The 466,540-nt window shown below is 32.6% G+C and overlaps 6 protein-coding genes and 2 long non-coding RNA genes across 9 annotated transcripts; all 8 read right to left on the bottom strand.

Moving 5' to 3' along the window:
* Window positions 1-349: 349 nt before the first annotated feature.
* Window positions 350-353,526, bottom strand: LOC126748374 (neurotrimin-like). 2 transcript variants are annotated; one of them, XM_050457563.1, is made up of 10 exons: window positions 353,312-353,518; window positions 210,279-210,385; window positions 149,874-150,081; window positions 110,533-110,691; window positions 108,028-108,156; window positions 74,789-74,956; window positions 74,577-74,702; window positions 15,656-15,790; window positions 7,782-7,895; window positions 354-1,560 (listed from the first exon to the last, which is right to left on the bottom strand). In XM_050457563.1, the coding sequence occupies exons 1-10, from the start codon at window positions 353,403-353,405 to the stop codon at window positions 1,502-1,504; spliced, it is 1,299 nt and encodes a 432-aa protein (XP_050313520.1). In that variant the 5' UTR covers window positions 353,406-353,518; the 3' UTR covers window positions 354-1,501. The 2 variants fall into 2 exon arrangements, with proteins under 2 accessions (XP_050313521.1, XP_050313520.1); XM_050457564.1 differs by lacking the exon at window positions 15,656-15,790 and having other exon boundaries at window positions 350-1,560; window positions 353,312-353,526.
* Window positions 353,527-396,544: 43,018 nt separating this feature from the next.
* On the bottom strand, window positions 396,545-397,252 carry LOC126748927 (uncharacterized). The gene is made up of 2 exons (XM_050458470.1): window positions 397,063-397,252; window positions 396,545-397,006 (listed from the first exon to the last, which is right to left on the bottom strand). Exons 1-2 carry the CDS (start codon window positions 397,158-397,160, stop codon window positions 396,703-396,705), a joined length of 402 nt encoding a protein of 133 aa, XP_050314427.1. The 5' UTR covers window positions 397,161-397,252; the 3' UTR covers window positions 396,545-396,702.
* Window positions 397,253-401,503: 4,251 nt separating this feature from the next.
* Window positions 401,504-407,499, bottom strand: LOC126748878 (uncharacterized). Its single transcript, XR_007664828.1, has 3 exons — window positions 407,267-407,499; window positions 406,828-407,136; window positions 401,504-402,241 (listed from the first exon to the last, which is right to left on the bottom strand). It is a non-coding gene; the product is annotated as an uncharacterized LOC126748878 (long non-coding RNA).
* Window positions 407,500-413,902: 6,403 nt separating this feature from the next.
* Window positions 413,903-415,494, bottom strand: LOC126748912 (uncharacterized). Its single transcript, XM_050458453.1, has 2 exons — window positions 415,312-415,494; window positions 413,903-414,456 (listed from the first exon to the last, which is right to left on the bottom strand). The coding sequence occupies exons 1-2, from the start codon at window positions 415,401-415,403 to the stop codon at window positions 414,042-414,044; spliced, it is 507 nt and encodes a 168-aa protein (XP_050314410.1). The 5' UTR covers window positions 415,404-415,494; the 3' UTR covers window positions 413,903-414,041.
* A 1,409-nt stretch (window positions 415,495-416,903) lies between these two features.
* LOC126748714 (uncharacterized) lies at window positions 416,904-422,825 on the bottom strand. Its single transcript, XM_050458098.1, has 2 exons — window positions 422,622-422,825; window positions 416,904-417,605 (listed from the first exon to the last, which is right to left on the bottom strand). Exons 1-2 carry the CDS (start codon window positions 422,711-422,713, stop codon window positions 417,251-417,253), a joined length of 447 nt encoding a protein of 148 aa, XP_050314055.1. The 5' UTR covers window positions 422,714-422,825; the 3' UTR covers window positions 416,904-417,250.
* A 12,223-nt stretch (window positions 422,826-435,048) lies between these two features.
* Window positions 435,049-435,790, bottom strand: LOC126748619 (uncharacterized). Its single transcript, XM_050457973.1, has 2 exons — window positions 435,594-435,790; window positions 435,049-435,538 (listed from the first exon to the last, which is right to left on the bottom strand). The coding sequence occupies exons 1-2, from the start codon at window positions 435,683-435,685 to the stop codon at window positions 435,154-435,156; spliced, it is 477 nt and encodes a 158-aa protein (XP_050313930.1). The 5' UTR covers window positions 435,686-435,790; the 3' UTR covers window positions 435,049-435,153.
* Window positions 435,791-447,806: 12,016 nt separating this feature from the next.
* LOC126748620 (uncharacterized) lies at window positions 447,807-451,900 on the bottom strand. The gene is made up of 3 exons (XR_007664778.1): window positions 451,707-451,900; window positions 448,072-448,234; window positions 447,807-448,002 (listed from the first exon to the last, which is right to left on the bottom strand). It is a non-coding gene; the product is annotated as an uncharacterized LOC126748620 (long non-coding RNA).
* Window positions 451,901-458,065: 6,165 nt separating this feature from the next.
* On the bottom strand, window positions 458,066-462,600 carry LOC126748691 (uncharacterized). The gene is made up of 4 exons (XM_050458068.1): window positions 462,380-462,600; window positions 458,711-458,990; window positions 458,416-458,656; window positions 458,066-458,201 (listed from the first exon to the last, which is right to left on the bottom strand). Exons 1-3 carry the CDS (start codon window positions 462,478-462,480, stop codon window positions 458,468-458,470), a joined length of 570 nt encoding a protein of 189 aa, XP_050314025.1. The 5' UTR covers window positions 462,481-462,600; the 3' UTR covers window positions 458,066-458,201; window positions 458,416-458,467.
* Window positions 462,601-466,540: the final 3,940 nt, after the last annotated feature.

Raw genomic sequence — 466,540 nt, 5'->3', positions numbered from 1 at the left:
AACTTAAATACATAAAACAATAGCCGTTTAAAATAAAAATTACAATTTTTGAGGGATATGATGTAATAAAATAAATAATATCTGTATAAATACTTAAATAGTTTGATTTGAGTTAATAATTAAAAGAAGTTATGATAATTTCTTATAAGCAAATCTTAAATGATAACTTAATGGAGGGAAATATATAGGAATAGTGCCCAAATACATATATAATTTACTAAAATACATGTCTATATAGCATAGGTGCAACTTAAACTCTTGATTAATTGTCTACACTTAGGTTTAATTAACGTTTTAATAAGTATACATTTATGCAAGGACAAAATAAATTTACGGTTTACCTAAAAAATTATCTTTGTAGATCAAGCGCCATTAAAGCAAATGTTGTTTAAATTGACAGATGTGACATTTTGTAATATTTTTTGTTCTATAAGCTCTCGTTTGTGTTTATACATAATTTATTAATCACAGGTAAAAATTGCATTAAAATTTCAGTATTTAAGTTAAATTTTACTGAAACAATTCTATTTTAAACAATTTGCAAATTAAACCAGTAAATACGTCTATATACCGCGTCTTATATAATTTATTTACATACATTCTAACTGTAGGATGAAGATTGTACTTACATCGAGTTACCACTTTAATAAGAACCATAAAGCAAATATGTATTTATAATGAGCTATTAACTTATATAGGAACAACCCTTCCTATAAAGATCAATATATTCTAGTAGTGAAGGGGTGCTGTAATATATGAAGAATTTTACCCTGTAATTTTATTCTTACGACGAAAGCATTTTTATACGATATCTAATAACATTTACGACTTAACCATACCAAATTATAATTTATAAAAGCTACATTGGTAATGTAGTTATAATGTTCTTATGAAACTGCTACATTATTATATATTAAGCAAATATAGAGTGTTCAAGTAAGGGCAAGTAAATTTCGATTTTATATTTGGCACTGAATAAACATTTGGCACTAACGCGAAGCAACCATATTGTATATAAAAAAATAATGTTTTAAGAACACTGTATATTTAACATTTTAAAAGCTTTAATTAATGTGTTTAAGAGGCAGACTAATTAATTTACTAATCACCTAAATTTTGATTTGAAACGACAGTGAGCAAGTAATAAAATGTTTTATTATATGTAATTTGCAGCTCAAAATAATAAATTAAAAATAATCACTTATTTAAATACGACAATGCGACCGTGTATTATTATTTAACCCCAGTTTTTATTTAACCATATGCAAAACGTTTATGTTGTAAATATGTACTAAAACACACCATTATCTAAATTTTGAAATAGTCCTCGTGATTTTCAATATATAATCTTTGAATCTAGTCAATCTCAGTCTTTGTTATTTTTAATTAGATTATACATATAAACAATTTTACACTTAAGCAACCTCTTGGCTTACAGTTAACATTGTTTTTCTTATCTTAACACTAATTTTAAAATACCTGTATTACCTCATTAAGCTGTTCACCGCAGGAGCGTGAAGACTATCACTTGGATAACGAGTATACGCTGAATAGATCCATCTGGAACAAATTTTAAATATTGTCATTGGTTTCTATTTATTAGCAAGAAACTATTTATTTTATTATGTTAATTTACCATTAGGAATTCAGCATATCAAAAAAAAATCAACTTACATTTTATCAATATAGAGGATAATGGGCGTGGATGGATTAGAAAATGAAGGCTTCATTTCATATATAGTTCGAATCAAAGAAACTTCAAAGCACGTCACGTATGACGTAATTTAGTTACCAGCCGTATAAATTTTTAGTCGTGCTGTATATTTAATATAGATTTCAATTTTTCGCCTTTGATGTTGTTGGTTATGATATAATGTTCTGTGCTTACCAACTTCAATTCGTTAAGTGAATTGATACATATTTTTCACTTATAGATTATCTTATTCGATGCTTATTGGTGTGGGTGCAAGTTTATTGAGTATCTATTGAAACTGATTTTTTTTTCAACTAACATAATTTAAACCAAAATTTCCTTTTAAAACATTTGTGACCCGGCGCCCATGAAAAGGGATGTCAGTCCCTTAAATCGAACAAATATGAAAAATTCGAGTTGCTTACGATAAATCAGCCCTAAAGCAATAAATCAGCCCTAGGGGTGAGTAGATTATAGGTTTTAGGGAAACCTGTCGCGACGAGGTGTGAATATGCATAGTTTTGGTTGACATCAGTTTGTGAAAAGTATTTTTTACAAGCGCATGAAAGTCCTGTTATGTATATTAAAATACAAATTGTCGCCTGAAATGAGACATTTTATTTTGAATTTATGTATAGTGTAACAACTGAATTCTATTCTTTAGAATACCAAGCCTTTTAAACTTAAGTCGTTATAAAAATTAATTACCCATAATAAAAGAGTTTTAAGAAATACAATATTGAATTTGATTATAAATAAATATGATATATATTGAAATAAACTCTCTCAAGGAAAGCGAACTTCCATATATCCAAATCTTAGAATTTAGAATAGAATGATAATAGATGCCTGAAATAAAATTTCTATATTTATCTCATATTTTATTAGGCACTGAAACCCTTTCTCTAATTGAACTTATATTCTACTTTTATATTTTTTTCTTAACCCCACCATACTCGGTTATTCCATCTTCTTTCTAAATAAAAACATATAGCAAATACATCTTTACTTCTGTTTCTAATTAGCTTTAGGATATTATTTCTTTTTAACGAGCACCACAAAACAGAAGTTTCTATGTTAAAAATTATGTTTAAGAAAAGAGCATTAGTGGTTCGAAGAATAGTCAGTATTATCCACCCCGAAAATTCAGAAATGTATTTATAAAAAAACTCTTTGCAATTTAGAGCAGTATATCATAATCGTAGTAACAAATTATTTTATTGACCATATAAGGAAAAACAATAAAATCTTGACGTAAAAAAAACCAATCGAAATTGGCAAGTACATCATACCCATTTATGTTATGCACACTTTACACTATGTCGAGCAAGGACGTGGAAGGATAATTCCTAATATTTTTCTTTTTAGCTTTACCTCATTGCAAAACTACTGTAGGGAATAATTAAAAAGTTATTTTAAAAGATTGTGATAGAGCTTATATATTTTAATTATATTAATTTTTAAAATTTTTGTTCCTATAGTAATTAACACATTAACGCTTTAAAATGTACTAAACGTGCAACGTACCAAAAAAAAAAGAATACACCCAATCCGATAAAAGTTTCTTTATGTTTGGAAATATTTAACACTGTAATCCGCAACAGTAAATATACGTAAAGAGAAAAAACTCCTGAAACCTATACATACATAAAAGGGAATTCTCCGTAAAACCATACTAAGCTTTCCACACGGTATAAAACGTGTATTAACGTGTATAAAAAAATATGGATATGGAATTTCGCAAGAAATAATCAATAAGAAGTTTGTACTCGAACTAAAAATCGATCGATTAAGCCAAGTCTATTATGATATGCAAGTTATACTGTAGTTCATAATAGTTGAATTGTATACACATAAACAAGTTGTCTTTACCTCCATTAATGGTATTGTTTTTCTGTTATAGTTTTGGTGTTTATCCCGTATCTCAAAAAAAGGGTAATTGATATTATTGTTTTACGCTAGTTAAATGCACTAATGTTGAAACGTAACTTTTATTTTAAAATTGATTTTAGGTAATACTGGAATAAATTTTCACTTCATGTACGAATATATATAAAAAATTAAATACAAAAAACGAAAACTTTCATTTTATTATTAACGCCACCGAACGTAAGTTACTAGAATAACAAAAAGAAGTGATATAAAAAGCAAATCAATATTTCTTATCATTAATGCGTTTTATTCCAGGCCTTATTTAACCGTAGTTTATTTGGTCATTTTAGCAAATTGATATACGAGAGATGTAGTGGACAGTATTCCGGTGTGGCGCTAGACATTAAGAGCCGTCAAAGGACCACAGGCATGGGTCGCTGTGAACGGGGGAAATTGAGAAAATTCTATTTCCTTTGACCTTTTGACATGTTATAAACTGATGTACATGCCCCTATTATATACCTTCGAGTGCTTTGCGCACGTATTTCGACCGTAAATACTTCTGTTGACAACCTTATAAGCGATAAACTGACTTAAAAAGTTAAGGAAATATTTTCTTTACGGGTTTTCTTCACCGTCATTTTCTGCTTGATGGGGAAGTAAGTAGTGAAATAAGTGATCAGATTTCTTCTACTTTATTAAAATTAATATTCTTGAGTGACGTTATGCAATAAGCTACCCTAGCAAAATCACTGCTGACTTAGTCATGTGCTTTTATAAATTAAATTATGTAACAATAAGATATTATGTAAATAAATCGATATAAATGAAATTGTACAATTTTGAATAAATAGCAAAATTCAAATCAATATTCAAATTAAAAGCTTTGACACTGGAGACTGCACCGAATTGCAGCCATTGAACCATTTCTGACTCTTTCAATTCGACAATTGGCATGAAGATGTGCTTCATATAAATTGGAATTTTGGTAAATTTTTAACATAATGTAATGCTACATATTACATAATGTTCCTATTTTGAGATTAAAGTTTCGAGAATCATCTCTATACTCCAGGTCTAGATATAATCCATATGCAATGTTTTTGTTGTCAAATGCCTTGTCAATATGACAGGAATAGCATATGTTAAATGGAAATGAAAGTAATTGTGACAATCAGCTAAAAAGATTGCTTTGGAAGTATTTAGCATAACTTGTACATTGAATCGGAGAAGGTCGTTCAGGAGAGAAATTTATAATTTGTGATTTTGAGTTATTTCGAGATGTAATCAGTCGGATGAGTCGGGAGGAACACACCAAACTCCAGGTAAGTATTGTACAAGTGAAAATAATTTTAAAAAATCATATATTCTTGTCCGATTCTCATTTGTTTATAAATTATGGCGTAGTTAAGCCTTCGTCAGTGTTACGGGATGTACTCCTCATTACCTCTGGTTACACCTGTAAATTTAAAATTAGACGATTTAGATACATCTAGCGATCAGTTCCTTAAATTCACACTATAATTGCAAGAATACGCTTGCTCTAGCGTCTTACGCTTTTAGTTTGAAATCAGATTGGCAAAGGCGGTTAGCGTATGATATTCCCCCGGAACAATATTTACGTAGTTTTTTGTGTGTCGTTTTAACTGGTAAATATGAAAGTATTTATTTTATTTTTCAAAACTTATTTGTTACTGTGATACCTTTTAGCAATATGTCATACGAAGCAGAGAGTCTTTGTTGGACTTCAGAGGCTATTGGACGAGTTTGATAGGTTCCAGGAAGATGTTATAGGCAATGGGTCTGAAGGAGAACTAGAAGCGGAAATAAACTTAGAACACGGAGAAAAGGAAGTGCTTGAGGATAACACTCGACAAGGTTTAAAATAAGTAGAAAATATTCTGAATTTAGTAAAAGATGATGCAACGACCAGCCCAGGAAGAGTTGCTACTTAATTGGTCATTCCACAGAAAAGAGTAATTTAAGACCAAGAGGATTATGATAGCCCTAAAGATTATGTTAGGCGTATACAATTTTCTGGTTGGATCAATAATAATCGTCCCGTTGTATCTCGCATATTTTTTACCGATGAATTAACATTCGTCCATGATGGCATCAATAATACTCACAACTCTCAGTATGTTTAGATGAAAATCCACACACAACGTCATTTTCGGTAAACGTGTAATGTGGTATAGTCCATAGTTATTCAAATTGGCCCACTCATTTTAGAAAATCGTCTCACGGAAGAAAACTACTTATCTTTTTTACGAAATCAGTTAAAAGCATTATTAGAGGAAGCTCCTCTAAACACTAGAATGCAAATGTATTATCAGAACGATAGAGCTCCGCATATTTCGCTCATCAGGTTAAGCAATATTTGGATGAAGAGTTTCCAGGACTGTGGATTGATCGTGCTGGTCCTAATATTCGGCCTCCAAGATGTCCAGACCTTACACCACTGGACTTGTTTATGAGATCGGTTTAAAAATGAGGTATACAAATTAAAAGTCGACACTCGGAAAGCCCTTTATTCGACGCATTAGAAATTCGGCAGTGTTTTTGACAAAAAGATATGAATCACTTAGAAAACCAACAAGAGACTTTCGCAGACTAGTCAAATGTGGTTAGAGGCTAATGACAGTATTTCTAAAAATTTGTTAAAACAGCCCTATAATTGAAACCATGTAAATGTAGGAAATTTTGTGTGTTTGTAGTTACGCTAAATATTGAAATAAATAAGAATCGCTGCGCTATCGTTTTTACGTCTAGAATACTCCCCTGGAGTTTGGTGCGTTCCTTCCAACTCAATCTGTATGTATTTTAAACGTAGTCAAGATTATTAATTTTGCACTAGCGTCAGAAAATAAGTCAGTAAGCTCCCTGTCCTGTGAAAATCGCAGAGAGGTAATTTTCTACCGTGCTATGTCTCATATAATCAAATGCCCTTGTGAGGTGGAAAAAAGGAGCAATGCGTCAAGATATTTTTCAACCATTTTAAGTTGTTACTGGTAGATAATGAAGATTATGATGATGGTTCTATTTTTGCGGAATACATGGACCAGTTCGAGTTGATTCATTAATGTTGTTAAATTTAGCCTATTATATTTTTGATTATTTTCATGATTTGCGAATTAATTTAATCTATTACTCTTTTTTTTCTTTGATAATCCTTGATCTGAGTAACATTAATAAAGGATCACAATAATCCTCGAGATTATTTATTACATTTTTAGTAATTGGGGAAAAGTGATTATTAAAATTATTCGCATTTTGTTTTGAGCTAGAGGCATAAATTTAATTTTTTGTGTTGTTTTTGATTTATTTATGAATTCTTCATTTGCTTTAAGTTTCACAATCCTGTAATTTTTTTAAATTGCTTGTATAATACATTTACCATGGCAACGAGGTCTGTTTTGTTTAAAAATATTAGAAATGGAAGCCTACTACGCATTTATCTGAAGTCAGCATGTAACAAATTTAGTTTTTCGTAGGGATGTTAATCGGTCTATTAGTATTCATAATTTATTTTTATATTAATATATAAGCTGCCATCATTAACAAAATTGAAATAAAATTTAAGTTAATTATCATATGGAATAGATTTATCTACATATATATCTTCAGTACTTGGTCTCTAGCATATTTCAGTATATAGTAAAAGCATTGCTATTTGACTAATTGATTGATTTTGCACCATATGATTTTTTTCACAAATGTATTTATATTTTGTTCATTCTATAGCGTATTTCCTTAGAAATGAAAATAAGCATAAAGGAAAATAGGTTCTGACATTGTTCGAGATAATGCTTTGTGGTATAATGCGGGACTTCTTGAATTTTAAATGACGTATTTAGTGGCGTAGTCAGTAAAATGCAAAGTGGACCGGCAGAAGCAGCGCAACGGTATGCATGGCAAAAGTAAAGGGAATCCTATATGCGTTTGGGGAAAACACATCAAAGACAATATGTGTTGCTACGATTTTAAGAAGAACTCTTGGATTTTACTTTTAACGGCAGCCGTTGCGCTTTCCTTTTTCATACGGTATTTCTCGTTTTCAAGTTAATATTTTATTCTGGTCGTAGCGCGTTCACGTAACACAATTGCGGAATTTTTGTCTCTGCAGAGGCTTCGTTTGGGATTTTTTTTTAATAAAGAATAAAACATTATCGTGTTAAATTTTGTAACTGTTATTTATTTAATTTTTCTTACTCACCTATAAACGAAGCAGGGCTTTTTTCATCGAATATTCCTCCTTTACTTTCATTATCTACTCCAGACTTTTGTTCAGATCTATCAATTTCATTTAGGTTTGATTGGTACTTTGCACCTGAAAAAAAATAAATCAAAGCGTAAGTTTTTTTTTTAATTTCGAAAAAGCAATTTTGTCGTCGTTTATTATTAGTTTTTATGAACATAAGATGCCAGATATCACCAGTATATGTATAGATTTTTTGGTTTGGAGAGAAATTTTGCACATTTAAAGAGTCTAGTAACTATTACTATAACTACGGTCTTATTTATATAAAGAATTCATGCAAGGTTTTATAAGGATTAAAAAGGGCTTTATAGAGGATTTCATAAAAGTCGAATATCCATTAAAGTGTATTGCACTTAAAAGAAATAATTAAAAATATTCGACTTCTTACTGGATGTAGAATTTACATTGTGGTAGACTTAGACTTAATTGGGCAAATACTATACACCATGATAAAAATGTTTGAAATGCACCATAGAACCCTTATGGAACTAGACAGGTAATGAAAATCACTGCGATAAATAAGAATAAATGGAAAAATGGAAACTATTTAGGACATTTGACTTAGCTATTATTATCTATACCAGACCATCACTTGATGACATTTTTTTAACATAAATGCTTCTGTGATTATAGCAACTTATGGGCAATATATTTGCGATACACTGAGGTTTTGTAGTTAAATATAATTTCAACTTCAGCTAACTTATACAGGGTGGAGTATTAAAGATTTGAAATTTAAATCAGTTGTAGAAAAAAGAACTACTGAATATTTTTTCAAAAAGCCGGTTTTATTGGAAAAGATGGGAGTTTCTTAGTTTATGTGGCTGCCATGACTAGCCTTAAAATAGTTCATTCGATCAACCCAATTTTCCAGTACTTTTTCAATTGTTTCGGCTTGAATCAATGGCATTTCCGATTTCGCGATTAAGGTCTTCCAATTATTTTTGGATGGTCGACACAACATTTATCGTTAATGGCTCCCCAGAAAAAAAAGTCCAATAGGCTTAAATCCGGTAGTCGGTAAGACGGAAACTGCGGCTGATTATTCGATTTTCAAAGACGAAGCCCAAAAGTTAAACTGTTATTTAAGGTGTGTGGCAATCCTGTTGATACTAAATGTCTTTGGCATTACTTCTTGGCTATTTTCGAAGAAAAATGGGACCGATGATACCGCCAGTTATAAAGCCACACCAAACAGTCACTTGTTGTAAATCCATTGGAGTTTCAGTGGTCATATATAAACTTTCCCAGCCCCAAATCCGACAATTCTACTTGTTGACATAGCCTCCGAGATGAAAATAAGCCTAAAAAGATGATTTTTCGGTGAAAATAGTTCATTCGACAAACTGAGAACGTGCCGAACGGTCATGATGTTCAGTTCTTGCAACAATTGGATGTTCAAATCGTTCATACCAAGGTCTTTATGCAAAATTTGCTTCAGGGAAGCGCATGAAATATTCAAGTCCTGAGAATGATGATGAGTTGAGGATGATGAACTTTCACGCACGTTTTGAGCAACAGCAACAACGTTTTCGGCTGTACGCACCGGACGAGAAATCACGGGGAACGTATTGTTTTCTCCACTATTAAACCAGTTTCACGACCTCGTTTAATAAATTAATCAGCAAGATGATTTAAAAGCCAATCACTTCTGTCGATTTTTCTTTCAAATTTGTTACGCTTTAGGTTCAAAACTCTCCACTTTGGGACAAAGTTTTCAGTATTTCCTAATTTTGCTCTAAAAAATAACGTTCCATTTCGTAGCTATATAATCTTAGACTATATGTTTGACATAAGCATTCTGATATTTGAGTGACCTTAGTTGAAATAATAGCTGGTTCAAACTCCAAACGCTAGATGGCCCACCTGTTAGAAGCATTAATTTATGCCTAAAGACCAGAGAAGCTAGACTTTTAGATTTGGGAGAATGAATCTTGATAACTGAAATGTCGAGTAGCTCATTCAGATTTAACTTATATTATTTTACAGAATGATAAATTTATTTATTTATACTCTCTACTCTCTATTACCATGAAGCCGTTTGCTGTACTACCAGTATGTTTGAATGCCACAAGAATAGCGACTTTAAAATATTGGAAGACTTCAATTCTGGAGATTGGGCTGATAAAATCTCAACTCATTAGCATACACATCCAATATCAATAATATTTTTTCCTATCTGCTGGACCACAAAGTAGTTAAAGCTGTAGACTAGCTCTTGCTGAATAATTTTTATTACTTTGCTTATCTATGTTCTCTTTCAAACATTATTCTAACAGAATTTCAAGAATACAAATTTTACTGTCTATTAATGAATATTTGTCCCAGTTTAACTGGGATGGTATTATTGCTGGATAGTGTGTATTTTAAAAGTTTTACATTTCCAGAACGGTTCCCTAGTGTCTAGACATCTACGTTTTAAAAAGTGTTTTCTGTTAACTGACTATCAAGAATTTAGTGCTCTTAGAAAAAAGTCTTAATTATATCCAATCAATATTTTGGTACTTATTTAGATAAAGTTGATGATAGTAATTTCCGTCACTTTTTTTTCTGTAGATATGCGATACACTTAATATAAATGGGACATTATCCTGCTAATATGTTCTTCAATGACGAATGTAATAATATTTGCTCTGAGTCTGTTAACTTATTTGCAAACTTTTTTGGATCTATCGATTGATAAAGTAATCCATCTGTGCCGAAATATTACCATAACTCAATGATTTCATAGATACAAATAATATGTTTATATTTGTATCTATGAATTCATGGTGATATTAGAAACAGTAAATTAAATATTCTTCAGGACCTTATCAGAATCTGATCAGCACTTCTAAAAGCATATATACATTCGGATAGTAACCCTTGTGAGTTTGATTTTTAGTTGTGATTTTTAATTTATCATTAAGATTCAACAATTCTTGAAGGAATTCGTTTATTATTTTCATGCTTTTAATTACAGAAAGTATTCAATCAGATATACCTGAATTGCTCGATTATAACGCATGTATAACCAACCTATAGTTGATCAACAGCTTAGCTTTTAGATAAATAGTGATCAATCCATGTTAAGTGCATTTGGGAGCCGCAAGCAAGTCGATGCTGTTTATACCGACTTCTTGGAGGAATTTGATGGAGTTAATCATGAATTACTATTTGGAAAATGAGATTTTTTTGCTTTGGGCAATATACCTTTTCATTGGTTCTTCCTGGCAGGATGGCATCAGTGTGTACGAATTAAGAATTTTATGTCGAAAGAAATATCAGCTGACTCAGATGTGTCTTAGGATTTACGCTGAGGTCTACTATACATATTACTTTGAATCGGATGCTTTCATGTTTTGCTGACGACTTGAATGGTATCGTTTGGTAATTTTATTGAATAACTGCGATCTCTCTAAAATGATATTCGCAAACTCCAGCTCGCTCTGTCTCACTCACTATTTGCCTAACCACACTGCCCCAATATTAGAGAATGTAATGAAAATGTAATTGAATAAGTTTTGCCTATGCTAGGGATCTGATTCACTATATTTATGCCATAGACAGTACAAAATTGACAAAGAGTCCGTGAAATTAAAGCCTAATATCGTCAAATATGATCTTTCAAGTCAGAAGCAAATAAAAAAAACATGTCTCCAGTGTCCTCTGTTTTAAATTAAAGCAGTAACCCCATATAAGAAATATTATAACTTATCAACTATTATTTTTGTGTGGTGTTTTAGTGATTAAGTTGGATAAGGGGTCACTTAAAATCCAAGCTCTTTTTTCCTTTTATTGCCAACGTTTCGGCCTATATTAGGCCTTATTTTTTTATTGATTTAATAAATTTAATTTTTTATAAATACAATAATTAGTAATTCTTTAATGTGCTCAGAAGTTTATCAAGGTATCAAATTAGATTTATAAAAAAAGAAGTTTTAAATTTTTAAGATTTAAGGTTGCCTTAGAAATTCAAAAAACTTAAAAGTAACATTAAAGAAAGCAACAAATATAAAAAACCTTTTAAATAAAACGGTAATCTTAATAAGATCCAAAGAAAAAATCCTTTAGCTTTTTGACAGTTTTAAATTAGTAAAAAAGTACCTAGCAAAAAGTTTTACATTTCTAAAGCTGTGGGTCTATTATAAGCAATTTAAATTTGCGATGAGACGAAACGCTTCCCTTTAAATGGAAAATGCAATAAAAAAATTCTTGTAATTTTCTTTGAAGGTATCTTATGAAAGTTGAAATATAACTAATACTTAAAAACTAAGAACTGCAGTAAGAAATGGAGAAGTTGGTTAAGGAATGTTTTTAATATTTCAGCCGCAATAGCGGAATGTACATGGATATGAAAACAGCGAAAGAATCTCAAGTTAAAGGCATAAAATGAAAACAGTTTACTTATTGTTGGCAGCTTAAAGGAATAAGCTGAATGAGATTTTATTTCGGAAAAATATTGCTTTTATTATTTTAATAAGTTCTGAAAATCAGAAGCAGTGTTCTACAAAGAACGTCAATATTAAAACAAAAAATGCAAAAAGACTTTTTAAAACTTCCAAAGTTTTTAGCGCATTTATTAATGAACATTTCCCTTCAATGCCACTTAACATTTAATTGCACCCAGATACTGCTTTTGTAGTTGCTCTCGCAACCATTAAAAAATATAGGCACAAATTGTTTAATGAAAATATAATTAGGAAGTTTTTGAATTTTTATTGGACATTTTAACTATCAAAGAAACTTTAATATAAATATTTTGAAGTTTAATATAAATGATTTCATGTATTTATGGGACTCGCACCTAAATATTTAGTAGTATAAAAGTATAAATCAAGCGATCTTTCTGGATAACAGTAAATTTTTTTCTCTAACTAAAGGGTGTTTTAATAAGAGCACAAGATTTCAGTGTTCAGTAAAACATGGTTTTCTGTAGCAAAATATTGAAATATTTATTGGTTTAGAAAATATACACTTAGGAACTATGTATAAAACAAAATATCTTGTAAATGGCCTTGCTGGCATATGCAGGGTACGCATTTTTGACATGTGGTGGTATTTTATTAAAACAACGTCTAAATTAGACCAATTCTGAACACAACATCGGGAAATGACAGGACTAGAAGCAAACTCGTGCGTAAAGATCGTAAGAATTCTAGGAACGGTATGACATGTAGCATCGTTTGGCTGAAACAACATGCCATCAAGATCAATAGCTTCCAAATGAGATACAAGAAACTGTATTATCATAGGACGATAATGTTCGCGATTGACTGTTGCTGCATCACCTTCTGTATTTTCATAGAGAAACAATCCTATTAATCCTCCAGACCATAATGAGCTTAATAAAGTGACACGTTTACGAACGCATTGCTTTCTGATAATTGTTTTGTCTATTAACGAATCCATCGAGTTGGAAATGGGACTCATCATTGAAAATTATTTTGTTTGTAAAATCAGCTGGTCGCTTATGGATCCAATTGACAAATTGTCTTCGCTGTTCATGCTCTGCTGGCAGCAGTTGCTGAGTCAGTTGGATTTTGTAGAACTTTAGTGAGAATTTGCTGAAGAATGCATGAATGTCCTCTACGAGCTCGTAGCGTGTGTTTTACATCACTAACCAAACCAGTACTTTTTTGATGATTCTTTTCACAATAAATGAATTAAGAACATTATTTGGACCGAACATTGGACGCACTTTACAATTAATGGTAATTAAACTTTTACTATTTTGATAATAATTTTTGACAATTAGGACGCGTTGTTCTACGTGTTTACTAACTCCCATCAGTCAACATTCGATTTATCATATCATAGTCATGTGACATTATGACTATCAAACATGGCACGCAATTCAAATCTTGCATTCTAATTAAAACATCCTTTATTATCGTCATTTATTCTATATAGCAAATTTAAATAACTTTGCCTTATGAGCCTTTCAGAAAGAATAATGATTTCTTTTTATGCATATCGCACTCACCAATAATATTGGCCAATTGACGCATTTATATCTCGTAGCTTATATTCTAGAATTTGATTAAAGTAGATGTATAGTTGACAGGAGACTAGAAAATCTTAACATTAAAAATCATGTTGAATGAGTTAGATTTTTCAAGCCAAAGAAAAATAAAACAATAGCAACCATAGATACGCAAAATAGATCAAATATCGGTAAAGGTATGACAGCTGGAATACTTGGAAAAAACCAAAGGAATACATTTTCTACACTTTAGGAAGAAATCTTGTAGGGATATATCAAGTAGAAATCTTGGAATTCTGAAATGTTCGAAGGAAAAACCTATATCTTAAAAAACTTGAATGATGATGAATGAACAAATGATTTGAATTCCTTACATTGGATCCGAACTTATACTGTAGGTGCCAAATTAGAAAATTAAAAAGATTCAAATATTAAAAAATAATTATTTTTAATATTTGAATGTAAAATAATTCATTTAAGGCGGCCCAAAAGTATGTTCACACGTTTCTTTTCTATATTTATGAAAACATTTGATTAATTTCAAATTCTGGATAATTCATAACTAATTATCCTGAAAAACCATTTGTCAATCCTTTTTAACTTGAGAAGCGCTTGTTCAACGGTTTCAGAAAAAAGGTGAGCATTTTGGAAGGTCTGTTAGAGTTGGTAAATTGGTTGTTGGTAATATTTATTATCACTAGCTTTCGAAGTAATAGACAACAACTTCAGAAGCATCTTTCAATTAAAACACCGAATGCGAATCGTGGATTAGGTCTCGTCAAGTTTTTATGATCTTGGAGGTAATACTTCTTCGTTAACGTTGAGTATGTTCTTCTCAATGAAGGTTATTTAGTTGTTTTCTTTAGCCAATTTCAGATGTATCTTAAGAGCCTTACTCTCTTTTACTCCTCCAGAGGGTGCCCTCGAGAAATGTTAATATTAATTCCTATTAATAAGACGTTTTTAAGAATATCAATCAATCATGTAATATATACACATAGTATTTTATTTAGTACTTCCAGTCAAATTATAACAAATAAAATGTGAATAACTTATCCAATCCTTATTACAGATGTATACGCGGTGAAAAAAAATTCCTTGATAGGGATTAAACATTTGGGACAATGGAATATAATATCTTTCAAAATACATGATGGAATTGTTTTTATAAAAAAGTAAAATAATATTATACAGGCCTTTATAAAAAACAATGCATGAATGCATCTCTGCACCTAAAAGAGATTCTGAGAATTACTAAATTGCTAATAATTAGTTAACTAATTTACACAATTTTGGAACAAATCTTTAATTTATATATGACTTAAAATAAAAGTCAGGACTTTAAAGTTCTGAATAACTACTTTGTAAAACAGTTGATTAAATTATACAATAAAAAGGAATCCCGCAAGAAATAAATAAAACGAATGATCCAAGAGTTTGAAGGAGTTTCGAAGTTCGCAAATCTGTATGTTTCCTCGTTTCCCTTTTCTACGAGAAACAATAACCGAAAGAGGGCAAAAGTTTCAGGATAAACTCCCCCGAAACTCCTATATAACGTATCAATATGGGAAAGCCATAAACGGTCCTATAAACAAGAAAATTAAAAAGGTTTTTTCCCCTATGTGGCTAGATCCTTACGGAGATATTACGGATGATATATTTTTATCTTTCATCTATTAGTTTCCTTTTTCGATGTTATTCTTTATACCTGTCGTATTACAGAAAACAATCTAAATCAAACGTATCAGATAAATAATTTTTAAGTAAATAGGGATATTAATCTTTCTACTCCTATCATGCCCTTTACTAATGAAAAGATATAACCTGAAAATGCAAATAGTTAAAACTATTTAAAAAAAAGTACCTTTATCAAGATGTATAGTCAGAGAAGAAGGGTTGCCATAAATCGTGTTGTTAAGATCGCTGACTCCCCAATCTTTCACTCTACTAGGTGTTTCTGTGGTCGTGGGCTTTGGAGAGGTGGTAGGAGGTGAAGATACTGCGACAAAAACATGCTTCAGTCGTTCGCGACTGGATTTACTTAACAGATTTGAAACTATACATGATACCGAAGTACACAATTTAATCCTTACATGTATAGTTTCACATCTATTAGCTTTAATAACTCTATAAAATATAAAAAGTTAGTCAAATATTATTTCTCTAAATATAAGTTTGGTTTTTTGCATACTGCCAAACAGTCCTATCCAGAAAAAGATCTTACTGTAACCCGGAGCATTACTTCTCCATAATAATATCAGAGTTATCAAAGCTTATTATCTAAGTGCTCGTGGGTATATAAGCTAAGTGTTGCACAAAAAGAAGTGGCTGCTTTCACTCGAGTCCGGCGAAAAGCGTTACAAAACAAAACGTTTAAGTGGAAACATTTTTGGTGCAAAATCTGCTGGCAGTGTGCAAAAACTTAGAAAAAGAGCCTTCTACTTGGAGGTATAAATCCACCAAATATCGCTATAATGGTAGACTTCATGCTTTCACATGCTGATAGTTGTGTTTATACAGGGTATCCTTGTTAGAAGCCTTAATTGACATAGAAAAAGCGATAGTTACAAGGTTTTTGATCTTAAGAATAAATGTAAATTTGGTGGTTTCAAATGAAACAATTTTAATAATTGTTTGTTTTGAAAACCATATATTTTAAACTGTTTGAAAATGGATAAAAAATATTAGAGTCCGGATTTAGTGCTTATCGGTTTAGGATTTTTTACCGTTTTTATAGTAGTGCTTTTTTGCAAACATTTCTGATTTTTTTCATATGAGCCTTATCTATCTGAATATTATTTCAAAATTACTAACTCATGCATTATAAATATAATTAAATTTTGTTTTAAAAATTATATTTTTATTTTCATTTAGTCGCGTTAAATTCAATTATTTAATTTTAATTAATATAAAAAAAATTTTAAGGTCGTTTCAAGTTGTTTTAATTTAAATTCATGAAATATATATATTAGTATATAAATGTCGTTTTTATTAATGTTATTTTCTATACAGAATTTCTCGAAATTAGGTAGTAATATTTTACAAGGCGCATCTGCAGTTAAAAAGAAAATACTTTATATTATACAGTAACATAAAAAATTAACACCCTATCAAATTTATTGACAGGGTGTTTATAGGACATATATACAGAGGTTTTTTGTTGATATTTTCGAAACGCCTTGTTATAATTTTAAGCATATACTACTATTGTTATCAACTGACTTCATAAAATCCGTGGAGAGTAAAAATACTAGTGTTTGTGTTCAAAAAGAACCAACATTTTTACATAAAGAAAGATTGCCTTAGTAAGAGCTCCTGTTTACAAAATAAATACTTTATTTTTGGTGAAAAATTGTTTTTAAGTCGAAAACCTTAATTCATAATAATTTGGGCAAGTAAATAAAAATATATTTAATATATTAAGGTAATAAAAACAATAGAACACCAAACAAAAGAATACAGTTTGCAGCAAATTTTCAAAGTATTTTATATTTCGCTCATAATTGCCTGAGTAGCCCTTAGAACAAAAAATGTATTTACCCTTATTTAATTATCGACTTAAATAATTATGTACAATATTTTATTTTAATAGCTTATACTTTCTTTTAACCACCCCTTATAGTCTAATTTCAATATTTGTAATATGATCCCTCAAACTTAGTTCTAAAATCATTCGTTCGATGGCTTTCTGTACTGTTCTAAGTATATTTGCTGATTCATCAAATAGTAAAAGTAATTGATATCCTTTAATAAGCCACAATGAAAAGAATATACGTATTGAACACTTTTCTTTTAAGTTAATTTGGATATTTTATCATTTAATAAATGTAACGATCTATTTGTAGCGGCCTATATTCATTGGATTCGCTGGAGGTTTCATTTTCCTTACCCATTTTAATAATATGCATCTGCATATTATTAACATAATAATAATGCAATAATATCAACTGCACTCTTGTTTTACTTAGGTTCATATTTAGCCATAATTTTTCTAATTTTAAGCAACATTTTCATCAATTTTTAGCATTTCCTGTAATTCACCGAAATCCTAACTAATAAACATAACATCATCCGCAAAGCTAGAATGGTTTAGATATTTCCTGTCAATTCTTATGCCAATGTCTTGAGAATGTCTTCTAAGGCAAGAGTGAACAACTTTGGAGAGAAACTGTCACCCTGCCTAACATCCCTTTTTATTGGAATTCTATTAGTTTCTGTATCTTCTGCTATTTGTATTATTTACGTTGGGTTGTGATATACAGCGTGTAATTTTGAAAACTTTCAGTGCAAATAAAAAAGTTAGAAAAGCGTAAATTGGTACATATTTTATACAGGTACTACAACCACCATATTTTGGTCATAATGTGAGTTACCCCTTGGGCCCGCACCCTAACCCCAAAATTTTAAATGAATTTTTTTTTGTTACCTTAAAATAAAGGTCTTCTGAAGTAGTATTGTCCTTTACAAGAATTTTTCTTAAATTTTATACAGAGTGAAAGAAAGTTATAAACTAAAGTATAATCTATTTCTAAACTCATTTCTCACATTTTGAAACACCTCTTTCGGAATAGATGCACATTCTGTAATTCGTTGCTGAAAATCATCGAGTGAATCTGGTTGCGTTTTAAACACAACAGTTTTTAGTGACCCTAGAGAAAAAAGTCGAGGGGTGTTAGATCTGGTAATCTCGCCGGGCATTCCATTAGACCACTCCTTCCAATCCACTGATCTGGAAACGCATTATATAGACGCATAGTAGGATGGTGCTCCATAAGGTTTTCTCAGTTTAGGTTTCTACCCAAGTACTGAGTCGTGTGAATTGTCTTGAGAACTTTCATATTTTTATTATTTTTAATACCTTTTTTTTACTCGTTCTGTGTTGTAGTGCCTCACATCATCTCCGGTTTTCGTTTTAACAATTTTATTTAACTCTTTATGTTCGGGAGTGCATTAATTCATTTTTCTTTTTTTGTAAAGCATTTACTTAAATATACCTATAAATAGTAATCTGCCAAATTTAGATCAAGGAGATCCATTTATAAAACCACGTTGACCAACCCAATGTCCAGTAAAACGAACTTTGGCTAACAAAATTTTCAAATTATGCAAACCATACATGAAATGCATACTATTATTTCGGAATTTTATCTGTAATTTTTGAAAAAGAAATCGCACAAGGCTCAAATAAGCTTTACTAAGATAAAAACGTAAAAGAGTTAAGCTGGCAAGCAAAACTTATGCCTATTCATGACGTACATAAAATTTTAATAATTAAGTTTTTTTGAAAATGGGGGTTCCTATTGAAATAATACAAGAGCACTAGTATGTACTGATTTTAGCACAAATTGTAGTAAAACAAGTCGATAGTAATAATAGTATATGCCTTAAATGTCTAATAATTACGACCAGGCGTTACAAAAATATTTAAAAAAAATCGTCGAATTAATATCTTTCATAAAATATCCTATGAATTAAAAATGATGTACTTTTTGATATTATTTCTTTAATTTTTAGCTGCAAAGGAAGCTTGTATAATATTAGGATATAATTTTGGAATATCCTATATAATTCATAAATGCTGTAATTTTATTTTGGCATAAATCCAAACTTTGTCTGCTTGTTTTTATGCTTTGAAATCCGGACTCAACTAAGAATTCATTTTATATCAACCAATGACATAACTAACAAAATACCCTGTAGAGTAAAGATTAGAGAAGGTAGAGTTGCGACAGTAGAATAGTTTGTAACAAGTTATATCATCTGGCACTTCACCTTCTTATAAATTTTACCAATAGAACTTTATGATCAAAATGTTTTAGTAATTAAAAACAAAAGAATTTTTTATTATTTTTTTTATCCAAACTATCAGCTATTCAAAAAAATAGGTGTAATTAAATGCAATTAAACATAATATTTTTCTAGTTTAGAGGTATTAAATTAAACTATTTCTCATATTATTCTAAATTTTGGAACCTATTACGTATTTAGTGATTCCTGTAATATTGACCAAATCTGAATAAAACTTTTCTAATAAATTTATTAGCCAAAATATTCAATAAAAAGAAAACCAGAATTTTTTTATTAATTCTCGAGTAACTATAATAGCTAGTATAAAAGAAAACATTTTAAATTGACGTTATATTACCTTAACTCTAAATATCAAACTTTTTTTATACCATATTACTGTACTACTTTTATTTTAAATAAAAATGCAAACTTTCCATTAAAGTGTCACACGAAAGTGTCAAAAATTGAAAATGCTCTACTATATTTATTTATTAATTCGCAGCTGGGAATGTTGTTTAAATAAAATATACGTAGCAGCTTCATAGAATACTTTAACAATTTATTCCTGTTAATAATTTATATCTGGTAATCGAGCCAATATATTTTTATTCGAATAACCAAATATTTACATATACTTACAAGAAAATGTAAATGCAAGTTAATAATCGTCTTCTAGCTGTTGGCAAACAGATGTAATAACACAGTTGGTATTAAGCAATTAATTCCACACCATAGTTTGATTAAGTGTATCATGTAATTCGTAACTATCGGATATTCTATTATTATTTAACCTAAGTAACCCAATAGGATAGATTTTGTGGTAATATCTGTGGGAGTATACACAAGACTAGAAGCCTTAGTTTTGTTAGTAATAATAACTATAAGGTATTCGATATTATGTTAAGTAGTAAGTATAATTAGTTTTGTCAAGTATAATGAGGTAAGGAAAAAATATATTTTTTTTAATTCCAAATTTAGTTTAATAGTTAACTTAAAAATGCATAACTTAAGTGGCGAAGGCTCACTATTTCCTTAAAATTTCATTTAAAATAATTATAGGACTGGTAATCGAGGAATTAATTGTTAAGCTAAATTTATATACTATTTAAATATAGTAGGTATAAAAATACTAGATATATTTAGGAATATTATTATTTTTGATTGCTAAATCGATAATAAATTATATTATAAAAATAGAAATGTATTTATTTGTATTTACTTTAAATAACAGTAACCAATCGACAAACTTTTAATAATTTTATTTTCACTTCGTTCAAAAATAACCAAATTTACAAAAATGGATATATATACTTTATTAATGTTTGGCTTTGTAAGGTTTTTCATAATATTGTTATAATGTAATCTTGTTAAACTGCCTATAAATAAATATCAATTTTATGCGGATATTTTAATAAAGTATGATTCTGTTTTAGTGCGAAAAAACAACACCCCAGCGAGACTTTCAATCTGTTAAAAGAGCTATAATATATAAATAGAATAAGTAATATTAAGAGCACATTAGAAACACAAGTCACGCGTGCGGTATAAGAGGAAAGTTCTAAAAATGTAATTTACAAGATTCCGTGGGAACTGGAAAACTTTATATTGGTTTCACTTCTCACAGGATCTTGACATTAGCTTTGCGCCACAAGCATTATATTAAAAACACAGAATACATATATTTACTTTTGAAGAAGATGTGTATTTGTGAAAATAGGCTTAATTTTCCTTTTTGATTCAGTCGTGATTATTAAAGTGCTATTTAAGAAAAACTTAATTTTTTTCCAAAATTATGCTTTATTACTATATAAAACAAAGAATTCAAGAAGATATTTTAAAAATGTTAAAATTTTGATGGTCTTATTATACATCATTTTACTTTTATACAGTAACATTGATTAACATAGCATACAATATTAATTTCCATCTTAATATCGTTCTTCAATATAATATTATCAAGATGTCAGCATTACCTCGATGCTGCCAAAGGTGCTTAATTATTTATTAAATTCCGTCAATTTATCAGACATCTATAAGCTTCTAAATGTATATAGTATAAATGCAGGTATGCATTAGTAGATAGGAATTATCGCGACAAATTCAACGACGTTCGCGCCGAATCATTCGCTGAACGAAGTCATTCGCTCAACACAACATCTAATCGAGTTCTACCATTCAATCAGTGTCACTGTTCAAATCCAGCAATTCATCAACGATAAAATGAAAATGAATATGTCGACCTGCTGCTGCAAATTGTCACATCGCGGTCGATGCAAGCCGCCTGATTACTATACTTAAATAACGCAGGAGCGCACCGACCACGAAATTTCCGGCTAGGTGTGTTCAATTACTATTTTTAAACGTAACACGTTTCTTTTTTATTATTCTAACAGTTCAGTTATTAATATAACTAAATCTGATTAATACATGTATGATAAATTACTTAACGTTAATGCCATCATTTTAATAAAAAAAATACTGGATATTTTAAACAAAATGTATCAAGGCTACTAAAAATATTATGTAATTATTCATAAAAAAATGCATAACTTAAATGTATATTTTTAAAATCCCTTAAAAGTAAAATGCGAGTAAAAAATTTGCTATTTAACTAGTGTTAAGCTTCTGGATTATTATCTGCTGAGATATAGTACCCTTAATCAGATACTATTTAAATAGCAAATACATTTTATTTATTCACATTATATTTTTACCGGATTTTAAAAAGTGGTGTACAATAGACATTTAAGTTATGCATTTTTTAATAATTAGCACTTGCTAGTCTTTTAAATATTTTTTATATTATCATTCTTTTAGTAGCCCTGGTAAGCTTTCCTTAAAATATCCAGTCTGGATTTTACTGAAATGATGGCATTAACCCTTTGATATATTTTAAAAAACTCTAAGGGACTTATAATATTTATAGCGCAAAAACGATTATGGTTTTATTTAAAAATTTAAAATTATTTTATTCTATTCTTATAGGTATATTAACTTATAAATTTACTTCACTATCATAATTTACGATAATTCACTTTTAAAAAAAATGTAACATATGATGCTTTATACTTACATTTTAAATTTAAAATTATGCAGAATTTACAATATGTACATCAAGAGCTACAAGACAAAATTGTATTATAGATAATAATTCGAAATAGGAAAATTGTCATGCAGTACATTTTTTGTGTCCTATTCAATATAATTACAATTATATTAGATTTCTTTTTAGGTGCAATTATATATAAAATCGGTGCTGTGCTGTATATGAAGTAATATTTAAGTTCTTTTATCAAAACTTCTCTGACAAGACACTTTCAGGTAGAAAAAGGGTAAATAAAAATATGTCATTAGTAAATTCTAAAATAAAAATTAATTATATACCCTCACCTTATGCAAAAAGGGAACTGTCAACTTTTCTTTGAAAACTTAAGGTGAGTCTTCTTACCCCGTCAAGGCATTCTAATTTCCTGTTCAACATTATTTTGCTTTTGACTAAGCCGACTCAGAGTAATTTGCTTGAACAGTGGAATAAGAATTGCAACCTTTTGAATATTCAAGATGCTCAGTAAGTTCCAATTTCTCTTTAAAAATATTTTTTATAACAAATCGGTTATGGCACTGATAATTTTAACGGTTTTAACATCCATTTATTTACACAATGTAACAAATACATTCAAATAATTTTATATGGTAAATGCAAATGTCAACAAATAAAATCCAAATAAATTAACATTTATGTTATATTTAACTTGAAACAAATGCTTTTTGATAAATACCGTTATTTTATTTTAGAGAAACAATAGATTATTTTTATATTTATTAAAATTAAAATATTTTCGATTTCCATAATAAACCGGTAATTATTTGCTTTGCTTTAATAGTTTTCTTTCATGAAACATTATTTAAAATCAGATCATCATCCTCAGATAACTGAAATGTTTAATGATTTAATTCATAATATTAATATTGTTGTATAGCTTAATACACACTGGGTGTACTTAAGAGCATCACTCGCAAATTAGTTAGTACCTAGGTTAGAAAAACTCTTAACCAACCGGTTAAAAATAAGTGAAATTTTAAAAGGGACACCAATTCAAAGGTTAGCCTAAAAAATATACACTCACTGCCACAAAAAAATTTAGAACATAATATTTTATATATAATTTCTTTTTAATTTGTCTAATTACTTAAATACAAATAAAACAACATGTTTTCAGTAGCTTTTAACAACAACCAACCATTTATTTGAAAAAAAAACTCTTTTGATATAACACTACAAAAATGCATAAATTGAGAATTTGCTAAAGAGATTCTCTATCAAGATCTCAAGATCAATTATTAAAAACTGAAATGTATTGATAGCAAAAACTGCTAAGGCGCATTTTTAAGATCGAATATTGCCTGCATTTTTTTTGGCATCTTGTAATTCATCAAAGGTTAAAGGAGCAGTAACACAATTTTGTAGTCATTTGGGTTTGCATCTGAACTTCTGAAACGCTGGCCACTTAAAGACAGGACTACATCGCTAAATTCTTGTTGAGTAATTCTCGTGATGTGGCCTGCGATCTGGAGTTAAAATGAATCAGAATAAAATAATTTTACAATAAAATCAACATAAGGAACAACAATATTTTGCAGAAGGCCTTATGGAATGATATGCAACTCTGTCCGTGTCTCTAGAGAAATTCCAGCCCACACCTTAAGTAAACTTCCTTAGTATCCTAAAACTAAAGGTACCTTCTGCAAAACGTTTTTGTGGTCTTCACCATATTCTGTCACGACCATTTGGAATCCGTAGGCTAAATCTAGACTGGAGTGTTCATGATTCCTGGAAAACTGAAGTCGCAAAATATGATGACGCCTAAGGAGGTCTGAACCTGTCGCGATTCTTTACTAGCAAGATTCGCTTGACCAAGTCTTCGTCAAATGATTCCTTTGCTTACATTAGTACTCCGGACGTGATGAAATCGATTTCTGAATTCTACAGCTACAGCATGACGATCTCGGAGACTTTGTAAGATGATAAAGCGATCATCATGAATATTAGTCCTTCGTTGAGGGACTACCCTAACCTCCCATTTCCAAAACGTGTATAAATATGTTGCACAATGCTTTTGCAATTTGATACGGGATAATAATAAGTAACATAACTTTTAAATGACCTGCTGAACTCAAAAGCAAAATTATAACAAACATCTGTATAATTTATTAAAAACTATAAAAACCTACGGTCACCAATGCAGCTTACAACCAATGCAAGTGAACCTACGGTCACCAATGCAAGTGATAAAATATTTTTTTTATTAAGCCCAGGTTTATTTTGTTGAAATAAATGGAAGGTTATTATTACGGTTAATATTTCCATGAAAGAAATTTGCCAGTCGCGTATATACTTATTCCATTATATTCGAATTAATAAACTACGTCTCAGATTCTACAAGCAACATTAAGTTCTTATAATCATAGATTGTTTTTTTTTCTTAATATACGTTTCAACAAAACATGTTTTACCATTTGATAAAATATTATACTTACCCTTCAATTTAATCAAATTGGCAAATAAAGTATTTTGGTGCATTGGAGTAACTTGCTGCGTTTAGACTATACAGCAAAGGTTTAATTATGCGTTTAACTTATAGTACAAGTTAAACGCATGTTTTTCTGAAATACTGGATGTGCATGGGAAAAAATTTACAAATCTCTATGCTTATAAAAACTGATTATTGGTACTCAGAGAACATGTGACCTATTTTTGTAAGCTAATTAAAAAAAAATAGGTGTATAGTGTCTCCGATGCCGAAATACCTATGTAAAAGAAATAAGTAGTTAAAAAGAGATCGTCAATGCTTCAACGATTTCTTACTTGCACTTTTCGTTGCAAGGGAAATTTAATACGCCTTCACTCTTTAATCAGAGTCTTGAAAGCGATTGAAACAATACCGAAAAAGCTTTTATTTCTCGACAGATAGATGGCGGTAAGAAAGTGAAACTACTTCCTCGAAGCTGCAGGGACTGTCAAGCATCTAATATTTTATTTTTCTCACCTCTCTAGCTTCTACAATTCTGCAGATCCGTTTCTTCTGCCAATATACTAACCTTCATTAATCACATTTTGAAAAAAAAATCTTAACAAAATTAATTTGTTCTCATATTTTACTCAAAATTTTGCTCAAGGTGTTTAGTTTAATGCAGTGTACTGTGGTTTCCTTTTTTGTGTAGATATTTTCACAGGTAGGATAAAGCAAAAATTTTAAAAAATGCTGTGATATACAGGGTGATTTTCAACCTATGCGCATAAACTTGGGAAATGATAGCTAATAAGTAATAATGAAAAAAAAATGTAGTAAAATATTTTTAGTTTTGGTGATATCCATATTTTTTTAAATAAAAAAACGTGTATTTTTTAACGTGTTTAATTTAAACTAATTTAAAGCAACTGTTCGAAGTTGTTTCCACTATTTTCGATATAGACTTGAGCTCGTCGAATCCATGAAGACGTACCTACATGCACGGGCCAAACCAAGCTGTAGGCGAATTGCGTCACTGGCAGCGTTTATGCGATGTCGTAGCTCTTGCTCAGTATCAACTTCGTTTACATATACCATTGTTTTCATATGACCCCACAAATAAAAGTCTAATGAATTAAAGTCAGGCGAACGAGGGGGCCACCCAACTGGACCATCACGGCCTATCCATCGCCCGGGAAACACACGATCTAAATATTGTCGCACTGGTCGTGAAAAATGTGGTGGAGTACCATCATGAAGAAACCACATGTTCTGCCTAACGTTGAGATTCACATTTTCAAGGAGCACTGGTAAATTGTTGCGCAAAAATTCTAAACACCGAGCACCAGTCAAACGATTTTCCAGAATAAAAGGTCCGATGAACATCCCGTTCAGAATTACAGCCCATACATTTACAGAAAAACGTTGTTGAAAGTATGTTCTCCGTGTAATATCCGGATTTTCCAAAGCCCAGTAATGAGTGTTATGAAAGTTGAAAATTCCATTGCGCGTAAAATTTGCCTCATCCGTAACTAAAATGTTCATGGTAAAGTTTGGGCTTAACTGCTGGTGATGTAACAACCACTCACAAAACTGTACTCGAAGCGGCAAATCTCTTGGAAGTAGGGTTTGTACCCTCTGCACATGAAACGGGTACAGCAACTCGTGCCTTAAAATTTGCCAATTTGTAGATTGCGATATTCCAAATCGCCGTGCAATTGTCCTAGTGCTAATTCCAGGTTGTTCTTTGATAACTTCTGAAATATCCTCCTCCAGATTTAGAATGTGCCTAGGTCTAATAGCTCCTCCATCTTGTCCAGGCCGCGGCCGCAAATTGCCAGTTTCTCTACCCCGCTGAATAACACGTAAGAAAGCCCCACGTCTCAGGTGATATCTTCGGGGAAATCTTTGGGCATACAGATCAGCTGCTGCCACTGCATTCTGATGCGTTTCTCCGTAAACCAAAACCATGTCAACAAGTTCTTTGTTTGTAAAAATGCGCGCCATTACATTTGACGCTTTTATTTTGTTCGTGTGAAAATAACGATCGAAAATGATCACAGCCACCAACAAACTAAGTACTGCTAAAGATTCCAAACAACAAATTCCAAACATTATGACTTGTTTACTATCAGTTATTAATAAACAAAATAAGTTCGTCTGATACACGTTCTGTTGACATTTGTTTAACTTTATTTCGGAAACCAAAAATATTTTACTACATTTTTTTTCTGATTATGACTCATTATTGATCTTCATCTACCATTTCCCAAGTTTATGCGCATAGGTTGAAAATCACCCTGTATATTGTAATAATTGTATAAGAACTAAGAAAGAAATAGTAACAACTTCGAATCTATAATTTATAAAGTTTTTTATGAAAATGGCGAGGGCAGATGTAAACTACAAAAGTGAGAAATGAAGATAATGAGAAGAAGAAGCTACTGGGCTAAGTCTCTGGATAGATGATTAATACTTGTGTTCAGATTATTCTGTGCAGATTCTAGGCGAAGCCATGAAAACAGTAATAAATAATTCCATTTGAAATTCTATGTGTGTGAAAATGAACTTACTTACCTAATTCATTTATGTCTAATTCAAGGAGCCGTTTTAAATAAGATGATAAAACTTAAGTTAACCTCCCAGGCTTAATACAAGGTAAGTTAGAATGGTCTTTGTAACCAGAGGTGGTAAATTGGAACCTTAATTAATAATGATAAACTGCTTGGGTTAAACAAGGCTCATTAATTATTAATTACCCTTTATCATAGTAAAAAAATATTAAATTTATCTTAGTCATGTGTATATTTGAAATCAACAACAACAGAATGTGCACCAAGCTAACGGATTGTCACGTAATATTTTCTAAAATAAATAAAATGGTTAAAAACATCACACAGGTCTTTAGTAATACAGTAGGATTCTACATGGGTAATGTGGCCAAATGAGGTAGAAAAAAGATTTTCTTTTATTAATTGATTTTAAAAATGAATTGACCAGAATATGATTTCTATTTCTAGACATCAGAAACTAAAACAAATTACCCAGTGAAGCTCAATACACAGCAGAGCTCTTGTTTCTAGATAGACTTTTTGAGAGCCTTAATGTCAAATCACTATCAAAATAAATAGTCTAAATCTAACGCCAAACCTGAGAGAAGAGTAGTTTTAGTAGCTTTAATGCATGAGCAATTTTGTACAGATTGTATACAAATCTTGGAGTCTGTAAAAATTTCAAAGGCAAATGGACAAAATGGTGATACCTGTAAACTTTAATTTTCAACTCTTTTAACACCCTGTATAAATTCTATTTTAAAAACTTTGATCTTCATACACCAAAAGTCCTAATTAAATTGAATTTGGACGAAATTATAATACGCAAATAGAAAAAGTGATAAACAAAGCACTTTGTTTAATACGGAAACAGAAAGAGGTGTCAGTTTAATTCTTTTTTTAATCTGCCTACTGTAGTTTCTGAAAGAACCAGACATTTCCCATTAATCTTATGCGTACGATATAGTAGACCAAAATTCAAATTTGGCGCCATAATCAAATTTAAATTTCCCGCGATTATAACCTCACAAATTCATTTTAGCTTCCGATTAGTACAACTCCTTGACATCAAGAGGGCGCAACATTTAGTCGCCGGTTTAGCGTTCTAATGGCGCTTATGGAAGTTTCCTATCTAAGAAGTATTAATCTATGGTCTTCAACTCCTCAATCGAGAGATTTAGGAAAAACGCTATTATTTGATTTCTAACTTGTAACTTAGATTTCTTATCGAAAGTTAATATAATAGGTAGACGCAAGTGAGATCGCGATAAATATACATTATATACACACATGTAAAGACTTGGTCTGCAGTATTTTTATTAGTATATTTTTATTTATTAGTGTTTTAGAATTAGCTAAAATACTAGGTCGCACGACCAGATGTGATAAAATTCAAAAAAGATTTGTCTACTAACTCAATGTTCGTATCCCTGAAGAAATCAGAAAAATAAATTAAGGACTTCGTATATATTATGGGGATACAGTACCTTACTGATTTTGCTCATTTTAAACTATAAGAATTAATAGTTTTCAGATAAAAGAAAAAAAAACCCTTTTCGCAAAATGATCGAAGTTCAGCCGCCTCTGGATATCGGTGATAACTCACCTGAAATAATGGGCATTCGCTCGTATGATATACTCCCAGATAACATAAAAAGATGTGAATCACCAAACACTTTTAAAGCTTAAAAATATCTTGTGGATCGATTTCTTACAATTTATAAACCCGAAATTTACTCATGATTGATTTCTTTCAGATTTTAATTTAATTTTTATGATTTTTGAAGGGATGACTAAATAAACACTAAACGATTATCTAACAGCTTATTTTGTATAAAGATATAGTCAATGTCTTAAAATTTAAATAATGATATTTAATACATTCATATAATAATGATGTTGATAACAAATGGGATAAACAGAAGAGCTTTTCCTTCCAATGGCGATTAATTAGCATTGTCACCCCAGAAAAATTAAAGAGAAAAGTTTTCTACATTGTTATATTCTTCATGAAAAACTAGGACAAAAGCTAAAATCGTAATGTAATTGCTGCAAGACAGAAAAAGTCACAGAGCAAAGGATCTACTATTAAATAAAAGAGGAGGCGCAATCTGTCTAGGATTTATAGGATTAAACGGGGCTAATTTAGAGGATCCTCCATAACAAGAAAGGAACTATAGAAAAATAAGGAAGGTGATAATTAGATTTGCTCGAAGACCAACGAAGACCAGATGAGGCCAACTTTTAAACAGGGGATTAGTTCATTCAATATGTGACGGGGGAAATGAACTCGTCGGTACGCTGTATGAAGCGCCGAGATTGAAATTTGTTGTTTTTTTTCTTGGTCAAATTTATGACTGCAGGTATGAAATGTATCGATGTTTTGATTAAAATTGTATTTCTAGGCTTCCCTTTTCGCTTATTTTCACTATGACGCTTTGCTTCTTGAAAAATGATATTATTTACGTATATTTCATTAATTTCAGTAAAAGAAACTTATTTCGATCTTTATCAATTTTAATAATTTCCATGTTACAATCCGAGGTATAATGGAAATGATTTCCAAAAGGGAAACTTAAAACTGGGAGCATTTTGAAATGAAAAAGTTTTCAACAATTCAAATCAAGCGATTCGAATGTTTCTTGCAATTTCCTTTCGCTTTAACAAAGCCGCTTTGTTGGTATTTTTTTATGTATGAAAAATATCTGGTACTCTCTTGTAATTTTAGTGAAGTGAAATCAGCAGAGTAACTCGAAAATGTAAATTAATTTTTTTAATTAATTTTTTTTTGCTTGTAACATAAATAGATAGGAAAGTTGGAATTTTATTACTACGGTTAATACTGATTATATACCTCGTTTAATAAAAAATAGTGATACAAACATATTTTGGATATTTAAATTTCATATCGACTTAAGTTTTATTATCTAAGACGGTTAAAATATTTTTTTTCCTAACAGGGACGGATCCAGAGGAGGTGTACAAAACCTCCCGAAATATTGGCCTCAAAAAAAATTTTAAACGAGTCTTTCGAGTTGAAGCACACACTGTAAAATATAATTTGTTTATTAATGTCTATACTTTATTTATTTGTGTTGTTACACTCATATATCAATGTGAAAAGAGTATAAAAATAAATATATCAACAGGAAAAAATTCGAAACAGTGATATTCCTAAACACACCATAAATAAAATAATATCTTTGTTATAAAATTCTCAATCCTCGTAACTTGTCGACTTCTGAGGCTACATGTTACTATAGTTAACATGGTTTAGCAGTTGGAGCATGTCTATACGTAGAGTAATATTTCCTGATGAGAACAGCAAATACAGGTAAGTGTACTAAGTATACTTGCAACTGATCGTAATTACTCGATTGTACGTTGAAGTTTTATGAATATTTATTCGCGTGAAATATTGTGTCGATGTACCCACCCACTTACACTCAATGTAATTTGAAAATATCGAGTTTTAATTGATCCGAACAATTAGAGGTTGAGCCCAAGAAGAACTTGGGCTCAACCTCTAATTGTTCTGATCAATGGATTGCTTGGATGCTGGATTTGCTGGATTTCTTAAATTGATCTTGTAAACTAAAATCGTAATAGATGAAAAGTGTGCTATTTAGAATACGTTTTTTATTCCAACTTGTTAAACCAAACTGTAACAAAATACTCGAGGAATATGATATTATAATGGCATATATGTTGTCTTTTATAAAATGCAAATATAGCAAATATCTCAAGAATCTGTTTTGTACCTTTTCTGTCATATTACTATAGAATCTGCCCTAGACCCTCAAACAATTTATATTTAAGACCATTTTATTCTTCTCAGACCATAGAGCAACAGCATTTAAGTCTAACTGAAAAAGATGATAGTTTGATATCATCTGAGGAAATAAGACGTTTAAAATATTTAATGCAGCTAAGCAAATGATTTACAAAGATGGCAAACAACAGAGAACTCCAGATTACTATCCTTTGGAACACCAGATGTTGAGATATTTTTTTTAAATACTACTTCTGAACTAGACACACTGATTTCTAATAGTCGGATACAATTCCATAAACTTTTAGAGAAAGACCAAAGTCAATGTTCCACCATATGAAAAGCTTTCACATAGTCTATCATAATAACATGAAGCTACTGCTTATCTGTTTATCATCAATGGCATTGGTCGCCGCCTCTGTCAGAGTGCACACATTGGTGACTGTTGACAGATCAAAAGTAAAACTCCACATTTTTCTTTAGCAGAATTATTGTGAAAGCTATTACAGTATGTTTTCAAATATTTTAGCAAACTAAGTTGCGTATATTTATTGGTGTATAGTTTTCCAATGAGTTTTTATTACCTGATTTAAAGATGGAAGTAATAATTGGTTTTTTTCAATTGATCAGGAAATGTGTTTTTTTTATACAAAGATAATAAATTGTCACCAAGGGAATACAGAGATAATCAAAGCATGTAAAAGCTGCTCACTGGAAAACTATACACCGCATATTATACGCCACTTAGTTTTAACATTATTTTTTACGGTTTCATGATTTGATTCGCCAGCTATCTGCGATTTAATGAAAGTTCTCAAGTTTTAAAATTTTTCAATGGCTTCTACATCTGCATTACCTGAGCGGCTTAACGAAGATTGTCTTTAAGCTTGATATCCTTTTTATGTTTATTAAAGAAGAAAACTGAAAATTTAGGAGATTGATAAAAGCGACTATTGGTTTGTTTTATGTTTTGTGGTTTGATCAATGTAGCCAGAATTTATCATAAAATAAATTTATACATGTTTTAACATCATCGGCAAGTTCCACATCCGACCAGCATGCAGACCCTCCTGGAATCATAATATACATATGCAGGCCAGGACAAAAAATCACAACCTTTAGTATTTTGAACTGACAAGCTGAAACTAAGTTCAGAATGATAAACATCTTAATTTTGGACATCCGTTATTTCATAAAAATAGATTTCTTTGCATGAAAGTAGAGAGGCTTTGGCCTCAAACAATACTAAGTATTTAACGTGAAATCTCGAAATACGCAATAAACTTCAATACATTTTCTTTGGGTTACTATAGATTATGTGGACTGATCTTGCCTTTTTATTCCACTTTTGTAAAGGAATAAATTCGAAATTTTTGATATGGATCTCCCTCCCCCAAATATTTTCTAGATCCGCCCCTCCTATCTAATCTTCACAACAGTACAGTAACTTTTCAAATTGTTCTCGACTTTTTATTTGTTGGCTTTTAGTGATAATTTTTTTTTGTTGCTTCATGTGCCTTTTCTATTTTGGAACTTGGCAATCATCATTGCTATTTTAGAAGTGGCTGCCATGGAACCACTCTCTCCAGTTTCCGAAATATTCTTTTCTCTCCAATAAGCCGCGCTGGTCCTTTGATGATGTGGGCAAGAAATTACAGTTTACAAGTATAGGATCTCCACAACTCCCTTCATTCTGCCACGTACTTCTCTTTTAAGTATTTTCAATTCTTACGACTTGAAAATGCACGTTCTTTCTCCCACACGAATAACTTCTTCATCTGCAACTACAATTGACTATTTCTGTACAAATTTTGATGACGTTTTATGCACAGTACTCCCATCTGGTATTTCCGACCATGAAGCTATTCTTGCTAAAATGCCATATAATACTGTATTGTCTTCATCTCATTATATGGGAAGAATTTTCAGCAGGAGAAATTTCAATGCTTTTTCTGCTGCTACAGCTTCGGTAAATTGGAATGCACTTGAAACGGCTTCTGACCCACTTACTTTATTTTTTCAAGTTCTGTGTGATAAGATCAATCAGTGCTTTCCTAAAATGAGGCTTAAAACTAAGAAACGAAAACCATGGGCTACAAGAGGCCTTAGAATTTCAGCTAAAAACCTCAGTTTTTTGACTAAATTGTGCAAATATACCACAAATGAAAATATCCTTGTATATCATCAGAAATACCGTAGTCTATACAGAAAGACAATTAAAGCAGCAAAATCTAATTATTATGATTATTAATGATTTTAGACATTGCCATAGAAAAGTATCTGAACTGGAGTTAAGACCTGACATTTGAAACGACTATTTTTGTGACATACCTAATATCTTGCTCAAGGGCATTCGTAGTAACATTGATCCCTTACACTATCTTCAACAAGTGTCGGTTGAGCATTCATTTTTCTTTCATCCTATCGATCTTACCGAAGTAAAAATTGAAATCAAACGCCTAAAAAATCATACATCATCTGAATGGAGCTGATGGGATATCTTCGAGGTTGTTACTCTTTTTGCCTGATTCAGCCTTAAATGCTTTAGTTTCTGCCATAAACAATTCTTTACATATTGGCATTTTTCCTTCATGTTTAAAAGAGGCAGTGGTTATCCCTCTTCATAAGGGTGGAGATTTGGATCAGCCTTGTAATTTCCGTCCCATTTCTATTTTGTCTACCCTCTCTAAGATAGTTGAAAAACTTGCAAAAAGCAGAATTTTCTCCTTTTTACATCATAATGGCATTTTGTCTGCAAATCAGTTTGGATTTCAAGCCGGTAAAGGGACTCATGATGCTGTTTTTAGCTTTTTGGAGAGCGTCTATGTGCCCTTGAATTCTGGAGAGTCATCAGCGGCAATGTTTTGTGATCTATCCAAAGCATTTGACTGTGTGGATCATGGAATACTGTTATCTAAGCTCGATAAATATGGTTTTAGGGGCGTAGCGTTGCGATGGCTTAAGTCCTATCTATCAAATCGTATTCAGAAGGTTATCAGTGTCTGGGCGTTTGTCTGCTTCTAGATCCCTAAAATGCGGCGTTCCCCAGGGTTCAGTGTTGAAACGACTGTTATTTTTACTGTATGTGGATGACTTGAGTTCATTGAAACTGCAGGGCAAGGTGGTTCAGTTTGTTGATGATACCACCATACTATGGAGCCATACAAATTCTGATTATATTAAGACTTGTATTCTTGAAGACCTTCAGATTTTATCAGGGTGGTGTGCTTCCAACAGGCTCGTGTTTAATTTAAGACAGACGTCTATTATGGGGTTTAAGTGCGATGTTCAGGGTCTGATGTTTGACGAAAATTCCCTCTTGCAGAATAAAGAGTGCTGCAAGTTCCTAGAAATTACCATTGATGGTCGCCTTCGGTTTGAAGACCATATTTTACATTTAGCTGGGAAATTATCTTCTGGATGTTTTGCAGTAAGAATGGCAAAACAAGAGCTGGGAGGGGTGGTTGCACGTTCAGTGTACTTTTCATTTATTGAATCTCATATTCGGTATGGCTTGTTTTTTGGGGTTTAACCAATAAGGGGCTACTTAACATTGTCTTTGTTATTCAAAAAAAAGTTAGATAACTAAAGTTAGATACCTGTTTTCTGCTAAGTTAAGAGATTCTTGCAAACCACTCTTCATTTATGAAAAAATCCTAACTCTTTTTTCACTCTTTATCTTAGAAACAGCTGCTCTTATTCACAAAATTCCCAAACTACCCTCTGACACTGGCCATTTGATTCGTCGTGTAAATGATGTTCCCCTACCTATTCCTACGTCTTCCCTTACCAAAAACTCAATAATTTACATAAGTAAAAAAATTTACAATCAAGTTCCTCTATGTGTTAGACATATATCGGATGTTAAGAAATTTAAAAGAGAATTAAAGACGCTTTTATTGGCTAAGGCATATTATAACCTGGATGACTTTTTTAATGATAGGTTTTAACCTTGGACATGTTGGCAAATTTTTTTTTCCTTTTTTCTTCTCTAGTTTTGTCAACAAGTTTACCTTTATTTAGTAATTTATTGTTTTATTTAGTTATCTTTAATTCAAGTATGTTCAAAAAGTTTTGTCTTCTTGTGTTTAATTTTGTTCATTGTTTTGTCAATTTTTGAAATTGTATTTTTGTTTTGCTTTTTTTACCTTGTAGGATGCTTGTACACAAGATTATTCTTACGTAATATAGCACATTTTCTTTCTTTCTTTCATTCGTCTTAAAATTTATTCGTTAGATACATGTCCTGCTTACGAAATTCTTCATTAACATCTTATGGTCGTGCATATCACTAAGGATTCTTGTTTCCCCTTAAAATGTATGTTGCTGGTCAGTCTCTACACTATACAAAATAATTAAACATACTAAGATTTTAATATTCCTTGATATCTTAAGACCAAAGGGCCAATAAACTGCTTTACGTATTTTACGTATAGTGAATGTATAAAGATGCAGAAGTCAATGGCTTTAAATGTCACATAGCAAAAGTCGAGACTAAACATAATTTATTAATAAAACGTAAATCTGCTAAATTTTCAGAGTGAGTGGCATAAACTTTAAGATGTCATCACAAAAAATTAATTGGATCTCCTCAAAATGTATCTACTAGGAAACGGACAAAATATTTTAACGAGCTCCTGAGTTATGTCTACTTATACCTGTTACTAAATAAGAAACTTGATTTTGCAATAGCCTTATACGTTTAAATACTTAAATTTTGGTGACTGCTAGCCCTTAATTAATCCAACTTATTTGGAAAGTTTTTAAGGTACAAAAATTATTCTTATATGAAAATATTAGGAAAAAATTTTCTTTTTTCTTAATACCTTTAATTTTATAACTAAACACCATAAAAAAACTCCATTAAGCTTTAATATGAGACATTAATTAAGGTAAAAAGCATGTAACAATGACCAGAAAACAGAACAACAAAGACGTAAAGTATTATCTGAGGGCATTGTATTCAGGCTCAAAACCCTAACCAAAAGCCGAAACATATAAACCCATCTTAGTGCCTTCTTGTCTCGTTGTTCTTCTTCCCAAAGGTCCTTTTTCATCTCACGACGTGACAAGATTTACAAAATAACATCATGCTCAACACGTGTCGTTGCTATAGCAACAGCTTGACTCTGGACGAACGTCTGGATAGTTTGCTTGCTGACTTTTAGTCGTTACGGTGATCATTTTAGAATAATGCGCCATGTGTGCGGTTATTTTTCGATATATTTTCCAGCCCTTGCTGAACTCTTTAGGAGTTATTGTTCGTCCGTTATGCTATTACTGTACAACTTCCATTGTAGTGATATTTACGCGACATTTTTATTTTGCAACTATATAATTTACCGCAATAACGTATAATATACTTTATTTTACGAGTAATTGTTTATTTTAAGAAAAGTCACATATATATGGTTAGAAATGTATTATTGTTGAAATAATTATACGATAATAATATTAGGGTGTAAAAAATGTTTTTGAGCTTATAAGGTACTTGGTCACCCTATTACCTTAATTGATATATTATTTTATTTATTTCTTTGTGAATAATCTCCACATATTGCCGTTTTTCTCGATTGTGTTTACTGTTGAGAGGAAAAATGCAATACGCCGCACGTCTCGGTTATCTCGATATTTATTTTGGTTTAGATTGTAGTTAACAGAAGAGAAGTAGGAGAAACGCTGAAATGACTGATTTAATTACAATTAAATTGACTATAAGAACTAGTGTTATACAATTTTAAGGTTATATTTAGTTCTCGTGTTTTTCTGAATGTGTTTTTGCTCTCTTAAGAGAGAGGAACTTTTATTTAGAGGTAAAAACGTCTAATTTTAAGTTGAGGGATGACCATCTCCCAAAATTTTTGGAATTATACCAGAAGGAAGAGTGCACATGGAATAATTAAAGCGACAATGATAAAAATGATAATCGGCGTAAAAAGTAAAATTAAAAGTATCCGAATTACGTACAAAGTTGAACTGAATAAACTATTAAAAGCCAATAAAAGTGCAGATGCAGATGATTCGTTTAAACCTAAACTATTTTGGTTCGCTTAAGGTGATACATTTTTGATAAGTGTTTCTCTTCCTCGAGAAAGCTAATCAAACTTGGTAAGTAATAACTAACAATCCATTCTGCTATTTTAACTTTTACTGCAATTGGTTATTCGTATATTCGGAATCTTGCTACCATGATTCCAAAAACATTTTCTGAAATTCTACGGGCTCGAGAAAGCCTATAATTAAAAATATGTTGCTTCAAAGCGAGAGTGCTAAGCAGCAACTTCCTGCACAGCTTCTTGGATACGGTTTTAGAACATTTATCCGTAATGGGAAAGCATCATCACCTACGAGAACGCCGTTAGACGGAATCTTAAGTAAATTATGTTTCAAAGCTTCGGACAAAGATGAAAAATATAGGTAAAGTAATAAGTAGCATCTACTAATGCAAATAAACTGATGTTAAAAATTTGTTTATTGTCATAGTACACCGAACCTGTATGTGGTGGCTTGCGAAATACACACTCTTTCTCCTCCATTGCTCCTTAACAAGTGGGAAAACTCCCCAATTTTCCATTCAATAATCCCAAATATTAAAACGTAATTTTTTTAGACGGTTTTTTTTAGAATCAAATAAATATGCAAGACGAAGATCATTAAGAGATAAGAAGATAAAAGCTACTGTTTATTATTATCATTATTACATTATTTAGACAATACGAATTATTGTAATAATGTAATTTTAAGGTTTTTGTAAATACATGTTTGGTCCCATTCTCATGTATCCTAATTCGTTTTAACCTTTGTCGTTGTCTTCACTAGATCTGTAAGACCTATTGACGGAACCCCTTAATTTGTTATCCCTGATGATGGACATGTTATATGTCCGAAACACGTCGGATTAATATTTTTTAAAGAAATTTAGTGGAAGATGGCCGAAGTATCTTTAGATACTCATTTCTTATTACATTTTTAAAAAATCACACATATTACGTCGGCACGGACTTTTTTTTTGCGTTGGAGCTATTTTTAAACATTACTGCCACATTAAAGAGCGAATATTCAAGATTCATGAACCAGTGAGTTATGATGGCGAACCACGAAAAAGGCTTTTTAAAAAATTTTTATTTCGAACGTTACAGCGTGACTTATAAAGGAATATATTAGTAAGGGGTTTTATGGTCCATAACTCCTCCCTCCTAGGATACGAGCTTACGGGTGGAACAGGAGTAGCGAGGTCATATGACGATTTCTGAGCAAGACTTCGTCATAGCTTCTTCTTGATGTCTTCTCTGGTTCTGTAGCCAGGGTATGATTAGCTTCTGGATGATGGAGTAGCTGAATATAGCTACTAGGAGGACATACAGCACTACGGTCCAAATACTGGTTCTCTGGTAGTAAACGGGTTGGTTTATGGCACGGTCGAGTTTTTTATGTTGTATCTCGACAATTTTCTGCATCAGTTTAGCTTCATTTGGATCTAAAGAGCTTAGTTCTAAATGGTTGAAATGGATGGGTAAGGCTTCACTAGTAGACGGCGATAAGTTCAATTGCGGCAGTTTGATGTTTTTGTAGAGGGTTTCAGAATCCCTGTGATTTTTAATAGTTATGCTTCCAACATGAAGTTCACAATCAGGGCCACTTTCCAGAATGTAGGTGCCATTTAAGGTAATATTATCTTTATTTGTTGGTACCACAAATTTCGGTAGCTGCAATTGGTTGTGGTATAACTAACATGCATTTTTTTTTGTCTAGTTTTTCAGCTTTGTTGTAATCAATTTCGATTTGGGTTTGGTGGCATTGTGATGTGGTTGCGCTAAATTTTAACATCTGTACTTCGCAGGGTGAGTCTTTGTCTATTGGTAAAGGGCTGAGATTTTGGCAAATATATTCATTAGTAGTAATCTGCTGACATGGTTTTTTGGATTTTGCATACTTCAGCTCATTGAGGATTAGGAATTTGGATTGAGGAAATATTATCTTGTGAAAAGTTTGTCATGGAGTAGGTAAGGGGTACAGATGGTAAAGTAAGTAACTATCTTTCTCTACGATAGGCACTTCAATTATAAAAATAACCTTGTTTCGTTTTGCGTAACTTTTAATACATAAAACCCTTTCAAAAAGAAGTAAGGTTTCTAGATTTGAATCAAATGGGAGTCTGCCGGATGTTAGACCTCTGGTAATAATTTGAATTTCATTAAGTAAATCTTTTGGATTGAGAATCGATGTATGAAAGGTATTTAATTTTGAAAAGGTTATTGCTATTTGAAGATCCTCTAAAACATCATATATTTCTTGAAGAAATGTGGTTACATGAGCTAGCATTGCTTGTAGAAGAAAGAAGTGTTTATCTTCAGAATTCATTTGATCAAGTCTTTTGACTTCTTTTTGAATTTGAATAATTTGTGATTCTAGAATATTTTGATTACTAGATATATTTTTTGAAAGTTTTTGAAATAAACTATTAGAGCTTTCAATTATAGTCATTTGTTCTTGCATTAATGATTTTAAATTATTTTCGTTTTGTAGTATAGAAGTAATTGTCGTGTCATACCGTTGAGCATCTTCATTGTCTAGGTTACCGGTTATACTTTTTACTATGTTGCCTAAACCGTTTATTAGTCCCCTTTTTTCGCGTATTTTAAAAATAAGAGGATTTATCTGAAGTAATTGATTAATTATTTTCTTTTCTAGAGTTGTGGCTAAATTGTAAGAATTAAAGTATTCCTTTTTATATAGAGAGCAGTTTTCTATATTTTTTCCTAGGTAATGTATGGTTTCTTGTAAAATAAGGGATTGGTTTACTATGGGATTTATATCGTAAATTTGTATAAAGGTCCAATAATCGATAATATTTTGTGAGTTTCCTAATTTAAGCGGTAACAGTCCTGGATTCTTGTCACATCATGGAAGGTTACGTCGGCTCTTGTATATTGGAGGGACAGCAATAATCCAGCGATGAGGAGCTGCATACTCTTAGTCTAACGTATTGTATATTCCCTATAGAAGCCGATGTGTGTGCTTCCAAGCCGCTTAGTCTATGGTGGTCGAGGTTGGACCCTTGCTAAGCGTTCGATTCCCAATAGATTAGGTCGAAGTGTGACTGCCTCCTGGGGTGCCTTTCGTAGATTCGGTAGAGCAGACCGATTCCGCGATTTATGTCGGATATCGTTCAACAAAGTTCCGTACGACTGCGCCAGTTATGATAGCGAACCAAAAAGGCTTTTTAAAAATTTTTATTTCGAACGTTACAGCATGACTTATGACTAACTTATTTGATGTCTAAAATCTAACTGGTTATATTTTGTGTAACTGCTCCTATAAGTAAACTAATATTATTTGTGAAATAAGCAGATAATCATATTATGCAGAATAAAGGAATATATACATTATATATTATGGGGTATGTAATGTACTTACGTTATTGGGGTTTTGATTGGAATTAAACATATCAGCTACCATAGAACCCCAAGGGGTTCTATGGTTCATAACTAGTGTGATTAAATTTATCATTCAATTCTCTGTTCAATCGCATAGATTCCTTATTATTTATCAAAAATATATACAGTAGCTGATGTGTTTAATTCCAATCAAAACCCCAATAACGTAAGTACATTACATACCCCGACAAAAGATATTTTTTAATATATATCTAAAGTTAGCTGAATAATAAAAATACATTCATTACTTAAAAAAAAAGAATGATTTAAATGAAAATTGCAAAAAGTAATAAAAATATAATATCTTTAATTTATACATGGTGTTTATTTTAGTTTTCAAAGATGGTCCAAGATATTGAACGGATTTTGCTATATAATGGCAATATTATATTTTTAGAGGTCCATTTACTTTTCTAAACAACCATTGGCTTAACTAATTATTATTAAAATTTTACAAAAAAAAATATTTGCGAAATTGGCTTTGCTTGTAGCCAGCGTCTGTTGTTTTGGTTTTGTAAATATTATATTAGTTTATACAAAAAACTTATAATATTTTTTTTTAGTTCAAACTTCGTAAAATTCAAAAACAGTTGTATAAACTTCTCGACTAGTAAAATTAACTCGGTCCAGGATTATTCCCTTAGATTATAAAATATTCTTATACCTCTGTATTCTGCTAAATTTATTTTTCTATACAAATGTATATGAAATTTATTAAAATATTAAAAATAAATATAGTCTAAAATTACATATAGCCATAAAAGTCATGCTAAAAGTTAATAAGCATTGAAACGATAAAAATGGACTGAATTCAAAACCGAATTCTGGTTATATATTTGTTCAACGACCAAACATTATGTAAGTCAGAGGGGATTTCTCAGGCTTTGGGTAGGGTAAATACGTGCATTTGTGGATGCCCGAATCAAAATATTTTTCATATTCTTCCGGCTAGGATAGTTCTTTGATCTGCGCAATATAATGCCGCTTGCGGGACTGATCTGTTATTTGTTATTGGATATTTCGATATAATGCTCCAGTAGTTGAGATTTTAAATTCGGTTTTTAGACAAGCTCCTATCTCTATAGACAGATAATATGGTTCAGTAAACAATAAAAGCTTTTGATTATATTCCGCTTTGAATTTTAATTTCTATTAGTGACTTTTTACCTGTAAACGATTTCCTATTCACCTCTATAAGCAATAATGGGATTTTAATGGCCAAATTACGATTCGGGATTTGAAAAGTTGTTTGCGAAAATGTGTAAATTTGTTTTTTTTTTTCCAATCGATTCTTACATATTTATGTAAATAAATCATAATAAAAGTAATTTTCTTTTTGTTATTATTAGGTAAATAGTTTAAAAATTAATTTTTAGTTTTAATTTGAATTATTATCCGGTATTTGTTTTTCAATTTATAAGGACTATGAGAATATTATTATTGGTTCTCTTTTATTGACTTTGAACATAAAAAAATGTATTTATATAACACATGTTTAAACTAATACCTTTTTTATGAATCTATTTTTGAAATATACGACAGTTCGCATGAACTAAAATCATGGATTTTACTCGTCAGTAATATATAAAACCATTTTCTATAGACAAAATCATATTTAAAAAAGTAGAGAAAAACAGAAATAAGGTTGTATATATTAAGAAAGCGATCTTTAGAAAAATATAATTTTTTATATGCATTCGCGTATATATGAACTGAAAATTTTTAATAAACTTATATTATTATTTTTAAATAAATTAATTTAAATATTTTACTGTGAACAATATAAAATATTAATATTATACAAATAATTCCTTTCTGATATTACTATTTCTTTTTTTCAATTGTGCTTTTATTTGTAACGATTGAAGCACAATACATAAGAGTGTGATTTACTGATGTCAAATGTGGTATGTATTTTTATCATTCACTATGAAATTAACGTTCTTTTTGAATTATCTCGCTGATAATTATGACAAATTTAAGGTATAATAAATGTCAGATTTACTTTACACATAAAAAGGTAATAAAAATTTAAACTTTATGAACCCCAATAAAGTGAGTAGTTTACCCGCAATAATGCAAACATTATTTACATATATATAAGTGTGTAAATACAAACATTTAAATCATGTCCATTTAAGTTATGCCTATTTTTTATATTACGTGTATAGAATTTTGATAGTACATTCTTATATTTCAAACGAATTCATATTTACTTACCAATTTTTACGTCGAAAAAAGCAATTGAAGATAAAATAAGATAGACAAAAAAGCAATTCTCTAAAAGAATTTCAAAACAAATGTTATGAAGAACTTGAATATCCGCGAATACAATTAAATCAAGCACTGGTTACCGTAAATCCATTTATACCTGACTTTTCTGTAAAATGACAAAAATTGCTAAAAAATTGAATACAAGATTTATTACGTCCTTGTGGTTAATGTTGTAGGTTGAATCTGCAGACCACTACCAAAAAGTAAAATATGTAATTTTGTTTTACAGAAGTTAGGTTGTTTTAAAGAAATAGTTACATTTGTATGTAAGCATCCCAAAATTTTGTACTGCAAAGTGTCCTGAAAAATCCCAGCACATCGCTTTGGTAAATCGAAGCTAATGTGGAAGTAAAACTACTGCTCCACGAGTTCTTAAAAAGTTTAGTAAGTCAGGGACTTCGAGAAGGAGACTTGGACAGACAGTCAGTATTTTGCAACTGGTTCCTCAGAACAAGGCCAGGAGTTAGACATAATAATATTTATTGGGCCGATGAAAATCCATTTAGAAACCGCGAAGTTCACCATCCAACAAGATGGGGATTTATTGTTTGGATAGGTATTTTAAATGGACATGTTTTATTTAACATTTTTAATGACAACCGATAATAGGACGAAGATACTTAGAAATTCTTACGTAGTTCTCAGTTTAGAAGAGTTCATGGCAGCCAGCATGTGGTTTCGACAAGATGGCGCCCCTGCACTTATTTCATAATTACCTAAATGAACAATATGGAAATAATTGGAAAGGAAATCAAGGTCCTATTGCGTGGCCTGCCCACTCACCTGATTTCACGCCCCTTGATTTCTGTATATGGAATACCTAAGAGATAAAGTGTATTACACAAATCATGCTACAGTGAAAGAACTTAAACCAGCCGTTCGACCAGCAATTCAAAAAATGCCACCACAAATTGTCAAAAATGCTTGTTCGGCTATGATTGAGAGGTGTACATTGTGTAAACGAAGGTCTTTTTAAACAGTTTATTAACTAATTTTATTTTGGTTATTTGTTGATTGTTATTGGTTTAAGTTCATTTATCGTTGTAAGGTAGAAATAATTGGTGTTTCAGTTTTTTTGAATTTAATTTTCATATTAATGAAATGACTAGACTCAAACAAGAATTGAATTAAAAAAAAACATAATAATTGATTGGCAGCCTTTGTTTCCACAGCCAACTAAGTGAAAACAATTTTTTTTATTAAGTAAATTTAAGTTTTTCGCCATTTCAAGATAGGGTTGTTAAACATGGTTAAAAAGGTATTTTTACGTGCTATTTAATGACGTATAAATCCAATATGGCGTTCATGAGAAATAACACCAACAGTTGTCTATGGTTGCAAAAAATCTAAAATGCCTAAAAAAATATCGTTAACGTTAGTCGATTGGTCGTAGTAGATAAGCCAAGATTACCAAATTTTATTAAAAGTCGGAATCAAAATGGCAACGATATTGCAGGTTTTCTAAAAACCTAATTTTTTAATTTAGTCCGTTTATATTTTGAATATTTTGAAAACCCCTGCAGATATAGTGGATCTTAATATCGCATCTGATTGGGCTTGGAACAGCACAACTTTTTTTTTATTTAACAGAAACTATATCTTTCACCGTTTATGAAATCCCCATGTATATCATTTTATCTGGGACATATACTTTTATGGTTTTAGATATAAAAACTATTTGAAATAAAACAATTTTTAAGATAATGCGTTAATTTTTGAGCGCTCTAGAATTTTCTGAAGAATTAATTATTATACAGGGGTTAAAATAAGTTTTTTTAACAGGCCCCTATTGTTTATGTAATATATCCCATTTGTCTGATACACACTCTACATATATGAAAAAATAAATTACACATGTAAAAAATAACAATAAGCTAACGTTGTTTTAATATGAGATCGAAAACAATAGGATACATGGGAAATTTAAAGCAAAAACGAAAGGACCAAGTTGAAAATTAATTAATAACATTAAATATCACGTGAAGTAATTTTGTGATAAAAACCGCTAACGACAAAACGGAGGGGATGCGGGATCCCCAAAATCCAATTTTTTTGGTATGCACCGTAGCTACGCGATAAAAAACGAGGTAGAGTCAGATTTTTTACCCGGGCCGTAATACAAGTAATAGGAAGAGAATGATATGGCAGCTCTGGAAGCGAAGCGGCTTATGGCAAGGCCCGGCAACTTGACAAATGGAAGTCTCGTGTCGCTTCGAACGGATATTTAGTAGATAATTTGAATGATCCACTGGCCGACGTGATCTCTTGTCGAGATTGGGACAATAATCTGCCAAGCCGTTACGAGCTCGAATGGACACGACACCGCTGCTCAATTACTTGGTTTCGTCGGTTTCGTACTATACTCATTGTTCAATTATCGAGAACATGGGTTGTACGGATATCTCCTTACAAATTTCTCTGTTTACTTTTCAAACTTCCACAGCAAATTGCATCGTTTTATTCAGATCTATATGCAAACTTTCAAGAGTTTATTTAATTAATCTATGATTGAACTCTTCCTAATAATAATAATAATAATAATAATAATAAAGTCTTTTTATTTAAATAAAAAAAAAGTAATACATACATACATAAATAGTTAATCATACATAGAAAATAATGGCGAAGTCTAGCCCTAGGGCTACTCCAACTCAACCATTAAAAATAGAGAGCATAAAAGAATAAAGATTCAAAAGGGGTATATTACCGGAATTAAATGCTTAAGTTGCTTGCACAGGTAAGGGGAAGAAGGGCAACAAACTCAAAATATATAAATATACACAGAATAAGAATAAAAATACACAGATCATTGCTGCAATAAAACATGATTTTTCAACTTGAAGACTTTCATGAGATTTAACATATTTAGTTATATTTGCGCTTAAAACAGGAAAGAACGAAATTTAAATTTAAATTTAAAAATATTTAGAATTTTAAAGTGGTTAGGAATATGATTGTAGAATTTAATAGCACAATGACGTTTTAAATGGAGCAGTTTTAAATTTGGGCATAATAAGTGATTCCTTATTTCTTACATTTAAATGATGAACTTTGTTTCTTGGAATAAATCTACTCTTGAGTTTTTTTTATAGAAGAGGTCTTAGAAGGGTCGGTGATAATTTTATAAACAAAATTGGCAAGGTGCATCTGTTTGACATATTCAGCCAATTTGTTTCTGATATTTTATGCGATATGTGGTCTCTTTTTTAATGCCATAAATTAACCTACAACAAGTTTTGCATTTTCTGAATTCTTTGTTGTTTTAATAACCGCAAACATAAGCATAAGCATAATGACTAAGAACAAGAGACTCATAGAGTAGCTTTTCCAATTTAAAATTAAGTGAGTATCTATGAATAAAAATTAGTTTAAGCGCCAAAAAGGCTTTTTTGTTTAACTGTTTGACATGTTCGCTAAAACGATGATCTTCGTCCATATGTAAACCTAAATTTCTCGCGGAAGCTACAAAAGGAAGTATCACCCCTCCTAGGTTAATATTAACATTATTTTTGACAATCATTTTATTTTTTTTACTTGCAAAACATTGAAGCTTGGATTTATTGAAGTTAAGTTGAAGATTATGTTCATTAGACAGAGACCTAATGGTTTCTTGATTCTTGTTTCTTGAAGTCGTGATTTACACGATGAGTTGCATCAGCAATGTTGGTGGCATCAAAGTTATATACCAGTTGCGTATCGGCAGCAAAGGCGGTAGCTGTATAGAAATTAGTAGAACGAAGAATATCAGCGGTGTGTATTATAAAAAGCAAAGGAGATAAAATAAAGCCTTAGAGAACACCGGAATAAATACTTAGGGTTTAAGAAGAAGTTCCATTGTATGTTACTTTCTGAAATCTATTATTAAGAAAAGATGAGATAATATTTAAAGAACCATCTGAGCACCCATAATAATGCAGTTTGGAACACAAGAGTGCGTGGTCCAGGGTATCAAAAGCCTTAGAATATTCTAATAATATCAAGAGACTGGCCAGGCCTTTATCGTCAGACACAAGCGCTGTTGCTGTATTTGACCCTTTTAAAAAGCCACATTGGTTTTCAGGTATATTGTGACTCTCGATTACAAAACTATATAAGTGCTTGTATAAAATCTTTTTATAAATTTTAGATAGTACTGACAAGATGCTAATTATACGCAGATCGGTAAAAGAAGTTGGATTAGCAATTTTAGCTAGAGGTTTACCAATAGCGGTCTTCCAAGAAAGAGGAAAATATTGCCTTTCGATACAACAATTAATTATGTAATATATAAGTGTCGACTAAAGGGCTGCATAGTTTTAACATAGAACTAGAAATATCGTCGGTTCCTCGCGAATTGGTCTTTATTGCATAAATAGCAATATGAATTTCCTCAATAGTAGAAAGTGAAAAATTAAAAGAAAAATTTTCATTTAATTTATTACTGTTACAAAAGTCGATTCTTTCTTTTCCTTTAATAGAAATATTTTGTAAAAACGATCCAAAAAAGTTGTTAATGGAATCAGGGTTAGATAAATGTGCTGGTAAATTATAATTTTTGTTAGTCTTAGTATTCATATTAGAAAGAGTCCATATTTTGGCTGGATTGTTTTGCGAACATAGATATTCAATATACTATTTTTTTGATTCTCTGACGACCCTAACTAAGTAAGTGCGGCACTGTTTATATCATATACGATCATCGTTTGGGCGACTTTGTTTAAATTTGCGCAACGCTGCGTTGCATCGCTTTTGTGCTGTGACTACCTCATTATTCAGCCAGGGGAGGGGGCTGGTTTTTTTGAAACTCTTGAATATTTGTTAGTGGAGCATGAATATCAAAGATGTTTAAAAGAGTTTTATTAAATATTTCAATTTTTTTGTCAATATTATTAGTTTGAAGAATTTTAAGTAAGAAGGATTATTTAACTATGAAAGGCTCCCAACCCAACCCAACCCAATTAAGAACAAATAGATATAAAGCATAGTATCGCTGGAGAACAAGACGATATTAAATTTCTGTATACCGCTTCAGTATCATTAATATATTATAAAACTAGCAAAGACCCACAACAAATAGGCCGCGTTCTTTTATTTGTAAATATATATTATGTATATCGTAGAAGTGATATGTTAGTACAGAAAAAAGTTTGTGTCTATTATGTGTGATTTATGTTATGTTTGTTCAAAGTATAATCACATATGTGCCCATCTACATATATTGTTCTGTTGCCATTAGTATAAAGGGTGTTTCACAACTATGGGATCAAACTTCTAGGGGTTGTTCAGTGCAACAGTAGAATCCATTTGAGTATAGGAACTCATGACCGGAAATGTGTCACTACGCCACTACGGCCCTAAGACGCATTTAAATTTAGAAAAAATATTAATAACCTAAATAGGATCTGATGCATTTATTTTTACCTTTGGTATATGATACCATCACAACAATTGTTCAAAATGTCTTCCTCCAACCTCAATACACCGATTTAAACGCCGCACATGATTTCGGCGGACTACACTATAAATTTGATCCTCGTTTTGAATGATTTCAAATGCTGCTGTTATTCGTCCAACTAAGTCTAGCTCTGATTCTACTGGAGTTTCGTAGACTAAAGACTTGTAAAGTCGGGTGACCTAGGAGGCCAAGAAACTGCTGCACCTCTGGCAATCCAACGGTGCCCAAACCGCTGAGCCAAATACTCGCGTACTTGTACAGCAAAGTGAGCCGGCGCTCCATCATGCTGAAACCACATTTGCTGTCTAACGTTTAGTGAAGAACTTCCTCCAAGAAACGCAGATAAATAGGTCCTGTTAACCGTTCCGGTAGAAGGTATGGCCCAATTAAATAATCATCAACAATGCCTGCCTATACGTTGACAGACCAACGATTCTGATGTTTGTTTGAAAAAATTGCATAAGGATTTTCTTCGTCCAAACATGGTTATTCCTACTATTAAAAATACCGTCGCTTGTGAAAGAGGCTTCATCTGTCCACAAAACATATCGTAAAAAATTTGATTGTGCAATAATGTGATCCAGAAGTCATCGACAAAATTGAACTCTAGGATGATAATCAGCTGCAGTCATACCTTGAACTTTCTGGAAGTGGTAAGGATGGAGTTGTTGCTCATGTAGTACTCGCCAGACAGAAGCGTTACTCGTATTCATATTTTTAGCGACATTACGTGTGCTATTTGATGGTTCATCGGCAACTCGTTGAAGCACCTCTTCTTCAAATTCGACCGTTCTTACAGTTCGAGCAACACCAGTATCATGCATCTTGATCTTAAATATGCCTGTCTCAGCGAGCCGTTAGATGAACCGCAATAAACTTTTTGTATCCAGGATGCTGTCGTTCGGGATAACGTTCATGATACAACCGCGATGCTGCTCGTGCATTGCAGTTTGTTGCTCCGTATGCCAAATGCATATCCGCCAATTCTTGATTGGTAAAGTTTTCCATTAGCAATAAATGTTTAAAAATTGTAAGCTATAAAATTTTTAACCATGACATTGAGAATTGACATTGATAAGCGTTGATCTTAAACAATTGGTGTTATGGTATCATGTACAAAAGGTAAAAATAAATGCAGGAGATCCTATTTAGGTAATAAATGTTTTTTATAAATTTTAACGCGTCTTAGGGCCGTAGTGGCGTAGTGACGCATTTCCGGACATGGCTTCCTAAACTCAAATGGATTCTTCTGGACTCTATGGATTCTTAAGGAAACTACTTTTAGTCACTAATCATTATCGTAATTGTTCTCAAAATCGTCTCCCATGGGCTCCTAAGTTGGTGACATTTTATTTTTTCTAATGATCGAATAATTGATAAATAATCAACTTCGAACATTTCTTTTAGTTTGATCGGAAAGAAATTATAAAACTTTCAACATTCCTTTTTTTTTTTGAATTTTTTTTCTGCATTTCGCAACAACCATATAACCTAATTCTTAAACAGTGTTTATTTTAAGAGCAGCTGCTCACATTTCTATTTTACTTTACCACAATCGAATTTTTCCTTGTTTATTATAATTTATCTTTTACTGGCAAATTTTAATAATAATTAATAATTTGTTAATCAAAAACGTCTTGAAAATAGTATATTATATATGCATTTTAAGTCTGGAGTTTTAGATTTTTATATATATATATATCATTTTGGAGCAAAGGTTGACTAAAATTTTTACTCAATATTAACTTTTTATATTAACTGTAACGTATGATTTATGGACAGTGAATAAATGTGGGTGGATTGAAGCATTTAGCGTGGTTCTATATAAAGGCTTTAGTAAGTGTAATTCTCTATAACTATATAATATGATTTGCTAACCTGTTTGACCTAACTTGGAATTATTTGGACTAAGCTTTACAACTGGTAATACCGAAGAAGAAACTTTCGGCAAAGGGATTTAAATCTAACTTTCCAGTCTGAAAGTTTTGTCTAAACTAGGATAATTTTATTTAAAATATTGATTTTTGATATTATGCTGGTATAGTATTTGAAAAAAAAATCAATATGGATTATTTATTACATAAAATGAAATAAACTTTAAGGCATTAATTCTAGACAATATTGAAAATATATTCTATTTAGTTAAGTTTTCCAAATTGTTGTTTTATAAATTCCATTCCTTAAACTTTTAGATGCCGCCATTCCCCCTCACGTATACAAAATTTCCAATAATGGCTTTTAGAAGACTATTTTAAAAACCAATAATAATACAGAAACGTTTCCTGTAATTGTAAATTCCGACCCTGGCAAATACATATTTTTGATATCAGTCGGAAAAAGAAAAGCAATTCTCGAAGAAAAGTTGTACACAACAATAAGTTGAACAGATGTGGCACAGTATTTCATATCTTATGAATGTTAGTTGCTTTAAAAGTCGAAAGACTGCTGCTGTTGCAGTTTTGTGCCCATGGCTCTAGGTACTTTTTATCCACTTAAGGAAACTTTTGTTCTGTTAAGCGTCAGCAAATATTAGACGTTTGAGTTTTGGTTTTGATATTTTCATATAGAAATTTATTTAATACAGCTTCTATACCTAAAACATTTCTTAAATTTGATCGAGTTTTATTTTTCGAATTACCATTAAATAAAGTTTGAGTTAGATATAAGATATTAATATAAACGATCTGAGACAAGGTAGATTTTTAAAATGTAATAAAATATAGAGTTTTTCGATTACATTTACAAAGTTAAGATCTACTTCCGATATAACCGGAATCGCTGAAGCTACCAAATTACTTTAGCCTGATATACTCAATGACCTTGCTGTGTTGTCAAATTTCCAATAACACTTTCCCAAATACTACTGACATTTTAATGTTATGCAACCTGCCTCGAATCAAATCACTAAATTCAGCCAATCATCTAAAGTTAACAGCAACAAGGATACTAACATTGACATGATTAAGATGTTAACGTCAATGCCGTTTCCCACCTAATATCAAAGCGACAGGAGGCATAGTTCCCAAAATTAAAGACGCTTATTCACTGATGACGCATTTGTATTTGAGGATGATATTCTAGCCGTTAACAATTCCAGCGGCATCACCTTACCACAAATCATGTTACAACCAATCAATCACACGGGAACCCTAACTGTGATCTTTAAATGTACTTGTCAACAATACTCCACAAATAGAAGAGACACAGTAAAAAAAAAACAATAACAGACCCTATTTTGATACCTTCCCCACAAAACATTCAGTCAAGTGTCCAAAGTTAATACGACAGCAGCAACCTACAAGTTGCTTATCCTATCATCGACACAGGAGAAAAGCGATTAAGCTTGAACCGAAATACGTCACCGGAAAACATGGAATTACTAGAGCCTAGTTTCGAACATTAATAAGTGTGTATCAAGCTGTGGTCAAAATTTGATGAACATAGAAGTACTTCTTTCAAGTTAGGTGTTCCTAAGTCTTTAAAGGGTCAGTATCTAAACAAAGACGTCTGGCCTACTGGCTGCAATGTGGCCAATGAGTTTTACTCTAAAACTCATCCATCCATCTGCACTTCGAGAATTTTGGTGCGCCTACTTACAGAACAGTACTTAAATCCACATACCAAAGAAACATATAAATCAACCAATACTATCCCTTACTATATCAACCACTCACACAACCATGCAGTAGCGAAACATTCTCTACAACTTCTAGGAACATTTATTCTCAAAACAGATTTCTTTATACGTTTGCATTGTACATTCCTTTTCCAATTTCGGTATATGATTGCAATAACTTTTTTGTCGTGACAGGATTTTCCAAAGAATAAAGAAATACTGGTTCTTGGAGACTTTACGATTTCAGAGTGTGTAAATTATCTTGACAATTCTTTCCGTTTATTCGTTATCTTGTTTTATATATTGGTCTAAATTGTACTGTACGAGTACAAGTACCACATTATCCTTCAATTATGTTTCGCACCCCTGTTCTACAAAATAATTGATCACCAGGTAGTATTCCATTGAGCGTCCAGCGTGCCACACAATCAATTATTTCAATGATCAGTTATTTTGTAGAACAGGGATGCTCACATAATTTGGATCGAACTTCCTTAAGGTAAGTCGTTTGATCCATTAATTCTTATTAATATGTCTGTTAAAAACAAAGTGTCGTAGGAAAGAAAGTACCTCAGTCAAGAAAATCCCATTATGAAATTTTAAAAACGCAAACTTTAATGGATCAAAAGCAATTGCACCAGGATTGGTCATTTCTCTTTAATATATCTGACTTAAATAGTGCTTGCAATCTTTTCTATGAATCTTTTATGCGACTCTGGATAACTGAGTCTATTTGGTCTATCCGATGGTCTTATATTGTTGGTAAGTTCCTGGCTATCCAACCGATTAGATATTTTTATTGATGATGTGTGTGTTAACTTAACTTACAAGTACCCCAAAAAGATCTTGATACTCGAATTACCTGGTACAAAAATAAAATATTATCTTTGAATATTGACAAGTATCATGTTATATCATTCTCATTAAAAATAAATCCAATACTATAAAACTACTCTATAAATAATATAACATTATTTAGCCCAGACTCTTTTCGAGGTCTTGGAATTTTATTTGATAGTAAACGATCCTTCACCAAGTACTATAATAATAATAAACGGTTTCATATCAAAAGATTATAATACTACATTTCACCTTACTATCTACAATGAAATAAAAGACTACATCAGGCTGCTTCGGATGAAGCTGCAGCTAGATATTACAAAGTATGAGAAAAATTATTATGCCAACTACGAATATTACTATTTTAACAAAATCTTATAATAAAAGTAGAGTTTAACTAAAAAATGGATTTATATTATCATAACAGAACCCAAGTAACAATTTACAGTCACCTAAGGTGAGATTACTATTATTTTCACTAGTTGCAACGTTGTTTTCAGTGCAAAATTTAGTTGGTTTTGCAACGACGTTTATTTTTGACCAAACTTTGACGTACTGCACCTGTATCGTAACTGTTGTAAAACTCTGCTGTTTTTACAACGTATTTTTTTACTATAGATGGTAGCAGTAGTGATTTACACTTAAAACAACGACGTACAGATGTGTACAATTTTTTGAATCAAAAACCCAGTGAGAACAACGTTTCCTCATCGTTAGCAAATGTGTATTACATTTCCTGATCGATTCGCTGTAGAGGCAGCTTTTCGACATGTTTTGAAGAGTTTAAGAAAGAAGATGAAAAACAAAGGTAGAGAGAATAAGAGGAAGAAAAATTATTCAATTCAACATAACCTACTTAATCTATATTTTTATAATTCATTTTTTGCTTGGAATAATAGGGATTTATTATTTTCGTTTTGCTTTAAAAAATGAAGAGATATAAAGACTTTAAATATTCTGCAACTTACTACAGACGCAAAAAAAAAAGACTTGCAATGGATGCAAAAATGCCTACAACTAGCTGAAGTTGATATGGATTATGTAGAACAAATGGAAGTAGCGGAAGATAGCAGTGGAAAGGTTTGTATTAAATTTTACAAGTGGACTACTTTAAAATGCCCTTCCATTCTTTCGGAGTTTATATTTTTCGAAGAGCTTATGATTTTTTTTGTAGAAGTTAAAGTTTGTAAAATGTGCTGCATACGCGCAACAAACTGCAAACAATAATTGAAATATTAACATTTTAGGTTAGGTCCATCCGTTCTTCCTCTTGCTCGAGGCCAACCAAGGACAACGACAGCGGGTTTCTTATGTAATCAATAAAAAAAAATACTTTTTTTTTTTCGAAATCCGTTATAAATTCAGGGCGCGCGTGTTATTTAGGGCTAAAATAACATCTTTTCACAGTAAACTATGTTCCGTGTATAAATTAAGTGCTTCTATATCTTTCAAAACGGGTATTTTACCCGTATAATTCACTATATTAAACTGCATACAAAAGAAATATTAATAAGTTAATATTATAAATATTAATTAAACTTAAAAAGATGGATTAAAAAGGTTGTATTTTTGGAGTAGCTGCTTGATCTATTAGCTTATTGTTAAAAAAGTAATTAATTTTTCTGTCGTTATGGCGTCCATCCGTCCAAAAATCAGTAACTCTAAAAACGTTGCAAAAGCGTTTAGAAAGTTAACGGGTAGTCACTGCGTAACGTTGAGACAACCAAAAAAATCTCTTTCAAATTGGTGTAAAACGGGGTTGTCTCTACGGTTAAGACAGCGTAACAATGCAACGTTGTATTGCAATTTGCAACGTTGTCGCGTCGAAAAATTGCTAATTGGGAATGGTATAGTAACAATTATCGAACAAAGAGATGAACAGAAAGAGAAGAGAGAATTTAAAGTGTAAAAGAGACAGATAAAGGGAAAGAGAGAAAAGAAAACATAAAGAGTTTAGCGGTATATATTTCAAGCGTTTAGAAGCAAGTTTTTCTTCTTTTAAAGCTAGAAACTGATAAGAAGAAATCCAAAACTTTGTATTTATTAATATGACAGGCAATTTGATAGGCAAATGATTTTTTCAATGCTTCACAGTTCTCGGACATGATGATTCTATAATATCAAAGTCAAGCAAGAGTTTTAAATTTAACAATATGACTACTCTTAAATGTTTCTTTTTTCCTTTATTAGATTTAGGCTGGAGTATGCCTAGATAGTCTGAATATAATCAACACAGTGAATTACTGAAAAATCAATTTGACTTTCAGAAGGTATTATACAAAATTAAATTTCTAGTGCCTCGCCAATTGTCACGTCAAAATATATTACTATTTTTATGACTGATGTCTTGTTATATATTAATAAATATTGCTAGTTTTTATTTTAATAAATAAGTTAATTATTGTTAGTTGATTAATACTTACTATAATACTTAAGATTTCTTTCTGCGTTGTAATTGAGGTTTTCCTGTTAAGCAGTGTGCTAAATAAAAATTTTGCTATGTATGCTAAATAATTCATTGATGCAGTTCTCGGGGAACCAACTTATACTGCCAATTATTTTATAGATTTAATTTTAGCGTAAAGTTTTTTTTGCCATGGAAAGGTTTTTTATTGCAGGTGATTTTTTTAGACTGCTTATTTACTTAAAAACTCTATTTGTTTAATTAATTGACTAAATATGACAGTACATCAGTAATATTATTCGAACGAACTAAAATAATATCTACGCTCGTCTGTGTCAGGATATTCAAAAGATTAGACGCAATGGTAAACGCTCTTTAGCTTTAAGCTAATGTCTGGGACTTAGCTTGCCTCTGACGTCTACAACAACTTTCTAAGGCCCAATTCACACAGTTTTCGAGTGTTATGTAAAGTTTGATGTCACGTCTCGAATGCTTCTAGCTATATTTAGTACATTGGTGCATGCATTACGGGCGGAGGGTATCTGTTAAAATAATAAAGAAGATTACGGATTATCTTTAATAAAGAGCCTTTTTTTATTTGTTTATTCTTTTTTAAAATTTTAGTGCTATTCTTTATTATAATTATATTAGATTCTTAAACTATATGTAAGAAGTGTATAGATTTTTAAATATACATCTTTAAACATGGAGAAAAAAGTGCATAAATAAATGCAATAACATGATTTTTCTGTTTTAAGAAAAATCTATGAATTTTTTGTATATAGATTGTATTTACGTACGTATTTTTCAGTTTTGAACATAATAATAATAGTAGTAACATAATAATAATAGTAGTAATTAATCTCGTTATAAAATTACTTAGAAAGACTAATTCTAAAAGACGTCGAGATCTAGCACAGCTACTCCCTAACCGTCCAAGTAAAAAATATTTTTATAAAATAATATTTCTAGTTTAAAATAAACGATGAAAAACTAATACAGCAAAAAAAAGTATTACTAGGCGAAGATAAGAGTATTATGAAAATTAAAAGAAATAATAAGCTAATCTTGAATAGGATCATCAGAACGATAGCCGATATAGCGGCAACATTGACTGACTTTTATGAACGTTTTTGAAAGAATGGTCTCTTTTTAACGTAGTTTTCACATTTAAAGTTTATATTTTAATTTTAAAATATCTCTAAAACCGTTTAACTTACGTATAGCACATTATAAACAACCTGTACGTAGATTTTCACATAGACTTTAAAAATATCAAATTATATAGGCGAACCAAAGGAGGAGAAAGTATCCTTAAAGTCAAAGTCTCGCAAATCAAGCGTCTATTAAAAGGTTAATAACACTATACACTGACATTCAGTATTTTGTTTTTAGATGAGGAATATCTTTTCTGTTAATTAGCGTTTTGTTCTTTATTATTTAATTTTGATAATTTTATTTAGGTCTGATGATGCCCTAATGCGGCGAAATGCGTAACCTTTTAATAGACGCTTGATTTGTGAGTATACTTTCTCCTCCTTTGGTCATATATCTAAGTCTCTTTCAGAATAATGGATGATTATTTTGAATTTTATAGGCGAAGTTGACAGCTACTTCCGGCATAACCAGTAATACCAAAACTATCAAAATAATTTAGCTGTGTGTTTCCTAATTACCCTGCCATGTAGCCAAATGTTCAATATTGTTCTATTTATAGTTTTACCATAATCCATCGATGCAGTTCCCGGAGAACCACTCTGCATAATTAGTATTAAAAAATAAAAATGATAAAAGTGCTACAATTTCAAAAACCCTCGGCCATAATAAGGAAAACTTGATTAAATTAAGGAAAAGTTTAAGGTAGTTAGCAAAGTTATGTAGTTTTATTGTAGAGTATTGAAATTATCTAAAAAAATCCAAATTAATAAAATATAAAAAATTAATACATGTAATATTGCAGCTTTAGGTAATTCTTTCATTTGAAACAACTACTTCAAATACTTTCCAGATAATTTATATACTTATCTTTGTTTCTCTTATAGACTTTTTATGGGAGATATTTTAATATGTAACAAAAATGCAAGTAGCAATATAAAAGACTGAGAAAAAGGATTCCATCTGTACTTATTGCCTGTAGTACCTATTAGAAATAATCTGTCATCCTAAAATTTATTAAGCTATTTATCGTTTAGCACGATCATTAAATTTATATTTTTAGAGACTAGTCAATATACTTAAAATATTATTTACTTTTTTAATTATATATAATTTTAGTGTACATTTTTATTAAATATTGCAAGTATTTTCCGCATGAGCTCCATAAGATGATTAAAAATGATTTAGAAGGAATGTACCGGAAGCCATTTGAAATTCAAGGGACTACTTAAAACTCTAATAGTCCAATAACTGAAAAACAAATTGTTGAAGATTGCCTATACTAGTCGCGAAACCTCATATTGGAACGTACTGTTATGGAGTAGAGAAAACATAAAAATAAAATTTATTTGGACTCTATCTGAAACACGTCGAAAATTTTTATTTTTTTTACAATCATATGTAAAAAATAAAAAAAGCATGAACAATTATTTAAATGTCTAAAAAATTAGAACATAAAATCTGGTTGCTCATACCATTTCCTAATAATAAAAGAGTACTTAGAGTATTTATATAATTTTTAATAACATTTAAACAAATTTTACGTCTTTTATCCGAAATATGAAAAAAAAATTAATTATTATAAATTAGGTTAGAACTATTGGTTCGTCTGATTTCCTGTTTAAATAAGCTCTATTCTAAATAAATTAATGATTAAATGCGTAAGAATATAAAAATATTCTTTACATGTAGACCGTAAACAAAACGTCCCGACAGTAAAAATAATATTGTTGAAGTAATAAAATATTCCCCAAAATAAATATGATATGATCCTCAGGGGACATAAAATGTATTATAAGAAGATTTATTCTACAACACGTCGGAAGAAAGAACATGAAACCAGAAAAATGAAAATGTTAACGTAGTTCGCGGTGAACAAACCCCTGTAAATCATGATCTTTTTCTAGTGCAATTTATAAGACGACAGTAAAATATAAAATGTTTTTTTTTTTTTATGTGAAACTCGTCTAGTTTTATAGAACGCTATAGATATCTTTGGTCTTTTAATTCTTAAAGATTTTAATTTAGGTGAGTGCTTTATTCTTTTCTTAAAGGTACACTCTGATGGATTTTATAATATTTCGAAGGCAAAACAGTATTTTGGTCGACTTATATTTCCATTTTTGCAATCACTTGGTTTCTCATTTCAAATAATACTGACTGAGACTTTAAAAGGAAATTTCTCTACGAAATTTCCCTCTGCATTCTATCCGGAAAAATATCCCTTCAACCTTTCTATTTTAATATTTGCTTTCGATGTTGCAACGTGAGTTATTAAGTTTATTTCTAAATTGCGCATTACTGATATATCTTATAAAAATATTAAATTTATTGTAGACTTTTTAAGTAATAAGCAATTACTTTATACCAATTTTTATATTATGAACTACTAAAAGCAATGTTAATAGTTTTCGTGACCTTAGATTATAGAACGTTTTTAGACTTGCATATATTTATTTATATTTTACTGACATTTTGACCTTTATAAGCCAATAATAATGCAAATAATTAATGTAGCACGTAATTTGATCTAATGAAGAAAATTCTTTCTTCAAGTTCTGTCGTATATTTTCATATGATCTTTTAATATTATAAAATTATTTTTGTTCCTTTATTCTTTTAGCTATTTAATTAAAAAAAACTAGTTAGACATACGCTTATGCACAAATTTGCTATACCGAAGTCCTAATAAGTCATGGAAGAAGTACACGCTATTAAATTATCGTTAGTGGTGCGATCTTACGGCGTTGAAGTACAACACTTTCAGTCAGTTTTATTGTTAATCGTTCACACACATTTTACTGTTCTTTTTTTGAATAATTTGAAGCTTTAAAAAAACGTTTAATGAAAGCCAGATAGTGAAAAACCACTTCCAAGCCGTGAAACTCGATGCGTTTAGACAGAAATCTATTAAAAATATGCGTGAAGCTGGCATCTGATCGGTATTCATCAAGCAAAATTCAGAACGTAGCATGTGTGAATCTTTAAGTGATAGTGAGGTTATCATACAGTATCTAGCACATGTATGAAGCTTGTATGGTGAAAATCGGAATCGTCTGTCGGCCATCTTGCTTGGCAAAATTGACAGGGAGCTTACAGACAGTTGTTGACCTTGACTGATAGAACACCATTTGTCATTGTTAAACCATTTGAGTTTGTTTTTCATTACAATGAATGCAAGCGTGGGTTGAGTTTGCTATTTGTTTTATGTTATTTTAAATTCATGACTTTTTTTCTAAAAAGTTCTCTATCAATATTGGGAGTAATGTTTTAATTAATTTGCAGCAAGCAATTCCAGGTTTCTGGTAAGAAAATCTGATTTTATTTAATACTATTATGTTTTTGTATTTTCAATCTTTAGTCTTTAATAAAATCAAATTCAGTTAATTTCAATGAAGAAGTTTCACTTTTCAAGTATTTAATTTTTAACTTGATCATTATAAATATATATTACAAAATGTCTGGCCTCTCATATTCTATTCCACAATCAAAAATTGATTAAAATTTTCCTGAAAATTTCCTTGATGTAAGAGTATCTATATTTTTAATGGTTCTGACAAACATAGTAATAAAATATTTTTTTAAGTTCCTTCAGTTCCCATTACAAGAAAAACATGGAGAGCGATATGCAATGTAAATTTTATTAACACTTTGAGGTATGGAATTTCTTCTTGTTTGTTTTATTTTTGTTTGTCCAATTGGTGATATGTCGTACACTATTGTTAATTTATTGCAGTAAATTAACTCATTTAGATAAGTAAAATAAAGCTGAAAAGTTTTATTTTTATTCAGATCAATCTCGCTCTTTTCTCTATAAGTAACCTTTATGATTAGGCGTTTGCCTTAGATATTATGAATAAATGAAAAGATTGTCAGATTAAATGAAATTTGATTTCCCGCCTTAATTTGGCCACGCCTTTCTACCATTTTGATTGGTCCAATTAGGCACGTCAAACTGTCAAATTAGTTACAACAGTTTCCGTTGCAAGCGAGAGGACGCTAGCTGACTTGTCAGAAGAATTTCTTAGTTTGTATGCAACCACCACTTCTCTATATATGTGTTCTGTGGCGTCTAGCCTTAATGTCAGATTCGCATAGGCTAGTTGTGACAGCAATTGATATACTATATTGTCAGAATGAAGATGCTTTAACTTTAGACGTAAACTTGGAACTAAAAGTAGACGTAGGCGTAAACTTAAAAATACATAACTTTAGAGGCAAGAACAAACTACTTGCAGAAGGGACAGGAACTTAATAGCGAGAAAGCTAAGGAAGAGGAAAGCCAAGTCTTTTTTATGAAAAGTATTTTTTCAAGAAAAAGGATGCTATGTAAGTGGCAGTAGTCTTTTTGACTGCAAAGACATATAAAAGTTGCTAAAAAGGGCCAAATTTTAGCGGCTGATAATAAAAGTTAAAAAATGTATTTTTGTGTGATTATTTCTTTCACAATTTATTGTCCGTAAAGAGTTTGGAACAAAAAGGGTTTCTCGGTAATTGTTACAAAAGGTGAACTTTTTGGTGACTTATATATGTTAGGTATTACATCCCAGTTAGCTATTGACACTACAGTGAACAGATGCATTGATGCTGAAAATTAATAGAACTTTTGGCACCGGAGAATGGGTCTTAGTGCAAAGTATCCAAGCACTACTATGGGAAACTTGCTTGAAGGCCAAGCAAACTCGAGCACCGTATAAATTTTTGGATGAATCCAGGAAGGCGAAAAAGGTTTTAGATAGAAAAAGGTACGTACATTTGATAGAAAATAATTTTAAGTCTTGTATTGTAAAGCTAAGATGTGACAGTAAAGGCGAATACATTTCACATCAATATACAATAAGCTACACCTCATAGCAAAACGGCCTTGCTGAACGTCTCAACCATACTTTTATATGTAGTGGAGATGTTTAATCTTTTATGCCAATTTGTCAATGTTTGATGCTAAAAAGAATTTTTGGAGTTTTGCAGTAGCCGTGTCAGCTTGTTCGATGAACAGAACCGAAAGCAGTATCATATCTTCTGGAAAAACTTCTGCTGTTTTTGGATGTGTAGCATATATACCTCTATAACAAATCGCAAATATGAAATTAAATCCTAGGAGAAAGAAAATGCTATTTATTGGGTATACAAGAAATGGTCATCTTTTATGGGATTTGCGACACGAAAAAGTTGTGGCAGCCAGAAATGTATTCGACGAGCAGAAGAAGGTGTCTGTGCTAGCGAACTATTTTTCAAAGATAAAAGAAGCAGAGGAAAAGGCAGATATTGAAATAAAGGATCATGAAAGCGGCAAAAAAGAGAGTGACAGTGACTACGATATCCAAAATGAGACCGAAGACCGACTAATGAAGACAACATTGAGAGTCGGTAGCCAAGCTAGGAGTTCTATAAAAGTGATAATACCAAAGAAGTACGAAGACTATTACGTTGCCTTCGATTCTGAGTCCAGTCTAGTAGCAGCCTTATCAGCAGATAGTTTTGGAAACGACGACATTCCATATACTTATGAGGAAGGTAATTCAAGGGACAAAGGATGGCAGGATGCTATGAAGGATGACATATCATCTTTGGAAAAGAACAACGCTTGAAACGACTTGTGTCTTTTTTTGTGGAATTTCCAGAAAAAAAAAGATAAACGGGCAAAAGGTGAAGAAAGCTAGATTCGTAGCCAGAGATTTACAGCAGTCAGACATAAAAGAGGAGGTCTATGGGCCAGTTGCAAGAATAATTACTATTAGAATATTGGTGAGTTTAAGTGTTGGAAGGAACATCCATATACATCAGATTTATGTAAAATGCCCATTTTAAATGGTTTATTAAACCAACAAAGTATATTCAAAAGGGGTTTAGTTTATTAAGTATAAATGAAACTGTGTGTAAACTGTTTAGGTCTCTCAATGGATTAAGACAATCAGCAAAATGTGGGTATGATAGGCTGAATGATTATTTATGTGAGTTAGGCTTGGCATGTCAAAGGAAGATCAATATTTATATTTTAAAAACACTACATTTTCGTTTATCCTTGGCGATGATTTGGTACTGGTTTCTAACTCTTTATCAGATTTCAGTGATTTAAAATTAAGAATTAAATTTAAACTAACTGCTTTGACAAATAATTCTTATTCGAAATTGTTGGGTTTGAAACAGTAAGGGTGTCTTGATATTAAAATGTCCTTAAATGTAAAATGTCTCAATGTAAGGAAAGTGAAATACCAGTGCAACCAAAGTTAAATTTAGATTTAAATACAAGAAGTGATTATTTTACCAAACAGAGCAACAACATTGACTTCTCAAACACTCTATATAGACATTTAATCGGTAGTATAATGTACCTTATATTAGGTAGCCGTTGTGATATGTGATTACATATTTTAGTAAATTACAGAATTCCTATAATTCAAAATACTGGAAACAGTTAAAAAGGGTGCTAAGGTATCTGAAAAATTCTAAAATCTTGTTTTACTGTTTAGAATGAATGTAAACAGTTCTATAAGTAGTAATGACCTAGTTGCATTTGTAGATGCATATTTTATGAATGACACTTATGACCCTAGAAGTATTTCAGGATTTTTTGTACAGTTATGGCACAACGTATTATTTTGGAGAACTAAGAAACAAAATATATTCTCATTATCTAGTGCAGAGGTTGAGTAGCTAGCTCTATCAGTTTATCGGAGAACTTGAACTTGAGCAACATATATTAGAGTTATGTAGCACCAATTCAACTTCGCAACGTTGGGCTACTCCTTTGTAAGTGAAGAACGTGTTCTATAGACAAGGTTATAGTTCTTCCGGTTGTAGTTCGTAGATTTTAATAAACCTATCTTTTATTGATTAAATGAGTTGTTTCATTGCGTGGTAGTCTCCCACATTTTTTTAACTCTAGAACGGCCCTAGATAAATAAGTCAATCGATGCGTCCTTGATTTGATTGCTACATACAACCGATCTAACTTTACAGGCATTTTTTAATAGATTGCATCGATACTAACCGAGATTCACGGCTTGAAAATGGTTTTGATTATCACACACATCTTGCTCAAGACTTTCCAACACTCTTTTTCTTTTTTGAATTCTCTTGGTAACGAATACCCATTGCTGTGGGTTTGTCAAGTTTCAATTTTTTATTTGCGTTTTGCTAAAATATGTTGTCAATCTTGGTATCCTGCGTCGAAGTTTATTTGGTATGTTCAGCTTCTAAGTAACCATAACATAAGATAACTCAACCACAATTTAGCCACCATTAAATACCACAGAGTGAGAGAAGGAAAACTGAATACTGAAAGTCTATTTATAAGAATATATGGAGGAAAGGAAGGTAATAAAGAGTTGGTAGACAGTAAAAATTCTACTACAAAAATAAAATGTAAATAAACTCTCTCTAAAAATAATTTAAAAAGTCAACGCAGCTGTCACTTATTTTCATGTCAAAATTGATCATGAATGTTTAAAAGAGACGAGAATGAGATGTTTTGATGTTGAGACCTATTTTTCCCCTTCAAAATGAGCTCGATTTGAGGTCAAAGTGTTAAAAACTCTAGGAGCATGTCATCTGATATTTTGTATTGCAAGAAAAAGTTGACGATTTTTAATATTAAGGTAAAAACTATTTATGGTAATGGAATTTATGATAATTCGAGAATTTAAAAAAAAATTTGGATGGGAGCTTTTGTACCACCTCTCAACCGGCGCCTTTAAATGTCCATTTCTTCTTTTCTTTGAAAATGCACATAGATAGAAGTAGGTTTTTAATGAATGAAGAAGTCTTGATTCTTAAGGAAAAAGAACTTGACAAGTGAAAACATGCGAGTTCTTTTTTTCATATTTTTTTGATTTTACAAAAATCGAGTTCACTTACTTTTTGGATGTGCCTCGTATTTCCTGACCATTTATCTCGCACAATGTTTGAATTCTTTATGCTCTATTTTACAGAGTTTGTATAGAGGTTCCTATCTCATGTTACTACTTTCAATGGATTAATTATTTTATTAATTAACACATTTATACAATTTATATAATAATCTAAAATGATCAGAATTTACCTACAACGCGAAAAATAATAATAAAGAACCTCTGATCTGGATGTTTAAAAAATGTTTCTCAGAAGCTTTTCCTTACTAACTATTTAAGAAAATTTAAGCAGGGAAACCTTTGCAGATTTTGATCGGGATGATATTTTAAATAGATAATTAGTAAATCCGTGTTGGAGAAGTGCAATAATTTATATATTTTAATAATTTAAATTGCTTTAAAAAAATTGTCCAGTAACATTGTAAAGCGTAAAAGTGGTAGTAAAAGTGGATTTGTCGATAAAAAGCTCATAGGGTAAAAGGCCGGGAATAAAGCTTAATATGTTTAAACTCACTTAACAAAATGGAAAGTTCATGTCATTAAGTAAGCTGCCGATTAGGTAATACATCAAATTTGATACTTTTTACGCAGTTTTTTTTCAATTTTCACGTGCTATACTTAATGCCTCAGGTGTTATAATATGAATTGAATGAAACAAAAAAAATTTACATTCGATTTTCAAATTCAATATAAAATATATTATTTCCACAGAGATAGAATACATATGCATCAGAAATGTCACTAGTTAAACAGATAAAAAAATGATAAATAATTAAAACTAGCCTGCATAAATTTCGTCAAAGAGTTGAAATGATAGCCAGATATCATTGACTACAGAGCTTTCTTCAATGCTTTAGGACTTGAAATGCTCTATTTGCCTTTCTAGTATTATAATAATTTAGATTTCCAAATTTCTAATCAAAACTAAACTAACTACTAAAATTAAAATAAGGGTAAAACACCCAATCGTTGGCACTCAGTTAAAATGAAACTGACAATATTATCGTCAACTTATTAATTAAGGTAATTTTGGCAACATCGCCGAGACTAGTGAACCGCCAACGCATATTATTATTCCTTAAGTTTAAGTAAAATTGCGAATCGAAAGCAGGACTTAGGTGTAAAAATTGTACGAGTATATATCATGTAGAATGTTTGGAAAAGAAAGGTCTATATAAAAAAGAATTTCTTTGTGCCTCTTGTTTGTCTAAGTCTTAGGCTGCTTTTGTAAATATTTTTATAAGAAATTATATTATTAATCCTACTTTTAAGTTTAACTATTCGTTTTGCAAATCTTTGAATATTCGCTCGTTTTATTTATAAACAATATTATTTTGATATTACTTTTAGTGCTATTACATGTTATAATTAACTCACATCAATTGTTGTTTTTTTTAACAAACCGGTATTATATTAATAATATCATAAAATGTTTAGTCATTGATATTTGAGGTGCGTAGTGGATAATGTGCCAATAACTGGGTGGTTTACCCCACTAATTTTTAAAGCACATAAGCACGTTGGGATATTTTCCTTGCTAAAGGTTCGACGAAGCTCTAAATGGAAGCTTAAACTTGAAACGATTATTCTATTTTTGACTGACCAATAATCAATATTGCAAGAGCTGCCCCAAGCACAAAAACCATAGATGAATAACTCAATTAAAAATATCAAAGTTGCTAAGAGATACCTGTTACACACCGACTCAACCTGGTCATCCCAAGATAAGTAGCTATCAACAATAACTCCCAAAAATTTGCCTTGAGTTACGCTGAGTCATAGTATAAGAATTTTTCCGCAGGAGTATGTTTTTATCCAAGACCACTCCGTGAAATTTATCTTTAAATTGTTTAGATAGAGGCCTTTTGCTTGACACCAATAGGCGATGTGTATTGATGATACGGGTACTAGCCAATGAGTAGAAAGTCTCATAGTCTGGACCTGCTACGATGGCTGACATACCATCTTAAAATAGCAGTCTTCAATACCAAGAGTCGTCATTTATAAATAGCAGAAAGAGGAACTGCAGTCACATTATCTGCTTAACTAGGGGGTGTAGTTTAACTTTCATGTTTCAACTTAACTTCCTGGATACGATCAAACAAATATGTTCTGACCCAGTCCAATGTCAAATCCCCGACACCATAATAAGACACTAAAGTGTGATTTACGGTGTCGAAATACTTAGTGAAATCAAAAAAGGTGCCAACTGCCTCCAATTGCGATTCAAAGTTGTTTAAAATTGTGAATAGCAATATAGCGTCCGTTGTAGAAACAGCCGCTGTGAACTCATACTGGCAAGATAGAATATAAAATTTCAAATAATCTTGAAATCCCGAAGGCTTTTATAGCCACAATTATAACTTTTAGCTCTAATTACTTTAAGGAATTAGTAGATTGAGTTTGATAACGATGTATTGAAAGAGGTAAAAGATTATCAGCTAATACGTTCGCTATTCACGTATAAAAAAAGAGCCTAACTAACCATGATTGAGAAAGTCGAATAGCGAAATTATAAAATTTGTGGTCCCGGCACATATTTAGCCGATCTTGGGATTTTTCTCGGGCAAGCTCGAGCTGCTTCATCGTCATTTTGCTAACGCAATTTTCGCTGCCACTTTTAAACTGAAAACTTCGATACTTGACTTTAAATTTTTCCTTTTTACTTATGGAATATAAAATACGATCTATATTGGTCTAAGATGTATTTGCCTTTTTGAGTAAAAATTAAGAAATCCATGTCGATGAAAATATTTGATTTTCTTTCAAACTTTTATTTAATATTTAACATGAATTAAAAACTAGTTAACATAAACAGACTGTTTTCCAGTATGAATTAATATTATATTTAATAGTGGAATATCGGAAAGGGTGATGCTAATACAATTACATTAAATGCTTATAATAATTAAGTAGACACGTGTCTGTTAATTGTGAATTATTGGTATTGACTGGTTCCCTAATAACTACTGTTTTAGATGGTGCAATCTCAGCCAAATTGAGAAAATTACATTAATGAAGGACGATCGCTAGGAATGCCTACATATCGGCTTTTTAGAAGAATATCTGTATTTTCAAAAAAGGATGTTTATCTACCAGTCAGGAATAAAAAAAAACAAGGATTACAGTTATCGACATGTTTTTGGTTTTGGTTCTGGGCTTCTTCAGAACAAGAAAACCAAAGAATAAGAAGTTTATAATAAAAAAGTTTAAAAATTCGTAAAAGGTGGAATCTATTTTTTTTGCCATTTAACTCTTCGTAACTAACTTTTCTTTTAATAATATTGACTTGGATGAAGGTTCTATCATATAGCAGATAGCACATCCTGTATTTTTCCTTCAAAATGAAGGTACTAAAGCTGATTATACAAATTGGTAGTTCATTCCTGTCTGTGATTCCTTTATATTTAATTTTTGTTCTTATCTTATGGCTTTCTGGTCGCCTTGTCCTGAAGAAGCCCATAAGCGGAAACGCGTATCGCCAAGTATCATCTTTATTCTTTCTGCTTCATGGCTGATGAAATGTTTTGATAAACTTTTTATGTAATTTATATATTTTATTTAAACTACTAATTTCCCTGTTATAATCTTTTACAATACACTATTCAATTTTATTTTTCTTTCCTTAAGTCATCAATTTTAATCCAATTTAAAGTGAAACCTTCAACGAGTTCATTGCAAAACTAAATGTGACAAAGATAATTTAACTATTTGGTCGACCATATCTATTGTAAACATAATTTTGACGATATGCATTCTATAATTTTTAACTTGAAAAATAGGGTACTATATTATATAATACCGTTCCAAATTTTATATCACAATATGGTCGATGGTTCAAAAACGGTTTTTCTATTCTCATGGCATGCTGATGTAGTCTCCTCATATCGGAAATGGAAATTGCACAGTGATTTTAATTTTTTTTTGAGAAATGTCTTGGACAATCTTATTGCTATGAAACGCTTTTTGCAATATGTATTATACAGGTTGCGGCATAATTGTCTCCCTGTTTTTAAGGCTTAATAAAAGAAATGTTATTTGAAATACAAAGATTTTCTTTTTTTATTTTAAAAGTACAACTAAGACATTTTTGTCCTATGTGGTTTTGAAGAGAATACCTGGCAAGTGCCGTCCACCATTATCGAAGCACTGGTGCAAATGACTTCTGAAGTTTCGCATAACTCTTGCAAGCATTTCTTGGGGTATCCTGCGAATTTTCAGGCGGATTGCATCCTTTAGTTGTCTAATAGTCGTTGGACGATGTTTGAAGAATTCAGCTTTTAGTTAACCCCACAGAAAGAAGTCGCAGGGCGTTAGGTCGGGCGAGCGTGCAGGCCAAGAAATATCGCCTCTCAGGGAGAGCAAACGTCCGGGGAACATTTCTCTCAATACTTGCATTGAAGCTCGAGATGTGTGAGCTGTTGCCCCATTTTACTGAAACTAGGCATCTTGCACATTGAGTCCTGCAAAGGCTGGGGCGAAAAAATTGTGAATCATCGCTATATAGCGTTCCGAATTGACAGTAACAGCGTGATTTTCTTCTTCAAAGAAGTAAGGGCCGATTATACCCATTTCACGGCACACCAAACTGTCACTTTCTCACTATGTAGAGGCTTCTCGTGTATCTCTCTCTGATTATCAGCGGCCCAATACCGAAAGTTTTGCTTGTTTACCCAGCCAGACAAGTAAAAATGTGCCTCGTCACTAAAAAAAACTGCGCCCTGAGGTAAATTTTGAAGCATAATTTGACATGCAGCACGTCGATTGTTCCAATCACGTTCTGATAATTCCTGTGCCAGAACCATCTTGTATGGATGAAAACGAAGATCCTTGTGAAGAATTCTTGCGGTGCTTGCTTCACAGTGCGGTCAGATAAACGAAGGGTAGCTGCGTGTCTCCGTGCAGAACGTCTAGGAGACCGTAAAAATGAGCGTCTCACAGTCTCGATGTTTTCGGGTGTCCGTGGCCGTCCACCTCCTTTTTTCATAACAGATCCAGTTTCTCTAAAGTTCTTGACCCACAACACAATTGATTTTCGGTCCGGGACTCCTTCATTTCGCGGAATTTGGAACCTTATTCGGAACGCTCGTTGCGCAGCAATAACTGACCGATTTTCGCGGAGGTACACTTCCACGGCGAATGCGCGCTGTGCGTTGGTCCACATGATGCTTCAGACTAAAACATGTTTAAACAAAACTGTTTCCCATATGGCTCTTAGTGGCGGTACCCCCACTATTCTGCGACGCCGCACGGCATTACGGGTGGGAAGGTTAAAAATAGGGAGAGAGTTATGCCGCACCCTGTACTTAGGGCAATCAATTGCTTCAATGTTTTTTTTGAACAGACATATCAAAAAAAAGTAAAAGCTATTTATTAAATATCAACTTCATGCTTTCCCCAAAATTCTCATTGCTACAGTGTACAAGGTGTCCCATTTTGGGTACTTTTGCGGGATATCTCCATTATTTTTAGAGATAGAGAGTTGCGGTTTTCGCGACACTGTGCTACTTTTTCGTAAAACTAAAGATGCTGTTAACAAAGTTTTCATAGCCCTTTTATTTTTTAAGATACAGGGCATTTTTGAAATTTTTGCATTTTGGGACCCGCGTCGTATCTTTAAAGTTTTTGTAAAAGTAAAAATTCATTCTTATAGATTTTTTTCCGTGAGATCCAGTGATGTAGATATATTTTTGATCAATAGTTTCTGAGTTATAACCCAAACTTAAGGTTTTTTTTAATGGAATACCCTTTATATTTATAGTTCATAATATTTTTTATAAGGCCTTTTTTTACCTTTTTAAAAATATATGACAGTATGGACTTATTTTCAAAAATACGCAAAAAAATAACAATTTTCTAAATTTAAATGATCAAATTTATAATTTAATGGGAGGCCATGGCAATTTATAACAAAAAAATTACAAATAAATTGTTTTTTTATTAAATTAACATGTTTCTTTAAATTCATTGGTAACATTGATTTATGTCTTACTATTATCAAGCTTAAGTTAAAAAAATATTAGTATCTTTTGTATTATTTTATTTTTGTAAAATTGGTGAATACCGTTAATAAATAAATAAATAATTTCATGGGGGTATATACAAGATTAAGTGTATAAAAGACAATGCAATAATCTCATAGAACTTCAAGACGCAATTCATTTAGCATTTCAAAATCTGAGAAGGAGACAAATTATTATTTTGAATGCTATTCAAAGGGTTACAAAAATATGCCAATTTTGTATCAAAGAAGATGGTGGTAATTTTGAACATTTCTTGTTAAAATATTATTTTGTTACATTGTTGCTTTATTATATAGTTGTTGTCATATAGTGTTTATTCAATTTATATATTTGTTTTTTATGTTGCTTTATTATAAAAAAAAAAATATAAGAATGATGCAATTCCCCATTCGTCGTTATTAATTTGTAACTTTTTATTTGTGTATTTTTGAAAATAAGTTCATACTGTTATATATTTTTGTAAATGTAAAAAAAAGGCCAATTTTATGAACTATAAATATATAGTGTGTTCTATTTAAAAAAACATAAGTTTGGGTTATAACTCAAAAACTATTAATCAAAAAAATATATATCCATACCACTAGATTCTATAAAAAAAAATCTATAAGAATGAGTTTTTACTTTTACAAAAACTGTAAAAATAACGGAGATACGACGGGGGTCCCAAATGCAAAAATTTCAAAAATGCCCTGCATCTTAAAAAATGAAAATTTTGTTAACAGCATCTTAGTTTTACGAAAAAGTACCCAAAATGGGACACCCTGTTCACCAATAAAGAGAATTTGAAAGAGAAGCCAGATGCCGATGTTTTGTATATTCAGCAATATAACGCAAAGATGATGTTGATACAGGCTAATTCTAAATTCATCATGCGAGTATTTCGTAATAAAAAAATAACTTTCTTTACCTTTTGAAATGTATTTTGCAAGAGGAGATAATAAATATGATACTATAGATAATGCCTTAGAATCATGCCGTAAGAGATCGAAAAGTTACAATGGACTTTAACATAATAATTTATGACCCTGTCCAATCAATCTACATATTAGTCTAAGAAGACACATTGCTGAACTTATTGTAGAGGGTATTTTATAAAGATCCTTTTAAGGTATTAACATTTTAAGAAAAAAAAAATAATCAAAACTTTAATAACTTTCTAGACATCTTCATTAAAAATTAAAAACAGTGTCTCTACAGATAATTTATTCTAATAATAAAATAAGTACATTCCTATGGAGAAACCTGCAATATAAATAAATATAATAAATGTCCACTTTATGTAAATTGAAACTCCCGTAATATTAATCAACAGATTTGTCGATCTGCTTATACCTTGGCAATATAATTCATTACAGACATAACTCATCTAATACAATATCCATGTCTAAAGGAAATATCCGTACGACATTATTAGATGTTTGGGGCAGTAATAGATTTGCTCGGTTGTGTATAAAATAACTATGCAGGCAGGAGGATATGGCTTTGCAAGTTACTAGTATAAGCTTTGCCATTCCTTACACTATATAGTTCAATTTAAGAATATACGAGCCCGAATATCATTATTCAATCGAAAACGAGGTAGATAAAATTGCTATATTTCCAAGTAGAAAATTTGTTTTCTCTCAACATAGTATTTATGAAGTAAGATAACATACTAAAAAATATGTAAGATGCAAGACATCCTTATGGATTCTTGAGGCAATATAGTTGTAACATATCTTAATAATGTTACAAAAGAGTAATATCTTTAATGAGTATTTTTAGCTTAAAATGAGTCAAGCTTGTTTAAGTAATATGATACTAATTTTCTTATGTAAAATATCGCTTAGTAGTTTTAAAGCAAAATTTTGAATTTTATGGTATCAGCCATCCAAAAATAATTTTTAGTATGCCGACTAGGTGGATTCATTTGTGATTCATTCATTCATTGCTGCTCTAATTATAAATGATATTTCAATAAGAGAGGAAGATTTCAATGTTCAATAAAATATCGTTTTCTGGAGCAAAGTGTTGAAATATTTGTTAATTTAGAAAATATAGATTTGGGAATTATGTATGAAACAGAATATCTTGTAGATCACAGCACAGCTTTGCTGACATATGGGTATCCCTTTGGATACTCGGCAGTTTCAATAACGTTATTGTATACATGTGGCAATTGTATACATTTCATAGATACAGCGTTCAATTTCGACTTTTAATGCCTCGATGGTTTATTGGCATAAACCTGTGGCTTCAAATAACCTCACAACCAGAATTCCAAAGGCGCTTAATCACAAGAACGTGGAGACCAATTCTGGTGACCAAATCGGGAAATGACACGACCAGGGCAATATCGTCAATGTTTCACGAGAGGTATGACATGTGGCACGGTCCTGCAAAAACCACATGTCGTCAAGATGACTAGCTTCCAAATGATGTAAAAGAAACTGTATTTTCATATCACGATAACGTTTGCCATTAACCGTTACTGAATTACCTTCTTCGTTTTCGAACAAAAAAGGTTCAATTATTCACCCACACCATACACACGTTGTGGATGCATTACTTTTTCATGAATGATTCGTGGATTTTCCAAGCCCCAAATGCGACAGTTTTTCCTAGGCCATCAAGGTGAACATAGGCTTCATCACTGAAAATGATTCTGTTTGCAAAATTAGCAGGATGCTCAAGGATCCAATTAGTGAATTGTCTTCGCTATTCATGGTCTGTTGGTAGAAGTTGTTAAGTCAGTTGCATTTTGCAGGCGTGCAGCTGTAAATCTTTAGTCAGAATTTGCTGAAGAGTGCCCATTGAAATGTTCGATTCCTAATACCCGATGACGAACTGACGTCTCTGGTTTTTTTGTCACTGTTTTGTTGATGTTTTGTTCTGAACGGCCTCTATGAGCTCATATCGTGTGTTTTACATCACTTACTGAACCAGAACTTTCGAATTTTTTAAGTATTCTTTTCGCAGTAGATTAGAAACATTATTTCGACCTACTGTTAGATGCACTTTACGAATAGTGGTAATTAAATTTTCGCCATTTTGATAATCATTTTTTATAATCAGGACACGTTGTTCTATTGTGCAACTCTAGGTTTACTAACTCCCATCTGTCAACTTTCGATCTGTCACATCACAATAGTTTGACATTTTGACTGTCAAACATGTCAAACATTCAAATCTTGCGTTCCTATTAAAACATCCGTTCCAACCATTACTTTCTATCAAAGTTCTATGATTTTTGACAGAGTTAATGTTGTTAGATGAATTCTAATCCTACGCATAAATCTTTTTATAAAATAAATTCAAAATTTTTGAGAAATAATAAAGCGAATAAGGATTATATTTATTATGTAACTATCCTATAAAATATACTATAGAATACTGGTAAACTATTTTAAATAATGCTGTTTAATTACTGTTGTAGGTAAGTTGTGATATGTGATTTCTGAGTAGAACTAGGAAACATCCTTATTTGAAGATTAATAATAATAAAAAAAATCCAAAAAATCATTTTGCTCTACTTAACAAAAGTATATCCAATAAAAAGATACTATGTATCAAAATAAAGAGTCGAAATTAACCTAGTCGTATCGCTCTAATATCTTTTCAAATTGGTTTTGTCATGTCGCACTCTATATTTTTTAAAGAATACGTTGAAAATTTAATATTTGATACTCTAATGTTCTATTTTTATACTAGCATTTTATAAATTATATATAATCAAAGGATAGCATATACACGCCCGGCAAAGTTTTTTCTTGGGTGCGCGATTACCCATGCCTTAACGTGCAACAGAGGTTTATAAGTAAAGAGAATGACAATAACCGATTATTTATTTCGTCACGGCTATTTCCATGTTTAGGAAGAACTGTATCTAGTAAAGAAATACTATCATTCTCTTTTTAACTCGTAACTTGTTATTATTGCAAGTTAATACATTTCAGCACTCAAGACCTTCATTGGTCGGACGTGTATAGTATGTTTCTAAAATTATGTAAATCTCAGGGTAATGTCGGTAGTTTCAAATTTCTTTTCAGTAAAATTCCTAGAAATAACTCATTTGCCGCGTAACTCCCATAAATACTACCACTTTAATCTATGTTTTTTTTTAAGAAGAAAATATTATATATTCGTACTTACTGTAGAGTCGTATCGTTCCGTCAGTCTCACCCCTTGGATTTTTAGCAACACATTTATAGGTGCCATAGTCACTTTGTTGAATATTGTTTATGGTCAGCCGCATATGAGTCTTATAGGCTGGAAAACCTTGAACAAAAAATATTTATAAAAAAAACTTTGATTTAATTTATATTTACAAATCAATTTAATTAAGTACATTAAAAAAAACTTACCAACAATATTCTCAGAATGGTATTTACGTGATTCATGTATCATTTGGCCGTCTTCTCTTGTCCAGTAGTTCAATGAGCTTGGATGTGCTTCAGTAAAGCATTCCAATGTAACTGCGTAAGCTAAAGGTGCTCCGACCAATTGGTGTGGAATCCAAAGCATTGGTGGAACTAAAACAATAACAGAATCGTCTTTAAACAACTTTTTAACTGGGTTTAAAAAAATCCAAAATATTATAATTCTACAGTCGCCTTTGTGCGAAAAAGGAAATAATTATAGTTGGTTTAATAAGGGCTGGTCTCTGTTTGTTGTTTTAACTTAACAATATACCCAGACGGCCGCTGGCGTTATTTAGCATACGAAAGGACTTCCAGAATACTTAATTATTTGCATCGTTTACTTTATGGCCCAAACTAAACCGAAACTGAATCCTCTCTCGAATTATAACTGCGAATTAGCTAATTGTTTGCTCAATTTGCTCTTCGTGTATTCTGTGTCCGACCACTCTCTATCCTTGTCTTAGCACGAGATAGTGCTTTCATTCTTCAATTAGTGACAGGTTATGAAATAAGCGGGGAGATTGTACTTACTATAGGTTTGTTATTTTTGTGTTAACAAATATCTAAATTTTGCTTTTTTTATTAAGTTCTCTCTAAAATATATTTGTATAAATATCATTACTTCATAGAATATTTTCTATGTACAATTAAGTTTTGTTTGTTTGTTTGTCTTTTTGGTAGGCATGGATATGAGTATAACTTTAAAATTTATATTTAAAAACAAGTATAAGGCAAATCAGAGAGTTCTAAAGGCCTTGCGGACTTAAAAACCTGAATGCAAGTATATAGGCCTTAGGTATATCTTGCATTTTATGATTTAAATAATATTATACTTCATATTATATAGGTACTATATTTATGTTAGATTAACTGGAATAAAGTCTAAAAAAATGTTTTTTCTTAAATTTGAAATAGGCAATTTTATTATCGTTTAATAATATATTGAATACGTATTTTGTAAAAATTTAGAATAAATTACAAAATACGTAATTACAAAAAAAAATAATTTTGCGTTATTAGGGGTGTAAATATCATGCTTTTTTGTATAATATGAATAGGATTAAATTAACTTATATTTAGTCAGAAATAAACTTTCATCAAAGTACTCGTCTCCATTTACTACTTTAAACACACAGAAAAAGTTGTTCTCGATATTCTCTAAATGATGTTGAATGTGTACACAAGTACACAGTAATATAGCGAAAGCAAATGGCAAAGTCAACAATTAAAATGAACGCATTTACTATTAGTTTACTCCTGTGGAATTACCTAATATTGGTTTATTGTCCTGTATAATTGTAATAGATCCCGGACAGCTTATTATACATATACATATGTACATATGGCTGGATCTAGATATTTTTACTACTGTTTTGTGTTATTACTGATTGTTGATTAAGTAATTAAAATCACCATTCGTTATATCACAACTCTACCTTCTAGGCAACAAACCCAGACCCTGTGTCTTCGATAATATATCTGGGTCTCCCTCATTTAAATCAAAAGTCTATATAAATCTTAATAATTTTTCACTTTAAACATTTAAAGCATCTAAACAGATTTTTAAGGTACTTTAAAGATCAGGAGGATAACTCTTTATTCTCTTTCCGAACCAAAATTAATTTATTTCCAGTAATAGAAAGGGGGTGCATCGAAAATCAGCAAAGCTATTCCCAGTCATATAGGTGGTTTCAAGTAACTCACTATTAATGTAATCTAGTAATATTTAGGTCATTTGAATGGTTTCTTACAAAGCAGCTTCTGAACAATTTAGATTGAGGAAGAGAAAATCCACTTAATGGCTGAGGGAAAATCTGTGGATTCCGTATTCTGTGACCTCTCTATGACCTTTGGCAGCCAAAATGTTTTTTATTCCTAACAAGACTACAAGTTTGTATGTATAAAGGAACTCTAGCATTCTAGCAAATCTAGTTCAACCAAAGTTGCACCCAGCAATAAAATTAAAGATTTTTTGATTAAATTGCTGTAATTCCTACTTTATTTTAACTAGTAAGCATTTTAGTGTACTAAAATTTTAATTTTTTTTTCTATTGCAAAAACTATGTGTTCTACAGTACTATAATCACTTATTTATTCATACCACCGGATAAAATTTAACGTGTGTTCATTTAAATAACGTACCATGTTCGTTTAGTGTGGGATTGAAAATAAACAACTAACCGGCAGTATTACATTGACGATGTGAGTCAGTAATAAAAGTGGTTGCTGGGTTGTTTTTTATTTATAAATTTTTGTTAACAAAAAATCTTTACAGAAGCATAAAAACTTAGTTAACGAATAGTAAAACAAAAAAGTTTGGTAATAACAAACTAAATAATATTCTACATAGCAATTTTCATTTAATATTTTCTTTTATTTATTTTAAATAAGAATATGATATATATAGTATAAGAGCTTGTTCATGATACAAATTTAGATATATTTTATATTTTACGTGTTATAAAAGGCCTGTTTTTCGGATCTGGGGTATCCCGCTGAATTTTGTTTTTTGAATGTATTAAATTGCGAAAAACTATATAATTGTGTTTCTACGGGACCTGAGTGACAATTTTTTTTAATTTTTGATTTAGGTTTTCAATTTATTTTGAAATCAATTTCAAAATAGTTTTGCCATTTTATTATTTGTCATTACTGATCAAAACTAATTAATGTTAGAGAGGTTTTTCTTGAAATTTTAAAAATTTCTGAGGCTGCCAATAATTCACTTTTCTTCCACAAAATGATGGAAAAAAAATTTTTCGATGGTTTGGATCCGACTTATAATGAAGTAAATTTTCATGGAAACGTAGCATTTGTCTATCTGTGTAGATATGATGGTTGGAAAAACTGTCCTTCCGATAAGTGTAAATTATATACCAGATGGCCGAATTTAGTCGTTTTTATGACGTTCCTCAAAAAGTAAGGTAGGTATTAAAAGGCAAGTAAAAAACTGAGACATTACTTCTGAGCTCGATTTTAAAAACACTAGAATTGTATGATCAAAATTCTTTATTTGCTTAAGAAATACACGTGAAAATTGAAAAATTGTTAATTGGTGTTTTGTTGTTTGTTCTGTAATATGCAAAATTTCAAAGATGATTGCACAGTTTTTATTACTTGATCTATATTAGTATTTCTTGATTTATATTAGTATTCTTCATAGTCTAATATGCTATATCAGAATTTAAAAAAATGGACATAATAACTGCATACATCGAATGTGGGTGGCAAATAGCTAGAATAAGCGCTTAATTCGAACCTTATCGAGAAAAGTGACAACAGCATTGGGTCACTCTCTTCTGAGACCTATTTGAGGACTTAGATACAAATTTAGAAAAACTATTAAAACGCTAGCCCCATTAAGCTGTCCAGTGCATACTCCCACAGCAGAAAGAATATAAAAGAAGTGTCCGAATGGATACTAAAAACGAGCCATCTTATTCGTACGCAGCGATCTAATGTTAACCTAGACAATTAAAATCACGGTTTCTATTGATAGAATAGACACCGACATTATGATAAGCGTAAAGAAAGCGGCCTATTTAAATTTTTCGGTTATTTAAAATTATTTGCAGCTTATTTTTGTAGCGTTCATTCAGGGGTGAGTTAAAACACTTCTACACAAAAATAGCCAACTGATTTATTTAAAACTAAACATACTTATGACTATTAAAAATATTTATTAAAGACGGCCTCGCGCCCCGGTAGATTAAGTATATAAGCTTAATTCTTTCCCGAATAAAAAACTTTTTTCACTTCAGAAAATGATTTACATTGTATTTATTTACTACTATGCAGGCCGATTTAAAAGTCGCGCCAATATTCCGACTTAAACTGGCCCTCCAGCGGCGAGGGCCCTTATATTTAGACCATGGTGGACCACAGTTTCTACATGTCTCCAGAGATGTCGTGCGGGTTGCCGCTTACATCCCTGCTATGATGCCGGAATGACGAAAAACCGCTGATATTTTCGCGTTGTAGTTAATATCGTTGCAGTATTATTTTTTGTTCATAATTCTTCATATTCACATTTTTTTATTTAAATGAGACAGATGTTTTTTGCGAACAATATGGGTTGTACAATTTGTAATGCAAGAACCTGCTCACATTATTCTCCTCCATCAGGAACTGTCGGTCGGTTTTATAATTTTGTCTCGTCTTTTTTCACCGTATCTATAGCTCTATGCTTAAATTAAATGCGCATAAATATAAAAAGTGTGACAACTACTACATATGAATCGGATGCTCTTTCTTTTACTTTCTTTATTTTTCGTAGAGTTGAGGAATATCTTAGCAACCATTTTCCTCCTAATCGGTGGCCTCCCCGCTCGCCACATTGAGTCCTTTAGACTGTTTTTATGAGGAATCCTTAAGGAAACATTTATCTTCGTCAACATTAAAGAAGAAAAACTTCAGCAAGATGTTGTTTTTGCATTTATTGGTATAAGGCACGCACTAAAGCCTGTTCTCAAAGGCTGTAAAGTATGCTTGGAATAAAAGATAAGATTGATTTGATAATTTTAATTTATTTGTCTTTATTTATTTTGATAATTACGCATTTATTTTGTTTTAAACTTTTTTATGTTAAATATTGGGAAGCAGTCGCAATTAATAAAAAGGCCCGGAATGTGGGACCCTTTATTATATGGTCAAGCTTTCAAGCATCATTGCACTATTCATTGGGACTAATAAAGTGGGTTTACAAACTGAAACTAACATTAACTCTAACATGTCAATCCTCCTTGAACTAACACATTAAGACTGCGATTAACATTAAATTTTACCGAACAGTAACTAAATTAACTGCATAATTCTACAAGATACAGTCACAGTATATTCTTGAATAGTCGAGTGAGTTGAGATTGCCCTTGTTGTGGGTGTCTCAACTGACGAGGTTTCGACAAAATCTCGCTAAGTGTTCTTTAGGTAAATTCGAGTTGGAAATTTCCTAACAAGACAAGATTTTTTTTTAAATTAAAAGTATTATTGTACCGAAAACTATAGTGTTATAATAATAATTGTCTCTAGAATAACGTTCTATCAAAATCAAGTAGATCAATTGCTATGGATACTTTTTTTTTTGTTTCTTGTCACAAATACGTCTTTTATTTGTTATTCTGTTACAGTAATTGCGTTAGTTTGACATAAATTTTCACAAATCACGGATATTGTAACAAAAGTGGTAGAGCAGCAGTGGTTGAATACCGCCGCCAGTATCTAAATTGAAGAATATCTAATCGACGGGTATTTGGAAGAGCTTTTAATCAACTGAGCAAAAGGATCTGTTTTAAATACTTCTGTCATACATCGATCGGCAAGTTAAACAACCAAACCTGTAATACTAGATAGTGTGGATCAACTAGTGTTCGCAGAATATCATGTCGCACTGCTTTTAACCAAATGACTGTATGGAAGGCAATGCATATCTTTGGTTTGTACCCATTTTATCTGCAACCACTCCAAGCTCAGCAGCTCACTGATCTGGGACCTCGTATGCAGTTCTCCAATTAGCTTATTGCAAGTCGTAATTTGGTTAATAACATTTTGCTCATCGATGATGCTACATTCACCAGAGACGGTGACAATAATTTAAGAATTCTCATTCTTGGGAGCTTGAAGCTTCTCATGTAACAGTCGATCAAAATTTCCGTCATCGTATTTCGGTTAATGTTTGATGTGGTTGGTTAGAGGATTATTTAGTAAGCCCTTATGTGTTTGACGGCCATTTGACATCTGTAATTTACATTCAGTTCCTACGTGAACAACTTCCTGTGTTGTTAGAGAATATTCCGATTCAAAGAAGACAACAAATATAGTTACAGCATTACGGTGCTCCGCCTTAAAGCAGTCCAAATGTGACATCTAAACAACTCTCATCTCAATGAGAAGTCCAATTCATGAAAATCTCATCTAAAATGTGGTGGAGCGCCATCATGAAGGAACCACATATGCTGTCTCATATTTAGAGGGTCATATCTTCTAATAATTGTGGCATGCAGTGATTGTAATTGTTTCGAAAAAAGTCTTGAAAAATTGCATCGGTTAGTCGAAAAGGAAAAAAGTAGGATCATGACATTCAGAATGTCAGTCTATACATTTAATGAAAATCTTTATTGAAAATTACCTTTTTTTTACCATATGCGGATTTTCTACTACCCAAACACGATTGTTGTGGAAATTTTGCACTCCATCTCGTGTAAATGTGGCCTCGTCTCTACACAAAATTAATTTTGTAAAATCTTCATTTAATAAATGATAAGGATAATACTGTTCTTGTCGAAATGTCTTTCACACTTTACTATGAGAAACTTCAACTTGTGCTGCTATGGCTTTAGTACTTATTGATGGGTTGTATGTGGCATTTCTAAAATGTCTTCCTTGTTTGCATTATTTCAGGTGATCTACTTGTAGGTAGCCTCCTCGTTAGCTAAATTAAGTATAATAACTAAATTTACAACCATATACAACCAACCTACATTAACCAATCAACATACATTAAGAATATTAATAAAAGCCATTTCAAACATCTTTAAGATTGTGCATAGTTAAATCCGAAAATCATAAAAACCGAATCGGAAATTAGAAGAATTTTGATCACCATTGTTAGTGTTTTCAAAATCGATCTAGTAAATCGTAAATAACTCTTTTAGTATCTGCTTTATTTTTCAAGACCCTCGAGAAACGAATAAATTTCAGCATACTGTATACTATTTCAATATTAATAAATTGGTTAACAAAATTACGAAGAATTTAAAATTGTAAACATAATTAAAAAAGCTTATTTAGGTTTAACAATAAGAAGTTAACTTAAGGTAACTATACTTGACAGCATTTAACTTGTGAAAGGTCACAGACAATCTTAAGATGACCTAGCAACAACTCCTAAATTGGAATTGTATTGTGGCGGGGCGAGTATAATTTTCAAGCGGTCAGAACAGTGTCCATTGTAGCGATGACAGGAATTGCCGCGAGTTCCTATTATACAATGGATACTAATTTATATTGTTGACGGTACCAGGAGCTTGTAATATAAACAGAACTGTTCAGATATTGCCGCCCGCTTCACTGCTACTATTTTACCGGAATAATAAAAATCAGGAAAATCTAAATGTTTTATTTCCATCATGAATCATACCTCGAATATCTCTTTTCTGCCTGCGGCTCGCTTTTTAAAAGAAATTCCTGCTTGCTTTCTGACTTCTAGAGGCCCGATGTTTCTGATGGTTAAATATATTTTATGTTTACAACGGTTGTACATGATACTATTTTAAATTTTAATTGCTTTTTACTGCCGCAAAGAGAAACTACCATTGTTTCGGGGTAATTTTTTATTACTTTTCTTCATTAATTCTCAGCCTTTAGGGTTAGTGGATTTTAGTTAAAGAAATATCATCGAACTTTCGAATTCGTTTTAATTTAATTTTAGTTGTTATTTTTAATTGAAATTAGATCGAAAAATATAGATTTGTACATTTTTGAACGTATATTTTTTACGTTTAAAGTTGTTCAAGATAGAAACATTAGAAAAATACATTCAATTTAAATGATACTGCTCTGTAATCCAAAAGTCTTTTTAGAATCAAGAGGAAAAACTTATTCGCTTCCAATGTCCATGTCCCAAGTGCAATATTTATTTTTCTAACTAATTTCTCATGTCTTTCGGAGTTTTGGACTATTTTTAAAATTTTTTTCCAGGCGTTGGAACTAATTATTCATTTTATAGTTGTTAATTATTGTTTGAAAACTTAAAAATCACTTATTTTATATATTTGTTATTGCTTGTTTTTTAGGCCTTAGCATCATTTTTTATGTGTTCCAGTTTTCTTTTTGCAAAACATTTATATTTAGATAATATTAGTAATACACAAATTTTAAACAAAAACATCAGTAAAAATAACAAAACAGAAATAACCACAAGCTTAAGAAGTCTCTATATTATTTGTTTAATGTCTTCAATATTAGTATTTTCAAATAATTTTCCATGTTTTCCACTTTTTTGAACTCTATTTTTTATTTCTTCCAGAAATTGGGAATAATTTTTTAAATTCTTCAGGAATTTCATGTGGCTTCCTATTTTACTTACTACCCACTTAACGTGACCAAACAACATTTTAAGCGTTCTAGCCTCCTCGACCACCGCCCTCTCCATCTAGTCCTATATCTTCTTACTTCTTCCCAATTTCGTATTTCGGTCATATTGGCGTCACTCTCTACATTTTTTATCATCGTTGCTTAGACCGTCCTGCCGGCCTTCCAGCGTTTGGTCTTCCTCTATAAACGGTACCAATATCTCTATTCTCTGCTCCGACTACGTAAGCCTTCTGAATCTTATTGTTCTAGTCCTCAATGGCTGTTCAGTCATTTCCCTTACTTCACACGGGTACGGGTCAATATATTTTTCTTAGAACTTTATTCTCGAAGTAGAGTAGGTACTCTTTCTTGTTCTTTAATAGTAATGGCCACAGAGATCACATTGTAATCCCTGTATTGTATTGCATTATATTGTAAAGGGTGTTTCAATAAAAATGCAAGATTTAAATTGCGAGCCATGTTTTACAGTCATAATGTCACCTAATTATGACGTGACAAATCGAAAGTTGACAGATGAAGTTAGTAAGTATGGAGCATTATATGCGTTCTGATTGTCAACAATTATTATCACAATTATGAAAGTTCGTTCTAATATTCGGTCGAAATAATGTTCGTAATTCATCTATTGTGAAAAGAATAATCAAAAAATTTGAATGTATTGGTTCGGTTAGTGATAGCGAGAGTGTGACAGAAAGGCCAGAGACGTCAATTTGACATCGGGCACAAGAATTGGACACTTCAACAGGCACTCTTTAGCGAATTCTTTTTCAAGATTTCCGGCTGCATGCCTACAAAATTTAACTGACTTAATAATTACTTCTCCCAACAGAACATGAACAGCGAAGAGAATTTATCAATTCGATTCTTGACCAACCTGCTAATTTTGCAAATAAAATCATTTTCAGTGATGAAGCACATTTTTACCTTTACGACTTAACATTAATACGTAACATTAAAACATTAATACGTAAAACTGTCGCATTTTGGGCTTAGAAAATAAACGAGTTATTTATCAGAATGAAAAGCGTCCATAATATGTTACTGTATAGTGTGCATTATAGTCTGGAGGAATATTTGAATCGTTTTTCTTTGAAAACGAAGAAGGTAATGCAGTAAAGGAGAATGGCGAGTGACATTGTGCTATAATAACACAATTTCATTCGCTTTATTTGGAAGTTACTGATATTGCCGACAAGTGGCTTCAGCAGGACGGTGCCAATGGTATACGGCCCATAAAATATTGACGCTCTTGCATTAGTTTGCTCCTGGTCGTGTCATTTCCCAATTTGGTTACTAGAATTAGCTTCTACGCTCGTGCGATTTAACTCCTTCAGACTTCTGACTGTAGGGTTATCTGAAGTCACTTTAATTTTTTAATTTTTTCCAATAAGCTTGCAAACATCGAAACACTGAAAGCCGAAATTAGAAGCTGTATCAATAAAATACCCTCGTCATGTATACAATAACGTTGTTGAAAATTTCGTCATACGGATACGGATACGCCAGCAAAGCCGTGGCAACTATTTACAAGATATTTTGGTTCTTATGTATGTAATTCTCCAATGTATATTTTCTAAATCAATAAATATTTTTTTTACTTTGCTGCAAAAAAAGCTATGTTTTATTAAACACTGAAATCCTGCGCTCTTATTGAAACAACCTTTATATCTTTAGCTTCACTTTTCTTCTTACAACTCTGTTTCGGCTATGTCTTAGACACTATATTTTCTTTTTAACATAATTTGTTTCATGAATTAGCCCTTGTACTTGAAGTCTTTCACTTTCGAGAAATACTCATTATTTGTGGTGAGGTTTATTCTTATTACTCTCTCTTCTATTGGCGTATAGTCTTTCGTCCACGTATAATAACGCCTTGAATTTCTTGTCTATTTCTACAGCTTCCTCCTTACCATCAAGCCTTCTTATTCCACATTCTAGAGCTTCGTTAAAAAGTAATGGTGAAAGCATCATCCTCTCGTAGCCTATTTTGATTACAAGGATTCTAACGTTATTCCCTCAACTTTAACTGGGTCCTTGAATTTTTAAATAAACATTTTTGTCAGATTAATGAGGCATTTATTTGGGCGACCGAAGTTTTTCACGATGATTCATAGGCCTTTGCGGTGAATGCTGTCACGGTGAAGTCTGTTTATAGTCTAGAAATAAAGCAAAGGTAGCTTGGAATTGTTATCACTGCTCTGTTCATAGCTCTCACATGCTTCTGATCATAGTGTTGCGCTATATAATCAATTTTTTTCTTTCATGTATATTTCCTTTTTCAGGAGGACTAGCCAGATACTTTTCTTCATATTGCTTTTTAATTTTAATTTGTTGTTCGTAATCTTCGTCGTACCATATTTATTCCTTAGTCTAGGGTAGTGGTCCTAGGGTCTCCCTTCCACGTCTTTGAATAAAGTCTTTAATAGCTGTTCTGTGTGGGTTCACATTATAGGTATCGGCTTATTATCTATCTGACTGCTTAGAGCGTTAAATTTATTGATTATTTCTATCTAATAGGCCATTTTATCTTCAGAGTGTTGTAGTTTATTCACATAAACTCGCGCCCCGGGGAGCTGCTTTTCAAGCCTTCGTATTTTTTGCGTTATTTTTGCTGCAACTAGGAAATGGTCGCTATCACACTCTGTCCCTCTAAAGCATCGTTATATCACTTTTGTGACGTTTTTCTATCGGAATATGGTCAATTTGATTCTCAGTGTGTTGGTCAGGCGAGATACACTTGCACTTGTTAATGATTATTGGCGAAAAGAATGTGCTCCAAAATATCATGTTGCCTTTTTTGCCATTTCCTTCTTTGCCTATTTTTGCATTTACATCTCCTAGCACAATTTTCACATTGTATTCTACTGCTGGAATTTAAAATAAATATCCAGAGATTGTAAAAAAATCTCATTTTTCAGTTTGAAATTTTTGTTTAAAATTCATCGCCATTTTTTATATTAGAAATTTGGTACAAAATAATATGTACAACTACACAATATTTAAAATATACATGAACGTTTTATTAAAAAGTAGAGACTATATATGACGAACACTAATTTCTTTTTTGCAAATTCTTAATATGCTTAGTCAGCATTGATTAAAATATAGAGATTTAATTTATTAAATTAAGATATAAGGTTCTAAGGACATGAGTCTTTAAATTAATTTTTATTTCTTAAATTTCCTTTAGTTTTAAAGAATATGTATATACCGTATTATGAAATAAAATAAGATTGCCTCCAAAACTGTGACAAATATTTCTCAACATAGTTATTCCAACTAGAGAGAGTAAAACTTTGTTGGGTCAAATCCTTGTAAACTCTAAGTTCTCTTCAGCCCAAGGTTAGCTAAACAGGGTAATAACTTTCGTGAATTTAGTAGCCGGTTGTTTGTATCATTTTAACGCAAAAAGTTAATTACTACATGTAGCAAGATGTTACTTGTTATTGTTGGAAAACCGATAAGATATAAGAACAAAAAAACTAAACTTTTGTTTTTTTTGTTAAACACGAAATGGCCTGGTAGGATCTATAGTTTGAGTTCGTCCACTTTGCAGTCATAGTAAATTGATATTGTCATAAATTAAAATAAAACTATACATATGATTATAACTATAAGATGATTTCTGACTCGTTTGATATGCTAAGAGACATAATTAAAGTTACTGCATTTTCCTTCTCATCATATAATATTTTATTAGCTTTTAAAATATACATATGTATTAATAATTAATATCTGGGGAACATAAGTCATGGATATGGCTTAAATATAAACTTGACCAAAAGGAAAAGTAAAGGACTGAATCAACCTAGAAAATTGAGGGCTGTGTTCTGGTTTTGTGAGAACTACGAGTTAATTGTTATGTACCTAACTGAGTTCGCTTCTCTATACCTCACGTATAACTGTGAGCCAGAAATCTTGAATCAAAATATTAAAAATATATATAACTAATAGTTAGCTTTAAGATATAAGTTCGTAATATAGAAATATTATACAGAATATTCCATTCATTTCCTTTAAATCTTATTTTTGTGTCTAGGAGAAGGGCCATAAATTGTATAGCATATACACACAGAATACATTCGTGATAGTTTCCCTAATACACATAGATATCTCATCTATATTTTAAATAGAAAATACGCAAATTAATTATTTTCCGAGAGTATTTAACCGTACTTTCTATACAGAAAATTACGTCTGGTAGTAGTCCCTTTATACTTAAAATTTAACAATATTAATAAAAGCAAGAATTCAAAGATATATGATATAAAATATATTATGTAGTATACTGACTCAAGGTACATATTTTCTTTGAAGTCATTTTATTCAATAAACACCTGAGCCTATATCAGATTAAACCCATTTGAGATCTAAGAAAAAATCTATTCAAAGCTTCCATTTATTCGCATTTTATCTCGTAAGAAATCTGCCAGATTTAAAAGGCCGTACTCAGTAAATTAATATCTTTAATCAGGAATCGATACGATTTTCCTTTTAAATGGAAAAGCAATTCTATAAGGTAGTAAGCACCGGAGCCTGGAATGTTATGCATTTAAAGAGCTTTCAAACCTAAATGTTGTTGTAAAGGACTTTTGCTTGCCAGATCTCGACTACCAATCTTATTTTTAAAAACTTTGAATGCCAAAGGGCTTTTATTTATTTTTTAAATTTTAAATGGAAATAGGTATGCACACCTTTACTGAATTTCCCATATGTGGTGCTAAGTGATTTTTATATTTATTTTAAGCCAGTAATGGTCTGATAAATATACCGGATGACACAGAAAAAAGAGAACACTTAATAACTTTTCAAGATAAATAAATGAAATTTGGTATATCGATAAAATAGTTATAAGACCATCTTTTGACATACCGTAAAATGGGGAAACATTGGCCCATTTTTTTTTCTATTATTTGGCTTATAATAAAATACTTGTTAAACTCTATGGTATGTAATTTTTATTTATGCATCATAATGGATGTTCTCATAGATGTTTTTACTTCAGTCTACATGTATAATAAATTGTTTATCAAAAAAAAATTTTTTTCAAGTGGGCCAAAGTTAAGAAATAGGGAAACTTTGTCACGTGCATGTTAATTAGGTCTTGGGTTAATGCTACACTGCAACGTAGGGGGTTAAATTGATTTTAGGTAAATAAAAGCTTAAGAAAAAATACTAGCGGTTTTTCAAACAGATAATAAACAGAAAAAATGCAAAATTTATAACAAAAAAATTATTTTAATGAAATTTATTTCAAATAATCAACACATTTGTTATAATAAGGGACAAAATATCAAAAACACTTTATCCTAATGCTTTGCAAAAATATCCTACATCTATACTAAAAATTACACTTATTTGTCAACAAAATTGTCAATTTCTGAAACTTTGTACTGATTTCTCTTAGATACCATTTTTGGTTCCTTAATTTTCATAATGACGTCTTCCCAACTGTACAAAAATTCGTCCTGTTTTTCTGGCCATCTCCAAAATTTAATTCCTTTTTCCATACAATCTAATCTAGGTTCTTCTTCTAAAATCTTGATAATTTTTCCAGGATATTGTTTGACATTAAACGTTACCAACACAAAATCGCCTATGTTTAAATTAGCACAAATTGGTCTCTCAATATCAGGATTTTGAACAACCTCATTATTCTCATCTTCAATCAAATCAGAAAATGAATCGCTTAGATTATCAGATTCTAAATCATTTTCATTTAAAGAGCTCTGAGAAGAGCTTGAAGACAAATTTCGTCTTGGCTTAGTGGATTTTTGTTTTGAAGATTTAAGCTTGGTATCTGGGCTTATTAGGTCACTCGAACTTATGCTTTTCCCAGCAGGAACTTATTATTGTTTATAAAACTAAATTAAAGTTGAGCATGTTTTGGTATAGATTACAGATTTTATCTTCTGTTATTGATCCACAATAGACTCTGGTTTGAGAATTAAATAACTTTTGATCTGTGGTGTGAGTAAGATCAGCTGGCTTAGTGAATCCATCGGTATTAGTGAAGATATTTGAGGCACACCATAACTTGAACTCCTGCAATATGCACCGCTGTAAAGCAATTATATCTACATTGTGCTACAAAATAGTAATGTCATCAGCAAAATCTGTAAATTCTTCCTGAAAGTTCAACAAGGAAGTCAAATGGATACTCTTTAGACCTCCAATAAGGAACGATCCCCCCCAAAACTGTACATTTCCAACTTACTTATTCACACAATCAAAAGCCTTCGATAAGTTATAATTAACAATCACAGTTTGACCAGCATCAGATTGTTCAAAAACTCCTTCCAAGACTGCAAATTCTGTGTACTATCTGCAAGAATCCATATTGATTATGACGTTAACATTGATTTTGCTCCAGAAATAAAATCTTCTCTTTGATAAATCGTTTTGAAATTTTTAAACGAGTATAAAGTAAGAATATCGGATAGTAGTTGGAAAATTCATCAATAGAAAATAGAGAAGAATTACTGTGGTTATCTTTAAAGATGGAGGAAAAACATCTGTATCCCCTGACAAATTTATTACATGAACCAATACACTTACTAGGTAACTAAATTACGTCACGCATAACGTACAAGTTTAAATGGCATAACCTATCCATACCAAATTTCGTTTCTTTCACAGCAAACAAATGATAATGTTCACTTCATCCTAAACCACCTCCTATATTTTTTTCAATTTTAATAAAATAATAACATAGGCATTGTTTTATTTACATCGACTTAGTTCTTCGTAAATATTTAATAAAAATATTAAAAAAAATAATTAAAAAAAAATCCCATCAATACATAAACCAAAATTTAATTTAAGGTAAATAAAATTTAAAAAGTATATACAAAACGTGACAAAATCCGAAATGTATCGAAGCAGAACCAGCGGAGCAGTAAAACGGCGGCCCATAATCAGCGCCGTTTGCGTTGTATGACGGTCTGGCAAACCGGCTAAAATGTCTTTTCATTATAACATGCAAAACATCTGGCAGTTTGAGCGAACAGAAAGTGGTAAAAGTCGAAAACGATATTTCCAGCAAAAATGCACAACAATTCTGTAGCGTATGTCCTATAACTTCCAAAGTTGGCGCGTTTTAAAACTTTGATCCGACGAGATATTTTACCGAGGTACATCAGCGATGCTAACACTTCCACGCTACAAGTTCCACAGTATTTACAGTAATGATCTAATTATTTTACTTTATCATGTTATCACGTAATGCGTTAGCTTTCGCGCTCCGTTTTATAATTATTAATAATCTTCTTATGATAACATTTTAATGTACTGGTTAATAAGTTGATTTTGATATTATTCACTCTTCATTAAGAAAAAAACAGAGACGGTTGCTTAGAGCTAAAAAGAACTGCTGGACCTTTAAATACGGGAATTAGACAGAAGATATGAATTAACTACGGAAATTCTTTAGGGAAGTAAAGCGAGTAAGAAAAGGTGAAAGCGTTTGAGAAATAAAAGCCATGAGAAAAGAAACAGGCGAGCTAATAATAACGGACACGAAAATTGTCAGAAAATGGAACGAGCACTTTTTAAGCTTACTAAATATTGGTAGTCACTACCTTCTATTCAGCAGATGTAAAAATACTAACACCAATAGTTCAAGAAGTTATGAATGTGATCAGATCTCTCAAAGAACACAAAGCGTCAGGCAAAAATGGTGTACATGGAGAACTACTAAAAGAAGAAGTATTCTAGACCAAAAAATGTAGGAGATGATTCTAAAAATATAGAAACATCAGAAAACACTAAGTAGTGGAACGAAAGCGTCATTATACCTATGCATAAGAAAGAAAGCAAGGCACAATTTTGAAATTATCATCACATCGCTTATCAACACAGCATTCAAAGTACTAGCAACTATAATACTGAGGAGGCTGAGAAAAATATTATCCGCGACTATCAGTGGATTTCGTACTGGTAGGTCAACGATAGATTAAATATTTTCAATCAGATAAATATTAAAAAGGAATTGGGATTCAGTCAAGAAGACTTCTTACAGCGTTGTTACTTAATTTTACCTTACTAACGCAATTAGCAGCAAAGCGTCAGAGTTAACAAAAGATTTTGAGCATCGGGATTCAAAACTGCTATTGGCTTTTGCTGATGATATAGATACAGTGGCTCATTCCATACGAGACATGTGAGAGGCTTTTACACAGCTGAGGGAGAAGAAGCAGGTAACGTTTATCTACGAGCAAATGAAAAAAGCAAAATGTATGCTTACAAAGAATCCAAGGCCTCAAACCAGGCAGAATATAACCCTTAATTTAACTTCGAAATGGGTAAGGAATTTAAGTACCTTACCCTATCTAAGTGCTAAAGAGACAAATCCAAACTGACTTTGTAAGGGGCACTAATTCGCCCAATTATATGGTAGCAAAACCTAGGCCCCTGAATCAATTGAAAATAAATAAGCTTTTTGTGTTTGAAAGAAAAGTTCTGAAAATTATGTTTAAATCCAATAAAGATGAAATAATATGAGTAACGACTAGATGCCACAATGCTAAATTGGCAGCAATGTAGAGCAGTGAAAATATAGTCAGACACATATTTTGATTTGAATTGCACATTGAAAAAGATAAAAAATGCTGTCACGGTAGATTTGTCTAAGATGAGATCATTGAAGAGCAGTAGTGGATATGGCTTACACTCACGCAGAGTTGTTAAGCTAAGCAGGAACACTCTTATTAAAATTAACTCAAAATAAATTTATAAATGAATAAACTCGGCCAGTATATCCAGTAACCATAAACAAGTAATTACACTAAATGCCTCGTCTTAACTCCCATAGTTTTAGCAAGTTACTTTATAAGCAAAACAATTTAGAATTCTATATTATTCTAATGCCAAATGAATAAACAACATAAATAAGGCGAGCTTTTTACACTTTACAAAGAAAAACTACGATAAGTGTTAAATCCCCTCCGGTATAAATAAGGGCAAATAATTCGAGATTAAGGCTGATTTGTTTTGCACGTCGAAAGGCGCTGAATCAAAGGCATCGCTCTCTTGTTTCTTCTTGTCTTTAATTCTGACAAGACTAATGTTAGCCATATTTCTACCGGCGTCTTCTCTACATCACCCTCAATTCTCATTCTCGAATCACATGCCGTTCTGTTTTGCATTTAAATAATTTAAATAGGTATCAATTCTGCTTTTCCTTGCTGCCTTTGTTGTTCAAACTTTACTTAATCTATTTTAATGTCGGAAATCAGCTTAATCAAAACATACTTTTTGTTTTTAGGTTCATAAATTCGATCAAAGTTTTATAATTTGTTAAATAAAAACTCCTATAAGATGTGATGGCCTTCTTCTGGATAAAATCAAGCATGTCTGTGTTGAGACCTCCATATGTGAGAGCAATAATCAAGAGACGCTGCAATAGACTCCTTACACTTCGGAGCCGTGGGTATATAATTTTATAAATAAACAGTCATCAGTTCATGTAAAGTTTTATTAACGAAAACTAATTAAAGGTAATCCTTAAAACTATGAGCGTCTCAACTGTAATTCTACACTAACCTTACAGGTCCCAAGTCATTGTTTTATCTCACTCTCACTTTCCTCCAGGCTCCCAGGTTTAACTCCCAAAGAAATAGATGTGCTAAGCCAATAACGCCAATCTCGAACCAACGACGAGTTTATATTTTAATGACGGCGACGCCTTCTATATTTCCCAGAGTCTCAAACCAGTTCCCAAGCAGGTGAACAGCCCAAAAACAGTTGGGCCCCTCACGCGAAACCTCTCGCAGTCAACAGCTTTCTTCCTGTTCCCCTCCCAGCTCGTCGTCTCTCGATCGTATCTGGTTCTCCTTCCCCGAACACTCGCAACATACGGCGCAACCATGTTGCCGCTGTATCCGATAATTAGGGGACATATGTTACATAGCCCCCCTATTGAATTGCGATCTACCCTGAACCAATTCAATACCATCAATATGTCACCAAACTCTTACTCTTAAGTTAAAACTTTCTCTACCCGGGTTGTTTGTTACCTAGAGGACTACACGAGAGGACACTGCGATACGCGCACTACGACACATTTTACCTTTTCACTGCACTAATCTAACCTATTCCTTAATCTACTTTATACTAGTTTAACAAGTTAACTTAATATCTAAATTTCCTCAACAATATTGTGGAAGGGCCTTAAATTAAAAACATTTTGAACAGACTTGTCTCCGAATTCATTTTCGACCTCGTAGGAGTTCGGACCCCTGATTCTTATAACTGTATAGGGCCCTTCAAACAACAAGAACATTTTCTTGATAGTGCGATTTTCTGCTGAAGAAATTGGGTGAGTCCTAACCAAAACACGGTCACCCACCTTAAACGTTATTATATTTTTACCCCTCTCATGTCGAATCTTCCTTTTTTCTGCCTTTGTTTTTAGCCGGTTTAGAGCTAACTCTAACTTTTGTTCTCTGCTTTGGGTGATTCTGTCCGCTGGATAATCAAAAAGCTTTAAAAATAAATTTTCTTTTTCCCTTCCAAAATGCAAAACATTCGGACTGTACCCGGTACTACCATGAATCACATTATTAAGATATGACTCAATTTGATCTACTACACATGCCCATTTGGTGTGCCTATCATGGCACAACAATCTCAACAACCGACCGATCTCTCTATTTACCCTTTCCGTCTGGTTTCCTTGCGGATAATACACGGACGTATGAGAAACCTTAATATCTTTCTCCCTTAGCGCTTTTAACCAGGACTTGCTCGTAAACTGTGTTCCGTTATCCGATAATAAAACCTTAGGTTTACCTATAATTTCAATATAGTTGTTCAAACAACGTAAAATGGTAAACGTAGTTGCTCTTTTTAAAGACTTTAAATAGACATGTTTACTAAAAGCGTCTACAAACGCGAGTAAAAACACGGCCCCTCCTCTAGACACAGGCAGAGGTCCCATCAAATCGACACATACAACCTCATTTATACCTTCGGGCACCACACTATGCATTTCTCCCCTCAAATGTGAGAAAATTTTTGTCTTTTGACATTTCAAACATCCTACCAATATCTTTCTAATTGTAGCTCGCATTCTGGGAAAATAGCAATATTGACTTAAATCAAGGAAACACTTTTCCGCCCCAAAATGACCATTTTCATCATGATGCCATTTTACTAAATTAATAATGTTAGTTTTCGGTATATAGATTTTAAAACCCGGGTTTATTTCAGTACCTTTTCTAAATAGGAAGTTATTATGAACTACATACCACTCTCTATATCTTGGCAATGGATCAGTCTTTCCTAACTCAGAACAGATAAACCTACAGTACTCATCATTTCTTTGAGCATCCAACAGCTTTTTCATATCTACCTGTGCAGATTTTAGTAATTCACTCTTTAGCACCCTAGCCACTTCATACTCCTTAGATTCAAACACCGGATTTTCGCGTAAATCTTTTAGCTGTGCTCTATCTATCGGATTTCTTGACAACAAGTCGGCCAACCTATTTTCCGAGCCCTTACAATATTCAACCTGGATATCATACTCTTGGACATAGAGCATCCAGCGAGTTAAACGGGAATTTACGAGTTTACATGACCTTAAAAATGACAAGGCCTTATGATCACTGATTACGGTCAACGGCCGCCCGAGAACAAACACCCGCCATTTTTTTAGACAATATACTACACCCAACATTTCCTTTTCCGACACTGAATACCTAATCTCTGGACCTCTTAAACTTCTACTACTGAAAGCCACAATCCCCTTTTCGCCATCATCACATAGTTGAAACAGACATCCCCCAATCGCAAAATTCGAAGCGTCTGTTTGAATAAAGAACATCTTTGCCATATCTGGGTGTTTCAACATCACAACATCTAGAAATGCTCGCTTTACGTTTTCAAAAGCATCTTGGCACTTCAAACACCATTTCCACGAATATCCCTTTTTAAGAAGATTTAAAAGTGGTGTGCATAAATGTGCAAACTTATCGCAGAATCTCCTATCAAAATTTACAACCCCTAAAAAAGATTTTAGCTGCTTAACATTCACAGGTGTAGGAAACTCCTGAATTGCAGAAATTCTTTCCGGGTCCATTTCTACTCCCGAAGACGAAATAATATGTCCTAAAAATATTACCGATTTTCTAGCAAAACTACACTTTCGAAGCTTAACTGTAACCCCAGCGCTTTGAAACTTTTGAAAAATTATCTCTAAATGTTTTAAATGTTCAGCTGCATTCTGGGAATAAACTAACAAATCATCAACGTATGGAATAATAAAACCGTCAACCTCCGATGTTAAAACCTGCTTTAACGCCCTTATAAAACTTCCAACTGAGGTGGAAAAACCAAAAGGCAAAACCTTAAAAATATAGGTCTGACCCTCAAATGAAAATCCTGCATACTTTTGATGGTCCTTTCTTATGGGAACTTGCCAATAAGACGCAGTTAAATCAATGGTACTAAGACACTGGTTGGCTGGAAAATTATAAATTAACTCCGAAGGGTTAGGAGGCATGACATGATCCCTTGCCATCCTCCGATTTAAAAAAGTCGCATCTATGCATACCCTAATAGAATTATCTTTCTTTCTTACAACTGTTAAAGGGCTCACATATTCAGTACGCCTCTCTTCTATTACATCCCAATCCACCATTTCCTTTATTTGCCGTTTTACCTCTCCACGAAAGGCGTGGGGAATGGGGTATGGCTTTATATAAAAAGGTGAGTAGTCATTAAGAATAATTTCATGTTCATAAGTCGTCAACCTTCCTGGTTGATCAGAAAATATTTTTTTGTATTTTAAAAGCAATGAACATAATTCTTTTTTTTCCGGTTCGAGAAACACTTCTGACTTAAAGGCGGTACTATACATATCCTCTTCGGAATATTTGTTGCAATTCTTTAACTTGCTTAAACATACCTCTTCCGATATTTCGCTAACAGTTAAATCAAGACTCTGGCCCTGCTCTGAAAGAAATGGAATTTCGACGACATTCCCATTAAAAGATCCCTGTATCATAGATCCGCCAAAATCTATTTTAATTGCAAAATCTTGCATCCAATCCGACCCCAGTATTAATTTTCTAGTTAAATTTGGAATAACTAGACAAGCATACTCAAATTCTAATTCCCTTATTTTAAATTTAAGAAAAACTTGCTCCCTTACTTTTACATTTTTATTTCCCCAAGCGCCAACTAAAGTAGCGCAACGTGCAGGGATTTTTGGGAGAAGTGAGTTTTCTTGAAGTAAAACTTGTAACAAACTATCTGAAATTCCCGTGACCTGGGAACCCGAATCCACCAAACCAGTTACCACATGTCCCTCAACTTCCAGACCTACTGTGGGTGAAGTCACCATTTTCGGAGTATTGCTCTCTTCCTCACTCAACAAGTCTTCGGACATGTCCCTGTTAAAAATTGTATTTATTGTACCGGAATGTTCATTTCGATTTTCAGGGGGCCGATTGTCTGATCGATTATTCCTACGAGACTCGGTCCTATCCTGAAAATTATTCGATCGGTATGCTGAATTTCCCGAATTTCTATTAAACCCGACTCTTTCCCCTTGGGAAACCCCGTTATTGGGTTCGTAAGTAGAATCAACCCGCCTTAAATAAATCTCTACCTCATCTATCGTCTTTAAACCCGAATTTAAAATGCCACGCCTTATTTCAGGTGAAAAATGTCCCACAATCATATCAATAATTTCTGTCTCTGTAAAAGATTGGGTTAAATATCCCGCTTCTTTAATAATTTTTAAAAAATAATCTGCCTTCGAACCCTGTTCATAAGCACCGTATTTAATCCTGGCCAACGTTTCCCTCTCTTTTTCCAACCCCCAATAACGTTGTAAAAAGGCACTCTCAAATTCATTAAAATCATTAAACTTTTTTATTTCCACCCAATCCAAGGCAGAACCCCTCACCGCATTAACAGCAAACCACAACTTTTTTTCGTGAGGAACACCGGCTTCTTGAAACAATTATTTAATTTTTTTATAAAAACAACCGGGTGCAATGAACCACCTGGTGAAAAGAACAAATTTTGCCCCCCTAAATCTTTCCAAACCGAAATATACCCTCTGTTAAAGGAAGATTCCTGACATGTTGAGCCCTGAGAGACATTTAACTGATTCAACTCCTCTGTATTTTGCTTAGGTTCGCCCAAATCTGTTTTTAAACTTAGACTCATATTAGCAAAATTCTGATCCAAGTTTTTACAAATACTACTACTTAAATCTCGTTGAAAATCTTGGAAACAAGCCCTCAAAGCATCCGTAATACCCCTGCTTAAATTCTCTACAACATCAGACAATACTCTAGGGTTATTGCCCTCGGTATCGCCCTCATCCTCAGCTACCCCAGACAAATCTGAACGCGACATCTCTACAATACACTTTCCTATTCTAGGCATGCAAAATTAAACTATTTTTTTATAGGTATTACAGGTAGACACTTTTAGCAGCGAAAATAACTGTACATAAAATAAATTGTATGACAACAATAACCTCAAACTGTTTATTTTGGAAAAAACTGCCTCTAGTTGAGCGCCATATGCAATTGACTCCTTACACTTCGGAGCCGTGGGTATATAATTTTATAAATAAACAGTCATCAGTTCATGTAAAGTTTTATTAACGAAAACTAATTAAAGGTAATCCTTAAAACTATGAGCGTCTCAACTGTAATTCTACACTAACCTTACAGGTCCCAAGTCATTGTTTTATCTCACTCTCACTTTCCTCCAGGCTCCCAGGTTTAACTCCCAAAGAAATAGATGTGCTAAGCCAATAACGCCAATCTCGAACCAACGACGAGTTTATATTTTAATGACGGCGACGCCTTCTATATTTCCCAGAGTCTCAAACCAGTTCCCAAGCAGGTGAACAGCCCAAAAACAGTTGGGCCCCTCACGCGAAACCTCTCGCAGTCAACAGCTTTCTTCCTGTTCCCCTCCCAGCTCGTCGTCTCTCGATCGTATCTGGTTCTCCTTCCCCGAACACTCGCAACATACGGCGCAACCATGTTGCCGCTGTATCCGATAATTAGGGGACATATGTTACAACGCGCAAGTCAACAGTAAATTAATATTCACATATCTATTTTTTTCAGCGTCATAAAAGGTCACTGCAGATGGCGCAACAGGCATTTTGATAAATATTGCGCGCGAAGTCCTTAGGATCAGCTGATTCGTGGTGATTTGCGCATAGAGTGTCCACGTTTCTTGTCCCAAGACTCTAATAGGCTTTATAAAAACTGACTTTAAGACGAGAAGTTTATAGGAAGTTTAAATCATTTCTAGATACAAAAGTACTAAAGTATCAGAAAAAAAAGTTGTTTTTATAATAATAATACACACTTTTAAACCAAAATATATTTGACGTATTTAATCCGTGGCGTCCAAATATATAAAAATTAGCAAAAAAAAATGTATATTACTGCATTTTGTATATTACTGATTTTTTTAGTGAGCATTTAAACATATCTTTTCTGTTTAACTTTGTTTCAATATCTTGCAATATTATCAAGAAATAAAAATAAAATTATTCTGTATGATTCCTTAAAATAAAACATATTGTCATTTAAAAGTTGTACATATATGTTTATATGAACTTTTTGAATACTTGCAAACAAAATATTATAACGGTAAACTCTAAAAGCCCAGAAGAAAACACAGTACTACATAAACAACTCAATCCAAAATATACCTGCTCCTAATATTCGTATTTATGAATCACAAAACCGAAAGAAAAATTATTTTTCCGTATTTTATCGTTCATGGCGACAATGTGGTATTATAACAGATCGAAAACTGAAAACGGAAGTCATTTACTACCCTTCTTCATTAACTGGTATGAAAGAGAAAGAAAGAAAATACTAGTAACAATTTATTTATTTAAAAGTGTATATACTTTGGCAAAGTTCATTTAGTTACTGTGGCTCTATCTTTGTTTATCTTCTGTAATGCTAAAAAAGGGGGTCAGTATAGGAAAATGACTTGATATATAACAGGAAAGGAGAACAAGGTACATCCCTGAGGGACACCGGCAGTAATTTAAAACCTCTGCAAGGTGTGTCCATCAAGGTTATCCTTTAAGGATAACCTTGATTCTTGAGGAGGCTTTTACGCCAAGCCAAGAAATTTGGTGGCAAAACATAAGAATACATTTTGTTTAAAAGGTCTTCATGCCACACCCTATTAAATAATTTTGAAGTATCCAGAGCTATTGCACAGGATTCACCATATTTCTCGATAACCTCGGTCCAGACATGCGTGACATGAGCAAAAAGATCGCCAGTAGGCCTCTGTTTTGAAAACCATACTGACGGTCGCTAATGATTATGGTGGACTCCGGATATTTTAAAATTGTTGGTTGACAAGATTGTCTGTTACCTTGACGGTTGCCGAAACTAAAGTAATCGGAGGGTAATTAATAGTCATGATCTTTTTTCCTTTTTTAGGTATTGGTTGAATCCGCGTAAGTTTTCAGTCTCTGGGACAAAGACCTTTTCTGTATAAAAAAAAATAGTTTGCCAATGGTGGTATGAGCATGACCACACATTTTTTTAATACTACCTCTTGCATCAAAGACGTCTTTCTAGGTGCTAAGTCGGTGTTGCCTTGTGGGTCTTCGGTAGAGTTTGATGCAAACATCGGACCCAGCAAGTCTGCCTTTTCAATTGTAGTCATGGCAATCCAACCATCTTCCCTAATCAATGGTGGAATTTTTAACCTATAGAAGCCTTCTCAATTTTTTTTTGCTACAAACCAAAACAATTGAGGAGTATGTTCTTAACTCATTATATTTTTGGTCAAGTATCGATCATCTGCTTGCACGTATTTCTCAAAGCAACAAAATTGACAGGATTTTCAGGGCTCAATGGCACCAAGGCCTAGGTGCCTTTATCCAATCATTTAACCTGTCAGAAGATATTTCCAAGGTGTTCGTAATATAAGCCTCCATACCTACCAAACTCACTCCTGAAATTTCGCTCGCACATGCTGAAGAATCATTAGTTGTGAAACAGACACATTAATTTGTGATCTTATATGTTCCTAGTGATGCGCGTACAGTAACATTATATTAAGTCAGGATCCATCGCGGGAAATAGATCCAGGAGGCTAGCAAATTATTCCTGATAATAGGTGGTTTCCGGATAAGCTGCCTTAGTGGCTAAGTTCTTTACTTGGTGACCCTCATCATCAGTCCTATTAGAATACGCCAACAAGTTGTGATTGTGGACATTAAAGTCTCCTGCAAGAACATTTTCTGCACTTCGATAGTTTGCTTGCAGAGAAATAGCGACCGAAATTAATAAATTAAAATTAAGATTGCTCATTATGACGTTTTTTCATTTTTTTTTTCCTCTTTTATTGAAATTCATAATAAGACTCCCTCTAAATATAGCAGCCTTAAAGCTGAGTACTCCTCAAAGGCATAAAAAACGCAACTAAAAAAACTTAATTTGAAATATCCTCATTACCGCTGAAATTAATTCAGATTTTGTAAAAGAGAAAAAGTGAATATCCACTTACAGGCTATTACTATTCATTAGAACGAGCAACCTGAAAAGTCGGCCTTAATTATTACAGACAGTCGGTCGACAGTAAGGCAAATATTTCAGAAAAGTTCCGAACAAATGTTTTACAAAACTGTAGGAAACACCGGCTGAAATTTTTAACTTATTTGCTTAATATTTATGCCTTGGGTTGTTCGCAGAAGAAATATGTTCATTACGGTATGCAAAAGAAGCAACTGGAGGATAATGTTACGAATTATGTTAACTCTCATTTGAATATTTCATCAGAAGGTTGCAGCACAGCCTCAAGCTTAAACGCTAGAATTAAGATGAAATATAAATTTTTAACTCAACTTTCTTTTTTTTTAACTTCTTTGCTTTAAATTTGCTATTTTTGAACTGTTGGATTTTTACCTTTAGATGAAAAACGTATTTTACAACTAAAAAGTATTTGATTATAAAACTCTTCGGATACTATAAATAAATGTTTTAAGGCCTATTTATTATTGTATTTGAAAGAAAGAATATTGGATTTAAAATATTTTTTAAGGCTAAAATATTTTTTATATAGTACTTTTTCAATTTACACCCTGTAAAACGTCAGGTGGCTATGCTATGCCCATTGTTACAGTAACCCAACGTCAGTCTCGCAATTTTTACTGAGATGGAAAGCAATTTAAAAATAAATAAGTCTCATTCTCCAGTAAAATTACAGTTAAAAATCTATTAAAAAAGTTTTACAAATTAATAGAAATCCCTTGGATAATTTAAGAATTTATTTAGAAAAAAAAGTATTTAGAACATCTTAATAGAGTTTGTCATATGCTCCTTTATTTCTGTCTTGACTTTTAATAATTCTCATATATATTAAATATATATTACAAATATGAACTATATATAAGTCAATACCAAATATTAATTTCCAAATACAACACAACCACTTCTAGGGGCATTTTCTCTAAAACGAAGGATAAAACGCCTATTTTACAAAGGTCTAATCTGATTTATAACATTCCTTGTACAGGTTGTGAGGGTAGCTATATTGGACAAAGCACCCAAACACTGAAACAGAAAAAATAATAATTATACCTATTTTGTGTTGCATAGTATATATTATAACTAATCTGTTCCGTTGAATCTGCAAAAAAAAACCACCTTGTATGTATATAATATTGTTAGTTTCGTTTTATTTTATTATAATTGTAACCGTTAAAATGTAACGTTAACTTCCAATTTTTAAATTTTAATTTCCACATTGTAAGTATTTTATGACTTTTCGTTTTAATTGTGATGTTATTTTAAATTCTTGGACCATTTGAACATTTTAATAGTGTGTATTATTTTTCTTTTTATTTTAGTTTTCCTCCTGAAGAACCTATAAATTAGTAGCGAAATATAGAGGTTTTTTAATTAGAATAAAGGATTTATATTTTTAAATTTAAACAGACCGATTCCCAAAAATATCCAAACTACTTGTATATATATATATATATATGTATATACTGAATAATTTTAGAAAAAGGCATCTAAAAATAGATAATTAAAAAAAATTGTAGCGATATTCTTATTAAAAAGTGCACAGGTTCCTCGATAATACAGAAACTTTGGAAATAGGAGGTGCAAACGATGTCCTTAGGGATAAAACAAACGATATAGGTGTAAAACTTTTCGGTCCTTCGAATCTTTTCGGTTAGGAAAGTATCAGCTTGCTAAAAGAAAGTATTTCTTTTCTTTTAATTTTCCGAAAGTATGAGCCAATTACAACTTTTATGTGAAACTGGTTAGTAAGTCAATAAAAAGTCCTAAACGATCAAAAGCTTATTCATATTGACGTTTCCAACTCTTCCACTCAGGCTATCCAATAAATGTTTGAAACGAGAGTAAAACATCTTATTCGAATGAGAGTGTTTTTAGTCTGGCAATACACAATTAAGTTAATAACTTTCTCTCCTAAAACAGCGTTCTAATTAGCACCAAAACCGACCATCAAGCTCTTCCATAAACCATAATAGTGGTCAAGTAATCGATGTATCTCACCGCCATTACCTCGAGAACTATTAAATCAAAGTTTGAATTTATAAAATATTCAGTCAGTAGTGAGGTAAGCAGAAATGCGAAAGCGCATTTTCCTGTTCATGTAATTTAATCAATTTTGCACTTGGCTCACAGACAACTGGTTAGTTGGGCTAAAGTTGTGGAATAGAGTAAATGCGTCACATGGAACAGCTGATGGGGTATCCATAACATTGAAAGGACTGTAATAATATCGGAGGTTATATTAGTCTGCGGCGATCCCAAGTTTTGTTTTGGAAACCGAGCTTTTGCTCGCTCTAAGCCTGGACTGAAGCATCGTTTCTCTCTCGGCGTCTGCTACTATCTGCCTGACTTCGGCGCTCCGTCCCGGCATTCTGATTTCGGAAACTAATAAGGTTTACGGATTCTCTAAATTGGTAACGATAATTGATTTTGGTAACTCGTTACGGAATAATGTAGATTACCTTATAGCCAAATCCATTTTTATACTACCTTTTTTATTTAGTTAAAAATATGATGGTGGTTAAATATAATTAAGATTTTTACTAGAGGTATAATAAAAAGTAATAATGAATTAGTTACTTATAAAGTCTAATTTTATATTAAAAAATATCAACGATAGCGATATCAATATGCGTTACATGCATAAATTAATCTTTAAACTATTGTCTTTATATACTGCAAAATATTCTTAACTTTTCAGAACTTAAAGGTAAAAATCTAATAAGATCGTATAATCCCACACTGAGAGCACCTTATAACCTTTAAATGCTATTTTATGCTCTTAACATCGATTACAAGGAGAATAATAGTGAAAACGTCCCAGAAAGGCCTTTTTACCAACTGCATTTAACGAACAAAGCGAAAATTTCATCGCATCCTAGGAGATCGTGCAATTGCCCTTTTCCAAAAGATTTTCAGTATTTTTGGTTGTTTCTTGCGTGTTACTCTCTATGTTTAAAATTTTGAAGTTTTAATTGAAAGTATGCATAAGATAAAAGAAAAATGTGTATTGACTGATTCCGATTCTTGTTTATACTACGTCAAAGTACACATTATTAAAAAAGAATTGAATTCTGAAAATTACATATAAAAAACTACTGTTAAAACCTTTATAATAGATAGATAGAAGTTTTCTTCTGTAATATTTTCTTTTGTACGCTACTAGATCCTGTATACGTCATCCTATATGCATCATCTTTAAAATTAAATTCAACTGAACACACTTACCCAGTGACAACGTCCAGCTAAAGGCAAACAATTGAAATGTTTCATAAAATTATATATATTATAGTTAGTTTTTATACCAATATTAAAGTTTTAAGAGCTCTAAATTGCATCAGAAAAAATAGGACCAAAAATCATGACTGGGGTTGATATATAATATTGTACAGATATTTTGAAAAACTGAGATTACCAGTTGATTCTCCGTTAGTCCGGAATGACACAAGTGGCACAGCGCACGACGTCTCTGGAGATGCGAGGAAGATAATCGCATCTTCCGGAATCATGGTCAGCCGAGTATATAAGGAGCCACGTCGCCGGTGCGAGTCAGTTGATAGTTTAGTGCAGTGCAGTTAGAAAGGGGATATGGTAAAAATAAATATTTCCAATGATCGTATTTAGTAGTGTAAGGGTGTAAAAAAAATGAGTTGAGTATTTTTGTACAGTCAAGTATTTAATTCCCACCTTAACGAATGTTAAAAACATCGCATTGTTGTTAGGTGTGGGGTGTAAATTGGACGTCAGTTAACTAGGCATTGGTAAATAATAAATACCAGTCGACTGAAATAAATCAAACACATGGGTCAAATCCCAAACCAGGAAGCCTCTACTATCGCTGACGTCTCAATAAAAGAATGGATCTGTTGAATCCAACTTGTTCCAGAACATCTGTAAGATGCTTGAAATCAAGAATCAAGAAAACGAGAACTACTTTTGATGTTTGAATTTTGAAAGTAGTTTTGTCTCATAAATTATTATATTAAAGGTAACCAATTTTCTCATGTTATGTGATGGTTAAGTAGAATAATAACATTTGCTAGACTTTGCCATATTGATTTTTTTTAGTGTTACGTAATAAAGGCCAGATTTATTCAATTATTTTCTTTTTTAAGTACTGCATTACACTCGCAGTCAGATGACGTCGAACGAATGAATAGGACCATTAGCGGTATTTAGCCAAAGCGGTCTCTAGCCACCAAAGAAACTTGGAGAGATTTCTTTATTTCTTCTTGCTGGCTTACTGATCGGTCATCCATGAAAGCACAGGCGAGTCTACGGCTCGGATAGTAATGGGAAAAGAACTCGACAACTTCCCATGCGATCTGAAGTTTAGCCAAGAATTGTCGCCAAGAACCGATCTTACCGGGGAGAACTATGTTAGTGAGCTGCGTAGGAGAATGGATCTCATTCACGATCAAGTATGAATTTCGATTCAAGATGCCACCAATCGAATGAAGGGCGCATACGATGTCAGTGGCTTGGTTTGGCTTTATGACCTAAGAGGCGGAAGAGTCTGACACCAAAAATCCTGGGCTATACAAAATTCTGGAATCCAGATTACAAAATCTGCCAAGGGATAAAAATCGAGTCATTCACTTCTACCAACTGACTTCTTATCATGGAACCTACGAAGATGCTGAGCTGCGGCAAATCCAACCAGAGCTGGATTTGACATTCGATGAATTCATGATGCATCCTTCTAATTACCGTAAGAGTCGGTAAGGGTGACCTGTGAAGTGCAGCAAGCCCTGTTTACTGCTCCAGCAGTATGCTCTGTACAAAACTTAGCTAGAGTTTAACAAATATCTGAAGGAATAGCTAAGGTTTTCCATAGAAAGTTTGGAAGAATTTAAGAGCTGCGCGATTACAGGCGTGAAAGTTTTGGGGTGCTGTTATATTTATCAACATCGTTCTTTGGAAAAAACCGTTGATTGGTTCAGTTGCAAGAGGAGAACCTTCTGGTGATATCGATATCCACCATCTTTGGAATCATTTCAGGATGAAATTAGTTTAGAAAGGAGGCAGTGTAACGCTATTGGTAACGCCGAGAATACCAGCCGATTTTCCCTCATTCCGGAATAATATAAGTAAATAATGATGATATGATGAAATAATAATATAAGTAAATAATGATATATATACCGTATAAGATGAATAGCGTACGACGTCTCAGAAGACGCGTGGAAGATCAGCTAATCTTCCGGAATTATAGTCAGCCGAGTATATAAGAAGCCGCGCCGCCGTCAGTTGACAGTTCAGTGCAGTGAAATTAGGAATATTGCTACAAATTTCAATCGGACATAAATACGATGAAAATAATTATTTGTAGTAGTAACTGTGTAAATAAATCAGCTAAAATTTTTTGTATAATTTTTCATTTAATTCACACCTTAACCAACGGTTAAAACGCTACAATATTATTGTGCGTCTTGGCAATCAGGTCATAGAAAAAGTCGAATATTATGTCTACCTGGGACATATTACTAAATTGGCTAAGGAAAATCAAACCACCGAAATTCACAGATGACTCCGACAAATATGGGCAGCCACGGCCATGGTAGCCACACACAACTGTCACATACACTAAAGGATAAAAATTTCACAAGTAACTTGAAAAGAAACGTGTTCAATTCCTCTATACTCTCCATTATAACTTACGCAATGGAAACAACTACGCTTACTATCATATCAGCTTATACACTTAGAATAATGCAAAGGGCCATCAATGATGATCAACCGAATGATGTTAGGACTAAATCTGAGGGACCATATTACAAATACAGAAATTAAGTCGAGGATATCATAACACGTGTAGACTGCACAAAAGTGTGTGTTTATAGAAAGAGTATTTTTTAAATCCGATCTTGGACTCAAATTTACCATTTAAATAAATATGATTAAAGAGGATCTTTGATTTTATGGATAAATAGGTTTCACTTATACAATATCACGAAAGTTTTACAAGACTAGTGTGCGATTGAAATAATTTTTGCGAGGCACATATAACAGTCTAATCTTGTACAGATGAAAAATCATTATTTTTTCATTATAAGCATAAAAGCATCGATGTGACGTCGAGAAAAATGATCTTAGTTAAACAACATGGATGACTATATTTTGACCCTAGGAAAGCAATTGCAGATAGACTGCATGAATAAGACTTTCGTTTTTATCCACACTGAATAAGCATAACCTACATCAAAGTAATTTGTGTGACCTGTACAAAATTTTAATCAAAATAAACTAAGTAAGGAATATAATAGTAAAGAAGAGATCGCAACATAACTTCTCGGTCTATGGTATACTGATAAATATCATACAAAAAAAGAGATTACGTTCTAAAATATGGGATGCTCTGGTACCTAATAGTAATATGGACGGATTGGAGCTTTGACATTTGGGTTAGAGTATGTAAAGATATAAAACTATTTATTGACTCACAGTATTATTTAAAATTCGTAAAATTTACGATAAAGATTATGTCAAAATTTTAATATTACATGTTATTTTGTATCCATTTCTATCATATTTTTAGCTTCTCACGGTATACTCAGCTAAGTACATTGAAACGCGTTTTCGGTGTATTTCGCCTAGAATTTATATATGATGTTCATGAATGCATAAATCTAAAACATCCAAATGTTTCCTTAATAGAAACAAAGAACTACGATGGAAAAACAATTTGATTTGTAAATCCGAAGCACTCTGTGTAACAAACATAGACATGGCAAGCCGCAGCCGAAACCTCATATATAGAACCAGGTTCGGCGAAGGGCAGAATGTGGAGTCCTTTTGTTATATGCGGCCCCATCAATAATTAATTGAAATAGGAGACTGTAATGCGACGCGCCATTTTGCTACACACCACCATCATTTAACCGTGATTAATTGATTCCGGTTAATGGTCAAGTGGCTGCTGGCCTAACTCTAAAAACCCTCGTAATTCGAAAAATGTAGACACAATCATTTACACCAACAAAAATCATTAACTTTTTTACCTCGAGCACTTTTTATATGTGCTGTGCTCAATTAAAATGACGATCATTTGGTTTAATTGGTTTAAAATTTTAGATTTTTTTTTATTTATTTTTTTATAGTTGCATGATAATTTTTCAATATCAATACGTATATTGGAAAAATAAAACTTATATATTTTAAATATGTAAATTCTTAATATTACTAAAGAAACCAGGAAAGATTTCTGTTCGGAACACAAATGCCTACTGTACCTATGAAAGGGATTTGATTAGGTTTTTTATCAGTCGTTCCGATCCCCAATAAAGAAGTTACTTTACTTTCGAAGAAAACCGTTAAGTTTTAGGGAGCATTACTGGAAATTTATTCGAATTTAGATTGTAGCTTTGGGAATATGAAAAGCACATAAAGATATCGAACTAAGACAATACGTTTTCTAAATCTCAGTCATACGGGAAATCGAATATCCCGGGGATATAGTTCATTTTTAATTATAAAAACGATAAATGTTTATGACTCTTATCTTATCAAACACTGAATAGGATTTTATTAGTGATAAGTACTTACAATCTACACTAACTTTAATCCTCTTGCTTACTGTGGGAGGAACACCGTTTGAAGCAATACAAAGGTAAGCTCCCATCACGGACCTTGAGACTTTAGTAAGCTCTAGTTTTTCTCCTTCAAATGATTCAACTGTAAAAGAAAAAATCAAATTATTCAAAATGAATTTTTGTTAATGCATGCCTAATACAGGGTGTTAAGTGATACCATTATTGCTGTCTCGGAGACGGTAAGAGATACGATATCAATTAAGTTAGAAAAAAGTGGCATATTTCTTATTTTCTAAGAATGAAGTCTGGATATTTGAGTTTTACTTCTGCATAATGGTAGGCCAACTTAAATTTAAATCATTAAATTAAAATGCTTTAATTTAATAATTTTTAAGGTTTAATAATTCGAGGTTCCTTGTTTCAAAATTTAAACTGGTATCGATATGAAAACATAAAAAAAGGGTGACACTGAGTTTCAAGTAGATACTTTTCTAGTTATTAATAAAATAAATGTTGGGCATTTTTTACATTTTCCTTTATACAAACTGGACATACCACAAACCAAGATATGCGAATTGATCTAAACATACTTAAGTCCCAAAGTTGAGTTTGTGAGATACAGGGTGTCAAATTTACAATTTTATTTCCTATTTTTCCTTATTGATTCTTCTAGAGGGCGACACTTACGGCACTATCTCGGTAAATAACTTATTATGAAAAAAAATTTTATGCTACTCTGTATACAACATCATATTTCCAAACCAAAAAATCATATTTCCTCGTATTTCCGTAAATATTATGTGTACCATGATAATAAAACATTTTTACAACATAATAATCACATTGCTTTGGATAATATCTGAGTCGTTTTGCTATGGTTTCTAATGTTTTATGGTTTCTAATTTCTAATGTCATAATTTAGAATAATATTATCATAGGTATTAATATTACCATCATGGAGTATGCGTTTGTTGAATATTCTGATATGCATTTAATGGAGTGGCATGATGTAATGCTTTAAAAACGCTGACAGATTCTCTAATAGACACCTGCCTAATTCAATGAATTTTTAACGTATTTTTCAGCAATTACGAAAAAATGGAAAGATATGATTCTAGCCTAATTTTTTATCAAGTTTTGAGCATTAAAAACAATTTAGATTTTAGGTAGTTTTGTTCCAAATATGGGTTGACAAAATGGAGCCCCCAGGACTGAAGTTGAACAAAATGTTTTAAATGCTGTCAGTAAATACTATTTTTCATCTGCAAAAAGTACGTACATCGCTTAGACGCGAATAATTACCACGCGAGGATACAATTTTTTACATGGCTCTCTTAAGGAAGTTAAAGAACCACGACAATGGATTTACTTCATTAATATTATTTTCGGATGGAGCAGGATTTCGAAGGGATAGTCCACATAACTCGCATAACCTTCACATTTATGCAGACGAAAATTATCATGCAATAAGACCTTGTTTTATCTAATCTATCTATCTGTCTTGACCTAATCTTGGCCGGCTAGATCACCAGATTTAAATCCTATGGATTTTTCTTTAGTGGTGATTTAAAACGATGCGTTTACGACACGCCAGTGAAAACTGAAGGTGATTTTTGACAAAGACCTTTTCACCATATCTAGGAAAACAAACTTAACATCTAAATGCTTTGGAGAGTATTTTCTTTTATTAGTTTCCTTGATATCCTTATTTGTTACTGTTAGAAACGATAGCAACACTAGTCTGAAAAATACATCAATTTTCTACTCTACACTGTCTAACGAAAAGCCTTGATTTTGTCTGTTTGCCTTTAAGAAGGCCTAATATAGGCCGAACGTTGGGAATAAAGAAAAAAAGATTTAGACATTTAGGATTTTACTTGCTCGTTATATCTCTAGACTCTTGCTCGTCAACGGAATAAAACAAATTAATTTCTATATTTTCTCCTTTTTCTTGGCAACAACTTTTTTTTTAACTAACCGTAACATCGATTCACTTTTTTAACTACAGATTATATACTAAGCCATCCTGATGTCAATGTCGTTTGTTGAAGCTTTTGCTGCATACGGTGCTTTTTAAGACCGACATACATCTTTTTTATTTAAAAAGTAACCAATGATTAAACCAACTTATTACAGTGGTGACCTCGAGGATACTTCTAATCATTAACCAACATACCTTATTTCACCTATCTTAATAATGCACATTTATTCACAAAGATCAGGTTGATTTGCAGTCAAATTTGTGTTATGCGATTGGAATGTTATTTTGTTGAATTCTCCAGCCAAAGATTGCAATGTATAGTTCTAGAAATACTTAACCATTGCAGGATTACTCAGGATTTTCTGCTTAGTCTTATTCATATTTGGTGTAAAATGAGCTAAAGCACGTAAATAGGTTCTTGGTCGTTTTATTTCATTTGAACGTGATTTTTATTTGCATTTACTCAAATTAAATTATCCATTTGATGTGGATACAACAAAGTATGAAATAAATAGATTAAATGAAATGTTGTCTTACCTTGATATGTTTTGTTAATTTGGATATTTGTATTGTCATCTCTCTTCCATTTAATTTTAGGTTCTGGAGATCCAGTTGCTCTGCAGACAAGTGTCTCGTTTGCTCCCTCGCGAACTATGACGTCACTACTGCTAACAGAGTCGTCAATGTTTGGCGGGACTGAAACAAGTAAGTGATATTAAAAGAGGCACAAAAATAAAGTAAATGACTGCAGTTACAAATGCCGCTTTTTATTGTTATTTTAGGAACACTTGGATGCACAGATTAATTTACATATACTCTATATAAAACATATAAACTCGTACATTTACGACATAAATATAATTTTATCCTTAATACAATATCAACAAAACCGTATAAAAAAAATTAAAAAAATGTGCGGCTGTACATAACCAAAATGTAACGAGCCCATTGTGGTCATGCAAACAAACATTTAGATTAGCCCTTTATAAACTCTGAAATGAAGAACAACAACTGGAAAGGCCAAAAAGGTAAAATTTCCCTAAAATCAACTCTGGCTACATTATGGTTTTCGACCCCCTGTGTACGTGTTGTTTGTCTAGGTCGAGACGTTGTTTTACCGTAAAGAAAGGCAATGCTCAGTGTGTACTATCTTTGAATCAGGATTTTGCGCTTTCAACCTTGTGATTAATAATTCATACCCTATCTTAGTTAAGCCAACAAGTCCGCTGCATTTTCCTAATTATGTTCCTATTCTAGGAACAATGTTAAGCTAAAAGTTGGAAAAGCTTAAGAGTTAAGGGAACATTTTGTGAGTTCTGAGCAAGGACACTTTACCAAACAGTCTTTAATTTAATAAAAATTCTATTAGAAACCCTAAATGTCAGTTTTATGTGAAAAATCTAAAATTTCCTCTTAAACGTTAGATAGTTAAGTTAAATTTATTTTTAGGACGTGAAGCTGCCAAAAAACTTTAAAAGGAGAATAATCCAATAAAGAAAAAGTACGTGTATTATAGCCCCTTAAAACTTCGGAGCAACGACAAAACGACCAAAAATTTGCATTTACGAGGCGGACAAACACCAAACACAATCTCTTTAAATGGATGTTTATATTTTTTTCTCGTTTTTATCTGCATTAAAATAATATCGGGATATATGTAAAATATATTTTTAAAAATCGGTTGGAATTTATACAATATTAAAAAAAAGAAAAGGAAATATTAGCTTTTACACACAATCGATATAAAAATATATTAGTGCACCGTAACAGATCCGATTAAAAGATATTTGTGCAAAGTAAATAAAATTAATTTGTGCAAAGTAAACGCTGCGTTATATAACCGATTCTGCTACTGGCAAAAGCGGATAATTAGGTTTTATTTTATTTTTAAATATATGTTGGTTAGAGCAAATTCCCTTGCAAATATATTTTTACAATGTTATAACAATTTAATTTACCTGAATTTTCGTGTTTATGATGTATTTTAGTTTGATATAATTTATTGTGTTTTTATGCAATATGAATATTGTTAAATATTATTTAAAGGGCTATATTAATAACATTTTTATGACAAGCTCGTCTTTCTTTTTTATCTTAGTTGCTGACTGATTTAATAAATAAACATATTTATTTAAATAATAATAAATTAAAAACCATAAGCTGAGTCCAAAATTATATAAAAAGTCGATTCTCCAATTTACTTGAGAGCAATGAATCTCAAAGTTAGACAAACACAATAAGTTAAAAAAAGAAGGCCAGAGACAGGCGTTGCAGACTCACACACATGACTTTACATACATTAAAAATGCGGGACTGGTTTTGTAAAACGAAAGTTTATAAAACTTTTAACTTTATTATCAAACAGTGCCTCGCTTCGTTGAAATTTTGCTTCGCTCTAACTCTAAATTCGATCAAAGTAGGTTTTAGCGGGGATTTGAGGATTTAAACGTGCTAACGTCGTGTAAATTTATTAGCAACCATTGCTAATTTTCAACGTACATTTTAGGCTCAATAAACTTTGTATTATATTTTTATCGGCAATAGATTAATATTTTTAACATTAAAAAATGGAATAATTTATTAAGAAAAATATAATTTTAAAAAGGCATAACTTAAATGAATATGATGGTGCTCTCCCTTTTTATTACGATTTTAAAGTTCAAGATAGACCTTTCATTCAACATTATAGAATTACGAAGTACTATTAAAAACTAATATTTCTGATAAATAATATAAAATAATATAAGCGTTTAACTCATTAAAATAAGAGAAAATCTGTCTAAATTATTAAACGAAACAATTTTATAATATTATTGACAATAAAATAATACGTAAACTCTATCCCTATAAAATATTTTAAATCCATTGTAGTACCAGAATGATTAATCTTGATGATAAAACCAAACAGTTAAGGTTAATAATTTAATTAAAAATAAATAACCACATATAAATATAATTGTTTAACCAAATATACAAAACACTAGTATTGCTGTAACCAAATATAAAAACTAGAATTTTTAAAAAGTCATAAATGGATATGATCACAATATTTCTTTTTAATTAAGAAAATAGATATCTTAAAAGACGTAAAAGTGATTTGAATATATTCAGTAAGAAATTGTTTAGTAAAAAATATACACACACCGATTTTTTCATATATTAAATGTTTACTAACTAAAAAACAAGCTAAAAAATTTCCTAATGTAACTTTCTTCATCGTACAAACATAAAAAATAATTAAGTTATGTTAAGTGAAATGTAGGGTATAAATAGAAGCATCTATCTTAGTTTAGGAACCAATTTACTTTTAAAAGTGCCTAGCTATAAAATAGTCACATGCGATGAAGCTGAGCGCTATAACGGTAATATATGTGCATGATATTTGTTTGTTTCAACTGAATTTGGGTTTTTTGCACTAGCTCGCTGTTTTATTAGCTAGGAAATATTTATGTTTTTAGCTGGCTGTTGCTCTGTTAGGACACGTTGCTTTTTATCTCGGTACGTGCTGCAAGAAAAATTATTGCCGACATGATTGTTTTAACGTTTATTTTTTGCTGTTAATTTATTTTACATTATGCTAATTCGTTTTATCTAAATATGTGTTTGTTTTACCAATTAACTCCTTAGCAGCTTTTATAATGTTTTACAGAGTGTTTGGGAGATAGTATGCCACACTTATTATATTCTTTTAGACTTAAGAAAAGTCTAGAGCTTGCTGGGACCACCAACTTATATTAAGTTATTATATTTTGTTTGAGTATTAATGATAATCCTTAAAAGCCGATAAAAGGCTTATCATTCTGTTATTTTTTGATGATTTAAAAAAAAAATTAACTTTAAACTTTTAAGTCCAACAATGAAGTATTTTTTAAAATTTTAATTAGGGAATTATTTCCATTTATCTAGTATTAAATATTAAATATAATATAAAAAATCTGATGCAATAAATGAGTTTTATACTTTTTATTTAAACTGGCTTCAGCGTGCATCGGACATATAGATTAGTTTACTTTTATATCCCATAAAGGCTACGAGAACTTAAATTGGCTTAATAAAAACATATCTTCCCTCAAAGTGGCTAAAAGTAGACTCTAGAGAGGTAAATAAACGAAGACATATTGCAGTACAAACGATATTGGGATTTAAAATTTATTTTAAATATATTCAAGCCAAATAACAACTGTCATTGACAACAGAGGGAGAAACGATAGATTTATACTGGCACAAAGGTCTGACAATAACTAGGTTTAAGGGAATTTCAGCTATCCCACAGATTTCAATTATAATCCTAAACCTCAATTCCATCAAATGTAATTGACCAGGTAATAGGTTTACAGAAAGCTTCACCTTACAAGCGAAAACGACTGAAATTCCTATTTGTCTTCACCAGACAGTCTGAATCATTTTGTCCCTAATTATTTATTTGTTTTTGCTTCCTTTAATACAAGCCGATAAATCGATCTAATTCTATTAAAAGTAATGACATTTAAAACAAAAAGTAATATATCGTTGCAAGTTTTGGCTGTTGAGAAATACCCTTTTTTTTAATATACTGTACTAATAAAACAATCTAGTGTTTTAAGTTCGATCGTTGAGTGAAATTACATTAGAAAAAAAAGTGAAGTTAAATAAGGCAAGATGAACCCATGTTTTACAGCTGCCAACGTGTAAAACATTTTATATTTCCATTATATGTATTATAGTGTTTCATTTATTGACACGAATGCTCAATGGTTCAGTGCCATATGGCCGACGTAACATAGAGTTCACTAGAACCGTTCATCGTAATGATGGGAGGACAGTATGAAGCAACACCACAACTAGGACAGAGCGTGCTGAACCCCACGCCTAAAATTTGCAAATGTCGGCGGAGTCTACAGTGACCTGTTAGAACTCCAGTCAGGTCTACTATAATCTCTCTGTGCCGGGACAGCAGCCGATATCTTAGTTTTCTTTGGATTTAATAGCAGCTCTTTGTCCTGTCAGCAACCGCTGTTCCTTGTCCAATTTAAAGAAAATTGTCGTCTTTTCCTATGACCAGTTGTCCAAAATATGGAAAATGGTCTTTGCCTGCTTAACTTGTCCTCGATCGGGGTCGCTACGATACACTCCAGCCTCTGTGTGGGGTATCATATTTGCAAATCCTTTCGAGATCAAGCCTTTGTCTTTGGTCATTCTTGAGGTGATGAATATATATCCTGCTACCCCGGGTTGAATCCTCTTAATCCATAGTGGGAGTTTCAGCAATCTCAGAAGGATGTTCAGCCAGCACTTGGTATGATTCTTATCGCACCTATAATGCAGTTACCGGTTTTTAAGCATTTTATGCCTTTTTTGTTGCCGATCATCAAACCTTTGAGTCGTTAGATTACTCCAGGTCCAATCACAGCTGTGTATAGCCAGTGTAGGATGTTGGGCTTTATTCCTCACTTCTTACTACCTACCCTTTATATAAGTATTAATATACAGGGTGTTCATTTGAAAACTTCCCACCACGGATTTATCGAAAACCACTGTTTAAAAAAAATGCCGAAATACGCCACAAGGTTTGTCAAGGGGGACAACTTTATAACCTAAAATTACTCACCCCCTTTCACCCTCTGCCCCCCAGGGTCATCCCCTTAAAAATTTTATATGGCAAGCGGTATCGAGTAATAATCGGTATCTTGTTTAAAAGGTCTTTCGAAGTCTTTTATTTTGACGTTTGATTTTTTTAAATCGGTCGATTCGTTTTCGAGAAAATTATAAAAATCTTTGTTTATCTTAATTTGTTCAGATAGAAAACAAAAACATGAAAATACCAGTTTTTATTTCAACAAGTGTTCAAAATGTTGCCCGTTTTGCCAAATCTACAATTCGTTTATAATTTAAAACGGAAACTACCAACATAATCAGCAATTCCGAAAATTACACGTGGAAAAAACTAAATAACAACCTGAATTTTTTTCCGCATTCTTTTCATTAACACAGATATCCTGGGCGAACTGTATTTATTGTTATACCTGCTTAGTTATTTATAGTTGCTAAGGAAAATAAAGAATTTATTTTGCCGTCAGTTACATTTGTGACAGTCTTGGAATAGTGAAAATTTATTTGTTGAATTGAAGATTTTACCTCCAAAATGGTTTACACACCAGCCGAAAGAGTGGAAATTATTCTAATTTATGGTACCCAAAATCAATGTGCTCGGCAAACTGCCGTCACGTTTAACGCCAGACATCCGGAGAAGATAACTTCGCATACGTATGTTTTGGACCTTGTTAGTAAGTTTACTGAAACTGGATCTGTTGCGAATAAAAAACGAGATCATCGGCGAGTTTTGGATGAAGCCGCACAAGTTGAAGTTTTGGGTCATCCTAGAATAAATCCTAATACTTCATTACACAAAATTGTTGCTGCCACTGGTATTTCATTAGGCTCTGTTCACACAGTTACCAAACTTCATAAATTTGATCCATTCAAAATGAAAATGTTGCAAGAGTTAACCGAAGACAATTTCGATAGGCGAGTTGAGTTTTGTGAAAAAATGACTAAAGCTATTAATGATAATACTATTTATGTAAAGAATATCTGCTGCACCGATGAATGCACATTTTATCTAAATGGATTTGTTAATAAGAATAACTGTAGATATTGGAGCAATGAATCCTCATGCATTTGTAGAAGGGCATACCCAGTACCCTCAAAAGATTAATGTATGGGCAGGCATTTTAGGAAATAAAGTGATTGGGCCATTATTTATTAACGGAAATTTAAATGGAGACATTTATTTGGATATTTTGGAAAGTAATATATTTCCGGCAAGACGGCGCTCCTCGTCACTATGTTATTCCCGTTCGGCAATGGCTAGACGACGAGTTTCCAGGTAAATGGATAGGCCGAAGGGGGCCTATAGAATGGCCTGCTAGACCTCCTGATATAACGCCGTTAGACTTTTTCTATGGGGTCAACTGAAATCTATTGTGTTTACTCCCCAACCTGAAATTTTTGAATGAACTTTGTCAACGCATCATCGGCAGCTGCCATGATATCCCACAACATGTTTTTGAAAATGTCCGTCAGGAATTTGAACATCGCTTATATCATTGTTTGGCCAAAAACGTGCAACATTTTGAACACTTATTGAAATAAAAACTGATATTTTCATGTTTTTGTTTTCTATCTGAACAAATTAAGATAAACAAAGATTTTTATAATTTTCTCGAAAATGAATCGACCAATTTAAAAAAATCAATCATCAAAATAAAAGACTTCGAAAGACCTTTTAAACAAGCTATTACTCGATACCCCTTGCCATTTAAAATTTTTAAGGGGATGACCCTGGGGGCCAATGGGTGAAAGGGGCTGAAGTAATTTTAGGTTAGAAAGTTGTCCCCCTTGACAAACCTTTTGACGTATTTCGGCGTTTTTTTTTTTTTAAACAGTGGTTTTCGATAAATCCGTGGTGGGAAGTTTTCAAATGAACACCCTGTATAGTGGGATAGAGCAAAAAACGAAGACAAAAGTTCATTTGAGGACAAGTCAAAAATGTCTTGTCTATAAATTAAAAAAATTACAACATAGATATAAGCATCCTAGAAATACGTATTCAATCTCGAATAATATGTAGTATATTGTGCTGAAAAACTGGATGTCTTCATTGCAAGTTATAAACAATTAAATACGAAAAAAATAAGGTATTTCGTATTTCGCCAATATCTCATAAACTACCAATATTTAGGAAATTTCAAAAAGAGATATTTAAGAAGCAGGAAATTTTCAATGAAAATTTTATGACTGCCGAAGTTCTATCTTTATTTTTTATAATTTAAATGTAGCGCTGAAAATGTTACTAATATTTTTCAAAGGTATTACTAATTATTAATTTAAAAATTACGGTGTATTTAGCATTACATATTTTTTATAGTTTTTAATTAACGAAAATTTCTCGAATTTGAATTTTCATACAAAGTTTAAAAAAATACATAAATAACTAGCGGATAATTCTCTAAATTCATATAAATAAATAAAATAAATAATTCTTTGTATCTAGAATTTTTTCTTTATTATATTATAACTTTTAATATAGTTTTACGAACATATCCACTTTTCTGGCATAATGTGCTAGACATTATTACTTGAGCTATTGTACGTATTTTGGAACTTTTTTAACTTATTGGCTAGACCATAAACCTCGTAACTTTATTACTGTAGTAAAAGGTAAACTTTTCGATAAAATGCTTGTAAAGTGTTAAATCTGTAGGTTTGTATTGTAATGTTTTATTTGGTACATTTTTTTAAACTACATACTGTTTATTATCACAAAGTTCGAATTTGTTACTTAAAAAAGCGATCTAAGTTCATTAATTTTGAGAATTTGTATAAAGCTTATGGCTTGACTGAATTTTATTCATCAATCATCATCATTCATTTGCTTATAAACGAAAATGACAAAAAAAAAACATGAAATATTAAATATATAATTTTCATTTTAAATATTAAGCGCAGTTTTTTCATTTCATAAAGCTATCCGTCCTTTTAATAAAATTGCCTTAAAACTTTTAAAAGAAAGAAGGTTAAAGACTTAAAACATTAAGAGAATCTTGCCTCTACAGCGGGAGTAATCTATAACAGCAGAAAAAGAAAAAAATTAACGGTGCTCTTAAACTTATTTGTTTTTAAAGTAATTAAGGTTGAAATTAACTAAAGGGAATCCCAACTTTAAAGATACGAACTAATAGACTTCTCTTGAACTTTTTAGGTACATATATCTGTTGGACCGAACGACCCGTCGAAAATAGAAAAAAAACTTTTAGATGTTTCTTAAACCTTACATAAAACATGTAAAACTTAATAAATATTTTGTAATAATTCATAAAAAATACAGTTAACGGTTATTATAATAAATCTTCCAGAGATAATCTCTAAATCTATTATAAAAGCAATCCGTTAGAACAGCGATTTAACCGTGGTTCTATTTTTGTTTTAGCTGAACCAGAGGGCCACCACTCTCTAATTACGAAGTTTTTATTTTTACTCTTTGCTTTTCTAAATTTCAATTAGTTTAATCGGCTTCGATTTGAACAAGAGCATTTTATTTTTCTTAATAAGAAAAATTACAAACTAGGGCTAACGGAATATTTGCTTAATGAGTTTACTAAAAAGCATTAATATAATAAGCAATAGAGATAAAATATGGGAAAAATATTTTATAGAATTTCTTGTTTTGTTGCCCTAATTTTTATGTATTTGATAGATATTTATTTGTAATATTTTTAAATAAAATAAAATATACTAAATAGGTACTGTAACATTAATATAAGAAATTTTTTACACAAATAAAAAGCATTGTATTTAACCTAGTTTTAAGAGTAACATTACAAATATTACATTTTAAATTAGTCAAAGCGTAAAGCATTACAAACATTAGTACCTTTTGAATGTATGTTAAGTCTAGCAAATAAGTTAATTCGTTAAGACGGCCAAAGTCTGGTAGTAAGGTACTGTTACGCCTTGTAAAGTAGGTATGAAGTACTTTACGTGTTTGGCATAATTCTAGGGTTTGTTTATTATGCATCAAATACGGATACAATACATATGATACAAAGGTTGCTAGCCTAATAATCAGAGGACACTAATTTATTGTCCAGAATGCTTTCATTGTTTTTTGAAGTATTTTCCATTATGATCAATATACTATTGTCCGCGGCTTAACCAATTTTATTAAGATACTTACTGCAGAAAAATGGTTTTTCAATGCATCAATGGCTTTTTTCGATAAAAGCAAGGAGCACACAACTTGTTCTTAAACAAAGTTTTTGATATATTTATAACGTATTTACATTTTCATAATACTGCTCCTCTCTCAAGTTGGATCGGCTCAATCATCACCTCCAGGGTCAAAGATGAGGCATCACAGGGTGTAGGAATATTGTGGGGGCCTTATTAATTTACAGCACCTTACATACTTATTGAAATATTTGTGACTCAAAGTTTCTTGCTTGATCTGAATGGATCTCTCTGGGGACATCATATGGGCATATCCAGTTTTGGGAAAGAACTTCAGCTACTGTGGTTTCTTATTGGTTTGGAATAGGATAAACCTCTGGCTACTAAAGTAAGTAGCTAGTAGGGGAAGGTCTTTTTACGTCTATGGCAATTCGTTCAAAAGGTGCACCAACATCATTTTCCCTTTGGTCCAAGATCTTGGGCCCTTGCTTAATGAGGATTGCTTACACTGTTAGTATCAGCGTCTAGCATCTTCATGAATGTTCAGCCAGTAAATCCTTTCTCTTACTTTTGCCAAGGTCTTACTTACTCCAAAATATCCTCTGCCAATACAGCTTCGAGAACATGTTAAGGACTTCTGAGGACAGCTGTAAGAACTTCTGGAATCCGTTTTTGAGGAAGGATTGTCAGATATGTTTTTGTTTTTCTCTCTACGCTCTCCTTTTTTTTAACTATCCATCTTGAGTAACCAACGAATTCTAATGAGACCAGTAAGCTTTTATTCATTCTGTCTTTGAAGTTTTTTCAGACTTCAGTTCATAAATAAGGCCACATCCTGGATTATCACTCTTGGATCTTGGATTATCCTGGCTGCATCTTTCTCTTCAGGACTATTAAGTCTAATACGATGACAAGCAAATACGCACTCTTGTTTCAATTCCTTTTTAAGACAATGTTGACATGTTTCAATACAAGGTCATTTAATAAAGCATCGGCATTTTGGTGATGTTCGCCTTTTCTATGTTCTATTATAAAGTGATATTCTTGTAGTCGTTTAAGCTAGCTTGCTATTTGGTTCAGGGTTTTTAAATTAAAACAGCCATTTCAGACAAGTATGGTCAGTCCTAAGAATCAATCGTTGACTATAAAAATATATATGGAAATGAGAAATAGCCTTTACTGCTGCCAACAGCTCTCGCCCGATCACGCTATAATTTCTTTTTGGCTTTGATCGCGTTTTACTGAAAAAAGCTATCAGTTGCTGATCATAATCATTTTTTTGTGAAAGGACGGCTCTAATTCTAATATTGCTTGCATCTCTATCTAAAATAAACCTTTGTTCATGAATAGGATACGTTAAAATTAGAGATGTAACCTTTGAAACCCTTCTTCAATGTCGATTGTTGCAAGGTTGAGTTTTGCAAGGTTACCGAAATTTCTTACAAATCATACAAAACCTTTAATATGTATAACGGCCCAGAAAGCTGCCGAATTGGTATTTTTCAGGCCAAATATCGATTGGTTCTACTTTATCTGGATCAGTCTTGACACAATCTTGTCAATGTTAAATGTCATTTGGAAACTTCATTTACTTCGTACGAATGGTACGTCTTGCCGTTATAATATTTATTATTCGTTGGACGTTGGCAATTTGCATTTGAGGTTGTAAAAATTTTTTTTCTGGCTTTGTTTTACTAACTATTACTTTTGGACCTATTACTTATCTATAGACAACGTATATGTTGTTGCTAAGAATAAGTCCTAGAAGTGAAATGTACTGTGTTTAGTGATAAGCATGCTCAATAAAAACATTACCGAAAAGCTAAAGAAACTATTCAGTCAAAATGTCTTGAACATTCAGACATTGCAGTAGATAGTTTTGGCTATTTAGACAAGCCTTTTAGTAGTGGTAATAGTACTAATGTCTCAAATGAAATGTCACATACTCCCAATAGTAGCAGCATTAGTGGGTTTAATGAGGATGGTCTTGGGGATAATAGTGAAAAAACTGAAACTAGTGACACTCATAGTAAGTTAATAAGAATCTTAATTTGGCTTAGGTCTTGGGTACTTAACAGCAGGAGGCTAATTTGAGGACTCAACGTACAACCAAGCTCCAATAAAGCCTACATTATCCACATCTTTAGCGAACTGGGCTGTTGATAAAATTCCTCAGGTTGCATTAAATTATCTTAAAAAAATCTAAGACAAGAAAATAGCGAGTTAGTGTTAGTACTGTTTTATATTTCTAAAATTGTTTTTAGTGTTTATGGGGTGATAATAAAAAATAATTAATAGTCAAATGGGCAAATTTCTTATATTTAACAATCCTTATATCTTACCCAATATAGAGAAAGCTAACGGAGACAGCCATTAGAAAATATTTTCTACGCGCTAATGAAAGATACTATTCAAAAATGAAGAATAATAGAGAACAATTTTGTTTTGGATGTTTTTTAATACGAAAAACTCATTTAAGAAAATTGTCCCAGTTTTGGACCCATTAAAAAAATGTATCTAAAACTGGTTTAAATAAGCGTCCATTATAGCAGAAATAATGGATGTCCCTATGATAGGCAGTATATACAAAAGGGGCAGCTATTAAATATCTAATGGCTTAACGAATACTATCTGGGTAGTAACTAAGTCTTCTTCGCCTTTTTGCATTATAGAACCTCACAACATTGAAGACCTGCTCTTATCTGCCTCCCAGATGGGTCAGAAATAGTCAGTTTCTCTTAGAAGAAGAGGACATTCCGTTGCAGCCTTCGTCCAGATTTTAGCAGTCTCAATGACTCATAGTTCATCAAGGACATGTAGCCTATTAGAGAAAGACTCTCTTAAGGCTATTTGCATAGATCCTGTGATGCTCCTGAGATTGAAGTGCTGGAACTTCCTATTAAATACATACAGTTTCTAATGTTCACAAAAGCCAGTATAATTTCCTTGCGTTCCTGTTGTTAATCGACAACTGTTCATAGTTGCCCCAATAATTTTATTGGTTCGGTAAAATTTTAATTGATATACTAAATATCTTTTCATTTGCAGCCAATTAAAACCACTTTGGAAATTGATCAACAAACAATAATAACAAGGGGGCTTTCCTGGAAATTAAAATGAATTTTAGGCATAAAACGTATTGTCAATAGAATAAAGGCGTATTTTGTATAGGGAGACCTCATTCTGTACGGTTTGAGTAAAGCAAATTTGTCTTACTTTTGCTGTTCCGGCGTCGGTATTGTTACCACACCCGTTAGGTTTTTTGTTTAAAAGAAATATATCCGGCGCATTGTACCGTTGTGAAATTTAATCTTTTAACTCGCCGCACTTGCCCATTAAGAATTAAATTTTAATTTAGTTTTTTTTTGCACAATAAATTAAGGTATGAATATCTTTTCCTATACAGACAAGGGAACGTTCCACTCTTCTTTATGATTTATATAGAAATGAATTTATAAAGGTTCAGTAGGCAATAATTAAAAATATTGTTTTCTTTATAAGAAATAAACTTTTAAGTATGAATTTAGGATGATTTACACCCCTACTTAAAACCGAAATGCGGTGAAAAAAATGAAAATGGAAAATCGGAAATAAAATCATTTTAACATTTATATCAATTCATCAAACATTTTATATTTAATGAAACAATTTATACAGAAAAACATAATTTTAAGTAGAAGTGTAGTATATATAGAAAATTTTATATCTATTTTCAAATTTCAGTTATCAAAAAGTGGTATTAAGACAATGATAATTATCCAAATTACACCAAAAAATGTTTTTTGACTATATGGCTTTTTATTTAATCGTTAAATAAAAAGGTTATAAGTAAATGGATAATTAATCGCTCTTTACTAAAAGGTAACTGAGCGGTTTTTAATTGATTTTTTTGGTGTAAAATTTGCTGTTTATATAAGCCAATATTTTAGGCATTTTAGGAAAGACTCGCTGTTTAATATTCGACCTATTCCCTTTGAGCTTGACAAAAAAATATAAACCATATAGACATATATATATTGTATATACTAATGTATTTTTTTTCAAGGTAGCTTCTTTGGTATTTCTCTAAGTGGTTTTGATTTCCAAAAAATAATTGCAGTACATTTGAAAATATATAATTCAAAAGTTGTAAAGCTGTAGAGCTAAAACTTCTTCTCAGTATTAATAAAGGTTGATTTAATAAGATATGTCAGTGTGCAATAAAACATGATTTTCTGTAGCAAAGTATTGAAATATTTATTAATTTACAAAATATACATTTGAAAATTATGTATGAAACAAAATATCTTCTAATGGCTGCCGCGGCTTCGCTGGCACATGGGTACCCTTTATGAAATTTTAAATATGCACGTGGCACCGTTCTACAGAACCTATATGTCGCCAAGATCAATAGTTTCCAAATGAGATATAAGAAATGGTGTTATAATAGAACGATAACGTTTGCCATTCACCGTTACTGCATTACGTTCTTCGTTTTCGAAGAACAGCAGTCCAATTATTCCTCCGGATCATAATGCACACTATACAGTGATATGTTGTGGATGAATTCCTATTTAATAAGTTATTCCTTTTCTAAGCGCCAAATGCGACAGCTTTGTCTACTATCGAAGACATCGAGGTGAAAATGGGCCTCATCACTGAAATTTTTTTTGTTTGCAAATTCAGCAGGTTGCTCAAGGAACCAATTGGCGAATTCCCTTCGCTATTTATGGTCTGCTGGCAGAAGTGGTTGAATCAGTTGGATTTTGTAGGCATGCAGCTCTAAATCTTTAGTGACAATTTGCTAAAGAGTTCCTGTTGAAATGTCCAATTCTTATGCCCGATGACGAATTGACGTCTATCGCGAACTGCCGTGATGTTCTATTCTGAACAACGTCTAAAATCTACGAGCTCGTATCTTAAGTTTCATATTTCTAACCGAACCAGTTTACTGCCGATTTTTTTGATAATTTTTTTCACCATAGATGAATTAAAAATCCGATTTCGACTGAATATTGGACGCATTTTACGAATAGTCGCAATCAAACTTTCACCATTTTAATAATATTTTTTGACAATCAGGACGCGTTGTTCTACCGTGTCTAATGGTCCATGATTACTAACTTCCATGTGTCAACTTTCTATTTATTACATCATAATCATGTGACATTCTGAATATCAAACATTGCGCGGAATTCAAGTCTTGCGTTTTTATTAAAACACCCTTTATTACTACATCTATCTCCCTAATGTCACCATAAAGACTACCGAAACATTGTGGCGTTAACTTTACAGTGTTACTATTTTGCCAAGAGTTTGCAGACGGTAGCTCAGAATTATTGAAGGCTTGGGATTGTTCGAAGGTTCACTTATGACTGGCTATTAAAGAATATAAACTTGATTATAACTATTAAATAAGAAGGCGCCACTTTTTTTTTTTCACCAGTTTTTTTTTTAAATGAAAGAAAACTAAGAAAAAGATTTGGATATAGGTTTCAATTAATAATATGACCCTGGATAAAGTAGATTTAAAGAGGCAAAAAAAATATCTTAACAATACAACCAAATTATATTTACATCAAAGATATGTATACACCTCATGTTCTAATCTGTTAAATGTTAATAATTTATTATGAATTAAAATATGAATAATGTTGATATGATTAAAATAAGTTTGACAAAAGTGACATTTAAATTATGATTTCGCTGTTAGGTAGATTTCAGCACTTGAAAAATAAATTGCAATTATTAAAGTTTTTAGTATATATTAGTATTACGCAGGGGAAAGTTCCTGAACCTTTTTACCTAAGGCATATCAGCCTTAACCGAGTTATATCTACTTAACTACTAAAAAAGGTACTGAAAAATACTGAACATAAAATAACTAAAATTATAGATAAGAAATTGACAAATTAAATTATGATATTGATTAAATATTTGTAGCAATAAATTGAAATTAAATATATATTAATCAAAATTTAAATAAGTGAGACAAATCTATGGTTAGTAATAATTAAATAAATGGAACAAACTGGCCTGTATATTCCTCCAAGAAATTAACGGCTAGCCTTCAAAATCGAGGTTGTGAATGTATGCCATTTGTAGCTTAGCTATCCGGACTGGGAATCTCTAATACTAGCTCTAACTCTGGCTCCAGCTCCATAGCTTACAGCAATTTCTCGGGGAAATTAAAATCCTGCAGCCATCAACAATCAACATCAACAATTCACTGTCGATAAAAATATGAATGGCGTTAAAAATGTGACACACTCAACTTGCTAAGTTTCATTATCTATCCATTAAAATCTTGGGCATCCTGCATCAGAATTATGAATTAAACGATTCCCTACAGGAACAAGATTAAGGACTATAAATTACAAACCATATTGGCCACTTCCTGCTTCACAAACTTCGGAAATAAAAAACTGGCCTTTTACGTGTGCTTCTACCTGCGACACGGGAACAAGTCCTCGAAAAATGGATGCAGTACCGACTAAATAAGTAACGACCTCACCTCTCGCCTGAGCTGTCAATATCAGCCAATCAGAGAAAACATTAATTAAGACCAACCAGAAGAGTGACGGACCGTCAACAGAAAGCATGAATAATTAAACCAGGAGAGTGATGCGTTACAGTAGTAATGTGTCATTGACAGTGTGAATTTAAAGAAATATGAATAAAAGAAGTTGACTGAAATTATTAATATAATTATTGAAATATCAATGGAGCGTTAGTGAAAATAGGAGTAAAAAAATAAAACGCTACAACATTAGTATCACTGCTAGCATTGGGAAGCTGTTTATACGGAAGGTGAATCAAAAAACGACTTAATGGGTTAGAAATAGGTGAAGAGCAAAGCATATTTACGGCTGAACCATCATGTGTCGACAACATATTTACCATTAGCAGAGTATCGAAAATAAAAGGGTATGCAACAAAGAAACACATCTAATATATACTAACCTAAAAAAAGCATATGAGAGGGTTCCCTCCAAAAAACTTAACAACAGACACACATGGAAAAATGTGATATGTGATGAAAGTAAATGTTTGTAAGAAGCTATCCACAGTTTTAAGACCGACAAAAAATCTCAGGCAAGGTGGTTACTTATCGCCGAAGCGATACTTATAATATCTAATTCATAATCCGAAAAATATATCAAAATTCTCAAAATTAGGCATTTGTCAATTTATTTAGAGGGAAATGTGAGTCAATCTTCTCAAGACTACACCTATTTAGGAGTGAAAATCACAAGCCAAGGATCCAATGAAAAAGAAATAGCCCATTGTACCCATACATTGAAAAACCTACTAAATATTCAGAACTACTGATAATAGATCATATCACACATCACAATACTTCTGCATCTTCTGCTTGATAGAGTATAAAGGGAAAATATGAAACATTTTTAAGCAGAACTATCTCTGCCTGAAATGATGATCCAAGATCATCTTTGCAAAGCCAAAAATTTGCTTTAGAAGTAATAATTTCAAAATGGTGTGTAAAAATAAGCTTAGAAGCCAAATAGATCCCTAAATCTTCTACCAATCCAACCTGATTTAAGATGACATACTATAGAATGAATAAATGTCCCGATAATACTCAAGATATATTATAGACTCTCATTAATGATAATGTTATATGGGAGGTAACTGAATTGAGGGAAAATCTGCTGCAAAAAAAGATACTGCTTTATTGTAAAAAAACTACCAAATAAAATAAAAAAGATTTAAAAGAAATACATTGATAGTGACACTGATATTAATTCTGATACTAATGAGATTTATGGAAATTTACATACATGGAATTTTCCCAATGTGACCATTAAAAGTGATCTTGATATTAGATGAGTTATAATATAGATTCACCTAACTCTGACTAACATTTTATTAACGCTAATAAGATTAAAACAAATTCTGAATTGAGAAAACATCTGTTGGTTCATTCTTTAAATTATTATCATAAAGGTAAAGCTTGACTGTAAAAAAACAAATATAGATTCTTGAATGTAAACTGGATTTTAAGGCATATTTTCATTATGTATTTTCTTACTTCTAATAATATATTTTCCAATGTTAAATACCTGTATGTACAGTGGCAGGTGCTTCTTTAGTATCAAGGTTTAGAGTGAAAATTGCAATTTTTTTGTTTTTTAATGGTTTTTTTCACTTACTAAATAGATATGATGAGGTAAGTTCACAGCATTTTGCTGATTGATACCCATAATAGTTCGTGGCTAAAAAAATGTTTTTTTTTTGGCACTTGTGTGAATTTTTTGCTTGTACTCTAAAGAATAAACGATAATTTAGAAATAGGTTTTCATATTCCAGAATTATTTGTAAGCCTAAAATTCCTTTGCTATAATTCAAATTATTATTATTGAGAACTTCAAAAATTAAACCTTTCTACATTTTTAAATTTTATTTAAATATATGATATGCCATTCGATTTCCTGCAACTTTTAAAATTTCCATTTATCTACTATTTTGTTAATTAAAATATTTTGGCAATAAGTCTTTAATTATTTATACTCGGCAATATCAAATATCTGATGTTTAATTAGCACATTAAATATATGCGCATTTTCGTGTAATATATTACTAATTCCTGGAATCATATTATAAAAATTATAGAGCACATGTCGAATAAGAACATGAAAAAAACATGATTGTATGGTAAAAGATTGGGATTGTTATTATTTATTAGAAAAAAATTTAAAAAATATAAATATATTTATTACGTAAAAAAAATTAAATTAAATAAATGATTTCGCATAATAATTTGAGTGAGGTTAATCCCTCGATAAATTATAGCAGCTTCCCTAATTTTCCGCTTGTGAATATTTGAAACTAAAACATTAACTTAGTAACTCTTATATATGCTTTATGGATAATATCACCGTCATTTGTTAAAATAATTTGAAGATAAAATTCTTTATGTCAACTTTTCTTATATATAGATGTTTCGTAAAGCCACTGAACATATTGTAGCGTTTTAACTGTTAGTTAAGATGTAATTTAAAAAAATCTATGCATAAAAATAGTCCACTGATTCATTTTACACGTACACACTAAACACGATTACTTAAGACTACTAGAAATATTAATCTACATTCTACACCATATTTATATAGTACTATTATGTCGATTTAAAAATCGCGCCAATATTCCGACATAAACGAAGAACAGCTGATATCCGCGGGACGGCCAATGACGTTACAATATATAGTATTTGTTTAAATTAAAGTTTATGGTGTTGGGGTCGTTTGATACCTTAAATTCAAATCTAAGATATACGTATTTTTTCCTAATAAGTGTATATTATTAATAAACTTTTGAAAGTATAATTCAACTAAGATTTAATGTGAAAACCTGTATCCATGTAAATACCAATTTTGGCAAAAGACAAATTAATGTAATATTACTAAGGTTCAGCATGTTTTTCAGTAATTGCATATAATATAAATAATGTCAAATAGATTGCGATTATACTCTTAACATCTATAAAAGGAAAAAGGCTCTGATGCTAATTAATTTTATTTAACTGCGTTTACCATTGCCAGAAAAAGGAAAATAAAGAGGTTTTTGTTCTTGTGTGTTAATGCCCTATTTAGTATGTGTATATCGTACGAGCATCTAGTGAAATGAAATGCTGAAACATCTTACTTTTATCAGAAAAGAAATTCCTAATGAATTCTGGTAGTTAAAAAAGTTTGCAGCCAGCCGAACATTGAAAGTGCTGCAACGAATAATAATGCAAGACCCGTGGGCAAAAGGGGGCCGCAAAGTTCATCTTCTTGCCCCTCGTTTCCCGCTTTTCACGTGGCTTCGATAATGTTCAAATTTCGAACAGCACGGTGTGCCGACTTCTCTTTGTCCTCCTATTCCCGGATAGATATACTGTGGCTTAATTAGTTGTCTGGCAAACTACTTAAGTTTTACCTTCGAAACCTTTATGCAACCCGTTAAATATATCTTGTTAGTATCAGCGAATTTATTACAAGTAATGGTTTAAAAAAATTTACCTACATACAAGAAAAAAATAAAAATTCCTTAAAATTCCTTAAGATGTAATAGGTAGGCAAAAATATATCGACCGAAGAAATAGGCCAAATCGATTTGAAGGATTCATATACACCTTATTTCCAGAAAACACGGTTAAGTAGCTTTAAATTAGGTCTCCGTAATTTACTCTATGCAACTCAAGCAACGACGGAGAAACAAATGCAGTTAAACCTCAAGTGACAAACACTCATTCAACGAAGTTTCTGATTCTTTTAATGCATTTATAACCCATTTGTAGTAAGCTTATATGCGACATTGATTGTATCTCCTTCATTTCTAGTTAAAAAGTTACGGATCCAGAACTTTTGCCCATAGGTATGGCAATAAGCTATGTTTATCAATCTGCAATGCCGTGAGCCTCATATATCACAAGTAAACTAGGTGTTACAAACAGCATCAGGAAAATATAAAATAAGAAAATGTAGAAGCCGTATTAGATTCACATAATAGAAATGATGTTGTATGCTTTACAGCATCTTAATTCTGACAAGGTTTCAGCATTAAAAATAAAAAAGTATATCGTTTTATCCTTCTATGCAAGGGGCTTTAGAGAAGGAGGTTCCATAATTTGAAGTCAATCTTGCATTAATGTTATAAAATTTGATTGGTTATTGGTAGCAATTGAGATATTAGAGCAGAACTGTATAATAATCACAACATATAGAGCACAAGTGTTGATTTTGAGCTTCTTCTTAAGTGTTTGGCTTCTCTATTTAATTTGGTAGTAAAAGAAGTATTTTGTATGTAATTTTAAATGAAGATTTTAACATGTATACAGCTAACAACATAAAAACAACTTTACAGATTTTCTAAGACAAATGCAATAAAATAAATTTAATAAAATTTAATTTAATAAATAAAAAGACTTTTCTTCGTAAAATTTTATAGAAAATCAGAATACATAGCAAATATTCTTGACCCTTTCTTGTCTGTGCATTTTGTCATTTACATTTAGGTCTTGAAACCAAAAGTAGAGAGATTAATGAAATATCTTATGTGTATATCCAATTACACAAACTGGGATGACAAAGCTCTTTTAGGCCTTGGAAATTTGTGACTGTGAGGCATTATTTTGTTATGAAGGGAAGAGTGTGAAGGTAATATATATAATATTATAACATTCGGATTGTGTCAACTGGGTTAACAAACAAGAGCGCAACTGATGGTCTACTGACGGAATTGAAATAATTTGAAAAACAGTACAAATTACAACTACAAACTTCTAAATAAGAAGCCTTTACTAAATTTATTTTTAACTCAATTAACTTGATCCACTCATTCTGGAAGCTCATATATTCTTTTCGGAACTAAAATTCGAACTCGAGTAACGATGAAACTATTAATGCCAGTCAACTGAATACCTTGTTTACCCAGGTGTAACAAAATTTAAGTAATAAACTGAAGTACTAAAACAATATAAGTGTCTTTCATCTTGTTTAAAGGTTTCCAAAGTTTTTAAGAGGGGTTCAAGGTCTTAGCCGGGCAATTATACGCCCATCTCATTAATACCGACTCTAGAGGATATATTAGTACATATTGCAACATAGCTGTACAGGTGTTTTGAAAAAAGGTCTCATTGTCACTTGTCAATATGGCTTGCTATAAGATCAGCAACCTTCGTCTTGGTTATTATATTAGAGTACCTGGTTGGTGTCTTGGAGAAAAGCAATATACAATAAAGGTACTGATGGAGAAACGCGAATTCTCTGGTGTAAATGGAGTTAGCTTTATTCTGATGCAGAGCTACCTCAGAAGCCGCAGACGGCAGACAGTACACAACAATTAAACATCAAACATTGTTGGTGTGGATCATAAAGTTCCTCACGAGTTCGTACTGGTGCTTCTCTTGTTTTCGAGTTCCTTAATAACAGTAAATATGGTATTTGCATCTGACCTGTGGCCATTTGCTGAGGACACTACCCTGGTAAAACAGAGCCGCCACATAGGTTGTCCCTAAGCCAAAATAAAACATCCGTTTTATTAGGGACTAATTTCACAGGATAATCTGAACACCACAGTTTTTGCAGATGTGCCTGGATTCTGTGTTATGGTTAGATAAACATATTGACTACATGTCTGCCAGGGTCATACTACATATTTTCCTTTTACTCTTTCATGTAACCTGCTTGAGGTTCTTCCTTTTTCTGCTTTGCTACAGGGCTTTCATGCTATCAACCAGTCAGTTACTATGTATGGCATTCTTCCAAGTCAGCATTCCAGCCAGTCGGCTCGTGTTTTTGCTCTCCAGAGACGGGCTCTTTGGATTATTACAGGGTTGGGATACCGTGAGGATGCTTGGAGGAGTTTCGCTAAGCTTGGAGTGTTCACGATTCCGTCGAGGTATGTTTTTAGTCCCTTTGCTTTACCTATATGTTGCTCGGTATACTACAAACAATCATTACCATAACTACACATTAGGTCTTAATAGGAATTGAGTTCTTGAAATTGCAAAAGAGTCTGTGATTGTAAGCATTTTCAATACCGATTATTTCCTTTATTGAGATGGTTTTATAAATTTTGAAAACTGACTTTGTATTGTTTATCGAGTAAAGGAATTTGGATAATTTACGCTTGTAATAGGGTTGACATTTTTAACTTATTTTGATGTGTTGTTTTATTTCCAAAGAAACTATTACTCTTGCGGACAAGTTATTACGTAAATTAAAAATCAGTACTCTAATAATTAAGATCTATCGTATTATATTGGTCATCATAAAAATATCTAGGTTGATAATAAAATAAAACCTTTGGTTACAGGAAATAATCCATACTTTTTCCCTTCTGTTTCTTTGTCTAGTTTGTCTAATATACTTCTGATTTTTACCACTTAAATAAGTAAAGATTTATTTATTATTTCCAAAGTCAATGAAAATAGAATTGAAAGTAAGAGTAATGTAAAATAATGAGAATTAAAAAAATTATTAATCACCAAAAAAAAATTAACTTTTATTGACAGCATGAGTTACATTAAACTTGTTGAATTAAAATTGACCCTGAAAGAAACTAACTAAGTAAGACTATAAAACAAAAAAAACAATTTTAAAATATTCACATATATCTTATTTGTAATTTTTGCTTAAGAAAGTTTTGGCATTTTAAAATTTCATTCGTAAAACTCGCATAGTAAATTTAATCGAAGTTAAAAAAAAAAGCCGACTGATAGGAAAGCGCCGTACAGAATGAAATTAGCTCGTGATAGAGAAAGTTCCTTAATTGAAACAGATATTTTAACAAAAGCCCCTTTCGTGTAACAACAAACAATTGTAAGATTTTAGAAAATGGAGAGTCCGTGATTGAATTTTCTATTCGTCTGACTGTAAGTAGGATTTTCTCGCATTTAAAAATTTCTTGCTTTTCAAACTTTTTGTTTTCCGTTCGGGTGAACAGAATAGAGTGCGGCCGTTTGCATATTTTTAATCAAATTACTTTAAGATATGACTACATAGATAATCAAAGGAAATTGAAATTTGAATAAAACTTAAATAAAATATTATATTTTTAATAGGGACAATATTTCATTTTTCATCGTTCCTTTTCTCTATAGCTATTTAAATGCTTTTAAAGTTGTAATTTTCTCATAAAATTTGTCTCAATTTATACAAAAAGCTGCAATTTATTATGATTGTTGGATCTAAGATACAATTTTTCGTCTTTTCTGCAGTTCATTTCTTTATTACGACCTTACTGATCTCAAAATTATAATTTTATTACGTAATTTAGCGGAATTATTAAATGCAGCTATACAGACTGGGGAATCGATTATTACGCATAAACGAAGTCCTTAAAGACGAAATAAGGCAACGCGCACACATACGTTTCGTGCGCCCTGCTACTCCTCTGCTACGTCGTTCTTTTCCAGTACGATATTAGTAAGCGTCTGATTTAAATGAAGATGATTGTACTACTATACAATAAAATTTCGAAAAATATTACGCGAAAGTGTAGTCAGTTTAGAGAAATACAGTTTACATACATCAGTGTATAACGTCGTATTGGGTTTTCGATAGAAGGTTTTTGCACGAAGGTTGATGCTCTTAAGTATCACTTAAGAGCATCAACAAAAACTTAACTTATTTTGTTAACTATTTGGAGTATATTAAAAATTAATGCTATTATTTTTTATTTTTTATTTTTTAAAAAATGAAGTTTTACAACACAAAATAGTTGCCAAGTTAAGTTGCCAATGTAATTTTTTTCAGGCGAAACCCCCTTATTGTCATTTCATTCTTCCGACAAGTTAAACAAGAATAAATAGTAATGTACTCAATTATCTGGAAGAAATTTAGAAATAATTCAAAGTAATTCTTTAAAAATATATCGTAATTTAAAGATTAAGTTGATTTTATGAAAAAAAAATTTATGCTTATCCTCTTCTACCATCACGTCTCCTTCGTCATGTCTATTCTCTTTCCTTTTCTCTCACACTCTTTTTCACGATAATTCCAGATTTTAAATATATACGTTTCCACAACTCTGAAACCAGAATCTCTCGGAATGATATATAAAAAATTGTAAAAAATAATGCTTACACTGAATAGTTCTTGAATCTTAAGCTGAAAAAGATGAACGCCAAAACCCAAATAAATACATACTAATTCTGCAATAAGCCTTGTATTTAGATCAGCTTAAATTCTGATCTAAATATCATGGAAATTGCTGAGTTCAATATCATGCTATTAGACTTTATTTTAAATTTTCGAAATTATACGTGGCTGGCATAAAATGAATGCGGCCAAAAATAGGTTTTTAATTGACCTTTTAATTAGGCTTTTTAAACAGATAGGGGTAAACTGGCTAATAAGGTAATCATGTACACTTAAGTTCTTTTATAGCCGCATTTAGATAATAATAAACGTATATATTATTAATTTTTCTGAACAGTTAAAAACTTTTTTTTTAATCAGTAAATAATTTTTAAATATTAATACAACATAAATTAAAACTGTTTTTCAGATTTTTCACATAGAATTAAAACCTAGATGTAACACGAAAAGAGGAAAATTCGAGTTCAGGTGGACATATTGGTAAAAAGTGAACACGTGGACATTATTCAGGAGCGGCATCATGTTTAAATTTGCATCGATTAAAAAGTTAATTTCCTTGCAAGCGTTTTATTAAAGGACTAATAACGAGCCAACTTGTTTTAAAAACTTATTAAGTAATAAAATCTTACTTTATTCGAACTTTTATGTTTAAAGTGTATTCATATCTTTGTAAAATTGTAAGTTAGATGAGCTTTAAGAGTTATAAAGCCATTTGAATAATGTATAATTCCAGGTTTTATTAGTATGACGACTTTGATACTGACTTAATTTCAGACTGAGGTTTAATTAGATCTTAATGCTTAATTTTATTATTTAAACTTAGTGTTATTTAATCCTGCTTTTTTTTATATTTCCCTCTATTTGTTAGTATAAAATAACGAAATAGCAGGTAAATCATTTAGATTAACTACATTGAACTGGAATGGGTTTGCTTAAAACGTTTAGATCCTATTATTTTAACAGTTTTAGAGAGCAATATCTGACGTTTCCATAAGAAAGCAGGGGCCATTGAATGCTTTGTCAGTTTGAACCTTTGACAGTGACTCGAAAACTGTCTTCTTCAACATCACAGACAACACACTTTCACTTTTTCCATAAGTTTCATCTTTTGCCACTATAAGACGTTGGTATAATGATTTACATTTTGGTCGCCGTTTACTCAGCGACGAAAACTGAGAGCCTCATCTAAACTCAGTTGTTCCACTAAATATTGATGCTATTTAAGACCTAGGAAATAACGACTTATTTTAAAATTGAGGCATCCATCAATCAGACTTGTATAACGCATGAACATTTAGATTTGAAAGAAATTGGTTCGCGTTGGATCCCGCAGAATTTAATAAAAGCTTAAAAAGTTGCTCGTGTTAGTGCAGAAGAAATGCGTAAGAAACTCTAAGCAGGTGACGAATCTTGGATTATAGGAGTCTAAAATAAAACAGCAATTTTCTGTAAAGATTTTCCAAGATTAGCACAATCCGATAAATACTGGTTAGTGCACGCATCACATTGAATCAATGATTGCCCGATTAGTTATAGGAATGTAGAATACCTAATTCTGATTACACAAGTATGTACTTGCTTGCCAGAAGTGCTTGGTGAGATACGGAAAAGGATCTTTGATTCTCAAGACAGTACAAGTACTTACTTGACTGGACAATATCTGATTTACCTGAACTTAATTATTTTAGATAAATAAGTATTTGGCCTGCACTTTAGAAAGTACTAGAATCTATTCTGAATACTCAAATGCGAGATTATTTTAAAATTAATTCTTCTTGCTTTCAAAACCATCTGGTTTTAGCTCAAGCTTTGATTTGATACTCATTTACTATGGCTAAAGTAACTGCCAATATTAGTGCTAGCCATAATTGGATTAGGATTACTACCTTGGTGTTACCTAACTATAGTAAGGCATTTGACTGTGTTAATCATCTACTAAAATCAATTTTGTCCTCTAGATTTTATAGAGTGGAGATTGATGCTGGAATATCTGAAATACTTGAATTAAAATTTGGAGTACCACGACGTAGTGTTTTGGGCCCTCTTTTGTTCACATTATACATGTCATAGATTTATTTAAAATGAACCCATTTTTAGTACCACTCGTAAATGTTACACAAATATATGTTTTATTTTTACCTGATGACGTATATACTGCTTATGCTAAATTTAATGATTCGACTCATTCATTTTAGCATAAGCGGTGATGAATGTTAAATGATGAAAATTCGAATGCAGTTTTCTCTATTTTTTTGTCCTTCAAAACTTATTGGTATATCAAACATTATTTATTGGTGCTTATATTATACAAGTTTGGTAGTCAAATAACTAACATTAAAGTATTTCTACACATAAAAATTATTTTCGTCAATCTGTTTTAATATGAAATAAACTAAATATACTTAAAGATGAAAAAAAATAACATAGTCAATTAAGTTAAATAACGGTTTAAATAACAAAGGTCAAAATAATAGAGTAGACTAACACAAATAGGATTAAAGAAGATCAGACAAATCATGAGCATAAAATCCATAGAATAAAATGTTTAATAACTAATTAAGACTTCCTTAATTTTACCCACCAACAACTTAGGTGACAGCTGTCTCACACAATTAGGTAATGCATTAAATAACTTGGACGCATGATAATTTAGTGCATATCTTGCTCTGTTTACTCCTAGCCAATTCATTAGGAAACAAAGGGTCATTGTGTCTTGTAGGATATTGATGTACCTCAGAAAGGGGTGTGTACAGGTTTGAGTTAAATCTAGCAAATCTAAGACAATGATAGGATAAACCAGCAACCACTTTTAAGGCACTGTTTGCTCTTAATGCAGATTGCCTCATGCAAGAATATCGTAAGAGATGTGGCTCTATATTAGTAATCAATAAAACTGAGACATTTCTAGACAGATTGCGTTTGATGATATTTTTACTGAAATATAACCTACATGCAGATCACACCTCGTCAGCTTTTAAACAACGTATACCTCTAACCACTTTACCGAGGAAGGATCAGTTGCTGAGTTGAAATTAGTGCTTAAAGGAAATACTATTTCCTTAGTTTTAGATTTATCCAAACTAAGGCCATTGCAGCGAACCAATCAGAGGCCCTCGACCGCGTTTCACCAAAGGAATTAGTTAGGTTATGTAGATCTATACCAGTTCTTATGAATCTTATAATATGATAAATGTTAGTACAGATTCCTAAAGGATAGCAAATTCAATATTATGCAAGGATGATCTCATATAGTTTTACTTTACTAATTGCCTGCGGTTCATAAGATACGATGCTAGCAGACTCAAAGCTACTTTAGAGAAGGCATGAAATTTTCACTTAGCCATAAGTATTTCTGGGTCAATTTCTGAAGCCTCGTTTAGTGCAAGTATCTGGCAACCAATCTCAAAAGTAAATTATAATTGAACTTCTCTTTCTATTTTTTGATTAAGATCGCAATGATCAAGATTATTCTTTTACAATGAACAAAGCTTGCAATAAACGAGTAACGACTGAATAGAGTTTTATTGAACATGAGACATATTATTCATAACAGTTATAATAAAAATCATTAGTTCACTATAATTCATTAAACTTCATATAATTGATATTGATTGAATGCTATAATGATGATACATACCTTAAGTATGATATCATTCATGGTTATTATAATGCAAAAATGATAAAGTATTAGATAATTATGTTTGATAAACAACAATTGTTAGTAAAAAAGTTATTTGCTGTTTTGGCAAATCACGGATTCTTTTTGCATTTTTTGGTCGTACGCATATCTTATACTATTTGTATAATTTACACTTTTCAAGAAATTTATTTATAATTTAACATGTTAAAGTAATTTAAATAAGCAACAACTCTTGTACACACTATCGCAATTCAACATAATACGTCAGTTTTACAACTATGGGAATTAAATGCAATTATAAAATAAAGTAATTGTTGCTGATAACTTTTAATATTTTGCTTATTACATGTTAATTAAAAACCCCCTTAAATTTTTTTATTGTTTATTTGGTACAATGGAAATTTGATTCGTTGCGCTCTTAATGGAAAATTTGCAAAAATGTTGCCAAAAAAAAATACTGCATTTTAGCATAATGCTTGGAGAAATGTGTAAAAATTTGAGTCTAGTATTGGATTCATGCCTTCGTTTTGGTGATTATGTATCAACTATTTTTAAAAAGGCCTATAAAAATAAATAAATAAATAAGGCCTTTATTTAGACCACATAATGTTAAATTAAAAAGTATCAATTTGTTCTAAATATGCAGGCTTGCGAAGTCTAGCAAATGAATGCTATTCTAAAGGGTCTACCAATGGAAGTGATAGAAGTTTAGTGGGCCATGTACGCAAAATGGTATGTGTCAAAACGCGGATCAAGCGTCAGTTGTGTTAGGTATACTTTGACATTTCATCATGAATCGTTTAAGTCAAGAGCAACGTATAGCTATCGGGAAAAGGTATTACGAAAATGCGCAATCGGTTAGAGCTTGTTATCATGCTCTTAGAGAAAATTTTGGCCATCGTGGATGGACTTCTGAGCTTGCAATAAGGCGCACAATTAATAAGTTTGAACGGGAGTACACTTTTCTGGATAATAAGCCACCAGCGCGACAAAAAAGTGCAAGGACCGCTGAAAATATCGCCGCTGCAAGAGATAGAGAAGTGTTGACCCGAATAACAATGTGTCTGTTTTGCGCCGTTCTCAGCAATTAGGCATTTCACCAATGTCTCTGTGGCGCATTTTGAAGAAAGACTTAGGCCTACATCCATTTAAGATGGTTCTAACTCAAGAATTGAAGCCTGCTGACCATGGTTTGCGAAGAACGTTTACCGACTGGGCCCTGTCGCAGTTGGAACAAAATGCCGATTTTGGGAAACAAATCATCTTTTCAGATGAAGCCCATTTTTGTCTTAGTGGCGTTGTCAATACGCAAAATTGCCGCTTCTGGTGTTAGAACAATCCCCAGAAATTAGTATAGGTGCCATTACACCCGTTAAAAGTGACTGTGTGATGTGGTTTGCATATCGGTGGAATTATCGGTCCATACTTTTTTGAAGATGCAAGGGGGCGTACTATGACAGTCAACGGAGAGCTCTACCGCGACATGATAACAAACTTTAGTTGGCCTGCAATTGATGGTGGAGACTTTGAACAGAATTGGTTTCAACAGGACGGAGCAACATCACACACCGCCCGAGCCACAATTAATTTATTAAGAGAGCGTTTTGAAGATCGAATAATTTCGCGACATGGCAATATCAACTGGCCACCAAGGTCCTGTGATCTTACTCCCCTGGACGTTTTTCTTTGGGGATATGTGAAGTCGAAGGTGTATTCTCACAATCTTCAAACCATCAATGACTTGAAAGTTAACATAACTAGGGTTATTCGTGAAATTCAGCCCAACTTGTTAGAAAAAGTGATTGAGAATTGGGTTCATCGTATAAACGTCTGCCGCCGTAGCCGAGGTGGACATCTTAATCATATTTTGTTTAAAACATAATGTTACATAATAAACTACAACATGAAACATCAATCATAGAAATTAACCAATTCTTCCAAAAAATTTTTATTTTTTAGCAATTTAAACTTATATCATTCTTATTGGTAGACCCTATACTTATGGCTCTTAAATTAATATATATTCACAAACAACATATATAAATAAAACAAACATATATATTCATAAACAGTAGAGTGTTAACACTCTTCACACTCTACTGTTTGTGAATATAAAAAGACTTTGCGCCTCATTTGTTTTACCTTAGTGTAAATAATAAAATATTGTTTTATAGTTGGTGCTTGAACTATAGTACATAATAGTAAAACGTTACAGAAGCTTCAAAATGCATATACTCGTCTCGTAAGAATTAAGAATAAGAATTAAGCACAAACGTTCTCCAGTTGAATCAATCATAGACATCGACTCAATTTTTAAGCTATTTTTCTCTTACAATATTGCAAAATAAAAATAGATATAAAATTGATATACTTTGATTATAATAAGAAAAGAAGTTTTTGGTATTATTTATAAGCCAATGTCCAGCTTTAATATTTTAATAATTTTTGGTTTTTTATATTTAATAAGAATAATCAACCATTTTCTTAAATGAATTTTAAAATGGATGATTAAAATTTAATTATATATTTGCTTATATGACGGTGGATCAATATTAATGGCTACTATTTCAAATGTAATTAGATTTTCTCATTGAATGTATATTACTTAATACCATTTAAATAATATATATTATATGCCTTAAGATATGCTTAAGTTATGTTGCAGGCTGAAGTCTCGAAGACCAGAATATTTTTTTAAATTTAATTTTTTTTGTTCAAATAATATAATTTATTTGTACATCACATTAAGTAAATAAAAAAATTCCTTTTTAGGTCAGTTTCAATTTTATGAATATAACATTGAACCATTATAAAATAAAATAGATATCACCTGCAAAATGCAAATATTTCTGCAAATTCCTAGCAAAATTATTTATTTTACTATCTAGTAAAAACCACATATAAATTGTGGTTACATGAATAAAGTTCCCGTACCCAGACGTTCTAATTCTATATTCGCAACTGAATGAATTATGGAAGTAAATCCAGAGCGTAGAGTTTAATGACACCAAATTTAGGTGAGCTGCAGCCAAAAGTTAAGACGTTGGAGCAATTGTATAATCTGCGCCAAGGTGCATTGTCAAAAGTATCGCAATTAATTACTAAGAAACTGCGGCAACTTCTTTATCTTTTTGTTGGGGGTTTTGCGAGAACAGATGAGCAATAACTTATAAGGTCACAGTTGTTAATTAAGAAATTAATGTTTGCAACTTATAATTTAAGAGGATTGTTCCATTTAACAGCGGTTTTCCTCATCACTTTAATTATGGCCCTGCTATTTGCCAGCCATTTTTCATTTAGGAATTAAATGTTTTTTTAACTTTTTCTTTTATTTATAGCCGCGCCCAAAAACTTTTTACTTATTAAACTTTTATTCTTTACCCCGCTCGCGTATTTTTTAAGCCCGCAATCTTAAAGCGTTCGTCTTTCTGCTTATTTTGCCTAATAACAAATTGCACTTTTATTCTTTTCAGAACACTTAAGACCTGTTATGATAAAATTACAGGCTTTAACTTTAAAAGTAATTAATAAGGCAAATAATTAAGCAATAATTCATATTTTATGTATGAATTTTAATTAATTTTTCGTTTAACAATTTAAACAGATTTTTGCGGTTTGGAGCACCTAATTAACGTAAATTATGTTGAGAAGTGATTTTATTAGCCGACTAGTTTGTAATACAAATTAATTTGTCAAAACACCAGTGATAAGTAATAAAAGTAGAAAAAGTGGCCATATAACGGCAATCAATTACGGAAAAACGGACATCGTAAAATGGGTGTAAAAAAAGCTTAAAGGCGTGTCGGAGAGGATCTTTATTCCCATTGTATTTCGAACAATTGGCATCGAGGAAAAGTCCTAAATGTGCGGTGTAACACATTTGGAGATTTCTAGGGAATTTAGGATAAAGTTACGAGCTAAAATAGAGGTTTGATTCCTGGATTTCTTGGTAATTGTGCATTTTTTTCGGTAAACGAGTATAGTAGCGTTGATTTTATCTTACGTAAGCTTTTGTTATTAAATTATTAGACATTCATTTTCTTTAATAGTCTCCTCTCCATACCTGTATTTTAAATGAGTAAAAACAAAATTGAAAGTAAATTGATGCCTGACTAGACGTTTTATGTGAAGTGTATATTTTTATTAACTTTTACAATTATTTGCTTAATAATTTGTAATTATCGTTTAATCAAATTATTATTAAAAACTAATAGCTTCTTTTAATGGCATCGAAACGTAATAACACCAATGAAACATTTTTTTATAAAAATAATTTAAACTTTTTAAATATTATAATAAAATTTAAACACATACTGCCATTTTGAACTGCATGAAGATATGAATTTATACTTTCTATGGTTTTATTCATCACACACATATTAAAATATGTAAAATCTATATTATTATTAAGGAGAATTATTATTATTTTTTAAATTAATAATAAATTTAAAAAACCTTCCTCATATACCAAATTATTGCAACGAAGAAGAAGAAGAAGAAGAAGAAGAAAGTGTTCGGGTATGGATGGGTTATATCTATGACTCTTTTAATATGAGCTGGATATATTTACTACTTACTACAAATTATCCAAGACTTGCCAGTTATCAACAAGGCGCATTGCTCTCTATGCAATGGCGAAAGGTAAAATTTGTCTTTATTTCTCCAAATTTTACCTCTTTAAAACTAGAGGGTATCACAGGACATAATTATGTCCCACTATAGGATGATCCGATTCGAAATCGCTTCGGATAAGGAGGAAGCGCTCCTCAAGAGAAACCCAAAGCCACCGACTGGATTAAATTTAAAGACCCCATAGTTATTCTTGGTATAGCTACTGCCTCCAAAAAGAAACTAGATACAGAGGTAGTGAGATTAAACAGTATAATTATCAATTCTTACGAGGCACTAACAAGAGATTGCTCTAATTAAATGATACCCTGGATCTTCTTAAAAAAGCTGTAAGAATGTTGCAACGCCGAGGTCTCAAGGAGGGAACTCAAGAGAATCGGCATGTATACTTGACAACAAGAACGAAATTCAAAAAACGACGCTGTAAAAAAGGCTGCTGGTGCTAGTTCTGTAGGGAGATGGAATCTCTCTCAGATACTGAAGCTACTGGGCTTTGACAGAAAAACTGAGATAAGATGCTTAAAGAAAGGTGAACTATGGACCTCAAAGAAAAGAGAGACCATCGAGTTTCTACTTAAAACTCACTTTCCTGCAGAAGGAAATGTTACCCTTGTGGCGAGGATCCAGATTTGGAGCCAGACTAGAACCTTGTCAAAAAAATAGAGAGTGGTAGATGCGGTCTTTATTCCAAAACCTGACAAGATCGCCAGCCAAAGTTCTTTAGGACAATAATCCTGTATTCATTTCTAATGAAGTAGAACTGTAGAGTAGAAAAGATTCTAACAGAATCGCCACTACATAGAAATCAGCATGCCTATATGAAAGAAAAGTCTACGGAAACGGCACTCTGTAGTGAGCAAAGCTGAAAATATTATAGAGAACAATGATATGGCACTTGCTCTTTTCTTTGACGGATAATTTGATAAAACGAAAATAGATTCCATGCCACGCTTTTCTGACCAGGGGCACACCGGTCGTGAACGCATTCTGTAACCGCGTGCAAGCCGCGGGCAGGATGGTGGAGCAAAGGTATCAGAAGAGAGGACTATCGGTCAACCCAGAGAAAACTGAGCTCATTTTCTTTACTAAGAGGCAAAATTTGACAGGCTTCCAACCTCCCACTACGTATCAGACTCGCCCAACATTGGGGCAGCAGGCGAAATGTTTGAGAATTACTTTAGACAGCAAACTCATGCTTAAAACTTACGTAGAGCTCACTAATATGGCAATTACGATGAACAATAGGTACAAGATGTTCTCCAGTAAGGGTCTCATACGGATCCGTGGTATGGTGGCCAACGGCAATAAACGTCGCCAACTTTTAAAAACTGGCTAGATTGCAAACACTGGTCTGTTTGGGAGTTACTGGAGCTATAAGAACAACATCTAAGGCACCTCTAAACATTTTTCTTGGGCTACCGGAGCTCCCAGTCTGGATTAAAAAAGACGCGATGGCAGCGCATAAGAGGATGAAGGATACCGGAGAATGCCGTAATGTTCACTTAGGATAAGGTCATAGAACGATCGTTCTCAGGATGTGTAAGAATTAAGTAACAGCGAGTGGCAAAATAATGTTAAAGAAAGGCTTTCGGGTGGAAATCCCGACAAGAAAGGAATGGTCAATGAACTAAATCAATAACTTAATGGTTTCCAGGCCTGGTACACAGATGGGTCATCCATAGAAATCACCAAGTGAGCCAAAGACAGAGTGTATGGATGAAAACAAATAGAGGGGATTTTTTTTACACTGTTTTCTAATCCGAGGTGTTTGCCATACTTGAAGTAGCAAACAAACGGGAAGCATTGGAAGGTAACGAGAAGAATTCTATCTACTCTGATAGTCAAGCTACCCTCAAGGCAATTTAAATAGCAAGGGCCAGCTTAGCGCTAGTCGTCTAGGAGTACAGAGACGTATTGGAAAGGCTGGCAGTACACAAGGATGTGAAACTAGGAGTCCCAGGACATCATGGTGTCGAGGGCAATAAATGGGTTGACGAACTAGCAAGACAAGATTCCGTTAGCCTCGAGCCGTGTCTCCACCTCAGTGAAAAACAAATTTCCGAGGAAGTTAATAATTGGGACTGGGAAAAAACAAGGACGAATTGGAGAAGGACAAAAAGATGTAGAACAGGCCAACGGGATGATACCAGATCATGATGGTTCTAAAGTAAGGCGGCTGTTAACAAAGTTGTTAACAGCCGCAAGATGTGGCGACAGGTGGAAACAACGACTTGGTGGAAATCCTAACTGGGCATAACTGCCTAAACAAAAATCTATACCTTCTTGACATAAAAAAAATCCATGTTGTCTGAATTGCGGTACAAAGGAGAAAACTTTATATTAAATATTGAGAATTTACGATAAGTGGAGTCGCCTGAGAAGTAAAATTTTTGGAGCAACGAAACTTCAATCGAAAGATCTTAATGATCTGGACTGGGATAACGTGAAAGCTTTTATTAAAAAGACAACTCAGTGAAGACCGTGCATTGGGAGTGGAGGCGTAGGAGTTGGTGATTCTGGAGTTGGTCAAAAGACATTTTCAGGCTTACTTGCCGAGCTCTAGCTCCCACACCTTTACTTGTACTACTACTACTACTACCGACCAATCAGTTACCAACTAGTTTTCTGCGAAAGACTAGTAGATAGAAAGGCTGATTGATCAATATTTTAAAGAAAGCATCGTGATCAAAGGACCAGTTTATGTTCAACAATTCGCTTACCAGACTGGCAAATCCACGGATCTTGTCCTTCACCACCTTATGAAATACACATTGACTCTAAGTTTTGCGTCAGCCTAAATTTTCGGAATTTTTTTTTATCGGCAAAAATAAATTATAAACCTATTAATTTATTAGTTTTATTTACGAAAAAATAAAGATACTAAAAAACTTTTTAAAACCGTGTATTTCTACCTCTAGCGTTTATGCAAGCTTGGAGACGCCTGTCCATTCTATCTAGGAGATTGGAGATATGCTGGAATATTGTACCATTCTTCCTAAGCAGCATGAACAAGCTCTTTAATAGTCATAGGTGGGTTTCTGCATGCTAGCGTGCAACTAATTAACGACAGAACCATTATATTAACTAACACCATACTCTCGTGGCGCAAAATATCTATCGAGCTTCATAGTAAAGTTGTCAAAATGATGGCAGCTAAAGGCTGTCCACAAGGCGAAGTCTTATTCCTAACTCTGTGATGTCTAGTAGTCGACGGGATGTAACGGAGATAAAAGCAGAGCATAAGTACTCTGGTGACTAGGACAATTCTGTCCTAGGACAATTTTGTCCAGTGTGATTTATGTCTATAAATCACACTGGATTTCAAACTCTTCTGATACGATCATGCAGATCAGAATTAAGAAAACCACCTGCACGTTTTGGATTTGCACCCTGGTTTTTCTTAGCCTCTGGGATGCGAAGCTTAATATTGTTAACTAAATTGATTCATGTATAGTCCAACTTCTTCTACGTACCATTTACAGGAAAAAATTTTTAAGGATCGCATTCCTAAGGATGACGGGATCTATGCGAACGACCGAAACTAGAGCCCTTAAAACTCATTGATGAACCTTTGATGAGAACTGCGGACACGCTAGCCCTTGAAAAACTATGGGCTGGTGAAACTAGCGATGTTTCTCTTTTTATTCTCAGGGCGCAAGAATGTTATCTCCCATTGATAGATATGATGGAAATTATTGCACGTGCGATAGTAGATTATGAGAGTTTTGTACCTCATATTGCAGGCAGGTTGGAGTGGCATAACTCTAATATACTTGCATTAATAAGCTGGGGCAGTCCAGAATAAATAGTAGTGTTAGGGTGTATCTTATTTTAAGCTCTATAGTTGTTTCCAGTTTGTTCCTTCAAAACGTTAAAATACCTGTGACAATTTTTTGAATGATGGCAATATTCACAAAGAAGTTATCCCTGTTCAACTGTGAAATTTTTATTCAGTGAATTTGGGGTTGTCTAATATAATAAAAATAAATGATATTACTAGTTTATTTGGACATTGGTAAATAAAATAAGTAAAACGAAAACAATAATATACCAGTTGAAAAATAAAAACATATAAACGTTTTTATGCATCATGAAAACAAAAACATCACATCCAATTCCAAAGTGGATCCATTTCGGAAAAAAAGGGAATATAAAGTCCGATAAGAGACATAAAATACTTAAATTCTTAATAAAAGTGCCCCAAGAGAAAATCAAATTTCATTGGCAGTAAAGAGAAAAATAAAAAGTTCTAAAAATTTAAATATATAAGACGATTTTGATAGGACGAACGAGAACGTAATGCCAATGCTGAAGTGGAGTATATTATTGAGTTTAGAGGGAATCTATTGTCCAGATTGTGGTCTCTCTAAGATGCCCCTTGAAACAGCGGCGCAGGATTGAATATTTATAGGGAGAAATTTTATTTTATGTCGCGCATACTTTAGTTTTATGGTTTTTAAATAAATAAGCATAAAATCTCAAGTCAGTTTTTATCATAATTATGTTATGATTAACTTTATTTACTACATTATGTATTTTCTTTAATATCCAGCAAATATGCGTCGTAGTATTTCACCATTTAGATTTTCTCGATATAGTAATGCCTTTCTTTTGTGTGGATAGAGGATTTCTAACTGATAGCAGATTTTTTTGTAAGAATATTATAGAATTTTCTTAAAATTTATCTAATAGTGGCCTAGTTTAAAAATTAACTTTTCCAATAATAGGGTATCTAATCTTTGTCTTGAAAGGAATTTTCCTAACATTATTTCATTAACCAAATTTAAGATTATAAAGATCTAAACTTTCACCTAGAAAATCGCCCTATAAACTTTACTCTACAATTAACTATCACTTAATAATTTCTATTGCCTAATTTGTGTAATCGCAACTGCTGGCACAAATTTTGTTTAAACTCAAAAAATTACTATATCTTAACTTAAATTAGTAAATTTTGCCACTGTGAATAAACGTAATTTTTTTTAAATATATGTTTCTTCGCGGAAAACCTTACACGTAAAATAAATTTTAATCTGAATTTAAATTTCAATAAATTTTACATCAAAGAAACAGATTTTGCAGTTTATATTTATGAATGAGTGAAAACTCTAAAAAACAATCATTAATATTTAACTGAAAGAAAAATACTCTAGTATCTCCTAAATATAAAAAGCCTTTTTTTTGAAAATATAATAATAAGATTCCATGCAATCTCTGTAACATTTGCAAATATTTACTTTTATTTTTTGGCTCTTAGATATGTCGCAAACAATATTTTCTGAAAACCAGATTTGAGTTTTCCATCTCTGTGCTCTTTTATGTGAGAGGGGTCATCGCAGATTTGTTAGCCCTTTGGTCTATAAAAAAAGGGATGCATTCTGATATGATCTGCGGTTATGAACCATTATTATTATGATAGATTTTTACATAAAAATATTTTCTTTTTCCCTTTGGAGTTAATTGAAACAAGGTTAGTCTCTTACTAATTTTACCCTTTAAGATTTATGAATGATATTATTAAATTAAGTCGCCTATACAGGGTGTTTTAGAACTATGGAATCAAACTTCTGGGGGTTGTTCAGTGCAACAGAAGAATCCATTTGAGTATAGAAACCCATGTCCGGAAATGCGATGCTACGCCACTACGGCCCTAAGACGCGTTAAAATTTATAAAAAAACATTAATTACCTAAATAGGATCTGCTGCATTAATTTTTACCTTTTGTACATGATACCATAACAACAATTGTTTAAAATCAACGCTTATCAATGTCAATTCTCAATGTCATGTTTAAAAATTTTATAGGTTACAACATTTATTGCTAATGGAAAACTTTATCAATCAAGAATTGGCGGATATGCATTTGGCATACGGAGCAACAAACTGCAATGCACGAGCAGCATCGCGGTTGTATCATGAACGTTATCCCGAACGACAGCATCCTGGATACAAAAAGTTTATTGCGGTTCATCGGCGGCTCGCTGAGACAGGCATGTTTAAGACCAAGATGCATGATACTGGTGTTGCTCGAAACGTAAGAACGGTCGAATTTGAAGAAGAGGTGCTTCAGCGAGTTGCCAATAAACCATCAAATAAGACACGTGACGTCGCTAAGAATATGAATACGAGTAACGCTTCTGTCTGGCAGGTACTACACGAGCAACAACTCCATCCTTACCACTTCCAGAAAGTTCAAGGTATGACTGCAGCCGATTATCATCCTAGAGTTCAATTTTGTCGATAGCTTCTGGATCACATCCTTGCAGAACCAAATTTTTTACGATATGTTTTGTGGACCGTTGAAGCCTCTTTCACAAGAGACTGTATTTTTAATAGTAGGAATAGCCATGTTTGGGACGAAGAAAATCCTTATGCAATTTTTCCAAGAAAACCGGTAAAAAGTATGACCTAAAGGTATACCGGAACGGTTAACAGGACCTATTTATCTACGTTTCTTGGAGGAAGTTCTCCCAGAACTCCTTGAAAATGTTCCACTAAACGTTAGACAGCAAATGTGGTTTCAGCATGATGGAGCGCCGGCTCACTTTGCTGTACAAGTACGCGAGTATTTGGCTCAGCGGTTTGGGCACCATTGGATTGCCAGAGGTGGAGCAGTTTCTTGGCCTCCTAGGTCACCCGATTTAATGTCGCTCGATTTTTTCTTGTGGGACATGTAAAGTCTTTAGTCTACGAAACTCCAGTAGAATCAGAGCTAGACTTAATTGGACGATTAACAGCAGCATTTGAAATCATTCAAAACGAGGATCAAATTTTTAGTGTAGTCCGCCGAAATCATGTGCGACGTTTAAATCGGTGTATTGAGGTTGGAGGAAGACATTTTGAACAATTATTGTGATGGTATCATATACAAAAGGTAAAAATAAATGTATCAGATCTCATTTAGGTAATTAATATTTTTTCTAAATTTAAACGCGTCTTAGGGCCGTAGTGGCGTAGTGACACATTTCCGGACATGGGTTCCTATACTCAAATGGATTCTACTATTGCACTGAACAACCCCTAGAAGTTTGATCCCATAGTTCTGAACCACCCTGTAGAGTAATCTATAAGAAGTTTTATTTCAACTGAATGACCACTAAAAAAATCCAATTTTTATCTCCACCAGCTAAAAAAAAATTATATAAAAAAAGTGTTTCCATGTTTTAAAGTTGCAATTTAGGAGGAATTCTTTATGTAAACTACTGCATAACAACTATTAAATGATATTTTATTTTTATTTTGACATACATCTTAAAAACCTAATATTAGTCCACCTTAAGACAGTTTTAATTTGAAAACAACAGTATACTCACCAACAACATGGAGATATCCAAACTGTGTTTTGGCAGTAACAGTATTGATCTGACACATATATCTTCCTTTATCTTCTTCTTGAACATTGCTTATATGAAGAAACCAAGTACGATGTTTATCATGGGACACACTTATTCTAGGGTTTCGTGTAATAACGTGAGTGTGAACGGTGAGGATTGCTGACTGTTCGTAGTGCATCCAAGCAACCTGTAAAATAAAAATAAAATCTTAATTATATAGTTAGAGTTATTGCAACTAAAGTTTATAATTTAAAAGCAGATTTTTTTAATGTCACCAGTTATAAGAGAAACTTTTATATTTTCTAACCAAGGCTTGTCAGTATGGTGCACTTTTAACATAAAGTCTCAATATATTACCAGTTCCACGTAGTTTTGCCTGGAATCTTATCAATAAGTTACTTGTTTTGAAAGTTCCGGGATTGTAAGAAATAGAGAAAAATCGGAAAACACTTAACTTACCGCCGAAGTTTCGGAATTGAAAAAGATTCGAATTTTAATACTGTCCGTTTTGGTTTATATTTATCCCGAAAAGTTTCCCCAAGCCATACAGTGTTTAATTCAACTTTACTTAAATTACTTCTATACTTTTATTACCTTATTTTGTTCGTTTCGCTAAAGTTTTGGCAGACTTATATTTACACAATGGCCCATAATTAATAATTAGCTATTGGAAACTTAAATATAGGTATACCGGACGGCTATGAACATAAGAGATAGACAGGCCTTATTTTAATATTTATACACTTTACAGCCCTATTATAGCTATCTAACATCTCACCCGCTTGTCTTAAAGTATTACGTCATCTTTTCGTAAGAATTTTCTCATTGTGGTTTCTTAGTTTGTCAGTTGTGCCAGCTGAGTATTTTTGATATGTGTTTATTATTACTTTTTCTTACTAACGAGGTTATAGAAATTATAATGTAAATTTTTTCAGCTGTCCAGAAAAGCACCTGTTTTATCAGAATTTCAGGTCTAGCATTGCGATCCAGATATATCCAGGCAAGGTCCAGCTATAATAAAAGTTCGAAGTCGTTTTCTTCCGTTTCGAATTCAGAAAGAATCCTTTTATATACTATTAGAAATCATTATGTCCTATCTAACTCTATTACCAGTCTTTTAAAATTAACATTCTTTATCATTCTTCTTCTGTTTTCTTGTCATTAGCGCTATCTGTACTTTGTCGACCGTCTTTCTAAAGAGACTTCTCATAATCTCATTATATCGTTGTTGAAAATTCTTTAGCCGCGATATTCTTCGTCGCTCTTGTCTTCTGCCTTCGATTTTTACCTGCTATTATTAATTTGAGAAGTCCGTGCCTTTCGTTTCTGTGAATGTGTCCAAAGTCTTCCATCTATCGTTTTTTAAATTAAAGTAAGCATAATATGGAGATTTTTTGACATTCTGGCAAGTACATTCATACTTTGCGCTCTCCATTTAGGATATTTTTAATATCCACATTTCAAGAACATCTATTTTTCTTACACACGGCGTCTGTTAGAATCCTCACTACTGAAGCCGTAACAACATAGTACTTGAGTTCCAACAGAGAACGAAAAACACGGCAATACAACACGGACTTCTCTTTTACAAATGATGCTCTTGCCTGTTCAATTCAGTCACGGATCTCTTTCATATCATCCCAGTTTCCGTTGACCTGGCATCCAAGATATTTGTATGACTAAAAATTCTATTTTTTGTTTCTATACCTGTAGAGTATGTTTTCCAATCTGAATCTTACTTATGACCAACCAGTTTTTTTGATGTTTAAATTTAATCCAAATTCTACACTATTATTTGTCACATGGTCAAAGGTTGTTTACGTTCGCGCCAAATAATAATGGTGTAAAAATGCAACACTGTCAACAGCCTGACATTTGTTGATTTGCTCTAATTGGTTCAGTTGTTCCAGTAAGGATTTGGATTTATTTTGAGGCCTCTATTGTCTAGAATGATCACAAGCTTTTCACCCTATCGAAACACTTTTCGTAGCCTATGAAATAGGTATAAACATGAACAGAGACGTCCTTAGATCTTTGAACCAACACCTGGATACCAAACAGCGCTTTCCTCTTATCAAATCCGTTACGAAAACCGAAATTCGCCCTTGAAGGACTCGTATTTTGTATACATATATTCTCTTGATCAATCCACTTTGTAATATGTTTATTGCTAGAGACCACAGAATATAAAAAAGTTCAAGGTACCGCCAAAAAATCGAAATACAACAATAATATGTTAATTCATCCTTCCATTATATTTTATAATTTTGACACTTGTTTGCAGCCACCTTAAAGCATCCTAAAGCATGACGTTATAACTTGATCACCTCTATAATAAAAAAAGATCTGTCTACATAACTTAAATGGATACGATACCCACCTTACAAAAAACACTTTTGACCTATATTTTGGAAAAGGTAAAATGGATTTAACCCTGAAAATTGGTAACGTTAAACTTTACTAAATTTGTTACGATATTTTTTAAGTTTACAGAAGTTTTGGCATAAATGTATTTACAGACTAACAATTCGTTCGCAATTGAGCTTCTGTAAATTTCTATGCTTTCTGTATTAAAAAGTCACACATTAAGCAGTGTTAATTATTAACTCTGATTTAAATCTCAGTGAGTCCAAATTAAAATTTACTTGATCATACATAAAAATTTATATTATTTGCGTAATTTGGCATCATCACATTATACGTACAACTATAAAGCAACTTATTATAAAATTAAATTTAAAGTTAATTTTTTTTAAATATCTGTACCACCATAAAACGTGTGATAAAATAAATCTTATACCAATTACTAAAAACAATCATGTAATAATTAAACTTGATGTCAACAAGTAAGAAACCCAAAGTTTATGGATCTGTTTGTATGGAAGTAGCAATGCATATTTTATGTTCGGTTATGAAAAGGCAATAAAATTTTATGCAATAAAGTCCAAAGGGCGTTTTCGTAAAGAACTTCTCTATCAAATAGGCAATCAGCAACGAAGCGGGGATAAAATAAACTAGAAATTAGGAATGACATAGCAGCTATTTTACAGTATAGGAGTGAAGATGGTTGGAACTTAAAATTGCATATTTATGTTTAATCATGGGAATCCTGTATTTGATTTTCTCATTCTCATAAATTTTCTCATAAATTGTTCGATTTCATATGGGTTTTTACTTATTTAACATTATACTGGTAAAAAATATGTAGAGGGAATAGTTTTTTTCCCCAAGAAAATGGAAATTCTAATAATATATTTATTAAGTCTTTATTATATATATATATATTTTATAAATGGTTTTTTTCTTGTTAAATTACAACGCTCCAAAAATTAATTGAAAATGCGTGAACTGATTAAGTAAAATTAAAGCTTCAGGATCAGTTTTTATTAAAAAGCCAATTAAGTATTTTAATTAAACATCAAAAATAATATTTAACCGATGAAAACCTATTAAGTAAAAGAAAATGATTCGGATTTAAGCCGAAGAAAACTGTTGTTAAATATAAAAGAGTAATTACAGAAAATCATTAAAAAAAGGTTTTCAAGATGAGAGTAATATTAATATTAGTATAAAATATAGTAGTAATTTTATGGTTATATAGCTATGCAAAAAATAAATATAATGACTAGAAAAGAAAATATTAACATCGGGTAGAAAAAGATTATTCTCCTAAAAAACATTAGCGATTCATATTTACAAAAATTAGAGATCTAAGTTTAATATACAGGGTGTTTCAGAACTATGGGATCAAACTTCTAGGGGTTGTTCAGTAGAATCCATTTGAGTATAGGAAATGAATGAGAAAAAATATTAATTACCTAAATAGGATCTGATGCATTTATTTTTACCTTTTGTATATGATACCATCACAACTATTGTTCAAAATGTCTTCCTCCAACCTTAATACACCGATTTAAACGCCGCACATGATTTCGGCGGACTACACTAAAATTTTGATCCTCGTTTTGAATGATTTCAAATGCTGCTGTTATTCGTCCAATTAAGTCTAGCTCTGATTGTACTGGAGTTTCGTAGACTAAAGACTTTACATGTCCCCACAAGAAAAAATCGAACGACGTTAAATCGGGTGACCTAGGAGACCAAGAAACTACTCCACCTCTGGCAATCCAACGGTGCCCAAACCGCTGAGCCAAATACTCGCGTACTTGTACAGCAAAGTGAGCCGGCGCTCCATCATGCTGAAACCACATTTGCTGTCTAACGTTTAGTGGAACATTTTCAAGGAGTTCTGGGAGAACTTCCTCCAAGAAACGCAGATAAATAGGTCCTGTTAACCGTTCCGGTAGAAGGTATGGCTCAATTAAATAATCATCAACAATGCCTGCCCATACGTTGACAATTAATTGCATAAGGATTTTTTTCCAAACATGGCTATTCCTACTATTAAAAATACTGTCTCTTGTGAAAAAGGCTTCATCAGTCCACAAAACATATCGTAAAAAATTTGGTTGTGCAATGTGATCCAGAAGCTATTGACAAAATTGAACTCTAGGATGATAATCGGCTGCAGTCATACCTTGAACTTTCTGGAAGTGGTAAGGATGGAGTTGCTCGTGTAGTACCCGCCAGACAGAAGCGTTACTCGTATTCATATTCTTAGCGACGTCACGTGTGCTATTTGATGGTTTATCGGCAACTCGCTGAAGCACCTCTTCTTCGAATTCGACCGTTCTTACGGTTCGAGCAACACCAGTATCATGCATCTTGGTCTTAAATATGCCTGTCTCAGCGAGCCGCCGATAAACCACAATAAACTTTTTGTATCCAGGATGCTGTCGTTCGGGATAATGTTCATGATACAACCGCGATGCTGCTCGTGCATTGCAGCTTGTTGTTCCGTATGCCAAATGCATATCCGCCAATTCTTGATTGGTAAAGTTTTCCATTAGCAATAAATGTTTAAAAATTGTAAACTATAAAATTTTTAAACATGACATTGAGAATTGACATTGATAAGCGTTGATTTTAAACAATTGTTGTTATGGTATCATGTACAAAAGGTAAAAATAAATGCAGCAGATCCTATTTAGGTAGGTAAAGTTTTTATAAATTTTAACGCGTCTTAGGGCCGTACTGGCATAGTGACGCATTTCCGGACATGGGGTCCTATACTTAAATGGATTCTTCTGTTGCACTGAACAACCCCCAGAAGTTTGATCCCATAGTTCTGAAACACCCTGTATATACTAATTTTTAAAACGTTGCTTTTTCTTTCAAAAAAGGGCAGTATTGGAAACAAATGTTTAGTAAACAATCCCGAAGATAAAAAGTGATAAGCTTAGGCTATAGTAAAACCCCTTTGCAGAAACCATTTCAAATGCACCAAAGCATAAATATACCCAAAGAAGTGTAAACAATATTACCAAATAGTAGGTGCAAACAAAACATTTCTTATTTAACTTACGATTGGTTTGGATGTTTTTCTGTGCCAATAAATTGTTTTATTTGGCAATACTTCGCCTATTTGTCGGGTGGCTGAAAACTTATAAAAACGTTTAGTTAGCTAGGAATTCAATACTGAATTATTCTAATAAGAAAGTAATGAACTACGTATCTATTTTCAATGCATATTTAGTATTATCTAATAATAATTTCAATTAGTTGAAAAAAATCACTATAAAAATAAGTGGATATAAAACTTAAAAGTAATAACGAATTTAATCCAGGTATAGGTTTTATAGGCGAAATCCTCAATTTTTTCAATTTACTGGGAAACTTTGCGGTTTTCGTAAGAAAAGTTTTAGATCTGAAATCGATATAAGCACGACCCGCTTAAGAAATTCTGTCTATAAGTTACACTTTCATATAAAAACGTAGCAAGGTTTTACACAATGTCGGTATTCAGTAAAAAGCCAAGCGGAGAAAGACCGCTCTGACGCCATAAAAACGGTTCGAAAGTTTCCCATTTCAAACTTAAAACGTTCTTATTGTTGATGAGCGTTTATCTACTTTTCGTAAGAGAGAGAGGGGTTTCCGCCTCGTATTTTCTTGGAAATAGCATCATTCACCTTGATATAATCTCGAGAAGTCATCATAAAAGTGTTTAATTTATACTTTTTGATTTACGGAGACAAATTAAGGTGATATATTTTCAGATTTGCTTCAATTTTTTTTATTTGCTTTTGCTTAAATTTGTTTTTCTTTATGACAAATAAGGTTTGTTTTATTAAGGTTAGTTTTTATTATATTTTTTTTAATAAATTACTCGTGAAACTTATAAAAAAAATTTATTTGTTATAGTTATTTTAAAAACTTAAATTGAATATTAAGTGTTGAGTCACAATAAATTATTTCACAATATTGGCCGTACCTATTCAGGAATCATTATTCAGCTCGAATAATATAAAGCGATCTTAAGCATTAAATAGACTATATCGAAATATTATTGCCGATAACTGAATTAATTTTACCATAATGCTTTTCATCAGATAACCTAATACGATTTGCAATTTGCTGCATCACATTATCAAAATTAGTATTTACTGGATATACTAAAGACCCATTACGAATCCATTAGAGTTAGTTATTATTAGCAATAACTTTTTCATATTTTAAACTATTTAAATAGAATTTTTTTTCAAGGAAAGTGGTGTACTTAACTAAAGTGAAAATATACAATTACGTACCCATATCTAAACACGCATCCGCAGAAAAAAAACAAAAATTAAAAGAAAAAATACATTTTGCACAATACAATAACAAAAAAAAATCATGTTATTAATTCTATAATATACTTAATTTACGATATCTTTAATGATTTTCTGCATAAGTGTTTCTCGTTAATTCTCAAAGTAGCGCCAAAGCTTTAAAATTAATGACTGTGATAAACCAATTATCCTTCTAGTAGCAAAAACTAAACAGAACTGTCGGCAGCGAATATCCTGCCATCTTTGTATGCATATTTGAGGCGATGAATAAATGCAATTTATAGTAATTTGTTATTTAATGTATAATTAATGGATCACTTAGGTAGGAAAGTAGTAATAAGTATTCTGCTTAGTATTTACATTACAGTGAAAAGTATTATTTTTGCCAAATAAGTCTAAATGAAGAAAGATTTGTGATTTTATAAGTTATTTATAATATATTGGATTCTATTTTGTATTGTAATAGTTCCATACTTTCATCTTATTTCTATACTTTATTCCGTAGGGTATCTCTTCTAGCTTCTGTTTCGGAATGGGTATATGTGACGCCATCTAAGAATCATGCTACGATACGTGGAATGATTTAAGGTCAGCGTATCTAAAAAGGTCAACTATTTAAATAAATATTGCGTCTAGTTTAAAATTTTATGAGGTGGAGCCATTTGACAGTAATGTTTTAAAAACAAAATTAAATATTTAGTCGTACAAAAAGTTTACAGAAATTCAAAATCTTATTCTAAAGGCGCCTTCGTCCCCTAACATCTCGTACAAGAAGTTTGTTCGCACCATTCTCTCAAAGCCTTCCTTTTGTACCACCAAGTCGATTTTTTAATATTTTCGCACTTTTCTTTGACTTCAATTTGAAGTTCTACAGGATTTTTGTCCCTTTGAATATATCGGAGAGCTTTTTCTGAACAGCATCTAAGTCCACTATAATATGAATTAAGGACTCGTGTAGGTCATCTCTCTCTTTTTTAAGGGTATCTTTAGCATTACTGAGATTAGTCTAAACCTAGGCAAGGGACGCATCTGTGACCTTGGGTCAAAGTGGCATCCATCTGACGAACCTAGTTTGTCTCAGGAAAACAAACTAAACACTAGGACGCTACCTGTAAAACTGTTTAATGGAGGCTACAAATAACCTCCAGCTCGAAGTGCTGACAGAATCAGTTACAGTGGCTATCAAAGACGCATTTGAAAAATCATGTCCCCTAAGCAAACCATGTTAGGCAGAGAACACTGCCTGGTGGAACCAAGGTGAGCTTAGGTGGGCAATAAGAAAACTATTCAACGGAGCAAAAAGAACTGGGAAATGGAATCAAAATAGACAAAGCTTACTCAAATATAATGATGCCATAAAAAAAAAAGCTAAAAGGGAAGGGTCAAGGAAACTATGCAGATACCTAAAAAGGAGAGAGCAAAAAGGAAAAGCTTATAAAGGATAAGCTTTTTTTCCAGTTCCAAGTTAAGAACTGGAAAAAAAAAGCTTGTAACATATGAGAAAGTTAAATGGGCGATATACACCTTCAAACATAATTAATCCTTACATAATAGCTTACATAATTCATCCTAAACACAAAAAAAAGTTTATCGAAAGGTATATCAGGAACGTTGCACCACGGATAAGCCCTCTACATCCACACCAATATGCCGACCAAACAGGTAAATCTTGTAAATCAGCGATCCACGAGATAACCCAGAGAGTCGAGCAATCTGTAAACAATAAAGAAATTGCCCTACTAGCCTTCTTAGACATTGGGGGAGCATTTGAGAAAACGTTATGTGACAAACGTCTTAACTAATTATGCCTGAACGAGGTATACATCCCATGATGGCCAGCAACAGACTCATAGGCCCAGAACCAATATGCTGTGCCAGTTATAATAACTGGAAAAGGAATATCAGACACTAATTGGAACTTAAGCATATAAACTACTGGAAGCAACTGCCAAAGCTGGAACTGTAAAACTCATTTGAGCAGCCCACCCTTCAGAAAGAGTAAGAACATACTGGGCGAGTCCAGGCAATAACTGCAAAAGATAGCAGGGTTGCTCACAGGCCATGCACTCTGCAGGAAACATCTACACGGATTCGGGAAAGTAGATACACCACTATGTAGATGTTGTGAGGAAAAGGAAGAATCTACACTAACTATGCTTCAGGGAAGCATTCAACCAGACCAGTGCGAGGATCCTGGGAGGAACCAAACATTCAAGAAAGAGGATAAGAACTACACCACTGGGCAAAATACTGGTCTTCCTAGAAGCAATAAAACTAAACATTTGGGAGTAAATCTATGGGACACAATAGGACGACAACAGAGCAAACCGCAGTACAGGGAACTAACTGATACCATCCAATCGGGAAGTAGGTAACCGAGTACGGAGTACATAATCAGATTATACTGATATTATGTCGATTTCGTACCCAAGTCTAGTTTTGTAGTTTGCAACCCTGTTTGTAAGGTATGTATTTGATTTAAGGTAATTTTTTTTTAGGACATGCGTAAGTTATATCGCTTAACCTGACAGAATAATATTCAGTATTATTTGACATGTGAAGAACATTTTCTTTTCGAAAACACAGGTTTGTCACACATGTTTGAAACAAGGCTATAGAAAAGGCTATTTTATAGTTTTCCACCAACTCTCGTTGCTTGATTTGGAAGCTTCCTCGAGAACCGATCCATCCAAGTTGTCGTTGATGGACACACCTCGCCAAGGTTTCGAATTGACGCCAGTATTCCTCAGGGATGCATCTTTTTCCCTATCCTCTTCTTGTTATATATCAATGACTTAGTCGACAACACTTCTAATTTAATTTACAGCTTTGCTGATGAAAGCAGATTGGGTTTTGTTTGAAGTCGTCCAACCAAATGACTTCAGCCGAGACCCAGCGCCATAAGCATCACCAGGTAACAACTGTTAGTGCCGACCTATAAATCATTTTGGAGCGAGGTGAGTGCAACCTAATTAAGTTTAACACAGCTAAGACTAACGCTGTTGTATTTATGAAGAAGGCTCCCTCTGCTACCTTATTATGTCCAGGCTTACTTTGCCAGGGTCTTCATCAGTTCGTTTGTTAAGTGTAGAGGTTAAAAGTAATATGTCTTGGCAAGATAATATAGCGAAAACATTTAAAGCGGCTGAATACGCTGCAGCAGGTTTTAACGCTTTATAAGGCCCAAATTTATACATCTCTTCAGTATTACTCTTATATATGGAGCGTTGCACCCAAATACACTTCGAAGCTGCTTGACTCCATTCAGACTTATAAAAGATCTAGAGATAACTAAAACCTTCAATACTTTGATGCATAGAAGGAAGGTTGCGGATCCGACTTTGCTTTATCGACACTATCACGGTAAATACTCTTCCGAACTGGCCCATATCATTCCACCCAGAGCTATACACGCAAGATCTACTGGACAGGTAGATGGGAATTATGCATATTGAGTGCTTCTCGAGGCTAGCCCTTTTTATGGAAAAATGCAAGTCTGTAGAATCAACTCCCAAAGCACGTCTTTCCTATACATTACAACTTGCAGAAATTTAAGAATATCCACAGACACCTTCGTAGCACTGGCGCTATTCGTTATACTGGCGTACCACAGGATTCGTCCTTTTGAGTCAGTCTATTCCATGGAAAATGAATAACTTACGCCGGAGCATCGCTTACAAATTATTGAATTGTATTTTCAAAATCAGTGTTTAATGAAAAATATCTCCCCTTGTGGTGCAAGTGAGAGCTTGGATTAATGAAATTATAAAATACAGCTCGTCTAAGAGTTAAAGTCGCCAGATCATCGTTTGCGTTATGAATTCAAAATTGTCTATTCATTTTAAATATTCCAAAAAATTACTACTTAGTCTGGTTTACGAGCCAGCAATAACATTTTGTATTTCTTTAAAAATGCTGTCCGAGAGCAAGTAACCATGACATATAGAGCAACGATTACTAAATACATTGGTGCACATGATTTGTGGTTCCAACGTGATGGTGCCTGGCCACAGGACTTGCCACAGCTAGCGAAACTACTGAGTTATTGAAGGAATATTTTGATTATTATATTATCTCGCCACAATCAATAAAAATATAACGTCAATTGACCTCCAAGATCATGTAATTTCATGCCATTAGGCTGCTCTTTGAGGAGCTATGTGAAATCACAGGTCTATTTCGACCAACAAATAACGATTATGCTTTGAAAGCCAATATAACACACGTCATTAATGGTGTTTGAAAATTGGACTCAACGAATTACAGCCAGTTGCGGGCAACGTTTAAAAGAAATTATTCGCAAATACTAATTGTTATGAACCACTCAAATATGGACTTTGAATATTAAATCAGTTTTTATGCGTTTTTCTTTGCTTAAGACTGCCGGTATCCCAATTATTAACAGTTATTTAATAATTGCGACTTAGTTATTTAACGGTTAACTTGAGGTAGCGGTAAAAAATGAATAATTTACTTTTTTTCTAAAAAACTCCTTGATATATTGTACTTCCTCGTATATATAGCTGTACGTCACATAGAAAACACAAGTTAACAGCTATTAGCAATATATTTAAGGTATTATATTCTTTAAAGTTATAATTTCATTTAAAATTTTCAGTCTTACTAGTTTTAAATTCTTGGAGCTTAGCTCTTGGACTATTAAAACATAAATTCAAAAGGTACTATTAGATTTGTCTTGATTAAACAAATTTAATAAATTCCAGCAGGAGTTTGGTAACCACAGTTACAAAGTATGTATGTGTGTTCACCGCTTTAGGTGAAAATTATTTATCACCCTGGCGCGAAGAAGCGAATATATCACGTTGACACAAATTTTCATTTCCCTTTTTTCCGTTCGGAGTCGCAAAAAAAACCTTAAACTTATGTATGCAGCCTGTGATAAATGGCTTGTAGATGCTGTTGTTGTTTAACAATGTTTTTCTTATATTCAAATGATACGTAAATAAAACATTCTACACAGAATTTAAGCTTATAAATAATGCATAAATATGAACTCATTAGGCAGCCAAATAATACCTTAGATTAAAAAAAAACAATTTAGAAAAATTTGTTAAAAAAGAAATAAGATTCGAATAGTTTTAACGTATGACCAGTGAAACCTAGATTATTTCAATTTTGTCAATCAAAATTTTATGGTTACCTGTATCGAAGGCTTTGGCCATGTCCAGAAAAATGCAAATAATTGTTAATTTTTTTTAAGTCTGGTAAATATATCATGTTAAATTAAAGCCATTAACTCGAGTTATCTAGAAATGTTAACAGATGATTGGTGAATAATTTTTATTATTATCACACAGCCAATCATAGTCCATTGTGTTGATGGACTAAATATTTATGAGATTTTACATACTCGGATATGTTGTTACTTTGAATCAAGTTTGTAATTTGTTTTACTGTTATTTTTTATAATTACCGTGATACTTATTAAGTGTACGTTAAATAGCTATAACTTATAAACAAATTATTTTTTTTTATTTAAGACATTTTTTTAATTTAAATAAAAGAAAGTTTAAAATTTAATTTAATTTGGACTTGTTTAAAAGTGAAATGTAAGCACATGATTAAAAATTGTTACTTTTTAAAGGTATATTTATGATAGAAGATATGTATATAAATATATATTAATAATGTTTGCCTTATTTCCAAATATGTTAAATATTGACTATTACACGTTTGCTGTATTTTCTTACTATTAGCAAATTGTTAAATGGATTTTTGGTTTACCTTTTAATCCATAAAGTGCTTATTTTATAGTGAAAATCTTAAGCAGGGTCATATAGTGTATAAAATTTATAAAAACGAAAAAAAGGCTAAGACCAAAACTAACAACAAATGGAAAATAATACCTAATTTATAATATATTTCAAAGCGGGTTATTTTAAAACTTAAAGGGTTCAGAGACTGAAATCGGAAAACTGTTATATTTAGCGAGTAGCGGGTTCGAAAATTAGCCTGGCTTAGTCAACTCGGTTGAAAACTTTTAATCGCCTTAATGCCCTCGCAAATATTACAATTATTCAAAGTCACGTACGATATTCTTATCAAATCCATAACTTACAAAGCGGAGAGCTCCCCCTTAGGGCATTATTGTATCTTATAATTACATTTTGCGATCGGAAATCAAACATTCAAACAGATTAAAGCGTTTATTGGAATGGTTTAACTCTAAGACTGTAAATCTGGAAGGTAACCGTTTTTTATCTTTTATCTTCTTGACTTTTCTTTAATATATAAGTTATAATTTGTATAACGAACCAGAATTCATTTTAAAATTTAGTCATAGTATTAGGAGAGCTTTTTTTGTAGTTACTGATTTTGTAGGACTTGATTTTATCAACTAAATAAATACTACCACTACATTATTTTAAAAAACTGAGATAAACAAAAGAAATATGCATAATCTAAATGGATACAATTCTCCATTTAAAAATATTGGTGTTTAAAGCGTTGTAAGTAAAATAAAAATAATTATGTTAAAGAGTGTAAAATCTGTAGGTTTATTAAAAGCGTTTAACAATTAATTTTATGGATAAAAATAAGATAAACATGGTTTAGTTTATAGAAAATAGGGATGATAACGTCAAATCTAATCTTTTTAACGTTATTAACGATGAATGCTTTTCTTTTATGATGATACTGATGTGATGGGTTGATATCAGCTTCCTATCTGCCTAATTCAACTTTTTTATTTTATTTATACCTAGAACACATGATGAACACATGATACACCATTCATGATAATTTTTTTTTATATTTACATCAAAACTTTACTATCCAGCCTATAAAATTATTTAAAAAAGGTAGCCCTAATAACCTTAATAACTTTTGCCGTAACTCATTGCCAGTATCAATGTTTTCGTGTTTATTCATTTTTTACTCCAAGGATCAACTCTTTGTATTTTTTGAAACTAGTTCTGGAGTTGCTAATTAATAAACAGTTTCGTTATAGAAGAAATAAGTCGACTGAAAATGCTGTGTCTGACATAAGTATACATTTTTTGATCTTTCCACTATTTGTGTATCACAAGTATAGCTTTGGTGCAAAGTTATTTATCACGCAGAAAACAATTAAATGCGCTTTAAGGAATTTGCTGTGAGAATTACGAGACCTGGAATCCCCAGAGTTTTATCCTATGCGTAATCTTTAAATTATACTAACTTTCTCTCTTCAGCTTTCGCGTATGCGAAAAACTATTAAAGTTTGATTTAAAGGGTGAGTGGGTCTACAGGGATTGTGAATGACTGACTGTATGCTAAAATACTGAATTTGAATGAGTTTCTGGGATTTTTTAAAACAACGTGTCAACTCTATCTCTGAAAAATAACTGAAATATTTGATTTAAAAAACCTTTTCAAAATAATTGACAGGTAAGTTTGGGTAATGGCATATCTCTTCCTTATTTATTTAGCCAGTGTGCACGGCTCGTGTGGGGTGTTAAGGTTGCAGCGCAGAGCTGTTAGGCTTCTGGTTCTTAACCTGGACAGTAAGACATAATGACGTCCCAAACTAAGTTCCACTTCATGGTATCTAATTAAAATTTGAGTTTCTACATAATATATGTTTAAAAACGTAAAAATTCAATCAAGCTTTAATAAAAATCTAGAATTGCTTTTTTCTCATTGCAATCGATCTTATACAAATTTTTAACGAAATCCTGAACCTCTTCAATGCGGAAAACCCAGACTGAGTTTCCATAGGTTTGTCTAAAGCCGCTTCGATAGAGGCTCGCATGAGGGTAATTTTTTCCGACTATGGCCATTATCGTTTTTAGGAAGTTTTTCGTAAAAGACATTAATTTTGGCATATATGTAGTCTCTTTGAATAAATAAGCTTTAAATGCATTGTAAGGAATAAATGGCGCTGCTCCCTTTTGAGTTTTGGTTTGTACTGAGTTCACGCAATTTATGATAAAAAAAAAATAACTTGAAAAACTGGTATTTTTAGAAAGAGAAATGCAACGAGAATATGACGAACTAAACTCTTCTTAAAATAATTTGAAAATCCTTTTGAAAATGTTCATTTATATAGTTATTTAAATTCATATAATTCTATAGATAAAAGCGGTTCCCAGTGGAAAACTCCAAAACTCTTTAGAGCTATTCATTCTATTTATAACCTTTAAAGCTAATTTATTTCCATATCAACATTTAGCAAAAATACAAAATTCGTTATTGAGGTTTTTGCGAGTATTAATTTATTTTCCGCTTAGTCCAATATATAAAAAATAATCATATCTTGATTTTGTTGGTTGATGCAAAATTACTTTTCCTTTTAAAAGCAGCCTACCGGAAATTAAAAAAAAAAAGTATTATTTCTCTGCTTTATAAAATGCCCGATGTAAAAAATAAACAAACGCGTTCGATTTGGCGGCCCACTACAATCTGTAAAGACAGGCGACATTTGCTGGTTTTTAAGAGAAAAAATAATGTGATTAGTAATCTTGACAGTATATTCTTTTACTTCATTCTAACCCTCGGTAGCCCCCCGGCTTCTTTTATCTCTTGAAATAGAACTAATATGAACTGATAAAAACAAGGTAATCAAAATAATGCCGCTGGTTTCTATTCTTTTTTCTTATTGGTAATAAAACTTACTTAGTGTCAGTTCAATAAATAAAATTAAATATGGACATGATTGAACGAAAATGAGTTACCCTGAAAAAAGGTTCCAGATATTCAGAAAAATAACGTTTTTATTTAAAATTTATGGTAATTAATGGTAATATATTGTAGTCTTTTTACTGTTCGTTTTTGTGTGAATTAAAACACTCGATGCATCAAAATAGTTAACTAATTTATTACACATTCACACTAGTAGAAAAAGAACACTCGCAAAACATGTGTAATCTAAATAATAATTTAGTAACACATATATTATTCTTTCCGATGAAGCCATGTTCTGTTTGAATGGTTGGTAAACAGACAAAATTGTCGATATTTCGACATTGGGCAACAGAAAATCAGCAGGATGATGGAGGTGAACACCCAGTGCCCTTAAAAACTAAATGTGTGGTGTGGAATAGTGCGCTGAAAAGTAATAAGTCCATTTTTATTCGAACAGACTTTAACGGGATAAGTGTATTATTTCTCTAATTTGAATTAGTTCCAGCATTATTAGCTTTATTTCCAAATTCACTGAACCCAGACTATGCTGACTAAGAACTAATTTTTTAGCAAGATAGTCCACACTATGCTGTTATTGTGCGTACATTTTTGGATGAAACCTTTCCCAATCGGCGAATGTAAGGAGAGGACCTATGCAATGGCCTGCTAGGTCGCCTGACCTAACACTTGGACTTTTTTTATACCTTATAAGTCGAAGGCATTTATTAATAGGTCAAATAATCTATACGATTTAAAAAAAGAAAGGATTCGCAGAAAAGTGTGCGCCATAATTCGGGAATTGATTGAAAATTTACAACGAGAGTTTATTGATCGCATAGATATTGTCAAGTGAATAGCAACCATTTTGAACATTAATTAAATTTTTGTTACATGAATCGGGTTTTTTTCGACGATCTGTTAAATTTAGGTATAGAATATGATGCATAAAATATACGTAGAATTTCACGCGAAATCCAAATATTAAATAAAAAAAGGTGCTTTAGTTTTGAAAAATTATAATATTTTTGAGCAATCCTGTATGTACAAACTTCGTGTAAAAAAAAGCGCAATTTGAAATAAAAATCTCAATCATTTTTGCAAAAAACCCATCACTTAATTTTAAATGAATTTAGTCATAACTTCAGGACGCACAGCATAGTGGTGTTCCAAATAAAACTATCCACTACAAATAACTGCCCCCCTTCAAAAAAAAATGCTATGATACGTCGATTTTTGTTTTGAGTGAGGCACATTTTGCGAATATTTTCAGGTTCGCCACTTCACCCCCTCTTGGGATGAGATTCACCCCAAAATGTTAAATGGAAACGGGTGTCGACTGATATCCTAAGCTGCCAATTTTGAGATCTCTACTGTCATTTCTGTTGAAATTACAGCCTGTCAAACATATTAGCTATTTTTTTAAATTTAATTAACTAACCACAAAAATTAGCCGCTTTAGGCTTCGAAACTAATGGTGGATCGCAAAATAAATACTTATTAGATGGTATTATTTTAAAAACTTGTTTTAATTTGCTTTTTTAATGGAGTATTATTCAGGTTGAGATAAAAATAAGAAACTTTTTGTGTTTTTATATAAATACTAAATCTAATAATGTTTGTACAATTGATAATTTATTTTATAAATTGTTTGAAATGTACTTTCATGCATTGATACAATCGAGCTTCGAATCCTCTTGAACTTAAAATAGCAGGTGCTAGCTGACAGCATTCAACTTACGATTCGTTGTCTGAAATCCTTAAGTGATTCTGCGTCTTATCAACAACAGATTCTAAGTAACCCCAAAGAAAGAAGTCCAACAGTATTAAATCAGGTGATCGTCCGGTCAGTTTCCGACTATTATTCCGACTGTCCTTTCAATCCACCGACCAGGAAATGTAATATCTAGAAAATCTCTTACAATGCAAGCGTAGAGGTGTTCCTTCTTATTGAAACACTAGCTGGCCTTTAACTAAATCCGGGTCGTTTTCCATGTTTCTCTATGATGGAGATTGATGGCATTTTTAATTAAGTAAATTCAACTAAACTTCCCCATTTAAATTGGTGTGTATAAAAAAAGGTCAAAAAAACGTGGTTGCTTAGAATTCCCTTCCAGACATTTAGTTTTAAAGAACGCTGGGTATATATTACTCAGATTAAACGAGGGTTACTGTCTCTCCAGTATCTACAGTTGTGACGGTCTACTTCTCCATTTTAGCAAAATGAAACTTCGTCAGAAAAGCAAACATTGTACAATAAGGAGTTATGGTTGTTCAATTTTTCCAATATATTTTCAAAAAAGTCTACTCTGGGAGCAAAGTGTTCGTTCAATTTCAACTGATACTTAGAGGGTCGAAACTTATATGATGTTAAAATTCGGTCGACGTTGATTCAAAATACTTGTTTCTCTAAAGGAGTTAGTTGGAGCTATAGTAACATTGCAAAGGACTGCAACTTCAACGTTTTCATTTCGTACAGGTCTTACTCTATCACATTTTTTGTTGCCAACTGATCCGGTTTCTGTACATTTTCTCCACAATTCTAAAATCCTTTTATGGGTCAAAAAATGAATCTCATTGACACTTGCAACTTCTTTCTAATGTAAAAAATAATAATTTCAATTCTTTATTGTAATGTGAGTCATTTTGAAAATTGTTAAAAATGTTGTGATTAAGATTTCAATGTATAAAATAAAAAGTACCAAACGCAATGATTGATAGGTACTAACAAAACGGTATTTTGTTAACTTTTTGGCGATTATTCTGATTGTTTGTAAAGTAGTATACCTTAATAAATTTTACCTGAATAATAAATTCTATTTTCGCAAGGTTTTTAAAATTTTGTAAGATTAAATTAAAGTATTAGTTAGCAGTTGTTCCCCCTTTTATTTACAATTTTTTTTATTTGACAAGCTGTAATTTCAACAGGAAGGATAGTCGAAATCTCAAGCTCGGCAATTGTACTCAAAGTCAAAAGACCTTGAAATAAATATTTTGGCGGTAAATTTCACCTCGTAACGCCGTATTAAAAAACATAATTTTTTCTTCAATTTATTGAGACTAAACGTCAATTTAAGCAGTAAAAATAGAAAATTTATTCATGTATCATAAAACAGGGTTTCCAGGCATCGTGGGTACCCACCAAATTTCAACGAAATATCAAAAGCAATCTTAATAAGCTGGAGAAAAATTATTTTTGCTTTTAATTTTTTTACACGAGAATGTTGCGTCTTTCGAAAGGAGTTCTATGGAATAACTTTTGATTGAAAATAAATAACGGTTCAGCTTATTTAATTTGCCAAATTATAAGTCTGCAGTCTACAAACTGCAGACTGCAAAAATTATATAAAAACTCTCTGTGTTCTGATCTCCAGCTGTCATAGAAGAAGCAGATGATATACAGTCCAAAGCTTTTGATAAATCACAAAATGCAGAGGCTACGCTACTACCTGAATTTAGCGGCAGAAATAACTATTGAAGAAATCAGCTTTTAAATATAGACCGATTTTTACGAGACATAAAAAGAATAAGTCAGAAAAGAGTGATTGATCACATGACCCAATAAATCCAAGGCCTGAATTACTTTGAATGGTAGTTCTAATATCCATCCTAAAGGAATAAAAGATATAAAGATATTATAACTAAAATATATCTTATATCACAAATATATTTTTATTTGTATGAATATTATTAAAACTGTTTGAAATTCCCAGGAACATAGGAAATCTAATAAAAATTTTTCAGCTATATCAATGTCCGAGTAAAATAAAAGTAAAAAGCCAGTGATGTTGGGTGTCAGGCGAAATGAATAAAATGCCCAAGCGACTTTGAAGCGAAGATAGAGAACGACCGCAAAGGAAATAAAGAAATTTGAGACAAGAAATGTTGAAATTATTCAGAGGCTTTACTACACTGAAGGTGGAATTCGAAAGCATTATCAACCTTTTTTTATTTATTTTCACACAGATATCAGTTGTCAAAGGAGTTCTCTTTATGCTTTGTCCAAATAAATTGTAATGAACTTAAAAAAACTAAAGTAAATTTTTATTTATGATTTGTCAATGATACTTTTTTTCATATTAAGATATTAAATTTACTGAGCATATCTTAGAAACAGAGCTTCATTAACTTTGTGGCAACTAAGTATCATTCAAATCGTCTCCAACAAAGTAGAAAGTAACAATTAATGGCTTAATTTTAGTGGTTTAAACGATTGCATAAAGTTTAAACGACTCGGCGATAGTAAAAATCTCTAGACTATCTTAGGAACGAATATTTAGCATATTGATCGGTTCCTTATTTTGCATTTATATTATACCATCTAAAACTTGAAATAATTTTGAGTGAATAAAACTGATCAACCAAATTAAAAGCCTATAACTTGAAACAATCTAGTTTCTTATGTTTTATTCTTTAGAAAGAAAATAAATCTAAAGGCTTGTCTTTAAAGACCTCTGATATTTGTACATAAAACTTGATATGTTATTTTATTTTAACGTCACTAGTTAACTAGAAGATGACCTGTTCAAACTTTAAAAGTAGTATTAATAAAATTGAAAATCGTATTTATCCTACAATTTCATATTAAATACTGAACATGATCGTTTGAACCCAACTTTCTAAACTCTCTATTAGTATCTGTATATGAAAAATATATTGGAATTTGTATGATACTTTTTTATCTGCAGTATGTACTTGTTGGTTGTTAAATGTTGTAAGCTGCTTGTAGCTCTTTAGGCATAGAATGAAAAAGTAATTATAAAGCAAAAACTTATAAGTATGTTACAACAAATGAAATCGGTTAAAAAAATTACAAAAAGATTTAAAAAATAAGCGAGTAGTGACTGGAAACTAAGCGACTTCTAGCTTTCTCTATTACTCGGTCCAGAGCTCCTCAACCTCATTTTCTCGACCGTTGATTTCCTGTCTCGACCGTCTCACTGCCGGCCCTTCCGTCTTTGTTTTATCATTTTCAAATCTGAGCCAGTGCCTTTTCATATCATAATTTTTTCACAGTGATTAATGTTGATAATGTATGAATATCTTATTACTTTTTAAACGAAATGCGTAACCGTCATTTAATATTGGGATGTTAGCACTTTCTGGAGTTTGTCAAGATATAAGTTGTGATTTAAAAAAAAAATAAATGACAATAAAATGGTATTATTTATGATAATTTTATGAAATTATTAAAGTAGTAAAGAGATCATGCTAAGCTTAGAACACTGAAAGACTAGAATCAACAATTTTGTTTAAGTTCAACATGTGCTTAGGAACAAAGGGATGTTTCGTTTACAAAAATATTTACCGATGCGCTGTTGCCAAGCTTAGACACATTTTCAAAAAAGAAAATTTTCAGCTACATATATATTAACACATAAAATAATGTTAATTTAACTTAAATAATAATATCTTTAAACGAAAAAAAAATATGTTAAAATTTTTATTCCTAAAAAAATTGGAATGGCAACTTAGTTATGCGCCAAATGTCATCTTATCAGAAGGTTTTGTGTTTACACTGGCCATTTGTGTCCAAGATCTGTCTTTTTTCTTTCATTTTTGATCTCATTTGAGTGTCTTAACTGTTACGCTGGTAAAAAGTTATTCCGTTTGAATAACACATGAAAAACGGCGATTTAAGGCGATTTATTATAAAAATTAAATCTTTTTATAAATAAATACTGTTACTTTCATAACATTATATCAAGGTAGAACCGTCATCTTAAACGTAGAATATGAGATCATAGAATATATATATTCAATTCTTCGCTAAAAATCATTTTTTCAGCTTGTATTAGAGGGACCAAAAACGAGAAGTGGCAAAACTAACTGAGACCCTTATTTAGTGTTTTAAATAGGCAAGGTTCAATGCAAGAGAATAACCGTTTGAAAGATATTAATTAATCCTCGATATTTAAACCATTAAGGTTAACCTATTATTAACCTATTCTTTGATACTAATATAATTATTATGAATGTCTTATGTCAAGCATCTGATATGTTATATATAATGCGGTAATTTTCTATAGTTCTTTAGCTTGCAGAGCCTTTCCTTTTTACTTCTGCCAAGAAACTAAGTTTCATTAATCAAATTTTGAGAAACAGAAAAAACTTTGGATCGAATATAGAAATTAGAGACATTTTATTTACTTAACTAGTTATTGATAAATTTTCATTTGTGAAAATGGCAATTGCAAATGTAAACAATAAAACTGAGAAATCGATTCTGAGAACAAGAAGCTTTTGTTTTAAATCTATGTATAGCAAAAGATACAGATTTCCTGGTATTTTAATAGGCCCAATATCTTTAATACTTAGGTTCAGATTCTTAAGTCTTAAAACCACGAAAACCTTAGTAATATACAATTCTATTTGGAATTCTATGAAGAAAATTATTGTACTCCTCATTTATTTTTGCCGATTTCAAGAAGGGCCTTTAAACCAGATGCCATATCTTCGGTTAACATCCTAGACTTAACATAAATTATGTAAGAAGACCATTCTCTAACATTTCTATTTTCCATAACAAGTCACCCCACCAGAGGTGTAAGATTAAGTTTAATTACTTCATAAACTGCTAAAATAAAGTTAAACTAATTATTTCTTTGAGTCCACGATGTCCACGATATTATATTTACAAAGGTCTTTCTTTAGACCACGATGATAAAGAATTGACCACTTTTAATCACATAGAGCAGCAACCGACAACAGAATATGCTGATGGACTGAAAGTTAAAAACTACACCCAGGTCTTTTATAATACGATATGATAATAAAGACCTATTAGACGGACTATTAAAGTCCATTTACGGCAATACGGCAAAACGGGATACGATTTTATTTATTTGAATGAATTTAAAAACTAATATTTTAAAATATGCGTTCTATTTCAAGACATTGGAGTCCAATTTAAATTACCCAGTGAAACTACAAACCAAAATTCATCTTGTTTCAATGAGACTTTTAGACAGTCTCAATGTCAAAACTTACTGTAAATCCGATGCCAAACCTGAGAGAACGTCAATTTCAGCAGTTTCAATGCATGAGCAATTTTGCATTCTATACAAATCTTGGAGTCTGAAATTTTCAAAGGCAAATAAAAATATGGTAATTCTGGTAAACTTTACTTTCAAAATATTTCTTTATTGCCCTTTTCATTACTACTTTGTTAATAGTTGTTTAATGTATAATATTTACTAACGTACTAGTGAATTGAATAGGTTGTAGTGCCTTGATGGTTTTGTAAAAATTTTATTGCTTTTATACAACCATCATTCATTTAATCTTGTTGCTTACATTAAATTTCTCAGATATCGTCAAAAATTAAATAAATATAAGCTAAATGGAATCATCAAAATATATGCCAATGTTCGTCTCCTATACTGTCTATAGCTCTGATTAGTTTTTTCTATTGGCTCTGTAAAAGGCCTAATATAGGCCAAATATTTGAACGGCCTGGATTTTACTTGATCCTGAATTTGGAAGAATTTTTATATTTTATTTAATATCTTATCAAGCATGTATAACTGTTAATTTTTGAATATATTGTGATTTTTTTCTATAATCTCTTTATAATATATTATTATACATTTGTGAATATTTTATCTTTTGTTTCTGCCGCTATAATTTTTACTTGTTACTCTATTCTTACTAATTTGTTGATAGTTATTTAATTTATAATATTTACTAAGAAACCCTACTGAATTAAGTATGCAGTAATTTCATGGAGACCTTTTATATTTTTATTGACCTTTATTCATTTACTATTACTTCTTGCCACACTCTGAATAAATTCTACCTTGCAAAGTTTGATCTTCATATAACCTAATTCCTAATTAAAGTTTATTTATTATGAATAATTTGGAAAAACAGCTGTTCATTTTTATTGTATAGCTTGTGAATTGTTTGCTATAATCCCTTTTTCTAATATATAGGAATACATTTGGTGATTTTTTTTTTAATTTTTGAAACCCAAACCTATGTATCTAGTAGGAAATGTATGGTCTTTCAATAATTATAGTACGCAAATAGAATAATCGAGGGACAAAAATTCAATCTGCCTATTATGATTTTCGAAAGAACCATACATTTCCCACTATAATTTGAAGCGAAATTAAAATTTAGCTCCATAATCAAATTTTAAATAACCCCCGGGTATGAGGTCACAAGCCCGTTTTGACTTCGGGTTAGTATTACTCCTCGACATTCATAGGGCGCACCAATCAATTGACGTTCAGTAATCTATTGGCTCTTATGGGAGGTTTCTATGATTCAAATCGAACTCTTATTAATAGAGGAGGTAGTGGAAGGAACGCTGTAATTCTAAATATTTTTAATGTATGTATATATTTGTTATTGCGAGTTAATAGAGTGGTTTTTGTACTCAAGAACTGAATTGGCCAGGCCTGAACTTTTATTTCGTAACTTAACCAAAACAAGTATTATATTATTTAAACATGTATCACAAATCCCATTATCTTAAAACTCTTCTGATGAATCTAACAAAAAATAAACAAACTTGAAGCTAGTGCTCTTAACAGTGAAAACTGGGTCATGAAATAATACTACAGCTTACATTTGTTGTGAAATTGGTTTATTCTAATTGAATATCTGGCTTATGGATTAACTCTTAGTTAAATTCGGGATAAAGTCATCATATAACTAAAATATCTGTACCACTCACTTGCATCATTATATATAAATAGATATTTGTAAAATAACGCACGTGGAATAATTAATTAAAATTTTGAGTTAGCGAGACCAAGGAAATATGGTTAGACGGCTCATCCGCAATCGGGAAACCACATTACTAACACCCGGTGCTCTATTACAACGGTTGCTTCTTCTCCTCCAGTTTCCATTCTCTTGCTATAGTGTGAAACTGGCTTCTAAAGCAAATGTCTTGATTGCGTTTATATTAGCTTACGGTTTGTCGCTTATAAATTCTATTCATTTAATTACATTAATATCTAAATGGACAAACTAATTACGATAAGCTTTTTCTAAACCAGACTCGGGAAAAAACAAAATTGATGGGTACGTCTAGTCTCTCGATATTAACCTTTTATATTAAGAAACATAATATCGCTCCTATTTAATCAAATATAAAATAAGATGGTATATAAGCAACGTAATTTTATTCAAAGGCCCGACATTTTTTCTTGTCATTATGCATTAAATTATGTGCTTTAAAATGCATTTTCTGACTTGCAAAATGTTAATTTTGTCAGCAAACCAATGGAGAAATAAATGGCTCATTCAGAAAATAAAGGACTTAAAGCTGCAAAAGTTAAAAGGCCCTGGAGAGCCGATAAATTGTAAAAAGACGCAAGGTGTATTTTTAAGCCGTACTTTATTGTCTGTCTGTTCAGTGTAATGGAAAAAGTTCGTCAACTATGATTTAAACTTGCATGCATTATCAACAGTCGACGTGCTCTAAAACTCTTTTGAGGAAAACCAACGTGCTTTGCCCCTTGCCGGGTCTCCAATTATGGTTAGGAACTGTTTTTAAATTTTTCTTTTTCTGCCAAAATTTCTTTATTGATCAGAGCAATAGTTGCGATAATGGTTGTTCATAATTTAAGCCAGAAAAGGGTAATTGCGAGCTGTTTTACTAAATTATTATTACTTTTATGCTAATTAACTGGACTAATATTTAAAAAGAGAATATTAATATTTTAAAACATTTATAGCATAAAATAATAAATGGTCTATACTTTAAGTATACATTTTTTATGTGAATTTATGATGCAATATGACTTATTATAGCGAGATGCCATCAAATAAAATGATCAAAATGATCATTAATATTGCTAAAAAAAAATAATTATTCGCAATTTCAAAAATAAAATTTAAGGACCAAATTAAACCGGCGATAAAAAGGCCATTACTAAGAATTCTTCTTAGTATTTCCCACAAAACGCTTATTTTATATTCATAATACATCTTTTATGTATAGCGCGTATAGTTTTCAAAAAGTCATTCTTATGAAAAATATTAAAATCGGCGCGGTAGTAAAAGCGTTTAGGCGTTTAATTTTTATATGTTGTTCAGAATATGTCTGCCCTCATTTTTAACCCTCACTGCTTGGTTTGGAAATATACATATTCATGCCGCCATTCAACAAGTTTTCTCATTAATCCAAACTGCCTCGTAAAGAAGCGCTTTTGCTTTTATTCCAACACTGAGGTTTTTTTTTCGTTATTTTGGTCGGGCAATTATTTCTAAATTAATCTGAATATCTTTAGTTTATTTGGTATGCCCTTTAACCAGGAATTAAAAGAAAATTATTAATATTTCTACGGAGGTAAAGATAAAACACTATTCTCAAATAAAATTATGAAGACATTATTTATAATTAAATATAATTATCGTTCTCCTACATAGATTAATTTTTTTAATCTTTAAGGAAATTTGATATCGTGGATCCTTTAAAATCACTGATAATTTAAATTCCAGAGCAATTCTGGAGACCAGAACAGTTCTTCTTATCTTATTATTCTCAACCAAATCGGTGTTTACCACCATTTACAATCATTGTTAAGATATATATATTTTTATTTCCAAATTTTTATGACGGTTCTGGATCGTCAACACTCTGAATTCCTAAAATTAAATTTACCATCGAAAAGAAATTGAAGGTATAATACTAATTCTGGACTTACTTTAGACCCGTAATAAAGATTAAATCGAATTTTAGAGAGGTTATTTTAAAGAGTTAAATTCATTCAGCCATTAACAACGGTTTTGCTTAAGGCACTATAAACAAAATATAATATAAATTGTTAAATAAATATAAACTCTCCTACAATTTAATCCATGCACCTAAAACAATTAAAAACTTTAAAAGTCTCTTGTTTTTTTTGAGATATTCCACAAGAGCTGGTAATTGTGTAGTTGGTTTTATATGGATTTAAATGTTTCAATTGCTTTTAGAACGATATATACCCTATAAAGAGATATCGTCAAAATAAAGGGCAAAGATCATATCTTTTCGAACTCGATCGTCTATGTGTTGAATTGTAAGGAATGCTTAGGGATTTGCGTAGGCAAATCCGGAAGGAGGGGGTTCGATTAAGGTTTGTGAACATCTTACTCTAGAAGACAATAAAAATTCAGATATAGTTGAAAACATGTCAGCTTTCGCAAACCATTTAACTTCCAACCACTATTTTGTTTTACAACTATTATCTTTTTATATTGAACTTACTGCTCACCTAAATATTTGACTATAATAATAATAATAATAGTAACTTTTATTTGTATCAGTAAATATTCAGTACATAGATTTAGCGATTTAGAATTATAATTCAGAATACAGTCCTTATACAAAAAGGAACCGAAAAGCAATTTTAAAATTGTTCAGCACCCAACAGTACAAGGAACACAAGGAATACAAAATATACAATAAGCCTAACACCTATAGTATTAATGGTCACTATAAATTTTACAGCATCAGACTAAAATTTAACGAATATTTAAACATTTAAAATGTCCAAACTATTTATGATTTAAAGCTATAAAAGAATATTGATTATTATTTTAATGTTTTTTATAGTAGGCAAAGTAAATATTATTTGTAGTACCTAGTTAATTTTAAAATATTTTTTAAAAATAATTCATATGTATAACACAATTACAAAGAAAAAAAAATAAAGAAAACCGAAAAACACCAAGCAACGACTCTTAATTACTTTGATTGTTCTGTTCACAAATACACCACAATTAGCATTTAACCTCACTAACAAAATTTTATCGTACATTCATTATCAGAAGCTTTTCAATAGCAACAAAAAATGATAACTTTAACCCAAATTCAAAACAGTTTTAGTAACCACTTTTGTTCAATCGCTGAAAATGTGATAAATAAACATGAAAATTTTCAACAGACATTAACAAACTACCTAAACATACCATATCTATGTTGCCAATATTGTCAAAGTCTTATGAACGTATCTTAAAAATCAAATTAATAAACACTTTGAGTCCAAACAGTTCATTCTCTACAATTGTTAAAATTACGCCATTTATTTTTATGACTGGTATCTCTCTGGTATGTCCACTTCAAAAGATGCAATTTCAAAAAAGAGTCTATGAAGTTTGGGGTACCACGAGGATCGGTACTAGGCGCTGCATTGTTTCTTATTTTTATAAGTGTCTTAGCTTACTCTCAAGGTGAAGAAGTCGACACCATGTTATTTGCCGATGGTGAACTTTTTGTATGAGCTATTACCCCTCAAAAGTTGATAATCTTAATTACAAAACTGCAGAAGAAAATCTATTTTAACAGTTTTAACAGTCAGTAGCAAATTTCTTATCTTCAAATTATTCAAACAATTCAAAATTGCACCAATGAAATTCTATATGATTCTTTGCCATATATTTGGTCATCTGGTCATCGTATATCTGGTCATATATTTCGATGCTAGATTCGAAATTCTTTTATAAATTTTAACATTTTAACCTTAGTCTGTGTGTATATTATGCAGTGTTTCTTGCACATTAAACTAAATCTCAATCTATAAAATCTCATGAAGATTTTGACACCTACCCCACAAGAAACAATAATAATCTTAACTGACTTTAGCCTGGCTTTAGAAATAGCTTAAGATATTTAGCAATAAAATTTTTCAACTCCGCATCACCTAGAATTAAAGCTCTTGACTCTAATCAGGTCAAAATACAAATCAAGAAGTTCTTTGTGCATAATGCCTTCTTTTAATTCGAGGAGTACCTCGGATCCAGTGTTAAACTGTAATGCCGTTTAATATACTTAATTAGCTTTTATTGTGTTTGACTTGTGTACGTACTGAATTAATATACAGGTTGGCGAATATAAGACTACACATAGGCATTATAAATGGCAACACCACTTCTCGCTGACTTTCTGGTTGATAAATCTGATTGTCTGATTTGCTATTTTTGTCACGGCACAATCAGCAGACCGCATTTGGCTGTATGATACTGCACTGTTGAGTCTTAAAGCTCTATTTTAATTTTTTTAAATATTGATCATTATGGCTGGTTACACCTTTTCTAAAAAAGTTCAGTTAATTAAATGATTGTATGAAGGCAATTCGGCAGTACAATGCAGAAGTTTATTATCTTTGATTATCAGATATACCGGGTGACATAGGAAAAAGCGAACACTTAATAACTTTTTTATTTTTTACCATAAACAAATGAAATTTGATATATCGATAGAATAGTTATAAGAGCATCTTTTGACATCTTCTATGGTTTACCATCAATTCCGGTTTAACAGGAAGAGACACTAACTTTCTTATTTTAAATGGGAACCTTGGAATATTATTACGTATTTCGATGGAAAAAAATATTCTGAAAAGAATGATACTCTATTTGCTACTTTTTGTTTTATACTTATTATTAAAAATTATTAATATTTCAATAATTTTTAAAGCATGCACTATATTTTCTGTATTTCGATACCTAAATAAATGTTTTACTTTTTATATTTTGTCTTTTACTCACCCAATGCTACTTTATCAATTTTCGCACAATAAAAATGTTCAGAATATTTAGGGAAAAAATTTAATCTTTACGAAATAAAAGACAAAGCAATAAAAAGTTTAAAAGTCAAATTAAAACAAACGTTTTATATTTTCTAAAAGGTCACAGACAATAAAATAGAAAAAAAAACGAGTAATAAAATGATAATTTGTCCCCTAACCGCGCTCGAGCGTCTGCGGAAAGTCGCGATCCTCTGATAGCGAGACCAGATACGATCTTACCGCTATACATAACCGGACGCCTTACAGTCGTGTTTTCCGGATTTTCCCTGTTCCTCTTCGTGCTCTTTGCCATGCCATTATACTTATTGGTGGACCTCTTTAGCAATTATACTCTTATCCCTTTGAAACTAGCCTTAATTTTCAAGAGTCTTCTTATTAAACGTAAATACTTAAATTAAATAATTAAATATTTTACTAGAAACGACCACAGAAAATCTATGAATAGCAACAGATCAACAATTAAGACTTACTCTATTTTGAATGAGAACGTCTTAGTCGTTAATTAATTCCATTTTCGATAAAATTTGATAATAAAATAATTTTTCAATATTAAAATGAAATTGTTAATGCTATATTTAGCCATGGGCCTATTGTGTTATGCTTATAATAGTGCACATCAGATTAATAATTAGTGTTTCTCTCAAAATTTAATTATTACCAAAATACGTTATTTAAATAGTTAGAAGAGCTGCTGAAAATATTTATCTCATATATATAACAGAATTGAAAATATTAAAATGTATAATAAAATAAATTAATTTTTTGAGTGCAAAATGCATAGAAACAGTTCTATCGAAAACAGTCAGGCATGGTGTACTGCTTTAAGTTTAAAAATGCAAAAAAATCCTCGGGCCCGTATATTTTTGTTTTTAGGAGGAAATACTTTGACATAAGTTCCATCTTTATAACATCAACCATTCAATATTTTAATGGACTTTCCTGATAGAATGATTCGGAAAAGGGATGGTATCAAATAGCTCGCCAGATCACCTGATTTGTTTCCCGTAAGCTTTACCGCTCTATTGTCAATGAGTCACGCTATATTTGCATTCCGATATAGTTAATAAAAAGGAATAGTTTTTTTCCGTAATCAATACGAGAATATTTATTCGCGCCCTTGTTTCTGAATGACATGTTCTATGGTGCCATCTAAAACGCATGCTAGAAAACATAAATTTAGATCACTGGATCTGAAAAGGTAAATAAATCATTCAAACCAATATGAATTTAAACAAAGTTAAAACAAAACTAGTTAAAAGTTATACGAAAAGTATAGTCTATAATATGTATGAGTTACTTTTTTTATTGGGTATTACGTCACTTATAGCAACAATTAATTTAGAAATTACTATCTCACACGCTCAAAAAATTGAAAAGAAGAAGAAAATAGACTTATTCACGTAATTAAAAGAAATATGAACTTAAATCTGTAATGATACCGTTCGATATACTTAATTTAAGTTCAATAAGTTTTAAAAACAATAATTTACTTGAGGTATAATATTTTTTATATACCTAAGAGCTGAGGTTTGATCTATTAATCTCTGAGGTCGTTTCTTCTTTTCAATATCCTACCTAACTTTGTTATGAATATTAAAATTAAAAAACGATAAAAACAACAAGAAAACCTACTTTTTAAAAAATACCTAATTTGAACCAACGTTTCGGTAGTTATATCTAGTACCGTTATCAAGGTAATTAAATTAAAATTAAATTAAAGACATAGACAAAATATACTTCTCTTGCAAATCTTCAGCTATGTAATAACCTCAAAACTTCTTCCTAATTCGAAAATACTTTTTTAAATGATTTGACGGTTTATTAATAGTTTTACAAACAATTTTGAAAGATGAAAAAAAATTCAAAGATTACTTCTTTAAAATTAAAGAGGTGTGATCTTAATGTAAATTAATGATAGAGAATATATAAATATCAAATATTTTAAATCATTAATTAATTTTAAGAGTACCCCGATCGACCTCTCTTTTTAGCAAAGGAATCCATGTAATATTAAAATCAACCGAACAAGTAGCTAAGCATTTACATTCATTTAACATTATAAATGCACTTTCCTTTAGTTTACGTAATTTTGAAATTGGTTTCTTTGCTAAAATTGAGACAGCATTCCAGTTTATTCCATGGTTATTGTCGAATACATGTTGTGTAATTTTAGATTTTTAAAAGTCCAAAATAAAAAAAAATAAAATAAGTAATTCATTATGAATTCGTCACAACAATACAGATTTTACTTATAATGTATGTCATAATTGAAACTAAAATTGGGAAATTAGATTATTCGATACTTGTAATGTAATTGTAATATATTTTGTAGTATACCGTGTGTATCAGCCAAATGAAATAAATTCCATAATAAATAAATGTAGTATTTTTGAAAAAGCGCTTAAATACGTCGATAGGCATTTTTATTAACTTGCTGATTTTTATTCAAAAAAAGAACTATACAGCCAATATTAACTTTCTCATTTAAAACGCGACACACTATATATTATTCAATTTTTGGATTCTTCAAAATATTCTTGACATTTTTCTTTTCACCTACAATGTCCTATACCAGTTTTCAGCTGTTTGGGAGATATTAAGTGTTTTACAATTTAATGCAAATATTCCTTACAACTTACTCAATAATTATTGTCTGTCAGCAATAGTTGTTAGTGTGATAGTCGTTTGAATTTCGTTAACTGCTTATCAGAAGAACGGTTCATTTAAAAGAAACGCAAAAAATAATAATTCTACCAATGATTGGTTATGGGAATAACACAGGGGGACAAATGCAAGTTGTGATTCCATGATGAATTTTCCAATTTTCCCGCGCCAATGTTCGATGTTAGCCATTCATCGATACTCGAATATTAAAAGAAAATAAAGTGGATCCCTGTAAATTGATGCTAGGATCTCATGGAAGACGATTCTGATCGGAAAACGGCTTTTATGAACAAATTATGTCAAAGTTAAATAACTATGAGATCCAATCAGAGCATGTTTTGTTTTCTGCTGAGTGCACTTCCAATCCAGAAACAAGTCCTCAGTGAATAAGACAACAAAATCACAAGACCCTAAAAAGGCCAATTTTTGGGCAGGAATTGTTGAAGATCATATTATAGATCCCTTGTAGATCGATGGCAATCTAAATAGTCAATCTAAATAATTATTTAACACTGCTCCAAAATATTGTCGTGCCAACTTTGACAAACTTATATCCTGATCCAGCAATCCCACAACAGCTAATACCATATGGTTTCAGTGAGATGGAACACTGCCCCATTACGAAATCAATGTCGAGCAGTACCTCAATCGAATTCCAAATCTGTGGATAGGGAGATGAGGACCGATGGAATAGCCAGCATGATCCCCTTATTCTTATGAGGATACGCCAAAAGTAATATCTACAAAACTAAATCCCTCAACTTAGCTGACTTAAAATGACGAATAACGGTTGCGATTGGTTCGTTCAAGTCTGAGATGTTGAGTAACGTTAGAATAAATTTAAATTATTGAATATCTCCTACAGAGAGATCAACAGTTTTACTTCTTACTTTTCAAGTGTATTATAACGAATTTATATAATCAAATAATTGTATTTGTTTTTAGTGTTAATTTCTGCAATAAATCGGAGACCGATTATTATCTCCGAAGTAGTTGAAAATTGTTATAGAATATTGTACATGAAATATAACTAGAATATTCTGAAAAATCTAAAAATTGAATTGTGTCGTTATACAGAGTGTCGCATTTAAAATAACAAAGTTAATATTGACCACTGTTACATCACATACCCTGCATATTTTTTTTTATTCAAAAAAATAGGCAAAAGTAAACATAAAAATAAATAGGATCTTGTAAGTCATGATCAATCAATCAATTTTTCACTGTTTTCCAATTTCTTCAATTTTTTAGTTGTAACACGTTAAAAAAATACCATCTAAAGTCAGTATGCAGTTTAGTCCTCCTCAGGCTTCACCCAGTATGCTTCCTAATGGTCTCTCTCCTTACTCTTATGCTGCTTACTTTTACTACAAACTTTCATTCTACTATTGTTTTACCTACTCACTAATTTAGGGATTATTTCTTTTTTGGATTATACATATTTATTATTGTTCTCTTACTCAAATTATGCAAAGTTTTCCAACCAAAAATAAATAAAAACTTGCTATTATTTTTGATTTTACGATGCGGTTTTGCCCAATACCAAATGGGATAAAGAGGTTTTCCGGCTGCCAAGATCTAAGGCTAGAATTGAATGTCTCATGAAATATTGTGTGCTGTCCATTCTACAGTACGGTATGGAAGTCTAAGGGAAGTGCGTCGTTTGGCGGCAAAATGTCCCAAAATATCGAAATCGCGAAAATCCAGGCATTTTTAAAATATTTATTCTAATGCGGGTTTTACAGACATGACAATGTGTAAAACCCGCATAGAATTGTAATCTTAAATTGTTTAATATGCTGTGTTTTGCATAAAGAAAATTAAAGCGTTATTCTAATAAAAAATCAGAAATAAAACTCTAATATATAAACTGAACAACATATCATTTTTTTAATAAAAGGCTCAAATAAACCGCCTTCTTTCGCTAAACAAAAACATAACCTATCCTAAAAGCTATTTCGCACCTCCAAAAGAGTTTCAGGTAAAATGGAATTGGCACCTACGACAATTTTATTTCGCAACTCCTCTAAATTTGTTGGCCTACTAAATTCATGCTTGTAAATGGTCTGCTTAAGGTAACCATTTGGAGACAAATCTGGAGATCTAGGAGGCAATTTAATATCGCCAGTCCCATTAATAAGGCGGTTAGGAAAAGTATTTGTTAAAAATTCTTTTACCCTAGCCGCGTTATGAGCAGAACAGCCATCTTGCTAAAAATAAACCGATCCCACTACATCAGGTAGGATTTGAATGGCAGGAAGAACTTGGTTTTGCAGTAACTCAAGGTACTTTTGGGCGTTTAAAGTGCCATCAATAAAAAATGGCCGTATAACATTGTCGCCCAAAATACCTGCCCAAACATTCAATTTTTGAGGATACTGGGTACGAAACTGAAAACTTCTGTGCTCGTTTTCCTGAGACCAATAACGAACAATGGAAGAATTGTGTTTGCCATGTAATGGAAAAAAAGATTCTTCAGAAAACAAAATATTTTTTTTTAAATATTTGTTTTCATTTGCCTTTTCCATCATGGTTTCACAAAATTCCATTCTTCGCCACTGGTCTGGAAATATTTCTTGAGTTTTCGAATACTTGAAACATTTGTACCCATATTTTTCCAGATACGAGCAACAGTTTTATTGCTCATTCCTAGTTCCTCTCCAACACTTCTAGTGGACCGTGTCGAATCAAGTGTTAGGGTACTGCATACCATTTCTTCCCGCCGTTCTATATCCTGGACCACTTCAACGGATGGTTCTTGACGTTTTGTGTGGCATTTTTGACAATCTTGAAGACAAAAAGATGTTTCAAAATTTGTAACCACATTTAAAACCGTTTTTGCACAAGGAATCAGTCTATTCTCAAATGTCCCTGAAAACAAATCTCTACATTGTACTGCCGAATTGCCTCCATAAAACCATTTAATTAGTTGAACTCTTTCGGAAGAGGTATAAACAGCCATAGTGAAAAAAACACGAAAATAACGCTCAAAAATTATTAATGCAACGTGCAGTAAGACAGCAAAGTGAGGTCTGCTGACTCCCGGTTCAAAAAATTAAAACGAAAAATTCCACCGCCTGCAAGCCGCAACTGTATAAAGAAACTACTTATATTGCCAAAACTTTCTTTAAGAATTTGATAAGTATTAAAAAGGCTTAAAATTAAAGTAATATTAGATCATTTAGCTTAAATAAAGCTCTTTGTAATATTTTATAGAAAATGACAAGATTCTAATAATAGCTAATCGATTCTCTATTGGGACTATTAGATCGTTTATGGGCGATAAATATTTTGAATTTGTAGTTTGTCGAGACAACATGCGTGGCATGCCAAGTGCGGTCTTAAATAGCAAATAGCTTTCCGTAAACATACGTACTGAAACCGTTTTACACGGTTTAAGGGTTGTATCGCTGCATGTTTATAATAGGTGGTAGGTCTCTATGCACCGCTCTCGAAATTCAAAGCTGACAATTATTATTTACACATTTACCTGGTATCATGTTAGTAAATCAGTGCCTTGCTATTGGAGGCATGTAAATGTTTATAAAACGATGTCATAATATTTGTTTAAGTAGCTTGATTGCTATCAAGCTGCTTAAACAAAGACAAATAAAATAGTCTGGTATTGATTGATTGACGTATTATGTCATAAGATTATTAAAGTAATTGTGTATATAGCAATATAAACTACTAAATTAGTTCTCCTGTAAATCTTCCATTAAATCTCAAAAAGAACTCACTAAGCTAATACAAGTATTAAACCAAAAACAAGTCTTCTTGTAAGATATTTTAAATTCAAATCTTCTATTAATTTTTTATGTAAATCTTTTGCCTATGTAAGTATTAAAAATTCAACGAAAATGTATAACCGCCATCTGCATTTGCTTAATTTTCCCACGAAGGCTTACATCGCTTTACTTAAATTTTCCTGGCAAAAATTCACCTGTTTGAATTGTGAAATATAAAAGAAGAATTTTTAATTTTTTTTTCACTATTTGATTGTACGGGAAGTTCTACCCATGTTAATATTGGATTATCTTTTAGTGTATTAAAAAACATTCCTTGTTCTTTTGCAGATCATCCAATTAGGATTCTGTCACGTTTACAGATTTAAAGATATAGTTTACCTTGTAGACTTCTTCGAGGTGAGACCCAGCACTGAAACGTAAACTAATTAGCCAAAAATAATACTGGTTTCAGATAGTCCAGCGTTTGTGTGTTTAAACATAAAAACATGAAAGAAAAAATTATTTTAGTCTTATATGCTTATTGATTTTTGATAAGGCAAATCCCTATATGTCTTAAAATGAACAAGGTTCTCTATCACAATTAAGAAAAATAGAAGGATGGAAATTCCGACTTATATTTTATGTAAGGCAATCACAAAATCAAAAATCGACACACATTTTTTGTGCTTTCTTATTGTGAATACTTAATATTTTTTTCTCCAGGGCCTATATTCACTGTTCACAAACTAATCAATAATAAGATTTTCAACATTCCTTATTTTTCTGGTTTCCAAGATATAAAAAAAGAGGGAGGATTGCAACCTTTTACTATTACTTTTTAATATTTGCTGAAACAAAATATTCGATGGTGCCCTGAAAAACTGCCCTGACGATGCTGAAACCGAAACCCACATTGCGACACCGTCATAATTGCGATCTCACGGGAGCTCTTCAGGTGCACAATTTGGATTAATTTGAATATAAAAAAAATATTAGTAAGAATCAGGTTGGAGAAGGTATTCTAGAGGTACAAAAGCAATAACTCGAACACATTAAGTCATACAAATATCTTGGATGCCAGGTCAACGAAAATGGGGATGCTATGCAGGAGGTCCGTGAGTGAATTGACCAAGCCAGAGCATCATTTATAAAAATATAGTATGTAGTGTGTTGCTGGTGTCTATCACTCTCCGTTCGAACTCGAGTACTATGTTGTTACGGCTTCACTATTTTCTATGATGGAATTGAGACGCTGCTCGAATCAAAATCAAATTCAAAACTTTTATTATCCAAAAAAATAATAGACAAAAAGGGTATGGATTCGTCACAGTTTTACATGTTATAATTTTAGTCTAAAAAAAATATTACTAACTACCTAGATAACTACTACATCATAAAAACATGTATTGCCTAGGAATTCTTGCATATGAGTTAGTTACAATGAGGTGTGCTCACTGTAAGGACACTAGGCAGATAAACAAAAAAAATTGGCAAAAACTAATTTTTTATTGCTAGAGAAATACATTGATTATAAAAAATTTATTTGGTATGATATTGACGGAAACAGTTTTTCTTATCTGAAAGGCACAGGACAACATCACACCTAAAAAAACAACAATAATTAACTATGTTTATTTATTTATCAATGTAATATCAACAGCTACCTTGTACAATGCTATCTTGATTTGTGAGGTTTCGCCTTGGTACTACAAAAAGCACATCTTCCAGGCTTGCCATATAGAGGCATGTGGGAACAAGAGTCGTACCGAATTTCGTATGGTACAGTACGTTTGAAATGATTCACCGTTGCTGATGGCCGATCCCTTTTCGGTAAACCTTGTTCAGCTCCCACAAGTCCTAGGCCCACTGAAAGTCGAAAAAGTTTTAGCGAAAGTTGCGCATTGGAATCCGTTCTTTTTTGATACAATATGAATGCATTTACTAAGGATAAATCTATGAAATAGAAAAAAATTCTATGCCACCACTTTTTCGACTTTCGGTCAACCTCATAAAGAGTTTTTAGCATGTGCGTCTTATCCACGTATCCCATATGCGTATTATATTTCTTTACTAGTTCAGGACAAGTAACATCTTCGGCGGAACCATCTTTTTTTCGCGTGGAACCCATTGATTTTTGCATGGATTTAGATATATAGTTAAAAAATGGACTGGCCTATTATCCATCCATTTCAAAAATGTCAACCCATCAGTGCTAACTCTCCAATCGAATTCACCCTTGTTAACTGCTTGTCATCTAGTAGATCTGTTGGTAGATTCTTTCGATCTTTTCTGACGGCACCGAAAGCGTAAATAAACTCAGTTTGCAGTTGTTTTTGCAGCTCGACCGAATTAAAATAATTGTCAAAATATATTTCGTACCCTTGACTCATCAATAGCTTGATGATGACTTGGTTTCAAAGCATTTTTATATGTATCAGATAATACATCTAACAAAGGCCGTAATTTGTAAACCTTATCAAAGTTTTGGTGATCACGGCCAGGCTGTACAGAATTGTCGTTTAGGTGCAGGTTGGCTAACATCCATGAAAACCTGTCTCTTGACATTATTGAACTTATGAATGGATCTCTCATTTCCAATCGTCAGGACCAGTAATCCTTGTAGCTGGGTACCTTTTTTATGCCCATTATCAAGGTTATTGCAATAAAACCCTTTATTTCCTTTACACTAGTAGGCGTAAATGCATGACTATTACCTCCGTTTCTTTGCAAGACATATAAGTTAGTTTGAAAAGCTATGTGGTCTAACAGATGCTCAGGGAATATATGCAAAAACATGTCGGTAGGGGTTTCTATATCGGTGTAAAATTTCGAACACAGTGTGAGTTGGAGTTAGTCCATATAGTTTTTTTGCGAATTTCCTGGGCTCGTATTAGTGACAAAGGTAGCTCATCCTCACTGCTCCATTTGGCTAAGTACATCAGCGTCTTGGGACAAAGTATCATTCCCAAATATAATAGGAATATTTTCTATGTCAAACAAATCAATTGCTGGCGACGCCGCTGCCGTTGGGCCTACCATTTCTGCGTACCCTTCAATCTCATCTTCACTAACATCTCCTAATTCGCTAATGTTGTCACAAGGAATTTCTTCCAAATAATCATACAGGTCATTGGAGTTGAGATTTATAAGCTTGTTATAAAATTTATCTGTAAATAAAAATAAAATCCTATAAAAAAAACCGTTAAAAAAATACTCATGAAATTTTGAGAAAATTATTTGCCTAAGAGACTGGTGTCACCGCCCTGAACACACCATATATTTTCTATAAAACTAATACCTTTTTCTCAAAATTACATTCTAGCGATAACATAAACATCATCCTAGATATTTTATTTCTAATATAAAAGCAAATCTTACTACCCATGGTCCCAAAAACTGCTCTAACAACCAAAAAACAGGGAAACTTGTTACCACAACAATATCACGTGCGAACATTAATATGCAAACTGTCCAAATAATACTCGACTCTTATTGGCGCTTAAATTTAGAGGAGCGACACGCTTCCGCATACCTCATCAATGATATCTTCGCTGTAACCACACCAGGATCGTCAGTAAAAATTAATTTGTAAGTGTCCTCACCGCAGGCACACTAGCACACAAAGGGTTAAAAACATATAAGCAAAGTTCAAATATATACACACACGGGACCGTCAAAATTCTATATTCCTTAAAAAGAGGTCTACAGGAAGTCATCGGTGATACTCCGGCAATACACCTAGGGATATGTTTTTGGCTAATAAACACTGGACGTGCATGCGACGTACAGCCCCAGAGCTGAATACCGTACAAAATTCGTGAGTGTATAATAGCGTAGTATGGACAAATTAGTTGATAAATTTGCATTACCACCCTAAGGTTCCTAATGGCATAACATAAACTACCGAGCTTCATCGACAACTCAGCACAATGAGATTCCCAAGAAAGTGAATCATCCAATGTTAAGCCAAAAACAGATTTTTGGCGTTTCAAACAATTGTTATCGTTGGACTATGACATGCATGAAAAACCATGTAATTAGTCTTTTTATTGTTCAAATAAAGTTGATTTAAAATAAACCAATTGCTAAGTTCCTCTAAGGCTTTTCCAGAAGATACATCAATTGTTTCCATGTTCTGTCTTCGGACCAGCGCAGATGCATCATGGTGATGACACTATGTGTTATTGCCAGAGGCAAGAGATTAATAAATAAAAGAAACAACACTGGGCCCAATACGGGACCTTGTTTTGAATGGAATACTGAAGATATCCTAAATATACAAAGTACCAAATGTGAATTTTCTTACGAGACTTTCAAAAGATCTCGAAGTCATGCTCACACTTAAAGAACGAAAGTTGGTATCTCTTGGATACTTTCTTAGAAACGAAAAATACAGACTTCTCAAATTAATGATAAAAGCGAAGGCAGGAGAGAACCCAGACGTCGAAGAATATTGTTGCTAAAGAATTTGCGACAATACTATGACTGGAGACTACGACAAGTGCCTTTAGAAATCAATAAAATACAGATATCGCTAATGATTGCCAACATTCGTAGAGGATAAGACACTTGAAAAAGAACGTATATGGAATATCTTGACTAGCGTACTGTTTTATTATTATCATATTTTTTAGACATTCCATCAAGTAAAATGAAGGAATTATATAAAGTTGAAAACTCTCCCTCTTCATCGGCTTGTAAACTGTGAATATTGCCTCAAAGAGGAAAAAATAAAAGATCGATAGTAAGAAAAGAATGTATTAATGAATTTTTTGTTTTGTGACCTATCCATTTGATAATAAATGAATTTTTATATTTGTGAAGTTATTATCAGTAACCGTAAACTGCTTAAAATTGATTACCAATTATTTCTTCTTATTGTGCGGAATTATTTTTTAAATATCAACTGTATCCTTTTATTTGTAATATATAATTGATAAAGATGCTCCTCGTTAAATTATAATAAAATTAAAATTATGGTATTCTCACAATCTTTTTTAATAAAAACATGACTCAATAGAATAAAGTTTCAGTTTTATTAACCTTTCTTAAGGGTTTTGAGAACATCATTTATTCCTTCACAAAAAAATGATTTTCTAAATGATGCCTTAGCATTAAATCTGACATATTTACACAGACAATTTATTGTTTGTCTCGGATTTTTTACTCTTACGTTCTTGTTAAAGGCTTAACGTATTGCGTCAACCTTTTTATTATAAAGTGAGGACAGCAAAATAATTTAACAGTGAAAGTGGTTTGCGCAATTAATATTTTAATTTTTGATGTCCCAATATGGGTAAAAGCTGGTAAAGAACAACAAATTTTCGAAATATTACATATTTTCAAATCACTTAAATATGTGTCTTTAAAAACATAATTAATATTTTTTAATAACTTTCGAAGTACTTACCTATTAAAAGGAAATATTGACTAAGCTTCTTTAGAACATTACAACAAACTATGGAAGGTAATACGTGAAAATCGGTGGTGGAAATAGCTTATACAAAGCATTAAAAAGCCCCAGAAAAGTGTATAGGCGGGCGCAAAGCCAGGAAAAACAAAGCTTTTCCTCGTGGACCCCGACCGAGTGTGTAAACGTGGATAAGTGGTAAACAAGGTAGTAAATTTTTAGATGCTAGACGGGACACCCCTACGTTCCTACTGGACATTAGTCTGCCGTGAAAAATTCTATACATGTTAGCTAACTCAGAGATCCAAAAGAGACTTGAGAGAAAAGAGCGGATTTTCTTAGCAGGAAATTAAAGAAAAAAAGATATTATCTATAAATCAATAAAAAACTAAATTTAGACTTTTTAAAAAACTGTGCCTCAGAAAATAGCAAATATGTATTCTACCTTGCCGATTTTTATGTGGCTCACTAATAAATGGTTAATTAAATTATTTATATCTTGATACGCAGAAGCATGTTATTCCCATATAAATACTAGAACACAGCATTTATGCTGATGCACTGAAGCTAGAAAATCTCAGTGGCTTGATCGAATTGTGTCTTGGCCTACATACCGGCGTTTTTCCATTTCGGTTTTGTCCTGCTGGAAAAACAAAGGAATAAAGCTCTTCTGTCGACTACTATAAGAGTGGATGTTAGAGATGGTCCGTATATTTTCCTTTAAAATTTGAAACGTTTTATTATCAAAGTTGACTTAAACAAGCCTTTATTAGATAGTTAAAAAGAGACACATTTTTGCTAAAAACGGCTTAGGTCGATAAAAGAATAACGTGTAAAGAAACGAAAATTTCATATTGAGAAAATAAAACCTCTTTTCTAACTGCTCAAACTGTGAAAAGTACGTTTTAGATAAAAAAGGCCTTAGATAAAAGGAATAAAGTAACTTTTCTCAATCGTGGTAATCGCTACAAGTTGGAAAGGCAAACTTAATTGCGAAATTCTTACCCAATCGAATTGCTTAATTTAAGAAAACTTTACGATTACCCTGAGTGCGTGACTTTTTTTACCTGTATTAAATTATAACAGTTATTTGTTAATTTTATAAATTATTTCAATGAAAAAATAATTTATAAGTCGTGAAGTAAAAATGAAACACTGCTTATCTTCTTATAAAAGTGGCAACAGACTACTTAACCAAAACCTGTAAAAGCACAAAAGAACAATTTATTCTTAGAAAGAAAAGATGCCTTTTTTATTGCCAAAGCCGTCACAGAGTCAAAATTAAATGAAACATCTTTTATTCATAAAATACAAGAGGACATCCCCTAAAGTTATCTTTTGGATACGCGTCCTAGGATATTAGTAAAAAGTGTGTCCAATTTCTTTGGGTCTACTCGGTGACGTCTGATGTATTAAAAAACTAACCGTGAAGGGCCCAGTGTAGAAAAGAGAAAAAGAGAGATCGAGGGAAAACCACCAAGAAAGAAAATTGAACGGATGAAAAAGTTTCACAAGAAAGTTCACCGGCTCGCTCAACCGACTTTACTGCTATATAATATGGGATTTCTATGATTTAAATCTGCTGGATGTCCATCGACAAATCAATCATGTACCGTATTGTCGGCTTGGAATTTTCTTTATCCATCATTTCTCACACAACATTCTCGCATTTTTACAGTACTTCAAATCAAATTATAACTTGATTTGTAATGTGACTTTCACAATAGCAAAATATACGAGTAAATTTAGGAAAAATGTTTTATTTAAATTATATTTCCTATACAAATTATCTCTTAATTGATTAAAATAAAAACAATTTATTTAAAATTTTAATTATTTTTTACAAGCTTTAATCAAAAAAAAGTTTCTGTCAAAAAATTCCTAAAAAAAAAACATTTTTTTTTAATACAAACAAATGTAGTACATTTATCGAACATACTATGAACTTCCAGCATTAACGTAATAAAATTGTTTTGAGCTAAAGCAGTTCAATCAGAGCGGGTTTAATTAAATCTTTCGAGCATACTTTCGAAAGGCCAAATTAAATTGTGTTTCTCGCGTTAATAGTCTTCACTTAACATCGGAATGCGTCTGACTATGAGGTCTCGCAGGTTGCATATTTGTCTTCCGATGTTATTTTATTTCCTCTCAATTGTCGTTTCATTACTGAATGAATTTCTTCATTAGATTAAATTGCGGAAATTGCTTGGTGATTGTTCTATAAGGTGCTAATGGTTTGCTATGTAATATTATGGGAGTTTAAAAACGGGCTACGAAGTAACTTTTAAGAAAAAACAAGTATGAAAGTAAGATTGCCTTTTTCAAATTTGCTTTAACTTTATTTAAATCTTTTGATGTGTATTCAAAAATACAAAAGCTCTCATGAATAATGGTAATCAGCAGACTTTAATGTAAAACTAATCGAATTAAATTAATCTTAAGAAATTAAAACATCTTCAAATTAGAAACTACAGTATCGGACAAAAATAGAGCGACGATACAGTTTTTTTCTTTTATTAAAAAAGCAAAAACGCAAGAATAATTAAAACTCAATAAAAAAAATACACTCATTAATAAACATGTATTTATTACATAACATACCAAAATTCTTCCGTATAAACAAGATCATAAAAAGAAAAAGAAAAGTTAAATATTTCTATACGACAAAAATTAAGCGACGCTTACAATAAAATTAAAAGAAAATATTTTCAGATTGCGCCCTTAATATTTAGTCCACAAGCCTTTATTTGCGATTACCTGGCGGCACCTTTGAGGCATGGAAGAAATTAAATTATCAATTATATCTTGATCAATATTTTTCCATATATTTTTAATTTCTTCAAAAATGTACTCTTTGTTTTTATAGTTTTTACTAAGTTGCACATCCACAATTTGCCACAGGTTTTCGATCGGGTTAAGATCGGGCGATTGGGATGGCCATTTAAGAATGGCTATTTTAGTTTCATTAAACCATTCTTTTATACATTTTGCTCATTGTCGTGTTGGAAAACAAAACGTAGTGGCATATTCCATTCCGCATAAGGTAGCATGACATTTTCAAGGATATATTTATACTTAAACCTATCCATAATGCCCTCAATTTGGTAAATTGGTCCCATTTCATAGCCAGAGAAACAACCCCACCTTCAGCCAGAATTTGCTTTGCTGACAGAAAAGGATTTGCCCGAGAGATCCTTTTAATTTTTCTATCCAGTTTTTCTCGGTCTATCCGTCTGTTTTCGGTTAACTACTTTTCCTCTAATTCGATAGTTCTGAATGGTCCTCGACACAACAGATTTTGAAACCCTTAGTTCTTGTTTTATTACGTATTGTGGTGTTCCCATCTTATACGATGCAATAATTCTTTCTTTAAGATGAATAGAAAAACTTTTACCACGAGGCATTTTTAAACAAAATATAGATTGATACCAACCAAAACCGATGTTTATCTACTAATGGTATGAACAATATCGATCAAGTCGCTTTATTTTTGTCCATGAAAAAATGCATAAAAACATACAACAATTTACTAATCTCTTGCTATTCATCACAAGAGGCAAAGAATGTTTAAATACGATTAACAAAGGTACTGATACTACAAAATTGTTCCTAATTAGACGAGGTACAGTCACAAAGTTTTTTAGGAATATTATAGCGTCGCTTAATTTTTGTCCGATACTGTATATTTACCTTATATAGATGGATCAAGGAAGCTAATTTTTAACTTTATATAATTACCACTTACTAATATATAAAGTAATTTTTAGGGCTGAAGACTCTCCTTAATGGAAATATTTAATATGAAAAGCATTTCTGGGTAGGGCTTTGACGCACATATGTATGTTCATAACTCACAGGTAGTCTAGTATTCCCACTGGCGTTCAGGTCTCTAGGAATCCTTAGAAACTCCGTTATTCCTTACGCATAAGAATAGGATAAAAATTAAAATTAACTATTGCTATAGGATAGATACGTTTCTATCCAGGCTTTAAAATCAAAACCAGTTCTACTCGCCAGAATAATGATGTAATGATAAATAACTTTCGAAATCACGCAATTAAATGTGGCACTGGTCGATCTATAAAAAGGTATTAAACAAGAAAAATTCTTTTTACAGAAGTTAGCAAGTAGGGGCGTCAATAAAGTTGTAAAGTAGACCTCGGAGAGTTCTGTCGCTGGTGTAAATCCGCCTCGTAAAGTCTGGCTCATTCTCTCTCACTCCCTCTCACATTTATAACAAATATTAACAGCCCATACATTTTACGTCATTCGTTACAGATGCGAACGAACGCTGAGAATTGACTTGCGACTTCCCTCCTTCCGTATTTATGAATATGAAATTCGTACGTTTCTTGTATACAGGGTAATGCAATTATCGGAAATGAAATCCGTTCTAGGGATATTACTTAATCATATGAAATTGGCGCTGTCTTGTTCATTCTTCCCGCAAGATATGTAGTAATTTAATGATTTTAGATACTGTATCTACATATGCAGTGCATTCACGATGAAAGGAATAAATTCATTTGAAATTCAGGTTGTTTTTTCTCTTTTATTTTTCGGACACGTCGATTGGCATTGTCACACGCGTTTTTTGCAATAAATATTTTCTGAGTGGGGTTCCTCAAGTAGAAAGTATGGCGTCAAAATATTTTTTTTAGATGAAACACCCAGCATATCTTTTTACTATACTTTACCAAACTCTTACTTTTTGTATAGTATACCAGATGCTTAAAGTCAGCAGTTTGTCAAATTAAACGTAAGAGACTAATAAAACATGCGACATTAAAAAATAAAAACTTATACAATATTTATTGCAATTGATATTCAATTTGTTGCCCATTTACTTCAAAAAATTTTTGAAGTTGGTAAATAACTTCCAATTGCACATTTTCAATCACTTGCTGATTGATTAGTCTAATTTATTGTCGATTTTTTTGCTTTAAATCATCAACATTATTTGCTTTATTCATATAAACTTCAGATAGGCCCATAAAAAAATCTTATTAATAAATAAATAAAATTCATATTGGCGTCATAGTTTCTACTTAGGACACCAACATTTTTATTAGAAAGGATGCATTGAAAAATGACGTTAGTTCTAAATTAAGAGAAAAAGACATGAGAATCTTTTATCACATATATTAATATATATTTGTATATTTTCCGTTATGGGGGAAAGTACAATAATTGCTGCTATAGAAAACCTCACCGAAAATTATTATCAAAGAAGAAGCAAAATAAGAAGAATGTTGTTCAGTCAAGACTAACAACCTAACTCTACACAACCGTAATAAATTAGTTCCTATGCTCGGTTAAGAAAACAATTTATATGTCCTTAGTCTACATTTGATATAAAGTAGACTAAGAACATATAAATTTGACATATACATATTTATATTTATATGTTTTGCTGAAAATGTGTATGAAGGACATAAAAAAACCACAAATATATTATACTGGCACCAAAGGTAAACTAAAGCTAAAATGTTCATTTTTGGGAAATTCCTGGACATTTCCGAATGCCGCTAAATAATTGCAGGAGAAATTTAAAAGAGAATAGATAAGTAAGAGATAGACAAAATAATTAAATATATGTATAATAAATGCTTTATTCACACCACAAAGACCGATTAAAAAAACACATTTTTTATCAATACGGACTCGCCTTAATACAATAAATGATAAAGAGGCTACTATATTTTTCAAGTATTTCTTAAGCTACATGTTTCTCAACAAACTTACTTTTGTTTCTTTACTTAACAAACTTCTGAAGTAGAACCAAAATAACAAAAAATATAATAAACTAATTGTGCTAACAAAACTATGCTAAACAGTTCATTCAAAGTTAGTTTGAACATAAACTACGAAAATTTCATCAGTTCTCTCAGCACCAAAGGTTTTTTAGATTTTGCGCTAAACCTTATAAATTTTAATTTATTACCTTACATAAAAATTATTATTTAGATGCTTGATATTTTAATATACTATAAATAAAATTCAAGAAAAACAGCGTAGGATAAACAAGGGCGAAATCCTAAAAAAACCTAATTTTTTCCCTTTAAAACATAAACCCAGTAACTCTCGAATTCATTTACGTTGTTATTTATAAGGATGGGTCTTAATTTGGATCATCTTCATCTCGAAGTGGATTTCTCGTTTCAGAAATATAAGGGCCTTTAACGTTGCTTTCCTCCTCCTTTACATTTAACCCCGATTTCTGTAAAATATTACTGATAAGTGTAATATCTAAGCAACGTACCCCTTAAAGGTATTTTATGAAGATTAAGTAAATAACTGCTCCTTGTTGAAAGTAAAATACAGCTTTACCGATATGTTCATACTGATTTATTATTTATAGTTTTTCAGTATATCGAATTACAAAAAAAGCAAATCCAAAAAAAGAAATAGATTTAATCTAATCTATATAACAAATATGTTTTGTCAAATAACGGAACTATAGAGAGATATTGCACATTACCAGGTAAATATTTATTAGGGTATTATAACCAAATTCAATGCGACAAATTTAAACATTTTCCAGTTAAATATTGAAAACTAAATGGCGAATAAAAACCATGTAAATTTTTTATGAGCAGTTAACGGCAACATTAATTTAAAATTTTAATTTCCAATACATTCAAAAAACGTCACTTATTTTAATCTGAATATTTTTTTTTAAATAGCACTGCAGCTAAAGTTTCTTTTGAACTTTTAATTTTGAAAATAAGCTCTTTAGGATAATATATTAAAAAGATATTCAATGTAATATATGTTTTTTCTTTTTAAATAAATACTATTAATATTAGCAATCTACAGTAGTGACTGAAAAGGTTTACAGCTTTGAATGTAAAAATTTTAAAAAATACTCGAATCATCGCATTTAATATTTATTTTTCGTCTCTTAATTATGTTTTAAACCAATTTTTAGGGCAGTTAAATATACAACAAAAATATACATAATAACCAAAAATTTAATAAAAATTTTAAAGATGATATTTTAATAAAAATTCCCTTTTTCTCTTAGTGACTGCCTGCTCAAGCTGAGATGGAGATAAGAAATTTTTTTTTTCTACATTACTGTCTAAATGACTTAGAAATTGTATTTTTCTCACGTGGGTTACCTAATTACATAAAGAATCTACTATTTTATTAGTTACCTCTATAATACTTTAGACTGAGATAAAAATTTTCCGCTATACTTCTGCCTGGATGAATTGAAAATTATGTTTTCTTTTTTCGAACAGTTTACTCAAAAACATTCAATAAACTATTATCAGACATTTTTGTTCAGATCGATAATATTATTAATAATAATCACTATTAGCTTATAATATTGTAAGAAAATTCAGTAACACACTTTTATTGATAGCGTCAAGTTGGAGTTTTAACCTGACTCGCGTTGACTGCCGTTTAATTGTTTCCAAGGTTATTAACAAAACTTATTAAATTGATTAAAATGTCAAGAAACGCGGTCTCTTTTAAAGACCCATGGAACAATTTAGAATTCGCCTTTATGTCATAACGTAATTTCATTTTGTTACTTTCTAGATGAAGTTTATTTCTTACTTTTTCGTGGGTCATTTGAAAATAATCTTATAGATGGTCGACGTGCTTCTCAAGCCCTGTGAGATCTCCCGGTAATAATATCCAAAGTTAAAAGAACCCGAAGACAACTGTTGCGGGGATTTGTTTAGTATACTCGTGGATAGAAGAACGGTATGCTAATCGGTAGTAGTTGTATACAAATATTCTCGTTGGTTTGTTTACAGTTTATAAAACAACTCTCAAATAGGTTTTAAATGTGCCATTAAATCTTTCAACCATTCAATCAGACTGAGTGTGTAGGGGGGTTGTGCGAGTCTTATCAATTCCGAGCAACTGGCACAATTGTTGAAATATTCGTGACTTAAAGTTCCTTTATTTATCTGAATGTATTTCTCTAAGGACACCAAACCGACATGTCCAGCTCTGAAACAGCTACTGTGGTTGCTTCTTAGTTCTGAATGCGGTAAACCTTGGCCCACTTACTAAAGTAATCCACAGCAACAAGGGCACATCGAAAAGGTCCTGCTACGTCTATGATAATTTATTTAAAGGGTGCACCAACAAAATACTACAGTTTTTTTTTGCCTTTTGCTTGGTGGGACTCGGACAAAATGTCCTCCGCCAACATCGTCATGGACAGCTTCAACTGTCAGATATGTCTTATTTTGTACATCTACGCTCTACTAGACTCTTTTGACTTTGTATATATAATTTACTAATTCTATCGAGACCAATAAGCGAAATCCTGCATCATCACAATGATTCTGAATTAAACTAGCTGCGTTCTACTCTTCAGGATTGTTAATGCCAATGCAATGATAAGCTAGTACCTCTAGATGTTGTTTCGGTTCCCTTTTAAGACAATCACATGTTTCAGTGTAGGGTCTTCAGGTCTTCTAGGTAAAGCATTGGCGTTTTCATGATATTCGTCTTTCCTATATTCTATCGTAAAGTGATACTCTTGTAGTCGTTTAAGCATCCTTGCTATTTGTCTTCAATTCAAACTGAATCAGCCATTTCTGAGGAGCATGGTCAGTTTGAAGGAAGAATCGTTGACCATACAAATATTTATGGAAATGTTCAATAGTTTTTACTGCTGCCAATAGCTCATGTATGATTGCATAATAGTTTCTTTCTGGTTTTGATGGTGTCTTACTGAAATAAGCCATCACTTTCTTGCCATCTTCACATTTTTGTAAAAGGACGGTTCCAATTCTAATATTGCTTTAAACTAAAGCCAAAATAAAAGTTTGTCTCGGATCCGTTAAAATAGAAGATGTACACCATGTTTTTTTAGCCCTTGAAATGATTCTTCACAGTCTACTAACCACCTAAATATCTCTTTGTTCTCCATGAGCTCATGTATAGGTTTTGCAAGGTTAGCAAAATTTCTTACAAATCTTCTGTAATATGTGTATTTGTCAGGGAATCGTGGCTAATAATTGCTTCGCCTTTAATTAGATTATTTTTGATAATCAATCATCATTTTCTGAAATAACATGGGCGAGGTATCGAACTTCTTTTTGAAATAAACCATATTTTTCTGGACTTTTTTTCTTCTATTGATTTTCTGATAAATGGTCTTCAAATGTTCATCCTAGTATAATGACATTATAGTATAATCAGATTAACTAAGCATGATTCCCAAGTCATTTTATGTAACGCAATTTTTATAAGTCCTCCAAAGGTGCCTGGATTATTATCGAGTCCAAAGAACATGACTGTAAGCTGCCAAAGTCTCAGTAGAGAATAATTACTTTTTCCATCCTCTGGGTGCATTTTTATCTGTCAATATTCATTCTTCAGATCGAGCGTTGAGAACCATTCTGAACCTGATAGCGTCTCCAGGGTGTCGTCAATTTTTGGTAGAGGATAACTGTCCTTGCTGGTAATGTCATTAAGTCGCTGATCAACAAAATCTGGTAGATCTGTTCTTTTCTTTTACTGGTAAAACTGGAGATGGCCAAGGACTCCGGAATCACTTTGTGTATCCTTATTCCTTCAAGCATTAAGCAAATTTCATTTTGTTTACCTATCGGAATTTTTGTTTCCGGTAGGTAAGTGCTTGTTTTAGCAATGTCTCCAGTGTTTTTTTCGATGCTACACCAAGCAGTATTTGCAATGTCATTATCGTGCAAGGAAATCACATCTTAATTTTCTTCAAGAAGACATTGCAATTTACTATACTAGTTCATGGTAAAATTGGCACAAATTTCTTTCAAAACATTTTATAAACATACTGGAAAAGGTTTGCTTAAATGACGACTTCTATCAGCATTTTTGATGACGGCCACTACTTCAGAGCATACACCAATGTCCTCTTCTTGTTTTAGGTGTTGATCATAACGACTTTGCTGGAAAAATTCTTTGACCATATATTTTACAGCTTTCCATGGGCTCAACCAAGACATTTTCTCCCTTTTTTCCTGCAGTTAACAACTCTGGTATTTCCTTCATCTTTATGTAGGTGATGCATAAAAATTATTAAACATTTAATCCTAATATGATATCATCCATGATTTCTGCCACTATTACTTACTGTTGGAATGTTATTAAGCGACTGGTGAATTTAGCTTCATGTAGTCCAAGAATCGGGAACCTTTTACAGTAAGATATGATGTTCGACTTTACGATGGAATGACTTGATCCTATATCCACCATTCTGAACCTGATAGCGTCTCCAGGGTGTCGTCAATTTTTGGAAGAGGATAACTGTCCTTCCTGGTAATGTCATTAAGTCGCTGATCAACAAAATCTGGTGGATCTGTTCTTTTCTTTTACTAGTAAAACTGGAGATGGCCATGGACTCCGGAATCATTTTGTGTATCCTTGTTCCTTCCAGCATTAAGCAAATTTCATTTTGTTTACCTATCGGAATTTTTGTTTCCAGTAGGTAAGTGCTTATTTTAGCAATGTCTCCAGTGTTTTTTTCAATGCTACACCAAGTAGTACTTGCAATGTCATTATCGTGTAGGGAAATCACATCTTAATTTTCTTCAAGAAGACGTAATTGGCACAAGATTCTTTAAAAAGGTTTTATAAACATACTGGAAAAGGTTTGCTTAAATGATGACTTCTATCAGCATTTTTGATGACGGCCACTACTTCAGAGCATACGCCAATGTTCTCTCCTTGTTTTAGGTGTTGATCATAACGACTTTGCTGGAAAAATTCTTTAACCATATATTTTACAGCTTTCCATGGGCTCAACCAAGATATTTTCTCCCTTTTTTCCTGCAGTTAACAACTCTGGTATTTATTTTATCTTTATGTAGGTGATGCATAAAAATTATTAAACATTTAATCCTAATATGATATTATCCATGATAACTCCCACTATTACTTACTGTTGGAATGTTATTAAACGACTGGTGAATTTAGCTTCATGTAGTTTAAGAATCGGGAACCTTTTACAGCGAGATATGATGTTCGGCTTTACGATGGAATGACTTGATCCTATATCCACTATTATCATTTACGGCCGCATATTTGTCCCGGTACTATCTATTTCCAGGATGTTGTAGCCGGTTTAGTCTTATACGTGGGACTTGGTAGTACTGAGTCAGCTTTAGGGACACATAAAGCTGAGTAGTTTAAGTGTTGCTGGTTCATTGGGACTGTCAAAGCCCTGTTTTCTGTTTCGTTCAACCTGCTCCTTTTTAAGGTCACCTCTTGAATTCAGTAAGTCTTCTTTCATGGTCTTTATAAGGCGTTTTTGTTTTCTATCTAGATGTTCATTTTCTTTCTTCAGATCGGATTTAAATGTCTTTAATAAATTTTCCTGTTTCTTACCTCATTCTTTTTTCTGTTTACGGTCTCTTGTTTACTTGTCTACTTTCTGCTTGTGAAACTTCTTTAATCGAATTTTTCTGAAGGCATCCACTAAAACGGGGTTCTAAATATCCTTTATTTCTGAAACTGATTGCAATTAAATTCAGTATAAGACTACTTAGTAGACCACAAATACTCCAGGAATACCCTTTTATGACCCTTTTATTGACAAGGTCAAAAACTCTAACCTGATTCGCGCTTACTATCGTTTACTTGTTTCCAAGGTAAACAAAACCTAATTAAACTGATTAAAATGTCTGGAAAATGCGCTTCCGTTTAAAGATCCACGGAACAATTTAAAAGCGTTTAGAATTGTGTACATATATTGTTTTTGTCGATGGAGACCAATAATTTTAAGAAAATACTCAGAAAGCAAGCTAAAGTCAAAGAAAGTAAGTATCCAAGTTCTAGAGAGTTCATACTACAGGGATTTACAATAATATAACCTCAATAACCTAAATTAGGACCTAAATAAGCCCCTTAAACAAGACAAACTAAAAAACTATGAGAATAATTAACGGATTTACATTTTCATAATAATATTTACATAAGAAAGTTAAAATCAATTTCAAATATTTCGATGAAAAATAACTCTTACTAACTTTTAAAATAAGAAATGAATTTATTAAGGTTCTATAAAAAATACCATAAAATTGAGGCTTTTTTTTTAATTTAAATTTTGTGTGATCTACACGGGTATGTCAAAGGTAAAAAACATTTTGCTTAAACCTATTGCTTTATCTATCCAATATATTCACTTATTAGTGAATAATAAATTAAGAACTGCAAATAAATAAATAATGCTTGTAATAACCAACAAAAAACGTTTTATATTCCATTAAAAACCATCTCAATACCTAGAATAAGTAATTTCAATATCATTTAAAAGTATAGCTATATGGATAAATGATAAATCATATTTTATATTTCCAATTTATGTGATTTGAACGTTTTATTGAATTGAGGACGATATATCTTCAGTATATTATATTATGTCGCTACTTACTTTAAAAAAGATCAGCAATATCCTTATATTACTATATCTAAGGTTTGTCGTTTCCCATAAGAAATACATCCTAATATTCAAGTCAATATTCAATTTATATATTATACTTTGATATCCTGGAAATCATTTTTTTATTAAATTTTTAAAACGATATTTATATGCCAAAACATTTTTCTCGAATACATGTTGCTATTGATATGTGCTTTTACCTACTCATTTTTCGGTAAATTATTTGTGTTAATTCGAATTGTTTAAAAATCTTTTTAAAGAAGTAATTATAAACGTATTCTATCATCTATTATGATCCTATAGGATCTAAATTAAGTCATTCGAGACATACTGTCTGCCGAGTAAGGTATCAAATAACACTAACATTTGGGGATGTATTCTAGTGGCCATTCGGACCGTAGAGAAGAGACCGAATCGTTTACCTAAACCCTTGAGGGTCTAGAAGTATCTTTTCTCGACCACCCTACTCACTAATCTTTTAATTAACTTCATTTTGGTATTTACTCATTTTTGCTTAAAAAGCCCATTGATCAGATTTATATATTTTCATTTATATATATTTAAGGATAATAAGTAATTATTTAATTACTTGTTGTAATTACATATAAATAGCGTATGAATCCAAACAATACAACCATGACAAAATTTTCCCTTTGTCCCAAAAAAGCCGCGGGTTAAATCCAGAAATATGCTGCAGTATAAACAACATGCATTTTTCGTTATTAATTAACTAATATATCTACTTCAAATATCAGGCTTAAAACGGCTTAACTTGACAGACTTTTTTGTTAATTAAGGCTGTTGTTTGGTTTTAAAATGCTCTTTGGTATGCCGCTATTTATGCTAAACTTTGTAACAATACAAAAAATGATAAAGTCGTTTAGTTACTTTGAAACATGATGCTTTAAAAATCCAGCAACTAAAGTAAAGCAATGACATTTATGCAACGTTCCAACGAGCGAAACATATGCTAAAAGTAAATCGCAGCAGAGCGCTCTGATTTCGTTTAAATTAGTCTGAGAATTATTGTTGAAAGGCTAATCAAACTGGGACGCGACTGGCATCGGCTTATTCAAAATCAAGAAAGTTTCAGCGGATGAGAGTTTGTTCCGTCAGAGAAAAAAAACAAAACCACAAGCTGCGCTTTCTTGAAATACAACAAATCACTAGTCTGGAAAATACGTAAACACTATTGAGACAAAACTAGAAGTAACGATCTTAACTAGCTTCAATGGTTTTTGTTTGATTTTGCTAATTTTATGTACGTTTTCCGGATTCGTTGGCAAGACTTTTAAATTTAATAAATTAATTTGAAAAGTTTGAGTATTATAGTATACAGGAGATTCGCTAATTAATGATACATGAGAAATATTACTGCCCTCTTATGTAAAATTATTAGGCTCTAGGCATTCTAACTTAATCAAAAATTGATATTAATCGAGATACATGGTGAACATTTCACAAAATTTCTTATTTTAAATTTTGTTTTCAGAATGAAAAATTAAATTTTATAAATTTTGAGTAGAATAAAGAGGGAGCTGCCTGAGGAATTTTTTTCATAATTTATTAGGTTTTTTGTGCTTCCGTATTATATTGGAGGTTTTGAATCAGATTTTCAATTATTTCCATCTAAAAAACTATGTTGAAGTGGAGTAATTTGGTATATAAACAACATAATTTAAACAGAATCAACAAAATATTCTACTTTCCCATAGACTATACGATTCTTGAAAAAATGAGCAAAACTCATTATCTGTAGTTTCGTGAGGTTGCCACTATAGATTTTAAGTTTTAATTTTTTCAAGAATCTAGACGTGAGTTTAGTTTATTTGTTCCTAATTATATTTAATATTATTTTTGTGACTGAATTTTATGTATTTTTATTTTTTGTTAAAGAAAATACCTTGCAGATGACGATGTAAACTGCGTTTAATTTTCTATTAACCTTCAAAGGAAAAATTACTTTTGGGTCACTTACTCTCGGTCTGAAATTAAAAGGACCATTTGAATCTATCTAACAAACTATAAAATAATTTGGTACATTAAAATGATGATCACTCTCAATAGATCCATACAATAAATTACTTAATATATCATCACAGTACAAAAACTCTTCCACAGAGCAAAGAGAACTAAGAAGTGGATATAGATAAAGCTTAACCAAACATAATGATGTCATAAAAAAGGCAAAAGGCATAATGGTGGAGGAAACAATACAATAGAGATCCACTACAGACCCTTGGTTCTTTCTTAAATTCCAATGAAGAATATACGTCAATACAGGGGGAAATTCTCGGCATAATGTTCAACACACACTTCCCGGTAGAATCGCAAGTTCTCTAATCAATATAGGTCCAATACCCAATTTCTATTGTTCCAAGCAGGAGTAAAAGGGGAACTGAAAACTGAAAAGAAAGATTGTAACCTACAAGATAGTTAAATGGGAGATTGACACCTTCAAATCATTCAAGTCTCCTGGCGGGAAGTCTATCCATGGCACATATACCAGAGACTTGAAGGGAAGCTCCTACCAAAAGTGGGACGTGACTTATCCTGAAACCCAAATCCTTCAGACCAATCTGCCTTACATCATTCCACCTGAAAACACAGGAAAAGCTTATAAAAAAGTATGTCAGAGATAATGTACTACGGGCTAGTCCTCTATATCCACACCAGTAAACCTACCAAACAGGTAAATCTTGCAAATCAGCGAACCACGAGATAACCCAGAGGGTAGAGTAATCTTTGAATAACAAAGAAATCAACCATACTATAAATTATTTGTAATTAACAAAGGAAAAGGGGCTACTGGGCACAGAAGGTACCAACTTAGGCCAGGCGGCTACTGAATATGATACACTCCGGTCATGATCAAAAATCAAAGTAGCTGTAGGCGTAACGGTAAATATAAAAGCTATCCAGACCTGTGTCCAACTGGTGAGAGAAGGTGCACCAAGAGGCAGAACGTTCGCAATCATTACAGGAGCGCAGGCAGTAACAAACGTATTAGGACAATTTGAGAATAATTGAAGACTGTACAAAATAGGCCAGAGATAAACCTATTACAAGATATTGGCAACCATGGCGCTGAAGGGTAATCTAACTCCAGAACGAACTTGCTGTATCAGCGATAAAAACTGGAAAAGGGATATCAAACACTAGGTGCAACATGAACATAAATTCTACTGGGAACAACTGGCAAAGCTAGAAATCTTAAAACAACTTTTGGGTAGCCCACTCATCAGGAAAGGTGAGAACATACTGGGCCACTCCAAATATCAACTGCGAAAGGTAAGAGGCCATGCACCCTGCAGAAAACACCCGAATGGACTCGGGAGAGTAGAGATACATCAATATGTAGAGGTTGAGAAAAAAAAAAAAGAAACCAATCTTTACATTTTATGCTTCTGCAAATCATTTAATCAGACCAGGGCGTTAATCTTGGGAGAACCCAAACCTTTAGCAAAGAGGATAAGAACTACACTGCTAATCAGAATACTAGACTTCCTAGAAGCTACAGCACTGAATATGTTGAAATAAGTCTATGGGCATAATAGAACAGATCCTACACTGCAATCTGTACTACCAATTAGGTACCACCCAGCAGGAAAATTTTAGTGAATAACCAGAAACGAAGTTCAACACTACTGGGGGTTCAAGAATTAACGGTGTTCATAAAAGACTTCAAGGTATCATAAAGGGTACTCCATGAAAGATGTTTGTATAAAGTTATTCAAATGAAACTGAAATCAATTAAGCGAACCCATAATAATGATTAATAAAAGAAATTAACTTTTAAGCCTTTCATTTTTTCTCCGTCCGTTATTCTACGTCCAATTACTTTTCAAAAAACGCATTTAACTTACTAAACAATCCGACGAGAGTATTTCTTTTGAAACTTAACGTTAAGTATGATAAATAATTTCTCCTGAATACTGGACGATGAAATCTCGACCCGGAATATGTTTGACATAATAAATAAAATTAGGTTTTTAGCAAGTTTAGGATTTTTATTAGTTTTCTTTATTCTAATATTATTAGCTGTAGAAATCATTTTTTTGGTCTATTCCCTCGTATGGGCTTCAAATGGGTTAGTACCGATAAATTAATAAAGTTCAAGACGAAAGTGCAAAGAGCAGAAGAAGGATGACCAAAAAATACAAATAGAAACTCGAACGTAAAAAAAACCATGAAATGAACAGAAAGAACGAGCACAAAACCAAGAATGCTGATCAGGTTAAGACTGTCCAAAAACAACGTGATATGTGACGAAGACAATGAACAAGAGAAACTAAGCGAGAATCTTTGATAAGCAAACCATGAAGTTCATATAAATATGAACTTATTATTTAACAGTATACATATAAAACTTTTTACATACGCCATTTTCATCACATTGTTACATTGTCAACGGCAACGGACGGTGCTACTAATTTGTCATTGTACATACAGATGACGCTACGCATAGAAACAACAGTTATATTGTAGATCTTTCTCGTTAATAATATTACAGTTATTATTACCGTAATAACCATTTCTTCAAAATAATTAATTTTATTTAATTGTATAAAATTAGGTCAATGATTTCTAATTCAATGCTCTTATTTGCTTTTTATGTATCTTTAAGAGCCTTGAGATCGAGGATAATTACCTATGTGGGATGCGTATTCAATGATAGTTGGGATCATTCAGTTGAAATAAAAGCTAGAATAGAAAAAAGGTAAAAGCAATATTTAATACTACGCTTAAGGTGCTGTATAATCTCAGGATCAACCTAAAGGCCAGGATCCGTATTCTGAGATGTTATATTTTCAGCACATTGCGTTGTGGTGTTGAAACGGGGACGCTAACAGAAACACCACAAAAGAGAGTAGAGGCGCCTGGCTGTAGTGCTACCGCAGAATGCCGAAGATTCCTTATCCAAGACATATTACCAATATCGAGATTCTAAACTGTCTGGAGAAACAAACAGAAATAATAAATACTGCCAACCAAAGAACCAGAAAATACTTTGAACACATAATGAAAAGCGAAAAATACAGAACGATACAACTTATAATTAGAGGGAATTTAGCGGAAAACAGGCATAAAACGGAATTCATGGTTGACAAACTTGCGACAATAGACCAATATGATTGCCTATCTCATGCCAGATCCATCTTTCGTCCATCTCTAAAAGGTCTTCCTATTAAGCAGAAACTTTAGGGATGCGAAAGCTACAGCTTTGGCTATACTGATTAAAGGTTCGCAATCTATTGGCAAGTCCACTGCTCATTACCTCAATGGCCACGCACCCAGAGAAGCTAAACCCTGTAGCCCTCCTTCCCCAGTTCCTCTTGGCCCTAGGCTAAACTTTTTAGCCTTCGGCTTGAGCAGATTAAGATAACTGTATGGTTCTGTCCATATTTTAAAATGTTCTGTAAGTATCACAACACAGCGAAGACTTTAGCTTGGAATATAGTAAGGTGGTTCTCCAGGAAGTAGGCTCGACTGGTACGTATGGTATTTACCACAGAAGCGAAACCTGCATCGGCTCTGTCGTTCTCTATGGGCCACGATGCCATAGAGACTTATAGTCGACTGTTAAATCTGGCAGATTTCCTTGAAGTCTTAAGGAATTGTTAAGTTATAAAAAAACTTTATTTAATATTATAAAAAGTTTAAAATTGATGACAGACCACATTCGTCATTCGTTAATATTTTTATTAATTTCTTTCGAATTCATTTCGTAAAGCACAAAAAGAACCTTCTTTCGAAAAAGCAAAAAAAAATATTAAAATTTAAGGTATAATTGCTTTTATATACAGGGTGGCTAAACGAAAATGAAACGGCGGCCATGTCGGGCTCGTTAAGGTTTAAAAAAAAACCCTCGGACACATCAATTTAGATTACCAGGGGGAAACATTTTTAGAGTATAATACCGCCCCCATCTGTCATCCCTTCGCTAAGGTGGAACTAACCTTAAAGATTTTAAATGGAATAGTGGGTCGAGTTATACCTTGTTTGAAAGGTCTTTTGATTCTTCTCAAACTATTGACTATTTTAACATTTAATACAGTTTTTTGGAAATTGTTGGGTTTTTGGAAAAACTGTATTAAATCGCAATTCTTTGTCAAACTATTAATTTATGATAATCATACATAAAAATTAGTCCTACAAATGCTGAAAATGACCACCGGTAAACTCCATGCAATAATACAGATTTTGTTCAAATCGACGTTTAGGAGGGAAAAATTAAGAATGTCAAAATACAAATAAACAATAAATAATAATGTTATAATATTTAATATTTATTGTTTATTTGTGCAAAATTTGTTGCAGATAGAGGTGTTATTATACTCTGAAAATGTTTCCCCTTGGTAATCTAAATTGACGTGTCCGAGCATTTTCTTTTTAAAATCTTTACGAGCCCGACATGGCCGCCGTTTCGTTTTCATCAAGCCACTCTGTATATTATGCCCTTAATACAAATGGAAAAATTAAGAATCATCCATTGATTTTTTCTCCTATATATTTCCCTTTAACAAATTGGATTGGTGTGCCTCCAGAATTTTTTGCCCTTTCATTAATCGAGAGTTCCCGTTTTAAAAGTCGTCCGATTTCTAAAGGAGCTTTTTTACTAAATTTTATACGTAATATAACGCCTTAAATGAGTGGTCTTAGTTAAAAATTCATTCATTTTATGACCTCAAGTCATACGCCCTTTGATCTTGCTGTCGATGTGTTTTAAATCAACAGAGTAAAAAATTCATTAAAACTTAAAAGAAAAAAATAAATAAAGGGCACCTTAGTAGGACCACTGAAATAGCCCTAACTCAAACTCATTAAAATTGCATGGATTTTTTTTCTTGTTGTATTTTTTTAATTGCGAAACCACTTTTTCAAATTAAGTATTTTTAAAGGAAGTTTTAGATGTATAAAAATTACCTCTTAACCAATAAATGATGATTCAGATGCTCTTATTGATAATAAAAAATCATCAATAGCTCGAATTCACGATAGAGTGCTACCGAGAGATAGTGGTTTTTTTTTCGGAGGGGTGGGGGTGGTGTGAGAATCAGAGCTAAAACACGATTTAGGACCGTTATAAGAAATTTTAATGATAAAATATCCGCTGAAGTATAAACAAACTAACCTCTCTTCATGACAGATGTTATTTAGCACTCTTATTGGTTGGCAAAAGTCACGTGGTTAAAAGTGTGATCATGTATAAGTAAGATCATGTGATCGTGGTTAAAAGTGTGATACGATTGACTCTTACCACTCTTTTTTTTTTTAATTTTACAATTCGTAAAGATTAGAGAAGGGGTAATTTACACAAAAATTAGAAGGGATGTAAAGTAAAATAAATTAGAATTATACTTACTTTGTAAGTTCCCAAATTTTTGACCGAGCAGGAAAACTTAACATTTCGTCCGGCGGCAACAGTCACATTTTCGATAACTTCGGTGAATTCCGGCTCTTCCACTACAGCTAAAATAAAAAAAGGTGTCAAGAATCAAGTGGTATCTATATCTATATATCACTTAATACTAATCGTTGGAAAATCACTTTTTCCGGACATTAAAATGACAACGTCAATTCTTAGAAACTCATTGTTTTGGTCTACGAGCTAAAGTCATCCATAATGAAACAACAAACGGGCTTGGTCGGCCGCATTTTACATTCGGACAGGCCGGGTTAAATTTGTTCATACAAATTTAATGTTACGGATAATTCGAAACCGAAATAGAAACTTACTCTATCAAGAAATGGAATAATTTAATTTGCATTTTAAAAAGGACCTTAATAAAATCTTGTTTTGATGTTATTTCTTGTTCTTGTTGACCTCTTGTTTTCTTGGACTTAAATATTTGCAATATTATAAGCAAGTGAAGCCTTTAAAAAGTATTATTAAGTGGTCTATTTCTGATGCCTTCTAAAAAATCAATTGCACACTTGGAAACAATTAATAAAAGAAAATTTTAAATATTGCAGAGGGTTGTTGGGTAGGATCAGAAATAAAACAGAAACTGTTTACTTAAATGTCGACGATATTAAGTCATGGACACTGACTGTTTGAGCATAATTATTATTTTTCAAGACGTTTTAAAGGGTATTTATGTAACAACCGACAACGCCGCTTTTGCCCCTCCATTTTTTTGTACTAGCCACGCTGCGACGTGGAGAAAAGAGAGATCTGTGTGGGTTCTAGAAGGGTCGTCCCGCTAGAATCTTTTTGTCGCGCTTTATTTGTAATTTTGAAGTAAAAATTATAGTTTCTGTTAGTAAAGTGCAGCACAGTTTTCATTCATACAGTCCACTACTTTGAGCTAACATTTTTGGTCCAATCGAGACGGATGGGTCAGTATTTGAAGTGATTGCTCAGATAAAATATCCGCAGTCAGGCGGCCATGTTGGCCCGTGTAGCCGTCGCATCGTCATCGTACAGGCAGGTTGATGTGTATGGCCTACGTTAGAAGGTTCCAGTCCGAAGAAATTGGGTCGACGAGAGAGTAAGTCCGTTCCATGATAATAAATTTATGATTTTGGTCTTTCATTTGGTATTGTGTACTGTATTTAGGTTTTGGTAAGAACTAGAATCATTTGTGTGTTTATTTTATTATAATTTATTGGTAACATGGAGGATCTACGTAAATTAAAGATAAAAAGGGGAAATATCAAGGGATATTTAACCAGGACCAAGTCCTTTTTAGACTCTATTGATTTAGATTATTTGACCGAATTAAATTTGATACAAATTAAGACAAGATTAGATAACGTTGAACCTCTTTTGTGTCAGTTTAACGATGTTCAATCTAACATCGAATGTCAAATGACCTTGGAATCGCAAAGTGATGAGGATTCTAGTAAAATTTTTGAGGAAGAGTCTTTGAACAGAGTAGGTTTTGAGAATGAATATTTTTCACTAATTTGTAGTTTAAAATCAATTATTAAAGAAAAAGAGGAAATAAATTCGCAGACTTCGGTAGTCATTAATAATAGCGCAGTTAGTACTCATGACGCGCAAAATGTGGTCTCATCTAAACCCTCAATAAAATTACCTGATCTGAAGTTGCCGGTTTTTAATGGGTCGTATGAAAAATGGCTCGAATTTAGAGATGCGTTTCAAGCCATTGTTCATAAAAATGTGCATCTATCGGACGTTGAAAAGTTCTTTTATTTAAAATCCTTTCTTGAAGGTGAACCTTTACAAGCCATTGCTAATTTGCAAGTTACGAATGACAACTATTCAAATGCTTGGTCAATATTGTCAGATAGATACGAAAATAAGCGATTAATTGTATACAACTATGTTAAAAACTTATTTGATTGTCCTAAAGTCATAAAAGAGTCCCATTCAGAGCTGCGCAAAGTATACGATCTATTTAATAAAAATTTAAGATCATTAAAAAGTCTTGGGCAAGAAGTTGATCAGTGGGACACATTAATCGTGTTTATGCTGATAAATAAATTTGATTCTGTGACCCGTCGCGAATGGGAAAGTTTCCCCATAAAAGGTGAGTTGCCAGGATTGGAAGATGTTAATAAGTTTTTAAAAGCAAAGTGCGAACTACTTGAGAAGTTGGAGGCTTCAAAACAGGATGGTAAGTTGCCTATTAAATGTGAAAGGGTTAAATGTCACGCTGCAACAACAATACAATCGAAGTTTTCATGTTATTATTGCAAGAAAAATCATTCGATTTATAAATGTTTCGCATTTAAAAACCTTAATGTTAATTCTAGAATTGCGGCAGTAAATAAAATGAAACTGTGTAGTAATTGTTTTAGTCCTGATCATACCCAAAATAATTGTCCTAAATCTAATATTTGTCGTCAATGTGGAGAAAAACATAATTCATTATTGCATTTAAACATCCAGTCTCCGGTTGCGCCCGTGCATAGTAGGCCTTTCGTTTCGGACAACTCCCCTCCGCCAGTAACGAACGGGATCGAGAATTCGACTCATGAAAATGCCGTAGCTTTGAGCGCCACAATAGGGGAAGTCAACCACGTGGATTCGAATGTTAAGGCAACGTTGTCGCTTTTAGCAACAGCTAAAATACGGGTTTTCGATTCACGCGGAAATATTTTTATAATCAGAGCGTTGTTGGATCCAGGGTCGCAAAGTAACTTTATATCGGAGAGTTTGGTTAGTAAATTAGGTTTAAAGCGGCGAAATGTTGATTATGAGATTAGGGGTTTGGCTCAGGCATTGTCAGCTACATCGAGTTCTAGAGTAAACGTAACTATTATGTCGAATATTTGTGACGATTTTAAAGAAATAATTCCTTGTTTAGTAATTTCAAAAATTACGCAAGATTTGCCTTATATGTCTTTTAATATTTCTCAGTGGAAAATTCCAGGGAATATAAGCTTGGCTGATGATACATTTAATGTACGGGGTAATATTGATATGTTGTTGGGTAATGATATATTTTATAGAATTCTACTTATGAATCAAATTTGTAGCCCGGGCATGCCTGTTCTTCAGAATAGTAGGTTGGGATGGATTGTTGCAGGTAACTTTAATCCAACATGTATCCCTGTTTCTGAGAATAGAGTTTTGGCATGTCATTCTTTTGAGCAGAGTATTGATCAACGCTTAACTAAATTTTGGGAACTGGAGGAATGCGAGTCAAATAGTAAAGTTTTGTCGAAATCTGAACAAGATTGTGAAGAACATTTTGTGAGCAGCTTCGGACGCAATTCCGAAGGTCGTTTCGTAGTTGAATACCCCTTTAAAGAGAATTTGCATCAGCTAGGTTTTTCAAAACAGATGGCGTATAAAAGATTAATTTATTTAGAAAAAAGATTACTTAAAGATGAAGTTTTAAAAGAGGATTATATAGCGTTTCTTAATGAATATAGAGATCTGGGACACATGACTAAAGTTAAAAACTTTTCTATCGACTCGAGTGATTCGAATAAATATTGCTATTTACCACATCATGCTGTGGTTAAAGAGGGTAACTTAACGACCAAAGTCAGGGTTGTTTTTGATGCTTCGGCTCAAACTGATACGGGACTCTCTTTAAACGATGTACAACATGTTGGTCCCACAATTCAAAATGATTTATTGGCTATTCTTTTAAACTTCCGAATTTATCCTTTCGTGATTAATGCAGATATCACAAAAATGTACCGACAGGTATTAATTGACCCTAGTCAACGTGGATATCAAAGAATATTATGGAAAAATATTGGCGATTTATCCGCAGAAATTGAATGTTTTGAGCTTAATACCGTCACTTACGGTTGTGCCTCCTCGCCATTCTTAGCGGTCCGTTGCTTATATCAGTTGGGTTTGGAGTATAAAGATAAATATTCCAAAGCAAGTCAAGCGATTATGAATTGCTTCTATTTAGATGATTTATTAGCTGGGGAGTTTTCGCAAGCTGCTCTATTGCAACTTCAGCATGAAATTTCTTTTATTCTCAATACCGCGGGTTTTAAGCTTCGGAAGTGGCTTTCAAATAAGTCTGAGCTGGTATCACAATTTGAAATTGATAAAAATGAGTTTTCCAGCATTTTACAATTAGGTGAAGGCCAACAAAATAAAACATTGGGTTTATTCTGGGATGCCGCGCAGGACTCTATTCATTATTCCATAATAAATGGTGATGTACCTAAAAGGATAACAAAAAGATTAATTCTGTCTATCACTAGTCAGATATTTGATCCACTTGGATTACTAGGTCCAATTATTGTAGTTGCAAAATTAATAATGCAAACTCTTTGGCAGAATCGCCTATCATGGGACGAGTCAGTTCCTCAAAGTCTAGCAGAAAGGTGGCTAGAGTTTTATAAAGATTTGCAATTTCTAAGTCAGGTAAATGTCCCTCGCTATGTTTTGGGTGATAATTGGAAGATTTTGCAAGTTCACGGTTTTGCAGATGCATCGGAAAGGGCTTACGGTGGTTGCGTATATTTGGTTTCATTTTCATCTACGGGCGAATATATTTCTTCGCATTTAATATTGGCTAAGTCTCGTGTGGCGCCATTAAAGAAAATTACCCTTCCGAGGTTGGAACTTTGTGCCGCGGTTGTCACGGTTAAGTTGGTTGAGAAGGTCAGAAATTCAATATGTGTGTCAATTGACCATTGTGTTTATTGGACTGATTCGTCAATCGCATTGTGCTGGATTCAAGCTTGCCCCAGTAGGTGGAAAACTTTCGTAGCAAACCGGGTAACTGAAGTTCAGAATTTATCTATCCCTGAAAATTGGCACCATATTAGATCAGAGATGAATCCAGCAGATTGCCTTTCTAGAGGAACTTCCGCTGCTTATTTGCTTTCCTTAGAGTTGTGGTGGAAAGGGCCTATTGACATATTTTCTAGTCCACCTCCCGATATGCAAAATCTAATAGAAACTAAATTTGATATACCAGAACAAAGGGTTTTGAGTCATTATGGAGGTGTAGAAGAGACATTTGAATTTGATTTTTTAAGATATTCAGCTTTATTAAAGTTACAGCGAATTATTTCGTATTGTTTTCGGTTTTATCATCGTCTTAAGTCAAAGGTTAAGAAAAATGGTCCCATTAGTAGTGACGAGTTGAATTGTGCTCTTATTTGCTTGTTAAGGATCTGTCAATTACAATCGTTTTCTAAAGAATATGTTGCTTTGAAAAGAAAGAGCCTGGTGTCAAATTCAAGTCGTATCTTATGTTTGAATCCTTTCTTGGACAATGAAGGCTTGATAAGAGTTGGAGGACGCATTCAAAGGGCAAACATCTCTACGGAGCAGAAACATCCTATTATTTTGCATCCTAAGCATATGTTGACTTCTTTAATATTAAGGCAGGAACATGTAAAATTACTTCATTGCGGGCCTCAACAGCTCTTATATTCAATTCGACAACGTTTTTGGCCAATTTCTGGTCGAAGAATTTGCAGATCTATAGTAAGGAGTTGTGTTGTATGTTTCAAGGCAAAACCAATTTCTCAAAACTATTTGATGGGCAGCTTACCTGAAAGTCGATTAACCGCATTCCAACCAGTGTTTACACATACGGGCATTGATTATGCTGGTCCTATATCCATAAGAGATAGGAAAACCAGAAATCCGAAAATTTTAAAGGCCTATATATGTATTTTTGTGTGTATGAGTACCAAATGCGTTCACTTGGATGTGGTAACTGATTTAACTACTTCAGCTTTTATTGCGGTATTAAAGCGTTTTATTGCCAGACGTGGAAAACCTTTACATATCTATTCGGACAATGGTTCAAATTTTGTTGGAGCCAATTCAGTACTTTTTGATTTCCTAAGGTCAAATTCCGACAAAATAGGTTCAACTTTGTCCACGGAAAGTATCTCTTGGCATTTTAATCCGCCTAGAGCTCCCAACTTCGGTGGGTTGTGGGAAGCCGGCGTAAAAGGGTTTAAGTTTCACTTAAAGCGGATTATGGGTGATTCTAAATTATCTTATGAGGACCTGAGTACAGTGATAATCCAAATTGAAGGAGTGTTAAACTCCCGACCACTATCACCGTTATCTACGGACCCGCAAGACCCCACGCCACTTACTCCTGGACATTTTTTGGTGGGAAAACCTCTCACTGCTATTCCGGAGCCAGTTTATACCGAAGTTGCAGAGAATCGTCTCAATAAATACCAAAGTCTTCAAGCTATGATCCAGCACTTCTGGAAGAGATGGAATTTGGAGTACATATCCGAGTTACAGTCACGTCTCAAATGGAAGAAGTCCTATGTAACTTTGTTAAAGGTCGGCAGTCTAGTGATCGTCAAAGAAGACAATGTTCCAGTCTGCAAATGGAAGGTTGGACGTGTCCTTGAACTTCATCCAGGTCCAGATAATATCACGCGTGTTGTGACTTTGAAATGTGCTGATGGTTCAGTGTATAAACGTGCAATCTCTAAAATTTGTGTATTGCCAGTAGAATAAGCTTTAAGAAATCTTAGAGTCAAGGTTTATGTTCAAGTGTTTATTTTGAAGTCGTTTATTTTGTCAAGCCTAAGGCAAGCTTTACATTTTGTAATTTTATTTATTTGTTGTGTTGAAATTAAGTATTTCAAGGCGGGCGGCATGTTTGAGCATAATTATTATTTTTCAAGACGTTTTAAAGGGTATTTATGTAACAACCGACAACGCCGCTTTTGCCCCTCCATTTTTTTGTACTAGCCACGCTGCGACGTGGAGAAAAGAGAGATCTGTGTGGGTTCTAGAAGGGTCGTCCCGCTAGAATCTTTTTGTCGCGCTTTATTTGTAATTTTGAAGTAAAAATTATAGTTTCTGTTAGTAAAGTGCAGCACAGTTTTCATTCATACAGTCCACTACTTTGAGCTAACACTGACACTGAAATGGATTTAAGTAATCACCGAGATGAAACAAAGTAATTTCAAGTACATAAAAAACACTATTAAAATAAATGTTTTTCACGTGTACAAAAATTAAAACAACAAAAAAAAAACAAAAACCACGACACAATTCAAATTACATTCAGGTACAATCCGTTAATTTTTTTCTTTAATAAAAAAAAATTTTTTTATTTATTTTTTATTCATTACACCTCTTACCTAAGTCGAGGTTTCTTTAGTTATAATTAAAACACATTTATAATAGGACCGTAGAATTATTTAAACATGGGTTAAATTGTAGGTGTTATTGTGGGCAAACTAGAATCAACAATAAGCCAAGCAACAAATGTTTTTATTCTTCCGAGCGTTTATTTATTCAATTTTTATGATTCAATGTTATGTTGATAAGTTAAGGATTAGTGATGAAGATGTATGTACCTATACGTTCAAAACCAAAAACTTAATTTTTTAATACACTGTGAGATCTAAATTTGGGACATACACTTTTTGACAAAAATAAAATTTTGTGTTTTAGTTTTATCTTTTTGGTAATAAATTCTTTAAATTATAGTAACTTGCACTCAGATCATCGGTGTCTTGTTTTTTTTTAATACTTTCTTTGTACTTTTTTATATTAACCATTTCTAGTAAAATTCTTTTTTTGTAATTTGATTCTCTGCCAATGATCTGAGTGCTGTTAAAATCAAATTGGTGTTGTTGATTGAAGGAGTGTTCTGCTAGAGCAGTCTTCCCAGATGCTGCGTAGTTCGTTGGTTCTACGCCTCTTTCCTGTTCGCTGGTTTTTAAGTACCTGCCCGTTTGACCCACATACAGACCTTGACAATCAGAACAGGGTATTTTATAAACCACGCCACTTTGTAACTCATTTGGTGTTTTATCCTTGAGTTTTGAGAAGTATTTGTTGATGGTATTTTAATTTTTGAAGGCTATTTTAACTTCATCATCAGAAACCACTCCTGTTAGCCTTTCAGAGAAACCTTTGACATAAGGATTTTTTGCAAATTTATGGTTTTAATTTTTAATTTTGAAAGAAAATTTTAGAACACCTATCATAACTTAGGGGTTTTTTCAGTCGTTTTCTTATTCATTCACTTAAATTATTAAAATCTTTAATACAGAGTATAGAAAATTGGATTCTGTTCATTTACTAGACTATACTTTTTAAGCTACTAAAGTTTAAAGCCTGACTGTTAGGTGGCGCCACGACATAAAAAAGAAAACTAGATACTTTATTTCAGATACCTGTAAATTCAATACTGATAACGTCCCACAAGCAGTGTAATATATGATTATGAGCATAAATGATATTGCGATATCCTATTAGTTGGTCATCGCCCATCCTCTATTAGTTCAAAACATGGATTATCAATAAGAATTTTATGTATACTAAGAATTATAAGAACTTTTTAAGTATACGCAAAAAATGATATATGCCCATTTGTCTATGTTGGCTTACTAGACTGTTAGACGTTACGACTTTAGTTCGTACTTCGAAGCATGACTTGTAGATAGCGCGTCGCCACCAATCATCATTTCAAAACAAGCGGAAAAATGAATATCTGTGCACTGATTACGGAGGATAGCATAATATAGGCCGAAACGTCGGCAGTATTTAAATCAAAAACCTGAGTTTTATTTGATTTTACATCGAACCCAATAAGCAAGAACCATAAAAGATTTTTGGGTCACAAAAAAACAACAATTTAAATTTTAAAAGTGTATTTTCTACCTGTTTTAAAATTTTTATTTACTTAACTTTTTAATTTATTATTACAATAATATAAGATACTCTATTTAAAGATAATTCCCTGTTTAATTTATTTTTTTAAGAATTAGGCGGTCGTAAAGGTTAAGCCCTCGCAAACCGTAAAGTCTTTCTGCAGCTACGCTTTTCCTTATCCCTAATTATCACACTGAGCTTTTTGTTCGAAAATAAATCCGCAAAATCTCGCTTCTTGATCAAAGGAATCCTTGGTGTTTTCCTCAAAATTAGACCGTCGTCTTTCTGACTACTTTATTTTTATTTTAACTTTGCTTTGCCAAGTCGGATTATTTTATTTTGGTTTCTAGAAATGTTAAGTATCATGTACAACTTTTTAGAGTCTTATATTTTAATTAAATTAAGTTTTTAAAAGGTGTTTTAAATATATTACCTTACAATCCGTATTTTTAGTAAGAACACTTTTAGGGTAACACATTTACTACTTGCTGAAAAAATGTCATTTGAAAAATTTCGATTTACCCTTCGGAGTCCATGTAAGACTCATATGATACAACATATTTTACTTTAGCATTTAATAGAATGAGTATTTATAGCATTTTAGTTATGTGGTTTTTCAAATATTTTGTTCGCAAAACAACGGCAAAATTAGAGTATATTAAAGTAAAAGTATATTAAGTGAGAGCCAGAATTTAAAATTGCATTAAAGGTTGTACTTGTCCAAAATATACTTTTTCAAAGGTCTGTTTTATAATAAATATTATGAAACATTTTAAAGAATAGAAAATGACGAAAGATAGATAATTTCAAGCTTTTTCAAAGATTTGAAGGGATTTAGAAAAACTTATTAGAGTGAGTTTTGCTTTTAGTTATAACATCCTTTATTTCCAATAGATAATATACATGTATGAAATACAGCAATTGTAAAAAAAAGAAAGAAACTCATTTAAGTTATATATTTTCATGCTCAATAGATGTAATTTAAGCTTTTGTTTGAATAAATTAAAGTTAATGGTAACTTTAAGATAACTTTAATCCAAAATGGTGCGAAGAATCTTTACTCATGACAAGTCTACATTTTCCTAAACGAAAATCGCAATTGTATAAGAATGTTTTATTTAAAAATATGAATTTGGATAGCTCCATATCTGTATATTCCTGGCAATGTTAAAATAATTAGTTGCTTGCCACGATAGACTCTTGTTTTATACTAAGAATTGATCTTAGCAGCCTTTTTTGTATTATAAATACTTGTTTTGCAGCAGTCGAGTAGATCAGATATTTCTTCAGATCCAATTTTGGGTGTTTTATGTAGTATGAAATTTTTATGTAGAATAGAATGTAATGTAAGTGGTTTCTCAGCCGTTTAAATATAATTAATTATCACTACAACAACTGAAAACTAAAACTATCTCAATGAGTCATCTGTAAAAAGCGCAACTAGCCAGTCTAGATCAATTTTTATTTGATGTAAATAATATCAATAAATCAATTTTTATTTGATGTAAATAAAAATGGCTATAATAGTGAGCCTTGTAAGACACTTGGATTAATGCGCAAAATATCTAAGGCTGCTCCTACATTGGAAGCGGAATTTCTTCAGACTTGACGGTCTGAGCGGGTCTGACCGAGTCTGACGAAAACAAACACAAAGGCGCCGTATTCCCTCCTACACTAGAGCCAGTTGTCGTGCCGGGGAGGAGCGACGGGTCTGAACTGGTCTGACAACAACCAAAATAGTTTGTTTTTCTCCCAGTTGGTTCACGTTTGGTGTTCCCATTTCGCTCGTGGTTATAAATCATAATAATTGTTGTTATAATGGTCGACAAAGGAAACTTGATTGAGTTAGTGCGTGAGAGAGTGGCTTTGTGGGACCAGAGGGACAAAAATTACCGCGATTTAAGGAGAAAGCTGTGGGATGAAGTTGGTAAAGAGCTTGGAATTGAAGGTAATAAGTTTATTATTACTAGTTGATATAATTATTAACTTATTTTTAAATAAATATGTATATACAGGGTGCCCCGTAATTATTAAGGACCAAAATTTTATCATGCTATAATGTAGGTAAAAAAAAACAAACATTTTCATCATATAATGTTTAATTCCATAGTGCAGTATTATGTCTGCTTCGCTGTATCTAAGGTTTATCTCTTATTGTTAACGTTGAAGACCATTTCATTCTGCCACGAAACACTTCCAGGACCATTGAAGTAGTCGCCAAGATCTGGTCTTTCATGTTTTTGTTGGTATTCCTGTAGAGCGTTTTCAAGCACTCGTTGATTCAGTGTAATATTCTCTTTGTCAATAATCCAATTATGCAGAAGGCATAATTTTCTTAGTTTTTTCTACCTCTGTTTCAATGGCTTTGTAGAGTAATCTCCATTTTGCAGTTAAAATTCCAAATGCGCATTCTATACACCTTCTGCACCGTGACAATCGATAGTTGAAAACGCGCTGTGCTTCGGTAATTTTTCTTTGACTGAATTGTTTCATTAAAAAAGTCTTTAAAGGGTACGCATCGTCACCGACTAGAACAAATGGAACCAGAGTGTCACTGTCATCGATTGGTGAAGGAGCTGGCAACGTTTCAGAGCATTTTTCAAAAAAGTTGAGATTGGAGAACCTTCGAATACGCTCCCGTCACTTTGCTTTCCGAAGGCTCCAACGTCAATGAATATGAATTTACACCGAGCGTCTGCTACACCGTGAATATTAACAGAGAAAAAATGTTTATAGTTGTAAAACATGGTACCACTTTTCCGAGGAGCTTTGTTTTTAACATGTTTGCCGTCTATGCAACCGGCACAGTTAGAAAAGTTCCACATGTCCTTAAACTCTGCAGCAATTTCAAGAAATATTTCTCGATTTGGAACCGGTAAATGAATTGGAGCTAATTGGTTCCAAATAGCATCAGCAGTTTCTTCTACGATTTTACCCACGGTGTAGTTATTCATGCGAAATGATTCGCTCAGAGCTTCAAAGGAAAGACCTGTTGATAGATACCTAAAATGAAAAAAAATAATAATTAGAAATATTATAGTAAAACAGACATGAGCTAAAAGAAAAGTAGATTTAAGTTTATAACCTTAAAACAAATAACCTGTATAATACATGTGCTTTTATATTAAGTATCATGTTATTGTTATTTATACAACTCCTTGTTTCAGGAGATATAGCCCGCAAGAGTTGGGAGTTGCTGAGAGATATGTTACGCAGGAAAGTTTAAGGAAAACTGTGGTGCGTCAGGTGCTGCTGCCAAGTCCAAGTGGGTTTATTTTGATTCATTGAGCTTCTTGCTTCCTATGATGAAGCCAAGAGCTACTTCGGGAAATCTACCTGCGTCTCAAGTAGCAAATACACTGATGGAGATGGAATCAGGTGAAATTGATGAAACTCAAGAATCAGGCGAAACTTCTCGATCACAACATGACTTTGACGCCCACACTGAAGATAAAAATTTTGATGAGCCTGAGGAACTTACACAAGTAAACAAAGCTCCACAACCTACTACCACCTCCTCGACAGAAGAGAGTAAGTTTCGGTGCCCCGGACCAAAAAGAAAGCAAAGCCAAAATATTCAAAACGAGGCACTAAAGTTAGAAAGAAGAAAAAAATTGCAATTACTGGAATCTCGTTTTTCGGCATCACAACCGACCAGTTCAGCAGAGGAGGATGACGACCTATCATTCTTCAAAAGTTTACTTCTTTCCCTCAAACAATTACCACTCCTAAAACGAATGAAATTACGATCAAATATTCTGAATTGTGTCATCGCTGACCTTGAATCACTAGAACCAAGCAACACACCATGGACATCGCCATTGACAGTTTTACCTCACCCTCCACGAAATTATACAGAATACTACCCCAATCAACCGTATGCATCCAGTTCTTCGGATACATCAAGCTCCATTCTTTCTCCATGCCAACCAGAAAATTCCGAACAAGCAGAATCTCAAAATATCTCAATTACCTTGCGAAACTTAATTTAATTTTTTTACAATTTAATTTGTTGAAATAAATATGTTCTAAATTACGTATTGTCGAAATTGTATTATACTCGGTATTAAAGTAACTTACCTCAACAAAATCGACAGTTTTTGTGCTGGCTCTATACAATTCCTGAAGTTACTCCACTTCTGTATGTCCCCTTTTATATTGATAACCACGCATAGGTAAGCAGGTTAAGTAGTATTCGCTTTGCCTGTGGTTTTCATTAAACTCATGAACCCACTTTCTCGTGGGTTTATTGAGTAGTAAATTTTGGTCCATTAATATAAAATTGAAAAGTTCCTCGTCCATTTTTAAATTAAAGAGAGCTCACACTGTACTGCATCCTGAAACCACTTGCAGTGTAGGAGCGCAGGGTCTGGTCGGGATGTGTCTGGTCTGGTCTGATTTGGCCGGGTTGGCTGACCAGATCCCATCTGCCTCCAATGTAGGAGCAGCCTAAGGCAGCAGAACCAGTACCACCATAATACAAAAATCCCATATTTAGGCCCGATTATATAAAAAACTTAGACACCATATGCCTCTATCTTTTTAAGAAGAATTGAGACGTTTACGCAATCAAATGCCCTACAGAAATCATAAAAGATTCTGTTCGAGATGGCTTATCGTCTCTTGTAAAAATACTGAATAACCATCATAGTTGAGCATTTTTTTCTAAATTCAAACTGGCATGGTGACAGAATTTTGTATTTATAAAAAAATTACTTATACGTTTTTAAAAAAAGAGTACTCTAACACCTTACAGAAAATCGAGATTAACGGTCTTCTTCTTTGTATGTATAGGTAATGTTTAATTCTTCGTTTTTTTAGTCAAGACATTAAGACTTTAAGATTTACTGCTTAAGAAATGGGGTTATCTGCTTGAAAACCAGAAATTGCATCAAAATTAGATGATTTTCTAAATTTAAAATTTGTTGTTAATAAATGTTTTATTTTATTTTCCGTCATTACATGTAGAAAAACGTTGATTAGATTTCTGGCTATATCAGACTCATATTCCAGATTCCTTCTATTGTTTTTCGAATTAACTTCAAAGTGATTTTCATCAATTGATATTATTTCATACGGATTTGTAAGCGACTGTACAGATTAAGGAGTGATTACTTAAATATTAACCTCTGTACGTGAGGTATTAGTAAGTAATAAAGTAGTCGTAAAAAGAAGCGTTTAACAATACATCAATTAACTCTATAACAAGAGTCACAAAGGGATTTAATGTAACGACATGCAGGTGAACTGGTTGCATGCTCAACAGTAGATTAGTAATCAGCGAATTGCTTAATGAAAAATCAATTGCCAAGAAATACATGCCCCTAGGAAGAGATCTTGCCAATTCAATTTGACCGGACATCAATGAATTCGGATGATCCGTAAGGATATAGATGATTCACTTTTATTCCGGATTCAAGTAGAGAAGAGTGAAACGATAGCGACAATAAGAATCCTGGAGATTTGATCTGTTTCAGAAGTGGATCAAACGCGAACGAAAAAGACATAAATAATATACTATAGGAAATCTTTTATGGATTTTTTAAACAAATCTGTCCAATACTCGAATGCGTGAGAGAATATTCAGAGAACCTATAATAACAAGCAAATCCTAATATGATCTGACAAGCCCTGAAAGAACTTACCAACCATAGAATTACATCAAAGCTGGTATGGATCTATTTACTGCAACTTAAGAAGAAAAGAAATCAGGGAAATTGGAAACCATAAAAATGTAAAACTTGTGTAAACCAGGACACAATGGTGTATCAGGAAATAAGAACGCGGATAAACTAGCTAGATAGGATCTACTGGTTTCTTTATTGAACCAGAGCCTGTAATGGAGGTGACAAAGATTACCATATGTTATGGAATACGAACTGGATTACAAGACAAAATTAAATTTACTGGAAATATATGAGACAGCTAAACAATGTTTGTAGAGGCTATTGCAGGGCATGGAACTGTTAAGCTGGGTGAAATATATATGAGGTAGATAATGGATAGGCATGAAATAAGATGATGGGGTGATCAGAATATTAAGCCTATAACAGGCTCTGTGCATTCGATAGTACAAGCTGAAGGATCAGTAGTAGTTGTATAATTAATATAATTAATATCAAGAAGTAGTTGTATAATTAATATAATCTAAATAATTTAAAAAATTTCTGCACATATAGATAGATATAACTTCTATTAAAAAAATATGAAACCAAATAATCAACAGGAGTTTTTTATGTAAAAAAAATTATATTCTCATTACTAAATAATTTTTAAAATATCGACTAGTCTAAATACTTTTCTCGGTCTGACCGACCATTTCTGGAGCATCAAGGGTACATGATTAAAAGTGACTACTCTGATTGAGATTTAGAAAGATCTATATTAAAAGATGATTGATGTATAGAGGGAAGAACTTGAAATCGGAAAAAGGAAGGACAATCGTGGTATAGGGGAAAGAATAATATAAAGAGGTTCACATTAAGTACAGAAATAAATATATATTTTTTGAGTATTAGTAATCATGGTCAACTTGTAAAATAAACTCAATTTCTTTCTTTAGAAAATTTACCCGTATAGTGTATTTTATGTAAAACTAAATAGTTTTTCGTTAATTCAATAAAATATGTAAATCAATTTGAGCTTTTAAATATGTTTTTTGGGTATTATTGGCCCGAGCAAAAAATGTAACAGAAACATTATAGAGACAAGATAAATAATCCATTTACGTATCTACGTTACTGAAAAAATACTTATTTTTAATCACTTATTTTTTGGTGTTAACAAATAATTATCCTTTGTCATTTAGTTTTTCTAATTACAAGTGCTGTTATAATACAAAATACCTTATTTGCGGCACTATTTATATAAAAAAAATAATTATTTTTTTGGATATTAACATAAATTATATTTTAGTTTATTAATAACATTTAATTAAACTGTTAATTGATTTTTTCTTAGTCACAAAAAAATATAAAATGACACAAAAGCCATTTCAAAGTCAGGCGTTTAATGCAGTGTAATAAGATTCTGGCAAAACGACCTTTCTGGCAAATAGCTAGCTGCTTTAATTATGGATCTTTAACAAAAACATTTAAATTACTAGTAAAACGAAAGAAATTAGGCCGAAGAACGAAAACAATTTCTTGCCAAACCTCGGGCTTCTTTCTCTTGTTAAAACCTCTCTAGAATTTACTCCTAGTTGGCTTTATTAGATCCTTAGTCCAACGAAATCATTGACCGAAACAGCATATATTTGTTTTTTTAAGTTTTTATTATGCAGTTCGATAGATACCTTCCTTCTCTAATGACGTACCACAAGTAGGTCTTTCTTTTTGAAATGCCGGTACAAGAACTGTGCTTGTGAGAGTCAATATAGCGACCAATTAAATTCTTCTTAAAGGCACTTTTAGGGGTAGTAATTTGACAAGTCTGATGAGTCATTATTGAAATTACATAATTCCTAAATATACATGCTGACGTACATACTTTTGTAGTTTAAAAAAACAACTATTTCAAAATGTTGACAAAACAAAGAAAACACAGTCACGGTCTCACAACATATAATCGCAGGCTAGATGTGTTTCGCTCTAGCTAGAGCATCATTAGGCCTAAAATAAAGTATAAGTCTTTAAAAGCCATGCAAAAACTTTACACTACATAAATAAACAATAATTTGTATGCTAATTTTGCCTCTTAGATTCCCCGTTGGCCTTCGAGAAAATAAGTAGAGCTGATTAGTCAAAAAGCAATTAATTTGTACTGAACATCAGAAGTAATATTATTAAATTAACATCAGAAGGTAAAATAGTAACATTGGCCTGGGTCACACAAGAATCAGAGGAAAGGAAATAGAGGGCAACATCTCTAATTCAGTATAAAAACTTCCCTATCTCGTTACCAACACAATTAAGTGTTGGGTAACACTGCCCCATTTATAAAAAGGAAATTATGGAAACAATGGGAAAATAAATACAGAGACATGTCTACAAGCAAAGATATGCAGGAAGTAAGCCATGGTTTTATCGCCAGAATCTGACAAGAAAAGTATAGGCCACTATTACCAGACTAAGAACAGGTCACGGTTTGACTCCCAAACACGCTCTAAGGATCCAGAGACTTTAAAGCGGAAACTGTATATGTGGAGAAGATGGTTCCTGCAGTTACATATTCTTCGAATGCCAATTCAATGAAGAAAATATTAAAATATTTATGGAGCACCGTACAAGAAAGGATAAACCATTGCCACTATCACTTTATTGATTAATTTATGAGACTACTTCTCCAGAAGATAATATGGCAATCATTAGATTTTTAAGGGACTCAGACGTTAAAATTGTAGTCACTTCATACATATGCATTTCACAATCAGAAGCGTTAGGTAGTAGGTAATGGATAGACTAGTAATGGTAGACTCAGGTTACATAAACCTCACACACAGCTACACATGCTTAGCATTCCGCTTATTCTGCTTTGCTTCAAGTAACCCATTAAATATTTAAATGTTAACCAGCAGACATAAAATAACTCAGACGTGTCAAAGACACATATGGTGGAATTAAAACAGAAGAAGCTGAACAGTAAGAAGAGCAGATGGTTGAATGACCTCAGCAGTCCAGACCATTAAATGAATGGAGTGAGAGAGAGAGAGAGAGAGAGGCATTTTATTACTCTCTAGCTATTTGAAATACAGTATAATTAATTTGTTATACGTCCTTATATACTCATATTTATTTAATTATGCACCTTAAATTATATTGTTTCAAAGAACAGAAACAATATTATTAATTAAACAGTAATTAAAAAAAAAAATTATTGTTTAAAAAATGTCATTAGGATTTTAATTTTTGTTTACATATCTGATATTTTGTGAGTCACCTTGTGCAAGTTTTGAACTGAAGCGCCATGGATACAGCCAAATTAAAATAACAATCTTAGACGCCAAAAAAAATTACTATAATATTTATTGCCGTCTAAGAAAATTCTTTAAGAAAATATTTAATAAAAGTTGTTATTAAGGAAGACTGAATAAGTAAATTTCACTTAATGAAAAATATGTTTGAAGAAATGTTTTAATTTTTAAATTGGTATATCTTGATCTGTCTACGTTCCATCTTTCATTACAAATAGGTTGAAGAATTTTAATATAAAATTTCTCGGTATTTACCGTCTAAACTCAAATAAACTAAATTTATGTAACCGTCTTTAATAAGAATAACTTACTGGTGACGTATTTGTATTTACATTAAAAAAGAAAAATTTTATAATCTGTATGTATTATGTGCAAGGACTTCCCTTTTGTTAATGACGCTAACCTTCAAACTACACGCTTACACACTTCACAGTCAAAAGCCTGAGTGTACCTAACACTTCATAAAAAGATTGTTGTTGTAAGTATAGGCCATCAAATATTTGAATTTCTCCACCACTAGTCCAATAATACTACTCTTTCTTTCCCAATAATACTTATATCTACAGGTATCTCTAGTTTTTGATATTATATATTTTTTTGTTTTAGTGGTATTCATTTTACGGCCGTAACGATCTCCAACTGAAGTAAGTTGGTTTAGCAAGGCTTCTGGGCCTTGCACCAGAAGCCTCAGTTATTTTCGCAATGTCATTAGGATAGATAATGTTGTTAAGCTTTCTAGCGTTTATCTTAATCCCATTGTACTATGTAACTTGTTTCTCAAAAATATGTTCGGGCTATAAATCAAATAATATTGGGGACAAAATACAAACCTGTCGAGTATATTCTGTTTGATCGCAATACAAATTTTTGATAATTGCAATATTATTTTTATCGAGGCCCATTGATCCTAATATCATTAATAGTCCCACACGATCTACTTGGTCGAAGGCTTTTTCATAATCTGTCTCTATACTTTTGAAATAAGACGCCCAGTTAGATAGTGCCGCTTGACTGCTTATTCCCTCTCGAACTCGAACTATGATGACTGGCTGATATCCTGCTTGCATTTGTCGCATGGATGATTTTGAAGAGCAGCTTGAGAAGATGATTTCTTCAGATTAAAAGCATATATTTATTACATTTTTTTGCGCTTACCTTTTTTCTCGGGCCATCACACCTGTAGAAGAAATTTTGCCAAAAACACAACCAGAGTATCTATGTTTTTTCCTTCTAGGAAATTTATTATCTCTATATGCACTTCTGGTCTAGGAGATTTGCCGTTTTTGCAGTTCATGTATACATATATGCCTACAAAGGAAGAAGAAGAGAAGAGTACGAAGAAGAAGAAGAAAATGTATTATAGAGGCACCTTTATCATAGAACTATTGGCATCTTTTAGTTTATGTATAAATGAAGTCAATGTCTATGATCAACACTTTCAGATCATAGGTAGATTGGATATAGAGTGTTGAAATTCTAAAATCTTTTTTCTACAAATAAAACGATAGTCGGAATCTACAGTCGTGTGTTTTTTTATCATGTGCTGCTGGGAGATTCGAAATTATAACATTTTTTCTTCTATTTTATTTAATAACTTTCTGTTTCCTTGCAGTGCGTTGGTAACTTCGATCTTACCAATAGATTATTATTATAAAGCCATTTTCTTTGAAATATTTATGTAGGCACTTTTTTTAGTTCTAAATTAGTTTCTTCTAGTTTATTAGAAAAATTAATTTTACTATAGAGTGTGTCCAAGATAAGGACGTCTATCATGGGGATCTCGGCAGCTATAGGAGATACGAGGTTGATTAATTCAGAGAAAAGTTGCGCATTTTAGAGCCTAACAATACGCCGTTTAGAAAGTTTTAAAATTTTTAGTAGTTCCGGAGATACTCGAGAAAAATCGAAATTTGCCGAGTTGGTTTTAATTTTTTCTGGTGTTATTTAAAGAGATATGGAAAAACAAAAGACATTTTCTCATGGCCGCTTTTTAAGCTTAAAATAACATTGTGAGAATTTTCGTACGACGTTTCGTTTCGAAGAAACCATCATCAACTTAATTTTTTTATATGGCACGTAAAAAAAAGTACACCCTGCATAAAATACCATATTTTATTACGATTATAACGATGTATGACACAATATGTTCCTATTCCGATAGTTTTGATGTAGTAGGCTGCTATTAGTCACATTTTGAAATACTAAATAAAAATCACGTTATTGACAATTTAAAAACTTTATTCATATACCGTCACGTAGCCAGGTCACTTAATTATTTTAAAGAATTAAACACATTATTAAATTAAAAAACTACCTACTAAAAACCCAAAAATACTAATTTAAATCATAGTAATAAATGTTCAAACAAATTACCATTATTCTCCAAACACAGATGACATCTTTTAACAGTCGAGTTTAAAACACTTCTTAATATATCAGGTGTAATGCTCTCAAATGCTTCAAGAACTATTCTCCTCAGCTGATCCTCAGGTTCAAAAACACGACTGTAAACATAATTTTTGCAATAGCCTCAGAGAAAAAAGTTGAGCGGAGTTATGTCTGGGGAACGAGGAGGCCACGGAACTGTTGAATGTGTTACTATCACGATTACTCGCACGATTAGGACATTAGTCCATATTTATAAAAAAAAGTTTTACCTTTTGCTTTCAAAAAATAAATCAATTCCTTTAAAGTATATGCATAAAAAAAAGTGAAGGAAAAGGTCTCGATTCTGCAAAGTAAAAGGTGTTAACTTTTGCTTATTTATAAAAAGAAGCATTTGCTTAAAAACTAAAGGATTTTCTTTTAAAAAAAGGAATCTAGGTTACAGCAACTCTTCTCATTTTATCATTAGTTGTCCCGGCATCTTAAAATTTGTGCATTTCATTTAATAAAATCTATTTGTAAGGGCTTGTTTAAGTGATCTTTGGTTGATTAGTCGCAGTATTGTGTTAGTTATGGCTAATGTGGTGCATTTACGTACAAGAAAACACTACAAACCAAGACGTACACCTCGTGAGTCAGATTTCAAGACATTGTTTAGATTTGAGGAGGAAAATGTGGTGTGGTTGGCAAATTACTTTCTTGGCATGGATTTCGAATCTCGTGGAGTAGCCCAGTCACCTGTGCAAAAAATGAAAATATTTCTACGATATTGTGCGAACTCTGGATTTCAGAGCGGAATAGCTGAAGAATTGGGATGTTCGAATGTTCGTCGAGATATATGGAAAAATTCGGCAGTGTGTGAAATCATGAAAAAGACAAGAAACACTATTCTTCTAGGAGACAGTGGGTATGGTATAATGTCATGTCTTATGACTCCTTACACCGACTCCCACGAGGAATATCAGAGTGTCTTTCAGGCTGCTTATATCAGAGCGAGTTGTGATTGAGCATACATTTGGGTAAGTAAAGCGGCGATTTCCTATCCTGAAGTATGGATGCAGATTAAAACTGACCAGTATTCCAAAAGTTATAATTGCGTGTGCTGTGTTGCACAATATAGCTCAGCAATTAAGAAATAAAGATTTTCAAGAAAATGATGAAGAAGAAGAACAGGACTTGCCATTTATAGAGAATGAAAATTAGCTCGTCTTATTACCAATAACAATATAGCTGTATAATTAGGATTAAAACCTTCATGTAATGCTATGTATATTTCGTTTACTTCAAACGTACAAAGATGTATTTACTTAAACTAAAAATAAACTTACACGTTTGAACTGGAAAAAAACGTTTAATAATTTTTTTATTATAAATGATACATATTATATATACATGTATTTTTACAAGTTTTGGTAAATATTATCTCCATGCCGTTTGATTTCGTTTAAATTTTTTAGCTTGGCAGAGTAATATTTTTGTTGGAGACGAGCAACTTTCGGTTGTTCAACTAAAACTAATCGTTGAAGCTGGGTTATCGTTAACTGCCTCGTCTCGTCAGACTCTTGTTTGCCCGAAGCAAAGGTAGGCTTCGGAGGAATTTTTTTTGCAACAACCTCTTCAACCGATGTGTAGGATCGCTTTTTGTTAGCTACTACTTGAGGCATAATCATCTGATGAGCATCGTTTTCCACCATAATGTCATGCTTTGAAGTAGGTAAAGAAGGTTGACTTGCCACGCCAATTGCAAGAGCCCCTAATAAAAATATACATGCATGATAAGTACCTACAAGGTAATAATAAAGACCTGAATCTATTTCTCACCTGGTACCCAACTTAGTACAGGATTTATGTCCGCATGCATAGTATTTAACATAACTTTCTCCCAGGGCAAAAGACAAACGGGCTTGTTCCCTATTTTATTTTTGTCAGTTTTATTTTTCAGTCGCGTTTTCATATTGTTCACTTTTTTCAGAAAAGCTTTAATATCCATCTCCTTGCCAAATAAAGTAACGTATTCCTTAACGATATCAGTTAATGCAGCAGTTTTCTTTTTTTTCATCGGTGGAACTTGAGATTTCTCGAGAATCTCCGAAAATGCTTGGACTTTTTCAGCGATAAACATCATCTCGTTAGGGGCATTTTCGGTAACTTCCTTTTCACTATCGGTGTCAGACATTTTAAATATTTTATTTACTTTAAAATAGCTGCACAAATAAGTTAGATGGATCTTCTTTACATCAATTTGACGTGCGAACTGCTTTTGATTATGAAACAAATAAGATCAACCCCATCAGTTACAGACCACATACGCGTTGACTGAACGCTGCAAGTCATGTTTTGTCGAAATGGCTAATCTCTGTACCTTTTACTTAATTTTTCCGAAGCATTTGCTTGCAAGGAAGAGTTAGAGATTATGAATACGAATTAGAGCAAAACCTTTTACTTCTACCTTTTGCTTGTACCTTTTACTTCAAAGTAAATGCTTCAGTTTTATAAATACGGGCTATTGTGTGCGGGCGCACCATCCTGCTGAAACCAACAATTTCTAACCTTGGCAAGCGGTAAGTTGTCCAAGGATTCTTCCAAATCGCGTTCCAATAAGTTGCGATACCGAATTGTTGTAAAAAAGGCCCCTTTTAAATCTGTTCCAAAAAAGCCAACCCACATATTAAAACCGAAACAGTGCTGATGGCTAGCCATTCGGTGTACTCGGGGATTATCTCTTGACCAATAATGGGTTCCGGTTAAGAATTCCATTATTTGTAACCATGCTCTCGTCGGACCAGATAATCCTATAGGGAAATAATTAATCTTCCTGACACTTCCTGGTGTACCATTCACAAAATGTTTTGCGCCTTTCTTCGTCACCAGGTCTGAGGCCTTGACAGATTCTGAATTTAAACGGGTGGTATTTATGTTTTTTCAAAATGAAATAGGCAGTAGATTTTGGTATTCCAGTGGTATTTTCAATTTTTCTAACAGATTTTCAGTTACAGCTAATACCACATTATTTTCTTTTTCTTAATTGCAGGGCTTATTTCTTGACAATACTAGCTTCTTAAACGCACCATACTGCTTAAGATTGAAAACCAATCGTCCGAAAATTTTTGTAATAGGTTGTTTCCTGTCTCGATAGTTATTTAAATACATATACGACCAGCTTCAACGGCGTTGCTGTAGCATAGGATATAACATTTCAACGTATCAAACTTTTCCTCAGGTAAAAAAGCGTCTTCCATTTTAAAAAATTAATAAAATATTAAAAAAAAAACTAGCAACAAGACGCAAAAACAGAGTTCAAAAACACAATGTCAACTAAATTTATCAAATAATTAAAACTATTTACTTCACTTAAGATAAAAAGAATAAAAAATAATGGTTATAATAAAAACTACTTTGACATTTCATTTTTATTTAACATCAAACTATCGGAATTTAATAAAAAATCTTATTTTTTACAATTATAGTCATACATCGGTGTAATCGTAAAAAAATATGCTATTTTATACAGGGTGTACTTTTTTTACGCGCCATATAAAAAATTAAGCTGATGATGGTTTCTTCGAAACGAAACGTCGTACGAAAAATCTCGCAATGTTTTAGAGCTTAAAAAATAGCCATGAGAAAGTGTCTTTTGTTTTTCCATATCTCTTTAAATATGTTTTTCTCGAATGTCTCCGGAACTACTCAAAATTTTAAAACTTTGTAAACGGCGTATTGTTAGGCTCTCAAATGCGCAACTTTTCTCTAATTTAATCAACCTCGTATCTCCTATAGCTGCCGAGATCCCCATGTAAGACATCCTTATCTTGGACACACTGTATATCAGGAAACAAAAAAAATTGTAATAATTTTTTTCCTGATAAAATCTTTTTCATTTGCATATGTATGCTCTTTAAACGCTGAAATGTTAAAAATCCACAAAACGCCGGTGTCCGTCCTGACGATTTACCTTTGTCAGGCCACTAGCTTGTTTTAACAAAATTTCAAGGAAATCAAGTTAAAATGTAAATGTGGCTTTATTTGATATAAGCATTGCGCCATATGAGCATATGGTAAATGAATCTTAAAATTGACCGGCCTCAGTTACTCAAATATATGTAACATTGCACTGTGGTAACGTATAAATTGGACATTATGTCATCGACAACCAATATGAAGTAGATAGATTAATGCATTGGGTCCCTTAAAATTTAATTATTCAGAAAATCTGTATTGTTTTAAAAAAAAGTCCATCATATTAAACTTAATTAATATGAATATCAGAAAATAATATAAAATAAGGCAACTGAATAATATATTTATATCAAATAATTTTTTTAAGCATAATACAAAAGAGCATTACATCCCTTTAATTGCGTCTAAGTAAGTTACCGTGGTGTGCTAAATTGACGACATGAAAAGACGCTGACAGCCAGTCAAAATTATAATTATTATAATGCAAAATCGCTGCATGGTTTCGACTATATTTCTCTATTTCGCCTTACAAGCAAACTCATCTTGGCCTTCACGTAAAATAAAATTGAGCATCGCTCACGCCATTTTCGCCTGTCCGTTTTAACAAATTACTATGAACTAATCATTATATGGAGTTCAATATTCTCTGCAACACTAAGGCGTTCTCCCATCATTTTTATTTTTCGCATCGATGCGTACCTTTGACATGACGATTTTTCTCTTTTAAAACTTTTATTTTGTAATTCTTACTCTACTTTAGAGCCAAAATGTGATTTTGCTTGGCAAAGTAGGAAGGGCAGGTCTTATCAAATGTGATAACTAAAATGGGGCACATGCGGCATAAAAATGTGTGTTTAGTAAAGTTTTTTTTAAGATAAGGGTTTTGCGGGAGAGAACAGAGAGTAAGTTTATTCATACAATAAAATTTAAATTTAGAGGCAATGATTTTTCGAGTTATATTTGGGGGGAAAAATATATTGTAGTAAAGTACTGGTCAGATTACATAGTTTTTGAGAACTATCGTTGTATTTATAAATTATTTAAAAGAACTGATTCTGCTTTAATTGTTAAGTTCAAAGATATTAATTAAAAAAAAATTGAACCTTATTCAAGTTCTATGAAAAACTTTTTCCTTAAATATAAACAGTAATTTACATATGTATGTTATCAAAAAAATTGATTTCGTTAGTGGTAAGTGGCATTGTTGAAATAATTACTGAGTAATTGGTATGCAAAGCCGTTTCACTCGTAGAGACAAATCAATTATGATATACAATTACGGCAAATTAGTTAATCAATATTAGCAGCAGTAGACAACTAAATTTATATTAAGATAATAGGGATTAAATCTGTTTGCTATATATAATTTAATAATAGGTAAATAATACAGTGTTTTATTTGTCCTTAGCAGTTGACAGTAGGTTACTTGTTAAGTATCTTGAGTTTTAGTCCTTGTTAAGAAGACTTTGCGAAGGTATTAATGGTAAACGATAATACCTTTAAAATATAATTTGAGATATGAGGAAAGCTCCACCAAAGACTCCTACACTCCAACAAGGTAAAAACATAATAAGTAGTTCCAAAGATACTTCTACATCTATCTAGATAGATTTCTAGATTTCTCAAGAGATCAGTGTGCTCTCCTGACTTGGTTTCTCGTCATTTCTTGTAAGAGATTTTTTACTTTACAACGAACATTCCAATATTCTCATATGCTCCCCGAGATTTTGTAAATAGGTATGAAAAAACCATAATATATATTTAATAAATATATTTTCGAATTTTAATAAATGAATTTTTACAACACAAGCAGGAAAACTAACGAATTTTTTGATGATAGCGAAAAGAAGTCTATAAATCTTGATAGATTTTGATATTTCTGAAGAGTTGATTTAAACTGGCCAGCGCGCTCTCCTGACTTCCCTTGTCGTAGTTTTTTGGGAATATTTCTTGGTTGGTAACGATCATTCCAATATTCTCATAAGCCTCCCGACATTTTCTAATTGTATTTATATACTAATAATTTAATACTACTGTAATACTAATTTATATATAGTTATTTATTAAATATAAATTACTTAATTGACTACTAACTTGTTACTACCAGCAATTTGAAGGCGTATAATTTGTCAATAATGAATCAAGTTGAACAGTGTAACATTTTTTAGACAGATAAAGAAACCGAATTTTAATGAATGAAACTTTTTAACGAAAAAACGGTAAAACCAATGAATAATCTGATGAGAACTTGCAGATGTAAGAAGTATTATTGAACTGGTTTTAATATTCTAAGTAAGTCGTAAATTGGAAATATTAGCTTTTATTCGTAATATAAAGACAGGATTGAGGAAGTTTTAAACATTTTAAAAGAAGTTATCAGTTATAAGAGATCTACTGTTATATAAAATTCTGAGGCAAGAATAACACATTAACGAGGCTATAGAATATGATAAAATAACTTTTAGTTTAAAAGTATTTTTAGCATATGTTTATAAATAAACAAATAACTTTTTTTTCAATACATCGGTAGAGTACAGTCAATTTGGGATTTAATTTTTTTTTTAAATCCATGCAGTCGTTTTTTTTTGTCAGTCGTTAGTGGTCTATAAGAAAAATATAATAATGAAAATTTGTTTTCCCTTCCCTTGCTCTTTTATTTTGAAAGTAACTAAGTTTGTTCACAATCGAAATACATAAAGGGGTCTATTTACAAGGATAATTACGATGGGGCAGGAGGTATTCGCTGGCAATATAAAAATATCACACATACCAACAACTGATCATCCAAACGAAGAAGTCGAAGTTTTTTTATAAGGATCTATCTATACAGTGCGATTCCCCACAAAATAAAACTTAATATTTGGTGACTTTTATTCTAAGCTGGGATTCTAAGTAAATAAAACTAAAATAGCATTATGCTCTCACGGATATGGATAACGAGGTCCATAAAAGAATTTAAATTTTTGATTGGAAAATCGCTCCTTTGCAAGGGACATAAAATAGACCTCGTTACTAATAAATAATAGTTTTAAAAAACTAAAATAACACGCTTTTATTGCTAATAAAACTAAATATAACTAAAAAGTAGAAAATTTTTAATTATAAAGAGTTTTTATTACAGTAGCTGAAGATCGGACAATCAATCATAATTAATTACCTCAACTAAAAATTATAATAAAATGTATACAACTATCTATGAGAGATGCGTTATGAAAATGCAGTAGTAAGAACTAGCGTAAGGAATTAACAAGGTGAGAATGCAACTACCCTAAAGACATTTTGGTCTCCGTTATGCAGGGCCGCGTGCCCAAGTTTAAAAGAGTACATTGTAGACTCCAGAAATCAGCAAGAGTAGCTCTGAGAGTGCAGGCATGCGCAGCGCTTGCTCTATCTCTTTTACTATAGACGATCTAAAAAAATAATTTATTAGTCCTGGCAGTCCTAATAAGGATAATGTGAAACTGTTATCAAATCATTGCATTGTCATCGCTTCTTGATGCAAAGTTCCAAGTCGATCAGACTTTTAGAAACCAGTGAAAATTAAGCTCAAAGATTCCATTACATAAATACATAGATACAACCCGAGCTAATAAAAGCATGTTAAAAACAACAGAAATATAGTGCACAATATATCGGTCCTTAACAACAAGCTTGGGATGAAGAACAATAAAGCTGCTGAGGATAACCAAATTGTTATTGAGGCAAAACTCAAAATAAGGGTTCTATCAGCCTCCTGAATAAGCCACATTCAGAGGTAGGTATAAAACAAGTGACCGTGTACAGGCCATTAAAATTCTGATTGAAGACTATTGATTACACTAAATCTTTGATGCTCGTCTTCGTTGACTTTTGATTCTGTCAACCAAAAAGCAATGTTTGGTGCTCTGGCTAGATGTAAAATAGACTATAGTAGTAGACTAATATAAATTCACTAAATATATCTATAAACCTGCTACAGCTTGTTTACGGCTTTACGAGTGACACATTTAACAGATGGGTTCATTAGAGAGACACAATTTCTCCAAAGCTATTCACCGCTATGTTGGAATATGCATGTAAAACCGTCGGCTAAAATAAAATACGTAATAATATAGATGGAAAATTTTTAAATATTCTTAAATTTTCGGATGACATCATATTTATTGCTGACAGCTGATATAAGAAATTTTACTGATTTAAAGAGGGTTGACCTTAAGATAAACTTTTTTAAAACCCAATTTGTAACTAACCTAATTCACGCCAAGAATATCTTCGTGGACGGCAAGAACATCGACCCAGTAACGTCCTATAAATATCTGGAATACGAAATAAAAATAGGTAAGGATGACCAAACATGCGAGTTAGCAAGAAGAACAAACCTAACCTAATGTAGTCCATTTGGAAATCTGAGAGATCTTTTTAAATTAGGTATTCCAATGAGTCCAAAATGCAAGTTCCAGTGATGTCCAAAATGCAAGTTATCCAAAGAGCAATGGATAAAATGATGTTGAATGGGTATCGCTGTGTGTTATAATGCCACCATCCGCAGACGATCACTATTAACAGATGTTGTTAAGATAATCCCACCTATCGTGGAACTGGCCATGTAGTGAAAACAAACGGTCATGAACAAAGAGAGTTTTAGAGTCGAGATCCTGAATACAAGGACACATAAACAGAGAACGACCTCCAACAAGATGGACCGATGACGTTACTAAGACTAGTATAGTATCGAACTGGATCCAAATGGAACAAAACAGGATTATTTGAGCCTCAGTTAAGCGGTGGACATATGAGGATAATGAAATATGTTACAAAAAAAATACTAAAAAAATTATTTGAGTGACTTTGATGCTTTTTAAGCTTGACCCTATTGGTTGAACAGCTTAGCTCTCAAAAGGTAACTTATAAAGAATGTCTTTATATTTTTAGTTATTTAATAGTTTTCCTTAGAGTTCACAAAAAATGACTAGAGGAAGAGATACATATTTTCGTACTACGACTTTATTATAGACCCAGATACCGAATTGACTGTATTATTCAATTTTTGCTTAATAATTTGTTTATGTGAAACATTTTGATGAAACTCTTTTTATATTTTCCACACAATATCAAATAATATTAGAGATACCATTTAATTTTAGACTAATAAGGTTTAAAGTATATTATCAAATAAGGCTTCTTTTCCCTAAATACCAATACAGGAAATGAAGGTTGTCGATAGTTGATTTTTATTACCCATGATCGGTTTTGGGTGCCGCGTCGCATAGCTATAAAAGTCGAGAGTGCTATAAAACCATTTCCGCTACACTCCCGCTTTTGTCGCTATTTCAGGAAGGAAGGGGAAAAGGAAAGGAAGGCACCGTTATAACTACATTAACAATTATTATCTCTTCCGTACGTTCTCTCATAATAATTCCAGCAATTGTTGCATCTCTACGGGAATTTATTCGCTTCTATCATGTCGAGTTTGCACTTTATTTCACGCCCTTTTACTAGAATTTTCATTAGATCCCTATTTGTTTTTATTTTATTAACTCCGCGTTCATGCTAAATTGATTAAATTTCTAAAACCATATTGAAATTTTACTTCTCTCGTCACGTGATCTTTTTGTGGTAATTTATTGCAAGTTAAGAAAAAAAAATTAAATATCTAAATAATTAAACAAGAACAGAATAAACATCTATTTTTTCTTCAAAACCGGGGGTATTGGAGCTGAATATGCAAATTGGTTGTTCCGGTTCGTGATCTTTATTTACATTTTCTTTTCTTTGCGCCGAAGAAGCCAATAAGCAGAAACCCGTGTCAGCAACCAGCATTTTTATATTGATTCATATTGAACTTTTTAATTAATATACTTATTTATGTATTTTCTTACACGAAATATAATATAAAATTAACATATTTTATTAGGGAAAATTTTTCATTTATTAAAAACGATGAATATTAATTATATATAACCTAAATCTAATAATGCCGTATAATAGTCAAGATTTTTCTGTAGGACGTAATTTTCTTCTGATTTTGACTAACATCTTTCATCAATTTTAAATGTTCCTATCTTTCTTTAAACCGTTATACTGCTAGGCGTATTTTCAAGTAAGACTTATGACTTAAGAAAAGCTTTCATGGGATGCTCTTTATAGTAAACACGACCTTAAGATAAGAACTTAAAACCAAAGTTTATGACGGTAAATTGATTTAACAGGCTTCCAAGGGAAAATCTAATAATGCTAACTTATTCCGAGTTTATTTCATACAAATATTAAAAATCACAAGTTTAATTTAATATTAGTAGTAATAAAAATATGATCATAATAATAATAACAAGCTTTTCGGGTAGGCAGAAAGGACTTTCTATCGAAATCAGCTGAATGAACACAGAGTTGCAACCAAGGGACCAAATCAGACCCATATCAAGGCCTAATTAGGAGTTTTGAGGAAGTCAACTCTCAAACCTAACAATAAAGAGCGAGAATGCTAGGCTGAGTGAACGAAGAAAGGCATATTGCTCAAAGATACAGACAGTTTGAATATGAACTGCTAAAGATGCCTCCAGAGTTATTCAGGAGCTTCATAACTGGAAAACTGCAGGACCAGATGACGTCCAAAAGAAACTACGCAGCACACATAAAAAATTAATAAATATGATAAATCAAACAAATCAACATTACTTGCTTCACAAAACCGAAAAAAGATGAGCACAAATAATAATTACCAGACGCGTCTACTGTTTGTCCTACAAAATCGAAGAAAGAAACGCCCAAACAACAGTTTCAAAAGTAAATAACACGGAACGATAATAATAACTGGCAATAAATTAGTATGTCAAATGGAAAACGCTATGCTCAGAAGCGACACGTAAACTGTCAATAGGTAACTCTTGTTTAATTCACAAACTGTCAAAAAGCCGACCCCGGTAGTACCGTGGGCAAAGCGTTCACGATGCGATCGTGTGGTCTCAGGTTCGAATCCTGGCCATGCCCATGGCTGTTTGTGTTTGTCATACAAAAAACTCTCGTGGTTCGGAACCCACGTTAAATTGTAGGTCCATAATAAACAACAAGATTGTGAGGCCGTCGAAATGACGCGAGTCCACTGTATTTGAGGAAGAAGAAGAAGAAACTGTCAAGAACAAATGTAAACAATGAAAAGAAATGCTACTGAAAACTGCAGAATAATGTGTTCTTTGCATGCACGGTATAGTGGGATTTTACTGCAATGAATGTCAATTTCGAAATCGGAAGGAGACTACAATCTGAATCTGAATGGTACTCGGAAGGGGAAAGCCCCAGTCTAATAAACATAGCGTCTTTTAAATCCACGGCAGAAATTTAGCCGATATTTAGCATGTTCACGAACGAATACTCTTTTTGGGACCAGTGACCAGGGTCAAAAAATGAGGAAACTCAAAGGAAATTTAGTTTTCTCTAGGAAAAACACGGTATGAAATATGGTAAACAAACCTTATTCCAGTCCAAGTATTTTAGGTAAAAACAGAGAGGAGAAGAGTTTACTACACGTGTCTAAGAAAACCGGGCTTTTCAAGACAATCGTGGCAAACTGCACCATAATTCCTCATGCCTTCTGCACAACAAGTCCTTTTCCTTTTTAGCAGGCATTTCTAAGGTATGTAACCTTTAGAACTTGTATAAAAAGAGATGTAAACAGTAGATGAAAGGAAAATTTATAAAAATAACTAAAAAACATAAACTCTAGTGATGAAAAACTGTTGGTTTCTAGGCATTCATTGCTCCTCACTATCTTAAAAATAACCGGGACTGAAAACAGCGCAGAACGGGGATCGCAACATAATCTACGATGGACTGGGTACAACCTATTCGAAATATAACCTGTAATGGGTACTATGCGGTCTAGAAACCTCTGAAGTTGTTTAATCTATGTATGTTTATAATTACAAGCTACCTATAACCAATAGATAAGGCTTAAAATATATACAATTTTTAGGTAAATTATATATTCTGGAATAAAATTAACAGTACAAAACTCTTTTTAGGTTTTCTGGTAAAGTACTAACTGGGCTAACCAACACTGCGAGGGCAATGATATTATCACGCCCCAGCATAAGGATTGCGCGAAAGGTGCTATGGGCTGTAAAGAACAATTTATAATTGATTATGTGGTTTATAACCAGACACATACCAATAAGGGAAATCTCTTTGTACTATGTAGATTACTAGAAAGCCTTTGACAATGTACCACACGAATGGCCTTTAGGTATACTAAATATATATAGAGTCGACCCTAATATTATTAGATTTTTAGAGCACCTCATGTCAAGCTGGCATACCAAGATTAAACTGCAAGTACCTACGGTACATTCCAAGGTGACTTACTAAGTCCATTGTGGTTTTGCCTTTCAACGAACCCTCTATTTCATTGGCTGACCTCAACCAGCTTGGCTTTAAAGAACAACAAAAACAATATAGAATTAAACAGGCCTAATTATCTTTTGTATATGGATGACTTAAACCTGTTTGCATAAACCAAAAATCGAATTAATAAAGCAAAAAAAAACAACGACATTCGCATGCAATTTGGTCTCGAGAAATGTCGTGTCCTCATATATCGCTGTCTCGTGTCTCTCTTAGACAAAAGCATACAAACATCACTGCACAGTGGAGTAAATTATGCTTGGGGGAAGAGGACTCATAAATATCAGCAGATAGGTGGATGGCCAAACAGCCAGTATGTGTTCATACTTTCAGAAACATGCACAGGCCTCTATGTTTCATCGTGCAATATGCCAGGTAGATTAGGTAACACCTTTGCGATAAGCTGAATAATAGGTACACCACATAAGACCAATCAAGAGAAGATATTAACTTCCCAGAAACGGAGGGTCTGTTACTGGCTATTCAAGATCAAGTCATGCCAAGAAGAAACTATTGGAAGTACATCGTTTAGGAATCATCTGTAGAGAGTCTCTATGGTTGCCCGGTGCAGGAAACCATACATATAACACTTGACCGGCGACTGCCAAGCATTCCTTGCGACAGAATACCGAAGAGGTGGGGAAATATACTGCATGAAGAGCTCGCAAAGTGCCTAAAACTCATACAGGAGGACAATCTTTCCTACTACTACTAGATTTCTGAGTTTGTTCTCGAAAACATTAACTATAGGCTATACTGGGATCGTAGTATTCTCAAGACCAGTGTGTGATGCATAATAGACCAGATCTCATACTTGTTGATAAGAATGCTAGGCAGATAATTCTTGTCGAAGTAGAAGTACCAAATAACATCAAACTACTTGATAAATCCAGCCAAGTACAGAGATCTAAAAATGGCAAAAAAGCAATGGAAGATGAAAAAGGTCCGGTTTCCCAATATTATTTCGATAAGAGTTGCTGTCCCAAAAAACGTTCTAAAAATCCTCTCAGTGGTCCGATAACTTAGAAAGAGCTTCCATAGAGCTTAATCCTTTTGATCGTTAGTAACTATCTATATACTAGTATACTAGTAACTATCTTAAGTGAATGTTCCCCGAGAAGGGAGTACGAGCCTTATGGCTAAATTGATAATAATAATTGTCAGATGTGATGTTTTGTATATACATATGTATTTACGTATATTCATTTTCAGAGTTCCTCAATAGACACAAAAAGATGGTGTTATAAATGTCAAAAAAAATATTTCTTTAAAAAAGAACATTTATCAGTATATGATAGTGAGTTTATTAAAGTGTTGTAATAAATAACCGAAAAAATAGGAAAAATTGGAGAAACAAAGACATATTTAATATAATTCGAAAGATTGACAAAAAAACAAATAATTTTCTTTAATACTTCATTAAATTACTTAAAAAACGCCATGTCAAGAGCCTCTGGAACTCAACAAAATTACAGAAAACTTACTTAGATTCAGTTTTAGGCTATGCGCTTAAAATATATAAAATAAAGTGTCTATATCCTCATGTTGTAAATAAGTGCAATTTTAAACTATATTTTTATGTATCACCTGCTTAATGATAGACAGCAAAATACTTAAACACTTAATGGAAGTATGTATATATTGAGAATAGTACCGGCCCAACATTAAACCCTTTGGGGCACAGTGCAAATATTTTCTGATATGGTTGTATTACACTGTACAAATCAATAACGGCATGTATGATAACCCCTTAGCAAAAGGGTCGGCCTTAAGCCAAATCCATAATATTTAACTTTTATTTAATTATTTAGTATTCATATCTGTCCAAGTCCAAAACAATGTTTATTTAAAAAATCTTTAAGGTATTTTTTTTAGAAAAACTGATTCGTATCTTCATTCACAAAATCAATTTTACTCTAAAATAGAACATCCCAAAAGTCGACGTTTTTAAATATTAAAAGTGCTTAATTTACGCTAAGCTGGCCAACCGTAACCTGGGCAAGATTATAATACCTGAAGTAGAGAGGCGCCAGTTCATTATTTTGAGCTAATCGTTCTATCCAGAATCCCTGGAGAGTCGCAGTAGCAGTTTGAGCGGATTCACGAAATACCTATAGCAAAAGCTCCGGCTAAAATTCTCTACGCGTAAGATGAAGCCAAGCAAAACTGTACGAACGTGACTTCGAATAAGCTCTGTGCAAATATTTGTTGCGCTTTCAGATATCTTTCAACCTGTATACAGCAATAAACCCGAAACCTCTGAAATGCCAACAGGATCATTCTGTGGTAAAACGATATGAAGATGTTTAAATACTACTTAAATTTAATATATACGAATATATATGAATAGAATGATATAAATAAAAATTGATAGTGATTCTCGATGTTATGTTAAATCCTTAATATCGTTTTTTTTAAATATTGTTCTTTTATAAAACCATTACCATATTTGCATAACTATTAATCGCATAGTTTTTCGCAAAGAGTAACTACCAGGTATATCTCCGATTTAGAAGTAAAGCAAGAGTTAATTTAGAAAACTCAATTGGGAAAACAAAGGCCTAAATGTGGATGGTCGAAACTTAACAAATCTAATTTTTGCAAATGATATAGTTCTGCTATCAGATAACCTTTAAAACATTAAAGATATACTACAAGAACTACAGAAGATATTAAATAGAAGATAAAAGAGATTATTATTATTATTACATATTCTGACGTAGGTCTAAAAACGAATGTCTCAATAACAAAATACATGACAAATTAAAAATATATAAAAATTCAGTAAAAAAATCTTCATTGATAATGAGCTTTTGGTGAACAAATATAATTTTCTTGGTCATGAAATCCAAAGCTCAAGAGATAAATAAACATGCGAATAGAAAATAAAGGAGCATCTTATAGAAAGGTTACGGAAGTTTCTAAAAAGTGACATGTCATAATGTTTGAAGAGGAAGATGTTTGATTAATTATAATCATGACTTATGAAGCTGAAACCTAAACACTCACCACAGCAAATACTTGGAAACCTATGGCAACAAAGCGCAAGATATACAGATTTATGCTCGGATTTATATCATGATATATGAGAAATGAAGATTTACGATGAAGAACTGACGTCACAATAATCCAAGGAATAAAAGAAGCAAGGAAGGACACGTTGGATGAATGATATAAAGAGTTATGCAGAAAGCGAAAGGAATGAGCGGAAGTGAAGGAGGCTTATATCCGGCAGTGGACATAGAAAGTTAACCTCTTCAGTCCACACGACTTAACGTGATTTGGAGCCCGCCGTGCAGCGGACTGGACGGTCATACATACGCCAAAAAATATTTGGTTAAAAATATTTGGCAACGTTGGATTTTTTTCAGTTTTGTTTTGACGGAACAGGTGTTGTGTTGTAAGTCATGGCGTCGTATCAGAAACGAGCTAATATTTGCATTATTTTCGATTGTTTTGATAAAATACTGATTAAAATCAAATAAATTGACTGCTATTTAGTAAATCAACAAATATACGTACAGAAAATGAAACGTCGCTCTACAGAGTGTTCGGCTTTTGATTTTGTGCAGTATTTTGGACGTCGGGACTGTATTTGGTTCAAGTTTTTAATTTTTACCCAAACATTTAAAATTTTATTGTTATTATTATTTCATTTTTTTTTAAGGTGGTATGCAACCACTGACGGATAAAGATCTTGAAGAGATTCTAAATGACAGTGACTTCTACTTGAGCGATGATAATGAGGAAATCACCGCCGAAAACAGTGAATCAATTGAGGCAAATGATAATGAAGACGACGAGCCGGCGCCGGCAGACGCAGATTCGGTTTCTGATACCATTGAAGAAGAGTCTAATGACGATAATGTTCCCTTATCCAGAATAAGAGAGCAGGTTCTCCAGGAGCAAACAAAAAATAAAACCGCAGAAGTAAAATGGAAAAGAAATGTTTTTGAAAGTCGAGAAGATGTCTACCTTGATCCGGAATGGCAGTTACAAGATGATCATGAGTATTGGACACCCCTGAACTATTTTTATGAATACTTTCCAGATTATTTTTGGGAAAATTTATCAGAACAAAGTAATATTCGTGCCATGCAAGCAAATGAAAAAAACTACTAAAGTCAACAGCCAAAGAATATCGAATATTGACTGGAATACATATTTTAATGGGCATTTTTGGACTTCCACGGCTGCGGTTGTATTTTATGAAGGGAATTGAAATATCTTGCATTACTCAGCTACCTAGAGACCGTATTTTTAAATTAATAAATTTTCTACATGTTGTTAACAATCTTAGTGTTTCAAATGAGGTAAAGCAGTCAAATCGGATATGGAAAGTTCAACCTATCGTCGATGCGATTCGTAAAAAGTGTATTACTTTACCAAGGAGTAAAGAATTGAGCATCGACGAGCAGATGGAAGCAGAAGAAGCTTTCAGAAGATTTGTCGCCAGGGCACATAATTTATTTTGATCGATACTTTACTTCAGTCAAGCTACTGGATCATTTACTAACAAAAGGAATTTTGGGAACAGGGACAATTATGAACAACAGAATTCCGCGAGATCTTAGGAGCAAAATAAAAAATGATAAAGAGCTCCTCTCGAATGGTCGTGGTTCCTTTGATGAGTTTGTGCGAGAAGACAAAAAAATGACCATTCTGAAATGAATGGACAATAGATCAGTAACCATGGCATCAACATCTTCAGGCTCTGCGCCAGTAACAGAAGTACGCCGATGGGACAAGAAAAATAATAAGTATCCTCTTGTTTCATGTCCAAACTCTGTCACTAGTTACAACCATTCTATGGGAGGAGTGGAAATGTGTGATAGACTAATATCTTACTATCGCATTTGTATGCGAACAAAAAAATGGCCGATAAGAGTTTTCTGGCATTTTGTGGACTTGGCAATTACAAATTCGTGAGTTGAATACCGCCAATACTGCTTCGCTCGAGGAGATAGAAAAAACTCTATCATGGATTTACTTGAATTTAAACTGTATATCGGGAAATCTCTTGCCCTTGGGGCACAAGCAAAAGGTTTTCAAGATCCAACTTCTTCATTAGATGAAGAAACAAGTCAACCTGCTAAAAAATGCAAGAAGTCGGAGATGCCACCAAGAGATGTCAGGACCACTGGTAATAAACATCTACCAATATGCAGTGTTAATAACAAAAATTCCTATATGCGCTGCCGTAATAAAGGCTGTATAAAGAAAACGAGATTTTTTGTGTGAAATGTAAGCTTTATTTATGCATTTCTCCAGAGAGGCAATATTTTTTTGAGTTTCATAATTAGAGACTTAAGTCCAATTGTTCAAAATACTGGACATGTCATATTTTTTTCTGTAGTAATTTTTTTTTTGATTTTTTTTAATCCTAATAAACCTATTTTATTAAAAGTTTCACAAAAAAAAGTAAAACAATTCCTTGGGACTGAAGAGGTTAAATGATGATGAACAGTCGGTTAAAAATTATTTGTAATAATCAAAATTTATACCAAATATTTTTAAGTCGCGAAATACACTACAATATTTATTAACAAAACCAAATCTTTTAATGAAAACGAATTAAGTGTATATGACATTTGTTGTAGTGTCAAATTTTGTAAAGAAAATCTACATTAAACAAACATATTTGCAGAAACCTGGAATAAATTGGAATGTTTCCTTAATTTTAGTAAAGGAACCTATTCTAAAAGGCTAGATTTTGATACCACATGGCTTCTTTTGCTAAAAACAGAGACAGGGCTGTTTTAAAATAAATTTAATACTAGTAGTCATAGCAATTCCTTTTTTGTGTGCCAAAATGCCAACACATTATTATTCAACAGAAATTCATAGGAAAAATCGAAACTTTAAGAGACTATGATTTACTGATTCTTCAATTCACCATGTAATTAATATATGAGCTCTGCACCCAGGATCTGATTTGACCGGAGGAGTATATACTGTCGATAATAAAGTCAAGGAATGTAAATTTTTAAGAATGGTAGTATATTTCACTTGCGGAAAGCTAGTTCCATTTAGGATATTTATTAATTATTATGCTCTTTTTTTTTTTAGAAAAATAAGATTAGGTATAATATTAAAAATAAAAAAATAAGCTTAGGGGTCGAAAATCTTCTCTTAAATGTACAAAAAAATCTATATCTCAAGTAAATTATTGCATTTGAGAGGTATTGGGTTTGGATTAAATTAAATAAGGAAAAGTATCCTTGAAAGTTTTAGCCAAATTTATCCAGATAGATCAATCACTATATTTTTTAATTTTTCCAATTGTTGATCATATGAAGGTGTTATCTAAATATAATAAGTATTCAAATAGAAAACTAATATCTAATAACATAATTAACTAACTATATTACCGTTACAACAATATATATTTTATTATTATTTAAAGTTTGAGTACTCTGCAAGCATCAGCACCAAAATAATGATTATAAAGAGGCGATCTTTGGAATTGCCAAACCTAAATCAGTTAAATTGAATATTTTTCAATTTCAAATTACCATAATTTAAAAAGAAAGTTATGCTAGTTGCAAGTACAACTGAACCAAACTAGTCAATACATAATCCACAATCCATTATTAAAATTTTAATCAATCCAAGTAGTTTTAAACATTTTTAAATAAAGTACGGCTTTGTTTATGTATTATACCTTCTTATAATCCAGTTAAACAAATACAGATCACATTAATAAATTAATAAACATTTTATTAGAGTAACTTACAGTCCAACTAACCTGAATTATTAAACTTTATTAAGTAACTCTCCCAACATGGCCATTCATAAACAATAAACTGCAGTTAGAGTACAAACTATACAAGTCCCCATAGAAATCATTGATCTTAAAGTCTATTCAGCGCAAGGGTAATTTTACGTGTAATTCTTAATAGGGTAAGATTAAAATGCTACTAAGTAAAATATTCCTAATTTATCCAATTTTTAAATAAAGACATAAGATATATCGAATCCAATATATCATCGTGAGATTCAGGTTAAGTTGCAATCAATACCGTAAGATGCAAAATTCGATTCACATTCATTTCTATTTCATATGTATCTCTATTTAGCTATCTGCAAGTCGAATGTGCAGCTGTTCTCTAAATATAGATCAGGCCAAATTTGTCCGGAGTGGCAAATTATGTATTCTGCAAGCAGCCACTGACATCGTCAGGAAAATTCCTAGCAAAAATGTATTTAAATTTTAACCAGTTATTTATAATAACATTATAACTCCAAAGCAATTTACAGAAACCGATAAACCACAACTATTTAGGCGCAATATTTAATAAATGTTGTGGTATATAGTTTGAGAGTATTAATATTGAAGATTTTTATTATATTATGCGTCGTGGGTCTTCAAGTTATGCAATGAATACCCAAATTATTAATTAGGGTTTAACTTTGCTACTTTAGTTTTACCTATTTTAATTTAAGTTTTAAATATTTAACTATCTTTTTATCGTATGAAGGGAAGGCAGCTTATCACCTAACGTATAAAAGTAGCTTCGCAATCCACCAACCTTGTAAAAATGATAAACGTATTTAAAATTATAATAAAATTGCTAAATGGCTCGAATCATTGTGTTGAAATAATAAATGTTCGAACAAGCCATAAAATCATCGAAGTTTTATTGGTCGGCTTAACACCAAATACAAATAATTTGCTTTTAAAAAATAAGCATTAGAATGATGAGGTAAAATCTTAAATGTTTTTTAAACTTATACAATATTATATATGGGTTATCGTTATGAGAAAAATATATATTTAATCATCTCTATAAACTAATACGAATAACTTCTATTCAAATATTAACTGAAAATATTCCTGGTAATATATTTGTTTGGATAATCTAAAAACAACACGTAAACAATAACCAACTATTTAACTGGATACAAATCATGTAGCGAGAAAATTTTACTAATAAAATCATTGAAAAAATTATTAATCCACTTAAATAATTGATTCGTATATGTCACTAGATTATGATAATGGACAGATTGAGAATTATGCGTAATTTGAAATGATTGCCGGCACAATGAAATTGCGGATCTCATGTTGACATCGATCGCATAATTACACGAATGTAGCCAGGTCCCAAAAAAAGTTAACGTGCTTTTACGAATTACATCGATATGCTCGGATAAGCCAGGATTGAACAGCTTTTGTCTGTCAAGTTTCTATTAATCGGAATACATAATAGGTTATTAAACAGCATGGACATTTATAACTTAATGTAATACATACTCGGTCGAATATTCATTGTATTATTTATACGAAGGTATGTTAAAATAGAAAATCTTAAAATTTAATAATTTAATAAAATAATCTGTTTAATTAAAAAGATTTTCTATAGACTTAAATATTACAGATTAAAACCCTCATTGACAGATGCCATTCAGGTATAACAGGTTTGGCTTTAGCTAAGAAAGGTTAAAACAACCATCTGGGTTACCTTTAAACTCTAAAGTTTTTCGCATTATCGAAAACAAAATAGACTAATCTATAAAATCCAGTTTTGTTTATGATTTATGTATGTTATAAATAATTAAGAGCCCAATACTGTTCCCTCAGATAAACTTACCTTAATCTCTTAATACGCTAATTTTCGTTGCGTATGAGTCAAATAATTTTCAAAAACACGGTGCTACTAATTCCTAGAAAATTTATCTAGAAATCGATCTAAAACACAGTGTCAAAAGCCTTCGCCAGGTCCAAGAACATTGCCACTAATTTATCGTTTTTTTCTAGTTAGTTTCTAGTAGTCAAGAATGTTGTTATTAATTGATATTAAGTATTGGTTAAACTAGTTGAACCATTGAGAAAACCAGACTGATGCTTTCTTAAAAGTTCTAAAGCATCAAATAGTTTATCACACTAATTAGTTGATAGTTATTTAGTTTTATTTTCAGATGTAAAAATGGGTCACCCAATTGCTATAATATATTATTAAGGTATTCCTCTGAAAAATTTTAATTAATAGCATGAACAAAGGAGGAATTATAAATAGATGCTTTTATTATGCTTTTTGAGATATATATATGAAAAACACGCTGGGATGTGTACAGTTTATTCTTATTTTTTGAACCTAAAATCGAGCTTATCTCTATAATATATATCTTTTAGTTATATACAATATGGTCTTAATTAATCTTAATTTATTTCGTATAACTAGTGTAAAAAATATCCAGCATGACTTTAAAAAGCGACAGCTTGTCGATTAATAATGCATAACTTAAATGGCTATGCTTAACAACTCATTATATATTTTCTCTTTATCTCTATCTGGGTGACTAAAAGAGCTGAACTAAAAAAAGAATAATGTTTACGATAACGTATGTACAAGTATTTAATACTAAGATGTTTAATAGGATTTCTTCCGTACGACTTCAGGTAAAAATGTAAATAATAAGACTTAAGTAAATTAAAAAAATAGTACAATCGGGTTATCTAAAAATCTTTTTTATGATTTTTTTCTTAAATCTGTTATCAAATGGGTAACAATTTCAATTGAATTATAATTGAAGTTGATTAACCTTTTCCTTCGTTTTTTTTTTACTTTCGCGTGATATTTTATGTATGCTTTTACAAACCGGGGACCAGTAAAATTTTATTAAGGCTATTGTTTCGGGCATGATGGCTACTCGTCCATTCGATGGCCCCATACGATTTCCGGTCATGCGGTTGTAAAAATTAAACGACCACAGAAATTGCGACTTTTAAATATTTTAATTTGGTTTCGGCACTACTTTTAAACGACGCGACGGTGCCTAATAGTATCGGAAATAACAAAAAAATCGGGATTTAAATCCGTTAATTCGGTTACACAGGTATGGATTGCAAGTGGTTTGTGTGTGCTTTTAATGACGATTTAAATTTACGGCTTTTTTATATTATTTTAGCAAATAGAACAAAATATTCTATAGCATAAATCCACTTTCTATCAAAAGCTCTATATTTTCGTAAATATTGACAGCATTGTATGAAAAACCACCCCTGAAATATATTAAACATTAGCGAGTAATTTTTAATGAACATTTCAGGTAAAATAACATCACAACTATACGCAATTTAAATGAGAAACTTAAATTTCTTCCAAATTTGTTATTTTTATAAAAATTGCTGTACCAGGGCAATTATTTATAAGAGGAGTTAATTTATTTTTTAAATGTTCAAGAATTGCTTTAAAAATTGCTCATGCTTCATTGCATTGTTCACTTGCTTATTTATATCTTTAATATATATAGACACTTATTAGTAATTTAAGTTTAGTGTTAATCTTCTCCCGAAGATGCTAACATCGTTAGCGAAACACGTGTCTAAAATAAAATAAATTGTTTTGGTTAGTGGTAAAACTATTTTGTGATTTAAGTATGATACCAAAGGTTTGAACCATGGGACTATTAAAATTTTTATCAGTAATTCATTATTAACTAACTTAAACTAACATTAAACTAACGTCTTACTAATGGAGGCTTAATCCACGTGTATCAGAATTCCGAGCTAGGCGCCAAGAATAAATTAATAAAATCAAATTTTTTATCTACACAAACGAGTTCAGCATGTATTGTCGCTTATGTTTCACTATCTTATTCCCGTATTTTGCAATTTACTGTAACAGATAATGCAAAAAGATTTCCCAAAAAATAAAGACTCTATAATTTTAGGGTGTATCTTATCTTCCAACTACTAGCAATTATATTTTTAAATAAAGTTATGGTTTAAAGTTTAGTAGGTATTACTAAGAAAATACCAAACGTTCAGTATAGTTCCATCTAGCTAGGAATGAGGAAAATAAAAGAAGAAACAGCCTTTAGATGTGCGGTCATGTAGTTCCCGAATTGTTATTGCGAGCACATTCAGTAAAGACAAAAACAAAACTGCAAAAGTGTAGATAGACTTTAGTCGCTTGGTCTTATAGAATTATTATCCTGCAAGAGCTATTTCAAATAAATTCTCGTTTCACTGATACTGTCCGTTGCCCTTTGCTTCGAAGGACGCTCGTATTTTATTGTCGGAAATTGCTTTTTTATATTAATAGTTTTGTCATTGATCGTTTTAAATTAAAATGTTTTTTTATTTAGTTTAAACTCAAAAGATGCTAAAAGAATATGCAGCAAAGCTGACAATAGTAAATGCAACTTAAAAATTTATTACAATTACGTGACTGAAGATGATAAAAGCAAATTATCATTTATCTTTTTTGATAATGAATTAAAATTAAATAATGCATCACTTAAATGGCTATGATTTCTGACTTTTTAGATATAAATCCTTACTTGAGTAGCTAATAACTTTCTTGTTTAATTTACATTTTTATTATTAACTATTCATGTTTTTGCTGCAATATATAATATCAGGGTTATGAAGAAGAAAATAATAAATGTGCTAAAATTTAAATGTTTACGATTCACTACAAATCCATTTACAAAATATATATAGAGCTTACTTTGTTTTTTTTCCTAAGACTGAACTCAGCAAGTCACAATTAGTTTTCATAACCATTCAGCTAATTCAAATTTCGTAATCTAACCAGAAAATATGCCTCCTTATGTAAATTTTATTAAAAATATATTTTTAAAATTTATGTTCAAAACGTTTACCACACAAAGAATTATAAGAATAATCTGCCATGAAATTTTAATAAAGGGAATGGGCGAGTACGTTTCACTGATACTGTAAGTTGCCCTTTACATCAGACGCTTGTATTTTATTATCGGAAATTGCTTTTTTAAACTTACTTTTGACATTTATATTAAAATATGTGTTTTATTAAGTGTAATCACCACAATTCCTAAGTCTATAAAATGGCTTAAAGTTATTTAATGACTCTTTGGATTTAGCTCTTAAATTACATAAAAAATTAAAGAAATCAGGTATAAAGGTTACGATGAAAAATGTTCAAAGTATGTGCGGCAAAGGCGATAATAGCAAACGCGACTTGAAAATTTAATGCCTCTTACGTGTGTTAAGGCGAAAAAGGAAAAAACTTTAATATAAACTCCGCGCAACCATCTATCTTTTTTGGTAATGGACCACTTCGTATCAGTTACCTGTCACACAATATTACATTGTTCACAAATAAGATAATTTTAAATCCATTAGTTAATGATAAGTTGCTTGAAGAAATAAATTTTTTATAATAAAAACCCGTGATTAAACAATATGCATAATAGGTTAAAGTACCATAACTTTATGCCACAAAATGTTGTGATCCGTATCATCTAAAATGTAAATCGAATGTAAAATTATACACCTTATTGCCAGAAAAGCTGCCAAGCTGTGTTCTATCAAAATACACAAGTCTCAGCCCCGACTGCTGTTAACAGGCACCCTCTTTTACTTTATCAGTTTGAGGGAACGTATAAAATTACAGATAACACTTTTTACAAAACTGTCAAGGTTTGTGCGGTAATTAATTTTTTTAGATGGATTAAAATTTCTTGGAAAACCTTTATTTTATCCCCGTTTTTAAAACAGTTTGCAACCTGTCGATCAAAAACTTGCCTTTAATAATAAATATTATACTTACTTATAATATCAGGACTTGTGATGGTTGGAATATGCGCATAATATACGTCGTGGCATTATATCGAAATAGCAGAAAAGTTCGAATGTATTCATGGAAAATATTGTCACTTTTATTTTAGTTTGATAAATCCTCTTATATTAGGTGTATGTATCCGGAGGCATGTGGCTTCCAGGATTTAGGGAATACATAATGCAGATCTTCTGATGTTACACTGGCATTCGAAGTGTCTAGATCGGGCGGGCTCGGCTTGAATGCATAACAAACAACCAAATAACTGCCGCCGTTCGTGAATTGATGTCTCAGTCTGGGCTTGTTTTGATCTTTTATAAGCCAATTTGTTTTATGAGACACGGTTTTTGCCTATCTTATAAACGTAATATGATGTTAGACGAAACACATTCGCCTCGTCCTGACTTCAGAATCCTTTTAAGCCATAAGGATAAATTTCAGGCAAAATAAAAACATTATAACATGCTTCCAGGTCAAGGCTCTTACGTAAAATATATGTTTCTCCTTAAAAGGCAATTTTAGCAATTGATTGATGAGGGCTTTTAAAAAATAATTTTGCAGAAATGAATGCAATTTTGGTTAAAAATAGTTTATATTGGATGCTTCCTTAAAGATCGAAACTTATTTATATCAATTTGCAACTACATATTATCCTACAATCAATTATTTTAGATTAAGGGCAAAAGTGAAATTTTCAATTGATTATATTTTTGTCATGGTCTAAGTTATCATAAACGGTAGTAATAAAATGATATTTTTTCATTACAATTGCCAAGAGATCAAGACCAAATGAATTAAAATGAAACGATAATATAGAAAACGGACGAAAAAGTTGAGTTCTAATTCTTATATCCACATCACACTCTGAGTTCAATTAGAGTGTGATGTGCTAATCAATCTGATAATATTATTCTTCTTCCGTTGCATACATACATCTCTACTTGTTCTATGTTTTGATTGTTTTTTAACGTAAATTGCATCAAAGGTTATTGTGTTCTGCTAATGAGCATGCATTTAGTTTTGGTTGTGTTTAGTTCTAGGCCATATTCTTAACTTGCTGTGTGTGCTTTTAATGATGTGCAGGAGTCTTTGAAGCTCGTCGCTGTAATTTGCTATGATAGCTGCATTAACAGCATATCTAATGTCTGATCATCTTTTTATTTAATTTGATACCTTTTGAAACTTTTACCAGTTTTTCTCTGAACTTGTTCAGACTATACAGCGTATTTCAGAACTATGAGATCAAAGTTATAAGGATTATTGAGTGCAACAATAGAAAACATGTGGGTATAGGGCCCATATAACCCATATCCAAAAAAGTGTCACTACGGTACTACAGCCTAAGGGGCGTTAAAATTTAGAAAGACGATAAATTTGCTAAATAGGATTTAATGCATTTAATGTTTGCCTTATGTAAATGATATTATCACAACATTTGTTTAAAATTTTAAGGTCAATGTAAATGTTTAAAAGTCTTATATCCGATAATTTTAAACAATTTACCGATGCTTGTGTATTGTTATCTTCAAGAACGATAACAGTAATTGTGTTTTGTAGCTGCATTCCATATCGCGTCAGTCATGCTATCTTATTTGTGAAGTTTGCAAGAATTTACCAAAAAATTAATTGTTGCTAATTGAAAACCTTACCAATAAAGAATTGCAGATATTAATTTGCATACGGACAAACAAGCTGCAACGCACGAGCAGCAGCGTGGTTGTATCAAGGACGTTATCCCGAACGGCAGCATCTGGGATACAAAAAGTTTGTTACTATAAAGTTTATTATCGGTGAGTTTCCGAAACAGGCATGTTTACAACCAACATGCATGATACTGGTGATACTGAAACCGTAAGAACGGTCGAATTTGAAAAAGAGGTCCTTAAGTGCAGGCGATTATCACCCTAGAATTAAATTTTGTCAATGGCTTCTTCATCAAATCGCTGCACAACCAAATTTTTTACGCTATGTTTTATGGACCCATGAAGCCTATCTCACAAGAGACGGAACATCATCGTATGGGCAGCCATTGTTGGTGATTATTTAATTGGGCCATACTTTCTACCGAAATGGTTAACAGGACCTATTTACCGGTGTTTCTTGAAGAGAGTTCTTCTAAAACTTCTGGAAAATGTTTCAATAACCGTTCGACAGCAAATGTGGTTACAGCATGAGCCGTGACATGTGAGCCGGCTCACTTTGCGGTACAAGTACCGGAAGATTTGGCTCAGCGGTTTTGGACACCATTGGCTTGCTTGCTACAGGTGGAGCAGTTTCTTGGCCTTCTACCTCATAGGTCACCTGATTTAAAGTCGCTAGATTTTTTTCCTGTGGGGGACATGTAAAGTCTTTGGTCTATGAAACTCCAGTAGAAACGGACCAAAACTTAATTAGACGAATTATTGCAGTACTTTAAATCATTCAAAACGATTATCAAATTCTTAGTCAAGTCCGTCGAACTTATGTTCGATGTTTAAATCGGTGGAAAAAGACATTTTGAACAGCTATTGTGATGATATCATGTACAAAAGAAAAAAATTAAATGGATTAAATTCTATTTAGGCAATTCATCGTCTTTCTTAATTTTAATGCGTCTTAGGGCCGTAGTGACACTTCAGTACATAAATCCCTATACTCAAATATTTTCTATTGTTGCACTCAATAATCCCTAGAAGTTTCATCGTAGAGTTCTGAAATAGCCTGCATCTTAAACAGAAGCGGCGAGAAGACATTCCTGTCGTACAGCCTTTTTAATATTTACCTTACCGCTGTGTAAGATGCCCGTCTTTATCTCAGCACTTTGGTTCAAATAGATAGATTAAAAATAGAGATTAATCATCATTTACTGACCATCAATATGTACCTTCCTGAGCATTTACATATTTTATTATGTTTGACGTTATCAAAGGCCTTGGAAAGTCAATGAAGCACAAGTGGATGTCCTTGTGCATGTCTCGGCATCTTTGAATTAAAACTAAAAATCAATTCTCTTGTGTCCAGTGCGCTTCGGAATCCAACCTGTGACTCTGATATATTTGCTTCGCATATATTGTCTATTTTATTATGTATGATTTTAGTGAAAGCTTTGGTAATATGATTTGTCAAGAATATAAATCGGTGTTGATCACAGTATTTTGCACTTAGGGTTTTAGATATGGCTACAAAGTTTGATCGTACCTATTTCTCCGGAATCCCCCATATGTCGTAAAGGGTGCTAAGTCATCCGTTTCACATAGTTTTATGATCTCGCCCTGTATGTTGTCAGGACCTGGTGCTTTGATAGTCATGTCATCATTTTGGTCTTCTGTGACTCTGCATTCATCGTTAAAAAGTCGTTCAACATAATCTTTCCATATTTCAACGAGCTTTAAGTCGTCTGATATAAGGTTTCCATCTACATCAAATTAGTCTCGGGTGGGGATTATAGATTTTCCTTTTAATTGTTACTTCTGGTATTTTTGTACATGCTGTACCAGTCATGTCATGAGAGATATTACTAATAGTAAAACAAAACTTTTTTTATTACATGTACGTAAAATATGTAAGAAAAACATAATTTAAGATAGTGAAATAAAACAGTGATATAGGAAAAAAATGGAAAAGTTATACTTTTAATATTATGTGCTGCGTCTAAGGTATCAAAAAATGATAATAAAACTATGTTTTGTCTTTATAATAGGGTGAGCTATGCGAGAAAAATTTAGATTCTAGGCGATCCAGTATAGCACGAAATGCTAATAAAGAAAAAGAGCAAAAAACTTTAACTTTAACTTTTCCCTTTTATATCCACATCTCACTTATGAACCTTATAAAGAATAGAAATAAAATTATATGGTTTCATTCTAATTATGTAAACTAACTATATGCGAAAACATAATTTACTGAAGATCCAGAGTATACTATTGAAATAGTATGAAACGTAAAATAAAACATTAAATAATTCTAATTCATATGTGTGCTACATATAAAAAACGCGTGACAATAAATTGTATTTAAAAGTTAGTAATCTTGGCATAAAAAAATCTATATGCGATCTGTCACATATTTGGCGCAGCTTAGAATGATCCATACAGCGACTCTATGTATTTTAAGTGTAAAAAAATCCCAATGGACGAATAAAACATGAGTATAATGTGACTTCTGATATTGTATGCGAGGGTTCTTTTTTCTGCAAAAATTAGGAGTCGAAAAAAGGAGGGTAACAATAACTGAATACAAAGAAGGAAAATGCTCTAGATATATTTTATTGACAACTAAAAGACACACATTCTTTAAAAAATAAATAGTGATTTGAAAAATTTGTTAGATGAGTAGTGTTTAATATTATTTTATTTAAGACAACTGTTTGAGCTGCTCGTTAATAAAGGAGATCTTAGAACAAATTTATAACATCTTATATAAAAAGTGACGACTATAGTATTGAAATGTAATATTATAAAATATCTGCCAGCGAAGTAACTAAAAACTCAGTTTTAAAAAGTTAATTTAACTAGCCATATTTTGATTGAAATACGACGATAGATGTAATATAAAAACAAAATAGAAAAGCTCAAATGCAATAGTCTGTATTGCATTTGTATGTAACTTGGTATGAAACAATCTAAATAATAGTATACCCAACTTCATGTAAATTCGACGTAATAGAGTTAGCCAACCTAGAGTTGTTAATACGATTCGACCGACTCTACCAATTTGTTCAAACCTCAAATGGTTTCAATTCCTTTTCCCTTTACCTCTCAACATTTTCCATTAGATAAATCAAACAGAATCTATGCCATTGCTTATTTTATTAAATGTTAAGTTTTGGAAACATTTTTCAATTAATTAATATTTTAACTACGTTAAGTATAGTATGATTTACCTGCGCTCATAAGTCTAGAGAGAGTTTTTTATATTCTTTATTGTTTAATTTTTATATTGTTTGTATATTTGTCTTACTATAGCTAGACATATATGTATCAAACATCAGTTAATATATATTTCCAACTTACATACAGGATGTTTTCAAAGTTAAGTCATTTATTTTAACTGCTTGTAGGAGTCGTCAAAAGGAGTTGATATGCCAAAAATCAGCTAAATAACAGCTGTATGCCATGTAAATTCTTACCATTTTTTATTTAATGTTCTTACCGCTTATCCAAATTTGTGTTATATGGTTTTCAATACAAATTTTTGGTTTAATCAGTGTTTTAATACTGTGTATTTTCTTTGTCTGACTATTTTGCACGAAAACAGTAAACTAGTGAATATAATGTCAACTCACCTATAGAAAGTTCCAACAAAATTCAACCGCAACATGTTGGTCCAGTTGTATGCCAAAAAGTTTCCTTTAAAAAACCATCCGGCCCCACGTATATTTCTAAATTAAGTTATAAGAGTTCCTGAGATAGGGTATTAAACGAGGTTTAAAAAGCATCAAATGTTACAAATTAAGGAAGATATTTGAGAAACAATGAGTTCTTAGAGCCTTAGCAGCTCAAGTCAAAGTTTCTCATAGTAAAGTGTGGCAATACGCTAAGCACAGTAATATCCTTATTATTATCAACAAGTACAAGCGTTACAATATGAAGATCATCCTAGAAGAGTTCCATTTTAACAGTGGCTTTTAAAACAATTCAGCAGAAATGAAGATTTTACGAAATTAAGTCTACAGAGGAACCGCATTTACAGAAGATGAGTGCAAAATTTCCACAAGAATCGTGTTTAGACAGTAGAAAATCCGCATGCTCTAAAATGATCTAAATATAAGACAGAATATATGGTCTTACATTATAGACGAGAAGTTCATGAACATCTAAATAATGAATTTCCGAATAGATGGATAAGGCACAATAGACCCATTTCTTTGCCTCCCCAGTTTTAACTCGTGGGATTTTTTTGTGGAGTTATTTAATAGACTCGGTGTATCATAATGGAGCAGTAAATACTGTGGAAGCACATCAAAAGTGCCTTGAAAATTTCTGTGATTTAATTTGTGGACAGCAGGGTTTTATTTTTAAAGTTTGTAAAGGAGTCGTGGATTTGCCGAGCAAGATTGCATATTAATCGTAACGTAACAAATGAGGGTAATTTTGAACAACTTTTGTAAAAACGGTAATCATTTAAGTTAATAGAGATTTTGTTAAAATAATTTGTAAAAATGTGAAGTGTGTGTAAATGTGAAGAAACTGTCTTATTATGCAACTTTTATATAAGTGATTTTTAGTATATCAACTTCGTTTGCAAGATGTTAAAATAAATGACTCAACTTTGAACACAATCTCTAGAATATGTAGTTATCATTAAACTAGTTTAATATTTATATATAGATTAGTTATGATATGCTTGCATTTGAATTATTAATAACAACTTAAATTAAAATGTTTGTACTTACTTCTTTATCGTAATATAGGTTTGAAATTATAACGATGTAGTAGTGGTTTAAAATACGTCTGAAGCAACACGCACAAATTAAATAAACCTTTATGTTAGGTTTACACCATTTTTGGTTGAACTTCAACGATAAATATGTTTGCGTGATATACGTTGAGGAATTCAATATTAAGGTTATGATATTCACGCTTAACAATAAGGTTTATTACATGTTAATAATATACAATTATTATTTCATAAAAGTCAAAGTAAAAAGTTTAAGTATGGTATATTGTAGTATATATATGGTATATTTAAGGACGTTTACAAAATGCATAAAATAAAATGAGCGTCTAAACAAATATACATACCATTAACAAAACTTTAAATGTTTAGTTATAGAAGAGCGGTATAAAACATTTATTTTAGTCGCCAAATAATTGTTGATATGGAATTTATAATAAGGAAATTATGGAATTGATATGAAATTTATATCTATTTAAACTTAAATTATGTTGTATTATACCGAGTGTCCAGGAACTCTACTGACAAAGTTTACAGGCAGATTCTTCAACAAGAAATAAGAAAAAAAAATTAAATAACTTTACTACCAATGTAGATTTTTTTTCTAAATTTACAGATTGTTTGAGGCCATTTTTTGACGTACAAGAAAAATTTAATTTTATTTATACACGTATATATTTAAGTGTATGAAAAGTATATCGCATGCTACACAGTGGTATATTTGTGATATCGGTGTCATTTTATCAAATATTTGAAGTGTAGTAATCGAGTGAAAACAATAGGTATGTAAATCCCGTGTCAATTTTTATATTAAACTTAAAATTAGTATTTGCAATAAGTTGACTCAGTTTGTAACTCTTTTGGTAGTTGTATTTTTTAAGAGATTTTTTTACAACTTCCTGGTCAAAAGAAGCGATATTCTCACATACATATAAAATTATACTGGGAATATATGGTAACTAACTACAGCAAGAAATGATTATAAAAATAAAAACTGTAAAAAGTTTTTGGCCCTCGTACAGTACTTGAGGTGAATGCGCTTACTAAGTAATTATATCAGTTTTACATCAATAAGTTGAAAGGATTGTGATTTTTCCATCAAAATATATTACATTTTTATTTTTATATAAAAATAAATCAACATAAGATAAATATTAATTGAAAAGACCCGTTTACCCTAAGGACCCATCAGCTTATTCTCTCCTACGTATGTTAAATTAATAAGTAAATCTTATCTTATTTTAATACTTAATATTTTACTTTAAAGTGGGTCTTTCACAGCCTTTTAATAAAATGTAAGTAAAAATTACGTATCAAGAAACCCAATAAAAGGCTCTGTTAAACACAGTAAGGCTAGATCAAACATAAACTTTTTTTTATTTAAGTTTGAATTGTTAAACAACTTTTTTCAGAATTAAACCGTAACACATGTCATTATTTTGCCTTCATTATGATTTAAACCGTGTGATGGATATTTTAAAATTATCTCCGAAAATGGGAATAACTGCCTACATAAATTGAAGTAGAAAAGCGTTGTTTTACCCGACCAATTATTCAACCTATAAATTACGCTCTGGTAAATTTACGATGTCCACTGGTAAACGTTTCGAATTTTGGGGGTAATTGCACTCATCGCGAATAAGTATTAATTTGCACAGAGCCTTTTCTAGGAATGTTGGTATTATTAAAGACACTTCTGTAATTATAACTAAAATTGGATTTAATTTCATATAGATATAAAATGTCATGAACACATGCAAAATCTTAAACATTAAAATTAATAGAATTAAAACTGTTGACAGTAAATGTAGACGATGCTTTTAAAATAATTACCAGGATGATAAAACCGTATTAAGTAAAACGGATTAATACCAGAGTCAGAAAAAGGGCGACGATTAATTAAACACTTTAAGCAATGTTAAAGCGCCTTCTATGCTAACAGGCACCACCTTTGCATAAATGCCACTTAAATCTGTATAAACACCAATGCCAGACCACGGCTCTTTATGTTTCCTTGCTCTCTAGCTTTGCCTTGGTTTGGTTACTTACTCTTTAATATTAATACGCATGTAAAATAAATACCATCATGTATGATTTTATCATTTAAATCTTTAAAGCATCAAATCTCTTTAATAAATTAGAGTTATTCGTTATTTAAAAGTACTAAAGTGCTACTTTGCAAATTTTTTGAAATAATCGCAATAAAATGTCTGCAGATTAAAAATTTCATAGCTTAGGGTTTTTTTATATAATTGATATGATATGAGATAAATGGTACTTTAGAAATAATAAATTTTTGAAAAAATCGAATCGAATAATAACATCGAATATTTCATTTTTTGAAATTTATAATTGATACGACCTTGTGGGTAGATTTAAATGACCGAATATATGAGGAAATTTACTTGCAATCAACGGCCAAAATTTGAAAAACTTCGATTACGATAAGTTATTCTTGATTAAAACTTTAATTATTAAAGTGCTCTTTTTGCAAAGCTTACGATTTTTTTGTATCTCAATAAAATTTTTGCAGATTACAAATTTAATAGGGTTCATTCATTCAACAGGGAAGATATCTTTCACAAAGCTTAAATTAAATTGAATTTGGATACTCGGTGCCCAAGGGAACTTTTTTGCATATAGGTTTTATAATAGACCCAACATGCCTTACTAGAGATTTCCAGAGGCCGTAGAGAAACCAATCAAAGGCTCTGGTCGAAGAAGATCTCGAAGAAACTGTAGACCACGATGATGTGGTCTACAGTTTCTTTTTTCTTCCAACATGAAGGGTATTCCGGGTTATCCGTGATACCTAGGGTGTGAGATGTACAGTCCAGCTATACATATGTATCTTATTAGCGTATAAGGTACTTCCATCCAATCGCGAAGACTCTTACGTGCTGCAACACCTATACATTTGGACACGCCGATTGCGGGTTCGCGGACTATCGCAGTGCGCTTTCTCATTACTAGCATCTAAGGCAGCATTACCCAAGTAGCCAAGTACCCAGGCAAGTTAAATTCTGCAGCCCTTCTTCTCCAGTTCCTCTAAGAACTTTAAATACTTCAGTGCAAACTTGGAGCTTATCTTTGCGGCCGTAATAGCCTTAATCTGCTTTCGAGCAAAAAGGTACGACTGTGTAGCCATGTTTATAATTTAAAATTGTCTACATTTTAACACAGAAAATACTCTAGCCTGGAAGAGAGTGGCGAGTAGGCCCTGTTGGCCTGTACCACCTACACGTCTATGATTCTCTTGTTTACTAAAGCCATCCTGTTATTCCTCATTCGAGAGCGCATTTCATGGTCAGTCTTACCAGCTCATAGTAAGGATATGTAGCTAGCACGTAATCTTGATCGCGTCGATTTGCACCACAAGGTCCAAAGGCAAAAGGTTAAACAGAAGTCTAAGGGCTATAATTGAGGCCATTCGCATAGATTTCTTGATGCTTAGGCATGCAAGGGTTTCACATAGTAGCTTATCACTGATAGATGTTGTATGATATAAAATAATAATAAACAACACCATCATCACCATTTAAGCTCTACAACCCTTGCTATGTTTTTGCTGCCTGCACGATCATTCTCCATCATTATCTATCTTGCAATAATTATTATAAATTGAGGATTGTATTATATTCCTATCGGTCTTAGCTCTACAGCGATATGTTTCTGCATCTCTCACTTTATCCTACTTTATCACCGACAGTCTGGTTGTTGGTATACATATCCTTAATCACTTTGATATTGTCTGGTTCCCCATAGAGCTCAGTTTGTTCGTTGTTTGTTCTTAGATGCAACTTCTCTGTTATTGAATCCTTACATGTCGATCTTTTTTTTTTGTAATCGATCTTGTCGTTTCCTTGGCAAATGTTTAACTCACCCCTGTACTTGATGGATCGTATGATGTAATTTATCGGATAAGGTTGAAGTGGCATTTTCTTAGGTTCAATTAGTTTTTTTTTGACAATATTAATTATTAATATTTTGTTGAAATTATTATATTAAAACAAAAAATATACTTACATAAACACCATATGTAAAAAAAAATTATATGATGACTGCATGCATCCAGAGTAGATCAAAAATGTGTACGTACCTGGAAAAAAAACTTACGTAAATTTTTCATCTTTGCTAAAACTATAAAAAATCGTAAATCTAATTGCATAGAAATAAATAAGTTATTTAATAATTATCGAAATTCTAAAATAACTATAAACAAAATTAAAACTATTAATACCTTCACTCACAGTACGTTTGGCACTTGGCCTGAGTAATATTATTAAGGGCCCTCAACGATTTGATTTAACACAATAATGGAATTTAATTGATCGTGAAGCCATTTCCTTTCAGATTAAATTAACAAGTTGCAAATCATGACGTCTATTGCATTGCCGAAAATTTATATGTACTAGCTACCCTCAGGCTATATCTGAATGATTTTTTTATTAGATGTCTGATATACTTAATTGAAGTATTAAAAGGGCTGTCATACCAAAACATAGTGTAGGTTAATTATAAATATGGGTCAGCAATATGCTGAAGGTATTTAAATAGCAGTACATAATTCAAATAAGCGTCATTGTTTATCCGATAGCAGGATAACATTACTAAGTTGAAACCAACAAATTTTTGGAAGAGCCAATGCAAAATTTACCAGAACGCTTTGATTAACCTTTGATGACGCAAAAAATGCTAGGTTCAAGGAAATAATAATAAATACCGTATTTTATAAAGAAAGATCCGCCAGGAAATTAGAGCCGCAAAAGAAAAATGGATGTGTGAATTGTAAGCTGAAGCAGAACGAGTCTCCTATCTTGGCGATAGTTTTCATCTTTATAAAAAAATCAGATAAGTTGCGAGAGTGCACAAGTATACATGGGTACAAAGTACAACAGAGGAAAACTAGCAACCATGAAAAATAAACTCCTAAGTGTCTGGAAATCATATAGTACAGACTTATTTAACGATAATAAATCTACAATACCTCGCAAATATAAGATAATCCAGTAGATCCGAGCATTTAACCGTAGAGAAGAAATACGGAAATTCAAATACCTAGACTGCTACTTAAAATAAAGTGAAACTTGGAGATGGATATTAGGTGCCATGTTGAACAAGCGTCAGCCAAATTTTTAGGCTTATATAACTTTTTGTTACCCACCTACTACCTAAATTAAGACTCAGGTTGACCAAATGATTTGTTATGCGTGACCTGTTCTTCTATACAATATGGCATCGAAAACTCTTAGGGCTTCATCAATTAACAAGCTCGAAGCATTTGAAATGTAGACCCTTCGTCGAATGCTTAAAATATCATGGGTTAAGAGAGTCATAAATGAATAGCATAGCACAAATAACAAATTTGCAAACTAGAAGCCAGAGAACTGTTCGAGACAATCAAAAAGAGGAATTTTGCATATTTTAGACACATAATGAGAGAGGTCAGACATGACTTTCCACTGCTAATATTAGAAGAAAATATTAAAGAAAAAAGAGATATTGATCGAAAGAGATTTTCTTAGTTGCGCCACATCCAGTATTGAACGGGAATTAAAAACTTCACTTAAGGTATCACTTAAAGATTCTAGAAGGATTAGATAATATGAAGGACGCCTACGTAGTAACAACTGCATGGATCTTTAAGAAGAAGAAACCTTTAATCAAGGTATATCATGACCTTTACAGATTGGGCTTTAAAAGTATGACACTTGCAAAGACTACTACAAGGAGTAATAGCTACCGATAGTCCCTTTCCAAGTAATTAACGAATATTATGAGATATTCTTCTGAGCATTCCTAAAGACAAAAGCCGTCTTCTTTCCGACCGACTTTTCCGGTTACTTTGAACGGCTTTTACTGCCTGTATCCACACAGCTCATAATCTCTTTGACTCAAAAGTTATCGGTGACCGAGGGATAAAATTAAATGTAAAATTAATAATAACTAAATAATATCTTAATACACCACCCGTCAAAGATGCATTGCATTTTTCAGTTCTGTGAAAGAGGCCAAGGACATCGCAGTAAGGCTTTAGGGTTCGAACAGTAGGAATTCCCTACTATCTAAATATAGCTTTGTAATAAGACCCATTGACCAATGCAGTGGGGTCAGATCACTGCGTACTTCTCAGTGAAAAAACTGGGTTTATTCCAGTTCGCAAGTTGGTGCAAGGCATGCGAGTACTTACTAGACCAATGATGCTAAGAATCTTGGTACATTTTTTGAATGCAGCCCAGGAAGAACAGTTAGTGATGTCAGGTTCATTGCCGCTAAATCCATCAAGTTAAAGGTGTACAACGTTATTTGGACGACCAAGGCATTTAGCATCACTTGTGTAGGTACGTCTGTTTAAAATCAGCATACCACCGACAAAATGTTGTATTTGATGGAGCGGAGTCTGGATAATACTTTTTGAGGTCGAACGGTATTATTTCCACTAAGACCAATGTTTTACAATGTTTTGTTTTTCAAACCTCATTTTTAAATTTTAAAAAAAAAAAAGAAAAGCTATGTCAACTGTGATAAAATTTCAACACACATCGTTGACAGTTAGTACTGTCTGAAAATCATCGAAATTTGTCAATAGTAGCGCCATCAATTGGTTAGTCTCGAGACTGATTAATCAATGTAATTAAAGATAATAATTTGCACACAAAAATTAAACTTTTTATAGGTATAACTATTAAGTGATTGTATTTTATAACGATGGGATTTCTACACATTTAAACACACTGGTGTTTTTTTTTAAAACGTGTACTACCTAATACTGTAATAGTTAACTTGATATATATATAAACGTGATATTTTGTTTTTTTTTTAAACAAATTGATCATATTTCGCTAGTGACAACTGATCCTTGAATATAATATATAACAATACCTAACACCTTCTTCCTTCTAATAAGATCTTATATTTCTTTGCGCCCTAAAAATATTGCACAGAAAAATTTCCATCATTATTTTTATAACGAGTCTACGTTTAAGATGCTTGACATATGCGTATGGCCCATGCAATCTTATTCTAAAAGAAGTCGCAATATATTTTATAAATCGAAAATCTAGCTTTTCGAGAGTTCTTGGCAAAAGTGTTGGCCTTTTAAATTTACTTCTGACATATTTTTCGCGCTGGTATTTTTGATTTAGGAGCTTTCGTAGAGATAATAATATTTGATTAAGCATGCGGCATCCTAATTTATTGCTTTTAATTACATTTAAAAAGATTTCGCGTATCTTTTTCAGAAAATTTATTGATTCAATTACACTTATGCAAAATTAATAGCTTTAAATTAGTAAAGTTTTCTTATTAAATTCCACTTGTCTGGTTGTCCGGTCGACAGTTATTTTTGTAAACGCTTGGCAATACCGCATCCCTTCCATATCACGACGTCACCATGCGCGAGGAGAGCGCCGCGCGAGGTGTAGAAGTGGGAACGACGGACTCTCTCGTCTTGACTTTCTGACGACGCAAGCAATGGCGTCATACTATTTAATTTAATAATTTATACTGTACTTATTACTGTGTTTGGCAAATAAATGTTGTTTTTTAATTAACGTGAAATGCAAATAATCTGAACGCCACACACTACATTTTATGGTCCTTCGTCGCTGGATTTGACTCCTGAACGGAATTTTACTGCATTTTAACATTCGTACGGGACTTTCAACGAGGCTTTTACCGCATTTATTTGTGGCTTGAACTGGAAGAAACGCCGACCGCCGACCCAATCGACACAAGTTTGGATATTTTGCCTTTTTGACGACGGAAACAACAAGACCGTCTTCTCAGGGAACACCGATTGGTTTTGCTTATTTCACTACAGGTTAGTGCGTTCCTTTCTCACTTTCTTTCCTTTACTTTTACAGGCCTCTGTTTGATTTATTTGTTTATTTTTTTTAATAAACTTAAACTGCTTTGTATTTGTGTTACTTTATGGTGGTTACTTTGATGGTACTTTACATTGATTTACAAACGATTTCGTAATATTTGATGCTACTTTGGTGACAAAATTAATACCTTTAACTGACATTTGTTTACGTTGCAATATATTACACATTTTGCTGGTATACTATACCTATTTACACTCATTTCTTTTGGTATTTCACACTCCCTTTGATGGTGATTTCTACTATTTACATTTTATTAAATTTTGACATTTAATATACCTACTTTATTAGATATTTTACACATTTTTGGTGTCACTTACGTAGGTCTGATAACTTTACATGCATTTTAATTAAGTGTTCTGAGAAACCTATTTAATTGCATTGTTTTATTACTTTGCCTCTATTTTAAACAATTTCTTTGAAACTACTTGTATATTTGTATTATTAACTATTCGAGATGGCTGACGCAAGAAATAAAAGAAAGGCTACTAAAGCTGCTCTTACACGGTTTGAAAACTATTTTCAAGCTATTAAGTCAAACAGAAATCTTTCTCAAACTGATTTGGTGGAACTCAAAATGCGTGCGCAAAAGGCTGATCAATTGTTGGACGATTTTAACGCTGCTCAGTTAAAGATTGCCGCTACGGAGACTGATATTGATTTTGATGAACATGACAGTGAGTCTGAACAATTTGAAAATAAATTCTACCGCATAACATCTGAAGCGAGCAAATTTTTAATTGACCAGATGCAGCCGCAGGTTTTAACTCCAAACGTGGAAACTAATTTAGCATCTAATTCTAATGATGATTTAGCCAACATTAGACTGCCTCCAATAAACCTTCCAACGTTTGACGGTTCATATGACCAATGGTTGTTTTTTAGAGACACTTTCAATTCTTTAATACATAGCAATTTCAAACTGACACCAGCCAAAAAATTTCATTACTTGCGCCTCTCTCTAAAGGGTGTGGCCGCTGAAACTATCTCATCACTTGAAATCTCTGACGCCAATTATGATGTAGCCTGGAACATCTTAAATGAGAGATTCGAAAACAAACAGATTTTAGTCAGCAACCATGTAACGGCTATTTTTAATTTGCCATCTTTATCACGTGAATCTGGACGTGGCCTTAGAGTCATACTTGACGGCTTACAGAAGCACATGGGCGCCTTGACGGTTTTAAAGATGCCCACAGAACATTGGGATGCCTTAATCTGTCATATTGTGACAGGTAAATTTGACAATGTGACTAGAAGAGCTTGGGATTCCAAAACCTTTATTGAAGAACTCCCTACTTACAAGGAACTTATAGACTTTTTAAAAGACAGATGCCGAATTTTAGAGTCTTTCGAAAACAGCTCTTTAAGAAACGCTTCAAACAAAATCGAAAGGCCTCGCCAATCACACCCCAACTTTCATAAAAATACTTCTCAATCCTTTGTCGCTACTAACAGTAATAAAAAATGCACGTTTTGTCAAAAAGAACATCTCATCTACACATGTCCTCAGTTTTTACAAATTTCTGCTATTGAAAAATTAAATAATGCTAAACAAATGAAGTTATGTATTAACTGCCTTTCTATAGGCCACGCAACTAAAAACTGTAGGTCGTCTGGATGTAGAAAATGTGGAAAATTCCATCATACCCTTCTACATTTCAACAAAACCGATTCTGGGACTGTACAAACCAATAATAACAACACATCTACCTCTTCTTATTCCAACAGCACTGAGACTGACTTGAAAGACGTAGCCACAACCTCTTTGTCTACACATGTGATGCACACTCCTCTTATATACTCACCTTGTAGTTTAGTGGTAAATGAAAAACTTAATTTAAACACTGTATTATTATCCACTGCTATCATCAAAGTTTTTGACACTACAGATAAGTCACACTTGTGTAGAGTACTCCTAGACAGTGGAAGCCAATCCAATTTCATTTCAGAAAGACTTTGCAACTTGTTACAACTTCCTATTGAAAATATTAAACATTCTATCACTGGTATCAGTCAGAAAATTGAAACCATAAATTCTAGAGTTTTTGCTAAAGTCCAATCCAATTTTTCTAACTTTGAGGCGAACATATCGTGTCTTGTACTTAAATCTATAACTGGAAATATTCCAGCTATATCCTTTGACTCCAGTTTATTACATATTCCCAAAAATATTGCATTGGCTGACCCCGATTTCAGCTCTGCAAAACCTATTGACTTACTGCTCGGAGCAGACATTTTCTGGGAACTGATCCATATTGGTCAAATAAAATTGGGTCGAGGACTTCCAATTTTGCAAAAGACACATTTTGGATGGATTATTTCTGGTCCTTTACAAACTAATCTTAGTTCAAGCCTTTGCTCAAAGACACAGTGCTTTTTTACAACTTCAATTGACAATCAGCTAACTAAATTTTGGGAGGTAGAGGAATTTCCTAAAACTAAATACTTATCACCAGAGGAAACCTTTTGCGAGGAACATTTCTCTCAGCACACTTCTAGAGCCCCTGATGGTAAATTTGTAGTACATCTTCCACTTAAGGACTCCATTGATCGTCTTGGGGACTCGAAGTTGACAGCTACAAGTCGTTTTTTAAATCTTGAAGGGAAACTGAATAAAAGCCCTGATTTAAAACGTACTTATCAAGATTTTATAACAGAATATGAAAAACTCGGTCACATGACCCTATCTAAGAATCAAAATGATACGTCTGGATATTTTTTACCGCACCACTGTGTGCTTAAATTAAGCTCCACTACAACTAAACTACGGGTCGTTTTCGATGCTTCCTGTAAATCTGACTCAGGTTTTTCTTTAAACGATTTACTTATGGTCGGACCTAATGTCCAAAACAGTCTTTTTTCAATTCTCTTACGGTATCGTATACATCCTGTAGTTCTCAGTGGTGACATTGAAAAAATGTATCGACAGGTCTATGTAGCCCCTGAATATCGTAAACTTCAGAGAATTCTTTGGCGTGCTAATATTAATGAGCCGATTTTAACTTACGATTTGTCCACCGTTACATACGGTACAGCCTCTGCTGCATTTCTGGCTACTAGATCTTTGCAGGAAGTAGGTAAAATACATGCTAAAGACTGTCCAAAGATTTCTAACATAATACAACGTGATTTTTACGTTGATGACCTTTTAACCGGCGCACAAACAGTCGATGAACTTAGACAAATTAAAGAAGACATCCATGATCTTCTTATGAAGTATGGATTTCCACTTAGAAAATGGGCTTCAAATGAGCCAACCTTAACTTCTGATTCCTCAATACATTCGATTTCTTTTGATACAGATATTGCTTCTAAAACCTTGGGCCTTTTATGGAATCACATTTCTGACACGCTAGAATATAAAATAGGTCCTATTGAATCTAGCACTCGCGTAACAAAACGTACAATTTTATCTTCAATTTCTCAGATTTTTGACCCTCTTGGTCTACTTTCTCCTGTCACAATCTCGGCAAAAATCATCTTGCAACAGCTGTGGAAGCTTAAAATATCATGGGATGAATCGATTCCAATGGATCTTTTTACAATCTGGTCATCTTACAGGACACAACTTGTGGAATTGAATAATCTTAAAATACCAAGACTAACTCTTTGCGGTAATCCTATTGAGCTGCAATTACATGGCTTCTCTGATGCTGCGGAGCCAGGTTATGGTGCCTGCGTGTACCTTTGTTCAAAGGATTCGTTAGGCAATTCTTCGTCTAAACTACTCTGTGCAAAAACTAGAGTCTCTCCACTTAAAGAATTGACTATTCCTAGGCTTGAGCTTTGTGCAGCATTACTCTTAGCAGAACTAGCTAAAACTGTGTTAGCTTCAATACCCTCTACTTTAGACTCTAAGCACTACTGGTGTGACTCTACAATAGTACTTGCCTGGATTAGATCATCTCCTCATCGTCTAAAGACATTTATTGCTAATCGAATAGCTCAAATTCAATCCATAACTAATATTGATGAATGGAGATATATTAGAACCGCAGACAATCCAGCTGATCTACTTACTAGAGGAATTCCACCTTTAAGCTTGTTAAATTCGACTTTATGGTTTCATGGACCTCCTTGGCTGACTGAAGATGAGTGGCCAACCGACATAGTAGATTTATCAAATATTGATACTCCTGAATTACGAAATGTCACTTCTTTTCATGTGTCCATCGAAAAACATACCAATAATGACTTACTTACTTTAATTGACAAATTTTCTAATCTAACTAAACTGGTTCGTACTTTTGCCTTTGTGCTACGCTTTAAAAACATCCTTAAATTAAAATCTAAATCTGACTTTTTTAATAGAGAGCTTTCAACTCTGGAAATTGAGAATTCTTTGCATACACTTGTCAGCTTGGTACAAGCTTCAACATTTTCTGAAGAATTTAAAGCACTGAAGAATAATAATAAGGTCTCTAATAAATCCAAACTCCTTACCTTGAATCCCTTCTTTGACCACACTCTTAATCTTATTCGAGTTGGGGGTCGTTTGCAACAATCTGATTATGAATATCAAAAGAAACACCCTATAGTTTTACCCCCTAAACATAGACTTTCACTTTTGATCGCACATTCTGAACATATTAAGCTACTTCATGCTGGTCCACAACTTACATTGGCATCACTTCGTGAAAGCTTCTGGCCAATCAATGGCAGGAACTTAATTAAAAAGGTTTACCATGACTGTTTAACTTGTTTTCGCTTTGTTGCAAAATCGACAAAGTACCTTATGGGTAATTTACCCAAGACACGAATTACACCCTCTAGACCCTTTTCTGTGTCCGGTGTTGACTACGCAGGGCCCTTCTCCCTTAGGGATCGCAAAGGACGTAATTTTAGAACTAACAAGGCATACATAGCATTGTTTGTGTGTTTTGCTACCAAGGCTATTCACCTAGAGCTAGTAAGTGATCTTATTAGCGAATGTTTCTTAGCCGCTTTGTACAGATTCATGTCACGAAGAGGCAAGTGCATACAAATTTATTCTGATCAAGGGACAACATTTGTGGGTGCATTAAATGAATTAAATGCGTTTCTCAAAGAACACTCTTCTACTATTTCGGATAAATTAGCAAATCAAGGTATACAATGGAATTTTATACCGCCTCGCGCTCCACACTTTGGTGGGCTTTGGGAGTCCAGCGTTAAGTCGGTAAAGTTTCATCTTAAGCGTGTAGTTGGTAGTTTATCATTAACTTTTGAAGATTTTTCTACAATAATTACTCAAATAGAAGCCTGTTTAAACTCCAGACCCTTATGTCCTCTTTCTGATAATCCGAATGATCCAAATCCTCTCACTCCTGCGCACTTTCTTATTGGTGAAGCATTGACGACGTGCCCACAAGTTGATCTACTGGGAGTAGCAGAGAACAGACTATCAAAATACCAACATAGACAACAAATGGTGCAACATTTTTGGTCTCGTTGGGTCAAGGAATGCATTGCAGAACTCCAGATACGTACGAAATGGAAGCAGAATTACCCGCAGCTCCTGAAACTAGGCGTTCTTGTGCTCATCATGGAGGATGGATTACCACCATTAAAATGGCGAACTGGCCGAGTGGTACAAATATTTCCTGGAGGAGATGGTATTGTCCGAACAGTATTAGTGAGGACTGCTGCTGGCGAGTATAAGCGTCCAGTTACGAAGATTGCTGTCCTGCCTATTTATGATTTTTAAAGCCTGTAGGCTTTCAAGGGGGGCGATATGTCTGGTTGTCCGGTCGACAGTTATTTTTGTAAACGCTTGGCAATACCGCATCCCTTCCATATCACGACGTCACCATGCGCGAGGAGAGCGCCGCGCGAGGTGTAGAAGTGGGAACGACGGACTCTCTCGTCTTGACTTTCTGACGACGCAAGCAATGGCGTCATACTATTTAATTTAATAATTTATACTGTACTTATTACTGTGTTTGGCAAATAAATGTTGTTTTTTAATTAACGTGAAATGCAAATAATCTGAACGCCACACACTACACCACTTAGAAAGATTAATTAGTTAAATACCGATTCTATTACAGTTTTAATATAACTACGTTAATTTTTTTAAGTAAAGTATCATTAAATATTTTTAAAACCGTACATATTCTATTCTTAAAAGGCTTCAGGTTTCATAAGTATTAACTCTTTACTTCTAATATAATAATATGAGATTTTAAGCCATAAAATATTGATTCTTTTGCTTTTAAAGAAGCTGTTGTTTCTTGTCTTTTTTGTCTCAATTTTCGGCACGTTTTATAATAAAACATGCCTATATTTACCATGAAATGGGATTGTTATCGTACATAAAGGATATAAATATTTTATAAATATTTTTCTAAATTATCCTTTTTTTTGGTCAAGCTTCAACCTCAAATTACTGGTGACCTAAAATAGAGATGTGCGCATCTTAGCACAAATTGCATGCAATTCCGCAAAGTCTGCGCGTAACTCGCGTACTCAAATGTCACTACGCAAAGTAATAATAATTTAGTGCAGCCCTATCATATAATATACAGTTGCTTCTTTTATTAACTAGTAACAGTTTGATGAGAAAAATAATAATAGGTAAAATTGAGCAATAGAATAATAATAACTCTCAAATAATAAAGTCTGCTCTTTTTCTGAGACTATGACGCATGCGCTCTTCGCTACAGGCGACAAAAATGTTGACTGCGAACATTCTATTTAGCTCTGCGCATGTGCAAGGATATTTTTAATTTACATGCCAAGCGATTTTTATTAATTGAATTACTCTTATTGGTCAATATATTTTCACCAAAAAGAAATCAGGACTGCAACTAATTCGTTATATTCATTATACTATCGTATACCGGATGTCTGCAAAACCAGCTTTACTAACCAACTGTCCCAACTACGGACAAACAGGCAAGGAGGGATAGACAATAGATATGGAATACATTCCTTCTAGAAATAGACTCTAGAAATATTTATTTACAATGTAATTATTTGCGACTACTTAGGTCGATTTTTTAAAACTCGCGCCAATATTTTGACTAGAACTGATCGTCCGGAGGCGCGGCCTCCTTATATACTCGGCAGATCGGGGTTCCGGAAAATTCGGTCACCTTCTACGCACCTACAGAGATGTCGCGCTCACCTGACCTGAATCTGATTTTTTTCTATGGGGATATTTTAAAGAACGTCTCTTCATGAAAGTCAGACTGAAGTAGAACTGTGAAGAAAAATAAGACAAGCGGACAACGTTATTTTCAACGGTAAAAGAGCCTTTTGGCGCATAAAAATCCACCGTAGCCAAATGTGCATTAGAGCAGATGGTTTACATTTTGATTTTTAAAAATATATTTTCCTCATAGGCATTACTTAGAAAAGAAAACCAAAATTGAACTATGTGACGCACTCGTACTATCACACTTTAACTTCGCGGATAGTGTTTATGGTCCTTTTCTGGATACAACACAGGCCCGGAGAGTGCAAAAGGTTCAAAACTTATGCATACGTTTTATATGTGGCACAAGACGTGGACAACACGTATCACATAAGGTTAAAGAACTTAGCTGGTTGTCAATGTTCAATAGGCATGTACTGCACTCGGCTTGTCTGTTTTATAACATCATTAAATTTCAGTGTCCTATCTATCTCAGTAGGAAAATTGTTTACAGAACCGATGTTCATAATATAAATATACGTAGAAAGCACATCCTTACGATCCCCAAGCACAATAATGAACTTTTTAAAAGAGGATTCTCTTATAACATAGCGTCAACCGTAAATAAATTTCAAGTTACTCATTTTAACACATCTTTAGCCTGTTTCAAAAGAAGGATCAGACAGCAGCTTCTCAGTGAATGAGTTTTTATGGGCGTTTATATGCATTTCAGAGAAAATAAGATATTATATGCATACACTTTTTTTTTCTGACCAGAGCTTAATAGTTTTACCGTGTACTATCTCTGTACCGCTTTACATAATGGACCGAGTCATCTAGCTTTTCATTAATGTATTGGGTTTTATTAGGCTTAGGTTAGGTAGCTAAATGTAAGTACGGCTTAAAATTTTTCTACGGCGTTAACAGCCTCCCCTTTTGGAGAGAAGCTGACTATAAAGGCCATTTGTTTCATTTATATATTTGTTTTGTATTTGCAAAATTGTCATAATTAATTGGAACAATAAAATGATTTATTTATCGTGATGTTGAGCAGCAATAAAATCCCTTTTTTACAATATTTACAATTAGACGAGAAGAGAAAATTATAAAAACAGTAATAACATATATACGGACCTACACGGGATGAAAATACACAACAGTACCTTAGTAGAAGCAAGAGAGAAAAAGATGGATTATAATATAACCAACCGTACATTCTAAAAATAATTAAAGCGGAAAGAGAGTCCAGTGGAAAAAAAGGTTTTGAGTCAGCCAAAACCCACCCTGGATTGTAAGAGCTATATATATAGAGAGAGAGAGAGAGAGTCTTCTATAATATGTCAAATATATAAATATCAATTTCTCTTAGAGACACTTCATTTTATTCTAAATAACGATTTGATGAAAGAAATCGAATACCGGCATGGCATCGTCATTTACACAAAAATATTATGTATCATACGCCTGCCATCACTTGTAATTCTTTTGAAGATATGATAAGCATTGTCATCTTATTAACATCTTGATATTCTACTTGAGGTAAATTATTCAATATATCCTAAATGTGCTATAACGTAGCTAATATAAACTATACTGCTCTATTTACAAAATAAATCGTGGAAACTAAGGTCCAGACATCTTAAAATAAACCATTCTTTACTAAAAGCTTTAACTGTATAAAGGGTCCATAAGAAAAAAGTAACAAAAAATCTAAAACTGCTAAGACTACCAAAAACTTTTTGTCTCACTGAGTTTGATTAAGGATAATAATGAATGTGAGGCCCTCTCGCAGTGCTAAATGGCCTTAAAATGAGTTAAGTACCTAGCCTTACGATTACGGGATATTTGAGGGTTTCCAGCGCCCTAATAAACGTTACTTGGCGCCTTTTGTGAAACCGACATCCGACAGCGCGGGTTGTTGATTCTGCCCAGCAGGATTCCTTTTGTTTTCATTTATTTATTTTGGTAACACTCTTGTTTTTATTTAAAAGGTCTGAGTGGCTTCCAAATGTACTTTTAGTAAATAGTTTATTAACCATGTAAATAAAATTACGTAGTTTGTCTTTAATACTGATTAAATAAAATGTTTTTTTAACCGAATCATTCTATTTTTTGTGTGGTTACCTTTACAAAAAAAAAGCCTAGTCGCTCAGAAAAAACAAGCAGATTTCACATGAAAATACTGTGATGACATCAAATCAAATTTTCTAGTAGACCTGCAAAAAGCCATTGCTATCCAAGAGGAATATAAAACATCGGACGAAATTTGATAAAAATAATGAATAATAAACAGTTCTACAATGGAATCCTGTATTTGCAATAATGAATGCAAATTTAATTTATTTTCTTTTAACGGAAGTTAATATGTACAACGTCCCCCCAACACTAAATATCAGCAAAACTATACTCGTCCAAGTGTGAAGCATGTTGGAGGGTCTGTCATGATGCTTTTCGGGATATGGCAAGGGTCCATTGTTTAAAATGGAAAGTATAATGGACAACTTTATTTACATGGATATTTTAAAAATTTCATATAATATACAATACGATAATAACCCAAACATAGCTCTCAGTTAAAGCAACAAATTAAATGAATGTAGAGGGTTCTAATTCACGGAACTAAATCCTATTAAAGATCTTTGGAAAATATTAGAACAAAAAAATAATTTTCCGAGTTTTTACTAGGAACGTAACCGCATAAAGATTTTTTAATAATTGACAGGCTTCCAGAATCTATTCCAAGATAAAGCAAAGAAGTTATCTAAAACAAAAGATACTACACCAAATAGTAGTACCTAATTTTCAACAAATAATTTTATAATTTTTTTAATTGGCCTCTCCATTTCAGGAGTAAAAAATATCGGCATAAATATTTAATGGACATTTACTTATGCCTCCATGATCCAAATCTGTAAAATAATTGGCAGTATTTAAAAATCCTGAAAACCTTAAAAAAAAGAAGTGAAATCATTTAATTAAATATTACATATTTGGCTATTTTCAAACCGTTTTCGATAGCAAATACACGATTTAATGAATAAAACTCGAAAAATTTGTTGGAACGAAATCCTTGTCGACAGATAATTAATTGCAGACACACGTAGAAGAAAAACAAGTTTTCGGGAAAGTAAAGGAGAAAAATAGATAAAACAAAAACTTTTCTGTTTCCTCTGTGCCGGCATCAATTTAAAATTGGCTTACGGAAAAACACTAATGTTGTTCTTAATATGACATTTAGTTTGGAACTTGAAAAATGACTCGTTTTTCGAATTAGTTCTTTCTCTTTTCACCATGAATCCGTTATTTGATAGATGTGTAGTTGTCCTGGTAATTTATAAGTAATAAGAGTACGATAGAATATTATTTCCTTCAATCTTATCAGTCATAGTCAATAATTAATTCTCCTTCGAAATTAATTCCCCATTAATTTCGATTGTCGCCTTATTTTCATGCAAGATAACGTTAATATAAAAATATCATAAAATGGTCACATATTCGTCTGGACAAATATAATCCATAGAAACATGCGAACAACTGCTGAGAGCCCCAATTTGTATATATAGGTATAATCCTTGAATGAAAAGCGCTTAATGCCACGAATAAACTGGAAGCTTGGGCTTTAAAGCCGAGGCAATGATTTAATGCACTGCTTCTAAAGGGTAATGGTGCGAGACCTCATCATAGACACGATGGTTATAATAAACAGAGAGAAACAAAAGAAAGAGAAGAATTAAAAAAAAATTTTTAGACTTTGTTTTAAAACTATAGACATTTAAATAAATTGCAAATAATTTGAGACATATGTTTTTATACATTTTACATTTTACAACAAATTAAATGAATGTAGAGGGTTCTAATTCACGGAACTAAATCCTATTAAAGATCTTTGGAAAATATTAGAACAAAAAAATAATTTTCCGAGTTTTTACTAGGAACGTAACCGCATAAAGATTTTTTAATAATTGACAGGCTTCCAGAATCTATTCCAAGATAAAGCAAAGAAGTTATCTAAAACAAAAGATACTACACCAAATAGTACCTAATTTTCAACAAATAATTTTATAATTTTTTTAATTGGCCTCTCCATTTCAGGAGTAAAAAATATCGGCATAAATATTTAATGGACATTCACTTATGCCTCCATGATCCAAATCTGTAAAATAATTGGCAGTATTTAAAAATTCTGAAAACCTTAAAAAAAAAGAAGTGAAATCATTTAATTAAATATTACATATTTGGCTATTTTCAAACCGTTTTCGATAGCAAATACACGATTTAATGAATAAAACTCGAAAAATTTGTTGGAACGAAATCCTTGTCGACAGATAATTAATTGCAGACACACGTAGGAGAAAAACAAGTTTTCGGGAAAGTAAAGGAGAAAAATAGATAAAACAAAAACTTTTCTGTTTCCTCTATGCCGGCATCAATTTAAAATTGGCTTACGGAAAAACACTAATGTTGTTCTTAATATGACATTTAGTTTGGAACTTGAAAAATGGCTCGTTTCTCGAATTAGTTCTTTCCCTTTTCACCATGAATCCGTTATTTGATAGATGTGTAGTTGTCCTGATAATTTATAAGTAATAAGAGTACGATAGAACATTATTTCCTTCAATCTTATCAGTCATAGTGAATAATTAATTCTCCTTCGAAATTAATTCCCCATTAATTTCGATTACTGCCTTATTTTCATGCAAGATAACGTTACTATAAAAATATCATAAAATGGTCACATATTCGTCTGGACAAATATAATCCATAAAAACATGGGAACAACTGCTGAGAGCCCCAATTTGTATATATAGGTATAATCCTTGAATGAAAAGCGCTTAATGCCACGAATAAACTGGAAGCTTGGGCTTTAAAGCCGAGGCAATGATTTAATGCACTGCTTCTAAAGGGTAATGGTGCGAGACCTCATCATAGACACGATGGTTATAATAACTGTTTATTACAACAGAGAGAGAAACAACAGAAAGAGAAGAATTTAAGAAAATGTGTAGACTTTGTTTTAAAAATATAGACATTTAAATAAATTGCAAATAATTTGAGACATATGTTTTTATACATTTATAAATATAAATTATCCAAGGGATTTATACAAGTAGTCCCAAAGAAAACCGATCAATCTTAATAATTTAGGGGATTTTTTTAGGCAAAAGCGTTAGGACCCGGCGATTTTACTCGGGAGAGAAAACTTTTCTGATTCACGGGATCAAACTACCTCGGTCAAGTATCAAAGACATCATTCTTCCCCCTCCATCCTAAATGAAAAAAGGATTAAGATATCGTTAAAAGTGTCTTTTAATTCTTAATTAGTATTATCCTATACTGTAACTATATACTAAGTCTGTTTGCTAAATGATTCTCTATATTTTACTTAGCATTTTCTAAATTTTTTATAGAAATAGAATATAGAAATTAAAATAAAAAATTAATAGGAAAAATTAGATTGTGAAAAATTTGTGAAAAATGCTCGAGGTGAAACGGAATACTTCTGTTGAAGCTTAAAGCTATACTGACTTCTATAGTGGCACACTTGCATTCATTTATACCTCTCTGAGAGGACTCAGATTATCTCTATTAAAGGCAGATTGTCAGTTAAATTATTTCTAATTGCGTCTCTCAAGCAGAGCCCGTATTAGGGCCAATATATTTATTTTATTACTTATAATTACTTTCTAAATAGTGATCTGTCGGGTGATATTAAAGCATTTGCTGATTATAGTACAATGGTAACATCATAGTCGAGTAGATCTACAAGACATTATCGCTGTTGACATTAAAAAGATTCGTATACACAAATATAAACAATCATGTCCAAGCCAGATAGGTAACTAGTCCACCCTGCCCTCGAGGTTAGCTAACTTCTTTAAATAAAAACTAGTTTCAGGCTATTATAGTGCCGGGCAACTTGATAGCACTACTGTAATAATTATTTATTTCGCACTGGTCGAACCACGCTGAAAATACAGTATTTCATTCCTGGGTTGGGTTGATCCCTTTGTGTCCTCTGAAGAAAAGAGCTACCATATTTTATTAAGAATAAGATCTAATAAGACATTTACCTAAATGGTCTCCAGGTTAAGTTAGGTTTGGACTTTGGACACTTCAGTGCCCTCTAATTAAATGCATAGCAAACATTAGGGACTATACCAAGTACTCTTTAAACAGAACTTGTAGACATGCGGTTAGTGCAATGTGTAGATCACTGAACTATTAGAATTTGCGCAGCAATACCACCACACCCTTTTAGAAGCTTTTACCGAAAACAGAAAAGGAGTTAACTGAGTGAAGGGATACAACTATAGCAAGGGTATCGGCCCGCTCAAGAGGTTTCCTAGCCAAGAGCCGCTACTCTTAAATCATGAGAAGGAAACTACCAGATATCCTTACTGGTCAGCCTGAATCAAATTGGCTTTTGTTGCAATTGAAACTATTCATGAACTTAATATGCAGAGCCTGCAACCACCAAAACGAGACTATATATGATCTTATATTTTGCGATTCTCCTGCTCTCTTGTCGATACGAATTCTCAGTATATCCCATTGATCCTTTGAAGACAATCGTGCTCCTTGATTCGTTCACTTCGAGGACAAACTGAGGGTAGTTGGTCTTCTCATTTAACAGAGGCGCACAATGGCCTAGGTGGCCAGTGGTGCAGAATTCACTTCACGTTATAGAATTCTTTCAAACTTATGGAATATGGATATTATAGGAAAAGTCAAAGATTTATTTAAGCACAAAAAATAGGTTGTAAAAATAAATGGAGGTAATTTGAGAAGACACCGTTCTTGAAGGATTGTTTTGTATATGTGTCGCTGATACCAGTGCCAGATTTAGTAAAAATGCCGACCTGTGTGCCACGGAAAATGCCGCTCTCATTTTAAACTTGTGTATGTTACTAATGTTGAAAAATCGTTGACTACACATTTTAAAGGAGTATTGAAACAGCAGTTTTATTCATCCCAAAAAAATATTGGAAGCTTGTTTGAAATATGATGGAAAGCATTTTGAACGTCTATCTAGGAATTAAATACCTAGTATATTTGCATTTAAAAACGGCCCTTTTAGGGACCATAATATTATATAAAAAGATATTCGTTAATAAATAATTGTCCTATTTATGACAACAGGCTGTATCTTATTAACAGCTATAGTAATATTAATACGACATTCGAAGACCGAACGCTAGATGGCGGTACCTAAGTTTTGATTCAAGGCGTAAGAAAAACTTTAATTCGCTATAGCGATAAAATGAGCAAAGATATCATAAGTTCGTTTCCTTAATATTTGTTCATATTTTATAGTTTTCAAATATGATGTCAAAATATACCATTCAATTTGAACTTTTGGAGTCAAATGAAAAAACTATGGCAAATTGCGCTCTATAGTTTTTGTATAAAGAATTACAGAATAGTCATGAGATCGCACATTTTAAACAGCTACATTAATGGGGAATTATTGGAACAGTCAAATATTACTAGCAGTATTTAAGGAAACACCCGTATTTTATTCCTGCTAAACCTAAACGTGTGTATGGGAAAAGAGTTATTGTAGGTGCCGTTGATGTCATTCTTAACGTCAAACTCCAACTACTATTTATTTGCAGCTGTTTATTCCATTTCTAATAGGATTACTTTTAACAAATTCTCTCAACAAGATGAAATCGTCCTCGTAGGTAAAACGGAGCCTCAACTTTTTTTTTCGTACATTTTAAACGTAAATTGGGATTACAAACTATAATAAACAATTATTGTTGGCGTCTTCTCAGACATCCCCTTTTTAAACACATAAAATAAGCTCATTGCCTCATTTTTTCATTTCGCCAGGTCATGTGTAATGATTATTTATTTAAATGTCAAAACTGTCAAAATAAAGAAGCAAAAACATTGGATCATTGTGGCGTAATTTAGCTGCAATTAAAGCCTAGCAGTCGTTATTAAAATTTCCTTGTAAAGCCAAAATACAGCTGGATTTATTTTACTGCTTGATCTTATATGAGTTAATAATTCCCTAATATCTCCAACAAATTTTGAATTGCTGAAATCGAATAAGTGATTTAGAATTTACACCCCTTTAACTCTTAATTCAGCATAGACATTGTCAATCATAACGTTAAAAGTATTCATCCGAAATTTCTTCCTATCTGACAAGTGAACTTCTTTATCTCGTGATTCGTTAGCTTGTAACTTTTTTTTCTTTTCTCCTAAAAATGATGACCTCCTTGACCCTTTGGGATGTTTAACGCTTTCTCTACATAAACTTCGAAATCTGCATGAATGTTGTTAAATGGATTAGAAATCCTCTAGCTTCGTGTCGTAATCCCATTTTAGTGTATGTCCTCAAAGAAGTTCAAAGATTCAACTATTTTGCCATAGTGTTGATAAAGCATTTTTACTGTATCCTGACAAGCTGCCCATCTTGTTGCCGATAAAGATTTCAACCTCAAGATTTTCTCAAAATCCATATCCAATCATATCCATATACAGGTTGTGCGGGCACATCGTGTGCCTCTTCTGGCTAATACTAAAATATAAATAAGCTATTGAAGGATACTAGATCTATTATTAAGTTATGGTTGGGCCCAAATCGATTGACATTAAATGAAAATAAAATCATTTTTATTCTTAAAAGTTTTGACATGTTCAACTTATATCTTCTTAGTCATCTAAAATCGAGAATTAATTTTAAGTCAACTTGACCAACATAACCAACATATTGTAAAGGCACATACACATTGAGGGAACGAAGGCAGATGAGTATGGTCAAAGAGGTTCTTTCGGTTAATGTGTACGTCCAAACAAATTTTAGCAAATCCATGTGTTTGGTTTGGCTAAAGTTTGCTCACTAGGCATACATCAAACGAAAATTTAAGAACGAATTCGTTTGGCATCGTTTAGTGTGAACGCTTCTCAGTAAGTGATTTTATTAGATTTTATTTACTATTTTGCGAAAATGGTCTAATTCGTTGTTCACAACTCATCGGTATCGAAGTGTAACAAGAAATAAATAAAGAAGTTAAATAGCTTCCTGCGTTTAAAGAATAAGTTTTTGTGCGACTTTTACAAAATATATGTCTTCCAACATACTTTTCAAAACAAAAACGCCACCTTATAAGTCATAATTAGTATCAACTAAGGCCACTGGATGATAAAAGGGAAATCATTCAAACCAATATTCACTTTTATACCATGGCACCATCTAACAGTCATGCTTTAAAACATAAAATAAGGTATCTGAAACCGGAAAGATAAAATACTCCTAAAAAGTCAGAAAGTATAAATATGAGTTGAAAAGGAAATCGCGTAGATCCGCCCTTAAGGACAAATATTACGTAATAAACTTCATGAAAAGTGGGTGAAGCTCCCATAGAGATTTTAAAATATAATGGAGAGAAGCGACTTGTCACGCGGCAGTTTAGAAGTGTTTGAATTAACCCAGTAACATGAATTGCACAAGTCCCTCAGTGGCAGAACGCATTGTTAGCATAAGGGGCAGACGTTTTATTGTTCCCTCCGGCTCCGACACGGAATCACATACCTCAGCCCCGGCAGCCGGCTACACTAGAGCCTCAACATTTCATTCGTTTCATATTCTATAACGGTGTTCAATTTACATGTTATCGATATTTTTATGCTCGTTATGAAATCGTTTTACAATCAGCCACCTTCATATACGCGATGCCCGGGGCCAAGGTGATATTACAACCCACAGACACGAGACGGGAGGATCGTGGTTTTCCATCCAAAAGAAATTTCGCTTGCTGTACCGGCTAATTCTCTCCCCAATTTTCAATTTGCATTATTAACTCCTCCGGGCTATTTCAGCCTCGTAACTTCCGAGTGGCTGTGCCGATTTTGTCAAATATTTTTTCTTACAAAAAATTCTTTTGTTAATAAGTTATTTTTTTTGAGTTTGCTTTCTGACCTTGTAATTCTAATTTTAATATTCTGGTGAATATTAAAATTATATCAATATCTTTGTGAATCTAAGTGTTAGAAATATTGATTACAATACAACTATGAATGAAATAAAAATGAAATAATTCTATGACAACTAAAAGGTCCTAAATACGGATATTTAAACAGTAAATAGCTTAAATGGATGCAGAAACAGGAGAATGTAGCATCCTTGTAAAACAAATTAAATTACCATCAGATCAATAATGAATAGAGTATTCATTTGCTAGCCATTTATTAAAAGTAGTTTTCACTTTATGCAAGACTTTCAACTCAACATTTAAAATGAAGATAAACAAATAATAATAAATATGTTTCAGTGACACTTAAATACAACCATTTGCAAAAAAAAACAAATTTTTCAGAGCACCACTTCTAGCACGAATCATATGGCAACATTGTCACTCAGGAGTTGTTACGAACCCCCCAAGCTATTGGATTGCTTTGTTGCCATATGATAACGGGAACATCGAAACTCAAGCACATGAATTGGTAACTTGCAAAGGAATAATAATAGATAAACCAGCTTCAGACGAGCATTAAAATCATTATTGCTGACTGCCAGTGTAAAATTACCATCAATACACTAACCGATTACGAATTTTACATATTCGTTTACTATAATTTCCATTTCGATAACTTATTATTATCCAAATCGTTGACTTATATTCATACTTTTACGGCTGGAACCTTTGGCGTGATACTCAAATTACAAAACAGTTTCACCACTATCTAAAACTCTTTCTCTAAGGATGATAACTAAAATTACCTACAAATGGCCTTGTATAGGTGTTTCAATAAGGACGCAAGATTTGAATTGTGCGCCACCTTCCTATATCTGACAGTCATAATGTCACATGATTATGACGTGAAAAATCGAAAGTTGACAGATGGGCGTTACTAAACACAGAGCATTACACTTTTAGACTATTCACAAAATATGTCTAATGTTCAGTCGAAATAACGTTCCTCTTTGATCTACTGTAAAAAGAATAATCATTCGAAAATATTGGTTGGTTCGGAGACGTTAGTTCGTCATCGGGGACAAGAATTGAACAATTCAACAAGCACTCTTCAGCGAATGATCATTTAACATTTATAACTGCATGCGTACAAAATTCAGCTGACTCAACAACCACTGCCAGCAGACAATAAACATCGAAGAGAGTTCACCAACTGGATCCTTGAGCAATTTGCTGAGTTTGCAAACAAAATCATTTTAAATGATGAGGTCCATTTGCACCTTGATGGCTTCGTTAATAGGCAGATCTGTTTTATTTGCGGCTTAGAAAATCTACGAATAATCAGAAAGCAATACATTCACAATGTATCACTGTATGTAAGGTCTAAAGGAATAATTGAACAGTTTTGTAGTAATATAGTAACGGCGAACATTATCGTGCTATGTTAACACATTTTCTTGTGCCTCATTTGGAAGTTATTGATATTGATGACATGTGGTTTTAGGAAGATGGACATACCGCCCGTGGAACATTGACAATCTTGCACGAGCTTGCTCCTGGTCAAGTATTATTAATTTTTGATTGTTATTAAGTGGTTTAAACAATTTTAGGTTGTGTATTCCTACCAAGTGGCCCGTATTAAAAACTCATTTAGCCAAACTTGACTGTTCAACCATATTTCATATAAGGTACATATCCTTGAAAATGTGACATTATTGATCTAAAAGAGTTTTTTTAAGATTAACTTTAAAGTTTTAAACCTTAGCCTGTAATAATAATATCTTCATATCCATGGCTCTAGCAATTGCTGTAATTATTTCTTTTTCTTTATTAAATATATAATCGAGACTAAACAATGTACCAAGAAATGGAAGCTAGCCATTTCATGTTAAAAACATTGGTTATAGTAATTAGTTATGTATCTAAAGGTATGCGTTTTTTTTTCTATAAATATTAAATTCTAACCGATTATTATTTTTGATAACAAGAGTATCTAAGAATGGACGCTAGTTATTTGTTTCTCGTTCCAATGTAAATTTAATGGAAGGATAGCAGTTTTTGACCAAATTGTACAACTTATCGATATCGCACTGCATTCGCATCATCAACATATCTTAACCAAAAATCTTGAAAAGTATTAGAATGTATTTTTGGCATTTTTGCCTTCAACTCAAAATGACGCATGAAAAGCTCTACATGATTGCCCATGGCTGTACTCTTGGGTTGTTCTTAAATATGAATCATTATACTGAAAAATCATCTGTGACATGCAAAGTTTTATTAGTTTAATTATTTCTCGGATATTATCGAAACCATTACTTTCCAAAAGAAAGTCAATCAGGTATACCAACATTTTTGGTATAGTAATGCTTAGGAACAATCGATTCGTACTTATCGACATCGAAACTTATCGACATCGTACATCGACAGAAACAAGAATTTCATGTTTACTTAAAATTAAAATATTGTCTGAAATTGCTTGATCAAAAATTTTGAAATATTGTAAGCTGTAGATTCTATAGTGGAGACAATTGGTCTTATTTTATTGCCAGGATTGTGTTTTTTACAATATAATTTTGCAATTATTGGGTTCGAAAGGATTTGGAGAGATTTTACCACCATTCAATTATTAGTTTTGATAAAGGGTTCTTAGAAGTCTTTTTATTTGGGCCCTTTTTAATGCAAGATCATCAGTTCGTTTATAATGTTCTGCTTTATAGAGAATAAAATAAAGAGTTTTGATTAGTGTTAACCTGTTTTATGATTGGAGTAAAAGAACCAAAGGTTCCAATCATAGGACTAATAAAATCAGAGTGGTAGTAACTGATTACGAATTTTATCATTTTCGTTTATAATAATTTACATCATCCAAATATCTACTGTATAATGTATTATATTTATAGAAAATTTTTAAGTTTATTCATTATGGCTCTAAAATCTGAATTATCTACTTGATGTACAAAGCAAGAGAACGAGTTTTTAAAAAGCGATAGGAGGTGATGAATGACAATACTTCGAACTATGAAGAAGAGTAACTAAAGCATTAGGGACTCTGAAAAATATTATATTATTTATCAAAAGTCTTCAACGGCTTTTAAAATAAATTTATATTTAATGCGTTGATCAACCTTTTATTTCAATTTTTTCACAAATTTTGATTATTGTAAAAAATGCTGTAAACCTTGAGTATAGCACTTTCTCCTTAATAAGAATAGAATAGAATAAATTTCACCCATAAATAGAATAACTTTAAGAGAATCTACTACTTAATAGCCTACAGTATAAAAAGACTACTTATATAAATAACAATAACCGATTACCAACTCTATAGTTTATAACGTTTTGACCTATTATCCTAAAGTCATTCTCAAAACATTGAGTTCTACATTGCAACTTATTCAATCTTTAAACTATAACACTGAAATACTACATGTTTCCAGGACGAGTCGAAAATCAAGCAAATTATTTTATTGGAAAGGTCCAACTATTAGGATACTTAATATGGGTTTTATGATAATAATTTTATTAATAATAAATAGAAACTGGTGGATGAAACTACCCCGAACTTTGAAAAAGAAGATGAACCTGAAACTATTTCAGTATCAAATATATAATTGAAATGCTCAGTAACTTTGAGAAAATATGATACTATTTATTAAATAACTGTAAAAATAAACTTTAAATAAAATATACTGATTAATGCTCTTCAAGTTTAACAAGTAATTAAGATATATTAATTAGTGATCAAGCATTAAATCCTGTGTTAATAGTCGCCATCATATAATTACGACTTGTATAAAATAACAATAACCGATTACGAATTTTGAAATTAGCAACGTTTCCACTTTCATCATACTCAACACGATAATGTATCCCACATTGACAGCTACATTGCAGATGTGACAGCTACTTTGACTATACCGATTATAAGTTAATAGCATTACTTGAGTCAGAGCCCTAGATTGTTTGATTGTTGAAGCTGAACCCCGCCGCTCTATTTCACCAATAACTATTTTATTCATTTTAAACGTTTGGTGATATGACAAAAAGAAGAAGTGCTAGAGTAAAAGAACAAATAAAATGCTTTTCCTTAAAGTCAAGATCTGATCAATAAATGTTGTTTTTTATGACAAACTGAAAATTGCTTATAATTGAGTAAATGAACTGATAGCTTATTTCCAACTTCTTGTAAATCAAAGAGTAGTTTATATAGGCCTTCGTGTGTATTATACCTAGTTCGTTCCTTCTATTTATAACAATATTCAATATATTAAAATATTTGTGCCCACATGAAAATCCATCAATGCGAAAGAACAATAACAACCGAATGGAGATTCTTTCAGTTGCAATGCAAGAGGGGATCACGACCAGATTAACAGGATGCCCTATGAATCATTTTTATGCACAGCATCTGGTACCCTAACTCTCCGACTGAATCTGCAACGTCTCCCTACGTTTAATATTCCCCTTAACTTCCCCATGGGCCGGTCTAAGGGTGAATTTTGAGTAGGTGCAACCCTCTCTCAATGTGACGGACCCAAAGTAACCGCAAAAACCTTATCGGACGCTTTTATTTGATTTTAGACGCCTTTTACGCCCTTATTAGGGGATGCCACGCGAAATAGAACACATAGCCAAAAAGGCATAGTCAGATAATAGAAAGTCATTTTATGGAATATTTAATTATTTGACCATTTAGTAAAAAAATCAGAAATTAATAAACAAAATTCATTATATCTGATATCTGATTTGTGTTTGTCTTTTTTGAAGGAAGGTAAAGATATTTTGGAATTTTCGATGTGGCATGCAAACATCTTTTTAAATTAACTAAGCATAGTGGATAATAAATATAAGCAAAAAATCCGGTTCTGAAAAAAAAGAAATGTAACGATATGCTATATATTTAATTAAGGAGATTGATAGATAAATCACAATTTAATCAAAGTCCGGCACATGTTTCTTGAATCGGAGAATAATAATAGTATGGGGATTAGAAGCTGTAAGCTACTAGGGGTAGAAATAAATTACAATTATTTTCTGCCTGCTGAATTTTTTTAATGAAATCAAAATGAAACTCCTAATTTTTTTTTAAATATTAATTTTTTCGGAAAAAGGTAAACGCTTTTCCCTGTTAACTCTTAAATTAATATCAACGCAATTTACATCCAACATCGGTTTTATTCACGTCAAATATAAAATTTGCGACAAATTAAAAAGTACGATGATTGAAATGTGAGTGCCTTTAAACAAACACATATTGGATTTTAAAAGTATTTTTTTAGAATGGTGTAGTGTGTTTTTTTTTTAAGTATTACTAAGTGCTAAATGTAATAAGTCTAAATTTTAAGAACGGATTATAGAAGAACTTTCAGATTTAATAAAGGGTAATGAAAGGTAATAGACCATCAGCTTTGTTTTAGCAGAGCAATGCCCTTTTACGCGATGGTCTCGCCTCAACGAACCTACCGCTCGGGTATTATCCGTGTTCTCTAAAACTATTACGGTTTATACGACTAGCAGATGGAAGGCTATGGAACTTTAGAATAATAAACTCCTGCAAAATCTCAACTAAGCCAAAAAAATATTTTCATTATGAAAAGTAGGTTTTGACCCAAAAACAGATTCGGTTTTTAAGTATATAACCGCCTTTCGAGAATTTTATTTTGTCACCTTCAGGAAATTGTGATTATTCGTGGCTTTAATGATATTCGTTTTGTTTTATAATTACCTTTTCAAAAAATTGTAAAGGCACTTCTAAAAGCACTGTTCTCTAATGCTTTTCATAATCCCCAAACCCTTAAAAACATAATGCATATCCCAAAGTAAGAGAAGAAAACATTACTGGAGGTATAAATATGTTATAAAGAGCTGATGAAAGAAAGTGTCGGTTTATAATTCTAAGGGCGGCTTTACTAACCCTTCAAGTTAACTACTTGTTATGCATTACGTTACATTCATTTTGCGTTCGTTACTAAAAGCATTTGAATTTTTCACCCCGGCTCGACTGAGAGAGACGAGTAGTCATATCCCGTACATAAAATAACTCGAAAATTTCTTACAAATTGTCGGGGATTTTTGACGTAAAATGTCCCTACCGAGAGGCTTAAATATAATAATGATATATGGTGTGTTTAATATGATACTACAGAAATTTTTTAAAACAGTTTCCGAAGAAGCAAGGAAAGTAGAAAATATATATTTTTTCTATTTTATTTATCCGTACCAAGTAAGAGTTTCTAATTTAAAAAAAAAAAACGCATCTTCTTATGTAGTAAATTCTAATAAATAAGAAGGTCATTAATAATAACATATATTTTAAAATGAATATTTTTCGAAATAATTTTGAGCAAAGCGATTTTTGTTAATGCTATATAAAAACAATAAAATTAGAATTTGCATTAACATTGGGTAATAATTATATGAAATATTTGAGGCAGATGAGGCATCTATGAGGTTTAATACTATTTTAATTTAAGCGTTGAAGTTCACTTGTGTGGAAATTGGCAGGATTAAAAGTATCTTCAAAGATAAATATGTTGAAAAAAACCAAAAAAAAAAATTTTGTTTTCTTATTTTCTCGAAATATATAAATGTAAAGGAGTGTGTATTGGATTGATGGGTCGCAAGGAGATTTGATCTACCACTCGACCTCCATTTTAGAAGGCAAAATAAAAATCTTTAAAGGAAATCCATAAACGAAATATAGATTTTACAAAACTTGATAAAATATGTACTTAGGTACGGACGCGTTTAAATTCAATTTCTTTATTCATGTTAAAATCAGAAAAACATGCATCACTAAATATAAGGAAAATCGAGTGATTACAAATTCATACTTAAAAAGAAGAACACTAAACTAATACCAAAATACATGTAGACACTGAATATTTAAGAGTTTAAACAAAAGATTTATGACATATAGACACTGTCAATGCTAACAATACTTAAAATACTCTTCAGCTGAATAAATTGTACTTCAAATTAACATTTGCTTTCCCTTTTCCTTAAATTTATCTATCGGTAAGTCTAATTTTTATGTGTGAACTATTAAACATTTTTACGAAATTTTCAGTCGCTAAAAATCGGGTATTAGATTATCACTAGTTCTTGTTGAATAATCATGTACGTCCCTGTGAGTAGCAAATAGATGGATGTTCTTTCTCGCGTAGAACAAGCTCTCCAGCTCTTTGGAGTTACGTCGTATCCTGATACGTCACAGATGTCTGTTTAGTATTAACCATTAGTTCATAGAAGTATGTTATGGAAGTAAATACCTTTATTATTTAAATAATAATTATACAGCCTCCCAATATATACATATAAAACATCAAATATGTACAGAGGTGGCAAGGTAAGTATTCCTAGCTTCCGAAAATCTACTCTGCACTAATTCCTGTACCCAAGACCCCTTACCACTTTAATTCCCTTTCGCTGCAAATCAAAAAGACGCCAATGTGCAAGAAAAATGGCAAAACAAAAGGTTCTTAGTACCTTAAGGAATACATCATCCACAACAGAACGTAGCAGGTACGAATTTTTGATAAGTTTTAAGAGTACAGCCTCAAAATGTATATTTCACTGTGCTTTTGGGTCAAGAACGTCGCTTGACAAAATAGTCATCTGCATTTTAAAAAGTAGCATAAAAACTATTCTCTTTGTCTTGCCTTTGTTTAACAGTAATTTGTTCGAGACAAATCAGTTCTCAGCAATCCCCTATGCATTTAACGAACCCAGCAACGAAACCTAAGGAATTTCAGCCGCAACAAAAATGGTGGTGTCATCAGCAAACAGAGTGTATTTTGACTTCTGATTTATTAATGGCGAACCGTTTATATATGAAAGAAAATGTATGTGACTCTAGATAGGGCCTTGGGGTACCCCAATTTTTATTACCTACTTGTGTGACATCACCATACTGCACAGCCTGGTATCTCTCTCTAAGGTATGACTTTATAGAGTCACAGAGTAAGAAGAGTCCCATTGCTCCCATTGCTAGGTATATGCACCAAGCTTTCGCCGAAGGATTTCATGGTTGACACACAAAACCGAAAAATATTGTAGCAACTACCTTTAAGCATCTATTATATTAAACATAAGATTAAGAATACCCAAGGTTGTATTTCTATTCTTTCTAAAACCAAAAGTTTTATTTATTTTTTATTAGTTTCTAAAAGTTTTATTAAAATAACCATTCCTCTCAAAAAATATATATGTGGCTCAGACAGGCATTTCTTAAAAACTTTAGACAGTATAGGAAGCAGTGATCAATCTATAATTCTCTGCATCATATGGACTACTTCTCTTGAATATAGAACAATCCTGTAGGATCCTCCAATTGCTGTGGTTTTTTCCTTGTTACCTCCACTACTTCCTTAATAGTTGCCTTTATTAATTTGCTTGGATACCCATTCTGCAGTAAGTCTCTGGTTATGTTTTCAATTTGCCTGCTGAGTTATTATTACTGAGATATTATAGCATTGTTGTTAGACATTGTGAATAATCTTGCATATTGCATAATTACTAACCAAAAATCACACATTCATGTTGAGCATTATCCAGCCACTTGTGGCGTTAACTTTACAGTGTTACTATTTTGCCAAGAGTTTGCAGACGGTAGCTCAGAATAATTGGAGGCAAGGATCATTATCGAATGTTCACTTATGACTGGCTATTAAAGAATCTAAACTTGATTTTAACTATTAAATAAGAGGGCGCCACTTAGTTTTTTTTTTTTTTAATGAAAGAAAACTAAGAAAAAGACTTGGGATATAGGTTTCAATTAACAATTAAATGACCCTGGATAAAGTGGATTTAAAGAGGCAAAAAAAATACAACCAAATTATATTTACATCAAAGATATGTATACACCTCATGTTCTAATCTGTTAAATATTAATAATTTATTATGAGCTAAAATATGAATAATGCTACTAGATAGATTTCAGCACTTGAAAAATAAATCAAGTAGGGGAAAGTTCATGAAGCTTTTTACCTAAGGCATATCAGCCTTAACCGAGTTATATCTATTTAACTACCGAAAAAGGTACTGAAATATACTGAACAAAAAATAACTAAAATTATAGATAAGAAACTGACATATTAAATTATGATATTGATTAAATATTTGTAGCAATAAATTGAAATTAAAGATAGATTAATAAAAATTGAGTGAGACAAATCTATGGTTAGTAATATTTAATTAAATGGAATAAACTGGCCTGTATATTCCTCCAAGAAATGAACGGCTAGCCTTCAAAACCGAGGCTGTGAATGTGTGCCATTTGTAGCTCAACTATCGGGACTGGGAATCTCTAATACTAGCTTTAACCCTAGCTCCAGCTCTACAGCTTACAGCAATTTCCCGGGGAAATCAAAATCCTGCAGCCATCAACAACTGAAGACGAATAAAGAGGAAAACGGAAAAGTAAAACCCTAAAACAACGGTTGCCATTGTATTCACTGTCCATAAAAAATGAATGGCGTTAAAAATGTGACACACTCACCTTGCTAAGTTTCATATTCTATCCATCAAAATCTTGGGCATCCTGCACCAGAATTATGAATTAAACGGTTCCCTAAAGGAACCAGATTAAGGACTATAAATTATAAACCATATTGGCCACTTCCTGCTTCACAAACTTCGGAAATAAAAAACTGGCCTTTAACGTGTGCTTCTACCTGCAACACGGGAACAAGTCCTCGAAAAATGGATGCAGTACCGACTAAATCAGTAACGACCCCACCTCTCGCCTGAGCTGTCAATGTCAATCCAATCAGAGAAAACATTAATTAAGACCAACCAGAAGAGTGACGGACCGTCAACAGAAGGCATGAATAATTAAACCAGGAGAGTGATGCGTTACAGTAGTAATGTGTCATTGACAGTGTGAATTTAAAGAAATATGAATAAAAGAAGTTGACTGAAATTATTAATATAATTATTGAAATTAATTAAATATCAATGGAGCGTTAGTGAAAATAGGAGTAGAAAAATAAAACGCTACACACTAAAGAGGAACACGGACTCCCTTGTATGATACTCAGCTAGTTATCGAACTATTTCAGGCCACTAATCTAAAATCCATCGATAAAATAGCAAGCTTCGATACTGAGAGGAGCCTTTATACAAATGTGTCTATTGGAAAATTCCTTTAACATCATTAAGAAAACAACACAACATTTGCAGAACGCACTGGACGTCAACCGGAGAGAGTGATGGACCTTTTAGAAGATTGAATTCGTAACTCCTACTTGCAATTCAAAGATAGGTGCTATGCCTAAGGCGAAAGACTTCCAGTTGGCTCGTTATCTCCAGTTATAGCCAATGTATACATGGATTGGTTCATGGAATACGATATAAGGACAGATCAATCCAAGACTAGCTTTGATATGTCGATGATAAATTGATTATTAAGACAAACGCAATATAGGAAAGCCCCAACAGCGTCATACACTTCTGTTAGCTTACACTTGATCACGGTTAGAGATACTTGCCAATCGATACGTCGTGCTATATTTGAAATCAATACAATGGAAGTTGGAAAATTTAATTTTCCTTAACCAATGATTACCACGTTCAAAAACCAACACTTGTTTTGCTAGATTGCAGACAGACTCAACCTTAGCAAATTAAAATCTTATGGTTTTTCGAATGAGTCTCTAAACTTAATTTATTTAAGTGGCAGATCTCAAGAAAAAAATGCAAACCATTTCAAAGAATATGATGTGTTAAAAAAACATTTTAGGTACCATTCGACCCCTATTTCTTAAAAGATTTTTGGGTTGAAGCTTATACCCCTTAGCGGAAGGGTGTGAAGTAAAACGCTTGATAATTTAGGCAACATGCATTTATATCAGATTATTTATCCCACTCGTTTATAATAAAGTACTTCACTTCATCTCAATTATATTTGAATGGAATATTTAAAGATGCAAGTGGTTGATAATAACAATTCCTAATTTCTTAACATCATAAACTTACTGATATTACTAAAAATCCATCCCTGAATAATTCATTTTAAACTAGGTGACAAGGTAATTAGTACTAAATATGTGTATTATATTAGTTCCTTCTTTTCTCATTTTATTTTTTTATTCCTAATTTTAATATAATGTTTATGTGTGTAAAAAGTGTGTGATTTTATATTTGCTAAGCATATATTTATTTTTCTAACCTCTATAAATAAGTGTGAATATATAACGCATTAAATATATTCAGCCATTTTATTTTATTCTTTTTAAGTGATTATTTTAACTTTATAATTATACCAATTTTCTAAGGTCATAAAACCGTCTTTTTTTTAAAGACGCCACGCCACGGTGTAGGACGAAATTTAAAAAACAAAATTTATGATTAAATGAAACTGTGTGGGATGGAATAAGCTACTTAAAAGTAAAAAAAAACTCCCGAACAAGGCATTTCTAAAGGTGAAACTTATTTTTATAACGAAAAATTTAACACCTCTCAAGAGAAATTAGCTCATATCTACCTTGCCCGTGACACATTATGTCACTATCATTAATATTTCATTTAAAATCTCCCATTAAATATTCACATAATTAGGAAAGCCTCTATATTTTTGTAATTTAACGTTTTTTTTTTTAAATAATAAAGAAACATAATATGACAACTATTACAATATTTATTTAAATCACAGTGCCAATCATACCTTAGTTTATGCAAATCTATAAATTCAAATTTATTAATTAAAGAGTTTTTTTTTATTTTTTCTAACTCTATTTCGTTTCACTTATGTTCAAATCAAAAACATGAAATTACTTAATTTAAAAATGTTGAGTATCGAGCTCGAGTAGAAATCAGAATAGACATATTATATAAGAAGAGAATTTTATAATGTTCGTAAGAAGACACATGATTTATATGAATAAGAAAGAAGATTTTGAAATATGCAAATTGTTATATGCTATATACGATAAAGGACGACATGGCGCAACGGAATTTGTAGGTTTCATGTAAGTCTGAAATAAATTACGTGGTGGGGTAGCTAAGGAATTTTTATTTTCTGTCTATTTCGATGTAAGTTTATAAACGGATAACGATGGTACTTTTATTATTAACTGGGAATTATATATATATATACACATATGGTTTTAATTTGTTTGATAATTTTATATTTTGTCTCTCGCAATTACGAACAATCCTCGTTAGTTTCTAAAACTTGCACATCAAAAGTTCCATATTAATTTAAAACTGCTGTGATTCCTGTAACATTTAACAACTAACGGTTAAGCTAATCCCTGGATCTAACTCTCCTAAATTTCTTGGCCACTCCAAAATATAATTAATCAAATTCTATGCATGATAATGTACTAACCTAAAATAACAAAATTGACAGTATAGAAAACGAAACCCTTGTCGTTCCACAGGGAGAGCTGAAGCTGCCAGCTTTATATGACATTAATGCAAATTTATGAAAGCTTCAAAGAAAAGAAGATTATAATGTATGTATTTTGTTTGCGGGCATTTGCTTAATCCTGCATTTATAAGGCATGTACATAGATTTAATTTATTTTTTTTAGTTGTCATTCTTGAAGACAATTATATAAAAAATATATTTATTTATCTATCCATTTATAGTACAAATATATTTACAACAAAATAAAATATAAATCTCAAAAATTTTAAAGAAATTATCTCTAAATACTCTACCTAAAATATAAAAATGTTCAGTCTTCAAAATCATATCACTTTTCTTTTTAACAGCGTCACACATTTTTCAAAGTTAACATAAAAAAAAATCAAGACTGTCGGAATAGGAGCTTTTGGAATAAATGAATTTAGCCCAACATTGCTCCATTTAAAGGGTTGATGAAACATCCTGACAGACCGCGTATTTCTTATGGGAGCTGCAAGTCGCATTAAAGAAATTAATGTAGGTCAGCCAAAATTTATGAATAAATCTACCTGATCTCTCCTGTTTTTTAATATTGGAACAAAAAATACATTTTTAGAATATTGTAAATCATAGATTTCATCATCAACTGGAGAAATATTGGACTTCAAGTCTAAATATCTAAAAAATCGTTATTGCCCGCATTCCAATAATGTGTATATGACGAGCATAGTGAGTACTCCAGACTCATAAACAAGCAGTGGTCTTACTAAAGTTACTCTTACAGCACAGTAATCTAAGAACAGAAATACTCGTAAAATCAAATATACGTATTTTTATAAACTCGGACATATTGAGTACCCTAGAAACTATGGTGTCAATGAGATTGGAAAATGACAGTGTAGACTCCAGGTTCACTCACAGATCCCGTAGTAATAAAACCTTAAACAAAGATGATCCCTTCAAAATATAATCAAAAAAACATTTTATTTTGTTTCTTAGTGTAGCATATTGAGTGGCATTTTGCAAGTTATAAACATTCTGTGCTCAAAAAAACAGTAATATAACATTCTAAACACATATAAGAATTAAAAGCGGTTGGATATATCATTAATGAATATAAGTAATAATAAGGCTCCCAGATGACGCCCTTGAGAGGCTCCAGAAATATTTGAAACATTTTTAGGTGAATCACGTATTTTGAATACCGCAGCTTTCAGCTTACCAAGTAAAACTGTCGAACGTCTTGAAAAAGTCGACATAAATGGCATCCATCTAACCACCCTCATCCAAGACCCCCAATAAATAGTCAACAAAGATAATTAAATTCCTTTCTGTAGATTTTTCAATAAACCAAATTGCTCATCAAGCACTGCTTTACCAAGTATGGAGCCTAAACATTAATTTTTTCACATCATTTTCGGATAGAGCTGAAATTATAAACTGACCTAAAGTTACTGGACTTCAGCCTTATTGTCAGATTTATGAATGGTATGAGATAGCTTAGTTTCCAAGATTCTGGAAAATTCCCGAGAAGAATGACTCGCTAAACATAATATAAAGTGAACGAGAAAGAACAAAACCACATGCTTTGAGGACAGAAAGTGAGTCAGGAGAGGTTTGAGGTCGGGCAGGATCAGGGTCCAATGGGCATTGGTTGTTGTTGAAAAATAGTAAAGGAGGCAAGCCATTTCCTTTTTTTCTAATTTTGATAAAATTACAGATTTTGTTATTATTATGTTCAGTTAAAATAGTTTGGGAACTTTCAACAAACTCTGCTAACATAATCTAGTTAAGAGTTTGCATTGTGAGCAATTATTAGTATAACTCTGGTGAAAATTTGCCTTTGGATTTTAACAGTGGCATGAACAAAAAAGTTTGAAATGTCTTAAAAAATATTTACCATCATGACTCTCCTTTATTGCATCGACAGTTGCTTTAGTGACAACTGCTTAAATAACATAGTCAGAACATTTATTAGTCAAAATTACAGAATATTGAAAATATTATTTTAGAAATGCTTAACGTAATTCAAAAAAATTATACGCAGAGATTCTTGGAGCATTTTTACCAACAATATTTTGATTTTAGACTTTGTTTTTTGATAATCTACCAAAGTTTTCTAAGTTGTGCTTGAAATAGTCATAATAATGTTTATTTTTTTTGTTAGCAGATAAATAGAATTTCTCCGATGGTTAAATGTAAATGACGAAAGTGATAAATGGATTCTGAGAAGAAGACGCTGCTGTGTTTCTGACTGTAAGCTTGTGGACGGCGGAAGACACAGATTTCCCGGTTTTAAATTTATTAATAGGCCTAATATGTTTAATACTTGGGTTCAGATTCAAAAGCCTGGGGCCAAATAGCAGTGTAAAAAATTATTGTGACGAATTATGACGCTTATAAAATTGCTGAATGGTCTTAAATTAAAACTCTTTATGGATTATATTGATCAGTAGACAACAGAATGTGCACCAACCTTCAGAAATAAATAAAATTAGAAGGTTAAAAACTGCACCCAGACTTTTAGTTCTACAGTATACAGTAGGGTTCTATGTGGACAATGTGGCAAAATGGGGTAAGATTTAATTTTTTTAATTGATTTTGAAAATTAATAGTTTAAAATATATACAGCTTTCTATTTCTAGACATCAGAGACCAAAATAAATTACCCATTGAAGACTCACATAGCAGAACTCTGGATAAACTTTTTGACAGCCACAACGACTCACAACTTTCTCTAAATTACTGCTTATGCAAAACCTGAGAGAATAATATCAGTTTTAATGCATGAGTAATTTTTAAGATATTCTATACAAATATTAGAGTCTAGGGCAATCCACAACATTAAAAGACTTTCCGTATTTAAGACGGAGATAATATTTATATTAACTGGCTCATTTAACCAAGATTATTTAGAAAACTTCTTTAGTTACATCAAAGATTATAGTTATCGAAATAATAATCTTGATGTTTCACATTTTATTTAGTTTTTGTATTATAGGGTTATAATGTAACGAACAACATCCTAACCCTCAAAATCTACAAGTTTACAATATTTATTTAGAAAATCGCAAAAGAAGGAACAAAAAAGGTCAATAATCCTCTAGGCAATGTTAAGATGACATTCTATCGAACACTTTCTCATTTATAAATATCAATTAATCGTTTTTCTTAACCTGATGATTTATTTTAACTGTCCAATCTACTAAGGAACGTTACTGCTGAATTGAGTAGGGGGTAACTCCTTGGTGAATATATTTTATTTTTATTGATCTTATACATTTAGCTTAACCTTTTGTAATACCCTGATTTAGTTCTACTTTACAAACTTTGCTCTTCATGCAACAAAGTTCCTAATCTAATTCAGTTGTAAGTTTATACATTAAAGTTTATACGTTGTGATGCTTTATTTAATATGTTAACAAGCATGTGTAAGTGTTAATTGTGATTATATAACTTGTGAATTTATTTTTTAGTAGAATCTTTTTTCATAATACAATAATACTTGTTGTGAATATTTTTTGTTTCATTTCTGACACTCATACCTATTTATTTAGTAGAAAATGTATGAATATTTCAGAAATTATAATACAGAAATAGGAAGAGTGATAAACAAGGAACTTTTTTTAAAATGGAAATTAAATGAGCTTCAATTTAACACTTTTTATCTACCTACGATAGTTTCCGAAAGAACTACACAGTTCCCACTAATTTTAACCGCACGGCATTGTAAAGTCTAATAAAATTTGGCGCCATAATAAAATTTCCCGTTACAACCCATTTTCGCGTCTAGTTAGTACTAGTCCTCGACATGCAGAGGACGCGTCGTTCAGTAAATAGTTCTATTGGCGTTTATAGATCATTCATATGTAAGAAGTGTATATATCAATCGATCGTGAGGTATATAATTGGTATCGGATATAAGAAAATTAATCATATTTCACCCACAGTGGGTCAATGCGTTACACCATAAAAAAATCTAGTTTCTTAACCTAAAGTCTCAAATTCATGGAAGACAATTATTTTTTGTGCTTAATTATGTGCTATCGAATCCAATAATAATATTTCATTTTTTTATAGTAGTTCTCAATGTGTTAAAACACCAAATCATGCCCCATAACCTCGCATAAATTTCCCCCTTGTAATTTGTGTTTCTTCCAATCACTTGATGAATGAGGGAACTAATGATTTAAATGCTTAATTAATCAAAACCAATCAAATGAGACTATAAAATATTGTTTTAGTACCAAATGCCAAATTCACGAAGTCTGTATATACATATATAATAAAATACTAAGTAATGAAAATAGTATATTATTTTGTTTCTAATTGCTATTTTCAAGTTTTTTTTTACGGAATATACACTGGCACGAAGGGATAAATTTTGTGGTACTGCACTTACTAAGGTGTCTATAGATATTTTTCTCAAAGTTCTGCGAGTTGCAATGTTCGGGAAAGACGTGCTTTGGGAGTTGATTCCACCGACTTGCATTTCTCTATAAAAAGGAGTAATAAAGCCGAAAATATATAATAGCCGAAATAGCGACGTTCTAGGCGTCTGCAGATGCACCGATATTCATGAGTCGCATCTGCCTGTCGAGTAGATCTTCCGTATATAGCTCTAGGTAGCATGATATGTGCCAGTTTGAAAGAGCATTTATCATGATAAGAGTCGTATCGAGAAAACAGATTCAGGTCAGCCACCTTCTTTTTGTGCGCCAAACTTTCCAAGCTTCTAGTTATCTCTGGATCTCTTATAAGACATATAACCTCTTCTGGATAAAATCAAGCAGCTTCAAAATATGTTTAGGTGCAGAGCTCCATATGTGGGAGCAATATTTAAGAAATAGAGCTGAAATTTTGCGAAGCCGCCGAATTCCATTGGCAGTATTCCATCAGGGCCAAAGACCTTGTTGTTCAATGCTTAATGTTCAAGGCTTATCTTATGGGACTACGGAAGAGTATAATGCGAACATCTGATCCAGAAAGGCTGCTTTTTTCATTGCGGTCATTGCAGGGATCCATTTGGACCATTGAGAAGTTTTAACGATGAAGATTGTAGAGTTTATAGATAGAAGTTTGAAGATTTCGCCATGAAAATTCCATCGCAGTGCCTTGTAGCTTCTTGCTTCCTTTACGACACGTTTTAAATGGCAAACACGGATGTTGGAGAAAGAAGCGGTACCAGAGGTAAGTACCAAAACCAGTACTACATACTCGTACTGGTCTTATAATATCTGCTTGAAAAAAAAACAATAATTATTGTATCAGGCTAAACAGTTTTGATTGTTAAATAGGGCGTGCGAGAGATTGCGCAGGCATGATGGTTCCACCAATTTTTGCATAATGTAATCATATACCTTAAAGAAAACAGTTAAATAAACCTGCTTAACGGAAGGAAGGATTTTATTTATCAAATAATCCAGGTACAAGATTTTTTATGGAACTTTGTTGAGTAAATTATAATAATTCTTAAGCTCTGGTCCCAATACATGCTCTAATTAATGAATTGACAAAATACTGGATTAACATTAGACATTGGACTATCATTTATACAGAAAGGTACCCCATGTATTTTACTTAAATTTTATCAGTCATACAGAATTCAACAAGAGTATGTTGGAGTTCATATTAAATCAATACATGCAATGAATTGAAATGAAGTGTCTACATACTTTCCATTTAAATTTGGTTGTTGGAGTCCTTCAACCTAACTACAATCTTCTCATGATATTTTTTTGTTAATTATTAAATTTAATAGTGAATTTTTTAAGTTAACAACCCTTCAGTAGTAGTAGTATATGTACTGGTTTTATTTTAGGCAATAGAATTAATTATGATTGTAAGATAATCTGTAGTATTACTAAATTTAATCTGTAAAATAACTTTGTCCATTATCCATGATTCAAAAATTAGAACTGAAGAATATTATTATAGCAGCCCGCGTAGAGGTTCCTCCTTATACATTTTTTAGTGAAATAATGTCGTACGTAACAGTAACAAATTGTTTAATTTCGGTTGCTTATAAATGAAATATACTATCTTACTAGCCCTAATAAATTGAAAATTTAAAGTTAAATTGGGAACCCCTAGGGCTATATCCATGGAGTCATAAGGCATGGCGCATTCAGCAACCGGTCTGTTACTAACAAACCTATTGTGCGATGGCATGCATCTCTATGCGACATTTAAGATAATATTCCTTCCGTTCCGCTTTATCTATTCGGATTTGGACTATCTGTATCTACGGAACAGTTTCAAATCAATGCTTAATTTCAGTTTGTTATTACAATCACAACAATAACTATTTCGATTTCCGAGGACTTTAATGAATAAACTTGTAAGTTGCCGATGTTTAGAAGTCTTGTCTTTTGCGGCTGCTATATCAAGGATTGGGTTAGCTATCTCTGGAAACAAGTTTTAAGAGAGTTATTTTTATATGATTTCTTGTTTTTTAATTAAAATTTAATTTTAAGTGGTTTCGAGTTTGAAAATTAATAAAGTTTAAGGACAATGTAACGACTATAAATATCTTTAGTTTTAAATACATACCTTTACCATAATTCGATGCTGCATGCTTTGCTTTTACTATTTGATAACTTTGAAGACAAAAAAATATATTTTTATTTGAAGTCGATATTTTGCGGTACAGGTGAGATAATAAATATCTCAGAAAACCCCTCTGGAAGGACCTGCCGACTTTGAGACCCAGCATATTCCAAGAAACCATTAATCTTAAAAGCTGTAAGGTTAGGTAAAGGTTAAGGTGTCTAATAATCATAATTTAGAAATAAAAAGAGTCCTATTTGAACCGGAAGACAATATATGTCGTAGTTCAATCGTTTCACCACTTTCTAATGTAATTTATGGAAGTTAGTGGTTTCATTCACATGACTTCAGAACATTGAGGTACTAAGCAAATATATTTTTAACGAAATGTGAAAATGCCTAACCAGTGCTCTAGGCTAGGTAATACAACAATCCTTGCAATACTCAAACTCGCTTTTAAAAATGTAGGTTCATTCTTATTACAGATGATAAGAGGATTTACAAAATATGGGATCAATCTTATAATTAATAACAAAGAATATGCAAGTGCCTGGAAATCAATTTAACAAGAATAGCAGGTCTTAATTATACCAATCGCCCAAGAACTTTACTCCCAGAACCTTTACCCCCCCTCCTCACTCAACCACCGACATTGAGTGCATTATTTTGGAACGTTACGTATTCTAGACATGCTAAGATAAGTTTTTTTCTTGCAGTAGTTAGGTTAGGTTTCGAGGTTAACTTTGCAGAGCTAAGTTAGGAGGTTAGTTACGTATTATAGGCTGATAAACCGTTATAAAGGTTTAAGGCATACTCAGAAAAAAAAGAATAATAAATATGTATTTATTTATATAATAAAGATACATCTGCATATCTATTTATGGTACTGCAATCGTCGACATTTTATAAACAAGCCACTTTTCTAAATGTATAACATAGAATTGGCTTCAAGCAGCGATATAAAATTCACCAAGAAGTTGGCAAATGATTATCCCTTTTCTAATCAAATCTCGTTCAAAATTTAAATTGCAAACACTTTTAAACCAACAGTGGTTTAGTGAACGGCTTGACGGCTAATTTTCAAATTTCGTCTGCAGTTATTATGGCATAGCCTTTGGCAAAGTATGTTTTCGAATGATATTCTCTTTTTTACTGCTCTTTTTGATACCTCCATCGTTGATGGGTGCACGGAGCTGTTTAATTAAAAATCTGAATTTCTACGCTCCGCTCGATATGTAAATAACCTTACTATGGTTCTCCGGATCTCTTCGGTTACGGTTTGCTCTATTATAATTTGTTTTTCTATGAGCAAAAAATGTATTTTCAACAAATTAAATATTCAACTTACATTGTTCGCAAAACTTTTTGTAATATGTACTACGTTAAGTTGTGCAAAAACGTATAAAATATATAAACATATGTTAACTATAATAATAATAATAAACGTTTATTAAGCCAAAAATACAAATTACTTAAATTAAGATAAAATTGGATACCCATAAAAACTTAGAGCTAATAAACAGTTTAATCACAGAAGCTGCATATATTTGTAGCTATATTTTATAACATATTTGTAGTGATTTGGTAATTTTTAATCATATTTATCATTATAGTCATAGCTTGGTAATTTATAAAATAGAATTCGGTAGTGCATATTTCAGTTTGCTAGTTTATGTGTTAGCTTGGAAAATATCATATATATTTTCCAACGTAAATCAATTTTGGTTGTTAATTAATTCATAAAAAATAATGCGGTCTGTTTGCTACATTCAAAGTTTACCTGTAAATGTAAAACATTTTTCTTTTATATGTGCTTATAGAACATTACGAAGTAAATTGAAAGCTTTTGGAGCTATATAACTAAAATATCGTTGACGAATACTACGTATACCTGCAGTCTATTTTCCCGATTTCTTGTTCCTTGTGAAATGCTAATATGAACAAACTTTATTTTATTTTGTATTAATATACAATAGCAGATGTTGCACGCTTCTTTGAATAATATTTCTGTTGGACACTATTATGTATGTCAAAATAATAAAACTATTTAATAACGTAGAGAAGTGTGCCAAATTTTCTTCAATAGAGTCAAGCCATTTATGTTTAAATATACTAACATTCTAAGTGCATAACTAACGTCTGAATCCAGGACGGCAGACAAGATACGTTTGAGATATATTCGAGCTAAAACTCACTAATATAGCGACACAATTCAGGCCGTTGTAGAACAATATTAGCATTCAGACTCATAACCGTCTGTATTATAACAATATTAATTAATTATTATGCTAATTATAATGAAGGATGTTGCATTACCTCATTTATCTTATTTACCAATTCACCGTTATCGTCTTATGGATAGCATGACTCGGGAATTTCGCTCTTAAAATCGATTATGAAATTTAAATAATGCGGTTAAATCATTTCCGAATTGTAACTAGTTTATTCTGAAAGGCGGATATTGCCCTAGCCTGCATAATTATTTTATTTAAATTAATATCATTTATTTTACAAGGCAGTCTTAAAATACCATTAATAATAAACATGTACAAACATGTACTTCTACAGGGCATTTATGATGTATTTTAAAAATATCCTTATTCCCACCCTACATATCCCAGTTGTAATTTCGTCTTGTCGGGCGAGAGTTTTACATTTTCGCCGCGAGACATGCCAGGGCAATTTGTTAAGCGCGGTCATATCTGAGGGAATGTGATTCATTTCAATGTATATTTCTTTGGAGACACATAACTAATAAGCTAACTGGAATAAATGAACAGGTTAAAAATATATTTCGTTTTATTAAAGATCCAAAAGTTTAATTTAAGAGGAGGCACAAGGAATTTACACTGTTGTTTGAAAACTAATATCTTTTGGTTTTTACCTATAGACTTTTAAACACTTAAGTTATGCAAGAGGTCTAAAATAGAATTTAAAAGCTATTAAATCAATTAAAAAAAAAAAAGATCAGCAAGGAATATTTAATGGCAAAAAAAATAGGGTCATGAGGATATTCCGTCAGCAAAGAAGAAAAAAATAAAGATGTTACTTGCTGACACCTGTTTCTGCTTGTTGGATCCTCCTAAGAGATAAGAGAAATAGCTAACAAAAATCATTTACACTAGGGAAACATATGATACACCCTGAGTCAATTTCAATAAAGAAGGTTAATACGAAAATGTAAAATATTAAAGAAAGTAGGTTCATCGAGAGTCAGTGCAACTAGAAAAATATGATAGTAGTTCCTATACGTAATTTATTTAGGTCAAGGCAACTCGAAAACCAGAGAAACAGATTTACAAAAATGAAATACTTAAGGGATCACGAAGAGAAGCGAACAAATTTGCGTAATCTGCTCTAGTCATTTAACTTTCCGTGCTAACCTTCTTTTTTGAAATTATATATTACTCGCGTTAAGTCTATTATTATGCAGTTAGCATTTGCTTTCTAGTGTAGACGCTTTATTCTATTAAACCGGACACTATATTGTATATCTATTGTAGACACATTGGCTATTCACTCCTTTTCGTGATCCCTTAGATATTTTTTCTTTTGTTCTTGTTGCCTTGCCCTGAAGAAGCCAATAAGCAAAAACACGTGTCGGCAAAGATCGTCCTTTTTTTTCTTGCTTCATGCTCATTCAAACATACGGGAAGTTATAAATCCGTATGTTTTTAGTTTCGCATATAAAATGCGTAACAGATCCATTAAGGTTATGCGAGAAAACGTAAATAAAAGCTAAAAACCAAAAGCAACATTTCAAGCAAAATTTTTTCTTCACTACAAGATTGTTTACAGTTTGTTAATATAGAAAAAGTTTTAAAAAAAGTGTGTGCATGTCTCAAATTGGTAAATAAACATTTTAAAGTAAAAATGTCACTTCTAGGATTAAATGTCATATCAAATGTTATTTGATATATTAGTTTTAAAAACTATCCTTAACACACCCTCAACTTATCCTATTAAAATAATGAATGTAAGATATATCCATAATTTACAAATTCAAAGTATATTCCTGTAACTTTAAATTCAATACAATTTAACCCTCGTATACTGAAACTTCTTGACTTGAATCCTACATTACTGCAACTGAGTTTGCCAAAGTCAGGAAGTATATAATATTATACTAATCAAAGAAATCCAATGACTGGAAAGAATATACATGACTTTTTAAAAGTCAGATAAGTTTGTTTTAATAAATTATCTAACTTTTACCGACAAAATGTTTTGTAAATTCAAAGTGTTTTGGTTTTCCTTTTGCTATAGCACATCCTTGTGTAGGTATCCTTCAATAGGTACTTAATTAGAAGAATCTCTCTGAAAATATAGCAAATCTGATGCAATTGTCACTGGTACCTCGGGTGTGGCATTTGTTATTGATTAGATTATTATTTGGAGATGTAAATAAGTAAACGTAACTATAGGTTCATTATTCTCCTTCTTACAGCAAATGATTCTTATTTATGTCATTTATTACAAATGCTTTAGAATTGATTAATTGAGTGAACTACCCAAAAAACGAAAAGAATAGATTAATATAAACTATTTAACAAGTAAATAGGAATTAATAATATTTGACTAAATTTAAAATCCTCAAATAACAATCAGTATGGAAGTAGGTGCATAATTTATCAAAATCGAAGTACGAAGTAGTAAGCACCTATAGTAATACTAGGGTTACTTAGAAAGGAAAGCAACAAAATTAAGCATAAACTAGCCTTAAATTTCGCCGAAGTACTGTCAAAAAGTAAGCCTAGGAATTTGCCTGTTGAAACGTATTAAAATTTGTAGCACAACCAAATAATGGAAAGTTTGATAAATAGTTAGAACAGTACCTGAAAACATTAAAATGTTGCCTGCTATGCAAAATGTAGGGACTAGTACTAAAACATAAGTTTTCTAATTAGAAAGGGGAGTCAATCTGATTATTAATAATCCTATGTACAAAAATTAGATTAATAAAATATTCAAGTTTTTCTAAAGACTCCGTAACGTGAAATTGTAAGTTTTTACTATAAATGAGAAAATGCCTAAATCGATTAAATCTAAAATTAAATATATTTCCAATTCACGTTTTATCATCTTCAATTAATCAATGTATTTGTGATACCTCGGACTCCAAACAACTGTTGCATACCCTAGGATAGGTCTGGTCAACGAATTGTATAATAAAATTAATGATTTAACATTACTAAAACCGGTAGTTATTTGAGGTATAAATCCTACATTTTTAATCGCTCATTCAACGTTGATGTAAGTCAAACAACAGTTTAGAATTCACGGTTACCCACAAATCCCTAATACAATCCACGTCCTTTAATTTAGTTCCATCAAAATAAACATATGTAATTGCGATAATGTCTTTGAGAAAAGTATACGGTGACTTTTTTGGATTAATAAATAATTTATTTAAAGTGCAGTAACGTACAAAGTAAGAAATATCTGACCGCAATATTTGAAAATCTAATGGTTTTTTATAGCTTTATATTTTTTCAAATCATCCACTTACAAAAGGTAATTACTATCAGAAAAACGTTGTCCAATGTCATTTAAAAAATAACGGAAATTAACATCGGAGTCAAATGAGATCCTTGAGGCACTCCAGAGCTCAGACCAATACTTTCAGATTTAACACCACCCAGAGAAATCAGTTGGTAAATAGCTCTTTATGATGCTAGGCAAAAAAAAAGCCCTAGAGAAATCAGTGTACACCGCGCATGTCCCGAGATCTTGTTCCATGTTTTTGTTTATGTTCTGAACGAAAGGTGTGAAATTGTAAGATTACAATACTATTTTTTTGGTTTTTAACTTGTTTAAAAATGATTACTAAACAACTTTCCAAACTGACATAAGGAAATTTCTTCCGACATACCTAGAGCCTTGCCTGTCTCAAATATTAGTAATTTTGGATAAACTAGATTTTTTAAATATTTATCAGTAGATTATCTTCTTAATAGAGATAATTCTTCATGATCTGTCTTTACGTAGTACCATTTTTTGACTACATCAGACTTATCTGATATCGCTTTCCTGACATCTATGATACGATTCGATAATTGAAAAAATTGACAAGGGGTAATATAAATAAATAATTTTAAAAGACATCTTAACTTTTAATTTTGGAATGTTATTTATAAGCAAAGCCTTCTCAATGCCAGTTAAACCACCGAATAAAAAAGAACGGTAAAAAGTGTAAAATGTAGAGGCGTTGCGCCGTTCACATTTAAACGGTAAGATTTAAGAAAAGGAAGCCGTAACCGGTGATAATAGGTTCCATCAGAGAGGATTTGTCTCGGCCGGTCTGTTCCATCTAAATCCCGACGATATAACAATAAATCTTTCGCACTATCTGTATCTCGAGCTCCAACTTTAGCTTCCCACTTGTCACTCGGTGCTTCTCGCGAACGAACAATCGTTTTCGCATCTTTTAACTTTTCCAGATAAGTAAGATTCATCGTCTGTAGATGCTGCCCCACTACCTTTTATTTCAGCTATTTAAAAAAAAATCCTGCGTTGTTAGATTTTTTAAATGAATTGAAAACGACAAAAGTTCCTACTAAGACTAACTGTCATTGCAGATTCAACTCTAGTTTCCTACTAAAGTAAAAAAGAAAGAAAATAAATCAAAGTCAAAATTAAATGTTGTTAAAAACAGTGGTGATAAAATAAATTTACCAAATGTTTTCATGTTTTATTAAAGACACAATCTTCAACCCATTTTCTGAAATTAATTTAATTTGCTAAAGGGCATATGAAATGTTTACTCTTGGAATAGTAAATTGAAATTGGATATATGACAGTAATATCTGGTCGTTTTATTAATGGCATTAATTCCAATAATCGCATGCACGTTCTATGTATGGACATTGCAACTGGTCAATTTTCATTCGACCCTAAGCACTTTAAAGCATTTTGATCCCATGAAAACCTGAATTAAATCTACTTGTTATCTGAGAAAATGATTTAATTTAGTCCTTATGCAACGGTAGCAAGAAGAAACCAAACAAATAGGCCTGTAACCCTTAAGATCAAGAAAGTCCTATGTTCTAATATTTACGGAGAACATTTATAACATTTTTTTCCAGTCAGAATTTAGTCCTATCAGTTCTTATATGCAAAAAGACTGATTTACATTTTTACACGAATAAGGGGAGCATAGGTATTTACGAGGAAATAAAGTAACTGATAAGGTTGCTAGCGTAATATTTCAAAGAATTGGTGCTCTGGTTACTTGAGCTAATTTAACATTACTTCTTTTTATTTGATATTGCCGCTAATTTTAATATTGATATTGAAATTAATATTCAAATTGATATATCCTTTTTCAGAAGGAGCCTGGGAAAAATATTTTTTTGTAGAAACAATTTAATAGAAATAGAAAAATCAATTAAATAAACTTTGTACATCTTGAAAATATTACTGTTATAACCAAAAGCTTCCATGTCCAAAAATTTAATTTTATACGGTTAAAATGCCAATAAATAGAAAAATTTAACTAATCGTTAAAAAGCAAGCAATAAATTTTAATCATGACCAAAAAGTTAAAAGTGCATGCGACAAGGGTGATGCCATGAAAAATGCCTCGCTGACATAATTAACCCCAAAATATATTTTGCAAGTCCAAAAACTAGTTGGCGCCGTTTTGAGCTTTATGGAAGTTTAAAATTTATCCCTTTAGCTGATTTATAAATGGCGCTAAGCTATTTGTACCACTTTGTAATGGCCACTACCACTGTACTGAATTTTAAGTGATAAATTTTCAACTGATATATTGCTCGTAAACTAGTGGAAAGCGAATTTTTAAATTTGATCTTATTTGTTTTTCGCTAGCTGACGTGTTTGACATCTGGGATTTTTTAATGGATCTGTTTTTCTGGAAACTCGAAATTAAATTGGTAAAGAACATTATAATCATATTTATTTAAAACACTAAAAAAATTTGTGTTTTTATGTTTTATTTATAAGGTATTTACAGATGATTGAAATATGATTTTTACAAGCAAAATTTGGGCATTTTTTATTTTATAATATTATTCTGCTTTATATACAGAAGTTGATATGCCGTAAATCGTCACCAACACTTTCAATGCTCTATTTACTTCTCCATCATAATACCACTTTAAGTCAGATACAAAAGTGCGGCAAAAACGCGAAAGAATTTCTGTAACCTTAAGACAGTGGTTTCAGACTAACTGCACGGATTTCGATTATTCTGGCCTGTGAAAAGCAGCTGCAGACAAGCCGCATGGATGTTCGAATATCGTTTTTATTAGAATTAAATGGGTATAACCTATATAAATCGAAACCATGTGATGATACAAGACTATTTAAATAAGCACATACTCCAACGCAATTAATCTAATCTTAAGCCTGCCGTTTAATGATAATTCTCGATTTAACTTGGGACCATGTCCTAAAAACATGGAATGCTCTGGTACCTAATTGTAGTGTGGACGTAATGTAGAATCGCAATAAGGATCCGTGGGACCATTTAGATGTTTATAACCTACTCGTCATCATGTATGTCTACATGTAAATATATGATGAAAATTAATCTAAAATATAAACTCTTAGAGGACGATCTTCAGGTGATAATGTGTGTACCCGATTGGTTGCTAATTTAAGCTGCTGTGGCTCTATTATTTATTATTTCGTAATATATAACCATTTTAGGCTGATCAGCTCTTCTAGCAGAACCTGCTGATTGTTCTTTTAAAAAGATTTTGGCACGAAGTCTAGTGCCTACATTTACTTCATCTTTTTCGCGGTAAGTCCAAGTTTACTACAAACTCTAATTGTACCATTCGCTGTAAAATAGCCTTTGCTGCAATGGTAGAAGATAAAAACTGTTATTTTCTACATACACTATTAACTTTTACTTTTTTACAATTATGAACAGGCGTTAATTATACGCCGCTTTGCACTCGTCAAAGATTCATCTTCTTATGCATAACTTTATGACTTCACGTGAAATAAACTATACATTTTCAAGTTATGTTTTATTCCTCGTCGAAAAATTCAGCATTAAAAATTATAGATGTAAGTCATGTACATATGCGGTATTTCAGTAAAGTGTTTGTTTGGTATCCCAGAAAATAAAGCACAAGGGTGCAAGAAGAGACGAACCGACAAAAGTCAATATCTCATGTTGACATGTTCTTTTCGCCGCAGTGGCTTGTTCATTTCCTGTTTTACAAATAAGCGGGAGGTCGCCATTTACATTCAGAGAATATACGAAGTATATTCCTGCAATAAATATATACCTTAAAAAATATTCCATAGAAGAGCTTGCTTTCCAACTCAGTCTTACAAAGAAAATTAGCCTGTCATTTTCTGCTTCCTTAAATGAGATTTTTTTGATGCCGCGGTCGCACCTAAAAAGGCGACGCAATTAGAATTTCTGTCGGTTTTGTTTTTAGAACAGCAATTTATACGAACAAAAAGTTCTGCGCTTTTAGAAATGAATGAAAACTTACTTGGAAAACATGTTTAAAACGTTTTAATCAGAGAATGGAAATCGGAGAAGTCTTTTCTTTATTATTTAAAAAAAATAACTTTTATATTCACGAAGTTTGGAATATATATTGAATGTTTCACAAATAGCTCGTTACGCTAGTAGGTATTTCTTGAGCTATATTGTTTTTTCCATATGCATTGTAGCTCTAAAGGTAATAATGCGTAAGTGTTTAGGACCGTAGGTTCGAAACAGAAGGAGACTGCAACTTTTTAATTATAACTAATGTAATCAGAGAGTATCATTTATATAACAGTGAAAATCGATCTTCTGGAATTCATTTCAGATTTTAAACCTGACATTATAACATATGCCGTTTGACGTTGACATCTGACACAATAACAATAACATATGGCATGTTCCAGCCATTGAACCCTAAAATAGAAAACGGGTTTCAACTTGAATTATTAAATACCAAAGAGTAGATAAATACCAAGATGTAGATGTAGTGATAATTTGCATTACTTAATCACCAGTCAAATACAAAGGTTAAACTTCATTAAGGTATTTGTCATTCAGAGATGCGCGCGCCTTAAAGACTATATCAACGCGTAATAAGGCTAGTGGCTTGTTACGTATTATGATGCAACAGGGCCGTACTTAGTTAATTTAAAAAATTCTACATGGAAAAAAATATAATTTTTCTAGATTAATATCCACTCTAAGTGAATATGTGTAAAGCAAAGTATACACTTTATACTTAGGATAAGGAGTAAAGGGAAATCTCGTAAGCTAATGCTATAGAAAACGAACGAAAGTGTAAAACTAAAAGGATGATTAGATAGCCATTAATTTAAAGGAGAAAGAGAGGTATTAAAAGCCTTAAGTGACAGTGTCCATGAACATTTTGAGGATTAACATAGTAAATGGATGAAACCCTGGCCTTAAACTGCGAACGAGCTGAGACAGATAAAAGGCCCTTCGCAGAAAAGGGAACGTTATTTATTCTTATCGGCGTCATGTATCGTATTGGGAGATTTTTCCTGGAAAATGAAATTTTCCGACTGGTTCGAGCCTTTTCTTAAACAAACTCCCTTTGTATTTTTTTTAGAATGTAAATGCTCTCTACTACTCCCCACTGTATCGTTGAAGTGATTCGCTTTTTAACATTTTTCTTTAGCTTATTTTGGTTTTATTTTGCACGTTTCCTCTTCTTTTCAAATTATTTACCAGGAAAAATTTTAAAAAACTTACGGTCAAGAGCTTAAAAAAAAATATATACTAATATTATTTCAGTAGAATACGTAACAAGTGTTAAAATTTGAAAATTTAATCATTGCAAATATACAAGAGAGATGTTGGCTTTTTGATTTAAAGCAATATCATGATTTTAACATACACACAATCATTTTAGGAAATAATAATGTAACGATATTGGCAACGCCGTGAATATAAGCTGTTCTCCGTGACACAAGCACGCAGTAAACGCATGGAAGGTCAGCGAATCTACCGGAATTATGGTCCGCCGAGTATATAAGGAGCCGCATCGTTGCTAGGAAGCAGTTGACATCGGACGTAAATAGTAGTAAATAAATATTTTTAGTAGTCGTCAGTGATCGTAATAAGTGATGTTAGTGGGTAAATAAATCAGTTGACTATTTTTGTGCATCGAATATTTTAATTCACTTCTAAGGAACGGTTAAACAGACTACAATAACAAACTTATTTGAGTAATATAATAAATCCCTGGACACCGGATATTTTCTTAAAGACTGGAAAGGGATTGGAAGTTTTTAAAACTAATTTACTAGTCTGAATCTAGAGATCATATCACAAATTACCATGAACGTTTTTAATTAATCAGAACAATTTGGTTTTATTAAGGCTGCCAGCTGTTTCAAACCTACTTCACTCAGTATATACGGATTTTTTTTAACCTTTGACTAGGTCAATGATGTATTACTTTATTTTAAGCTAAATGCTTTGGGTCCTTTTATTTCATGGTTACATGAATCTGTTACTGAAAACATAGATCTATATCTGAAGCTATTAAGTCTTACCTATAGTAGGGCGTTCATGTTTGCAGTTGATAAAGTTTTTAATGTATATTAGGACTGCATTCAATACTGCCTTCAGAAGAATTTGAATAATTTTCCTGAGTAAGTGGTTGAGAATAAAATGACTTTGAGCATTGGCATCTATCAAAAAATTACATTTACGCAGGCAAAGAGACGGCCTCTTTGCTTTAACTTTACATACATAATTGAGGACTTGCCTCTTAATGTTAAATTTAATATTTCTGATCTGGAAGTCATGGATTTATTCTAAATTCAGTCACCAAGCATATTAATTAAATTACACCTAGTGCTATGAAGGCATTTGGATTTGTTCAAAGATCCTCCACTCATTTTTTAATATCTATTTCCAAGGTACTGTAAGATGCTTTTGTCCAGCCCATACAAGTGTTATGTCTAACAGATTGAGAGAGTCGAGCTGTTATTTTTAAGCGTAATGATGTTTAAGGCACTTTAGCTAACATCCTTTGAAAGCAATGTTATGACTTTCACTTGAGATAAGCTTTCCTCATTGTATTATTAATACTGCCACTAACTGTTCTTGCTTGCTGTTGCCTTATACACTATTAATATTGTTTATCTACTTCTAGTGACTTAAGTAATGATTGAGATATTATATTTGAGATTTACAAAGGATCTGTTTATTTGAAACCTTTTTAAAGAATTGTGAGATGGCCACATAAGTCATGTATACTCTAGATAGGATCGTAATATAAAGTTTCTTTGAATAAGAAAAGCCATATAAGGGTGGTTTCACTTCTAATATCTATACACTTCGTAAGGAAGCTACCTGTTGACTACTCTTAGATTTTTCTTTCTTCGTTGACTTATTTCAAGTATGTTAAGATTTTAAATAGTATACTTTTATATAAAAGACTTCTGATCGGCTTTGTTACCAAAATATGAAGCCAATGAAATTAGATTATAGGAAACAAAACTTTCTAAAAGAATTATTTAACACATACTATCAAAGAAATCTGCGGAAAATTATATTTTCATGCGGTTTAAAACCTGTGACAGTAGAAAAGTGGAAGAAGAAAAATAATCGTTCTTAATTTAAAGCTCCGCGTAATGTGATAAAACTAATAAGCTTGAAATTATGAAGATGTCTCCGTATATCGGTGTAATTAATCTTAAAGATTTTCCTTGAAGTGACTACCGAGAAATTTCTTTTTACAGAGCTTTAAGAAAAATCGTTACGTCGGTCGTCTCGGTTTAATTTAAAGGGCAAACACTAGGAGCGGGGCCGGTTCTCGTATACCAAAAATATTTCAGAATAAATAAAATTGTACAGCCAGGGACAGAAATTCCGACGCAAGAATAACCTTAGTAATGGTTTTATCTAGAGTTCTCTAGCAGGAACAGCTTGATTTATTGTCGTGGCTGATAAAATCGCACTAGTAACCCTTAGCGTCTCTTCGGGGTTTGATCACTCTCCGACAAAACTTTATTATCAATATTTGCATATTAAAGTTAAAACTTTTACGTCAGTTAAAACTTCAGTAGTCTCCCTTCGTTCTCTATAATCTCGTTTTAAAGGAACATTTTTATTTTATGATTTAGAAAAGAATATCAGTAATTCGCCAAAGTTACATATTTTAATATACAGAGTGATCTTAAAATAAAAAAGGAAAATGTAGAAGCCTGACTTGAGTTTAGAATGTCTGACCTTGTTAGCAATTGTTAACTGAGAGTATGACAGCAACAATTTTATAGATTACTGATTTTGGTGTCAAGACACAGACACAAATGGAAGTTGTCTACTTATTGCATGAAAAATTTCGAAATTTACCATCTCTATCTCAAGGGACAATAAGTAAAATAGAAAAGTAGTTTCACGAGGTGTGACAGGTAAGACAAATTAAAAAGGTAGCTGCTATTGTAATAAGTGACGAAACTTTAATAAATATTAGACTTGAGTTTGAGGAAAATCCATATTCAAAAAAAGAAAAAAGTGCATCTCTACAAAATGGTACCAACTCAGAAGTCCATGGAACAAGATTTTCATAGATAAGAATGTACGTTTGTTGGCATGATTTAATAAAACGAGGCTTAAAATACATATTATTTTGATGTACGTTGTTATCCTTTATATAAGTAGAATAATTGGAATTTTAATGCTAGTGCTTGCTAAGCTTTTGTTATTTATAATGCAATATAAAGTTGTTTATATTTTAAGAGCTATAATCAGCATATGATAAACAGTCTATCGAGTAGGTAGGTTGTAAGTCGGACAGACTCGCCACGACTCGTGGGTGATCGTGCCTACATTATTGCCATGTATTGCTCGAAGTAGCGCTCTTGAACTTTTATAAATATTTTAATGACTTTGGATTTCTTAAAAATATTTGTATTATACCATATTCAATAAAACTTAAAAACTAAACAGCTATTTGATATAAACATTATTTAAAAAAAAAAGTAGACTGGAAAAGCGTCACCATATACACCGATTTCGATTTAGAAAAACAAACATTAACTCGCTCATCCGACAGCTTGCTGAAACCCAACATATGAAACAAAGCGTCTATTTATTTGTAAACACTTTCGTCTCTTTTTGGAGTGTTAGCCTTTTGTTTAGCTTTCTATTAGTCGTCAAGCGTATATATATGTATACGTATTGAACTAGGGGGAGAATTTATCAGAGGTTATTGTGTTCCAACCAACGACTAATCAGTTAAATGAGTTCTCGTGAATAAATCCTTTAAGCTCGATTAGGTTTTAATGAATAACAAACAAACTATATTAAACGCTTTTTAGTGTACTCGAGTAAAAATAATTGAAAGGTTGAGCATTAGAAAGTAATCATATAGAACAAAATGTCCCTGAAAATACAGGGTGTTCCTTAAAGACATGCTAATATTTAAGGGGGTGATTTCTGGACCCATTTTAAGAAAAAAGGTTCCTATGAACATATGTCCCAAACGTCTTAACTTTTGAGATACAGGCAGTTTTAAAAAAAAAATCAGTTTTTTAATAATAACTTAAACAATATTGTAGAAATTTTCATAAAATTCAGTACATGTATTTTATGCATCAAGACGCATTTTTTGATGTGCAAAAAAAATTGTGAAAAAAATATAACGCCGCTGCTTTTTCTTAAAACAAAAATTACTTTTAAAATCCTCATCATCACTTGTTAGCAAATTTAATCTCTTGGTTTCTTTTGCTTGCTTTCTTGGTTGCGACCAACGCATGGTTTTCACTTAAAAAAATAAAAACAATTGCAAGCAAATTAAGGGACCCGATTTATTACGAGAAGTATGAAAAGTTAAAAAATTTAAGAAATACTCATGTTTTTAATGCATTTAAAAAGTAAATGGGAGTCAAAAGGTGCCGAAACGCGTCTTTATTTAACGCAAATAAAGTCGCGAACCCGTCTATGCATGTTTCTTTCTGGCTTTTTAGTAGGAAGTAAAATTGTTTTTATTTTTTTAAGCAAAAACCATGCATCGGATAAAAAAACCAAGAGATCAAATTTGCTAAAAAGTGATTGAGGATTTTAAAAATAATTTGTATTTCAAGAAAAAGCAGTGGCGTAGTATTTTTTTCACTAAAAATATCTGCCACTGCCAAATAAAATATTTCTTTTTGCACATCAAAAAATGCGTCTTGATGCATGGAATACATGTACCAAATTTCATAAAAATGTCTCTAATATTGTTTAAGTTATTATTAAAAAACTGATTTTTTTTAAACACCCTGTATCTTAAAAGTTAAGACGTTTATGACTTAAGTTCATAGAAACGTTTTTTCTTAAAATGAGTCCAGGAATCATTCCCTTCAATATTAGCACGTCTTTAAGGAACACTCTGTATATTAAACTTGAGTTTAATAGATTCATTTCTTAATGCAATTACAGGATGAAATTTATTAAAAAAGAGATTATTGATGAATTAGTAGAAAAGCAAGATATATATGCCCAAAGCGCATGTGCAATATAGCAGCGGTGGTGAGATGTTCTAGTTTCCCAGATTTAAAAAAAAACCTTAATTTCTAATGATCAAATAAATGTTAACAAAATTTGATTGTCGTCCCCCCCTTTAACAAAAAACTTTAGAGCAAGATACTTTTTCTTATAGAAAGGAAAAAGGGGTCTATTACTCGTATAACCTAAATACTTATAACCTACTAAAATATCGCAGCCTTAACCTCTGATCATTACTGCTCACATACATGTGCTATCTCTACTATTATCGCATAAAAATGGCTTTCAACAAAAATCGGTTTGTTAGCAAATTATAAGAATGAGAGAGCACATAAGGTATCTATTTGCTGCTTAGCAACGTTGTATATTAATTCGAGCGGTTAATGATTACGATGCTTAGTTTTATTTGTGATAACCAGAGGCTTTTGTGTAATTAATATCCTGCAATGCCATTGGACTTAATAATGCGATATCTAATCTAGACTTAGGTAGTCCAATTTTTTGCACACTACATAGAGATGTACCATAATTCTATTCCTATATAATGTTCATAAGTTGCGCAAATTAGATCAATTCGCAAAAAAAAACAATGAAGACAATGCATCAACCTCTCTTTTTCTGAAAATACACTCTGCACATTTTATACAAGCGTCTCGAAAGGTTAAAGCATCATACAATTCCACTAAACTCTGTTGCAATTTAATTTAGCATTATATATAATTAAATCGTTCTGATTACATAAAATAAACAAATTGCGAATTAATACGTAATTTGTTTGTATGTCTTTCTAGTGATTTGTCCAAACCGTTGATAATCAAATATCGAGTACAATTACAAATATTGTAACAATCTGGATATACTATACGTTTAGTATATTTTGCTATATGTATTTAGTTTATACGATTTAGTTTATGCACGTCATTAAGATACACAGCGTTGCTGGCTTTTGCATATTTTCCTTGAGTGAATAAATTTCGAAAGTGAGAAATTGCTAACATAATATTATATCAATATCGATTGCTGAAGATTTTAAAACTTTAGAACAACATTTACTTTAACGACAGAAGGTCAATAAGCAAGTCAAATTTGGCAAACACAGAGCTATCTGTCCTGTTACCAATAGAATCTAGGAGCGGAAAATTTAAATGTATATATAGTCCATTGGGCATGCATCGAAGTTTATTTGGTATGAATTATAATTATAATTTTAAAACAAGTAACCAAAAAAACTTTTTGGTTATTGTTTTACAAGTAACAACCTTTGACATGTAGGTAGCAGCACTAAATATAAATTGATATTCAGCTAGTCACTTTTAATCTAGTAGTGAAAAGTTTACGGTAAAGAAAGAAAAAGAATAATAAGAAGTTATTAGAAAACCAGGTTACGTAAAAGGCCGCCAGGTAAAAGATTCTATCCATCGTATCTATCATTCAGTTCGGAAAAGTAAATAATTTTAGATGCGTGCGTCGAGGCGAGCCCTCATCAAGAAGTTTCTTTGATTGGCCGTACGTGTTTTTGGCGAAGGTCAAAAATTCGAACAATTTCATTGAATTTGGCGGAAGTCGGCGGGAGCCTAATGCCCCGGACTTTTAACAAGTCGACAAGCGTTCAAAACGGGATCAGCCTGGAATGGCAAGTGAGACGGCCAGCCAGTCTAGGTGAACTTATCGGAAGAACTTTTCACAACGCAATTTTCCAGATCGCTGTTGGTATTATCTTTTATCCAGAGGCGGATTTAAAAGCCAACGAAGCAATATAACCTTAATGGAGAAGCTCAAAAATAATAAATGATATTGCTTGAATCTAGTTTTCGTAAAGCACATCCGTGAAAAGATTATCACGAACTTCAGGATAAATAAATGTTATATAGAAGAAGAGTATTAACTGGTGAGATATATTAGTCATGCATAAAATTTATGCATGAAATTTATTTAATTAAAAAAAATAGAATCCGTACTTACTAGGGCATTAGTCGCCGCCAAACATAATTTTTTTGTCACCTATCAAAGAACCCGAGAAACAATGTAAATAGTAGGTGGCAGCAGAGTTGTGACAGATAAAAAGCAGTGAGAGTTTTGGCAGGTGTCCAAAATAAATAATGTCTGGCGGCAACTATACAGGATGTCCTGGAAAATGTTAAAAATCTCTCGGATTCAGGTAGAAAATAAAAAAATAATATGGAACTTTTCCATAAACAAATTTCCTATAGGCCCTCCCTACGAAGATACGACCCCTTAAAGCCGCCGCTCGAAAACGGTTTTTCTTGAATAACTTTTGAAGTACTTAGTATAATTTAATAAAAATTGTGATACGTGATCAACACCACTAAGGACCTCTTAAAAGGGAGTCATACATTATAATGACTTAAATTTTGAACAGCCTGTATGCTAAAGTATCGGCAATAATAAATATGGATAGCTTGAACCTTAAACTAAAGAAAAGGCACTCTTGTTCATTATCGATAAAATGAACTGTTTTGTAGAAAAAAAGTTAAGGAAAAGAACTATGATATGTTCTTTTTTTTAGCGATGCAAGAGTTATCTGAACAACAGAGAAGTTCCATTTTACATTGTATAATCTGAAAAAGCACATGTTTTTAAAAATGCAATGTGGTTCTTAAAAAAACAACCTGAAAAAGAATGTAAACGAAAATGCTTTTGCATCTTTTTATCGGCACTCTTTGGTACATAATAAACAAATACCTATTTTTCAAAACGTCATCTTTCACGTTGTTAATACATTGATCCTTTATTTCGATAATAATTTATTGATTTTTGGATTTCTTGGTGAATTTAATTTGAATTAAGTTGAAATCTGGAATTCACATTTATTGAGTATGCAGATATGCATCTTATGTATGGTCTTACATCTTGCAACACATTGGAAGCAAAAAGGTTGTATGAAGAAAGATTTCCTAATCGCACTATTCCAAATCAAAAGATATTTCAACGAATTAACTAACGTCTAAGGGAAACTGGTAGGCGATTCCACTTATTAATGTGAAATTATTGATTTTCTTTATTGTAATTTTAGGAAGTTTGTGGGAAAAAAAGTACTAATGAAAATATTTTAAACTGGAGCAAAATATTTTGAATGCTGTAGCTGATACTCCTTCAACGGGCACTCGACAATTAGCCGGTCAGCTTAATACGCCAAAAGCAATAATACATAAAGTACTTCAAGAACAGCTCTTATACCCATATCATCTACAAAAAATGCATAAACTAACTCCTGAAGATTTTCTTCGTAGAACGCTTCGTTCGCGAACTGGCTATTAGATCAGCAGCGAATTAATCCAAACTTTATGATGAAGCAGGGTTTACAATGGTATTGTGAATTTACATAACTCGCATGTATGGGCTGATGAAAATCCTCATGCCGCCACGTTTGAAGGGAGTTCCCTGAGACCAATCTTCTGGATTTACTATAGCATTTGCCACTTACGATCCGCCGAAACATGTATTTTATGCATGATGGAGCCCCACCTCATTTCAGCGCTGCTGTAAGGAACCACCTGAATAACGTTTTTCTGCGGTTTTTGCTGGATAGATAGAGGATCTAACGCCCATGGATTTTTACCCATAGGGTATTGGATTTTTATCTATACCCACCTGAAAACCTTGGTGTAATCAATTCCTACCGATTCTCGGGAGAAAATGTACAAGAGAATCAGGATTCATTGTGATGTGATAAGGAGCAATCCAGGGTTGTTGTGGAGAGTACAGCAGTCCAGGATTCGTCGTACCCGCGAGTGTATCCAGACTTCACGGAGCCTAAGTTGAACCTACTTATGAAGTTTATAATTATTTGTTTCGAATTATTAAGTTTTTTATTTATTACATTATATTTTCAGGTTGTTTTTTCGTTTCAAGAAAAACATAGGTTTATTTGTATCACAGAACGACACTGCATATTAAAAAACATGTACTTTTTTACATTAAACAACCTAAAATGAAACTTCTCTGTTGTTTGAATAACTGTCGCATCGCTGAAAAAAAGAACATATCATGGTTTCTTTAAAATAAAACAGTTATTCCTTAATTTTTTTTCTCCAAAATGGTCCATTTTATCGATAATAAACAGGACTGCCTTTTTTTTAGTTTAAGGTTCAAGCTATCCATATGTATTATTTCAGAGTCTTTATCATACAGCTAAGCATTATAATGTCCAAGCTAGTTCACCCCTGGTAAAATAAACAAGGTATATGTGTTTTAAGTCCATTTTAAGAGGTCCTTCAAGAAAAACCGAATTCTTAAGGGGGCTTCATAGGGAGACCCTAAAGGAATTTTTTTTGTAGGAAAGTTTCATATTATTTTTTATTTTCTACCTATATCCAAGAGATTTCCTACATTTTCCGGAACACCCTGTATATTTTTTTATCAAGCAAACCACATCAATAGAAAATCAAAGGGTCTGAATGATGCAAAGTTGAAGCATGAGCTCTGTGAGTTTAAAGGACTTCTATGATTAAAATACATTTCCGTTAGGAAAGGGTTCTCGTAATCAAAAGGGCTTCAAATACGATAGCATGACAGTATCTATTCAGATCTATTTATTAAAATACCGAAAAGCACCTGATTCTCTTGACTTCACTGCATTCTTAAGGTTAGTTCCAAGGATACATTCCCAGAAAGGAGCAAAGGTTTCTTTAGGATCACGTCAGTATTCAATAGCTTCAAATGACTCAATACATTGAAGAACCAGAATGCAAATTAGGCCGGACTTTTTCCCAACAACCTTCCATCAATAAGCTTTCTGCCAGTTTGAATTCATTGCGTTGGATGCTAGTTGTTAGTTTGGCTTTAGTGTGGGCAACCAGGTTATGGTCAGATGCCATAAATCAGGTAGTTATTGCGAACTCAAGCATTCCTGGATGGACTTCGCAATGCTGAAATGAGCCAGAACACGTACGGCCCTTGAACAAGGGTCAGAGTGGGTTCCGGCAAGTGATTGCAGGAGAGAACGGGATTGAGGAATTGGTCAAACCAATCATTCGGGAGGCGATTGAAGGATGTAGCCGCCAGAATAATTCAACTGGTCGAAAAATTTCCTTGTTAGTAGTAAGTACTATTGGCAGTAAGATATTAAAAAAAGCCTAAAACAAAACACTTAAGTAGAAACATGGTTTGAATATTTAAGAATTATTTTTCTCCTGAACCAAAGCAGTAGATCACTTCTCAACAAGGGGTTAGGAAATAAAAATAATATCTTCAGAGTAGTATCCATTTCACAGGGGCAACTTTTATCATCTGCTTATTCTTCGGATGATAAAATCATGTTCAACCTGCCTATTAAATGGCCATTTTCACATTTAATTTAAAATCAGCATAAAGGTATAAAAAGTATAAAGTTTCTACTCAAGCAACTGCCGAAACACGAGGATACTACAACAGTTTTCATCATAGCACGTGAAGATAATTTTGATCTACCTGCGAATATCAAAATACAATAATTAAGATATTTTACATAGTAATGAACAACTTAAAATAGCTCATCATGGCAAAAAATAATTACATATATCCATAACACTGGCATTAAAGATAAAGTTAATATCGAAAGCATTTGTCAAAGTAGGCAAAAATGAAAATAGAATTTATTAAAACCCAAAGCTAATCAGCCTAATGGCTTCTCTACAACACACCTAGATGTATTTAGGTTTTGGGTGATCTTGTTAGCCGCAGTGCTAAAATTACCTCGGTCTGTTTCTTTAGTACAAAATGAATACATTCTTATATAGTTCCCACTTGCCTGATTAAATGTATATTGACATTTCAGATTAGAAAAAATTAGAGAGCAAAAGAGGTATAAAATGCATTAAAGATATAAACATAAAGAAATGTTCCTTACAGGATTTTTTATTGGAAAAGCAGATCCAAATCACAACGTTTACATTATTTATATAGCGCTCATTTAACCTTCACATTGCTAATACAGCTAAAATCCTTTTAGCAAAAAACTCGACGAAAAGGCGTTTTCCTGTTCCTTAAAGGCAGAAAAGTAGTCCTATTAGGGTGCTGGAGAAATAGTGGCCGTGACAATCGGAAAAAGCGTGATGATATAAATATGTCCCGTTCAAAAAAAGAAACGAAACCCAATTACCACTTTAGGGATGTCATCTGTGGTTTGAATCCTCCCTCTAGAAAATGTTTAGGACGTCGTCGGCTAAATTTGACATCACTGACTCTTACACAAAATATGGGGGTGAAATGTTTAGTTCTGATTCATTGCTTCTGTCGATACGCGGCGGGATGCACGAGGGATGGATTTACACGACTTAGCATCTGCTTATTTTTTATTGCCTATTGTCAGAGGTTTGTTAGCAGGTTGATTTTTTTTTATTTCAACGACAAATGAGATTTGTTATTTGAACCTTTTTTATTATTAAATCGTGTTGGAGATATATCGTGTGTTAAAAAAGTTCCGAACTCCCTTTAATCGTAAACGTCTTCAAAGTGAGTCTTCAAAAAGTATCTCAAATAAAAATTACAGGTCTCCTTCAGATCTTCATTGGAAAGATAACTTTGCATATACAGGAGGATTTAAGGATTCGAAGATCGCGAACGATCTTACCAACAAGCCCAAGAACTTTTCAATACAATATTTCAGGACCGCACATCAATTTCGAAATTTACAGTGATAAGAGTAATTCAAAGATTTAAACAAACTGGAAGTTGCAAAGACCGCCAATGAACACGGAGGCCAAAAATCTAAAGCAATGATCAAAAAATACTACATCATCGAAATATCCTTAAACGCAATAAATTTTATCCTTATAAAAGCACCTGTATACTGTTTTTTTCTGATGAATCCACGTTTAAGCTGATTGGCACAGTAAATCGACATAATTGCAGATATTGGTCAGATGAAAATACGCACTGGATGCATGATACCCATACAGTATCCTGAACAGGTAGGTAAGTGTTTAAGCAAGTGTGTTTTCTAATAGGATAATAGGTCCATTTTTCATTAAGGATAATTTAAATGCCACCCGATATCTGGATTTGCTGGAAAATCAGACAGTACCAGAAATAAGATGTTTAGTTAAGTTCTTTGTACATAGATAGTGCCACTTTATTATAAGCTTTGTTTATTTATATGTTAGGTGTTTTGTGTACGTTATGGTAAGTTTTTGTTGAATTTCCTTTCTTCGAGTTATATAATCTTAATTATTATAGGTTTGATGATGCTCTAGTCGGGCGAAACATGTAACCTTTGTCGTTGTATTAAATGTTTCTGTGATGCTGTAGATTTTGTGTTTTTGCCTTTCTGTAAAACCGTAAACGTATGACCAGCATCTTTGGGAAAATGGATGAGTTTAAGAAGATATGCTAACACTAAATTTCATCAAATATGGTTTCAAAAAAATAGCGCTCCTCCTCATTTTGAATTTAATTTAAAGAGATTCTGAGTTACGACTTTCCAAACTCGTTGAATTGACAGAAGAGGTGAAATTGTATTGGCCAGTAAGAAACCCTGATCTTATACTCTTAGACTACTTTTATAGATAAAAGATTTTTTTTAGAAATAAAGTTTATGCGACAAAGCAAGCAAGAAAAATATTAACGTATTACAAGACAGAATTAGAGCAGAATGTGAATTAATTACTACAATATGTTATAAAACGTACCAAATGCTTTTTAGGAGAATTTGGCACATTGCGAAACCATTGAAGGAGGCCATTTTCAACATTTAATTGAATAGATTTATTATTTAAAAACGTTTTTTGTATAGTTTCGTTTTTTATGAGTTAGTATTGGTATGTTTTATTTATAATAAATTTTATATAATAATTTTTTAACCGTGTACCATGATTTATTTATTTCTCATGCATTTTATCTTATTAAGTTTTCTAGTTGTATTTATTAAATATTTTATTTTCGTACCCATACTTCTTTTTCTATACAATATCATGCCTCCACTGTGACCAATGCGTAAATATAATACGTATAATAAATGACCCTCCACCACTGACATCTAAAAGGAAAATACGGTAAAGCGCTCAACAGCCCCCTAATCAGCGTATGACAGGGAGCAAGCCATTACATTATTTCTAAATAATGCCTGTTTAGCTAAAATTGGGGTGACGATACGATGAATGGCACAAGTGGCTTTTACTTACGGGGACACAGTGAAAAATTAACACCCTCTAGTAAGGACTGGGTGAGCGAAAACCAGGTTTAAAGATTTGGGAAAAATGTGATTAATCATAGGGGTGGGGTTGCATGATGGATAAGGCATTGACTGCAATAGTATATTTACTGGGCCATTATTTATTAATAAAACTATTTAAATATCAAAATTTATTTGGATATGTTGGAAAATGCTATCAATCCTCTAAAATTTAAATTTATTCATGTCAGAAAGTAACTTACACGAGTCATAAAAAAACAATATATATAAAATAAAATAACTATAGTCTAAATACAAAAATTCAGATAAGATAAACATGTTTGTATACTGACAATACAAAACATTAAAATCATGTAAATCTTAACTGCAAATCTAATCTGCATTTATGTTTAGTTCATATTCGTATATCACAATAAATTAAAATCAAATTGGAGAAATTCCTCTTTGGAATAAAATGAATTGGCTATAAAGATGTGTTATCATTTTTTTAAGTCATATTTAAAAGGGGCTTATTAAAAAAACTTAATAGCCCAATAGCCTGAACCATGCTGACACATTCTTAGACGCCAACAGTTAGGCACCAAAGCATCTCTGCCACGCGTCTGATAATCAAATACACCTCTATGTGTCAAAGAAGCCTGAGGATTTTTCTCGACAAAAAGTAGGTTCTACAAGCTATAAACAGGAGGCACGGGTAGCACACCCATATTTCGGAATGCAATTCTACAATTCTTTCTGAATCCCAAAGCACCCAATAAATACCATGCCAAAGATCCGTTTAACATCAATTGCATAATTCCTTACACAAATTGCATCAGTAAGATAGGCGTGGAAAATTCCAAAGTACGCCATTCTCAAAACTTGCTGTGACACCTTATCAGCTAACAGGATCAACAACCCAGGATCCAGATATACCACAAGAAATTTGATACTAATCATAGTGGAGTTGTATGCCCCAAGATTGAGCGTTGAGGTACATACTTCTCTCTTTATCGACGTCAGGAAAACGACAACTAGCATAACGTACACACTAATGCCGGCCCTCGAGGTCTGACTGAAGTAGATTTACATTATTTGGGCAGCAATTGTCCGATTTTACTTTTTCCAAAAGTACTCCGTCTACACAGTCGAAAGCCTTACTTAAATTGCAAAACAAAATGGTATTATATTGACTATTATGAAAAGCATCCAATATACTTTGGAAGAAGAGGCATTGGGCGGTAGCGGTTAGGAGCATTCTGACTTACCTTCTTAAACACCAGAACCACAACAGCAACCTTAAGAATTTCCGAAAAAACATTTTTTTCTAAGATATTCATTAATTAGCCAAGGGATGAATAACCTGATTTTTAATGCAGTTAATTAGATTAATACTAATGCCGAAAATATTGCAGCTGTTTTTGTTTTAAATTTTCAATAATATCCCGGACTTGAATAAACCTTACCTCTTTAAATGGAAATTGCTCTTGTATGTACATTTAAATTCTATGAAGTATCTATAGGATTGGTGTCAGCCTTTGAAATCTTTGAATTTAAGAGTTCAAACATTGTATTAACAGAGATGTTGTCCGGGCATGCATTTTGTCTTATCTCAAAAATAGTTCGGTGTAAACCAAAACTATTCATGTGTCCTCTAGAATCCCAAAATGTATCGTGTCAGCACCAAAGTACACATTAAAGTCACCCTCCAGCGCTATATTCCTTTCTTTATTAAGAGATGCCCGCATATCATCCAAAACATCCAAGAAGATGTCAGAACTACCCAAGGGAGATCTATATAAAACTAAAACATAAAGGTTGAAATTAATAAAATATACATTACAACATTCTATATATTTTTCCAAAATTAAATTTAATGCTATATTCTTAAAATTAAACCCTACCTAGTTTTTTACCAAGAGCATTGTGCCGCCAGCCGATTAACGGGACCTTGTAAAAGATCCGGTATCAACATATGCATCCAAATAAAATGTTTTACTTCTATTTGCGTCGGTGATATTAGGTCAATGCCTTTATGCGTAAAACTACCTTTAGCTATATTTCTTAGAAACCGAACATTAACACGCAAAATCCATAAGTGTTTTGAGGTTCTGTGCGCTTCTGAATAAACTGTTTCTGATTTTTTACGCTGTAGATTCATAAAATGGTTGCTGACGAAGGTTTTGCCCAAATTTCTGCATTTAGGTATGATTTCGATCTACATATGGGACTGTTAATTTGAAGGAGCTGAAATATCTTTCCTTTTTAGTTTCCATTTTCCTTTCATATTTTTGCCAGATAAATAGCTCTCAATATATTCAGGAGCCATACCTAACGTGAAAGACCGAATAGGTTTTTACTTATTAATTCAGGACGTGTATTTTTGTTAGCGCCGACAGCACGAGGTAATTATTTTGACGGATTACTTTTTGCCAGCCTCTTCCCTCCTCAATTACTGTGATTAGTTGTGTTCTTGTGTCAGCATCACTATTTACATAAAATGTGACAGTTTCCTCATGGAGGTTGTCGGTGCATCCTTCGACCCAGATGGCTTTCTTCTTTTTGGAATTACGTAAACAGAGATTCGGATTTCTTGCGGACGTCTATGCCGGTTTCTTAGTTCGCGTTTGCGCACTGGCAGCTGATATTGTTTATCTTCAATATTTCTTAGCTTCATCGCTATTTTTCAGCTTTCCTTCCAGGAAATAGATTTTTCCTTTAGCAGAACAACATGCTCCCCTAAGATTCGGTTCTTACCCAGAAGTTGGAGTATGGACCAGAGTCTTTAGAAGATTTGACTCGTCCTGATCTTTTTTTGAGATTACGTGGAATGTTTCCAAATTTTTATGAACACAAATTGTGTACTTCTGATTTGCTGCTTGCTGCAAAAAAAAGCCTGGATTGAAACTGCAGATTTTCCACGTTTCATATTACTTTCAACTTTTTTTTTACAGTGAAAACAAACTTTCTTAAGGTTTTCCGACGCGCTAGCTGAAAGCGGAGTATCACCGCCCACCATCTTGAAGCACACAGGCTGAATCGTTGAAGGTCTTGAAAATCAAGTATACAGTAGGAAGCTTTCCTTCACTGCAGCCCGGTAAAAGTTAGATATAAATTTGCGGATAAGTGAATAGGAAGAAAAGAACCTTGAGTGTTTAGCTGGATCGCCTGATTTGAGCCCAGTAGACTTTTTTGGGGTCATTTAAAGTTTGTTTTTTCTACTTATCAATGGATAAATATATAATAAAACTTTGTGTAAATACAGCTTTTTGAAAGTTGTACTAGATGTTAGTTGAAGCTAGACTTTTTAAAACTTTTTTCTCAAAAATAAATTAGTAGAGTAGAAACTATGAAACGCTAAATGAAGTTATTAGGAGGATATATTTAAGACTACGAGAATAAAATATGTTTTACTCATAAACCTACGAGTAAGAATTATTTTATCTTGATATCGAGATTGGTGATTGACGGTGGTCTTAAAATTAACACTTTGTAATGTGTCAAGATCTAAATCAGTCTACTGAAACATATCAATATCCAATTATAACAATAAAAAAACTTAAAACAAAACAAAATCTACGGTAACCAAGAGAACGCGCTAATGAAAGCATAAAACGGTTTCAAACTAGTGTATATAGTTAGCATAGGACGGATATAGGACAACACAGGGGAAAAGTCCCTGCTGAACCCAATTAAGGGGCAAAGTTCATAGTTAGTATTGCTGTCACGTGATAATTCAAATTTAGTTCGTCGTCGGAGCTTAAACAAACGTCAAAATCTAATCAACAATGGCCGCTAACGTAGTTAACTTTTTCCAGTAGTCCGACAGTAAAACACAGAAAATACTTTTAAGTGATTTGCTAAGTTGGTAACAAAAATGCAACTGTGTAATAATGTTATTAAGTATAATCAATTTTAACATCGAACTCTATTTTGTATTAATTGATTTTTATTATGTATAACGTAAATATTTTACTAATAAATTAATAATGCTGGTCTAACAGATTTCGCTCAGCATAGAGCTGCTAACAATATTATTCTGGGGCTATGGACTAAATCAAAAGAAGAATGTCACTGATGGTTCAAAACTTAAAAGATTTACAGAGATACGCGTTTTGTGTATAAAATTACCAGCTCCTATAATCATCTATAAGTCTTGTACGTCCATTATATCAAGTCCAAAGCTAAAGTTATCAAGTTTAAGAGCAAAAGCTCAATGTTGCTATAAAGAGCTTAAACTCGAAAACTATAATTTAAACAGCTTTTTAGTATAATATTTATCATCTGGCCGTGGTGAATAATCTAAATAATAATGTAATAATATAAACTCCTGTCTTAAAGGCTCTGCAGGAGCCTTTTATTCATAATTAATTTTATATCTTAATCTGGCACAAACGAACGGTATTCCAAATGGGCCAGGTAAATTTTGTATTATTATATTAAGGCAATCGAATCGAAGTAGTTAACCAATCAAGTAATTGCTAATTTTTTTATAATATCTAGAAATAGTAATGTTTTGCTGTAAACAAAATATGGTTAATAGATGGACCTACTAATATAGCCCCGCATATTAAAAGTAATATTTTTACTCAAATTTTTGAATAAAATCAAACTGATTTACATTTATCCTACATGAAAAAAATATTATGCCAAAAAAGGAACTACTTAAGCTCTCGTAACATTTTTCTCCTTTATTTCAAGAAAAAAAACGCCTTTGTGGAAACAGAAAAGTGATAGTTCCGAGTGATTCAACTATTCTCGGAATTTGGCTTGATATTTGGTATTCAAATTTGAATTTGCACCGTTACTTTTTACAAGAGACAGGACGGATGGAAAATCAGATCTTTTTTTGTTCAATTTTTGTTATTGGAAAATATTGCATTTATCTCAAACAGGTATAACTGTTCCTAGAAGCTCTTGTTATAGTTCGTTTAAAAATGTATGTATATTTTTTAATATTTGCTTTATAATACCAGTTAGATGACTAAATATTTCCAAAAATAACCTTTCAAGTGTATTCACGCGCGTATAATATATATATAAACGAGTTTACATTACCGCTTACATTAAAAAAAGTAATAAAGTTGAAAAAATAAATGTAAAACTTTTTAGCGGAAAATATGACGTTCCAGAAATATTAGGATAGGTTGTAATTAACTTTAAAATATGCACTCAAAGGTTCATTTTTATAATATTCTTTTTTTTTTAAGTAATTAACGTAATAAGCTGAAACGCATATAACATGATGTTTGTTTTCCATATTTTAGTAGTTTTTTTCGTATTTTTATTGCAACCTTATAAACTGAAAAATGATTCTTATGAAAAATATATTTCTTATTGTGTCCATACACCTCTAAAATTTGTCACATTCCTATTAATCTGTTCATCATTCTGGTGAACCGATGGAAATTTACCAGAATATAATTGAGCAACGTAACACATGTCAATATAATTGTATAGTCACACTTCTTGAGAAAAAAGGCAGGCATACTATTAAAGCCAAAAGAAAGTATGAAAAACATAATAATAAAGACCCCAGATAAAGGAAAACTCCCAATCAAACTTTTCTGTAAGATCAGCATTAGAAATAGCATGGATATTATTTTGTTATTTTGAGAATAGACTGTGAGAAAAGCAAGCAGGTTCCCATTATAACTATCATTCAAGGATGCATGGCAAAATATTTTAGGATCAACCGATATATTAATCGCAATCTTATTGCAGCAGTTCTCAGAGAATTGGCTGCCTAAGGCTCTACACTGGTATCTCAGATAAGTAAAGTTATGATGAATTTTATTGATGAATTGATTGAATATTATTGATGAATTTTAGGTCAACGATATTCTGCATGTAGATAAACTCTATAACATCACTGTGATCAACATATACACTACCGCTGAAAAGTATTTGCCCACATATGACTGTTTTAAAGTTATAACTAAAAATAATAAACCCATCAGTTATTCTCATGAAACAGTTTATTTATAACAAAATGGATATAATACATTTTTCAATTAATTAAATTTAAGAAAATCAAATTTTGTATTCATCTACATGTCCGCCTCGATTTTTAATTAAACAGCTTCACAGAGTTTCGGTAGTCTTTTAATTAATTTGTTCCTGAGGTATCTTGGGCCACTTTTCTTGGATGATCCTCCACAAGTCTTCTTTTGATGTGGGGCATGATTTTCGCATCGTCTACTTCTATCCAGTTCATCCCACAGTAAATCGATAGGATTGAGGTCCGGTGATTGTGGGAGCCATACCATAACTTTTAGAAGATGTTGCCTTTGTAATTAACCTAAATATTGCTTGCACAATTTCGACGTATGCTTGGGCTTATTGTCATGTTGAAAGATGAAGTATTCCCTAATTATTCGAGTACCAGGAGGAAGTACATTGACACTTAAAATTGTTTTGTAACCTCTTGTTATAGTTCGTTTAAAAATGTATGTATATTTTTTAATATTTGCTTTATAATACCAGTTAGATGACTAAATATTTCCAAAAATAAACTTTCAAGTGTATTCACGCGCGTATAATATATATATAAACGAGTTTACATTACCGCTTACATTAAAAAAAGTAATAAAGTTGAAAAAATAAATGTAAAACTTTTTAGCGGAAAATATGACGTTCCAGAAATATTAGGATAGGTTGTAATTAACTTTAAAATATGCACTCAAAGGTTCATTTTTATAATATTCTTTTTTTTTTAAGTAATTAACGTAATAAGCTGAAACGCATATAACATGATGTTTGTTTTCCATATTTTAGTAGTTTTTTTCGTATTTTTATTGCAACCTTATAAACTGAAAAATTATTCTTATGAAAAATATATTTCTTATTGTGTCCATACACCTCTAAAATTTGTCACATTCCTATTAATCTGTTCATCATTCTGGTGAACCGATGGAAATTTACCAGAATATAATTGAGCAACGTAACACATGTCAATATAATTGTATAGTCACACTTCTTGAGAAAAAAGGCAGGCATACTATTAGGGCCAAAAGAAAGACGATAAAGTATGAAAAACATAATAATAAAGACCCCAGATAAAGGAAAACTCCCAATCAAACTTTTCTGTAAGATCAGCATTAGAAATAGCATGGATATTATTTTGTTATTTTGAGAATAGACTGTGAGAAAAGCAAGCAGGTTCCCATTATAACTATCATTCAAGGATGCATGGCAAAATATTTTAGGATCAACCGATATATTAATCGCAATCTTATTGCAGCAGTTCTCAGAGAATTGGCTGCCTAAGGCTCTACACTGGTATCTCAGATAAGCAAAGTTATGATGAATTTTATTGATGAATTGATTGAATATTATTGATGAATTTTAGGTCAACGATATTCTGCATGTAGATAAACTCTATAACATCACTGTGATCAACATATACACTATCGCTGAAAAGTATTTGCCCACATATGACTGTTTTAAAGTTATAACTAAAAATAATAAACCCGTCAGTTATTCTCATGAAACAGTTTATTTATAACAAAATGGATATAATACATTTTTCAATTAATTAAATTTAAGAAAATCAAATTTTGTATTCATCTACATGTCCGCCTCGATTTTTAATTAAACAGCTTCACAGAGTTTCGGTAGTCTTTTAATTAATTTGTTCCTGAGGTATCTTGGGCCACTTTTCTTGGATGATCCTCCACAAGTCTTCTTTTGATGTGGGGCATGATTTTCGCATCGTCTACTTCTATCCAGTTCATCCCACAGTAAATCGATAGGATTGAGGTCCGGTGATTGTGGGAGCCATACCATAACTTTTAGAAGATGTTGCCTTTGTAATTAACCTAAATATTGCTTGCACAATTTCGACGTATGCTTGGGCTTATTGTCATGTTGAAAGATGAAGTATTCCCTAATTATTCGAGTACCAGGAGGAAGTACATTGACACTTAAAATTGTTTTGTAACCTTCTTTTCGAAGAATTGCCTCTGTTCTAATTAGATCGCCCACTGCAGATCCTCCGAAACAACCCCACACCATCACCGAACCACCACCGTGTTTAACAGAGGCCACCGTACAGTTCTCAGCGACCCTTTCATTGGCATAACGGCGAACAAAAACTCGCCTCTTCGTTCCAAAAACCTCGACTCGTCTTCGATTTCGACTCGTCACTCCAGAGAACTTTCTTCCAGTCATCAATGATCCATTCTTTGTGTGATTGGGCCCACTCAAGTCTTTTCTTCTTATTAACATGCTTCAGAAGCGGTTTTGATACAGCTAAACGTCCTTTAAGCCCAGCATTATAAAGTCGCCGTTTTACTATCGAAACACTGACCGCTTTTTTACGCTCCTTGTTGATTTTTGCTGTGATTTCAGGGGCGGTAAGGCGTCTATTGCGTTTGCTTGTAATTATAATATTTAAATCCTGCTTTGAACTTGTTGCCTTTGGCCTTCCCGATCAAGGTTTGTTGCTAATAGTCCCTTCTCTGGTGAATTTCCTAACATTATAATCGACAGTCCGCCTTGGAATTCCCAAATCCGTCGAAATGTGACGGTTAGTCTTTCCAGCCTTATGAAGTCCAATGATAATACTTTTTGTTTCTACCGATAACTCTTTGGTTTTAGACATTTTAAAGAATATTGAAAAACCAGCAAAGAAACGGTGACAATCGTCAATAAGCAAGCAAAATGATCACACAAAATTAATTCTTGAAGACTAAACCTTTAAATGTTTCAAATTTTATCGGAAACGAGCTGTAAACAGATTAGTTTTTTAGAAGAAGTGCATATTTTCACTACATTGTTTGTTATTTGCAAGACTATTTTTAAATACTCAGTGTTTTTCAACGAACCATAGTTGATAGGTATGCTGTTTAAGCATATATGCAATTTACAAAAGAGATACAATCTAAATATAGGTATAAAGAAAAGATTTTTGTATCTAAATTAAAATATTAAAAAGAAGGTATACAAGGTATACAAGTAGGCAAATACTTTTGATTGGTAGTGTACAGGGTGGACAAATAAGCGAGGTAAGCGACTGAATCTCAGGATCTGTACATCTGGCAATAATGTTTTTTTTTTTTTAATCATTATATTTCGGAAATTATTTTTAAGTTTCGGATCTCACCGCAAGAGGACATAACTAAAAATCAAATAAAAAACATATTTTTTTCTTATATATTAACCTGTGCATTTGATAACCCTATTAAAAAGCCTAGAAAGTTCTCTATCGTTGAGGCTTAAGGCCCATTACACTGCGAATAATAGTCGGAGTGAGGGAAGCTGTTGATAATATAATTATTAAAATTGGTGTAAATTCTAAACCACTCATGCGATTTTAGCAATTCAAAATTTATGTGCAAGATCAATGTAGCTGTTTTAAATGTCCGATCATTTTAATACTCTATAGTGCAAAATCTCCCTACTATATAAGTTAACTAGACATTCTAAGGCCGAATGCTAGATGGCGATACATAAGTTTTAATTCAGTACGTAAAAAAAAAACGATAAAACGATAAAAGATATCATCGTCCTGTTTAACTATTTAGAAAATTTTATCTACTTTTCAAATATGATGTCAATAATATACCGTTCAATTTGAACTTTTGAAGTAAAATAAAAAAATTGGAATTATCACAAATTGCACCTTCTATCTTTTTTATTAGGAACTATAGAGTAGTAATGAGATCGGACATTTAAAACAGCTACATTGAACTTAAATACAATTTTTTGTTGCTATTGCTAAAATCGAACAAGTGGTTTAGAATTTACGCCAATTTTAAGGACTACATCAGTTTGAATGGCTTCCAAAAATTTCTAATGGCCACTTTTATAATAGTAAAAAAATTCAATTGTGGCCAGATGTCCTGAGATACAGTCGCTTATTTCACTTATTTGCTCACCATGTACAACTAAGCTAGAATTAAGTGATATATACACATCCAGATTTTCTATCAAAAAACAGTTGCACGACCTCTTCAGACCAAAACTCAAATATGACCTATTTCGCTAGACAACGCTTTATTTTTCCAATTAAGACCAACAGATAGTCTAAAAGATTGAGCATACGCCTTAAATGGTAGATGCTCTACAGTGATTTCTTTAATTTTCGGGCTCAGTTTCTTTACATCTTTCTGAACATTATTATAAAAAACACTTTTTTCTAATTCGACCTCTGTAAACTCAAAGTTATCCTCATCGAAGAAAGTTCCATTTACTACGAGGGTGGTCCCAGAAGTACCCGACCCAAGAAAGAAAACACGAAAACTTTGGGAAAAAATGTATTTATTTTTCAACATAATCTCCTTTCAGCTTTATACACTTTTCCCAGCGATGTTTTATAAGTTCGATACCCTTTTTATAATAAGAACTGTCTTGCGCCTCGAAATAGCCATTAACTGCAGACATCACTTCTTCATCGTTGGAAAATTTTTGACCACTGAGCCAGTTTTTTAAGTTTGGAAACAGAAAATAATCTAAGGAGGCTAAATCTGGCGTATAGGGTGCATGAGGTAGCAATTCAAAGTTTAATTCGTTAATTTTGGCCATTGCAATAACGGATTTGTGAGCTGGTGCATTGTCTTGATGAAACAACACCTTCTACTTAACCAAATGCGGCCGTTTTTGCTTGATTTCTTCGCTCAAACGTTGCAATAAGTTCGCATAATACTCGCCGTTGATAGTTTTACCTTTTTCAAGATAGTCAATGAAAATTATCCCTCGCGCATCCCAAAAAACCGACGCCATGACCTTGCCTGCAGATAAAACGGTTTTCGCCGACTTTGGAGCCGGTTCTCCCTTTTGAGTCCATTGTTTTGATTGTTCTTTTGTCTCAGGTGTGAAGTGATGGACTCATGTTTCATCCATGGTTATGAAACGACGCAAAAATTCTGCTTTGTTGTTATTAAATTTCGCTAAACATTTAATTGAAACATCTTCACGACACTGTTTTTGCTCGAGTGTCAGTAAACGCGACACCCATCTTGCACCCAGCTTTCTCATGTCAAAATTTTCGGTTAATATGCGATGTGCCGCACTTTTTAAAATGCCTACTATGTCCGCTAGCTCGCGCACTTTCAGTCAACGATCATCCAGTACCACTTTGCGAAATTTCTTTAAAATTTCTGGAGTCGTCAGCTCATTTGCTCGACCACTGCGATGCTCGTCTTCGCAGCTCGTACGGCCTCGTTTAAACTCTGCTACCCAATATTTTACTGTTGTTAACGAAGGAGCAGACTCACCCAGAGTAGAATCCACTTCAGCTTTTATATTGGTTGGGCTGAGGCCTTTCAATTAAAAGTATTGTATCACATAACGATGACCAATTTTCTCCATTTTCACAAATTCACTGAAAACGTTCACTATTGATGACTGCCAAACAAATACTAAACAACGTGGCGCCTTCAAACTTGAAACATATGCTTTATAGATTGTATACTTTCTAATACACTGATATTTTTCAAGCTACTACCGACATCTCTAGGTCAGGCCGGGTACTTCTGGAACCACCCTCGTACAATAACATATCGTTAATTATTTTTTCGGCCACGGTCGTTTCTTTTATAGGTCACAGTTCTAAATTTCTTGATCGCTCAAGTACATAGTTATCGCTTAATGCCAGACTTACTTCGGTCACCTTACTTGACATATCTTTCATTTTATTTACTTTTGGTAATGTGGTAATTTCCCTCACTCCTCATCACATTTTCAACTCATGACATTTTTTGTTAAATGCCTCAATCTGATTAATTAAATACTCCTTGTTGTCTATCAACTGTAAGATGAACAAATTTAGTGTCTCATTGGTCATAAGTTGCTTTCGATCAGTTTCTGCATGGCCGCAGTTGTCTTCTAAGCAACCATTACCAAATAAGGACAAAAAAGGATCAGCACTAAACTGGATCATACGACGACATAGACATTCCCAAACGTCTTATAATAATAATTACCTCATTTTATTTTGTATCAGATTTAGAAAGTAAAATCATAGAAATTTCTATTACATTATATACAACTGTTAAATCGTGGTTTTATTATTGATTACAAACAAATACATTAGAAATGAGCAAATTATAAAACAGTAAATATAGACGTAAGGCAAATGTCTGAAATGTTTTTCATCAAGAAATCTTGGTAAAGTAAATGTTTTATAGAGATCACGGTAACAGCATTAAAATCTGAGGGTACGAGGCGCTCTAGAAAAATTAAACAGTTGTAAAATTCATAAGTTTGCCTGGCATGGCGGTAGAAATAATGTGATTTGATAAAATGATGGAGCAGAGATTTTCAAAAGCACCTGGGGGATCCGTTTCGGTACCCCATGTAGAAATCTGGGAAATATTGCCTAGTTTAAAGCGTCAAACGAATTTGAGATCCGGAATGAATAAAAATATTCTCCGGGGTTTTTACTGAAACATTTTTATTTTTATGCGCATTTTTCTTAGAAACTTTCACTGATGTTCTTAAAAAGAGACAAAAGCATATAAATTTAATCGCTGCCGTCTATATGCCTGATTTCTAATTTACTAGTATGGACTAATTACTTAATTTAGGTTATTACTTATTTAAAATCAACTCTACATTTGACAGATGTGTACCGTACATTCGAGATAAATAAATAACTTAGTTGATTATATATACCTGTAAATACTTAAGGATTCATTACTTTATAAATGATTAAAAACCTAAAAGCTATGAAACATTATTAGGACAGCTTATTGTAATATGCAGTATTTAAATAAATGAATTTAACATCATTTTATAATATTACATTTAAAACAGCCATGCTAAATAATGTCTAATAGATTAAATAATGATTGAAGTATATATATTATAAAATAACCCATCAGATATTCAGTTTAATGCCGGGGTATTGTCAATATGAAACGAACGTTCACTTTCTGTATCTCTCCTTGGAACAAGATATTTGGAAAGGAAAGATATAGCAATTCATAAAAAAATGGTAATTTATGTATCTTATTTATTATAGACAACTCATATTTAAAAATCGTCCTTTAAAATAGACAATATAATAATTTATAACATTGATTAAGATAAAAAAATTGAAAATTAAAAATGATTTTATGGCTACTCCGGTTAAAAAAATGACATAGCTCAATACTAACTAACCCATTTCTTAATTCATTGATAAGATATCTTTAAGAAATAATTTGCTTGACATGCTTCACTGATACCACACTTATGCATGTCGCTGAGTGAGGAAATGCGATATGCACGTCTCCACCTGAACTATAATTTGGGTCAAAATAAAGTAGAGAAAAACCGCTATCGTTCTCTTTCTAATTTTCGACTTATCATTTCAGAATAAGGCATTGATTTCCGCACTCAGGACCTTCGTTAGCTGAGCTGGCTCTATGTTGTCTGGTAACACTGCTTTTTTGTTTTTTATTTATTTTATTGCTGGGCCTCTAGCTTCTTCCGATAGCGAGTAAGTGACTCCCAGTCTTTGATCCATAAAAAGCTTTTCCAAATATGATGTCCACCTGTTTTTCAGATCGTCTTTGTCAATGATATTTTTTTTATTTCTGTCTATGATCTTCATAACTTCTCACTGTTTAAAGGCTCTAGTTACCTTTTTTATTTTTTTGTGTAGATGAAAGCTGTCATGTCCGGCTCGTTGTATTTCTATTTCTGCATATCTCTCTGCTGCTTGTTTTTCTTTGGCTGCTCTAACCTTTTTCCTCATCTGTGTCTGGATCTTTTTGTTCAATCAATCAATTTCTTCATTATTTTTGTGTTCTTCTCTGTACCATTAGTTTCAACATTTCACTGGTCATCCAAGATTTCTTTTTGGTTTCATGTTCTGGTTTTAAACATTATTTTTTTGTTGAATCTTTTATGTTGGTGAATTTATATATTACTGCATATTTATTAGAGGTTGTTGTAAAGCATTCATGACATATTATTATTGGGGAATCAATTTCTTCTTAACATTCTTCAGTTTCACTCTTATAACTCCTACTAGAGGTTTTACATTATTAGTATCATGATTTAGGGCTTCTGCGTAATTCACTCCTGAGAAAGTACCCCTATGTTTTTTTAATTGCACTTCCAACTTCTTATTTCCTTCCGTCTTTCCCTTGTAAAATAAGTCAGCAGTCTCCAAGACTTGTTAGAATCTCAATATAATTTCATTGGCTTCATAATTATTCCGGTTTACTTAATTTCTTCTTGTTCGCTAACACCTATTTTTTTAGTATTTTTTATCACATTTTTTCAATTCACCCCCGACTTTCTGTTGATTAACATGGATTTTTCTCTGGTGGAGCTTATGTAATAAATTTTTGCTCTTTCTCTCACCAGTTTTGCTCTATTCGAAATGCTGTAAGAGTTTGCTTAGAAAAATGTTAAAAAAATAACTTATAGATCAAAAATAATTTATTGAAATCAATGGTTTTAGAAAAATTGGTTCTAATCCAACATCTGGTGTACCCCAAGCATCTAAGCTTATAGACGTATACCAGCATCATAAAATAGCCTATGACTTATTATTTAAACACTAAAAGACATACATTTTATAGAATCAGTAGCAACAAGTACTCAAGGAGGAATGGGTTATTGATATTTCATATTCTTCTACTTTCTTTCATTTTCCTGTAATTGGCCATTGCCTGTTGGAAATATTATTATATTTAGATTTACAAGCAAATACTTGCACCCCTAGGGATAATCTACCATCTGTTCGAGTAACCGGATCAAACACTTTTTACGAATGAAATTGACTTATAGGAATTTTGTACCCATCTAAATAGATTCCGAAAATCTAAAGCTTTTAAAGCTCTATGTATATGTTCTTCTAGAATATCTAGTTTTCTAAAGACTCTTAGATCCCAGGTTTCACAATATAGTATAGGTTCTAATTATAAAACAATAAATTTGGCTAAGTGAAATATTTTTATTTTAATTAAATTTTCCAATAATTTACGAGCAATTTTTGGTAACTTTACACATTTTATTTTCAATGTATTCGGTTTTTGTGTTAATTTGCGGCCATTACAATATAATTTATTTACCTATCAACGATAAAATATTAATAGGTACCGGAAGAGCTTCTTATGAGCAATATGCTTCATGTATGCTGGTTTGAATAAAACGTCATATCAAATTTACACTAGATTTGCAGTTAATATTTAAGTTTTCATAATATAATAAATTTATAATTTTATAGTCTATAGTAGTTTCGTATTATACGACCCAAATGTAAATTAGCCATCCAAACCATCCTATAGAAAATTCACTATAGAGTGTATGAGCAGCTCAAACAGTAGAGTAAACCTTATACGGCTAACTATTTTGTATACTTTAGGCGATGTGAATATACGAAAATAGGCTAAATTTCTTCAGTAGCCTGTCTCGAAAATTAATTAACTTACTAAAATATTTACCAATAATTAAACTCTTAATTAAGTTTATTGGATCTCTGCTATGCTTTTAAATGGATAAATACTAAGGTTGTCGTAATTTATTCATTAAAATTTGGTTGTCAAATACATACACTATAATGTTGTAAGGTTTCAAATTTGTCAAACTTTACTGAATTTTGGTTCTTGCCAAATATCTTCTAGTCAATTTCATAAACCGTTGTTTAGATAGTTATTGCGGGATAAATTCATTAATGCGATCTTTTCTGAGTTGACAGCAGCAAGGTAACTTTAATATTTTAAGTACTTATTGTCTGTTATATAGAAAAAAACTCAATTTTTGACCTATGTTAGGAGAACACAAAATCTTAACAATTCTTAATTATACTTTAAAAAAAATCATAAATATTAAGTTTTGTATTATTAAAAAAAAAGAACATCTAAATATTAAAAATAAAGGAAAGTGCAATGGGTTAACTTTTGAAAAAATAAACAAAAAGTAGATTGCTAACAGAAATTGATTCTCATTTGCTAGACAATTTATGAATCAAAATGCTTGATGGTTCAAATTGAATATACGAGTATGTATCATTTGGATAATTGTTATTTTAAGGGTGCATGCACTTTGTCTTCTCAATATTCCAGAGAATAATATAAAATAATTTATCGAATAATATACATTAATATAATTTAGTATATTTGGCATAACTATGTAAATTGTAGCACGATATAAAATGTAATATTTCACGTTGTATAATTAAAGGACTGGAAGGTAAGCTTTTACATGATAATTTTAAAGTACAGGGTTCACTCTTTTGTACTTGCTTTTTGCCTCTTGTTAATACCTTGTAAAGACTACAATCTTCGACTTTTTTGGTAAAGTGCGAGAGATTTTGTTTAATACCTCGTACGAACTATTCTTTGATATCAGACAAAAATCCGTAATACTTCAAATTTTGTTTGTTTTTATTTGAATTTATTTTGAACTATTATTATTCGTGATCACTATTTTTTTATTATGTATTCTAACGTCCCATCGAATTTTTTTTAATTATATTTATTGAATTATTTTATCTTAACTATAATTTGTTCTAGTCTCATAAGGATAAATAATATTTTTCATCTTATTGTGGATGTTGGGTAGGTTAGTCCCAAATTATTTTATTCACTGCCGCTCTGAATAGAACTAGCTATTGATGTCATTCCGTTCCATGTTCGCAAATTTCGCAGCCATCGTCTGCGTCCTGCTGACCTTCGATCCTCTATTTTCTCCTGAAGGAAGAAGGTGGTGCTATTCATTTCGCATGATATGTCCGAAATATTTTAATTTTCGGCGTTTGACATTTGTTAGATTGTCCCCCGATGCTTTGCAATACCAGATCGTTTGGCACGTATCGATACGATAATTAATATGTAGATTTTCTTGGAGTTATTATGTTATCTTCCATATACCATTCATACCATATTACCATACTAACATATTAGTTGCACGTGGTCTGTAACTCTTTAGCAGTATTTAATATTAAAGTTCTCGTAGATTTGAACCATTGCTTTAGTCTCGGCAAACGCCAAGGTAATAAAGAACCTTGTCAACTATTAAATTCTGAAATACCTGGAATCCACCAACATCGTTAGCGACCGTCAGTATGGTTTTCGAAAAAATAAGTCTTTTTATTGGCCTATGTCACGCACGTTTGGACCGAAGCTATCGAGATCTATGAATGTGAATTCCGTGCACTAACTCTGGATATTCAAAGGCATTCGATAGAATCTGACGAGAAAACCTGTACACAAACTGTATTCTTATGGTTTGCCACCAACTCTTCAAGCTTTCTTCCGAAAACCGATCCATTCAGGTTATAGTTGATGGAGACAGCTCGCAGAGGTTTCAAATGAGCGCTGGTACCCCTCAGGGATGCATCTTGTCCCCTACCCTCTTCCTACTATATATTAACAATCTTCTCCACATGACTTCCAATCCAATTTATAGTTTTTCTGATGACATTGGTGTTTTCATTTAAGTTGCTCAACCAGATGACTTCCAGTACCATAAGCCATATTTTTTTCTCTCATAATTTTAAAGTAGAGTGAGTGCAATATATACGAGATGCAGAGATAACTTGAAGCTTGGCTAATTTGACGTATAGAAGGAGAGTAGAACCTGACTTTATTTAATCGATAGCATAACAGTAAATACTCTTCCGAACTGGCCCATTATACATTCCATCTAGAACTCCACTGGCGAAACTCGTGATACTCGAGTACCATAGAGTTTTCCCTTTTATGTCAGTGTTTTGTGTAAAAAAATAGATATATTCGGTCATTTATTATTTCGGCGTTTATTACCACTTTTTGTGTCCTGTGCATATTTTGACAGATGTTCTAAGATCATGTTGAAGGTACGATATAATAACAAAGCAATACAAGTATAACTTTGCTATTAAATCTTTGACTCTATCGTCAATTTCTAACTTACGTAGAATTGAGATGAGTTTACCATGCTGGACTGTCAAAAGCCTCTTCAAAATCTATGAAGCAAGGAAAGAAGTCTCGTGCTCATTGACTTAGGACCAGCATGGAGAATAAGGCCTCTCAGGTTACAAGTCCTTTCCTGAAACCAAAGTGTATTTCGTTTATTCTCTCGTCGAGTTTTCTATATATGCGAGCTTGGGTGATATTAAGATTATGATTATTATGATGTCTCATCAAGCTGATTATTCTGTGATCGGAGCATTTAGTGCGTTTGCCTTCGTTTCGCCTTGCGCAGCCAGTCGTTTGGCATTTTCCTGCTTGTGTAAGTTATATTGAAGAGGTTGGTCAACAGTTTTATCTGTCCTGGGTCCAATAGTTTGAAAATTTGTCCTTGAATCTGGTCTGGCCTTTTGTTATTTTTTAGTCGTTGCGCGCCCATTCTCGATGTTTTCGGCTCGAATAAGTTTTTCATTTTATCAGCTTCGGCAATCATGTTCTTATTCATCCATATTACTCCTGGACCGCGTCCTTGTTATCTTCATGCTGGTTCTGTTGTTTCCTTGTGAAGGTTAAAGCTGTCGTGTTTTTCTTACAAGATCTTTTCAATACATTTTTCCTGTATCCACATTTCCTCTTTAACTGCTCTTATGACTCTTCCGTGTAGTTCATTGTATTTTGCATTATCGCTGTTTTTGTGTTGTCTGCTTTTTTCCATAAATTACAGGATAGAGTTTGTCATTCATTGTTGTCTTTATTATCATATCCGGTCTTAGTTCTTCTGTGACAGAGGTTATATATATTATTCCACAGGTCTTCTCTTTCTGTTTCGTTGTTGCTGTTTTCGAAATTTAGTTTTTATGGATATTGTTTATTTTGAAGCTCCTTTTATTGGTTTCATATCACGTACATAAGATTTTTAGTATTTGTTTTTATCTTAGATTTACTCGTTTAATTGTACCGTTCTATATGTGCTTTGGTTTTGACAAATCGTACGCTTTAAAATTTGTTTTTATTCAGTATTTTACCAATTTTTGATAAGCGTAGTATCTATGTAAATTTTGTCTTTTACTTTTAGTCCTCGACCTGATGATGCTATAAGATTGTAATCACGAAACCGGTCGTCATAATAAAAAAGGAATTTCTGGTGAAATAAGACCTTTATTTTCTACTGTATTTGCTTGCAAATACCTATAAAATACATCCCAGAACATGGACACTATTCTCCAAACTATAGTTTAATAATTATATGAAGAGGAAAAAAGAATCCTTATAATAAATAATACTGATAACAATCTAGTTATTAACGAGGGACAAATTAACAAATGTCTGAAATTTGAACATCTAAATTGCTCCAAGACATAAAAGGCAAAGCGAAGAGCAAGGATCAGTACCTCCAACGAGTAAGGGCTCTATTAAGAACAAAGTTAAATGCAGGTAATCTCATTAAAGCAATAAACACTTACGTTGTGTCTGTTCTACCTCATAGCTTTGGAATTCTAAAATGGCTAAAACAGAATTTGAGCATCCAGCAGGTAGCTGAAAGGAGTACTATTCCATATAACAGAAGGATTCGATTTTAAAGAAAGTATAGCTACGATCGAGCAATTCTTACCAACAGATGGGTGACGAATAATCGACCTAATGTAGTACTGGTAAACAAGTGAACGAAAACAGCATATTTAATAGATTCAACAACATGACCACAACGACAACATGCTGGACAAAGACCAAATACGCGGAGCTAGCAACAGGATGGCAACAAATGTGTCAACTGGATAAGGTCATGTAATAGCGATCATCGTATCATCAACTGGATTGATAATGAACACCTTAATCGAAATCCGAAGGTAGTTCTGCTTAGCACCTGCCACGTCGAAAATTTCTACTAGACAATGTAGGACACTAACGACAACTAGGCTATAAACCGACTTCTGTTGAGAGACTGAATATCAGTTGTGAATTTGCCAGTTAATTCATATACAAGCCTGTGAATAAACTGACAAATTCATGGTTTTGTTAAAATTCAATTTAAAGTGACACAATCGGTGAGAAGAGTTACATCCGGAATATAATTAAGTCCATCTTAAATAATGGGGTCTAAACAATCCTATCTAAACTATTTTAAACTAATTAAATTATTAAAAACGTCTATGCTCTTGCTGAAAATTTATTATAAATAAATACATTTTTTATTCTAGTTTTAAAAATTGTAATTTTTTTGTACTGCCTTTACGTGCTGCTTAAGTCCTTAACTGGATTCATATTATACAACCTTCGTAAATAGTAGTTCAAGCTTTTCTTAAATAATCTCTAATTTACTGCATTTTATTACATCAGCGAAAATAAAACCGAAAGCTTCGAGACTGTATTGTACGAAAACAACAAAAATCTCGTCCTATTTTGCTATATAACAGAGTTGTTTACATTTTGCAATTTTCCAGGAAACATAAACATTGTGTGACTTGTGTGAATCGGGCCAAGTTTAAATTTAGGTATCGGAGGTTATATGATAATTTTATTTGTAATTTCCAGCAGCAAATAAACTTTTTCATAAAAAAAAATTCAATATTTATATTTAAATTCCACGAATGAACTGTTTTGTTATATATTAGGTTTTTACTTATTATAGACTGTTTTATTACGATAATAGATAACTAATTTTCCAAGATTCTGAAACTTAACCCATATTTAACTTGCTTACAAAAAATAATACCATTAGTCATTATCTTCATTAAACGTAAGTAATTACATTACATTTACTCAATAAAATAAAACACTTTTGTTTAAATGTTATGATATATATTATAGATATTTTTAGAAAAATCCATGAAAACTAATGTAATAAAATATATCTTTATATTTTTGTTAATATATATGTGTACTACATAATTTTAAAATCAACGTGATCCGTCAAGCCATTATAATAATTAATATGTACGGTACATTAATAAAAAAGGGATTTCGAACATAGCAAGTAAAATAGATTAACACCGAATAATACTCTATTTAATGGTATTTATGCAATGTTTCTAATGAATTTTTTGAAAATATCACGCCTGAATCATGAATTACATACGAAAATTGTTATGTATAAAATAATCGGTATTAAAAATAATTTTGCAAAATATATGTTTCAGTATTTTAAACTCGATTTAATGTTTGATACATAAACTAAAAAAAGGATTGGCCCAAGGATGTAACAAAATCTTGATACCTATCTCTAAGATAATTAGCAATCAACGCGCGTGTTTCCGCCCCTAAACAAACAAATGACAAAATATTTATTAAAAGAGACTATCAAAAGCCTATAGTCAAGCATTACCAGTAATGTTAGTTTATTGGAATCAAATGCTGATAAAATATCATCAGTTACACAGGCCAATGCTGTACAATAGCTGTGGCTTGATCTAAACCCTTATTGTGTCACTGGTAAAATTGAGTTGGGCGTTTTAAGAATGGCTGAGAAATAAATAATTAGTTAACGCAAAATTATAATTTTTCTCGAAAACCACTACAGATAGGTATAGGAAAGTAGGATTAAAAAAGACTCAAAACAAAACAGAAAATCAAAATATCAAAAAATATATAATATTAAAACAACCTCCATTTAAAAACTAAACCGCCTAAAGTTCCGCATAAATTCGATAAAAATTAGAGACATGATTTTTTGAGAAAACGCTCGGACCCGTCGATTTTTATTTTAAGTTGCGCATTATTTCACATAAATTTTTGTATGCAGGGTGGAACAAAAAAAAGATATGACGTCATCGGTCATTTTTTTAAATGGAATACTATATTTTTTATTGCATTTATGAAACATAGGCGAAATTTTAAGCAAGTTTCGTATAATACACCTTATCTCAAAACTCTGTTTCAAAAATATTTACATTTAACCAACAAGAAAGCAAGTAAGTACGTCTATTTACAAATTAAGATAAAATGGAGGATAAAATGTTATAAACTATTAATGTATCAAGTGTTCAAACTGATCCTCATTTACTTCTTGGCAGAAAGAAAGACGGTTTAAAAACTCATATAAAACACTATTAATTATTTAGGGTGATATACGTCTAATTTCATATCTAATTCTATTTTTCAAATCTTCTACGTTGTTTGGCTTCTTAATATAAACTTTACTTTTCAGGTACCCTCATAGAAAATAGTCGCAGGGATTTAGGTCTGGTGATCTGGCCGGCCACTCTATTGGCCCTCTTCGTCCTATCCATCTTCCTGGGAAGACTGTATCCAAGTAATTGGGACATGTGTACTCGAAAGAAATGTGGCGGTGCGCCGTCTTGCTAAAACCAGAAATTATCTGTCGGGATAGCAGGGTCTTGTTCATCTGGGTATAGGGCAGCCAAAGCAGGGAAAAGATCTTCTTGAAGAAAATTCAAGCGTTGTCCTTTTAAGTTTTCTTCGAAAAAGTATAGCCCTATTACTTTATTTTCCACGATACGAGCCCAAACATTTACGGTACTGTGTATGAGCCTCAGTTGCCCAGTGTGGATTTGACACTGACCAGTTTTGCCGATTTACGACACCGTTTAAACAAAAAGTTTCTTCATCCGAAAACAAAACTCGTAACACAAACTGACGGTTATTATTGCAAATGTTCATCATTTGCTCGCAAAATTGGTTTCTTCAATCAGGATCGTCCTCATTTAATTCGTGTATTAGTCTAATTTTATAAGGCTTATTCATTTGCTTTTAAGATGCGTCTTACTGACGTTCCGGCTATATTATTATCAACTGAAATTTGTGAAGTTGCATTGTTTGGATTTTCTTCGACGGGGAGCAGAACGTTTAATTTTATTTCTTCAGAAATTTTTGGACGACCTGATCTTGGCAAATCTCTAACATGACCTGAAGTTATGAATTTGTGCTCTATTCTATTAACTGTTGACTGAGAAATAGGATGGTTTGGGTATTTGGCATTAAACAGTTCACTTACTTCTTTTTGCGTGCGCACTCGATCACCGTATCCTAGCATCATCAAAATTTCAATTCGTTGGGTTCCGTTAAATTAGCCATAATTTATTCTGATAAAAACTATAAATTTTCGAACTGACAGTGACATTCGAAAATGGAGATTCTTTACAAGTGCAACCATGGAAATAGAAACAATTGGCAGTGTTTATAACATTATTTTTATCCTCGATTTTACCTTAATTTGTAAATAGACGTTGGTACTTTGTTTTCTTGTTATTTAAATGTAAATATTTCGGAAACAGTTGAGTTTTGAGATAAGGTGTGTTATACAAAACTTGCTTGCAATAAAAAATGTAGCATTCCATTCCAGCATGAAATTACCGATGACGTCATTTTTTTTTTGTTCCACCCTGCATACAAAAATTAATGTGAAATAATGCGCAACTTAAAATAAAAATCGACGGGTCCGAGGGTTTTCTCAAAAAATCATGTCTCTAATTTTTATCGAATTGATGCGGAACTTTAGGCGGTCACTGTATAAGCGGGTATTATCTAAATTTTATTACCATGGCTCTTAATTTTCAGACAAATGTTACGTTCCGTTTTCTATAAACGACGCACCATCGGTTCTCAATCACCCTATATACAAATCCAAAAAACAAAAAATAAAAATTCAAAACCCGAAAAAAATAAGAGTCTAGCCTACCTATTACATGGTTGCTGCGCAACCCGATATATCTTTTTTTATTTTTTTATTATAAATGTTGTCTGAGCTTTCATTTTGATTTCTTTTTTTAATAGTTTTAAAAAGTGTTTTATATCCATTTATGTCGTACAAATGTTTTAGGAGTATATCTTGTTATCTGTATAAAATGGAAATATAAGTAGTAAATTTCAGTTCATATTATTTTAAACTCAAAAGAACAGTAAGTAATGTTATAAGTTTAATTAGCACGATTTATGCCATTGTAGCGTCTGCCGGAATATGTCCTATTATAGACCGAAACGTCAACAATATTAAAACTGAAAACCTGTGTATTATTTGACCCCACCTCCAATGAACTTAGCTAAATGCATAAAGAATTTTTGGTTCACAAAAAACAAGTCATAGTGCTATAGTTGGAACCTTTGGTGTGACACTTAAATCACGAAACAGTTTTACCACTAACCAAACCATCGAGAGAATAATAAAAGTGACGACAATTTATAATTTAAAATTAATTTATTATATTTTTAGGTATTAATAGGTCATTAATGTGTTTATAAAATCAAAAATATGACAAATGGAACAAGATTTAAAACTGACTTTAAATAAAATATTCTGAAATAAAATTTTAGATTTTATAATTTTATTTCTTTAAAAATATTACTTTTATCAAATTTCTTAACTAATTTTTAAAATATCAGTTAAATTATTATACTGCTTAATAAGATCCTTGAACTATTGTACATTTTAATTACATTTAATTTTTCAAGAATACACTTAAGAATCTTAACTTTTATATTTCTTAATAGAAAATATAAAAAATAAATATTTTTTTTTACAAGTTTGCTACTATTGGTCAGCTACGCCAAAATGAAAAATTTTGTAGAAGACCTACCAACAATAAAAAAATAATTAAAATCGACTTACCATTAGCACCCCCACCAGTAGAAGTAGCGGACTTCACTTTAACCACGAATATTGCCAGAAGTCCAAGCAAAACAAATCGTACTTGACAAATCATATTTTCGTTGAAAATAACTTTCAGAAAAGTTCTGGATCGCGTGTCGACAACTCTCGCAAACACAGGAGCACTAGTTCTTCTTCCACCGAGGACGCGAAGAATACTAGAGACAGCGTTAACATTTTCCTGATAAAGCAGAGTCCATGCGCTTTCTTTGTCGCTCGTCCAATCAACACCCGACCGCGTTGTCGCGCGACCAATGAGAAAATGAAAAGACGGTACATGGGAGGGTTTAGGATATGTAAGATATGTAATTAACATTGTAAAATACAGGTAAGATGCTTCTGTGGCGTACCAAGTAAACTTCTGAAAAGTTTTTCAAAGAAAAATCCTATATCCTCTTTTAAACTAACCGTTACTACCCCTTGCACGACTGGAGTAGGTTCACGTCTATTTGTATGTAAATTAGGTAACTTGTTATCCTCATATGTGCATGTAACATGTTCCAATCTATTGTCTTATTGCCGAAACATATTATAATTATATTTACTTTTGAAGGTTCTGGCTTTGATTACATAATTAATTATATATATAAAGAAAATGCACAGTCGAAAAAAGAAAATACTCAATTTAAGCATAATAATATCAATAGCTTAGCTTTGTGTATCCCCAAAAGACTATATTTTTTTATATATAAAAATCTGAAATCTTCATTTAAAGTTATTTAAATTAAATATGCATATCGTTATTAATAACATGTGAAAGATTCATTTTTAGCATCAAATTGAATTACTATAAACATTTATAGTAACATTATTTATTTTTATAAAGATATCAGTAGTTCAGTTTTAATCGAAAGCGTCCTTAGAAATAAATATAAGATTTGGTTAGATTGAAGATTCTATCCACTTTAAAAGATTAATTCGGAATTTTTCTTTTATTAACGTTTTCTTAAATATTAAAAATGCAATATTACGTTTAGCTAACATTCATAAAAACAAGCTTTTTTTAAGCTGCGTAAAAAAAATAGGGTCGCTTAACCAGTGAATGAACAGTACCCAATAAATGAACAGTGAGTTTAATTTCTTGAAAAATAAGAATATTTGATGGAAAAGCTCTATTACCTCTTTCTAACACGTTGCGCACACATCTTCTTTATAGCGTTCGTTCACTAGCCTCCTTTTAAAACAGTTTAAAACAAGGGACTGAAGTATGACTGTGTCACCGCGTGACCATTTTGTGTCTCTATTTTATAATATTAAGGTAAGCACATGTTTTTTTCTAGGGTTCATAGCTATTATATTTTATGAAATAAGTATAAGAAATGCACTTTATAGGTTAATACACGCATAATTGTTTTCTTTAAAATAAGTTTATACCTAATAATTTTATAATATTGAATAATTCCTGCATGTTCAATTACTGGTTTAAATTTTTTTTTAAATATAGTAAATGAACAGTGTGTTCATAATAATATTTTATGCGAATTTCAACCTTAAACATATCTTACATAGAACTGAACTAACTTGAATAATAGCATTTATACCCAAATGCAGTCAAACCAGTAAATGAACGTTAATAGAAAACGTTCATTTACTGGTGTTCATTTATTGGACGACAATTATGTTTTCAGATGGCTCCAAAAAAAATTAAATAAAGCTTCTTCTAAATATGGCATACCAAAGTCCACTTTACATAACAAATTAACGGGAAAGGTGCCACATATTCGAAAAATAGGCCCCTCTACAGTCTTGAGCGCTCATGAGGAAACTAGATTAGTTAATTGGATTTTGTCAAAAGCCAAATTGGGATTTCCGATGCATGAGGTTAAGTACAAAAAGCCTTAAAGATTCTCAACGACCAAATAATTTTACGGATGATAGACCAGGAGATAAATGGTTAAAGCTTTTTCTTCAGAGGCATCCACAAATTTCAAAAAGAAATACAGAGATTATTTCCAAAACTCGTGCTGCGGTTACTGAAGATGGTATAAGGCAATGGTTTTTAGAACTTATCCAGTACTTAACTGACAAAAATGTATTAGACATGATGTCTGATCCAGCCCGCATTTTTAATGCGGATGAAACCAGTATAAGAACGTGTATTAAGTTAGGTTTAGTTCTAGGGCCTTCCAAAAAGTTTAAAAACCTTTACGAGATTGCAGGCGGAAACGAAAAAGAGTCAATTACAGTGTTGTGCAACTATGCTGAAGAATTCCTAAAGAGCTAGCTCTTTCGGTGCCAAAAGGTTGGGCCATTGGAAGGTCCGATTCTGGGTGGATGACCAGTGCAACATTTTTTGAATATATTGCGAATATATTTTATCCCTGGCTTTTGGAAAATAGCGTTATATTTCCAGTAATTCTTTTCATAGATGGACATAAGCCCCACTATAATTTTACGCTTGGGGCGTATGGCAAAAATAGCGAAGGTGGCATTTTTGCAAAATCCAATCTGGGAAAAGCACTTCAAAATAATAGTTTATCTGTCCCACAGCATGAACCATTACCAGGTACAAATATGGAGGCTCCTTGTGTAATTGTAGGTGATAAGGCATTCCCTCTAAAAAACTCATGCGCCCATATCCAGGAGAACTGAATAATTCTAAGCGCATGTTTAACTACCGTTTAAGTAGAGCTCGGAGGACCGTTGAAAACGCTTTTGGGATTTCAATACAAAAATTTAGAATCTTCACTTGAAGAATCCAGGCTAAACCGGAAAATGTAGATTACATAATATTGGCAGCTTGTATTCTATATAGTTTCATAAAAAAATATGATACAAATACTTATAATCATCCAAATACAAACTTCAATAATGTTCCGCAACAACAAGTACACCAAAATCTACCTATGCAGGGGGGAAATGCCACTGCTGATGCATTTCAAGCAAAAGAATTATTTACAGAATACTTTTCTTCAGAAATTGGACGCGTGCCATGGCAAAACGAAAAAATTTAGGTTCATCATTGTTTTTTGTGTGATATCCGACATAACCTCTAATCCAAAACCTACATCCTAATTTTTAATATACGAAGTACCCACTTACATTCGAGTTTTAATGCTTCTCCTATGATATTCCAATTATTATTTTTAAAACCGACATCCATATATGTTTTGTGTGACAAGTCATACAATTGAGGAGTTTGCTGCAAGAAGGATGCAGCTCCATTTTTGGATATTATTGAGAAATTAAAAAACCATTTATTTTTTAAATCTTATATAAAAAAATGAGAACCTTATTCAAGTTCTTAAAAAGGATAAACAAACCAAACTAGTGTGATATATTATAAGTACAACAAAATACTAAAAATAGTAAATGACATTAACGCAAAGGAAAATAAGCAGTAAAACCTACTTAGTTCGTACGCTGCTCATGTATGTTACTCATCTGCCTGGTCGTCATCCTCTGTTCCAGATACGTTATCAAGTTCTTGGGTTTCACGTGTCAGCTGCTTGTAAAATACCATTTGGTCTAATGGAACAAATCGTGTAGCCAACTGCATTACATCCGTATACTTCGCTTTTTTTAAAGGTATTGGTTGATCATAGACTGGGATATCTAGGTCCAGTTTAATATCGTTTTGAATATCCCTTAATATTTGAAATTCAATAAATATTGGGAGACCAGTAGAAACACTTACTCTTATATAGTTTAAATGTTCCTTACTATACTTAAATATTCGGTATTTCGAAATTTGGAATCTTTGCCGGTTAGCACTTAAGATTACTTTTTTGAAGTGGCCGTTAAAATGAGTGCTAAAGTTGAGAATCGTGTTTTGTTTCACTAAAACGGGAATAAACTGCTTCGATGCTTGCTTGATATAATCAACGTACTGTTGGGGATTAAAAACGTAGTCCTTCTTTCTTAAAATTTTTTCAATGACACCAAAGCACCGATGACATGGTAGGAAGCTATGACCCGGCTCAGGAAAGCGATGAACAACTTTTTGAATAGACGATGCGCGTACAAGTAAATACAAAAACTGCACCATTATCGAGTTTTTGTTTTGCGCTGCCGCATTATCTGAAAATAGGTACAAAACCTTGACGTTTTGAGGAAGTATATAGGTAATATAATGATATAAAAGTGATACTACTTCATTAGGCGATTTTCGAGCCGTAGTTTCATCATATAGATAAAAGTGCGATTTGTTAGTCTTCTTACGGCACAACTTTAGCATCCTCTTTAAAGAAACTTCTGATAAGGCTTCTAAACCAGAAACCATTATAAATGGATTCAGAATTTGTGGCCTTCATCCATTAAGCCCTGACTCAGTTGATTATTCAAAGTGTATTTCGACCCGGCGTAATGAAATCTTTCAGAAAAGACCCAGTACCGAATTAACAATAGAAGACTATAAATGTTCCTTGAGAGTATTGGACCATTATTTACAGGTCAATAATATCACAACTTTGTCCAACAGTGTAGATTCTTTTAAAAAATTTTGCGAAAAAAACGCAGGTGACTTAACAAGTTTTAATGACAGTAGCGATAATGTTGACCAGTTATTTAGCGAGTCTGAAATAAATGACATGTCAGTGAATATACAGAGCGATATATTTACAGATTCCTTTTTAAACGACTTGCCCCTTGAAATTGACGGAGTTTTATATGAGCCTCCAACTTATCAGACATCACCATTGCCAGAAATTGATGTAATTACACCTATTTTATTACCCGGTGTGCATTTGAATTCCCAAATAAAATCATACTGCTCAGAAATTCTTGACACGATATCGACAATGCATTTATTATTATAGAAGACAGAGAATTCCAATCTGAGTGTATGGCTATTCCAGCCAAAACTCTCCCTTGCAGCGAATCGAAGATTAAAATTATTATGCAATATTGTCATTAATCCAGGAAATAAAAGTTTAGATAAAGTTTCAAATGGAAAATCATCTTCACTGGTCAAAGCAAGAGGGTGTATCAAAAAAGAGAAGCCAACGTGTTCAAATGCCCTACGCAATAACATCCGAGAAGTGGGTGAAACATCATTCTGAACAAGAAAAAAAAAGAATAGATAAAGAGAATATAATAAAGAAAAGAAAACTGGAAACGGCTTTAAATAAAACGTCAGCTGAAACTAAGAAATTAGCTAAGAAGCTTAAAAGGGTTGTTAAAGAAGGGGGACCAGAAAAAACAGAAGATTCAAAAAAGTTGATAAACGGAGTTCGAGAAAATCAAGGTAATTTTAACTATATATACCTAATAAGAATTTAGAATAAAATGAAATTTAATGTATTATGCTTTTAGTTAAACAAAAACAAAATGATGTGGAAGCGACGAAGATCCAGGATGTTGATGATGAAAATAAAAAGTTAGCCAGAAGGAAAACAGAACAAGAAGTTAAAATTGGCTGTTAAAGAAGGGGAATCAGAAAAGTTTATTGATGGAGTTCAAGAAAATAAAGGTGAACTTAGTAATTATAAAAAAATGGATTAAAGAAATTATAATGTTGATATTTATGTGCTTTTAGTTGTTAAAAAAGAAATAGACATGGAAACGAAGAAACCTGACAAAACAAGCAGTAAAAGTAAGTAAATAAATAATGTGTCTGGTCTTATATCATATAGATACATGGAAAATATATTTTAATCATATAATGTATTCACATTTGCAGCTTTTAATATTGGAGACTTCGTGGTTATAAGTTACCAAAAGAAGAGGTATCCAGGTTTAATAAAAAATATAGACCAGGGTGCCCAAGAATATGAGATCAGCGTTATGGAAAAGATAAAACCAAATTTTTGGAGATGGCCCAAAAATGTGGACCAAATTTGGTATAAAATAAAATTTGTTTTAGAAAAAATTTCAGAGCCAATATCATCCAAAGGCAGTATATATAATTTAAATATTTGATAATTAAAAAAACCTTATTAAAAATATATACTTATAGTTTTCATTTATTGGAGGAGTTCGTTCATTTACTGGGATTTTGGGCATTTGTTATAAAAATCGGCAAAATTTTAAAAAATATAAAGGGTAACGTATCTCTTGTTATAAAATTGTCGAGACTTTTGTCTTTAAAAATGTTATAGTACTTAAGTAAATGTATAACTGATTTACAGGTCCTCTAACTCAAAACTTTTCTTATTTGTTCATTTACTGGTCTAGTGACCCTATATAATAATTATAATAGGTTTTGCTAGCAACTATAAAAAAACAACAGGTAGAAAAAACGTAAAGTTTATTAAAAAAATATCATGCTGAGCCTTTATATATAGAAATCGGTTATATAACAAAATATAAGGTTTCATTAAGAATTAATTTACTTAAAATCAAATTTTCTCAGGAAAAAATAGTCTTGCTCTCAACTTCATTACAAAATAAAGATGAATATACCTATGTATGCAAATAAAAACTACAATTATTTAGCACACCCTACATGTGTTATTCCACGTAATATAGATACAGTATAATACAAACACTTTAGTATATTTTCAGGGGCCTTTAATATTTATATCTTAGATTTTGAGATTCTTTTCCTCCACTTAAAAATGTTCCAAGAAATGTTGAAATATATACTCGTATATCGAAGAACTTTTCACAGAATTTTCGACGCTGGACCGAGATATGAAAAAATTAAAGAGTGGAGATGGACCAGACGAAGTAACAATGGGATATGTTGCATTTCGTCAAGTTTTTTCTTTAGAGCAAGAAGAAATTCTTAAAGATTACTTGCTCAAATTGGCATCCATTTTTTATGGTCTATCGCCAATTGATGTTAGACGCCTAGCCTTCGAATGTGCAACAAAATATAACTTAAACGTTCCTGAACCTTGGAAGATAAATAAAATGGCAGGAAAGGACTGGTTGACGGCTTATTTAAAGAGAAACCCTCAGCTCTCAATAAGAAAACCAGAACCGACAAGCTTAGGTAGAGCAACCTCGTTCAATAAACATAATGTTAATATGTTTTTTAAAAAACTTGCCAACGTTATCGACAAATATAAATTTTCGCCATCAAGAATTTGAAACACAAACGAAACAAGCGTGTCTACAGTAACAAAACCTTCAAAAATAGTAGCAGCGAAGGGAAAAAGAAACATATGTGCTGTTACTTCAGGAGAGCGTGGAACTAATGTAATCCTAATTACCGCCGTATCAGCAATAGGGAATACAATACCACCCCACCCATATTTGTCTTTCCCAGAAAAAAATTTAAACCCTATTTTATTTCAAACGGTACGCCAGAATGCATCGGTGCAGGAAATGCAAGTGGTTGGGTGACTGATTTAGAATTTAATGATTTTATGAAGCATTTCGTTAAACATACAAGCCCTATTAAACAGTCTCCTGTTTTACTTTTACTGGACAATCATTCATCACATTTATCAATTGAGACCGTAGAATATGCAAAGAACAACGAAGTGGTAGGTATGTGTAAAAAATGTCCTCTATGCATTGGAAATTAAATGCTTGTAAAAGACCAAAATACTTTTCTTGATTGATAAGTTTTAAACTATTCTCTAACTATCCATCGCAAAAATATATTATAAAGTTTACACTATATAGCACTTTATGACAGTAGACATTTTACAGAAACATGTTTAAGGCAAGTAGGTTTATTCAAAAACTGGGTTTATAAAAAATGCCAGTTTTACTGTTCATTAAGATCTATCAACAATTGTTGTTCGAAACTATAGTTTTATAAAACTATATTAAAATTATATAAAAAGTTATATCAAAAATCGTCCAATTTTTGGAAAACCAAATGGATGAAAATGGTGTTGGGATACTACACGAAAATAATTTCTATTTCCAGCAAGATTGAGCTTCCGCGCTTTGACAGTTCGAGAGTGGCTTACTGAAGAGTGGTCCGCACGATCGCCAGACTTAACAACACTAGATTTTTTCTTTAAGCGGTATTTAAAAAGCAAAATTCTATAACCCAAGGGAAATTCTTTAAATAAGTCAGAACGCAGTCGAAAACAGTAACGAAGCTGTTTACCTCGTAATGTTTGTACAAAAAATTAATATAATTATTATATTGTGACGTTGCAGCGCGACGTTAGTTCATCGTAATAGTTTTTTCACGGTTTTCCAGTATTTTACAGTTTTCCAGTATTTTGTATGATTTTTGTATTTTTAGAAAAAAAAAATATGGTTGTAAAGTGTTTCGTGTGCCAAAGGAGCGAACGAAACTGCATCTTTTCACAGGTAAGAAAGTATAATTATCTGAAATGTCCACGACATTTTGATTTTTAAACATTCTGTTATTTCTGTAAGTACATTAGTACTTAAGAAGTACGAAGAACGCGTTTCTGGTAATACCTACCCATTATTTACCATAATTCGATTTCTCATAAAATTTTGCTAATCTATATCGTTTTTTTATTAAGAAAGAATGTAAATTATTGTATTAGGCACTTTTTTTCTAATTTAAAGTCAAAGGTTTTCAAAAAGAAAGTGTCGTCAATTTACTTTATAAAACAGCTTTGGGTCTAGGTACGACAAGTGTAAAGTGTAACAAAAAGTAAGTAGGGTGAGATTTTACCCTTCCAGAGGGGTTGACAAAATTTTTTTAATACATTTTTAAAGGCAACAAAAAATCTTAGTTAACCTGTTTGTGTTTTTCTGGAATATTTTTTTTAAAAGCGCTAGCGAATTTACTCCATTGAGAGTCCTCATCCTAAATATATTGTACATATTATTGTGTTTTGAAATATTCTACTTGTTACTACTTAAAAGTTCAAAAAGTGTTCTATCTTAAACTGCAATTTATCATTCTGTTTCTTTTGTTTTATAGAGATTTTTGGCGCCCATCATAAGTAATTATAGATGAAAATCTATGTTAAAAAAGAGAATCCAAAAAATGTTTCGAGAAAATAATGTATTTTATTAAGTTATCAACTATTCTCTTTTAATTAACTGGGTCCGTAACTTCGATTAACTTGATTTTCCAATTTATAACCTGGCAATAATAATTATTAATATAAATGTGTTTCGTTTTAAAGGTTTCTAAAGTTCTTACTACAAACAAAATCACATAAAAAAATGTTTACTAGCGTCTAGTAAATAATATCATCCAGTCATCTTTATTGTTATAATGAGATAAGTTTATTGTTTAATCTTCAGAGGGAATATTTAAAAAAGCACTGGACAATTCAATGGATGTCGTTATCATCTAAAGCCAATGTCTACGAACCGCAGATGATACGGTGATTTGGAGTAAGATCGAAGAAGGATTCGTCTTATGAATCTGGTATTTACTGTCTGCGAACAAGTTAGAATAACACTTAATATAATTAAAACGAAAACAACGGTAGAAACAGTGAGGAATATTACATATCTAGGCTGCATTCTCAATGAGATTTGGAATCATTCGGATGAGATAAATGCTAGAATAGAAAAGGTGGGAGAAATATTTAATAGGGTCAATCTAAAAACCAGGCTCTATGATTTGAGATGTTATGTTCTTATCACTTTGCTTTTAAGGTATGCAATGGCGAATGCTAACAGAAACAACACAAAGGAGAGTAGAGGCGTTTGAAAAGTGATGCTATCACAGTATGCTGAGAATTTGTTGTACAAGCCATACTACCACCATCGAGGTCCTAAACCATTTGAAGAAACAAACCGAAATAATGAATACTTTCAAACAAAGAAAATCAACTTACTTCGGACATAAAATGAAAAAGCTTAAAATACAAAACGCTATAACTCATAATTGAAGGAAAATAGACGACAAGAAATTGATGGCTAAATTACTTGTGACAATGGATAAATATGACTTCAATTGAATTGTTTGGACCTGAAGTTGATAAGCTTATGGGCTAATGTGATCATCAACGTCCAAGAAGATAAGCTAAGAAACTTATCTTTAGAAGTTAAGAACAGATATAAAGCCAGTCAAAGCCATTTATATATTGTTGTGTTAATATTTTTTGGAATAATGTTGTTACAGTCCTCTATATTTTTATTTATTTATCTCGTTCTGCCTTTGTAAAGCTTCTTAAGACTTTAGGTATAGGACATGATGCATGAAACATACGTAGAATTCCACGCGAAGTTCAAAGATGAAATAAAAAAAAGGTGCTTTCATTTGAAAAAATGAAGTTGATGGTCGTAATTTATTTTTGAGCAACCCTGTATATACAAACTTCACGTACAAAAATGCACAACTTGAAATAAAAATCGACGGGTCCGAGCGTTTTTTTTTCGAACACACTCCTGAATTTTAAATGAATTTAGACATAACTTTTGGGATGCACTGTATACTTCATCAGTTATTTTAAATTTATGTTGGCATCCAATATTTCTCATATAAAATATTGTTAAGTAAAATAAAAATTTAGTAAAGTTCCTAGTCTCTAAAGTTAAGTAGCTAAAGTTCAAGAAAGCTGCTTTTTTGAACAATTTATTGAAAACTTTTTTTGGGGGTTTTGAAGCTTTAGGGCTACAACAAAAATAAAATTATCGTGAGGTAGCTCATAAAATAACTTAATTTTCCAAGTTATGAACTTATGCTAATTGTGTAAATGGAATCATACATAAATGTGTTTCCCAAATTTATATTTAAATTAAAATTATTAATAATGGATAATATTTTATCATGTATGCCCTTATTTGATTTTATTATTATTCAATAAAAACAATAAATTATTTCATTAATAAAATATTGAAGTTTAAACAAATAAATATTTATTTACTAATGATCATGTAAATAATTGTACAGTGAAGGGATTTAATTTTTTCAAACTTTAATATGCATACCTATTAATATTTGGTGTTTCAACAATGAAAGAATATAAATCTTTATGATACCATTTCAATTAAAATTTTAATTAGTTTGAAAGCTTTAAAACCACAAACGATAGTTTGCGCAAAATCGTTTTTTCATTCATTTGTATAAAATTGGTTAAATACAACTTAATGTTGCATTGAGTTGAGAATTTTAAATGTTTTTCTAAACCTTTAATATAAACGATAATCAACATTTGTTTTATTAACTTACATTTAACACTACACTTAACTCTTCTGCTTCGAATTAAATATTAACTAATAAAAATAATAAATCATTTTACCACAGTTAAAGAAAATATTTTTTTTAATTTAGCCGATGAAATCAAAAACATCAGCTTATATAATTTTAATTTCTACCTTTAAGATCTTACAAACTTGTGGAATTTCCGGTGCTCTCGTAACAGTAATAAATAAAACAGGATTTATATGAAACCTACTTTTTAATTAATTTTCTTTGGCTTTCTGTAATTCTTAAGTTGTGGCGAACGCTTCGTATTTCTTTTGTTTTAATTTTGCTTTTATGCTTAGGAAATAACAGAATTTGATAGCGGAGCTAGAAGAAATCTTTTCAAATATTCTCAAGATTTTTTTTTGATTCCAAGTTTGTACTTGAATGAGTTAGTAGTTTTTTTAAGCCGTTATTTCGGATGTGTTGAAGGTCAGTTTAAATTCGTTCAATAAGATTTAAACAAAACTGAAGTGGTATCCTCCAAGTTTTAAGAGTCTTACCTTATATTAAATAAATCCAAGAACTGTGTTTTCTGACAGAAGTATTCACAGCCCTGAGGTATAAGAACATAGTACAACCGCTTAAAACTAAAGCTATTTATAATTATCCTGATTCGGCAAGAAACACTAATTAAGAAGTCTTTGGACTTATGGTAGAATATTTGTGTTAACTAATACCCTGTATAAAACACTTCCCACTAGGTCATATTAGTATCTTATGGTTGCGAGATGATAATTCGTGAATTGGCGAGGGCAATAAATTGCAGGCATTAGCACAGGATATGATAGTGTGTACATCTAGTCATCAGTATTGAATTTGTATTTCTAGCAGTCTGTATCAATTATTTTGTTTCTGCTTAATAGAAATTTGATAACTTAAATAGCAAAAGTAAGAATTTTTAATTAAATATAAGACAATAAATAAATTTTTTCCTGTCCTGGGTTACATTTACGTTTTTATACCGGGATATGTGTGACCTTTTAGATTCTTACACAGGACAAATTTAATATATTACCTATGTTTTTAACTGTTTATCATTAAATCTCTTCGATCAGCAGAATTGATTGATAAACTATATAATGGTTCATCTGCCTTTTGTATTACATTTCCCTCAGGAATGTATAGTTTGCAATATATCCATTTCCATCCGGTCCTGTCTTCATTTAACTAGGGTGCCCACATAGTTGCAGCGTATAGGCAGTTTGACTTCAGAATGCTAATGTAGAAATTTGTAATGGATCTATATGTTCGTAGTATAGTGTATGAAACCCCACTAGTACTGAGACATCACTCGGTGGTGAATGCTTTCAATAATTTATAATATTCAAATGTTTGTCTTTGAGTGCCTCCTTAATTTTCCATAATGGTACATTAAACTAGGCCTGTGTCACTTAAGGTTTTAATTAAAATGGCATAAAATATATAGAAACATTTCTACGTCTTGTATAAATATAGCAAAAACGTATTATACTCTGGATTGAATATAATATAATACATAATCCCCTTGCTCTAAAAATTTAATATTAAATTTGTATGGAGAACATGCTGCGGAATATTTTAAAAATAATTAAGTGTGCTATAACTGACTACATTTTTAGACGCCTAGAACAAAAGTGCAATTCGCGCGCCAGAAAATAAACTTTGAGATTAACCATTAAATTATATGTTCTTTATTTTGTATTAATTTCTTTTTTGTTGGGGTGTTTGCTCAGAAAATGCTCTATTCCCAAACTTGATTTCTACTTGGAGAGATTAGGTTTAACTTTTAAGCAGGAAAAAGGGTAACAATGAAAACGCTCGGAAAAGAACGAAAAATTGGAAAGTACGTACACGTCTAGTTAACTTTTCTTTTTCAGGATTTTTTTAAAGAGAATATAATGGCTTCTTTACGCGTAAGTACTTTATGAAGTATAAAATGCGCTTTAATTGTAAATTTAGATAACTTTTTTTAATTAAGTTAGTCTCATTAAATGTAAAAACTACCCTTAATCTAAAATCTAGAAAAGCTTAAGAGACATTTATTAAATCCACGATTGTTTCGAAATAATCGGTTTACGTGGGACTTTATTCCTATCAGAATTTAGGTGGTAAATTGAATCTAAGCCAGTGTAAGGTCGGATTCAATGTAAAACACATGTATATTGATACCTAAAATTTACTGACCTGAGTTAGCTGCAATCGGGTTTGCCATTTCACCTCTGCTATTCTGGCAATTTTGACGTGAAAATCATGTTGGGCTGCAACGAGTTGATGGATAACCAAATAAATTGGACAGAGATAACTCATATTGTACAGGGGCGGACCTACCCACGTTTTTTTCTAACATAAAAAATTTACTATTTCTTTTTGACCGACCAATAATCTTGTCAAAGTGGTTGAGTCGTCGGGGTTAGGGCCGAATTATAAATAATAAAAAATGCAAATGAATTTAAAGTGATTGATTTTTGGTCAAATTTATTACAAACCCTTACTGTTTATAAGTCTTTTTATACACTATACGATAGCCATTTGATATATCCAAGTATCACTCCGATAAAATATTCATTATTACTAGACATATTAGCTCCCTATTCGCTGGTACCAACCGACTTAATTTTTTTGGCACTGTTGAATAGACAGTTTAATGCTGCTCTCAATGATGTGTCTGTCACACTATGGGGGTTCCCATTTGACATATCAAAGTGAGGTTAGCTGGATAACAGGATTGAGTAATATGAAAAAGTATGAAGTAATATGAGTGATATAACATAAAGGCTTTATAACAACCTCTAAAAAAACAAAAAAAGCGAGGGTACGCAAAGGTAAAAAAATTAAAAGAGGTAAATGACATGCAGGCAGAGATTAACAAATTCAGCAAGATAATAGATTTAACAACGAAGGAATTTTTAAATCTAGAAAAGAAAACTAAAAAGAAATCTTAGATGACCAATGAAATTTTAAAACTAATAACTAAACATAACCAAAAAAAAAATTAAAGGACACATGAAATTAATAAAAAAGAAACAGCAAAGAGATGCGCAGAAATAGAAATAACCTGCACAAAAAAATAAAAGAGTTGAAAACTGGAAGCTTTAGTAAGCGACAAGTTATCATTGACAAACATGATCTGAAAAACAGGTTTTTGAGTATCAAACGTCGGAGGTCACCTACTTACTGTTGGAAGAAGCTACAGACCCACCCATACTAATCCAGGAGGTAGGCATAACAATAAAACATATGGAAACCAAAAAAGCAGTGGGACTAAACAATATAGAGGCTAAATTTCTGAAGCTGTTGGATGATGAAGGGTTACCCTGGATTATCGATATCTTCAACAGAATCTATAACTCTATGGAAATATCCTCGAAAAATGGCTGCAATCAAAGTTTATAGCGTTGCGCAGAAGATCTGGAGCAACTATTAGTACTATGTCAAAGTTGTTTTTTTAAATCATTTACAGAAGAACTTACAACAAATGCAACGAACAGATATCCGAAAACCAATTTGGTTTTATAAATGCATTCTAAACCAGAGAGCCACTCTTTGGAGTTTAATTGCTAATACAGAGACATCAACTGTGAGGTCTACTGGATTTTAAAAAAGCATTTAATTGAAGAGGCCAGCTTAGATATTAGATTAGATTCAAATCTCTACTGGAATCAGGAATGGACAGCGTGCTTAAGACTTGATGGAGATCGAACGGAACAGGTGAAAATGCAATATGAGGCAGACAGCCATGATTCTTTTGATATTCATTCTATTTTCCAATAGAAGAAGGCATTTTAAACAGAGTCAGATGATTAAGTAATATTAGATACGCCGACGATACCTCAGTAATGGCAGATAACTTGGAAGCACTGCAAAGGTTATTGGACCATATCGCGCAAATCCACGTAAAGAAACAAATCATTAGCAAAAGAGATATAAATGGTGATCACCTAAATGTGGACGAAACTCAAATGAACGTGTTCAAAAATATTGCGCGATAAATGAACGTGTCGTAAAAGTCGTATAGAAAAAGCATGGATCACAGAAAAGTTTCTGTGATGCTGTAGATTGTAGATGAGTTTTTCGAGTTAAGCAATGTTTCCTGATTTTTTTAGCTGAAAAACCTAAAAAAACTTTTATTTTGCCAATTTTTCCTAATAAAAGCAATAACGATCATTTTTTATAAAAAAAAATTACTTATTTATTTTCAACATGTATGGATTGATACAGTGCTTTATTATTACAAAAAAATTTCTAATAATTAAATTTAATGAATTTATCAAGGGAACTTCTGCATACACACGTCAAAATGCTCTAGGACACAAAGGTATTAAAAGACAATTAAATGAAAATTTAGTAATTTATTTGGAAAATATTGAAATTAAATACGTCTGAATACATTTTGGAAATACTGCTATACATTAATTAATTACTAAAAAGCGTAAAAATTCGTCGTAGTATACTGGGAGATTAATATTGTATGACAATTTATTAAAGCAAAATTATTATCGAAATTATTTATTATTGATCGTTTGAGATATCAAAATTTCATAAGTTATTAGAAAAGAAAAAGTCTTATTACCCCCATTTTAATGACAGCTTGACATGTTTGTCATGCTCCTAAGTAAATTGTCAATGCCGTTTTACTCAATTTGTAGCAATTGCTCTGGTATACAGTTCAATAATTCCTTGCTTGTCTGAAAAAAATTTTCTCAATTGAAAACACGCGCTTCTAACATATTCCAAACATGTTCGATAGCATTTAAGTCAGGGAATAGCGCAGGCCATGTCAATACGTGAATATTGTGCTACTCCAAAAAGCTTCAAGCGGTTCTTGCAATACGCATACGTGCGTTGTCGTGCATAAGTACAAAATGTTCACCAAATTTTGTGGCGCATGGATGAACAATTGATCCTAGAATTTCGTCCCGATATACATTTGCTATTAAAAACCGTTGTGAAACAGATTAGTCTGAAACATTAACCCAAATCTTGGGCTCTGCCTTAGTAACTGTCAACGCTCTGAATAGTTCACAAGCAAGAAGCATTGCCAGTTGTGCGTTATACCTATAGCATTCTTGAGTCATTCTCTAGGTAAATAAAACCTTTAGTCATCGGTAAAAAGCCTACATGCCAATTTACGCTCTTTCCAATTATGATGTTATTCGGCTTATCTTAATCTCCTTGCGCGATTTCCACAAAATACCACTGGAACTGTAACGGGACTTGCCTAACGCCATGAACATTTTGAAGGTCACTTGTTAGCTGGTTGGCAGTAATATTGAGGTTTCATTATGCCTAAAGGTAAAACGAAAGTCTAAACCTATCATATTGTAGCATTTTCCACTTCGTTAAGGTATAAATTAAAACACCTTGTTGTTTTAGTTTTAATTTACAACTTGATGCACAAAAATAGTCAACTGATTTATTTTATACGCATACACTAAAATTTACTACTATTTATCTCGATTTAAAAATCGCGCCAATATTCTGACTTGAACTGGCCTCCCGGTGGCGTGGGCTCCTTATATACTCGGCAGATCATGGTTCCGCAAAATTCGCTAACCTTCGAGGTGTCTCCAGAGGTGTCGTGCGTTGTGCCCACTTACGTCACCGTGATGTTTCCGGAATGACGAAGAGCAGCTGACCATCGCGGCGTTAACAATATTGGTACAATATACAGTGACCGCCTAAAAAGTTCCGCATAAATTCGATAAAAATTAGAGACATGATTTTTTGAGAAAACGCTCGGACCCGTCTTTATTTATTTAGAAATAGGATGGTTTGGGTATTTGGCATTAAACAGTTCACTTACTTCTTTTTGTTGGCGCACTCGAACCCCGTACCCTAACATAGTCAATTTCAATTCATTGGATTTCCGTTCAATTAGCCATAATTTATTCTGATAAAAACTATTAATTTTCGAACTGACAGTGACATTCGAAAATGGAGATTCTTTACAAGTGCAACCATGGAAATAGAAACAACTGGCAGTGTTTATAACATTATTTTTATCCTCGATTTTACCTTAACTTGTACATAGACGTACTTGCTTTCTTGTTGGTTAAATGTAAATATTTCTGAAACAGTTGAGTTTTGATATAAGGTGTGTTATACGAAACTTGCTTGGAATTTCGCCTATATTTCATAAATGCAATAAAAAATATAGCATTCCATTTAAAAAATGACCGATGACGTTATATCTTTTTTTTGTTCCACCCTGTATACAAAATAAAAATGCGCAACTTAAAATAAAAATCGACGTGTCCAACCGTTTTCTCAAAAAATCATGTCTCTAACTTAAGGTCACTGTATATCTTCTGTTACTTTTGTTGGACCAGTATTAATTTCTTTTACATCAGTAGTTTCTTTAAATCTCTGCCACAGCTTTCCTATAGGGCTCTCGGTAGAATTTATAGTTTCTGCGACGTCGCAGATGTTCGTAACACCTTGTATCATACGGAACTGTTTTTTAAGATCAAGATGTTGCCTTTGCAAATTGACAATGATGCACGCTCAATTAAAAGAAATTATCCTTACACTAGCAGAAAAAATTGTGCTGAATACATTTTTGAATTTACTAAAAAAGCCTTGAAGAATTTAAACTACATATTTATTTAATATCAACAATCATAAGTTAATATGATGAGATATTCTCAAAGAAATGTCCAACAAATAATGAACACAAGTTATCTAGGAAAAAAAAATTTCCTCTAAAAATAAAACGGCTTTTTTCCTTCTCGCATAGACCATTTTAATGTCTGTACAATCGTTATTAGAAAAAAAACTGAGGTATTTGAGCTGTTTTTATAACCCAAAATAGAACAAAGATATTGAAAACTCTAAATTTGTGGGTTGTCCTTAATATTATCGTTTTTCCGATATGAAATTTGACCCTGCATGTGTAGCTGATTTAGAAACGCCAAAGTTTGAACTTATTAGATGGGAACAGCTGCGACTCTGGCAAGCCACATCTTCTAACTTTCCAAAGAATCGGAACATCCTGCTCTTACTCTTATCTGACACGTTTTTACGATTTGTTTGCTTGTATTTAAACGGGATTAATAGTATTTTTGCGCAATTAAAAATTTAATAAATGTAAAGCTTTTAAATTATAATGTTAAAAACAAGAAGGCGTTTTATTAATAAAAGGCGGGGCAACAAAAGATCAGAAATTTACAAAACGTTTTGGAAACAAAGTGATAAAGAGAGGCTAAATGAAGTAATAACTACTGGCACACAAGTAAAAATGGCAAGAAACTTTAATTTTGGCCGGGATTTCATCACAATAAATCTAGCTGAATTGGAAAGAGACCCCCTGTAACACTTAACTGGCTTTAACAAATTATTGACAAGCCGAGAGAGGGTCACTGATTAAAAGCAAAGATAAGTATAAAATATAGGTTTGAAGTCTTTTTTTGGGCTCATTTAGGATCTATGTATAGAAAGAAGATTGGATAAAAAATGGGGTTTTTATAATTATACTTTTATTGCAAAGTAATTTCGATAAGATCCAAGTTTTCTGTTTACATAAGATGTTTTTTCAATAAGATTGAGAAAGTTAAGCATTTCACTTTCTATAGTATTAGATCATATTGATAAACATAGCTATTTAATTTAAAAATTTATTATTACAATCATTTATCCTTTTCAGCTCTTAAACCTGTTTTGTTCCTTTTAATAGAATATTTTGCTGTGGATACAAACAGTGGCGAAGCGTGAACTTTTTTTTCGGGTAGACAAACAATAAAAATCGTTAATTAGAAAAAAATGCGTATTCAATATTATTGATTTTAATGAAATAGAGAATGAAAGCGCATGAAATATTAACTCAAAGAGAGAAATTATGTAGTGATATAAAAAAGAAAAAAATAATTACTACTAGCATAAAAAGATAGATGGATAAAAAAAAATACTACTTACAAAAAAAAACACAACATAGGTATAACTATAACTTATAAATCCATATTACCATTATTTTAAAATTAATTAAAGACAAATAAAAACACAACTAAAATACAATTGCCAACAGTCGTTCATAAAAAAACCTCTTCTATACACCCAAAAGTAAAAATACTAATTATTAAATTACTATAGCACCCGTCCGCATCAAATGCCAAATGCAGATTCATCAAAAAACAAAAAGATGATGATGAAGATGTATTGCGGCCGACCAGATCAAGCGTGTCCATAAACAATAACCCTTAACAGCATAATAAAATAGCTGGTCGACTTCGATAGACAAAAGCTCGAATGTCTTTCTCGCGAGTAAATTTTGCATACGTAATAGACTAAATACTGATACGGCCGGACCTCTTTCACCTGCTTGATGCGTATATGGTTCGATTAGATGTTCCAAATTTCGGAAGACAAATATCAATGTGTTCCTGGGGCTCGTATATATTAATTGGGTGTCAGCCCTGCATTTTTTTTTTAATTGGTGCATCAGGCGGGGCGTGCTTAGATATTATAGATAGATAGATATTATAGCCGTTTAGATACTATATAATAATAGTAAGGAGAGCGACTACGTCCTGTGCAAGCAAATTTTAATTCAACAATTACATGAAATAATTACGTAATAAATTAATGACAAATAACTGTATAATTTTGGGTAAACAGTGTCTACCTTGTCTACTCGTACGCTTCGCCACTGGATACAAATCATACGAATTTATATTTGTTTGGAATCCAGTAAAAAACTCTAATTCCCTTTATCCTTAAACACCTCCTTTAGACCATTCGTATCGATATTTGTGTTTTTTTTTATTTTGATGAGCACCATTACTTCCTAAATATCTGCATATATACCCTATAAAAATATAGACAATTTCGTAATAACTTAAATAATTTAACAGTTATTAAAAATCTCTAAAATTACAATACAGATCCAAAGAAGAAAAAAATTATCTATTACTATTAAAAAAAAACTGTTTATTTCATGCAAATGTGTAATGTGATTTTATGTTAATATTGATCTTCAGTGGAAAAAGACGGAGTGAGCATTCCTATTTCTTGTGCTGTTATCTTTATATTTCTTATTTTTATTGCTCAAAAAAAGCGACAGCAATGAATATCGGTGTAGACTTACGAGCTCGTATGACGAGTCAAGGTGAATTTTAATGATTAAGAAATCATGTTTTTTTTTTCATTTACATTTATATTTACTCCATCTTGTTAAAAATGTGCACAATTTTATAGTAGCTTCAATCAATCCTATATTTTTAGTTTGAAGTTTAATTTAAATTTTTAGTAAGATGAACCAGACCACTGACAGATTACAAATTTAAGAGGCTTAGAGTTTTATTTGAGCCGATATCCAATTCAAATCTATAAAATTAAAAAATATATATTTTTAGCGACTAGAAATACAACTTCTGGTCTCTAGCATTTTTGCGCATATTGCTTCATTTTAGGGAAGAAAAAATAAATTTCTGCTAATGCCCCTAGATCAAAACTTACCAAAGACTGAAGTCTACCTCTAATACTTTCCATACTAACAGTTCATTCTAGTATAAATTGTTGGGGGGAGAGTTTAGTTATATATATGCAAACTTTGAAACTAAATTAATATGCATAATGCTTTACAGTGATACCATACCTACATGTTTAGAAATTTCTTCTTTCACCTCACAAAGAATCTGTGATTTTAAACGTTGTCAGGTTTAATTTGTAGTCGATTGATGCAAGAAACTAGCAGCAGACCTATTGATATCCTTACTACCATTCAATTCTGACTTCTACCTGAAATATTGTAGCCTAATTCCGCAAACTCACCGCCATACTTGTCCTTTTGAAGCTCTATATTAACCCAGACTGACCTGCTTTTGTTGGATTATCCTCGCAGTTGCCCGTCTGCAATTTTTACCGAAAAGGGTTTGTTGAAGAGTAATCATCTTGTATGATGGCATGTCATAGATTTGACTTATTCTTCATCTTGCTCTATTTTTCTGCTCACTATTTTTATTTACTTTTCTATAGGGTTTTGAACGAATGAACTCTATGAGAAAATGGATCTTTCTACTAATTTTTACAGCCAATAGTTCATTTTTGGACTCAAGCTCCAATTTCTCTCTTACAGTCTCCCTAAAGCAGTTCTACCTTGTCATCCTTTGATAGAAAATGATTCCTTAGTGTTTAACTTCTTTAGAGAATGGTATATTGTGTTTGGTTTGGTATTGTCTCTTCCAGGGTTCTTCAACAAAAATAGTGGTTGCAAGCAGATTTACCGATAAGCCTTTATCCTTGCACCATTTGTGCAGTGCATAATGTGTTCTTTCTGAAACCTAGATCAACAACACGCAACATGTGAGTGTGTTTATATTTTGTGCCCCATACAAATTTTATTTTCTCTAAACTCCGAAACCTAATATAAAAATATTAGCTCCTCTGGATGGATTCAGAACTGTTTTCGACTAATCGATAATATTTTTTAACTTTAATTTCATATCCAAGGATTGTTAAAATATTGCATGTACCACATCTGATTGAGAAGAGTTTTGGTCTATTAACATCTGAATCAAGAGCAGCGTGTGTTTATCTACTTTTACAATTTATGTAGAGATGCATTCAAAAGTGTGCCTTTCCTTGTAAGAAAAATCACACAGATGGAGAAAGAAATTAAATTGCTGAAAGAAAAACTTGCGATAATAAAGTTCGTGTATCTGCTATATTTGAATCGCTTCAAATCCAACAGGATACATCGACAATTCATGACTCTAAACAAAAAAACTCACAGCAACCCCATTAAATCTATATTTCTCAAATATCAGCGGCCTCCAGTCCAAAATCGTCGAATAAATTGGGTCTATATCATGTTGTTCTTATGGCATTTTAATCTTTATTAAAAGTAATAACAGGATGGTATATGCTGAACTCCTGTAAAACTAAATTTAATCTCTTTAGGTGTCGCAGGAATGCTAGGACCAGCGAAAAATCTATTGGTGACATTGTCCCAATATTGAAGGATGGTGTCGAGTAGTTCTCTGTCCTGTGCCAAGTGGGTAACTACAAATTTATTATTGGTGGTGTTTACATTCCACCACAGTCTCCTATGGTTTTGTACAACCTGACTGTTGAACCCACTGTGTCACCCGTTTGTCATCAATTATGTTTTTGGTGATTACAATTTACCCAACGCTGTCCAATGTTCGGGAGGACATCCAGTAATTCAGGTTGCTCAATCATTTGGTTATTTAAAGTTTTATCAACATAATTTCTCTCCGTGTACCGAAATCAAGTGAGCTGCTTCTTAAAAAATATATTAATTAATTATTTCCTTGCTTCTGCTAACCTGCAGAATTGTTTGGTAATAATGATATCAATGTATCTACAGGGATCTTCTATGAAATGTTATTTATAGGTATAGCTTATTATATTTCATTGAGAAAATATACAAAATCAACTTTCTGATAAAAACCATATTCATTTGTCTCGCCTTAGAGCACAATGTAAGTCTGTTTTACAACTTTGTTATAACAATTTTATTAGAAGCATTGCTGATGCAGTAAAAATAATTCAAAATCCTTTTGGAAATTTATAATATTCCAGCCATAGTTTGACCAACTCTTTTTATGATGGAGATCAATCTGCTTTCTTTGGTCAAGACATAGCAAACTTGTTTCTAAATACTGCTTATTATACACTAATAGCGATTATAATGATAATGGGCCTTCCTCAAACATTGTTACCCGTGCTTCTCCTGGTGTTAATTTTAATGTTAGTGATTTGTCTGCCACTAATGTTTATGAAATATAGTTCAATTTACTAATAAACTTGCCACAGGTCCTAATAGTATTCCCAATAATTTTGAAAATGCGTGTGTCCCATTGTCCGTCCCTATTTATACTATTTAATAGCTCTCTACGGACTTCTAGTTTTCCATTAATATGGGAACAAACTATTATTGTCCCCATATTTCAATTTCCAAAAGGACAAAGTTCAATGCTTCAGAGGCTTTCAATCAGCTAATCCTAAGTTAACCGATTCTCAGCATGATTTTTGCCATAGACGATAAATGCAATAAATTTATTCACTTATCAAGTTAATCTCTTGGTCGTAATGGAAGAATGTAAGCAAGTAGATGCCTTATATACTAACTTTTCCAAAGTATTTGATCAGATTGATCATAAAATTTTGTTTGAGAAGTGATTGCCTGCCATACTCAATTGGTTTAAAAATTCATTTGAGTGGTGTATTCAGGGAGTAAAGATAGGCAGCTGCTTCTGTGACCTAGTTACAGCCACCTCAGGTAATCCTTAGGGTGGACATACATTTCCTTTGCTTTTCAATGTTTTTGTCAATGACATTTCTAATATTTTGGAAAGTGGTGGGTAGTATTAGTGACCGGAAGCTTTTGCAGGATGACTTGGATGACCTTTTCACTTGGCGAGACATAAATAGGTTTGGCCTAAATATCAATAAGAATTGCAACCGCAGCTTCACTTGTTAGAGTGTATAGAGTGTTGTATAGAGGATATTAGTAATGTTTCCATGAGGGATTCCAAGTTGCTGGGTTCTGTTACTAGAAATTATAATCACCTCAATCAGTCAGATCAATCTTGAAATACTGTTCTGTATTATGATTCCCTTAAGACCAATTCATATTAACATTCTATCACTCTTGAAAAGGTTCAACATTAACTTTTGAGACATTGTGTTTATAGGTTTCATATTGCATTATTGACCATGGCTACTATTATTGAGAATCATCTAGCTGTGATGCCACTTGCCAGTGATAGTGAAGTCTGTGGTGCAATGTTGATCTTCAAACATGTACATGGCGATATTAATTGTCCCTTCCCTTAAAGTTGTATAACATTCATATTCCACATAAGGGTCTTTTAGATGTAATGCCACTTTCAGTATTCCTTTTCATAGAACATTCTATGGAATTCATAGCTCTATCGATCATTATATGAGTTTTCCCAATAAGCATCCTGATATTGACATTTACAATCACGCAAAAAGATCTCTTGCTTTGTGATAAGTTATTAGCATGGTAAAGGCGTTGTTAGTGTTCTTTTACTTTATATTATATAATTACTACTGTCTACCATATACTATGTTTATAATCTTGTAAGTTTGTAATATTTAATGGAGTTTCCCGTATAATTAATAAATAAATTGTTCAATGGATTTGCTTTTAATCACTAGGACCGAGTCCTCCCCGAAGCACAGGCAATGCATCCTCTCATTTCTTTTTTTTGCTAGTACAATGTCTACAAGAACTGAGTAGTAGAATGGCCTCCTTATCGCTATTACTGTATCTATCCACAAGGTTGAACTTATTGTCTTAGGCTAGCCTTAATCCAGTTGCAGAGAGTGGATGAAAATCTCCATCACGTATTGATACCTCCATCGTATACGGTTGAGGAGTGACATCGTTGGGACATTAAACGCTTCTTATGCTAGAAATGTTACCATGCCAAAACTAAAAGTACCTAGAACAGTTGGTAAAATGTTGATAAGTAACGAAGTTAGTGATTGATATATCCATCATCACGTTTAGAAGTCGTAAGTTAGATACGCTTTCACTGATTTCGGTAAATATATTGCAATATAGAGAGATCAAAGGCAGGCTCACTGTTGTTAAGTTCTTTTGAAGGTTGACCATATTTAGTCTTCTTGTGAGGTACAAGTATTGATAATGGTTTCCTATCTTAATTACTGAAAGTTGTAATTTACCTTAGTCAGCATTTTTGTCACTAGTGGTTGCCCCTAGAGCCTATAGAGCCGTTGTACAAGATAAAGACTAATGCCAACAATTATTCCACAAATGTTCGTCAATGATAATTCCTGTATTCACGTACTATAATTCTATAAAAGATCTTGGACTAAAAATTCGTCTAAAAATATGATCCTGTTTCATTTTCTGTCCCACAGGTAATCATATATATAATTTAGTATCCAACTGCATAATAAACAAATATATATGTATATAGAGCCTTTTTTTCTGAAAATCGTTAGAAATAAATGTATATTTAAAAACTTATTCAACAATACTTATGTAAGTGCGTCAATTTGTTTTCATGGCACGTAATAATTCGGAGGGGAAAATGAAATATTTACATAAGCATGGGACATATTCATTCCAGATTCCCGATTCCTCGTTAATAATCTAGCAAAATAAATAAATATCCTTGTTGCCTATTTGTTAGACGAACGAGTAATATGTGTAAAATAAGAGCCGACATCCTGCTGGATGCGTATATGAGACGTGACGCGTGCTGGCAGTTCATCCGACAGTCCCCGCGGGATTCTCCGCTATTTTGCAGGAACGGACTAGTCGCATATCATAAATATTTACGCCGTAAGTGACATATCGTTTACATAGATATGAATTTATCTATCTGTTCAGGAAACATTCTGACAGTTCTTTTTGCTTTACTGCATAAAATATGTGGAAAAACTGTATTACAAAATTTTTTTAAGTTAATTTTACAATTTTTCTTTATTCTATCATTTTTTGCGTCTTATTATCTAACCAGAACATACTAGCTACTAGTTTTTAATTCATTTTAATAGTAGTTATACAATCTCTAATTTAAATTGATCTCTTATTTAAAAGCCATTAAATAAAAAAAGCTATTTTAAACACATTTTTCTACTGGCAAGAATGTCATAACTGTCAGACTAATAAAAAAAAAACCACGTGTCTTTTTTAATAACTCATATATTATATGGACTTTGCTAAGGTTTTTGACGCAGGTTTAGGTTCGATGCTGCTAAGGAAATTGGACAGGGTCGAGGTAAGGAAGTCCTTTTATAATCCTTTAATAATGAAAATATTATACAAATAGTTAAATATAACGATTTTTTTAATTTTTATAATGATCATACTTAATGTATCGACAAGCTAACAAGTGAAATTAAATGCAAAACATAGAAAAAAAATTATAAATATATATATTCATTTCTAATAGTAAATATTTCAAAAATTAGGATAAACTCTCAGGAAATTTTGTAGCATTTATAAAGTAAAATAATTGCATTTATTGAGTCCAGCTGCTCACATTTGCCCATGCAATACAACAAGCTGTGTTTTAAAAATTGCTTTCCGGGCGTAATTGTTATGGTATCCGTTTGGCATGCACAATGTCTCGGGTTCAAATCCGCTCAATGATATATACATTGTTATTCGTTTTTCAATGTTAATTGGGCCAAAAAGGAAATTTAGTCTAATAAATATTTAAATATTTTTTACATTAAAACATTTGAATAAATTTATTAGTTACATGTTACAAAAATTATGTGTCTGTAATGTAGAAAACATCAACATATATCAAAATCATATTTAATAATTATGATGAAGGTATATTATTAATTAATGTTTTTTTTTAATTTTTATTTAACCTCCATCTAAATTCTCCGTTGTTTATCCATCTACATTTACACAGTTCTTACATAAATTACTGTTTTATTGGTTTGTGATAGATATTTGATTGCTTTAAGCAAATGTTAATGGACTGTTCTATGACAAGAAAATGGTTTTAAAAAGAGTGTACTGATTATGATTATTTATTGTAATACTACTCGGTCTAAAGAGAGTCAGACCAAAACATAAAAAACATTTTTTATGTTTTTTATTATGAAAATCTAAAAAAAACCTCCAAATAACATTTTTTTGAAATTACTTATTAAATTACATATCGCAAATTAATAAATTTGACTAGAAAGTGGAGAAGGAAAATAAGGCAATATTGCAAAAAAAAAATATCGATTTCGCGAAAATTGAGAAGCCGATATTTTTTTATGAAAATATGATAGGAGAAGAAATTAGTGGTAAAACTGTCTCGTAATTGAAATGTTAGAGCTGCTTGGGCTGAATTGAAGATAAGATACCTAGGTAACTCGGTACTCTCGTAATTTGAGTTTCACATCAAACGTTCCAACCATAGGACTAGCTCTAATATTAATCGCATTATCTGTCACAATAGCGATGGCCTTGCTCAGAGACAATATACATTCCAGTGTTTCTGTGCTTTTGGCAGCGAAAATATAGATCCCATTTACTTATGTGAACCATATAGTAAATACTCCTATCATTTCTATTGGTTGACCAATCATCGCTCATGGTTAAAACAATAGATTTAGTGTTTATTTGGGATTTTACTTGGTTTTTAAATTTTTCATAAAATGCATGCAGTTGTGTACTTGACATTTACTCGGACAATTAAATGTTGGACCGATTTTGAGGTGGTCGATATTCCGATCAATTTCTCGCGGTCTAAAGGCAAGGCACAACACTAGTTAAATGTAAATCTTGCAAAACTTATAAATAACATATAAAAATAAATGTTATCTTTAGAGACCTAGTAACTATAGGTATAATAGTGCGTCATCATCTTTGATTTAGATTTAGTATCAATATGAGTCTTTAAGTTAGTGCCATTCGTTTGATTCGAATCTCAATAAAGATTATAATCACGCCGCTCGAATGAGCTTCATTCTAAGATGTCGGGACTGTCATAGCTCACTGAGCCACAGGATGAGACACATCGATTTGTCACATTTGTAGTTAATTTAATAATTGATAAATATGCAAACTAAAAAAAGGTCCAAAAATCTTCTGTCACACACCCCTGAGTATATTCATAGAGTTAGCTAAAGCGTTTGACACCGTGAGTCGCGAACTGCTTTTACCTAAATATGAGTATAAGTGGTACAGTACATTTACTATTAAAGAGTTATCTCTCAAAAAGGTTTTAAATAGTCCAAATCAATAACACAGCCAGCAAATTTATGGAAGTAATCAATATATTATTTTTAACTATTATAGACATTAATAATCTCCTTAATGTTAGCTATTTCGGACATATCTTGTCATTTGCAGATGATTCAGAAGATCTGCAAAAGAGACAGAGTGGTTCAATAACAATTTATTAACTGTAAAACTTTAGAAAAGACTGTTGTATTACAGTACGTACTTGAATATTACAGTGAATTATTCTCTTATATTTAAACTAGTTTTATATTATGTTCATTCGGGCCACGTTTCCAAGTATCCCATAACATCAAAAGAAATATTTTTTTTCTAAATTAATCTGCGATCAAGATAATATTGTCTTAACCTATAAAACCTTTTTACTACCTACTCAGAATTTAAGGAAGTATTTAAAAGTTAGTAATTTTTCGAAATGGGATCGCGGTTGTTCAAAACGGTCGATTTTGAATCGGGGAAAAGATGACGATAAACTTCTAAACGTGGAATGTCTCTGGCCTAGGGGCAGTTCTCAACTTTTCAGTAATCTTCCGGAATATATCTGAATTTTAAGCATCTCCCAGGAGCGCATAATTTGCACTGAAGGCCAGATAAGCCTCGATATCTAATTTGATTGCCTTAAGTTGGGGAAAAAACCCTCCTAATTTTTAGTCTTGTTATTTTAACAGGAGTTGCCTCTGGCCTTCTAAATTATGTTAACTTTTGATTTACTTTAGGCTTTATATAACCATTTTCAACCAATCTTTCATTAATAAATATACTACCCTGGTTTATTGTGTTTATGTCTTCAATAGAATTAAAAAAATGTTCCATTTGTTAAAAAATAAACGTAGAGTTTTTCTCACGTTTATAACTTTTTTATTTTCATACTCATATAGAATTTTTACAACGTCCAGCCAAATTTTTCGTATATTACGTTTCGCATCATTTATTATTCAGATATGAACAGCAAGAATTCGATAAACTCCATGTATTTGTATATAAAAATGATGTATCGTATATTTTTTAGTTTAAGTCTTATAAATATTTAATAGGAGGAAGTTAAGATCCTAAAGGATAGTCTGAATAAATAATTTTCATAAATCTTTTTAATGCTGATTTTCTGAACTATGTGATCAGTTAAAAATTTATATGAGGCAGATGAAAAGCAAAGTTTTCAAGCTCATAGTAATTGGTGCTTAGAGTTATTTTCAACATTATAATTTCAACTTTTTCAACGTAGTTAATTATTGTTATATTTATAATATTATCGTAAGAAATATTTGCAATTGCCAAAGACCAATATATTCTGCATTAAAGTATTTAAAGTTATGTAGAGTAAAATAATTTAAGTCAGGTTAGTTAGAGGCAGTTACGCCGGAATTTTCTAAGCATTTTACGCATTCAATGTCTTTGAAGAGACCCTTTAATTGGAAATAACGAAATTGTATTTCTGATATCAATTATATTCAAATATATTCCATATCCTTAAAAAGAAGCAAGGGACTTTTAGAGTCCTCGACATCCCTTGCTACACATTACAACTAATATTAGCCAGGATGAAACCATTTCTGCTACCTGAAATTCCAGAAGAACAGCAGACAGGTCTCAAGACGCAGCACTGGAGAGAAAATTATGAACATAACATAAATCATAGAAAAATCCAGGGAATTGAATAACACGGCATACGTGCATGTGCTTTAGAGATTATAGCAAAGCCTTTGATCTGGTGAATTGGAGGAAGTTGAGGCAAGTTCTCTCCGAAATGAAAATGCCATTTCACCTGATTCTACTTTTTTTTTTGAAGAGACCCTTCAATTGGAAGTAACAAAATTGTATTTCTGATACCGAAAGAGAATCATTTAGTTGAAAGATACTAAAAATGATTGATGATGATGAAAATTTTCTTTAAAGAAGTTAATTCTCTGGCAATTTATTTTCAAGTAATAAATGATATTATAATAACCTGAATCCTGTTTATGCAAAAAAAACGTGAATACTTAAAAATATCTACTATCAGTATGATTTTGCTTACATGTTTAAAATAATGAAACTGTATGAATTTAATTTATCAAAAAGATAATAAACATTTTAATACAGTAAAAAAATTACGAAAGTCAGGAAAATAGACGATTCATAAAAAAATCAATTACTTCAGTGACTAAGTTATACTGATTAATACGAGTTCGAGAATCTCTTAAGCCTTGAAGAAGACATCTACAATAAAGGTATTCTTCAAAACTCAAAATTCGTTTCTGTAAATTATTTAGAAACTTAAAGGTTTGTTTGACATACTCAATTTTTAATCTGATGGTCAAATTATTAAGATATGAATGGCTTATGAATTGAAAGGAAGTGGGAAGCCACAGAGGCTGTTTTACACATAGGTCTCCTGATGGATCAGTCGTGCCTCACCTTCACTATGATATTCAGATACAGCAGTGTGCCAGGAAATTAGAAAAAATTTGAACATGCAAGAAAAGGATTTTGAAGCTACACTCACTTAAGGAAGTAATAATGTAAACAGTGGTACCAAGGGGGCTATTTTTGGCTGCAAAAAGTACCTTTACTCTCTTCGACTTCTTCTTTTCTTTCGAGATCGATCTTCAAAATGGAAAACCTGTTCCTATACACATGGCTCATACACATACCATTGTTCTTCTTAGTTTATCCATGAGTTAAAGATTTTTTTTATTGTCGGCGAAGAAATTATTTATGAACACAGGTAGTTTTCAAACGCCCGGTAGTGTGGGGGTTCGTATCCGGTTACTCACTAATACTTCCCCGCTGGGTGGTACCTGGTTGATTCTCTACACTTCTATCTCCTCTGTTGCAATCTATTTGTCAATTGACTATACCGATTGTAGGTTCGGGGCCTAGCGGCCGGTTCGCAGATCCCAGTCTGTCAAGGGAGTCCGCTTCCTCGTTTCCAGTGTAGCCTGAATCGTCAGACAGCTAGACAAGCTGGACTGTGCAACCTACCTTCACCAGTTGCGCAAGGATATTTATGCACTCCAGTACTAACTTGAAGCTCACCTTTTCGGCCCTAGTAGTATTGCGTTCTACAAAATTTAAGATTTTCTGTCGGCTTTTCAATACAACTAAGACGTCAGCCTGGAAGACAGTAGCGGCTTCCTTAGCGAAGGATGATAAATCTTGGGCTTTGCCACAGAAGCCTGCACTAGTTCTGCGGTTCCTTCTGGAGCCATGTGTATGGCCCCCTGTTTAGTAATGTAGGTTTTATTAAGATATTTTCCTTAAACTGAAGCAGATATTTTAGGTTTTTCATGCAGTTACTATAGGCATTAAGAGTTTTCTGAGTGATTTTTATGGTATTCCTAATTCTTTCTTTGTTAAGAACAGGGGGATATCAAGCACTGAATATTGACAAAAAGCGATTCTGTCAAAAATACAAAAACAAACTGAAACTAAGGACATGTTTAAAAAAATAATGCAGATAACACTCCTTGGCCCCAAACTAGAATGCCATGCAAGTACTACAGTCATGCAAGACGTATTGAATAGATGGAGGGAATACTGCACATATCTGATGATGAAAGAGGCTGTAGAGAAATCACCAACACAAGTGAAACACAGTTCTGAAAAAGAATCTGACATACTCCGAAGTGAAGCTGACATAGTAGTAAGTTGACAAAACAGCCATAAAGCCGCCGGTATAGATAACATTTGGACCCTAACTGAAATCGGAGTGGATATAATGCTCCGAGTCCGCCAAAAAATATGGAGAGCATGAGACCTGCATATGGGCAGAGGATTGGTCGACATCAATAATATATATTCTATTATTTATTTTGGGCCTAATAATTGCATTGATATATAATTTTATAAAATGGGCAACGGTGTATGTAAACAACTGCATCAAATCGGCATATGTCAGCCTTAAAACGAGATATCAAAGTAGATAATACCTAAGTTTAAGTATTCATAATAAGTTTCAATATTATAAAAATATTGCTTGATCATTAGTGTCGAGATTTAATTTTGGATTCTGTTTATAGTCTCTGCTTGGATGCAACTGATAAGCAGAGAATTCAGGGTATTCAACTCTTCGTTTATTTTTTGGAATTTCACCAAAATATCATATTTCACAAACTACATGGTTATATACGGCCATACTCAGTAAGAGAGCGTTTAGGACAAAATCAAAATTTTAGAATTCCCAACATATATCAATATTTCTTTAAATTTCTAACTAACATTTCCTGATAGACTAAGAACGAACAATGTCATTATCATACGTAAAAATCATGCATCCATAAAAAATATAATTTTCAAAAGCTGTAATAGTATTTAATAGCAGCGGAACTAAATTGCCGAAACCTAGCTAGTGAATTCGTTATTATTAGTTATAAGTTAATTGCTATTCTATTTGGTTCTATAGGTGCACTGCAGAATTATAACTATTAGCCCTAATGCCTAAACTATTTATTATTCAGTAATTTTTTTTTAAATAAAAAGATATATTTCCTTTATAGAAAATATTTCGTCGATTTATTTCCAAGAGACACTTTTTCCTTTAACAAATCCATAACTTTGATTCGAATTTTGTCTGGTTGTCAAAACATCTAACCATATCAATTTATGTATCCTAAAATTAGATTTTGGACAGCCCGCTAAGTCGTAAAACTTATAAGTTAAAGAGGCAACTGCTGATATCTTAAAGATCAGATATCTGTCGTTTTTATAAATAGTTTTAAAGTTAATTGAAGAAATGAGTTTCCGTGTGACATGCTTTTAATTTTAAGTTTTCTGGTTAAAAATGTTTTAGGAGTGCAATCTGAAATACTTTATGTTGTTATTTGTGTTTTGGACAAGATTTAAAAAGCGGAATTTATTTTTTATTTTAGGTGAGGACCATTTTAATGATGAGTATTTTCGCCTAATATTATACTTTGCTTGCCATATTATATAGTCACATTTTTTGAGTGCCAAATCTAAAAAATAATGTGAAATCCATATATGCAATTTACATACCCAATAAACGACCAATATTTTTTTTTATTTTCGGTACAGTGGGAAATATTGGAACAATTGCTTGAAAACTAGGCAGTTTAAAACAGACAAAACAAAGAAAGCAGAAGTCACTGCCATTTTGCGACAAATAGAGTCATATATATATTTAGAAATTAGAATTCAGGGGTTCAGTAGGTTATCACCTGTTTTTTAGGAATCTTAGATTTTTTCCGAATATTTTCCAGCAAAATTATTAAAATACCTAGAGATAGAAACATATCCGGTCAGAAGCAAATTTTAGAGGTTAATGCAAAAATATTCATACAACTGGAAGGAGTAAAATTCTTTACTGACGTTCTAATATTGATTTCTTCACTTTACATATTATTTTATATTATTAGGCATATTACAAATTAAGGTCAATGTATGAATTCCGGGATATCTTACCAAACTCTGTTAAAAAACTGATTTCTGAAACCGTGGTTTTTTCAACACCTAATTAATGACCTTGATGTAGTGTATGCATCATTTCGTGCAATGCAGAGCAGTAAAGGAAGTTGGAGAATTCCTGAGTTAGATATATGGAAGAACAAATATAGAAGAATTGGATGACGTTCGACAAAGAAGATTTCCCCTATGGGAGGTACCACTTGATACCTTGCACTGCGGTCTACACTACTGCGGCCCTATTGTGCCCCATATATTTACCACCACATATTCAGTTCTGTTGCTTCTAAGAAGTTCAGTATTTTGCCCAGTGGTGTAGTTCTTATCCTCTCTCGTGATGGTTTGGCTACGCTCAGGGCTCCCAGAATGGTTTCTCCCCCTTCCTCACAATCTCTACCCAGGGTGTATTTAGTTTCCCGAGTCTATGTAGGAGTTGTCTGCAGGGTGCACGGCCTGTGAGCAGCTCTATTACCTTACGTTGTTTCAGTTCTTGCATATAGTGGCTCAATATGGTCTCCCCCTTTCTGAAGGGCGGGCTGCGCTAAAGTTGCTTGGATAGTTCCAGCTTTGGTAGTCGTTTCTAGCAGCTTTTATTTGCCAGTTCCAACCAGGTTTTATCGCTGACACGGCATGTTGGTTATGGGTCTTTGTGTCTGTGGCTGGCGCCCTTTATTGCAAGTTAGATTGGCCTTCTTGGAGCACCACGTTTGCCCATATTCTGTGATAGCATTATCTCCGGCCTGTTTTAGTCTCTGGCTAGGTTCGCGAGACCTTCCCAGCAGTTTTGTACAGGTTTTTGATCTAGTCTCAAACTGTCCTAAAGCGTCTGTTGTTGCCTGGTCTCTTGAAATAGTTGCGAACATTCCTTCTCTATTATGTTTGCCTGTAAGTCTGTTGCTTCCAGGCCCAAGATCAGCATGAGTTGCTCACCCTGTTGTCCATCCTCTAGTACGCTCACTACAACCCCACACTGAATAGCCAGCCGCCTTGCCTAAGTCGGGTATCTTCTGTTCCCAGTGGTCCCTTTCGATCCTTAATTACAAAGGGTATGTCTGGCTAAGCGACCTTGGTAAAGTTCGTTCTTAGTGCCATAGTTATATAGGACTTCTTGTCGGTATGGTATCTTGTCGAATAGGGAATTGCATCCAACTTTCGTTATGATCTTTGTGGCATCATTTATGATAATAGTCCCCATGATCTGCCGAACATTCTCTTACAGTATATAACAGTTTTCGTTGCCTGGTTTGAATTATTTATTACATGCTTTTGCAGTAGTAGTACGTGTAGCTGTGTATTTTATGCAGGGTAACCCCGAAATATTTGTCTTGATCTTCGAGTCGCAGGTCGCCAAAGAACTCTAGGGCTTTAATAGGCTCGGGTTTCCTCCTTTTGGTGAAGGCAACTAGGGTGATTTTTGCATGGCTTATCCTTAGTTGTTCTTCCAGGCACCAGTGCTCCACAACGTTCAGATCTCTTTGCATTTTTTCGAATACCTAAGCCTCGTTGCGTCTGCGTCTCCCACAATGAAGATATGCTGGCTCAGCAGGCTGTTCGATGTAAATGATGTAAGGTAGATTGGCCGGAAAGATTTGGGTTTCCCGTATGAGTCGCGTCCCACTTTTGGTAGGAATACTACCTTCGTTTTCCTCAAACTTTAAATGGATACAATCTGGTTAGATAAAATCACAATGGTAGTAGACGAGATTGGTTCGGATTTATATAAAATCCTTTATTCAATATTCTATCCTAAAAAGTGAGTGCCGGGTCATATCTTGACATATAATATGGATAAGGGTGGAGGTAATTGGTGAATCAATTATTATCAGAAATATTTACAGACCTAGTAGAACCGATTGTCAGGAGTTTCAAGTTTATTTTGCGAATGTTTTAATTAATTTTTACGCCAGATGTGATCGGCTTTTCTGTTTTGCTGAGTTTAACGTGTATTCATAAAAATGTTTTTCCTGGCCTTTGGAAAAAAGCGATTATCAATCCTCTACCAAAAGTAAATGATATACAAGAATCCAAAGATTTAAGGTTTATATGTACTTTATTAGTAGGTAATATCTATGATTTTAGAAGTCTTATTAAAGAAGAAATTTTAGATAAATTCTCCGTTATTCCTAGTAGCCAATCTGACTTCCGCCAAAAATTTAGTACGACTAAGCATTTTATTAAACCGATTGACGACATTAGATTAAATTAGGAAAATAGTGTTACATCTGGGACTTCTGACAGTCTAGATTATAATATAATATGGTTCTCGGAAAATTACATTACTTTGGTTTTTCTCCCGCGTGTGTTGTTTCTTGATTTCCACCTCAAAGGTCGTTGCGTCTTGTTACTTAATCACGATTTAAATAAAAAATCCCACAAGGCTCGATATGTATAAAGCCATACAGCACTTTAAATTAAATTATTACAATACGCTGATGATTCACAACTCAATAAGTAATTTTTCTTGCCTAATTTCAACAGAGCTTTAACGAAAACTTAAAGAATATGCTAACAGCTCATAATCCCAAACTTGGACAGCGTTATTTACGACTAAAATATATTAATTCTCTTAAGAAACACCTGTTATCTAAAGTTAAAAGGGGTACCATAGATCTAAGAAAGCAACTATAAATGCTAATCCCTTCCCACAATAACGACTTATTGTAAAAAGTGTGAAATTAGCCCGCTCCGTCTGGGTCCAGGTAGGGACCAACAATATGACCATTTAAATAATTTAGGCATTTAAATTATATCTATAGGTTTTATTTTATCTTTAAATTATAACGGCTATAAGAGATTATTTATCAGTATATAATCTTCAGTTTATAGTTTTTATTATAAATTAATAATTTTACTTGCAATTATTTTTGCTTCAGATTTTACTAAATATCTTTTTATTTTCCAGGTAATTTTGAAAAATTCTAAGTTCGGTACAAGTAGGTAAAAAAGGTACTAAGAAAGTAGTTAAGTTTTATATGCCGATGGTGTGTTTTCGAATTCAGTTAGATGTTTATATTCGTGTAGGTAAGATGTTACTTATTGCAAATTAAAAATATTTCGTCCGTGGGAAGATATCAGTGCTCAAAGTGGATCTGTGGATTTCAAAACAAAAACAGTTAAAGTGCGATGTTTTATCGGTTGATACAAAAAAAATAAATTCTAATGTTTATAAGTCACAAAACGGAATTATTTGAGTCATGCTTTTTGTACTGTTTTTAAAAATAAGGTTAAGAAACAACTTTTCGACAATTAGTTAAGAATTTAAGTTTTAATATGTACTGATTTTTTTTTAATACATACATATATATTATTTGCCATGGTGGTTATGAAAATACACCTATGGTGGCACTTTCTGTTTTTATATAGACAATATTTATATTGTTTATAATAACGAATATTTTATTTTATTAAAAAAAAATTAATAAAAGTGAAAACATCGTCCCTACTACAATTAGAAACCGAAAACTTTGCCACCAATTTCAATTATGATATCCACTGCAATACTAATGTAAGTTATTCAATGTATTGAATTTGTTATGGGTAGTGAAACAAAAAGATAAAAACGTAACGTAAGTCCAAAACATTTTACAATATTTCTTCAGCAGGGTAAGAAAAGAAAATTAAAATATACGCGTCCATTTCCGCAAGGGCCAGTCTGTGAAACTAAATGGCAAAACTTTTAGAGAGAAAGGACAATAATTTAGTTAGCAAAGGAACAGAATGAGGGAGACGGGATGCGACAACTTCACTGATACTTCTAAATAGGTTTTTAGTCTACGCTCTTTGATATATTACGAAGTTTTCTTTTCTAGAGGAGAAAAAACAATGTGCTAACAAACAATAGGATATTTTTTTAATTTTCATTAATACATTTGACGTTTATGGGCTGATAAAGACTTTTCCGGCTTTCAGTTAATTTAATAGGTTTTTTTTATGAGCTACCACAGATTACCAGAGGTTTCCAAACTTTCTTTTTTATCTTTTCCAATCACGTCCGGTTAAAGGTACAATTTAATTTGAAATTCAGTTAAGAGCAATCCCTTTCCACATCATGAGAACCCATCAAGCTAATTGTAATGAAAATAATTTCAGGTTCAAGCATTAAAAGCAACGGGGCGTGATTTTAAATATAATTTAGTATGTAGTAGCAATAAATAGTTTTAAGAAAATCGTTAAAAGGCCAATTTCTTACTTTTTGAACTATTTAAATCGCAGCTGTTAATGGAGAAAAATAATTTATTGTATATTTTTTTGAGCCAATGAATCTTTAAATTCCCTGCCCAGAAATATAATATACTGTATTCAAATTGTTAATGAAAAAAAAAACAGACTTTATATATTTTTTACATTTCTATATAAAATTGCAAAAGTAATAAATATTACATAACCACAATATTATTAACATCATTTGTTTTAAAATTTAACAAGGCAATCTGAATAACTAAATCTGCTATAATATTAAAATAATAAATCCATAAATAAAAAATTATTCGCAGCCATTTGAGAAGTGATAACCACCAAAAAGGCACCATAAAAAAGACATAGATGCAAAAAAACATAAAATACACAGAAAATACCTTTTTCGCTTTAGTGACACTCTTCTTTCTCTTGCGATGCGCACACAAACGGGTTCTGGTACAAGTACTGAAAAAATTTTTGCTGCAAGGGCAACGCTGCATTGGCAGTTTATGTGGTGCAGTAGATAAGAAGAATTCGGATTCAATCTCCTGAGGAGAAGTTTTAATCTGCGATCACGCCGGGAAGTTTGTTTCTTCAAGGCAATTGCTCGTCTCACATTTCTGCGGATCTCCATTAGCATGCTACCGTAATATTCAGCTTGTGCCATGAAGGATCTATAAAGTTTAAATAAATTTGATATTAAATAAAAGCCACTTAAAAAATAAATCTCTTTCAGAAGCATGCCTGGGCCAACGTATTACAATTTGTATTGTAGGAGTGTTGCGAACGATGCTTCGAATGATTGTCCTTTGACTTATTTTACCGACAACCCCGACGCATCGCGTCGTATGGCTAGGAGCCTCTCCTACAGGATGTGGCGATCTGTCCAACGTTGGAATACCACATCGTCGGTACAGGGTTTATTAACACACATTCGCACGGTGTACCTATTAAGTTAAGTGGGGATGGAAGCAACGTTTGAAGGAGGTAAAGGCACTCACCACATCCTGTGGGATCTGGCATGCAGATCATCATTAACATTACATATATATATAATTTATAAAAACATTATATAGCAAATGTGTTGAAAGAAAAAACTAGAGTTTAAATAGATAAATTGCTTACCGGTCGTTCAGAATGTCTGTAACTTCTTGAAAAACCTTATAGAGATCTTGAATCGAATACCGGTTCATGTCGAAATCAGTTGGATCAACATCTAGGAGCATTGCGTATGATTGAGTTTAAATAAATTTTATTATTTCTTAGGAAAACCTCAGGAAAGACAATAATTTTGAAAGATATTTTTTAGACACTGATTATGGCGCCCTGTCAAACGTAAGCTAAAGGTGCGCATGTATGGGTGAGTTGCAGCGCGATACTCATAAGGACGTCATGCGCAATTGAGAGCGTAACTGTTGCAACCTCCTGCAAATTATTCGCAGCGACGACGATAGTGTATATGTTAATTACATGCTTTGGGAACACTTAACACCGTTAGTGCCTATTAAATCAAATAAATAAGTAATATGTAAAAAATCCAACTATAAACATTGAAGGATTTGCAGGGAACTAGTTGCTAACGACTGTTGCAAGTAATCGTAAATTGCTTCATATATTACAGAGCTGTACTTCTTGGAAAAACCGAATGTTTCTACATCCTTGGATTTTCCCCCGAAGTCTTTATATAAATATATCTTATAATTAGACCACTTTCACATTATAATTTAGCATTTGGATACGAACTGGACACGAATGCAATCGTCACGACTAAAAATATGCCCTTTCCTAAAACGACAATCCTTTTAATCTGCAGTAACATTACCATGTTTACTACTGCATCAGGATCCCTAAAAAAAAATCAATGGCTTATTCCTGGCATCGACAGTTTCCAAGCCAAAAGTCAAGTTACATAAGTGTGCAGGATGTCACATTTAAGGGTATAGTAACCAGAGACTGCCACCAGCGAGGGATGTTATTACATCTACTATGAAACATGATTCCCGATGATCTAATTGTCTGCCTAATTAATTATTGTCACTACATGATAGCTCAGGAGATGGCCCTGCAAATGAATAAATTAGAGCATTCACAAAAAAATTCTTTAAAGACTGAGATCGTGCTATTTACTAGAAAAAGGAAGCTAACCAGCAACTGAACTAGTAAGTACCTCATTAGGTTTTCCTTTATAAGTCAAGTACCTTGACATGATACTCGATAGCCCATCTTGCTGATAAAATCGACAATCTGCAAGCAAACCATCCACATGCAGACATCAATTACGGGAGACTTAACATAAGGAGCGCTAAGCTTATATGGGAGCTAACCAGAATGCCTGATAGACGGGAGACTTTGCTAGCCTCCAGAATCCGTTTCTCGCGACGGATCCTGACTAGTATAATATTACCGACCATGCACCACTAGGAATATCAATGCAATACAGAATAAATGCAACATATGAACTACAAATGAAAACTCCACTTATGAAGGATCCACCCATAGCGCGTAGATTTTGGTATTAGAGATCAGCGAACTGGAGACATTTGAAACACTTCCTCTCTTCGTTTCCTTGGAATGATGACTATTTCAGGATCAATGATCCTTCAATGTGTCTGAGCGAGAGGTGATTCTGGCAGGTATGGAAGCTTATATTCCGAACATCTTGAAAAACTCTTTAGAGAGAAAATCGTGGTTCGATAAAAGTTGCCCCAAGGGTTTCAATAACAATAATGCTACGTATGGCAAATAGATGATCGATACCTCCAAACAAAACATTTATAATAAGACAGTGAACAACAAACTTCTTAATTACCTAAATGGATTAAGGTCTTACTATAATAGCTAAAGCAGTTGGTCAAAGTTTCTGTAAATTAAGAATCCTACCATTGACTAGGGAACATCGTGCCATTGCAATAACCGCAATGGAAAAGGCAGACGTGCTGGCTCAGATGTTCGCATCAAACTCTACCGTATGGCAGTATATAACAGCTCTGGATATTTTAAAGGCATTCCACAGGGTCTGGCATATAAACCTTTTGCAGAAAGGAGTTTTCATAAGAAGCTTCCTCGAGAACCGATCTATCCAGTCATCGGTGATGGTCAAACTTCGCAGATGTCTCAAATTAAGTTTTTCAAGTCGCCTAACCAAGCGACTTCACCCGTACCAGGGAAGAACTGTTAATGTTGACCTTAACATTATTTTGGAGTGTGGTGACTAAGTTAGTTTAACGCAGCGAAGACTCAGGCTGCTGTATTTACAAAGAAGGAAGCCTTATTATGTCCAAATTTACATACTTCCGCCGCTACCTGCATCAGTTCACTTCCTAGGTGTAGAGGAGCATATTCTATATGTGGCAACATGATAATACTAACCACAAAACTTGAAACTATTGAAACTACTAACCACAAACTAAAACTATAATATTACAAAATTTAAGAAGAATATCTATATAAAAGAAGAATTAACTCTTAAGGCAAAAACGTTAATTCTAATCCATTGTGGGTATTCACAGTGGCGGATCGAGAGCTCATTTTTGGAAGGAAAACTTTTCTCTAGGTTATCAATCTACGATTAAAGCAATTTTTGTTGGTTTTAAATATTTAACTAAATTGAAGGTGAATTATGACTTTCATATTTTTTAATATATTTTTTGAAATGGATATAAATAATGTGAGAGGCATAGCTTTGGAGTTTCCCCTATTTCCCCCATTTGAATCCACCTTCGGAGTTCAAATTAAGATAAAAAGTTAGTTGTTCTGGAATTTGGGGTTTGAAGACCAATAACTTGGTCAGCCCAAACAGTTTTAAAAACTTCTGCCGGTACAGGTTTATGATCAAAATTTCATTGTACTCCTACAGCAGCATCATCAAACTGAAAGTCTGGTATATCGTCATATGTTTCTTCCCAATCATTACTTTCACCACCGGCAGCTGCTTCAGTTTGATTTACGACAAGTGAAGGAGTTGGATCGCGGTTATAATCGTCAGAAGAGTCACTTGTGTAACTATCATTTGTGGGTGAATAATCTCCTGGTGGTCTCTATCATCTGATCCAGCATATGGGTCTTCGTCGCTTTCATGGCCATAATTTTCTACATCTTTGTCAGCTTTTTTAACTGCGTTATAAAGTTTCAGCAACCTGCGCTTTTCTTTGGCGTACATTTTTTGTTAGAATCTGCAAGCAGTATTGTTAATGTAATGTAACTCAACCATCAATACATTTTTAGTTACAATGAAATACATTTTGCTTTAGCCTAATTTGCAAATAAAATATAATATATTTTGTAGTAATAATCAATAATAACTGACGAGTACAATTATGAATATTCTTACATGTGTACTTCTCCATCAACCTAGATCAACAAAACGAACAAATAAAAGAATACCTAAAGAAAAAAAGGGAAATGAGGTAGACTCAAGGTCAATTAAAATGTCTTTATGTAGGGATACGAGCCTACATATTTTTTTTGTATATTTTACGGATATTCTGTCTGCAATACCAGACGTGCCGTTTTCAGTGTTGATAATCATGTATCCCGAGACAGGTGTCTGCATTCTCCACAATTACAGACAACGTCAGCGAATGTATTAAAGACTAGAAATTAGTAAAACAAAAAGATAACACTTATAAATAATTTTTTTTAGCAGAAACGTGCAATTGCTGGCATTTAATTAAAATATTATTCCTGATATTGAAAAAAACACTTTTTAGAAAAAATAATATTAGAAAAGATAAGTTAAAATAGCATCCTTAAAGCAGACCATGCATAGAAAAACAAACTCTAATGATCAGCTCCCTGTCAATTTTGCCAAGCAAGATGGCCAACATCTGATTCCAATTCCGATCATGCAAGCTTCATACATGTAGTTTTCAGTTTAGTTGTTAGGTTAGGTTAGGTTATGTTGGGGGGCTAGCTAATAAGCCGTGCATGATGACTCAATAATTTATTAGGGCTTAACCTACTTTTCTTAAGCATAGCCGACCTCCTTAGGAGTTCAATCTATTTATTGTAGGAAGGTTTTCTATCTCTGCCGTTTGAAATGAGACCCCAAAGCCTTGCCTTATTCTTCTTATCTTTCCATTCTTTCACCCTTCTATAATCTATACTTAAAATTATCTACCAAAATAATCTGATGTTTAAGGTTGATTGATATATTTAGACTTGGTTTCCGATCGCAAATATTATTTTAGCCCTGTCTCCTGACTCCTTTATGCATCAATATACATGCAAATTCCAGTCTTTTAGCAATACCTTATATGTTGCCACACATTTTTCGGTCAGATATTAAGATCGTGTATGTGTCTTTCTTCGCTTAATACTCTACTGTGGCTGGCACATATTTCCCAGAAGCTCGGTTGAACCCATCTTGGTATCAACTCTACTTAAAATGCCATTTGCGGCATGCTAGAACCTATGACTATGACTAGCCAATTTCTTTGGTGCCACAATACCCCAAGGCATTATTATAAAGCAGAAGATCATAGCCCGAGGGCCGAGAAAAAAGGAAGGTACTTCACGGATCCCCCACTTGCGCTGGGAGGAGCAATAAATGCGTAGTGAACGCCGCAGACGACACAACTTGGGATCGATTAATCCTCTCACGCCTATCGGTGTCGGCCCTCGCCGCGGTCAATTTAGATCGAACTCCAGTTCCATCCAAATTGTTCATAGAAGCATTAAAAAAGCGCTATCGTTGTCTTTTTAACTTGTGCTTAATAAATTAACCAAACCTGTGTTTTGTTCAGAGCCTTGCCCTCTAAGTAGAGATGCAAGGGAGGCAAACCAAGAAGCACCTTTATGGTAAGCCAGTCTCGGCTTTTCAGTTCTTGGACCAAGTTGTTAAGAAACTTAGCTCCACCACACCACACAAAAAATTGAGCATTGTTTATTAAAACGCTGTGTATTTTCTTTTTTATTAATAACTATATAACACTTGAGGGATTAAAAAAAAATCTTTCAGAATAACTTTATTTTATTAATGCAAGTTTGATTACATGTCATAAACATACAAAAGACCCTTATCTTAGCGTTGCAAAAGGAAAAACCAAATTACTAATATTAAAGCAAACTGCATAAGAGGGGGCAACTTAAAAAATCATGTTAGTCAAGCCATTACGGGAAATAGCTGGAAATGAATTGCCAGATCCTAAGGCCCAAGAACTTAACGGCGGAATACAGCAGCCATAAGTATATAGAAAAGACCAACGCTATGCAAAGGAGTAGATTCTTGATAGTGCTGTTTGTACGACCCCCACCAGCTTCGAGCGACTCATCTTCCAGATCCGGTACTAATCGTTCATAGACGCGTCCTACGATCGCGTCATGGGCCATTTCAATGGATGCTCTCATGAATATTTCCCTCTGAATACTGCGTAAGAAATTGAGTCGGTGGCGAGGGACAATGGCTCCGTTAACTCTAGAATCAAAAATTATTAAAAGAAATGCCGAATGAGGGTTGAAAACAAAACTCACGGATTTTGCACCTGCTGGCTAATCCGGTCGCACAGTCGCATGAGATCCTGTAAGCTGTAATGGCTTAAATCTTCATCCAACTCTTCGTATAGATCCATGATGAAATTATTTAATTATTTGATTAAATTGTGGTTTTATTGAGAATTTAATCAAGAGAAGCCACGCTCAATTATTATTTATGGCGGGTATATTCTTTTATTGACGTATGACTTTTGACATTTGACGCCTAGAAAGGTCCGTCTAAGAGCGACTTTACATGGTCAAATCAATCACCTAGAAGGACCGCAAATTTTTTTTTTTAATAAATAAGACTTATACCAATACACATAATGACGAAAGGCTTCGGCGTTAGTAGCTAAAGAGCGGTGGCCCGATCACCTCTGGTATGAATTGAGTCAGCTCATACTTGGTTTTTAGTGGAAGCTTTTATAAAGGTGCGGTGGTATTGCTGCACTAGTTCTGACGCGAGGCGTAGTCTAAGCAAGAACTGCATGTCTGCAATCTGTTTGAATATTCATCATTTTCTCAGGTACTGCTGATTAGTTGTTTTGCCTCTATATTAAAAGCACTTGGCATAGTCCCTTGCATTATGTTTAATTGAAGGTCTTTGGAGTGTACGCCACGGCCCTAACTTCTTATTCTTGATTTGGCACCATTCGAGTAGACCTTAGGAATATTACATTGGTACCAATTTTTTTTTCAGAATACAATGGCACAAAAGAAAAAACCTTATGATACTCGAGTATCAGGAGTAGCGTCAATGCTAAAGTGAAACGAAGGTGTCTAAAAATTGTCTTAAAGTTCTTTAAATTCAAATGTTCGGGAAGGACGTCTTTTGAAAGTAACAGATTACACTTCTTCATAAAAAGGAATCCCGAATATATTACTATTATACGAATATATTATATTACTACCTCTTTAATAAAATTAAACTAAGAACTTCAGCACATCATGTAAACTTATGACAAAGATATCTTGTTGATATTCCAAGACATCATAAAGAAATTTTTATAAATCATCTTTTTCCTCCAATGCTGCCAAGCTGATAAATAAGTATAAAATAAGTGTTACACCGTTAGTCTGCTCATTTAGAAATCCAATTTGGAAAAAAAAATTTGTTTAACGACATGTTTGATAGACCTCATTCCAAGGAAACAAATAAAGGAACTGTCTTAAATCTTACATGGCATAGCTGTATCCTAGGTTTTCATTTCAAATTTACATCTTGCGGTTAGTAATTTGTGATCTGATGTTCCAGTTGAGCCGCGGCCCAAAGCCTCCGGATTTGAAAAGCTTGAGAGATTCGGCTTGAGAAAATTATATGAATTGCGACGACATTTTCTGCTGAAAATGAATGAAATGATGAATTTCGATGATGTTGCTACATGTTTTGCGAGTAAAAAGCATATAAAAGAAGCATTTAAGTTGTAATGTTATAATTGCCTTATCATATAACGTGAATCTTATTTCGAACTGCATTTTTAAGTGGATTTCTGAGTGTGATTAACATTGTATTTGAAATGCTAATACATGTTTATTAGATTTTTTATATAGTGGGTAAAGTTTATTCGTCATTTGAAAAAAGGATCTGCACTTCTGGGACCGCCCAGAGCCCCTGAATCTATGATTTGGCCCTGATTCTAGTGATGCATCTATGGTAATGTCTTTAATGTTAATTGAGTTCTCTCACTGCAGATCACCCTAGCCTCCAGCAGGGGAAGCAAGTTTTGTTGCCTCCTACAAGAAATGAGTCCTTTGCCAGGCAATCTCTGCCACCATATTGATTCCAACAAAGCGGAACGAGTCATCGTGAGCAAGATGGTTTCCTTGACATTCCAGTGGCGTCAGGCAAAGCATGGCTCTCGTTATGTTAAGGAATGTTATTTCGACAAACTGTACCCTGATCTAGTTTCTGACCCTAGATAATAGCGTCAGACTAAGGTACTTGCTTTTAAAGCAAAACTTAGTATAGTACTTGATAGTAGACCCTGACTCGATATGATGAAAACCTAAAATTCATCCCCAGGAACTATGCTGGTATATATATCCGCTGGCGGATAAAACCTTGATGTTATTCGTTAATGAGCTTAAAATTAGCCGATCATTGAATTTAGCAACATTTTTGAGGCGCAAGAAGTTTTCTTTTAAGATTACTGCGTAAGAAATTTTCTTTTTTTAATGAAAATCATTTTAGGAATATTCAAATTTGTTGATGAAAATATTCTCAAGAATAATAAATGTTTGCTAAGAAAGCTGACCTAAACAACAGCACTAACTTTGTATTTAGTTGCTTAATGTTTTTTGTATTGGTAAATTCTGGATAGCTTACATTAATTGCTGATTTGGGATACGATCTATTGGAAAGCACCATTTATTTAGGAAATAGCAATATAATTGAATGTTGCTAACACATAATTTAAAAAGCCAAAAATTAAGAATAAAGAAATGAAATAATGTTAAGTAAAATTTGGGATCTTAAAGATTTTCATCTTTTAAGAGCTTTAGTTCTTTTTCCGGCATAAATAAATTTTAAATATTGGTAACCAGTATTGTATATTTTTACAAAGAGAAATAGATGCAACTTAAACAGATAAACTTTAATATAAGACTTTTATAATTGTTTGCTTTTTAATAATCTATGCTAGAATACTTTTTTCATTACAAAACTAATAGTATGACACTTTGTACATTTTTTCCTATAATGGTCCATGCATTTTTGGCTTGTATGAATTTAGTTATTTTACTATTGCTAGATGGCGCCACTCAAACATAATCTGTTTTCATCTTAACGTAGTGGGCGTTTTATTTAGCCCTGTCTTTTTGGACACCCTTTAAGTTTTGTCATTTGCAAATTTATGTTATGGCACAGGTAAACATGTCATGGTTTACGGTTTCGTAAACAAAGCTTTTTTTAAAATGTGCCACAACTCTTTAGGATTAATTTTAAACTGTAGATCCATTGATTGTTAGGTAAATATTGTATTTAGAAATATTTTACTAATAATGTCTGAAAGAAAATCGATATTAAAATCGTTACCAAAAAACAGCACATTATAACAAGGATAAAAGGCAGAAACCACATTTTCCACGCTTTTCCATTGCGATACAACTGTCAAGATTTTTAGTTGGAGGTCTATATAAAGTACCAAAACACATACTCTTACCATTTATTTTGGTTAAAATCTATAACTACTCTAATTTGCTGAAGGCCCGTGGTAGATTCAATACTTTTTAGTATCAAACTTTATATTATCAGGAACATAACACACTACTCCGCCTCTGTGCTCAACTCTAACCTTTCTAGCCAATTGATAACCGATTACTCCACTCAAAATACTACCATTCAACCAAGTTTCTGACAACCCCAATATATCCCGTATTCAAAAAATTGAAAGTAAAGCTGGAACACAAGAACCATGATAAAGAATTGAACATGACTCGCGCAGTAAGAAGTAATTTTAACGAAATGTGGTTTTATTTACAGAAGAAAGTAGTATGTTATAGGTTGCTTATATAAAAATGAAAAAAAAAAAAAACACTAAATGTGGCTTAAAATAAATTACATATTACAGTTCCAATTTGATTTCCCACTATCAACTATGTATGTATAATTTAAATAAACGAATATTACCCAGTGCAAACGCTAAAAACCAGTCCAGGCTAAAAAACAAATTTAAACCATTTGTTAAGTTATATAAGCAAATACATAAGTAAAAGTTAAATATATGTAATAATTATAATGCAAGAATCCGAGAAAGTTCCTGAAATTGCCAAACTCATCTCATCCGGTGATGGACCGATACGCATTATCGGATTTGTCCCAAGTAAGTCTTGATGCGACTTAAACTCCACCTCTTTTATTCATTCCTAATATGATATAAAGCTTTCTCCCCTACTCCACAGTTTGGTAGTGTCCTATGCTAAGCCAATAAGGTATATAGTTTATATGATATAGGAGAATTCCAATTAAGAGACTAGCTTTGTACTGAGACTAAGACTTAGTTCTGTCAGACAGTTCTTCTGTATCCTTCTTACCGTCATCACTACATACTGGAACACTAACCAAAAACTGCAGGATTGTAGTCAAAGTAGATGTAGGTACTAACCCCTTATTTATTCTTCACCATCTGCAACCTATCTGATGTCTCTTATTTATATGTCAAATGGTTCTGCTTGTAATACAGTATTTTATGTCCCTAGCGACGAGGACTGTCTTGTCGTTTAACCGATTTATTCCAGTTCCAGTTGACTTTAAACTTTCAATACAACTCATCAATTCGATATGCATTAGATAATTTATAATAAGAGTTATATATGTATATTGAGCCTGAGAAATGTAAATGACCAAATACCATAAATTGTCTTTATCCAGTAGTAATGTTGCGTTTGCTTACACTATTTTAGACTTATAAAACAAAACTTCTTAATAAAAGCAAAAAAGTATTATTATTATTTTTTTATTTTTGAACAAAGTCTCATTACAACATATCACAAGGCTCTCAAGTTTCCTCAAGCTTGTAACATGATTACTATTATTAAATATTAAGAAAATGAGAACACCTTGGTGATTATCGGAATGAACAAATACATTTTATTACAATTGTTTGGACACGCTTAAGGAAAGCGGTGAAACAAGTTACATCAACGAATAATTATGTGACAAACATGTAGAAGAAGTTTCCCCCCAAGTTGCTAATATCATTTATTATAATTAAATTAAACAATTAAAATACCCTAAGCAGTCTATTGATTATCTTAACAAACAAATAGACTAACAATTCAATGGATTAAAATTAATTAGAATCACTTAGGATTGTCGTTAACGAACCAGCGAAAGTACAAATGAACGGAAACCCAGGAGAAGAAGAGGACCGAGCAGACGTGAATAATTCCAGCCACGCGTCCTTTGGTGAATCTGGTAAAGAAACTCTCTTTTCGTGGAGAAGAAGTGGGTAATTTCATGGCTTCGAATAGTTCTTCGGTCAGTTGAGTACTACAAATAGTACATTTGCAGCGTAATCTAGGCTTAGGAATTGAACGATCCAACTTCAGATTCATGAGACGAATATCGACGTTTGGATAATCCATAGTCAACTTTATAACGATTGACCTCTTAAGATGTCTTCTCACCTGCATTAGTTGTACCGTTCCGTCCTGATAGTATTGTTTAAGGAACTTCCTATAAAGTTTAAACAAAGTTAATATAATTTAAACCATATTTAAATCGGGTATCCTAATAAATGACAGAAATATGAAATAAAATCAATATTTTAAATGCCTCTAAGTGGATTAGCCTTTGGCTAGACTTTTACTATATACATTATTGGAAAGTACAAATAAAGCCATTATTTATTTATTTATACACAGGGCTTAAAATGTAAAATGCACAAAAATTTTTATATATACATATACGAGTACATATTTTCAAATTTTATTTTATTCCATTAATGTTAAATAGAAAGAAATAATAAAAAATATGGTATAAATTGAAAACTGCATTAACAAAAGAAAAAAAACGAAATAGATTTTGATGGAAATAAATCGTATACAATTATTTATGCATAGATTCAACAATATGCATCACCCTAAATTTCCGTTTTGTTTTTATCGGCTAAAATTGATTAGAAAGCTATTATTTCATGAGTTTCAATTAAGAAAACAACTAAAATCTTGGAAAAACAAGTTTATTACTCCTAAGACTTCTTTTTTCAATACAGGGTTATTTTTCACTAGAAAGTAATATTCAAATCGATAGTTTTTCTTAGTAAAGGTACTGAAATTTTTTTTTTTTTTTAATACCGTGTAATAACCACCTCTAGCGTCTATGCAAGCTTGTAGACGCCTGCTCTTAAGTAATATGCTGTTAAGTTATATCATTCTTCCCGAGCAACATGAACAAGCTCTTGTATAGTCCCACGTAGGTTTCTGCGTATTGCCACTGCCCTGGAAACCATGTCTCAAGCAGGTTCTATATCTGGCGATAGTGCGGGTTTGTCTAAACGATTGATGCCTTCTGATTCCAGATACCCATTTACAACTCTGTTGCCAGTATTCGCCCCCGCAATGTAGAGACCGATACTTGAACTCGCAAAGCATCTCATCATACTCTTTAGACTGTTAGTAATGCCATAGTTGGGTTTCTTCAGATGGTTAATCAATATAATGGTTCTATTATTGATTAGTTTGACGCCAGCATGCAGGAACCCACCTAGGACTATACAAGAGCGTTTTCATATTGCTCGGGAAAAATGGCACAATATTCCTCAACAGCATATCTTCAATCTCATAGACATTATGAGCAGGCGTTACCAAGCTTGCATAAATGCTAGACTATACACGGTATTAAAAAAGTTTTACTGGAAAAGAAGACCTTTTTTAAGACTTTTTTTTTTAATTTTTATACCCGTCACTTTTAGACCTTTTTAATTCTAAGTAAAAATTGTTCTCAATTTGGATCCTACAAATATGTGTACATTACTACATAGATGTTTTAGCACATCTTTTATTATTTAACTTGGAGAAGTCTTCCGAATGCAACCTTTAAACATTTTTTTTATTGATATTAAAATTTTTCTGTTTATTCAATTATTTTTTCTTTGTTGCATCTTTAAACTATATTTTTCTTATGATTTCTATAACTACTAAATTTAAATTAAATTCCTTCCTTTGTATTAAATGCAAAAACAGAAAGTATGAAACTTGAAAAAATAATTCAATTATCTATTGATTTAACATATGCAATCTAATTATATTTGTAAGTTCTTAAAGCATTTAGAAAAAAAATGCAGAATATTATTTAATAAGTGCCCGATATTTCCAAAGTTTCCGATATTTAAAAAGTTTCTATACATGTGTAGTCTAAAATGCTTGGTTTTCAAGGCTAATAGACTTATTGGACTATTTTTTGTGCCCCTGAGGTGAATTTTACACCTCCGAAAAGTCACTTATTTCTTATTATATATTATATGTTTAATATCAAACATTTTAGGCTAAATGGTCAAGGTTACCTTAATTTTCTAATACATAATCTAGCAGCACTTCTGGAGGAAGTTCCCATAGCACAAAGGCAGATCATGTATTTTATGCATTTTCATTTTCCGCTAGCGGATAGGAATCATTTGCACCAAGAGAGACATTGAATAAATAATAATTTTTGAGAGACATTGAATAAGGACGTGGTGATCCACAAGCTTAACTAGCAAGATCACTATTCTGGTACTACTTGAAAACTTTAGTTTACTCAATACTGATTAATACTGAAGAGCAATTACAGCAACGTATTAATGACTGTTCCAATCAAATTCGTACAACACCATTTCATTTGAATGCTAGGGACGAAGAAGACAAATATCTAGGAATAAAGCATGCGCAAACAGACCATAAAACTATAAGAGGGAGCTGACTACTAAGTTTACTATAAGAATGCGACGACTCCTCAAAACAAGTATTAATACATATGGAGTCAGTTCACTAATTTACTCTTTTGGTATTATAGGATGAACTAAAATGGACAGCGAAAACTTGCAAAGAAAGGTTAAACTACTCCTAAAGAAAGCCAATAAGTATCACCCGCGTATTGCCGTAAGCCGAAGTATGCTACCTCGACATAATGGTAGACATAGAGAAGCAACTGACTCAGCAAATTAGTAACTTGCGAACCTTTCTCTTAAAAAAGGCTGAAACATCAGACATTCATCGTGCCGTATGTGAAGTAGACAACTCAACACCACTTAAACTCCAGGAGCTTCAGCTACCCATACACTATAGCACTAAGAAAGAAAAAATTTCTTTTTCCCTTGAATGGAAAAACCACTAAATGGAAGGCATGTTCACGAGGTTCAACAAGAGTAAGTCGACATAGCGGTGTCGAACTACTGGTTGACTTCGGGACAGCTTTTCCCCGAAACTGAAGGGTTTCTTGTAGTTATCCAAGATAAAGTAATACCCACAAGAAATTATTTAAAGTTTGTCCTAGGTGACCCGATGGTACAAAGATGTAGGTATGGATGTGCAAAAACGGAGTCAATTACAGACCGTGGAGAAGAACAGCAGATGCATTGAAATGAATGGTGGTCACTTTTAATATGAATGAATTAACGAATGCACTATTTAAATAAGGAATTTAGGTAATTGGTTTCGAAGACGTTTTAAAAATCATGGAATGTTGATTTTTCAATTAATTATTTAATAACTACTTGGTTCTTTTTGAAACACTATAACTTTCATAAGTTTGAGTTAATTAACTAGTTAGCAACCCATCAGAGCAAACTCTTGCAAAAACTATCCTTTTCGATGTTCCAAATAATTTTCCAATTTTCCTAAATCAAATTCACCATTTGATTTAGGGTCAAAATTTATAGCAGAGGATATTTTTCGAAATCTTATCTCACTCTTTCATTACCTCTAACTGCTTTAATATGCATTTTTCTCCCTATACTTATCGGATTTTTTTAAACTATTTTTAGTGGTACTATCACCAAAGTATATAGATTTCAACGTTGGATGTTAGACTGTGCTATCACCTTCCAATTTTTTTTATACCATTTTAATGATATGATTATTTTATACCTGATAATTTTAAAATATTTAGTATAAATAAATTTAAGTATAAAAAGTGATCGCTTTTATTTAATCAACAAACTTACTAACTGTAAGTAAATTTTTTCATTAAAGACAAAAAAAAACTTAAGATGGACTCCTAGACTACGAAATGAAAATTTTTTTAGCATCCAAGCGCCAGAGTTCTTGAATAATTGTTGGATAGGTAGAGGAGGGCCTCAACTGTGGCCTCCTAGGTCGCCAGACCTTAATAGTTTGGATGATTTTCTTTGGAGTCATGTATAAATTTTAGTTTCGAATCATAGATCGAATAATAGACTCTTATAGAACGAGTCAAAATACTGCAGGATTTTTTGAAAGAGTACACGAATCAATCATGAGAAGATGGGATGTGTTTTGACAGACCAGTGGTGCACATTTCCAACATTTATTGTGATTTTGATCGGGTTTTCCATCATGTTTTTATTTAGTGCTCGTTATTTCATTTTGATTACAGAAAAATTATTTTACAGAAGTGCTTCAATTTTTTTAAACAAGCATCACTTATTATTTTAAACTCAAATATTTCGAAAACGGTGGTTTGTAGCGACATCTAATAGAGTACATTTTTCGCGTTAAATTATTAATGAATTTATTTCTTGGACCAATAATATAATACAAGGCTTTACAAGAAGCCGCCTTTAAGTTATAAAAGTTACGAAGATAGCGCCATTTATAAGTAAGAGCTATATTATGGACAAATTCAAACTTATCATGTTAAAAAACTACCAGATATCAAATGTCGTTCAGAAATCGGCATTATTTAGAAAATTATGTAGAAAAAAACAAAAATAAAAATAAATCTTTGACACTACACATGTGTAGAATCTTCTATTTTAACTTAAAAATACTTTAAAAAATTACCCTGTGAAATATGGGACACTTATAACACCCTGTAAATCATTTCAAACATAAAACGGATTAAATATACTGGATATTGCAGCTATCGATATTGCAAATCAAAAATATCGATATTACGTATGTTTTACTATATTGGGTAGTTTATGGAGCGAGGCGCAAAGCGCTTATAACTGATTATTGCAAGATCGGGTCTTTTTTACTTCTTGGAAAATGCTAATTATGCATTATAGTAAATGTAAACAAAATCGACAGACTCAAAATCTCTAAAATCATTATCTAACCTCAAAAAATTAAATTGTAACTTACGGGTTGTTCAGCAAAGTGGTGATTACATCGAAGACTATAAGTTGATCATCAACTGAAAAAAAAGTCAAATCGAAGGTTCTTACACGTGCCATTGCGATATTCTTTCTCTTTTCAAATTAATTTAAATCCAATAATTTCTGGAGCGTAAACCAAAAACAGCGCTAACAAATTTGATGACAGACGAGGTGAGGGGGTGGGGGAATTAAATTGACAACTGACGTTCTTTAGATTGCATGTTTTGTCGGGATGAAAATGATGGGCGGCTCGTGTGACATTGTTAAGATTTCCAATTCATCGTACCCCTCTAAGCTGCAATATGCGATGTATAATTTAAATGGTGAATGAATTAAGGCCCGTTTAAAATACCCTGCGTATCATTTGGATTGTAATATCGGTATTATGCCTCATTTATCAAAAAATTCATATCGATGGATCTTACCTGTAACATTGCAATTCTGTCTGTTCAATCTGCCTTAAAAAAAATTTTGTCAATTGACACTCTGCCAAAAAGGCGAAAAATAAAAAGAATCCCTTATCTTGATATTTATAATTATCAGCCCTTTTTTTATTGACTAAATTATTCCACTTATGGCAATTCAATAAATATTTAATTTTTCGCAATCAAAATTACCCGTGAAAAGCGCTCATGTAAAGGCACTTCTCCAGACTCCATGTTTTATCGGAATGAAATAGGAGGCGAGCTGCTTTGACGTGTTTTCCACTTCATCGTTATAACATCGAATTTACAATCAATACTTAAATGATTTAAAAATTTAATGGAATAAATTGTTTTTACTGTTTGTTAAGGTGTGAATATACTCAATATCCAAAATAGATGTCCAAAATACTCAACTGTTTTATTTTACATGTATACACTAAACACGCTTACTTAAGATTTCTTAAAATATTTATTTACGCTGGATTTATTTACTACTATTTATGTTGATTTTTAAAAGTCTCACTTTTTTAACTGTCCTCATAACGGTGCGGGCTCCTTATGCAAAGTGCTTTCAAAGTTGAGTCATTTAGTTGAGTCGTAGGACTAGTAAAGACGAGCCGATACACCAAAAATCACCTACAGTGTGTCCCACTAAAGGGTTAGCCACCCCTCTAAAATTTTTGTTTCCAATATTCAAAAACTTTTTTTTGTTGGATAGGTGGTCAAAAATGGCACTTATGAGCCAAGTTCGACATTTAGAGAAAGCAGGTCCATGGCCTACTGTATTCAAGTTTGAAATGCTAAAAATCGAGAAGTAGTATTAGCGATATTTATTTTTTTAAAATGGTACTGGATTATTGTTCCGGACCACTTAAAACATAAGTGTACCAAATTTTGTTATGATAGTATATAGGGTGTTGAAATAAATTGGAGTCAAATTTTTAAAAGGCGCAATAACATTCTTAATTAAATACGAATATTTTTTTAATTTTTGGTTGGAAATATCCTTCAATAAACAACAATCGATCATATTATCATACTATTTTGGGCTCAATTTGTTTGTTTTTTATGATTTTGTATAAGTTGATTGTGTCTGGTTAAAAATTATTTTGTGGGAATTTTACCCAAGTATGCTATGAAAGAAAATGTTCCTGACAGTTTGTCAAAGTTTTCATGCATTTAGTGCATTTTGACTGCTTGTCGAACAATTATGGGTGATTATAATTTAAACGAAAGAGTTGAAGTAGTGCGGCTAGTTGGCGATGGAGTTAGAACATTTCGTGAAGCTGCGGCGGAATTTAACAGGAGACATCCTGGTAAAAACATCCACCATTCAACAATAGCCAGAATAAACTACGGGTTTGATCAGTCTGGTTCAGTAGGCGGAGTACGTCCTCATTTACATCGTAATCGAGCAAATATTAATAACCAAATAATTCTTGAATACTTTAATGCTAATCCGCAATCTAGCATTAGAGTTGCTAGTGCCAACTTAAATATTTCCAAAAATTGCATACGGAGGTGTTTAAAGAAAAATAACAAGAAGCCTTTCAAGCCTATATTCCTTCACACTTTGGACCACGGGGATGAAGAACGCAGGATGGAATATTGTTTGTGGTTACAAGGCGAGTATTTGGCTAACCCTACATTTTTGAAAAATATTTTATACACTGATGAGGCAACATTTACTACAAACGTCTTTGTGTCATCTCAAAATATTAGAATGTGGAGTAACGTAAGTCCCCATTGGGTGATACAATGTAAAAGGCAGTATTCGCAGAAAATTAACGTATGGTGCGGTATCTTGAACGAACGTATAATCGGGCCGTTTTTCTTTAATGAAAATCTAAATGGACTTAATTTTCTTCGATTCCTGGAAGGTGATTTTAGTAATGTAATCGATGATTTGCCGTTAGCCGAAACAAGAAACTTACACATACAATTTGACGATGCGCCTATCCACAATGCAGTGATAGTGCGGAATTGGCTAAAGCAGAATTATCCGAATCGATGGATAGGACGAAACAGTCCATTAATTCAGTGGCCAGCCCGTTCCCCCGACCTTTTTCCTTTAAATTTTTTTCTTTGAGGAACCCTTAAAAACAAAGTGTACAAATCAAGACCGCAAACTCTACATGATCTTTGTGAGCGCATTAGAATCAGGTAAATCATCAGGTAAATCATGCTTTGGTTTTTATGGTAAGGGGCCTAAGAAAACGTTACAAGAGTAACAACAAGCAACTTTACAAGAACCCTAATAAAACTGAGGCTTAAAAAACTTATATTTTCTTGTATAAAAGATTTACAATCCATTGGTACAAAAGTCTGCACAACCATTTGTGATCAGGGGATACCTCATATTAGAATTTATATTTTGTTTTTATTTGCTTACATTAAAAAAAATAAAAAACCATGAATATTGCTGGAAATTGGCTGGGAATGATAGCTCAGTGCCAATCGGGGTAATACTGGACGGCATTTCAGCGGATCCGGTAGGCAGCGACGTGTTACACACCGGTCTGTCAAGACTGCGGGGTACCCCCTAACAAAGATCGGGGATATTCGAGCCATGCAAGCATCATTCACACCGTAATCTTGTTAAAACTAAAGGCCGCGGCTATTGACTGGATGTCGACAATCGTCCCTGTGGCAACGCTTGCAGCTATCGGACTAAGAACGCATTAAAATAAAATTCTATTTAAATTTATCTCTTGACACTCTGCCGTTAACGCATTAACTTCTATAATTCTACAAATGACTTCAAATCACGCAATAGATCACGTTTAAATTTCTTGCCACATGCCACCAAGATGATCGCCCCCGTCCTTGTCAACAACATCAATAGAATTTCTGTCTGATCATTAGGTAACCCGCATTTCCCTATATTTGTGTTCTATACTGAAGATGGTGGATGTTGATATCATAAGGATTTCCTCTTGCAGCAGGATCTCTCGAAGAAATAACAATTCAGCTTATGTCCAGAGAATGACGTTGAAAAGTATAACAACATACCAGAATTTGAACGCCTTTTAACCTGAAGACAACCTCTAACATACCGCGAATAGTTCAAGTTATCGAGCCTGCATGTGAGTTTGGGATTTGCTAGGCTTCTGAAATCCTCAGCAAGCAACTCCTTGTTTAGAATATTCTCTAATTATTCAATGTTAATTAAGTAAGGTGTCACAACCATCCTTATAGGTTGGCCTCTGATGTGACGCATCTTTAGTAACCAAGTAAAAAATCTTTCTACCAGTCTATATATACGTTATCTTGAGAGCTAGCTCATCTTTGGGGTTTGGCCCACGTTGTTCCTAATTTTTTTCCGAATTTTGTGCAGAAATTCAGCTATTCCTCCAGACTTTTGCAAATACTTAGCCACACGATATGCCAGAGCATACTCAGCTGGACAGATCTTGCTGCACTTCACAGGTCACCCCGTGCTGACTCTTTCGGCCTCAGGATCAGCAACAACTCCTCGCCATAGTCTGACTTAAGGGTCGAGAACCTCCCTCATATAACCGTCACCAATCATTGTGACTTGTATATAAATTAATTCTGTGTGACCATTAGATATAATACTAGCCCAGAACATAGCACTTCCTACTGCGAACGGTGGTACGGGATCTGCATGAGCAAGCTGAATAGCTCTTGTTGGCTACCTCCGTACTCGCATCCGATGACTATCCTGCACCAAACAAATTCATGTTTCGTTCGAAAAAATACCGAATTCCAAAATTATGCCGGTAAAGCAATGTGCTCTTGTGCCCATTGCAATCGACGAACTTAAATAGCAATCGTCACTACTTAAAAATTATTCGGAATATTGCAAAACGAGTTTCACTTCCTATAAGTCCATTCTTAAAATTGAAAAAAGTTTTATAACTTACAAATAAGTATTTCTAGCATCTTTTGGTGACAAAACAGCGTATATTTCATAAATTTATAGAACTAAACTCTTTTAATAAAGACGATAAGGATTTTTATTTGTTTTTATTTTTAAAGTCTCAATACACGATAATTATCATGTCACAAAAACCTCACAAGTTTCCTCAAACATGATATGAACTCAATAACGTGATTGTATATTTACTAAATTAGATAATTAAGTTCAACTGAACTCCCAGATAAAAATTATCTTTATAAACAAATAAACAAACTCATAATACAATAGATTACAAATAATTGAAATCCCTGAACGAAGACAGTATGAACTTGCATGCACCAATGGATGATTACACAAATGCAAAACATGCCAAAGACAAACAATTTTCTAAACAATTAGAGAAAATCTGGCACTTATAGTAGTCTATGAGGAAAGCTTAAAAACGAAAATTTGTATCCCTCTCTGTAGCCATTTTTTTAAATTTAATTTTCTGGCTAAACACTAAGTGAAACACAAAAATGGATGTAATTAAATTTTCTTTAATGATAAATTGGAGGTCCTTGCCGAAACTGTAGTGTCAGGAGTCCGACCTATCTAGCAATACTGAGGTTAGCGAATCTTCCAGTCACTGTCCTGGAAACCGATCTTCAGCTACCGATTATTCAGGGTTCTTTCCTGAAAACTCCGCATGCCAATAGCTCCAAAACAAAAATTAATATTTAATTTCCGTAAAAAGTGGTCAATGTACGGAATCACGGAGATATTTTCCTTAGTTGAGAGGTTTAAAAAATTCGACGCTGGCAAAGACCAGGGCTACCTCTAGCAAATATATAAATAAATTATACAAGTGTAGGTATTCTGCAATATAAAGTTAGTTGTAGTTACTAGCATCTTTTCGTAACACAAAAGCCAGACTTTCCCTAAAGGAGGAGTTGGTTGCAAAGGACCTGAGAAGCATTGCAAGTCTCAAGTTGGAATGCGAACTCGATAACTAGAACATGATGATTCTTAACATGTTAGAAGTAGTCTTCAGGTCTACAGGCGTAAAAGATCTGGTGTGCTGTCTTACTTTCCAGCGTCTTTCTGTGGTGAAAATTGTTGATTTTTATTTCTACAAGAGGTCCAGTTTCAAAAAGAGAAACTTCCGCCGATATCGATATCTACCATATAGCAAAGTAGCATTGCCAGCGGGTAGAGAAGGAAGATCCTTAGTGGTTAAGAACCATCATCGTTGATAATACTTGACAAAATGAAGTTCCTCTAACAGACCAAGAAGAAGATTTTGATATCCAGACGGTCCTAAACTAGATAAAGAAACGGAAGAAGCCAACTGGGGAAGAAGTTGCCAAATATTCTCCCAATGTCATATTGGATATTATTGAACTTGGAATTTTTTTTCTCTTTTTTTTTCGACCACGACGGCAAAGAGAAAAGAAAGCAATAATTGTCCGTAAATGTCGGATTTTGGAGATGCAAAAGGAAATCCTCGCTGATGTTAGGAGGACATCTCAGACTTAGAAAGATCATGCGAAAAGTGAGGGAATAATTTTAGTGCCTTAATAGCAAGCAGGTGCAGGTAATGCGCTGTTTGTGCAGCAAGTAATGGGCCGCCAAGAAAGCAGAAGCTTTTAATGTGTAATGCGTCAGTTTTGGATGCGTTTAATGCCTTTGGCAACAACTTTTTTCTGATGATATAAATTTTTAATAGGTTTAGAAAAATGTACTGGGCGAGCCTTGATCTTAAAAGATCCATTAATCTCATTTTTTCAATATTTGAGGTTAGGAATGAGATTTAAAAAAAGTTTTTACTGACTTCTTTTGATGTTATTTGTCTACTTTTTCATAAAGAAAAAGTCATACCATCCCATTTGATTTTTTTTTGAATTTTGGGTCATGGTATTAAAACTAGCCCCATGGCGAAGAATTCAATTAAATTAACTATATAATGGTCGATTATTATTGCTCAAGAAATGCTCTTTTCAACGATACCAAACTTGTGAAAATCGGTCAAACAATTAAGAAATTAAAGTGGGTTATTGCAAAAACAATTGAACGCCCACAACAATCTTTATTTTTAAAATAACTAAATTTTTTGCATACAAAAATGATAGATAAACCAAATCTCTTTAAAAATGCAAAGAAAAAATTAGTTCCTATGCGAAATTTAAAGGAAATGCAATTTCAAAATTTAAGGTGTTTGCTGCATTTTATTCATTGTTATCCACGGAACACAATATAAAAATGTCTAGATAATAGGATCTCCAAACTATATGAAACTAAAGGAGTTAAAAAAATACAAGCAAAAATTAATATTCCAATTAGATATCCTCAGCATATGCATGCAATATGTTTGTGCTGAAGAAATGCAGTTAGTTCTGAAATTATAGCTATAGTTGAGAATAATGTCTTACTGTAAAAATTAAAAACTACTTGAAATATTTCAAAATGAGATCCGCTTAAATAAGATTTAAGCTTTTCATTAAAGTAAAAAAGGTTTTATAGAAACAACTTTTATCTCAAGCAAAATTCATTATGCCATGGTTTTTTATATTAAGAGGTTTATTGGTATTCCTAGCACCTTAATAGCATCTTTTGTTTAAAGAGCAAAATATGTTCTACAGCTGTATAAAACTCAAATTATTAAACGAAATAGATTTTTTTTATTTTTAAAGAAGTCTCATTACATAATATAGTCATTACTACATGATAAGTATGATAAATAAATCTACTCAAAATTGACAAGGTTCATCAAGTGTCTGTGATTAATATTTATTAAATTGAATCATTAATATAGCCTGAAAACCCAGATCTTAACAAACAAATAAACAAACTTATAACAATGATTATTATTAAACAATTAAGATAATCTAAACAGCATACATTGATTTCTAATCAAATGGAATCAAGGCCGTAAATTAACCTCCACCAACGGATTATCAAATAAATGCAAAACATGTAGAAGAGGAAGGCCACACCGTAGAATATGCCTGCGAATATGCGTCCCGCCACAAATCTGTGGATCAAGTCCTCTAGGTCGAAGTCCTCAAAAGCGGACTTCAGCAGAGAAAACCCGAAGAAGCCAGAATTGGGCTTCAATATGGTCTTAAATAATTCTCGGGCCAGTTCATTGCTACACTCACAGCGTTTTCCGTGGTTGGGAAGCGAATAATTCACCGTCAGCTCCATGAGATTGATCCTGGTTTTAGGGTGTATCGCATTGTTCTTGGCAATGATTGCCTTCTTAAGCTTTCTTCTCACCTCCATTAGTTTTAACCCTCCGTCAGGATAGCATTCGGCAAGGATATCCCTATAAAGTTTGAACAAAATTAATATCTAAAAAATATATTTCTTAAAAGGGCTACCTTAATAGAAACATAACATTTAAAAAATAATATATTAAATAATATACCAGGTTAAAATGAAAAATTGATTGAATATTTTGTAGACAGTCATATAGTCTTTCCATATTAAGCAATTTTTTTATTCAGAACTTATATTTTCTTACTTTATTATTTTTAAAAGACTTCTTTATTCAATATGTTTCTTTTTTTAACTTTTTTCTGGAATATGTTTGTTGCGCTCCTCAATAAAATACGGGTTTTCAATGTAAATGATGGAAGTATCGTAATTTAAAAATATTCATATTACTCACACCCCGTCTATGGTGCAAGACTACTAGTAGCGCGGGCTTGATAATTGCAAGGACGCGACTTTTCCACTATTTGGGAAATGCTCATTATTAAAATTAAACAAAAGCGGAAAAGTAAACATCTAGAAAACCATTTTCTAATAAAAAAAAATTCTCAGTAATTTTTTTGGTTTATTCAGTAAGTGACTGCTTCGACGACCGTAAATTAATATTTGAGTGAATATTAATTTATATTGAACTTTTTTGCACGAGGCATTGCAGTGATTTTCCTCTTTTTGAATCTCAAGATTTCCATTGCATCATAACGCCTAAGCCCCAATGGGAATTTCTATCGTTTAAACATGCGTAACTTCTGAATAGAATATGAAGAATTTAAAATACCCTGTATATATCAATATATTATCCTACTGTATCAGTATATAAAGTATGTAGCAAAAAGCAGCACAATATATTATAATATTGGAACGACGGCTAATCTTCTGTCAAAAACTCAAAAATAAAATAATAACTTACGGGCTATTTAGCATAGTGGTGACTGCTTCATAGACCGTAATTTGGTCTTTGAGTGAATATGCATTTATATCGAACTTTTTTACGCGGGGCATTGCGATTATTTTTCCTTTTTTAGATCAAATTAAATTCAACAATTTCCGGAGCGACGCTCAGCTAGGCGCAGAAACCAAAAAGGACGCCAAATTTTTCTTTGACAGATAGAGTGAATTTGACATTTGCATATAAGAGGTTAAGGGACTTTTACATTGAAGCGCAATAATAAATAATAATGGACCTCACCGGGAAGCGCAGGTGGAAATGAAACGAAGCACCTAGCGCTTTCTAATTATTATCATCCCTCTTAAATTAATTAAGACATATATTAGATAGTAACATTTAAATATTTCTAATTAAATTTAGTGCACTTAGGTAACCTAAAACCTGTATATGCATAAAAATACAGCAGTACTACTATCATCAAATAATAATTTATTTCCAAATGAAAATTAAGATAACAAAAATAAATTATAAAACGTAGAAATTGTTCTGATTTAGCAATAGCTATTTTAAATTAGGCGCAGAAAAAAAACTAACGAATGCGAAATATTAAGTTGTATAATATTGTATATATAAAATTCTAAAGTAAGTAGTTAAAATTTATTGATCTGGGTAACAATATATAATAAACATAATAATAATAATAAACCCCGTGGAGACCGTCAAAGAATAGTCCCTCTGTATGCTCGGCCTGTCGTGAAGGGCGACTAAGGCTTTTACGAAGGGCAACCTGGGCCCCCAGGGTTAAATGGTGGCACACACCCATGAAAATAGAGAACGACCAAAGCCTCGGAGAAAAGTCGCTGCCAGGGGATCGCCAGGGCATGTCTGGAGCCGACGCTGGACAGCATGCGGACCATCGGTGGCAGGGTGCTGGGAAGATTGGCTCCTGTCATACAAGAAACCACAGCTCCACCACAACCCCAAGTTACACAGGGTCACCAAACACTAACCAGGACCCAACCTGCTGAAGTTGTTGCGCAGGAAACTCAGCCAGTGCTCACTTAAGCAGGGTTACCGACGCAGCGCTTAAAATGGACAGTAGCAATGAACGAATCTGTAATGCGCATTTTCCTTAAGGTAACAAATCTGAGGCAACAAATGATTGGCTATAGACACCAGCTACTTATTGAATTCTGCAGAAAAGATCCCAATATGAACGTGACTGAGTAGAGAGTAATACCGTAGAAGAAGCAACTTGATCCCAGCAACCGGAATTAACTTTATTGAAAGGAAAATTGCAGCTAAGATAAATGATCAACAGGCCTTAAACCAACTAAGGAAAATTTTGCAGAACAATGCTGACCAAGAAAACATAGACCCACCAGACCAGGCCCCATTACCAGAAATGATAATAAGCCAAGAAATCCAAAATGAAGACCAGAACAATGACCATAATATTGAAGGACATGCCAAACTTAGAATAGAGAATGGCAGAGTAAGGTTTATATCATGCAACAAACGTAGTGAAAGTTAAGTTGTCTTCTGTTTAAAGAAGAAAGTGTATTCCACAGATTAATACCACTAAATATAAATCTTTTAATAAAACACTTAAATATTTTATTTATTTTATTGTTAACGAGTCTCATTACACAATAAATATCTTCGCATGATATAATATAAAGCAAAATTCACGCGAAGTTTCTTATGTGACTATAATGTTATTAAATTAGATAATCAAGATAACCTAATCGCTCTGATGACTATCTTAATAAACAAACCGATAACAATGCATTGGATTACAGCTAATTAGAGTGAATGTTTACATAAATGCAAAACATGTCGAAGAAGTTTCCTCAAGTTTGTAAAATAATTAATATTATAACTATTAGAATAAACTACTAAGATAAGCTGAACAGCCTAATGATTATTTAAATAAATTTCAATTAAATGGAATTCCTTATTAAATGCCGTAAATGAACCTACACCAGCGAACGATCCAATAAATGCAGTATATGTAGAAGATGAAGGCCATGCTGTAAAACATGCTTCCAAATATAGGCCCTTCCACAAATCTGTTGATGAAGTTCTCTTCTGTGGGCTGCAACATGGTCTTGAATAATTCTTCAGCCAGATCAACGCTACACTTGCAGCGTATTCCGTGGTTGGGAAACGAATGATCCACCGTCAACTCCATGAGATGAATCCTGGTGTCAGGACATTCCGCATTCTGCTTGGCTATGATTGCCCTTTTGAGATTTCTTCTCACCTCCATTAGCCTTTCCCCGCCGTCTGGGTAGCATTGAGCAAGGAATTCCCTATAAAGTTTAAACGGAGTTAATATTTTAACGATATTGGCAACGCCGCGAATGTCAGATGTGCTTCGCCATTCCGAAGTCATCTCGATACCGCAGCAGGTACACCGCATGACATCTCTGGAGACATGTGAATAGTTTGCGAATCTTTCGGAACCATGGTCCGCCGAATATATAAGGAACCCGCACCGCCGGGAATTCAGTTTAAATAGGAATATCGGGGCGACTTTAAATCGGACATAAATGGTAGTCTGTACGTGTAAAATAAATCAGTCGACTATTTTTGTTCAGTGTTTTCATTCACACCTTAATGAACTGGACATTTGTACAAATAAATAACAGTATCAAAAATAAATTGAGCTGAAGTGTGCGAAAATGCCAAACCTGGTAGATTTAAAAGTTTGTGAGCTAATAAACGAACTGGAGGAAAAGGACTTCTAAACGACAGAAAATAAAGCGGACTATGACCCGAAGAAATTTGTTTTTGCTGGTGCAAACTATATTAGTCAAATCCTGCAAGGTCTAGAAGCTAAATTGCTAAAAAATTCTGCCAACCTAGAATCTAAATTGATGCAAACAATTATTGAAATATTGTACAAAACAGGAAGAAGACTTTGTCACACTCACAAATTTTAAAAAGGGAGCTTGGGGAAAAGCTGGAGAATTCTGCTAAGTTGAAAGAAAATATTTTTAAAAGACTCGCAACGTTAAGTGTCAACACTATCGATGAGTTATTCTGTAGATCTTCAGCAGTATCACAATTGCGCCACAATGAAAAAAAAAATAGTTTGTTGCATCAAAAAAGTTGTTTGGGTGTTTTAATTGTTTGGCTGATAAACTTCTAACAAATAGTTATCTTTCAAAGTCAAAATGTAGAATATGTCAAAGAAGACACCACACACTCACGCAGAAGAACTTAAATTTGGACAAAATAACCCGCACTTGCATTCAGAAGGTAATTATCGCTTTGAAAACAGAAACAGCCCTACACACAATGATATCAAGAAGCACAGAAAATGAACAAAATAATCCACGCTCGAATTTTAATAATAACACAACCCAAGCGCGATCTTACTCACCCAGTCGAAATACTCACTTCGAAGCTAATAATTATAATAATAGACCCACACAAACACGCATTAATCAACACACTAAACATTCGCTCGCAAACTCACACGCCCAATACAAATGATACAAGAACTCACAAAATTTTAGTTAAAGTCGCACAACAAAATCAAGTTCTTTTAGCAACTGCTTGGATTGAAATGATTTCTAAAAATGGAAAAATTATCACAGCCCGAGCGCTTCTAGATAGCAAGAGTCAAATGTCATGGAAGATGCAGCGAAAAATGTTTAACCACGGCAGCAAAGAGCAAAAAAGGCAAATAGTTGTGCATAGATGTCGGATTTCAGAGATGGTAGAGGAAATTTATGCCGGTGTGTCAGTAGGATATCTTGGAGTAACAAGGACCCTGAGACAAGTGGAGAAAATATTTTACTGGGTCAGTACCAAGGTAGACGTAAACGACTAGTGCAGGAAATGCGTTGTATCGTAGCCGACCGATAGTTCTAGCCTGGACACTTATCCCCGCTTCCATCGATACCTCACAACAGAAGCCGAAATCATGCGAGGCGAAGACCGCATCGCGATGGCAAAAATTCCGCGCTGGGGCACGTATTTTGCGTTGATTCGAAATAATATTTTACTGCAGTTATTATTGTAGTTTATAGTAAGATTATGCATTTAAAATTTTAAACTACCAAACTATTTTGATACTCGCTTCGAGTTTTAAAAAGAATAAAAATTCGGTATTTAAATTAGGTGGGTAAATTAACAATTTTATTTTTAACTTACATTTTTTAATCTAAATTATATTTAGAATAATGCCTACCTCTTGCTGCATTCCTGTTTAAGCTCAGAAAAAATTAAAATGGATTAAAAATTTTTTTTTTTTGGTTTTTTTTGATTATCTTCGGAATCATTCAAATTTTCGATTTTTTAAATAAGCAACAAAAATTTGGCGTAGGTACCTACCTAATTTTGTTTTCGGCATTAACATTTTTACGAAAAAGTAATACAGCAATGCAAAAACTTTTCCATAGCAACCAAGATAAGCCACAAATGTCAAAAATAGATTTTTGAAAATTTGTTTTTTTTTTCAATTATCTTCAAAACCACATAAAATATAATATATATTTTTCTATATGGCATATTCTTTTACAAGTAAATAATGTGCAACTTTGGGGTAAATTATCCATTTTCGTATTTTGAGGGTAGACGAATTTGAAACACCGTTTATGTATATTTTTCCAATAAAATAAATAATAAAAAATATTTAAAACATTTATCATATACCTAAAAATACGTAATAATAAAAAAATATATTATCTTGTAAAATGTAAAATATTAGGTCCCGCGGTATCTCCACTTAGTCGTTCCACTGTACGGCGTACGCCACCAAATCTCGGCTTCAATTTTGACGCCACGAAACCAGTGTCACGGCTAGAACTCTCGATCGGCTACGGTTGTATGTGCGGCAAGTAATAGGTGAACAACGAATATTGATATACTGCCTCGAAAAAGGTTAAAACAATAATGCTGAAGGTGGGTGAATAAGTTGTAGTCAGAAAGGATCGAACAGATCATGAACCTGATGGAAAAAAAGCGTAAACACAAAAACACCAATAAATAAGAGTACAAGTAATTGAAAAGACCAATAGAACATGACATTAAGAGGGCCAAAGAAGAGTCGATGGCTAAAAACTGCCGTGAAGTGGAGGAACTAATTAACAAGCAGGATGTCTTTAATATGCATAAAAAATTAAAAGAACTCACAGAGGCGGGCCATTTAGGTATTCTTAAAACGAAAATGGAAAACATTGGACGAGAGAAACATGATCAGTCTTAGAGTCAAACGAATACCTAAGTAGAATATATGATACCAGGCATATACCCAGTTGCTTAAATCAGTGTTTATTCCGCTACCTAAAAAAAAAACAATCCTATGTCATGATGTCATGACACCTTAAAAATTACCCGACAGAGAATATACCGCAAATATGAAGGACAACTGGATGGGATACAGTTTGGTTTCCGAGAGGGATTAGGAACTAGGAAGGCTCTATTTGTCCTAAAAATAATGCCACAGATGTGTACAATAGATTTATTATTTAGAAGATATGAAGACGGATGAAATCAAAATACCAAAAGGCGTCCAACAAGACTGCATCCTGGCCTCGCAACTGTTTAACTTATACTTCTAGTTTGTGTCTCGTGAATATTGGAGACACTCGTTAATAATCTTAGATTTGCCTACGATCCTGCAATAATCACGCGAGGTAGTAATATTTACCATCAACATAGGAAAAAATAAATTCATGGACATAAGTAAAACCCTATTATTCAACCTGTTATCACACTAAATAGACACACAAACTAGAAAAAAAGTAGACCGGATCCAAAATACAAATATCTAGAAACAGTCTAGAGAAAGAACTGGCTAGGAAAAGATTTACCGCTTTAAGGTTTAAAGCGGTAAGTTAGCATTAAGTAAGTTAGTATTAAGGCTTACTCTTCAATGTCACACATATAACCGTAAAAGCTCAAACTGTCAAAGAGGTAGACTCGTTTAAGATGTGGATATCTAGGCGTATGCTAAGGATACCCTGGATAGATACAATACCGAATGAAGAAGTACTAAGGCGCATTGGACATTCGCACTGCTACAAGACAATGCAGGGAGGAATAAAGGGGAAGAAGGGAAGAGGAAGAAACAAAAATTCTGGCTTCGTAATATAAGAGTGGATGGGAATGAATTTTGAAGAACTGTTCTATGTGGCACGAGACAGAGACGCATTCAGAACTCTGGTTGCCAACCTTAAGAGAAGGCGGCTTTAGAAGAAGAAGAATTGGTCCAAAGCTGGGAACGTTTAACTGAAACATTCTTAGGACATACCTGCAATGAAATCAGAAACCATAGAGGAAAAGGTGCAAAGATGAAATATGTTTGTAATATCGGGTCAAATTAAAACAGTTCAGTTTGTTTCAACATTTAAAATATTGCCCGTGAGAAACACAATTGGAAAAATACCCAATAGAGGACGCAAAACAGTTGCATCTACTCTGATTACCTCGTCACCTTACAAACAACAAAAATCAAACGTCCAAAGAATCCAATTTCTTCTGATGAATCTGAGAACTCATTCCAAGATGACAATAATTCGGAAAAGATACTGGGACACTTAAAACCAAATGAGAACGATAATCAATGCATGTTTTGCAAGAAAACGTTTTTATTCGATTGCAGGGAAGAACCATGGGTTATTAATGACTGCGCAGGCGTCGAAGAGGACGAGTATATTACGACTGGTACAAGTAATTATAATTCTAGACGTTATAGTTACATTTAATTTTTAGGAACCATAAGTTACTTAATTTTCTGTTCGGTATTCAGGGATATCCATATTTTCACTACCTTTTCCATATATAGCTACACATTTTTAACACGGATTACCTAAACTTAGTAAACTTAGTTTAGGTAATCTGTGATCATAATTCAAATATATTGATATTGCGCATGCCTATTTTAAGATGCGACTTCATAATTGCATGAACGCTTTTTTTTAGTACTTGGAAAATACCATATGCACATTATTAAAATTAAGTAAATACGGAACATTAAAAATCTATAAAATAATTTTCTAACCTCAGCTAAGTTGGATGCGACAACTAGAAAGGACGCTAAAATGTTTTTGACAGGCGGGCATGAGATTTGACATTGTGTTAAAACAAAATGGCCGCTGCCTTGACGTATTCAAGATTTTCATTTCATTATACCCCCCTAAGGCAATATAATAGTAACTAATAAGCGGTAATATCCATAATAAATTAACTTATTGTCAAATTATATAATGCCTAAAGGATTTAACAAAAAAAAACAATATTCTATAATAAAATATATTGGGATGGCGCACCATTCTCTAACCTGTAAGAAACTCAAAAATAAAATATTAACTTACGGGTTGTTCAGCAAAGTGGTGACTGCTTCAAAGACCGTAATTTGATCTTTGAGTGAATATGCATTCATATCGAACCTTCTTCCGCGTGGCATTGCGATTATTTTTTCTTTTTCAGGTGAAATTAAATTCAATAAATTTCCGGAGCGACAGTCACCCAAACGCAAAAACCAAAAAGGACGCTATTTTTTTCTTTGACAGATGGGGTGAATTAGACATTTGAATATGAAGGTTAAAGGGCTTTTACATTGGGGCGCGTTACAGTTGCGCCAATAATAAACAACGTCACGTGGAGGTACGGGTGGAAATAAAACGAAACTCCAGTAAACAGTATTTCCTTATTATTATCATCACTCTTTTTTAGTAAAATTTAATCCACATAGATAATTTGTATACCTCTATATAAAAAAGGCATTTTTTTAAATTTATTATGTTGATTTATACACATTGAATTAATATTGATGCACTATCAGGTAGAAGCCAAAGTACCCAATTCAAACAAATCTCCTGCTGTTTAAGAGCAATTTTTAGCCATGAACAAACGAGCAAAGGTGCTCAAAAACAGTAAATTTTAAAAAAACAAACCGGGCATCAGCATAAAGGATTACCTGACAAAAATGCGGCTATAATTAATGCAGTCTGCTGTGAATAAATTTGGAATAAACAGTGCGTGGTGTCTAAATGGTTCCGTTTACGTGAAAAGTGGAAATGGTGATATACACAGAGTGGACAACCTAGATCATCTCAATCGGACTACACTCCTAACAGGTACTTTTTTTTCTCACTTACATGTGGAACGAAACTATTGGATTTTGCAACTTTAAATGCCCGATGACAAGAAAACCAATTTTTCTTCGTTTTTCTAATAAAATGTGCACAATAAGATAAAATTTAGCCTAAATACCTATGATGTGTGTATTTTTTGAAAAATTAAAAATGTAGGCCTTCGATATGTATTTAATATCTTATAACTATCACGCGGGTATTCTATATGGTACGTATTAAGAATTGTTCTTTGTTTTTTTTTCTCGAAATGTGCTTCAATTTTATTTAGTACTGTGGGTGGACAATAAAGGTAAAGATGTAAAATTTAACAAACATATTGTGTAAGTTCCTATTTTAGGTTTTTTCGTTATTAGTATAATTTTTTCTCCTCTATCGACAGTTTGTCTACACAATGTACCTATGCAACATCTGTAAATTTAATATTCAATGGAATCGGAACAATTCTGGTATAATTGAAAATTTAATTTGCGGTGAAGTTTTCTTTACATATGTTGGGAATTAATGGGAAGTTTTCATTAATAATAAAAGATTTGGGAAAAGGTATAAGGTATTTGGGTATATAACAGAAAATACTTGGTATCACGTTGTTAATGAGAGTTTTTTTTGATGATTAGTTTTTGTTTTATTTTATTATTCTTTCAATGAAGATATTTTTTTTTTATTTCCTTAAAATGAGTAGGTATAAAAACTTTTCCATTGTGCTACTTTTTTTTTTGTATTTAAACTCTTAAGGTCAATTTTATAGTTGCAATTTTTCTAATTATTTTATATATAGATAGGGTAAGTCACAAGCTGAAAAATTTATTGGTGCATAGGTGTGTTTTAATATCCTTTGCAGTCTTCTCTGTAAATAATCTTTGTTATTTTTGAATTTTTTTGCATTTCATTCAAGGATCCAAAGACTTTTCATGTTTTTTTCTGAAAATGCTCAATTCTCATTCTCCTAATGCTTCGTACAAAAAATCGACAATGTGTCATAACAATCGATCATTGTTATGACTTAAAGAAAAAAACCTTTACTAAATAACATCAAGTACAAATAATCCAAGAATATTCATAAATAACCGAAAAGGGTTTTAAAGAATATACAACAATATACGTTACTAAATATTTCATATTATATTCTTATAAACTTAAAATGATTTGTGCTATGTGTATACAAAGTAAAGTACGTGAGGTAGAACCTTATGTTAGGAATAAATAGTAACATGAATAAAAGCTTTATATAAAAATAAATAAACTACATTCTACAATAAACCAAAAATAACATTTTAAGCTAAACTAGGTACTCTAATCTAGAATCCATATCAAGGTCAAGCCCATCGAAACTGTCTGGCCCATCGCTATTTGAATCGTGGACACTGTAGGACTCACTCCCTTTATCAATCTCTGAATTCTCAGATTCTAATGTTAATAATGGATCATGCACCTGATCTTCACCTGATTCGCCTTGTTTTTGGGACTTTTTGGCCTTAAGATTAAGGTTTCAGGTAACGTAGGTTAGCATTAGTGTTCTCTGCACCGTGACGCGCTGAATTGCTTGTTTGTACGTTTAGTATGGACTAATGCATACCTAGTAAATATTCGGTCAGTCGCTGCTGATGAAGGCGGAAGCGTCAAAATGCTTACTGCTTAATTCTTAATAACTGTTTTACAGCAATATTCCTGCCACCGCGTTACTGGATCTATTTTGTTAATAATTCTCCATAAATAGGACTTCGCAAATGTTTCGGTATTGAGAGAATTCGGTATTGAGAAAATCTATCATCCACTCACGGACGATTTATTCTACGCGAACGTTTGCGAATATTCGCCATAGCATGAAGGGAACGTTCCCACCATAATCGGCGTCTCCGCAACCTCGTTACCTAAAGATGTAAGTAGTCATAACATTAGCCTGCCTGGCTACACCTTTTTAAAGCAAGACACGGGTAGTGGGGATGGCCGAGTTGACTTATTTGTTAAAGCCACATTACATACTCTATAATAGTACAAGAAACTTCGACTTTGGTTTTAGGAAATCTATATAGACCACTCTCAATTGATGTTACATTTTTTAAATACTACAAGGAATTAATTGATTTATTTACTAGTAATAATGTTCTTTTTTGTTTCGGAGACCTTACTATTGATCTGGAGAAAAAATTAAGTATATCCTTACATAACATAACGGATGTCTTTGAACTAACATAACTCGTCGGTTCTGTACCTACCTGTTGACTAGAACCAACAACTTCAGCTCATCAACTATTGATTTAATTTTTATATCCACAATAATATTACAGATGCTGGAACTAGAGGTATCCAATTTCTGATCATAAATTGATAGATTGCAATATTCAGATCGAAAATAAAAATGAAAAAATCATCATGTAATTTTAAATTTAGGCGTCTTAGTTCTACCGATCGTGTACTTTTTTAACTGAGAAAATGCTCTTTATTCCACGTATATTTTGTTCAGCGCTGTATAGTTTATATGGATTAATAAACGTTATTCTTATAGGTGATGGTCTATAAGTATAAATATTATTTTCCTATAATAAATGGACCAAACTCTTTCGCAGGAGCAAGAATAGACTAAAATCTGCAGTTCCTAGCTTTCTTTAATGAAATATATTAACTGGTAAATTATAATAATATGTAATATAATCCTAAATAGACAAATAATTCAATAATATTTTATAAAAAAATATACTATATATGGGAAATTTACAGATGGTTCTAAGGATTTTTTCTGTACTATTTCTAAGGGTTTTATTAGTAGCATGTTATAATATGCCATAATGTCATATGATAAACTGGAATGTACCAGCGAATAGTACACCGTTTTTTTTTGTATAAATCCTTTAACACCAAAGTATCCCTCTCGCGCTTCTTATCCTTTCGGGGTCATACGATCTACATCAGGCAATCTTTACTTCCCACACGTGCAGAGGCTAGCTTGAACATTGGACATTGTGGTTGTTAGTTTTCGGTTTAACCCACTTTAAGTTAAGATATAAATCCTCACCTTTCAGATCACTTGTGTGCAATAAACCAGTTTTTCTATTACATAAAGTCAATGTATTACTTGAAAAAGAAACTTTTGACCTGGAGTCAGTCGAGTTGTGGTTTAAATAAATTTTACAGCATCATTAAAAATACATCTTGGGATTTCGTTGACAATATAGAGTTTGACATCGAACAAAAATTTGGAGTTCTAATGGATCTTCTAGAGGGTGCGTGCTTGCAATCTTTTCCTAAAAGAGAAATTATTGTAAGATCTGATTAACCACGCACAGTAGGGTTGATTTCATAATAGTCTAAGAGGTATGATAGAGAGAGAGTTGAAATTTTTTGAATGAGGTATGCAACCAGTACAATCGAATAGAATTTAAAAATAGATATAGGACTGCTATATTACAAAAAATGGCAGCCAATGATAGAGCAATGGACTTTTCCAGTAACCCTTGTAAATGTATGTGGCAAATTATAAATTCCAAATAAAATAGGTACAAAAACAAACGTGCTATTGACTGTGATATATCTCCCCAAGTTTTCACTGGTTATTTTGCCGAGATCATAACTTGATCAATGACATGCCACGCTGGCAGAAACTCCACCACTTCAATACGACATGAGAAATGTGACTTCTATATCTACCAAAAGTCCTATCAGTCCTTTCAGTGAATATAGTACAAAATGGAAACAGTCATACCTTGCTATTATTGGTGTCAGAAGGTGCACCATAATGGAGTGTTGTATACGTGGGCACTTTTAGATATTGGGGTACCGCAGGGATCAATATTGGGCCCAATCCTATTTCAGACTTTCATGAATTTAATGATCTTTCTTTTAGTTTTGAAAGTGCCAAATATGTGCTCTTCGCTTACTCCTAAATGCAGAAAAGAGCCAGAACATGATCTGTTCATCGAAAAAAACATCGACATCGCTCCTGCTATACCCAGACACGCTATTATTTGTATTTTGTTAGTGTCTAAATAACAGTCCTCATTTCTTCCGCAAGCAGTTTATCATTTTTAGTAACAGTCCCGGTGATCTACCAAACACTCTCTTCAAGTACCTAAGAGTTTTCGTGTCATTGCTTGTATATTGTTTGTAATAAATAATATCTTCTTGCTAATTATAAATTATAGCTTCTTGTAGCTTAGTTTTTTATCCAGGATATATCACCCCTAGATATTTGACCTCATCTTCGAGTCGCAGGTATTGTTCAAAGAGCACTAGATCTCTTGATCGCACTAGATCGCACTATATATATTTTTAAACCTATATGGAGTTTTATCGAATGAATAGAGCAAGAAAAAGTATGCAAAAATGATACAATACGTAATATACAGATAAGAGTTTTGGAAGTTTAAGATATAGTTTTACCGTCTGCACCATTTTTTTTCGAGTTTGTCCGTTAGCTGGACTGTTTTTGGTTTTTAAATTAGGAATTGTTGGGACTTTTAATATCCTTGGAGCCTGATCCTGTATCCATGTGTTTCTTAGGGTTAGTGTCAGAGTTTTGTTTGTTTCACTCTCGTCTTCGGAGCTTTCTTCAGCTACGAGTTCCTTGACTGAATTTATTTTAGGTAGTCTTTGTTTTTAATAATTATTTTCTGTTTTGTCTATTCTCCGGCCAACTAAGATCTTTGGATATCGATATATTACATTATTTTAGTTTAAAACAATACATTAGTTATTGTTCTTTTATAAGATAAGATACTAGTTTAGTAATTTTAATTGATAGGTTTTCTGAACTTTTTTGACTAAATACATATCATTAAAGTCTTCTGATGTCAAGTCCAATCCCAGTTTATTCTCGAAAAATTCTACGCAATTAATAAGGTTGGTGGCGCTGTTATACTTTGCATTAAAAATAAAAATATAATTTTTTCCGAATTTTCTTCTTTAGGTAATTGCAGCGTTTCTCAAGTGTTTCACCCTTTTCTTAGCTACACTTTGTTGTTGTACGCATTCAAATTTGCCAGTAACTTATTAGTTTCAGTCTGAATTTCATTTATGCATTCTTCACATAGCTTGATGTATAAGTTCTTCGTTCCGGAAATCGCAGTATTCATCTGCGAGTGTTGAGCAACCTGTCAGGTTCGTTTCCAGGTGGAGGATAGGAAAAAGGCCGGGGAGCATAAAATGGAGCCAGTTAACAATGACTATAGTTGAAACCACCGTCAGTTTAAACTAAAACCAGGTTGACCTGAGTGAAGGTCTGCAAGGCTGAGGGTAAGCTCAGTTACAAGAGATCAACCTTGGGAAACATGGTCCACCCCATTGTATTAAGCCTTACCACCTAGCGGGGCTCTGTAAGGGCGGACCACTTTTTCCCTAGCTACTCGTGGGACGATTTATAGGTACCTAAACGAAAACCACCGAAGGGGGCCAAATGCAACCTTCACCGGCAATAATTCAACAATTAATTGAGTTGAGATCAAGGCGCTAACACCCGGAGCGTCAAAAAAAACCGTCGGAAGCTCAAAGGCACAAAGCCAAACGGCTGCGAGATAGGAGGGAACGATGCCTGAAAAGGCACCGAAACCTACCTCGACCCCTTCTGTTGGGTGCTGCCTAATCCAACCCAACAGAAGGAGACGCGAAAGCAACACCACTCTGAGGGTAGCTCACCGAGATCCCAAAGAACCTAAAAGAAGCTCAGCAGCCCAAACCTGGAACCACAGCTCTCATACAGAGATTTGGTGGGGATAGGATAAAAATGGTCATAATGGCCAGAAGCTTCCCCGAAGCACATATCTCGGAGGAGCAGTCCAACGCTGCAAAGAAGTAGCTCCTCAGAAGAATATTTTTCCTGCAAAGCAGGCCGCAAACAGCGCACAAACTTGCAGGTGCAAGCTATGGTGGAGAGGAACCTTTACAAAAATTTGCCCCTCGGCCTGATGGAGAAGGAGACCTCCTAGGAGCTGAACTCGTAATAACGGAATCCAGCAAACCCCAAAAACCACACAAAGTTAGGTGCCGGGTTCCATCGCGGAACCGAAACTACTCTTTTGCAGGATGGACTTACAAAACATCAGCAACATCAGCCTGAGGAAAGTACTCGCCACGAGAAAAACCAGAATGGCAAGGGCTACCTGGCAACCTTCCTCATAGACGAAGGAACACGGGTCAAAGTGCGGGAAGCGAACCAATCGCTATACCTCGACTTTGGTAGCATAAAGCCGAGATTCCGGGTAAGCCCCAAGAGAAGAGACACACAGGAACCACGATGGAGACGGGGGGACCACGCTGAAAACCTCCGCCAAATCCTAAAAAACAGGCCTGCATAGGAATGTTATTACAAATAAACCTAGACCACTGCAAGGCAGCAACCACGGCCTTCAGTGAGTACATGACCGAGAATGGCATTCAGTTAGTCCTAATCCACGAACCGTATATTTACAGGAGCCAGCTAACAGGACTAGGAAATCTTGCAGAGACTTGAGTCAAATCAAAAACATGTAGATGCAACACCAGTGTGGGAGCTTTACGAGAGGCCGCCGTGTCGGCGGTCAATTACAAATTAAGACAGCGGAAAAGAGCTACGACACAACAATAGTATCAGCATACTTCCTGCATGATCAACAAGGGGAAACACCTCTTACCACAGTTCGAAGGCTGGTAGACCAGCAAAGATCGCACAACCTTCTAATTGGATGCGACACCAATGCACACGTTACTATTTGGGGGAGCACTAGAGCAAACAAACGAGGTGAGTTACTATTACATTACTGTGCCGCCTCGGGCTTAAATGAATCGGTGAGTGGAATATAACTCCAAAAAAAGATCATTTTAAACCAAGATAGTAAAAACTATCTTTAACACTAAATCTATCTGGTGGATGGAAAAACGATATAACTTTTGAAACTTATACGCTTCATTGCAAGGGCGTAATTTCGCGTTGAGTGGAATAGTATAATTCCACCATTGTTTTAGCTATGGTTTTTCCACCCAACGTGCAAATAGGTCTGCTTTAGTCGGTTAGTTTGTGTTTTGGAGTGTAAATATATATTTTCTGGTATAATTTCATTAAAGTGCATACATTTTTCGTAAAATTTATCAATACCTCTCAGTGCGCGGTCACTCTTTTTTGGCGTGCGACAGAGACTTCGGCTCGCTCAAGAAAGTTATGAGGAAATATGATAGAATCTATCTTCCAGAGGATTACGAAAACATGATGCTGTCTCGCCGCAAATTAAAGCCATTTAGGACGATAACAATATGCTATACAGATATAATCGAGAGCAAAAAGGTTGGTTGTCCAGCCTCAACAAGAAAACTTGTCAATCTGTCGATGAAACAAAAGCTGAATTTGCAATATCAAACAGGCAATTCATGTATGACCGTTCTACACCTAGATATGACATAACTAGCGACTGTATTGGCGGATTCCTCACAAGAAATTTCAAGTTAATCAAACTCGATTTTCTATAACTTTGCAATGTTAAAGCTTCTTGTAAAATAAATACTTTTTCCACAAAACAGATTTGTGTGATTATCTCCAAATCGTATTGTTATTCCACTCACCGACTTAAATATACCTAATGTGGGGAACCAGTCGACATTCGTCAACGTACTGCATCGAGAACTAAGTACTCTAATCTTAGAGAAGGGACACATCTGTGACCTTGTGACAGGGTGGCACTTATCTGACGAAACCAGTTTGTCAGACCGCGGGAATATAAGGTTCGAACGAGAACCTGCATACACAATAAGGATTTACAGGAATCCCAGGAAAACGAACTGGAGTCTCTATAAAGATACACTAGGACGCAAGATGAAAAACTGTTCAGTGGACGATGAAAACAACCTAGAGCTCAAAGTGCTGACAGAGTTAGTTACAGAAGCTATCAGAGACGCATTTGAGAAACCATGTCGCCTAAGCGAACCATGTCACGCATAGAGCAACTCCTAATAGAACCAAGAACTAAGTGAGCTTAGGCAGACGGTAAGAAAAATCTTTAACAGAGAAAAGAATTGGAGAGTGGAATCAATATAGACAAAGGTTAACGAGATACAATGATGCCATAAAAAGGCAAAAAGAGGAGAATGGAATAGCATTTGCAAGACTCCACGAATTAATAGCCAAGGAGGGGCAACAGACCCTTCGTTCGCGAATAAATTCCAATGGAAAATAAAAGACTACCAAGGAAAAAATACTCGGCTTAATACTAAACATTCTGACTTTTGTTATTCCAAACAGCGGAAAAAAAAAGGAGAACTGGGAACTGGCACAAAAGGTTGTAACCTACGAGAAAGTTAAATGGGCAATAGACACCTTCAAACCATTTAGTTTCCCGGAATAGATGGTATTATACCTATCATGGTACAACAAGGCAAAGAACTGAAGTTTTGAAAATTAATGCGGGCCAGTCTAGCCATTAGGCATATACCAGAGAGTTGGAAGGAAAGCGAAGATAGTATTCCTACCGAAATTGTGACCAGACTCGTACCCGATACCGCCTAATCCTTCCGACTAATCTGCCTTACATCATTCCTCCCGAAAACAGAGGACAATCTTTCAGAAGTGTATACAGGGACGACATACTACAGGGCAGCCCCCTACATCGACACCAATATGCCTACAGAACAGGTAAATCTTGCGAGTCAGCGATCCAGAAGATAACCGAGAGAGTCGAATAATCTTTAAACTCTCTGTTGTTTCGCCCTTTTAGACCTTCTAGCCCTTTTAGACATTGAGGGAGCATTTGACAACACGTCATATGACTCAATCAGCCCTTATCATGCCATCTCATCATGCTGCACGAGATATACATATTATGCTAAACCATAGGAAAGTGACAGCGAGTCTTAACTGCATCACGGTAAAAGGTGTGCTGATACGACTGGAGAGACAGCATAACTTCGCTGTGGGAAACGCACAGAACATCATTCTACTAGCACCAGAGCGCAACCAGGCATTTGAAAAAATGCAAAGAGGTCTGAACGTTGTCGAGCACTGCTGTTGGTGCATGGAAGAACAACTAAGGGTAAACTCCGCAAAAATTACCCGCACAAAAACCCCTTCACAAAAAGGAGATTAGAGAGAAAAGACCTAGTGCTCTTTGACGAATACCTGCGATTCGAAGATGAGGTCAAATATCTAGGGGTGAAATATGATGGATACTTCATCATTTTTTTAAAATATGATGGGCACTCACTCACGCTGAACCTGGGCCTGAAAGCAACAAACATAATAGAAATCCAGACCTTTGTCCAAGTGATAAGAGAAGCGCGAAGGGGCCGAACCTTCACAATCATTACAGGAGACCAGGCAGCAAGAAGGGCAATCCAACTTGCAACGAAGAGGGTCAGCAACAGACTCATAAGCCCAGAACAAACAGGCTGTGTCAGCGATAAAACCTGGAAAGGGGATATGAGACATTGGCTGGAACTAGAGCATAAAAACTACTGCGAATGATAGAAAGGCTGCTCACAGGCTATGCATCTTACAGAAAACACCTACGCAGACTCGAGCAAGTCGATACACCGTTGTGTAGAGGCTGTGGGAAAGAAACCACTCTTCACATTCTATGCTTCTGCGAAGCATCCAACTACACCAGGGCGATAGCCCTGGGCCAACCAGAGAAGGTAACAGCCACACCACTGGGCAAAATACTGGACTTCCTAGAAGCAACAGAACTGGAACAAGGAAATGCGCCATTGCAAAGCCAGAGGACACTGCATGGCTAGGAAGTTTCTTTAAGGTTGATATATCAAACAAGGAATAATGACCTAACACAACGGCTTCAGTTCGAAAGGATTTGCATATATGGTACACAAACGGTCTAAGACTGGCCCACACAGGACTGGCAGGAACTGGAGTGTATCGTAGCGACACCGATCGAGGATAAGCTTGGAAAATATACAACGGTTTTTCAAGCAGAGATGTTCACCATTGAAACGAAAATAATTATCTGGAATTTCCTAAAACCTAGCTGTCCGCGCCATCTCTAACCTCAGATAAGAAAACAGATGGGTTGCTGCGGACGGCTCTTCCCTCAAAGGGTAGACTTATCCCTTTACAGGCGCAATCCACCCTTAGGCAGAGACAGCTCAAAGTAGGGGATCAGCTCGTAGTGGTTATTGAATAACTTATACTTTCCTTAGATTTCGGGCTTGTATTTATACTTAAAAATTATTTTAACTGCCCATACCTAGTAAAATAAAGATGAATATATGCACAATTGTTAAAGTTGCATTTTGTGTTTCGAAATTCGGTCGTAAAACTGATTTATCATCTTACAGCCGCCACTCTTCCTTCAGGTCTCGCTCTCGGTTTTGGGCGATAATTATCCAATTCCTAGCAATCCTCATGTTATCGTCCAGCCTGCTGGTGGTCTGCCTGTTACGTGTATCTTCTCGCGGTCGGCATATCAGAGAGCTATGCTTGGAATCACTAAAAGAGAGAATACCCAATAATACCATCAGACAGTGAATTAGAGTCAAGAACGTTGTTTATCCCATAACTAGGATGAGATGGAGATGGGAGGTAATATGGCAAGAAAATCAAACGACCGGCGGATTAAAAGAATGGTGAAATTGCTTATTTAAGTAATTATTAAATGGTTAGAGATTAGAACATGGTTATTTTTTTGTTTTAGACTGAGTCTATTTAATTTATGTGAAAATATAATACTTTCGTTCAAGTGATTTCTATAAGAAAATACAGAAAAAAAAATTATACAAAATATAATTTCTGAATAAAATTCAAAATTTCCTTTTAAGTTGCTTATGAATTTAAGTAAATTATAAAAGGTATACATGATCTTATTTTTGTCAATATTCATCGAGCAGTATTTAGTGGAGATAAGATCTTATAAAGTTTACCCCAAAAAATCACACTATATATCCTCAATTAACAATACCATTTGATACCAGCATTTAATGTTGAGTATTTAATACTGTGTAAAATTTATATATTAAGATAGGATGTTTCTTGATTCTACCATTTCAAAATATTGAGTTCTATCAACTTGTGTGCACAATACTTGCAACTATAATACGGAATGCTATATAATTTGATTTTATAGGACATTTAAAAGAGCATTTTTTAAAATTTTATCTGCTCCCACATCAGGATCCAAGGTGTCTTCTAAAAAAAAACAACAATCTTATCATCAGCATAAGAAACCACTGTGCGATTAACTTCAAAGGTTGCTAAAGAATTGATTTAAGCAATGAAAACGATTAGGCCCAAACTATGAGAAATGCCAATATTAATCTGAAGAGGGTTGCTGATTGTGTGTCCTAATATAGTTTACCATTTGTGTTCTATGTCTATAAGATTTTTTCTTCTTTACTTAACCCAATTAATCCCAAATTCTTCGCATTCGATTAGTCTAATCGCTCTTATAAAAGTACCTTAAATGAGCTTCATCTGCATTTAAAATTTTCTCTATCATATTCCTCTAAACTTTAATAGGTATTAGTATAAAATTGTAAGTTGCAAGAAATTGCGTCCGTATTAATTTTTAATGAAAAAAACGTTTCAGTAAACAATATTTATTCCAAAAAAAATGAACTATAATTCAAAACATATAAACAAACAAATGAGCCAGAATAAGCTCTTATCTTTGCATTATTGCAAAGTAGAAAACAAACTTGCATATACATTATTGCAAAAACATAATTATTATGATACAAAAACAATAAAAAATCAATAAAGATGTAAAGGTTAGGTCGGCGTTTTACAACAGAAACATCAAACAATTAAACAGCCATCACCTTAACCCAGTAAATTAGCAAGATAGAATTAGTTAAAATACCAAAAGTACTTTATAATACAATAAAAGCACCATATAGTGAATGCAATTCCAGCTACAATCAAAGCGTGAACAACTCCGTGCACTCTGTTAGCATGTAGAGCTGACTCAGACGCTTCCTCTTGAAGGCGCACAGTTTCTGGCTCCGGCAGAAGTAGCGCAAAAACTCTTTCTGCCAATGCAGCGCTACAGGTGCAATTAGCTCTGTGGATCTCCTGGTCATAAAGAACCCGTAAAGGAAGTTCCGGTAAAGTTGCTGGATAATGATTAGTAGACATCATTCTTGTGTTAATTTGTGTTATTATTTCCAACTGAATATCCCTTGCAATTTCCAGCAGCTGGATACGACGGCGTGGTTCAAGCTCGTTCCTGTGTCTATAATATAAGCACAAGAAAGATTTCTAAAATAAATTTCATAATTAAAACTTACGGCCCATCCAACACAAAAATAACCATTTCAAAGACAAATATTAGCTCCTGAACGGAATAACGAGTCATATCAAATTGCTGCTCCTGCTCCATACTAGTGCTTCACGAATTTTATTATTTGATAAGGTTGTTTTATTAAAAAATGCTAAAATACTCCTTAGCGCTTTAAGGCGTTTAATTTTTTTTATACTGTTTGACAGTGACAGAAGTTTTTTTATGGAAACTATGTCATATAATTAAATACTATTAATATTCTAGAATAAGCAATAATTTTGTATATACGAGGGTAATCATATTTGTAGTTTTTTGCGTTATACAGGTTTGTCAAAAAAGCATACAACAATTTAGTGTAAACAAGATCCTTGGCTTATACAATTTTAATAAAATCTCTCCACATATCGCGTAGCTATTATAGTTTAGCTCTAAAGCCGCATAGTAGTGATAATAACGACAATAATATATTTAATTTTCCTCTTACTTTTATATGTATAAATAATTTAAAATGTATATCCTTAGAAAAATGGATGGAAATTCACTATACAGTGAAAGTTCACTCTACCCCATAGCCTCGACATATTAAAAATATAGTTTTCTAAGAGCTTTAAAATAGTAAAAGAGATTGTTTCATATAATAAGGAAATAAATTCTACTACCTAAGTACCTCTATATACCCATCTACTGTTACATAATTATTCTTGAGGGATTTAATCGTTGTGGGAAAACAGTTTCTAAAAAAGTTTGTTCTATGGATATGTGTGTTAACATTATTATCATAAATACAGAATTTGAATTTAAGTACAGGATAAAATATCCAGTATTCCAATATTTGTATAATAAACAATACTTTTAGCGTATTTTATTTTACTATAGAAGTTTATTTTTGGATTAAAGAAATAGATATTTTTCTATGATTCATATTGGAGCAGTTAAGCACTTTTAGTAAAATGTTTTAAATTTAAATAAGATACATGCCTTCTGACTTAAACTCTGATCAGGACATGGCCCATAGACAACAGTGCAAAAAAATTAGCTGTGAAAGTAATAAAATTCACATCAGTGTTTTTTTTTTGTATATTTACGGGGAGAGTACTTTGTTGTAGAGTAAGTTTGTTGTAGCATTTTCTCTTAGTTTGTGTTATATGCTCTTCGAATTCTAGTGATAGAGAGATTATTTGTGTGATCAGACACGTTTAGTTTGATTCCATTAATAGAATTGCAAACCCCTACCAGCTTAACAATTTTTATAATATGAAGGAGGTGGCATTTCTATTACAACAGATGAGGCTGCTATATCTTCAGTCGGAGCAGTCCCTACCTTCACCACATTGAATTTTGCACCTTTAAATGTAGCGCTAAACAGGCTGCGTAAAAGGCCTACTGCAAAGTGTAATGTTTCGTAAAATCCTTGAAGAATTCCTGCAAAACATTGAAAGCAGGCTTATATGTATATTGTTTTCTCTTGTTATGTATTGTATAAAATTAATATTGTCCTTAAGATAGGACCAGGTTGTAGTACCCATCATTGCTTTTAATGCTATTCAGCTATAAAGCACCAAAAATCCGCAATGTGATGCGTTATTAAGAGAAGAATAGACCTTTGATTGTCACAGAACAAGGTATATTATTATTAATAAGGGTAACTTTTTCCGGTCAAATTAGAATCCTAGATCTTATTAAAGTTATATATAATAATTTTAATTGGTATAGTGATATATTTGGATAGCGAAGAAAACTCTATAATTAAGATAGGTTGGAATTGCTTATAAATTTTTATATTTTTTTAGTCAAAAAATTATATCTTAAAAAAATAATAAAGGCGATCTGATACATTCTCAATATTTGTATTTATTTGATTCTTAAAATGGTGTTTAAAAAATCCATACAACAATATGTCTGTATAATGGGACGATCGAATTTAATTAATATGATCCTTAAAGAAAACATTTTCTAATCCTATATATGATTAAACGCAACAAAAAAGGAAACTAAGGGAACTACAAAAATGAATATTTTATAATATACATAAATAATAAACCTAGTGAAAAAAGATAGTTAATATATTTAGTAACTAAATTTCTTGAGAAAAGTTACAAAACGTAATCAGCCCAGATAGAAAACTATATTTTCTATTGGCATCTCTTGATGGTAATACAAAGCAACATAGAATCGTTATGAATTAGGAAAGCAATTTAGTACATTACGTCAAGACAAACAAAAATAATATTTAAATGAATGTCTATAAACATGGAGAGAGAGGGATCCCAACTTGTCTACCTTCAACATTAAATATGCTTTTAATGTAATGTAATGCAATTCCCGTTCCCGTTGCAGGTGAAGTGGCTTGTTAGTGCCCCTACCAGCCCTCCCTGGTTTGGAGATCAGAAACTTTTTGGAGTGAACCAACCCATTGGTGTCATTCCAATATCGAGTTATCCTGGACGATGCCCATTTCACAATCTACTTTTTAAGGAAACCTTTGTTAATCCCAAAAGATGGGGCAGATCCAATAAAGTTTTCTTCAGCCCTTTTTTAGCGTATATTTCCGTTATCTCATTCCCGGCGTGCCCCTCATGTTTTGGTACACAGACCAGATTGATATGATTCCAAGTCGCCAGATCATTGAGCCTGCTATGGGATTCCAATAGTAATCTGGACTTCAGCTCAGAGCTCAGCACCTTAAGAACCGATTGGCTGTCCGGATCTATGTTAACCCGTATTTACCTGTATCCTCTTCCGGATAGGATTTCCACAATCCCCAATATCGCTTATAGTAATGCTTGTAAAATTGTATCATTGCCCCACTAGTTTTGCTCCAACTCCTTGGAGCATCCCATAACCACCTTGGGTTTGCGCACCATTCTTCCCTTACGCAAAAGAGGACCCCATATTTTCTATCGAAACAGTACGCCAGGTCTCGTGTTAAATTTAAAAGAGCCTCCATGCCCAGCGTTGGGGTTAGTTTCAAGGCCTCTGTGACGTATAGGCATGCGAGTCTTTTGTATCCAAGAGGAGACCAAGATATTACACCCTTCACCGATTTATAGAGAGCTCCTTCAAAGTGGATCATACGCATGTCGTGTTCAGGGCATCTTGCATTGCAAGATGCCCTGAACAATCTTTCTGCAATCGTCCCTCCGTGGTTTCCGCTGATTAATACGGAGATATCCGCAGAACCAAAGGTTTTATCCTTTAGCCCTCTCCGGTTAAGGGCTCTGATCAGATCATACTCCAATACATGCCATACAAGGGGAGATAGTACTCCGCCATGTGGCATCCCTTAACTGCAGTGACACTAAGAGCCTTGACACTGCAACTGACACTTGGATCTAAGTGAGGCCCTAATCAGCTTTTAGTTCAGCATACAGCTGACCCATCTGACCATCGCGGAATCAGCTCTTCTATTCAGTCAGCTCTTCTTTAGTAGTATACATAGTATAGAGTATTCTAATCAGCTCTTCTATCTCTCTACTATAGAAAATGCTGTTTTCATTGTGAGGAAGTCTGCATTATTGAAGGCGCCCTCAATGTCCATAAATGCACGCAGGGCTATTTCTTTGGAAAGGCCGATTCGATATCCCTATTTTTGTGTAATGCCGTAAGTCCATGGACTCATAGAGAACCTCCATCCTGTGGCACCGATCGAATAATCTCTCAATTGTCTCAATATAAACAAAATGGTGCGTTGATAACTCTTTACGGCTAAATGGAACCAAGACTGGCTTAATGAGATTCAGCAAGACGGCCTTGGAGGAGGCACCTCGCGCATAGCTTGACAGACATTCAATGCCCACTACAGATTCAGTTAAGTTTCTTGGCCTGCACTTGGTACTTATGTAAACTTGCAAATAAAATATACAATGCTTACAGAGGAAACTTAATAGCTCCTGTGCTTTAATATGTAGATTAAGACACATACTAACACTGAATAGTATTGAAATGTCCTACTTTACCCACATTCAATCAATTAACAAGTACGGTATAATTTTCTGGAGCTCATCAGGGCAAGCTATTAATATTTTTGAATGCCGAAAAAGAATCATTAGATGTATGCTGCGTTGGGGATCTAAGGGCTTTTGTAGGAAAACTTTTCTGACAGCTCCTTCCACTTTACTATTTATCCTTGGTCTGTTTTGTAAAAAAGCATAGTACTTTATTTTCAATAAATTCACACCACTATTCTGATGGCATGGCCAAAGAAACTCGGAGCAGCCACCAACTCGAAGTTAGTCACTACATCATTTTACCCATTATGAAAGGGGCGTACATTAAAGCACTATGAGAGCTTATAGATTTGTTGTTTTTTTAAATTGGTATTTTGTAATTTCAATGTTTATATGTCTAATGGTGCTAAATGTGCCTTTTTCATTTTATATAATATGGTTGACAATAAAGGATATTATTGTTATATTAAAAGAGGATAGGCTAATTAGCTGTAGGAGCTAGAAGATTTCAGAGGTCTGTTCCCTATGGTATTAATATGAGCCCTACCGCGCTCCCAGTCCTTGGAACATATGTTAGGGTTGACCGAATTAGGTTGATCATCTTTTGATTGAGGTTAGCATTTCCTCTTGACAATAATGCCGGAAAGATGCCACCTGGCCCCGGTGACTTGTACGGCCTGAAAGAACTCAGTCATTTCACTCTCTCAAAGGTCAGTATCTTCCTGATGACCTTGTACATCTCCCTTTGCTGAACATGTAGTGATGCCACTTGGGTGTAAATAACTGAAGCTCAAAGCCTGGAGTGAAGAGAGCGAGTTCTAGGAACATCTAATGCCCGATTGAAGGTATCTGTGTAGATGCCCCCATTCGCCCCCTTCAGTGTACCTATCGGATTAGTGTCTCATTTTGAACGGGGTTTCCCTGGTTTGGCGGTGGCTAAGACGCCTTTGAGATCCTCATAGAAAAGCCTCTATGATTTCCTTTTGGACTTCCTTATTCCCTGTTATAAGTGGTTTAGGTTTCCCTGAACTCTTTCCAATTACCAGTTCTTTTGGCTCTGTTGAATTCCTATCTCGCGCAGCAAAGGCGCAGTTTCTCAAGAATTCTGTTCAACCAACTATCTTGGTTGTTTCCCCATACTATGTTGTGGGCATTCGCATCACAGCCAATGATGTAGTCCCTTTTTGCATCTGCAATATTCCACTAGTCCCTTGATATTCAGAGGTGGTGCTTTGCCTGTGTACCCCGGAAAAAGGCAATAACGAGTTTTCTCCTGCTTCCTTCCATGTGAGTCCAAGTCGACAAACACCACAGCAGTGTCATCATCGATAAGTTCTGGAAGAGGCAAATAATTAATATCGGTGTTCATGACAAGCACATTCGTTGAATTGACTGTGCTCGTGTCATAAATTATCTGAGTGTTTTGTATATTGAGGCCTCGTATGAGACCTCTTCATTCTCTACATTATCCTTGCGCTTTTTATAATAACTATTATTTTGTGAAAGAAAGGACCCGAAATAGAGCTAAATACCGCTCTTACCAATGACGGTTGATGCAGCCTTAGCATAACGAAAATTTGCTTGGACACATTTCATTCGGTTACCTCTGATTTGTAAGAAGGGTTTTCGTCCTCTTCTTCCAATTCCGACGCCTCCATTTCTTGAACCAACGCTTCCGCACTTACGTCCTCAGCCTTTCCTGCTTAACTTCCTCGGACTAGTTGCTGATTTTTGATTTTTTTTTGCCTTGTTTCGATAAAGAGGCCTTGATTTTTGCCTCTGTAGCAGTTCCAAGATTTTGCTTGTTTCCAGGGCAGTTGAGTTTGGGGATCCCACTCCAACGCGAGATTGAGGAATCTCGTGTTCCTCTATGGCATTTAGCGGGATTCCCTCCCATGATGTCAAGTCGGTGATGTTTAGTTTGATAATTTTACCTTTTTGGCTGATGCGCTATCCTTGCAATGCAGGGCTAGGTATGCTGTCTTGTAAGTACAGCCCAGAAAAGCAGGTTTTGTGGCCTGATCCTTGCCAGCTACAGTTTTGTCCAGAGTTATAACCTGAATGGAGTGCATTTGTTAAGTCGTGAGGGATGTATTTGAATAGTTCCTCGCCAGAACCGCAATCTTGACACCCGTTATGATGTCTTTGTATAAGGCAGAGGGCCGCCTCTAAGTGGACACCGACGGTTTGTTCGGATGTTAAGATTTTGCAGCTCGCGAGATAGATGGTTTTTAATGTTTTTCGCTGTGACTTCAGGTGGCGTCTCCTCTTCAGACCTTTGCCTTTTCGGACCATGTATCCTGCTCTCGAGCCCTTGGTCTGGGACCATTGAGTTTAAAAACTTGGCGTATGTCTCCTCCTTACTAAGGCCCGTTTTGAGTGGCGATGCAAGCCTTTTTTACTTGCTCCACTGAGTCTCTTTGGTCTCACTTCATTTACTGGTACTCCCGCCTATCCTGCATATTTAATGATAATCTATTGTCTAATCTAAATCATGATAATCTATGAACTAGATTAACCCACTAGCCATTCATCCCAGGAACCGAAACAAAGCTAAATTATGCTCTTATCAACGACTGGATACTGTAAATAATGACGCGTATTGACTACAGCCTTCAAAGATTTCTTAATACATTATGCACCTTAATTAATTTATTAGCCTGCCCAAGAAATCTATAAGACTAAAGAACTAAAAATAAATCATTTGTATATTTCTTTAATTAAAATTGCTTGTGGATTCTTTATAAATCTTAATTAAAATGCCTAATTTGAAATGATGAATGCACTATTCTTGACCTAAAACGATAAAACAGTGGCGTACAATAGAAATTTACTTTCCAATGGCCCGGTAAGTTTTTTAACACCTCTTTAACAAATTTCTAGTAAAATCACATAGTTTTGTTATGTTAAGCACTTAAGAAAATGCTTTTATGACCTGTAAAAAGACATTACCTTATTTCACAAAAGATGTCTCAGAGATCCCCGGCCGAGGTGGTACTAAAATGTCATTATTGATTGCTTTATTAGTCCCATGGAGAAAAATTGTGTTTCTTTAGATAGATTAAGTCGGTCAGGTAGTCAAGGCTTGCAACTTATAGAGGTATGTTGTACCTAAACATTTTCCAGAAAAATTGGAAAAAGAAAATGCCAGGTTAATAGAATCCCAGAATGCTGTGGAGAAGTTCAAAATATGGATTTACAAGATCTACAACAAGTCTCTGGTAAAAGAAGCTTGCTCGTGTATTATGTATTAAGTATTGTCTTTTATTTTTTATTTAAATTTGTAAACTTTTTGAACATTAACCACCACCCTTTTGTTTATATAATTAGACATGGGTAAAAAAAGTTAAGGGGTCAGTCATATATTATAGATAAACGTTAATTAAACTCATATCCATAATTATGTAGCATCCAGTAAAATACTGATAAAGAGTTAGGCGCTAGCAGACAATACGTCAAATATATCAGCCGGAAGTGGCATCCCGGCCAGGTTAAGTCGCTAATCGGATAGTTCATTATATAATGCGTCCGGTTGATAAACAGGGGCAGTGGGATATAAGGGGGTCGGGCGCCTGCTACCCTGTTTTCAGTCCTTGTCAACCAATATTAGATACCGCCATTAATATAAATTAGCAGACCGGTAGCGGCCCGCGCTGGCTTCAACTTTAGACATCGCAGGCTCGCTGTCCATTCATCTCGTCATTTTTTCTCTACCTTTAGCCCTTTTGTTTTTCTGATCTGGGCTAATCTAATTTTAGTTTGCGCCCCGCCGGATGCCCCGTAAAATACATCATAACCGCTTCTATTGTTCGGGCTAATATTCTATGGTGCTAATACATACACTAAAAAAGATACGACCAGAGACGGAGTTACATTAACAGTATATTAGTAATATAAAAGTCTAAATACATGACAAAAATATAAATGCTATGAAAGTCGATTATAGTTCTTAAATTACTAGTTTTCTTCGCTGATAATACATCGGGGTTAAAAATCGAAACAATTAGTCCTCAGTAGTTTTTGTTAAATAAAAGCTAGGAAAACTTGGCCTAGAGCCTATACGTTTTTTTTTTTTTACTTTGCAGTACAATTTTAAAACATTAATGATTAACTGAAATATCTTTAAAATATAATTTTAAATAATTTTTTTCACCTATTGCACCATAATTTCTCCATTTTTTTTACATTCCGAAGCATGGGACGTTTAGTTAATTTAAATTAATAACTATTTTTCTAGCATATTTATTCCAGAATTTCTATTTTTCAATCCATTATCAGAAAATGTTGACATACAGTTGACATACCAGCGAATAGTGAGATAAAATGTTTGGTGATAATAAATATTTTATCGACGGCATACTTTGGTATGTCAATTGGCTATGCTATAGTCTGATACACCATTTAAAAGGGAATACAATTTACCACCTAACGGTGTATAAAAAATGTAAGTTTATAGACTTATGAACAGTAAGAGTGTAAAATTAATATTTCTAGAGTGTAAATTTTATTAATTTTAAATTTAATTTAATAGATGTGGTTTTATAAACTTGGTTTTTTTAAATAACCCCAAAGGAAAAGATCTAGTGGTGTTAAGTCTGACCACCGTGCGGGGCCATTCAATTACACCATGGCTGTCAATCCACATCCCTGGAAACTCTTCATTAAGTCACTCTCGAACTCTCAAAGCATAGTGAGACACATTATTTTCGTTTAGTATCCCAACACCATTTTTATCCACTTGGTTTTCCAAAGATTGGACGATTGAAGAATAAATTGTATTTTCGGAGGATTTTTTGAACTATTTGGACTCAATGAACTATTGATTACCGTGCATTCTTACTGGTAAGTCGACTTAAATAAGATGGAAAATTGTTTGCCGTTTAAAATAATGTGTGACACTATGAGGGAACCATTTGATGAAAATGTATTTTATTACCACACATTTTTAGTTACTATTCGCCTATACGTCAACCGATTTAATTTTTTTGGCATTGTTGAATAGACATTTTAGTGCTACTTACAATCAAATGCTAGAGTCACACGATGGGGTTCCCATTTGACATATCAAAGTGAGTTTAGCTGGAGGTGAGGAGATGATTGACAGAAACGTCCCTCTGTATAAATAGATTGACGTGTTTTTTTTTAATGTTATAGTTATTAAGGGTGATTCGTTACGAAATTAAAGCACTATATATTAAGTGTTTTAAGATTAATGACGAAAAATAATAAATATAGGATTCCATGTACAATGAATTAATAAAGCTTTTTTGCTATTCCGTTACCATCTTTGACATCCTCGCAAAAACACATAATAATTTTAGGATCAAAACTTTTTAATATGTTTCCAGTGCAGATAAAAAATATATTGAGAATGAAAATGTATATAGAAAATATCTCTTTATAGAAAAAGGCGAAATATCAGCAGATTTCCTCTCAGATTCCTTTATTGCCCTAATATTTTCCTATGATCTCTATTTATTTTATAATAGGTAGGTAATTTCAGGAAATATTTAGTGGTAGGTAGTTAGGCTTTTCATAATAGTAGTACATATTAATGTGGAATAATTTTCAATTAATTTTAAAACAGAACAAAAATACCCGTTAGTTCAATTTTAGTATGTCAGGTATACGTAATGGCTTGACATTGTAATAATTATGCTAATTTTTTGGGTTGTAAAAAATGTAAAAGTTTTTAAAAGGGGCATTAATATTGTGTACAGGTTCCAGACAAGCTGCTTGTAGCTTTTGAACTCTACAACTATTTATTGTGTACTTTTGTAATACCCTAGAAAGAAAATAAATATTCTATTCTATTTTATCATTTCCTTTAGACGCACATTCCAAGTTGTAATAGTTATACGACTTGTAAATAAATTTACACTTCTAGAAACTTATAAATAAATAATGATATAATAACTTTAGTATGTAGACGAAACACCTCTGTTTTTTCTAATAATAAGGATAGGAGTCAAGACAAATAATTAGAAGGACTTAAAATTATAAGACATATATTTGTCCGATATTGAACCTCTGATTACGTCAAATAACAACGGCTTTCTGAGGGGTCGGTCGACGGCAACTAACCTGGCTTGTTTTGCGCAATTTCTTGCTGATATTTCGGATGGAAGGGGTCAGGTGAATATCGTGTTTACCGAACTCTCTAAGGCCTTTAATAACATTGACCGTGGTATACTTCGTTTTTCAATTATTTGCAGACGATTTAAAGTTGTAGTTGACCGTGGAGACTTAGGTATGAGGATTGCGAAAGTTTGCAATATAGCTTAGACGATGTATAAGCTACATTGCCTATTGTTACATTTCGACGAGCACGTCGAGACGGTAGTTTCTAGTGCATGGCAGATGGTAGGTTTTATAACATCTATATAACTAACTGTACACCTTTCAACAATGTCAGCGTCTTCACAGCTCTTTTAATTATTTTAATTCTTTAGGAGTAAACTGGAGTTAGATCTATTATTTGGTCATCTATATATCAGAGATATGTAAACGCATTGGAGATTGTGCAGAGGAAATTTTTGAAGTACCTGGCATTTAAAGAGAACCTAGTTTATTTCTCAAGAAATTGTACGAAGATTTCACTTTCAAAGTATACTCAAGCGCTGACAATTTCATTCATTCTCGTTTTTGTACAAGTTGATACGTGTCACTGTGTGTTGTCGCTTTGTTGAGCAGAATTCTTGGACTGGACAATGATTTACAAAAAAAAACTATCAGCATAAGGCACTTAGAGTGTGTTATAATGTAACTATATTTTAATCGGATTCAAAGCAGTACAAATCCTTTACACTAAATCAGACAAAATTTAAGTATCAGAAATTTAAACTCATAATTCTTATATGTTTATCCAAAGGCTTATAAGCTTTTTACTTTAAAAAATTATATATTTAACAAGGCCTGCGGTCAATATGTTCATAACAATGATCATAATTTCTTCTTGGATGCCTTGCTTCTATTTATAATATGTATGTAGCATATAGATACTAGGTTCAGTAATTTTAATTAATTATTAAATTGGCATTTTCAAAAACATTAGTTCGTTGGGCACTAACATAACACACACACAATGTTTAACAATATATTTCACTTGAGCGTTAATAAAGAAAAAAATATGTGAGCTATAAGCAGAAGATTTAGCAATCTACTTCTAATTATTTTACATAAATTAATGAAGCCGGGATAGACGATATACTATTCCGTCTAAATAATGGTAATAATCGTAATTAACTCCATTGATAAAACAGTGTGAAATTCCACCAAAAAAAAAGTATATTAGAGAAACTTGAAGAAAAAAGAAAAATTATCATGCAAGAAAGCAGAGCCTTGCCTAAATTTTGAGGGTTTAAGCCTTATATCTGCTATAATTATGTAATAAATTTGCCGATGTACATTTAAGTATAATAAACGTACTTTAAGGTATATTCAATATTTTATTTAACCTAAATATTTTTGAATGTTATAACCTTACACATATTCTATTGCTCCTTGTAGATTAGGATAATTATAATTAATTTGCTACACTTTCAAACATTTACCTAAAAAGTGGGTCACACTTTGATTGTGCATCTTGAAAATCAACTTTGAAAAGGTTTGTTTATGTTTGTGTCAACTTGGATACTAAACTTTGTTGCTACTAGCCAGAATCCTGAATCCAAACATATTTGTAGCCCATTTCCTGTAAACCCTTTGTCTTCTTTAAAAAGACATTAACTCCTCGTCTATGTAGATTCACAGTGTTTGAAGTCCCCAAACTGCAGACTATGGATATACATAACTGAACGATCCGGTGCCAGTCCTTCTGCACGTTGGTTCCTGCTATAACCAAAGAATAAAACCATATAATGCATGGTAAGAAGTAAATAGTTTAATATATATTTATTACCGATAATTTTTGGGGGTGGTTTTTGGCTCCCGTTTAGTTCCCTATTAGTCCAGATAATCTCTGCGCATGCCCATATTATCTGAACAATGAAAGCCTGCTACTTCTCTTTTTCGTTACAATATCGTTTATATCAAATTATATTTACATTTTTTTGTAGGAATGTAAACTGAGGATATATGAATAAAAAAATAAACTTTAAATGTCTAGACTATTTTCTACATGAATCTTTACTACCGTATAACCTGACCATTTCATATCTATAAACATTCAACTGCAGCCATACAATATCTAAAATTAAAGGCACCATTTACTATTCAGCTCAAAATATACCAAATTTATAAACATCTCACTCATATTTAATAAAATGCAAGCATTACATTAACAAACTTTAATTTACAACATTTAGTAACTAAGTGAACTAATCAATACATTAGATATAAGGTGAGTTTGCAAAATTGAGTGAATTTTTAATACAGAGCATGCTTCTAAGACTGTAATAATCACTCAATTTTACATTATTCCATGCTGTTATATGTATTTGGTTCTTGAACAGAAGTATTCGTCACTACCTAGACAATATATTAAAAAAAAACATTTAAAGAAAAGCATATTGTCTTAAAAGCTACCTTTACTCTTACCACATGGGCTTCCATAAAAGTAATAGGATGTTGACTGTACTGGTCTTGACGGTCTTCTAAAGAAAGTTTTTTCATTTTAATTTCAACTTCATGTAAGTCCTTTCTGAATTGGATCTCTTGTTCAAGAAATTCGATTTGTAAAACTGGTAGATATTGGTTTCCCCTTGAAATTATATAATTTACAAGAATAGGTATACATTTCCCTGGTAAACCATAGATAACCTTAAGTGAGAATTTAATTATAATCTGTAGAATTTTAAAGATACTCGAATTATCATCTGGATAAGTATAGCTGATAATTACACAATTTGTTTTGGATAAATATGTAAAACAAAAAGTAGTAAGAGATCTCTTAAAATTGCATAGATCTTAATTTTTGTATTTAATTTTAAATGATATGTGGATATCAACCTTAAAATGACAATTTCAAGTAGCCGATTGTCTAATGATTTACCTTTTATAAAAGAGGTCTATTCTCTTTTTTTAATGAATGAAGATTAAATGATGAAAGAAAAAAGATGAAACAGGGCATGAAATATTACTGCTCAAAAAGACTAGTTTAAAAGTTATTAAGAATCAATGGTCTTTTATAATACCTCACCTCTAAATGAGCCTCCAATAAACATTTAAATTGTATTTAAATATAGATAGTATAATATTATAACTACCCTATAAGAAGTGAAACCTGAGGAACAGCATTCTGCAACTGGAAGCATTTATCATAGATAAAAAAAGTGCTTTGTGTGACAGAACATTGGTTGGAGGAAGCAGAAATCACATCTCTTAGTATTTAAGGTTCTAATACTGTTAAATTTTCTGCTAGAATGAACGACAAACTGCAAACACCTACCAATACCTGCAACTTCCTTAATCAAAAAATCATTTTTTTTTTAAAGTAAAATAATATTTAACCACCTTCCATGGCCTCTTCATAAGACAGTTTCTTATAAGTTATTTAGGAGAGAGGTAAGAAAGTGGTTAGTTGTAAAAGGCTACTACACTATAGAAGAATACTTCTTGGACCATTTTTAAGTTTATTTGATTTTATTGACTTACTGTGGGAGGTTCAGATTTGGTGCAAAAAAAAAGTTGATTTAAGGTGGTTTTTAGAGTATTGCATGAATAATAATTATGACACAGATTTTGACCAATTTTAGTTACTACTATTTTAAAGGTTTTTATTATGCTTTTTTATGTGATATTTAAATGTTTTATAAATTCTGATATTTTAATTTCATTGATCAATTTATTTTTTATGTGTCCATATTTGTTTCTTTTATTGTAAATTTTTTTTTATGTCATGTGAAAATAAAGCATATTTGAGTTTGGTTTGACACTGAAAAGGGAACTGTAACATTTATCAGTAATGTACTGCAGGCAATTGTAAAAAATTTTAATTGCAATTTTAATATAGAAAAATGTATCGATAGTGGATATGTAAAATGTTTAATGTTTGTATTTTAGGTTTATATGGTTCTCCTTCTGGCCACTTTGACACCCCTTTTTTACCAAACATCAAGACTATAAAGATTATAGGAATTAACAAAAGAATAGGTCTATAGGTGTTTGGCTGGATAATGTCCTTGTGGGTGGGGATATGGATGTTCATCATACTAAGGTAGCTGTAGATCTTGATATATCAGGTCATTTGGACTAGATTCTAGAAATAAAATGAGACCTGTAACTCAAAGAAGGTTATTCTTGTTTTATAATAAACTTTCAAATTGTTCATCTGGTACGTATCTGGTGATACATGTGAGCACTATGTCAATGTTTTGAATGTTTTCATGACAAATGGTGTACAATTAAGCCAGAGGGTGGTGTCTCACAGGTAATACAGGTATTAATAAAAACTACTATAGCAAATATAAAAATGACTATAAAAAAGCCATTTGGGAAAGCAAAATATATGCAAATGATTCCTGTAAAAAAATATCAGCCAACCCAATAAAAACCAGGTGGCAAATTATTCAAAAAGCTATTCCCAAAATAAAAAATGTAGAGAACCAAAATGTAAACTCAAATGATTTTAATAATTCCAGATAAGGTTGCGCAGGGTTTGCCAGAGTCAGATATTGATCCAATGGATAATTTAAGAGGTAGTACTGTGGGAGATTCACTTTCATTCTTTGAAATAGGCTTTAACACAAAGTCAGAGATATAATGGCTTATCTCAAAAATAAGAATAGTAGTAAGCAACAAAGAGGCTTCTGTACAAACAAGAGCACTACCCTGGGCATACTAAATCTCATGTTGAACATAATCTATGCTTTTGATGAATGGGATTACAATCAAATTCTTTTCTGTGACCTCAGTAAACCTTTGACTGTGTATATAACTTCAAAGCATAGCATCAAATTGCTAAAATCCAATCTTGCAGAAAAATGCCAGGGGTGAAGTATGGTGGAGTGTTGTCTGATGAGGGAAGTGAGGATTGATTGGAGGTGCCTATGGATCCATTTTGGACCTAATTCTATTTCTTATCTATGTAAATGATTTGCCTCTTGTGGATAAATACTTAAATTATATTAGCAACTGACAATACCTTATCAGTTTTGATTCCCAATTATCCTATGCTATTCTTGTGTGGGACCATGGCCCAGTTGCCAAACATTTGTACAGCTTACAGAAAAAAGCTGTTAGGCTGGTGAGTGCTTGTAATTAGGGATAATTATAGAGTTTCAATTGCTTAGGTATCCTAACCTTGCATAGAAAATGCATTTTATTCTCATAATGCTTATTTTAATTATTGTAGTGCTTAATGTTTTTTAGTTTTAGTGATAATTTTGTTTGTGTTATAAATCGTAAAGTAGAGATTTTATTTTTTATTGAAAAATGTGAACTGTGATTCGATGACATATTATGGGTTTTGGATGCATGTACATGACTTTGTTGTGTATACCTTAATAAATAAATAAAAATTAAATTTAAATGAAATTATTGGTCAAATGTTACTTACCCTGCATTCTGTCAACAATCAACAGATTAAAAGTTATGTTAAAAAAAACAGAATTACCTGAACATTTTTCTTTAAAAAAATCCTAAATAGTGGAGCAAAAATTGGCTAATATAGGTATTATAAAATTAGAAAAACAAATCTTATTGAAAATGAAATCTAAACTTATACAAGCATATATCAAAACTAAATGAGTCCTTAACAAAAAGGTTTTAATTTGGTTTAATCCTTTTTCTGTTGATATATATCATTTTCATTTGGGGTTAATTGATTTTATAATTTGATTTAACTTGATGTGTATCACCAAATATTGCTTTTTATAAACCACCTTATGTGGCCAACTTTACTTACCAACTGTATTGTTGGTGAATTAATTAATAGTAACAAAAATTATTTACTCATGGAGAGTTTTTATTGGGTCATTGTAAATATTATGGAAGCCTTTTACTATTAGAGTTACAAAACAAATAGGCAAAATTTTTTTTGACACAATACTTTCTTATAGGTTGGTCCCTTTTAAATGTTAGGTAGTGGTGTATTTTTCTATATTTATTTTTTTCTTTCTAATAGAGTTTATATTAAGGGTTATCACACAGACATTCAAAAGGAGCATGCAAAAAAGCAACTAACTAACAAACTAATACCATCAACCTATTATACCATTATTCTATATATTTACCCAGCCTGGACAAGAGAATAAAGTCTTTTAAGCCAGTCACAGAGATGCTGTGTAGAAAACATCGAAAAATTCTTTACTTCATTTAGTCGCAGTCGTCTATCCATTTTATTTTAATTTTTTTTAATTCAAGACAAAATTATTAAGTTTGTGGCGGGATTTGCAACTCCTATTTACAAGGTTCCCAAATAGTTTTTGATTTTGACATGAGTGACATGTGACCTATTAGGGGTTTTTGATGTTAGCAACTTTTGAGCAGAAAATTGGAATGGAATATCTTGTCGGTAAGTATACTAAATAAAGTTCGCTTATATCATCCGAGCAATAGAACGAACTTATGGGATAAATTTAAATATTATTATTATTTATTTATAAACGAGCAAAGCCCAATTAAATTTGTGTTAAACTTTTAATTTCACACAAGAGCAATACATAATTTAAGTAATATATGTACAGAAAATGATTAAATAATAATAATTAATAAGTTCTAATGTTTACTAAAACTCGAACCAGGAATTTGTAATAATCTGTCTTATAAGTTTCAAAAAGGTCAATGTCATGATGTTGGTTTGCTAGTCTGATTGTTCTAGTGAGGACATTATTAAAACCATAGTTAGTACGGGGAAATGGGTAATGGAAATGGATAAAATCTACGGGGTAATGGATACAATCATTAGCTCTTGTTCTCAGTGGAGCAGCTCTAAACCTCCAGATTTACTATGTTTTAAAAAGAGGAGTTCCTTCAGGGGGTATAACGACCGATCTTTTAATCAAAATCAATAGTATTTCTAGAACGAGAAAAAGTAATAATTTCACATTTAGTTGGAATAAGTTCCATAATATTTCTTTCACACAAAACTAGCAAGCTATTTAGATCATATTGTAATTTATCACAATCATCGGAGGATTTTATTATACAGCTCAATTCCAGATCATCGGCAAACAACGTAAATAGGCAGATAGTGAAACATTCATCGATATTATTACTAAAAATATTAAAAAAGAGTGGCCCGAGATGAGAGCCTTAAGACACTCCAAATAGAACCTGAATACTTTTAGAAAGAAAAGTACCAACTAATTAATCTACAAGACAAGTAGCTTTTGAATCAGAACAATAAAGGTTCATCAATACTAATCATTTCAACATAATATTGTGGAGTATCCTGTCGAACGCCTTGGAGAAATCAGTGTATATTGTATCCACTTGATATCGCTTCTCCAAGGAATCCAAAAAAAAATCCACTTTAATAAGAAGGTTCAGCTCCGTAAATTTGTGTGGTCTAAAGCCAAGCTGCTGATTAATTAGTAGAGGTTCAAGAAGAGGGGTGATAAGGTCACATACTAAGCCTTCCATTTGGCGTCACACTGAATATACTGATGGGACGATGGTTGGTTTTGTCGCCTGACTTATGAATAGGTTTCAGGAAACTCTCTTTTCAGTAGTCCGGTTACACTCTAGTTGGAAAAAGAGATTAAAGATATAGTACAAGGCTCTTAAGAGATCAAAGCTACATTTTTTTACGAATAAAATAGGCATACCGTCTGGTCAAGGAGCCTTGTTAATCTTCAAGGATTAAAGTTTAATAAATATATCTGATAGGAATGTAAAGGTGAGGCATATGGGTCTCGGATGCGAATAATTCCGATTAAGGTGACGTTACCTCTATGGTGGGAGTATACTGCAAAAAAAATCATTAAATATGATAGCAATTTTCTCTCCACTACTATTTGTCTTATCTAAATATCTTAATGTATTTGAAAAAGAGCTATTTTTCCTTTTATAGTTAACAAATTACCAACATTTTTTTATGTTATGAGCCAATAGCTACTTCAGTGCAGTAATTATGTGTGTGTTTCTTGTAATTATGTTGTTCGTAGCATTCTTCAGATCCTTGCCTAGTATAAATGCCAAGAATTAAAGAATTTTGCGAATTCTTTAACTAATGTAGCGTTCTTATGGTTCTTTAGGGTTTGAATTAAAACTGATTTATTTTACACGTTCGTACTAAGCATGATCACTTAATACTACTAAACATATTTATTTAATTAATAAGGTATTTATTTACTAATATTTTTGTTGATTTAAAAGTCACGCCAATATTCCGACTTGTACTAAATTCCCGCCGGCGCGGGCTCCTTGTATACTCGCCAAACCATGGTTCCGGAAGATTCGCTAACTATTCAGAGATGTCGTGCGGTGTGCCCTCTTGCGTTACCGCGATGATTCCGCAACGGCGAAGAACAGGTAATATTCGCGGCGTTGGCAATTTCAATACATTTCCGCCTTCCTAAGTTCGTTTCGTCCCGAAATCATCTCAAAATAGGTCTCGATATTGGCATAGGACTTTTCTCTTGCAACTTGATCTCTCGTAGAAATACTAATTCAAGCTTTTCTCTATAGAACGACGTTTAGCACACCAGAATTTGGGCTGCTCAGATCTTCAACAAGAAACTCCTTCTTAAGATAACACAAGGCGTATAATAAGTTGGCTTTTGATATGACACCTCTTTGATAACCAGGTAGAAAATCTTTCTACAAGTCTCTTTATTAGTAATCTTGAGTGCTTGCCCACCTCTGGGGTTAGGCTTCATTTTTTTCGACTTTTCTGCAAGAAACCTCAGTTGTTACTCGAGAAATTTTTGTAAATCCTTAGCCACACAATATGCACGTCTTGCTGCACTTCATACGTAACGCCTTACCGCCCTTTTGGCCATTAGAATGATTGGCCTTGAATTCATGGAATATTAAATTCGACTCTGAATGGACGCAGCTCAGCGTCTTTGTGGTTTCCATAATAAGGAGCTAGTCAATTAAAGCGCATGACTGAAGTTTTACCCCTCAGCCGCTTCTGTATTCTATAAAGAACATCGTTGATGGCTTCCAGAACTTTGTATGGCCCATCCATGATGGCATGATGTTTGAAGTTTTGGTAGCAAATCCTTCTCTAAGGACCATAAAGCTGAACCAATTCACCTTTGTGAAATTTTCTTAATGCTTCCTGGTTTGGTAAAAGATTCGCCTTAAATTATTTGCTCAAGTAGTTCATTACGATGGCTATGTATTTATTCTTTGCTTCTGAGTCGGGAGACGGAGGAGCAATGACAATAGCAATCCTTTCAAAGGGACTTGCTACGTTGTACTGACACAATAAAGCCTTCTGCGGCCCACTGCTTACCCCACATACAGCTCATTTCGTACATTAGTCCCTTACGCCTACCTTGCTATTGAGCCAGGAAAATGCTTCCCTTATTTGTCCCGGAGTCATTGTTACTCCAAAATATTCTCCTGGCGCACCGGCATGGATGCTATTGTTAGAATAAGCAACTTTGAAATTTAATATTTGCAACGATTTGCTCAGCTTTCTCTTTGTCATCGTGGTATGATCAACGATGCTGTTCTTAGCAGTTTAGCCTCTGTCTTCTTTGCTAGCTGACAATGATTGCAGTCCTCCGTTGACAGGTCTTCTTGAGAGGGCATCTGTATTTCCATGAATTTTCTCTGCTCGGTGTTCAGCGTCAAGACAGTTAAGTCCTCTGTAGCCTCTCTATCCATCTTGCCACTTCACCCTCTGTTCCTCCGATAGAGGTACTTTTAGAAGTACTCCGTCAATTTGACAAAAGCTAAGCTACTTTTTTTCCTGGATTTGGGATAGCACGATTCCTATGCCCACGTTGCTAGCGTCAGTATCCAGTACAAATTTGCCTTCCGGTAGGGGATAGGTGCGCTTGTCAGAGCCTCTTTTAGGTGAGCTTCCTGACAGTATCGGGACCATTGGAATTGGCATTCCCCTTCTGTCAGCTGGTCAATGGTTTTCCGATGTTGGCAACTTCCTCGATATAGCGTTAGTAGTAAGTACATAATCTCAAGAAGCTGCGTAGCAAATGCTTCTCTTTAAGAACTGGCCAATCTTTGACTGCCTGGACCTTTGTCTTGTTAACTGCAACTTCCTGACTGGAAACGACGTGACCCAGATACTGCACAGCCAAATTTGGTGATAGTTCTTTGGGCTTCAATTTAGTCCAGAACCTCGTAGTCGCAAGAACACTTCTTCTAAATTCTTCGTGTGGTCCTCAAACGGTTCTCCTATCAACACAGCCCTCCAAAACGATCTCGCTTCCTTCTGGTATCAAAATTTCCTCCGGAAGTAATATTGGAAAACTGTAATTCCTCTTACGAGGTAAAACTACTTCCTTATTCTCTATCTTTAGAACTCCTTGCTTAAAGCTTAACTCGAAGCCCTTGGTGTCCATTATGTCGTCCTTAATCTCAGCAACTATCACAAGATGTTCAAATATGGCTTTTCTTATGGTGAACTTGCCGTTTGTTTAATAACATTTGCTCAATCTCCCGTCATTGTCATCACAATATTCCAGAGCAATTGGAACAAACTTCATTCTTGCGGTCCACTACTAAAGAAAAGCTCATCACAAGTCTTAATGTTCAATGTTGCGATTGTGTTTTGAACTTATTTCTGTCCTCCATTAATGAAGATCTGCTTTTCCAGAGAAGAAGATTTTTTCAAAATGTCGTCTTATAATTCCTTTTTTAAATTGGCATCCAAATTTTTTTTTTCAACCTAGCATAATTCTCTTTTAGCTCTTCCCAAAGCTCATATTTTAAATTGGCATTCTTTTCCAAAATGTTTTCTTTCAACCTGACATAATTCTCTCCTAATGTGATAGAATTTTTTTCCAGTGTTGCAGAATTTTGCAGGTAATTATTTATTTTTATTTATGTCGATACAAAAGCCGCGCCAATATTTTGACATAAACTAAACTCCCGCCGGCGTGGGCTCCTTATGTACTCGACAGACCATGGTTCCGGAAGATTCGCTAACCTTCCACGTGTCACCAGAGATGTCGTACGGTGTACCCGCTTGCGTCACCGTGATGATTCCGATATAGAAGCGAAATAGCGAAGGACACCTGATATTCGTGACGTTGCTAATACCGTTAGAATAATTATAATGATATTTGATATACTCCCACTCAAGCCTGTATCACCTCTGTCGATCACTTTGAAGCTACACATGTAACAAATGCTCCGCTGTCTGCAGGCTTATTAGAGCCTGCCACATGGGTCACGAAGCTCTTATAGTCAAACCCTTATATTGCCATATAGTCAGCTCATTCTTCTGCCTCTCAATGTAAACCCAGAGGATATTGCGTGGCTAGAAGCTTCCTTTAAGGTGGATAGGTATGGCCAGCAGGGAAGAATGGCCTAACACAGAGGCTCAATTCCGAAAGGATTTGAAAATATGGTACACAGACGGTTCAAGAATAGCCACGTCACGAGCAGAGGCACCGACCCAGGACAAGGTTTTTCGCTTAGAAGATATTCGGTTAGTTTGGATTCGGATAGGTGGTTATAAGAGAAGGAGTTAAAGAGCCCGGAAATGAAAATAAACATTTACTCCGATTACCTTAAAGATCATCTAACCACCCACGACGGCTAGTGTTCCAAACTGGTCCAAGAGTACAGGAATGCGCCGGACACGTTGGATAGGAGGAAGACAGTCCGACTGGTTCGGTTCCGGGACACAATGGAGTGGAGGGCAATGAGTTCGCCAAGCACGGATCATCTCTACCATCGATCACCCCCGAGCCTTACCTTGGACTAAATAATTTCCCATATCCTAGACAAAGGGGTACAGGGATATATGGGAAAGTTCTACAGAAACTTAGAGTAAGAATAGTGGTTGCCCACAGGCCAAAGAGTCTTCGTCCTTCTTCTCCCGGAACCACACAGGTTCCGTCGCTTTAGCTGGACCTTAGTGTTCAAAAAGGGAACCCCCAGGGCAGAGAGTGTCGTCGGATAGTTCAGATTCCTCGGTAAATATTCTTAGAATGCTTCAGTTACGCAATTCAAAACATGATTCTTGCCAGCAATATATCGCATGCATAAAATAGGATATATTTATATAGAGACATTGGACATATTTATAAACTGTAAACGAAGCACTTCAATCCTCTACAAGCTGCACATATTTTAACATACACGCCTGGGCAACTCAGGTCTTGGGTGCGGAATTCAATTACGTATATTAACATACAAGTTTGGAAAACATTTCATGCGGATTCTTTTCATGTCTTTAAAACATTAGTATGTTATATGTTAATAGTAACATTATATATTATAGAATATGTTGATATAATATTTCCATCAGCACTTTTATGAAGAAATAGACTTAAAAAATCTTACTATTAACAGTAAGCATTTATATTTTTTCAGTATTTTATAGAGAAGAGCGCAAAACTATAATGAAATATTCTTCACGCATTACCCTGAGACAGATCACGTGATATGTATGTGAATTACTTTACTACCCTGAGGTTAATGTAAAGGAATACAAACTCAAAGATATAAAAAATAATATATATATTAAAAAAAAAGAAACATTATTCCTTTTGTTCCATTTACCCCATCAGCAGGCTCTAGACTCTTCCAACTTCATTCAATTCAGTGAAATCTTGATGCACCTAATTTATGAAGAATTCCTAGAAAGATACGATATAACAAGTAAATATTAACTGAATGTCTAAAGGAGAAAGTGAAATAATAAGAAAAAAACATTTGAAATTTATAAGTGACTGCTTAAAAATGTTTTTATAGAAAACAAAGGCATTATCAGGCGAGAACCAGTTGTAAAAACATTTGTAAAAAAGATAATGTGTGACTGTCATTGCACACAATAATATAATAAATACTTACTTGCGCAACCTCTTTATTTCAGTTTCATAATATCCCTGCAAATTAATAACCCTTAGCTAGGTCCAGAATCATCATTTTTCGCCCTTTGAGCATCATCTGCTTCAGTATCAGAATCACTAGAATCATGTGTGGCATTACCAGAAGACTCATTGTCCGAGTCACCATCATCTGTAATTTCTTCTTCTTGGTGTAATGGAGCAACATATTCTTTAAAAAGTTTTAGATCCCTTGCATATTTTTCCTACATAAGAAAAAAATTAATAAAGAAGACTTCCGGTTATTACCTATCGCTAACCCTTTCTCCCTGAGCTTTCTGCAAAGCAAGTGAAGCTCCCAAGTCAATCATCATTGCATGAGATGAAGCTTTGCTTCCTTTGTTTAAAACAAATCTTTCCCTTGGAGGTTTTTCCATGGAGCACAGTTTATTAACATGAGGCTCTGAATGCCCCACAGTTAACTGTCCCATTTGACCTTCTAATTGATCTATATCTCTTCTTAATTGTATTTCTTTTTTGAGACTTTCTCGTTTTAGCTTAACTCTAGCTCCACCATCAGAGAGTTGTGTATGTATATTGCTACGATAAAAGTTAATTTTTGTAATCTTAAAGTAAATAGTATAGTGTATTTTATTGTTAATAAGTCAGGAAATAAGTAAAAAAAGTAATATTAAAGTATTTAATAAAAAGTCAAGTTAAAACATTAGAAGAGACAGAAAAGAGATTTTTCCTAAGACTCAAATTAAAGATGTCAAAGTTTTGTTTCATATGTATGTATCATCACCCTATTAATAGGAGATTGATGACCATACAAAGTACAGTGAAAGTATGAAAAACATATTTACTTTCACATGTGGTGATAAAAGGAGCTTGAAAGTTCAACAATTGCGAAGGATCTAAAAATACAATATGAGAATTAACAGTTAACCAATTTAAAAACAAAAGGCACAGCAGAGTTAAAGTCTTCATTATTTTAAAAGTTTCAAGCTTCAATAGCTTTATTAAATTGCCATAGCTGATATGGTGGTCTGTCTTGGAAATTTGAAGTTTAAAAGCAAGGTATTGTAGAAATTTAGTTTGAATATGCTCAATTTTATCAATATGTGTCACATAATAGGGAGACCAAACAGTGGTGCAGTTCTGAAATTGTGTTCTCACTAAGCTGTAAAGATCTTGAGTAGGTCTCTTCAAAAAGCCGATCATTTTATAACTTTTGTTACAGCAATATCCAATGTGATGACTAAATGATAATTTTGAATCAAGATAAAGTCAAACGTCTCTGACTATATTAATGTTTTATTAAAAAATTATCAATTTGGTAAGTATTTAATACTGGATTGTTCTTTTTTGCAAACTGAATGTACTGACACTTACCAAGGTTGAGAAACATATAGCTTTCTTTACACCATTGATTAAGAACTGTTTGTAGATATTGTACACCTACAGCGATTTGATAAAAACCACCCCTCTACAGCTCAACGAGCCGCCAAGAGTTTTCTCTATATATCTTGCTCTGTGACCCTAGCAAAGCCCACAGTTGTGTCATCTGCAAATATCACAAACTTAGCACCTTCATCGGGGTAAATCGTTGATAAAAATTAGAAACAAGATTGGACCATGTATTTTGATCCCTGTGCTATCCCAATATCTAAAAGTGCTTCTACAATTGACACCCCATTCATTCGGACTGTCTGATAGCGTTCAGCAAGGTATGACCAAGTCAATCCTATACTATTTTCACTAAAATTATAAGCTCTTATCTTTTCTGAGAAAAGTGAATGTGTAACACAATCAAATGAGTCCATAATTCCCTTCAAAAGATCAAGGGACTCCCAGAACTGTGTTTTTTTTCCTCCTAAATTTTAAATGATGGTCACTGAAGAGTCTAAAAGCCACAAAATATTCAAGTCTCTTCCCTGCCATGATCTTTTCAAAAATTTTTGATTTTATGGGAAGCAAGGAAATCGGTCTATAACTTGTAACAAGAGTTTTTAAACACAGGAGTGATAAGTGCTCTCTTTAGAACACTTGGAAAAATACACTCATGAATACACTGGTTACACAACTTCGTGAGAGGAACATAAATAAGATTTTTTTATAGATTTTATAAGTTAAACATTCAGGCCATATATATCAGAACATTTTTTATTTTTCAGTTTTGATATTGAATCCCTCATTTCCATATAAGATCCTTCATGGTATTCAAATTTGTTTGATGCAGTGTTTACCTCTTGCAAATATGAATGTGGACAGCAGGAGACAAGGCATGAGCTATCCCAGAAAAAAACATATTGAATTCCTGAGGTGGTATATGACAGTCACTGTCTCCTTTCCTCTTTAAAACCCCCCGATTTGAGTTAATAATCTGTCCCATACATTTACTAGGGTTACTAGAAGAATTTATTACTCTATTGTTCATTGCCTTTTTCGCTTCACATATGGTAGCTTTATAGATATTTTTAAATGACTTATATACTACCCAATCATTCACTCTATTGTATTGCTTACATATATTATTCAACGAATTCAAATACTCTCTCATACCACTAAGATTATTATCAAACCAACTTACTGTATTTGCCTGGTCAGATCTTACACTGAATTTTCTCTCAGGAAAAGATTGCAGAAATGCATCCTCCAGGATGTCTGAAACTTCTCCTCAAGAACAATCTTTTGTTGATTTACAAAATTCCAAGAAATACTTGCAACAATACTATAAAATTCATTGAGGCCATTTTGCCTTATTAGTCAGAATACCCTTCTCAGATCAGAGAGATAGGGGTCTATTACCTTCGCCAAGAATGGCTCAGATGTAAAATTGGGAAAATCATTGTCCAAGGCTTCGCCACATGTTGGTTTAAAAATTTTCTGATAAAAACATAAGAGCCCAAAAGATCAAGGAGCATAAGAGTATCAACTTGTGTGGTGTTAAAATGCATGTTAAAGTCTCCTACGAAGACATATCAAAAAACAACTAACATTTTCCACAGCAGACAAAAATGTGCCAATGTCTCTGCTGGGGTGTTCTATACAAACACTATAAACATTATTAATTAAAACAACACCAATACATTTTTCAACATTAAAAACATTACAGTTAAAACTTTAAAAGTTAATGACTCAAATGTTTTAATTTAACTATTTGAAACATGTCAGTAAGTCTTAATGTGTTAATCCACCACAACAGAGTTCCACCAAATCCATATACTCGTAACTTAAGGATGAGGAGGTTGGTATCAACCTTGACTTTGGAGAAATTGGTCTATATTGAATCGACATGCCCACCACCTTTCAAAGCACTCAACAAGATTTTATTGTAAAGCAAAATAACATAAACCTTGAGGTTAGGTAATCTCTAACTAGACATTCAAATATTTTTGGAAATTGGGAGGTATTGAAATTGGTTAGTAATTTTTTATATCATTTCTTCTGTTTATCTTAGTTTGTCTAAAAATAACATAATAACTAAATTATGTTGAGATCTACAAATATATATATGAAAATGTGAGATCTACAAATATAAAATGTAATAAAATTTAATATTGGAAAAAACAAATTGATTGATTGTGTGTTGTGCCTGTCCTAATTTTTTTGTAACATTTAAAGTGATATTTTACACAATATGTGGCGACTTGTCAGAAAATTTGCATTACATATTTTTGTTTATACATTTAAGAATGGTTACCGATTATGGCCAACTTTGGTCAAAAGCAGTTTGAAAAACCTAAATAAATCTTTTGCTCAACATAAGTCTAAAATTGAATCTTAGGAGCAACCCAGTCTCTTCATTTAAAAAATAAAATAGGAACAGATTAAAATTCAAATAATGTTACTTTCTTTTAGTATCCAAATAGATGCAACTTTAGTGTGTGTATCTGACAAGATCTTCTAGAAAGAAAGGTCTTTTGTTGTCAAACTTCTGTCTGACAAGAAAACCTTTCCTACCTATACAGGTCCTATAAACATACCCTTTGTTAAGTAGCTTTTCAATTCTATTTAAATTTTCTTGAAGTTCAGCTATGCTGAGCTTACTCCATTCATTTCGTAAAGGTTTTGGTTGGGCTTCCATGGCTTGATTTGCCTAATTATTGACAAAAATGTTATTGAATGATAAAACGGAGATTAACAAAACAAATTTTCTTTTCCAGGTTAATATTTGGGGGTTAATCATTATTTATTATTATCAAGACCTACTGTATACGTTTTCTGTATATTTGCAGGTTAGGTCGTTTAAGCCGCGTTTACACTGGTCAAGTGAACTTATCATGTCAAATGAATTCATATGAAATGATGATATAAAGAGGTTTACATTTTTTCATTTGCTTTGAAGTTATTTCAGTTGAATAAAAATGGTGTCTAGAACAGAAATGAATCGCATTGTTTTGGAAACTGTGGTAGTTATAGCAAATGAATTAAAAAAATCAATCCAGAATAAAAAAAATCGACGAAAAAGAAGATTTTGGTGTAGGGAATGGATTAAACGACGAAGTCTTCTAGGGCCATCCGTTAAATTAATTCAAGAATTAGTAGATGAAGAACCAAAGGATTATGAAAATTTGTTAAGAATGAATATACAGCAATTCAATTTTTTGTTGGAGAAGGTTAGATCAAATTTAACAAAAATGGATACTGTTATGCGTGAAGCAATTTCACCCAAAATAAAATTAGAAACACTGCGTTATTTAGCCACAGGAGACTCTTTTAGAAGTTTATAATTTTTTTACCGAATTCCCAAAAGTACAATTTCTCGGTTTATTCCTGAAGCTATAGAAGCAATTTATGAAGCTTTGGAAGAATTTATTAAGGTAAGTTAAAAATATAAAAAGATGTTATTTTCCACTTCATAACTTTATTGACACATTTTACGAATCAGTATATCGGAAAATAGAATTCACAGCTTGTGACAAAATGTCACTAGAATGCCCAGGTTTTTCAATAAACGTTATATCACTATCCTCTTCTGAATATACCTCAACTTCAGTCTGGTTACTTGGTGGTGTAGTAAAAAAATTTATTCATATTAATAAACAACATTAGATATTAATCTTAATTATAAACTTACAACTCTCTTCCGGATGAGGAATTGAAAAAGTGTTGTGGAGACTCTTTTTGCATTTGATGTCTTCTATTCTTGACTTTGATAAAATGTTGTTAATCCGATTTTGAACATCAATAGGTCTTTCTAGGTCCATCGATCGTAGCTGCGAGGCTATGTATCTTCCATAAATTTCAAATTCATCCTCCTGTAATGCGTCTGCACTAGTTTTGCATATATTTTCTAATTTTTCTACAACTGTAGTAGCAGGATCACTTTTCTGAATTATTTTTTTACGCTTAGGTGTTTGGGTAACCCTCGGGATAACCTCAATTATTTCAGAATTGGCTTGGGTTGTCCTAGCTGGTGAATGTTCCGACGTACTGGGTAAATCTTCTGAAACACCATCATTGGATGATACTTGGCTTGCCTTAAAAAAATAATTATATCTATTAATTATTTACAAAATTAATGATGGTCTTTTTGTAAACGTATTCGTAGCACATTTTGTAGATACTTTTAAAAAATATGTATTAATATTTCGTAATTAGATCTTTTTTTTGTAGGTTCCCAATGCCGAAGCGTACTGGAAGAATTTACAAGAAGGATTCGCAACAAAATGGAACTTTCCGATGTGTATTGGGGCCCTAGATGGAAAACATATTTTATTAAGAAACCCAATTCATGCAGGATCAGACTTCTATAATTATAAAGGAACTTACAGCATTGTATTATTGACATTGGTGGACGCAGATTATTACTTTATATATGTTAATATAGGAGCTCAAGGAAGAGCTTCAGATGCAAGTATTTTTACTCAAAGTACATTATATTAAAAATTAGAAAATTCGCAGTTAAACATTCCTTCAGAAGGAGTTATTGTCGCAGATGATACTTTTCCCTTAAAATCTTATCTTATGAAGCCCTATTCCAGAAAAAAATTATCGTTGCAACAAAAAATTTTTAATTACCGGTTAAGCCGAGCAAGACGTATTTCAGAAAATGACTTTGGGCTACTGGTAGCAAAATTTAGAATATTTGGACGCCCTATTCCGCTTGCTCCAGAAAAAGCGATGTTGATTGTAAAAACAACAACAGTCTTGCATAACTGGTTACGGAAAACTTCTCCCTCTACTTACATTAGCCAAGGAGTAGTACATGTGGAGGACTTGGATAGGGAACAGGTTATACCCGGATCATGGAGAACTTTTCCAACAGCAACAATTCCACTAGGCCGGCAAGGCACTAATAATTATTCAGAACGTGCTTCAAAGATTCGCGACAGTTATGCTAATTATTTTAGTACTACTGGTTCAGTGCCATAACAGATGAATATGATTGTATGATAATCTCATTATATTTTTCAAGCTGATTCATTTGACTTTTACTTACCACATTATCATGCGTTTCACGTAAAACAACTATATTTCGTAGAAAACCATTTTGAACCATTCACAAGTAGGTGTATATAGGTCGTCAGTTGATGCTCCACTCTTCATAGATGAGTTAATTTTTCTTACTTCGGCAGAGTATGTTGTTCGAATTGTTTTAATTCGTATTTTTACCTCGGCTATGGTCATAATAATATCATTTTCACGCATTTCGGTGATAATATTTGTAATTGCAGCTGCCCGCTTATCTCTATTTTTATAATCTAAACATTTACAGTTCCACAAACATGGATATTTTTGGCAACATAACACACATTTTATGGATTTCTCTTCCGTCCAACGTGACGCGGACATTTTGTTTTCTTCGACATGAACGAAAAAGTTGAACTAGATTCAACTCGCGAGTTATTCATCTGAAATCAAGCATGCCAAATGAATTGTCGCTTTACACTTTCAAATAACGTTCATTTCGTATGAATTCATTTGACATGATCAGTTCACTTGACCCGTGTCAACGAGGCTTTAGGGGGTATTTAGAATTTAATTCGACATTGAACTGAAATAAACCAACAATCAGATACGAGTATGAGTTTTAAAAAAATGTCTTGTCTTGTCTTCTTTTTAATAGCTTCTGGTCTTTTAAGGAAAGCGATAACCCGACGACAACTTTATTTTTGATGATACAAGCCATATCGATCAGATTTTGCAAGATTTGAAAAATGATTTGGTGGAAAACTCTGCAAAGATGGAAGAAAATTCCGCCACACTTTACTACACTTACAAGGTAGAATTTTGCCAGGTTGTAAGAAAAGATTTTTGAAAACAATGCAGATTCTTTCATTAATGGAGGACAGGATTCAGGAAGTTTAAAACAGAATAGCAACATTGGGCGTCAACAGTTTCGATGAGCTGCCCTGTAGATTTTCAGCAGGGAGACCAAAGCTTGTGTAAGTATGGAATTTGTTGAGCTTATGCGCCCTAAACCGCGTTAATTTGATGGTCCTACGTCATGGAATATTTATCAGCGTCAGTTTAAAGCAGCTGCAAAAGCAAACTGTTAGTCACCCAGGGAGAAGGCGATTGCCCTTACCTTAACCCTGAAAGGAGATGCTGCTGCCATAATGCGAATGTCTCCCGAAGAGCAAGTGTCCGGCAAGTGATTCCAGAAGAAGACGAATTTGAGGAATCCGTCAAGTGGATGATTAGGGAGGCAATTGGAGGATGTAGACGCTACAACCGAAAGTTGGAGTGTTAAAAACGTTGCAAAGCAGGACTCGCTTATGGTTAGACAATGGTGCAATGGAAATTAACTTTGTCGTCGAAAACAAATCTGTTAAGTTCCAAATGTTCAATGAATTCTGTCACTATCAATAAAGAGCCGATTTCAACTGGAACGTGTTACAAGTTTTTAGGATTGACAATGGAATGCAGACTTAAATTCTAGGAATACATATAATTAAAGTGTGTAGTAGGGTGTCATCAGGTTGCTCTGCCCTTAGAATAATTTCTAAGAACTTAGAAGTTTACACGGCAAAAATGGTTATCATGCTCTTGTGGAGTCAGATCTTCGATATGGCATTTGTTTCTGGGGATCATGTGCCCATCACCTCTTAAAGTATTTATTCTAAAAAAAAGAGCAATTAGAGTGGTTTGTAGAGTGAAATATGCTTAATCTGGTCGGCATCTTTTTGTGCAAAATAGAA

The sequence above is a fragment of the Anthonomus grandis genome, chromosome 22 (genome assembly GCF_022605725.1).
Source record: "Anthonomus grandis grandis chromosome 22, icAntGran1.3, whole genome shotgun sequence".
NCBI classification, from domain to species: Eukaryota; Metazoa; Arthropoda; class Insecta; order Coleoptera; family Curculionidae; genus Anthonomus; species Anthonomus grandis.
This window is presented reverse-complemented; position numbering and strand designations above follow the sequence as displayed.

Excerpts from the sequence above, each read along its gene's own strand:
- LOC126748374 (XM_050457563.1), bottom strand. The coding sequence starts at position 353,405 with ATGATTTGTCAAGTACGATTTGTTTTGCTTGGACTTCTGGCAATATTC. Across the intron at positions 150,082-210,278 it reads AAAATTTGGGAACTTACAAA|GTTGCTTGGATGCACTACGA; the intron begins GTAAGTATAATT and ends TTTATTTTACAG. Across the intron at positions 15,791-74,576 it reads CGGAACGATACGACTCTACA|TATCTTCACCTCCTACCACC; the intron begins GTAAGTACGAAT and ends TTTTTGTCGCAG.
- LOC126748927 (XM_050458470.1), bottom strand. The coding sequence starts at position 397,160 with ATGGATCTATACGAAGAGTTGGATGAAGATTTAAGCCATTACAGCTTA. Across the intron at positions 397,007-397,062 it reads AGCCAGCAGGTGCAAAATCC|AGTTAACGGAGCCATTGTCC; the intron begins GTGAGTTTTGTT and ends TTTTGATTCTAG.
- LOC126748912 (XM_050458453.1), bottom strand. The coding sequence starts at position 415,403 with ATGCCCCGCGTAAAAAAGTTCGATATAAATGCATATTCACTCAAAGAC. Across the intron at positions 414,457-415,311 it reads ACCACTATGCTAAATAGCCC|GGATATCCTTGCCGAATGCT; the intron begins GTAAGTTATTAT and ends CAAACTTTATAG.
- LOC126748714 (XM_050458098.1), bottom strand. The coding sequence starts at position 422,713 with ATGCCACGCGGAAGAAGGTTCGATATGAATGCATATTCACTCAAAGAT. Across the intron at positions 417,606-422,621 it reads ACCACTTTGCTGAACAACCC|GGAATTCCTTGCTCAATGCT; the intron begins GTAAGTTAATAT and ends TAAACTTTATAG.
- LOC126748619 (XM_050457973.1), bottom strand. The coding sequence starts at position 435,685 with ATGGAGCAGGAGCAGCAATTTGATATGACTCGTTATTCCGTTCAGGAG. Across the intron at positions 435,539-435,593 it reads ATTTTTGTGTTGGATGGGCC|ACACAGGAACGAGCTTGAAC; the intron begins GTAAGTTTTAAT and ends CTTATATTATAG.
- LOC126748691 (XM_050458068.1), bottom strand. The coding sequence starts at position 462,480 with ATGGAAGCCCAACCAAAACCTTTACGAAATGAATGGAGTAAGCTCAGC. Across the intron at positions 458,991-462,379 it reads GAAAAGCTACTTAACAAAGG|CAATATACATACACAACTCT; the intron begins GTATGTTTATAG and ends CTTTTATCGTAG. Across the intron at positions 458,657-458,710 it reads AGAAAGCTCAGGGAGAAAGG|GAAAAATATGCAAGGGATCT; the intron begins GTTAGCGATAGG and ends TTTCTTATGTAG.